General features: G+C 46.5%; 8 protein-coding genes, 1 long non-coding RNA gene, 1 other non-coding gene and 1 pseudogene across 34 annotated transcripts; 5 read left to right on the forward strand and 6 right to left on the reverse strand.

Moving 5' to 3' along the window:
* Positions 1 to 1,623: 1,623 nt before the first annotated feature.
* Positions 1,624 to 33,694, forward strand: TRPV3 (transient receptor potential cation channel subfamily V member 3). 8 transcript variants are annotated; one of them, XM_067716852.1, is made up of 18 exons: positions 1,624 to 1,738; positions 4,026 to 4,174; positions 8,761 to 8,865; positions 9,063 to 9,152; positions 10,077 to 10,231; positions 10,999 to 11,175; positions 13,712 to 13,852; positions 16,275 to 16,555; positions 18,660 to 18,836; positions 19,774 to 19,932; positions 20,648 to 20,743; positions 21,786 to 21,859; positions 24,027 to 24,192; positions 25,586 to 25,652; positions 27,383 to 27,657; positions 28,712 to 28,824; positions 30,011 to 30,090; positions 30,334 to 33,694. In XM_067716852.1, exons 2-18 carry the CDS (start codon positions 4,059 to 4,061, stop codon positions 30,429 to 30,431), a joined length of 2,370 nt encoding a protein of 789 aa, XP_067572953.1. In that variant the 5' UTR covers positions 1,624 to 1,738; positions 4,026 to 4,058; the 3' UTR covers positions 30,432 to 33,694. The 8 variants fall into 8 exon arrangements, with proteins under 8 accessions (XP_067572953.1, XP_067572956.1, XP_067572957.1 ...); XM_067716855.1 differs by having other exon boundaries at positions 30,337 to 33,694; XM_067716856.1 differs by having other exon boundaries at positions 9,066 to 9,152.
* On the reverse strand, positions 28,573 to 57,294 carry ASPA (aspartoacylase). Of its 3 annotated transcripts, XR_010937658.1 has the most exons (7): positions 56,849 to 57,294; positions 53,528 to 53,723; positions 51,969 to 52,062; positions 49,327 to 49,434; positions 42,363 to 42,472; positions 30,048 to 30,180; positions 28,573 to 28,859 (listed from the first exon to the last, which is right to left on the reverse strand). XR_010937658.1 is itself a non-coding variant. In XM_067716862.1 (6 exons), the coding sequence occupies exons 1-6, from the start codon at positions 57,082 to 57,084 to the stop codon at positions 30,103 to 30,105; spliced, it is 822 nt and encodes a 273-aa protein (XP_067572963.1). In that variant the 5' UTR covers positions 57,085 to 57,294; the 3' UTR covers positions 29,953 to 30,102. The 3 variants fall into 3 exon arrangements, 2 of the variants coding, with proteins under 2 accessions (XP_067572963.1, XP_067572962.1); XM_067716862.1 differs by lacking the exon at positions 28,573 to 28,859 and having other exon boundaries at positions 29,953 to 30,180; XM_067716861.1 differs by lacking the exons at positions 28,573 to 28,859; positions 30,048 to 30,180 and adding an exon at positions 37,792 to 38,569 and having other exon boundaries at positions 56,849 to 57,291.
* Positions 57,295 to 61,433: 4,139 nt separating this feature from the next.
* On the forward strand, positions 61,434 to 79,704 carry SPATA22 (spermatogenesis associated 22). 2 transcript variants are annotated; one of them, XM_067714726.1, is made up of 9 exons: positions 61,434 to 61,549; positions 62,913 to 63,028; positions 64,742 to 64,870; positions 66,749 to 66,809; positions 66,949 to 67,044; positions 71,382 to 71,718; positions 74,424 to 74,556; positions 76,463 to 76,560; positions 79,392 to 79,704. In XM_067714726.1, exons 2-9 carry the CDS (start codon positions 62,986 to 62,988, stop codon positions 79,581 to 79,583), a joined length of 1,089 nt encoding a protein of 362 aa, XP_067570827.1. In that variant the 5' UTR covers positions 61,434 to 61,549; positions 62,913 to 62,985; the 3' UTR covers positions 79,584 to 79,704. The 2 variants fall into 2 exon arrangements, with proteins under 2 accessions (XP_067570827.1, XP_067570828.1); XM_067714727.1 differs by lacking the exon at positions 79,392 to 79,704 and having other exon boundaries at positions 76,463 to 76,934.
* Positions 79,705 to 80,281: 577 nt separating this feature from the next.
* Positions 80,282 to 93,866, reverse strand: LOC137211944 (lethal(2) giant larvae protein homolog 1-like). 2 transcript variants are annotated; one of them, XR_010937286.1, is made up of 3 exons: positions 92,910 to 93,866; positions 91,437 to 91,997; positions 80,282 to 80,560 (listed from the first exon to the last, which is right to left on the reverse strand). XR_010937286.1 is itself a non-coding variant. In XM_067714728.1 (2 exons), the coding sequence occupies exon 2, from the start codon at positions 91,880 to 91,882 to the stop codon at positions 91,508 to 91,510; it is 375 nt and encodes a 124-aa protein (XP_067570829.1). In that variant the 5' UTR covers positions 91,883 to 91,997; positions 92,910 to 93,866; the 3' UTR covers positions 90,202 to 91,507. The 2 variants fall into 2 exon arrangements, 1 of the variants encoding a protein (XP_067570829.1); XM_067714728.1 differs by lacking the exon at positions 80,282 to 80,560 and having other exon boundaries at positions 90,202 to 91,997.
* Positions 93,867 to 96,921: 3,055 nt separating this feature from the next.
* On the reverse strand, positions 96,922 to 315,110 carry RAP1GAP2 (RAP1 GTPase activating protein 2). 6 transcript variants are annotated; one of them, XM_067714884.1, is made up of 26 exons: positions 314,961 to 315,110; positions 305,017 to 305,133; positions 280,010 to 280,045; positions 200,700 to 200,784; positions 158,643 to 158,678; positions 153,942 to 153,986; positions 153,206 to 153,238; positions 152,571 to 152,783; positions 151,258 to 151,361; positions 142,112 to 142,190; positions 141,285 to 141,338; positions 138,504 to 138,587; positions 133,050 to 133,150; positions 130,823 to 130,952; positions 128,220 to 128,375; positions 122,710 to 122,781; positions 122,107 to 122,193; positions 120,625 to 120,759; positions 111,627 to 111,764; positions 109,771 to 109,889; positions 107,151 to 107,264; positions 106,764 to 106,881; positions 106,357 to 106,483; positions 102,581 to 102,657; positions 102,149 to 102,187; positions 96,922 to 101,261 (listed from the first exon to the last, which is right to left on the reverse strand). In XM_067714884.1, the coding sequence occupies exons 1-25, from the start codon at positions 315,008 to 315,010 to the stop codon at positions 102,179 to 102,181; spliced, it is 2,319 nt and encodes a 772-aa protein (XP_067570985.1). In that variant the 5' UTR covers positions 315,011 to 315,110; the 3' UTR covers positions 96,922 to 101,261; positions 102,149 to 102,178. The 6 variants fall into 6 exon arrangements, with proteins under 6 accessions (XP_067570985.1, XP_067570986.1, XP_067570988.1 ...); XM_067714885.1 differs by lacking the exon at positions 153,942 to 153,986; XM_067714887.1 differs by lacking the exons at positions 305,017 to 305,133; positions 314,961 to 315,110 and adding an exon at positions 298,868 to 299,048.
* On the forward strand, positions 301,656 to 302,428 carry LOC137213074 (high mobility group protein B1 pseudogene; annotated as a pseudogene).
* A 6,991-nt stretch (positions 315,111 to 322,101) lies between the features above and the next one.
* Positions 322,102 to 340,998, reverse strand: LOC137213047 (uncharacterized). Of its 5 annotated transcripts, XR_010937757.1 has the most exons (4): positions 338,819 to 340,621; positions 338,578 to 338,701; positions 333,741 to 333,837; positions 322,102 to 323,255 (listed from the first exon to the last, which is right to left on the reverse strand). It is a non-coding gene; the product is annotated as an uncharacterized lncRNA (long non-coding RNA). The 5 variants fall into 5 exon arrangements; XR_010937755.1 differs by lacking the exons at positions 322,102 to 323,255; positions 338,819 to 340,621 and adding an exon at positions 340,876 to 340,998 and having other exon boundaries at positions 327,017 to 333,837; XR_010937756.1 differs by lacking the exon at positions 322,102 to 323,255 and having other exon boundaries at positions 327,017 to 333,837; positions 339,682 to 340,621.
* On the forward strand, positions 324,795 to 343,490 carry CCDC92B (coiled-coil domain containing 92B). Its single transcript, XM_067717370.1, has 4 exons — positions 324,795 to 325,322; positions 333,758 to 333,910; positions 338,251 to 338,298; positions 340,637 to 343,490. The coding sequence occupies exons 2-4, from the start codon at positions 333,781 to 333,783 to the stop codon at positions 341,230 to 341,232; spliced, it is 774 nt and encodes a 257-aa protein (XP_067573471.1). The 5' UTR covers positions 324,795 to 325,322; positions 333,758 to 333,780; the 3' UTR covers positions 341,233 to 343,490.
* On the reverse strand, positions 326,812 to 326,884 carry TRNAA-UGC (transfer RNA alanine (anticodon UGC)). The gene has a single exon. It is a non-coding gene; the product is annotated as a tRNA-Ala (tRNA).
* A 7,952-nt stretch (positions 343,491 to 351,442) lies between the features above and the next one.
* On the forward strand, positions 351,443 to 373,161 carry CLUH (clustered mitochondria homolog). Of its 4 annotated transcripts, none has more exons than XM_067714572.1 (26): positions 351,444 to 351,652; positions 358,921 to 359,123; positions 359,958 to 360,129; positions 361,125 to 361,268; positions 361,452 to 361,576; positions 361,655 to 361,809; positions 361,891 to 362,016; positions 362,290 to 362,437; positions 362,612 to 362,704; positions 363,868 to 364,562; positions 365,301 to 365,524; positions 365,630 to 365,734; positions 365,854 to 365,954; positions 367,386 to 367,538; positions 367,627 to 367,689; positions 367,772 to 368,016; positions 368,237 to 368,321; positions 368,441 to 368,594; positions 368,691 to 368,830; positions 369,696 to 369,776; positions 369,856 to 369,981; positions 370,063 to 370,184; positions 370,464 to 370,557; positions 370,639 to 370,773; positions 370,855 to 370,928; positions 371,721 to 373,161. In XM_067714572.1, the coding sequence occupies exons 1-26, from the start codon at positions 351,553 to 351,555 to the stop codon at positions 371,905 to 371,907; spliced, it is 4,050 nt and encodes a 1,349-aa protein (XP_067570673.1). In that variant the 5' UTR covers positions 351,444 to 351,552; the 3' UTR covers positions 371,908 to 373,161. The 4 variants fall into 4 exon arrangements, with proteins under 4 accessions (XP_067570676.1, XP_067570673.1, XP_067570674.1 ...); XM_067714573.1 differs by having other exon boundaries at positions 365,633 to 365,734; XM_067714574.1 differs by lacking the exon at positions 351,444 to 351,652 and adding an exon at positions 353,064 to 354,424.
* A 5,043-nt stretch (positions 373,162 to 378,204) lies between these two features.
* PAFAH1B1 (platelet activating factor acetylhydrolase 1b regulatory subunit 1) lies at positions 378,205 to 451,467 on the reverse strand. Of its 2 annotated transcripts, none has more exons than XM_067714576.1 (11): positions 451,187 to 451,467; positions 420,955 to 421,175; positions 396,989 to 397,073; positions 396,611 to 396,685; positions 395,538 to 395,744; positions 389,896 to 390,064; positions 388,041 to 388,143; positions 387,099 to 387,327; positions 385,576 to 385,677; positions 383,057 to 383,213; positions 378,205 to 382,144 (listed from the first exon to the last, which is right to left on the reverse strand). In XM_067714576.1, the coding sequence occupies exons 2-11, from the start codon at positions 420,984 to 420,986 to the stop codon at positions 382,071 to 382,073; spliced, it is 1,233 nt and encodes a 410-aa protein (XP_067570677.1). In that variant the 5' UTR covers positions 420,987 to 421,175; positions 451,187 to 451,467; the 3' UTR covers positions 378,205 to 382,070. The 2 variants fall into 2 exon arrangements, with proteins under 2 accessions (XP_067570677.1, XP_067570678.1); XM_067714577.1 differs by lacking the exon at positions 451,187 to 451,467 and adding an exon at positions 450,358 to 450,667.
* Positions 451,468 to 522,382: the final 70,915 nt, after the last annotated feature.

Here is a 522,382-nt window from a genome sequence, read left to right on the forward strand (position 1 = left end):
TCAGGCCTGAGGCTGCTGATGGAGCTCTGCCTGGCTCCTGGTCCCCCCTCCTTGCTCACTGCACCAAGTGGGGCATTTTCTAGAGCAGGTCAAGAGATCGGCCCCTCCCTGGCTGCACCCCCTCCCCCGAGACCCCTCCTCTCCCTTCTCCCTTCTCCTTCCTGGAGGAGGGGGTACCTGTGGGCCTGCATCTCGGGCCTGATGTCTGCAGGGCTTGGGAGGTGTGTGTGTTGGGGGGGGGTCTTCTCAACACTTGCCTGGTGTGTCCCCCCTAAGGGGTCAGGGCTGACTCAGTGGCCTGGGGCCACTCAGTTGGCTGCAGCCGGACTTGAGTTTAGATGTTGCCCAAGATCGTCACCACAGCTTGAACGTGCCTGTGTCTCTTGCCTCTGAGTGCCTGCTCCGTGGCTCTCCCCGTGTAGACTGTCCTCCCTCCTCCCAAGTCCAACCCAAATGCCCTTCTCTGAACCCCTCCCCCACCTCCCATTAGAAGCACTTCCTCCTCCTGGGCGGCTTGAGTCCTCTCTGTCCTTGTAACCTGTCCCGTGGGGTTACAGTTCCTGCCCGAGCCTGGCTGCCGCGTGGCTCACAGCTCCTTGAGGGTAGAGACCACTTTCCCCAGTTCGGAACCTCACGCTGGCCCCTGGCTTCCCTGCCTGGCCTCCCACTGTAGGCTCTCATGATGTGTTGGATTCAATAGGACTGAATGCAGACCAGCCCCTGCTCCACACACAGCAGAGGGGGCTCCCTTTTCTCCTTGCTGGGCACACTGTGTACCTTTGGGTGGGAAACAGAGGCCTTCTTAGCCAGCCTGGCTATTGAGAAAATGTGCTAACACAACGCAAAATACAGATGCCAAGATTGGGCAAGAGCCTCACCCTTAGGGCTCAGAGGCAGTCAGCCCAAAGCAAGCAGGGAGGGGTGAGGGGCTGAGTCAGGAGGGGCAATTAATGGAGCAATAGAGGGCGGACTGTGTTTGGTCCAACACCTGGCTTTAATGGAGTTTCAGGCAGTGATGGGATTGCGATGTGCGCTTAGGAACTTTGAGGCTCCTTTGACTTAAACTGCAAAAGCAGCCCCCTACTTCACCCACACCTGAAGCCTGTTGGCCCCGGAGCCTGGTTTTCTGCCCCTTACTGGCCACAGGTGGGAAGCCTTGAATGGGGACTTCTTCTGTCTCTGAGCGGACTTGATCCCAGACTTTGAAGGACGGAAAACAAGTCTTGGGGGTGGCCATTGTGAGGTCAACCAGGCCAGCCCTGGGCTGTGGCGTTGCCTCCCAGGGGTCGGGGCTGAGCACTCGACCGTTCATTTGTCCCGCCTACCAGCAGGATCTCTGACTTCTCACAGCATCCTTGGGAAGCAGTTATTATGAGGCCCATGATGGGAAGCATCAAATACGGGAAAGGGAAGCGTTGGGACCAAAACTTCAGGCTCAGCACCTGCTGCCTCCCCTGCCTTCTCCTGGGCCGGGGTGAGGCTGCCCTGGGGGTGTGGGGCTGACTCAGGCAGGGCAGGTGGGCGGTGGGCGGGCGTGGCAGCTGTGGCTGGTGGGCGTGGCCTGCCTGACATCAAGGGCAGGTGACCCAGCAAGTTCTGCCTCTGACGCCTCATTCCAGCCATCCCTCTGTCTCTGATGAGAGCCTCTCACCACCTCAGCTACAATCCTACTGGGGGGCCTTGGGCCCCTACACATGCGGTGATCTGAGAACAACCACTGCCACCTGGACCTCACCAGGTGAGTCTTGCCGAAGAGGTAGCCAGTGCCCTCCAAGGCCGCAGGGTGCCCAGAGCGAGGACCTCAGGTGTCCCTCTGCCAATTGGCCTCAGGGGAGGGCTGGGGGGGAGCTTGGGTCTCTAGCAGGGAAAACAAAGCTGAACGTGAGCTCTTGGCCACAGGGAGTGTGTGAGAGCACAGGATATGATGGATGTGGGAAGCTTTCCCCTCCCCGAGGTTTGGGGATATTGGGGTGCGAGGACAGTCGTAGCTGCCCAGGGCAGAGGTGAGGCTCCTGTCACCCCCACAGGCCCCAGGGACGTGACTCTCCAGGGCAGCAGTGTGATGGGAGCTCAGGATGGGATGAGATGGCCCCAGAGCTGGAGACGGACAGGGCCCAGGCGGCTCATAGGAGCTGAGTCAGCAAGCCCTGGACGGAGCGTGGGCCCTGTGGCCCCCCGGCCTGGTCAGTCTCCCAGGAAAGGCCACTCCAGTCAGTACCAGGTCTTGGGAGGCACTTCCCAGGTGAGGACGCCCAATCCCAGATAGAGTGAGGGCCAGGCCTGCAAGAGAGTCCAGCAGGTGGGAACGCATGTTTATGGGGTGACTCAGGGAGCTAATTAGAGCTGCTGCAGTCCCCGACCAGAGTTCTCTGACCCCCTCCTGCTCCAGCAGCCCAGGACTGTCCCGTACTCACCAGGCAGGGCAGAGAAAATGGAGCAGCCAGTGGTCATGGATGAGAGATGTAGGGGACAATTCAGCCCATTTTTCAGAAGGGAAAACAGAGGGCCAGGGAGCGGTAAGGGACAGGCCCTCCATCCCTCTCTTCCAGTGTTGGCCCAGCCCAGCCTCTAGCCCCACGGGTCATTTTGGGCTGAGGCAGGTGGTAAAGGCAGCCCACCCTTATCAGGCTGTGACTGTGGATACGGCCTGGGGCCTGTGTGCTGAGGATCCTCTCCCAATAGGATGCTTAAGGCCTCCTCAGAGCTCCCTAACTCTAGGTGCCTAACGCCGGGGCACCCCCGGGATGACTCTCCTCTCCCAAGATTGCTCACGTTTAGTGGGGTGGGGCGCGCGGGCAGAGGGAGGAGGCTCTCCCATTTCCAAGTCTCACTGCAGTCTGCAGACAGCCAGGTCCAGACACTGCCTCCGGGGGGCTCTCCTATTTGGGTCAGGATCACCAATGGCCCAAGCTCCACCCAGAAGAAGAGGTGGGCTCTTCTTATGGAAATCACCGCCCCGCACCCCTGCCCCGGCTCCCTGTGACTCTGAGGGAGTTCTCTGAGGGTGGCTTAAGCTGAGAATGGCCCCCGCTCACTGCAGAGTCACCTCCTGTCCCCACAGCCCTTTCCCCTGCCCACCTCTTCCTCTATGGCCAGCCCACCTCCCCGCTGGCCTCCACGGCAGCCTCGTCCTGGCCTCTGGTCTCCTCCATCCCCCTTGTGCCGTCTCCGGTAGGACCTGGGTCCCTCTCACGCCCCCGCTGTCCCCAGGTTCAGCCACAGCTCCTACTACAGGCCCAACCTCTTCCCAAGCCTCTTACCACCCACGGGTCCAGCCACACCAGCTCCTTGCCACTCGCCAAACTTTCTTGAGCCCTGGTCTTTGCTCAGGCTGTCGCCTCTGCCTGGACAGCCCTGCCTCCAACAGAAAGCTCGAAGTTCCCCTCAGTCTCCTTGGAAGACATATCAGTTCCTCTCCCCAGTACCTCCCTCCAAGCCCCGCATGGGGTCCAGCCCTTACCGAGCATCAGTAAAGCAGGTCTGGACAGAGGGGGCTGGGGCTCAGCTGCTCCCTCCAGGTGGACAGATAGCCACATAGCTTGTTACACTCAGCTTTGCGGGGGAGAAAGATGATCAGCGTGTTAGTGGCAGAGAGCACCAGGGGGTGAGAAATTAAAAAGCCGGAGCGGCCTGAGGCTGTGTTACTAGGAGCATAGTGTCTAGAGGAAAGGAGGTGACAGTCCTGCTCTGTCGAGGAGAATTCTAAGCACAAAACCTGAGAGGGATGTTGAAAAAGCAGAGCTGATTCTCAGGAATCCACCTGGAGATTGGTGGGGCTGGAGAGGATGTCTGGAGAGAGGTCAAGGGCATGGTGACCTCTACCTGGAAGGTCTGCTGGGCTCTCCTAGGACCCAGAGGAGCAGGGGTGCTGAAGCGGGGAGCAGGGGAAGCTGCGGGGACAGTCTCCCTGTCCCTGAGAAGGGGTGGTGGCCTGGGAAGGCAGAGTGAGCTCCCCGTCCCGGGGGGTAGGAGCAGGGGCCATATGGTGCTCCAGGGGGGTCTGAAGCTCCTTTCTGTCCCTTCAGCCTGAGCATCTGTGCTGTGGTTGTGTTCCAGCCATGGATGCCCACGCGAAGGAGATGGTGCCTCTCATGGGCAGAATAGCCACTATGCCCAGTGGGAACGCTGCCATCCTGCAGGAGAAGAGGCTGGCAGAGATCACCCCCACCAAGAGGTAGGACCAGCAGGTTCAGGGCTGGGTGCTCTGCTGTGAGGGGCACAGGAGGAGCCTGGCACCCACCTTCAGGGACTCCTCGCCTGGGGTGGACCTGAGAATCTCAGTCTCATCTGGGGTGGCCTGGTGCCCAGCCAGGTATAATGGGGGGGTGTAGGGGGGACAGCACTGCATTCTCTGGAGTTGAGCTCGGGAGGTTAGTATGACTGGAATAATCAAGGGAGGCCTCCCTGGGGGCCCAGGGGCACCAAGGCAGAAACATTCAGAAAGGCTCCTGGGGGAGGTGGGGAGTTGCTGGAGCCCGAGATAAGGAGCAGAAAGATGGGTGGAAATTCCAGGTAGCAGGGACCCGCTACAGCATACATTTTTCAAGTCCACTGGGGGCTTTCATATCCACTGGGTGCGTAGCCAGGTAATTCAGGCTCTCCAACCCCGCCTGTGTAAGAGGGACACCAGCCACGGCACCAGCCCACAGAGTAACAGTTAATTGCAATTGTGCCGACAACGTGCTCGGCACGGCGCATGTTGGCGCTGATAATGTTTTGTTACCTTGAACTTTGTCTTCATTGTTGTCGTTGTCACTGTCATGCCCCAGGGCCCCTGGAAACTGCACAGGGCTGGGACAGTTATGACCACTTCCCAGTTGAGGACACGGAGGTGGCGGGAGCAGAGAAAGTCCTTCTCCGGGGTCACAGCTGGCCCCTGAGCTGTCTCCACCGCAGTCCCCGCCTGAGCCGGTTCGGTGTCCCTCAAGCCTGAATGCCCCTCCTCCAACCCCGCGGCACTTCCCTTGGACCCGGGTGGGCCCCCGGGGTCTAGGTTGGCCCATTTGCCCTGCCTCTTCGGCCCCTGTCCCAGGCCCCTTCTTGGGCCGAGGTGAGCCGGGTGCTTTCCCTTCTCTTGATTTGAGTAGAAATTGCTGAGGCCTTCTGTGCATGAGGCGGGGGCTGGGCCCAGGCTGGGCAAGAACACCTGCCCCTGTTCACAGTCTGGATGGTGAGGGGCCCCCAGGGAGAAAGTGGGGCGTGGCCTGGAGAGAGGGTGAACTAGGCGGGGTCGGGCCTGAGGAGGGGCAGGTCGTTCTGATCCTGTGGGCATGTCGTTGAGGAGCTGCTGTTACAGTGGATGGTGGCAGGTGGACAGGAAGGGAGAAGGCAGAGGCTTGGGGCAGGAACCAGTGAGGAATCCCATGGGACTAAAGTGCCGGGTGGGTGAGGGTGTCTTTGGGGGGATAAGTCCCACCGGGGCTGGGTCTTGGCAGTCAGTTAAGGACATTGGACAATTGGGGGTAGTGGGGAGCCATGGAGGGATTTTGTATGAGAGGGAGGGCATGGCAAGATTGCATTTTAGAAAGGATACTCTGGGTGATCTGTGTGGGTGATGGATTAGAGGGGAGTCTGTTGTGACTATTGCCCAGGTGATAGGTGGTGAGCCTGGCGGTGAGAAGCAGGCACAGATCAGAGAAGTAGTAGGATAGTGGAGTCTGCCGGATCAACTCTGGGAGGGGAGGGAGGAGGACTGAGAGACATCCCCTCCTCCGGTGGGGGGACCTGGAGGGGTGATGGGGCCACCTCTGACATGAGTACTTCAGAGGAGCAGGAACAAGGGCAGGAGGAAGGAGCCAAGTTCAGGTGTGAAATGTTGGCTGAGAGGCTCCAGAGGCTCATTCAGGTGGAGGCTCCATCCTGGAGCGCAGGAGAGAAAACTGGGTGGATGTGGAGACCAGACAGGTGTCGGGGGCCCATGTGGGAAGCCCGGGTCTGGGAGGGCTTGTCTGGGCAGCAGCAGAGATATCTTGGATCTAAGCCACCAGCACTGCCCTCCTGCCTCCTTTCCCCCTTCCCTCCCCTCTCACTTTCCCAGGGGAGGTTTGGACCTCAGAGAAGGACTGAGGACAGAGTTTCAGGAAAATCCCAGATTCTTCCTGCAGTCGGGCTGCCCTTCTGAGCCCATCCTGGCTCATGAACTTAGTTCCAGGGTCAGCTCTGCCAACGGCCCCCGCCCAGCTAAGGGCCTGGTGTGAGGTGTGACCTTTGTCTCATGAATTGGTGGTCCCTTCTCCTTCCCAAGGCTCTTTGAGGGACCTCATGTGCCTACTTCTCCCCAGACCCCAAAGGTTTGGGCAACTCCCTCAGAACGGAGTATAGGACTCAGGTTTAGAAAGAAAAAGAAAAGAAAATATTATATGTCAGAAGGCAGTTCTGACCACTGAGGAAATATGTACTAATGGGGGAATTGAAGGCACCAAGAAATCTAGATTTCTGGACCTGGAGCTTTTTCTGAAGCATCATGCCCCTCCCTGTGAGTGGCTGCTATGGTTACCTCCCCCTGGGCGTCACCTTGCCCAGGGACACAGACACAGGCCATGAAGGCTGCAGAGGCACTGGCCTTGAAGCTCAGAGCACTCGGGCTTTTCTTTGGACAAAGTAGGAGAGATAAGCTCCTCCCCAGGCCTGAGTCCGCCTGGGGATTGTTCTCTGCCTTCAAAGGAACAGAAATGCAGGAGGAATTGTACAGAGCTGTCTGTCTGCGCATCTGAGTTAACAACACCTAGGTGGTGGTGCCTTTCTGGCTGGGTCAAAGTAGGAATAAACAAACAGCACCTGCTTCAAGTTAGGAGCTGGGATGTCACCCGGACAAGACCTTGCTGTCTGCTCATGCTGGTGGATGAGATGTGGCACATGCAGTGGCAAGTAGGGCAGGCAGGGGACAGGCCCTCGTGGTCTAGCAGCTCCCTGTCCCAGGAGTTAGGTCCTTACATACAGCTGGGTCCTTTCCAGCTCAGCTCTCACCATCCACCTTCCCAGCCACTGAAGTCCTCCTTCCTCAGTCACAGCCCTCAACTTCCTGTTGAGGGATGCAACCTCACAACTTTTACAGTTTAAGGGTGTGTTGGTCTGTCTGATTATTGGTCTCTCCATCTATCACCTATCTACCCACCCAAGTATTCATTCCTCAGACAGTCATCCATCCATCCATTCATCCTTCCAACCATCCATCATCTACCCATCTATTCATCCGTCCACTCATGTGTCCAACCAGCCATTCTTTTTTCCACTCATTTATCTTTCACCTATCCATCCTTACACTCAGCCATTGTTAGGTCTTCTGAGCGTCACGACAAATGTTGGGTTCTAGAGAATTAGGACGATGCAATTGTAGTTTCTGCTGTTGAAGAACTTACAGCCAAGGGACAGTGTGTTATTGCCTAGAGCAGCAATCCCCAACATTTTTGGCAGCAGGGGCTGTTTTTGTGGAAGACGGTTTTTCCAAGGACCGGGGGGAGGATGGTTTCGGGATGATTCAAGTGCATTACATTTATTGTGCACTTTATTTCTATTATTATTTCATCAGCTCCACCTCAGATCATCAGGCATTAGAGCCCAGGGGTTTGGGACCCCTGGTCTAGAGCAAGAAAAGCAATGGCCTTACTGTGCTATAATCTGGTCTGATCCTTGGGGCCAGTTCTTACCAACCCACTGAAACAAGAGCTTTGTGAGGGGAGGAATTTTTGTCTACTTGTTTACCACTGTATCCGCAGCTTCTAGAATAGTACTTGGCACATTGTACATGCTCAGTAAATATTTGTTGAGTAAATGCACTACTGAACCCAGATAAGTAGGGTGGGATGGAGGTCAGGGCAGGAGCTGGACCTATTGTCCTGGGGAAACACCTGCAGGTGTGGGAGTTGGGCTCTGCGTGGAGATAGTCAGCAAATCTCAACCAGGATGTTTTGCTAGTAGATGTGTTTGTTAGTCGCTGGGTCAGAGCTGCCATAGTGGTGTGGTGACGACTTTGGGGTGGCAGTTCTGGGGTACTGCCGGGGTGCAGGGAAAGGTGATCTCACAGGATGACCTCTGATGCCCATTTCAGCTGGACGGTCCCTAAGTAGACAGTCCTAGAGCAGCACTGGCTCCAGAGTCCAGGTCTTTTTTATTTGTTTTGTTTTTTGTTTTTTGTGGTACGCGGGCCTCTCACTGTTGTGACCTCTCCCGTTGCGGAGCACAGGCTCCGGACGCGCAGGCTCAGCGACCATGGCTCACAGGCCCAGCCGGCATATGGGATCTTCCCGGACCAGGGCACGAACCCGTGTACCCTGCATCAGCAGGCGGACTCTCAACCACTGCGCCACCAGGGAAGCCCCAGAGTCCAGGTCTTAAGGATCATGTAGCCCAACCATTTTCATATCCGGTGAGGACACTTGGTCCAGAGAAGGCCAGTGACCTCCTGGGGTCACACAAGAGGAGAGGCAGAGGCAGAGCCAGACTAGAACCCAGGCCTCGGGTTACCAGCTAGGGGTTTGTTCCTCCCTTTGTCTTCTCTTTTGGAAGAATGATTTGATTTTAGGTCAAATCAGAAGGTTCCTCTTGGTAGGCAGGAGACAGGCAGGTGGGGGGGGGCCAATGTATCAGGGAGCCCTGCCCTCACGCCATTTATGCCGCATTTCTGGACTAGCTCTGAGCCTTCCAGGCTTCCCTGGGAGTGAGCACTCCGTGAGATGGGCACCCTCGACAGTGGGGTTGCAGGACACACAGGTGGACAGGCCCTGTCCCAGCTCTAATGGCCTTGCTTGGGTGTCCCCCCAGTGCACACTTTTTCCTGGAGATAGAAGGGTTCGAGCCCAGCACCACTGTCACCAAGACCTCTCCCCTCATCTTCTCCAAGCCCATGGACTCCAACATCCGGCAATGGTGAGTACTGCGACCCCAGCATCCGGCAGTGGTGAGTACTGCGGCCCGCCAGCCCGCCACCCCTGCCCTGGCCCAGCCCTCAGCTCTCGCGGGCGGGCAGTGACTCGCCCTGGGCCACACAGCCAGGCCTGCTTGGGGCATACTACCATTGTCCATTTAAAAACTTGTCCCTCTCTCTGTCCTCCCCATTCCCCCAGCAGCCTCCCCGGCAGCTGTGATGACATGGACTCCCCACATTCTCCTCAGGATGACGTGACAGAGACCCCATTTAATCCCAACAGTCCCAGGTGAGCCTGGCCCTTCCCCTCCTCCCACCGTGCCCACCAGGCAGGCGCCAGAGGGACAGGAACCAGGACCCTGCAGGAAAGAGAAAGAGGCCAATCCTGGGGTGCAAATGTCTGGGCCCATAGCTATGGCATGTAGGTCATTTTTGGGGGGAAGGGAGTATTACATTTTATGAAAGTAATACCCGTTCATTATAAAACATCCGGACAACAGTATGCAGCAGAATGAGAACTTAACGCAATGCCATATACGTAAATTAAAAATATATGCATGTAGGGGACTTCCCTGGCGGTCCAGTGGTTAAGACTTCGCCTCCCAATGCAGGGGTGCCAGTTCCATCCCTGGTAGGGAGCTAAGATCCCACAGCCTCGCAGCCAAAAACCCAAAACATAAAGCAGAAGGAATGTTGTAACAAATTCAACCAAGACTTAAAGAAAAACATACATGGATGTAGCCATCAAACATCAATGTGCATTTTGCAAGAACACACACAAACAAAAGGAAACACATCACGCATTCCCGTGGCTGCCTATTTGGAGTGTAGGGGTGGGGAGAGAGATATGAAAAGTATTCAAACAACACAAAATATGAAAGCGAAATTCCCCTTCCTCTGACCTCATTCTTTCGAGGTAATCAGGATGAACAGTTCGGCACGTATCTTTCCTGATCATTACTATGTGGATCCAAAGATACAGTTTGATAAAATGTGCTTGCATTTGGGTTAGAAGCGGAGCAGCACAGGGCAACATGAATCCCAGCACCTCCGCCCACCCCCCAGCACTAAAGGAGGGGATTTCAAGCACTGTGACAGGCACGTGCAGATGGTGGGGGCTGGCGCCGAGCCCCCTGTAGGCACAGCGGCTTTGGAGGGGTAACGGGAGACAGTGGTGCACGTGTGGTGAGTTGGAAACATTTTCTGGCCTCAGTGCAAACCTGGCCAAGCAAGAGCAGAGGCACAAACAGAAGCGGCTGAAGAAGCACATCTTTGCGGCTGTGTCGGAGGGCTGCGTGCAGCAGCTGCTGGAGCTGCTGATGGAGCTACAAGAGCTTTGCGAGCAGCGCCACAGCCTGGAGGTGCCTGGTCAGTGGCTGGCCCTGGCAGAGGGTGCAGGGCTGGGGGTCCTGCTTGGCTCCTGCTGTCCACCTACCCACTGCCCTCCCACCCCGCCCTCCAGCCTTAACTGCTGGGCTGGCAACTTCGAACCTGATTCTGAGGGCAAGGGGGAGCCATGGAAGGGCTTAGACAGGTGACGGTGGAGGGTGGGGGTAAAACTGGAGAAGGCCGCCGTTCAGGCGGAGTTGGGACTCCAGTGGCAGGGCTGGGGAGGGGGGAACAGCCCTTCCGGGAGTGGCACTGGTAGGACTCCAGGACGTGAGGAGTGAGTCCATGGCGGTGCCATTTGGACTTGGGAGACTTGGTGGCTTGTGGGGCCCGAGCTGTCTTGGGGACCAGGAGAGTAGAAAGTTAAATGGAAGGGGGTGAAGTCTATTTGCAGGAAACCGGGGTGTGGGGTGGTGGCCTGGAGATTTCTGAGCTGGACAGTGGGAAGCCAGGCCATGGGTGGGATTGGAGACGGTGGGAAGGCAAAGAGCAAAAGGTCTCTGATAAGGCTCTGGGCAGCTCACCGAGGGGGAGGAGCCAGCAAGGAGGCGGGAGGAGGAAGAGATGGACAGGGCAGAGGGGAGCGCGGAGTTCAGGGCAGGGAGCTCCGTGGAGAGCCCGCGGCAGGTTCTTGAGGTCTGTGGCTGCAGCCGCCACAGCCCGGCCTCCCTTTCTCCGGGCCGGGAGGACCAAGGGCAGCCGGGGTCCCCCTGTGCAGTGGCTCCATCCTGCGACCCTGCCTGCAGACTTCCTCATGCGCAACCTGACGGCCTTGGACACGGGGAAGACCTGCCTGATGAAGGCCTTGTTGAACATCAACCCCAGCACCAAGGAGATCGTGCGGATCCTGCTCGCCTTCGCTGAGGAAAACGACATCCTAGACAGGTTCATCAACGCCAAGTACACGGAGGAGGCCTTCGAAGGTACCCGCCTGCGGGAGGGGCTGTGCAGACGGCGATTTCTGGCGGTGGTGGGGCACAGGCACTGCTGTTGCGGAAGCCCAAAGCACTTAGTGTGGTGCCCGGCACCTTCCTTCATTCTGCAAACAATCTTGACCTCTGGCCGCGTGCCAGGCAGTGTTTTTGGTCCCAGAACACAGGAGTGAACAAGACAGATGAAGGCTGATCTTCTAAATAAGGCAATTTAAAAATTGATGAAAAGAAAATTACAAAAAAACCAAAAGATAATGTCATCAGAAGTAATTGGGAATGGGCAACTTTAGTGTGGATGGTCAGAGAGGTGAGCTTTGACCCGAAGCCAGCACGATGAGAAGGATCCAGAACAAAGCAAGGGCGAAAGCCTGAGATGGGACTGAGCTTGACAGGGCTGAGTGATGGCAAGAAGGCTGGAGAGCTGGGCAGGGCCAACACATAAGTAACTATTAGTATCGCCATTATCCTCATCACTATTAACAGCCCCATTTGGGACTCAGTTTTGTGGCTTCTCTCTTAGGTGGTCTGGAGAGGGGGCAGGGAGACCAAACTCAGGAAGTCTGTTGTGAATAACCAGTAAGGTGTGTCTTTGAGTTTTTGGAGTCAGTAAACGTCCCACTAGGATCTTATGACACGCTTGTGTCAAAAATGATTGGCCCGAGAATAACTGGATGCCATCTTACTGACATGCCGAGGGTGCTAAACATCTCAGCTTTTCGCAGGTGGGAGTCTGGCTTGGGCCCTTAACTTTTCTTGTGGGAGAAAGTTATTTTATTTGTACTTATTTATTACCATTATTATTTGTTTTTGCCAGTCTGGTGGGTGAAAAGTATGAACTCATTAGGTTCAAATTTTCATCTTCCCGATTACCAGTAATTCCAAACATCGTTCATTTCCTGTATTGTCTGTGTGTATTTTCTTCTCTGTGAGGTGCTTGTTAATAATAGTTTCTCAGTTTTCTTTTAGGTTGTTTGTCTTTTTATTGATTTGTAGGAGCTCTTAATCCTTTATGGACTTTTTTTTTTTTTAATTTATTTATTTATTTTTGGCTGTGTTGGGTCTTCGTTTCTGTGTGAGGGCTTTCTCTAGTTGCGGAGAGCGGGGGCCATTCTTCATCGTCATGCACAGGCCTCTTACTGTCGTGGCCTCTCTTGTTGCAGACCACAGGCTCCAGACGCGCAGGCTCAGTAGTTGTGGCTCACGGGCCTAGTTGCTCCGCGGCATGTGGGATCTTCCCAGACCAGGGCTCGAACCCGTGTCCCCTGCATTAGCAGGCGGATTCTCAACCACTGCGCCACCAGGGAAGCCCGCATTATGGACTTTTAAATGCACATTGCCTCTTTTATACATCTCAAATATTTCCCCCAGCCTATCGCTCGTCTTTTAACTTTCTTTAAGATGTCTTTTGAAATACAGACATTTTCAATTTTTATGGAAGCAAATATGTGAGTGTTTTCTTTATGGCTTCAGAATTTTGGATTTTGCTTAAGAAGTCTTAAGAGGGTTTTCCCTCCAAAAAGGTTAGTTATTCACAATTTTCCAGTTTTTAAAATTGCTTAGTTCTTTGATCCAGCAGGACTTTGTTTTTATGTATGGCATGTTAGCAGCTCTTTGGAAAATGCTGTTTCTGGTGTAATGTTCTGAGACACCGGCCCCCGCACCCCCAGCCCTCTGGTCTCTTCTGTCTGGAGGTTCTGTAGGCTCCACCAACTGTGTCTATGTCCCTCCCCCACCCCCCTCCCTGCTGCTTCTCCCCTGTTCTGTTTCTCCGTCACCAGAGTATCACCCACCCAGCACCCAGGCCAGATGCCTGGACCTTACCTGAGACAGCCCTTGTCCCCCATCCCCAACAGACCATCCTGAGGACTCTTTCTTCCCAAGGATCTTTGGGTCCATTGGATGGACAGCTCCTCACAAGTCTGAGCTCCTTCTAACACATCCTCCAATTTTGCAGCCAGAGTGCTTTGAAAATACACATGTACAAAACCCCAAACTCTGATCATGTCACTGCCCTGCTTCAATGCCTTCTGTGCCTTCCCATATCCTTTGGGATAAAGTTCTAACCTCTTAACCTGGCTTACGAGGCCTTGAGTCAGCCCCATCCAGCCTGGCTAAACTTACCCCTTAGTTTCGAGGCCACTCTGGGAAGCCCCCCAACCCCTTAGGCTGTGTTAAGAGCTCCTCTGGATACCACAGACCCTGCACCTCCCCATATCATAACGCTCAATTCGCAGGGAGACTGTGAGCTTCCTGAGGACAAGAATCAAAACTGCATCCCGTGTCCTACTGTGTCCCCATTGCCTGGCTGTGGGGCACAGAGCAGACGCTCCACGAATAATCCTTGCTTCCACGCAAAAATGAATGAAGCGAAGAATGAAGCTGGGCGACGCAGACCAGGCAGGCAGCTAGCATTTCTCCACGGTTCGGTGGAGGATACAGAGGACAGAGAGGGGAATAGGCCAGAGAGGGTGTGTCACCCCCGGTCCCAGCCGCTGAGCGCAACCGCCCACCCCTGTCCTGTCCGCAGGGCAGACGGCGCTGAACATCGCCATCGAGCGGCGGCAGGGAGACATCGCCGCGGTGCTCATCGAGGCCGGCGCCGACGTCAATGCCCACGCCAAGGGCGTCTTCTTCAACCCCAAGTACCAGCACGAAGGCTTCTACTTCGGTGGGTGCCGCCGCCCCGGGTTGGGGTCTGGGGGCGAGAGGGGCGGAGGGCGAGGCGGGGCTTCTGCCCATAGAAGCGCTAGCAGGCAGGGGAGACCCCACTGCCAATCTCTGCTGGCTCAGTTGTGTCCGAGGCCCTGTAGGACGGAGCCGGGACCAGGGTGGCGGCAGGGGCAGATCCACCTGAACAGGACCGCCAGGCTGGAGACCGGCACTTGGGAGGATGGGGAGCCGCATTCGGGGAGTGTCACCTGGTGGTGTTAGAGGACACACAGACATTCACCTGAGCAGCCCCCGGTTGGGAACATAGACCTGGGAGGGAGAGCAAGGAGAGCGCCCTAGTTTACAAAGAGCAGACAGGTTCTGAGAAGGGAAATGACTTGCGCCAGTGTAGTGAGGAACGGATGTAGGCATCCTGCCTGCCAGCTCTGGCCTCTGTCCCCTGTGTACAGTGCCTCTCAGGGCTGCAAACAGGAGTCAAAAGTAAGGGGACAAAAACTCCCTGACTGACACTTTAGGGGGTCCAAAAGCAACTGGTGTTAGGCCATCCCGGGTGAAAAACAATTTTTTTATTGTATAATTTCGATACAGTGAAGTTCACCCTTTTTTTTTTTTAATTTTTATTTATTTATTTTTTTGCTGTACGCGGGCCTCTCAGTGTTGTGGCCTCTCCCGTTGTGGAGCACAGGCTCCGGACGCACAGGCTCCGGACGCACAGGCTCAGCGGCCATGGCTCACAGGCCCAGCCGCTCCGCGGCATGTGGGATCTTCCCGGACCGGGGCACGAACCCGTGTCCCCTGCATCGGCAGGCGGACTCTCAACCACTGTGCCACCAGGGAAGCCCCAAGTTCACCCATTTTAATGTACACTTCTGTTCATTTCCACAAATGCATACAGTTGTATAACCATCGCTGTGATCAGGACAGGGGACAAACAGCTCCATCACACCAAAAAATTGCCTGGTACAACTTTGTAGTTAACTCCTCCTCCTTGCCCAGGCCCTGACTGATGGCCACTGACCTGTTTTCTCTTCTGGATGGTTTTTTAGTCAGCAGGACTAAATGGGTCTGGGTGGCCTTGAGGACAGGGTCTTGTCCAGTCAGACCTGGCTGGGAAACATCTGTTGGGTGGGATGAAGAGAGGTAACAGGATGGAGATTGGGGGGGGAAGCAGCAGGAGACCTGATGTCCAGCCCTGGTTCTGTCCCCGGTTTGCTGTGTGACCCAGTGTGAGTCACTTGCCTTCTCTTTTCTCAACTAACATTGATTGTTTACTATATGTACCAGGCATTGTTCTAGGTATTTGAAATATATCTGTGAACAAAACCAAGATCTCTACCCTCATGGAACTTGCATTCTAGATGGGAGACAGACCATCAATAATGGATATAACAAATAAGAATGTTATGTAATATGTTAGAAAATAACAAGTGCTATTGAAAAAAATAAAAAGTAAAGCAGGGGGGACTTCCCTGGTGGTGCAGTGGTTAAGAATCCGCCTGCCAATGCAGGGACAAGGGTTCGATCCCTGGTCCGGGAAGATCCCATATGCCGCGGAGCAGCTAAGCCTGTGTGCCACGACTACTGAGCCTGCGCTCTAGAGCCCGCAAGCCACGACTGCTGAACCCGTGTGCCACAACTACCGAAGCCCACGTGCCTAGAGCCCATGCTCCACAACAAGAGAAGCCACGACAATGAGAAGCTCGCACACCACAATGAAGAGTAGACCTGGTTCACGGCAACTAGAGAAAGCCCGTGTGCAGCAACGAAGACCCAAAGCAGCCAAAAATAAAATAAGTAAAATAAAAAAATAAATAAGTTAAAAAAAAAAACAGCTCAAAAAAAAAAAAAAGTAGTAAAGCGGGGGAAGGAGATCAGGAATTCTGGGCCAGGAAGGAGCTGGGTTTCCATTTTAAAAGGGTAGTTAAGGTGAATGATTCATTGAGAAGGTGACATTAGAGCAAAGACTCACAGGTGGTAAGGTAGGGAGTGATGCAGGTATCTAAGGAACAGCACTACTGGAAGAGGGAACAGCCTGTGCAAAGCCCCTGAGGCAGAAAAGTGCCTGTGTGTGCTCGAGGAAAAGGAAGAAGGCCATTGTGGCTGGAGGGGAGTGAGTGAGGGGGAGAGGAGGAGGTGACGTCAGAAGATGTAGGGCCTTGTAGGCTGTCATTGGAATTTGAGCTTTTGTTCTGGGTGAGGTGAGCCTTATGTATTAATAGGATCAGTCTGGCTTCTGTGTTGAGGATAGTGTTGGAGGGCTAGGGTAATAGCAGGGAGACCGGTTAGGAGTTTGTTGCAATGATCCAGCTTCAGTCTCCCACTCCTGCTGAGATGGGCAGGATAAGCCCCATTCCTAGAACTTGGGGAATCACCACTCTGGTCCAGGAGAGAACCGAGCCCCTGTGCTCCCCCTCCCCCAGGCGAGACACCCCTGGCCCTGGCAGCCTGCACCAACCAACCCGAGATCGTGGAGCTGCTGATGGGCAACGAGCAGACGGACATCACCTCGCAGGACTCACGGGGAAACAACATCCTCCATGCTCTGGTGACGGTGGCTGAGGACTTCAAGACGCAGAATGACTTCGTCAAGCACATGTACGACATGATCCTGCTGAGGAGCGGCAACTGGGAGCTGGAGACCATGCGCAACAATAACGGCCTCACGCCGCTGCAGCTGGCCGCCAAGATGGGCAAGGCCGAGGTGGGTGAGGCCCGGGGCCGGCGGGAGGGCGTGAGGCCTGCTCCCCAGGGGCCCTTCTGAGTGGCCGACTGCACGGACCACGGACAGGCAGCACGTGGGCACACCCTCTGGACTTCAGGCCCTAACATTCTGGGTTTCTGTCTCCTGCCCTGGGACCCCCTTGCCGGGGCCAGAGTGGAGGAGTCTTAAGGCTGCGGTGACTCAGGCTTTGCAGCCGAGGATTCCTGCACAGTGAGGCACCCAAGCGGAGGCTGACTGTCTGACCCTGGGGGCCTTCAGCCTCTTATGAGGACGGGAGTCCCCGAATGTCTGCTCTGGATCCAGAGCCAGTTGGCTGCTGGTCCCTGACGCTGGACAGACCCCAGCCTGTCTGTCAGGTTGAAACATTGAGCCAAGTCCCCAGCAGAGTATGTGGCTGCTCGTGGCTCTCTGTGCCCTTGTGATGTGGCCGAGGAACTCACGTTAACTGGGAGCTTGGTGAAGACTCAGCTGGGGTGGGCTCCCATCTCTATCTGTGGTGGGAGCCACGGCTTGGTCTGGTTTCAAGGTCAGGACTCATCATGGCAAAGCTGCCCTGAGCGTCCACATCTTGAGCCCTGGGAGGGGACCGTGGCTCCTAGGAGGCTGCAGGAGGGCACTGGGTAGGGTGGGGACTGTGGAGCCATCACAGCTGTGCCAACCTCAGGGCAACTGATGAGGGAGGTGGTGCCCCGAGGGCCTTGGGTCCCGTCCCAGTGCTCAGGGCTGGTGCCCACAAGGGACCTTTTCATTCTCTTGTGGGAGGAGGAAGGGGTGCAGAACAGCTTTGACAGAGGAGGAATTGTGTGCCTGCCTCGCCCATCTCCTGCCCACCCCAAGGACACAGCTTCCTGGGGGCTTTGAGGAGAGTCAGACTGTGGTCACAAGTCAGAACTTTCTCCAAGGACCGCTGCGCCATGTGTTTGTCCCTGGGGAGGGCCCAGGGATGAAGCTTCCTGCATGGAGCATGGCCCCCTGACCCCTGGTTCCCCAGAGGATAATGTGTCCCTCCACCCACACCCACCACTTCTTGCCAGTCTTGGGAAGCCGCCTGCACCCTTCCTGGCCTCTCCTCTCCTTCATTCAGTGTTCTTTGGAAACTTTTCCAGATGCTGCCCAAGTTGGCCACTATGCTGGGAGCAGAGGGTGCGGTCATACTTGAGACACAGACCATGTCCTCGGGCTCTTGTAGCCTGGGGCACAGGAAGGGGAGACGTGCCTTATCCCTAGGAGCTCCCTGCCTGGACTGTAGAGACTAGGCTCCCGTGTGAGATGAGATGGGAACCCCACTGGGTCACATGAGATCAGGGCTCTGACACTGTCCTGCCCATTTGGACCCTCCTCCTGGGCCTTGGGTTGGTGCCCCAGGAAGTTCTGCCCCCATCTTATCGTACCCAGGGCTCGCTTTCGGGAACTAGTGAGCTCTCCATCTTGCCTGCACTTTGGAACCATCCAGGAAGCTTTACAAGATGCAGATTCCTGAGTCCCACCTCCAGAGATTTGGATTGAGTTAGTCAGTGGTGTGGGAATTCTAAATGTTCCCCAGTGACCCTAACATGTAGCAGAGAGCAAGCTCGCTGACCTAGAGAGTGGGTCCCACGGGCCTCTCTGAAAGGCTGGTGTCATGCATCACCCCCTGACTGGCCAGAGCAGTGAGCCTCAGCTGGCAGGGTCTGACAGAGGGTGGGATGGGGAAGCTGGAGAAACTTCCAGCTGCTTCTCAAGTCCAGGCCAAACAGAAATTATTTCTCAAAATTGTCAGTTCCTGGATTCTTCCCGGAACAGACTCCCCAGCTGGTGCAAGGATTTGTGAGCTGATCATGCAGCCCTCTTAAGCGTGCAAAAGGCCTTCACGCCTCTTGTCTCTGTTACTCACAATGCCTGGTGTGACGGGCAGGTCAGCGAGCTCTGTGCCCATCCCACAGATAAAGCGGGGGCCGGGGGTCACAGTGACAGGCACTCGGCCTGACTCAATCCATCCCTGGTGGGAGCCTCTCCCCAGGCCCTGTCTGCCTGGGGCAGGCCCAGCGGTCTTCGCCCCAAACCCTGTCCAGCGGCTGATGGTTGTGACTCTTCCTGTCCCCAGATCCTGAAGTACATCCTCAGCCGTGAGATCAAGGAGAAGCGGCTCCGGAGCCTGTCCAGGAAGTTCACCGACTGGGCCTACGGGCCAGTGTCGTCCTCGCTCTACGACCTCACCAACGTGGACACCATGACCGACAACTCGGTGCTGAAAATCATCGTCTACAACACCAACATCGATGTGGGTCTCCCGGGTGGGCTGGGGAAGGTCAGAGGGTAGCAGGCTGGGCCCCAGGCCAGGGAGGCCCTGGGAAGACCCCTTGCTACTAGCTAGACGTGTCTGCAGCCCCCATTCCTTAGCCTTAGTGGGCGGGGCCTGGGGTGGGTGCTGGGGCCACCTGTTCCCAGCTGACCTTGTGGTGGGGGTCTCCTGGCCCCATAATCCTGGGCAGGGTTGGGGGGGTGTAGACCTTCTCCATCTTGTTTCCCCCCAACTCCTTCTATTGGTTCCATATGGTCAGGCTTAGAATCCCCTCTTCCCCCAAACCTGGCCCTAAATAAGGGTCAGGGAGTACACAGCTTGAGCAATCAGGGAGGCCTTTCTGGAGGAGGCATAGCTGGGAAGTCAGTGAGGCTGAAGGAGGAAAGAGAAGATCAGCAGCGGGAAGTTTCTGGCTCTTGGAGGAAAGTGAGGCAACACATCTTTCACATTTTACCAAGAGTTGTGCTTCCCAGAGCCTGCCTTGCCCGGGATCTCCCTGGCCCTCACAGCAGCCTGACTGGTAGGTCAGGGATTGAGATCAGTTTTACTGATGAGGCGGCTGAGGCCCAGAGAGGGTCAGGGGTTTTCCTAGGGTCACACAGTGAAGGAGGGCCCAGGAGGGGCCAGACACCAGTCGTGGCCCTGGCCTCCCTTCTAGCCCTCCCTCCCCACCGTGCCTCAGATCCCCTTGGCAAAAGCACCAAGCTCTGTGTCTTTTGGTTGCTGTCTGGGTGCGCTGGAATGGAACCTCAGGAGCTAGAAATTACCTCTCCCAACATTTCCAGCCAAACCAGTTCATTGCCTCCTTCTGCCAGGGGCAGTGCTGACTCAGAGCTTCCTTTGAAATGAGGGCCTTCCGAAAATGGTCCCTTCCTCTGTCTCATCTCCATGGTGACTTGTGCCGTTCTACCCCCAGAACCGGCATGAGATGCTGACCCTGGAGCCCCTGCACACGCTGCTGCATATGAAGTGGAAGAAGTTTGCCAAGTACATGTTCTTCCTGTCCTTCTGCTCCTACTTCTTCTACAACATCACCCTGACCATCATCTCTTACTACCACACCCGGGGGGAGGAGGTAAGTGGGCCCCTTGAAGTGGGGGATGCGTTGGTCAGCACTGCTGGACCCTGGAGCCGCCCCATGTGCCTATGGAGAAACTGAGGCCCAGAGAGGTCAAGAGTTGTGCATGGGGTCCCCCAGTTTTCATGCTTCAACAGTGTCTTGGACACTGAATACGTCGCCAGCGCCTGGTTGAGCTCAACCCCAGGTGCTCAGCCCCAGGCTGACCCCTGCTGCAGAATTAGGAGCCCCAGGCCCTGCCCAGGCTCCATGTCTAAATCTGGAGCTGGTTGGGTGTTTCTGCTGTGAGGGCCATGGGAGAAAATGGGAGGAGGTGGAAGTCACTTGGAGAAGCATTCCCAGCACTCTGGGTCTCGGTTCCCCATCCATTACACGAGGCACGGAGCCTTGGCTTTAACTCTGTTATGAGGCCCTGTGAGTGTCTGGATACAGATGGAACAGATAAATGCCAAGAGGTGTGAGAGGGTTGTTAGTGTGGATTGGATCGTGCTTCTCACCGCACAATTCTGGGTTTCCACTCTGGGCGGGGGAGGCAGGGGCTGGGGGCTGCAGTTCCTTTTTGGCCCTGTACAGAGATGCGGCTTTGTGCTGGCCTCTGGCCCAGCTTGAGGGTTGGGCACGTGTATGTGCGTGGTCGCCCCGGAGGTGGCGCTACCCCTACCTTCCTCACTCCCCATCCTGCACCCATCCATTCCTCTCCCTTCCTCCCCAGGCCCTGAAACACCCCTTAGCAAACAAGACGGGGTGGCTGCAGCTCTTAGGAAGGATGTTTGTGCTCATCTGGGCCATGTGCATTTCTGTGAAAGAGGTGAGTAGGTCACCAAGCCCTCCTGGACTGCCCTGTGAGGCAGGCAGGGTGACAGCAAGCTCTGCTACTACTGCTGGGAGACTTTGGGGAGGCATTTCCTTTTTAACCTTTAGATTTACATAAACAAGCAAGCTTATCCTACCTACTTTATCTATCCATTCCTCCATCCATCTGCCCATCTATCTGCCAGTTATCTACACTCCCAGCCACTCAGTGTCCCATCTTCCCTGCCCCTCCATCCACCCATCCAATCACCTGCCCTCTCTCATCAACCCAGCCACTCATTCATCCATTTAAACACCCACTCATCCTTACCCACTGTCCTTCCATCCTTCATCCAACCATCTTTCCATCTGTTTGTCAGTCGATCTACCCATTCATCCATCCAACCAATGAATCAGCAGGTATATTGTGAACACCTTCAATGTGGGGCTCTGGAGGAGATGATAGGGATGGAGGGAATCTGTCCTCTTTGAGTTCATAGTCTGGTAGGGAATTCAGATGGACACAAATAGCTAGACTTTAACATAGACTGTGAAAAGACCTGATGTTGGGCTCAGACCCGTGCTCAGAAGAAGAGAGATGACTTTTATTGGCGGGGGGCAGGGGGGGGCAGGAAGGCTTGAAGGCAGAGATGGCACTTACTCTGGTAGGGGAGGGTTGGCATGAGGACACTGGGGAGAAGGTATTACAGGACAGGTGTGGGGAACAGCATGAACAAAGGCTCAGAGGCTGGAAAGCTAGGCCATATTTGGGGAATGGCAGGTAACTGTATGGTTCTGCTGCTTTGTAGGTTCTGGGGTGATTATGGGGGTGAGAGTAAGAGATGTGAGAAGATCAGGGGGAGCATGCCCTCTTACCCTGGGGTTGCCTCTGTCCCCCAGGCACAAGTCCCCTTCCATATCCCTCACCTGGGCTCTGGCTGGGCCTTCACGTACTTCCCTGTTCCTGAGTCTCAGTCCTGGGGAAACGCCCCCCTTCCCCAAATCCTCCAGCGAGGGGCATGAAGAGGGGGCAGCTTTTCTTTCCTTTCTGGCCTCAGGGCATCGCGATCTTCCTGCTGAGACCCTCAGATATGCAGTCCATCCTCTCGGATGCCTGGTTTCACTTTGTCTTGTAAGTAGGTCTGTCCCCTGGTCACCACCTCACAGGCAAGGCTGCAGTCCTGTATGATGGCTGCTGTGTCCCTCTGCAATAGCCACCCTACCGTGTCACCTGTCCCTGTCATTTCGCCAAGTCACATGGCCAGGGACCTCCTCTCTCCTTTCTGGTAAGAGAGGCCCATAGATGCCCATGGAGAGGACCAGAAAACACTAGGACAGTGCCCACCATCCGGTTGCAGGGATAGCTGCCTGCACCCTGCCAGAGCCCTGGGCGGCAGCCAGCACAGAGAAGGCATGTTTATTTTTTATGAAGGGACACTCCCGGCCAGTTCCTCCTGGCTGTCGTTTTGGACCCTGGCAGGTCAGGGCTGGAAGGTACTTGAGAAATCATTGAGTCTCATCTTTAGGCATGAAAACCGAGGCTCAGGGCTTCCCTGGTGGCGCAGTGGTTGGGAGTCCGCCTGCCGATGCAGGGGACACGGGTTCGTGCCCCGGTCCGGGAGGATCCCACGTGCCGCGGAGCGGCTGGGCCCGTGAGCCATGGCCGCTGAGCCTGCGCGTCCGGAGCCTGTGCTCCACAAGGAGAGAGGCCACAACAGTGAGAGGCCTGCGTACCGCGCAAAAAAAACAACACAAAACCGAGGCTCAGAGCAGGGAAGTGAGTCACGTCGAGTCAGGCGGAGCTTCAGTCGTGAAGCTCAAGCCAGCCCAGTTTCCCAGTCAGCCTCATCCCCAGCTTGTGCAGGGTTGACTACTGTAGGCTCTAGCCAGAAAGCCCAGCTCAGCAGCCTCTCTGAATGAGGTCTTGTGCCGAGGATTACGTAATCCCTGTCTCTAAATGAAAGGAGGATTATGTAACCCCTGTCATGTGCAGAGGATTACGTAACCCCTGTCTCTAAATAAATAATGGAAAAGGATCTGCAGCTTGAGATGAAGAATGTTAGGCTCCATGGCTCTGTAGACCCCACCAAAGGCCCTATTCTGAGCATTTGGGAGGCTGGGTCTATAAGACCTTGAATCTTGGTCTGATGTTTCCAAATACCTATTAAGTATGTACCTGCCTTCCAGAAGCATGAGCTAAGTTCTTCATCTCTTTGGGCACGTGGGGCCCCCTGATACTGCAGTGAATGAATAAGCCAGGTGTAGCACTGCCCAGGGTGCAAGTCACATATGAGTCTGTCACCTTGGAGAAATTGTGACGATTCCAGAGAAAAATCCATTTGTACAGCCACTGGCTTTGGCACAGACGGAAGGCACCAGTGCCATGTCCTGTTCTTCTGCTTCTTCGTTGTTTTCTTAGTGTAGAGGAACGTGTAAACATGCTTCCTCACTTCAGTCCCAAATGCCCTGCTCACCCAAACGTTTGCTTTTCACCGCACAAGGAAATCAAAGTTGCCTGTGTCCTAACTTTAACTAGTTAGATATTTTGTAATCGTGGAGACTACCTGATGTTATAAGCAAGAGAGGGTTTCTATCCAGATGTCTGCATAACTGACGGTGTTACACACTGTTTAGGAGTAGATTTTGATCTTGTATGTTTGGTACTTATTGTACTTTAAACATTTCAAATTGTGGTATAATACACGTAACACAAAAGTTAAAACATCTTAACCATTTTAAGTGTACAGTTCAGTACTCTTAAGTACATTCGCATTGCTGCACAATCTCCTTTTAGCAAACCTATTATATAGCATGTATTGTAGTTTTTTCAAGGATTTCTCAAAATAGGTTATGGGGGACTTTTGTTATGATTGACTTTTGAGTATAGATATCAGCTTTTGTCATTTTGGTTAAAAATGCAATCATTCACCACATCCTCAGTCTACCCCAGTGTACCCCAACCCATGTGGGGGTCAGAAATCACATGGGTGATTTAAAAAACATACAGCCTCCTGGGCAGCACCCTGGGCCTTCTGAACCAGAATCTCCTGGGCCCTGGGGATCTGTATCTTTAAAAAGTCCTTGTCAACTGCAACCGGCACTGACTTGCATCTAGCAATGCAGTCTGCAAGGCTGGATTTTAGACGTGGTCCAGCAGATCTGGGGCAGCCTTATCTGTCTCTTCAGCGCCAGCCACCAGGGTAACTATTCAGGATTTAAGGGAGGTTGGAGGATTTGGACATCTCTGCCCTGATGCCAAGAAGTAAGTAAGGCCCTTGTCTCCTGTGTCTCCTGAACAGTTTTGTCCAAGCTCTGCTTGTGATACTGTCTGTCCTCTTGTACTTGTTTGCCTGCAAAGAGTACCTCACCTGCCTCGTGCTGGCCATGGCCCTGGGCTGGGCGAACATGCTCTACTACACGCGGGGATTCCAGTCCATGGGCATGTACAGCGTCATGATCCAGAAGGTGTGTTGGGGCTGCCGAGCGTCAGAGATGGGCAGGGAGGGCCTTCCGAGAAGGCCCATTTTTCAGATGGGGAAATTGAGGTGTGGAGAGGAAAAGAGACTTGCCCAAGAGACAGGCCACTGCTCTTTCTCCCAAATACTGTGGTCTCCCTTTGCCTTTGGTCAGGCTCTCTAGGAGGGAAAATATGTATATATAATATGTTATATATATACACGTAGATATGTTTATTATATATGTTTACCATATAAAGGATGTGCAGCACACAAGTTACAAACAATAATAAAATATACAGTGCCTTTTGTTGTAAATTCCACATGGCTAGTTGAGTCTCACCGAATAGTTTGTTGATTTTGGTTGAACTCATATCTGTTTACCAACCTATGGTTGCAATTGACAAGTGAGTGTTTTGCCAGCATAAATGCTGGTATTTTCCTCTGCTTTAAGGAGTAAGATGAAAGGGAAACAATGAAGACTTGTGTTGAAACTGCATTTGTTTGTCAGTGATGCTGAGCCATTTATCTGCTGAATTGGATAATAGTTTTCAAATACTAGAAGAATATTTCATCAACGTTTTTGTGCTATTCCCACTATTAACAGCTACAGATAGGACACATTTTTAAAGTTTAATCTGCCTTAACATTTTGTCCATCGTTGTCTTAAGTCTAGATCTAGATGATCAACAATCTCTGATTTGTAGCTTTTACCAATTTCCATGGTGTAAATATTCCCACCATGGCTGACTTCCAGCTACCAATGCGATGTCACTGAATACAGAATTGGGAAGGGATGCACAGTAATGCACCATTATATAGTGTTTCCACCATATGGTTATGAGAAATAAATAGGCTTAAAAGCCTAGATAATTATAAAATGTAGTAAAGTCACTCGGAAGTGATGCGTTTTGAACATTTATTATCTTTGTTTCTAACGCAATTTATTTAGTTATAAGTTTACACAATTTAATTCTTAGTCATGGCTGTGTTTAACGAGCTCAGAAAATTCATGAAAGTGAGACCATCAGCTCTTGTGAGCTGGTGCGAGCTCGGCCCAGCACACTGCATCCCCCAGGAAGTGTGAGGATTCCAGATGTGAGTTTCTATGAGGAAAGGTGCTCATGTGCAGCCTGAATCAGCAGGGACAGAAACAGACTGTGTTCTAGGAGGGAGGAGGGTGGAGAGCAGGAACAGAAGAGAAGTCTTTCTGGAGGAGGTGGGCCCAGCGCTGAGCTGTGCAGACAGCATCAGGAGGACCTGGTGAGGGTCGCAGAAGAGTGGCCGGAGTGAGGGCATGGTTAGAGTGCGAACCCAGGAGAGGGTGGGAAGCAGTCAGGAAATCAATGTATAATGAATCTGTGCTCAAACCTTACCCTTGAATTGCGTTTCTTTCTTTGTAGGTCATTTTACATGATGTTCTGAAGTTCTTGTTTGTATATATCGTGTTCTTATTTGGATTTGGAGTAGGTAATTGATTTATAAATAATAGTAACTCCCTCATTTGTAAAACACTTTACACAGATGTCAGCATGACAAAGCACACAGGAGCCTTAGCAACTATTATATCGGCCACCGGTGGAACACTTTCCGTGGTTAGCATTTCCCAACGATTATCTCTTTACTTCTCGTGACATCTTGACCAAGGGGGAGTCATCATCATCCCCGGCCATAAGGGCACTGAGGCTTAGAGACTCCAGGGTTTGAACTGGTGGCTTTTATCCAACCACCCTGTGTGGTATGCCTCCCACCTTTACGTCCATCATCCCATGCGGCTCTCACAGCCTCAGATAGGCTTGGCAGGTTTTCGGCCCCATTTTACAGATGGAGAAGCTAAAGTCTGCAGAAATTTGATTGATGGTCTTTGAAAAATAGGAGTAGAGTAATGCATTGAGATAACCTCCTTTGGCCCTCCACATCACATTACTGTCACAGTTTGCTGCAGATATATCTGTGAGAGCCTCTGGTCTGCTGGGACCAGGGATGGGAAACCCCTCTTGAAAACCTCTCCATGTACACCTAGAGACTCTCATACAGAGTGGAGTAAGTCAGAAAGAGAAAAACAAATATCGTTTATTAACGCATATATGTGGAATCTGAAGAAATTGGTATAGATGATCTTATTTACAAAGCAGAAATAGAGACACAGATGTAGAGAACAAATGTATGGACACCAAGGGGGGAAGGGGGGGTGGGATGAACTGGGAGATTGGGATTGACACATACATGCATTATTGATACTATGTATAAAATAGATAACTAATGAGAACCTACTGTATAGCACAGCGAACTCTACTCAGTGCTCTGTGGTGACGTAAATGACAAGGAAATCCAGAAAAGAGGGGATGTGTGTATACACATAGCTGATTCACTTTGCTGTACAGTATAAACTAACACAATATTGTAAAGCAACTGTACTCCGATAAAAAAAAAAAAAACACCTCTCCATTTACAACAGAGGGAACAGCATAACCTGATTTTATTTCTAACCTCTGCATAAAGCGATATCATTTTATTTTCCCAAGCCAGTTTTTCTTCCCCTAGTTATCACTGGCATTTGAAGTTAGGCAGCTGTTCCCATCTGTCTGGTACCTTTTCTGGGTCAGTTTGCTTATTTATTTGCTCCTTCACTTGTTTGTTTATTCATCCATCCATTTCCTCCCTGATTAATTTGATCATTCATTCATTCATCCATCCGTCCATTCATTCAGTAAAGAGCCACTGCTGTAGTGCGTTGGGGAGAAGAGAAGAAAGAGTCCCAGGCCTTGACCAGAGGTCTTGCCACAGAGCATTAGGAAGAGACTCAGGACTTCCCAGTCTTGGGGGATACAACCCAAGCTTCAGGAAGTTGGGAGCTCAAAGCCTGGTTGAGGAGCCAGAGACAGACAGATTATAGATTGTAATCATCGACTGTGCAAGCCCGTGATAGATCAAGGGCTGAATGGTGGGGTAGAGAGAAGAGTTTGGGCCTTGTTAGGCAGAAAGGGCTTTCTGCCCTTTCTGTCAAGGCAGAGCACCAGCCTGATGAAGCTTCCGGAGGAGCTGAGGCTGGAGATGTAATTTAAATAGCTGGAGAGAAGGAGGCAGCAGGCCTGCAGTCTGTGTGTGTGGGCATCGGTGTACATGCAGGCATGCACGGGTTTATTGGGTAATTAACCAGACAGAGAGGCTGCAGAGAACACCCTGTTGTGTCTTCCCAGCCCTGGCCTCGCTGATCGAGAAGTGTTCCAAAGACAATGAGGACTGCACCTCCTATGGCAGCTTCAGCGACACGGTGCTGGAACTCTTCAAGCTCACCATAGGCCTGGGTGACCTGAAGATCCAGCAGAACTCCAAGTACCCCATCCTCTCCCTGATCCTGCTCATCACCTATGTCACCCTCACCTTCGTCCTCCTCCTCAACATGCTCATTGCCCTGATGGGGGAGACTGTGGAGAACATCTCCAAGGAGAGTGAGCGCATCTGGCGCCTACAGGTGACCTTGGCAGAGTCTTTCTATGGGAGCCCTCATGGGGACTCAGTTCAGCACATGGCACCAGTGGATCTGGGGTGGGGCCTAGAAATCTGCATAAGCTCCCTGTGCTTGGCCAGGTTTGAGGAAGCTAGGTTTCTGGGGTATAAGGTCTAGGGAGTGTGGCTGGACAACAGCACGTGTGAGAGGAGCTCAGGCTTATGGGTGTGCTGTGCTCAGAGTCAATGGTGTGATATGTGGATGTTGAAGCGTGGCCTTAGGTTGCATTAAGAGGAGTAGGTATAGGACAACGTCCTTAGGTATAAGACAATGGAGGTGACAGTTCTGCTCTCCTCCAGTACTCCTCACATGCTATGGGCCTTACACACGGAGGATACTAACCCACAGGATGATCCAGAGGTAGTGACCAGGCATGTTACACTTCCTACATAAATGGTGTAAGAAGAGCGTGACAGTTCCTTCAGATATGTGCAGAGCTACTTGTGAAAGGGAGAGCAGCTTCCTTCTGTGATCCAAGAGGCAGAAATGAGGTATATGGGGCAACAACAGGGAAAAAAGCTTTGATTTGACACAAGGAAGTTACTAATGATTAGGGCCTTCTTAATTGCATTGTTGCTAGTACAGCTAGTATTGCTAGTATTCAGGAGAGATGGGACAAATTATTGCCGGGAAAATTGCTGAGGGGACTCTAAGCCTGACATGGGGCTAGGACCACATGGTGTCCTCCTGGAAACTCCCTTCCTGGTGGGATCCCAGGATCCTAACATTTTCAGTTAGGCAGCTCTGGACTTCCAGAAACATTGTTTATGTGATGTTTAAAACAATTTGAACACCTTCCCCAAACTTACTGGGTGTTCGTTTTTGAATTCTGTAGGTTAGCCAGGTCCTCAGGATCTATGCATGAAGCCTTCCATGCAGGTGGAGTGGGCTGTTCGGTGTGTGTGCACGTGTGTATGTGTGTGTGTGTGCAGGCGTGTGGGCGCATCCAACGCTCACACGGAGCCGTGCTCCTGGGCTGGCTCCTGAGAGATGCACTTAGGCTCGTTTATGTCCCCAGAGAGCCAGGACGATCTTGGAGTTCGAGAAAATGTTACCAGAATGGCTGAAGAGCAGATTCCAGATGGGAGAGCTGTGTAAAGTGGCAGAGCAAGATTTCCGACTGTGTTTGCGGTAACAAACGGAGAAGGGCCCTTTGGTGATGCTTTCTGGGTGGGTGAAGAGAGATGAGTTGGGGAATGTTAGTGAAATGATGCTGCCATTTGCTTGCCAGACCACGGTCTGTTCTGCCTCCTCAGAAGATGGAATTTGCTCTCTCGGGGTCGCTGGCCCAGGGATAGACTTTCTAAGTCTCAGAAGGGAGAAGGAGACTCTGCCCTTTTGGAGGTGCCTCCCCCTGCCCAGTGTCTGCCTCAGAAGAGATTTGCCAGCCTGGCACTATTTGTCCTTCTGAGAGGCACATTCTGTCATAGGCAAACGGAAAGTGAGACAGCTACTTTTGACAGATGTCAAGCTTTTTGATTTTTAAAAAAGTACTTGCACGTGCCCTGACCCTCTTTTCTGATGGGTCTACCTCTTCCGACCCCCTGTCTGACTGCCTGACCCTGCAGACTACCTTCTTGGAGTATAATTGAACCTTGACCTAGTTCTATGACTGAAACCCCTCTCCGCCCCGCTCTGCCCCAGGAGCCATCATTTCAACTATAATAGTTACCCTAACAAATATGTCTAATTTTGACACCCTCACTCTAGAGATGTTCTGTGAATGTGAACTTCAGCCAAACTATCTTCTCCAGTTACAATCCAGTACCTTAGACACTGCCCACTCTTTTGGGTTCTGAACCCTGACCTTCTTCTCTTTTTATAACAAAATTTTGGGCCACACCCCGCAGCATGTGGGACCTTAGTTCTCCAACCAGGGATCAAACCCCTGCATTGGGAGGAGGAGTCTTCACCATTGGACTGCCGGGCAAGTCCCCTAACCATCTTCTCTTAGTGCAACCTTAACCCTAGCTGGACTTCACGCCCTCACATCTTCTCAGCCTGAGCCTGCCCACTCTCCTTCCTTCCCTCCTTCTCTGTGGGCTGCCTCCCCGAGTCAGGCACAGCCCCTGCTGGCTGAAGATGTCCCCTTTACACCTCTCTGAGCTTCTGGGTCCCACACGCTGGGAGGAGACTGATCCTGGAGGCCTGGGAAAATGGAGATTCGGGCAGGTTTCAAGCCTTAACAACACTGATGTGACCACATGGGGCAGGAACGCCCTTGATCCCTGTGGAGGACTCCCCAAACGCTGTGCTACTTGTTTGCATTTGATGAGGTGCACTTGGGGAGTAGTGAGAATGATTATCACACCCGCAGGATCAACGAGGTGAAGTGGACTGAATGGAAAACTCACGTCTCTTTCCTCAACGAAGATCCGGGGCCCGGGAGACGGTCAGGTACCGCTGCTGTCAGGAAGCGTGACACCCACTCCGTTCTGACCACGTGACCCCAGGCACACCAAGTCGGAGGGCCGTGATTTTCCCCATCTGTAAAATGGGAGGGTTGAATTAATTCCTTCCAGCTCTACCGTTTTCTAACCTGAGTTGGAATAACTTCTAAGGCAGGTGGTGGACTGAGACCTGGAGGTACAACTTGCAGAATGCTGTTTCTGTAAAATAGTGTTTTTTGGTTTTTTTAAGCAGATTTCAACAAAATCCAAGATTCTTCCAGGAACAACAGCAAAACTACCCTCAATGCATTTGACGACATAGATGAAGTTCCGGAAACCTCCGTGTAGAAGCAGAACCCAGAGCTCGTGTGTATGTGGGCCGTCTGAGGCTGGAGGCTGGGTCCTGGACTTGGTGCTGCGGGCTTTGCAGAGTAATGGAGCCTGGTTCCACCTGCAGAGACGAGGAAAGCACACTCATGCTGGACGGGTGTCTGAACCGAGGGGCAGTTGTCAGTTTGAGTGGGAAACACCCTGGACTTTGTTATTCGGCAGAGAGTTTGTATAAACCCACGGCCAGCAGTCCTGAGCCTGGGAGTCCCAGGAGTCCCTGAATCCCGGGTGAAGTCTCTGCGTTCACCAACGGCAGGTCGATTTGGCTGGGAGAGAGGGTGGCAGGGCAGGGGCGGGGCCCAAGGAGCAGGGAGAGGAGTCTTCTGCCAAGGTCCCCAGCCCCAGCCTGCGCATTCTACCATTTCCCTTATTGTAACTGGGTCTCCTGAACTTAAGGGACGCTTGATGCATCCCAGAATGTGCAGGGGACTGAGCTAAGCCGGGTGTCCTGGGACTGGAGGAGAATGAGCTTCTGGAGCCTTCAGGGAGAAGGAAAACACCCTTGGAATGAGTGGCCTTTGTACTCAAGGCTCAAACTGTCTCCAACTGAGACGTTTCTGGTAGCATAATTAACACAGGGTTTTTCTTTTCCATAGAGAAAGGCTTTTTCCGTTTTAAATGAAAATTACTTCACATGAAGCATGTGATTTTAAAGCTGAGAAATAGATTTTAGGATTTGGGGCTGGAGGTAAGTATTATATACTTGGCCTCGGGGTGGCCAGAGCAAGGACAAAAAGCTTTTCTTTATGCACATAAAATTCCACAAGAGACACGCCAGGCAGGGACTACCATCTGGGTGAAAGATCTTGGCTGTTTTCCTTGTCCCAGCCCTGCAACAGTGCATGCCTCTAAGTTGGGATCATGGCTTCGACTGAAACGGAAATAGCAGCTGCTCTATTTACATGGTCTTGAATCTCAGAGGTTACTCGTATACATCAGTATTTCTCACTGGAGGAATTTAACAAAATACCTGAAATGCTCTGGTATTAAATATTTTTGTTAACTGTGAAGTCTGAAGTGGAGGAGGAGGCCTTTGAGAAAGGAGTGCTTGCCAAGATGTGAGGCTTATTTTTAGATTCTCATCCTCTGATTTTTCTCCCCCCTGAAATCACACAGAGTCACTTTGGGGGCAGAAGTGAAGTGGAGATAGTAGAAATGTTCCAGGTTACTGGAGCCTATAGAACCATAAAATCCACTCTGCCTCAGTTATCTGGTAATAGATTCATGTGGGAATTTTTGAGGTGGAATTATGACGCTATTAACCATGAATTTTAATTTTAAGTGGCACAAAAACCATTCGGCTTTTAGATAACTTGGCTATTGGCTAGTTAATCTGACTTGAGGCAAACTAAGGAGTCCAGGCCAAGCAGTCCACTCTCGGCCTTCTTCTCTGCTCTGGGCTGCTCTGTGCCCCAGCTTACCTCGGCCTTCTTCTCCGCTCTGGGCTGCTCTGTGCCCCCTGATGGGCTGGGTCAGGGAGCGATGCCATGAGTGGTGGATGTAGCCTTAGAGCCGTAAGATCTGCAGCAGCCCCTGTGCTCTCGGATGACCCAGGGAGCCAACCCGTGCTCTAAGCTGTAGTGGTCAGGCCAAGCTCAAGTGTGGGCAGGGGAGGAAGGGGCTAGGCATGTTCCCCAGAGAAGGGAAGATGTGGGGAGATTGTCCTAGAGGCAGGGGGAGCAGATGTGTTCCAGATGGGCAGAGCTAATGCCAGAAGTTGGAAATTTCAGGGAAAAAAATTTTAGTTCAATTCAGTCCAGCAACTGCTCCAGATATTGGGGATATTTAAGCAGAAGCTGGTTGAGCATTTATTAAGGATATTGTTAAAGATCACAATCAAATGAACTTGAAGGTCCTTTTAGCCTGGAGATTAGCATCCTGTGTCTGGAATTACCTGCTTGTGTTCATCCTGAACAGATGTCCTGGTTTGAAGGGCAGCCGTTTGGATCGATGGCACCATGCTCTACACCATGCAGCTGGGAATTCAGATATGTTTTGATCTGGATATGAATGGATAAAGCCGTATGGTTCTCCATTTCCCACTTGAACGAAAGCTGGGACGTTAGACAGACAGAAATCAATAACTGGATCTTTGCCTTCTTACATGTATGGAGACCTGTCTGTGGATCTGGATGGAATTTGCTGGCAGGACCATTTTCTATACTGAATCTTCTTCCTGACAGTGGCATCCCCCAAAGGTTTTCAGCCTAGGTAGGTTTACCAAGGAAAGCAATGAGTCAAAGAGCATTGGCTTAAAAGGACCAGTTCTCTTATTTTACACCTGGAGACTAAAGCTCCAAAAGGAAAGTGGACTTGTTCAAAGTCATGCAGGAGGTCGTATCAGAGCTGTCGAAGCTGGAGTGTTCTGATTCTGGACCGCAGTATCCCCCTGCACGATTTTTTTTTTAGCACAGTTATTTGGTAAATTTGAGTCTGCCTTTGTGGTTGGCGTATGTGAGGGGACGAGAGCTTTTTGCTCAGAGGATTCATGCTGGCAGTCTGCACTGTCCCTGTGATCCCCACGATGGGTTTAAAATTGAAGTGTGTGCATACAGGTGTGTACAAAACCACACACCACGCCACACTGAATTCACAGGTGTATCAGGGCATCTTAAATGATTCACATTTCAGTAATTTAAGGGGAAGGCATTTTCCAGGGGTGGAATCTCCCACACTCAGATAACAGTTTTGGCTGGAAATTTTCCTTTAACTAAACTCTGCCTCAGGAAGAATCCATTATTTTAGAAATTATGTGATATATCTGTTTGGAAGAAAAATGGTGCTTACTTTCCTCCTTGCCAGGGTGGGAGAAGGAGTTCAAGGCTGTACTGTGAAGTCATTATGCTTGTAGAGGGCTCCTGCCTGCCCTGGAGCCCAGGGTTATTGACCTTCTTTTCCTTCCACAAGGCCTGGTGAGCTAAGTCCTTTTGCTCTGGGTAGGGCCCCAGGAGATGGGCCGTCATCTGGGCCTGTAAGTCATACTTGATCTCTGCATTGATTTATATGTTTTTACTGTGCTCTTGGTCCCAAACACAGAATTTTCACCTTGTTCTCATTGAATGTGCCTGATCCTTGCAAATTCCTTTTACATCTTGTTTTTAGTGTTGTGTGTGTGTGAAACTCTGTGTTCAAGAAAGAAGTCATAAATGCAGTGAGAACATCTTAGTGCCATTGAAGAAATACTTTTATGATTTCTAATAAATATTTATTTTGCCTTGTTATGATCATGTTTTATCCTTGTCTTAGGTGTGCCACTGTGAAGACTGACTAGAAATCGTAGGGTGTTGCTTAACATGAGTGGATAAAGGGAAGGCCACTTTTCGGACCTAAAATATTATTATTGGTCCCAGCTCAGCACACTAAGACATGCCACCTTTGTGCAGCGTTTTACATCTCAAAGCATATCACGTCCAGTACCCCATTTTAACCACTCAATAACTCTGGAAGTAATTTGAGTAAAAGGAGACCTAGAGATTTTGAGTGACATGCCCAAGGAATCACAGCCTGAAAACCTCATAGGTTCAGGTAATATGACCCCAAGCAGGGGGTCCATCCATAGAAATCCCTCCTGTCTACCTCACAGGACCTTTATTGATAAGGAGGCAATAAGGGAATGGACAGGAAAGAGCTGATATTATTACCATCATTATTGCCCAACATATATGCATGTGCGTTTTTTCATTCTTTTGAGGTATTTTGAAAGAATGGCCGTTCTCAACTTGAATGCCAAGATGCTGCTGTGTCTTGAGGGGTTGCAGAACTTGCAAACAATGTATTAATAAGTGATGTGCTGCATTTGGTCAATTACTTAATCCAAACGATTCCCAGAGTAACACCCTTCACTGGGATATGTCTTCTCGAGTGGCAAGGAAATGGGAATTGTACACAATCCAGATCCTAGCTCAAACAGGTTTCAGTCTATAATCTAGGATTGTGCCATCCACGGAAACATTCCGGGTAGACTGATAGAAAAAGGGTGGAAGCCCCTGTTGTAGTATATATTCTGGGAGTGGGATGCCTAGGTCAATGAGGATAAACAGTTTTATGACTTTTGATACTGTGAAAAATTATCTTCCAAAAGATATTTTGCAATTTTTTCAGCCTTTGAGATTGTATGATTCCCTATTTATAAAGTGCTTTCATTCATATTGGTTATCTTCATCCACTGTTTTTTAGATGGCTTGTTTAATTTTTATTTTTGTATTTATTATTTTTGGCTGCATTGGGTCTTCGTTGCTGCACGCAGGCTTTCACTAGTTGCGGCGAGCGGGGCTACTCTTCGTTGTGGTGTGTGGGCTTCTCACTGTGGTGGCTTCTCTTGTTGCAGGGCATGGGCTCTAGGCACACGGGCTTCAGTAGTTGTGGCACGCTGGCTCAGTAGTTGTGGCTCACGGGTTCTAGAGCGCAGGCTCAGTAGTTGTGGTGCACGGGCTTAGTTGCTCCGCGGCACGTGGGATCTTCCCAGACCAGGGCTTGAACCCGTGTCCCCTGCATTGGCAGGCGGATTCTTAACCACTGTGCCACCAGGGAAGTCCCTGTAGACGGTTTGATGAGTATTCTATCTCCATTCAATAAGTGGGGAAATTGAGACTTGGAGAAAGATGGAATGACAGGTAAAGGTCACAGTGCTTTTTCGTGGGCCAAGGATCCAGGTTCTCTGAGGTGTTCTGGTACGCACTAGTCCAGTAGTGTCAATGAGTTCACATAACAAAGTGGTTTACCCTAGCCTGAGTCACATTTAAGAATAAGTGGAATCCAGGTAAAGGGAGTGTGGTGGTGGGATAGGGTTTCAATAAGAGGGAACAACATGGGCAAAGACCATGTTGTAGTAGGGAGCTTGGTGCATTTGAGGATGGAGAAGTTTTTGCGGTCAAATTGCTGGGAAAAAGGGCTGCAGAGGTAGGCAGAGGCTAGAGCACATAGGACACGTCCAGCTGTGGGGAGGCTTTGAGATTTCCTATCAAGGGTGAGGGGAAACCACCCAAAGCTTTCACACAACGGGATTATTGAATTTCCTTTTTTTTTTCCCCCCGCGGTACACGGGCCTCTCCCTGCTGTGACCTCTCCTGTTGCGGAGCACAGGCACCGGACGCGCAAGCTCAGCGGCCATGGCTCACGGGCCCAGCTGCTCCGCGGCACGTAGGATCTTCCCGAACCGGGGCACGAACCCGTGTCCCCTGCATCGGCAGGCGGACTCTCAACCACTGCGCCACCAGGGAAGCCCAAATTTCCCTTTTTTCCCCAAAGGGCTGCTGGCTTAAAAGGGTGTAATTTTCCATCCGCCATCATTTGCATATAGTGACAGTCTGAAGAGTGTGGCATGGAGTAAATTCTACCTGGGAGTGATGGGGACACTCAGGAAGTGACTGGGAAAGAAGGCAAGAAGGCAAAGAGAAGGCAGAGACATTGATGGAATATGAAGACGTTTCAGTAGAGAAGGAATGGTTGAGCACACTCATTTACTCACCTGAACTTTATCAGGCAGTTAGTAGGTTACAGGTGCTGAAAAAGACACTGGTAATGTCCCCAAGTTTGGATGGAAGCAGAGAGGGTCAAAGGGGCAAGCCAAGAAAGGCTTTATAGATGAAATGAGAGTCGAGTTGCATTTGGAAGAAAAAAATAGGAATTTGCCAACACGAGGTCTTGTGGGGGAGGGGCAGGGATGGAGGAAGGGAAGGGAAGGGAAGGGAGAAAATTCTAGGTGGAAAGGCCAGTCTGTGTGAAGACATGCAGGAATAAAACAACACAAAGCCCACCGGAACAGAGAGGACCTGAAAGCAGATGAGTCTAGAGAGGTTGTGGGGAGGGAAGGGCAGATCAGAAAGGGCCTTTTATGTTAGGAATTTCACTAGGCACCCTGCTAAGTACTTATCTGCATTAGCCCACTTAATCCTCACAATAATCCCATGAGAGGGACACTATTATTATGATTATCCCCATTTTATAAATGGGAAAAATGAGTCTGCAGACTGTTAGAAATCATCAAAATAAAACTGAAAGTGGCTAAAGCCACACAGCAATATGTTATAGTTATAGATTAAAAAAAGTCACACCTGGGCTTCCCTGGTGGCGCAGTGGTTGAGAGTCCGCTGCCGATGCAGGGGACACGGGTTCGTGCCCCGGTCTAGGAAGATCCCACATGTTGCGGAGCGGCTGGGCCCGTGAGCCATGGCCGCTGAGCCTGCGCATCCGGAGCCTGTGCTCCGCAACGGGAGAGGCCACGACAGTGAGAGGCCCGCGTACCGCAAAAAATAAAAAAAAATCACACCTAACTAACTCTAATGATATAAATATTGAGTCAGAGAGAATAAGACTTGATAGAAATAATCAATACAAAACCGGAAATCGCAGTGGCCTCAGTTGCACATTGTAAATTTTGTAACTAACTAAAATTTGATGGGAGAGTAAAGTATTTTTGCCAAAATATACGTATGGAAAAAAACTGACCTAGAAAAATTGAACTTAGACATAGAGCACAAAGGAACATTCTATGTTCTATGGGAGAAGGAAGCTTGGTAAAACTTGTTATATACAAAAGGTGATTGATAAATTGAAACTTTAGTAAAGAATTCAGAAGGAAGAGAGTTTATTCCAATGAAAATAGTTTTGGTAAAGTGCAAAAATAAATGCTGAAAATTTAGAAACAGTTTAATTGTGTGCTATAGAGCAGTGCATATGGAATGAAATGGGCTTAATGGAATTTGCTTTGCAAGAATGGAACTGTCTATATCTAGACATATATACGTTACAGATAATGTTAGTGTGATTTTGTAAATATATTTGAAACCATAAACATGGGTTCCATGGGGTCCAAATCATGGGATAAAGTGTTCTTTACTTGGCTGCCATGAGGAGGGAGGGGAGGCTCCTGCAGGGATTGGAGCGGGAGAGAGGCAGAGTTTTAGCCCGAGGACCTTTGAGGAGAAGAATCCTGGGAGTGAGGGACTTGGGCATTTAGGCCAGGGGGGAATGTCTTAAAAGAATGCATTTGTGAACCAGAGATGGCTTTGGGTCACATTTCCGCTAGTGTCCGCTGCCCTCTGCTCTTTCTGCCTTTACTACCTATGCTACTGGAGCCCAAAGACTTCCTTACACGTTGGCTGGGAAGAGGGGCAAGCGTGTTCTTTCAAAGTAAGAAGGGAGGGCTGGGAGCAACATGCCTGCCAAGTTGGGAAGGAACGTGAGCTTCCAGCGGGGCGTGTGAGAGGTCTGAAGGAGGTTCTTCGCTCCCTGAGGTCAACCCAGAACAAGTGGGCATGCCAGAGAAGTGATATTTTGTGATGCTTTGTGTGGGTGGCTGTCAGTGGACAAAGGACCATTCAGAGTTTCTTGATTTATTCATAATGTCACCTTTACAATCAGCCCTCATTTCTTGTTCACATTTCATCTTCAAAAGAGCATTGAAAAACCTACAGATAACACAACTACTGCTGAAGTCGATAGACTGGATCCTTAATACTTTATCATTAATTCAAATGTGAAAAAATTTAAAATACCATTAGTTTCTAGCAGCATTTTTATATTACTTGAAAACATACAACATTTAATTATATGCTCAAGTTATTTTTTTGTGTATATAGTATCTATTTCAATGTTAAAATTTAAATTCAAAGGCTGTTTACTAAGAATGTTAAACTATCAAAGTAGAAGGTATAAAAAGCTATACAGAAATAAGAAATGTGCTTCTTTGAATAAGTTACATACACAAAGTACGATATCTATAAAAGGTATTCATTAATGTATTCACTCATTCAAGAAATTTACCTGAATGTCCATTGTGTGCAAGGCACTGGGCTAGGTGCTGTGGAAATGAATAAGGCACAATTCTGCTCTTCAGGAGCTTACGAACTAGTAGAACTTTTCAACGTACCCTATAACAAGTGAGCTAGAAGTGATTTCTAATGTAAAGAGGAACGAATACTTTTCGCATTGAGTGTTAGTTTAGCTGTCTTTGCGAAAGCTTCTTTCTTTTCATAATATGCAGCCTCGTTTACAAACGCTGGGTACACGGTATGGTCTCCGCCCAATGGAATAGTCTTTCCATCAAGAGTTAAAAACACAGGATCCCCAGGGTGCAATGGTTTCCAGTCTTGATCCTCTCAGGAAACAATTAGAATACATAAATTACATTAGATTTTTCGCCTACTTTACACATTGTATAATGGAAAAGAATATGAAAAAGAACACATATATGTATAACTGAATCACTTTGCTGTACACCAGAAAGTAACACAACATTGTAAGTCAACTATACTTGAAGAAAAAATAAATTAAAAAAATGTTTATGTCAGGCTCTAGACAACTAAAATGACAGCATTGTCTTATTTTAAAAGAGATAGTGTAGAGGCATGTGAGTTATCTGACTAAACAGATTGAGCAGTTAATTTGGGCAGTGGTTTTAATAGTTCCCCTTTTTATTCTTATAACTGACACATGTGATTATAGTTTGCTTCAATATCAGGTTTGCCTTGAATATTGCCAAAGAGATTTATAATATCAAAAGGCAAAACTAAATGAGTGTCTCCTCAGGTGCATATCCTAACTCTTGCTACCTGAAGTTAAATTCTGCTCAGCAAAATTTAGGAAATATCCATTAAGAGCCTTCTGTGTATAAGACATTCTACTGTTGGGGATAAAAAATGAGTGACGTTGTGCCTGCATGCTAGGAGGTTCTATACTGGTGGGAACTGGTGGGAGAAGGTGGGGTGTGGGCTGGGAAAACTCTAAGACGACGTGGATATTTCCCATACGTGTCCCCACATTAGGATAACAACTGAATCGTTTGAGAGGTCCCCACCAGGGTTTGGACCTGTGAGCCCTCAAACACCAATGCTGGCACCCCAAAGGAACCCTAGAGCAGTTCTCCTCAAACTCTGCTGTGTTTGCAAATCACATAGGGATCTTGTTGAAGTGCAGATTCTGATTCTATAGGTCTGGGGTGGGGGTCTGAGATTCTGTGTTTCTAACAGTTCCCAGCAGCAGAGCAGCATCACCTGAGAGTTTGTTAGAAAAGCAGAATTTGATTCCCCACCGCAGACCTACTAAGTCAAAATCTTCATGTTAACACATCCCCAGAGGTTCACAGGTGCAACATTTAAGTTTGAGAAGCGTTGCACCACAGCGATTTTCTGAACCCTGGCTGCACGTTACAATTACCTGGGATGTTTGAAAAATATAGATGAATAAAGGCTGGCCCCATCTCAGATACATCAAATGGGAATCTCAAGAGTGGGGCTCAGGCATCACTATTTTCTAAATTTACATACAGTAAAATCCAACCATTTTGGGGTGTGATTCTATGAGTTTTGACAAATGTATAGCACAGGGTCATATAAGCATGTAATCAAGAAGCATAATTCCATCACGCACCTCCTCCAATTCCCTCATGCTACTCGCTGTTATAATCCGCTGTTTGTATCTTTTTTAAAGCCCCAGGTGATGCTACAGGACAGGGTGGCTGAGCACTACTGCTCCAGACCAGTGGTTTTCAGTCAGAGATGTGCCCCAGAACGACGGACAGGGTTTCTTCAACACCTCCCCACTGTCTGCGAGCCCCACCTGCAGAGATTCCGATGGGCGGTGCTACCCAAGCCTGAGCCACATGAAAATCACCTGGTGAACCTAATTGACTTCTTGTCTCCACCCTGATAAATTAAATCAGAATCCCTGGGCCGGAGAATGAGGATTTTACAAAGTTCCTCAGGTGATTCTCATGTGGCTGGAGCTTGAGAAGCACTGTATTAGTGCTTTTGTGATAGGCTCCAAGCATTGGGGGGTGGGAAGAGGGAACCTGGAGAATTCTAGTGAGCACCCCTGATTAAGAACCATCATTTTTAGAATAAAATCTGGACTCATAACCAGGTGCCTGCCTGAGTCTCTGGCTCCAGGGTCTCTGTTCACTTCCTACTCTCCGTTGACACTGGTCTTCTTGCTGTTCCTCAAACACTCCAAGTTTGCTCCAGCCTCAGAGCCTTTGCACTTGTTTTCCACACGGCTGACTTCTCACCTTCCAGGTTCCAGCTTCCATGCCCTCATCTCAGAGATGGCTCTTTCTGACCACTCCATCTAGTAGGAACCCTTTGTTAACTGCGCCTATATTATTCTGTTTATTTCTTTTATAGCACTTATTACAATTTGAAATCATGTGGTTGATGTATTGTTTACTTATTCACGGTCTGTTCTCCCCTTATTAGTATGGAAGCTCTATGAGAGACCCTGTCTTGAATCTCAGGGCCCAGAACAAGCTGAGAAGTCCTTCAAATATATTTATTGAAATAGTCAATCAGTCAATCCCTCCTGTAGAATACTGAGCCATTCCTTACTGTCTACCAAATCAAAATGATCCTTCCTGACTTTCAAGACCTACAACTAGCCCTGTTGATTAGTGATCCCATCAATCTTACCTCTCTGCCTCCCCAGGATGATTTTTGTATTTTTCATGGATATCCTTGAGGAATGTAAAACTTACATTTGTAACTATTGATACTATGTATAAAATAGATGACTAATGAGATAACTATGTATAAAATAGATAACTAATGAGAACCTACTGTATAGCACAGGGAACTCTACTCAGTGCTCTGCGGTGACGTAAATGGGAAGGAAATCCAAAAAAGAGGGAACATGTGTATACGTATAGCTGATTCACTTTGCTATACAGTAGAAACTAACACAACATTGTAAAGCAACTATACTCCGATAAAATTTTTTTTTTAAATCCTGTGTTGTAGCCGGTTGTGACATCATCACTTTGGCCTCTGTTTCTTGTATGTGCAATTTTTGTTACCTGTAGTGCTTTCCTCTTTTCTCTCCCCCAATCTTTATCTTTCTGTCCTTTAAAACACTGCCCAAGGCTCCTCCTTCAAGTTTCCACCCGGATCGCACTAAGGCACAAAGCTGGGTTTGCTCCACGAGTCTATTTTTGGGCAGGCTACTTTATTAAGTTGTAAGTCTGAATAACTATCATTAGGGTCATTAAACGGGAGTCTGAACTGGATCAGTGGTTTTCCACCCTAATTACCCACGCCAATACGATCAGATTATCCCAGAGTGGGAGATCGTTATTTTTCAAAAGGCTCTCTAGGCAATGTGCATCCAGGGATGAATGTACCAGACTAGACAACCCACTGGATCACTTCCACATTTCTGAGGTCTGAGATTGTGCATGGAGATGGATGTTTTAGCTTTTTGGAATCTTTGCTCCTCTCTGCTTTTATCTCTGCCTTTTCCAGTTTTAAACCTCCTATACATTCCTAGGAGCCTTTTCTTCCCCTTCACTATGCCATTATTGATCAAACCACACAAGGAGCAGACATTGAGGTTTTGAGGAGTCAGGAAAAGGCGGCAGAAAACATTCCAGAGAAAAAGGTTCTGATTGTTTTGCTCTAACTTATACAGTAGTGATCACAGGGAGGTGGTAGCAATGTGGTCAACTGCAAAGAACATTCGTTCTGGATCTGTCATCAATAACTATAGGACTATGGGAAGGATATAATTTTTGAGCCTCTGTTTTCTTATATTAAAATAGATATAATAATTCTTACCCATTGCACCTGAACAGGAATTTCACATTCTCTGACCCCCATCCCCACCTCATTATTCTGTTATAGCATCTGGTTATCTTCATTTCAAGATCACAGTTTAGACTTTAGTATATCTAGACTATAAATTCCACAAGAATATAAACCATGTTCACTGATGTACCCCCAGAGCCAGCAAAGGATTTACTCAGTAAATATTCACTGAGTGACGGTCTGAATACCTTAGACTGCAGTGTTTTTGAGAACATCAAATGAGCTCATGCATGTAAAGTGCTTTATGGACTGTAAAGTTCTACTCAAAGGTAGGGCATCATTATTTTCAACATTTAAAAGAAATAGTGAATGTTACCTGCAGTTTAGGGTGGATAATAGCAGCAATTTCTCCACTTTCATTCCTGGGATAATCAACTTTCTCCATTATTTTATAGACTTCAATAGCACAGGGAGGAAATTCTTTACCTATGGCAAAAACAATATGTATAAATAGCAACTAACAAAATCTCCTGAAAAAAGGGAAGTTGATACTTTAAAGAAGGAAGAAGAATGAAAACTGAAGACAGACAGTTACAGGGAGAACACACTATTTTCTTGCTTTTGAACCATTTTATTGTGAAGTATAACACTCAGAAAGTACATGAAACATAAGTATATAGTTTAATGAACTGTAAAGTGATTAGCCATGGAACCACCACCCAGGACAAGAACATTGCCTGCATACCAGCATCCCTGCATGTCTCTTTCCCATCATGATCCCATCGCCTTCCCATCTGAGCAGTAACCACTAATTTTGGTAATGACTCATTTGCTTTACTTTATAGCTTCACCACCCGTGCATGAATCCCACACAATATAGTTCAGGTTTGCCTACTTCTGAATATTTTACAAATATAATCAATCAATATATGCATCTTGTGTCTGTCTTCTTAAGATCAACTTTTGGGGAAGATTCATCCCTATTGTGGTATGTAGCTATTGTTCATTTTATTTGCAGTATAGTATTCCACTGTGAGAAAATGCCATAATTTATTTATTCTTTCTATGGTTTATAGACATCTTGCACATTTCCAACTTGGGGCTATTAAGAAAAATTCCACAGGCTTGTACAGCTTCAGGCAGAGAGCTGCTCTGCCACCACTAACGCTGAGACACTGTACAGGACCTTCTTTCTCGTGCTTGAATGTCCTAACCTAAAGCTGAAAAAGCCACCCTTAGAGGCACATGTCATTGGCCATAACAGCTCTTGCTCTAGTGTTATCTTATTTCATCATTGCCAGCATTACCAAAATGCTGAGCGTTGGCTCTATGACTAAAGATCTCAGGTCCCAGAGGCCTTTAACTTCCTTGGCCTATGGAGTAAGTGGACAATATATTATAAAGGACTTGTACCCTTTCTATTAACAATAAGAAGTTTAGGTTTCATAATCCTGAACCAATCCAATACACCAAAGAGTCCAACACTCGATTTCTTATTTTCTTTGATTTCTTTGTTTCTTCTATTTATTGGATTTGTCTGTGTCTTACTGAGTTTTTCATGGTTACACTGTGCTTGAAAAATGAAACTTCCAGGCTGTCTAATAGGTTAGAGTGGCTTTAAAAAAATTCAATTTATTTAAATTAAAAAACCCCTCAGACAGTTCATCCATTTCTCCCATCCCTACCTGTTTCTGCTTTAAGGCAACCCCCAATTTGTTTTCTGTATCTACGAGCTTGGTTTTAAATTTTTATTTATTCATTTTTAGATTTGACATATAAGAGAGATCATATGGTAATTGTCTTTCTCTGCTTGACCTATTCATTCAGCATAATGTCCTCGAGGTCCATCCATGCTGTCACAAATAGCGAGACTTCATTCTTTTTTATGGCTAAATAATATTCCATTGTATATGGATACCACAATTTCTTCATCCATTCTCCCATTGATGGACACAGGTTGTTTCCATACCTTGGCTATTGTAAATGGTGCTACAATGAACACAGAGGTGCCTATAGCTTTTCGAATTAGTGTTTTCATTTTCTTTGGATAAATACCCCAAAGTGGAATTGCTAGATCATATGGTAGTCTTATTTTTAATTTTTTGCAGAACCTCTATGCTGTTTTCCATAGTGGCTGCACCAACTTAGACTCCCACCAACAGTGCATAAGTGTACCCTTTTCTCTACATCTTCAACCAAACTTGTTATTTCTTATTTTTTTGATAACAGCCATTCTAAAAGGTGTGAGGGGATACCTCATTATAGTTTTGACTTCAATTTCCCTGAAGATTAATGATGTAAAGCATTTTTTCACGTATCTGTCAGCCATCTGTATGTCTTCTTTGGAAAAATGTCTATTCAGATCTTCTGCCCATTTTTAAATCACACTTTTTTTTTTTTTTTTTTGCTGTGAGTTGTATGAGTTCTTCACATATTTTGGATAGTACTTCCTTATCAGATATATGATTTGCAAATATTTTCTCCCATTCAGTAGATTGTATTTTCATTTTGTTGATGGGTTCCTTTGCTGTGCAGAAGCTTTTTAATTTGACAGAGTCCCACTTGTTTATTTTTGCCTTTGTTGCTTCTGCTTTTGGTGTTAGATTCAAAAAATCACCAAGACCTATTTCAAGGAGCTCACTGCCTATGTTTTCTTCTATAAGTTTTATAGTTTCAATTCTTATGTTCAAGTCTTTAATCCATTTTAAGTTAATTTTTGTGTATGGTGGTTAAGATGGTGGTTGAGTTTCATTCTTTTGCATGTGGCTGTCCAATTTTCCCAACATCATTTATTGAAGAGACTGTCCTTTCCCCATTGTATATTCTTTGCCCCTTTCTTGTAAATTAAATGACCATATATACATGGGTTTATTTCTGGGCCCTCTATTCCGTTTCATTGATCTGTGTGTCTGCTTTTATGCCAGTATTATATGGTTTAATTACTACAGCTTTGTAATATGGTGTGAAGTTAGGGAATGTGATGCCTCCAGCTTTGTTCCTCTTTCTAAAGATTGCTTTGGCTATTCGGGGTCTTATATGGTTCCATAAAATTTTAGTTAAGGATGTTCACAAACAACACTAAACCAAAAGATGTTCTCAAATTATGCCTACCGACACACTGTCCACAAGTACACCGAGGTAGGACAGAGGTAGAAAACGGAACTTAAAAAGCCAGTGTGGGAGAGAAAGAGGCTAGGACTGGGAGTCATGATACCTAGGCTCTAGTCTCCTAGCTGTGTAAACTTGAGCAAGACACTGAACTTCTCGAAGCTCACTTTCTTTACCTCTCAAATGAAGGTTTCACATTAGTTTACCTTGAAGGACTCTTCCAGCTCTGACACTCTGTGATTGCATAACTTCAGGAGGACGTTCAACTGGTTAGATGACTTCCCCACTGTGCTCCTTCTCTTAACTAAGTATGTTAAACATTTGGGTAGCTCCTGAGCAGTGAGATATTGCGATGCAGGCAGTCTGCCAACAGTGGAGTCCAACTAACAAAGACGCAGCATTAAACAACCCAATGCCCAGAAACTTGGAAAAGCAGTAGTTTACATTTATACCAGGCAAACTCTTAATAAACAGGATGAACTTTCATCCAGCGTAGAGCCCCTAGTGTGCTATGGTTGCAATCCAAAGAAAAATCTTCCTTTCCCCTTGGCGTGGAAAGTGCAGCCAGGGTTGGAATGCAGATACCCCGTGATTACTTCTGTATCAGTTAGCTTTTGCTGCGTAACGCACTATGCCAGAGCTTAGTGGCATAAAACAACAACCACCTAATTTAGCTCATGACTCTGTGCGTTGGTTGGCCCGTTCCTCTGGTCTAGGCTGGACTGGCTGATTTCTAATTGGCTTGCTCATGCATTTGTGGTGAGATGGCAGGTCAGCAGGAGGCTGGATGATCTAAGACAGCTTTACTCTCATATCTGGCATTTGACAGGCTGTCAGCCGGAGCTGCAGGACTATTGGCTGGGGTGTCTCAGTTCTCAGCCTCACAGTCTCTCATTATCCAGCAGGCTAGGGTGGACTGATTCACATAATGACAGTGCAAGGTTCCCAAGGTCAGCAAGAGAGCAAGCCCTGATGTTCAAGTTCTTTTCAAACCTCTTCTGTGGCACAAAACACGTCACATGGCCAAGCCAGATTCAGGTGGTAGGAAAACAGACTCCATCTCTTGATAGGACATGGAAGCAGGGAAGGGAAGAATTTGTGGCCATTTTTAGAATTTACCACACCTTCCAAGATGAAGATGGAAACAGCAGATGTCATACCTTTAAACCAGAAGGTCCATTGGGAGGAAAGGAGAAAGTGGTAGAACACAAAGGAGCATGTTTTTGCTACTTAGAATCTCAGAGCTAGAAGGAGTCTCAAATGCCTAAGTTTCATCGATGCTTGAATATTCTCCGTATCTTTCTGATCAAGTGGTCATCTTGCTCCTGCTTTTAAACAACCTCACAAAATGTGGTCTGTTCCATTGTTGGTCAGCTTCGTTAATTAGAAATCTCTTTCTTTCTTTCTTTTTTATTTTTAATATTTATTTATTTGGCTGCACCAGGTCTTAGCTGCAGCATGCGGGATTTTTTTTTTTTTTAGTTGAGGCATGCAGGACCTAGTTCCCTGACCAGGGATTGAACCTGGGCCCCCTGCATTGGGAGCGTGAGTCTTAACCGCAGGACCTCCAGGTAAGTCCCAGAAATTTCTGTCTTTAGGTAACACTATCCCACCGATTCTATTCTGGCCTCTGAGTCACAGAAAACATGTCTAATTCCTTTCCAATATAACACTTCTGAAACTCTGAAATAAAATTGGCCTTAAGACTTCTTGTTGCCAGTCTAAGTATCTTTGATTCTATCAGGCTCCACTCATATTGTCACATACACGAGGATACATGTGAATGTACTTTGTAAACTGAAGTTCTATGTGTAAACTGAAGTTCTATCTTTGGGATCATTCCTATTATGGTTTTCAAACTCTTCAACGTGCTCAACTAACTCCTTGGCTAACCTTTACTTTGTAGATGTTTCTCCTGAAATATGGACTTGGAATTTATTCAGTGGTCTCCAAATGTTGTTTAGCCAAGCAGAAAAGAGACTATCACTTCCTTCATTCTGGGATTTTTTAACATGAAAGTAAAATTTTGTTCCTGATGTATTTAACCTTAAACATTTGGTCTAGATTATTGTTAAATATTGTCAGAACTTTTTGGATACACCTTTTGAACCCAGATACTTTCCTGATAGCTTCCTGTCACTTACCACTTATATAAGCATGTCACTTATGTCCTTATCCAAGTCACTAATAATAACTTTGAGTAGCACAGAGCCAAAAATGGAGCTCTTCTATACATTTCTAGAGACTTTTCTTCAGACGGTTATGATCCTTTTGCCAGCATTGTTTGGATAATGGTGCTCTTTCCATGTTAGTTAAAAATCCATCAAAGTGGAGAGTCTAAATTAATAATGGTTTTAAAATGTTGAATTGCAGAATCCTTTGGTTAAATGAAATGTTACAAGGATAAAACAGATAGAATTGCTCTGATTGAAGCAGAGGTGGGCTGGCTGTCCCGGAGCTACTAGGACAGCTACTAAATCCCTACCCAGTAGCAGGAATCTATGGATTGTGATTTGAAAACCATGTGTTTTTTCAGTCAGGTCTGTGGCCTTCTACCTGGGTGCATTGTTTCTTAACATCATAGTCTCACACTCACTATTTGAATGGTTTCTTGTGAATAACTGATGACCTTCCCAACACCAGGTCCACTAGACCGTATAGAACCTGTCCTCAGACAAAGGTGGTAGAATGCTGATTTTCAGTCTTTGTGACTTTGGAGTCAAAGGATTCCCAAGCACGGAAGAAATTCCTGTGATCACAGTAGGATGCACAAACAGGTTAAGGGATTATACTCCCCACAGGCACTGAACTATTCACCAGCCCTCTCACGGTAATGGCCCATTCCTCAACAAATAATTTCAGTTCTGCCTGTATGAATAATTATTTACATAAGATGCCTCTTTGATTTTACTTTTATTATAATTCTTAAAAATTTTAAGTTATTTTTAAAATAATTAATAGATTTCATTATTTTTTCTGCTGCAGTTTTAGGTTTACCAAATGAATGAGCAGATAGTACATAGAGATCCATGTACCCATCTCACCACCAGCCCCATCTGTTTTGTAATTGCACGAATAATACATGAATACATCATTCTTCCTGAACACAATTAAAACAAAATTAACCTGGTTTTCCCCTCCTCTCCCCAGTAATTGCTGTTATCGGTTTGATATGTTTTCTTCTAGAACTGTTCCTATGTACTAACATATATATTTATGTATATTCCAGCAAGTGTTTATTATTATTATTTTGAAGCAAATTGGTATATTGTATGTTTTGGTCTGCAACTTGCTTTCTTTCAATTAACAATGTAGTTTGAAGATCTTTCCACGCTATTTTATTTAACTAACCAACTGATAGATATTCAGGTCATTTCCATTGTTTTGCTTTACATACAATGCTGCAGTGGCCACCCTTGTATGTGGCATGTAGGTGTGCATGTGTTTGTGTTTCTTTGAGATGTGGAACTGCTGGGTCATAGGATCTGTGCATATTAGAAAGTGGTTACTGTAAAATTACCCTCTAAGTGTCTTTACCAATTTATACCAGCAGGGAAGGAGAATGTCTCCTTTTCCTACACCCTTACCAACACTTAATATTATCAGATTTTAATATTTTCCCAATCTAATGGGAGAAAATGGTTTTGCATTTTAATTTGCACTTTTTTTTTTTTTTTTGCGGTACGCGGGCCTCTCACTGTTGTGGCCTCCCCCATTGCGGAGCACAGGCTCCGGACGCGCAGGCTCAGCGGCCATGGGTCACGAGCCCAGCCGCTCCGCGGTATGTGGGATCTTCCCGGAACGGGGCACGAACCCGTTTCCCCTGCATCGGCAGGCGGACTCTCAACCACTGTGCCACCAGGGAAGCCCCTAATTTGCACTTTTTGATCACTAGTGATACTGGACATCTTTTCATCTGTTTATTGGACATTTGTATTTCTTTGCTTTTAAAAATGGAGATTAATAGGAAAATGAGGATTTCATTTGGGGAGCTTTATTTGGTAGCTGCTTTTCTTGAATGTGTCTACACTGGTCATTGACGAATGGCTGAAGTGATTAAATTTTTTAAAAAGCAACTGATGTCACAAACATGGCAAATGTAACCTAGGTTCCATTGCTATTTCAATGTTTAGTGGTTAAGTCATTATGTGTACTCCATTTCATCTTCCTTTTCTGATTTATTTACACACACAAGCTAACAATTAAAGAAACAATTTCTGCCTACTACTTACCTTCATTGAAATTATGTATAAAGTCAAGAGCATGTTTAATCATTTTTCTCATTTGATCCAGAATATCAGCTCTCAGAACCCCTTGAGGCTGGGGACCAACTTCTATACCTAGGTACAGAAGGGGAGACAGTCACACTCATCTAAGTATTAGAATATAAGATCGAGCATTCTCATATATCAAGATCTAGAATCCCATTATTAAAAATGATTAAAGAGGTAGACCATGCAGCACCATGGAAAATATTTGAGACCTAATGTTAGGCAAAAAATAAAGCAGAACATTTACATGTACAAGTTATATGCATAGTAAATAAAGACTGGGAGAGAACATGGGAAAAAAATCAAAGAGTTGTGTTATAGTAGCAAGGTTTTGGGGTCTTTTTTCTTTAAATTTCCTTCAATATTGTCAAAATATTAAAAAGTAATAATATAGTAAAAGGAGCAGACAAATTTATACTGACAAAATAATAAGTGGCCACAAAGAGAAACTGTCACGGACCTAACATTTAGCTTGTAGGAGAAAACACATCTATAATATTTAGTAATAGAAATCTAGACTAAATGAGCCATGGATTGAAGTCAAATGACAACCTATGTGACCCTAGAGCAACATTCTTGCCTTTAATATAACAACCCATCCCAACATGATAGTGCAATGGTTTTAATTTTCTGTAGAAACAATTTGTATTCATTTCTTCTCACCCCAGTAAAATTCTGCCTGTACTATCAGGTCTATTTCGTGTGGCTGTCAAGCATCCATCCATAAACCTACAAAATACTCTTTCTCTAAACCACTTATCTAGTCCCTTCCCTCCTGCCCAAGTCTCCCACACTGTTATCACTCCAATCATCATCTTAACCATTTACAAAACCATTTACCAAGTATAGCATCATCCACTCTCTTCCACCAATTCATATACAGTCTTTTCCACCTATTCTATTTTCATCCACTTCTGTTATTTCTCAGTTCACAAAATCTTACTGTATTCTCTTTTATCCTCATTTTCATTTTTGTGCTTAGCTTTCCTGGATATACTTAAGTATATGATATAAGTGCGGTTAAGGTATGTATCAGTACATAAATGATTTGTACAAATGTGTGAAAATGTGTTCATGGATATGTCTTGTATGCATACTGTAGAAGACATTATTGGTTGCCTACCCAAAATTCATTCTGTCTTACTCCTTGCTGACAGAGTCCTGATTTTGGTTGGGGTATCCAACTCAGGAGTAAATGTAGAATAGTTTTAGTCAATCATAGTAATCTCGTTAATCCTAGTGATTAATTTAAGAATGGATATGTGACCCAGTTCTGAACTGGCCATAATGGAAGGTCTGCAGGGGAGTTGCTGGGAGTCTCCCTTCTTCCACTAGATGTTGTCATGTTGGCATATGATGCTTGAAATTACAATGAACATCTTGTGGCACCTAAAGTCATAGGAGTATTATAAAACATTGAGTTGGAGAGAGTGTCTCTCTGATCTTAAGTGTTTTTCCCCCCAATGGCTGGATGATATAAAAAATATTCCAAATAAAATAGTAAAGTTGAAAGGAGAACATACAATATTTCTATTACTTATGATGATCTTAATACTCCCCCATATTGAAACCTTTGAAAGATTTGGCTCTCTTTTTACGAGCCAAACATATCAGTAGATATTTGTTCTACCTAAGAGCAGCATTGCCCCCTAAATGTAATAGGCCAAGATTGCTCTCTCAAGACTTGGAAATCCTATGCTTTATATGGTGTTACAGAGAAAAAGGAACTTTATCCGTTATTGTCAAGCATTTGGTTTGTTTCAAATAATTACCTATACTTGGCTATTTAGCTTGCCTCAACTGATCCCTTGATTATGCACCAAAATTATCAATAATTGAATAACCAAGATAACCTTAAATTTGCTTCTATTGTTTGACAACTTGTTTTTAAATTAAATTTCTCTTATTTAAACCACCTGAGATCTGACAAAAAAGATTTTAAGTCATGACAGCAACTTTAATGATTATAGTGTGGTCTGCAAACAATTACGCTAATAGGTCACTCAGGAAAGAGAATGGAATATAGAAAAAGAGACTGTCTGTCTGGGAGGGTGTATGAGAGTGCAAACCTGCATGTTGGAAGTTACCAGAAGGTAAAGATGAATTCACAGCCCCATGACTGACAGGGCAAACAAGTGAATGGATAACAAACACAGGTTACCAGAGACTCTACTGCAAAGCAGGTGCTAAGAGGGATGTTGGGAGAGAATTTTCCAGGGGTCTTTTGTACTTCTGCACATCTTGCCAGCAAGATAGTGACTGCCTTGGCTCAGATTATATTTTTAAAGAATGTTTGTATAGTAAATAGTCTTGGAAGATAGGGATGGTGTCTTCCTTAAGCAAAAGGCAGGCTGCTTACTGTCCATTATAAAAGATTCAAATTCCCTCAGCTCAGTGTTTTTTCCTGGAATATAGAAAGCTGCTCAATGAAATTGAGGAAATCTGCTATAGTTAGAGACTGCCTGCGATATTTTGCTTATTACTTGACAGTTATAAGCCATACTGATAAGCCAAGTAGCTATAAATAGTCTTTAAATTAATTTTCTCAGAGTTTCATCTCAGACATATTTTGTTTAGTTGTGACAGTGGGAAATATGACTTACCAACAGGATACTTGGCTATAGAACGAGTGGTTGCATATCTGAGGGAAGGATGCTCAATAAGGTAAACATAGCAGGGTAATGGAGCCAAAGAAGTCTGAAAAGAATTTAAAACATTTTTCTTATTATGTAAAGACCATATGCCTTGTTCTCTTTGCTATTAGAGAGTCAATAATGTCTTCAATATGTTTCACTTCATCAATTAAGATTAGTAAGACAGCTTTATGAAACACACTCTAAAATCCGATGGTATTATTAAAGCTTTGAAAGCACATAATTGAATTACATATAAAATTGGATAATACATAGCTTTCTGGATAAAATGTACATTAAACAATTCCCCAGAACCATAAACAAAGAATATGAATAAATTCTTTTTCTGAATGGATTTGGTTATTTTTGTTTTCACCACTGGTTACACTTACTATGTAGCTTAGTATTGGTCTCTTAAAGAATTCTTTTTCTACCCCTATGGGCCAGGTCCCTACAGATGTCGGCTAAATCCCCCTACCTCCACTTATCTGAATGAGAATTCAAGATGGCCCTCTCAGTTTTGATAACATGCTGCTTCTGTGCCTGGCAAGCAAAGTATTCAGCTCTCCCTTCAATCAGCAGCAAAGAATAGCTGCATTATGATCTCTTACCAGAACTACTATTTAGTCAACACCAAAAAATTCAAGGAAACAAAACTAATAATCTTTACTATCTGCCAGGCATTCAGCTAAGTGCAGTAAATATTTTATCTCATTTAAGGCTTATAACAGCCATATGGGGTAAGTATTGTTATGATGTCAATTTTATAAAATGAAGAAAGCAAGGTTTGGGGAGTTGAATATCTTGTTCAAAGTTAGTGAGAGAAAGCCAGGATTTGAACCCAGGCACTGGCTATATGGGTCACACTCTTTCCATTAAATCATACTAGATCTTACCAGCTCTCCGGAAGGAAGGCTATCCTTTATATAAAAATAATCATACAGTTTATTATGTGTGTTTTTGTTGGCTTGTTATTCTCTAGCAGTTTTTCTCTAGGTATAGCAATGGATTGCTGATATTTTTCATCTTGTATATTTTTGAGCCTTAAAATGATTAGCTATATGAAGTACTGAAAGATCAGATGTATGTTAGGGTATCTGAATCAAATGGAGACAAGCGCAGGACTAAAGAGAGCCAATCTTTTTACCATTGGTCTTTAGTCAACATTAAATGACTATATTTTGAGCTTCCTAAAATGGTAATTGAGCCACTTCAACCATACCATTTAAAATTTTGGTGTTAATTTTACCACATAGCCAATGATTTGGTGGCTGTCTTGATAAAAGATTTAAAATTTTATAGACACAATGGTCCATATGTTTTATCATTTTATTCATTGCATTTATTGTTTTACTCATTTCTTCTCCTTTTCTCCCGCCTGTCACTACTACCTCTATTCTGGCGCTCCTCGCAGCCCCCCATTTCCCTTGGACCCTCCCTCCTGACCCTTTTCTGCTTGTTTCACATCTATAAGTGACTTAAAATTATGGATCCTATGCTAACTTGTAAATTAATAACATTGACATTACCTTAATATAATGAAACATCTGAATTAAAAAGTCATTCCTGGAATCTTCAAGAATAAGAGTGCACCCCATATTAGAAGTAGTGTTGTGAAGGTCAAAAATAATGTCATACGAATCTTCACTATCTTTTGGACCAAATAAATGATTTATTTCTTGAGCCCTTCTCACTTCATACGGCAAATCCTCTGACATTTTTTTGCTGTTATTAGCAGAGAGAAAAAGATTAACAACATCTGCAGCTAAGGTAACATAAATATACAATAAGAACACAGTATATAAGAAACCAGTTGCTAAACCTTTAATATGAAAAATCTGTAAAGGAATTGGAAATTTATTTGAAAACTTTATAATCGAAAATTTACATTTTTTCCTTCTATTTGATTCCATGTAATGTTGCACTGACATGCTTGCATATAATAGTTCATTTATGTGGTTGGTCACAAGAAGGACATTTCCGTTTATCATTTGACTTCAACCCTGAACAAAATTCTTCCATTAATTTAATCAACAGTCTCTTAGTAGTTAAGTGCACTAGGCTATAACGGAACTAGACCATCAAATGCACCGATTTTTCTTTTTTTTTTTTGCACTACAGCTAGTTCTAGTGCACAAAAATAGTCAAAGTTAGGTGCTCACATCATCTAATTAGGGATTCTTAAGTGATGTCCAGGAACCACTAGTGGTTCAGGGTCAAGCTTTACACAGAAGAGTCTGTAGACCCTGCAAAAATACAAAAATTTGCAGGTATATGCATACATGCATTTTCTGGGATGACGGTTGATAGTTTTTATTGAATTCTCAAATGAGTCTCTACCTGCCCCACCCCCAGTGGTTAGGATACATTTTTTTCTTAACGTACATGATAATTTAAATTTATTTTTCCTCATTAAAGCATTCAACCACATTTCTCTCTAATTCCATTTATTTCCATTCTCTGACTGTTTTTGTTAGTATCTTCAAAGGACCTACAGTTTGCGCCTGGGTAATTCTTGCCTGGAAATCAGTCAAGAAAGTGGAGCAGCCATTTTTCAACTATGGGACAAAAGCTGCACATCAAGGCCGGTGCAGTGGGAAGATAGGAGGAGTCTGCGGCACTGATGATATCATTGAGCCACTGTACCAGCCCTGGACTGCCTACCTCTGGACTTATTACTTGTGAAAAAGAAACCCTTATTTGTTTAAGCTACTGTTTTCAGATTTCTATTACATGCAACCAGACATAGTTCCTAAAGGATACATATGCACTTTAAAAGTTAATTCATGCAACAACTTCATGAATTCTCCCCCTCCCTCAACTGATTTGCTTCTCATTCTCCCCCATGTGAGTAAATCACACCACAGCCACCCAGTTGCCCATGGTCAAGGCTTGAAGTCTTGAAAGATAATAGACACTTTGAGCTCTTGTGCCTGGAATCCAGGTCCCACGGGAAGAGTCCCAAAGGATAAAGCTGAAAGAATAGGCAGGAACGATATCCTAAAGGGAATGACATCTATATGCTAAATTACTTAACTCTATTCTGGATAGGAGATTTTTGAAGAATTTTTAGCAGGGGAAAGACATGACAAGATTTGCATGTTAGAATGATCCCTATGGCTAGTGCCATACAGACAATACATGGTAGGGAGGATTGGAGTAAGGCTGGATGCAGGAAGATTCTTTAGGACGCTATTCTAACTACCTATAGAACAAGTAAACTAAGACAGTAAAAATGGTGAGGAAGACTGGATTTGCAAAATACCTACAACTATTCAATATTTGAATAATTGGGAGACTCTGTAACCCACTAGACGTAGGGGATGAAGAATGGGGAAGGTTCTAAGATGATTTCCGTAGGTGATTTGGTGGGTAATCATGACATCACTGAGATGACGAATAGAGGAAAAGAAGCAAAATTTGGGAGAGGGAAGATGAGAGAATGTAATTAACTTATCTATTTCATAAGTTTCCATAACTACCCTGAGAGAGAACTGTCTAGCCTCTGATAAGTGTTAAATGCAAGAAGTAGAAAGTGAATTTAATTAAAGAGACTACTCTCATTGAAATGCATGTTATTGAGTGGTCATAATAAGAAAACTCACTCTAGTTCATCTCAGAGTTATTTGGGAAGTTAACATGCCAACTAAAAGTTATTCTTCAAGAAATCCTTACTTGTAATATGAGTTAGTTAACAGCTGTTTTAGGTGAATAGATAAACCTTAATTGTGTTGACATAACCTCAGTCATGAAGATAAAGCATTTTTGAAATTAAAATTTATGTTAGTGAGAACATGGCCTGATACGCAAGCTATGGCTAATGTATAATTGCCCCAGAAGAATTTATTCCATAAAGTGAGGCAAATTTGTATAAATGTAGTAACCATCTTTTGATCTGTGATGAGATTAAGTAACTCTTTAAACTCAAATTAGGATTTAATAGAAAATGAGTACATAAAGTGGTGCTCCATTAGTTGTTCCTGTGCATGACTTATATCTTAGCTTGTAGTCTGCCAACCCATTGAAAGTAGAAACCACTTTGTCCATAGCTTTGTACTCCCACAGTACCTGGCACAGTGCCCCATAAAGAGTAGGTCTTTAATAATAGTTTTATGTAAATGAAAGAAAGAAGTGGTAAAAAGCTTAGAAGCCTATATATCTACAGCGGTAGCTCTAATGATGTAAAAAAAAGGCAAATTTATGATTGCATACACTGTATGCAATGTATCATCAGCAGTAATTTAAATTCAGAAAATTCAGGTCTTAGTAATCCATTACTGAAGGTAGTACATCTACTCCTCAGATCACAGAGCAGTCTAATGTTTTCTGATGATAGACATTTATTCACTCTTTCATTAAACAAATATTCACTGAAACATTACACTTTTCTTAACTAGAACTTTCTGCACTACCATAAACATAGTTGCAAAACACATAGTAGTAAATCACCTAGAAGCTAACAAATATGTAACCAAGCATAGTGGCCAAATATTCATTTAATGCAAAAGACTATTAAATCTGCTTCTTTAAAGATACGACTTAAAAATAAAAACCTTTGTTATTTGTTGTCTCAGTCTGTGTAGAATACATTTAAAAACAACATCAGTTAAGAACAGTCTGATGGTTATAAAAGTTTATAAAAGAGCCCATGAATGCCCAGTTTAGAGAACTGAGTAATTCATAATGGCGTATAACAAAAGTGAAAGTGATCTTATTCACAAGAGCGACTATATGTACAAACATGAATATCAAACGTATATACATATGCTCTCACACACACTACTTTTCAGACACATCCACATCCACACACGTGTGCATGCATACACACACAACACAACATATAGTCTTACCCAAGATTTTCAGGTCCAAAAACTCGATTCAGGTCACAGTCAATATATCTGGTGCACTCCTTCACTGCTCTTGGGTTGGTAATAAATGGTTTTACTTCCAGCCCTGTTCTCTGAATCTCAGTACCGTTCTCCAGCCAGTGCTTGACTAGGAATACTCCTGTTAGTTCATTCCCATGAGTTCCTCCAAAGATAGCAACCTTTTTAATAGGATCTTCAGCAGCGTGACAGGAAATCATTTTATCAAGTAGTTTTATCTGATTTCTGCAATTCAGAAGAGAGGAGATCAAAGAAAACTTAATTTTGTAAGCAAAGTTTAGAAATTTAAATCTAAATGAAACTTTAACCAAAGTGCAAAGTTAACCACGCGAGAACTTGAGTGGAGTGTATTTTAATTTTCTGTTACAAGTTCTGAGCCCTGTTTATTATAAGAACACTCCCTTATTTAGCCCTGCCCTTTACCATATTTGGATTAAAATATGCAGAGATCAACTAGAGATACAGCTGTTTAACTTCTAACTCCCTCAAATGGTCGGCAGACCTAAATGTAATAATAAATTAACATCTCACACTAATGCAAAACTTCTGTTTTCTCTTCAGCTAGAATGTCATCTAATGGTGCTTTCATGACTATTTGTAGTAGTAAAAATAGATTACACTTTTCTTATCCTCAAAATTATAAAAAATAAAGAAAAGGTCTATAGTATGCCTGTTATTATTCAATATTTATGTTTCCACTTTAAACCATTTCTTCTCTGAAACGAGTTCAGGCCCTTTTTTATCATCTGAGGGCATTTGAATTTCATCTCTATAAACAGCCAATGGCAGATCTTCAGAGACCTCCTCTGGAACCACTATCCTTTCTTTCAGAATGCTTTTTCATGGTCAGAGATGCAAGAACCAAATCAATGGTCACTGGGTCTTAAAAAGCTACTTTGAAACATGCTTTCATTTCTTTCTCATGAAGTTATTAGTAATTCTAAGTCGACTTGCTTAGGGATCTTCCTCACTTTTTGCCCAAATACTAAAGGAAAAACAACTGTTAGTAATTTTCAAGACTTTGTAATGCCTGAAAATGTCTTGGGGCATGCTATATATACGAACCAGATTATATGAGTTTATATGGACAAAGCTTAATTTACTGGCAACAGAGACTCTCCACTGGAATGTGTTACTCAAGAGGGGGTCTTATTAGGGGAAACTATCCAGAATACTGTACTAAGATGATTACATCCCTTTGCAGAAATGACTCTGAGCCAAATCCGATTTGATTTCATGCTCAATCATCCAGAAAGTCAAACATGTTCAAGTACTGAAAACACTATGTGCTAGTAATGGGAGATTGTTTGAAAGGGGTACGACAAGAGTAATTCATTACAACTGCAGAGTAGTTCAATTTATAATGTTTTTCCGCATACGTTATCTCAGTTTATTCACATATCCACTTTATGAGATAGGATGGGTTAGGTATTGACATCCCCATTGCAGAGGTAGAGAAAAAAGAGGTTAAATAACTTGTTAAATTTCCCAAGCTTCCAGGAGAAAACTAGGCCTGAGATCTAGGTTTGCTGAATCTAAGTCCAGTGTTTTTCACAGAACAAAAGGGTGTTCCCTGTTATTTTTGGCTTTCCCCAAAGTTCTAATTTTGCTCTTTCCGAATTCACATGAACAGTCACTACAATGTGCTCAGGAAACAAACAAGCTTACAAACAAACACATGATGGAAATATAAAATGTGAATGCTTCAAAATATTTAATAAACCAATACCTGTGTTCTTCCTTTAAGAGATTATAATGCAGAGATAGAGAAAGCATAATAATAAAATCAAAACGTACACATTAAAATTACTGTTCTAATTTCAGATAAAGCCCTGCAGCCTTTGATTTTCTGCCCACATCCGTGTACACTGAACACTTCATTGTAGAGATGCAGAAAACAAGCATAAATGTAAACAGATGACAGTCGTATTGTTTAGTTACTTTGGTTTTAAGAGCAGTAACTATGGTGAATTATTAACACTCGATTATGTTTGTTTCTTTTCTGCCAATTTGTGGTTAGCTCTGTCCTTTGCCCTAGTCTCTCTGGAAATGCTGCTTCAGCTATGTACTTGGAGCTGGCACAAATGACTTGCATTTCGAGGCTTGTTTTATGGAATTTTAACAGAACAGCACTCTGAAGCACATCTAACATTCATAAATAAAGTCTCCCTTACATGTCAAAATGAATAACTTTTTTCAGAGTTAATGAATTGTAGTAATTCTGTCCTATACTTACCCTGTTTATTGTGTACAGAGTTTGTCTTCTGCGGAAAGCTTTATTAGAAAAAAAGGAGAGCATTTCCTTAGAACTAGAGCAACAGAGGCTTTTCATACTCTTATACCAAGTTAACTTCCGAAAGATTTTTAACTCCCTGTTTCCCAAAGCACACCCTACAAAAAATACAAATTCTTATTAGTCTAGTTCTTTCCGAGAATTCAGAGAACTCATAGTATACAAAGTGAGACCCTTTCTAGTTGTCACTATCTCACAATTAGGTTGAATATTTAATGTTTTGAAGGACTTAAAAAAAATAAGCCTGACTTCCAGTACTACAAATGTTTTGTAGGGATGTTGGTGCCTGATTTATTAGTAAAATAATATACTTTAAAACAAAGGGAGAATAAATTTTTCATAGTCATGGCTGTCCAATTGATCAATGTCAGAAAATTTGTAGGAAACAAATTCAAGGCAGAGTTGTTTCCAAAATAGTATGATTGGGGGATGAGAGGGTTTTCTCTCCAATACGACACATAAAGCATCTCATACACAGTGTGGTTGTCCAGCAGTCATGTAATCAAACTACTATTACTATTTTAATTTTTTCTTCCCCTGTGGTCCTATAGCTGTCATCCATCCAGAATAACTTTCTAGGTGGAAATAAATAAATGATAATCAGAACAAGATAGTGATAGAACAGCTAGGTTTATAAACTGCTAGCAAAGATTCCACTTCTGCAGTCCTTATAGATGTAGCTCAGGATGTTTCTCATAGTGGGTTTAAAGTCTTTTTCTTTCAATGAGAAATCTATTTTGGGGGGTAGATGGTGTTACATATGTGTGTGTGTACATATGTATATATCAGGTCAAAATCTGCTTCCTTGAAGTTTTTACTCATTTTTTAAAAAATCTCCTCTCTGGAACCATGAAGACAAGTTTTTTCAGACATTTTATTGTGTGAAGTCTTCTCTTTTCCAAATTAAACGAAGACCTTATTCCTTCAGACTTATCCCTTAGTTTGGCATTCAAGATCTTTTATTATCTGGTCTCAATTTACCTCTAATCCTATCTTCCAACATTCTCTTTTATTTGGCCTAATCTTCAAAGAAACTACTAATAAGTCTCATGATCTCATAGTCTTAGGACTTCACTAACAACATTCCCTTTATCTCTGGGTCCCTTCGTAACTCTTCCCTTCACCTACCCCAGTCTTCAAATGGCCAGAAGGTAGGGTAACAACAAAAAATGGGCTTTGAACCCAGACAGAAGTAGAATTATTATTCCTGGCCTCCAGTAAGTACTCAATAAATGGCAGCTACTGTTATTAAATAAGGGCTAACATTTATTGAGCATTTACTGTGTGTCAGAACTGTTCATTTTCTCTTTTAGCATCTTCAGGGCAATTAAGTATTATTATTGCTATTTTACTGAGGAAGGAAATGTAGGTTTAGCGGGGGTAACGTGTCGGAGATCAAAGGGCCAGAGAGGGGCAGTCCAATGGCCGAGGGCCAGAGCCCAGGTCACTGCACCTTCCCTTTCCTCTCCAGGGTCCTAGGTCTCTAAGGTATGTACTCCTTCTCTTCCCGAGCTTGTGCAGCACTGGCCCTGCCTTCCTGACCACGCTTGGCCTTGCGGGACTGTCATCTAAACCCAGGCTAGCTCTCCCAGCCTCCTGGCGACTCCAATGCCCCGTCTGCTTGACCTCACTCAGACTCTCAGCCAGACCAAGAAAGACCCCTCTGGCCTGGCTTTGAGGCCTGTGGCCTTTTTTTTTTTTTTGCGGTACGCGGGCCTCTCACTGTTGTGGTCTCTCCCGTTGCGGAGCACAAGCTCCGGACGCGCAGGGTCAGCAGCCAGGGCTCACGGGCCCAGCCGCTCCGCGGCATGTGGGATCTTCCCGGACCGGGGCACGAACCTGTGTCCCCTGCATTGGCAGGCAGACTCCCAACCACTGCACCACCAGGGAAGCCCGAGGCCTGTGGCCTTTGAGTTACCCTATTCTAGGCACACTCTGGGGTGCCACCAGCATCTCGCAAACTGACGTCTAAACCTAAGAAATGACTTTTGAGTGTGGGAACGGGGTTGGGCGACCAGCTCTGGCCTAACTTCCTGATGAAGCTGGGGCGAAGGTTGGCTGAGCAGGCTTGTCCCTCTCTGGGCAAAACTCCAAAGGGAGTGTACCCAACAGTATGAGAACGCAAGGTGAGGCGCGTTCATGTTTCCATGCCAGGGAAAAGGGGTGCGTGTCTTTCCCTCTTTGTCCACAGAAGTGACGACGACACGGCGCCGAGCCCCCAGCTGGTGGCCTCTGCGCCTGCGCCGACGGTCGTGCGCGGCGGCGCCGTGCATGCGCAGAGCACGACTTCCGCGTCTTTTCGGCGGCGGGAAGGCGGCTGGTGGTGGCTGACGCGGTGGCGGTTGACGGAGGCGAGGAACCTGAAGGTTAAAGTTGCGTGTCGTATGACAGGAGGGCCAAGGAGGGAAAGAGTCTGTGTGGGCCCTAGTTACCAAACTGCCGCGATCCCTGGGTCAGGAGAGCTCATTGGGAGAGAACGTGAGCCCTGACTGGAGCTTGATGTTTTTTCCCCAAGAGGCGCCCAAGTAGGCCCGACGGCCTCCTTCTGAGGCAACGGTCTTAGGGGCGGGGTGTGTGCGTGTGTGCGCATTGAGCAAACTTTCTGCACATCGATGTCACCACCCGCCTTAATGTAATTAGGGTCCAGTGGGAAGCCGGAGTGGGGGGCACCTCAGCGCCCCTGCCCCCAGGGTCAGTGGTCCAGGGGAGGATGTGGCGCTTTTGTTTGCCTGAGTCTCTTGTCGTCCCCCTCTAAGCTCAGGATGTGTGTTGCGTTGGTATTTCTGGGCTGAGAAAAGGTCACATAACCTGTTTTGGTTCCTAGAACGGCATTAAGAATATTTTCTAAAGGGCATACTATATCCAGGTTCAAGACCAATCTGTGGAAACAAAGCAGGGGCAGCCCCTGACCTCACGTTTCCCAAGTTTTATTTCTAGAAACGATATTTGGAAATTAATATGTACCTCAGTATGATTTGCATTGTTACTCAGTGGTGTTCGTGTCTGTTTGTCTCATGGGGCAGAGAACTTGGGAGCAGAAATGATCTTATTTAGATTTGAATCTTACTTTTCATGAAATAGGCAAGTATTCATTGAATTAAATTGGGATCAAAATATAAGAGGCTAAACATGGAAAAAACTACAACAGAAATTCTGTGGTAAAAGAAAAAACAAAAAAATCTTATTTCACTTGTTTAAGTTATAGAAACGGAGGGGAAACTTATCAGTACAATTATTCTGGATATTAAGTGAGGCCTTAGTCTTTGGCTTTATGTAATCCAGGGATCTCAAACTAATGGCCAAAGCAGATGATCTGCACAGTGTTTTAAAAGTGAGACACAGAATACGTTCTCACATGGCTAGTTCAATTGTGTATGTTTCCTCCCTGGCCTTGTAAGTGTGTTTGCCAGTGTTGTAGTCCCTCTCCCTCTTTGTAGATCTGGTTCAGAATTATTCTCACTGTGGATCCTTGATTCTGAAATAAATTATGTAGACTCTGTGAAAATCCACAGATGTTTAGGAAGCAAGATTATAGCCACACTAGTCTTATTTCAAACAGATTTGGAAAAATGGGCTATGCTGTAAATTCTTACTCAGAAAGCAAAAGAGTCTGGCAGAGAGTTTACATTATCGGGTTTGAAACCATAGGTTTAAACCATAATTTCAGTAATTACTAGGCTGAGAACTTGATTTTGATGTTGATACAATACAAGGTATAAATTTCTTTCTTTGAAGGTTTAGTCGAACAACTTCATGTTGTAAAGTTGGAGCGCTAAAGAAAAAATTATAGACTTTGATATCGAAGGAAATGAAGAGAAACATAAATGAAAATGCAACTCGAAATACAGCAGGTATTGACTGACTTTTATTTTTAAAATTTCTATAGTTTGTATATACTATGTAAACCTTGTATAGTATATAGATGCAACATTTTGGAAGGAACTTTTAAAAACAATGAACATATAGTCTAGCCTCTTTACTTTTTAGGTCGAAGGAAGTAAAATAACTTACGAAACACTTAGTGGCTTAGGTGGAAGTAAAATCAGATTTTCCTGGATTTACTCTTGTATTCTACAAATCCCATGTGCTTGAGTTGTTTTGTGCTTTGTAAGCTGAAAATAATGAAATTAATAATATTTTAATTTTTATTTGTGACTATTTAAAATATTTTCAGAAGTGCTTCTGTTTCCCTAATAGCTTCCCTTGACATTTCTGCTTTCCAATTTGTTAGTATAAGGACAGAGGACAAGAATGAAGAGAACCAAAGGAATGATGATAATGCACAATGAAGATAATAATAGCTATTATTTATGGGGGGTGTACTGTATTCTGGGCATTTAATTTTATGTTAATTTATTTACTCTGAGAGAGTTATTATTGTCATCCCTGTTTTCTAGATGAGAAACAAAGGCACAAAGAGGTTAAATAAGTAATTTATGAAGTGGAAGAGCCAGGATTTGAACCTAGACTCCATTCTTTTAATCACTATATTATTCTGCCTCTCACTATATGCCATATTGGCACAATGAGTTTAAGGAAACAGCCGTAGTTTGTACTTTAAATTTTAATTGAAACATGCTTTGAAGTTGTAATTCAAATTCAGACAGTCTGAGCCCACATCATTTTCCCAGCCGTTCATCAGACAGTTACCAGAATCTATATGCTCATGTAAGTGTAAGTGTTGATGGACCAACTAGAGCATGGTATAGTGGCAAGATATCTGAACTGAGAGTTAGGAAGTGTGGGCCCTATCTAGGTTCTTTCACTGTGGCAATGTGTAAGCTTTTTCTTTTTCCTCTGAGATCCCTTCTAGTTTTAGTGTTCTGACTTTTGACCTGACTTGAGATCCCAGGTCCCTCAACTGGAGGGTTTGGAGTAGTATTTATTCTCATTTGGATTTATTACTATCACTCTAAGGCATTCTCAAAATGATCCACAGAAAATATGCATTACAGACACCTGGAGTTCTTGTTGAAATTGCAGAGTTTTGGTTTCCAAAGCAAGTCGATTGAAATAAAATCTATGAGGGTGGGGTCTAAAAACTGGCATGTTAAGCATAACCACAGATAAATCTTAGTCAAAGTAGAGTTTGAGAACCATGGCCTTAAAGGGTATGCTACCATAGTCAGAGAGTGGTTAGGGTTTTGGAAAGCAAAATGGGTCAAATTTTGGTTCTCCCTTACCTCTATTGTACTTGAAGTGTCCCCTCCAGTTGATATGGTGATAAGCAAGCACAGGAGGGAAGTAAGGAAAACAAAAAGTGGATTTGGAAAGGGTAGGGGGATGAGGGAGGAGATGGGAATTACTGCCAAACAAGAGGAATTAAGGCAGTGTCAACATAGAACAAGAAAGGAGTTTTTAGAGAGACAAACAAGGCTATTCAGGATCTTAAAAAGAGTGTAAAAAAATTCCAAATCTATAGAAATATATCTGTAATAAATATAAAATTAATGTATAGAAGCAGACAAATTCAAATCGTGAATTATTATATACTAGTAATTAGTCTATAACTAGATCTGACTATTTGCCTATTATGTACTTATTTATCGGTACATTCAATTTAGGCTGTTTGCCTGTACCACTGTTCAATCAGAAAAAGAGGAATAGACAGCCATTAACATCCAATCCACTTAAAAATGATCCAGGTATCAGTACTGCTTCTGACAGTTATGATTTCCCTCCTCTACCAACAGGTAAGAAAATAAGGTGAAAATTTTCAGAAAATAAGAAATAGGATTATAGAAAATTACCATTTCTATTTTATTATAATGGAAATAGAAAGTTTATTTTTTTCTTCTTTCCAGTATCCAATTATAGGGATTACTTGGTTCTTTCTGAACATTCCAGTATAGTAGTTTGAGTTTCCTTGTCTACAAGAGTGTCTTAGCATTTAAATGGAGTATCTTAAATCTGGAGCCTTTGTTCTAATGAAGTAGTAACCTATATTGTAAAGGTTTTTTTTTCTCTTTCAAAACACGTATAGATATTGTGACTTAAACATTTGGTGATAAAGAATGGAGAAACTCAAGTTCCTTGAGTTATAAAAATTTGGTGATAGTTGGTGATAAAGAATGGAGAAACTCAAGGATAAGTGTGAATGGGAACACGGGAAAAATGGAAGAAAGTAGACCTTAGGAAGGGTAGAAGCCCAGGAATTTCTAGTGCTTGCCCCTAGTCTTTTTTCTCTTCTTACATAATTTTTGCCATTTTTCATTTATTGGCTTTTCACTCTTTCATCCCATTGGCTTCCTTATAGCTTTGACTGGCGTGTGAACTAAATTGCTTTTGCTTGGTGTTAACATAACCTTTTAGTTCTAGTTCTCAGGGTCCATCATTGGCTGCCCTCTGTTTCTCTTGATTCAAAATCTAGAGACAGAGAGCCTCTGCTTCAGCTCATATTAAATGCGGTCACTGAAATCCTAATTTATCTTTATGGTTAGCCTCTCATATCTGAAACAATTAGCTGTGGTGGTTTGTGCTGAAAGGTCTTAATGTTTGCTTACTTTTTACTTCTCTATGGAAGAAGGCATGGACAGTCAGACAGTCTGAAATATACTTGGTACATGCTGGTTATATACATTTACATTTTTGGGGGGGCACACTTAAAAATCTTTAATAGGATTTTATGCAACTAGAATTTAAAAATCCTTGTGCAACCATAGACCTTAATCTACTTTTACATCTATAGTTATTTTGTTTTCTTCCACATTTGAGGAATTGGAAGTATGAATTTCATATTATTCTCATTTTTATGGATAAAAAATTAAAAATTCACATGGATATGCTGCATAAGTGGTCATCTTCTGTCATTTAAAAAGTTCTCTACTATTTAAAATATTTTTATAAGTAGTATGAATGATAGATGATCTTGAAAAATCACAATTTGAGTTGTTCCATAGGGAAGTGTGCATTCTCCTAAGTACTGAACTTTTCAAACTCTGACCAGGATTACTATCTGTCAGAGATATAACAAGATTCTTATATTGGGCAAGAGATAGGACTAGATCAGTGTTTTTCAAATTTTTTTTATTGATCCATTAGTAGGTTAGGAAATAACCAACCTTTTAAAAAATAAATAGAAGAGAATAAAATAGAAAAGAATAGAATAGAAAGTGTCAGTATATCATATAGTAAGAATAAGAATTGATAGTAAAATTGTTATATTCTCCCTCAGACACACACGTGCGCGCACACACATGCACACCATGCCTGTATATATTCCGGGTTTCGATGTATTTCTTGCTGTGGGTTGGGATTAAGAAACATTGATTACACTGAATTTATGTTACAAAATACAAGGTGCTATACTAGGATTGACTGTGGAAGAGATACAGATTAAACTATTACCTTGCTTAGAATACAGTGGGAAAGAAAGACATCTAAAAAATTAATAAGGCAGCCTATGACAAATTCCACAACAAAGTACTATTGAAGAACATGTCCATATATTCAAGTCCTTTTCTCCTTCAAACTTTCAACTGCCTCCCCCCATATATTAAATAAATATGAAAGAATTATTTCAAAAAATGCTCCCTATCTTACTCTTACCTATATTACTTGTATCTTTTGAGATTGGGCCTGGGAAGCTATGAATCCAGAGCTGCCTCCTTTAACGAAAACAGTGAACACAGGGTATGTGGAAAAATATATACCAATGAATGTATGTGTCTGTTACAGACTGATGTTATTCTTCTATATATATTTTATATTTTTATATTTCTCAATTGGGGAACAAATTATTAATAGTTAATAAGACGTATTTCCTTGAAAGGCAAATACCACATTCAGTTTCTCATCCCCTGAGAAGTCAAGATTCTGTGTCTAAATCTATTCAATTAAATGCTGAAAGAAGCAAGAGTGGTTGGAGGTGAGTCTACTTATGATTTTTCTTACTCTATTCATACTTCTCCTTCCCATCTCCTCCTTTAGTCCCTTCCCTCCTCCTCTATCTATTCTTCCTTTTTTAAACAGAATTATATTTAGGAAATTTATATACTTAATAACTAACTATAGTGATATTAGCTGTGTTTTATAAAAGAAGAGAACATGCCATATATAACTTTAAAAATAGGTAAATTTGGCAGTGATTATATTTTCAAAGAATACTTCATGTTATAATGAAATTTTTGTAAATATCACCATGAATTTATGATTTTGCTGTGGATTATTAATGATCTAATTGACAATAGTTAAAGAGTCAAGAATAACTGTATCTAAGTGTACTACCAACTGTAAAATAGATAGCTAGTAGGAAGCAGGCGCATAGCACATGGATATCAGTTCGGTGCTTTGTGACCACCTAGAGGGGTGGGATAGGGAGGGTGGGAGGGAGATACAAGAGGGAGGAGATATGGGGATATATGTATATGTATAGCTGATTCACTTTGTTATAAAGCAGAAACTAACACACCATTGTAAAGCAATTATACGCCAATAAAGATGTTAAAAGAAAAATGAAAAAAAATGTCGGATATATTTAGGTATTGAGAACCAAATAGAATGCTGAGCCTTACCCCAGTAAGATAATCAGCTCCCAGGTAAATAGGATGGAATAAGAAAGAAAGACAGAGAATGAAATCATAAGCATATGTTAAGATGGTGAGGGTAGGGCTTCCCTGGTGGCGCAGTGATTAAGAGTCCGCCTGTCAATGCTAGGAGATGCGGGTTCAAGCCCTGGCCCGGGAGGATCCCACATGCCGCGGAGCAACTAAGCCCGTGCGCCACAACTACTGAGCCTGCGCTCAGGAGCCCGCGAGCCACAACTACTGAAGCCCTCACGCCCAGAGCCTGTGCTCCGCAAGAAGAGAAGCCACGACAATGAGAGGCCCGCACACCGCAACGAAGAGTAGCCCCCGCTCACCACAACTAGAGAAAGCCTGCGCACAGCAACGAAGACCCAATGCAGCCAAAAACAAATAAATTTATTAAAAAAAAAAAAAAAAAGATGGTGAGGGTACTTTTGGGTCATTGCCAGAAATATCTTAAGTTTAATGTCTAAATAATACAAAAAAAATGAATAGATAAAGGACATGGATTATTTTTTTTAGGTTGGACTTTAGTATTTTTGGGTAAGTGGCAAACTACTGAAAGAAATAATTTTGGAAACAAAGTATTGGAAAACAACCCCAACCCCAGATCATATATCACTCATTAGTTAGTGCTTTGTTATGTTATTTTAATGATCCTTAAAACAACCCTGTGAAGTTAACATAACCTTCACTTTTTTTTTTTTTTTTTTTGCGGTAAGCGGTCTTCTCACTGTTGTGGCCTCTCCCGTTGCGGAGCACAGGCTCCGGACGCGCAGGCTCAGCGGCCATGGCTCACGGACCCAGCCGCTCCGCGGCATGTGGGATCTTCCCAGAACGGGGCACGAACCCACATCCCCTGCATTGGCAGGCGGACTCGCAACCACTGCGCCACCAGGGAAGCCCTAACCTTCACTTTTAGTAGATGAAGATACCATATTTTTTAAAAAGGGGGAAACTTTTAATAAAGGGGTTCATACAACAAAACAGTATTTTTATTTTTAAAAATTTAGTATTGTTTTTATTACTCATGCTAGTTTCCTCAGGACCAGTCAGTTCTTTCTTCAGTACCACTGCTTCAAACTAGGCCTATTCAGTGGTTTGAGATGGTCCTCGGAGGCATAGTTCCAGCTGCAAGTGCTAGGAGAAAATGCATTCTGATAGACATTAGAGAATTAGGTAACGGATTGTAATATGGATAGGCAGCCAGTATTGGATATTCCAATTTAAAATAATAAATGATCTGTCAGACAGTTGGAATATAACAACAGAAAATCCAGGAGCAGAAGACATTTGAAAACCCAAGTAGGCAGTTAGTAATCTGCTGAAGATCTTTTAACTGGTTCTATGCTTAGGTTTAGAATCTAGGCTAACATTGCAAGATTTAGCAAATAAAAATATAGGATGCCCAGTAAAATTTGAATTTCAGATAACGGACAAATAATTTTTTAGTATATGTCACATGTAATATTTGGGACATAATTATACTAAAATCTTATTTGTTATTTATTTGAAATTCAAATTTAACTGGGCATCCTGTATTTTACCTGATAACCCTTGTCTAGAATCTCTTGAAACATGGAATTTGCAAGAGCAATGTAGACTCCTATTCTTATAGGTATTAAGCTATTAGACAAGTTGTCAAGATAGGTTTAATTTACCAGAATTAGTATACTAGACAATAAGCAAGGTGAACTGATTTAACATCTTCAAGCTTTCATACTAAAGCTCCTATAATTAAATAACTGGTCTTAGAGAAATTGGGATTGCACTTGATGGTTAAGAAATCTCAGTTGAGGAGAGGTGAAGACTTTAGAAACTGGAAATTGGGCACAACCTGGCAAATAGGTTTAGATAGATCAATAAATTGGTTTTTATAAATTTATTTATTTATTTTTGGCTGCATTGGGTCTTTGTTGCTGTGCGTGGGCTTTGTCTAGTTGCGGGGAGCAGGGGCTACTCTTGGTTGCGGTGCGTGGGCTTTTCATTGCAGTGGCTTCTCTTGTTGCGGAGCACGGGCTCTAGGCACGAGGACTTCAGTAGTTGTGATGCGTGGACTCAGTAGTTGTGGCTCACGGGCTCTAGAGCGCAGGCTCAGTAGTTGTGGCGTATGGGCTTAGTTGCTCCATGGTGTGTGGGATCTTCCCAGACCAGGGCTTGAATCTGTGTCCCCTGCATTGGCAGGTGGATTCTTAACCACTGCACCACCAGGAAAGCTCAATAAATTGCTTTTAAGGGAAGATAAAGTATTTTTTTTCTATAATAGCCTACTGTTCTTATTATAAAAATAATATAATCATTCTAGAAAAAAAAAGTAAATGGAAGAAAGTTATTCATAGTCACACTGATCCAGAGATAGCCATTAATCAATTAATTAATTTTTAAACAGAAATATCAAGGCATTTCCCCAGGCTAGGAGCACCTCCTGAACGAAAACATTGGAGAAAGTTGCAGATGCATTGTTACCGATAAGGAGTTGTAAAGCTAAAAGAAACTTTCCTAAACTATGAAAATAAAAGTAATTTCCACAGCCATGAGGAAGGAAAAAATTATGTTTCTATTCTCTCTGTTGAATATAAAATTGTTGCCATATGAAGAGGTGATTAATGTAGGAAAAAATTTTATAGAGGTGTATTAGGCAGTTACTTAATGATAATAAGTTTTTCCTGGATATTGGGATGTTTGTGGTATTTATCAACTTAAAATAATTTTAAATTATTTGTGGTGATTTCTTTTCTCATTATTTTCATACTGAATTTTGTACCTAATTTACTTACGAAAGCTCCCTAAATTATATAAGCCTCAGGTCCCATATAATCTGGTCTAGGGAACTTAAACGTTTTCTTGGATTATTTTCCCTAACAAGGTATGGGTTGCATTGTTTGCCCGCTTGTGGTACTTGTGGTATTTTTAGGAAAATTATTCAGGAATAAGCATTTGTGACTTAGACTAGTTTTTCCCTGTGGAACTCTTAACTAGCCTGCTCAGAAATTATACTTTTGATTTTGGCCTCATTAACATCATGTTCTGATGAACTGGTACAGCTCACTTAGGTTAATGTAGCTAGTAAAATGCTGAAACATATTCATAAGTAGAGTTTTTAAGCTACACAGTAAAAGTACAAAATTTCTAATCAAACAGCTGTCTACCCTGCCTATATCTATTTTCCTTGTGATTTAAAATCACTGACGAGCAATAGTTTAACTTTTGAAAATTTTACTTTGTAGAAAATTTAAAAATAAATGTATAAAAAAGGAAGCAGGGAGTTCCCTGGTGGTCTGGTGATTAGGACTTGGTGCTTTCACTGCCGTGGCCCCTGAGGGTTCATAACCACTGTCATATAAAGGCTTGTATAATTTAGAAATATACTCTCTGGCACTGGACTTTGAGTTGGGAGACTAGGATTCTCTGGGTTTTGGATTGTCAGTAACTTGCTATATGACTTTGGGCAAGTTACTTCCTCCTCAAGACTCAGTTTCCTCACCAAGAGAGGTATAATATAGGGTTGTTGTGATGATGTATTTGGAATTTCTAACTGTTTAGTAATTACAAAGTAGTTTATAAACCACAAATTACCACGTAAATGCAAATTTTCATTAATAATTTTCTTTCACTTAAGAAAAAGTATATAGAAACAAAATTAATACTAATTTAAAAAACAAAACTATTTCTGCTACAGAGACGGCAACAAAAATACCACTTTAAAAACTTGGGATAGAAATGATTTTAAGCCTCAGTGCAAAAGAACAAATCTAATGACAAATAATGGAATAAATTCATGTCCAGTGAATTTGGGAGCTCAACAATGGAAACATTTAAGAGTATCTGAATCTACTAACTTATCTCACCAAAGAGAAAGTGAAGTACTCACACAAACACATTCGTCAAAAATATCTGGCTCCACAATGAGAAGTCTAGACAAAAACAGTTCATTACAGGCATTTAAGCCCAGTTTTCAACAAAATCAATTTAAGAAAAAAATGTTGGATGGTTTTCCAGAAGAAAACACCCTCAAGGTAAACTTTTAAATATTATTTGCATTTTTGTATTTACATTAAAAAAATGAGATAAGTATTTAGAAAATTACAGAGATAAGAGCATTTGAAATCACTCCCCTGGTATGCATTACTTGATTAGCACAAATACCCAGTTCTGTTGGAGTAGGTATATGTTAGTGTCCAAAATATTTTCTTAGAGGTTGTGAATGGCTGCTGCTTTTCAGAGTTGCTTTAGAATTTCCTACCAGGTTCTGAATTTCACTGTTTGCTAATTATTGAGATGATGATAGTTTATCCATTGCTTGCAGCAATTCTTCAAGTTCTTCATATGTCACTCTTTTTTTTTTTTTAATAGGGGTCAGCAAACTTTTTCTGTAAAGGGTTAGATAGTAAATATTTTTGGCTTTATGGGCCATATTGTCTCTCTTGCAAGTATTCAACTATACCACTCAACTCTGCTGTTGTACCTTAAAAGCAGCCATAGATAATTCATAAATTAATTGGTGTGGCTGAGTTCCAATGAAAATTTACCCAAAAAACACAGCAGATTAGATTTGGCCTGCAGGCCGTAGTTTGCTGACTTCTGCTCTGTAATCTGGTCTTATTTACTTTTACAGCTTCGTATTCCATATTTCACTAATTCTTCAATGCTCCAGCCATTTCAGACTCTTCACAGTTCTCTAAACGCACTCTAATATGACTCTGCTTCGGTTTATATTCTTCCCCATACCTGTGCCTCAGCCTTATTTCCTCTCTCCACCTCTCATTCTAGTCATTCTTTGTAAATGTCTTTCATATATGTTCTGGCTGTTTGCTATCTTCCCTTGCTCGCCACCTGGTCTAATAGATTCTTTATCCTCTGCCCTTGTCTGTGTTCTGGAAGGCTGAATGGTCCTACATAGTGCATCATTCTGGGATCCATTAGCTGGCTTCTGTTAGGAGTCAGCCAGTGGGAGTGGAAGTCCCAGGCAGGACATCAAAGGGTAGAGAGAGAAGTTGGGTTGTCCCATTTCCCCCCCCCCCCCCCCGCCACTTAAGTGTTGTGTCTCAGGTGGTAGCTGTGTCCCTGCATGATGTAGCCCCTCCGTAAGTCCAGATTTCACAGGCTTGGTAATTTTATTTCCTCCTCTGTCCTTTCAGCCTAGGAGTGGTAGAAGTTTCTTATTGTTGTTAGTCTTTGAGTGCTTAAGTACCCTATGTTTATTCTGCCCATACACCTGTAAGCAGTTTTTTCAATAAGCCATCTGGGGTAAATTTTTTTTTCTGGAAATCTGACTAATATTGCATGTTCCACAGTGGTTCTTAACCTTGTTTCCTTGTACACAAGAATGATATGATAGTCACCTTAGTAACAGTGGCTCATTATGGCAGTAATCCTCAACAGGAAGCATTCATATCTTCGTTAGGTATGGGAAGAGGAGGGAAGGTAATTGTAGTTGGAAAAAAGTGTTCCATCAAGTGTTCCTGCATATGCCACTGCCCTCATGAAGGAAGGTGCCCCCTCCCCCCAAAATTAGTATCTTAGCACACTGTATTCTTAGTTGATCTTTTAAAATTTTAGTTAATTAGTTCAACTTTTATTTTTGTATGACCTTATGTCATCAGGCTTTCTTTTCCTCCCTCCCTCCCTGCCTTCCTTCCTCTTTCTTGTAGGCCTGCCTACTTTCTTGGCCTGAGGCATGCCAGTACTGGTCCAACAGGCTGGTGGGCAGGCCAGGTCCTGGTGCTCTGTGATTGCAATTAACCTCCCATTTGTGGGTTGCCCACCCTGGGGGTATGGGTCTTGACTATACCTTGTATCTTCCCTCCTACCAGTCTTGTTGTGGTTCTTTCTTTATATCTTCAGTTGTAGAATTTCTTATCTGCTAGTCTTCTGGTTTTTCTCATCAATAATTGCTCTGTAAATAGTTGTAATTTCGGTGTGCCCATGGGAGGAGGTGGGCTCAGGGTCTTCCTACTCTGCCATCTTGGCCATTCCACCCTTTTAGTTGATCTTTAAAAATGCCAAACACATTCCCATCTCAAGGTTTTTACACTTGCTGTTCACTCAGTCCTCACTCAACAACCTATTTAAAATAATAATCCCTGTCTCTTTTTATCCTTTTACCCTGTTTATTTTTTTTAATGCATAGGATATAGCAATTCCTGACATTCTGTATTTATTTTCTGAATCCCCTATTAGACTGTACAGTCTCTGAAGGTAGATAGATTGTCTGTTTTGTTCAGTACTGTTTCCTCATTAGCTATGTTTGGCACATAGTAGGTGCCAATAAATACTTTTGGAATGAATGAATGAATGAATGTGTCTGGGTTCCCTCTCAGTGTGAGCACGTTAGGGAAAGGAATTGTGTTTTACTCACCTGTGTTTATCACAGGATTGGCACATGATGCTTTAAAAATATTCAAAGAATCAACAAATGAATGAGTGAATAAATGCCCATATAAAACAGAGATAAAAAGAAAAAAAATAATCCTCTTCTTGATTAATTTTCTCCAAGTGCATTCTAGTTTCTCCTCCTTTATAAAGTACTAATGATGCCTTTAATTTAGGGGAGTAACTGTACTAAAATTGTCAATAGTTCCTTTTACATATTTTACATAGTCTTTTAACATATTTTACACATTTGCCTATTATAAGGACCTAGAATCTTTACATAGAAAAGTGAATGAGTATGACGAAAAAAATGACAGGTTTTTCTAATGCCATGTTTTCATTTTTTCAGAAGGAAGCATCATTGTATCAGTTAAAGCTTAAGGAGAAAGAGAATTCTTTAAGAATTATATCTGCAGTTATTGAAAGCATGAAGTACTGGTGTGCACATGCACAGAAAACTGTACTTCTTTTTGAAATATTAGGTAGGTATACTACTTCAAAAATACTTCAGTAATACCATTTGGACAATAATTTTGAATGTTAATAGGAATACCTAGGGGATCTTAAAGAAAAATAACATTTTATAAAAGGAGATTACGGTTTATTAGGATTTTCTTCAGTTCCTGTATCTGTCATAGATTTGTGTGACATTAGATGTATTTGATTATTCATGGTAGAAGAATTCTAATTCATAATGTCAAAAATGGAAAGATTCTTAAAAGTAATCTAACCCAACCCTTGAGGTAGGTGAGGAAGTGGGGCAAATAATTAAAATAGACTTGACTAAATATCATAATGCTAGTTAGCAGCAGAAATGGATCTAGACCCCAAGTCGTCTTATTCTCAACAGTGTTCTTTCTACTATATTACACTAAATCCAGTAGTAATTTTGTATATAAGTTAAATTATAAATCAAATATTCTGAAAGAACATTTGTGAAGAATCCTTTACTGATATGAGTAAACACCCTACAATTAGCCTGTTTTCTAAATTAATATTTAAAAGGGAGGAGAGTTTTGTAAAATGTTTCTGGAATTTAATTTTACTTAGACTGAAGAGAGAAACAAGAAGTAGAGACTCAAAACATATTTATTTCCATAGGCTAAATAAAATATTTAATTTAAATTATGAAATATTTTAAACATACAGAAAAATACAGAGAATAAATATCCACCTACCTATTGTTATAGATATCTTTGAAAACTGCTATCCATTTTTCTTCTTCTCTAGAGATAATCACTATGGTATCTTTCCTTTCCATGCTTTTATAATTTTACTCTATACATCTGATTTCATAAATTTATATATATTTATTTACTGTTTTATGTGTTTTAAAATACAGAGTTTACATTTTCATCCAGCATTATGTTTTTGAGATTTAGCCATCTTTCTATCCTGTTAGTGTTGGCTTCATCCTGAGGCTCCAATTATGGTCTCTCAAGCAGCTTCTGACTCTTCCCTTATGACATTAAGAAGATTATCAAAATTCTCTATACCACACATTCTTCCTTATACCACAGTCACATTCTTTGATAGTTTCTTCTGGTTGCTCTTTCCCGGAAACTAGCAAATGACCCCTTGCATATCATCATTTCTGTCTGGGCAACAGGCCCATCACTGCAACCCTGAGCTCTGTAGCTGAGGAAGGGGGTACATTGACTGGCTTACATCAGTCTCAGGTTACTCCTGGGTCTAGGGGTGGGGACAAATCCCATCCAAATCATATGGCTAAGAATGGCATAGGAGAGATTTCCTAAAGGAAAATCTGGGTATTATTAGGGGAAATGGAGGCTGACCTCAAAGTAACAAATGTTCACTATCAGTACCTAATAGATGGTTATTATGGAATGAATAATGGTCTCATTTGATAGTAATTTCTTGAGATAAACATGAATTATCATTTGAATTTTATAGATGAAACAGATTTGAAAGAGGTTAAACAGTTGTTCGATTTAGTAAGTTGAAGAACTGAGACTCAATTGCATGACTTCTGATTCTAATTCAATGCTTTTTTTTCATTAAACCATGATGTTTATTTGTTATACTTGTGTATTTTGTTTACTATAATGTAGTAGACTGGTCTGAGGATTTAACCACTCCATCAAACACATTCAAAGAAAAAAGCTTCAGATGGCCAGCTATTGTCAGTTGTATAAACTTTGTCATATAACCTGATCCTAGGTTGGAGAGGGCCAGAAATTTTGCTTTCCTTAGAATAAAAGTTTCAGAAATATCTTTCCCTCTTAAGATGTTTTCTTATCAATGTATAAACAAAACTATGAGAGGTTGGTGTGGGAATAGCTATTTAAATATCAACTTCTCTTTGTTAAACTTTATTTGCATTTTACCAACACTGATTTTTTCCCCATCTATTTCAATGTTGCTTAGCTGTTCTCGATTCAGCTGTTACACCTGGCCCATATTGTTCAAAGACTTTTCTTCTGAGAGATGGGAAAAATACTCTGCCTTGTGTATTTTATGAAATAGTGAGTATCTGTTTAAGTATTCTTTGCAAAGCCTATGCCAACAAAAACATACAAATGCAGGCTATAATTCAACTGTAGTAGAAATTCTGTTAATGATTTAGTGGTACTTTCAACATTTTGTTTGGTTTTAATTATGATTTTAAAATTATTTATTTGTTCAACTAAAATGGAGGGCTGCTATATGCCAGGCGCTGTGCTAGATGCAGGGGATACAAAGTGGAATAAAAGTGGTAAATGGCTCTTTCTCTCAAAGAGTTTATAATCTCAGGTAGAAAGACGGAAACATAAATGTTACACTGTGGTATGATAAATGGTATGACAAGTGGTGTGTGCAGGGTGCTATAGAAGTAGATAGGGAGGATGGGTCAGATCAGGGGAAGATTTTTGAAGAATGTAGTCTTGTCTTAGATATTTAAGGTCTAATGAATTAAGCCAAAGTGTTGGGAGGTGGGGGAAGAGGTTGGAGGAACACAGTCTAAGGTGAGGGAGCAGCACATGTAAAGACATGAAGCTCAGATAGAGCCTGGATTGTTCAGGAAACTGCAAGTAGTTTACAATTACCGGAGTGTAGAGTTAGTAAGTGATGGGGGTAAGGGTAGTGGTTATGAACTTGGGGGAATGCAGAGAGAGTGGGCTGGGACGTAGGGAAGAGCTTGGTAACAAAGGAGGCTGGAAACTTTATAAGACTTACATACTTTGTAAAATAGTTTGGCATTAATTCTGAAATTGGGCTTAATTCTGAAATCACACTTGGATTCCAATTTGTACTCCACCATTTATTAGCTGTATGACCTTGAGTGAGCTCCTTAAACTTCTTGAGCATCAGTTTTTTAATCTGTAAATTGGGGAGACTAATTCCTACTTTGAAAGGTTGTTTTGGAGATTAGATAATAAAATATATGAATGTATAGCATCTGACACATAGCAGATGATCAAGAAATAGTAGCTGTCATGTTATTAATTTTTCTAATATCTTGAAAGCTTATTATTTTTCTTTAGTCTGATAAGTTTTAAAAAAACTTTTATTAAAATATAACACATACAGAAAAATGCACAAATCATAACTGTACAATTCTATGAAGGTATCACAAAGTGAACATTACCAAGGTTAAGAAACAGAACATTGCTATCACCCTAGCATCCTTGTGCCTCTTCCCATTCACTCCCTCTTGTTTTCTGCCTACAAGTAACCACTACTGTGACTTTTAATATCATAAATTAATTCTGCCTGTTTTTGAATTTTATATAAATAGTATCACGTGGTACGTCTTGTTTTATGTCTGGTTTCTTTCATTCAACACAACGTAAGATTCATCTGTGTTGCTGCATGTAGCTAAAGTTCATTTATTTATATTTCTATGTACAATATTCTTTTGTATGAATATATCACAATTTAGTTTTCTGTTCTACTGTTGGTGGGCATCTTGGTTGTTTCTTGGTTTTTTTTTATTATGAATAATACTCTGTGAACATTCTTATATATGTCTCTTGTTGTGCACATGCATGCCTTTCTGTTGGGTATATACCTAGAAGTAAAATTCCTGAATTGTAGTGCATTTGTATGTTCTAATACAGTAGTTATTGCCAAAGAATTTTCCAAAGGGTTGTAACAGTTTACGTACTCACAATTAGCATAGGAGAGTTGTAGTTTCTCTGCATTCTTATCAACATTTAGTAGTCATTGTTTTTTATTTTAGCCATTCTAGTGGGTAAGTTTAGTGCTATCTCATTTCTCTCCAATTCCCTGGTGACTAATGAGGTTCAGCACTTTTGATGTTTACTGGCCAGTTAGATATCTTCTTTTGAAAAATCTGTTCAGGCTTCTTCTAATTTTTTTCTGTTGAATTATTTTTTTTCCTTATTGATTTATAGGAGTTTTTGAAAAAACTATTCTGAGTACAAGTTCTTTCTCTATTATGTACATTGCAAATATCTTCTCATACTCTGTGGTTTGCTTTTTCAGGCTTAGGAGTGGCTTCTGAGGAAAAGAAAATCTTCACTTTAATATGGTCCTTTAGCAATTATCAACATTTTCCTTTATAGTTAGTGCTTTTTATGACTGTTTAGCAAAAGAAATCTCAGAATAATTTTATTCATGACTGAGAGGATTTGGAGCTGGCTGGTCTTTTTCTGGCTCACTAGTCCCATTAGGGCACAACCCTTTTGAGTCTCCCAACCCTAAGCCTGGGGTGGGGGCGGGGTGGTTACCAGAATCTCTTTTCTTTGGGGGACCCTGGAGTCCATTTTTTCTCTAGCCCTATGAGCTGTCAGAAGCTCTGCTAAGTCTCTTAAGACTCTCAAATTGCCTTGACTGTAATTAGCAGATACCTCAGGGGGTAAAGCATCCCCAAATATCAGGCCCTATTCTGAACTCCTATCCTCTCTCAGATGGGGTCTCTGTAACTCCTCACTGCCTTTTATCTCTCTGGTGTCTATGAGGATATTTTTAAATAAATATTCTATCCAGGTGTTCTAGTTGTTTTCAGTGGGAAAGTTGGTCTGAACTACCTAGTCTGTCATCTACTGAAAGTAGAACTCTGGAAGTCTAATAGAAGTGAATATTCATGTGCCATTATATTGGGAATTATTCAGTCTTTTAAGAAGAAGCAGCTCACTAGCTTGTAAGAAGCCCTACCCAAGTGAAGGGCTTCTGTGTCAGGGCACCCATTTACGACTAGCTATTATGGTCTTGTCGCAGTGGGGCCCTAAATGAGGTAAGGGAATTACAGCATTTTGGAGTGATTCATATTTAGTTGATCATATTATTTAAAAAACTGAAATTCAAATGAAGTAATAAATAACTTTATTGATATTTATTTTTTTAAAAACAGGATCGTGAACTTCCAAGACTGATTAGAGGCCGAGTTCATAGGTGTGTTGGAAACTATGACCAGAAAAAGAATATTTTTAAATGTGTTTCTGTCAGACCAGCATCTGTTTCTGAACAAAAAACTTTCCAAGCATTTGTTAAAATTGTAGATGCTGAAATGAGATATTATACTAAAGTAATGAGTGAAATTTAAGTAGTGATGAAGTTTAAATAGTATAAATTAAGCATTTTTCTGTTCTTGTTTAAATTACCATCTCCATGGTTTTATGGCTACTGTTCTTCTGTATTTCACTTGTTGAATTAAAATATTTAAATCCTTTTAATGTGGAAAGAATTTTTGAAAAATAATTTTACTGTTATTATAAAAATGGTGCATTTGCTAAAACTAAAAAACCATTTCAGATAAAAATGCTCAATATAATAAGAATAGGCACATACTTATTTAACATGGGATAATAGTACATTTGAGTCAGCCTAAAAGCCAACATCAAGCTTAATGGGGAAATACAGAGACATTCACACTAAAGTCAGGAACAAGGTCAGGGTGCCCTATACTGGAGCTCCTAGTCCATGCAGTTCATTTAATTACTTCAGATATTTAGTGGGCATATGCTCTGTGCCAAGCACTATTTCATGTGCTTGTTTGTTAACAAAGCAGGTTACAAAGTAACAAAAATCTCTGAATTTATGGTATTTATATTCTGGGACCCATAGAATACATTAGACAAAAGAGAAATATTTGGGGTATAATGATTACTGCTATTGGTAGATGATATAATTGCATATATGGGAAACCTAAGAAAATCAACCAAGAAACTACTGTAAAATGAGATAATTTGGTAACGGCACTAAAATAGAAAACTATTTTAATATGCAGAAATCATCAGCCTTAAACATATATTATTGTTACATAACCAATTACCCACCAAATTAGTGGCTTTAAATGACAAACATTTATTATCTCTCACAGTTTCAGTGGGCCAGGATTTCATAAGTGGACTGGCTAGGCAGCTCTGGCTTGGGATCTACTAGGAGGACTCACCTCCAGGGTGGCTGATACACATGATTGCCAAGTGGGTGCTTTCTGCTGGAAGGAGGATTCAGTGTCTTCTATGTGGGCCTTTCCAAAGGGCTGCCTAAGTGTCCTCATGACATGGTAGCTAGCTTCCCCTAGAGCAAGTAATACAATAGTGAGTTAGCTAGGTAGAGCTATCCTTTATATGACCTAGCCTAGGAAGTCACATAGCATCACCTCCACTACATTCTGTTTGCTGGAAGTGAGTCATTAAGTATGGACCACATTTAGGAGGGAAATTAGGCTCCACCATTTGAAGGAAAGAGTGTCAAAGTAATGGCAGGCATTAAAAAATTAAATACATATTATGAAGGCATATTTATTCATATAAAATATGGTACTGGTTCATGAATAGACAGGACAATAAAACAGAATTTAAAGTACAAAAATAGGGACTTCCCTGGTGGTCCAGTGGTTAAGACTCCATGCTTCCAATGCAGGGGGCCCAGGTTCTATCCCTGGTCCAGGAACTAGATCTCACGTGCTGCAACTAAGACCCGGTGCAACCAAATAAATAAATAATTAATTAACTTTAAAAAGTACAGGGCTTCCCTGGTGGCGCAGTGGTTGAGAGTCTGCCTGCCGATGCAGGGGACACGGGTTCGTGTCCCGGTCCAGGAAGATCCCACATGCCACGGAGCAGCTGGGCCCGTGAGCCATGGCTGCTGAGCCTGCGTGTCTGGAGCCTGTGCCCCACAACGGGAGAGGCCACAACAGAGAGAGGCCCGCGTACCGCAAAAAAAAAAAAAAAAAAAAAAAAAATTTATAATAACTTTCTAATATCTATCATTTGCATTTGCCAACATTCACTTAACCACTGGGTATTTAGTTTCCAATTTATCACCATTGTAAATAATAGTGCAACCAAGTCTCTACATCTCTGATTTTTGTCTTATATCCTGAGTAGTTTCTAGCCCCAATTTGTGCAATGATCTTGTCTAATACATTGATATTCTATTACATTCTCAAGACTAGATTCCTTGTTACCTCATGACAAAATTAAAAATTACTTATATTTTTATATATTTTTACTTATATTTTTATATACCTGTCTCCGGACGCGCAGGCTCAGCGGCCATGGCTCACGGGCCTAGCCGCTCCGCGGCATGTGGGGTCTTCCCAGACCGGGGCACAAACCCGTGTCCCCTGCATCGGCAGGCGGACTCTCAACCACTGCGCCACCAGGGAAGCCCCCTTGTATTTGTTTTTAATTGATTGTAGAAGTTTGGGATATATTTTGGATACTCCAGGATAGCTCTGTACGATGCCAATCTCTTAATTTGTAACTGTCTTTTCACTTTAAAAAAGTTACAAATTACTCATCTATGATGAGTAGAGATTTTAAATTTTAATGCAGGCAAATTTAGCAGTCTTAAAAATGATTAATGCTTTTTTGGACTTTAAGAATGATTGAAGGAAACCATAAACAAGACGAAAAGACAACCCTCAGAATGGGAGAAAATATTTGCAAATGAAGCAACTGACAAAGGATTAATCTCCAAAATTTACAAGCAGCTCATGCAGCTCAATATCAAAAAAACACCCCAATCCAAAAATGGGCAGAAGACCTAAATAGACATTTCTCCAAATAAGATATACACATTGCCAGCAAACGCATGAAAGAATGCTCAACATCATTAATCATTAGAGAAATGCAAATCAAAACTACAATGAAATATCAACTCACACCAGTCAGAATGGCCATCATCAAAAAATCTACAAACAATAAATGCTGGAGAGGGTGTGGAGAAAAGGGAACCCTCTTGCACTGTTGGTGGGACTGTAAATTGATACAGCCACTATGGAGAACAGTATGGAGGTTCCTTAAAAAACTAAAAATAGAACTACCATATGACCCAGCAATCCCACTACTGGGCATATACTCTGAGAAAACCATACTTCAAAGAGTCTTGTACCTGCCACGGAGCGACTGGGCCCGTGAGCCACAACTACTGAGCCTGCGCTCCGCAACAGGAGAGGCCGCGATAGTGAGAGGCCCGCGCACCGCGATGAAGAGTGGCCCCCGCTTGCCACAACTAGAGAAAGCCCTCGCACGGAAACGAAGACCCCACACAGCAAAAATAAAAAAATTAAAAAAAAAAAAAAAAAAGAGTCATGTACCACAATGTTCATTGCAGCTCTATTTACAATAGCCAGGACATGGAAGCAACCTAAGTGTCCATCAACAGATGAATGGATAAAGAAGATGTGGCACCTGCACCCACCTGCAGGCAAATAACCCCCTCACTGCTACCTGACCCAAAGGAGTTACACTATTGCTGCTCCCACTGCAGAACCACAATCACCCTGTCAGGCAGTCCTGGGTCCCTTCTTGCTCTAGAGTCCAGCACGTCTGGGTGCAAGACACACCTCATACTGCACCCACCAGGTAAGTAGTATCCTGTAAACACAGGGAGGTGGGAGAGCATAGATAGGCAAACCAAACCAAGGGACAGAAGCCAAGGAGGAGATATCCCCTGAGCTGGGTCTGGAAGGACAGGAAGAAGGAGTTATGTTGATAAAAAAAAAAGAAAGTAAGAAGGAAAACTGAGGCAAAGGGAATGGTATGAATAAAAGCACAGGAACTTTAAACAGCACGGTATATGCAGAGTTTTAGGCAGTCTGAAATAATTAGAGTGGTGAGCGATGATGCCATCAAGGCAGTGTCACAGGTTGCGTTCTCCAGAAGCAGCTGCTGAGATGGAGTTTGGAGTGTAATGTGTTTATTAGGGATAGACACAAGTGAAGGAACACGCCTTCCCAGCTCTGGCAGGAAAGGGTAGGAGCAGCCCACAATGATCTCCTTCCCCATTCAGGACTCTACCCCATACTCCAGATCTCTAGCCCATAGGAAAGACATCGCTCCCCCGGCTCCAGCCGTTTTCTACTGAGGGAGGCACTGATGAGCCCCCTAACTCCGCCCCAGTTCCAGCTGTCTCCCGAAGCTCGTCCATCCCTGTGTGCCGGGGGTCTAAGGCAAACAGCACCAAAGAGTCATAAAATCCATCCGAAGTGCATCGGCTCCGCCAAGGAAGCCCGGCTAAACTGCTAAGGAGAACCTCAGCCACGCCAAAGCCAAAGCGACAGGCGCGGGGCAGAAGCCAATGGGAAGTCTTGCGGAGGAGGGCCTCCTGTTTGATTGACCAACGGGAGGCCCTGGTTGATAGGTCCTTGTAAATCCGGACCTCTCGGTCGGCCCTTCACCCCTTTCAAGACCCCGGGAGGGGCTAACCAAAGACGCACACCCCTCCTGGGCCGACAGCCAATGAGGAGACCGGAAAGGCGGGACTCCTGCAGAACTAGCTAATGAAAAGCTCGGAGGAGCGCTCTAATTATCCTTCCCCAAACGCCGCGGAGCGACGCCCGCTGGTTCCGCTGGTTGCGCGCGCCATCCAGTGGCGGTCTGGCAGAAATCTCAGCGTCATTATTAGAAACTTAAAATCTGCTTCCTACCTTCGTAGTGTTCCCCAAGCTCAGAAGAAAGGATGTCCCTGTTGACCTTCCCGGTCCACTGGAGAGCAAACAGTCCCGGACCCTCTTATTCTTCCTTAAAACTAAGTAATTCTTTCCCACGAGCACCAGGCGCCCGCTCCCACTGCCCGGGCTCTCTCCTTTGTGAAGGCGTTTGATGCAAAATTTCTAAATAAAATACGAGCAGATTAAGTCCAGGATTACATTTTTTTTTAAACAATGCGCAATGACAACAGTCAGATCGTTAAACGAACAAAGGCACTGATAAATTTAACATCGATTACTGAGTTTAAAAACAAAAAAATTCTCAGTAAACTAGGTATTCAAAGAAACCTTAATTCAATAAAGACTCGGAAGACCACAATGAATCTCAGACTGTGTGATACACCAGAAGAATTCCTGTTAAAGTCGAGACGGATATTAATACCCCTACTCTCATCAATTTCATTTAAAGTTTTGGAGAGCCTGACCAAGCTATAAGACTTTAGAGGGGGCAGGGCAGTTAACTGGAAAGAAAAAAGTAAGAAAGAAACTATCAGTATGTCAGGTAAAATGATTTATAGCTGAAAAACCTGAAAAATCCACTAAAAACTAAAGAATTCAGTAAGGTATTTGGAAGAAAGATATATTTGTGTGCAGAATGTGTTATGTACGGGTATACAGAAAGAAAGAGGGAAAGAAATGAAAGAAGGCTATGGCTTTCCTATATTCTAGCGTCAAAGACTTAAAAGATGTTGTGGAGGAAAAGAAGATCCCATTCACCAGAAAAGGGGAGACAAAATTTTTGTTATATGGAGATAAATGTATACTTGGAAACATAAAAAGAGTCAATTGAAACTATTAATAACAATAAGAGGATAGTGTAGGGGACTTCCCTGCTGGCGCAGTGGATAAGACTCCGTGATCCCAATGCAGGGGGCACAGGTTCGATCCCTAGTCGGGGAACTAAGTTCCCATGTGCCACATGGCGCAGCCAAAACAAAAAAAAGAAATTTCACATCAATTGTATATGAAGATCATAAACTCTTCAAGAAAAGAAATATAATCAACTGTAAAAGCTCAAGAATCAGAATGGTTATTCTGATTGCTAGAAGACAGTGGAGTAATGCCTTCAAATTTCTGTGGAAATGAATATTTACAATCCAGAATTTCCAGCCAAAATGGTAATCTAGTGTACAGGCAGAATAGAGACATTTTCAGATATGAAAGGACTCAAAAAGGTTGTCTCCATTCTTTCTTAAGAAGCTCCTGGAGGTACCAGCCCCAGCAAAATCAAGGGTTAAATCAAGAACAAGGAGTTCATGGGATCCAGAAAAGCACAGGTTTAGCCCAGGAGAGCAGCAAAACAGAAATCCCTGTATAATGGTTGTACAGGTAAACCTAGAAAGCAACCAGGACAAATTGGAGCAAAAAGACAAAGCTTTTTGCCAGGAAAAAAGTAAACTCAATAGGACTTCAAGAACGCAATGAGACTGTATATGAGAAAGTAGATAAGTTACAACTGAGGTAACTATTCTCTCTGGGGAAAAGCATAAAGCTGTATAAGAAAGAAAATGAAATTCTACTTGATAGTGAGCAAAATTTATATCATTATAATGACTAGTACACCTTGATTGCTCACGTAACTGAAAATACTGATGAAAGAGGGAAGGAGGGTTAAGAGAACTACTTCCACCTGTCCTTAGAGAAAGACACTAAATATACTAAAATTGATCAATAAATATCAATATAAGGATATCATCAAACAATATGGCAGGAACAACCAGGGGGGGTTAAATGCTTAAGGAGTTAAAAGTGATTGCCGGGACTTCCCTGGTGGCACAGTGGTTAAGAATCTGCCTGCCAATGCAGAGGACACAGGTTCGATCCCTGGTCGGGGAAGATCCCACATGCCGCAGAGCAACTAAGCCCGTGCGTCACAACTACTGAGCCTGTGAGCCACAACTATTGAAGCCCACGCACCTAGAGCCCGTGCTCCACAAGTGAAGCCATCACAATGAGAAGCCCGCGCACCACAACAAAGAGTAGCCCCTGCTCGCTGCAACTAGAGAAAGCCCGCGCCCAGCAACGAAGACCCAACGCAGCCAAAAATAAAATTAATTAATTTTTTAAAAAACGATAGTGAGGCAGAAAAAAATGGCGAAACCCTGGTTCCCTGATGGCATCACTGAGCCCCTAAACTGCCTACCTTCAGACTTCGTATTTGTTAAAAGATAATTTTCAAAATAAGGTAAAATCATGGCTCTCATATATTATAAAAACGAACTTGTGTTAAAGATTTTAACACTGCCAAGGTGTTACAGTCCAAAGAACAGATACATATTTAGATGAGGAATATTGAAATGTACAAACAAACTGGTTTTGCCATTGAGGGGGACAGTAGAGGAGAGTTATCCCTCTACTGGGCATAATTCATTTGTATGTCTATAGACTAGAATTATTTTGTTTTGCTATCAGTTATCTAAAACTTACAAAGTTGTAAAATAAATCCGATAGAATCAGAATAACCCATTGTGTTCTAGACAATGCAGTTTTCCACTGATGCCCTAATTTTTCCCTGCATGTCACATGTAACAAATACTCTCCCATCTTTTCAAGCCATTGTTAGTTGGCTTTTTATTTCCTGTAGCTGAATATATTCCTAGCTGATAGAACCGATAAATTTGACTAAACTTAAAAAACTTTAACTTTGCACAGCATAAAAGGAGCCAAAAGATGAGAACAAACTGACGGAACACTGCCAACATGAATGCCAAAGGACTAATTTCCTTAATATTAAAAAATCAAACCAGAATGAAAAAGACCAACAACCCAAGAGAAAATGACAAAGGGCATTAACAATTCACAGAAAAAGAAATGCAAATACCTTCTAAACATAGGGAAGATGCTCAATCACACCCATGAGTTTTGAAAAATGTAAATTAAAACTATAATGTAATATTATAGTTCACCTATCAGAAAGGCAAAAGTATAGAAGTTTATTGATAGTGAGGGAAATAAGGTACTTTCACACATTCTTGTAGAGTGGTAAATTAATGTAGGCTGTGTTAAGGGCAGCTTGGCAGAACCGATCAAAATGCAAAATGCACATTCCCCTTGTTACAATAATACTTCAGGCATTTATCCTGTGGATATACTTGCCTGTAAACACAAAGACTTATGTAGAAGAATATTCTTTGCAGCACTGCTTGCAGTTGCAAAAGACTGGTTAAGTAATCATTCAAACATACATAAAATGGAATCCTATGCAACCATTTAAATAATGGGGTAGAGTAGTATTATTAGAAGTCAGTGGGAGGGTTCCCCTTTCTCCACATTCCTGCCAACACTTGTAACCTTTGGCTTTATGATAAGAGCCATCCTAACAGGTGGGAGGTGCCAAGTCACTGTGGTTTTGATCTGCATTTCCCTGATGATTAGTCATGTTGAGCACTTTTTCTTGTACCTATCGGCCATTTGTAACTATTCATCTGAGAAATGTTTATTCAGGTCCCTTTGCCCATTTTGTAACTGGACTATTTGGGTTTCTGCTATTAAGTTGTATAAGTTCCTTATACATTTTGGACATTACATCATATCAGGTACGTGGCTTACAAAACCCATTCGATAGGTTCCCTGTTTGCTGTGTTGATTGTTTCCTTTGCTGTGCAGCTTTTTAGTTTGATGTAATCCCACTTGTTTGGTTCTGTTGCCTATGCTTTTACTGTCATATCCAAAATAATTGTTGCCTTTTCCCTGTGTTTTCTTAGATTAGTTTTTAAGGTTTCAGGTGTTACATTTAAGTCTAATCCATTTTGAATTTTTTTTTTTTTTTTTTTTTTTTTTTTTTTTTTTTTAGGTACGCGAGCCTCTCACTGTTGTGGCCTCTCCCGTTGTGGAGCACAGGCTCCAGACGCGCAGGCTCAGCGGCCATGGCTCACGGGCCCAGCCGCTCCGCGGCATGTGGGATCTTCCCGGACCGGGGCACGAACCCGCGTCCCCTGCATCGGTAGGCAGACACTCAACCACTGCGCCACCACGGAAGCCCTTGAATTGATTTTTAATGTGGTGTGAAATAAGGGTCCAATTTTATCCACAGTTGTTGGAAATATAAACTGATACAGCCATTATGGAAAATGGTATGAAGTCTCCTTAAAAATTAAAAATAGAACTGCTATATGATCCAGCAATCTCATTTCTGGGTATATCACCAGAGGAACTGAAATCGGAATATTGAAGAGATATCTGCGCTCCCATGTTTACTACAGCATTATTCACAATAAATGGCCATGAATAGATGAATGGATAAAGAGAATGTGGTATATATATAAAATGCAATATTATTAAGGCTTTTGAAAAAAGAAGGAAATCCTGCCATTTGCAACAACATGGATGAACCTGGAAGACATTATACTAACGGAAATAAGCCAGATGCAGAAAAACAAATACTGCATGATCTCACTTGCATGTGGAATCTAAAATAGTCAAATTCATGTAAAAGAATGAAATTAAAACATTTCCTCACAACTAATACAAAAATAAACTCAAAATGGATTAAAGACATAAATGAAAGACCGGAAACCATAAAACTCCTAGAAGAAAACACAGGCAGAACCCTCTTTGACATAAATCATAGCAATATTTTTTTTGGATCTGTCTCCTAAGGCAAAGGAAACAAAAGCAAAAATAAACAAATGGGACCTAATTAAACTTAAAAGCTTTTGCACAGCAAAGGAAACCAGTGACAAAATGAAAAGACAACCTACTGAATGGGAGAAAATATTTGCAAATCATATGACTGATAAGAGGTTAATATCCAAAATATATACACAGTTCATACAACTCAATTTAAAAAAAAAAACATTTAAAAAATGGGCAAAAGACCTGAATAGACATTTTTCCAAAGAAGATAGCCAACAGGCACATGAAAAGATGCTCAACATCACTAATTATCAGAGAGATGCAACTAAAAACCACAATGAGATATCACCTCACACCTCTCAGAATGGCTATCATCAAAAAGATTACAAGTAACAAATGCTGGTGAGGATGTGGAGAAAAGCAAACCCTAGCACACTGTTGGTCGGAATGTAAATTGGTGCAGCCATTATGGAAAAGACTATGGAGTTTCCTTAAAAAACTAAAAATAGAACTAACATATGATCCAACAATTCCATGCCTGGATGTATATCCAAGGAAAACAAAAACACTAATTCAAAACGATACATGTACCCCAACGTTCATAGCAGCATTATGTGCAATAGCCAAGATATGGAAGCAACTTAAGTGTTTATCAACAGATCAATAGATAAAGAAGATATGAGAAATACATATATATATTCACATATATATGATGGAATATTACCCAGCCAGAAAAAAGAATGAAATTTTGTCATTTGCAACAACATAGATGGACCTGCAAGGTATTACACTTAGTGGAATAAGTCAAAGAAAGTCAAATACTGTATGTTTTCACTTATATGTAGAATCTAAAAAAAATAAAACGAATGAATGAAACAAAAAGAAGCAGACTCACAGATATAGAGAACAAACCAGTGGGGAGAGGGAAGGGGTAGGGGATTAAATGGCGTAAACTACTACGTATAAAATAAATAAGCTACAAGGATATATTGCACAGCACAGGGAATATAGCCAATATTTTATAATAACTTTATATGGAGTATAATCTACAAAAATATCGAATCACTATGTTGTATACCTGAAACTAATAAAATATTATAAATCAACTATACTTCAATAAAATAAAATATTCAAACTCATAGAAGCAGGGATATAATGGTGGTTGCCAGATGGTAGGGAGAGGGTTAGTGAATGAGGTGATATTTGTCAAATAGTACGAAGCTTGAATAACTTCTGGAGATCTAAGGTACAGTATAGTAATATAGTTAACAGTGCTGTATTGTGTATTTGAAATTTGCTAAGAGTGGATCTTAAGTATTCTCACCAAGAAGAAGGAGAGAAAGAAGAAGGAAGAGAAGGAGGAGGTGGTGGAAGAGCAGGGGGAGAAGGAGGAAGAGGAGGGGGCGGAGGAGGAAATGGTAACTAATGTGAGGCCACAAAAATGTTAATTAGCTTGATCGTGGTGATCATTTCACAATATACACATATATTAAAACATTGAGTTGTATACCTTAAATATATACTACAATTTTTATTTGTCAATTATACCTTAATAAAGCTGTTTTTTAAAGTCAGTAGGAAAAAGGTCAGTAAGAACATGTACAGTATCAATATTTCTCCAGCATCATTATTAATTTTTCCACATTCATTAAATGGCCAGGTATTTTTAGGTTATCAGCATGTCCCAGGTTTCCATACACTCATTTACCTTTAATAAACAGGGTTCTGTAGTAGACACCTGCTGGGAACCTGCCCAGGTCCAACGACCCTTTAACCGCTCTTTGTGGTGGCCACACGCCCCAATCCCCTGGCTTTAGTTGATTGGACTAGGAGGTTATCACCTGACCTTCTTGGGCCAATCAGATTCTCCCTCATGGGACTCTGAATAGAACTAAATACTGGCCCTGGACTGACTCTTTAATGAGAGTGATGTGGGCCTGTGTGCTATGGAAAGGTTTTTAGCAGAGAAAATAAGAAACCTGGTCTATCCATCTGGGTCCAATCAGGAGAGAGAAACCACACAGTAGCCTGAATAAGGAAAGTTTAACAAAAAGAATTATTAACTATAACGGGGTTGGAGTAATGAGGGATTGACTGCTGGGAAGTGAAGAGAACGCTGAAGAACACAGGAATAGCAGAAGTAAGGAGCAGCCACCACCCCTGGGGCAGAGATCTAGTGCCTGAGGAAGGGGCTCCCCCTAGGCCTGAGCCCCAGAGCCTGTTGGCCTTGGGTCACTCGATGGAAAAAGAAAAGGAGTCACCATGGTCCCACACCAGCAGAACTTGCTGGAAACCCACCCTCTGTTCTCAGGGAAGTGTTTCACTGGAGGCACAAGGCTATAAACCACCTGGCACTGGGGGAGGCAGGAGAGGGAAGATGGAGGAGGCCACCGAGGGGACCTAACCACTGGCAGACCCAAGAGCTGGACCCAGGAAATCTGAGGTTCCTCACCCTCCGCTCCTGCTGCCTTCCCCGCTAGAAGCTGCCTCAGGTACACGGCCTTGAGATAGTAATGTGTCGCTGAGAGGTCTGGCTGTACATGACTGAACCGAGTTAGGACCTCTGTATACACTTTTTTTTTTTTTTTTTTTGCGGTACGCGGGTCTCTCCCGTTGCGGAGCACAGGCTCCGGACGCGCAGGCTCAGCGGCCATGGCTCACGGGCCCAGCCGCTCCGCGGCATGTGGGATCTTCCCGGACCGGGGCACAAACCCGTGTCCCCTGAATCGGCAGGCGGACTCTCAACCACTGCGCCACCAGGGAAGCCCCCTGTATACACTTTTAAGGTTCTGCCAGGCAGGTGCAGAGATCTACTTCTCTCGCGGCCACCCAAGATAAACCTCGGGAGTAAGTTCCCTTGCTTATTAAACCTGCACCTACCAATCTGGAGTGGTCTGCCTCTTTCTTCGGTCTCTCCTTGCCCTCCACGTAGAGGGTGCCAGTTTCAGACTTCACGGCAAACTCTGGAGGGGACGAACCAGCAAGTGCAAGAAGAGGCTGTCGCTGGGAGAAGCCACTGGCCACTGGGTGCTGCTGGCCGTCGTGCACCGCAGGCCCCGGGCACTGGAGAAGCTGTGCGCGCTGCAAGCATCCGGTGCCGGGAAAACTAGGACGTCGCCCAGGTTGGTGAAGCAGGCCAGGCAGGCCTCGGCGTAGTCGTCGCAGCAGCCCTCGTGGGCCGTCAGCTTGAACTTGGTCTTGGCGCTCATCTTCGGCAGCGTGAACACCTCGGACTGCTCCTCGGACTCGATGAGCACCGCCTGACCGCCCTGCGTGTTCCGCGCCTGCGCCAGATACCGCGGAAGCCGAACCTGGAGCCGACGCATGCGCCTACGCTCCAAGGGTTTGCCGAGTGAGGCCTGAGAGCTTGCCGAGCGCACGCAGAAGAACCAGAAAGACAGCCCTCCAGGAAGAGAAATGCCCCCATGGACAGCCCAGCACCTAGAAATAAACACAGCGCACTATGAGGAGAAATGCCAGGTGGCCGGCACTCCACTTGAAAGAGAGAGAGGGAGAGAGCTTCCTGAGGAGATTATGCCGGATGCCCAGGCCTTCTTGGCCTCCGCAGTGACAGAGCTCCATGAGGAGCAGTGCCGAAGGGTTGACCCACTTTAGTTTTATTTCTTTTTTAATTTTTATTGGAGTATTGTTGCTTTACAGAGCACAATGAGGAGAAATGACAAACGCCAGCCTTCTATTTCAGAAAGAGAAACCGTGCTCTGTGAGGTGATATGCCTGAGTGTCGGCCCTCCTTTTAAGACAGAGGCAGCGCTCTATGAAGAGAAATGCTGGCCGGCCGGCTCCCTCTTTCAGACAGAGAGAAAACCCCCTATGAGGAGAAATGCTGGGTGGCCAGCAGGCACTCTTTTCCAGAGAGACAGCTGGCTAGGAGGAGAAACGGCAAAGCGCTGGCCTCCTCCTCCGACACAGGGACGGTGTCCTATGCAAAGAAATCGCGGGAAGTCGACCCTCCTCTTTTAACAGAGACAGAGCTCTATGAGTAGACAGTCTGAGTGGTGAGAACTCCGCCTCCGACAGAGAGACAGCACTGGAGGGAAAGAAATGCAAGCCACCTGGGCTCTACCTCAGACCAAAAAAGAGTGCGCTGGAAAAAGAATGGCGCGGACTCTGACCTCATTTCAGTCAGACACAGGGCCCTGTGAGGAGACATTCGGGGCAAGCAGTTCACTTTTCCTGACAGAGAAGGAGCTCTGAGATGAGAAGTGCCTGACAGCAGGGTCTCCAACTCAGACAGAAACAACACACTCTGAGGAGAAATGCCCGAAGGCTAGCGCTCGGCTCATACAGAGAAAGAGAGCTCTCTGAGGAGAAAAACAGGAAACTCTGACCTACCATCCAGTCAGAGACGGTCTCCAGGAGGTGAAGTGCTGGAGAGCCAGGCTTCTTCTTCAAACAAACACAGCACACTGGGAGGCGAAATTCCTGATGGCCATCTGCCTTTTTCAGACAGAGAGACAAAACTCTGTGACAAAAAGTACCCGATGGCCGGTTCTCCACCTCAGAAAGAGAGACCACACTCTGAGGAGAAATGCCAGATTGCCAACACTCCACCTTAGAAAGGAGACACCTGTTTACGAGGAGAAATCCCAGATGGCCGGCCATGTTCTTCAGACAGAAGAAAGCTCTGTGAAGAAAAGACAAATGTCCAGCTCTCTTATTCAGACGGGGAGACAGCTCTCTCTGAGGTGAAATGCCGGAGGCTGAGTCCTCCTCCTTCCACAGATAGCGCTAGCACGACAGAACTGCTTTGTGATCAGTGTGTTCATCAAACAGAAAGACGGCCCTCCATGAGGACATGCCAATATCCAGCTCATACAGGGACACAGAGCTCTCTGAGGAGAAAGGCAGTGGCTGGGAACTACCATCCATCTAGTTAAGCTGAACTAGTTTAAGTTCAGCTTAAACTAGTTTGAACTGGCTTCACGCTCCACAGAGTCATCCTAGTCAACACGGGCTAGCATTCATTAGTCACTGAATTAAAATCTTAGATCATAACTTTATCATTGCTGAATCCTTGTAATAGATTCCAGTTCTTAGTATCTGCTGGAAATTTATCCTTTCTAGTTTTTGGAAACTCTCTTCCTTAGTAGAAAATTCTAGTGAATTCCCTAGCCGTCCAGTGGTTATGACTTGGTGCTGTCATCGCCATGGGCCTGGGTTAGATCCCTGGTCGGGGAACTAAGATCCCGCAAGCCACGCGGTGCAGCCAAAAAAAAGAAAATTCTATAATTAAACAAGTTAAAATCCTTTTCCGTTACATTCACTGTTATACTAAGTGGCATAGCTGGATTTCATCTGGGCTTTGTTGTCTATTTTCCCTGGATTTTTCCTCAGATTCCTTATTAGTGATAAGTTCTTGTAAAACCTACCGATATTTTAGAGCAAGGCTATGAAGACTTCCCTGTTACTCTTATATTTTTAAAAACTGTTAATATAATGTCTTTTAGGTGATTCGTAAAATTCATCTGATCTAATAATTCAAGCACGTTTTCCACAGTCTATCTCATAAAGTGTCTGCATTTTTCTGTAACACAGTCTCACTTATGTCTGTCTAATCATTCGTATGTCTTCGTGTGGAGCCATTTATGTGGCAGCTTGTTTCTGCTCGTTCTTTCATACGGGCTGTTTCGTGTTATTATCCCCCTTGATGGAGTCCATTCGTCAACCACATCCTTTTGTTTACCTACTGAAGTTACTAGATTACTTTGCCTCTAACATCCTTAGTGACCGGGAACACGTCACCCAGGGGTGCTGTCTTCAGCCCTTTCCAGCAGCTGTTTTGTTCCTAGATTGCTAGTGGGTTTCTGAAGTCTCACATCACATCTCTCATCTGATAATGTGTATTGGATTGGAGAAAGAGGCTCTAGCTGTATTTTAATTTTTAATTCTTAGGATCTGATTTTTTTTTTTTTCTTTTCAACAAATTCCTTCTCTCTGCTTCATGCGTGACCTCATCTTTTCTCCCAGTGTTTCTTATTACAAGGTGCCCTGGTCATTCATGCAGCCATGATGCATTTTCATCTTAAGCTATTCCTTACACGTTTCATGTTTTATTTATCTTTCTCTATTCTGTTCTCTCTAGTGATTCCCTTTCATTTTCCTGTAAGAGTTTGTGTCTTGCTGGGACAGACATTTCTCCCACATTTGTGATAATGATAATGACAATCCCCTTAGGTGGGGGACTGGCACCTCTCAAACCCCTCACACCTTCACTGTTCCCTATCCCTTTCTCACTGGGCCTGAGACTATTGTAATAGGAGAGGGACATATATAGAGACTACAGACTGGATCAGTGGTTCCCAAAGTGAAAGACTGCATCAGAATTCTTCATGTGCTCATTAAAAATGCAGATTCCTGGGACCCACCCAGCCCAATCGAATTCTAACCTCTGGAATGGTGCCTGAAATCTGCATCTTAACAATCTCTCCAGATGATTCTTATGAACCCTAAAGCAAAAATGCTTAAGAAGCCATCCCCAGATGAGAGCAATTTTCTGTTCTGAGAGTAGAGGGAGCTGGTCTGAAGTGGGGATGAGCTTCTACAAGGTTTTTCCACACCCTGATCCTCCCAACAGGTATTATCTCTGCCTGAAGAAATGGAGACTGGGGGTACCCTGTGGAGGAGCACTGCCCTTAGGTGTCATAACTACGTCTCAGAGTTTCTCTCTGGAACTTCACTCTGGTTCCCATAAACAGTGTCTGCCACGGCAGCACAAGGGTACCATTAAATGTTTGAGGCCAGATGCTTCAATCAGCCATAGCAGTGACCCACCAAGTCCACACTGCAAATTCAGAGAACCACTGGATTGCTGGAGCCAGCCATGGAGCCCCTCCAGGCTTGCAGAGAGGTACCATTTCATTAGAACCAGCCATAAAACCAACACCCCACTTCATTCCCCAGGCGATATAAGGCGGGGTGGGGGGGGACTGGCTCCATGAAAGAAGGAGAGCATTTGGCTTGTCCCTCTCTATTCCTACAAGATTGAGGGTCCTACAAACATATCCTCCAATGAGTCAAAGCACGGTGATTGTCTTAACATGGCCAAGACCACCTATCACAGCTAGGGTCTGGAGAAAGGAGAAGGTAAATGCTGAATGAAGAGAAAGAGTGCTAGGAGATGGCACAGAGCAGCAGACATTGGTACCTGCGTGGGTGGTGAGGCTAAGGGACCAAGCTGAGAGTTGAGTGGACACGAAGGAGGTAGCAGAGCTTGAAATTCTTACACCATTAAGCAAAGGCTGCATGTAGATTTCTCTCATCCTGCGCTTTATGACGAAACAGCAGCATTTGAATGCCTGCCAAGCACAAGGAACCAACGGAGGATTTATATCAGACACAGAGGCAGAGAGAACCAAGAGAAAGGAGGCTATAACCACCCCCTGTGCTAGGGCGGCCCTATCCACAAATAAGGGGAAATTGTAACCAGCCAAAACTGGGGCGAGTTTATATGGTGACCACAAGAACGTGCCTCTCCAGTCTCCAGCTGCAGGGGGCATCACTGACCAACGGTCCCAGCTGCTGCATTCTGAGAGCCATCGCTGTGTTCCATGGTTGGCACCAAAGCCAGACTTCCCACAGGCTTCCTCCCACCCAGTGCCTGGGTGTGGCAGAGGTAGTGATTTTAGACTCATTCTTGTGATACGCAGGACTCCTCTGGGGAGTGACTTTGGCTAGGGGCCTCCGCAATCATCTTGCTTAGAATTTTCTTAGAAATGAACTGACATCAAAAGATGCCTCCACCCCACCTTGCTTCCTCCCATCTCCCCTTCACTCGGGGTCAGAACTGCATCGCAGTCTGACAGCTCTTCAGCTTTCTTCAGCTCCCTCCCCATTTTTTTCCACAGGCCTTTTGCCTAATAAATGTCTTATTCCTGTCTTCTGCCTCCCTCTTCCCCCATCCAACACTGGTGTGGACGTATAGACAATAAAGAGGGGCTGGGGCAGGGGAGCAGGTTAGCTACCTGTCAAAGAAAAATTGCCCCAGAGTTCAAAAGGCAAGGAAGACTTTATTTGAGGTTACTGTGAGAGAGGAGAGAGATTGAACTCAACTCCAAATACAACAGGGACAAATGGGGATTTCTAGCCCATGGCAGGGTGAGGAATTGGATGGAAAATCATTGACAGGAACTTGGTTAGCTATCAAGGGTGAGGCAAGAGCAACTTCATTGGATATCGAGGATGAAGACTGCGGGGGCAGGGGGGTGGGTGGTCAGAGTGGGGAGGATTCTTGATAAACACATCTACAGGCCAGATGCAGCCCATGGGAAAATGGACTCAACCTCTGGTGACCTGAAAGGCGATGCTCAGGCCTGGGATCCCAAGCAAAGAAGTCTGAACTCTGATGGACACAAAATATCCTATTTATTGTCAATTTCTGCAAAGACACATTTAAGCAACAAAATATACATTTGTCAACCTTTTAGAATTTGTTTTATACATTAACAAATACAATGTGCTACCATAGCAATAAATTAAATGTACACTATTTACATTACATACGCAGTCGGGGGGGTCTATGAATCACCTCCTCTCGAAGAGGAAAGACAGAAAAGTCATCATCACACGGATCATCATTTCCAAGCTACACTTCGCGGGTTCTAGCACACAGAGGAATCTCTTCACACTTAAACGACAGCACTACCCAGGCTGGAGTGTGGAAAGACAATGCCCGGGGCAGGGGGGAGCTGGCACACATGCTAAGGAGCGGGAAGGGGCGATTGACACTTCCAAGCAGAAATGTCGCAAAAGCAGAAACGATGGCATTTAAATTCCAGTCTTCCAGCCAGACAGCCTCCCCCTGGGGCTGATAAGGCACAGGACAGTGCCCCTGCCCCCAAGAGTCTCTCACCAGGCAGGGCTCTTCTGTCCTTGGCCTTAGTGGGGGCTGTCTCCTTTCTCCCAAAGCTGAAAGGAGGGAGCTGTGGGATGGCAGTGGGTAAGGAGCTGGTGGCAAAACAGCCATCAGAGGCTAGCAAAATGTCCCAGCTGGGCCCCCAGGCTGCAGGGACAGCCCTGGCAAACTGCTGACTCACCCTGCCTCTGAGAGAGGGGTACCTGGTGTCTGGGGGAGGAACTGTGGAGTCCCTGCTGGCCACGGGTAGCCATAAGATCTACTTGAACCCTGATCATTCCCCCGCAACAGGCCTGTCTCTGTTGACTCAGAATTGAATGAAGGTAGTGTTTGAGTTGGCACCTTAAACAGTTAGGGTAGGAACATGAAACCGGCTCTCGGCCCTTGAGCCTAGGTTTTTACTGACCACCTTTGTTTAAGGATCAGGGAGAGTCAAAGAGTTTTTTCTTTTACCACTTTTCTCCTTAACTTAAAAAGGGGAAAGCGAGGTTTGGTTAACTGCATCTCTCCCCTGGTCTCCACTCCCATTACAGACAAGGGTTGAAGAACCGATGTCACCGAGGAACAGTCCCTGGGAATCTCTTTTCCTCTTTGTTTTCTTTGCCCAAGCCACAGCCAAAACCGCATGGCTCTCCCTAAAAAAATCCCAGGGAACATCCCTCCTGATGAAAAGAACAGAGACTGAGGCCCACCAGCACCGTTGGCTGCTGACACCTCGCAGCCAGTGCCAAGGCACCCGCTCACTGGCTTTCTCCAAATGCAGTCAATGCAGTCACTTGTCCCACCAACCCCATAGGTGGTGCCCAAGAAAGGGCCCTGCTTGTCGGTTCTCGTCCCAGCTTTGTCACCAGCTGGCTACGTGACCTCAAGCAAGTTGTTTTCCCTTCACTGGAGCTGAAGTTTCCCATCTGGAAGGTGACACGGTTGGATTAGAGGCTGAGAAGGGGCCCGGAAGGCTTGGACATGGAGATGAAGCTGACAAGGCTGGACCACAGAATATTTTGCCGCAAACACCATTTCCCTTCATTAGCACAGACAGAAACTCTAGCTGAGACCTCCTCCCTCTAGCTCTTTCTGCATCTGTTTTTAAGCATCGACTCAGCAGAGGCACACGGATGCCCGACAGAGCCTGAAAAGTATAGTTTCTTCCGTGAGTCAGGCAGGTCCCAGAGCCAGAGCTACGTCCGGGAAACACTTCTCCTATGAGGAGACACCTCAAATACCAGCAAGAGCGCCATCCAGATGAGTCTAGTCACAAGGTCTGATGAGGCCTGAGCAACCCTGGAGCCCCAAGACTGGATGGGGCAATAAAAGGAAAGACATTTTGGAGCAAAGCAGATGCAAGAGGGGGATGGAAAAGCAGCCTCCGGGAACCCAAGCTGCCTGTCCCATGGTCCAGAGGGGCAAAGGGAGACCGGCCTGTCCTTGTTCTCCCCCTGCCTCTCAGCCCTGGGACTTCACGGGGGCTGGTCTGGAAGCCAGAATGACCAGAATGAACTTTCTAGATGTGGTGAGGCAGGACCCAGAGGGAGGGACATTTCAGATCCTGCCCAGAGCATCCCCATTAGCAAACAGAGGGTCGAGGCCACTTCTCAGGTCTGTTTCTTAGGGGGCCCAACCTGCGCCTCTCAGTTTCTCTGGACACACCCAGCCATCCTGGCCACTGGCTCAGAGGCAGGGGGCAAAGCCCTCCCAAGAGGTGGGGCCTGCAGGGAGAGCAGCCAGGGCAGTGGGGGAAGGTGGCTGTAAGGTTCTCAAGTCGGACAGAATGGAGACAACCTAAAAACCCCAGAGGACCCCCAGACCACGACAAACACAGCAAAGCACAACCACCAGGCAGCTGTAAATACCAGCTACCCAGAGAAGCGAGCCAGAACCTGGAACAGTTTTTAAAGAAATGCAGTTTGACCTTTCAAGTTCCTTCAGAAACCCAGCCAACAGAACGCCTCCAGAATCTGCAGGCCTAGCAGTGGTGCTGCTACAGGGATTTTTAATAAAAGCTAAACAGACATTTGTTGACCTTCTAACTAGAATAAATCTTACCGGACTAGTACTTTAAGCAAACACATTTCTAGCATGAGGGAAGAGGTCCACCCAGCCTGTAAATAGGATCCCACAAAGTCCACGTGAGTCGGGGATGAGGATCAAGGTTTTGCTCTAAAAGCAAAAACAACAGGGAAATGGTCACATCAGTCAAAAACAAGCGTAACATTTCTATGTCTTGCCTTGGGAATAGGCCCAGATCCCAATGCAAATAAAGCATTTGGTTGGAAATCCTCGTCCTCTGCTCAGTAAAGCAGGTGCCCAGCCTGTGTCACCCTGGCAGCCCCGAGTCACTAAGGCCCCATACACGCTTGGAGCTGTAGCACCGCAAGGGTCTGCTCTTCAGACTCTGTTTAATTTGGAGGATACCTTGCCTTAAACCCCACCACGGCCAGTCAGCAGAAATGACCTGCCGCACTGCAGACTCAGATGGGTGAGAAGGGAGGAGGGGCCGCTTCTCAGAGAGCAAGCTGGCTCAGCCCAGCAAAGGTGGCTCTGGCTGGGGGTGCAGGTGACAGGCAGTGTCTGAACTGCACCCAGCCGGGACCCAAGTTGCAGGAATCCCACCGATGAGACAAACGCCTACGGACTCCCTGTGGCTGGAGAGGGGAAGAGGAGGACTTAGGGGTGGGGGGTGGAGGGATTGAGCCCTGCTAGGACCAAAAGGCTTGGTAGCTGGAGAGAAGCCCCCCCAGAGCACCAACCAACCTGACCAGTTGCCCCTCACATTTCAGATCCTGCCCAGAGCACCCCCATTAGCAAAGAGAGGGTAAAGGCCACTTCTCAGGTCTGTTTCTTAGGGGGCCCACCTACCCCTCTCTCGGGCTCCCACCTAAGTGGGTGGGCTAAAGTAACTCTCTACATCTCCCACGAACCTCCACCACCAGCAGAGACTTGGATCCCAGCCTAGGCCTGGGCCCTGAGGTTTTCCTCGGCCAAGTGCCCAGGACCTGCTGCTGGCTCTCCCTGAATGCCTTCCCACTCCCATTGCCCACCCCTTCAAGGGAAAAGCGTCTGCTCAGAGGGGAAAGACTGATGGCTTCTCCCACCGCCACCACATCAGGAGCCTGTGGGAAATGAGGACGTCCAGGAAGAACCCGGCGCCCGCTCCCGCTTACCCGCAGCCGGGTCTCAGCTTCAACCGGCCTCGTGGCTCAAGATACACAGGCAGCAGGGACAGAGGCAACCTGGGCCTGACGTCAGCAGATGGATAAGAAACTCCCAGCACAGAAGGAAACAGATGTTTGGGAGCTCCAGACGTGTGGGAGCGGCAGAACCGACTTCTAGCAGGACACCTTCAAGGATGGCTACAAATCTGGGCTCCTGGAAAAATGGTCCCTCCACCACTACTAAATGCATTTGCTGTGGCTACAGCCTCCTTCCTGCCATGTCCAGGACATGGTGCTGCCCCTGCTTGGGTGCAGCAACCTGCTGTCAGTCTCTGCTGCCCACCTCACCACTCTCTCTACTTCTCTGGACTCTGACTGGTACCCAGATCCCCCCTTGCCCAACTCGCTCCCCTGCAGACAAAACAAGATGACAAATGACCCAGACACACATCACATCAGGCGGTCAGGAGCAGGGGGGCCTGGAGGAAAGAGGCCTTGTCCAGACAGGGGGAGGCGCTGGCAGGGATGGGCAGGACTGTGGCCAGGTCAGGACACTGGGACAGACAGCTGGTCTGGTGGGCAGGTGGCCAGTGGAGATGCAGGCCTGTGACGCTCAGAGTAGTGGACGGCACCCCCAAACTGCTGGAATAGGAGCCTTCTCCAAGACAGAATCGGGCTTCCCTGGAAAAAACAAGGAGAAGGGAGACGATGACCAAATAGTAGGTGAAGGGAGAGAGGAGACATATGTGCCCACGGCTACATATTCTTAGGACGGGAGGCTGCCAATACAAGGGTGCAGACTTTCCACAGCCTGAGAAGTTGGGCAGAAACATCGCTTTGGTGAACCAGACATCTGAAGTACATGATGGGAGTCGGAGTGAGTGTCAACATTCCCATTTACATAGATCAGGGTTACATAATGTGGGCTCAGCTGTGCCCCTCCCCTTGGTTCCAAATGTGACTCACACCCCTGGGAGCCCCATGGCAGGGAGAGGGCTGGGAAGTCAGAAGGGTCTCTAGTAACTGCCCTAGCAGGAGGCCAGGCCTTGGTGGTGGAGTGCTGGACCCATGCCCTGCTCTGCTGTAAACCTCATGCACCCCTGGCTGGGGGCTGGGAGCAGGGTCCTCCCTGGGCTCATCCCGCACAATATTTAGGGGACCAGAGCACCTCTGGACGCACAAGGAGGACACATCTCAGCCCAGAGCCCTGGCCAAAGACACAAGGAGGGAAAGGCTGCCGTAACAGGGAGGCAAGGGGGCCAAGTGAGGAAGGAGGGCTCTGGGCTGCTGCCCTCTGCCTGCTGGAACAAGCTCCTGTGGGGAAGGGAGACCCACTCAGCGAGTCTGGCCCAATCCTATCAGGCAAACCTTCCCATCGGCACCCGAGACCATCTGCCCTCTTCCCCATCTAGAGCTGGGCCCCATCACAGAGGCTCCAGGGAAGAGGTGACTAGCCCACCCGGCGGTCAGGATCTCTCTGGCCATTCTCACATTATCAGGCCACAAGTGCCCCGATCTTAGTAACACACCCTCCCTTGTGGCCACAGCAGGACTAACACCTGACCCACCTTTGACAAGCGAAGGACTCCTCTTTCACATTAGTGACCCTGTTTCAAGAAAAATCCGTATGAGAGTTTTAAATAACTAGACAACATAATCCCCACCAACTACAGCTTCTGTATTTTCAGTGCTCAGCTCTCTGGAGAGCCCAGGAAGGGACAGGAGACCCCAGGAGCAACAGTTCCCAACTGGAACCTGCCTGTGTCCAAGGGTGTGGCTCTAACACAGGAAGCATGGCCAAGGTGGCTGGCGAGCCCCAGGCTGATGCCTGCACCGTGCGGGAACCAACGGCACCCCCAGATCTGACCAGGGCTTCTCCCCACCTCCCCCCATGTGAGGTGTGAGGCGCCCTCTTCCCCCACCCCCAGGAAGGATGGCCGAGGCTGGAACGTGGGAGGTGGGAGGCTCCCCCTGCTACCCTCACACCCCTAGATCCTCACCGCACTGGAGCTGGCATGGCTGAGCTTATCAAAGCGGAATTTCAGGTTTGACCTCGGGGAGTTTCTGCTTTTGACATCTAGGAAAAAGAAGGAAGCCCCTGAGAGGAGGTGGGGCTGCAGAGGTCACTGGGGCTCCAGGGCGGGCGCTGGATACGGAGGCCAGGAGAAGGGGGGGCCTCCTCTCCACTAGGCACTTTAGCTGACCTGCACCGATTCACAAGAGCCAACTCGCAAATTTTCAGAAATGTTGTGAGCTGGTTGTTACACAGAGTTATTTTTTTTAAATTATATAAGCTTACAATTAAACAAATTATATTCCCCAAAGGTAATAAATACTCAGAAGTTATCATTGCCTAGTTATTTCACTACATTTTACTATTATTTATTCTCCTAAGGTTATTTACGTCTATTATATCTGTCCGGTAGTACTTCCCAACTCCATGTCACATTGGGCGCTTGAGATCAGCCAGGAGTACTCAACACCAGAGAAATCAGCAAACGTTTTAAATCAGAGCTTGAATAATTGTTTTCTTGTCTAGACTTAAGAAACTCATGGAGAAAACATTATTAATATAGATCAGACTTGAAAATGTGTTTGTCTATAGCCATTACATTGTGAATGGCACAAAAAACTGAGAAAATACTCTTCCAGTATTTGAAAACTATCATCTGATTCAGCAAAGAAGTTGCTCACATCCCTGACAAAATAATATCAATCATCATTCGTGTCGGAACTATACTTGTTCGTCATTTGGAACCTTACGGTGTCTACGGATACAAAGGTTGGGCAAATATTAGTAAAGGTGCTTTGTGAGAACCAGTTGGCTCTGTCGACTTATAGTAAAGAATATTGTATATTTCGTTCCAGCTTACCCTTCCCCCTCCCTGTGTCCTCAAGTCCATTCTCTACATCTGTGTCATTATTCCTATCCTGCCCCTAGGTTCTTCAGAACCATTTTTTTTTTTTTTTTAGATTCCATATATGTGTGTTAGCATACGGTATTTGTTTTTCTCTTTCTGACTGACTTCACTCTGTACGACAGACTCTAGGTCCATCCACCTCACTACAAATAACTCAATTTCGTTTCTTTTTATGGCTGAGTAATAATATTCCATGGTATACATGTGCCACATCTTCTTTATCCATTCATCTGTCAATGGACATTTGTTATAAAGCAGAAACTAACACACCATTGTAAAGCGATTATACTCCAATAAAGATGTTAAAAAAAGAATGTTGTATATTTTATCATTATTTATAAATTGTGTGCTTCAGATCCTCTATATCAGTAAAATTTACAGTAAGCACTGTGTGTGCGTGCGTGTGTGTGCGTGTGTGCGTGCGTGCGTGTGTGCGTGTGTGTGTATGTGTATGGTGGGAGAGCCGGTTGTTAAACATTTACCAGCACACCACTGGCCGGGGGGCCCCTTGGCTTTCTGATTTTCCTCCGGCTGGGAGAATCTACAGCTCAGTACACTCGACCTGGAGGCTGCTGATTTAGTCTTGACGCTTCACATTCAAGGGTTCCACTCAGCACTAGGATTACCTCTCGGTGTGACCCACCAGCCCCCCTCAGGGCCCCAGGGAGCCCAGGTGTGAAATGACCAATGACCAGGGCATCGGAGATTATGGAGGATAAGATGTCAGGCCCTCCCAGCCATCTCCCTCTCCTCGGCCCTGTCTCTCCCCCTAAAACAGGTTTCCAGATCTCCGCAAACCCACCCTGGTCCTGCGGGTACAAAGCATAACTCCTGTGGGGCTGGGGGTAAGAGGCAGCTCCTCAGGGTTAAATACTCCATAGGAGGTGGGGTCGCAATAAGCACTGGGCAGGTGTTACAGACCCGTTGTAGGTCCCCTTCTGCCCTGGGTGACCTTCAGCAAGTCATACTCTAAACCTCCTTTTACTTGAAACCTTATTTATTTTGATATTTAATACTAAGTCAGAGCCAGGCTTGATTATAGATTCTTTCATTCTTTCAATATTTAATTAAGCCTTGTTAAAAAACAACAACCAGGGAATTTGTATTACTACCCCACTGTACAGATGAGGAAACTGAGGTTCAGAGAGGTGGGGCTGCCAGTGGTGCACCAGGATTAGAACCCAGCTCCACAGCGGTCCAGCCACGGCGGGGGTTGCCGTACTGCACAAGTGATTGTTTGCTTGTGAACCAGGCCTTCCCCTTATCCCCAATATCACATGTCGTCTTTTGCCAACATTCCTTCACCATGAGAACCCCAGAAGCACTGTGGCTTAAACCACCCTGTGGGCCCACTGGCCCTGTGTTTCTATCATTTCGATTGGAGCTCCTCAACCTCAGCCTGACCTTTCGGGCCAGGTAATCCTTTGTCGTGGGGACTGCCCTGTGCACTGTAGCATGCTTAGCAGCACCCCTGACTCTGCCCACTAGATGCCAGCAGCACCCTCCCTTCCCCCAATCATGCAAATCAAAAATCCTCCAGACACTGCCAAACGTGCCCTGGGGAGCAACGTCACCCCAGTTGAGAACCACTGATTGCACTACTGTTTTATTCTCGTTGTTTAACAAATACTTAGGTTAACAGTTCTAAGTCTCTTATAAGTCTCTCTTTTACTCTTCACACAACCAACCATACGAGGTAGAAACTAGTCCCCTCCCTCCATTTTGCACTTGGGGAAACTGAGGCACAGAAAGACTCAGTAACCTGCCCCCTGGCTCATCACTAGTAAGTGGAAGATCCAGGATTTGGACCCAGGCTCCGGAGTCCTGCCCCACACTATGCTGCCCTCCTCGAGGGCAGGACCAAGGCTCTGATTTCCAGGCACCCCCAACACCCAGTGGTGCCTACAGCACATGTCCGCTTGGACGCCCCTCAGGCTCCAGCCCCTCGCCCTCTCCCCAGAGCGGGCTCCGCCTTCTCTGCCCGACTGCAGGGATCACAGAACCCTGAAACGCCCGGACTCCTTGCCTTCCTTGAGCCGCCACTAGTGAGCCTGTACATCCCTTGAATCCACGTCCTTCTCCCATTGCCCCAGACAGCCCCCCAGATCCATGGCCCTGTCACCCCTCACCAGCCACTGTGGCCCCTCACTGCTCTCCCTCCCTGTGCCCACTCCCCAGCAATCCTTTCTGTTCAGCCAGCTGCAGCCGCCAAAACGGTCTCTCTCCTTCGGATGGCGCGTCTATACTTAAAGGACCTTCAAAGCCTGAAAGCCCTCCAACGGCTTCCACTGCCGGCAGGATAATGCAAAATGCTCCCCAGGGTCCCCGTGGCAGCCCCAGCCTGTGGTCCTAGCCACTGCCTCCTCTCTCGCGGGTCCCCTCCGTGCACTCCAGCCTCACTGAACCACGTGCGCGTCCAGAACACAGTCTCTGGATTCCCCCCAGGCCTTTCTACTGCTGTTCTGTCCACCTGCAACACTCTTCCCACCTCTTATCTCTGTATTATCAGGATGGTCGCTGTGACAGAGGGGCCCTGGGTCGGTGATGGGGTGAGGCGAGAGGTCAGGGAAAGAGCCTCAGCTTTCTAATCACATAAGCCCAGCCCCTCTGGCAAATCATTGAACTCTCTGAGCCTCAGTTTCCCCACGAGTAAGGAGGGGATGAGAACACAGGCCTCTGAAGGGTGATGAACCGATGCGGTGAGCTGGCAGCGCTGGAGGCCCTAATACTTTGGGGCTGAAATAGAAACAGGCCAGTTCTGCGTGCCTGGTGCATGTGCCCCACCAACAACGGTCAGGCCACAGCCCCGCCTCCGCTGGGCACACGGTACACACCGCCCACGGGATGCCACTGACCTGTCGGACTCCGGCTCATGATGATGGGGGTGGCGGCTGCCCCCAGGCTGGGGCTCTCGCTGCTTGGGGACGGGCTGTAGACAAACACCTCCTGCTTGAAGGGAGAGGTTGTGGACGGCTGGCTGCTCTGGGGAGAGAGGCTGGGCGAGTGACGCAGCTCCCCCCTCGGCAGCCTGAGACAGGCAGCCGTCCACTGCCCCGCCCCCTCCCACCCCGGGCGCTCCCAGAGGGTGGCGATGGCCGACTGGGCCCTCTCCTGTTTCCACGCTTCTCCTTTTATCTGCAGAGCCTGCAGGGGGCTCTGCCCACAGTAGCTATGTTAATGCACAGAGCAGTATAAGGCTGGGTCCAGGGTGCCCCCCCCCCCCGCCCCGCCGCTCCCCAGCGTTGGACGCGGCCACACCTACCCCACTGTCACACTCCTCCATGACCTCGCCCTCCCCTGCCGTGCTGCTGAAGCTGCTTGTGCTGGAGGAGGAGCGGGAGATGTTGGCTCGGCCATTCTCCTTCAACTTTATGAAGGGCCTGCGGGGGAACAGGAAGGCAGGCTCTGCTCACACGCCGAGACCCCCGCCACGGCCCTCCCGGGACTGAGGACGAGGAAGGCCCAGCAGGCCTGAGCTCGCCACCAGCAGCCCCCCGCGTGCACCTGCTGGTGGACTTTTGCGTTCCGGAGGGTTCCCAAGGCAAGAGACTCCGACTCTCAGCTTACCTGGAGCAAAGCACATATTCCCGGGCCCGGGTGGCTAAAGCCAGCCCCGCCCCCCCCAGCCCCGCCCACCACACTCTCTTACTTCTCCTTGCTGGGGCAGATTTCCGGAGAGCTGGGATTGGATGAGGTCTCAGACTTTATCTCCTGAGAAGAGTGTCCGCCCTCTGGGGTCTTCGGGTTGCTGGATGCACTGTCGCTGAGGAAGTGAGGATGAAGAGGAGTGAGGCCCTGGGCCCAGCCCCCCACGCACCCCCAGCACTCAGCACCATGGGGACCTGTGGGGCATAGTGCCCCTGCCAGAACACGGCCACCGGACCTCCATTCCCACCCGAGCCCCCCTCAGACACTGCAACAGACAACAGAATTCTCTGCTCCATCAGGGGCTACTCCAGCCTCCTCGGTGAGAGTCAAGACCTATCAAGCAAGAGTCCTGGCTTGATGTCCCTGAACCCAAGTCCACCCCCCACCCAAGCTGGCCATCCCACCCAGCAGAGCTCCAGGTCAAGGGCAGGCCACAGAGGGAATGGAAGGGGTCTCGGACATCCACCCAACAGGGAAACAACCCAGTACACATGGGTTCCTCAGGGTGCTGGCCAGGCCACCCACTGCTTAACTCCAGGGGACACACTTCACACAGACTGTAAAATGAGCACTCTGGATCCGGCCCTTGTGCTGGGATGTGGGCCACTCTCGGCCCGGGGCTCCAGGGTTTCCTCCTCCTCTAGTTTACCAAAGACCACGCACTGACACCCACTGTTTAGCCAGTGCCCGCTGCTGGGGACATGATGGGCCTGTCCTCAATGCACTTCTATTTTTATAACAGCTTTATTGAGATATAATCCACATACAATTTACCCATTTAAAGTGTGCAATTCAATGGTTTTTAGTATATCCACAGAGTTGTACAACCATCAGCATGATCTAATTTTAGAACATTTTAGTCCCCCCTGAAAGAAACTCTGGACCCACTCACAATCACTGCCCATTCTCCCCTCCCCCTGGCCCCTGGCAACCACTTGTCTACTTTCTGTCTCTGTGGATTTTCCAATTTGGGACATTCCATATAAATGGAATCATACAATGTGGTGTGGTCTTTTTGTGACTGCCTTCTTTCACTTAGCATAGTGTTTTCGAGGTTCATCTATGTTGTAGTAGGTATCAATACTTCACTCCTTTTTGTTGCAAAATAATATTCCATTCTATGGATAGACCACATTTTATTTACCCGTTCAATGAGTGATGAACCTTTGGACTATTTCCATTTTCGGCTATTGTGAATAATGCCGCTATGAACATCTGTGTGCTAGTTTTTATGTAGACACATGTATTCTTTCTCTCGGGTACGTACCTAGGAGTGGAATTGCTGGGACATTTGGTAACTCTCTGTTTAACCCTCTGGTGAACTGCCAGACTGTTTTCCCAAGCAGTTGCACTATTTTACATTCCCCCCAGCTATGCACGAGGGTTCCAAATCTTCCACATCCTTCCCAGCACGTGTTATTATTTATCTTTTTGTTTTATAGACATCCCAGAGCCGAGAGGTGCCTCAATGCACTTTTAATGAGGTTGCTGATGACCTCCTAATTGTCAACCCGAGCAGGGGTTTGGGTCGTTGAGCTGGACTTCTCTGCGTGCCTGACACAGCTGCCCCTCCCTCCTGGAACGCCTCCTCTCCCGGCCTCTAAGATCCACCCCCTCACCCCTACACCTCCAGGCTCTCTCCTCTCTCATCTTCTTCCCAGTCTTCTTCACCGGCTCTTCTCCCTCCACTTGCCCTTAAACGCAGGTCTTCCCCAGGCATTCTATACAACCCCCTGTGTGGTTGTATTCCTTGGTCCCTCTCTAAACACCACCTCCACCCCCAGGGACTCCCATCTCTTCTTCTCCAGTCAAGGTCTCTCTCCTAAGCTCAAGACCTGCAGTTCTGACCACCCCCAATTCTGCCCTTCTCTCCTGGGGGGCCCACAAAGACTCACTCACATGTACAGGTTCCAAACAGCTTTTCATCCCCCTCCATAAACCTGCCCCTGGTCCTGCATGCCCAAGCTCAGGGGATGGTGCCTTCCAGGGCTGCAGACAGACCACTTGGAGGCCTGGACATCAGCCTAAAAGCCTCCCTTTCCCTCTCAAGACTGTAAGCTTCTGGAAGGCAGGTTTGCATCTTCTGTAGCTCTGTCAGAGCACTGAGCCCAGCACGCGGCAGGCACTCAGCGATGCTGCTTGCCAAATTAAATGACAAGAGGGCTCAGTGATTAAAGGATCAGAAAGTCCATTAGCTGGAACTGGTTAAGTATGATGCAATATGAGAGTTGCTTTAAAAAAGAGAGAGAGAGAACATTCTAGAAGCCCCGAGGAAAGTTTGATGAACTCCCCCTGGTAGAATCAGGGAAGGTTTCCATAAGAGCGGACATTTGAGTAAGCACTGAAAAAGGAGGCAAAGAAAAAAAAAGAATCCAAGCAATTGTTTCTAGTTTTGGTCAAAAGGCAACAAGGACAACTTTGGAAAGTCCCGTGCAGAGACCAGGCAAATGTGCCTCGGTGGATAAGGAGCTGAGTGGGTGACGGGGGTGTGCAGGTCCCTGGAGGAGGGAACAGGGTCAAAAGGAAGGCATCTCCTGAACCTACGCAAAGCCCGCCCCAAGGATGACACCTGACAGCTGCAGCAGTGGTGAGAGCTGACAACCCCCACAGGGCACAGTTACCATCGTGTCCGGCTGTCCCCTTGGCCTTCAGAGCCCGTGTGCAGACGGGGGAAGAGCCCCGACCTCCGCTTGATGGGGCTCCGTGACTGGTTCTTCGCTGTTGCCACTGCCACCGGAGGCTGTCAAAGAAACCGCCAGAATGAGTGCTGACCACACCCCCAAACGCAGCTCTCCTTCCTCTCAGCCCCCTTTCTGGCCTACACTAGGTCCTGCAATCCCCAGCTGGCCTGGAGCAGATCCCAGAACACAGCGAGCCAGCCAGGAAGGTTGGGATCTAGTAATGGGATCTGGGACCCTAAGATTCAAGCCACCTGCAGCATGTTTTCCTGGGTTCTTAAGCCAAACCTCGTGGCCCCAGGTAACAGTCTACCAAAGACCAGAATTCTTGGAGGAACATGGGGTCGGGGCCACCCTCAGGAGAGCCCTGCATATTTATAAGGACAGGATGACTCGGGGTCACAGACTGAGAACCACAAAGCTGAGAGCCCAGGTCCAGCCTCACGCTTTACCAACGAAAAAGCCGCGGAGCTGAGGGGCGAGGGGCGAGGAGACTCGGCCAAGGTCATAATAGCAAATCACCAGCAGGTGAGCACAAGAGCCCAGGGCTCCCGACTCTCCGTCAGCTGCTCACAAAGAAATGGGTCCAAGCTGGTGTCACAATAATAAGACAGATCGGGAGCCGCAGAACCAGGTCCACACGCAGCCCCGGGCAAAGGGGGAGCCCCCCAAGAACATGGCCCTGCTTCAGCCACACACAGGGGGACCATGGAGAGGTGGGAGACTGAGGGGAGACAAGAGCCTACAGCCAATCTCTAGAGCCCACCAGGCTTCTAACCCAGGCCCCAACTTCTGCCATCCACATGCTGTGCAACCTTGGGTAAGTGACAAAACTCTCTGGGCCTCAGTCTCTTCACCCACAGAATGAAGATAACTGCTCTGCCCTGCTCACTTCACAGACGTTCTGGGAAGAACCAGATAATAGCTATGAAAATACTTGGTAAGTTAAATGAATTATGCAAGACCATTTAAAATACTAATCGCTGGTATCATGATGGATGTGTTCCACTATGAAAAGAAAAAAAAGAAAAGAGGGGAAAGGAAAGGAAGAGAAGAGACAAAAGAAAGAAAAGACTAGTCTATACAAATCCAAAGTCACTTTGCTTTTGTAAAGGACTGACTGGTTCCTTCCCTGGCCAGCCCCTGGTGTGAGCAGACCACACTCGAACCCACAGACCTGCCAGGCTCTTTCCTTGGGAACCGTCTACACAGTGACTAAGAGCTTCGACTGTGGATCAGGGAGACCTGCATTCAAATCTCAGCTCTTCAGCTTACCTGGGTGACCTGTAGCAAGTTACTTAAAACCTCTGGGCCTCCTTTTCCTCAAGGAGGAATGGAGAACAAACACATCAATACCTACCTCAGACAGCTGTCACAGGATCGGATGAGACAATGTCCGTGACTTAGCTCAGTGCCTGGTGCACAGCAAGTGGAGGGCAGCTACTGTTATCATCAATAATAACAAAGCAAGGACACCCTTCTCACAGTCACGGGTCCCAAGCTCCCAAGCAAAGAAACTCGCTTCAGGCCCATTTTGCAGGGTTGGCCTTCAGGAGGAGGCCCAGTTGTCGAGGAAACTCAGAGAACAGGACAACGGGAGGCCTCTAGGCAGGGCCAGCCCCAGGCGCTGCCTGGGGTGGGGGCTCCATTTCAGAGGGCAGGGCCTGGGCTCACCCCCAAAACAGGCTCAGTTTCCCTCTGTCATCACTGGTCTCATCACCTGGCCCAAGCCTCCCCCACTGAGGCCTGGGGGACCCTCCCCGGGACCCATGTGCTGCCCCAGGGCCCGCGGCTCTCACCGAGAAGGTAGTCTTGGTGACCTCCACGCTGTTATGGGAGATGCCCCCGCTGAGGCTGCCGGGGATGCCCCCGCCATGCTGCTTCTTCTGGCTGCTCACCATGGTCTCCATGGAGTGGCTGCGCACACGGATGGCCCTCTGTGGGGAGAGCAGGTGACAGGGGCCTAAGGGTTGGAGTCTGGTCCCTCTCGATGACCCTGTCCCACTTGACAGGGTCTGCAGACACAGCCTTCAGCCTGTGCACACATATTCACACACACACACTCTCTCTCTCTCTCTCTCTCTCTCTCTCTCTCTCAGTGGCCCACACTACAGTCACTACAGTTTGCAGAGAATTTTCACATATTCCATCCTATGCTCTGGGAATGGGTGGCTCTTTGCAGGCAGAAGTGAGGGAGGACACCGGCCAGGGGGAGTCTGAGGGGTCAGTGCCCCAGCTCCCAGCAAGGTGGGCAAAGGCTGTTATCCTCATCTTACAGGTGAGGAGAGTGAGGTTTGGACAGCTCACTAAACCCAGGTGACCCTGGTCTAGTTACCACCTCTCCAAGCTACAGCTTCCTCATCTAAAATGGTTGCGGTATGCGGGCCTCTCACTGTTGCGGCCTCTCCTGTTGCGTTACGGAGCACAGGCTCCGGACGCGCAGGCTCAGCGGCCATGGCTCACGGGCCCAGCCGCTCCACGGCATGTGGGATCCTCCCGGACCGGGGCACGAACCCGTGTCCCCTGCATCGGCAGGCGGACTCTCAACCACTGCACCACCAGGGAAGCCCAGATCCCCCAATTTGACTCTTTTTTTTTGCAGAAAGCTAAGTGTGCTTCTGTGTTTAAACACTGGATAGCCCTTCTGCCGTCATCCCGAAGTGCACTTTGTGCAACGTGGAATACGTTCACCTTGCTGAACCATACGGGGCTCTTACTATTCTGCGCATCAAACCTTCCCGCACACTTGCAGAGGCTTAAGAGGTTGTGAAGACAAGCCTGAAACCTGGCACAGCTGCTAGTGGAGGAGATGCACACTCAGACCGGGCGGAGGCGTGGGGTCTCGGAGCACAGAACTGCTCAGGCCCACTTAGGGCCACTGAAGAGCAAAGGGTACGTGGGCAAACACTGAGGTGTCCAGGAGGTCAGGGGCTTGTCACAGAGCATGCAAGAATGAGAAGAGCTAAAATCAAGATTGCTGAGCCAGCAGCAGGGAGGGACTTGCAGGCCTACGTTGGTCTGGAACTGGACCCAAGGGCAGTGGCAGTTCTCAGATCGACCCAAGGGAGGATTTCCTGACAAGGGAAGTCCCACAGGATCCTACCTACCATGTGGATGATGCTCCGTGGTTCTGGAGGCCTTCAAAGATGACCTGAGAGTCTAGGAAGGGAAGTTTCTCTCTAGTAACCCCCAAACCCTCCCATCACTTCCCTTTAATCCCTCATTCGGTCACTCAGTAATACAGCCAGGGGGCTTCCCTGGTGGCGCAGTGGTTGAGAGTCCGCCTGCCGATGCAGGGGACACGGGTTCGTGCCCCGGTCCGGGAGGATCCCACATGCCGCGGAGTGGCTGGGTCCGTGAGCCATGGCCGCTGAGCCTGCGCGTCCGGAGCCTGTGCTCCGCAACGGGAGAGGCCACAACAGTGAGAGGCCCGCGTACCGCAAAATAATAATAATAATAATAATAATAATGCAGCCAGGTGGCAACGCAGCTTAGCAGTCACAAGCATGGAGTGCCAGGGTCCAACTGCCAGAATTTATATCTGGGGTCTCTGCTCCATGACCCATTAGCTAGTGCCCCTGGTAGGTTCCTCATCTTTTCTGAGACTTGCTTGTGAAATGGGATGGAGGAAATCTACACTGTGGGGCTGTGGTGAGCACCCATATAGGGCTCTTAGCAGAGGGCCCGGCACATCGTAAGTACCCCATACATGTGGCTATTCTTATTGTTAATCATAAGCATTTGTTGCGTACTTCTCGTGTGCCCAGCACTGTGCCAGGAACTGGAAGAATAACGGGAAGGGAGTCAAAGAAGTGGAAGACACAGCCCCTACCTCCAAGGAATATACAAGTCAGCTGGGGGAACAAGACACGTTCCTGCAAGTAGGGCAATGCTGAAGACCCAGGGCCCGCGGGTGCGCCCTCTGCATTCATTAGTCATCCAAGGCCCCAGGGCCTCAGGTCCATGTGCAAAGACACAAGGATGCGGATATCACTAGTTGCTCACATACAGCTGCCCTCCCCCTCCCCCCACATCCCTTGCCGGCAGAGCCACTGTTGAGCCAATGGCCCTCTCTTCCTCCACGAGACAAAGGAGTAAATCAGGATCCATCTAAGGTAGTCACATCGCCCCTCCCCTTGCCAGTGGAACATGAAGGGACATCTGCTGGGGGCTGTTCCCAAAAGATTGTGACTTGTCTGCTCCTGAAACCGTAGCAGCCGCCTTGGGGCCATGAGGGGTCAGGCCTGAGAGGTAGAGCTGATGAGCAGGGGACGGCAGAGGGGAAAGGGAAAGGAACCTGGATGACCGTGAGCCACCTGGGGCCCTGCTTTAAGGGAACTAGCGGATTTTCCTTATTGTGTGAGCCAGCAGAACCTCAGCTCCGGAAAACTGACGTAGAAAGACGCTGCTCTCCTCCTCACTGGGTTCATTCCCGCACTCGCACACACGTGCCAGCTTATACACTCCACGTGCCAACCTCCAGATGGTCTCCTTCCCTCCCTTGAAGTATCGAGAGAAGAGCTTGGTCTATGGCAAGGTGGCCCCAAGAAATTAGCGTGAATGTTGCTCCCAACCCAAATAGCAGATACCCCTGAGGTCTCTCCCCAAGGTCAGGAATCCTCTAATCTCTGACCCAGCCAAGGACCACAACCCGCCTGCCTTTCTGTCCTGACGAGGGAAGCTGGTTCAGAAAGGAGGACCGTTTGCAAATAAGCATGGAGCCTCCCAGCCTTGTATTCCTGAGGTCACCTAGGCTCTCCCGTCTGAGCCAAAGACACCCCTTAAGGGACCTCATCTCTCTCCCTCTCTCTCCCTTTCTAGACCACAGAACAGTCCCCTAGCAACAGTTTCCTGCAACATGGTTAAAACAGCCAGCACATTCTATTCATTTCATCCTGCAAAGATCATTAAGTCACAAACCCTTTGGAGAACTGAGGGCAGGAGAGGTGGGGTACCACTCTGAGGGGTCCCTGGATAAACATCAAGGTTCCTTAACTGAGTCAAGTGCTCCATAAATCTCAGCATCATTTCATTCCATTGGTGTCCTCATGTGTTGCCACCACTATAGTCATCAACAATGACGTGTTAATTAATCATTTATATTGTAATCTGTTCCTCGATGTCTCTTTCCAGCGAAGATTTGACATGGGTCATAAGCCCTGTGTGATGGTATCTGGTCTACTGAGCTCCACATACATGATCTTATTAAATCCTGCCACTCTGAGATGCAGAGAGGATGGCACTGATAGAAAAGGTCCCAGGACTTCCCTGGTGGCGCAGTGGTTAAGAATCCGCCTGCCAGTACCTGGGACATGGGTTTGAGCCCTGGTCTGGGAAGATCCCACAGGCCACGGAGCAACTAAGCCCGTGCGCCACAACTACTGAGCCTGTGCTCTAGAGCCCGTGAGCCACAGCTACTGAGCCCATGTGCCTCAATTACTGAAGCCCACGTGCCTAGAGCCCGTGCTCCGCAACAAGAGAAGCCACTGCAATGAGAAGCCCGCGCACTGCAACGAAGAGTAGCCCCCGCTCGCCGCAACTAGAGAAAGCCCGCGCGCAGCAACGGAGACCCAATGCAGCCGAATATAAATAAATAAAAGAAAAGGTCCCTAAAGGTAAAAGATTACCCAGGTCACACCTCAGGTAAGAGATGGAGCCAGGACCCAAATCAGAACCTGGGCCCCAGATAGAAGGGTCCCAAGATCCCCAAAAGTGGTTCATATTGAACACAGAGTTCAACTGGTTGATGGACTAGGGGTGACCAGAGACCATGGAGCTTCAGCACCTCTCCCCGCAAACATCTCCAGCAGGCTGGGAAGAACCTTCTTGAATGCCCTTGGTGCTGCTGTCTGAGTCAACTAGATAAGCTGGAGGAGATAATGGGCTGACATGGAATTCCAGGGATGTGCAGGGGAGCCATCTGCTGCTCAGAGCAAACAGGAAGGGGTTTGAATGCTGGCTCTTCCAAGCACAGTATGTGAACCTTTTGGAGACAGTCCCCTCGTCTGTAAACACAAGGATGACACGAGACAGGATGTGTCCACGTGACCGGACACCTGGTGTGTTACCTGCTGGTTCAGGGTCAGCCCTCCTCCCCTACGCTTAGGGACCAAAGGAGAGAGAGACTATGGCTACTCCAAAATCCTAAAATAATGCTTGATTTGGACAAAATCACCCAGTGACAAGGTCTCAGGTGTTCCACGTTTCAGTGTGATATAGAGCTGGGAGTACCAGCCTTTTCAAGCTGGGCAGATCAGGTAAAGTGTGAAGACAAGCACGGAGGCAGGAGGGAAAAGGCATGTGAAGCCTTCGCAGGGGCATCAGCTCTGCAGGGACCGTCTGGACCCGCTCCCACTCAGCCCCTGTACATCCAGGCCATGGTGCACCACTCCTCTGCTCGCATCTTCCCAGGGGCAGGCTGCTCACTGCTTTCCAGGCTGCCTGTTCCAGCAGCGGACAGCCTGACCTCTGGAAAGGTCTTCCGTGCACTGACCTGAAATCTTACCATTTCTGGCCCCTGGAGTCTTAGACGTGTCTATTCCACATTTCACACAGCTGTCCCTACCTGTCCTTACAGTCTGCTCTCCTCCCAGCCAATCACCAACCCCAGTCACCAGGGTTTCCCTGCCCTCAGCTCACCTCCCGGCTTACGTTCGAAAGAGTTCTCCTTTGGGGGAGTCAGAAAAGAGAGAGGGAGTCACTTTCTCAGTACCTGCTGTGTCACATCATTTCACCCAGGGGGGATGAGGACCCGTTGGTATCATCGAGGGAGCACGTATCCTCTGGGTCAACCACAAACCTCGCTTGCTTAAATGGGTTTCGTGAGTGTTTCAATGTAACAAACTCAACTTAAGGGACACAGTGCACAGGGATGAGCACTGAAGGGGACATGCCTATCGGTACCAGGCAAGCAACAGAGGCAGGGGCCCTTGGAGAGAAAGATGCTAACTGCTATCCTGCTGAGATGCGTCCTAATCAGGAAGTACTAGGTCCAGAACAGGGTCTTCTGTCCCTCTAGCAGCCCAACGGGAGAAGGAACTATCCCTCTGCATCTCCACCCCGAAAGACCAGAGCTCCAATCCATGAGCTCCAGGGCTGGCCTGCCTGCAGGTACTTCTGCAGGGATTTCTGCAGCCTGGTGCTCCTTTCCCGCCACTAGGGGTCAGATCAGACCAGTGCATCAACTATCACAGTCCCTCAGATGCTAGGAGAAAGTCACCTGACAACTCCCTGCCTGCTGTGGTCCCAGTTCCAATGACACTGGGTGACCTTCCCCTCCCTGGGCCTCCATCCCCTTTCTGCATGATGAGGTCAGCAGGGGACAGGGCTAGCTCAGCGCTTCTTAAGACACGGCTCACATTTGTTTTAGGTACAAAGCACGTGGATACATCAAGTAGCATCGCTCATTTCATTAAGGACCAATAAAAACACCACGAACGGCTGGCAGTGCCTGAGAATGACATTTGAGAACAACTGTCTAGAGATCAGTATTTTTCAAAGGCGAGTAACGTACACTCCTTTATCTAGAAAACCCTTCTTGCAAGACTCCAAAAGTATGTCCACGGACCTCCAACAGCAGTGGTCCCATGGACTGCATTTGCAATAAACCTACTTATTCCATAGAAATGTCTTTTAATTGTGAGTTTAATGGCAAATATATATTTCATCTAAATATATATTTAGATTATCATCCAAAGTAAAAATGCTACATTTTAAACTGTTCGTAGCACTGGCAGATTCCTGAGAATACCTCCAAGCACCTCAGTTTGAGAAGCAGGTGTGGATGTCCATAAACCAGTGGTTCTGTTTCTCATGAGAGAAAAGCTTAAATTAGAGCCAGTGGGGTTGAAGTAAGATGTGAAGAGCTAATCTAAGTAGGTGCCAGGTAGCACAGCCCAGGGCAGTGATGGGTCTGCTCCTCGGGACAGAGACAGAGGGTCACTGCCCTGGAGAGTGGGGGCAGAACAGCCACAGAGGCAAGGGCAGAGATGGCTGAGATCACTTTTAGTCCTGGGAATTCTTAGTTATGTTTCCCTGAACCTGTGAGATGAAAATTTGACAGGAACGAGATGAAACGTGCAACTTTTCTTCCTGGAGTCACTTCATGCACCGTTCCTACAAGCGGGATCCCATGGAGGTCTGGGTGAGGAACTCCAAGGGAATGCCAGTGATTCTGACACACAGCGCCATCCTAGGGGCCCACGAAGAAATACCAAAACTAGAAACAGTTTCCTGAGCTGGGTCAGACCACAGGCCTGGCCACAGGCCACACCCAAACATCAGAATCCCTCAAGCCACTGGGCTCCATGCTGCTAAGCCTGGCCTGCCCCCAGCTTGGGAGACGTGAGGGCAATGACAGAAGGGACAGGGCAAAAGAGTAAGCCCAGCAGTGTTTGCAGAAAAGCTGATCATAACCGGCAGAGCTCTGAAGGCTTACTCTGTGTGACTGACCATGACCGTGACTGCGTGACTGTGACCATCCCCTCCCTCGCCCCGCAGTGCTACCTCGGAGATAAGCAGGGAAGCAGAATGCAGAAGCGGGTCTATCTTCAGCCTACAGATGGAAGGATTTAGGGTTGAAAAGATGAGTTCCCTGGATTATAGGACCAAAGACAAGCGATGATAAAGTCTTGAAGCATCTCTCTTGGAAAGCCCTTTAGTCAGACCCTGTGGAGTCAAGGACAGATCAACTGCTTCTGCTGGAGAGAAGGGCCTGGACAAATGGCCCTTAGACTCACAACCTGTCTGCAGCTGCTGGGCTATTTTATCCACTGTCCACAGCCTACAAGCTCTTCCAGGTTATAAAAATATTTGAAATCTGAAAAAAATCATTATTAACTCCCAAATACAGAAAGAAACCTGCAAAACTGAAAGCAATTTGCTTCATTACATGTCTGCAAAATATAACATGAGGTTAGCTAGTCAACTGTAGCTCAAGTCTTACATAAATTACATTGACTGTGGGATGCAGGAACGGTTTGATACGCTTGCTATGATGGGGGGCAGAGCCTACAGAGGTTTTCCTAATGACCAGGTGTCACGTTCACCCGTCTCTCGGCTGGGCTAGCCAACCCGGCTCCCTCTTTCCTCCCCTTTCATCTCGTCTCTTATCCCTCATCCCCCTTTCTTCTTGATTTCCCAATTTCTATTTCACCCTGGCTGCCACTGTCCATCTCAACTGAAACAGATGCCCCAGGAATCTCCCACCAGCCTAGGCGAGCAGCTCAGCCCCTACCCCCACTCCCATGAGGAATCTCAGCACTGATCCCAACTAGGCCATCAGAGCTCTGCCCTGCTCTCTGTGGTCCAGCCTGGCAGCGAGGGGCGGACCCCAGGCTTGCCCGGGCTGGGCTAGCATGGGTGGAATCTTAATGGAGTCAGGAACCAGGAGGCAGTGTCATGTAGCTGTTAAGAACACAGGCTTTGGAATCTGGCAAACCCGGATTCAACTCCCCTGTCTGCTGGAGGACTTGGGACAAATTGCTTTGTCTCTTTGAGTCTTGGTTTCCTCGCATATAAAATCACACCCATCATTATTAAAATTGGGTACGAATTATCATACCAAAATTATTATGCCCATAATAGTAGCCTTCCTCACAGGGCACAGAGGGCAGTCATGAGGCTTTCAGTGGAATAATGTATGTTAAGCTTTCACTTTCCATGAAAACAGTAATAACAGCTAACACTTCCACTGAGCATTTCTTGTATTCCAGGCCACATGTACTTTTCCAGGCATTATTTCAAGGAGTCTTCCCACTGATTCCATGACAGAGGCCCTGTGGATCACCCCTGTGCTGTGGATAAGAAATCTGTCGCCCAGGATCGCACAGAGCTGGGATTCTAATATAGGCAGGTCTAACCCTCACCCCACACATACCGCCACCAAAAGGGTAGCTTTACAAATCATCTTGCAATGGGCGATCCAGCAGAACACTGACCTAAAGACCAGAAAACCTGGGTTTGAAACAAGGTTCTACCTCTCCTGCAGGTGTAAGGTTTTGAGCAGCCCTTCAGCCTCTCTCAGCCTATCCCCCTGTGTGTGAGTGAAAAATAACAAGACCCAAGTTCTGCCAACGGCACAGGATTACAGCCAGCCTCAAATCGGATGCTGGATGTTAAGTGCTGGGTGGACCAACATGCACTTGGCAAGCATGTGATGATGAACCTTTTTTACCCCATGCCAGCTAAGTGTCTGTCCAAGCTCTATTTGAATACTTCCAGGGACAGAAAGCTCACTACTTATTTTAGTAGCTCACTCTGGTTAGAAAGCTCTTCCCTTTGCAAAGTCCCCGAGGACTTGCCTGTAACTCCATCCCACCAGCCCTGGCCAGGTCCTCCACTGCCCTGGCAACTGGGAACGATCCTTGCAGTCTCCCACACTGGCTGCTGAAGATTCCTAAGGCTGGTTTCCTTGCTCCTGCCATCCTGCCCTGGGCTCCCCAACCACAGAAAGAGGCAGATGAAAGCAAGAATGTTCTTGGCTTGCACTGGCTCCTCTCCTGCTACTAACTCTTCCCCTGTTCCTTCTTACCAGACTCCAGGAGTCTGATGAGGAGATGATCTAGATCAAAGACAGGATGTGGAAGATGCCAGAGACACTGTCGGCTGCTCTGACCGCTCACACTTCCTGAGACCCCTGCCCTCTGCAAACATCTGTGATGCCCCTGCCGGTCCTGCCACCGCTGGCTGGCACTCGGGCTCTGGTCTCAGGGTCACGTGGACTCTGCCCTGCTGTCGTCCCTTGTTTGGCCCCCGCCTCCCTTCCCTAGCAATCCCCGGCCGCTCTTGTGCCCGTACCTTAAAAGACTCCAAGAATCCCCCATGGCCCCCGTTCTCAAACTTGTCCTCTTCTGGGCCCAGTCCCAGCATGGCCTGAGTGTGGGCGTGGAGTTCATCGTGAAGGTTGTCCAGGAGGGCGGCCCTCGTCCGGTCCTGGAAGGGAAGAGGGTGGGGGCTGTGAAGCTGGCACTGAAGACAGAGCTGTGGCCTCTCCCTGGGGGGCTCCCGACACCTGGCCCAAGGGCTGTTCTTCTGGCCAACTGCATCCCGGCAATGGTATGGACCGATATCCAGGCTGAGATCCACTCTCACAAATGCTGCAGCTAACACTACAGCTCCGGGCCAGGCCCTCTGCGCTCTTCCCTCTGCCTCTTCTCCCTGGGCCATCCTGCCCTGCCATGGCTCTGCCCTGATGACTCCTAGCCCAGATCTCTGCCGCCTCCACGTACCCAGCTGCCCGCAGCTCTTCTCCATCCAGATGTGCGTCCAGGGCTATGTATACAGCCTCCAGGGGGCGCCATTCACACAGACCAGGACCAGCCCTTTCCACAACCCAGCCTTTGCAGGCACCTCCAATCAGCAGGTCCAAACAGAACTCATCTCCAGCGGTCCCCATGTCAGCAAAGAGCCCAAGACAAAGGCCCAAGAGCCACCCCACCAATCCCACTTACCCCTACCCTTATATACTGGAGTCCATCAGGTCTTCCTGATTCTGACCATTTCCTGTGCCTGGTGTAAGCGCACTGTCACTGTCTCTTTTGGACTCCTGTAATAGCTTCTAACTGGTCACGCTTCCTGCCCTCCTCGCCTTCAATCTACCCTCTCTCCCACCTCCTCCTGAACTTTATTAGGGACTCATCACCTCTAGTTCTAGTTGATCTGACCCAACTAGCATCTCTAGGTGGGCCTCCCACCATTCCAGGTCCCACATGAATCCTTCTTAGGCCACATCCAACCCTCTGCAGCTCCCTCACAAAGTCACGCTCTGAATCTGCCTGGCCTTTGCTCATGCTGTTTCTCATGCCTGGAATAACCCTCCCCACTCTTTCCTCCTGGCAAAAGGTTCATCAGATATCCAGACTCGGCAGCTCAAGGACCACCTCTTCCAAGAAGCCTTCCCTGAACACACCCTCCATTCCCCATCAGCAGAAGCAGCCTCTGTGCTGGTCTCCATCACAGTCCAGCTCACTGCATCATACCTGTCTCCCATCAGCCTATGAGCTCTATAAGGGCAGAAACTGTGCCTCACATATCCCAGTATCCCAGGGAACAGAACAGAGCCTAGTACACAGTAGGTGCTCAATAAATGATTGGTGAATGGTTGACTAGACCTAAAGTTTGGATGGAATTCCCGCAAGAAGAAAGAGCTCCATATCAACACAAGGCTGAAGGCTTAGAGGGGCAAAGATGGTGCTTCCCCACCTTAAACAGCCCCAAGAATAGACCTCCAGGAAAGGCTGTCCAGGAGGGCAGGAGGAAGATCAGAAACCGCGCTCTCACCTCCAGCTTCGCAAACTTGTCTGACTTGCAGCAAGCATTCTCTGCATTGGTGAGCTTGGTGAGGAGAAACTCCCTGAACTCCGGGCCCTGGAACAGACAAGACACCCCACCCTTAGCTGTTGCCCAAAGGGCTTCAGCCACAGGAAGAGGTAGGCAGAAGAGGGGGTCTTGGGAGAGTCCCTGAAAGGTCCCCTTCCGACATTTCATCAGTTCTAGCCCAGCCTAAGCCCACCTGCTAAGACGCTAACATGGAAACCAGCTTCCCTGGTGCTGGGAAAACCAACCCTCCACACCCACAGTGGCATTTCCATGACTGGAAGCCCACCTGTGCCCAAGCCTCCTGGGACTGGAGCATGGCATAAAAACCCTTCTTTTAGCAGAAAGGCAACCCCAGTATCAAACACCCTGACAAAAGGCCCTGTGCTGGGCCAGGCTGGCGGCACAAGGAGAGGTGGGGAGAGACCCCAAGTGAGGAGACTCCCCAACCCTGCTGAAGGTTCTCCTAAAGATCTAGTCCAATTCAGCGCCCCTGCAACCACGGACACTCAGGTGTGAAAACCTGGAGTCTCGGACATGAGAGGAGCAGAAAGGAGGATTTCTTACCTTCTGGAAAACAGGGGGGCTGGGCAGGGGTGGGCCGAAGGCCGGCACGTCTTCCCGTGCGGTGACTGCGACCTGAAACACAGAAGCTCGGTGTGGGCCAGGAGGGAGGAGACCCAAGCTGAGGATGACGAGAGTTCCGAGCCCTGGTCCTAGGGGACCTACTCCCCTTCTCCCTCCTCCCCTTCCCAGAATACAAATAAAGAACCATCACTGGCACACCCGAGTCACTGTTCCTAGAAGCGGGGCTGGATGGCATGGAGCTATCCCCATACCCTCATCTGCATTCCTGGAGGCCGGAAGCAAGTTTGGCAAGACGACTGGACAGGGCTGAAGAGCAGCCTGGAACCCTGATTCTAATGTAGCACAAGAGCCCAGGAGATGCTATCGCATTACCTCATTCGACTGGGACGCTAATCCTACAGAGAAGGCACCAGCAGAATTATTAGCCCTGGATTCCTGATGAGGAAACAGACGCCCAGAGCCGTGGAGCCTCAAAGGCTCACAGGAGATCAGCCCCGGAGATGAACTGAGAGTCCGGAGCACCCCGACCCTGCTCTGGGATTCCTTCCGACGACACTGACTCCCAAACCTGACCAGACGTCAGAATCACTTCAAGTGTTTAAAAATAAATACCGATTGCATGGGCTCCACCCCAAACCTACTGAATCAGCAGCTTTGGGGTGGAGCCAGGAATCTGCAACCCTTAAACGCACCCGAGAGCTTCTGTGCGGTCAGCGGACTGGTGTTTGGGAGCCCTGGTCTCAGACACAAAGGGTCGATCAGGCCGGGCAAGGCTGCAACTAACAGAGCGCCAGGGCCCGGCCTGGGAATTGGGGGTGGAAGGACACCAAGGCGCTCTGTGTGAGGGTCTCCCAGGCTCAGGACAGGCCCCACACCTCCCTTTTCCCTCTCTGCACGGAGGTGCCCTCGTGTCACCTGTTTTCAGCCCCCGAGGCTGCAGGCCTCTCTGGAGACTCTGCCCTCTCCCTTCCCCGGCGGCTGCTGACGCGAGCCCAGCCCTGGCATGCCGCCAGCCTGCCCAGCCTGTGAAGTAGGGCAGATGCAGAGTCTGCCAGACCGGGTGAGCAGGCAGCTCGGAGCCAGGCCAAGGAAAGGCCGGCCAGGGTCTGCAGGGGAAGGGAGCGGGAGAGGGCTGGTCTACATGACTTTCTCTCCCCAAGTGCAAGACTGTCCCCATGGCCCACACGGCAGTGCCCGGAGTCAGGAAATGGTACGTGCTTGGCTGACGTGATTTCTGGCTGGTTCCAGCTGCCAAACAGTTCCCCCTCCACCACCCACCCACCGTGCACCCGTGGCACAAGTCAAGAATTCCACCCACGGAGCCAAAACTGGGGGAGAGGGAGGGGGAAGGCCACTGACGGGCTGCTGGCGAGGATGAGGCCAGAGGCCAGGCCCAGTTCTCCCCTCTTCCCACCCCGATGCCCCTTCCTTCTCAGGCTCTCATTGGAGTAGTCTGTGCCGACCAGGTAAGGAGCTGCAGATAAGCTCTTAAATCCACCCGAGTCTCCCAGCCAGACGCGCCCACGAGCCCACGGCAGCAGCCGGGTCAGACAGGCGGGAGACAGGATCCTTCCTCTGATGGCGACTCTCTATCCCCACGCGCTCCCTCTCCTGACCCCTTTCCAGCGAAACACCTGGGCCTTTGTTGTTCCCTCCTCTTGGGGACGGTTGGGTTGCCGAGCTGAAAGCAGAAGCTGCTTGAACACAACCTCACCTTCCTGTTTTCTAAATCCAGCCAAGGCCTCCCAGCAGGGGTGGGGGCAGGGCTTAGAAAGACAGAGGTAGCAGGTGACTCTGGGGAAGAGACTCTTCAAGAACTGGAAAGCGGAAGGAGACAGCGGTGTGTAAGTAATAAGAATACACCAGGGAGGCGGGGAGCCTCTGAGGACTCCAGACCTCATAAGATCCCCACATCTGTCCAAGCATGGCCTGGAAGCCTTAGAGAACCACAAAGGTCGCTCAAGCAGCAGACCAGTAGTGAGGGAAAGAGGGCACCTGGACGGGAACCCGCCTCCGGGGTCTGCTTCACGTAAGATTCCTGACACCTTTGCAGAACTTGAGGAGTCGGGGTAGGATGAGCTCAGACAGGGTGGGGAGAGGGTCCTAGCGATGGCTCAGCTATAATTTCCTTCCAAGCTAGCAGGATGGGGATGAAATTCACATCTGAAACATAGTTCGATGCGATGTTTCACGCACACCCCAGATCGTGGGTCCAAGTTCCCACCTGCTCTGACAGCTCTGTGATGAAGACCACAGTCAGACCTGGACAGGACCCTGGTTCCACTGTTTCTGGGCTCCGTGGCCTCGGGCCTTAAGAAACTTAAGCTCTGGGCTTCCCTGGTGGCACAGTGGTTGGGAGTCCGCCTGCCGATGCAGGGGACGCGGGTTCGTGCCCCGGTCCGGGAGGATCCCACATGCCGTGGAGCGGCTGGGCCCGTGAGCCATGGCCGCTGAGCCTGCGCGTCCGGAGCCTGTGCTCCGCAACGGGAGAGGCCACAACAGTGAGAGGCCCGCATACCGCAAAAAAAAAAAAAAAAAAAAAAAAAAGAAACTTAAGCTCAGCCTCAATTTGCTCCCCTGTAAACAGGGCCACTGGAGGCCTGCCTGGCCAGAGGCTTGGGAGAATTCAAGAAGACTGCTCATAAGGGCCTAGCACAGTGTCCAACGCAGATCAAATAAGAGGTAACCACTGTCACTCAATGTTTTTTTTTTATTTTCCCTGCTGACCTGCACCTAATAAAGTACACCTGAAATACTAGAGTTCCCCCAAACCACTTTCTAATCCACACACACACACACCCCTCTTTCTCAACTCCCCTTCCTTCCCCTCCTCAGCATGTCAGAACTGGAAAGAGCTCAGAGATTGCCTACTCCAATTTCCTCATTTCACACAGAAGGCAACAGAAGCCCGGAGAGGGAAGGAACTGGCCCAAGGTCACACAGCAGTCAGAGGCAGGGTCAGGACAAGAACCCCAGATTCCGGAGCCTCTCGGTCTGGGACACTTTCCTGCACATTCCCACCGCTGTCCTTCACACCCTTCCTCTTCTTCCCTGTTGTTTGTCCTCCCCACTGGGGGCCCCCTGGGGCACTGCCCAGCCCCCAAGGAAATCTCACCCTCCTTTGCCATAGCCCCTAAGCGCGCAGGGGTCAGCTAAGGTCCCGTGTCACCTGGACCCCCCCTGAGGGATCTAACCATGTCCTCCTCAGCCTGCCCATCACTGGGGTGCTGCTGGGGCCGTGGATGGACAGAGCTCTGGGGAGCACCTTGAAAGGCTGATCTCCCTCCCTGCCCTCTGCCCCCCGACCCAGCCCCACTCACAGTCTTGCCCTCCAGCTTCGATGTTTGCCTGGCAGGCGGAGCCCAAGGTCCCACATCACAGGGACAGCCCCGCTCTCCCTGTGAGCTCTGCTTCTCACCACCCCTCTGAGGACAGTGCTTTCCCCTGGACCAGAAACGGTGGCTAGGGAGACTTGGTAAAGACTTCCGGCATCAACGGTGGAGGTGGGGGGGTGCTTTCTTGGATCTCTGATTTTTCTCTTTCGTATTTTCCTACTCTACAAAAGCTCTTGGAAAGTGGAGAGGCAGTTAGCTGAACTCCATTTCCTATCAGGAACTAAAAGCAAATACTAGACGTCCACGAGAGGCCTCATTCTGCCGGCAGAGGCCCAGCAGATAAGCCACACGTACATACATGACTGCCTGGAAGGCCTTGGGTGCCCTCCTATCACACAGCTTTACTCTGAGGATCCGTCTCTGCCACCGCTGGCTGTTAAAAGAACCAGGTGGGGCTTCCCTGGTGGCGCAGTGGTTGAGCGTCCGCCTGCCGATGCAGGGGACACGGGTTCGTGTCCCGGTCCGGGAGGATCCCACATGCCGCGGAGCGGCTGGGCCCGTGAGCCATGGCCGCTGAGCCTGCGCGTCCGGAGCCTGTGCTCCGCAACGGGAGGGGCCACAACAGTGAGAGGCCCACATACCGCAAAAAAAAAAAAAAAAAAAAAAGAACCAGGTGGCTGTCTGAGTGACCCAGTGGCTGAACTGCCTCACAGCCTCTTCTGTCCCTTCCCTGAAGCTGGTGCTTTATGTCACTTCCAAGTGCCCACACAGTAGGCACTGAATGAGGACGCTTGCTTCCACCAACAAATTAATCAACCAGTTGTTTGAAATGAATGTCCCCGTTGGTGAAAGCCTTGAAGGAAACACCCAAACCATGGCTTCTCCAACTTTTCAGCTAAGACTGCTCAGTGACAGAGGAGGAAGAACGTGGGCATATAAAGGAATCAGCTGTCCTCAACAAGAGAGAGTGGGGTTTTTTGGTTCTGTTTTGGAAGCCTCCCATTTGGCTTTAAAGCTGATGTGAATTTTGCACTTCATACACCTGGGTTTGTGCTGATATAACAATTATATAACATCATTTTTCTTTCCGAAAATATTCAAGCAAAATTGATATGCTGGAAAGATGGCTATGAAGTGGTATGGCCTCATGAACCCCAGGGACCAGCATTGGCCTAAGTTATTATATAGGAAACATTTCAGGCCTATGGTTTCCTCTTCCAGGCTCCTTTTCCCTCTCCCTTACAAATGTGGTTCCTAACACTGTGGGGAACAGGGAGTTCTCTGAGAATGTGAGCTATGGCTTCTCTCCCCAGAAAACACAAAGAAGCATGGGAACTCCACATTTTGCACTTATCTACAAGGAATACATAACAAAACCTATCTAACATCCACTTTAAAAACCCTGCCTCAGTCTATCTCCCTTGGGTCCCATGCCCCCCAACACCACTGTGATACAGAGAAACTGTTACCCAAGAGGTTGGAATTGTTCCTCATGGAGAAGCAAAGGAGAGGGTTAGAGACACAGCCATCAGGAGGGGACAGGGTGAGGGCAGCTGACGCTCATCTACATCCGTGAAGATTCTGAGCCAGTGTGAAAGCCCACTAAATGGGTCAGGAGGTCTAGACCCAGATGCTCACAACCCTACCTCCCTGGGAGTCTTCAGATTAAGATCATTTGCCCAGAATGGCTAAACCAGAGGGGCCCCCCCAGCGGCCAGGGTCTACCCTGCTCTCCACCCTTCTCACCATGAACATCTCTCCCTTTCCTTCCTTCCCTTTGTTTGTCACCGCCTTCTTCCTCTCCTCTTTCCTGACAGTCCTCTCCACTTTCTCTTCTCTGCTCTCCTCTGGCTCTGCCTCGCTCTAGCAAATGGCATTACCAGATTCCACGTAGGGACACGGGGTGCTTCTCAACCCTTGAGTTAGGGGCTGGGAACCTGAAGGCAGCAAGATGGATGAGGTGACCTCAGAAGGCGCTCTCCAAGAATCTAGCTCGCAAACCCCAGAAACCCGAGAACTCGTGGGAAATCTATCACGTTTCGGAGGATGGTCTGAGGAGCCACTGAGACGTGGTGTTGCTCGATGTCGCTGATTCCGTGAAGTGTGGTGAGGTGCCCGGGCCCACCACCTCCTCTGACGGGACTTTCTCCTTACCTTGTAGGATGGGGTCTCTGTGCCCTCGTTCTCAGCCTGCACAACAATATAGGCATGTAAGAAGTTGGAGGCAATCATATCCGGGACAAACGGTGTGTTTTCTTCTTGGAAGATGATGGCCACAATGTCATTCCCAATGTGTCTCTTTCTCTGGAGCTAATCAGAAAGTGTTCCATTGTTATAAGCCAGTTAGGAACATCCTGAAAACAGAATAGGTCTATATAGGAAATTCCTCATTATTCTATCGTTATACATAAACCCCGGAACGCTGAGACCTCTCTCTCCAAGGAGCTTTTTCTTTCACTCTCTAGAAGCCACTAAAAAGGAAAAAAAATGAGGGAAATATCTACGTTGTCAGGAAGAGGCTGGCAAGCTTCTTACTGAGCTCTATAGCACGTAGAGGTAGCCCTGACTCAGGACTCGCGGAGACTAGTTAAAAAGTGAGGCCGGGGGCTTCCCTGGTGGCGCAGTGGTTGAGAGTCCGCCTGCCAATGCAGGGGACGCGGGTTCGTGCCCCGGTCCGGGAAGATCCCACATGCCGCGGAGCGGCTGGGCCCATGAGCCATGGCCGCTGAGCCTGTGCGTCCGGAGCCTGTGCTCCGCGACAGGAGAGGCCACAAAAGTGAGAGGCCCGTGCACCGCAAAAAAAAAAAAAAAAAAAAAAAAGTGAGGCCGGGTTTTGCCCTGGGAGAGCTTGTAATTGATCTGGGGGAGACACAAACACAGGTGGAGCCACCTGAGAACACTAACAAAGCCACCAGCCAGCAAATGCTAAATCAGCCACTACCCACAAAGTGCCTATGGGGGCGGAGAAGAGGGCAAAATCAGAGGCCTGGTAGCAATCTGAGAGGGCTTCCTGGAAGAGGAGACTGGGAGAGAAGGGAGCACTTGATGGAAATGTGGATGATCAGGAAGGAGGGGGCAGATCATCCTATACCAGAAAGGAGAAGAACCATGCTCAGGGAAATACGGGCAACCTGGCTTGGTGGAGGTCATGGGGGAGAGAGAAATACAACCCCGATTCAGCATCCCAAGCTCGGCCAGGTGCTGTCACAGGTGATCTCAATCCCCAAGCACCTACTGTGTGCCAGGAACCATACTGGGCTGTTCCCATGCAAGATTTCAAATGTTAAGGCCCTCCTGTATACCAAACCCAGGCTAGGTGCTTACCTACACTTTGTTCCTTTATTAAACACCTACTGCACGTAAGCTCTGTTTCCCACTGAGTTTCTCACTTACTGAGCACCTGCTGTATACTAAGCCCTGTGCTGGGCACTTTTACAAATTGTCTCACTTACGGCACACACATCATCCCATTTCTTAGGAAGAGAAATTAACATGTATTCGGTCCTTGCTGAGAGCCAAGCTCTGTGCACATCCCACTTAACAGGTGACACTGAGAACAAGCCAGGCAGAGAACGGTCCTCAGTCTTAGGCTGGGGCAGCGGGTGAGGGAGGCCGTGAGGGAAAAGAGCTGAAGGTAAAACACTGCGAGAAAACCTACTTTGGGCACAAAAGGAATCCTGCTCCTATTTGTTTCTGGAACATTCAGTAGTTATTTTAGAGCCAAACTGCAGTCTCCTTTGCCAATTTCCTTTTTTCCTAAGAAGCCAGGCACTATGTTTACAATATTACATCTGTGCTCCCTCCTGGGCTCCCTGCTCAGAAACAAATGGGTCCGAGTTTGGTGAAAGGCCTAGCTTCCTTCCTTATCTTCCTGGAGACTGAAATGGTACAAAGAGTGGGACGGGGCAAATGGGACCACAGCCAGGGACCAGCTGCTGGTTTCAGGGCTCGATGAGAAAAAGAAGCCAGGTCCTCCCCGGGGACGTGCAGCTGTCAGAAGCAGCAAATGAGAGGGAAAGGAGGAATACACTGGAAGCAGAGGTCTCATTCAGGGTTCTCCAGTCAAGGAAAAGGCTGGATTCCTGCCCACGGCAGGTGTCCTAAGAGGTAAGGCTGTGTGACTAGACAAGCTGGAGAGGGGTGTGGGGGTGTCACATGCAATAACCAGCTTGACGTCTCTGGGCCAGGAAGAGTGGCCTGGACAGTGAACAGACATGAGGTAGGAAGCCTGCCACAAGCCGGGCATCGTAGTGAGCCCTACATCAGAACCTTATGTGATCCCCACCACAACCCTCTAATGTACGTGGTGTTATCCCCATTTTACAGATGAGGCAAATGAGGACACAAGATTACCAGCTTGCCCAGAGTCACATACCCCTCAGTGGCAGAGCTGGCTTCAAGCCACCACCTGCAGACCACGTCATGTACTCTTTATCACCAGCCTACACGATCAGGGCACCTGGGCTCTGCTCACAGCTCTGCCCCTGATCACCTGGGAAACAGTCTTTTAACCACTGTTTCTGCATCAGTCACAGTGGGATAACCAGGAGCCCTGTCCCGCCTCCCACACAGGCTGCTGACCTGCGGCCTTGGTGGAATAACACAGTAGTTCAGGTTTTGATAAAAGGAACAAAGTTGAACAGACGGGCTTCTTGATTATGAAAATGGGGAAGGCGGCCTCGGTTCTCCAGGGAGACCAGACGCAGGCTTTCACCTCACACGCCCCAGGCTCCTGAAGCCATCCTGAACCCGGTTACCTGCTGGGTGTCTCCCTCGGTAAACGGCAGCTTTGTGGAGACGTGAAACATGATCTCCCTGTCCCGGAATATCGTGTACACTGATTCCACCCCCGTCTGTCCATGGGTCACATCCAGGCCTCCTCGGAAACTGTCAGGGGAACGGGAGAGTGCCAGGGGAAGAGAGAGAAAGAGAGAGAAGGGAAGTGGGCAACTTGGTACAACCTTCCCTAAGGACATGGGGGCAGGAGAATGAGAGAAGATGTGGAAGAGTCGAGGGCAGAGAGACTATGATTCTGGGAAAGCAGATAAGGCTCATCTTCTGAGCAGATGAGCCCTGGCTTCTAACCGTAAATTACTATTTCAAAGACAAAGGCAGGACCTCCATTCCAAGCCTTGGCTGTGTCCCCTCCACTCCATGGGAAGAGAGGTCGTCCATCCATCCACAACCCCAGACAAATGCCGTCCCAGCTGCTAGTGGCCCCCAAGGCTGGGCATAAGCCTTTGATCTCTGCGAGGCTGTGTCCAGGTCCTCAGCCCAGAGCCAGGGCAGCCGTCCATCCTTTTGGATGGTGGTGAGCCCCACAGGAGTATCCGGAGTCAGCGAGAAGAGGGGACAGATGCTTGACTTCTACCCAGCCAGTCCCGGATACGGAGACCCCACCACAGCAGCTGGGAGGTATCCAAGGAGGTCCCTTCTCTGGCTACCTCCTTGCAGGCAGGAAAAAAAAAAAAATACTAAGGAACTGGGTGGGCTTCTCAGAGCTGCCCCTCCTTCCCTTATAGAAACATGGCTGCTAGCCATGGCTCATCTTCTCCAGCAAGGAGAGTGGGATACATGTTCCTTTCAGAAAATGCAATAAAACAGATCCTGAACATCAGGTCCCCCCAACCCCAAGCACTATAATACAAGCCAGAAATGTGCTCAGCCCCACATGGCGGAAAACACATGTGGCCAGGAGTTAGGTCCATTCAGGTTCTAGACCAGCTTCTGCCGCTAAGTCAGCACATGACCTTGGGCATATCACTTAATCTCTCCAGGCCTCCGTTTCCTTTCTCTTGAAAATAAAGGGATAGGATTACATGACCTCTGGGGTCCTTCCCGGTTTTAATATACTTTATTTCATCAGTTGCAAGATGGAACATTTTTTCCCATTTTAACCTCTCTGAAATCAGGATATATCTTATAAGGATGGCACCTCAGAGCCAGTGGAAGGTGGTATAATAAGAACAATAACAATGATGACCAGTGCTTACTCTGCGTGGCACTGGCCTAAGTACTTCACGTGCACTATCTATTTCAATTCTCCAGCAGGCTTGTGGGGTCAGTACTATCTTTATCTCCCTTTTTACAGACAAGGAAACTGAGGCTTGCAGAGGCTAAGTCACTTGTTCAAAGTCATAGAGCTAATTAGTGGCAGAGATGGGATTTTGACCCATGTGTGACTGGCTCCAGCCAGCAGTGATGACCTTGAAGGGGGAGGAAGAGGAGGAGAGAAGAGAGCAGAGGAAATAAGTGATTATCAAGCGCCTGCTCCATGCCAGACACAGAGCTAGTGCGTTCACACATGTTAGGACATCCTGGTAATGCGGCTGCTGAGGTGGGAAATTCTGAGGGCTCAGCCGTGTGCCAGCCACAAGGCAGAGAACAGGCTGGCCAGGTCCGAAGGCCCTCCCCAAGTGTTGCCTTTGTCAAGGAACATCAAAGGCCAGAGCTTTCCAAGAAACGGCCCCAATATTCTTTCTGTCCGCTTAGAGAACCACACACTGTTGCATAGGTTCCTGCCAGAGGGATTACGGTATTTGCACCAGAACTCTTAATCAACCATTCTTTTTGTGTCTTATCTAAAATGGGTCATTTCCCCCAAAACTACATAGGGTCCTCTTTCCGGAATGCCTAGCAGGTGAGTGACCTGCTCACCTGGAAGGGAAGGTGGATTCATTTCACTCTCAGTCTGAGCCAACTGTAATTAGGAAGGCAAATCTCAGGTGGAACGATTTCATCAGGCATCCTAAGGGCCAAAGTCAATGCCTTTCAGACCATCTGCCATTCAGGATTATCCCCTGTACCACCGAGTCCTTCGAGATGCAATCAATGAGTGTTGATCATTTGCTGAAAAATAATCCCATGTTCCTTGTGCGTGTTGTTAACTCTCACATGCCACCCCCTGAAACTCTGCAGTCAGTCCTCCCCCTTCCTCTAGGGCCTCATCAATAGGGGCAGAGCCATCACTTGGCTAAAACCCACCCTTTGAAGTCCTGCAGCGTGATGGTGTCTCCCAGCAGATCTAAGAACTCCTTGAAAGCTGGGCTCTCCTCACTGTTCCCAAACAGCTCCTCCTCCAGGGTCTGAAAGAGAAACAGAATAAGGGGCAGAAGTTCAGAAAAATAAGCCTTCTCGTTGCTGCCAAGAGAAGGAATGTGATTGTCCAGATACCTGGTCCCTTTCTTCCTTTCCCCATCGCCCTCATTCGCCATCCAGTGGCTCTGTCATCCACGGGAGGAAGGACTAATAGAGGCTCACTCAACAGAGCTGGATTTGGGGGGCTGGTTAATGAGGACTTTCTATTTGAACCAAAGCTGCTGCTCAGTTTTAAAAAAAAAAAAGGCAAAGCTGAAGCAAAGAATTCTTAGACTTGATACCAAAAACCAATCCAAAAATGAAAAATTAATAGTTGGACTTCTGACAAAGGACTAGTATCTAAAATACATAAAAAACTCTGAAAACACAATAGTAATCAAAACCACAGTGAGGGACTTCCCTGGCGGTCCAGTGGTTAGGACTCCACGCTTCCAATGCAGGGGGCACGGGTTTGATCCCTGGTTGGGGAATTAAGATACCGTGTGCCACGAGGTGCAGCCAAAAACAAACAAACAGACAAAAAAAAAACACAACGAGATACCACTCACACCATAATCAAAACGAAAGACAATAAGACGCGTCAGTGAGGATGTGGAAAAATCAAAACCCGCTTACGTTGCTGGTGGGAATGTAAAATGGTGCCACCTCTTTGGAAAATAACCCGGCAGTTCCTCCAAAAACTAAGCATAGGGCTTCCCTGGGGGCGCAGCGGTTGGGAGTCCGCCTGCCGACGCACGGGACACGGGTTTGTGCCCCGGTCCAGGAAGATCCCACACGCCGCGGAGCAGCTGGGCCCGCGAGCCACGGCCGCTGAGCCTGTGCGTCCGGAGCCTGTGCTCCGCGACGGGAGAGGCCACAACAGTGAGAGGCCCGCGTACCGCAAAAAACAAACAAACAAACAAAAAAAACTAAGCATAGAGTTACCATATGATCCAGCAATTCCACTCCAAAGAATATACTCAAGAGAAATGAAAACAAAAGTCCATACAAAAAAAACTTGTACACGAATATTAGTATCAGCATTATTCATAACAGCCCCAAAGCAGAAACAATCAGAATGTCCATTAACGAACAAATGGATAAACAAAATGTGATATATCCATACAATGGAATATAATTCATCCATAAAAAAGAATAAAGTTCTGATTCATTGCACAACATGAATGAACCTTGAAAACATTATGCTAAGTAAAAGAACTAGACATTGAAGGCCACGTATTATGATTCCATTTATATGAAATGTCCAGAACAGGCAAATCCACAGAGACAGAAATAGATTTGTGGCTGACAGGAGCTATAGAGTATGAGGATGATGGGAGTGACTGCTAATGGGAATGGAGTTTCTTTTAGGGGTGGTGAAAATTTTCTGAAGTTAGCGGTGATAGTTGCACAATTCTGTGAACATACTACAAACCACTAAATTGTACACTTTATTGAGATATAAATCACATGCAATTGTGAATTGTATGGTATGTCAGTTATACCTCAATAAAGCTGTTATTTAAAAATTTTAAACTCAACAGTAAAAGAAATCCAATTAGAAAATGGTCAAAAGACATGAACAGTCATTTCACTCAAGAGGATATGCAAATGGCAAGCAGGATGTTCAATTAGAAAAGATGTTCAATGTCATTAGCTGTTAGAGAAATGCAAATTAAAACATAATGAGATCTCACTACACATCTATCAGAATAGCTAAAATGAAAAATAGTAACCACACCAAATGGTGGCAAGGCTGTAGAGAAAATGGATCACTCACGCATTGCTGGTAGGAATGCAAAATGGAGCAACCATGCCAGAAAACAGCGTGGCAGCTTCTTACAAAACTAAACATATAATCACCACACAACCAGGCAACGGCACTCCTAAGTATTTATCCCAGAGAAATGAAAACTTCTGCTCACATAAAAACCTGTACATAAATGTTCACAGTGGCTTTATCCATAATAGCCCCAAACTGGAGACAATCCAGATGTCTATCCCTCAATAGGTGAATGGTTACACAGACTGTGGTACATCTAGGTATACCATGGAACACTACTCAGCAATGAAAAGGAACAAACCATTGATACACTCAGAAACGTGGATGAATCTCGCTGAGTGGAGAAAAGCCAATCCCCAAAGGTTATATATTGTATGATTCCTTTTACACAACATTTTTGAAATGACAAAGTTCTAGAAATTGGAGAACAGATCAGCGGTTGCCAGGGGTTAGGGACTGGAGCCGGGGAAGGGAGCGTTGAGGCAGGAGGGAGGTTAGCATGGTTATAAAAGCATGAGCCACACCAGGATCCTAGTGTCGGTGGAACTCTTCCGTATCTTGACTGTGGAACCTACATGTGTGATAAAATTATATACGATGACTAACAAATGGATAAACAAAATGTGATATATCCATACAATGGAATATAATTCACAGACATGCCACAAATGAGTATGTGTAAAATTGGGGAAATCTGAATAAGATCTGTGGATTGTATCACCATCAGTATCCCAGCTGTGATACTGTACTATCATTTTATAAGACACTACCTTTGGGGGAAACTGCATGAAGGGTACACAAGATCTCTCTGTATTATTTCTTATTAATACAACAGCATGTAAATTTACAAATATCAAAAAATTAAAAGTTTAATCATTTTTTTAAAAGTAGAAAGCAAAGCTGAAAACAGTAGCAAGTTCTGCAATCGTGACAGGCTTAAAACACTGAGTGGCCCTGCCTGATCAAAAGGTTCTACCCACAGTGGCAGGCTCTGCAAACAGCTGAAGGCTCTGCAAACACCCATAGATGGCAATGAACAGCTGAAGATGACACAAAGACACTCCAGTCTGTGCAATCCCTTTAAGGAGGAGGTCTCCAATAGGTGATTCTTTAACATCTCCTTAATGCCTGCTTTATAAGAAGAAAGAACGGACCTCAGGTTCTAAGCCTTCAATAGGAAACAGAGTCTAGCTAGATTTCAATAACTTAATTTTGTTTTTTTACAGTATTTCTTTTTAGAATTACCTTCGTTTCATGCAAGTGATACTAATTTCCCAGTAAGAGTAGTGACATAAAATATCCTCTAAAAATTGAATTTAAGGTGAAAGAAAACTTTAAAGAAAAGTAAGTAGTTAGTGGTATCGGTGCAATAAAAAAATGTAAGGGTAGAATGACATGATCTTGGATGGGGTTTGTGAACGTCTAAAATTTGGGAAACACTGCTTTCTAGCAGGGGGTCAGCAAACTATGGCCTGGGGGTCAAGTTGGGCCCGCTGCCTATTTTTATAAATAAAGTTTTATTGGAACATGGCCAGGCCAATTCACTTAGTATTGTCTACGGCTGCTTTTGAACTGCAAAGGCAGGGTTGAATAGTTGCAACACAAACAGTACGGCCCGTGAAGTCTAAAATATTTACTATCTGGCCCTTTACAGAAAAGGTTTCCCGATGCCTGATCTGTCACATGCCACGAAGGCATCCCAACTCTAGTCCAGCATGCTGTATGCCCCAGGTCATGAAGCTAGGGTTCGGGAGAATAGCTGCTTCTAAGCAACATACATCTTCTCCTGAGAAAACAATCCAGCTTATGCTCTGGGGTGTGCACCTCTCTCTAGGAATTACACCCAGCCTGGTATTACCGTCTTTATTTTTATACTGGCCTTGAACGTGACCATGACCATGAACTCAGGGGAGATGTTCTTAGTCCTTACTGTATCCTCCACAGGCTTAGCAAAGTGCCTGACAAACAGAGAGCTAGATGGGGCTTATTTATATCCTAAAACCAGCATAGGGCTTTCACGCAACCAATGTTCATATATAATCCCCCCAATGTAGGTTTGCAAAACAACAATCCAAAGATTTTAAGAAAAGACTCTTATCTGCCGGGGCGACCCCACCTCGCCTCAGCGGTGTCAGGTACATAAAGAACATACAGACTCCTTCAGACTCCTTCTCAGAGGTGGATGGTTAATGTTCAGTAATTATAACTCTGCTGGAATATTGGACTGTAATCACCTTATGAGATCTGCTTTGGTAAATTTCACAAGCAAAGAACTTTAATTAGTGGGACTGTATGATCAGAGCTGTACAAAATAAAAATGCAGTATGTGAAAATAATTAGAGTGGCTACTTGAATAATTCCCTTAAATTATAAGATTTATCTGTGCTGGTCTTTCAGCTCCACAAGCCTTCATTAATTAGAGTGTTTTTAAGTGAACACATGCCTCTTGTGGTCTAATATCTTCAGACAAGGAAGTCCGCTATCATCCAGCTGAGAAACACACTGTCACGCTAAGAAGATGACACAGATAATATTGAAAGATATTATCAACCTACCACTCACAGGGTCAAAACTTTTATTCATTCATTCATTCACATAACAAAAAATTGAGTGTATTTATATAAACACCCCATGCTAGGTTCTTGGATGATACAAAGGTGACATAGGTGTGGAACCTTCTTCCATACAACCCAGATGAGGAAATACCGGTGTGTTCAGCAGACCACTTCTCAGGATGCTAATAAAAGTTCATAGTAGGAGGATAGGAAGTTTGTGGTCAAATATGTATGGGAAACACTGAGTTCAACAAAGTTATAAAGAGTTCTCTACTCTGGGGGTTCTTAGAACCTTTAAAATGTTCCCACACAGCTGACCACACCCACCCCCGTGGAACTCATCTGTTCACAGAGTACCTCACTGGACTAGTGTCTCATGGAACGCACTTTGAGAAACACCATTCTGGTCGACTGATGCCAAAGCAGCACGTGAGTGCTACAAGAGACAGAGGAGTACTATGTACTGGTAAAATTTTTAACAACCTCCTCTCCAAAGACAGAAAACAGAAGCCCTGGTGTTTGCCCATTTCCATGGTGTGAATACTTCCATCGTGGCTGATTTCAAGCTACCAGGGTGACATCAATGAACACAGAGCTGGGCAGAGAGCATACAGCTGATGCCAGGACACTACTCAAGTGTGGGGAGCAAAAGCTAGTTCCCAGCCAGGAGAGTGGTGGGCAAGGAGAAAGCAGCCTGTGCTCATGCATTCCCTCCACCCAGTCCGACTTTTCTTGTGACGAACAGCTCATTGTTAAATATAAGCGGAGGGAGCCAGGAAGAATCAGGATTCACTGCATGAAAAGCTACATTACCATTGAAGGGATCTGCAGGCCTTTTTGAGAGCAGCAGCCCACCTTGAAGATTCTACCATCACCAGTCTAATTCATATATGAAATGTGGTCACTGTGTTCAGAGTATTTAAGAACCTAATGCGGGGCTCCTGTGCTTGGGGGATGGGAAAACAGAAGTCCCCAGGGAGAAACCACAGGATCTAGTGACCAGTATGGATTCGTGATGCTTACCTGCCTGGCTTTTTGATAAATGACCCCAAATTTGAAGGTGTTGTTGACGTCATGCTCATCGTAGGACACGATCATTTGGGAGGCCTGGAAAATGTGGGAAGAAGAAATCAGATTATTAACTTGGAGGCAAAATGAGGAGGCAAGTGGAAGGGGAAGCACCCCTTTTGGCGGAGAACATGCCCCCCTGATATGAAACATCCACACAGGGAGGAAGAGAAAGGGTGAAGTCCAAAGTACACGGTCGAGATGCAACTCCAAAGGTCTCAGCTGTTCCCAGCCCCTGGACTTCCACCAGTGGTGACCAAACCTCTGGATCACCCATTCCATTTCCCTCCAGATATGCCAGCCAAGGCCTGGACACACAGGCAGTCCAGCAGGACGCGGGGAACTGACTTTACCCCAGTGTTCTATCTGGGGAGTAAAAAGTGCAGCCGGGACCCCAAAACCAGTCAGCGAGGATGATGCCGGCTCCAATTCCACCTCTAAGCAGCAGTGTGATTTTGAGCAAAGCACTGCTCCTGCTCAGACGTCAATCCCCTTTATCCATAAAACAAGAGGTCTCTAAGGCGGAACATACGCTAGCTAATTCAATATGCAAAGAAAAAACAAACAAAAAAACCCTGACCACTGGTTCCATCGAATTTTCTATTGTGCTTCAAAGAGTTGGTCAGAAACACTAAGCTCTCATTTTGAATCCACTGCTTTCACCTGTGCAGCTTTGAGTGAGCCACTTAACTTCCCTGGGCCTCAGTCTCCTCATCTGTTTCTTTATTTTTATTATTATTTTATTTATTTATTTTGCCATGCTGCGCAGCATGCGGGATCTTAGCTCCCTGACCAGGGATCGAACCTGTGCCCCCTGCATTGGAAGCACGGAGTCTTAACCACTGGACCACCAGGGAAGTCCCTCCTCACCTGTTCAATGGATACGTGTGGCTGTGAAGATTCAGTGAGATCAAGCACATGAAGTGCTAAGCACACAGCAGCTATTACCATCATCATCTATGTAAACCCTCCAGAAATATCAGAGTTGGACCAGCTTGTTAGGAAACACAAGACTTGGGGACTATTGGGATGGTCTCTGCAATAAAAAGGAGGGATTCGACCACATGTTTTGCTACAGGAAGAACAAACCAGGCATGACTTTTTGGCCAGAGTATGTGGCCCATGTCAGGTTGTCACCCCTGACACATCTCTGTGTGGCTCTCAGCTGCCTGAGGAAATGGACACTTCTCAGCTCCCCCTGGAAGAACAGCGCTGCCCGACCCCAAAGGGTGCCCCCCACTCCCACCTGGGATGAGTCAAAGGCTTGGAGCAGTTGCCCTGCCCGGGAAGAGGCACCCGGTCATGGACACCTTCCAAGGAACATTCTAAACTCTGTGAATTGTAAAAACACACACACATCTCAGCCAGATTAACATCCCAGCCGGACGAAGCAGTCCTTCCAATCTAGAAAACATGAAAATACAGCTGCTCTCCCATTATTACCAGAGCCGGAGGCTTTCCAAGCTATAGAGAAAACTGCAAAAATGAGAGTCATCGGGTTCTCTCAGTGGTTGTGATTTGACAACAAAAATTGCCAAACTTGTAGTTAAGTTAGGGCTTTATGATGGGGTTTTGATGTTTGGTTAAACCTCACAAATTCAGCTTTAATTATAAAGGGGAGGGCAGTCTGAATGATAGAAAATATTCCATGGAGCACAGCATCTTACTGGGAAGCGCCTACAGATGCTCGGGGTGGGGGGTGGGGGGGGCGGGGAAAGAGGCGTCTGAGAGAAGGGCTCTGGCACATTCTCTGTGCAGGAGAGGACCCTGCCATTATCTCAGCCCCCGCATGGGGACAAATAGTGTGTCAAGCCCAATTGTGAAGATATGAGGCTTCATTCCAGGGGGTTCTGGGTATCCCAGCCAGGACAGGACCCCTCTCCCCTCATCAAACGTCTCACCTCCTGGCTCCTGGCTGTCAGAACCGGGGCTCGGAATGGACTGAATCAGCGCCAGCCAGCCTGCCCCAGCGAGCCCCAGCCGGCCCACCACCTGCTTCCACGGCCTCTCCCCAGGCCCCGCGGGCTCTCGAAGCAGCAGCCAGTGCCCTGGGTCTCTTCCTATGGCCTATTTAAAGCGATTCGCTGTCCATGGGTGATTAAGTCCTCTCACGGCATAATTGCTCTTGAGCGGGCTTGGGAGTTTGTTTTGTTATTATCGCTCTTCTCCCCACCCACACCCCGACATCAGAACCGGGGTCAAGTTGAGGCCAATCCTAAGGAAACTGTTAACAGAGAACCAGCCAAGTTTATTAACTAGGGGGCCGGTGGAGGCTTGTTAGGCCCCAGACCTGTAGTAATGTTGGCAACAGGGAGCCGAGGTCTGGCCTCTTATTTCTTAGTGGGGTTCTGCCTTCTGCCCGCCTCGCCCCCTTCCTGATGGCTGACCAGGTCTACAGCAGCACCCCAGCTAGAGGCAGAATCACTCCCCAGCCCAGCACTGGCCTCAGGCAGGTACGACCAGACTGAGAAGCTGCACCACAGCTACCCGTCTGCCACCTCCACACAGCTGGGGACCAATTCTAGCGGGCTGGGGACCCAGGCATGGCTGAGGACGGGTTCGCAGCAGATCAGTTTGTGAAGGGGTGGGCAGGGAGAGGGGGAGACATGGAGGTGTATCACAGAGACCCCACAAAACCCCCCCAAGATGCAGAGAACTTCCCACAGAGCCCCAGGCGTGCAAATCCGTGCCAAATGGCAGAGCCCTGAGCAAGGGGAGAGGGGGGAAGGTCCTCACCTTGGGGTACAGGACAGGGTTGAATTTCAGCCCCACTGCGTCGTCACAGAACGCCTAAGCAGGGAGAGAGAAACACACAGCTCAGGGGCCACGTCCATGGAGGGCACCTGCGCTCCTCTGCCCACCAAGAAAAAGAGCGTGAGGCCAAGACCTGCGGGGCTCAGGCGGCCTGGGGTCAGATCCTGGTGCTACTACCACTCACTCGCATGTGGTCGGGAAAGTCAAGGGACCTTCCTGGGGTTTCCTGCTGAAGTGAGGCCACCGAAGATATCCGACACAGTTCTGCCTGGCATTCCCACTCCCGGAGTGTGGGTCCAACCCCACCCAGCTGACCATCCTTCTCACCCCACTTTGATCACTCAGTTTCCAAGTTCCCAGGACCCCAGAGAAGTGACATGGGCTCCTCCACCAGCTGATGGCTCCTTACCTGGGGGGGGCCCTCCGTCTCAATCAACAGCCCGGTCATCCCTCAACCCAACCGTCCTCGGCTGTGAAGTCGCCCCAGTTGCCCCCTCTCCTCCCTCCTCCTCTATTCTCCAGCCCTGTCTCTCCATTGCTCTTGTCTCCTGAACTAGCTGTGAACTTGGGGGCTTAGCCTGTTCCCTGATCAGCCTCAGCAGCGAGGATGAGATGGGCAAGGTGTAGAGGAAAGGGGGGCATCCGCCAACCGCTCCCCCCAACCGCATCCATGCAGTCAAGGGCCCAAGAGGACCATGGCCTTCCCCTCCCCAAGGGCAGAGCCCACCCAGGACGAGCCTCCGCCCCCACCCCAGAGGCCAGACCTGGCCCAAAAGAGGAAGCCACGTCCTCTCAGTGTCAGCTTTTACCTTTGCAATCTGAGGGACGCTGGGCAACTTGCTCAGGCCGGCCAAGGGGATCCGCTCATGTACTGTCTTCACTTTGGACCTGCACACATGGAGGAGGATGAGAAAGCGGTGTCCACAGAAATGGAGTCAATGAGGAAGGTGGCTGACGTCACGCCAGGCCACAAGGCAGGTACTTGCTTCACGTCACCCTGGGTCAGACCTGCCTCATTCCGCCCAACCCGGGCATTGGGCGCTGCACTCAAACTGGAAAATGGAATGCTACTTAGGGACCCCATGGGAAATGGATACTCAAAGAACCTGCCTGGTACAGCTGACTGCAACTGAAATACGGAAAACGCAAATAGCTACCTTCAAGTTCGACATTACTTTTTTGTTTCTTTGTGTGTTTTTTGTGTTCTCCAGAAGAACTGGGCAGAGCTTCTGGACATATTTGGGTCTGACATGCAATGAAACCTTTATGAAAAGAAAAACTAATATTTGAAAATCTGTATTTACGTAAAATATAGATGAGATGAAAGTTGCTTTATAAAGGGATTCACCATAAGGCTAAGTTTAGCCTGTTCCCCTGATTCATTCAGCACATTACGAAAGTGTTGAATTCTACCGAATGCTTTTCTGCATCTGCTGAGATAATCATATGGTTTTTAATCTGTTAACCTGGTGGATTACATTTCTGTTGAGCTATATTTTCAATCCGTGGGTAAAACTCCTCTAGCTTATGATGTATTCTTTTTTTCATATCCTGCTGAATTTAATTTATTGATTTTTTTTTTTTTTTTTTTTTTTTTTTTTTTTTGCGGTACGCGGGCCTCTCACTATTGTGGCCTCTCCCGTTGCGGAGCACAGGCTCCGGACGCGCAGGCTCATTGGCCATGGCTCACGGGCCCAGCCGCTCCGCGGCATGTGGGATCTTCCCAGATCGGGGCACGAACCCGTGTCCCCTGCATTGACAGGCGGACTCTCAACCACTGTGCCACCAGGGAAGCCCAATTTATTGATATTTTATTTAGAGTTTCATATCTATGTTCAATAGCAACACTGGCCTATTTTATTTTCTTGTACTTCCCTTGCCAGGTTTTGATATCCAGGTGTTACTCCAGCCTCGTAAAATGGTGAGCATCTCATCTTTTGAAATAGTTTGTATACCATAGGAATTTTCTGTCCCTTAAAGGTTTGCTAAAATTTGTCTGAGATTTCACAGACAAATCTCTGGGCCTGCTATTCTTCGTTGGGAGGATATCTGTGGCTATCAATTCGGTTCTTTTTTTTTTTTTTTTTTTTTGGCTGCTTTCGATCTTCGTTGCTGCGCAGTCTTTCTTTAGTCGTGGCGAGCGGGCGGCGGGGAGGCACCCTTGTTGCAGTGCGCGGGCTTCTCACTGCGGTGGCTTCACTTGTTGCAGAGCACAGGCTCTAGGCACGTGGGCTCAGTAGTTGTGGCGCACAGGCTTAGTTGCTCCGCGGCATGTGGGATCTTCCTGGATCAGGGCTCGAACCCGTGTGCCCTGCATTGGCAGGTGGATTCTTAACCATTGCACCACCAGGGAAGTCCCCCAATTCGGTTCTTTAATGGTGAACGTTGAGGTTTTCTACTCCTTATTGAGTCACTTTTCAGAATTTATGGGTTTTTTTCTATAAAATTATCCATCAAATGCATTGATACAAAGTTGTTTTGGGTATTCTCTTAAGACTTCATTTCTATTTGCAGTCGTGTCCCTTCCTTCATTGTGGAAATAGTATCTGTTTGTATCTTTTCTCTGTTTTCCTTAGTCAGCCCTTGCTGGGGGTTTAGTTTATTAATCTTTTCAAAGAGATAGCTTTTGGTTTTGTCTATGACCTCTATTCTTTATTTATTTTTGCTTTCTACTTCACTAGCTTATTCTTGCCTTTTTTATTTCTTTCCTTCTATTTTCTTTGGGTTTTTTTTTTCTACCATTCTTTTCCTAACATCCTGACCTGCATGCTTACACACTGAATCTTTCTTCTTTTTTACAAATGCATATAAAACTATACATCTCTCCCTAAGTACCACTTTAATTGCATCCCACACATTGATAGGTAGTATTTTCATTGTCACTTAGTTTTAAATATTTTGTCAGTTTTCTGCGATTTCCCCTTCAGCACCTGAGTTACTTTCAAGGGTTTTCTTTATTTTTTTAACTTTCCAAATATATGAGTTTTATCTTTCAGTATTTTCATTGTTGATTTCTAGTTTAATTTTTGTATATTCAGGGAACATACCCTCTATATTAATTATTTGAAATTTGCTGACTTGATACGTGGACTTTTTTTTCATGTTCCATCTGAGCTTGAAAAAGAATGTATCTTTTTCTCTTTTGTTGAGTTCAAGAATGTATGTTACAAGATCAAATTTGTTAACTGTGCTGTTCAAATCTTCTATATCCTCACAATTTTTTGTCTGCTTGGTCCATTGGCATCTGAGAGATGTTACTGAAATCTCCCACTATGAGGATTTGTCTGCTTCTTATATTCCTGTCAGTTTTTGCCTTTTTAAATTCAAGACTATGTTACTAAATACAAGTTCATGACTGTGAGATCTTCCAGGTGGACTGTTCTTTTGATCATCATGTAGGCTGAGGCCTCTGAGGGGTCCAGTAAAGGGCATCCTTCTCTGCCCAAGTTATGAACAAATACAGAAAAGAGAAATTAAAAGTAATTTGGGAATTAAAATAACTCCTTTGGCTGATAAAGGTGAAAAGGAAGCACATGAGCTTACTGTGAAGGTGCAGTGGGCCTTCTGACTACACCCCAGAGTTAGCCACACCCACAGGCAGTGCTGGGCAGGGGCAAGCCTCCTCTCGTGGGGTCTGCTCAGGTGGGACTTACAGTACAGGGAGCAGGGGGAATGCCCTGAGGGCAGCTAGCTCCAAGAGGGAAAGGGAAAAGAACACAGCTATACACATCAAGTTCTTACTCCCAAATTTAGCCTTGTATCAAGGGGGTGAAGAGAGCCAGGGGTGCCACACAGAAGTGTTCCCTTCATAGAGCAAGAAAATCAGGAGTAGGGAAGGATTCCCAAGTTACAAAGGAGTGTTCCTTTTATCCCTACTAACACTTTTTCCCTAAAACTCTATTTTGTCTATTGCTCACCAGCTTTCTTGGTTAGTATTTCTCCAGCATATCTCTTCTTATTTCTTTATTTTAAATCTTTCCATGTCGTTTTTCTTTAGACATGTCTCTTATTAAGCAGAGTATAGCTGCATTTTTAGTTCAATCTGATAGCCTGATATTTTCATAGGCTAATTTATACTTGTGATTACTAATGTACTTAGAATTACTTTTTCTCATTTTGTGTTTTTAATAACCCTGTGTTTTCTTTTTATAGAAGTTTCTGTAACTTCTAATACACATATTTATATTTTTCCAACAAACTCTAAACTAACTTGCTATCTCTCTCCTGAGGAAGGAGGGGACACAATAGCTACTGAACTCTTCCCTCCCACTGTCCTTCCTACATTTGTTTATAAATTTAATTCAAGAATCCTTTTTTTTTTAAAAAAAACTTCCTTTCTCCAGTCAGTAATTAAACTCATCAACATAGTTTACCTATTTCTTCTCACTTTTTAGTTGCATCTTTCCTTTTGGTTTCTCTTTTCTTCTAGCTGAAGTACATCCTTTAGTAATTCTTTCAGAGAGAGTCTGTAACTGATATATTACCTTCATTTTTTTAAATATCTGAAACAGCTGTCTACCACCACTTTAAAGATATTGTCCCATTGTCCCATGGCTGATAAGAAGTCTGCTCTCAGCCTAGCTGTCATTCACAAATAATCTGTCTTTATCCTTAAGTATCTTTAAAATTTCCTATTTATCTTTGAAGTTCTAAGGAAATCTGTTCCTTACAAGTTTCAAATAACTACCTACAAACCATCTAGATCTAGAAACTTTTTTTTTTTTTTTTAGATCTAGAAACTTTTGGAGAGATCATTCTTTGAGAACTTTTTCAATTTATTCCATTATTATTATTGAGCCGGTCAGGTTTTTTCACCTCGTGTTAAATTTAGTAATGCGTACTTTCCCAGAAAGGCATCTGCTTCAAATAAAATTTTCAATTTAATAGCATTGGTTGAACATAATATCTATTTTTTTAACATAATATCTATTAATGTCTATTGTTAAATTGTTTGATCTTCTTTACATCTGTGGTTATATGCCTTCTTAATGCCTAATTTCGTGTATTTTTATTTTCTCTTTTTATCTGTATTTGACTAGCTGAATAGTTACCTATTTTGTTGTTATTTTGTTCCCTCAACAGAAGTTTATCTTTTTCTAGGCTACAAATAAATCTGTAGTTTAGATTTACTTATCAAATCTCATGAGGTTTTTTATTTCTAATTTATTTCTTTCAACTTTAATCTTTGTTAATTCCTTCCTCTTACTTTAGGTAATAATATTGATAATAATAGCAGCTACCATTCTTGAGTAGCTACAATGTATCAGGTTCTGACACAAAATATGCATTCAATAATTTTAAGGTGGATACTACCATCACCGTTTCACAGATAAACTGAGGCACAGACAGGTTACTAACAACTTACAAATATGATTCTTTCTTTTTGAATAAGGAACTTTTTAAGGCAATTAATTTTCTTCTAAGTATAGCTTTTGACACAACCCATAAGCTTTTAGATGTAATATTTTAAATGTCATTATTTTATAAATATTCTATAACTTCAGCTTTGATTTCCTCTTTGGCCCAACAGTTATTTAGGAAAGTGTTGAGATAACCTACTTCTAAGTGGTTAAGTGAGTTTTTTAAACATTACTGTTATTAATTTGTAGTTTTACTGTCAAATTGTAAGCAAATATATCCAGCAAAGTGTCTGATTTTTAAAATTTATTTAGATTTACTCTGTGGCTCAAAACTCTGGTTCCTAAATCTACTGCTATCAAGAATGATCTGTAAGATTTTTAAAAATAGAAATTTGGGCTAACAATCCTTTTTTTATAAAAAAAGGAGCAAAGCTTATGAACAGACAGTTCACAGAAAATAAATACATGTGATCCTTAAATATATGAAGAGATGCCCAACATAATTCAATTAAATTATTATGAATTTAAACCATACTAAAATACCATTTTCAACTATCAGATTGGCAAAAATCCAAGTTCAAATTTATACAGCTCCTACCGAAGGCAATCTGGCAAATCTATTAAAATACACGTGCATTTATGTTTTGACCCAGCTATTTTACTTCTAAGAAATTATTTTAGTCCATACAAATTAACATTTGTACAAGGTTATTCATTGCAGCATTATTTGTGATACTGAAAGACTGACAATGGCCATTAATAGGGGATCTATTAAATAAATTATTTCACGTTCAGGTGATAGAATACTATGCAGCAGTAAAAGGAATTAAGAAACTCTTTATGTACTAATATGGAAAGAACTCTAGATATATTGTTAACAGACGCAAGTTACAGAACACTAGGTTCTACAGAATGCTAGGGAAATGAGGAAATGGGAAGATATAGTTATTCATGTCTTTACCTTACATATTTATATTCAAATATATATATGTATGTATGTTATATATGTATATATAACACATATATATGTGTATATTATACATATGTTATATATAATTGTTATATATATATGTATATATGTTATACATATATAACAATTATATATATAATTGTTATATATGTATAACAATTTGTTATTTTTTTAAATGGTTGGAGCCTAGAAGTCTAGGTTTTGTTTTAAAGCCCTATCTACCTTATAATCAATTTGTGTAAATATTCCATAGACACTTGAAAAGAAGCAGAGCTCTCCATGAGAGGATCAAAGTTTGATAGCCAAGTATAGGTACAGATACATATAAAGATACATATATACAACTGACATAAATAATATTAATGAGATTATCCATACCCTCTCATTCCCTACCCTAGTTGATGTCAAGTGGTAAGAAGTATGTTAAAATCTACCACTACAATTGTATTCTGCCAATTTCTCCATATTTTAATCACTATATATATGTGTGTGTGTGTATATATATATATATACACACACATATATTGTTAAAATATATACTATTAACAACAAAAATGTTCATAAGATATCTTTGCTGTGGATTTTATCTTTCACAAATAGACAATGGCCCTCTTTGTCACACTGATTGTTTTGCCTTGAATTCTGTTTTTCCATATTAATATTGCCCACTCTGCTTTCTTTTCGGATTGGATTGTTATAACTTTTTCTCAACACTTTTCTTTTTAAATATACAGTTACTTTCTTTAATAAAATTAATTGATTGATTTTTTTTTCCCTTTGGAGAGATGACCCAAACTGAGAATCTTTTCTGTGTAACAGTGGAATTTAACTAATTTATATTTATTATACATCATCTATGTACTCAGACTTATTTCCGTTATTATATTTATTTATTTATGATTCCTCTATTTTCTCTCTTTTTCTATAATGGGTACGTTTTCTTTGTCATTGATTTTGCCTGATATTTGGTGAGTCTTTTTTTTTTTTTTTTTTTTTTGCGGTACGTGGGCCTCTCACTGCTGTGTCTCTCCCGTTGCAGAGCACAGGCTCCGGACGCGCAGGCTCAGCGGCCATGGCTCACAGGCCCAGCCGCTCCGCGGCATGTGGGATCTTCCCGGACCGGGGCACGAACCCGTGTCCCCTGCATCAGCAGGCGGACTCTCAAGCACTGCGCCATCAGGGAAGCCCTGGTGAGTCATTTTGATCTTCAGATTTAAGTCTTCAATCAGCTTAAGAACATCCATTATCCACATGTTTAATTCCTGTTCACTATCCTCCACATTCATTATAATTTTGCTTATCATTTTATAGTTGTTGTGTTTACCTTTGAATTATGTGAGAGCTTCTTAAGCTTATTCTCAATATTACTAACTGGGTTTTCCACAAAGTAGATTCTGCTCTTTACTGTTTGTAATATCATTTAGAATTCTTCTTGGCCATTTTTAGTTTTTTTATATTATTTCCTTAATTTAACCAGCACGTTCTTCATATCATTCTATTGCCTTATTTAATCTTTTGTCTTTAAAACAGTTTATTTTTTTCTAGAAGTCTGCCGAAAACACAAAGTTAACAGATATCTAAATTTTACTTGGCTTTCTATAACAAATCCTTTTCAAAGCTTGGTTATTTCCCTACCTTCTAAATGCTAGGTTATACTTTTTTAGATGCAGAATCTTTTCTTTCTCCAAACTATGAGGGTTTTTTTTTTCCCCTCTCCTTCTTCTTTTTATATCCAAACTTGAAAATGGAGACATCTACTCAGGCTTGTTATTTATCTCCAACCTGTTAGTAGATTCTCCTTGGCAACTCTCATGGCACACACAGATGCTGTTAGAATACTCTCCTCAGATTTTAGGCTAGAGAGCTGGTTGTTATAAGACATCAATTAAATAATCCAGAAGCCTACAGGGAATGAGGAAGAAGCTGGGACAGGAGTCACTGCCAGCAGAGGAATTTCATCTCTGCATAATTTCTTCTTTGTGCCTGGTAAAGTTACTAGGCTGTGGGACCAATTTTTTTATGTCTGGTTTTCAATTTGGCCATTACTCTGGGTACACGATGTGATTATCCAACTTCCTAGCTGGTGAATGGCTTCTCTCTGCCACCCCACTCACTGGATTTCTCTTTGGGAGAGCCACATTTGAGCTTGGGCTCCCCAGGGCACCGATTTCAAATGCTATTGACCCCAAACAACAAAAATGTTTCCACGTAGAAAGACCCCTGACTGTTCCAGGGCTCACCCTTACTTCTAAACAGCACAGAATTGTCCCCAAATCTCCAATTTCATATATTCCCACACTGCATTGCTTTCTAAGGAAGAAGCAATGGGGTGCAACTCTCAATATCACCTACATTACAGTCCTAACTACCCCACAGATGACAAAAAAAAAAAATCATCAAAGTACGTTGCGTGCTGGGCATCTTTCTCTTATTTTTAGTTCAGGTGCAGCATTTCAGATAGGCTATATACTAGAAAAAGAGGGTTAGATCCTTGTGTTCAGTTATCTTCTTACTCAGAAATTCTACCCAACCTGGGTCTGATTTTTATTAAGAAAGGAAGTAATTTTCTTTACAGAGGTTCACCTAGCTCGAAATCCTATTAGGAGATGGGGATCCAGGTATTACTCCCTCAGAAAACTGGCTCTAGCGATTTAATGGACTCTTCCTTGCCTTGCAAACATCATTTCTAGCCAGGTGAACCTCAGCAAAGAAAATTGCTTCCTTTCTTAATAAACAGCAAACCAAAATTGTACCAGCCGCCCCCCCTCACCTCTCCTATAGCAAGGCTATGTGTCCCTGTCCATCCCAAATTTATCTCAAAATCTGGGCAGAAAAAAAAAAATGTTATTGCTCTTTTCCAAATACCTTCAAGGACTTCCAATTAGATTCACAAATATGGACTGGGAGCGTGACAGGCTCATGGCTAAACACCAGCACTGGTCTTCCTGGCTTCTCCACCAGCCCACCAGGGACAGAGATAAATAAGACAGACTCTGTGCTCCCACAGCGCCCTGTGTAAATCACTAAAATAATACCTGCGCCACATATCCTCCATGTTCCTCTCCACTAGACCATAAGCCTACAGAGAACACAGACCATCCCTCTGTCATTATTGCAAAGGAGGTTCTACAAAACACGTTAGTCACACCAAACAGAAACCAGTTCCAGTTCCTGCCCTTGAGGAGGTCATATTCCAGAGAGAGGTCCCCAGCTTAGCTGTGAATCGGTTGTGACCGATTGTCCTCCCGTTGTGACCACGACTCCGTCTCGGGCGCACACAGATGCCTTGGGATCTATTTTCCCTGGCTGCACACCGTAGGTAGTATTCTGGCAAACCCTCTCCCGGGACAGGCTGGAGTTGCATCTCAGCAGGATAAGCCATCTTCCTCAGAGTCCCAGTCCCCACAAGAGAGGCAGGTTGGGGTGACCTTGAACCAGACACCACTCTGACTCCCGCGATCGGCCCCAGGCATAAACACCTGGTCTCCCTGCCTGGCAACTCAGACATAGCCCCAAGGTTCCAGCCAGGTCTGTTTCCCCAGCACACCCAGAGCAGACTGGTCAGACTGGTATTTCTGGGTCCTGGCCACCAGAGGCGTGGCCTCTAAGAGTGCAGAAGCCCCACCTGAGAATGATCCGAAGGTACTCAATACCATCCGTCTCCTCACACTTGATGGACAAGAGCAAGTTCCCCAGACTACTGCCGGTACAGTAGAAGTTTAGATGGTCCTAGAGACAGAAATCAGGTGTTAGCGGGGAGGAGGGGACCTTCCGGACATGTTCCCCCAAATCACCTCCTTCACCAGGAGTCAGAAGCCCCATAGCAATGAGGAAGAGAAGGATGCTACTGCTGTGGCTGTTACTGGTGATGATGGGGGGAGGGGGGAAGAGGGGAAGAAGGGGAAGGGTCACAGTGAGAGGCCCAACTGAGTCCCAGGATGTGCCAGGCACTGGGCTGAGGGCCTAAGAGCCCTTATCTCCTTTAATCCTGACTACAACTTTATGCAGGAGGAAACATCATCATCCCCATTTCACAGATGGGTAAACCAAGTTCAGAGTTGTTAACTGTCCAGGGTCACACAACTAATAGTGAAAGATCCAGGGTTCAAACCCACACCTGTCTTGACCAAAGCCCAAGTTCTTCACCACAAGATATCGAGTCCACTTCCTGGCTTCCAGGGGCAACGCTTGCCAATTCAGACTATTTGTGGGAATAAAGCCAGGAGGTTCACTGGCACCGCCACCCAAGGGGAGCCAGGAGGTCCTCTGGACAGTGGGTCTCCTCCTGGCCCAGGGAGCCCATACCAGACAGGCCATATCAGGATGCGGCCCTCAAATCTGCACTTTAACACGTTCCCCAGGGGGTTCTGACGCAGCTCCTAAGACTGCAAAGCTGCCTTAGGCCGGAGATTTCTGGAATCTACCTTCGGGACTTCCAGAACCTGCCAAGTCTAATGGGCAGAATATATTTAAAGAAATGTAACTTTGTCACTTTTAAGCCATCAGAGGCTCACAGCACATCATCCAGTACAAGTACTCAGGGAGACCTGCTTGAATAAGGACACGAGAGACTTGTACCATTTTGACAGAAACAGACTTCCAAGGTGTGAGAATGTATTTGTCTCTTCCACCCTCCTCCACCCCCAAACACTACCCATTCCATCACCTCCTAAGATATTTGTTGGGGGTGATTCCCCACCCAGACTCATCACACCAAGAGCCTTCCTAACTTCTGCACACCCTCTGTCCGCCCCATCCCTGCCCAGGAGCACAGCCAGTCAGACCTCTCCAATGAGGACACGGGCAGGCAGCAAGGACAGGGAGGGCGACTTCGAAGAGGAGAGACAGAGATAAAGGGGCAACTGGAGAGGAATGCTGGGTTCCTGGGGCCCTCCCCCTCCAGCAGCTATTTTTGCCCCCGGGCTCCCTGGGCCTCACCTTCCCCAGGAAGTGCCTGCGGTAGGCCCTGGCTTCACCCTTGCACTCGAGCTTGTAGCCAAACGTGCTGGGGCTGAGGTTGTCCTCTTCCTCCTCCTCACAGATGCTGCTGCCCAGGGAGGTCGGCGTGCTCACGTTCTCAGGGTCCTCAATCCAATAGCCCCCAAACTGGGGCAGGACGATCAGGGGGTATGGGCCTCCCTTCTCCACCACCTAGAGGCAGAGGGAGGGTCTTGCACTGCAGCCTGCCCTGGGTCTGCAGGAGGTGGGGAGAGGTGCCGGTAGGGGTGCCCTCCAACTTCTGGACGGCTCCAAGGAGGGCATCCCGTCTTTGAGGCCAAACGCAGCAACATGAACCCCTCCCCTAAGCCCTACAACGTCTCCAGCTTCACCAACCCTGTAGTTTCAGAGGTGCAAAGCTCGGATGGGTACCCCCAATTTAAACATGGAAAAGCTGAGGTCACAAAGGGAAAGGTGGCAAAAGGCCTCAAGCCCTCAAGTACCAGGGCCAGGGTTCTCTCCCACGTGGGGTGGGGCAGGGACCATCAACATCATCACCGTCAGCTCCCCCGCCGCCCCCGCCCCGCCGGCAAAGACAGGACCCAGAGCTGCCGTGCGGCCAGGGGGGTTCCTACCTCGTCGATGCTGGGGTACGGAATGTAGTCGTCCTGCAAGACAAACCAATGTCACCATTAGTCCCGGCAATGCCCAAAAAGTTTGATCACTGTTTCCATTCCCCTCTCCACTCCTTACTCCAGAGGGGGTGAGGAATAGGCTGGGGAGCATCAGTGGGAAGAACACCGGACAGAACAGCCTAGAGGCAGCTCTGGGATGTGGCTTGAGTTCTTCCCCAAACTGACAGAACCTGAGTGCAAACCCTGCCAGCTGAAGATGCAGTACGCAGAGCGCGGAGCCCCACACTCCTGTGACCCAGCTTCTCACCCTAGGATGCTGTAACAGGAAGATGACCTCTGGTCCCACCTAGCCCCCTCCAGGAAAGGGGGTTAACCTCTAAGTGATGAGCTGCTTGCCTGGGCCTTGGCAATGGAAGCTGAAGCTGAGAGCTGACGCCTCCGGAGTCTGGAGCATAGAGCCTGACACCCCTACGTGCTGCACGTGGTCCGTTTGCAGGAGCAGGTGCAGAGAAGCCAAGCTGAGCCACAAGCCTTGTCTCACCAAGGCCTCCGCCCCAGCAGACCCTGAAGCTGCCCCAAAGGTGTCAAGCCAGGGCCCCCCTTGCTGCCCACTGTGTACCGGTCAACACTGTGTGGCCACTGAAGTGGCTCTTGGTGAAAATAAGAGTTAGACAGTGTAAGAGAGCAGACCCCAGCATGCCAGCTCTGTCCCCTGCCTGTCACCCGCCCAGCCCACCTTGTTCTTCTGGGGTCCCGGCTTCTGCTCTTCAAGCTTGATCCCCTGCAGAAACAAGGAGAAGAGGATCCATGGAAAAGCAAAGGTCACAGAAGACAGGCCAAACAGAGGAGTCTATCAGGAGCAGCTGCCTTAGCTGGGGGTTAGTAACAACAGCAGCAGCAGCTGGCATGTGCTGGCCCCTTACACACTCAGGTCTCACAGCAGCCTCCGGCAAGGCAGCAGCGTAGGGGGTTAAGAGCGTGGACTCGAGCCAGATCACCAGGATTCAAATCCCAACACTGCCGCTTATGACCTGATGACCGTGGGCAAGTCACAAAACCTCTCTGTAGCTCGGTGTTCCCATCTGTAAAATGGGAACGAAAACGTCGCCTACGCTTGTGGTGAAGATTAAATGTTGAGAGTGTGTTAAGCCCTTGGAAGACTGATCGCTATATAGTAAAACTACAGGTAGGCGGCATTTTCATCTTGGTGCTTAAATATCTCCACCAGGCTCTCTCAAAGCCAGTAGGTGAGGGGTGAGGATGGGAACCTGCATCTTCGGGTGTCATCGATGCCCACATGTTGGACCTCATGCCACACCAGCTCCACCCCTCCCTGGTGGGAAGGTCCAAGGGTGACAGGCGGGCCACCTGGTCCTCGTTCTGCCGCTGTCGTACTATCCACGACCCTTGACAAAGTTGAGCCTCTTGCAGCCTCCGTGGCTTCATCTGCAAAATGAGGATTCTAACACCCATCCTCCCGCCTCATAGATGCGTCACTGCAAGGGACAGGCACCGTGACTGGGCCTGGATTAAAGGGGATCATCTGCAGTTATCTGGAAAATGCTCTTCCGGGGAGCAGGGCCCGGTCCTATAGTCACGTTGTGAATTAACTAGGTTTTGAGGGAGGGGGGCACATGGTGTGCCCAAGATTGTTTGAATAAATCCAATGAGGGTGTGAGACGCTGGGACACACGGGGACACACTAGGAGAAACAGGTCCCCTCTAGAGAGAAGAGTGTCCAGAAGCGGCCGCTGCCTGATCATCATAATACGCATCAGGACCTTGGCCTTCCATGGCGCTCCCTCTGTTGTCTCCTTTGAAGCCCTCAGCACCTATTTACCAACGAGGAAACTGAGGCCCACGAGTAGGTTGCTGGCCTAACGTCACACAGCTTGCGCGTGACAGCACCTGGATTTGAAGCTGGACTGTGTGTCTACACGTGTGTCTACAAGTGCACGGTCCTATCCCACAGCTCGCAGAGCCCAAGACTCCTGCTAACTGGGTGGATTTAGACTTGGGCTTCTCCAGACTTGGCTGGGCTGAGTCACCTGCGGCGTTGTTCAAGAGGGCTTGGGGGGGCCCCTCCCGCTGGACAGGTGCTCCTTTCCACACACAGGGATAAAAAACACCTGAGTGGCCAGCAGACCCTGTCCAGGGAGGCAAACTGGGCGGATGGGGATGGGGGTGATGTCAGGAGTCTGTTTTGTTTGTCCTGCACTAGTCATCCCTGCCTGGGAACAGCCCCTGGGCAGGACAGCAAACCTCCTCCTGTGCCTTCCCCCACGACAGAGCCACCACGCAGCACTGGGCCGTCTCTGGGTGTCATCCTTTGCAACAGGTATTATGATTATGCCCCCCTCCCCCATCCCCAGCCATGAAGACACTGAGGCTCAGAGAGGTACAGTGACTTGACCAAGGGCACTCAGCTAGAACGTGAACCTAGGACCAAAGGGATCCAAAGCTTGTGCACTCGGCCCCTGTTGCTTCACAGGGATTGTGCCCTTCTTCAAATCCCTAGACCCTCGGTCCGGGAGGTCAGGAGTCCTGGATCTTAGTTTCAGCTCTTCACAACTCTCAAGAGTGCCCTGCATGCTTCACTGCTCTGAGGCTCAGTCTTCACGCCCGCAGCGTGAGAGAGCGCGCCCACACTCAAGGACAGACTCCAGCCACACTTCATAGAAGCCGCTTCCCATGTGAGTTTCATACAGGCAGAGGAGTTGGAAACTGTGGCCCCTAGGAGGCTGGGACCCAGTGGGCACGTGGTAGAGGCCCAAGCACTGGGAAGTCCGGTTTCAGCCACCAGCAATCTCAACTGAGATGAAATTGACCCACCGCCCAAGGGTGTCAGCCGCCTGCCGTGGAGACACACAGGAAGCAACCAGACCCCTGGCACTTCCCTGGCGGTCCAGTGGTTAAGACTCCACGCTTTCACTGCAGAGGGCGCGGGTTCAATCCCTCGTCGGGGAACTAAGATCCCACAAGCTGCATAGCGCGGCTAAAAAAAAAAAAGACCCCTGTCCTTGCCAGGCTCCCAATCTAGTTGAGAGGACAACCCAGCAGCCTCAAAACACGAGGACCGTGAGGCCGGTTAAGTGGGGCTGGAGTCTGTGCTCAGAGAAGCCCTTTGTTGGGGAGGCTGGGGGCCCCGGCTAGCGGTGAGGGGTGAGTGGATCGTGGCAGCAACCAGAGAGAAGGCAGGGTGAGCCGCAAACTCCCCGCCAGCTTGCCAGAGTGCGGGGATTCCGTGGCTCGAGGTGAAGGTCCCAGCTTTACTGAGCACCTATTACACACTGCCTCCCATCACTCACTGTCAAGGCCGGTGCCCTCCCTGTTTCCTCAACTTGACTGTACGTTCCCTAAACGCACATAAATCAGTTTGTAGTCCACACACTGCTGGGCACAGAGCAGGATTTTAATAACTTGCTCGTGATAATGACACAACCACTAATAATAGTTTTCCCTCAAACAGTCCCTCCCCCTCCCCCCTTAGGGAGACCTGGCTTTCCCAGGAGGACCACGCTTGCTGGTAGCAGCTGCCTTCTCAGCATCTCCACCTGCATCTCAGGCCTGTTGTGGGCACGCTCTCTGCCTCTCCTCCTAGACCTTCCATCACTACCGGATCCTCCTTCCTGGAGCCTGCAGCAGCTACTTAGGGTAAAGAGCACCATCATATAGTGGCTAAGCCTTGAAGCTATGTACTAGCCCCGAGCCCTTAAATGTTTTATTTAATATCTCTGTGCCTCAGTTTTCTCACCTGTGAAATGGGGATAATAATAATATGCCTACTTCCTGTGGGCTTTGTCAGGAAGACATGAGATAACGCCTGTCAATCTCTGAGCCCGAGAAGTGCTTGAAATACGTGGGCTATTACCAGCATCTTCTTCCCATCTACATTTATGAAGCCTTCTGGACCTCCCCCCATATTCCCTAGGGCGGTGGTTCTCATTTGTGAGCTCTGACCCCTTGGTGAGGGGTGATTATAAAGGACCCCCAACACTGAACACTGATTTTTGTGCAATGCCTACAAAGTCTTTACATATTTCTCGTTTCATCCCAACAACCACGTGAGTGGGTATTTTACATGTAAGCGGGCGTTCTTATTTATAGAAGCTGTGATATTGTGATTTATAATAAGAAATATATATTTGGTCTTCATGCAATTTGAGGCACAGAGCTCCTAAAACGCTTGGAATTTCCTAGGTGATAAGAGCAATGGGGGCATCTTTTGTTATAGCATTTGGACTTTTGTCCTTGGTTCCTAAAACAGCTCCAGAGCCATAAAGGTGAAAGGAGTGTCTTGTTATAAGTTTATGTTAATGAGGTAACTTTTGGGAAGCCCCTAAGGATGGAAGCTTGTTGCCAGGGGAACCAACCCCAATTAGAGGGTTGGAACTTTCAGCCCCACCCCCAACCTCCAGAGAGGAGAGAGGGGCTGGAGATTCAATCAATCACCAATAGCCAATGATTTAATCAATCATGCCCATGTAAAGAAGCCTCCACAAAACCCCAAAAGGACAGGGTTTTGGGAACTTCCTGGTTGGTGAACACATGCTGTGCCCAAAGAAGGCAGAGAAGCTTGCACCCCTTCCCACATACCTTGCCCTAGGCCGTTCTTCCATCTGGCTGTTCCTGAGTTACAGCTTTTTATAATAAACTGATAATCTAGTAGTAAACCCTTTTTCTGAGTTCTGTGAGCCACTCTAGCAAATTAATCGAACCCGAGGAGGGGGTCGTGGGAACCTCCGATTTGTAGCCAGTGAGTCAGAAGCACAGGTGTCAACCTGGACTTGGGATTGGTGTTGAAGTCAGGGGAGGAGGGTGGTCTTGTGAGACTGAGCCCTTCACCTGTGGGATCTGACCCTACCTCCAGGTAGACAGTCTCAGAACTGAGTGAAACTGTAGGGCACCCAGCTGGTTTCGCAGAACTGTTTAGTGTGAGAAAACTGCCACACGTCTGGTGTCAGAGTGAGGTGAGAACAGTGCTGTGAGTAGACAGAAAACAGGAGCGAGAAGCTTAGAAAAGGGAAGGAACTAGTGCTAGCGAGTGTTAGATGCAGGATTTGAACTCAGGTCTGTCTCCCACTCCACTGCTCTGCCTCGCAGACGTGAGATGAGTCCCCTAAGAAGGGGCTTTCTTTCCAACCCATTGCCGGAACAACGGACCCCCTCAAACCCTCCCCACATCCGTCTGCCCTGCTGGCAGGTTCTGTTTGTCTTCTCTCCATCCTTCAGGCGGGAGCCGTCCCAGGATCCTCTGTGCCGTTCGACCTGGAAATGGCCTCAGGTGGTCCAGGCCATCAGGACTGTGAGTTCTCTCTTCTCTGCCCTCCCTCCGAGCACCCGAGTTTTGCCTGTGGGTTCTGCTGGTGTCGTGTCCGCTGAGGCCACTGCAGCATCCCCACCCGGTGCCTGGCTCCCCGACAATGAGGATGCTCACCTGCATTTTCTCCAGCATCTCAAAGAACTCCGCTGACTGAAAGACACAAAGAGGGCGGGGAGAGAAAGATGGGGCATCAGCCAGGAGGTCTGCTGAGAAAGCCTCTGCGTTGACCGTCTGGAAGCTCCACCCAGGGCTTCCCCAGGGACAAAATTCATTTGGATCAAGAGAGATCATTTGATCTTGCCTTTGCAGGGCTGGAGGGCCAGAATACCCCATACAACAAGAGGGGGAGAAAAGCATGCCCGGCCTGGCAAATGGCCCTGGGGAGAACAGTTACTCAGTCTCTGTCAAGAGGGAGGGGTCCCTGGGAAAAGCTAAGGTCTCCAAAAGCCCTGGGATTCAGCCTCCAGCAGGATTCGTGTTTGGGATGTTTTCAGCCCAACAGTGAGGCCAAGATGTCCCACACAAGTCGTTTTCCAACTTTTGTGGCAACACACAGCTCTTCTGTCTTCTCACAGAAGTCTCACTTAGAACTCCAACATACAAAACCAGTAAAAACACAGGGGCTCTGGCCAAGGCAGAGCCCCTGATGTGCCACCTCTGCCTGCCCCTGTCCCCTGTCCCCAAGGCACCTTTTGGGACCCAAGAACTGGTGAGCAAAACCTAAAAACCATTGAACTGCAGCCTCCAGTGGCCTGGATGGGTTATTTTTTAAATCGTAAACTACATAAGTCCAAACTTTTAACCTACATTGGTGCCACCCTTGTAAACTCCAGGTAAGACCAAAAGGAGAAAAAGTGGAATGAAAGGGTGAGGGACTGAAAGCTCTACCCTAATAAACACACGCAGAGGTTGCCCCAGAAGTGTCCCCACTTCCCGTTCTGTAAAAACAGCTACACTTTTTTGTCATAAGATCACTGCCCACATCAGGGCACTGGCAAGCCACGAGTTAATGAGCGCCCAGAAGAGACAGTCCCCGGATGAATAGGAAACAAAAGAAAGCAGTGAAAAGGAAACATGTCCTTGTCACTTCTTCATGCAGAGGCAGGGTATCCACTCTGCTTTGCTCTGCAGGCACCAATGGGCCAGAACTGCCTGCAGCCCCGTCACCCTCAGCATTCTCAGAAGAGAACCACCATGGAAAGGACCCTTGTGGAGTCACCTGCAGAGACCTGGCCCTGCTGCAGACTCCAAGTGACCTCTCCCAGGCTAAAGGTGGCCCAACCCAAAAAGTCCATCAACTTTTGAATAAACAAATTATAGCATATCCATTCAATGGAATAGTATTCAGCCATTAACAAAAAAAAAAGAATGAAGTACTGGCTCATGCTACAACATGTATAAACGTTGAAAACATTATGCTAAGTAAAAGAAGCCAGACACAAAAAGCCACGTGATTCCATTAATATAAGATATTAATGTATAATAATAATAATTATATATTATATAATATTATATAATATATAATTATATATTATATAATTATATCTATAATTTCACATTTATATGTAATTATATATAATTATATATATAATAATATATATTATATATATAATTTCACGTATATATAAAATATATAATTATATATCATATAATTATATATTATATAATATTATATAATATAATTATAATAATTATAATTAATAATATAATAATTCCATTAATATAAGATATCCAAAATAGGCAAATCAAAAAGACAAAAAGTAGATTTGTGGTTGCTTAGGGCTGAGGGAAATGGGGGATTTGGAAGGTGATAACTAAAGGATATATGGTTTCTTTCTGAGCTGATGAAAATGTTCTAAAATTGACTGTGGGTAATGGTTACAGAATTCTGTAAATATACTAAAAACCATTAAGCTGTGAACGTTAAATGGGTGCCTTTATGGTACTGAATTCTATCTCAATAAAGCTGTTCAAAAACAAAAACTACTCGGTTATTCAAAAAGAAAGCAGTAGATCTATATTGCTTATATAAGGTGCTCTCCAAGATATATTAAGGGGGAGGTGCAAATCAGAACATCACATAGAATATGATCCCCTTTTAATAAAAACAAAACCTAAAAAGACCTATATGTATGTATATAAATGCATAGAAAATAATACAGAAGATACCTCACACTATCAAAAAGTGATTAGATCGAGAAGGCGGAGAGAATAGTGAAGGGGTGTTTGCTTTATACATGGTCTGCTTCACAAGCAGGTAGACCTAACATTACTGGCATAATTCAATTTCAAAGAAATAAGTTTTGGAAAGGAAAACAGAAAAATGTGCAAAGGACAGGAACAAACAACTTGCTAAAGGAGAAATATAAAATGACCAATAAACAATTGGAACATGCCCAACCTCCCAAGTTATGAAAGAAATTAAGATAATAGTAAGATAACATCTTTCACCTATCAGATTGGCCACAATTAAAAAGAAAATCCAGTGTTGGCAAGGACTGTAGGTAAGTGTGCACCTGGTACTTTCTGAAGGGCAATTTGGTACTATGTGTCCAAAGCCTGAAAAATGTTCATGTATTTTGGCCCATAAACCCACTTAAAGGAATTTACCCGAAAGCAATATTTGGGCAACTACACAAAGATATGTATACAAGGATATCTGTCGAAACACTGTTTATAGGTAAAAAAAGTGGAAAGAGCCGAAGTACCCATCAATGAGGGAAAGAATAAATCATACAAGGAAGTATGCCCATACAATAAAATAAGAGGAGATCTGTGTTGATTATGCTACTAGGAAGATTCACATTGTACTGTTAAGTGAGAAAAGTAGGGTTTAGAACAACGTGACCCCTTTTTTCTCAACATATATGTCTTCATCTTGAATACACACATCACCCCTCCAGAGAAAAATATCTTGAAGCGTATATGTCAAAATGAGTTATAAGTTAAGGATAATTTTTTTGCTTTTCAGTATTTTTTAAATTTTCTATAACAATTATAAATTATTTTTGCAATTAATCAACTGCAAAGACTTCAACACATAAGCAGAGGCTCTGGCATGCCTTTCTTTGCTTCTCCCAACTCCTGCTACATGCCTTTCCTGTACCCTCCTAAGACGCTGTGCCCAAGGACCCAAGTTATACAGCCTTTTGTGCCCACAGAAAGCCCCTGAATTCAGGCCATTTCCAGGTCTAACCATGGCCCTGGGTGTTATAGACTAAGAGTCACCCCCATATCCAGCTTACCCCCTGGGATCCATGTAAACTGGCAACCAAAATACCTTAGGTGTGTTCCTACACAATGTTCCTTGTGTTGGTTAATCTATTAACCCCAAATGATTAAGTGCTGGCAAGGCATGGACTGGTCACTGGAAGTACTAGGCAAGGGCTCCATTTCTAGGGTACTTGACCTTAATTATGAGACAAAGTTACACAGGGTTATGTTACAGATGACCAGTGGTTCCGAGGAGGCATGAAGCACTTCTTGCTGGGAGGTAAGGATATTAGTTCTGTACTGCTGTAGAACAAATTACCCCCAAACTTGGTGACTCGCAACAATGTCCATGGGTCAGGAATTCAAAAGTGGCTTCGTTGGTCAGTTCTGGCTCAGGCGGTTGCATTCAGAATGTCAGCACAGGCTGCATCACCTGAAGGCTAGACTGGGATTGGAGGATCTGCTTCCAAGATGGCGCACTCACAAAGCTGTCAGCAGGAGGGCCCAGTTCCCCATCACACAGACCTCTCCATCGGTTGCTTGAGTATCCTCAAAACGTGGCGGCTGACTCCCCCGGAACAAGTGATCCAAGAGAGAAAGCATGAAGGAAGCTATACTACCTTTACACCATCCTTTCCCTTTTATCCTGTTCTTTAGAAGCTAGTGTCCACGACCAGCCCTCACTCAAGGGGAGGGCAATTAGGTTCTGAAGGAGAAAAGTATCAAAGAGCTTGTGGACATATTTTAAAACTACCACATCAAGGAAGTCTTCTTGTAAGAGGCTGGATTCCAACCAGACCTTAAAAGATAAACAGAAATCACTCGATAGAGAGGGTGGAGAGGGCATTACAGGCGGTGGTAACTGTGAGGGCAAAGGTGGAGAAGCACGGTGTGTACTCAGTGAATGGTGAGTGGATGAACCTGGCTGCCTGAGGCCTCTGGGTCAACATCCTTAAGTTCAGACTGGAAAGGAGGGCTGGGGTCTAGGCCTGAGAGATTCCGAACGCCAAGAATTCAGGCTTAATCTGGAAGGCGCTGGAGAGCTACTGAGGTTTGGGTACAGTAGAAAGATAAAGTCGTCCACAGTATCTGTGGGGGATTGGCTCCAGGACCCCTGTAAATACCGAAATCCGAGAATACTCAAGTCCCTTATTTCAAATGGCATAGCGCAGTTGCCCCCTTTATCCGCAGGTTCCACCAACTGGGGATCAAAATCGAAATCTTTAGTTGAATCTGTGGATGCAGAACCCGTGGATACAGAAGGCCAACTCAACAGGAGGGAGTAGAATCCAGTGGTCAAAGCCAGGTACGGGAAGTGACCGACCTGCTACTGGCCGGCTGCGTGGTACAAGGCACGTGATTCAATCTCTCTTACTTCCCTCACCTGAAAGCGGGATCAGCCCCTGCCTTTCAGGGCTCATGTGAGGCTGAAGTAAGAACGTGGACAGGAAGTGCCAGGGCCTGGTCCACGGCCAGCGCTCAGTAAACAGCAACTACTATAAGGAACTAGTAGAAAGTTCGCTCTGGAAACAAGCTTTGCCTGTTGGGAGATGGTCTAGTACCTTCAGGACAGTTAGCTTTTCCTGATGTAGCTTTTCTTGACCTCATTGGTCTTCCCAGAGGCAGCGTGTTTCGATTACTGTTAAAAAAGGGTCTATTTCCCGAATGAAGATGCTCCGTGGCCTCAGGGCTGGCACAGGTGGTGAGATGAAAGGGCTGTGATTCAGCCTCAGCCCTGGGTAACACACTGGGTGGACAATGGCTGCGTGGACAGTGTCCAGGAGCAGAAATCAGCCAGTGGCAACTCGGCCCCAGCTGGCCTAGCCCCACTTCATGGTGACTTGTTGAACTTTCCAATGGGACAGTTCCAACCTTGGCAAAGAGCAAGTCTCCTTTTCCACCCAGAAGCAGGGTGACTCAGGCCAGCCTGGAACAGCAGCTCCGGCCACTGAGTCCCACCCTTGTCCACACCCCATGAGGTTGCTTCACGCGGCCAAGGGCGCACAGCAGGCACTCAGTAAATGCTCACTGACTCACTGGCATCGTCCCACAGGCCCTTTAGGACAGAAAGCCTAAAGCATTCTTCGGAAGGGGATCCCCCTCCATTGGGAAGCCGGGCGCTGGATTTTCGCAGAGAAACGTAATTCAGCCTTCTCATCAATAGCGGCCCAGCTGTCTAATTTATTATTAGCAACAGCCGTCAACACCCAAATCAGAGCAGCGGCCAGCATTTCCCCTTGGGCTCTGCTTTAACAGTCAGTCAAGTAGGATGTGAAATCATCACCGAGAGCCAGCACCCAGCCGGGGAAACCACAGGCTGGGCCCCAAGGTTCGGTCCGGGTTCAAGCCGTGTCCTCCCACCTCTCAGTATAGAAACCGACCAGTCTCCCTTCAGAAGGACAAAATGCGTCCTTGCGGGGAGAAGGCCAGAGGAGGTCCCACGTGGCAGGAACAGAAGTGAACAGGAACTGCAAGGCCAGTCTTGAGGAATCTTCCCGATGCCCCTACCTGTTCACTCTGGTGCCAGCCCCCTGCCCAGGTGGTGAAGAAGTAGAAGCAATGGAAGGGATAGAGCATGTGCGAGTATAGCAGGGCCACCACCCCATCTCAGCACCCTGTGCCCTTCCCGCGGGCAGGAGCGGCCTGGCCTGCCTCTCTCTGGTCCACAGCAGCTCTGCACGTGGACGTGACCTTTCCTGGCAGATGGGTTGCCACCTGTCCTCTCCTTCTTGCTGCATCGCAGGAAGGGCCCCCACCAGCACACCCCCCTCTCTTTCTGACCCTAGTTGAAGTCGCGCCCACTGCCATCCATCTGCTGCCCACCAGATCCCTGCGGGGGGTCCTGCCCTAGCTCTGGCCTCCTCTGCTTCCCTCCTGCAGGCAGGCTGTATTTGTGTGTGAGCAGTCTGCCCAGAAGGCACCACACGCCCAATGCTCACACACAGGACGAGGCCATCTGAGCGCCTGCACCTTGGAACAAGGCTCAAAACGGCACCGACTCACAGGGCTGTGGTGGGATAACGTGAGCCAGTCTGCAGAGCCGGACACAGCACCCAATGCAGAACTCGCTCCGTGCACAGCAGCAAGTGTCTCCTTATCCCACCTCAAGCCAGGGCATGCATGAGGAGGCCAAGGCATGTCAACAGCAACCAGAAACGGTAAAACAAGACAAGGATGGAGGACAAGGTGTCTTCCCCCCCACAAAGTCCCAGGAGAATGGGATGGAGACGTGGGCTGGGTGGTGCTGAGGAGAGGAAGAAAACGGGTCTGAGCAGTTTTCCTCATTACACAGAGAACGAAGACACCACAAAAGAAAAGGATTTCTGGAGAGTTTTGTAGAGATTTTTGGAAAGCTGGGAGAGCTGGGAACCCAGAGCACACACCCCATCAGGAGCCAGACCGGATGTGTCCCAAGGCCACCCAAGCACAGTACATGCTGCGCTGCCCTGGCTCTGCTGCTGGCTCAGAGGCCCCCATCCAGAGGACATCAGGATGAGGGCCAGCTGGCCGCCACTCTGGTTGCTGGAACCTGCAGAAGAAGGCAAAGGGCGGTTCACTAGAATAGAAGGTCCTTGAGGGGAGGGCTCTGATTATTTTGTTCACTGCTATATCCCTGGATGTACAGCTGCCTGGCACAGAGGAGATGCTCCAGAAACATTTCCTGAATGAATGAGAATGAAGTGGGCAGGGGAGACTGACTCCTAGGCCTGTGGGTGGCCGAGGCTATCTCCTCAGGATGGCTACAGTCAGGGGCAGGACAGGCCAATGCATGTGCTAGGAAGGGCTGTCTCTTCTCTGGCCACAGACTGTACCCCTCACCCTGGACGGCCAACGGGTGTCCCCAGTAAGTTGCATCCAGGTCCTATTCCAACCAAGCCTCCTTCCCCGCTCTCCCCTGTGCAACCTTCATGCTTCTCTTTCCCTTCTTTGGTCTGCCTTCATACCAGCTCACACTGAACACAGCTCCTCAGCTGCTTGAGGCCTGCAGAGGCACAGCTTCAATTACATCAGCTTGGGCCAGGAGCATACAAGGCTCTCTATTACCTATGGCAATGGTGATACAACGGAATTACCCGGAGAGCGTGTTAAAACACAGGTTCCTGGCCCCAGCCCTAGGGAATCTGCATTTCTAACACATTCCCAGGTGATACGGATACACCTGATCCAGGGACTACACTGTGAGAACCACTGACCTATGGAATTATAATGTTTAATGCAGGGGGTGTGTGAAAGGGACCAACCTGGCCGGAGCAGAGATTGGGCAGGGAGGAAGGGTGGGAGGATGGCTGGTTTTTATAGGACATCTTAAAAATGACGCAGATTTATATTTAAATCTGTAAGAGAGGATTTGAAAATGCAAATGACTACAAGTACCAGGCAAGTAACATAAAAGAATGAAGAGATAATAAGAGATTGAATCGGTAATCCAAAACCTCCCAGCAAAGAAAAGTCCAGGATCAGATGGCTTTCATGGTAAATTTCACCAAACATTTAAAGAAGAATTAGCACTAATCCTACATAAACTCTTCCAAAACACTGAAGAGGAAGGAACACTCCTTAATTCATTCTGTGAGACCAGAAATACCAAAACCATACTAAGAAACTACAAGGAAACAAAACTACAGACCAATATCCTTGATGGATATAGATGTAAAAGTTCTCAACAAGATACTAGCAAACTAAATCCAACAGCACATTATACATTGTGACCAGGTGGGATTTATCCCAGGAGTGCAAGCTTGATTCAACATAAGAAAATCAATCAATGTAATATATCACATTCATAGAATGAAGGGAAAAACCACATAATCATCTCGGTTGATGCAGAAAGAGCACTTGACACAATCTAACACCCTTTCTTGATAAAAACACCCGGAACACTAGGAATAGAAAGGAACTTCCTCAACATGATAAAGGGCTTTTTTTTTTAATCCACAGCTAACATCATGCTCAATGATACTGAAAGCTTTTCCCCCAAGACCAGGAACAAAACAAGGATGCCCACTTTCACCACTACTATTCAGTGTACTGAAAGTTCTAGCCAGAGCAATTAGAGAAAGAAATGAAAGGCATTCATACTGAAAAGGAAAAATAAAACTATCTCTATTTGCAGATGACATAATCCAATATAGAAACCTGAAGAATACACAAGACCACTACTAGAGCTAATAAAGGAAGTCAGCGAGATTGCAGAGTACAAGATCAACATACAAAAGTCATTTGTATTTCTATACACCAGCTATGAACAATCTGAAAATAAAATTAAGAAAACAATTCCATTTGCAAGAACATCAAAAAGAATAAAATACCTAGAACAATTTAAACACGGAGGTAAGAGATTCACACACTGAAAACTAAAAAACTTTGATGAAAGAAATTAAAGAAGACTTAAATAAATGGTATGACATTCCTTGTTCATGGGTTGGAAGACTCAATACTGCTAAGATGGCAGTAATCACCCAAAGTGATCTACAGATTCAATCCAATCCCTATCAAAATCCCAGCTGGATTTCTTTGCAGAAATTGAAAAGCTTATCCTAAAATTGATGTGGGAACTCAAGGAACTCAGAAAGCCAAAACATTCTTGAAAAAGAACTCACAATTCCCAATTCCAAAACTTACTACAAAGCTACAGTGATCAAAACAGTGTGGTACTAGCATAAGGATAGGCATATAGACCAATGGAATAGAATTTAAAGTCCAGAGATAAATCCATGCATTTACAGTCAACTGACTTTTGACAAGGGGGTCAAGACTAATCGATGGGGAAAGAACAGTCTTTTCAACAAATGGTGCTAGAAAACTGGATACCCACATGCAAAAGAAATGAAGTTGGACACCTATACCTCAAACCATATACAAAAATACAAAAAGCAACAACCTAAACCTAAGAGCTAAAACTGTAAAACTCTTAGAAGAAAACATAAGTTAAATCTTCATGATCTTACATTTGGTAATGGATTCTTAAATATGACACCAATAAAAAAGGAAATATAAATTACTGAACTTCATCAAAATTTAAAACTTTTGTGCCTTAATGGACACTATCAAGAAAGTAAAAAGACAACCAACATAATGGGAGAAAATATTTGTAAATCATATATCTGATAAGCACCTAGCATCCAGAATATATAAAGAACTCTTACAACTTAACAAAAAGACAAACAACCCAATTTAAAAATGGGCAAAGAACTTGAATAGACGTTTCTCCAAAGAAGATATACAAATTGACAATAGGCACATAAAAAAAATGCTCCACGTCATTAGTCACGGGGAAATGCAAATCAAAACCACAATGAGATACCACTTTCATACCCACTAGGATGGCTATAATCAAAAAATAGAAAATAACAGGTGTTGGCAAGCATGTGGAAAAACTGGAACCCTCATACATTGCTGGTGGGAATGTAAAATGGTACAGCTGCTGTGGAAAACAATTTGGCGGTTCCTCGATAAGTTAAACATAGAGCTGCCATATGACCCAGCAATTCCATTCCTAGGTAGATACCCAAAGAACTGAAAACAGGTACCCAAACAAATACTTGCACAAGAATGTTCTTCACTTGTACACTAAAGAGCCGTGCTATTCACACTTGCCAAAAGGTGGAAACGACCCAAATGTCCATCAATTGTTGGATGGATAAACAAACTGTGGACACACAATGGAATATCATTCAGGCATAAAAAGGAGTGAAGTGCTAATAAGTGTTTCAATGGGAATGAACCTCAAAAACATCCCATGTGAAAGATGCCAGAGACAAAAGGTCACATACTGTATGATTCCATTTCTGTAAGATATCTGGAATAGGTAAATCAATCCATAGAGACAGAAAGCAGATGGGTGGTTGCCAGGGGCTGGAGTTGAGGGAGAATGGAGAGCAACAGCTTAATGCGATTTTATTTGGAGGTGATGGAAATAGTTTAAAACTAGGTAGAGGCGATGGTTGCAAAATATTGTGAATGTACTAAATGCCACTGAATTATTCACTTTATTTATTTATTTTTTGATGTGGACCATTTTTAAAGTCTTTATTGAATTTGTTACACTATTGCTTCTGTTTTACGTTTTGTGTTTTTTGGCCCCGAAGCACGTGGGAACTTAGCTCCCCGACCAGGGATCGAACCCGAACCCCCTGCAGTGGAAGGCGAAGTCTCAACCACTGGACCTCCAGCGAAGTCCCGAATTATTCACTTTAAATGATTAATTTTACATTGTGAAAATTTCCCCTCAACAACAACAAGAGTTGGGGGACTGAAACAATGGTAAACTGAAGAGGACATGCTCCTTCCAAAAGAGGCAACTGCTGCTCATCTCTGCCAGGCTGCAAGAGGAAATGCAAGCTCGATGTTACCAGAGTTTTCAACTTTTCAGGATAAGCCAGAAATCCAAATTTGTAGGTAAACTCTCCCAACTTCTATGCATTGATAACCAATTAAAAGTTTTTAGGGCTTCCCTGGTGGCGCAGTGGTTGAGAGTCCGCCTGCCAATGCAGGGGACGCGGGTTTGTGCCCCGGTCCGGGAGGATCCCACATGCCGCGGAGCGGCTGGGCCCGTGAGCCATGGCCACTGAGCCTGCGCGTCTGGAGCCTGTGCTCCGCAACGGGAGAGGCCACAACAGTGAGAGGCCCGCGTACCGCAAAAAAAAAAAAAAAAAGTTTTTAAAATCTCTACGTAGACCAAACAAAATTCATCTATGAGCCAAGTCAGTCCACAAGACACAATTTCCAAGCTCTGCTCTGTACAATAGGGAGCCATTGAATGTTCCTGAGCTGGAAAATGAGAAGATGTAAGGAAAGTGTAGGGAGCCACAAGGAATCCTCTTTTGGGCACACGTGACATGCCAGGCACTGGGGCACTGAATCAGTGCCACCCCATTAGTACAAATGCCACCCCATTAGTCCCAGGGAGGGAGGGTTAGAGGGGTGGAAGGGGTTGAGTGATTAAGCAACTTGCCCAAAGTGAACACACTTAGTAGAAGGCAGAAGCCAGATTCAGGTCCAGATCTATCTGAGTTTGCCAACTCCACATCTCAACATGCGTGTCTGACAGACATCTCAGACTTAACTAGGTCCAATACTCCTTAACTCTTTTTTTTTTATCATTAACTCTTTCCCTCAAAAACTTTCCTCCACCTTAGCCAGTCTCCCCATGGTCCACCCATCCTGACGCTCAGGAGAAAACCCCCAGGATTATCACTGATTTCTTCCTCATTCCCCACACGCAACAGACCTGCAAGTCCACTGTCAAAACATATCCCAAGTCTAAGCACGTCTCAGCAGCTCCCCCACCTCCATCAGCTCTCACTGCCCCTCATCAGGACCATGTAGCAGCCTCCCGGCCTCCACACCAATGCCTTCCTAATCAGCCCCCCAGACAACAGCCACATGGTCTTTCTGAAAGATAAATCAGATGACATCCGTATCCACCTTAAAATCCTCCAATGCACCACTCCATATCCTGCCAAGGTCCAGGGGCGTCAGGCCATTTCGGTTTGTAACAGTGTCACCAGGCTCACACCCTGCCCCCCATTCCGGAGCCAGTGGTAGCACAGCCTGAGACTGGGAGACTCGTTGGTCCAACCCGCTAACAAGTGTCCTATCACTCCCCACACTCATCCCTAAACTGTCACAGCCCGCGAAGGGAAAGAAAGGGAAGAACACAGCCCACTCCCGCCTGCAGCAGGTAGGTCGTGAATGAGAAGAGGCCAGCAGTTCCAACCTGGCCGAGTCAGCCTGGGCCCCCATGCGCACAGGGGCCTGGCACAGATGAAACAGGGGGGCCCACAGAGCCTCCAGGGACTATCTGACTTGGCAGGAAAGAACCTTAGCTCCCAGGCCAGCAGGAATGTCACACACAGCACTCCCAAGTGTCACACTAACAGCACAGCTTGGAGGCTCTGTGACAGGACAGAGTCCCCTGCCAGGGCCATCCCAGGCACACAGCACAAAGGAGAGAGGGCTGGACCCACAGGGCTGGCCCGCCAGCTCCAAGTGCCTGGAGCCGGGCGGAAGCCCAGCTACAGAGTCCCTCTCTCTCTCATCCTGGCACCCCACCTGGCACAGCCTGCAGTTGGCTGAGGGTCCCCTCAGGCCCTCACCTAGCATCAGGAAGCCTTGACAGAGGAGCACAGAGGTGAGCTTTGCCCAACCTCATGTCAGGACCGCCACACCAGGGAGGAAAGTCTCTGGTCCCCCATTCTGTCCCACGCCCTCCCATGTCCCCTCCACACACACAATCCCCTCTGTCCCTAATCTCTGTTCCTCCTTCCCCTGAGTGACAGGTGGCTTCCATACCCCACGATAGGCCAGCAGGCACCAGGGGCTCCCTGCCAGGTGACAGCAGGAGGGGTCCTGGCTCCTCCCTGACCCAGCCACTCCAGGCCACCTGTGTGGACAGGCACTGCCCCATAGCCCGGGTGCACTCACCAAAACGTTCTTTAAGAAATCCATCATCTTCCACTAGTGCCTTCCCTGGCGAGTCAGGGGGCCCTGACTGTCTGAGCAACACCGTAGCTGTGGCTGCTACCACCCCAGCTGCTGCTGCTGCTTCTGCTGCTGCTGACGTTGAACAACTTCCTTAAGATTAAACAAGGAACTGCAGGATTTGGGTGTCCGCCCGGAGCTATTATTCCACACTGACTAGACCTGACCTTTGACCCCTCCTTTGCCAGTGCTGTTTCTCTAGGGAGCCCAGGGCTGGTGGAGCCACTACACATCATATGTAGTAAGGGCAAGGGGTCCATCCCAGGGGAGAGGCACCATGCCAGCAGGTTGTAAGGGGAGACCCATTTAGGGGTGTGGGAAAGTCAGGGTGCGGGAAGCATTCCTGTCTTTCCATCCCTAATTTTTTTTTTTTTTTTTTTGGTCCCGCCATGCGGCATGTGGGATCTTAGTTCCCTGATCAGGGATCAAACCCATGCCCCTTGCAGTGGAAGCACAGAGTCTTAACCACTGGACCACCAGGGAAGTCCCTCCATTCTTATCTCGAGTGAGTTCTCAATGCTGCTGGCCTGTGATGCGTGACGAGAGGAAAGGCTGGGGCACAGGATGCTGTGGGACTCAAGGCTGGGACCTCAATTTTCCATCTGCGAATTGAGATGCTCCATGTGTAAGGAGAATAAAAACGAAGTAGAAGAAAGAAAACAGGTGCCTGCACCTTTAAAGGCATTCACATGGCCCTCACAGAGCCCAAAACTTCCTACTCAAAGGTTTGAAGAAACAGCTAAAAAAGTAAGACATGGTTCCTTTGCAGGTGGGGCTTGTAGGAGGGGGCAGAGGCAAGGTGAACTGCTTTCTTTCACAAAACAGCCTGGGTTTTGTTTTCTAATCACTGCATGTATTACTTTGGTTTAAAAAAATTTTTAATGTGCCTTAAAAAAGAGAGCGATCCTCACGTCCTGTGGCTCTCCCACAAGGAAAATTAAAAATAAATAAAGCAAATGGCTTGGGAAAACTCATACTCCATCTACGGCCCAGGGCCCAGAGCACCGAGTGATGTGCTATTAACAAGAGTGAGAAACCAGGCCCCAGAGCTCAGCCCAGGGCTCACCTGGGTCTTGGAGTCTCTTCCAACACTAATAAACACATCACATTTAATATCTATCCACTACCCTCGGTCCTGTTCCAGCTTTGGGAGAAAAGCAATGTCCCAGCTCAAAAGGAAAGGAATGAATTTTTAAATCCCTCAAAAAAAGGCAGCATGGTGTGGAAGAAATAGCCCTGGACTTACCGTTCAGCAGACAAGGTTTTAACCCACGGCTCTGCACCTTACAAGCTGTGCAAGGCTGGTTACTCAGCCTCTGAGCCTTAGTTTCCACATCTGTAAAATGGAAAAATCTGACCCCCTCTGCACAGCGGTTGTAGGATAAGGTATGGTGTATATAATATGTCCAGGGAGGGTGGGGCACAAATACCCTCAGTAAATGGCAACTATGATGATCTTCATTCCGTCATCCCAGTGCAGGCTCCGTACTCACTCTTCATGCCCCGGCCCCCAAGACAGTGTGAAAAGTACCCCACGACCTGCTTAGCCAAACCCAGGAAGCCGATCTTGTCTCTGCTTTCCCTCCTCCAGCCCAGCCTGCCGCCAGACACACAGCCCACCCCCTCTGTCCAGCGCAGCCCCATCCTGCGCTTGTTTGAGCCCCAGAAACCACAACAGCATCAGGGGGAGATCAGAGAGGCCAGGAAATGTCCCCAGGGACTGGGGGAGGGCACAGCTCAATCGAGGTCAAAGAAGGTCTTGGCATGAGTCCATCCCTGGGGGCTTCAAGTGACAGTGAAGGTCAGGGAAGGGGGGATGTGAACTGAGCCATCTCACACATTTGGAGGAGTCACGTGCTAGAGGAAACCCTGGCTACAGAGAAGGCTGGCAATGTCCATTCCAGCTCTTACAATTCTGATATAAAAGATCATGTTAGTAGAAGGGATGTGATCAAGCTCACCAGCCTCCCTGCCCCCAAAGGGGTCCCACTGGGCTGTCCCTAACGAGCCCTTCTCTCCTTCCCCGGGAGAAAGGAACCCTGGATAAGGCTCCTGCATCCTCAGTATCCTCCCCGTTCCCTCCTGCACCTGCTTCTGGCTCATCTGCATTCCTGCTCTGGGCCAATGAGTCAATACCAGGGCCCCACCCCCCCCACCCCACCCTTGCAGCCAAGCTCTCCAGGGCATGCCACATCCAGAACACTTCTGCAAGGCCCTTGGCCACAGCACACCAGGGTCCATGAAGCCTTGTGGTCCAAGCCCCTGCCTCTGCACAGAACACATCCAGAGGCGGCGAGGAAGAAGAGAGATAGGCAACTAACATACTGATTCCCTCTGGGCCAGGCACTGACTTGGGGCTGGGGACCCTGGGAAGATCAGCCTCAGTCCCTCTCCTCCTACCTACTCCCCTTTACTTGGTTGACTCCTACTTGTCCTTTAGGCCTTAGCTTGAAGGTCACCTCCTCCAGGAAGCCTTCCTGGCATCCACCCCTCTCCCAGGTAGTACTCCCATAGTATCCTGCATATACCCTATTGAGTCTCTTATCTCTCTGCATTATAATTTCTCATTTAATCGTTTGTTCCCCCCACTTCATCTGTTAACCTCAGCACCTGGCACACAGGTGTTCAATAAATACTTGCTGAATGAAGGACTGAATAAAGGAACTGACTTCCATCTAAAGACTAAGACAATCACAGAAGTAAATAATTAGAACTCAATAAAATAGGAACAGTAATGGGAGTGCCAACGCCTGTATGGACCCAAAGAGGAGTGGACAATGGCTGTGCTGCAAGGGAGGGACCTTCCGAAAGGGGCTACTCTCCCTATTTTGCAGATAAGGCCGTGGAGGTACAAGAAAATCAAGTCCTGCATCTCAGGACACACAGTGGTAGAGCAGGAGTCAATATCCAGGCCCAGGATTCATTCCCACTACCTCCCACCTGACCCTTACGATAATCCAGGTGGGGAGGAGGTGAGAAATGAAGCTCAGAGATGGCAACGGACCTGCTTCAGGTCACACAGCCTGTTAGTAGCAGAGCCAAGTGTTCTAGGTGAAAGATGGGATGCGGTGGAGAAAAATGGAGAGGAAGAGGGGGGACAGGGAGGGAGAGAAGGTACGTGTGTTTGTGCTAAACTCAGGGGGCAGGAAGGAGACTGCAGGCGAGGAGGCCCACAGCCCTTGGCAGCATCATGAGCAGCGGTGGTAGCGTGACCCCACACTGGCGGCCTCTCCAGGGTGGGCGAGGGGTAGGGGAGTGCACATGCCAGGAAAGTGAGCCTGAGGACAGGCAAGCACAGAAGGAACGAGGGCCAGAGAGACCAACAGCTGTTCTGGTGGGGCAAAAGTGCCCACTGACCACTGGGAGACGGGAAGGAGAGATTATGGTCCGAACACATTTCCCCTCTGTTAAATTAGCCTCCAAGCCTCTGAATGAGACCTCTCTTCCTTCAACACCAGGAAACCCACAGTTAAGAATGCCCAGCAGTAATTTGATTATAAAAAACCCTGCCTGCAGCAAGGCCACTGGGATCAGCAGGGTTTCCTTCCCTGCCTGTAATTTTTCACCAGCAGCTGTGGTCCGGTAAAAAGAGCACCGGACTGGGAATCAGACAGACCAGCACCCACATCCCAGCTCAGCCTCTGGCCAGCTGTGACCTCGGGCCCCATTCTCGTCATCTGTAAAGTTGGAATAATGACCCCCACCTTCCTGTTGACAATGAAGTGAGATGACAAATGTGAATGCACCTAACACAGGGACAACAACTGATCAACAAATGTCAGCTGGCTCTAAATCTGTTGGATTTACGGGATTAATTTTGTGACGGGAGCAGCTGACGTTTACTGAACTCTCACTACGGGTGCCAGGCCCTTGACAAAGTACTTTACGTGCATCCTCTTATCTAATCCCCATGAGCGCCCACGAGGCGGTCACTATTACCATCCCCACTCTCAGGCGTGAAAACTGAGGCTGAGAGTTAAAAACCTAGTCAATAGGTGGCATCAGCGACGCAAACACAGCATCCAAGCGTCGAACCACCACACTCACAGGGCTTGGATATGTTGTTCAGAGCAGCTGATTGGTCCACAGGAAGCAGGATGCTCAAATCCCACCCATCCTCCCTCAAGTCTTTCTGAAACCCCTCAGTCAGAAGTCCCAGAGCACATGACTCGACTTGGGTATCATATTCTGTTTGGGGTTTTTTGTCTGTTTAGTTTTTCCAGCCGTGCCACACGTTTTGCAGGATCTTAGTTCCCCGACCAGGGATTGAACCCGGGCCCACAGCAGTGGAAGCACCAAGTCCTAACCACTGGACCGCCAGGGAATTCTCTTTATATTCTGTTTTATCTGAACGGCTACCAGGACTGTCTGATCTTTCCCCTTAACTGAAAACTCCTGGCAGGCAGAAGCCATGTCTGCACACCCCAGAGTTGTACACATCCCACATTTCGTCACATTTTGAATGACACCCATCATAAGATACATATTACTTTATGTACCACAAACAAAGCAAAAACACCACCAATTACAAACTATGGCACTATTGCTAGTGAAATGCAGCCTGATTTCAGAGATGTTGAATGAGACGGGGCAGGGGGGGCGGAAAGTATGTCTTCACAGCGATGAAATACAGTAGTAGATACTCAGTAATTATTTGTACTCAGTAATTATTTCTCAGGGTAGGAGAAAGAATGCTAACTTGAAATCACAAGCTTCAAGTTTGTGTCTTACCAGCTGGCTAAGGGGAGAGGGCTGCATTTCTCTAGTTCTCTTCCATCGTGGCTGTGAGAACCACAGTGAGTTCAAGAAAGTGCTTTATAAGCTGTAAAGCACTGTACCAACCTACAGTGTAAACAGCAGGAAGAGGAGACGAGAGGCACCCTCCGCGGTTTTGAGAGACACCAGCAGACCCTGTGTGTGTTTGCAGGAGGCTCTGTAAGCATGTGGCTGCCCTGGCATTGCTGCTTCCAAGCTGTCCCTACCTTGGAACCACTAGACCCCAGCCCAGCACTGGTCAAGAAGTCACGGTGTGCACACCATGGAGGTTCCCCAAGCCAGGCTCTGGGGTGCCAGTTGGCAGAGATTCTGCTTCTGATCCAGTCTGTGGCCTGAAATGTCCAGTCTTCCAACAAAGTTGGGCTCAGCTTCAGGCCTGAGCCTCACCGTGGGAGGACTGGAAAAAGAGCCTATGAACCTCATCAGGTTATTTGAAATAAACCTTGCTGGGTCTGCAACAGGGTGAACTGGAGGGTTAGGCACCCTGGGGGCAGCAACAGCCTCCACAAAGGCTTGGTGACAGAAAAGTGAGGAGGAGGTGAGTCTGGCTTTGGTCTCACCAGTGGCCATACCTGTGGCCCAGGCAAGAGGCCCAGGTCCCCCTGCTTGCAACTGTCCAGAGGAATAGGAAATAAAGCAACACTGAGGCTGAGAAGGTAGGACCAAAGAGCAGTGTTGGCCTCCCAGAAAATTCTCTGCTTCACTCCCAGCCCCCTTGTCCCTGAAATGCAATGGCTGGTGCTCCACAGCTGTGTCTCTCCTAACTGGCATGGGTGGGTGGGTGTCTGGCTGAGTGTCAGAGGCACGGTTCCCTCCCTCCATCACACCTTGGTGGCCCTTGTTCCCCAGGCAAGGTTCCTGCCTAGCCAGCGTCCTTCCGACTTATCCTCGCACATTACTGCACTTCCTTCCCCTCTCCCTCTCCCTTTCCCTCCCAATTCTGCCCACTTTCCTGCTGGCTCTTTGAGGGTAGAAACTGCAGGCATGCTACCAGCGCACCTGGACCCTGGGTTTGCAGCAAGAGCAGCAGAAGCCCAGCCACCACCTCTCCACCTCTCCCTCCACAAAAACAAGTTTTAAGAACCAAAGAATATGAATATGTGTGTATATGTGTGTGTGTGTGTATCTGAATTACTTTGCTGTACACGTGAAACTAACACAATATTGTAAATCAACTATACTTCAATGAAAAAAAATAAAATAACCAAGCACTAAGGACCCTGGGACCGATTAGCCTCCTCCCCTAATCCTGGCCCTGATGTGCGCCTGGGAGAGAAAAGAAGCTGCAGAAGCTCCCGGGTTTGCCACTCACAGAGAACCCATCACAGAACGAACGTGGAACCTGGCGCCCCCCAGCAGACCCTGATCCTCTTCCTTGATCCCAGAAGCTGCCCAAGCCTCCCCCTCCAGGTGCCCCCACCCATAGGAGTGTCCCTGTCCTCCTGGCAGAGTCTAGTGTCATCTCAGGGACCCATGAACATACCCGGCTACCGCTGGGGAGGTGTCCTCATGCTGCCAGTCACGTGGCTGTGATCGGGGCTCAGCTGACTCATCTCCAGAACAAACATTCATCCTATTCTCACTACCCAGCTCACCCCTAGGGCAGTTTGGGCAAGACTGAGTGAGTGTAAGGACGCAACCTCACACACTTCTATAGTAGGAGGTGCCACGTACCAAGACATATAACACGTGCCAACATACCTTCTCCACGGGCCTCTACCTTCTCTGTGCCTCAGTTTCCACACTCATCACGGCGTATGCAAGGTAGCCGCTCTCCCTTCCCCTACATCAGGGCTGAGCTGTCGCCCCAGAGAGATCACTAGGTGCCCCATCGCCAGCAGCAAGCTGTCGGCTGCTCCCAACACCCTCCTGCCTACGAAATGTCCCAAATGCACCACTTCTATTACAAGATGAAGAAAAACAAAGCTCCCCACCCCCCATGCCCGCATCAGCACTGTTAGTAAGTGGCAAAAACAAGGTTTAGAGATGATCCGAGTCAGAATTTCAATGATCTGTGCTCGCCTGCACCCAGGACAATAGGTTACTGGGATCTCACTGGGGCCAGTCCCTTGCCTAGCACATAGCCGATTCTCATCAGATGTACCAGGCTGAGAACTGAATAAATCAATACAGGCTTTGTGCTTGGCTGAGCAAAGGGCAGTATCAGAAAAAAAGTCATGGGGAGCTGGTAACTTCGGGGGCTCACGCTCCCGGATGTGCCTGGGAGATGCCATCTGAGGCATCCCACCTCAGCCCTGGGCAGCCCCTAAAGGACCCCAACCTACCCCTCCCCAGATGGCAGGAGATGGCAGGAGGAAGGACGCAGCGGTTTTCACTTGAGACTAACCTTCAGGAAGGGGATGTTTGCAAATCGCACGTTCTTTTCCTTCCCCATCTTCTAGTCAATGATCACCTAAATAAATGCTTCGGTCCCAAGTGATTCTAACAGTGGGTCCCCGAGCTCCAACAGCCTAATTATACATACACAGCATGGGGGACTGTGACGCTGAACAGCCCTCTTCCCCATAAACCATATGTCAACTAACATGACTGCCCTGCCCCCTTTCGCCAGCTGGGGCTGATGAACGGGGGTGCTGGGGCTAATGAACGGGGGTGCTGGGGCAAATGCAGGCCCTCACAAGGTCTGGGGTAGGGCCGTTGGGCTGCCTGTCCCAAGCCAAGCTATCCTGGCTGGGGAAGCATTCGGGGGCAAACACTCCCACCAACGCAGAGTCCCACAGCGCCCACCTCCGAACAGTCCCCCCGAAGGCACAATGGTACAACAAAGAGCTACCCAGACATTCACATTCACCCCACGTAAACACTCACGCAAACACACACACCTAGTCCTCGGGGGGCTTATGGGCCACCAAGGCAAGGACCGTTAGCCAGCTGCACACGCCCTCCTGCTATAAACAGCTATCATCTCTTGCTGTTTGCAATCTGCCTGCCCAGTGGTCCCCTCCTCAAAAGCAGGCAGACAACAAAGGAGGCGCGCAGAGGGAAGGAGGCACGAAGTTAGAGACCTCAGCCTGCTTCTCACAATCCGTCCCTTTTCCACCAAAAGAGATCCGTGCGTCCAGTAGACACTTTTTAAAAATTTATTTATTTTATTTAGTTAGCGTTGGCTGCGTTGGGTCTTTGTTGCTGCGCGCAGGCTTCCTCTAGTTGCGGCAGGCGTGGGCTACTCTTCGTTGCGGTGCGCGGGCTTCTCATTGCGGTGGCTTCTCTTGTTGCGGAGCACAGGCTCTAGAGCGCAGGCTCAGTAGTTGTGGCGCACGGGCTTAGCTGTTCCGTGGCATGTGGGATCTTCCCGGAGCAGGGCTTGAACCCATGTTCCCTGCATTGGCAGGTGGATTCTTAACCACTGTGCCACCAGGGAAGTCCCCAGTAGACATTTTGGAAGTGGTGCTGGTGCCTGGCTCAGAGAGCTCGTGTCACCTTTCAGACCGTCCCTGAAGCTGTAGGCTGGGCAGGACTGAAACAGCAGAGGAGCCTGTGAGGCTGGGAACACGGGACACATTCTGACCCAGGCCTGGTCTCCCCTAAGGAGGTCTCCAGGGACACCCGAGTGGGGAGGATGGAAGTGGGCACAGTGGTGGGGCTCCAGCTCCTGGCAGCCTCACCCCCTGGGTCTGCCCAGATGGCTTAGCAGGCAGCTGGTGGGCTTGTCACTGCTCCCCAGTTCCCCCCAGCCTACCGTCTGGTGTTGATGGTATAAGCCACAAGGGGGCCAGGTGAGCCATATGGAAGTTCCAGACCCACAGGTGGAGATCCAGGTAGTTCCCTGCTATGTGGATGGATGCGGCTAAGACAGATGATTGCAAAGCAGATCTATCTCAAGAGAGCTCTGGCCTCTTCCAGTCCCAGACTAATTTCCAGGCTCCTTTCAGCTCCCCAAAGGGCAGGTGGCATGCTCTGGTCCCAAGACACAGCCCCGTTTACACTGAATCGGGAGTTCCTTTGGCCACATGGCTATGCAGAGGGAAGGGTGAGTTGGAGCCCAGGGAGTGACCAGTCTGAAAGGGCCACCAGGAGGTGAAATCATGACCCTGCTCTCCCAGGCCTAAAGGGTAAGCCATGCAGAAGGAAGATGCATTCGTGATTTTAGCTGAACCTACATGGCTCAGGCTGGGCACTCATCCTCATGACCATCCCCTCCTAGAACCACCAACCAGTCTGGATCTGTTCTGCCCAAGGAAACTGTGTGCCGAGTTGTGAAGGAAGCCTGGCGCCTTCGAGGAGCAGGGTGGTCATGGGGTCCTAGCTACCAGGAGGGTAGCCTGACTGTACACATGGGAGACCCCACCTCCAGCTGGAGCAGACAGAGTCACGGTCTTCCTACGCTTGGCCACTCTGGTCAGCTGCGGAATTCTGCACACCTTAAGCAACAGAGTCTTCCTGCCTCCATCAGTCGATAAACCTGGCCCCGCAGCTCGCCTAAAATTGCTCTTGTCAAGGTCGCCAGTGACCTCCATGTTACCAAATCCCAGAAGAACTTCTCCCCTCATCTTCACCCCTTAGCACCACTTCCTCCTCCCTGCAGCGTTCTGGGGTGTCCTTCAGCTCTCCTCGCAGGTTCCTTGCTCTGTAGAGACCCTCAAGGCTCAGCCTGGGACCTTCCCTCATCTCTGTCTCTGCTGCCTTCCCAGGGTACCCATCCATTCCCCTGAATTTAATTCCATCTCCATGCTGCTTCCCCTCCATGAATATCTCCAACCTTGACCTCTCCTTGGACCTCCAAATTAGCATCTCCAAATGCATACTTGATTTTTACACTTTGCTGTCTCACGGGGATCTCAAACTTGGCATGTCCAAAAGAGAGTCCCTGATCTTCCATCCTGAACCTGTCTCTCCGCAGGCTCCTCCTCAGAAAAATGGGACCCAAACCCACCCATTGCTCAAGTCTCATCTAGGATGATGAGACATCTAGATTCCTCCCTTTCCGTCACCTCCTAGGTCCAATCCACCACAACCTCCTGTCGTCTCGACTTCCTCACCATAACCCTAATCCATCCATTTCTCTCCATCTCCACTGCCAACACCCTCCCGGGTTCAAGCCCCCTTCGCTTTTTGCCCGGACTAGAGCCACAGCCTCCCATCTGGGCTCCCACCTTCCCCTTCTGCTGATCTATAGCCCATTCTCCACGTGGCAGCCAGAGATGAATCACATCACTCTGCTGATCAGGACCCTTCCCAAGACCCACAGGCCTGGATGCTTTGCCTCTCGGCAACCTCCCGCCTCGCTCACGCTACTCCAGCTGCACAGGCCTCCTTTCTGTTCTTCCAAAGCACAGACACACAAATAACAAGGACCTACTGTACAGCACGGGGAGCTATATTCAGTATCTTGTAATAACCTACAATGGAAAAGAATCTGAAAAAGAACATATCCAGGACTTCCCTGGTGGTGCAACGGTTAAGAATCCGCCTGCCAATTCAGGGGACACGGGTTCGAGCCCGGTCCGGGAAGATCTCACATGCCGCGGAGCAACTAAGCCCGTGCGCCACAGCTACTGAGCCTGCGCTCTAGAGCCCGCGAGCCACAACTACGGAGCCCACGTGCCACAACCACTGAAGCCCACGCGCCTAGAGCCTGTGCTCCGCAACAAGAGAAGCCACCGCAATGAGAAGCCCAGGCGCCGCAAGGAAGAGTAGCCCCCACTCGCCACAACTAGAGAAAGGCCGCGAGCAGCATCGAAGACCCAACACAGCCAAAAATAAAATTAAAAAAATAAAAAGAATATATGTGTGTGTGTATATATGTATATATATACACACACACATATATACATACAGCGTTGGCCAAAAAGCTCGTTCGGGTTTTTCTGTAACATCTTACGGAAAAACCCAAACGAACTTTTTGGCCAACCCCATATTTATGTATAACTGAATCACTGTGCTGTACACCTGAAACTAACACAACAGTGTAAATCAACTATACTTCAATAAAAAGAAGAAAAGAAGAAAAAAAAAAGAACAGATTGTTCCCTGCCTCGGTGCCTTTGCACTTGTTATATCTGGCACCCAGACACACCCCCAGCTCTTCACACGGCCATTCCTTCTCACCTTTCAGGGCTCAGCTAAAATGTTACCTCCTCCAGGCCTTCCTTGAGCCCCCTGGCAAAGCCATTTCTCCCTGCCACAGACACAATATTCTCAAATAGCACCCTCGAAATGATGCCCCTCCCCAAACACCATGTTTGTGTCTCTCTTCGGGGCACTGATCAGAAGCTACTGTTGTCTGATGGCTTTCTTAACTACCGTCCATCTCCCTCACTGGACAGTAAGCTCCGTATCCACAGGAATCGTGTCTGCCGGCTTCCCTGCTGTGTCCCCAGGCCCTAAAGCGGTCCTTAATCCATGGCAGGTGACCAATAAATACTAGCCAAGTAAAGGAAGGGATTTCACTGGAACTTCCACGTGTAAGGTGTTCTTGTGCAGGAGACCAAGCAATAGAAACTCCTGCTGGAGGAGTTCAGGGAAGGCTTCATGGCGGAGGTGGCATCCAAGCTGCACCTTTGAGTGAGGAGATTTAGAAAGAAGGAGGGAGGCTGCGGGGTGGGGGCTGAGGAAGAAGCCCAAGCAACGGAAGAGGAGCAAGCACAAAGCACATACCAGGAAAATGATCAGCCTCACTGGCTGTAGACCACCCACTGCTGTCAAATGATCCCTGCCGGGAATGACCTGACTAGGACACCACCCCAGGGTCTCCCCAACCAAGTGCCAGGAGACGCCCCAAGCAGCCATTTGTGCACCTCTAGCTAAGAGGATGCTGGCCTACTTTCCCACCCCACACAGAGAGGGTGAGTCTGCCCACCTCCCCCATATCCCACAGCTGCTGGGACCCCTGCGCCTCCTCAGGAGAGAAGGGAGCTGCCTGGGAACAAGCCCTGTGATGCTTGGCACCCTGCAAGTGGTCTCTGGGCCTCAACCAGCATAATGACTTTCCTTTTAGCAGGACCAAGGCTTGCCTGCGAAGTGCCTTTGTGGGAATGAGAACAGGGCACCCCTCTGGGTGAACCAACTGGAAAAAGGCATCCTTCCCTCTCGTCAGACAGCCCCTCACAAGATACCCAGTTGGCCAGCAGATTGCCGATGTCAGCCCCCACTCATCCCTGATGTTGGGTGCCCCGTGTGGTCCATGCCTTCCGCGGGGGCCTGGCCCACCATAGCGATCTCTTTGCAGTCCAAGGCAGAATCTGGACAGCCGCCCCCAGATCCCCGTGCCCTCAACGCTCCATCCCAGCAGAGGAGTCCAGGCTACGCCAGGCTGTCCCAGGAGTCTTGCCCAGGTGACCAGGGTGACAGTCGTCATGGGGCTGAAGCTGTAACGCCCACCCCTGCACGTCCCTCACAACAGCTGATGGCCGATTCCCAGAAGAGACCATCTGGGTCTTGGTGATGCCTCACCCCCAACACACACACACACTCACGGAGCAAGGAGAATTAGAGATTATCGGTGCGCTGTAAGGCCCTGCTCGAGTGTTTACCCTCCCGGGGATATTAAATTTTAAACGTGTGTGCCTGTTTACTCTCCCTGCCAGAGCCTTGCTGGCTACCCCGTAGCCAGGCAACACTATCTGACCTGGGGGACCAGGAGGGGGACTTTCCATGCCAGGCAGGTCGCCTGGGGAGGGTTATCTAAGCACAGCTAGTCTCCGCACAATGAAGTACCTCTCTCCCCTCCCACTCCTTCCCCCCCTCAGCCTCCAGGTGACCTCACACCCACAACACACAGTCCGCTCTTACAGCAAGAAGCAGAGGGTGGTCCTGCGACGGAAGTGGTGACACTTTGGAATGGGATCTGTTAGAAGCAGATCACTGGGATTTGGTGTCATTATCAACCTCGTGGCCAGCTTTGCTGTTTCCCTGCCAGCCAAGCTGAGAGCCAGCAGGCTGAACCTGCAAGAAGAAAGGTTCAGGCTAGATGGGAGGAAGATGAACACGTATGAACGGAGACAGGCCACGGCACCTCCTTCCAAGGGAAGACTGGACAACGCCAAATCAGGGCTGGAAGCTCACGTGTGTCATTTTTTTCCTCCATGAGGGGTTATCTTTCCACCTGGATGGGAGATCGGCAAGTTGCTGACTGAAGGTAACAAAATCAAGGTCACATCTCAGCTCTGGATTGACGACGTGAGCACTGTGTGACCTTCTTTTCTCCGTGGAAAAGTTTAGGGACATGTGACATGCCTACCCTCCGAACCCCATGGTCAGGGGAGGACATTTGAAATCATATAATCAGTCATGGGCTCACAAAGCAATGAAATCAGGCAAGCAAATTATCTGTCATAGAATCATAGGGTCCCACAGATGGAAGACCTACTGTGTGCTGGGCCTCTAGGGTTTCCACTAGGGGTAAAAAAAATCTCCCCCATTTTACAGATAAGGAACCCAGTTCTGACAAGACCCAGCCTCTCCTACTGAACCATGAAGGTGGCCTGAGCTAGTCACAGCTGAATAACACCCACCTACAAAAGATGTTCTTGTCCTTAATCCTCAGAACCTGTGAACATGTGAGGTTAATGGTGACAGAGGGAATTAAGGTTGCTGATCAGCTGGCCCTGAGGTGAGCGGAGGATCCTGGATTACCCAGGTAGGCCCAATATAAACAAAAGAGTCCTTATAATAGAAGGAGGCAGAAGAGAGAGAATGAGAGCGATGGCAGTGTGGGAAGGACCCGGCCCAATCAATGTTGCTGCCTTTGAAGATGGTGGGATGGGGCTGGGAGTCGAGGAATGCAGGTGGCCTTCTAGAAGCTGGAAAAGGCAACGAAATAAATTCTCTCCTAGAGCCTCCAGAAGGAATGCGTCCCCATGGACACCTCGATTTTAGCCCAGTGAGACCCACTGCAGACTTCTGACCTCCAGAACTCTAAGATGATAAATCTGTGTTGTCTTAAGCTACTACGCTTGTCATCATCTGTTTCGGCAGCCATGAGACACTAATACAGACCTCTCGACAGATATAAGTCCAATGTAACCATGGGCAGGAAGGAACTCTGACACTCTAGCCCACGCCCCTGCTCTGCAGAACTGAAATGTTCTGAGACACATAGTCACAGTCCGGGATGAACGTTATTTTGACGTCTTGATAACTGCCTTGAAGCTCTTTGCTGATCTTCAGGAAACCAGGTGTGGATTCCTGAACTTCACTGGGCCTGGGACCCACAAGCAAGGAGAAAGGCTGCCCAGGAGATGACAGAGGACCATGCCATGCCAGCAGGACCTGGGACCCCGCCTGTCCATGACAACTCAGGCTGGACCGATGACCTGGGAGGCCTGGGTTTCAAGGTTCCCACCTCCGCTGCCAGCACTAACCTCAGGTACCCCCAGGCTCTGGATCTGTGGCTCAGCTTTGCTCTTGGGGTAACAAGGCCCATCCCTGACACTTACTGAATCCTCCCAGGCTTTGAAGACCCACCTTCCCGCTCTTCAGATCTCACCATCGTTCCTGACCTGCTTTCTCCTTCACTATTCTAATGTTTGAGGGACCCACTCTCCCCCCACCCCAGACCCCAGGACGCATCCCCTCATGAGGAAGTGACAGGGAGAGGATCTTCCAAGGATTTTCTGCTTTTCTGAGCATACCCAGGCCACCCTTGCTTCCACACCCAAGCAGGGACCACCAGACCACTCAGTGGAGGTCATGTCCCTTCTTGGGTCACTCTCTGAGATGGTTTCTGGGGCTTGGCCTCCTCGCAGCCATCATACCCTCAAAGGGTGGACATCACGTCTTCCCAGTTCAACAAAGGGCCGTCAAGCATGAGGAGACGGAGCTACGCAAGGCATAGCTCCTGTCTCCTACATCTCACAGCCTGGCTCTCCCGACCACGGAATAACCACCCCAAAGGGACCCTCAAATGCTGTCCTGAAACCCAACTGGACATCCACAAGGCAGCGATGCTGGGAGCCATCGGGGGTCCAGTGGATTTTCAGAATCATCATCTCTGGGGCGAGATGCAATGCTGGTCTCCTCTGAGCCCAGGCCACCCACCAGGGTGAGTCCCTGGGAAGGGAAAACTCTAGAAACAGTAGCAGAGCATCTGCAAAAGGTCCTAAACCTGGATGCCCTTAGACACAGGGAGGATATAAGGCAAAATAGTTGGAGAGAGCACATCCCTCCCAATAGTACGGAAATTCATTTTTTAATACCATGTTGGTCAAACAAAGCGTATCTGACGGCAAACTGGGCCCAGGCCTACCAGCTAGCGATCCTCAAAGGAGCAAACCCAGCCCACCCACCTGACCTCCTTCATCCCCTTCCTGCCTGTTCCCACCTGCTTTCCCTCCTTCCCTCGCCTCTTCCCTCCCCTCCCCCCTCCTATTTCCCCTCTCCCCAGTCCCTCCTCTTTTGCCCTTCCACAGCAGATGACGCCACCAGGCCACCCACCCCTCACTCCTGGCTTCCCACTTAGAGCCAACCAGCCATCATATTAACATCTGACATTTCAGAAGCTTCTCGGTCCTGCTGCCAAATCTAATCAGCTCAGCTGTGTCATTTGCCAGCAAACCCAATTCACTTCCGCAACAGGTTCTGCTTAATTTCCACGTGGACCTGGGCTGGAGCTCTTGAAAGGCTCCCCTCCACCTCTCCACATACCTGGAGATGCAGACCCTGGCAGCCCAGGCTGCTGGTAAGGGCATGGCAGTTTCCCTCAAAAGGAGCGAGCCACGCTGTTCATAGACTGCACTACCGCTCCTCCGAAATCACCTGGTTCTCATATCCCAAAGAAGGGAGCCAAACACTATGTATAAAGTGGAAATAATTTATTTAAAAAAAATTAATGTCACCACCCTCAAAGATTTGTTTGGGGACTTCCCTGGTGGCACAATGGTTGAGAATCTGCCTGCCAAGGCAGGGGACACAGGTTCAAGCCCTGGTCCGGGAAGATCCCACATGGCCGTGGAGCAACTAAGCCCGTGCACCACCAGTACTGAGCCTGCGCTCTAGAGCCTGTAAGCCACAACTACTGAGCCTGCATGCCACAACTACTGAAGCCCACGCGCCTAGAGCCTGTGCTCCAAAACAAGAGAAGCCACCGCAATGAGAAGCCCGTGCACCGCAACGAAGAGTAGCCCCCGCTCACCACAACTACAGAAAGCCCGCAAGCAGCAACGAAGACTCAACACAGCCAAAAAAAAAAAACCAAAAATCTGTCCATATTTTTTTAATAAAATAATTTAATAGAATAATTTACCTCATCTTTAGAGGACTCTTACAGGGGTTACTATCTCTTCTGGAGCAGAAAAATTTATCTAAACTTCAGTGACTCCTTCTGAGCCACCTGGTTTTCTCTTCACTAATTAAATGCAAGTAAAATCGAATTTAACTCTTTTTATTACAAATGAGCACAAATGGTACAATCCCATTTATTTATTTATTTATTGCAATTTCTTTTTTTTTTTTTACATCTTTATTGGAGTATAATTGCTTTACAATGCTGTGTTAGTTTCCGCTTTATAACAAAGTGAATCAGTTATACATACACATATGTTCCCATATCTCTTCCCTCTTGCGTCTCCCTCCCACCCTCCCTATCCCACCCCTCTAGGTGGTCCCAAAGCACCAAGCTGATCTCCCTTTGCTATGCGGCTGCTTCCCACTAGCTATCGATTTTACATTTGGTAGTGTATATATGTCCATGCCACTCTCTCACTTTGAGAGGGTGTGGAGAAATGGGAACCCTCTTGCACGGTTGGTGGGAATGTAAATTGATACAGACACTATGGAGAACAGTATGGAGGTTCCTTAAAAAACTAAAAATAGAACTACCATACGACCCAGCAATCCCACTACTGGGCATATACCCTAAGAAAAACAGAATTCAAAAAGAGTCATGTGCCACAATGTTCATTGCAGCTCTATTTACAATAGCCAGGACATGGAAGCAACCTAAGTGTCCATCGACGGATGAATGGATAAAGAAGATGCGGCACATATATACAATGGAATATTACTCAGCCATAAAAAGAAACGAAATGAGTTATTTGTAGTGAGGTAGATGGACCTAGAGTCTGTCATACAGAGTGAAGTAAGTCAGATCCCATTTATTTATGCCTCTGTCTGTGTGCATGACACCGAGATGTCTCGAGGCTTAGCAAATGGTAATGATGAATATGGCTGGATGGTGGGATTATTACTAGAGTTTTGTTTTGGATTTTTTTACTTTATACTTTACAATTTCTTACATTTTTTTATAAGAAGCATGTAACACCTTATTTAAAATAGGGTGTGGGGTGAGGGGTTGCTGTTCACTTGCAAAAAAAAAAATATCTTACAAAATTTCTCCAAGATGGGGCTTCCCTGGTAGCACAGTGGTTAAGAATCCGCCTGCCAATGCAGGGGACATGGGTTCGAGCCCTGGTCCAGGAAGATCCCACATGCCCCGGAGCAACTAAGGCCATGCACCACAACTACTGAGCCTGTGCTCTAGAGCCCGCAAGCCACAACTACTGAGCCCACGTGCCACAACTACTGAAGCCCACGTGCCTAGAGCCTGTGCTCCACAACAAGAGAAGCCACCACAGTGAGAAGCCCACGCACTGCAACGAAGAGTAGCCCCGGCTCGCCACAACTAGAGAAAGCCCGGGTGCAGCAACGAAGACCCAACGCAGCCAAAAATAAATAAATAAATAAATTTATTAAAAAAGGAAAAATTCTCCAAGAAAATACTGGGCTTTTTTAGTTCAATGCCACATTCTCAAGGCTGGATCAATTGATGAGAATTCATAAATCACCTGTTATGAGTATGTCTTAAGCACCGACCACTAAGTGTTTATGAAGCACCTGCTCTGGGCCCCTTATGTCCCAGGCCCTGTGACAACAAGGATAGGAGAACATGTCCTGTCCCCTCGGGCGATGGAGCTGGGGCTGCATTGGGCCAGTTCCTCCCAGCCCTGCTCCAGCAACACTCTGCCCCATCACACACATACACACACCTGCAGTCACACCTGAATGACCTCCAACTACACAAAAGTAAGCAGGTGCTGGCATAGCTTCTGGGCCTCACCAGCCTCCCATCGGGGGCTCCTGAAAGAGGGCCGCTCACATCCTATAGTGGGTTAAATGGTGCCCCCCAAAAAAGATATGTCCACCCAAGAATCTGTGAATGTGACCCGATTTGGAAAAAACGGTCTTTGCAGGCACAATTAAGCATCTTGAGATGAGAGCCAGGTGGATCCAGGTGGGCCCTAAATCCTTATAAGAGACCCACAGGCCCAGGGAGACGAGAAGGCCATGTGAAGACGGAGGCAGAGTGGAATCATGCAGCCCCAAACCACAGGAAGGCCTATAGCCACCTACACGCCTACCGGAAGAAGCAAGCAAGGATCTGCCTCCTCTAGTGCCTTTGGAGGGAGCGCAGCCCTGCCGACACCTTGATTTCAGACTTCTAGCCTCCAGAACTGCGAGAGAATACATTTCTGTTGTCTTAAGCCACGAAGTTTGTGGTAATTTGTTACAGTGGCCCCAGGAAATGAACAGACACCCTAAGGCCTGAAACACCATCTCCTCACTCATCCAAGAACCGGGAATCTACTAGGGGTCCAGGGGAAAAAAGCCAACAGGAGGGGGACACACAGGAGGTACCTACGGGACTCATAGTGCAGGGGTGACTCCCTCCAGGAACAAACACAAAACCCACTGTCCACTGTCCCACAAAGCACCAGACACACCGGGCTTGAGTGTCAGGTCAATGACATGACCCCCAAGCATGCATGGGGTGGGGATGCGAGGCGGGGCATGGAATCTGGCAGGACCCCACTCCAGAGCCGGTCTCGGCGCAGAAGTGTCTATGGCAGCCAGAAGAGGAGTGGGACAATCAATGAAACCACCACACAAGTATTTAGCTCACTGCCCACGATAAAAACCACGAGTACCCATCACATACCAATATAACACCCATGTGGCGTTATATCGGTATGAAGCCCTTGCCCACCCGCTTCCTCCTGTAATCCTCACAGCAACCCTACAGGGTGGGCTTAGTCCCACAAATGAAGGAATTGAGGTTCCTAGGAGATGAGCGAACTGCACAATGTCACACAGTTGTTACTAAGGCCCGGGCTCTGTGTGCCAGACCCAGTGTTGTCCATCGGGGACGGCAGGACCAAAACAAGCAGGGATGTTGTAAACTAGAGGCTAAGTTATGGGGTAGGACAGCTGCCAGGCCTTCAAAGGCAGGTGGCATGACTAGGGCTACAGCAGCACGTGAAGCATCCCCAAGGAGACGCCCTGAATGCCAAGTGCTCTATCAGGGCACAAGGTCAGTATCTGTCTAGAAATATAGACTCGTTTCAATACTAGCCGCAGGCAAAAGGAATTAGGAAGGAACCTTCTGATGGGGACAAACAGATTATAAAATGCATTCCAAGGCCAACCCCGGGACACTCCATGGCCTTGAATTATCCGGATCTCCGCTCAGTCCAATCCCAAAATCCTTCATGAGGACAATGACCTTACAGTTTCTCCCTATCACCATGGGGACCCACCTGGTCTGTGAACACTGACTAGCTCAGGGCAGCCTGACTTCAAGTGATGGGAACATGATCCAGAGGGATGCTTCCTCCCTAAAGACCCCTCCCCGAGGTCCATCTGAGTTTGTTGGGCAGGATCTTTGGTTTGGGCCTTTTTCCAATACCCTTACTGTCATCCATACTTATCAGGCAGGGTTTGGGGTCTGGTACACAGGGCTCAGGTGGGGCCAATCACACAAAATGCAATTTCAATTTTTGTTCATTGGTTATGGAGAGGCACCTCAGTCCTGGGTATCAGGCAGGGCATCAGGGAGTCCTGAGGAGAAACTATATTAGCAATAGAAAAATCAGTGCACCTCCTTCCAGACCTTCCCTCTGAGCATTGCTGTTCTCTGGAGGAATAATAAGTACGAACATTTCTGCAGCACACGCCACGTGCCTCTAAGTGATAAACGTACATCATCTCTATTAATCCCCATTACAACCACACGTGGCAGGTACTCTCATATCCCTACTCTACAAATGAGGGAACTGAGGCCCAGAGACGGTCCACAGCTAGGAAACGGCAAAGCCTTACACCAGGCAAGCTGGCTCCAGAAACTGTGTTCTTAGCTCCTACTCCATATGTGTCACCTTTCTGAGAAAGAGCCTCAGAGGGAGCTGGGTCCAGGTCAAAGGAACTGGATTAACCTCCCTGATGGGGGAGACCATGTGACCTGTCAGAAGGAAAGGGAGATGGGCTGGAGAATCAAAGGAGAGAGGCAGGGTTCCCAGAGAGACCATTCTGGAAGCCCAGCTGGCCTGTTCCCCTGAAACAAAGGAGAGAAGGAATCAGGCCCTAGTGAGCTGGATGCCTAGGCCTAAGCCTGGGGTTTGGGCTGCATTAGCAATTGCTAGGAGGCAGGGCGCCCCCCGGGGCCTCCAGTTCAGAAGGCTCCATGGGAACAGGCAAAGGACTCTCACGTGCTGGTGGCTCCCAGTTCCCTAAAGAGAAGGCCTCTGTATGTTTCTCAAGGGCAAGAACTACATCGTCATCAACATCATCACCATCAACACCACCACCATCATCATCACCATCACCGTCATCACCATCATAATTATCATCCTTATTATGACAACCACTTACTGAGCCCCCACTATGTGTTAAGCACCCCGCTAGCTGCGTCACGGTTTACCTCATTACTCCTCACACCAGCTCCTCCAGGTGGCCATTGTCCTCATTCTACAGGGGAAGAAACTGGAGGTCAGGGAGATTAAGTAACACGCTCACATGACTCCTGGAAAGCAGTCCGGAGCGTGGTTAAGACAGCACAGGCTTCCGAGCCACACAGACAGACCTGAGTCCAAATCCTGGCCCTGCCCTCACCAGCTGTGGGACATGGAGCAAACAACTTAACCTCTTCCGCCAAGTTCAATCAGAGATGCCAGAAGCAATTCATCTCAAGTGTCGGCTCAAATGACTGGCGGTGGCTACCTGCAGGGCTTTGCTGGAGAGGACTCTGAAGCCACATCTAAACTCACGGGCAAGGGTGCCATGATCATTACTAACATCCGCCATAGGGGCAGAAGGCTGGTGGGCTGGCACGAGTGTCACACATTTGCCTGCCCTGATCTGGAGAAACATCACGGCTTACAGAGACAACCATACACGTGCATGGGTGCATGTATAGAGCCAGCGGATTTTTGACTAAGGTACCAAAGCAACCCTAAGTCTTTTCAATGACTGGATATCCATATGGGAATAAATGGACCTAGATACCGGTACCATCAGGCCACTCAAGATGGCTACTCTCTTGCTCACTATACATCCCCCTGCTCAACTGCTCCCTGCCTCACCTACACCCTACTCACCTGACAGACTTTCCCTCTTAGTCATAGAGCCTAATCAGTAAATGCCTACATACTTGTCCCCCACTCCTACCCAGCTAGTTCTAGTCCTTAGATCAGAACACCTCCACCATGATAGCGTATCAAAGGGGCAAAGGGGCGGTGAAGGACGTGCTCCTCTGCTGGTTTCCCTGGTAACCAATGAGCCAACCTGATGTCAATTCCCACTATAACGGGTATCCTCCCTCTCCCCTCCAGTTGTGAAGACTGCTGCCCTGTCCTGCCCTCGTCTGCCTCACACAGTGCGGTGTCACTCCAGGACCTTGCTTCAGACATGTAAGATCCCTTGTCCATTAAACCATCGATGTCTCTGTCACTGACCCTGGGCTCTTCCTTCTCGAGGCTTTCTGTCTCGAGGCTGGGCAAGTATAAGGCTTGCTGCCCAACAATGCCTATATCATGCCACACAATTAAATTAAATTGAGATGGATCTTAGATCTGTAGCTCAAACTAGACAGCTTCTAGAAGAAAATATGGAAGAAAATCTTTGTGATATGGAATAAGCAAAGAAAGCTACAGATACAAAATGAAAAAAAAGTCCATAAATTGGACATCATCAAAATTAAAACTTCTGTTCATCAAAGACGCTGTTAAGACAAGGAATGAGCTTGTATCTAGAATATGTAAAGAATGCCTACAGGAAGACGAACAACTCAATTTTAAAGGGGGAGGAGGGACAAAGGAACTGTAAGAATGGTCCACAAGCATATGAGAAAGTGTTCAATGTCACTAGTCATCAGACAAATGCAAATTAAAGCCACAATGAAATATCCCTCCCTACACACCCACTCAAGTGGCTAAAATTAAATAGACTGACAATGGCAAACGTTGACAAGGATGTGAAGCAGTCAGAGCTCTCATAACACTGCTGGTAGGGACGTAAAATGGTACAACCACCTGGCTAAAAGTTTGGCGGTTTGATATAAAGTTAAACATTCACCTCCCCTTTGACCCAGCCATTTCCCTCTAGGTATTTACCTAAGAGAAATGAAAACACATGTCCAAAACAAAACAAAACTTATACCAGAATATTCGGAGCATTTGGTTATTCATTATAGCTCAAAACTGGAAACAAGCCAAATGTCGCTCAACAGGAGGAAAATAAACAAACTGTGTTGTATTCATACAGTGGGCATAAAAAGGAACAGACTACTCATACACTCTACATCATGGGTGAATCTCACAGATATTATGCTGAGCTGGACACAAACAAGTACAGATTATGTGATTCCTTTTATCTTTTTTTTTTTTACCTAGTTCCCTGACCAGGGATCAAACTCGTGCCTCCCTCACTGGAAACAGAGTCTTAACCACTGGACCACCAGGGAAGTCCCCGTGACTCCTTTTAAATTCAGTTCTAGAACAGGCAAAACTAATTTACAGTGGAAAAAAAAATCAGAATACTGGTTGCTTCCCGAGGGGAGGGGGTTGGGATTGACTAGGAAGGGACATAGTGGAACATTCTGGGGGAAGAGAAAGGTCCTCTATCTGAATCAGAGTATGGGTCCCATGGGTGTATCCATTAATAAAAGTACACAGTCAAGATTTATGCATTTCAATGTATGTAAATTTTTAAAATCCGGTTACACCTAAAGTAATTTGCAAGAAGTGTAGGCTAGTTGGCCTTAAAACAATGAACAGATGCAGGGGACACGGGTTCGTGCCCCGGTCTGGGAAGATCCCACATGCTGCGGAGCGGCTGGGCCCGTGAGCCATGGCCGCTGAGCCTGCATGTCCGGAGCCTGTGCTCCGCAACCGGAGAGGCCACAACAGTGAGAGGCCTGCATACCGCAAAAAAAAAAAAAAAAAAAAGAACAAAATCAGGTACAATAGAGGGGTGGGTTCATGCAGGTGGAGCACACACAGACATCTCCCAGCTCTCTAAGCCTCCAAGGTGCCCCCCAACAGATGCAGAGCCAGATTAAGCTCCCCTCGCATCTGCACTGCCCTTGGGCTCCCCTGTCCACTGGGCTGTATGAAATCAGAGGCCTCCTGGGAAGTGGTTCCTGAGGAGATAGCATCTGGGCCAGCGACATAAATAGGGTCTGCGTGGGGACCAGAGACAGCTCTCCTAGGAGCGCCAACAAGAAAGCCAGCTAAACCTCCTGCAGCGGTGGTCATGGGCCGCAACAAACGCTTGTCCCAACTGTCATGCCCCCAACTGCAGAGCTTTCTTGAAGAGGAGAAACCAAACCCCCTTGCTGGTGTCCTTGAGCCCTTCTTGCCTCTGCCCAAGAGGGGTCCCAACATCCTTCCCACAAACGCCTCCTCATCTCGTCCATACAAACTTGGTAGATGTGGCAGGGGCTGACACCCCCTCACTCAACCCTGACAGAGGCAGGTGGGTGATCTCTTTTCCCAGTGAGAACAGAAGACAGGGGGCAGGAACCACAGGCAAAGTAAGAGATGGCATCGGGCCTGGGGCAGTGCTACAAGCTGGAAAGGAAACCCCAGCGCCTCCCCACCCAGGCCAGAAAGTGGCTGGTGGGCAGTTCGGGAGCCTGGGAGGGTAGGAGGCCGAGACCCAGCACAGCTCTGTCCAAAGGGAATGAAGGGAGTGCAGAGAAGGCACCTCTGACCTCCACTTTCTTCCCCAACATGTGGGGACTTTGCACCTGCCTGACCCATCACTGAGGGTTTCGAGGGCATCGGTGAGTGATGGAGAGCAAAGGACCAAGGGGGCAAAGCAGGCATGAGACTCTCTGCTCCCCCCACAGCGGGCACCCCAGCCCTCCCTGTTCTCTTCGGGAAAGGAGAAGGTCTGGGGTGGAGGAGGCTGTCCTCAGACTGGCACAAAGAGGGATGGAGAAGGCTGAGAAAGGGTCACCTCCCAGCTGACCGGGCCAGCCCAGGCCTGGTGGGGCTCCAGAGACGAGTGTGACAATTCAGATCAAGGACACACCAAGTCCCAGCATCACCACCTTCGATAGAACGCCCCGTGCACTTACTGTGAGCTGGAAAAGAATCAGGAGGGTCAATCCCAACCCCTTCACGCCCAAAAGGCTGTTGTATGGTCGGTCCCAGGGGGTCACTCAACCCCCGTGCTTGCCACTAGGGTCCCTTCCAACTCCCCCCCCACCTCCCCATGAAGCCATCCTCACTCCTCTCCCCCCACTAAGATGACACACTGCAGCTTGTCACATGCTCAGCCATATGGTTTCTTCTGCTCGGTTAAGGCCCCCCGAAGACAGCAGGTTCTTTGAGGGACGAGGCCGGCAGCCTCAGTTTGACCACACGGGGCCTAGCACAATGCTGGGCACACGCCCACTCTCCTTGGTGCCTGGTGATCCATTTGGGCATGAAAACCAGATCATAAAAGATGTGGGGAAACAATTCACAGCATTCCCAAGGAGACAGCCCCAAACCCCTCTCCCAGCCCACCCTGCACCATCCACAGCTTGAATTCTGGTTGGGAACCGGGCTCTCATTCTGCCCATCTGCTCGGCGTCTCTGTGGTGGCTCTTCCTCAGGTTCATATTAGCGAGAAAAAAAAAATTCCCTTGAAAACCACAAACACAATGAGGTGGAGAAGGGGGCGCAAAGGACCAGTTGCAGCAGGCATGCCCGTGGGGGGCAGGGGCCTGGGGAGTGGGGGGCGCTTCTCGGGCTGGAGGCCAGCTTCTGCTCCAGCAGTCCCTTCCCAATGGGGGGAGCAACTAGAGGAGGTTGTCCCTGGTGTGTGGGGTGGGATGAGAGCATCTTATCCAAAATGGTTTGGGTCTCAGAACTGAACTTACTCTATGACTACAGGAGGAACACACCTATCTTCAGTGGGACCTTGGCCAAGTCATTTCCCACCTCCTGGCCTCCAGCTTCCCTAAAAAGGAAATGGATCACCCATCCCTGACATTTTGTCACTCCCGAGCTACTGAATACCAAAGGGGCTTCACTGCCACCCCTAACCCGAGCCTGCACTGCCAAGGGAACCAAGTGAGACCCTCCTCCACTGCCCAGATGCTGGGAGGGAGGGGGGGCTGATGGAACTCCAGGGCCAGTGACCCTGGAGAGATTCCAACCTCCACCCTCAGTGTCTCAGACCTCGATGTGCAGTAATAACCTGGGGAAGTTGGGAAGTATCAGCAAAGCAGAGGCCTAATCCCACCCTGGAGAGGACATCGCAGGCGGGAGCCCAGACCTGCACAGATGACTCCACAGGTGAAAGTGATAGGGAAGGAGGGGGCTTCAGTCCACATCTTGAAGAACACATGTATTCAGGCTTTTTTTTTTGGCCGCACCATGCAGCATGCGAACTTCCCCGACCAGGGATCGGAACTGTGGCCTCTGCAGTGGAAGCGCGGAGATTAACCGCTGGACGACCAGGGAAGTCCCTGTATTCTGGCTTAATTTAGAAGAGTATTCCTGGAGAAAGAGGGTCTGCTGGGATAGGAGATTCAGACAAAACCAGAGGAGTGGAAGGGAAGCACCTGCTCCTCCAACCTGGATTCCAGAATGGTCAACACACCATAAACATCGACCAGAACTAGGAACCCACAGAATAGGACGCAGTCGCTGCCCTGAACTCAATGCAGGGACGCGTTGGCCTAACAACATGACTTGGTAAATGCAGTCCCGACACGGCTGCTCCCTCTGTGCTGAGCAGGCTGGGGAGAGGTAAGTGAGCATCGTAGCTTTAAGTAGTCACCAGGACGCTAAACCCAGAGGCCACCGCGAGCTCCACATGTGGCCTCTCCACCGTAGTTGACACATCTGCCCATCCCTCTCACCATGTCCCCAGCCTCGTCCACACCAGCCTTTCCCTGGGGAGGCCACCCCCGGAATCTCCCATCTTCCCACTCCATCCTCTCCCTGGAGAGTTCACCAACCCACCCATCCCTCCACCCCGAGCTTCAATTCCCATCTCTACAAAAATGACTCCAGATTTTTATCTCCAGTCACACCCTTCTTCTGAGCCTGGCCCCCAAGTACCCGGCTGCTCAATGACACCCCCATTGGTGCCTCAAGCATGTCCAACTCAGCACTTAGAACTTAAAGCCTCATCCTCCCTCCTGGGTCACCCCCTCTCAGAGAATGGCTGTATCGTTTATCCGGTTGATCCAAACCTGGGACCATTCTTGCTTCCTACCTCTCCCCAAATCCTCATATCTCACCAATCCACCTCCTGGGAAATCTCTGAGATCTGACCACTTCCAGGAGGTCACAGGCCCTTCAGAGTCAGTCCTCTCCCACTGGACTCCTGCAGTGGCCTCCCCACTCATCCCACTTCCACTCCGTTCCGTCCCACACATCCTCCATACGAGCCAGGGTGACTTTGCAGAAGTCCTGTCACCTTACTCCTCTGACTAAAATCTTCAATGACTTCGATGCCCCTAGTTAGGATAAAGCCCAAAATCTTAGGCAAAACTTCCAAGGGTCTGCCTCTTGGTCCCTAACTGTGAGTGCTCTAGCCATTCTTTTTTTTTTTTTTTTACATCTTTATTGGAGTATAATTGCTTTACAATGGTGTGTTAGTTTCTGCTTCCTAACAAAGTGAATCAGTTATACATATACATATGTCCCATATCTCTTCCCTCTTGCATCTCCCTCCTCTAGCCATTCTCGTCCCTCGAGAATAAACTTCTCTCCTGCCTCAGGGAGGACGGAGCCTACAGCAGTGCTTCTGGAGCTGTAATGTACATGTGAATCACTAGGGAATGTTGGTAAAATGCAGATCCTGATTCAGCGGTCTGCAGCGAGGCCTGAGAGTCTGCATTTCTAAGGAGCTCCCCGATGAGGCAGGTGCAGCTGGTCTCTTGGCCTCACTCTGCATGATAAGCATCTAGAACACTCTCCTCCACCTTGACTGCACTTCTGCGTCACTAAGTCCTACTCCACTCTCAGGGTTCAGCTTAAGCACCACTTCCTCAAAGCCCTCCCTGACCTTCTCCAAGGCTCGATTAGATCTCCCCTCCACAGACGTTATATTGTCTGAGCTATGCTGTGCTTCTCCTTTGGAACATTCATCACACCTAACTGTCCATCCCTCATTCTTGAAGTTATTTTTTCAACTTTTGTCTCCATAGCTGGATGACAAACTCCAATAGGACAGGGATCATACTGCCTTGTTGCTACTAGGTGCCCAGTGCTCAGCACTAGACCTGGCACCTGGTCAGCACGTGTAGTAGAAAGCTGTGGGTCTTGCCTGCCCTGCATCCGTTTCCTCTTCCTCTCATTGTAGTATCTTCAATTTTCCTTTAAACCGCCACCCCTCCCCCATTATCCGTTCTTACAGTTTAGACCAGGGATCCCCAGCCCCCGGGCCGTGGACCGGTACCGGTCCGCAGCCTGTTTGGAATCGGACCTCACAACAGGAGGTGAGTGGCGGGCGAAGCTTCATCTGTATTTACAGCTGCTTCCCATCGCTCGCATGACCACCTGAGCTCCACCTCCTGTCAGCATTATGGTGAGCTGTATAATTATTCCATTATATATTACAATGTAATAATAATAGAAATAAAGTGCACGATAAATGAAATGCGCTTGAATCATCCCGAAACCATTCCACCACCACCACCACCCCACCGCCAGTCTGTGGGAAAATTGTCTTCTACGAAACCGGTGCCTGGTGCCAAAAAAGTTGGGGACCGCTGGTTTACACGGTGGGCAAGAGACCCAGGTCTGGCCAGTCAGAGCCTTCCATCTCTGAGATAGACACGTGACCTAAGCCCAGCCAATGAGCTTCCTCCCTGGGACTTTTGTTAGAACTACTGGGGGAAAAATGATACTCTTCTTTCCACTGGAGTTACTTAGCAAGTAGGAGCTACTGTCCCCGTCTGCCACCACAGAGCCAGAGCTTGACAAAGGATGAAACACAGAAGAGAAATGGTAAGAGACGGATTTCGTGGATGCAGCCGTGCCTGGAGTCTACACTTGCCATTACGAAGGCAATAAATTTTCCTTTATGCTTAAGCCAGAGCGAGTTATGTTTCTGTCACTTGCCACCAAGAGTCCTGACTAACACAACATTCAAATAAATATTGGGTGTTGGGTAAATTAAATGAGCACATAAGTAAAGCCTGCCAAGAGAACTCAGTGACTCCTCCTAGGAGACTTTCAGAATTCCTCCCTGCAAACTCCCGCCATCCATGAGCAAAGAGACAAGCATCCCACACCCAACTCTGCAGACCAAGGGACTAAAACTCAGAATGGCGACACGTCTCAGTAATACCCTGTGCAAACAAGCCACCCCAGCACCTGACTCGGAGGCCAGCACTGTGACTAGGCTGATGAAGGTGGTCTGGCTTTCAGTGCCCCTGGGTACCCCACCAGGAGGAGAGCAGAGCTGTCTTCTAGGTCAGCCCTGTACCCTACCCACTCCTGCATTCCTAATTCAACCAGGACAGGCTCTGACTGCCATTCTGTGATATTCCCCCTCAGTTCTGTGTGTGAGGGGCATTCAATGTGGGATGATAATGGGAAGATGGCTTTTATCTACCTCCTTTGAGGGTATCACTTTGCAACAGATTAGGTCAGGGAAGAAGGGGCACAACAGGGACTCCCAGGAAAGAAATACCTAATTATTTCCCTGTGAGTCACCTTGTAGCAGAACCCCAAGACCTCAGATGACTCAGGTGACGTCTTCAGACCTAGTCCTCACCTGGCAAAGTGTGAGGGAGGTGCATTGCTGCCTAGGCAGGATTACTGGCTGAACCAAAGTCCTCCCTGAGGGCCGGCTCAGGCCCATGTGGCCACCCTGCCAGGAAGACTGAACAGTAAAGGGGGAGAGCTCGGTGTAGGGAGGATGCAGCCCCCTCAGGGTCCTGGGATGTAGTCTCCCAGGAGAGAGACGTGTGAATGAAGTGCTAATAGGGAAAGAAATACTGGCTCCCAGAACCTCCAAGGCAACTCTCCCACAGAGATTAGGGGGACAGGGCCAGCCCAGGAGGCCAGTCAGAGGCAGGTAGAGCAGCACACAAGTGCCATTCAAGTCCCAGGAGGGTCCCAGCCCACAGGACCCCTCCTTCCCCACCCCCAGCCCCAGGCAGCCCTTCTGGGCAGTAGCCCCGTAAGGCCCCCAGCTGCATTCTGAGTGTCCCCACTTACTCCCGCCTGGGCCCCTTGTGCCGGAACCTACAGCTCCACAAGGCCTCTCGCTAATGACCAAGCATCCCGCCCACCCCATTCAGCCCCAGTCTGTTTCCTCACTGCCCCTTGACACCCCCGAATCTCACAATCACACTTTCCTCCTACACGGGTAATCTCAAGTGGACGCTGCCTTCAGAGGTGTGGAGACATTCCAAGGCCCCCATGGGGACAGAAGCAGCCAGGCCAGGGGCCAAAGCAACAGCACTTTCCCCGCGCACTTCCCCTCCCCACTTACCAGCCGGAAGCCTCTTACCTTCATGGTGGGAGGCGCAGTGAGAGGAGGGGACAGCGGCCGGTCTGGGAGGGTCACATCCGAGCTGTTGGCCAGCTCCTGCTTCCTGTTAGGCCACAGAACACAGAAGAGGTGAGTGGGGGCCTGTCTGCCCTCCCCTCTCTCCTCTAACAGCAGCTGGGCTTAAGGACACAGTCTAACACATGCAGAAAATAGAGCCAGTGCATTTCTTTGCCAGGATGTGCTCAAATCTTAGGCAGGGCTACTCCCAGTGTGGTTCCTGCACCACCGCATCACCCAGACACTTGTTAGAAATGCACATTCTCAGGTGCACACCAGACTCCCGGGTGATGGGGCCCAGGAATCTGTGTTTTAACAATCTCTCCAGGTGATTGTGATGCTGAGGTCTGAGAACCACAGGTCTAAAGAGATACAGGACTGGGAAGGAAAAGAAGGGGAGAGGGGTAAACGTTTTCAGTTCCTCCTCCCTGGGGGGACCGCTTTGTCCCTAAACACACACACACACACACACACACGCGCGCGCGCGCGCACCCTGGTCAGACTTTGGGAAGACAGGGCTGCCTGCTGTGTGTGCTGCAGGTAAAACTTATTTTAGTCCATGTGGGCTAGGACCGTGGAGAGGCAGCTAAACAGAGTTGCGTCACCATGACAACACGACTGCGACAAGTCCGCGGCTCTCACACACTCCCCACTTTCCATCTGGCCCTTGCTGGTGACCAGGGAGTGCTAGTGTACGGTCCAATCAGTAGGGAGAATGTGTGCCACGGAAAAGCCTTCAGAGCGATGGTCACGCACAGGGCCAGCTGGGCAGAACCTGGGGGAGTCTCCGCACGAGGGACTCTGGTGTCCAGGACGTGCCCTGGCTCTATCCTGGGACAGGAGGGAGAGGCAAGGATAACAGAATTAAGAGCCTAAGAAGACCAGGCTGAGCCACAAAGCCCCCAGTTTTGCAACTGTTTGCTTCTCCAGAGCCCCACCCAGAAGCAGCCAAGAGTCAGCCCCCAACCTGGTCCCACTGAAATGACCGAAGGACCCCCACTGCCACCTGGAGAGAATGCTTCTGTACTTTGTTCCAGCCCACGTCCTGCCAATGGGGGTGACAGCTCCAACCCCAAGCCCCCCTTCATGAGAGAAGCCATGTTCCCTACAGAGGGAACCGTCTTTCCGGAGGAAACCCTGGCCCTGGGGCTCAGACACCACCCCAGGCTGGCTCCCCTCAGCCCAGGCAGGCCCAGCTACCCTGGCACAGCCCCTGCCTGTCCCTGTCACCTGTCCTCCAGGGAGCCAGGTAAGGAGGCTGCATGACCGTCTGGCTTGGTGGAAGGATTCACGTGACCCCACTAACCTCAACCCTGCCAATCCCCCTTTCTGCACCTCCATCTGCCTCCCTCCTCCTTTATTCCTGGACCTTGGACTCACTCCGATGACTGGAGAGTGGGGTCCCCTCCCTCCTGATCCAGACTAACTAACACAAGAACCAAAGGGTCAAGACTCAACACTCAAGACGTGCGCACACACGTGGTCACACACAAAGGAACGGACGCAGCTCCTTCTACTTCTCAGTCAGAGTCACCAGCCTCCCCTTGCACTTATGGCCTTGGAGGTTACCATTGTGGGTAACGTCCGGCTGCTCTGGCCCTCACCTGCCTGTGGATCCAACAGAGCTGGGTGGAAACAAGCTTGCTTCCCCTAGCCACTCTACCCTTTCCAAGCAGGCACTGTTCCTCCTCAATGGGCCTGCAGCCCGGGACTCATGATGATGGAAAAGGAAGGGAGGAAAGGTGCTCAGAGAAGGGAGCATCACTCTCAGGTCCCCTGAGGTGAGGACGGGCAGGGCAGTTCCTGGGTGGGTCTGGGAGCCTGGAAGGGAAAACCATGCAGGGAAGGGAGGGGAGGCAAGCCCCCACCCAGAGTCTACAGGACTGTGTGGGGTTAGCTGAGGACCTCTGGCTTACTCCCCTGGAGATGGCTTGTGGGCAAACTTGACCAGTAGCCGCCTTGGCTCTCTGGGAACACAAACCCTGGAGGAGGGCAATGGCAGCAGATTTTTCATATCAGTGGTCGGGGGACCCTCATATACACAGTCACACTGTCCGGTTCTCTCCATAAGGTGGAAGATGTCCACGCCCGCAGGACCAGAGCAGCTGAGATTATGACCAAGGTCCCTGAGTCCCAGGCACAGGGCCCTCGTACCCAGCCCTTCGTGGACTAAGCCTCTCTCCCCTGAGCCAGTCTGTTCTCCCTGGACCAGTCTCCAGGAGCTGGTGGGGGCTATCACATGGGAGCACGGGGCATCTGCCAGAATGATTTCCCAAAGGATGCTTGGAGCCCGGAAGGTGCTGGAGCAGGAAGGAGCACGAGTGGCTACCGGCCTCCTGCTAGCTCCAGGGCCCTGTCCAAGACTCCAGAGGGGACACCAGGCTGGGCAGAAGGCATGACCACTGCCCTCAAAAAGATCAGAACCCAGAGCACATGCACACCGATGGCCGCAAATCAGAAACTACCCTGCCTTGGTACCTAGATAGCTTGGAATGGCTTTACGGGAGGGGATGGGCCACACGGCACCAAACCCTACTCTGGACTTCAGTCCTCCCTCCTAGGAGCCAAAGGTACTTATTTAAGAGCTGACTGCCTGTTATGGATTGAATCATGAACTGCCTTAAAGATATTTTGAAGTCTTTTTTTTTTTTAGCTGCGCTGTGCGGCATTTGGGATCTTAGCTCCCTGACCAGGGATCGAACCCGCACCCCCTGTGTTGGAAGCACAGAGTCTTAACAACTGGACCGCCAGGGAAGTCCCAAGATATTTTGAAGTCTTCACCTACCTGTGAATGTGACCTCGTTTGGAAATAGGGTCTTCGTAGATGTACCCAAGTTAAGATATGGTCATTAAGGTGACCCCTTAATTCAATCTGACTAGTGTCCTTATAAGAGGAGAAGGTGGCCACCTGAAGACACAGACACACAGGGAGAATGCCATGTGACAACAGGGGCAGAGGTTGGAATGATGCACCTGGAGCACCAAGGAAGGCCAAGGATTGCAGGCCACCATCGGAAGCTACAAGAGGCAAGGAAGACTCTTCCCTGGAGCCTTCAAGAGGAGCATGGCCATACTGACAGCTTGATTTTGGACTTCTCACCTCCAGAACTGAGACAATAAATGTCTGTTGTTTTAAGCTGCCTGGTTTCTAGTACTTGGTTAGAGCAGCCCTAGGAAACAAATACACTGCCCAAATCCCACGTTCTAGCCTTGGCTTTGTAATTGGAAGACCGAAACCCAAAAGGATGAAATCCCTGCTTCCGCCTCACCACCCCTGCTATGGTCAGCTGGGCTCAACCTCGCCCTGCCCCAGAGCTCACAACCAATGACATCTGCGTGTGAGCCGCCCTCCCAGGGACAGCCAGGCCCAGCCTAGCCACCAGCTGGTGCTAAGACAGAGTAAGAACATGGTGCTCAATGCAATTCTAGCCCTTTCTCAGCCAAACACATCACACTTACCGAGTGGTGAAAGTGACATGATTATCTCCAGAGATAACCTTGAATCTGCTCTAATTTATTAGAAGCAAAAGGTAAATTATTAGCAGAAATGGTAACCTCCCTCTTATTGGTAATGACTTTCTTGTAACCCACAGTGATCTTGACATGGGTCATGGCACTAAGGTTGAAGACTGCCTCTCGAGCCAAGCCAGCCCACAGGCAGCTCTAAGGCCACAGGGTCCCAGACCTACCCAGGAACCCAGAAGAAGAGGGGCTGGTGACAGAGGCAGAGGAGGGAAGCTGGGAGATTACACACTCAGCTAAAAGAGAAGGGTGGTTAAGAGCAGGTGTGAATGAGCAGGTCAGAAGAGCCTCCCGCCTCTGGGGTCCTGGAGGCGCAGCCCACTCAGCTTCCCTCTGCCCCAGAGCTGCCTGGCACTGAGGTTCTCTACTCTGGGATTCCTTCCCCAGCTGGGAGGGCTCAGGGAGGCCGGGAGAGGTCCTATCTGGCTTTAGCCAAACGTAAATCTCAGGAGGAAATGATCTAAGAGCCGGGAGAGGAAGCTGAGAAAGCCGGGGGATGATTCACCCAGATGGGGCTGTTCACAGGGAACTGGGCAGACCTCCAGGCAAAGACCCCACGTACAGCACCCAGGCCTCCAGGGTCCTTGCCTCCAGCCTCCAGTGTCTCTGCCCCAGACCATTTGAAGTCATCGCAGCTATCATCTCTCCCACATGTCTATGAAAAGGACCTATATTAAGAATCAAGAGATGCCTGCGTTCAAGTTTGTCTCTACTTGCTACCCCACTGTGTGACCTTGGTTAAGTTACCTCACCTCTCTGTGTCCCAGTTCCTTCCTCTGCAAAGATGGGGGTGATAATGTTCTGAGGATTTAAACATAATGGCTGTGAAATAAAATATAAAGTCCTATACAAATGTAGACCATTATTATTATAACTCATAAAATGGTGATCAGGTTTCCAAGTGGAAAGAGAGAAGCAAGGGTCCAGGGCTGTTTACGTGTCTTTGAAAACATTCCTGGCATCTCAAATAAGCACCAGTTCTAGCCCCGGGGATCTACCGTCAGGATCGTAACCATCGGTTAATAATCAACAACAGGAAAAAATCCCCTGTAACAGCAGATGGCTCTGGGGCCAGGTTTAAGCCCTCCCTCTGGCACAGAGTTTCTCCCAAACCTACACACTCCCCTTGTCTGCATCTCCCACTACACCAGTTCCCCAGCCACCCTGCCACGTTCGGCCCTGCTTTCTCTTGCTTTCCAAGTAGCCAAGCTAGAGAAACGCATACAGCTGGCCGCTATGAAGAGCTTCCCAGGAAAACCAAACCAAAAGGAACGAGACACATTATCACAACAGCCATCAACCGATGGATGGATAATCAACACGGTCCCTCCACACAGTGGAATATTATTCAGCCATAAAAAGGGATGAAGTACTGATACATGCTACAACATGGATGGACCTCAAAAACATGCTAAATGACAACAGCCAGAAACAAAAGGCCACCTATTACATGATTCCATTTATACGAAATGTCCAGAATAGGCAAATCCAAGACAGAAAGCAGATGAGTGGTTACCTGGGGGTGGGGGCAGAAGGAGAAGGGGCAGGGAGGGTCTGCTCGTGGGCCCGGGGCTCCTTTTGGAGGTGATAAGAATGTTCTGGAACTATGCAGTGGCGATGGCACAGCTCTGTGAATGTACTAAACCCCACTGAATCGTACACTTTAAAAGGGTGAAATTCATGGTATGTAAATCATACCTCAAATTTTTTTTTTTTTTTTTTTGCGGTACCCGGGCCTCTCACTGTTGCGGCCTCTCCCGCCACGGAGCACAGGCTCCGGACGCGCAGGCTCAGCGGCCATGGCTCACGGGCCCAGCCGCTCCGCGGCATGTGGGATCCTCCCGGACCGGGGCACGAACCCACGTCCCCTGCATCGGCAGGCAGACTCTCAACCACTGCACCACCAGGGAAGCCCTATACCTCAACTTTTTAGAAAGAAATAAGGATGAAGGGGCTGAATGGGCTCCATTTCTGCCATTCCTGCTGCTTAATTTTCTTCTCTGGCTGCCTTTTGGTGGCCCCGGGCTGTGTGCAGGGTCTCGCATTCTGGAGATGCTGAAGATGCTGAGTACGGTTCCCTGACTGATCCCACCTGCTGAAAGCAGTGCCTTTCTTCCCCACCCCCAGCATTCTTAAGTACTTGCAGCACAGTACTTAAGAACTTAGGAGAGGGTTTTGGAGTTCCAACTTTTCACATTTCCAAACCCTGCATAACCAACTAGACCATAAACGATAGGAAATAAAATAAAACAAAATGAAATTAAAAAGCTTCCAGAGAAATCATCATAAGAAGGAGATACGATGGGAAGAAAAGGGAATTAGAAGCCAGGACTGGCTCCCACCAGCTCTAGCCGTGACAAGCTGGACCCTCAGAGTCTTATTATCTCTGCTTTCCCCTCTGCAGGATGGGCAGGCTAACCCCCAACTCCTGCTCCCTGCACTGGACTCGGAAAATTGCGCTCAACTCTTCAATATGACTAGAGTCTTAGACAGTTTTCGTGGTGGCAGAGAATTGTGTGGTCATTGGGCAAGCCGGGCCAGGGGGAAGGACGAGCAGGGACCGGGCTGGGCATGGGCTGGGGGGTCCCAGCCCAGAGGAATCCACTTTGCTGTCTACAGAGACCCAAGGCCACAGGCACAATCACGTAGCCCTCATTCCAGCAGCCAGCAGTGCTGGGGCATCCCCGTGGTTGGAAACATGTCCGAGAAGTTCTGTCCATCATGGCAGGACAGCCTGGCAGATGCTGGAGTAGAGGGCCAGCCTCCAGCCTCGAGGGAGGCGGGCAGGCAGTGTGTACAGTGGATCAAAAGCCCTGGAGTTCTGGTCCAACAGACCTGGATTTGAATTCCGGTGCCAACCCGGATTAGCTGTGTGACCGTGACCAAGTTACTTCGCCTCTCCCCACCTCAGCTTCCTCATCTGTAAAACGGTATAATAATACTCACCTCCTTGGGTGGTCTGAATAAGGCCTGTAAAGCACTTGGCACGGTGCCCGGTCCACAGCCAAAACATAATACCTGGCCGCCATGGTCATGGCCAAGGCTGCCGTCAGCTAAGCTGGAGGGAATGGGCATGGTGGCGGGGACACAAAGGCAGAAAGCCAATCAGAGAGCAGAGAGGAGGCAGGAACGGCTTCAAATCCCAGGGAACCTGGATGCCCACATACTTAAGACAGGAGAGTCCAGCCACTGTGTGTGGGCCACCAGGTCCTGCGTTTGTGCACGTGGCTTGATCCCAACCCCAAGGGCCCAGACGTGGAGGTGAAGACATTACTGTCCACACTCTGCTGAGGCCAGTGTAGAAGGGGAGAAGGATGCCAGCCCAGCAGAACGGGCGGAGGAACGGAAGCAGGGAAGGGGGCACGGGATTCAGGAATAAGAGGCTCCAACACGTGGAGGGATTGAGCCCCGATGCCCCCCTTGGAGAGCCCGTTGGGAAGGAGCAGGTGCTGCTCACCTGTCCGCACCTGGCAGGGCTGGCTCTGGTGACACATCTCGTTCCCATGCACACCCTAAGAGGATCCAGGAGACTCAGAGCACAGCTCTGGACCTTCGAGGATGCAAAACTCCCCAGGGAATGCAACCCCAATCCCACCCCACCGTGCCCACCCAATCCCACCCCACCGTGCCCACCCAATCTCAGGGTTCACAGACGCAAAGACCAGCAGAGCCGGGAGAAACCAATAGAAGCCACCCGACAGCCTGATCCTGGTGACGAGGACATTGAGGCCCAAAGAGGCCGAGGCAGATGCCCAAACCCCACAGTGAGCCTCTCTCTTCTCCTCCTGAGAAGAGCTGTGGCTCTCCCGTCACCTCAGCATGAACGTGGGAGGTGAGCAGGTCACGACATCTCGGGAAGAACCCGAGGAAGCACGGCTGGTTTATGGACAAACGTTTATACAGCACGAGTGCCGGGGCCCTGTGTGAGGGGAGAGGTGGGGCAGGGGCCCCAGGGATCTACGGGTCTACGGCTGTGCAGGTGTGCCAGGTGCAACTCAGCCGCAGAAAAGCACGTGGGACCAAGGGGAGGCCGGGGCGATGCTCCGTGCCTGCAGCTACAAAGAACATGCCGGCGTCTCTCTGGGTGTGTAGGGGGAGGATGGCACTGCCCTTCCCTGGAGGACCCTGAATCCCTAAACTGGGCCAGGGGTGGGAGAAAGGGCAGGTTTCAAGGAGGCGCAGCACACGACAGGGCAAACCAGCCATGAGAACCAGCTCTGGCCCCTGCCTGGGCGGCGGGGACACAGCCTCCCTCCGTCATTACAACTCAGAGGTGATGGACCAACCTGTCCAAAAGGGCAAACCTCCACACTCCCAGGAAAATACGCCGTTACTGAACACATAAGCTTTAGAACTGACTCAGGCCGTAGGGTTCACACATGAGGAAGCAGAGACTCAGAGGGGTTCCATGTGGGCCTGAGGGTCACAGAGTCAGAAAACTGGAGAGTTGGGCCTCAACCCCAAGATCTCCGACTCCGCTTGCATGGTTCCTTCCAGTCACAATGAGAAAGCCAGCTCTGCCGGGCCCAAGGGCCACAGCGGCATCTGAAAGGAGAACACTGGCCACCAGCTCCCTTTAAGCTTGAGCCCTCGGGGACCAAGGATGGGCTGTGTGTCTTAGCATGCGCGGTGACGTCAGGATTATTTACACGCCCCTGAGGAGACAATCCGGGAGGGAGAAGTGAAATTGCAGAAGCCATACTGGAGGCCCAGCACACCCACGTGAAAGACCCACCTGCCAAGTGTGCACTGTGGGTTATCGGTTAAAACAGATAAAGAATAAAGCGGGGGCCGGGTCTCCTTGGGAGATCAGCTAAGGTTACCGAGGAGGTGAGAGCTAAGCCAGACCTGGAGGGAAAGGCCAGCATCTGTCTGGGAGAGAAAGAGGAAGGGGAAAGGCGCTGAACAGAGGCACAGAGGAGTGAAAGCAAGGAGCACTAGGGGGCCGCAGAGGAAACACAGGCGTGGCACTTAACAGGCTCTCAAAAAGGAAAAGAGAAAACTAGCAAGGAAGCCTCAGGGCTTCTCATGTACTAGGTACTGTTGGAAGTGACCCACATAACCTATCTCGTTTCATACTCACAACAACCCTTTGCAGCCAATATCATTAACCCCACTTCACAGATGGGGAAACGGACACTCAGAGAGGTTAAGTTATTCGCCCAAGTTCCCACAGCAGGAAAGTAGCAGAGCAAAGCTTGGACCCATACAGTCTGGCTCCACAGTCCACGATGTTAACCACGGTGCCACCCTGCCTGCCGGGAAGAGCTAGAGCCCGCTCAGGAAAAGCAGCCACATCGCACTTTCCCAGAGTGGGGGGCACGCTTTCCTGCGGGCACCTGAGGTGATCTGGGGTGCCCTTTATTGCAATAATCACTTATTGATCTTCTACGTGTGGCAGGCCACCCTGATCTTCCCTTTATGCTAGTGACACACCGTCACCTTCTAAAACGAGTTCATTCAAGTTTTTAAAACTGAGCCAGTTAAAGAAAACTATTAAGTAACGGATACAGGTGTCACACAGACACGACGGAAGCGCTGAAGGTGGTTTGGGAAACAGGCACTGAGCAAGCTGAACTCTGTCTCATGGGCAAAGGGGGGCGTGGACGTGGAAGGCAGGTGGCTGACCTGCAGGGTTTTGCTGGAGGACCCCAGGCAGCAGAGCGGAGGACGCGGTGACTGGAAGGGGAGGGGCGAAGGGAGGAACAGCATGGGAGGGGCCCCATTCTGCTTATGGTCACGAAAATGAGAGAAAAGGGTCCGATCCATCAGGCATTTCATAGCCAAAATGAAGGGCACTTGGTGACTAAGAGAAAAGGAGGAAGAGACAGCCAAAAACGTGAAAAGATGAGGGTTTCAGAAAACTGTGCGATGCTTCAACCATGACACAGACAAAGCAGGAGAACTGGGTTTGCAGAGGCAGACGATAAAGCGTTCATTCTGGATGTGTTGCAGCTCAGGAGGCCCTGGGGTCCCCAGGTGGGATCAGGAAAGAACTGCAGCCTAAACAGAGACACAGGCGTAAGGAAAACAGAGGCAGGAGCTGAGGCCATGAGAGGAAAGGAGGCCCCCAGGGAGAACAGGTAGGGCTGAAAAAGCAAAAAGGAACAGAAGCCTTCAGCAGGGCAGGTAAGAAGAGGTGAGAGAGGGAGGACCACGCCCGGATGGAGTCTGGAAGCCACGCGAAGGGCAAGTGCCAAGGAAGCGATGGTGGGCAAGTCACCCCGTTGTCCAAGGGGCTCCATGTCCACAGGACTGCGAAAATAGCCTACCTGCCTGTCATCCAGCCCCCAATGTACTGCATCGCTTGAAAACTGCTGAGTGAGCAGCTTCCCTCACGTGGTCAGCGGTTCTGCTTAGCACCGCCTGGCCTCAATTGAGGGAGCTCCATCACGGTCAGAGCAAAGGCAGCCAGCTCACAAGGTCACAGCCCCAGACAGCTTCAGAATCAAAACCATAACGCCACGGGGTCACAAAGACACAGAATATCAGCATTTTCCCAGCCTGCGCAGATTTCCTGACCGGGATAGCAAGTAGATGGGTGCTCATTTCACGCTTCAGTTTGGACATAGGACGTGTATCACAATAAAAAATAATTGTTGGGCTTCCCTGGTGGCGCAGTGGTTGAGAGTCTGCCTGCTAATGCAGAGGACACAGGTTCAAGCCCTGGTCTGGGAGGATCCCACATGCCGCGGAGCAACTAGGCCTGTGAGCCACAACTACTGAGCCTGCGCGTCTGGAGCTTGTGCTCCGCAACAAGAGAGGCCGCGATAGTGAGAGGTCCGCGCACCGTGATGAAGAGTGGCCCCCGCTTGCCACAACTAGAGAAAGCCCTCGCATAGAAACGAAGACCCAACACAGCAAAAATAAATTAATTAATTAATAAACTCCTACCCCCAACATCTAAAAAAAAATAAAAAAATAATTGTTGGGCTTCCCTGGTGGTGCAGTGGTTGAGAGTCCGCCTGCCGATGCAGGGGACACGGGTTCGTGCCCTGGTCTGGGAAGATCCCACATGCCGCAGAGCGGCTGGGCCCGTGAGCCATGGCCGCTGAGCCTGCGCGTCCGGAGCCTGTGCTCCGCAACGGGAGAGGCCGCAGCAGTGAGGGGCCCGCGTACCGCAAAAAAAAAAAAAAAAAAAAAAAAAAAATTGTTAAGCAGTTCTTTCTCACTTTCTTTAGGAGAGATGAATATAAATGTGGATATGGATATAGAGATAGAGATAGAGACAGATATACTCTTAAGCCTGCTGAGCCTTTATGATGAACATATGAGACTGATCACATGCATTTATTTTGCTTCTTCTGAAACCCCTTAAAAAAGTGTGAAATGGGCTTCCCTGGTGGCGCAGTGGTTGAGAGTCCGCCTGCCGATGCAGGGGACACGGGATCGTGCCCCGGTCCGGAAGGATCCCGCATGCCGCGGAGTGGCTGGGCCCGTGAGCCATGGCCGCTGGGCCTGCGCGTCCGGAACCTATGCTCCGCAATGGGAGAAGCCGCGGCGGTGGGAGGCCCGCATACCGCAAAAAAAAAAAAAAAAAAAAAAAAAAAGGTGTGAAATGACACAAGCAAATGCAATGGAAGAAGAAAATTCAGCCTAGAAGAGATTACAAGTGCCTGGAAGAAGGATGGGGGATGGATGACCTGGGGGAGTGTTTGATACTTGAGACACTCAGTCTTTGGACCCTATCCCCCAACCTTTCACTTCCTCACCAACCACATGACCTCATCAACCGCCACCACCACCACGAGAAACTGGACCATCCCTAAGAAAAGACAACGTCTAGGTTCCTCCAATGAAAAGGGCAGCTCACTACCCAATCATCACCCTGCATGGAAACCCCCAGGTGCACGCCAGTCCAAGCACACAGGGCTCCCAACCCACTTCCAGTACCTCACTCTTAAGGACCGAGGGACAGCAAAGGGTGGCCAGACATTTGAGGAAAGCCTCCAACATAAGCAAGAGACATCAAAATAAACAAGAGGAACCTGAAAGAAACAGACACTGCAAGGAACCAATGGAAAATTCAAAATATACTATGAAGTAATATGGCCTCAGATATAAGACAAGATTTTACATGCACAACACAAGGAGAGAACACTGTAAAAATGGAATGATCAGGAAAGAAAGAGATCTCAGAAAAGAGAAATATGATTGGAAGGCTAAGCTGAGGAAGTCTCCCAAAAAGTAGGACAAAAAGATAAAAATATGGAAAATGAAAGAGAAAAGGTAAAAACATCAGGGGATCCAATATCTGACCAATAAAGTTTCCAGAAAGAGGTAATAGAGAAGAGAGAGGGGAGCTGTGGTAGCTAGTCTCCAAAGGTGGCCTCCCAGTGAGTATATCTCTTGGTATTGATGCACTTGTACCGTCCCTGCTGCCGCCTTGAATCTGGGCTGGCCCTGTGACTCAGTTTTGACGGACAGAATGGGAAAGAAATAATATTACTTAACTTCCAAGGCTGAGTCATAGGAACCCTTGAAGGTTCCACCTCTATCTCTAGGAACATTTGCTCTAGGGAAAGCAAGCCAGCATGTAAGAAGTTTGACTATACTGAGATGGCCGTGCTATGGCTAACGCATGGAGAGGTTGCATGGAGAGACACCCAGCCAGCTCTCAGATGTCCCAGACATCTCAGTCCATACAAGTGAAGAAACCATCTTGGACATTTCACCCCCAGCACATGCGAAGAACCGAGGAACCAAGCCAGAACCAAGGCCCCAGACATATGGCCCCAGCTGAGCATCCCAACCGTCTCCAGCCATCTGAGCCACCCAAGATGAGGTCTCAAACATAGTGGAGCAGAGATAAGCCATCCATCACCAATGTGCACTACCGAAAATCCTAACACACAGAGTCTGAGCATAATAAAATGGTTGTTGTTTCACCTTCACAGGAGAAATTTATCAGAGAATCAGTACAAGAACACTTCTGAGAACTGAAGGAAGGACCTGAGTCTCTGGGTCCACTGAGCACCCAGCACAGTAAATGACAAAGGATCCACCCCAAACATTGTCAGGGAATTTCAGAATGCCTAGGTAAATGAAAAATCATCAACAATTCCAGAAAGGAAATACAGAAACACACCATAGACAAAGGGATGTAAATCAGCATATCATCAGACTTTTCAACAGCAATTATAGAATCGAGTATAAACAATGATATAATACCTTCAAAACTCTGAAGGAAAATTATTTTCAACCTAACATTTTATACCCAGGCAAACTATCAAGCAACTGTGAGAGTAGAACAAAGACATTCTGAAACATGCAAAAGCCCCCCAAAATTTACCACCTTGCACCCTTTCTTGGAAGGCTACTGTTAAAAAGCAGCAATCAATCCAGCAGAAGCTAGAAAGCTCTGGAAGTGAGGTCTCCTGTTAGAAAGAGTAGAACTGACAGGATATGCAGCGGCCATAAGCTTTGGGGTGGGGGAAGAAAAGCTATTAAAGGAATTATGGTAGAATAAATTAAAATAGTAAGAGAAAAATAAAGATAGGTATATAGAAAACTGCACTAATGGGGGAAACATGAGTTGCTCATTAACTCTAGGAAAAATAAAAGGTTATACAAGAAGGGAAACACAATTATAGCACCCTCTTTGGCTCAAATATAAATACTATTTACACAGTTATAATAAGTAAACATGGACTATTGAACAACAACAACAAAAATGGTGCTAGTGGAAGGATACACTGCACATTAAGTGGCCCCAGGTCTTGGATGAATTCCTGGTAAAGCCTGGGAAGGAAGGAGCACCCCCCAATCCCACCTCCAGAGTGCCCAACACGGGGGTGTTTTAAACCATCCATGCTAAGAAGCCACCCAACAGTCTGTTGGCATTAGGAGTCACCCTATCACAGAGCAAACCAGCCTCCCAGTTAAACTATCACTCCAAGACTCTGCCTCTTAATTCTTAACTCTTCCGAATAAGTTATTACTTGGTGATATACCAGATTGAGGATTTTCATCATTGGTTCAAACTAAATGATAGTCTCAGTGGGGAGAGATCATAGCATTTCAGGGTAAGTATGTCTGATCTTTTCAATTAATAATGTCATTCCCTATCTGAAAATTTCACTCATTAGAAAGACAAATGCTTGGAGCTGTTTTCCAGGACCGAGACAGGGCACATGGCCCACCCTCATTCTTGCACCACTGGGAGATGAATGTCCAGGACAAGGGGGATCCCCCTGCGGCCAAGAAATCAACCATAGCTGACTCAGCCCACAGGAGCGAGGGCTACAATCTCATCTTACCAACAACATGCTCTGACCCTGCCTACAGAACCCAAGCAGATGAACCAAACCCAGCAAAATCAAACCTCTTGCCTCCTCCCAGCACTGGCTTCTCTCTAGTGGACACTAGGAAAGGAAGGATAATTGTGAGAGACTCCAGCAGCATCCCGGAATCTGGGTGTGATCCTTGCAGTATTCTATGACTGGAAGGTTCAGAAGAAGGGCTTGGCAGCCTGGAGCACCCCTGGATAACCAAGAGCCCCAAGTGATGAGCAAAAACCTACTTCCCAGGCCAGGCCCACCTCCTGAATCAGTGAGAACAGAAGCCACCTCTGTCTGGCCCCTTCACAGGTCTCTAACATGTACCCTGCCCACCGGCCCATTCCCAGCATAGCAGCTGGCACTGAATGAACTCAGTAAGAGTTCAGAATAAGAAAATGAGAAACTCATAGACCTTCAGACCTAGAGGGCTAAGTTAGAGCAGCATGGGGCAGGAGGCTGCTATCTCCACTACAATCTGGTCTATTCACTGTTCTGGCTTCAACTGACCTCAGTGCCCTGTTCAAGAGTCTGGGACACAGTTAACCCATTCCCCACCAGTTTGATCTGTTACTAAGCTCATGTCATTCCCTGGTAACTGATTCTGCTTCCGAGCTTGGATTACTCCTCTGGACATGGAGAGTGGACGTAAAAGAAGCATCTTTCATCATCACTGTCATCCTCATCATACCAGCTAAGATGTATTTAGTACTACGTGAAGCTCTTTACATGCATTATTTCATTTCATCTTTTCAACAACCCTATGGGGTAGATACAGAATTATTCTGTCATTTTACAGATGAAGAAACTGAGACTCAGAGAGGTTAAGTGACTTGTGGAAGGTCCAACAGCAAGTAAGTAGCAAAGCTGGGATTCTAAGGGGCCCTGGCGGGCAAGTTCTAGATGGCTCCCCTCTGTTATACTCCTGCTTTGGTGGCCTCAGCGTCAATCCTGGTACTCAGCTCTGCAGCCCTGCAGCCCTGGCCTCTGAGAGCTGGCAGCTAGGGCACTGGGATCATTCATTAAACATTCTGCTGGGAAAAGAGTAGTTCAAGAGCCTTGAAGTTCCCTCCTACAACAACCTGGGGTCCAAAAGCAATGCTGCTGGGAAAGGGGCCTGGGATGAGTATTTTTTTAAGAGAAAGTTACTTTTCATTTGCTAAGTACCTAAAAACTATCCCTTTAAATACAAATAATCTATTCTGGATTGTTTCAAAGGACACCACGAGTGAGAGCCTATCATTCTAATTCTGATTTTCACATTTTATCGTAAATATTAATAGAAACTCATTGGGAGCAAATTCAGAGGATCCAGAGGCATCTCATGAAGTGGACTGGGGGCAGGGAGGGGCCCTGCCACATCTGCTTTCTGCTCTTCTGATGCAACCCATCAAACCAGAGCAGGCGAAGCCCCAGGGAGCAGACCCAGCACCTGCCACAGGGAATCAGGGCTGAGAAAAGGCTGCTGTTTCAGCTTTCCTGCTGAATCATTTCCAGCTGCCCTGGGCACTTAAGTGACAAGATGATACATCAACATCAATAATGCTAGAAGGGTCTGTCCATGGACATGGCCTTATTCTCCCCAGGAGGCATGAAGTCAGCCTCGACAGACAGCTGGGGCCACTGAGAAGTAAGGGCCCCTGCCCAGGACCTCTGCTGTCCTTTCCCAGATCTCCCTGTCCCAAGGAGTAGACCAAAGAGAGACAGGAAGAGGCCACTCCTGGGCCAGCCAGAAAATCATCTGATAAATAGGCACTGCTGGAACGCAGTGTGTATGATGGGGTGGGAGAAGCAAGTAGGGGGAGAGGACACGGCTCTTTCTGCTAGAGGAGCCGGGCACAGCTGCAAGACTCAGTGGGGCGGGACTTCCCTGGTGGCGCAGTGGTTAAGAATCCGCCTGCCAATGCAGGGGACATGGGTTGGAGCCCTGGTCTGGGAAGATCCCATCCGCCGAGGAGCAACTAAGCCCATGAGCCACAACTACTGAGCCCGCGCGCTTAAAGCCCATGCTCGGCAGCAGGAGAAGCCACCGCGGGTGAGAAGCCCACGCACCGCCACAAAGAGTAGCCCCCGCTCGCCGCAACTAGAGAAAGCCCACGGGCGGCAACAAGGACCCAATGCAGCCAAAAATAAATTAAAAAAAGAAAAGACTCAGTGGGGCACCAGGGCCCTTTGCTGGCCTCCAACCTGCCCCCCACGCATCAGCCGACTCCTCTGGGCGCTCGGTAACTATCTGTTGAATGAATTGAAGAGCTTGAGGGCTACGACGGGTCAGTACCCCAGGAGGAAGCACGATGAGAACTTTCCAAGAAATGAAAGATCCTCCAAGAAGTGAATCCACTCGCAGACTAAGCTGTAAGTGATCTGAGGACGGGAACTGTCTTGGCCACTTCCATAGAGCACACAGGGCCCAGGGCAGCACTGCAGACCCTCAGAACTGTCTGTTAACACTAAGACCTTACGTTCATATAACAATTTGCACTGACGACGTTTATCATCACCTTCTCTGCCAAGCACGGTTTGGGGAAGATCACGGTTTGGCGTGATGTTTCCGTCTTATATATAGATGAGTCAGCTGAGGCCTGGAGAAGGAGGGATGATTTCCTAAAGAACTCACAGCGAGTTAATGGAGAGACCAGAACTCAAACTCAAGAATGACTCAAGGTTTGTGGGCTGAGCTCTCCTGTTTATGTGTGGAGTGAATGAGCGAAGGAAAGAATGAAGGAAAGGGCGGCTGCGTCCCCTCTGATCTCTCCCACCTCTGCCTTTCCTCAGCAAAGCACGGAAATCACTACACCTGGTTTTCCCTGCTCAGCCAGGGTCCCGCCAGGTAAGGATGGTCCTCACTCGCAGTGCAAACTCCAGGCAGGCTTCCAGGAACCACAGCCTGAGCTACCGCTCACCCTCCGCACCTCCAACAGCGCTGAACAATGAATTCCTGTCTGGCCGTGTCCTTTTTGAGGCAGCACGCGTGCTGTCCGCCTCGGCCAGGAGCGCAAGCCATCAGGTGGAGGTGGCCCCCTGCAAATCATTCCTGTAGCCCCAGCTCTCCCTTGGGAGAGGACAGCAGGCAGAGGCCAGGTCTGACAAGGAGCCCAGGGTCCACACAGACCAGGGGTGACTGCAGTAGCCTGTCCTAGCTTTGCTATCGCTCAAAAGGCTGGCTGACGCCTCCCAGTCCCCTGCCTGTCCTTTCTGGGTCCCTCTCCAGATCAGAAGGTGCGCACAGAGCAGAGTGAAAGGGCCATCCACCCGCCTATCTGGGTCAGAGCCTCTGAGGCCTGGCTGACGAGGCCCCAGGCCACATGGCAGGGCCCTGGGATTCTCCGCCAATCGCCCCAGGAACAGAGCTGACTAACGCCCGAAGCTCAAAAGCCAACTCCCAAGGGAGGCGGCAGCTTTATCCTGCTCTGAGCTGCAGATGGAATAGGTAAATGAGTTTGGTTTTTTTTTATGTGTTTGTTTTACAAATTTACAGAACGGGGATTGGGGGTGGGGCAAGGGGACAGGGCAGAGGATGAAAAAAGAGGAAGAAAAGAAAGACAGGGTGGAGAGAGGGGGAAGAGAGAAAATGGAAGCTTTTAGAAGCTTCTAGATGGAAGACACTTCCCTCCCCATAACGGCCAAAATCCATCAGTTAAAAGGCCACAGAGCTGAAGAAGCCCCAGCAGGCGAGGGCGGGGGCACCCAGAGCTGAGGCTTGTGGTGGGAACATCAGTGGAACCACACAAAGGGCTGGGCCAGGTCTTTCTGGGAAGAAGTGGCAAGAATGGAGGAAACCGGGCTTCCCTGGTGGCGCAGTGGTTGAGAGACTGCCTGCCGATGCAGGGGACACGGGTTCGTGCCCCGGGCCGGGAAGATCCCACATGCCGCGGAGCGGCTGGGCCCGTGAGCCATGGCCGCTGAGCCTGCGCGGCCGGAGCCTGTGCTCCGCAACGGGAGAGGCCACAACAGTGAGAGGCCCGCGTACCGCAAAAAAAAAAAAAAAAAAAAAAAAGAATGGAGGAAACCTTTAAGCAAAGCATCCCCTTGCGGAGCGGCAGCGGTTGCCCTAACATCCCAGTGGCCTGCGGACAGGAAGTGCTCTCCCCACAAGCCGGGGAGCTCAGGATAGGCTTCACTGCCCTCAGAGCTGCCAGTTCAGCCCTTGACGGCTCCCATCAAGTCAGCCCCTCACCCATTCTCCCCAGCTCCCCAGCTCCACCCGCCAGACTATGAACTGCAAAAGGGCAGTGATCAGGCCTGCCTCATCCCTGCTGGATCCTCAGCCCCTACCCAGGCTCCAGGACTGATATGTAATGGGGGACATGGATGGACAGACAGACAATTATGCTGCCCCCAGGGAGGGCAGCTCAGAAGGGAAAAGTGAATGGACAAGAGACCAGCTTGAATGCATGGGCACCAACAGGAGTGGGATTCAAAGCAAGAGAGATCACGGGGACTGATCTGACTGGGTTCAAGCCGAGGGGAGGGACCAAGGAGGAAGCAGGGCCCCTTCCATGTGAGAAGTGCTTGGAGGTGAAGCCATGCCCAGCGCATGCAGAGGGCAGGCAGGGAGGGAGTGGGCAAGGCCAGTGCCCATCCTGACTCTGCCACACCCTCTGGAGATAATTATAATTTTGCTGAGCACTGGCCAGCGCCAGCCTCTGGGTTCCGCGTGCTAGACACACCATCTCACTGACCCTCACAACCACCACTGTTACCACCCCAATCATACAGATGAGAAAACCAAAGTCCAAAGAGGTGGAGTGCCTCGCCCAAGGTTACCCAGCTACCAAGGGGTGAAGTGGGATCTGCGCCCAGGTTTGCCCGAGTCCACAATGGGGCTCCAGGCAGCAGGGACACCCAAATGCTCCAGGACAGGCCCCCTGGGACAGCAGCACCAAAACTGGAGAATGTCCCGCCTCCATGAGAACCAGAGTTGTCTGGCTTCCCTCCTGTGCCCTCAGGCTGGCCGCCTTGCCATTTTCTTTGTGGGGCTGTTGAACCAGCGAGGTCAGGGTGGCACTGAATGAGCCCAGTGACGAAAACACCTGTCCCACGCTCAGTGTCCGGTCGGGTGTCTTAACCAAGGCCCTTCCCTGGATCTCCCAGGGAGGGAGAGGGCTCCCTGCAGCCCTGCCCCCCACCTCAGTGCACCCTCTCCCCACTCAGCCTCACCCACGCCGGGGCTGCCTTTGCCGTCCCTGTGATGACCCCCTTTTCTGCCTCCAGCTCGGGCCTCTCCTCTGAGAGTCAGATCCCACTGCCAGCTGGAACCTCCTCTCGGATCTCAGCACCTCAAAGTGTCCAAAAGTGACCTCAACACTTCCCCCGACCTATTCTTCCTGCTGGGTTCTGTCTCCCTATGAAAGGCCCCGAGCACTCCTGACTCTTCCTCCTGCCTTATGCCTGACAGCCAACCCCAAGGTGAATCCATGGACCTGCAGCAGGGGCATCACCTGGAAGCTCATTGAAAATGCAGGTTCTAGGGCCCACCCCAGACCCACCAATGGGAAACTGCATTTCTTTTTTTTTTTTTTTTTTATGGAAAGGCGTTTAATTTTAAATATAGCAGTGTGTACATGTCAATCCCAAACTCCCAGTCTATCCCTTCTCCCCACCCTTCCCCCCATCCCCGGCAACCACAAGTTCATTCTCTAAGTCTGTGAGTCCGTTTCTGTTTTGTAAATAAGTTCATTTGTATCATTGTTTTTTTTAGATTCCACACACAAGCCACAACATAGGAGATTCGTCTTTCTCCGTCTGACTTACTTCATTTAGTATGATAATCTCCAGGTCCATCCATGTTGCTGCAAATGGCATTATTTCATTCTTTTTAATGGCTGAGTAATATTCCATTGTATATATGTATCACATCTTCTTTATCCAGTCATCTGTCGATGGACATTTAGGTGGCTTCCATGTCTTGGCTATTGTAAACAATGCCGCAATGAACACTGGGGTGCCTGTATCCTTTCGAACCATGTTTTTCTCCTGATATATGCCCAGGAGTGGGACTGCTGGATCATAGGGCAGAGGAAGCTACATTTCAACAAGACGCCCAGGTGACTTGTGTGCACATTAAAATCTAGGAAGCGCAGCTCTAATGGTCAACAATCCTTTCATTCTGCCTCCTCCGATTCTCTCAAGTCCATCCACATCCTTCCATCCCCCTCCACCATCACCTTCAAGCCACTGACATCTTCCTAACCAATCTCTGTAGCCCCACTCTTGCCCCACTCTGATACCTTCTCCCCCAGGAGACAGAGTGACCCTTTGAAACGTAAATCTGATCAAAGGAGTCCCCTACATAAGGCCGTGAAATGGCACCGGGTTCCCCTCATTATGAAGACCGAAGGTCATGCATCCATTCACTGCATTTTTATTGAGTATCTCCTATGCGCCAGGCACTGTTCTAGGCATCGGAAAGAGAACAGTGAACAAAACAGATGAAAAGCCCTGCCCTCGTGGAGCTTATATCCTAGTGGAGAAAAAGAGATAATAAATATCGAATGATGTAAAAGCTCTAAATATGAGGTTCATCAAGGGGTGACAGATGTTCCAAAGAAAAAGAAAGCAGGAAAACGTTTGCAAATTTAAATAGGGTCACCAAGAGGAGACTTCAGTGAGAAGCTGTCATCTGAGGGAAGACCTGAAGGAAGCGAGGGAGCATTCCATGAGAATATCTGGGGGAAAAGCATTCCAGGCAGAAGGAACAGCAAGTACAAAGGCCCTGAGGTAGGAGCATAGCTTAGTGGGTCAAGGAATAGCAAGGAGGCTGGCGTGGTTGATGCAGAGTGAGCAATGAGAAAAGAATAGGAGCTGAGGGGAGAGAAACCACAGTGGGCAGATCATGTAAGGCCTGTGGCATGGTAAGAACTTTGGCTTTTACTGCAGAGAAATGGGAAGCCATGGGAGGGAGGGTTGTAAGCAGAACAGAGATGTGATCTGACTTATGGATTCAGAGGATCATTCTGGCTGCAGGGTTGAGCACAGACTGCAAGAGGGCAAAGACTGAGAGCAGGGAGGCCAGTTAAAATGTTACCTCAATAACCCAGGTGAGAGCTGATGATGGATTTGGACTAGACTGACGTTGTGGAGGTGGTGGGAAGTGGTCCAACTCTGGATGGAGAATGAAGGCAGAGCCAACAGGATTTGCTGATGGATTGGATGGGGGCGGAGGGTGGGATAAGGACAATGTAGAGAAATGAAGGAATTTGGCCTAAGTAACTGAGACAGGGAAGGCTACAGGAGGGATGAGTTTGGGGGAGGGGGGAGAGACAGAGACCAGGGATTCCACTTTGGATGTGTTCAGTTTGGAATGTCTTTCAGACATATAAGTGGAGATCACTGAGGGATCAGCCCAGACACATGTCCACATAGGAGAAGGAGGGTAAGACTGAGATAGACAAGCCAGGAGATGGAGGGAAAGCAGGAGGGTGTTTTCATGTGCAAAACGAAGAAAGCATTTTAAGAAGGAGGGAGTATTAAGCAGTGTCAAATGACTAAGGTGAGAGCCCAAAGGTAACCCCTGGATTTGGTAACCAGAGCAGCCACTGTGGTGGGGAGCAGAGCCAGGGGCAGTAGCTGGAGGTGGACATGCGATTGGGGTGGGGGGGTGGCGGGGTGACACGATTTCTTGGTTGAGTGACGGGCTGTCTCATTTTCTCCAGATTCAAACCTTAGGCTTGGCTCAAGCTCTGTCAGTCTTGGGTCTGATCCTCAGCTCTCCTCTCTCCTTTCTCCTAGCCCACCTCTGCTACTTTCAACACATCCATCTGGGGCCACAGGTGAGGACAAGGGAAAAGTTTAACTCTGCCCAGGAAATGAAAAGACCTCGCTTTCCCCAGTTGGGAACTATAAATTTTTCTGAAATTCCAACCATTCCTCCCTTGGAGTCTTGATTGTTTTCAGTCTTTAAGAGTCTCCATTAAAATGCAAATGTCCCAGCTAGCCAGAAGGAGGGAGACAACTCAGGCCGCCCTGACAATCCTCATCTTTCTGGACAGCTAACCCACAGGGAGGCCTATGATTCCCCAGCTAAATCCTTCACCTCTCATCCAGTTCTCAGGATACAGTCTTTTATTATCCACCCTTTATAAATGACTAAACTAATTCTCCAAAAAATTAAGTAATTTATCTATCCAATCATAAAACTAGGAAGTAGCAAAGTCAGGATTTAAACCCAGGCAACCGACCCCAGGACCCTCATACCATGTTTTTTCGGTTTCTTCCACTTTTTTTTTTTTTTTTTTGGTCTGTTGACTTTTTGCACATTTTTTAGTTGTGATAAAACATACATAACATAAAATTTACCATACTGACCATTTTAAAGTATACAATTCAGTAGCTTTAGGTATATTCACAATGTTGTCCAACCATGACCACCAGGAAGGTTTTAGTTCCAGAACTTTTTCATCACCCCCAAAGGAAACTGACCTGTTGATTTTTGAATGAGTGATACATTCGTGTAGTCCAAAAGCCAACAATTATTAGAAGGTATACAGTGAAAGGCCTCGTCTTACCCTTGTCCCAGTCTGTGCAGTTCCCACCTGGCCCATGAAATAGTTTTTACACATCCTTCTGCAGCATCTTTATGCAAATATAAACCAATACAAAGATGGAGTCCTATTTTCCCCTTTTTTTTTTTTACACAAAAGTTAATATATTATACATTCCACTCTGCACCTTGCTTTCTTTACTCAAAATATCTTGGAAGAACTTTCTGTCACTACATAGAAAGCTTCACCATTCTTTTTTAAGTAATACAGTAGCCCGTGGCATGAATTTGAAATAATTTAGGTAACCAGTTCTCTACCGCTAGGCATTTGGTTGTTTCCAATGTTTTGCTATTTCAAATAACATTGTGGTGAATTGACCTTGTACTACACCATTCCACAAGTGTGGAAATATACATGCTGGATAAATCCCCCAAAGTGGTTCCCTGGGTCAAAGGGCATATGCATGCATAATGATGACAAGTTGCCAGACTGTGCTGCTTATAGGATGGTACCCATTGATCTCCCATTAAACTGGTACAAGAAAGAGGGCCGGGGACTTCCCTGGTGGCGCAGTAGTTAAGAATCCGTCTGCCAATGCAGGGGACACGGGTTGGATCCCTGGTCTGGGAAGATCCCACATGCTGCGGAGCAACTGAGCCTATGCTCTAGAGCCCACGCGCGCCACAGCTACTGAAGCCCGCACACCTACAGCCCGTGCTCCGCAACAAGACAAGCCACCGCAATGAAAAGCCCGCGCACCCCAACGTAGAGTAGCCCCCACTCGCTGCAACTCTAGAGAAAGCCCGCGCGCAGCAACAAAGACCCAACGCAGCCAAAAAGAAAAAGAAAAAGAGGGCCAGGACTCCCCTGGCAGTCCAGTGGTTAAGACTCTGCCCTTCCACTGCAGGGAACGCAGGTTCGATCGCTGGTCGGGGAACTAAGATCCCACGTGCCAGGCGGCACGGCCCCCCAAAAAAAGAAAGAAAAGAAAGAGGGCCCACATGCTCACCCCACACACTGTGCTAGCCCTTGTGTCTGGAACCAATGCCAAAGCAGCTTTTGTCTATCACTTTACCTGCCCAACTCACTCTTATCCCTTGCTCTAGTACTAAAACTCCCCACCCCTACTTCAGGGATCTGATCCTCTCCCACCGAAAAGGACTCTTGTAGGTACAATACCCACAATGGCCACAGGAATGATCCCTAGACTCAGGCGGGGCCATCATCATTCCCCACCCTCACCCCCATACAGGGACGGATGCAGAGATGGGCACATAGTCCAAGCCAATCAGAACTCCTCCTTGGGATCTGTCTAACTGGAATTGGTGGAAAGGAGCTATTTTTCCCTCTCTGGAGGAAAAGGGATTAAAATGCAAAGCCGCAGTGGTCTGCAACCGTGGTTTCAATATCATGGGGAGAGGTGGCCCAAGAGAATGAAGCCAACACAGAGACAGACACAAGCGACAGAGAAGAAGATTGTTCATGGTCCTGGATTCAGCTGTTCCTGAGGCCGTTTCCACAAATAGGTTATGCCGGCCAATTAAATCCTCCGATCTTGTTTAGTTAATTCAACCTGGGCTTCTGTCACTTGCCCTCAGGAGTCCTGACTAATACACTGTGTATAAAGTATAATCCCAATTGTGTTATAATAGAGAGAAACAGAGTAGATGCAGATGTAAATATACCATGTGGAAGGGTATGTGTTTGGATATGAAAAAAGACCAAAGAAAATACATTAAATGTTAATAGTGGTTATCTCTGCAATTCCCCCATCTGGGATTGCAGATGAGTTTTATTTTAGTCTTTGTACTTTTCTGTGTTTTCCAATTTTTCTGCAAGGAACATGGATTTTAAAAATATAATAAACGTTTCTTTAAAAAATCAGATCGGCAAGAAGCAGCCCAGAGAGCACTCCTAGCAGGTTCCGAGCACGTGCCACGGTCAGGAACAGCAGAGACGTCTGTTCTGCATGGTCAGCGCCCCCTGGGGTGGCTGCTGCCCATCTCAGGCTGCTTTGTGCGCACAAACCCCAGCCCTCCACAGTGTGGCCATGGGCTCTGGGCTGTGGCCCAAGGTCAGCACAGAGCCAAGGCTCCTTTCTTCCTACTCAGCTCATGCTGAGCACCCCCCACCTAGTCTCCACCCACCCCTGGTCCCCTCAGCCTCCAAGGAGAGCCCCATAACGCAGAGGCAAACGCCCATCCCTGAGCTGTCGACCTCAGGACTACAAGGAGAGCTCGCGTGAGGTGGCCCAGTCCCTCCGGCGCCTGCGCCCTGGGCTGAACTTCCCCAGCACCACAAGACAATCAGTGGGGAGTGAGGCTTGGGCAGGACAGTGGCCTTGTTCTGACCTCCAACTTTAGAACATGGACTGTTAGGGGAGGAAGTGCTGTCCCTTCCCTGGAGTCCCCCAGGCACTCTGGCTCCACACACATCTCGGTTTTCACAGAAATGGGACTAGAGACACCTCCACCTGCCTACCCCATCTCCACCCAGGGAAATATTCTCTTTTATCTGTGCTACATTTTAGGGTCCTGCATAAGATTTTTTTTTGCTTTTACCATGGTAGCCAATTTTCAGTGTGCGATTCAGTCCCGTGCAGCCATCACCGCTCTCCGTTTCCAGAACTTTTTCCAGAATCCTTAACAGAAGCTCTGTATCCATCGAGCAATAACTCTCCCCATCCCAGCCCCCAACCCCTGGTAACCTCTATCCTACTTTCTGTCTCTATGAACTCACCTATTCCAAGTACCTCGTATAAGTGGAATCATACAATCTCTGTCCTTTTGTGTCTCGCTTAGTTAACTCAGCATAATGTTTTCAAGGTTCCTCCATGTCGTATCAGAATTCCGGTCCATTTTATAGCTGAATAATATTCCATTGTACGGATATACCACCTTTTGTTTATATATTCATCAGCAGAAGGACACTTAGGTGGTTTCCGCTTTTGGCTACTGTGACTAACGCTGCTATAAACGTGGGTTCGCCATATCTGTTTGAGTGCCTGCTTTCAATTCTTTGGGGCATATACCTAGGAATGGAACTGCCGAACAAGATGTTTGTTCACACAGATAATTCCATTAAAGAACACGTGACAATCATTCATTAGTTCTAGTCCCATTTCACAGATAGGGAAACTGAGGGTCACAGTTGGAACACCCTTATGCATCGAGGATCACATAGGGTGTTGCTTCCCTGGGTTTTTCCGTGAGGCTTCTGGCTGCCCCTCTCTGCCCTCCTGCAGTTACATCCTTGTTACCTAGAAGTCCCTACGTCTCCTACACCTGAGACCTCTGCTGGGCCTGGGCCTCCAACAGGGGGATGGATCACTCTTAGCCGGGGGCCTTGTGACCAAGAGCACCTACTGGCTACACGGCTGGAGGGAGTGGCAATCTGTATGCAAGGAATCCAGACTTTCCGGGTTGAGAAGCAACCGGGCTCCACTGAACATCAGCAAAAGAGGACTGAAAGCACGATCCGACCCCAGAGCTGAGGGCCAACCCTGAGGGAGGCCTGGCTGTCCTCCGGGACAGTCCTCCGGGACTGTCTAGCACAGTCACACGTCTGACTGCCTCAAAGTTCAGGATGGACTCGGGGAAAAGGTGGCCCAGGGAGCATGTTTACTAAGGCCGCATCCAATATGCTGGATCAGGGGAGAAGAGCGAACACCTCACGTGCAGAGCTGGAAGGAGGCATCAAGAGATGCCTGCAGCCTCCAGCGAAGACTGAACCAAGGCCACCACCAGCTAAAATACCAGGGCCAGGAGAGTGGACAGCTGTCGGGTTGTTCCTGCCCTGCTTCCATCCCCTCACCTTCTGATAGCAACACACCAACTTTCCTTAGGTGACCCACCCCTCCTATTGTCTCGGCCCAAGCAACTCCATCTCTGGAACCAAGAGTGAGCACAAGACCCAGACCTGGCTAATCCGTGTATCCTATCCCTCTGGCCAAAGTCAGGGGTGGGCACACGACCCACTGTATCCAGCAGGTCATCCTTGGGACTCCGGCTGAAATTATTGGGAAAGAGGTTTGCTCTTCCTACTGGTGTTGCTAAACTGGGAGAATGTAAGCTTGAAGCGGCCATCATCCAACTGTGTGGATAACCTGAGGACGAAGCCAACTCAAAGAAAAACATAGCCTAGAGACAGAGAAAGAAAACTGGTGCCCAAGGACACCACTGGAGCCATGGGTCCAGCCATTCCTGAATCTGTGCTCCCTTGAACTTTCCAGTTGACCTAAACCAATACATTTCTTTTTTTCCTTTAGGTTAATTGGAATGGGGGTCTGTCACTTGAAACCAAAAGATCCCTGACTAATTCAGCTCAATGGCCCAGCAAAAGAGTCATTTTGGAGGCACCACCCACCTCTCCTCCAATACAAAGACTCTCTAGCTCCAAACCCCTGACTAAACAGATTGCCATAAAACAAATATTACAGAACTCTATTTCAACCGTAATGCTGATTCTGCTTTTCTATGCTAACTGGGGTACCAAACTGCCACGTGGGTTTGGGGGAGGCCCAGAGCATAGAAGCCTCCCATTGCCTAACCTGCCCTTCTCTCCCCAACACTCGGCACCAACCACAAAATGGACTCAGGTGACCCTGACAGCCTCATTTCCCACTATTCCCCAACATGAAATCCACACCACAGTCCAACTGGGTTCTGAGCATGTCCCCTGCTCATCCTACCTCCACTCCTTTGCTTACATATCCTATTTAACTAGAATGTACTTCCCCACTTCACCACCCCCTTCAGAAATCTTGTCCAGGCTCCATGGCCCACCTCAAACACCAACTCCATGAAGCCTTCCTCAGGTGGCCTCCAGGGCACCAGGCACCTCTTCTCCAGCACCCACCATCTCCGGTCTTGGGTTCACACTACATGTCTGGTCTCTCCTTTGAGAACACAGACTGCGAGAGGCAGGGAGTGTGTCTCATTCTCCTCCTGGACCCTGTCTTCCAGGGCCTGGTACTCATCCGGTGCTCCACGTATAGTGACGGACGTGAACTGGAACAGCACGAATGAATGTCTGGAACCCAACTCATTCAGAAACAGGACTGCCGCCTGCATTTGCATTTACGGAGGAGAAAGAGAAGGCGATGTTGCAGAGGGGGTGGCAGCACCTTCCAGAAGCGGGGAGAGGTCAGAGGACCTGAGACGGGGAAGCCAGGTGGCCTTGTTCCCATCGCTTGCACTACAGCCTGTGACCTGCTCCGCGCAGCTGTGCCCCTGGGGGACCTTCTCAGCTATCAGTAACTGGTCTTTGCTGAGGTCACACTCAAAAGTCCTTTCTGGCACATTTGCAGATAGAGTTTTCAAACAGCCTGTTTCAGTTACCTCTTGATTTACATACTGTTTCTGCCTTTGCATCTCAGATTAAATATCTTATTAAAATAAATGCTCTATTAAAATACAGATGGCACGGGTAACCCAGGCTCCAGCCCAGACCTTCCCGTTCTCATAAAGGAGCAGGAATTTCTGTTCTAATTAGTGAGGAGAGCAGCCAAGAGACCTTTCAGCTTATCTGAAGCCTGAGAGGACAGACCCCTCCCCCAACTAAGGCTCCACAGTCCCCCACGGGCACCCCACCCCCGGCTAAGGCCTGGTGTTCGAAAGAAGCCCAGCTGCCCGAGAGACCTATCCAGTCCCTACCTTACAAAATAACGACAATGCGCTCAAGTGTCATAGTTCAATATAACCTGAAGCCTTTTCATATACCTGGTATGCATTTCATACACCTGAGATGCATTACAGTCCACTTCATAGAAGGTGAAAGTCAAGGACAAAGCGGTCAAGTAACTTGGCCAGGGCCACCATGTAATAGGGATAGGAGAAAAGCCTAGAATTTGGCAGGAAACAGACTTGGGTTTGAATCACAGCTCTGCTATACAAGCTGAGTGACAATGAATATGCCACCCCTTTTGTTTTTTGTGTTTTTTGGTTTTATTTATTTATTAATTTATATTTGGTTGCACCGGGTCTTAGTTGTGGCAGGTGGGCTCCTTAGTTGCGGCTCATGGGCTCCTCAGTTGCAAATTGAGGGCTCCTTAGTTGCAGCACTCAGGCTCCTTAGTTGTGGAATGAGAACCCTTAGTTGCAGCATACGTGTGGGATCTAGCTCCCTGACCAGCGATCGAACCCCAGCCCCCTGCATTGGGAGAACAGACTCTTAACCACTGCACCACCAGGGAAGTCCCCTGCCACCCCTTTCGAACATCAGTTTTCTCCTCCATGAAAAATGGAGATGACAAGGATCAGTCGTGCAGAGAAAGAAATTAGTGAGGTTTAAGTGCCAGCCCAGTGCCATGCCCAGAGTGGAGCTGAATACTAGTGCCCTTCCCTGTCCCTTCTCTTGGGATTCCTGAGTTTTTGTTCTGTAAAACCCAGCCTCGCATAATTTCTGTTTTTTTTTTTTTTAATAAATTTATTTATTTATTTTTGGCTATGTTGGGTCTTCGTTTCTGTGCGAGGGCTTTCTCTAGTTGTGGCAAGCAGGGCCACTCCACATCGCGGTGCGCGGGCCTCTCACTGTCGCGGCCTCTCTTGTTGCGGAGCACAGGCTCCCGACGCGCAGGCTCAGTAGTTGTGGCTCACGGGCTTAGTTGCTCCACGGTATGTGGGATCTTCCCAGAGCAGGGCTCGAACCCATGTCCCTTGCATTGGCAGGCAGATTCTCAACCACTGCGCCACCAGGGAAGCCCCTGTGTTATTTTATTTGTGGGTAATTAGGGAGGACAAGGGAGGAGGAACATCTACAGACAAATTAACAGTGGCCATTCTGCAGCCCAGCTCCTGCACGGCACCCAGCCAGGCTGCCAGGACCCCTCATTTCCAATCACAATGGACCTGCCCCAAACCAAGGAGACCCAAAGGGCGTGCAGGGCTGAGACCCAACCCCCAGCCTCCACGTTCAGTTAATTACACATAGAGCTCCCCAACCCTGAGCCTCTTGCTTCCCACACTGTACATCCAATCCCTCAGGGCTGGGGTAGGGGACACAGGTGCAGCCAGGTATGCGTGCTGGGGTGAGCAGGAGGGCACCAGCCCTGTATGGAGCCGGCAGCTGGCACGGTAGGTGCCATGCGGAAGGCGGGCCCAGCCAACGTTGCCAGAGCTTCTGATTTCTCAAGAGAAGATGGAAACGCACATTTGTAACATGGAACCTTCCAATTTAAAAATATCAGCTTAAAAGTAGAAAACATATGTGGATCTAACAAGCCCGCTCGAGAACGGGCAGGGCTTTGTGCTGTTCCCTGCGGCCTCCCCAGCGCCTGCAACAGGGTCTGGTACACAGTGGAGGCTTCATGAGGATCTGAGGAGTGTGCAGGGGCCAGTTTCCCACCTCTGCCTCAGATTACAAACTCCCAGGTACCAGCGGTTCTGCTGTCCCCACTCTCTGCAGACAGGACACTGTGGTATTGTAGCACATGACAGTGAAAAATGAGGGGGGTCCCGCCTCCACCCTTACAGGGGCCTGTCCTCTAAACCCGGTGAGGGCTGCACCTTGCTCGGGGGCTGTTACGAGTTGTTCTAGCCCCGAGAGTAAGCATTTAAGACAACAGGTATCAGCACAGCACCCTGATTCTACCACACACGTTCAGGGTGGTTGGTAAAGATCTTAACAGTAAAGAAACAGAAAAGCGGGGACGAGGAGAAGGACAGGGGAGGGGATGGCTCTAACCAACAGCCGGCTCCCTCCTGCCTCTGGAGAAGTGGCCCCGCAGGGTCAGCCCACCCCCGAAGGGCTCCGGGAAGGACTTGGCCAGAGCTCCAGCCTTCATGAAACAGTGTTCATAACTGATAAGCTTAAAAGCAAGTGACAATTTTTCAACCTAGCCTTGCTCCAAGGGCAGCAAATAAACACAGCATCGGCTCCAGGCCCCCACTGAGCACGTCTGGAAGGAGAAGGGAAGGTGAAACCAGGCTCCCTCACCCCTAGAAACCAGTGTGGAGTCTGACCCCATCCACCACGGTTGAACTGGGACTCCCCACTCAGAAATACCACCTCATGACATGAGCTCCCTTTATCACAGGTGTCAAGGCTACCCCAGGTACCACCCATATGCGAGGCACTGGGCCTGACTCCACAGTCATTATAACTGGACTGTGGAGAGGCCTGAGGGAGCCTGCTGGGGTTCTGGAAAGTGCTACATCTGATCCGGGTGGTGTCTACACAGGCAGATACCTATGTGGCAACTCGTTGAGCTGTATCTTTAAGACTTGTGCACTTACTATGTGGATGTTACCCTTCATTACATTCATAATAACAGCAACATCATGGAGGAAGCACTTCTCAGAAGTCAGGCACTGCGTAAGTGCTTATCCTGGGTTCCAGATAATATAATAGTTAAGAGCACAGTCTCTGGACCGCAATAGAACCGAGTTAAAATCCCTGCTCCTCCACCTCTGATTCTGCCCCCAGCAGGCTCCTCGACCTCTGAGCCTCTGTCCCTCAGCTGGAAAACAAAGATAATAACTGGTAGAATTAAGATAGATGTGCACGTGAGCCCTTAGCCCAGAGCCTCAAAAACAGTAAGCCTCAAAAGGTGTTGGCTAGGGCTTCCCTGGTGGTGCAGTGGTTAAGAATCCGCCTGCCAATTCACGGGACATGGGTTCAACCCCTGAACCGGGAAGATCCCACATGCTGCGGAGCAACTAAGCCCGTGTGCCACAACTACTGAGCCTGCGCTCTAGAGCTCATGAGCCACAACTACTGAGCCCGCGTACCACAACTACTGAAGCCCGCGCGCCTAGAGTCCATGCTCCTCAACAAGAGAAGCCACCGCAATGAGAAGCCCACGCACCACAACGAAGAGTAGCCCCTGCTCGCTGCAACTAGAGAAAGGCCTCGTGCAGCAACGAAGACCCTATGCAGCCAAAAATAAATAGATACGACATTAAAGGAATAATTAAAAAAAGGTGTGGGCTAGGACTTCCCTGGTGGCGCAGTGGCTGGAACTCTGCGCTCCCAATGCAGGGGGCCGTTGTTCAGATCCTTGGTCAGGGAACTAGATCCCACATGTATGCCTCAACTAAGAGTTTGCACGCCACAGCTAAGGAGCCTGTGAGCCGCAACTAAGGAGCCCACCTGCTGCAACAAAGGAGCCCAAGTGCTGCAACTAAGGAGCCCGCCTGCTGCAACTAAGACCCGGTGTAACCAAATAAATAAATAAATAAATATTTAAAAAAAAAAAAAAAAAAAAGGTGTTGGCTAGTTACAATCATTCAGCCCTCAACAACCCGGGACTTTGGTGCCGTAGGGTCCACTGTAACATATGAGAAAAGTGCCCCCTTCCTGCCAACAGTGCTCCCTAAACTGTAGGCATTTCCTCACCATCTTCCCAATTTTCCCCAAATCCATGTACCACCTATTACTTTTCTTAACACTTTTCTTTAAATGACTCGCCATTTTTTTTTTTTTTTTTTTTGCGGTACGCCGGCCTCTCACTGTTGTGGCCTTTCCCATTGGGGAGCACAGGCTCCGGATGCGCAGGCTCAGCGGCCATGGCTCACGGACCCAGCTGCTCCGCGGCATGTGGGATCTTCCCGGACCGGGGCACGAACCTGTGTCCCCTGCATCGGCAGGCGGACTCTCAACCACTGCAACCCCAGGGAAGCCCGACTCACCATTTTTTACTTAAACAAATTTACTTTTAAAAAATGTTATGTAACTGTCATACAAGGAAAAACGTCACTTGCCAGAATTCATCTTTTTAAAATAGCTGTTAAAATAAAAAGCACTTGTCCACCTGGAATCATCTTGCCTACCTCCTTTACTTTTTGTGCCTCTGGGAGGCAAATAAACTCTGTTTGTTGAGCCGGTCGTGGGGTAGGGGCAGGGGGCGGGCCTCATCTGCTTAAAATGACTGAGAAACTTCCTGCGCCCTTCAGCAGCCCCGTTTGCACAGAAGTGATTTTCGTTGGTTTAACCGAGCAGGCCTGGCAAGCCCTCTATTTGGCAACATCCTGGTAACCAGCCATCTGTGCACCACACAGGCTCCCAAGAGATAAAGCTCCATTTAGAAAAAAATGTATATTTGCTAATGGCGACTGTTCGCTAATTCAGACGCCCACTGGCCCCTCTTGGGCATAAATGAAGGGAACCTGACTCTGCCTATCAGACAGCAGCCCCAGGACCCCAAATCTAGGAACCCAGAGTCAGGACAGTCCTGGCGCCCAGACCCAGCTTCAGTGTGGGCTGGACTCAGCCTGGACCCTCACATCTATGGGTCCCCAAACCAGGCAGAGGCAGGAAGGAGTTAGGGGACTAATCATGGAAATACACATGTGCAAGCAATCAGGTTCATTTCTCTCCAGAATCTCTTCCGGAAGGGAAGGGAAGAGAGCAAAGGGGGAAAATCTCAGACAAGAAAAGGGGCATCTTGAAACCTGTGTCAGAGGGCACTGCGGTATTAAGAGGACCTCGAGGTAAGAAGCAATGGGCACATTTAGCCGGGAGAGTCAGTGAGTTCATTCATTCATTCAGCAAATATTTACTGAGCGCTCCTATTGTAGGCAATGATGTGAAAAACGCAAAGTCCCTGCTCTCAGACATCTCACCTTCTAGGGGAGGGAATGGCCAATAAATTATTTATTATCGAAGCTAGATGATATCAGTTAATGATAAGTGCCGTGGAGGAAATGAGTCAGAGTAAAGTAAAAACGGCTGGAGTGAGTTGTTTAGGTTGGATGGTCAGAGTCCTTTTGGAGGAGATGACATTTGAGTTGACAGCCCGATGTTGAGGAAGCACAGTCAATAAAGTCACTGTAAAGAGCATGTATAAAGGGCCTGGGGTAGAAGCAAGCTTGGCATGTTCTAGAAACCGAGAGAAGGCCTTTGCAAAAGAAGTACAGTGATCACAGTGAGTGAGGGGAGAAGTGTTAAGAGACAGGCTCACAGAACCAGGCAGGGGAAGTAGACCCAGCTTCAGAGTTGAGATTTAATTTAAAGTGTCTTGGAGGGACTTCCCTGGTGGCCCAGTGGTTAAGACTCCACGCTTCCAATGCAGAGGGCGCTGTTCAATCCCTGGTCAGGGAACAAAGATCCCACATGCCATGCGGCCAAATAAAATAAAATAAAATAAAGCCATTAAAAAAAAAAAAAATTTAGGGTTTCCCTGGTGGCGCAGTGGTTGAGAGTCCGCCTGCCAATGCAGGGGACGCGGGTTCGTGCCCCGGTCCGGGAGGATCCCACATGCCGCGGAGCGGCTGGGCCCGTGAGCCATGGCCACTGAGCCTGCGCGTCCAGAGCCTGTGCTCCGCAACGGGAGAGGCCACCACAGTGGGAGGCCCACGTACAACAACAACAAAAAAAATTTAAAGTAAAGTGTAACGGAGGGCTTCCCTGGCGGCGCAGTGGTTAAGAATCCACCTGCCAATGCAGGGAACACGGGTTCGAGCCCTGGTCCGGGAAGATCCCACATGTCACGAAGCAACTAAGGCCATGCACCACAACTACTGAGCCTGTGCTCTAGAGCCCGCGAGCCACAACTACTGAGCCCGCGTGCCACAACTACTGAAGCCCGCGTGCCTAGAGCCCGTGCTCCGCAACAAGAGAAGCCACCGCAATGAGAAGCCCGCATGCTGCAATGAAGAGTAGCCCCCGCTCACCGCAACTAGAGAAAGCCCGCGTGCAGCAGCAAAGACCCAACGCAGCCAAAAATAAATAAATTAAATAAATAAATTTTTAAAAAGTAATCAGGGTCTTTTCTTAAAAAAAAAACAAAACCAAAAAAAAAAGTGTAATGGGAAGCCTACGGAGTAGACAGACTTAATTTTATTTGAATTTTAAAAACTACGCTGTGGCCGTCATCAGGAGAATGGGTAAAGGGGGACAAGAAGCGAGGAGACCAAATAGGAGATTAAAATAATGGCTCAAAAGGAATCTAATAAACTCATTTATGCCTCAAATTCTGTTCCTTAGCTCCTCAGACTCACAGTGAAGTTAGAAATGGGAAGCTGGTTAAAGGGAGATGTTTGTTCTTTAAAGCAACGACAGCCAACCGGGTCAAACATGAGACAAGAGAGGGCGAGTACCAGGCCCTTCCACAGAGGGCAGGACCCAGCCACCTCCTAAGAAGAGAACAAGCAGCCATCTGTTCTGGGGCCTGGGAGCAGACTAGCTCCTGCCTTGTGCCCCTTCCAGCCCTGGGACTCTGGGACTCCAAGACCAGGACTCCTGGACACTCCTGAGGCTCGGACGCCCTCATCCAGGCAGCTTGCAGGGCTGTCACTGGCTCTCCCATGTGAGAACCTCAGGATCATCCCTGACACCAGCCTTCAAGCCCTAAGGACAAAGCAATCAATGGCTGCTAACATCACAAAGGCAGACAACTGGACAACCTCCACGGGCATGGTCTTACCAAAAAAAAAAAAAAATCCAACCCAAATCTGATGGAGCTTCTAAAACTAAATACCGACTTACAGTTACATAGGGGACAGCAGAACATGTGAAATGACACTCAGAGACTCCATCCACAAAATTCTGACTCCGGGACTCTCCCCAAGACAAGCAACACAGTTTCTTCAATAAAGAAATCGTAAGGGGGGAAAAAAGAGTTGGAGGAGAAAACTTATAATGAGACATATCACCAATCACACTGGATTTTGTGAATCCTGGCCCAAAAAAACTTTTGAAAAACGTTTAGGAGGCGATTAGGGAAATCTGAACACCAATTGCATGTGATATTAAGAAATTATTGTTAACTAAGGGGGTCTGATCATTGCTAATTTCTTAGAAGAATTCTTATCTTTAAGATGCATGAAATATTTAAGAATGAAACGATATAATGTCTGGGATTTCTTCAAAATAATCTTGTGGGGGAGTGGATTGGTAAATAAATGAAACAAGATCGGCCATGAGTGGATAAGGGTTGAAACTGGGTATCGTATTACACTATTCTCTCCGCTTTGCAGCACACTTGAGAATTTCCACAATAAAGGGTTTTTTTTAAGCTAGGGATGAGCTTTTTCTAATACCGTACACAGGAATAACCCACTAGACATCCTACCGACAATGGAGAGTCCAGGCTCATTAGAGTCACTGTTCTGCCTCCCCACAGCCTGCCATTCGTGATTTGCTGAACGATGAGTGAATTTATATTTTCCTCCTCATAAATCCCATGGTGGGAGTTGTCCCAAAATAACTACCCCCTGTAAAATGTGGATTTCTCTTTCATTTATGCTAATTGACCTCTCTCCAGTTCAGAATGTCATACCCGCAGCCAACGGACTTTACCCGTACATTTCAGAAGGTACAAAATTTGACTCTGTTCCTCTACCTCAGTCTTTCCAGCTAAAGATCCCCGTTTCCACCTCAGAGGGCACCACTCCCCTCACCATCTACTTCTATTATTATTGAAGGGATGTTCTGGATTTACCCTGCTCTGCCACATCTATATGCTCTGAAAATCAGAGCGATTTTTTTTTAACATTTATTTATTTATGGCTGCGTTGGGTCTTCGTTGCGGTGCGCGGGCTTCTCATTGCTGTGGCTTCTCGTTGCGGAGCACGGGCTCTAGGCACACAGGCTTCAGGAGTTGCGGCACGCGGGCTCAGTAGTTGTGGCTTGTGGGCTCTAGAGTGCAGGCTCAGTAGTTGTGGCACACGGGCTCAGTTGCTCTGCGGCATGTGGGTTCTTCCCGGACCAGGGATCAAACCGTGTCCCCCGCATTGGCAGGAGGATTCCTAACCACTGCGCCACCAGGGAAGCCCCCAGAGCGCCTTAAAGGAGCTCTCCGTTACAGGGCTTTCCAAACTACCGTCTCCAAGCAAGGCTTCATTCAGGTGCCTCCTTGGAACCACGCTCAAATTCAGTCCCCTCTCAAACACAACATTGTTTCTGTAGGATCGCAGGTGAGGGAATCCCTGGAAGATGGTGGGAAAGAAGCAGAGGCTCCAGGTGGTCCCACAACTCCCAGAGAGTCGTCAGGTCAAGGCTGATGAGCCCTACCCACATTTCTCCAGGAGGCAAACTGAGGCTGGAGCTTTGGGTACAGTTCTCAGGACCTACCAAGAGTGCCTGGGAGTCTCCTTCTTCTGAGCCCCTATGGGCTACCTGTGTCGTTACCATTCTCCCTGGCACACCTACCTGTCCCCCATATACACTATCTCCAAGTGGCCTGCGGAGGACAGGAAGGTGACAAGGACCACTGGACCATTACTGCAAGACACACGGTACTTTACATCCCTTATGGTCAACAGCCACAAGCGTTATCTGCACAAGCCTGTCAGTTGAGGTGCTGGGAAGATCGATGGGTGAATCAAGCCTTCTGGGAAGGATGAGGAGGGCACCTGAATCTGACCTGACCCTGTGATGAGAGGGGGAAGGAAGGAGGAACTCGGCAAATGTAACACTCATCATGGAGTTTAGGAAGTGCTTAAGAGGGGCTGGCAGCTGCAGCCTGCTCCAGGCGCCCCCATGGCCGGTGCCTGCAGAGCAAGGGTCAATCACGTACAGGGCACGAATTTCAGATGCTTAAAGACAAATGAACTCCAGAAAACAAACAGCAAGGGAAGCAAAGGTCATTTAGCACAAACGTGAAAGCAAGCCCTCTCTCTCCTTGGTAGGGTAAATCCATGGCCAAAGCCATCAGGATGGCAGGAGCAACAGAAGAATAGGACAAAGGCGGAGGTGAGGAGGGTCACCGCTGCGTGCCTGCGTTGCAGGGAAGAGCACAGTGCATCCAGGAGGAAAGACAAGTACCCTGAGCCTGGGACATCCTCACCCCTGCCAATCCCTTCCTGCCCGCTGTCCACGTCCTTCCCCGGTGCCTCACTGCAGCCCCCCACCCCCGGACTATCTCTGCCCAGGCCCACACCTGCCTGGCTGCCTCCTCGGCCCATGTATGGCTGGTCTGGACTACTGGTGGGGCTGTCATCACCAAACATCTTACCTTCGTTTCTGGGACATGGGCCCAGAGAGAGGAGAATGGGAGCAGTTCCAATCAAACCTCTTCCTCCCCATGCAGCACTTCCTACCTTTCAGATGCATGTTTACCCACGTTATCTCCCTTGAGCCCTGCACGCCCTTTGTGTAGATGCAGGAACTGAGTCTCAAAGAGGTGAAATCTATCACATCACAGTCAACGGGAGGAGCCAGGACTAGAGCTTCTAGCCCTCTGTGCAGGGCTTTTGCCACGCTCCCGCATTCTACACTCAGAGACAGGAGTGTTCTGATGCATCTGCCTTTCTAGGGAGCACATCTCCCTTCTCGTCCCGCAAAACAGGTCCAGGTTGTCTCAGAACAGCCATCCCATAGCCTTCTGACTTCAGAGGGCTGGATTGTTCATCCGCCCTGTACAGATAAAATGCCAAAGGGCATGGAATAGATGAGAATCAAAGTCTACGGGAGAATGGGGCCCAGACCTGGAGCCCTGAGCTCCGGAGTCCTGCTGGCAGCTTCTCCTGCTAGACAAGTGTGCCCTGAGCATCAGTCATTCCTAGATCACCTGCAGAATTTCTGCCATATTCTATACCATTCGTACTATTACCACTGTTTCTACTAAACAGGTTCATTCTTGTGACTTGATACTTCTAATTTAAAGTGATACTTTGTATCACCACTGCAAGAGGGAAAATTAGTACCACTGGCCAAAACCAGGAGAGAATCCTAAAAATAAACAGTACAAAAACAACTTAAGTTATAGGCAGGCACTGTTCCCCAATTTAAAGACCCTGAGCCAGAGGTCTGTTCTCTTTGCTATAAAAGGGAGATTAGCAAGTGTTAAAGAGGTGTTAAAGCCAGACTAGCACCAATCTAAAACTTTCCCCTTGAAGCAATTACAAGGATTAGCAGAGAACGGAAAAGGGAAGAACTTTCTCACTAGGTGACTCAATATTACTTCATGCTTAACCACCTTCAGTTACTTCACTGAAGATTCATCCTGCACTGTGGGAAACATCAAATTAGACTAGGTTATAGGAAGTGGGACAGGAGGGATGAGAGACAACCAAACCATAAGCGGCAACCCATGCCAGCTTCTCCAAGTGCTCCAGTGAGTTCATTGCCCGTCACCTCCCCCAGGCACATCCAGCTTCTGGGCAAGCCCAGGGGCCACCAGTCACCACCCAGGCATCTATGGCTCCACTGCCCTTGTCTTAGCCCTTGTCCAACGCAGGACGCAGCACTAACTCCGAACTCCTCTGGAAATTAGGATGCAGCAGGGCCACCAGCAGTTACCCCAAATCCCCACAGCATCTCTGTGGACATTCAACTCTAATGACCCCTGGTTGCTGGGAAGCTTTGGGCTCATATACCCTAGCAGAGGAGGGAGGCTATGCCAGCCTGGGTGGGCAGCTCCCTGGGGTCTCGTGGACATCACGTCTGTAGCTAGGGGCTGCAGCCCCGGAAGCAACCCCCAAAGCTCCTTTGCCCATCCCAAACCCCACATCTCTCACCCCATAGGTCCTCCAGCCTATCTCTGAAATCGCCTGAGAGAACGATTTTCAACACCCAGGATCAAACAATTAAGAGAGTAAACCCAAGAAAGGTGAAGAGTCAAAGACAGAAAAACCCAAAGACAGAGGGACACGGAGGCAGGGGTGGAGGTGGTAAGCAACCGCCAAACTTGCTCCTCGCCTGCCGGCACCTTGCGCAAAGCTAGCAGATCCCGACCTGGCCGGCACCTCGCGGGCTCAGCCAAGTTGCAGAGAAGCAAATGGCATCCCCAGCGTACTGGGCCATTCGGGCCTGAGCCAGGGACGGTCGCCCGGGTCGGATCAATACTACTCGCGCTGCAGGCTTTGGGAAGGGCGCCGCGATAGGCAAATTCGGGGAGTGGGAGTGAAGGACTTGGTGACCCTCTGTTGGGGATGAAGTCCGAAGGGTTCTCCCAGCCGCCCTCCGACCCAGCCAATGCCCTGCCTGGGCTTTCCCATAACAGCCAGTGTTGGCGGCTAAGCTCCGAACTCGCTCCCCAGACAGCGACCGGAGTAGAGGCTTTTCCCCATCCAGCTCGAAGCCAAACGCCCTCTTGGAAAAGTCCACCCCAAAGAAAACGGGAATTTAGCCCGAAAGCAGCGGGAAGGGGGAGGTGGCGCTGCCAGGCTTTACCTTTTCTCTTTACTCTGTTTTCGGGATTTGTGCAGGAGTCCGATGAGCACCACGGCGGCGCGGATCCCCGCCTTTCGGCAATGCATCCTCCCCGCGGGCTGGGACATGGCGAGGCCGCCGGCGGTGCCCGGCCGCGCCCTCGCCCGCCCGCCGCGCGCCCCCGCCAGCCCCGCTCCGCGCGCTCCGCGCCGCCCGCTCCCGGCCCCTGCGCCCGCGCCCGGGTCCCCGGCTGCTCGCCTCGCATGGGCCCCGCCCCGCCTAGGTGCGCCCAGGGGGTCAGGTGACTGGGTGCTCACTTCCCGGCGACCTTCAGTGTCTCCTCGGGGCCCGCCGGGCGGCCGGTGCCCGCTCCCCCAGCGCGGGCATTTCCAAGGCTCGCTAGGGGCGCGGCCCGGACGGGTGGCTCCGGGGCTGTAGCTCCGACGCGCCGCCCGCGCCCCGGACCCCGCCCCGGGGCGCCCCGGCTGAGGGCGGTTCAAGCGGGCCGGCCGCCACCGAAGGAAGACGGCCGGCTCGCGCTCAGCGCTCCCGGGGCTCGGCGCCCGCGTTCGCCCTTTGCCCCGCGCCCCGGCTCCTTCCCGTCCCGCCGGGCGGCCAGGCCCCAGGGCTCCCTCGCCTCTCCTTGGTCCCCTCCTCAGCGCTCCGTGTCTCCCGCCCCCGCTGGCCGGGCCCCGGGCTCCCTCCCCAGGCGAAGGCGGCTGACGCGCTTTCCCAGCCCGGCCCGCCGAGATACTTCTCCGATGCTGTCACTGTCTTTAAAACAGAGGGAGAAAAAACATGCACCGAGAGGAAACGCGCGTCCTCAGTCCAAGCGAAACTGCCTTCGCGCGCGGGCACCGCCTCAGGCCTCCTCTGCCCGGGGCCAGGCTGCCGGGCGGTTAGAAGGGCATCCCGCGTCCAGCGCGCGGCGCCCGCCCTCCCGGGCCAGGGATCCCTGGCGTTTTGACTCGGCCGGATGCTACCTCTCACCTTTCCCCAAATCCCGGAAAGGACTGTCATGCGGGGGTAGAGGGATCTACTACAGAGTCCGCATCCATGTGGGCTGGGGTCAGTCCCCCGGTTAACATTTGTTTTCCCGGCCCTGGGAGTTTGACAAAACATAGGGTCAATGATAGATTTCCTGGCTGCTACACCTGCACCTCGCGTCCCAGGTTGCCAGGGAGACGCAGGTGGGGGGGAGGGGGACCCTACTCCACGGCAGCCGGGGCCCCAGCGCGGGCAGCCTCACACACCCAAACGTGCATTCTTCCCCTCCTCCTGCACACCGCGTGCACGCTTCTCCTTCACTTCAGAAGCCAGTTGGTGGGGAAAGGGCCCTGGCCCGGTCTCTACTACGGGCGTGGGATGCTCCTAAGCCCCACTCAGTCCCTTCCATTTGCTGCCAAGAAGCCTAGCACCCTCTCACCACCCTCACCTCCCCCCACCCGCTGCTTAACTACTGGCTTTGCTTCTCCTTCCATCCCCCTAGGGAAGGGAATCGGCAGAGGACTGGAGGGAATTAAAACTAGCCAATTAGTCCATCTTTGGTAACAGCCCTGTTGGGGCCAAAGAGGTCCCTGAGGCAATTTGCCTTGTTTTTTATACAGTCTGCAGTTCAAGCAAGCAGAGAAAATCCAGACAGGGAAGGGGACCTTGCTGGAGAGGGGACGGGGGCTGCGAATGAATTCAAGGGCCTGAGACCTCAACCCCGCCTCTCCAGTGGGCACAGCTTCTTGCGGGCACTGGCATTGGGGGGAGGGCAGGGAGCGCCAGAGTGGTGCCAAAATGTGCCTGGTTTATTTATGAAGCATCTAGTAGCAATGGCCTCAGCCCCCCTGAGCCCGCCTGGGTGGTGGGAGATCACAGATATAGCCATGGACGGCTATCTACAGCCGGAGAGGAGTGTCCCAGGCCCCACCCCTGGGACTGCAGCTACCCTGGCTTCAAGGACTACACCAGTAAGTGACCTGAGAATCAGTCTGGAAAAAGAATGGGGAAATGAGTATGTCCTCAGTGGGTAAGAGGGCAGCGCGGCAGCACATACAGCCCAGGGCTCCTCCAGCCTTTGCCATACACAGAACCTCTCCATGGCCAGGAGGGTGCTGGAGGCACTGGCTGTAGGTCTAGGCCAGCATGGGGTGTATTTTATCCACACACAGGTAGAGTACACCTCGGTGCAAGACCTGAATCCCTCCCAGGTGGGTGGACGTGGATGGCTCCCACCTATGCCCCACTGCCTGGGAGGTATTTTAGATCAAGTTCATCAGTGAGAAACAGGGCATTGGGATGAAAGTGAAAAATCTTTCCACCAAGCGGGTAACTTTATTCATTGTTATTCTGGGCTTCCAGGCCCTCTCAACTCACCTACAACCACAATGTTTCCAGCCCCAGTGTGGCTGAAAATATAAGGTTGGCCCCCCAAGACCGTAACCTGATCTGATTCCTAGCGCCCTAAAAGGTAGACGTTTTCTGGGGGTGGGAGAGCCATTCCTTCTGCCCACACCCCACACAGGAAACACCAAAGCATAAGGACACCCATCAGTGGCAGAGAATGTAATGGCCATCTGCTAGATGTGGCCATTCCACCAACATTCATGAAACAATTAGGATGCATCCAGCTTTGTGCAAGAAACTAGGGTAAGAGAAATGTAAGAGACCATCCTTGCTCAAAACAAGCAGGGCTGACACACATGAAACCACAAAACCATCCCATTCCTGGCTTATCCAGTTTATCCAATGTGACCCAGCCACTGTTCCCCCAAGTTAGGCCATTTGCATACCACCTTCACAATGTCTTAATACCATACTACTCAGTTATTTACTTATTAACTTTGCTTTAATTAAATCCACTCACTTCTTAACTAATTTTAAAAGAAAACATTATTACCACCCTAAAATCTATTATTGCTTATCATTCATCCCATACAAACATACACAAACTTATTAAATTCTAGCTCAATTCTGTTGCCTGGCGAAGGCTCGGCACCTGAAGCACCTTCGTTAAAAGAGAAAAATAGACAAGCATTAGTTTTTAGCTACACACTTGCACCAAATGAAGACGCTGTCCTTGAAAAAATTACCAAGTTTGAAAGAGAACCCAAAAGGGAACAATTTTTCAGGTAAGTGACTCAAAGGTCTTCTAGGGCCACATCCGTGGGGTACTTTGGGGTGGACGGAGAAGACTGGACACTTCCAGACCGCAGGGAGTGAGGTCAGTGAGGACCACAGTGGTCAGAGAAGGGGTCTTCTCCCGGATCCCAGGCCACTGAGCAGCAGTTTATCCTCGGCGGTGTCCCAGCTCACAGGACCTCCAAGGTCTGTCCCAGCCCTCCCCCCTCCCCAGCACACAGTCCCTGAGAACAAAGTGCTGGGCAGCTGCCAGCCTGGGTCTCTGTCCCAATCCGGGGAAACCCGAAGGCTGAGGGGGCCTGGGTGGGAGCCGGGTGGGGAAGGGGACAGGGCAGTTAATCATGAACAGAGGGCAGACAGCTGCACAGCCCATTCCTAAGGGGCCAGTGGGGTGAAGCAGACAGACACGCATGCTTGGTCCTGAAGAAAAGGGCCTTCTGTGCCTGGGAAGCCGCTCCAGGAGACACATCCGCGTGAAAGCGGGAATCAGCCCCACTGCCAGCGCCCAGGTCTGAGAGCAAGCGCTCCTCCCCACCCCCCACCCCACCTCCACTACCAGTGCCTCCACTGCTCCCCAAAAGGATTGCAACCCTCCTTGGCTAGGATCACGGGTAGATGTGAGGCAAGAGGGACTGTGGAGCTATGGGGTAGGGCCTCTTACGAAAACCAGCTATTTTCAGATATCTTGCTTCTCCCCTTCTACAGGGGACAGTGTGCCCAGCCTTCCCATGGATCACACAATCTTTGGAGCAATTCAAGAGTTATACACCTTTAGACCTGCTTAGGACAGGCCAGCATCCCCACTCTCTTATGCCTTTGGGGGCACACACCAGCTCCAGCTCCGAGAGAAATCACTCAGAAGCCCCCCTCATGTCTCTCTGCGGAGCACTCGCACCTGTGCTTGCAAGGAGCCAGACTGACATTCATTCTTGGCAGGTACGTCAGCACCCCCTGCTGGACCACGTTACAGTTGCATCTCTGGGATACCACCATATGAGGAAAAGGAGAAAGAGGAAGGGAGAGAGGGAAAGGGGGGGGAAGGGAAAGATTGGGAAGGTCATTTGAAGTGGAGAAGCAGTTTCTATTTTGAAAAGAGAGAGAGACGCAGGAGGGATCTTTGCCACACGTTGACTCTCCACCCAGCTCCTAACCTCCCCTCTCAGAGCCCACGACCAGCCCCCAAAGGGGTCCCTCCCACCACAACAGGCTCCTTTGGGGATAGCAGCAGACCACGCCCAGGCTGGGCATGGAAGCCAAGCTTGGGAACCACAGCTCAGCCTACTTCCCCGGAGCCACACATGTCATACTGAACAGAGGATCTGCCGAGAAACTGGCTCAGATTTGGGAAAGGGATCTCGGTGACTTGTGTGGCATTTCCGAGCTCCAGGGAGAGGAAACCATGCCTGAGGAAACCCACAGATTCCACTCAGTGGCAGGCATCCAGCCTTTGGGCTAAACATCATCTAGTACCCAGAGCCTGCAATGCATGATGATAACCAGAACTTTGCTGCTTTCCTGTTCAGGAATTACACGAAAAGGGGGTAGGAGGAGGAAGAAAGGAGTTCCTCACCTATTTCTGGGGCTACTGAAGGTATTTAAAATATTTCTTTTTGGTTTATTTATGGAATTTCGAATCCATGAATCTAAACGGCATGGCTACAATTTTTCCCACAGTAGAAACATTCAAAAGGATTCTTCCATGTGTGAAATTTCTGATGAGCAGGAAGCAGATTTTGCATGGAGGCTGCCAGGGGTCACTCCAGGGAATCGGGAGCAGATGGGGCCAAGGGTGGGTGTCCTGCAGCACAGGCATCTCATGCTCAGGGTCCCCAGTCGTTCCCCACCTCACTGATTAGCTGTTGCTACCCGTGGAGCCACTTCCAACTCTAGGCTTTCTGGGGCTGAGTGGAAAAGTGGGGAGGAAAGCTGTCTTTCCATAATATTAGCAACATTGCTTAGCAACATCTTTCAAAGCAAGAACCAGCAGACTCTCCAAAAACCTATTCTGTTTGGCTCTACGAAGAACAGAGTGGTTTCTTACATGTGCATTATTTATATACTAGTCTATATACCCAGTAACACCTTCTGTGCTGGCTTCCTCAGGAAGAGGACGTATTACAGCGAAGTGAGATTTCCAGACAACAGAGTTTGGAGCAGCAAAACTTTTCTTTGCTTGCTTGCTTTTATTGTGATGACCTTGGCTAGAAATTTCTCTCAAATGTCTTACAGATTTTTTGTCCACTTCAAATATAGGTTTCATGGAAACTTTTCTTGGTGACTCAGAGCCATTATTATCAATACCACCTACTGTACTCAAGCTAAAACGCAGTTATGAAGAACCGGTCACTGAGGTGAGGACCCATCTGTCTCTATATTTAATGACCTCGATCAGCTGTGATGCGAAGATACTACAGCGAGGGAATAAAAACTTAAAGACCCCGCAGTCAGACGAACTTGGGCTAGAATCCCATCCTCAGACTTTACTATCTGTGTGGCCGTGGGCTAGAAATTTCATCTCTCTGAGCCCTGGTTTGGTCATCTGTAAACTGGGCACAACAACAGTGCCATCCTCCTAGCGTTCTTGCAAGGCTTCGATGAGCATGCACGGTCCGCACAAAGACTTGTATGAAAATGGTCGTAGTAGCTTTATTCAACATAGACGGTCCATCCGCAAACTGTGGTCTATCCACCCCACGGAAGACCACTCAGCAATAAAAAGGAACAAAATACTGACACATGCAACAACATGGCTGAATTTCAAAGCACTATGGAGTGAGAAAAAGCCAGATACAAAAAATACTTACTGTATGATCCCATTTATACAACATTCTAAAACGGACAATCTAAGGTACAAAAAATTAAAACAGTGGTTGCCTCTGGAGGTGGGGGATTTTCTGGAGAGACGGAAATGTTCTCTATTAGGACAGGATGGTGGGATCCATTTGTCCAAAATGTATAATTAAGATTTGTGCATTTCAACGTATGTAAATTCCCCCTCAAAGCACAAATTAATAATAATAGAGGGAGGATGTGGAGTGGGTAGAGGTATAGATGAAACAAGAGTGGCAGAGGGGGCTTCCCTGGTGGCGCAGTGGTTGAGAGTCCGTCTGCCGATTCAGGGGACATGGGTTTGTGCCCGGGCCAGGAGGATCCCACATGCCGCAGAGCGGCTGGGCCCGTGAGCCATGGTCGCTGGGCCTGCACGTCCGGAGCCTGTGCTCCGCAACGGAAAAGGCCACAACCGTGAGAGGCCCGCATACCGCAAAAAAAAAAAAAAAAAAAAAAAAAGGCAGAATGTTGATAACTGGGGGGGGGGGGGGGGTGTTCATTATACTATTCCATTTACTTTGTATATGCTTGATATTTTCCACAATATAAAATAAAAAGAGGAAATTTCCTGGCGGTCTAGTGGTTAGGACTCAGCGCTTTCACTGCCATGGGCCAGGGGTTCAACCCCTCGTTGGGGAACTAAGATCCGACAAGCAGCACAGCGTGACCAAAACAAGTAAAAAGAACATGTTCATAGTGGGGGGAAGAAAGGTTAACAGTGTTTATCTATGGAATTATGATGATTTTTATTGTTGTCTTTGTGCTTTTCTTCTATCTACAAATTTATAAGGACTACATGTTAGTTTTGTAAATAAGTAACAAGATGGATGTTATCATTAATTAAAGGAGGATGCACGCAAAAACACCTCGCAGGTACTCTTTAGGTGGCCTTTCTCACTGTGCTGTTTTAAGTCCTTGCTCACAGTGACTGGTCCCTGGGAAACCAAATACAGGTGTACCTGGGAGATATTGCAGGTTCGGTTCCAGACCACCACAATAAACCAAAAATCACAAGAAAGCGATTCACGTGAACTTTTTGGTTTTCCAGTGCATATATAAGTTATGTTTACACTATACTGTAGTCTCCTAAGTGTGCAATAGCATTATGTCTAAAAACACAATGCACATACTTTAATTTTAAAACACTTTATTGCTAAAAAATGCTAGCCATCGTCTGATAACACAGGGTTGCCACAAACTTTCAATTTGTAAAACAAAACAAAACAAAACAAAAACAACACGCAATATCTGAGAAACGCAAGAAAGCAAAGTGCAGTAAAATGAGGTATGCCTGGAACTGAGCTTGACAACAATTAGGCCAAGCATCCTGGGTACCAGCAAGTGGGCGAGTGTTTACCTGCACAGACACACAGATCTTACACGTCCTGAAGACAGTATGATCAGGCCGCCCAAGACGGCTGTTCTCTTGCTCTCTGTCCATCCCCTGCTCGACCAGCCCCTGCTTCATCTACTCCCTACTCATATGACTGACCTTCCTAATCAGTAAATGCCTACAGACTTCCCCTTGGCCCCAACTACTAATTTACAATAGCTTATCAAAGGGGGTGACGGGCGTGCTTCTCTGCTTGTTTCCTTGGTAACTGATGAGGCAACCTGACATCAATTCCCCCTATAACTGGTAACCTCCCTCTCCCCTCCAGTAGTGAAGACCGCTGCCCTGTCCTGCCCTCGTCTGCCTCACACAGTGGGCTGTCACTCCAGGACCTTGCTTCAGACATGTAAGATCCCCTGTCCATTAAACCATCGATGTCTCTCTCGCTGACTCCAGGCTCTTTCTTCCGTCTCAAGGCTGGGCAAGTACACAGCTTGCAGGCCTGCAGGGTGCAGCCCAACTGTGTGTGTGTGTGTGTGTGTGTGTGTGTGTGTGTGTGTGTGTGTGAGCCCTAATTTTTTTTTCCTGTTATCTGAACTAATCTCCTGCTTCTTCGGGTCCCGGAAGAACTCTGGGTCGGATACTCCTTTCTAGAGGGAAGTTGCCCCTATAGGTGGCCATAATCAAACGCTTTCTACCTAACCCTAACTAGAGTTCGCTTCACAACGGACTCTGGACTCTAACTCGTTGATGTGTTCATTGCTCTTTCCCGTGATGACTTTAAGTCCTATTAGCCTTAAAGACAAACACAAAGTTTATCTTCCTTGTAGACACAGATTCCCTGAGCTTCGCCCAGCCAGGAGCCAAGCTTTGAGCCTCCCAGGGAGCAGCTATGAGTCTGCAATTTGCAAGCTTTTCGCCAGGACTGCTTTCTGAGGCCTTTCTGCCCTTTCCTCCAGGAAAAGTTCTTCCGGCTGTCTAGCCTGCAGCACTCCTGTTGTAATCTAAGCTCTTCTGGTGAATAATTCCCTCCATTGTTGGGAAAACCCCATTTAGTTCCCACTATCTTACCCCTCCTCCAAGTCCCAAAGCAGCTTCAGAAACTGCACCAGCTGTTTCCCTTTCTCCCCAAGGCTCCAAACTCTTTGCTTCCATCCATTTTCTCCCCTGCCCAGCCCCCCTCACTCATAGTCATGAGGCTGCATGTGTCACAGCTAATAACTAAAGGACCAAAGTTTCCCAATTATTTCCTTCTTCTTAATGCATTAGAGCAGTTTCAAGGTTATTGGGAGCTGGGCTCAGCAGCCAGCTGTGTGTGAACACCATCCATCAAACCTGTCATGCAGAGGACACGTAAGAAGATGCTGTCAGACTGTCTCCAGGCAAGACCAGCAGTGACCTTTGTGAGGGTCCCTTCTTGGAGAATCTGGAGCAGAAACAGTCTCAACCCATCCAGCCCTCGAGGCCGTGGGATGTGTGCGAATTAGTGTAGGAGGGGCAACTAGCAGTGTAATCCCCCAAAATCCAATGGGGAAATTAATCTTGCAAGCTGCTGACCTGTCCAAATGTAGAGTACATCCCTGAGTTACGCTGCACCTAGCCCCTGGTTTGTTTCCTTTGTGGCAATTATTCTAGCTTAGGGAGGGGATTGCGAGGGGGCGGGTGGTACTGATTTGTCTGTTTGCTGGTTTTTTTGGTCTGTTTGCCCCAGTGGACTGTAAACCCCATGAGCTCAGACACAGTACATATCTTAGAGGTCACCATCACCTGCTCCCTCGTCACCCCGTGCCCAGAATGGCACCTGATGCACTCTAACCCTCAATAAATATTGTTGGAAGTGAGGAAGGAGAGGAGGAGAGAAAGAAAGGGAGGGAGGGAATTCCCACTAGGAGGACCATGTGTCCTGGAGTTGAACTGGATTGGCTGGACGGGAGGGCAGAACATCACCGTTCCAGGGATGGAGATCCACCCTCCACCCTCTCACAGGTGCAAAAGCTCAGACAGGGTGGCTAAAAGGAGGCTTACATTGAAAGCCCCATTCCAGGCCGGCACAGCCTCGTGAGCCTGGCACGGAGAAACCTCAGATCAGTGGGTCCAACTCCAAGGTCTCTTTCAGGACACCCGAAAGTCCCCCTGACTGTTAGACAACCCTACGGAGGAGGGTACTAGTCTCCTTCTCATGTTTATAGATGAAGGGAGGGACCTCTCTAGGGCCAACCCTGGACAAGCTTGGTCTGACTCTGGGGCCCACACTGGGTGACAGGTAGGGGTTTGGCCACTCACCCTTGGGTATGAAACAAATTACATTCCTTTATTTTTCCAAAAATACCTTTTAAAAAGTCTTCTGGACTTCCCTGGTGGCACAGTGGTTAAGAATCCGTCTGCCAATGCAGGGGACACGGGTTCGAGCCCGGGTCCTGGAAGATCCCACATGCCGCGGAGCAACTAAGCCCATGCGCCACAACTACTGAGCGTGCACTCTAGAGCCTGCGAGCCACAACTACGGAGCCCGCACGCCGCAACTACTGAAGCCTGCGTGCCTAGAGCCTGTGCTCCGCAACAAGAGAAGCCCACACACCACAACGAAGAGTAGCCCCTGCGCACCACAACTAGAGAAAAGCCCACGAGCAGCAACAAAGACCCAACGCAGCCAAAAATAAATAAATAAATAAAGTCTTCTAGGGTTGGCAGGAAATGCAGTATTTTTGGAGCCCTCTCCTCCAGCCCATTTACTTCCACCATCTTCCCTTCCTCATCAAAGAATGACCAAAGGGCTCAGATAGTCCCCTGGGGGGACAGTGCTGTGCCCCATTCTATGGTCACCTGTGGAGGAATCACCCCACCCATTCCGAGGGTCCATGGCCCTGTGTAGGTCACCATCCCAAGTATCCAAGGAGCAGCTCCGAGGGCAGGTCCTGCTCACCCTGAAGCAGGAGAATCACCTCAGAGGGGAATAAACACCACGCCCCTGATGCAGCATTTGACAGCTACAAGCACATTCACATCTTTTATTCCATTGGATACTCACAACTCTGTAAAGAAGGAATATTAATATCATCCCCATTTGCCAGATGAGTAAACTGAGACCCAGAGAGGTTTAACTCTTCTGTCCAGGATCACACAGCTCTTAAGAAGCAGAGCTGGGACCCAGACACAGGTCTCCATAGTTCCTGACTCCCACAAAATTCATAATGAAAAGGATGGAGATCCCAAGGGATTAGGAGACGACACAACCAATCAGAGGCTCACCATGCCTGTCACCAGACAAACTGGAGTTGGCTTTTCCACCTGCCTAACACTCAGGCCCCTTCTTCCGGTCGACAGGCCTTGATTTTCCCTTGGGGAATACCCCAACACCACTCTTGGTTTTTGTGGTTCAGATGGGACTGTCCCTTTCTCAACCTCTCCACCCTGAGCTGTAGGGTGGGTACATGGTCCAGGCCTGGCCAATCCATGTATTCTATTCATCCGGCCACAGTGACTGCTTCTGGGATGGGCATATAAACCCAGTAGGTCCAAACAAGTGAAGACCTGAATTGTTGCTGGCACCATAGAAAGAAGCAGCTTTTTACCCCCTGGGATTTCCAAAGTTGCTGGCTGTCTCATGTTTAAACTGTCTTATGAGAGGAGAATTGCCTGTGAGTGAAGTGAATGCAGAGGAGAGCAGAGCCAAGAGACAGGGACAAACAGACTGATGATATTTTTTGACCCACCTGGATCCAGCCATTCCTGAAGTCAGTGCTCAGATCTGTTTTTCCTTTTGGTGTCTTTTTTTTTTCGCCTTGAACTAGTTTGAGTGAGATTTCTGTCACTAGTAAATGAGTTAATTAACATATGAGATCTCTACCCAATGGGCATGCAAAATAATAGCTTTAGACAAGTAAGAAAAGCACATCGCTCCTTTACCCGAGGGGAGCAGCCCTCAAAGTGATGCATAGGAAAGTCCTTCCAGGAGGAGCCCCTAGGAACACCAAACAGACCTGGAGGCACCAACCCAGCCCATGAGTGACAGGCTTGGGGACAATCCTCTTGCCCCTACTCTCAGGGAAGGCAGAATGGCCTAAATCCCACCCTGAAGATAAAATGGGAATTTCTCCCTTCCTCCTCCCTGTCAGCATGTGGGTCACTCGTTTTATCTTTCTTCAGTAAAATCAAGGGCTATTCAAGGAAAACATTGAAAAAAAGGAACATTTGGACAATTCTAAAAATGTGGGACATTCTACAAAAACAACTTTGCCAGGTCTGCTGTTCCACATTTAAAGAAACTAAAGAGATGTGATAACCAAGTACAAAGAGTGACCATTAATAATAAGCCAATAACATAATCTAATATACAATCCACATTTAAATTTGGGAAAACTATATTTGGAAATGGACTGTATATTAAGTTACGTGGTTAAATTAATATTCACGTTCTTACATGTGATCATGGTATTGTGGTTCTATCAGAAAGTGATACTGTTTGGGGGAGACACCTGCTGAAATATTAGCGTATGACGTATCTTGATGTCTGCCACTTATTTTCTCTACTTTACTCTCATTATACAGAGAAAATGAGAACACCTGTGCAAATGTTAATAAGTGGTGAATCTGGGTGAACACAGCTACTCATTTCACTATCCTTCTCATTGTTGCATAGGTTGATAATTTTCAAAACAAAAAGTTGAAAAGAAACTACATCACCCTTGCCGATACGTGCCCTCAAATCTGCACACATATGTGCACGCATGCAGGGAGCATGCATGTACACACGTACATGCATTCTGTGACCCAACAGATGGGTGTGCAAAGAGCACTGGGCCTGAGTCAGCAGAACCAGCCTCTGGAGCAGATCTGTCCTCTCAGTATCCATACATCCTTTTATCCTAGTCTATTTTCTCAGCTGTAAAATGAGGGCTGAAAATGCTATATACACCCATGAGATGCAGTATGAGCATTTAGGTGGATGGAGTAGTACTGTGAAGGGGTTAAGAACTGAAGCCAGAGGCCTAGATGAGATGGTCTTTTCTATCTTAAGGTTCCTTTCTAAGGAAGTGGGTGTAGGTGACAGAAACTGTCTCCAAGGTCACCCCCTACCCACCCAATTGCCCAGTTCTAGGCCTCTCAAGGAACCTTAGAATTTGAACTTGGGTTTGAGATCAGCAGGCAATATCCAGGACCAGCCCAATGAGAACTGGCCTCTCGGTTCCATCAGCAAAGGAAATGCATTTGGGCTCCAAGCTGTGCCCAAGGGACCCTCAGGGCAGAAGTGCCTTAACAAGTGTGAACCAATGAAAAGCCAAGGCCAACCCCTCTGAACTTGGCTGGGGAAGTCAGTGCATTCAGTCTCACAGACAAATCCATGGCCACCCCTCCGGTTAATAAAGCTCTCTGGGTTCCTGGGCTTCTGAAAAAGGAGAGGTTGAGGATACTCTCAGCAAAAAACCATCCTGCAAAGATCCCAGGCAGGTGCAGGAACTTCAGAGGGCAACAATCCACTGACTTAGGGAGGATGGTGCCGGAAGGGGTAGAGGGTGTGGCAGGCAACGCACAGCTGGAGAAACTCAGGGGTGAGCAATCAGAAAAATGCAGCCACAACAAAGAGGGCGTTTCACCCAACAGACTGGCAAAATGCACACGCCTGCTAGCGGTGGGCGTAGAAACCAGAGGGCAATTTTGCAGTATTATTAAGATAAAAAGTCACCCACCCTATCATCCAGCAATGTCACCTCTAAGATTTACACAAATCTAGAGAAACACTCGCATGTGTGTAGAGAGATGAGTCTGAGGCTGTTCACTGCGGCACTTTCGGAAAAGAGTCAAAAATACCAGAAGCAACCATTTAGAGTGAAGACTGCTAAGCAGATGTGATATATTCATAAGCTAGATAGTATACAATGTTTAGAAGGAATGAACGAAATCTATATGTATGGACATTGACAGTTACTCAAGATACATGTAAAAATATTTTTTAATATTTAGAAAAATATGTACCAAACTGAACAGTGGCTACACTGGGGAGAAGAAGCGACTGGCATTGTGGCCACAGGAGACCATTTCTTTTTTTTTTGTAACATATGTATTTTTTTATTGAAGTATAGTTAATTTACAATGCTGTGTTAGTTTCAAGTGTACAGCAAGGTGATTCAGTTATACACATATATATATTCTTTTTCAGATTCTTTTCCATTAGAGGTTATTATAAGATAGTGAGTATAGGACTTCCCTGGTGGCACAGTGGTTAAGAATCCGCCTGCCAAAGCAGGGGACACGGGCTCAATCCCTGGTCTGGGAAGATCCCACATGCCGCGGAGCAACTAAGCCTGTAAGCCACAACTACTGAGCCTGCGCTCTAGAGCCCGAGAGCCACAACTACTGAGCCCGTGTGCCACAACTACTGAAGCCATGCGCCTAGAGCCCGTGCTCCACAACAAGAGAAGTCACCGCAATGAGAAGCCCACGCACCACAACGAAGAGTAGCCCTCGCTCGCCACAACTAGAGAAAGCCCACGCGCAGCAACAAAGACCCAATGCAGCCAAAAATAAATAAATAAAACAAATTTATTTTTTAAAAAATGATAGTATGTTCCCTGTGCTATACAGTAGGGCCTTCTTATTTACCTATTTTATATATAGCAGTGTGTATATGTTAATCCCAAACTCCTAATTTATCTCTCCCCGAGACCTGGAGACTGTATTTTTTTTTTTCTTTTTTTTTTTTTTTTTGCGGTACGCGGGCCTCTCACTGTTGTGGCCTCTCCCGTTACGGAGCACAGGCTCCGGACGCGCAGGCTCAGCGGCCATGGCTCACGGGCCCAGCCGCTCCGCGGCATGTGGGATCTTCCCGGACCGGGGCACGAACCCGCGTCCCCTGCATCGGCAGGCGGCCTCTCAACCACTGCACCACAAGGGAAGCCCGAGACTGTATTTTTTTTTTTTTCCGAGACTATATTTTTAATGTTCTGATTTTTTTTAAAGAAAATGTATTCTTACATTACTTGTGTAATGTAGAATTAAATTTCTTAAAGGAATCATCAATTTTTAAAAGTAAATCCACATAGTGAAATGATACACAGTTAAAAGAAAAAGGGGGAGGAGGAAGAGGCTTTAAATGGACGGCTATAGAAAGATTTGCAAGATATATTCTCCAGGGAGAAAAGTAAGATGTAACACCATGCTGTGTAGGATATTACTTCTTATGTAAGAAATGGAGATAAGAAGAATAAATGTTCGTATTATATAGGAATACAGAAGCACTGGAAATACCTGATAAGAGGATTTAAGAAGGAGGTGACCAGGTGGATTGGAGGAAGAGCAAGTCTTCTCACCATATATATTTTTTAATCGCTTTGGTTTCTGAACCAAATACATGTAAATAAATCGACTATTCAAAATAAATTATAAATAAATAGACCAGTCGGGATACCCACAATACATTAGATCGCATCGTGGAGACAATCAGAAACAGTCATAAAAACAGAAGGCCAGACCCTTGGGGTCGGTTATTCCATTCTCGGGAATATATCCTAAGGAAATAAACCCTGCACGTGCAGAAACTACATGCACCAAGATGGTCGTTCCAGCGGTGTTTCTGATAGCGGAGAAGTGGAAGCAACCTAAATGCCCACTAGTGGGGGATCAGCTTATTATTTACGCTCTGGCGACAAGGCCACTGGACAGTCCAGGGCTCGCTCCCTAGGGATTCTCCTCCACACCAGCCTCCACACACACACGGGCCAAACATGGGTGTCAGCACAGTGACAATTTAGTGCAGGTGAATGGAATAACTGACGGCACAGGTGAAATCCGCCAGCACTCAGGGTTTCCAGCCTGAGCCTCACACTCCGTGTGCCTGAGCAGAACCACGGGTCATCGTGACAGTTGCAGATTCCTCGGCTCCGCCCTCTGAATTCCAGTTCCGTGGGTCTGGGGTAAAGCCCCAAATCTGAATTTTATCAAGTACGCCAGGTGGTTCACTTTGAAAACTACTGTCCTCTGTGTCAATGCAAACTTGTAAATACTTTCTGTGTTAGAGCGGGAGGATTAACCACAGGAGCTTTCTGGCTCACTTGTCTCATGTTTTCTTTAACAGTGGGTTACGTTATCGTCCCAGTAAAGACACTGACATGCATGGATATCCACATGCATGGACAATGATTTTTATATGTAAGTACAAGCATGGGAGAGTGAGTTCTGCTGGAAGCAAATGTCTCAGTCTTAACTGGGGGGTAGACCAGAAAGCTCTATATACTATACTAATAATATGTTACCATTCCATTGTTGTTATTAAAATTAACATCAATTAATTAATAATATATTGTAAGTAAAAATGCAGTCTTAATTATTAATAAAAATGATGTAGGGACTTCCCTGGTGGCACCGTGGTTAAGAATCTGCCTGCCAATGCAGGGGACACGGATTCAAGCCCTGTTCCGGGAAGATCCCACATGCCGTGGAGCAACTAAGCCCATGCGCCACAACTACTGAGCCTGCACTCCAGAGCCCGCGAGCCACAACTACTGAAGCCCGCGCACCTAGAGCCCGTGCTCCGCAACAAGCCACCTCAGTGAGAAGCCTGCGTGCTGCAACGAAGAGTAGCCCCCGCTCCCCGCAACTAGAAAAAGCCTGTGCACAGCAGCGAAGATCCAATGCAGCCAAAAATAAATAAATTTCTTTTTTTAAAAAAAGATGAAGTTATGAGAGCAAGCAATTTCATTGCACTTACCATGTCTGCAGTGGGAAGCACTTTACACATGCTGACTCAATCCTCATGACAAACTACATGGGTGTTACTACTATTGATCCCATTTTACAGATGAAGCAGCCAAGGGGCAGAAAGGTTAAACATTTGGCTGGGGGTCCCATGGTAAGGTGCAGAGCTGGACTTCCCACCCAGCATGAACCTTTTTTTTTTTTTTTGGTATGCGGGCCTCTCACTGTTGTGACCTCTCCCGTTGCGGAGCACAGGCTCAGCAGCCATGGCTCACGGGCCCAGCCGCTCCGTGGCATGTGGGATCTTCCCGGACCGGGGCACGAACCTGTGTCCCCTACATCGGCAGGCGGACTCTCAACCACTGCGCCACCAGGGAAGCCCCCAGCAGGAAGCTTTAAAACACTAAGCTCTTAACCACTGTGCTCACCCAACAGCCTTGACCCTGATAATGGCAGCCAGGAGGTCAACTCCAGGCTGCGGCCAGTTCAGTCTCCACTGAGAAATAATTCAGAAAGCACGTCCTAACGGGGGTAAGGGAGACGCTTTCTCTTTGCCGACTAAAATGACCCATTATAACAGTCCCTGAAGGTGACCGCTCTTCTGCTGTCTGATGCCATCTGCTTTACTATCCAGATCTCCGGTCTCAGCTCAAGCCCTGGTTCCCACTGTCAGGGATGATGTGAGGCCAGGGCTGCTTGCTGGAGGTACCAGAGGTAAGACAGGCGTGGCACTGGGAGGCAGGCCCAAGGGGTCCTGGAGTGAGGAGTCCTAGGAACATTCTCTTCTGATGAAGGTCACTGCCTGAGCCCTGGCCTTCCCTGGAGAACTGAAGCCCCAGGAAGGAGAGGCAGGCACAGAGATTAGGAACGGTCTATTCCCAACTCTAACTCCCAAGCCCTCCATCAGAGCTACCATCAGGAAAGTGATTAACCTTTGAGATGGGAACCAGCTGCACCAGGGAGCAGTGGGAGAGGGGAGGAGCAGAGACTGGGAGAGCAAGACAGAGAAGCAGAGAGGGAAAAGAGGCAGATACCCAGAAGCCAGAGGAGAGATGAGCGAAGAAACACTGAAAACGATACAGCCGAGGGAGCAGGACAGTCAGGAAATGATCACCTGGTCTGCTGGCCCTGGCCAGGGCATCCACGTGTGCCCACCTCAATCTCCCCAGAGGGCAGGGGTACACATTCCAAGTTACAAACCTCAAGTCAAAGCACCTGCTCGCCCACCTGCCTGACTGGCCACACCCAAGAGCGGGCAGTCCTGGGCTGACAGCGCCACCTGCTGGTGCTGAGGAGAACTGTCTATGTTCCCATCTTACCCGCCACCTGGGGATGCAAACTTCCCATCCCCTCTCCTGCCCCTTCCTCATTTCACACCTCCCAAGCCTGTTCCCGCCTCAAGGCCTCTTTATGTGCTCTTCCCACCACTTGGAATCCTTTTCCCCCAAAATATCTTCATGACTGGCTCTTCCTCTTTCTTCAGGTCTCCGCTCAAAGGTCACTTTTTTTTTTTTTGCGGTACGCGGGCCTCTCACTGTTGTGGCCTCTCCCATTGCGGAGCACAGGCTCCGGACGCGCAGGCCCAGCGGCCATGGCTCACGGGCCCAGCCGCTCCGCGGCATGTGGGATCTTCCCGGACCGGGGCACGAACCCGTGTCCCCTGCATCGGCAGGCGGACTCTCAACCACTGCGCCACCAGGGAAGCCCTCAAACGTCACTTCTATGGAGAGGCTGCTCCTGACCACCCACCTCAAGGAGCCCCTGTGCCCCTCCCCCGTCACCTCACTATTTTGTTTCCTTCACAAGCGAGTCTGGGCATTATCTGAGACCACCTGAATTCTTTATCCTGTTCCTGTCTGCCTCCCCCATTAGAAAGTACCACGAGGCCCCACCAGGTCTGAATGGGTCCACTTTTGTATGACTTGCACTCAGAACTGGCCCTGGCAATGAGCATTGCTGTTTGAACCTCTCCATAGTCATTCAGCGGAGCCTCCTGAGCACACAGACCCAACTTCAAACTCCACAGGGATGACCCTCAAGCTCCTCAAAACTCACCCTGTTCAAGGCCAAAGTCATTACCTTCCCCTGCAAACGGGGCTTCTCTCCTGCGCTCCCAGCTCCGTGCCTGCAAGTGACAACTTTGCAAATCCTCTGGGCGTGAAACCCCGGTTTCTAGGGGACTCCTCCTCTCACTCTCCTCACGTGGATCAGACACCTCACCTGGAGATTCCACCTTCACTCGGCCCTGGCCGGGCCGCCCCCCGCTGTGGAGGGACCCCCCCCCACACACACACACACACACACACACACTCCCTCCCCAGCCCAGTCCCCACCTCCCAGTTCCTCAAGAGTGACAATTTCCTCACCTCCTTAATCCATCTCCAGGACTCCCAAAGATGCCTTCCCCAACCACCAAAGAGACAGACAGTTCTGCACCCCAGTCTTCAGGGCACCTGTCACCTCCTCAGTATCACACTTGAGACCCTCTCTGAGCACACCCTCCACTTGCCTCAGTACCTGACTCACTGTTACACAAACAGCTTCATACACTCCCCCACCCAACGCCTTTGCTCTCACTGTTTTCTCAGGCTGGGACACCCCCTGCAACCCTCCCCTCCTAGAAGGTTCCTTTTCAAACTTCAAATGCCACCTCCTTCAAGAAGCCTTCCCTGTTTCCACCAGGAAATATTCACTGTTCCTCCCATGTCTCTACTGGCGATGGCCTGCGCTTTGTGGTTGGCTGTTAAATGTCTGTCTCCTCCATAGATTGTGAGCTCTTGGGGTGCAGGGGCCAGGCCCTGAATCACCTACCCACTCTCAGTGTCTTCGGTATTGGCAATACTCGTGAGCACTAAGGACCATCCTAAGTGCCTTTCATGTGTTGGCTTATTTAATCCTCAAGCACCCCTATGAGGAAGGAACTCTCATCATCCACTTTCCAGACGGGGACATGGAAGCTCAGAGAGGTTCGAGGTTTGTCCAACGTAACCCCGTTACTGCGCGGTAGAGCCAGGAGCCCCAGCACCTAAAACAGCACCTGACACAAGATAGGTGCCCAGTGAATATTCTTTAGAGAAACGAATGCGGGGTTCCCTGGTGGCGCAGTGGTTAAGAATCCTACTGCCAATGCAGGTGACACGGGTTAGAGCCCTGGTCCGGGAAGATCCCACATGCCGCGGAGCAGCTAACCCGTGCACCACAACTACTGAGCCTACGCTCTAGAGCCCACAAAGCCACAGCTACTGAGCCCGCGTGCGGCAGCTACTGAAGCCCGCACCTAGAGCCTGTGCTCCGCAACAGAGAAGCCACCGCAATAAGAAGCCCACGCACCGCAACGAAGAGTAGCCCCCGCTCGCCGCAACTAGAGAAAGCCTGAATGCAGCAACGAAGACCCAACGCAGCCAAAAATAAAAATGAAATAAAATAAATTTATTTTTTTTAAAAAATGTATAACCAACAAAGACCTACTGTATAGCACAGGGAACTCTGCTCAATATTCTGTAACAACCGAACTGGGAAAAGAATTTGAAAAAGAATAGATATATGTATAACTGAATCACTTTGTTGTACACCTGAAACTAACACAACATTGTTAATCAACTATACTCCAATATAAAATAAAAAGTTTAAAAAAAAAAAGGTGCAGGCAGCAATTGTTTTTTAACGGACTTAGAATCCTAACAGTTTTCCTGTCTCAGACACTTACAAGTTCCTGAACCCACGCCATTTGGGGGACAGGCGTGCAGACACTGCTGGGGCTCCCCTGATAAAGCCTGGGTCCCATTCACTGCGAGGAACTTAGGCCCCCGCACGGGACACCACACCACGTAAAACATAGCTGTCTTGCGTGTCTTCTGTAACACAGCCGTCCCAGACCCACACGACCAAAAACTAACATGGTCCCAGGAGAAAGAGGGAGCGGCTCCAGCTTCCTGGCTGATAGGGATTCCACAGCTGCACCTGGAGGTCGTGGATTCGAGTGTAAACAGAGAAAGTGTCAGAGGTCACCCCCAGCCTCCATCCCCATAACACCCGAATACTTCGGACCCAGGCACAATCACCACTGTTTACAACATTTGACACTTCACCAGGAGACCTTCCACACACCATGCCTCGCACCCCTTGGAAGCAGCAGCCGTCACTCCCGTTCTACTCCCTCCATTACGCCATGTGCCCCTCGAGTCTCGGTGGGACCAACGGCATCGATGTGTGTCTGTGCGAGTGTAGAGCACAGTTCTACCCTTCCACGCCTGAACCTGTGTCGAGCGTGATCACTGGGTCTGCCTTTGGGCCTGTGCTCAGAATTAAGTATGATCAAGAGAAGAGAATGACAGAGCCTTCTGAGTCAGACAACCCTGGTTGGAACCCGCTGCATCTCGTACCAGCTATGTGACCCAGCAGGTCACTTAACCATCCTGAGCGGCTTGTGGGATCTTAGTTCCCCGACCAGGGATTGAACCCAGGTCATGGCAGTGAAAGCGCTGAGTCCTAACCACTGGACCGCCAGGGAATTCCTGGTTTCTTCCATTTTAAAATGGGGAGAACAGCAGGAGCCACTTCACGGGACAGTGGTGAGGGTGGAATGAGGTAACAAAGCCGGTGCTGGTTTTGTTGCTGTTATAACATAAGGTGGCATCGACCAAGCTCGTGCCTTTTAGGGGTTGTGTTGCTCAGAGTGTAGCCCTGAGCGATGTGTGTGTGTGTGTGTGTGTGTGTGTGTGTGTGTGTGCGCGTGTGGCTGGCGGGGGGGCTGGGGTGTCTGAATGAGAATGCAAAAGCCAGGACCCACGACTTAATACACTTGAACTGGGTGCGGACCAGTTCTGTTCTCAGGCCCAGGGAGGCAAGAGCTGGGTGTGAGCTCCCAGCTTCCAAAGATCAAATTTGTGGCCGCCTCCTTGGCGCCACCTAGTGGCTCCGGATTTATGGAGCGCAGACATCTTCTGGAACTGGAGATCTGGGAATATCTCTCAACATCAGCATTTGACCTGTCACAGACTGGGTAGAATCTCTGGGCTCGTCTGGAGATCTCCAGGGGAGTCTGTCCAGCGCTGTCCAACAGAACTTTCTGTAACTATGGAGATGTTCTGTATCTGCGCTGTCCAATACCGGAGGCACCAGTCACAGTGACTACTGAGCGCTGGAAATGTGGCTAGTGTGACTGGGGAACTGAATTTTTAAGTAATTTAATTTTTAAGTAATTTAAATTGCCACACGTGACCGTATTGGACAGCACTGGTCTGGAGGATTGTTTGAGACCTGGAATCTAGCTATGCCTCGGGGAAGATAGACTGGCTCCCTGGTCCTTCCAGTTACGAAAACCAAGACATCCCCTTTTCACGTAGGCTGGTGAGACCTGGGTTCTGGCCAATTCCACCGAGAGTCCTGACCAATCAGATGATGAACAACTGATCCAACTAGGTCCTCTTCTAGGGCCTATGAATACAAAACACATTCAGGGAAGGCAGGAGGAAGGAAGCCTATTACTGAAAGACAAGAGGGCCCACGCCCCTGGAGCTGCTAGCGGGTACAAGGCAGGGCTCCACGCTTCCAGAATGCTGCACACCCCAATCCTGGAGGAGCTGGGCCCCCACATGACTGGAGAGCTACCCAGGGCCTTTCTCTGTCTTTAGACTGCAGACACAAGCATGGCTTTGGAGACAGATAAATCTGGTTCAGTTCCCAGATTGCCAGTTGTGTGACCTGAAGCAAGTGACAACCTCTTTGAGGCTAATTTTCCTAATCTGTGCAATAGGAATCAGGGCACATATCTTACAGGGATCGGGTGAGGGTTAAGATAATGCATATAAGAGCATTTCACACAGTGCAGATGCACAGAACAAGCACTCAACGTTTGCTAAAATAATTATTAGTCCTACATAGCTCTACACCAAACCATCATTACCTAAGTTTTTACAGCCTGGAAAAAAAAACAAAAACTGATTAATAGAACAATTATCTGGATTGCCACACCAGGGCACAGTCCTTGGCTCCCCAACCCAAGTCCGGCCAGTCTCCACATTTTGCAGGTTCTACCGTGGAGCATCTTGTTTCCACATCACACCTGAAGCCACCTTCATCTCTCGCTTGAGCGGTTACTGGTCCATGTCCATCTGCTTCTAGTGGGGTCCCATTGGCTCTACTTTAGCAGCCACAGTGACCCTCCAGACCGCTACTCAAAACCTCCAACTATCTATCTCCCCATAGCTCAATAAACTGAACACACGCTCTGAAGTCTGACGTTCAGGGCCCACCAACACAACCAGGCCCCCACCTTTTGGACCTGAATCCTCATTATTCTGAGACCCCAGCCACACCGACTCCCTGAGCAAACTTGCTCTATTTCACCTCTGGGCCGTACAAGATTCAAGAGACAGGTCAATGGAATAAGACAGAAGCCCAAAAAGGTACCTTTGGATATGTAAGAATTTAGTGGTGGAAATGGAAAACTAAAGTCTAGTGCTAGAACAACTGACTGATTATTTGGAAAAAATGAAAGTGTAAGTTTATCTCTCATCTTACCCCAAACTAAATTTCAAATGGATCAAAAAGTTAAATGTAAAAAGGAAATAAAACTATTTTTTTTAAAAAAGAACATACAGGCAACCACCAACTTTCTGAATGGAGAAGGACTTTTCTAAGCATAAAAATAAAAAAAGAAGTCACAAATAAAAAGACTGACAGATTTTGCTACCTTAAAATTGAAAACTTTTGCAACAAAAAACAACAGAGTCAAATTTATGGGCAAAGGGTAAACTGAGAAAAATTATTTGTAAATAAAAATATGAATGACAACGAGTTAACAGCTTTAATTAAAAGAGAGAAATCAACAAGAAGAATATGAATATACCAATAGAAAAATAGGCAAGAGTCATTAAGAAATATTTTCTTAAATAAATTAAAAAATAAATGTGTGAAAACATTTTACCTTTATTGGTAGCCAAAGGAAATCATCAAAGATACACACAAAGATTTATATTCAAAGACGTTTTTGAGCATTAAAAATAGTTAAAAACTAATAACGGGGGGGCTTCCCTGGTGGCGCAGTGGTTGAGAGTCCGCCTGCCGATGCAGGGGACACGGGCTCGTGCCCTGGTCCGGGAAGATCCCACATGCCGCAGAGCAGCTGGGCCCGTGAGCCATGGCTGCTGAGCCTGCGCGTCCGGAGCCTGTGCTCTGCAACGGGAGAGGCCACAACAGTGAGAGGCCCGCGTACCGCAAAAAAAATAATAATAATAACGGGGGAAGGGTAAGCTGGGACAAAGTGAGAGAGTGGCATAGACTTAATATATACTACCAAATGTAAAATAGATAGCTAATGGGAAGCAGCCACATAGCACAGAGATCAGCTTGGTGCTTTGTGACCACCTAGAGGGGTGGGATAGGGAGGGTGGGAGGGAGACGCAAGAGGGAGGAGATATGGGGATATATGTATACATATAGCTGATTCACTTTGTTATAAAGCAGAAACTAACACACCATTGTAAGCAATTATACTCCAATAAAGATGTTAAAAAATAATAATAATAACAGGGACTTCCCTGGCGGTCCAGTGGTTAAGACTCGGCGCCACTGCCGTGGGCCTGGGTTCAATCTCCGGTCGGGGAACTAAGATCGCAAGCCACACGGTGCAGCCAAAAAAAAAATTTTTTTAGTGTTTTTTTTAAAAATTAAAAACAACCTTAACATTTAAAAATAAGGGACTTCCCTGGTGGCTCAGTGGTTAAGAATCCGCCTGCCAATGCAGGGGACACGGGTTCAGTCCCTGGTCCGGGAAGATCCCACACGCCACAGAGCAACTAAGCCCATGTGCCACAACTACTGAGCCTGCGCTCTAGAGCCCGAGAGCCACAACTACTGAAGCCCGCGTGCCTAGAGCCCGTGCTCCTCAACAAGAGAAGCCACCGCAATGAGAAGCCCGCGCACCACAACGAAGAGTAGCCCCGGCTCACTGCAGCTAGAGAAAGCCCGCGTGCAGCAATGAGACCCAAAGCAGTCAAAAATAAATAAATAAAAATAAAAATAAAACAGTGATTAACTATGGAAAATTATAATGATAGTATGGTATGCAATACTTTTAATTATGTTTTTAAAGCATATTTAATGGTGTTCAAAATGTCATTATATAGTACGTTTTAAAAGGAAGCTAAAAAGCACAAAAAGATTATAAAGGAACACATCAAAGTGAAAACATTTTAGGTGGTGGGTGATGGCTTTTTATTTTTTCATCTCAATATTTGTATGCATTTTCTAAATCTACAGCGAGCCCTTACTTATTTTTATCATCAGGAAAAATGCTAGTTTTAAAAGGAAAAAAAAAAAAGATTGTACCAATATGGGAAAATGCTTGTGCTACAACAAAGAAAAAAGGGCAGAAGCACCTCCATCCAGGTCTGTGGAGAGAGACTCAAAGAGGTCATGTGAGTTTTCATTCACTTATTCAGAGTTAATTAATTAATGTCTGTATAATAAATAATAAAATAAAATGTGCTGTGGTCCATCACATCAATGTAAAAATTAAATATCAGTGAGGACGTGGGGAAGAGGACTCTAGGAGAATTCTCACACATCCCTGGTAGGAGTGTCAATGGTAAAACCTCTCTTGAGGACAATCTGGCTGCATCCGGTAGAGCTGCAACCCACCAGCCCCACCCCCCCCACGTCCCTCTCCAGGTGACCTCTCACACAAATGCAGAGAGGGTCAGGTGAGGGGACAGGGCTGCAGCATTGTTTGCAACATCAGAAAATGCAAACAACCTTAAGTTTCCATCAGTAGGAGATACAACGGGGGAAACAAAAAATGTGATATGTTTATGTGAAAAGAAAAACAAAAAATACTACATGGCAATTAAAAAGGAGGAGCTACACCTATCTCTGATACCATGGATGGATTCCAAAATCCATGTGGAGTGGCACAAATGCAGAACTATAATGGTAACAACTAACGCATCTAGTGTGCTCTACGTGCCCACCCTGTTCTAAGCACTTGACATATGTAAATTTGCACAATCCCCAAAATAACCCTACAAGAAGGTTTTAGGTTCTACCCTTATTCCCAGTTACAGATGAACAAACTGAGGCACAGAGAAGTTAAGTAACCTGCCTGAGGTCTCACAGCTCTCAAGTGGCAGAGTCAGGACCTGAACCCCGGCAGGCTGATGCCTGAACACCACCATGACGTATAAATTCAAAAGGACATCATGCAGGTGAATTTTTAATACACACAAAAAACTATACTGTGTTTCTAGATACCTATCTTATGAACGTGAAAGTATTAAAAATGTGGACTGAGAAAAGCATACCAAATTGCTGACAGAGCTCACCTCTACTGACGGAAGAGGCAATGTAACAGGGCCAAGAAGGAGTGATTCCAGGAACTTAACTTTATGATGTTTTACTTCTTTTCTTAAAAAACAAAGCTCAGGGCTTCCCTGGTGGCGCAGTGGTTGAGAGTCCGCCTGCCGATGCAAGGGACGCGGGTTCGTGCCCCGGTCCGGGAAGATCCCACATGCCGCGGAGCGGCTGGGCCCGTGAGCCATGGCCGCTGAGCCTGCGCGTCTGGAGCCTGTGCTCCGCAACGGGAGAGGCCACAGCAGTGAGAGGCCCGCGTACCACAAAAAAAAAAAAAAAGTTAAATATAGAATTACCACATGATCCAGCGATTCAGCTTCTGGGTATAACCCAAAAGAACTGAAAGCAGGGACTCAGATATTTGTACACCCATGTTCATAGCTGCATTATTCACAACAGCCAAAAGGTGGAAGCAACCCAAGCGTCTATTGACTGATGAGCAGATGAACAAAATGCGGCATTTACGTACAATAAAATAATATACAACCTTCAAAAGGGAGGAAATTCTGACACATGCTACACCGTGAATAAACCTTGAATACGTTATGCTAAGAAAAATAAGTCAGTCACAAAAGGGCAAATACTGCATGATTTCACTTATGTAAGGTCCCTGGGGTAGTCAAATTCATAGAGACAGAAAGCAGAATGGTGGGTGCCAGGGGCTGGTGGGAGGCGGGGAATGGAGAGGTACTGTTTCATGGGTACAGAGTTTCAATCTGAGATCATGAAGAAGTTCGAGAAATGGATAGTGGTGATAGTTGGACAACATTATAAATGTACTTAATGCCACTGTATGTATTTCACCACAATTTTTTTTAAAAACGATTTGATGAAAATGAAACAAAATGTTAACAACGGTCAATTCTGGGTCATGAGTCCTAGCGGTTTGCCATGTCGTTGTTCTAAAAAACTAACAAAACAGGAGGTTCCGTGTGGTCGAGGACGTGGAGGCCCCAGCCTCGCAGCTGGCTCAGGCCTCTTCCATCTCTTCCCTGGTCCTCCTATTTTTACTGCATTGTGGTTGCTATGGAAACAAGGGGCACCTTGAGCTCCCCGAGCTCAGCCCAGGTGCTGCTAACTCCTGGAATAATGTCAGAGTGCGAATGAAATAAAAACCCCGATCATCTGGGCCTCGTGTACACATACCTCTGCCCTCCTCATATATTTATCAAGGGACCATGTGTTCATGCGTGAGCCTGCGGTGACTGTCACCTGCACGCGTCTGTCCTCAGCAGCAGGCTTGGGTGTGGGTGCACATCGCTCCGGTTTGCCCATGGGGGTATGCTTGCATGCATGCGGGCATGTCACGTGGTTACGTGTATCTCCCCAGCCCAGGACTATTATTACCAATATCAGAAATATTAAAGCAGGGAACACTTACCTGGCACTAACAATGTAGCAGGCACTGTGCTCCATGCTTCACCCGGACTATCTCCTTTAAACCTCACAACAATAGTACCTACATATAGGTATTATTATTATCCCCAGAAAAAGAAATCAAGGCACAGAGAGGTTACATAACTTGACCAAGACCTCCCAGAGCACATGAACCTAACCACTGAATCTGTACTGTGGGGAAAAGAGATCTTTAAATGTCATTAGTTCCCAAACAGCTGCAAAACGTGCTGCATCAGAAGCACCACCTCTGGCCCTGATAAGGCACAGGTTTCCTGGGCCCCACCCAGGCCTCAGGAAGCAGAGTCCCCAGGGTGGGTCTGCACGGCAGCCAGGGCAGACAACTAGTGGTCCCCTGGGTTGAGCTGACTGACAGGGTTGTATAAGGCGTGGCAGGGTGGGGTCAGGGGCTGTTCCTCGGCCCAGAAATGGTCCTGGGAAAGTCTGTGATTCAATGCTCCTCGATTCCAGATGGCATCAGCTGGTGGCAAGGCAACCGAGAAGAGGTAAGAGCTGCTGCCACACACACACACACACACACACACACACACACCCAGGGCAGGGCTCCAAAATTCAGTTATGTGGCTTTGTGGCCTGCCGGGCACGGATTTCCGCTCACTCCACCCTCTCAGAATGAGCTGGGCCGTGGGTGGAGGATGACAGTGCCGTAACCCGACCCGTTCACAGCTCAGCCCGAGGCAGGGAGGGGTCAGCCGCCTCACCTGGACAACAAACAGTGACGGAGCCCAGGTTGGGCACCCCAGAGGCTCCCACGGCCTCAGCCCTCAAGGGGAGAGGGACACAGACAGAAACCACTGGACCAGCACAGGGCAGGAGGAGATAAATGTGGAACCCTTGAGGTTCCAGCTGCTCCAGGAGCACAAGGAACAGAGTGCTTCGTCCTCAATGGGAAGGAGGTGTTCACGGAGGAAGCAGCATCTAAGCTGGTCCTGGAAGGACAGGAGGGTTGATGCTGCTGGGAGAGGAGGAAGTAAAGGCATTTCTGCAGAAGCAGCCATCCAGGCTGAAAAGCGCCAGGAAACAGCAAATCCCATCACCCGGCTAGAGCTAAAGGTCAAGAGGAGACACAGTTGTAAGGGGGTCGGGGGGGAACAGCTAGATATGTACTGGGGCACAGAGAGGCTAAATAACTTGCCCAAGGTCACCCAGCTGGTAGAATCAGGATTTAAACATAAGCTGCCTGACTCCAAAGCCCAATGAATTAACCACTAAGATGGGGCTCACCGGCTGGTAGCCTTTTCTTCTGCACGTGCTTTAGAATGCTGTAGAGGTGGGCCTGTCTGGACTGGGAACAATGTTTCTCAGTGGGTCGGGGGAGCTCTTATACCCCTGCCCCGGAAACTCAGCAAAGCCTGGAGACGTTTTTGATTGTCACTACTAGGGGGTAGGTGGCTGGCATCTCATGAGCAGAGGTTAGAGATGCTGCTGAACATCTACAGTGCACCGGCGAGTCCCCACAGCAAAGAATTCTCCAGCCCCAACTGTCAACAGAAACCCTGGGCTAGAGAGACTCACCCACTTACGGCCCATTTTAACATCCAGCCCCACCTGAGCCGTTGACATTCGTCACACTCGTTTATCCCTTGGGACAGGGGTTCCCAAATTTTGCTGCAGGTTGGAATCACCCGGGAATCTTTTAAAAGTGCTGATGCTGGGTCCCACCCTAGATGCTCTGATTTCCAAGCCTGGAATTGGGTGCAACCTGGGCATGAGAACTTTTTTAAGCCTCCCAGGTGATACCAAAGTGCAGAAAAGCTTGAGAACCAGTGCTGTGGTTGAGGGCACAGAGGATCCAACTATCTTCTGTGGACCATGGACAGTTAGTTTTTCTAATGCCAGAAAGAGAAGTCACTGGGGAGTAAACACAAACAAAGACTGCCCAGGGGGACTTCCCTGGTGGTCCAGTGGTTAAGACTCCGTGCTCCCAATGTAAGGGGCCTGGGTTCAATCAGGGAACTATGATCCCACATACCACGCCCTGCAGCTACTGAGCCCACGCGCTCTAGAGCCCACGCGCTGCAACTAGAGAGAGCCACGCGACACAACTAGCGAAGCCCGCGTGCCACAACAAAGACCCAGCTCAGCCAAAATAAAATTAATTCATTAATTAGTTAATTCAAAAAAAAAAAAAAAAAGACGGCCCAGTCCCCAACCAGGGTCTCAGGGACAAGCCCATGCAGAATCAGGACTAACAAGGTCTACCATCGGTGCTGTGGATACGGGCCTCCTTGGAGAAGTTAGAGATGGCTGTGGGGATGATGAATTAGAGTTGGCGGAGGCCCGAGGAGGAGGTTAATTAGAGAGGCTCTGTCACCATCTGGGCAGGAGATAATGGGCCTGAACCGGGAGGAGGGCAGGAGAGGACCAATCCCCGTGACTCGGGGGCTTCACAACCCAGTGACAGAGAAAGAACTGGATTAGGAAGAGAGAAAAGATTAATTGAGAGTGAGTCCAGTCTGGAGCCAGAGCAGGAAATGACCAGTCAGTGGCTGAAGGCAGTGGCGAGAGCACCAGGGAAGGGGTGAACTGGGGAGAAGGGACCAGGGAGTAGGCCACAGGGAGATAGGAGCTGAGACCCGCAGGGCTGACACACCTGGAGCAGAAGTGGCACACAGGTGGGGTGAATCTGGCCTGCAGGATGGGTTACATATGGCTTTGTTTTTTTGTTTTTTTTTTTAATTCTTGAGCTAGTTGTCAAGATGTTGCCCAAACTCCAGATTTCCAGCTTCTCCTGTAACGTGGAAGATCTGGGGAGGCAGGCGGCATTCCTGCAGAGCACAGATGTGTGCTTGCCGGTGCCCCCAGGCCCCGCCTGGCAGTTGTACTAGGCCCTGCCAGATCCCTGCAGGCATCAGGTCTGTCTTCAGGAAGAAGAGACCAGGTCCTAAGTCAGAAAGTGGTGAAGATGGAGGAGCTGACAGGAAAGCAGGAAAGGGGCCAGGCACTGCACAGAGGCCGACCGCCGACCTCCGCGGTCCTGGTCCTGCACCCACTGCCTTCGAGCTGGGCCGTCTCAAGTTAGGCACATCCCCACTTGGGGTCTCAGTGTACTGATCTGTAAACAAGGAGGTTGAAGCCCTTGATCTCTCGTTGTCCATCCTCATGTCCATCGGGCTCCTGCAGGCTGCCCAGGGCCAATCCCTTTGGCCAGGCTTTGAAAGGAAGCCTAGAAAACCTGAACACTTCCAACAAAGATCAGGCCAGGCAGCGAGAAATCCCAAACAGAGCCAAAGAGGCCAGGGATGACCCGCCAGGGGCACAGACAACTCAGGGAACAGGAGCCACCTTCCATATTCTGAGGGGCTCTCGGGAGAAAGCAGGGTTATTAGCCCTGTTTAGGGTGGGAGATGAGTGACCAAGCGGCAGCAGTTACAGAAATTCCAGATGAAAATAATGGTCAGCTTTGAACAATCAGAGCTGTATTGCAATATAATAGCCTTACAAGATAATGAGCTCTCCGTCACTGGAGGTAACCAAGCTCAGGCTGGGTGACTAGTTTTAGGGGCACAAGGGATTCACATAGTGGCTAATTTGACCTTTTTATTTCAGGCCCTAAGATTCAAGGACTCCAGAGATCTGGGGATCTCTCCTGAAGGCTCCCCTCTCCCTTTTCCAGCACCCCCAAGGACAGGTGCTGGGCATTAGGCTCTAGACTCTTCCAGAGGGAAGGCCGAGGTGGTCTGGAAAAAGCATAGAACGTCTACTTCCTTGCTCCCCTTGCCCTTCACCAGGACCACAGGCCCCAGCAACCCCTGCCACACAGCCCCCATCCCAGCACAGCCTCACCCAGCACCCCCTCAGAGGCAGGGGGAGCAGCTAGCTCCTGAGCGGGGCTCCCAGCACAAGCCAGAGAGGCCATCTACATCCCCTCCTGACACCTCCATCCCCACTCCCTGCTCCCAGCCCCAGAGGAACCAGCAGGAGGAAGGCGATAGAAGCAAGCGCTCCCCCAACTCCAGACCCCTCTGAGTATTTCCCGGGCACCTGTCCATCAGGAGCCGCTCCAAGAGGATGCAGGGGTCCTGACACACCCACAGGGTCCACAGTGTGTGGACCGGAAGCACAAGGCATGCACAGTGTGGGGAGTCAAAGCCTCTCGCCAAAGCCCAGCGGGAGCAATTCTCCCCTAGCCTTGGCGAAATCCAGCTCCCGGTGAGCCAGGCAGAGCCCTCTGGCCTCCTCCTCACAGGACCCTGAGACTTCCCAACCAGGACAGGCCAGCAGGCCTCTGAAGAAGTTCAAGGGCACGGCCAGAGCCCTGAGCGTCCACGAGGACTTTCAGGGAGCTGGAGTGAGGGGGGGGGGCCCAGGATAGTTGGACCTGGGCTGGCAGGCCACAGGCCGCCCCATCTGCATCCTGCTCCCCCGCATCCCTGCCCTTGTCGCCATTAGCCCTGTCCCACGGGATCAACAAGCACCATTCGGCTCACCAGCCACGAGGAAAAACCCCCCTGGGGCCCCAGGAATAAGCAGAGCCCCTCCTGCCCACCATCCCGCACCCATCTCAGAAGAGCCCCAATGCCCAGTACCTACTGGCCAGAGCTGCCAGCCAGCTCCCTGCTGCCCATCATCAGATACCCACCAGACCTGGTCGAGACCCAGGGAGCTGCTTGTCCATCAAGAAATCAGAACAGGGACTCACCAGGGCTTCCTGGGCATGACGGGGACCGGCCAGTATGAGGCCAGGAGCACACAAATCCCTGGGGTTTGCTGCCTGGCAAATGGCACCTTTAGGTGCTTCTCCCAGTGCCTGGCAATGAAATCAGGCCACAGCCCAAACGCCGGCTAAGCACCCGCCTGCCTTGCTTCTCCCCGTAGCCACTCACGCCCCACGACTCCAGATCCCAAAACAGGCATGTTCGTGGTTACCATAGGAACTCGCTAAAGCCAAAAAAGACACCACACAGTCACCCACATGGGCCCTCAAAGCTCATGTCCACCTGCACGGGCAAGCTTGCACACACGCCGACACACACCTACACGCGCCAGCACTGTTCTCAGGCTCAGGGACCATCCTAAAGAATCAATGAACCAGGGCTGATACTTTAGCCAGAAACAGGGATGTGCCCCTCAGCCCCAGCTGGAACGTGTCTGCAAGTGGGTTCCCTGCACATCTCACGTGGCCAGCTGTCGGTTACAAGAGCAGTGGCACCAGCTAGGGCTCACCTGGTGCTCACCTGCCAAGGCACACCTGGAGCTGGGGGGAGGGGGGGTGCAGAGCCCCCGGGACCACCACCAGCTCTGCCCGCAAGGCCAGGGAGAGGGCACTGCCCAGCCTGCTTCCCTGGCGGCCGACCACCCCCTTCACCCCTCAGGATGCTGCTTCTCTCCTCTGTACCCTTCTATGGGAGGGTGGGGGGCAGGTATAAAGGTCAGGACCTAAGCCAGCCACTTGGGAGGGGAGAGGGGAAATCAGGAGCAGAGACTGTAATTCAGAGCCTTACTCCCTCCCTCTACCCCCAAGCTGCCCAAACTCCCCGTCTCCGTACACGGGACCAACATCCACTCAAAGGCTCACCCAGAGGGATTCCCTGGTGGCACAGTGGTTGAGAGTCTGCCTGCCAATGCAGGGGACACGGGTTCGAGCCCTGGTCTGGGAAGATCCCACATGCTGCGGAGCAACTAGGCCCCGTGAGCCACAACTACTGAGCCTGAACGTCTGGACCCTGTGCTCCGCAACAAGAGAGGCCACAATAGTGAGAGGCCTGCGCACCGCGATGAAGAGTGGCCCCCGCTTGCCGCAACTGGAGAAAGCCCTCGCACAGAAACGAAGACCCAACACAGCCAAAATTTTAAAAAATAATTAAAAAAAAAAAAAAAAGGCTCACCCAGAAACTTGAGTCTTCACCCTTCCCCTTCCCCTTGCTCCCACCTCCTACATCCAAACCAGCTCCAGGCTGGGGAGTCCGCCTCCTCAAGAGCTCTCCAGTCTGTCCACTCTCCCCAACCCCACTGGCCCTGCTCTAGCCTCAAGCCTCTCCAACGAGTCAGCAGATGGCAGCCAGCGGGGCGTTCAGACTCAAATCTGGCCACGTTACTCCCCTGCTTTAAAGCCTTTCCATGGCTCCCGGCCACACAGAGGGGCAAGCCCAGCCCTCCACACAGCCCTCCCACGCTCCTGGACGAGGCCCAGCCTGACGCCGCAGTCGCACCCCATGATCTGTCTGGTGTCATGACCGCACCCAGGTCCCTCCCAGCCCGCGCCATTCACACCTCACTGCCTGTGCGCTGTTGCTGCTGCCCCGAGTGTCTCTCCTCTCCGGGCTGGGCTTGCTCACCTTTGGAGATGGCTGAGGCATCACCAAGTCTCCAGGAAGCCCTCCTCCGTCCTCTCTGAGGACATCTCTGTTAGCACTTGTCACATTCCATTGCAACTGTCTGTCTGTCTGTCTCCCTATGGGACTATAAGCTTTCATGAGCAGAGACTGTGTCTTTTTTTTTTTTACTTTGTTGCCGCCGCGCGGGCTCCCTAGTTGCGGGCTCTCTAGTTGCGGCGAGCGGGGGCTACTCTTCACTGCAGTACGCAGGCTTCTCATTGCGGTGGCTTCTCTTGCTGCGGAGCACGGGCTCTAGGCGTGCGGGCTTCAGTAGTTGTGGCTCGCGGGCTCTAGAGCGCAGGCTCAGTAGTTGTGGCGCACGGGCTTAGCTGCTCCGCAGCATGTTGGATCTTCCCAGACCAGGGATTGAACCCGCGTCCCCTGCCTTGGCAGGTGGATTCTTAACCACTGCGCCACCAGGGAAGTCCCGAGACTGTGTCTTTTTCACCTTTGCTTCCCCACCAGCCCCAGCGCCTAGCACTGGGCTTCAAATGCAGGTGCCCAGTAAACGTGAGCTTACCTGATTCCGCCTTCTAACCCCACAGAACATCAAGTTCCCCCTGCCTCTGGCAACCCCGGCAAACTCAGCAGACACCCTAGATATGCAGGAGATGAGCTGACTCAGATGGGGCAGCCTCAGAAGGTTCTAAAACACCTTTGTGCCTCAAAGAGTCTTGTATCTGCAGTAAGCAAAGACCTGGTGGTCAAAGATGGGAGAAGTAAATTGGCGATCGTGACCTTCAACTGATGCATGAAAAAAAGCCATTACAGGGACTTCCCTGGTGGTCCAGTGGTTAAGACTCTGTGCTTCCAATGCCGGGGTTGCGGGTTTGATCCCTGGTCTAAGATCCCACGTGCTGCAATGCAGCCAAAAAAAAAAAAAAAAGGCCGTTACATCAGAATCAAGGGGTGGACCGTGGAGGGACGGGCTTTCCAGTAGGGCTGGAAAGCTGAGGCACAGACTTGATGCACAGCTGCCTGGGCCCTGACTCTGCTCTCCCCGCACCCCCCGAGAATGTAGCCTTGCTAACAACACCAAGAGAACCTGGAGAGGCAGATGTCTGTACAGGGAATCGCCCAGATTTTGTACGTAATCCTCATAGGATGGGGACTGAAGCCCTGAGTTTACAAGGGCTGTGACACAGCCAGAAGCTGAGCTTTCTAGATGTGGCAAGACCCCATCCTGCATGGACAATGGCTCCAGCAGCTGCCATCAGGGACCCCAGGGCCAAAGGGAAGTTACGCTGAGACACAGCGTCTGCTGCTGCCCTGTGTGCTCTCCTCCCTTCTAAGATTTTAAATCTTAGCTGGTGAAATCTGAAACCTAGAGTACAGATGGCTGTGTGGTGTCTTCTGACCAAACCACAGGACAGCTGAAATGCTGCCCCAGCCAGGCTGCTGGGAAGACAGCTCCTCCAGGCCCTCTCCCTCCTTCTCCTGAGGAAGAAATAAGACGGCACAGTGACCTCTGGGCGCTCTTATGCACTTTCTCTCTATTTAGAGATGCCCACTTCTAGTGACCAAGAGCAGGGACCATCAATTAAAAAGTTGGATTCTTTTCCCTGCAGGGCAATGGGTTCTAACTTCCCGGTCATCAGGAATGTGCCTGATGCCCTACCCCAGCAGCAGAGACAAGCTGCACCGAATCACCTCCACGCTCACGCCGTCCCACGATGGCCAGTGCCTGTGTATCACAGTCATCTCAGATGGCTGGAACATGGCTTACCAGCCCATGCAGCAGACACACACACACACACACACACACACACACACACACACACACACACACACACACCTCTTTCTTTAGCAAAGAAGCAGGAGTCTCTGAGAGGGAGGGCAAGGAGCAGCAAAAAGAAGAGTGGAGGAAAGTACCAGAGGCTCCCAGTTCAGGTCGTCCTCTCTGGATGCTGCTTCAAGGACCTCCATGAGCAAACACATGGCCCTGCCAACCTAGGTTCCCCCTGTGGGAATCCAGTCAGACTATGGTTCAACCACCGCAATACAGACCGTATCCCAAGCTGGCCTGGGAGCAGGCTGGTGAAGCGGCGCTCCCCACCTGGTGTCCCTGCCTCTTTCTCTCCAGCCCTCCATCTCATGTGATGGGCTAACCATGATGACCCAGAATTAATTCGTCCAGCAAATATAGACTGAGAACCTGCTATATGCCAAGCATGGTGTAAGGCTCTGGGGAGCCAGAGATGAAGTATGCAGAACCTCTGCTCTCAAAGACACTCATTCATTCGTGCATGCATTTGCTTAGTCAACAGCGAGCACCTACCATCATCAAGGTCCTGAGAGAAATGCAAAAGGACAAAAGGCATGAACGTCCCAGAACGTCAAAGCTAGAAGAGAGCAGATTGGGCACCAGTCCAACCTTCCCACTTTACAGATGGGCAAACTGAGGTTTGGAGAGGTTAACAATTTGTTAGTCTCCGCCTCCCAATTTTTTCTCCTCTATGTGCTGCCACCACCCCCCCATCCAGTGTTCTTGTGTGGTTCCAGGCCCCCAGCACCCCTTGCCTCTGAGAGTCTTCATCATCAGCTACCCCAGACCCCTCTCAACCTGGGCCTCCAGCAGGGAGCTGGGCCCTCCCATCCACAGTGTTGTGGAGGCAGGGGTGCATTCTGGGGCCAAAGCACCAGACTCTCTATCTAAATCGGGAAAAGAGTGGGAAAGTAGGGCGGAGAGAGGTGCTGAGAACTATTTAGCTCCAGCCTGGACTGAACCAGCCATGAAGTACAGACCTGGATTCAAATCCCAGCTGCATGACCTACTCCCTGATGACCTTGACTAAGCTTCCTAACCTCCCAAGCCTCCCTTTCTCTTCTGTAAAATGCAGACAGTAGTGGTAGCTGCTTCCCAAGATGGTTGTGAAACCGCAGGGAAACTGTGATGAAAAGTGAGCACATAGTAAGTGCTCAATAATGGTGCAGAACCCCGATCTTCAGAGCTGCATAGCTCAGGGACACTTCCAGGAGTTGTATGGCTGCCTGTCTTCGTGTCAAGGACACCAGGTAACTGCGGAAGAAGCTGAGGCAATCGGGAGCATGGGCTGCAGTCCAGGGGTATCTGGTGCTCAGTGGAGAAGCCAATGGGCTGCATTAGTACAGAAATATGTCTCACCCAGCAGAAGCCGAAGGAAGGCAGCATCTGGGTACCTGGAAGAGCCCTAGCACATGCAGTTGGCTGCCTAAGGACCTGTCAGTAAGCAGAGCCGTATCCTGGGTACCCAGGCAGAATTTCTTCTTAGGTATTAGCGGGGAGGAGAATGAGGGAGCAGCTACTGATCTTCCTTTTAGTCCTAAGAGTCATGGGGGTGATGGGATAAAACCTCCTATGGTATCTGCCCAGCCCACAACTCATCCTTCTTCTCTGAGAACTAACCCCTCCCACAGAGAGAGCTGGCTGCAGCAGACATATTTTACCCATAAACCCCATCTCTCCAGCTAAACTGATTGGACCATGCTGGGCCAATCAGATTCCCTCTTTTTTTTTTTTACAGTTTTATTGAGATGTAGTTTATTTACTGTAGAATTCACCATTTCTAAGCCTATCATTCAATGGTTTTCAGTATATTCACAAGGTTGTACAACCATTACCACGAACTAGTCCCAGAACATTTTCATCACCCCAAAAAGAAGACTGTATCTTTGCATTTGGATTATTTCCATTTGGGGCTATTATTAATAATGTTGCTATGAACATTCACATACAAGTTTCTCTATGGACATATGTTTTCATTGCTCTTGGATGTATACTTAAGAATGGAATTGCTGGTCATACAGTCACTCTGCGTTTAACCCTTTCACATTCCCACCAGCAGCGTGTAAGGCTTCCAATTTCTCTGCATCCTCACCTACACTTGTTATTATCTGTCTTTTTGGTTGTAGTCATTCTAGTGGGTGTGAAGTAGTATCTCACGGTGGCTTTGATGTGCAAGTCCCTGATGGCTAATGACGTTGAACATCTTTTCATGTGCTCATTGGCCATTTATATAACTTCTTTGGAAAAATGTTTATTCAGAGTCTTTGCCCATTTTTAAATTCTTTTTGTCTTTGTATTATTGAGTTGTTAGAGTTCTTTATATAGTTTAGATATGAGTCCCTTATCAGATATGTGATTTAAAAATATTTTCTCCCATTCTGGGCATCGTCTTTTTACTTTCCTAATGGTGTCCTTTGTAACACAAAAGTTTTTAATTGTGAAGAGGTTCAATTAATCAGTTTGTTGTTCTTGTTGTTTTTGTTGCTTGTGCTTTGGGTGTCATACCTAAGAAACCATTGCCTTATCCAAGGCCACAGAGATTTTCATCAGGTTTTCTTCTAAGAGTTTGATACTTTGGGCTCTTACATTTAGGTCTTTGATCCATTTGGAGTTAATTTTTGTATACGGTGTGAGACAGGGATTCAATTTCATCCTTTGCATGTGGATATCAGTTGTCCCAGCACCATTTGTTGAAAGACTATTTTTCTCCATGGAATTGTCATGACATGTTGTACTTGTTGAAAATCAATTGACCACAAATGTGAGGGTTTATTTCTGGACTCTGAATTCTATTCCATTGATCTGTGTGTCTATCTCTATGCCATTACCAAACTCTCTTGATTACTGTCACTTGGTAGTAAATTTGAACTCACGAAGTACAGTCCTCCAACTTTGTTCTTCTTTTTCAAGATTATCCTTGAATTTCCATAAGAATTTTAGGATCAGTTTATCAATCTTCGCAAGGAAGGCAGCTGGGGTTTTGAGGGGGATGCATTTCCATTTCCTGTTCAATGCCCCCTGAGCTCTAGCTCCACCTCCTCCCCTTGGGTTCCCTGAGGCACCTGGGATTTTTTTCCATAAACTCCATCTTTTGCTTAACCAGATTACACTGGGTTTTTGTTTCTTGCAATCAAAAGAATCTTAACCAAGTGCAAGTAGGAGCACAGTCCTACACACTGTCCCAAACATCCTCTCAACACCACCTCCCCAAGGCCTAAGACCTCAGACTGTCCCCCACATACCCAGAGAGCCCACTGGGGTCCCAATCTCAACACTGGCCCATGCCCCCAGCCCTTCACTCCACCTTGTAACTAGTTCCTTTGCAGGTTACATGTATCATCTTTACTAGTTAAAATAAAAACAAACAGGCTCTCAATAAACGCTTGTGAAATTGAACTAGATGTCCCAAGACGGTACCAAAAAAACCCACTCCTACCACTCTACACCCCTTAGTAACTCAGCTTCTTACCTAGCAACTCATGCAATACGCAGATAGGAAGCTCTAGGAAGGCCAGACATCGCTGTGCCCACTGGACAAAGGATATGGAAACTGAAGTCCAGAGAAGTTAAGTGTCTTGCCCAAGAGTGACTTGCCCTAAACGCTGGACTGCCCTGATGCACACCCCCCGCCAATCAGCACAGGCACAGACAGGCCCATCGTCCCGCCCCATCTTTAAGAGCTACTTTCGAATCTACCTCCTCCTGGCAGTCTTCCAAGATTGCTCCCACTACATCCCTGGCATCAACTCTACAGAGAGACTGAAAGCTCTCAGAGGGCAGGGACAGTTTTCCATCCATCCCTGCCCTGCGAACTGCCCACCCTCACCCTTCTGAGCAAAACAAACCTGAGTGGGAAGCTTCCTTGTTTTGAGCCCCCCCCCGCCCCCTGCTTAGATGCCAACTCGCAAGACTGGCTGTGCTCTGCCCAGGGAAGTGTACCCAGGGGATGCACAGTCAGTGCTGGCAACTAAATGGCATGGCAGAGAGAGGCCAGCCTGGAAAACCTTTCAGCTGAGATGGGGGAGTTACAAGCAGCTGGGGCTGCCTCCAGAGGAGGACACTTAGTAGAGGAATTTTTCATGCTTGAGCCAATTCACGTGTTGCAGGATAATATTTTGAGCTAGGGACCAATGCTGTTTTTCCCTCCTAAAATTTCTCTCCTTTTTAACTCACTTCATTGGAGAAGGTGGTTGGTCAGTACTCATTGCCCGAGGGAGGGATGCAGTCGGGAACCGACTTTTGTTAAGTCTCAAGGGGGAAAGAGGATCCAGGTGCAGGCAAAATGGTTTGGCCAGAAACACAGAGGGAAAAGAACGAAGGTGATGAGAGAGGCGCAGTCAGAGGTTCTAGGACAAAGGGGTGTCTGCTCAGGGCTCCCCAGACAGACGAGCAGACATGTGGTAAACTGAGGCAGACAATCACTCCCCAGACCCTGAATCTGGTGCTGGAATTCTCAGAGAGCCTCAGGGCCGGGCTGATCAGGACGACAGATATCTGGTAATAGATGACTCGATGACCAACTGACTACCCACAAACACACACACGCTGGGGTGTTTTGCCAGGTCCTAGAACTGTGTGGCACAATTTTCCAGGTAGGTGGGAATGTCAGAAAGACAGCCTGGGACTTCCCTGGCGGTCCAGTGCTTAAGACTCCACACTTCCACTGCAGGGGGGCATGGGTTCAATCCCTGGTCGGGGAAGTCTGCATGCTGTGCAGTGCGGCAAAAAAAATAGCCTCTTGGGACTGGGGCTACACATATTATATATAAAAATAAAATGATTACAAGTGATGGAAAATTAAAATATAAAAATTAAAGTGATGGAAAATACAATTATCTTTCTTATACCCTTGAGTTGTGGCCTGAAAGTTTCACTGCTATACACATGTCCACCACACGGGTCCCCCTGCTTGCTTCCCAGCATCTGCCTTTTCCCGGATACTTCGGGAATCAAGAGCCCAGTCCAGCCTCCTCCAAGTCCACAAGCCCCTGGACTGAGACAGAGAATCTGACAAATGCAACAGTCCCGCTCACGTTTTCCACAACCAGGAGGGAAATGAGGGCCCCAGAAGAGCTCCATCTGCCATCACCTCTGACCTTTACGTAACAGGAAGTGGCTACTTACTTGACCTTCAGGCTCGCCAGCATGGTCTTGTCGATCCTGCCAAGAGAAAAGCAAGGGCTTCCGTCAGTGCCAGGGCTGAAGGCTCCCACCTAGCACCTGCAGGGGACAGGTCCCGGGGCCAGCCCAGACCACCAGCCCCGCAGGGCCATGGACAATGTGGCTTCAGGAGGAAGGAAGTTCTCCTCCAGCCCAGAAAGGGAGGACTTGGGAGCTCTGGGAGGGCCGGAGCCACTCATAACCCAGTGAGATGGGTCCTGTTATTCTCCCTATTTTAGAGATGAGGAAACAGGCTCGGGAGGATACAGTCACTGGCCCGGTCTGGATCCCAGTATCTGACTCCAGACCCAGGGATCTAAAGCACTTTATATGCCATCTCTGCTTTCGTTACCCAAGCTCCGGAAGAGGACTCTGCAACCCAGCCTCATGGGTCACAGCGGCTGGACAATCAATGCATGGATATTTCCTGGGATTCTGCTTTACAAAGATGCCGCAACCTCCAGCACCAGGGACCCTCCTGCTCTGGGAGCTGCCAGTTCCTCTAAGGAGGCATAAGCCACTCCTGAGACAGAACCTGACAGCAGGCGCCAGGGTGCACAGGAGGTGGGGTCTGTCGGGCACAGGAGCTCAGAGCCCGGAAGATCACGTTTGCGGCAGACTGTCCCGGCAGCCAGCAACTCCACCCCAGCCTGCGCCTACCCTTGCTGGAAGACAAGGCAGGGCTGCTAGGCTTCTATTTTTACCCTCTGCATATGCCAGCCCTTATGGCTGGTAAAAGAGGCCCCTTCCTCTCTCCAGAGACAGAAAGGTAGGCGAGATTCCCACTCTCTGTCTCCTCTGGTTTAGGGGTCACAAATACCAGGGTCACATCACCATCAGTGTCACCACTGCGCCATGTCATCATTGTCATTAATGCCACCAAAATCACCACCACCTCCAGGAGGCTTGAAACCCTAGAAAGTTCTCATAGCCACCTCTGCCCAGCAGCTCAGCTCTGCCATGAGCTCCCCATACACGCAACGACTGGGGCCCCAGGGAGGAGGGGAGCTGTGTCAGGGGCCACACGGTGAGGACGCAGAGCTGCCCCAGCAACCACGAGTCAGCACCAAGCCCCTGAGCTGGGGGGTGGGATCCTTCCACCCTGAGTCAACTCCCAGCGCCTTCCGATCTCAGTTCCCAACAGCAAAATAAGCCACACCCGCGGTTCCTGGCCCAGGTCCCCCCTCCCAGCATCTTCCCCACGGGCCCCCTGGGCCCCCTCCTTGGTGCTTCCACGAGGCCCCCAGGGGTCTCACTGGGTTCCTAACCCCCTCTGGTATGGAGAGCCTCGTCCTCCCCCATTCAACTCACTGAATGGGAGTAAGGTGGACCCAGGAGCAGATCCCTGCACTCTGCTACAACATCTGTTACCCAGAGCAACCCAACTGGAACCTCTATCAATAAGCCCTTACATTTTATATTTTCCCAAGGAAACTTTTTTAATTCTTACAACATCCCTTTGTTGTGGGTAAGGCAGAAATTCCCCATTTACACATGGAGAAACTGAGACGTGGAGAGAGGAAGTGTCCCATCTGGGCTCCTCAAAGAGCAGAAGAGGAGCGGCGCCTTAACCCAGGTCTCCCAGCATGCCCTCTCACCCTACCACCCGCCACCCGCCACCCACCAACTCTCTGGGTCACACCCTGGGCCACAGCAGCCCCGGTCCCGGGACCCACGTCCACACCTACTCAGTCAACCGGGCTCCCACGGGGGTGTGGCCTCAATGGGCAGGGTCTATGGCTTGGCAGGGCTGAGATGGGGAGATAGGGCAGCCCTGTGACACTGAGCTTTCCCCTTTCAGGAAACCAAGGTCCCCAGGTGCTTCCGGGTGCCATCTCTCTCCTCCCTCCCCTGCCGCATCCCATTCACTCTCATCACCTTGTCCACCAGTGCTACTGGACATCCACCCTGGCATCCAACGGAGCTCTGAAGATACCACCCCCAAGACTCTTTTCACCGTCTGGAGTGGACCAGGGCTCCAGGAATCTGTAATGTAGCCCTCAAACAACTGCAAGACCCCTTCCCTGCTGAAAGCCATCCCCGCACGATAGCCACCCTAACCCTCCAGCCCCACCAGGAAGCTCTGCCATCCCATGTCTTGCAGCCCCTGTGCTCCCTCCCACTCTCCTTCGCCTCTTACGCCCCCCGCTACTGGCCACCCAGCTTCCACACCAGGACAGCCCTGGCCACCCTCCCCCCCCTCAGCAGTGGGAACCTCTTCTTTGACGACGCTCCAAAGCTAGAAGCTGAAAGGAAACTGATAATGAAAACCACTAGACCCCGTTCCCCAGCTGAGGAGAAGCTGCCGGCAGCTGGTAACCAGAGACAAGTCTTTGACCTCAGTTTTCCTCACTTTATGGCCCCATAGGGAGGAAAGAGCCTCTCCTTTGTCCCAGACAGAAACTTAGCAGCAAAGGTGGCCCAGAGGGTCAGGCGAGAGGCTGGAGCACAGCCCCAGCTGCTCAGACTGGCTGTAGGGGGAGGGCGGGGAGGGGCCCCTGGCGACAGGCCTGCCCGGTCCTCTCACTGCTCACCCCTGAAGAGAGCAGACAGCCCAAAGGCCAAGCAGGCCACACACTCTCCCGGCCACGAAGTCACAGAGATGACCCAGACAGAAGCATAACACACACGCACAGACAAGAGCACACACAGGTACAGAAGCTCCAAGGCGCACACCAGCATCCGCTCAGAAGCGCAGAGTGCACACGTGGCCACACGTCGGCACACCCACCCAGCCAGGCACACACCTCACACCCGGCCGCACAGACGTGCACACCTAAACACACAGTCCCAGATACACACGTGTTCACAGTCATCACAGATGCACATACACGTTTATGGAAACACATGACACAGAGGCCCACGTTCACCAGAGTCACACTCCCACTGGCTCCAGCTCCGACCTCTGAATTCCCTAGAAGACTGTACCCAAGGGACAGTGAGGAAAAGCCTGGTGCCCCCCGCACAGGATCTTCCATCTCCATCCGCCCAAGCATCTGAAAGTCCTCCGCACTGCTCCCTACAGACCAGGTCACAGCCACAGGCTCAACCGGGCTTCACGGCCAGATTCGCTCCCACCCCTTCACCCTCCCTCCCATCTGTTACCCACCATCCGAAGCCCCCAAAGGAGACGCTGCGCTTCCTGACAAACATGGCTCTGACGGAGGGGCCCCTGGTCCAGCGATGACCCCGAGGCTGTTGGCAAGACTGCTGCGGCCTCGGAGCAGCGGGGTCGACAGCCACCGGCAAAGGGCGGGGTGCCCCGCGTGGCACCTCCCCCATTGCCTGCCCCCCAGCCCGGCTTCCTGTGGGTGAGGCCGCGGGGTGGGAGGGGTGTCCTGCCCCCCAGGACGCACCAAGACAGGCAGGGGAGGTCGCAGAGGGCAGCTTCCCCACACCCGGAGGAACCCGCAGCTCCGGAAGGGGCTCGGCCGGCAGATTGCACCACAGCCCGGGTTGGCAGCTCTGCCCCACACAGCCCAGGCTGCCCGGAACCCAAGGAGGCCCGAGGATTACCATGATTGTGCCTGGGAGGGGGAGAGAGACCTGGCTGGAAGGCTCAGGGAGCCCTGCCGACGCGGGCCCACACCGACTCCCTGGGGCTGCCGGAGGCGGGACCTTGGCCTTTCTCCCTCCGCCGTACCAGATAAACCTGCCCCACATGCACACGCGTGTGGACACAAGTATACGTGCACCCACGTGGGCCCAGGGGCGCACACACGTGCACACATATATGCACAGGACCCACGGGTCCACCTAGGCGCATGCGTGCTCACGTTCGTCAGCAGACGCCGGCACACACGTGCACGTAGGTACTGCACACTCACCTGCAGGTGCGTGCAGACGTTTACAAAGACACCTGCACATCCATCTCGTGCACATACAGCTCCCCAAACAAACACACGCTCACACACACATCAACATACGTGCACACACCTAGGCGCACGCTCAGATCGCACACACGCCTACAAGGCGCCCTCACAGGCACAGGCACAGGCACAGATCTGTACTGCTCAGATGCCCTTGAGCGTCTAGACAGAGGTCAGCAGTGCTGAGCTCCTGCCGGCAGTGGCAGAGGTGGCAGGTGGCACCGACGTGCACGTCTTTGCCTTTCCCACTGGACCCACAGGCTAGTCCTAATCTCTGTCTGCACCAGTGCTGCCATGCCTGGTACACGGTAGGTGCTCACTAATGAGAGCCCCGTCGAAGAGTGCGGCACATACATACAGCAGCCTAGGGTAGAGGGTCACCGGCGGGGTGCCAGGTCCCCGCCCCTACCAAGCAGTGGAGAAGCTTCCACCACTGGCCTTTCCCACTGGCCCACCTTCCCCGGAGCTGGGAGTCAGATCCGCGCTGTGATGCCAGAGGGCCACCCCCAGGCTGTGGACAAAGGGCACAGGCATTTTTATCTTCTTGACTCCTCCGCTGCAGGGGACACAAGGGGCCTCAGGCCCTATGGGGGCAGCACAGGGTCCTGACCGAGGTCAGGGCTAGGGGTGGCAGGTGTGGGGTCCTGTGCCCCCCTGGCTGCCCAGCAGGAGCCTGGTGGTCCTTGGTTCAGGTTGCACCCTCCACCCTCACCTTCATCAGAAAAGGAAGGATCGAGTGGTTCACTCCCTAGGGTTGCATAGACCACCGGCTTCCCGCTGGACGTCCACTCCACACCCAGATCTGTCACCCCTACTGCACCCACCCCACACTCAGGAGATGCTCAGCAGGTACCACGGACCCCCTGGGTCCTGCCTGTCCTGCATCCTTTTGGCCTCCGTCTGAGCAAGACAGCTCTGCGCTCCATCTGCCCCCGGGGGGGGACACCTGGCCAGGCCTGGCCAGCCAGGGCTTCACCCTCCTGGCTGCAGTGACTGGGTTGGGAGTGGGCAGGAGACCTAATCGGACCCAGTAGGACTCACTCCCACAATGCTTCCCCCCTCTCCTCCCCAGGGTTGCTGAACCACAGGATGGACCACCAGGGTAAGCCAGAAACGGCCCACAGCCTCAGCCCAGGCGTCACGTGGGTTACTAATAACCAATAACCCACATTCCTTTTGCAAAGTGCTTACTTTTTTTATCAATTAGAGGGAGTTCCTAGTGAGCCCATCATTGGAGCACATCATCTGACATGCTTCCATGTGGGAGAGAGAGGAGGGGTTGCCGTCACAGTAAGCTTGGGCACTTCCGGCCTTCCGTCTTATCTATGCTTATCTGTACACACATGTGACCATGTGTGCTTGCTGTCCACCAACATATTCCAGGGGAAGACACAGCTGAGAGATGCTCTGATTCAGGCCCTCATAGTCTGCAAAGACACCCAGATAAAACCCAGGTAGGAGGCCACCTGGGCCAAATGTTCGCAGACCCAGAGGAGACACAGGCCCAGGGCCGAGCATCTGAAGGTCCGAAGGGCAGCCCAAGGACCAGGCAGGGAGGAGCATTTCAAGACCTGGCTGGATTCTCCCACCTTGCACGGCAGCCACAAAAGACACCAAGTCCTGGGATTCAGACACCTGACCAAGGAGCGGCAAGGGCCTGGCTGCATCAGCAGGAAGGGCACAGAGCTCACAGCCTGGACTTGAACTTGAGAGTCCAGAAGGGCCGGTGCCGTCTTCGCCCCCCAGAGTAAGGGCCCGGAGCAAGAGAAGGGAAGTTCCCGGGTAGCTTCCAATTTTACCGCATAAGCTCGGGAGGGAGGCGAGAATCATTCTAGAGCCTCCTCAGTGCTGAGGCTCCCAAGCTTTGGAGCTGTGTGACCTCCAGCAACTTACCTAACCTCTCTAGGCCTCAGTTTCCTCCTCCATAATAGGGAGTGGCTGCCACCAACCTCACAAGATTATAAATGAACGTAAACACAGCACAGGGCTTCCAAACCATTCCCGGAGCTGTTATATGTACTATCTATTATGATTCCACCCCCTCCCTCGGTCCCACGCAGCTTCCAGCTGCCCCTGCTCTGACCCCTCCGTTCTTCTTCTGGGTGGTGGTGGGCAGCGAGGAGTCCATGGCTCTCTGGGAAGGACTGCAAGTCAAGAGAAAAGAGAAGCATGCTGTGTGCCAGGCCCAGCCCTCCTGCCCCACCAAGCACGGCCCAGCTTCCTCCCAAACCTCAGCTGACTCAGCATGTGGGCAGTCAGGGTGGAGATAAGGACAAGCTTGGGGCCAGGGGGGCCAGGGGGGCCAGGGGCAGCGCTGTGACTGTGAGTTGACTATGGGTCAGCACTGACCTTTCAACCTCACAGCCACCTCTGAGATAGCACCACTTTATCCCCATTTTACAGATGGTGACACTGAGGCACAGAGAGGTTAAGGAACCTGCGTGATGGTGGCAGAGCCAGGTCTGACTCCAGAGCCCAAGTTCTCAGCCACTGCTCTATACAATGATCTGCATCATCAGACCAAACCTGCCCCACTGACTCTGGAACCTACAGAAATGCCCAGTTCACGCAACGCCCATTTTACAGATGGGGAAACGAAGGCAAAGCTCAGCTCAACAGCCAGGAAAGCACAACAACGAAGCTGGAAGGAGCATGTGCCTGAGTCCTTCTCACCTGAGGTTGCTCCTTGCCCTTCCACGGAGGAACGGCCCACTTTGGGTCACCAAGTCACAATGCCCTGGCTTCCCCGGTGGAGGCCTGTGGGTATTTCTGGTCCAGCTGAGGGAGCAAGTACCAACCAGAGCTCCAACTCCGGGACAGAGCTCCAGGGAACCCAGCCAGTTCTCTGGATTTTAGAGAAACACGGAGCGGAGAAAGCTGGCTGGGATCAGAGGAGGAGAGGCAGCCCAGGTCCCTGCCAGGAGCCCCTCCATCATATCTGCAGTCCCTTGGGGGCAGGAGGGAAGGGAGAGACAGTGTGGTTTCCTCCACTTCGGCAGCTCCGTCCTCGCAGCCACCAGCAGGAGGTAAAAGATGAAACAAGCTCCCTTCCCAGGCGTGGGGATGAGGCAGTTACAGGAAGCTGAGGAAACAGATGTCCTGAGAGAAGCAGGCACTAGATCATTCAGCCTGGATCCTCCCCCACTCCAGACAACATAAGCTGGCATCAGTACCGACCCCGTAAGGCTCAGCTCTCCTCCTATCTCGACCGCTGAATCACCTTGAGCAGGTCACGTTATCTTTGGAGGCTTCAGTTGACCTTGCCTCAAAGGGGAGGCTAGATTAGCCTCTGCTTCCTTTATAAACCAGGTGAGGGCAAAGCATAGTGGCAGAGAAGGACCAGGAAAACAGGGTGCCATGGGATTCAGAGCCAGCAGACCCACACTGGTTGGGAATCTACACCTCGGGATGGAGAAAAAATGACATCTCACATCTGCAATGTGATTTACAGCGCCCTGATCACTTCCCCCCTCACGCTGCCTCAAGGGCTAGACTGAATTTCCCATTGCACAAGTTCTGAAAAGCAAGATGATGACCAAAAAGATTACAAGAGAAGCGCTTGTGAAAACTCGGTTCCAAGAGCAGGACCCCAACATACGACAGTCGTGCAATTTATTCTGATTTGTTCAGTAACGCTATCTACCAAAAGAACTCCCAGCAACACGTGGTTGTGAACTAAAGAAGCTGCAACGTGTACCATTATTTTAAATTATTTTTAAATAATAATAAAGTATTTTTACCCATCAGATAAGTTAAAAAAAAAAAAACCTTGATAATGGTGTGAGGATGTAAGGAAACAGGCACCCCACCATTAGTGTGTAGATATTTGACAAGATCTATTAAAATATGAAGTGCACATACTGTTTGTGCCAACACTTCTGTTTTTAGAGATTTATCTGGGGAATTCCCTGGCGGTCCAGTGGTTAGGACTCTGCGCTTTCACTGCCAAGGGCCCGGGTTCAACACCTGGTTGGGGAACTAAGATCCCACAATTTTCATGGCACAGCCAAAAAAAAAAGAAGAAGAAAAAGAGATTTATCCTGGGCTTCCCTGGTGGTGCAGTGGTTGAGAGTCCGCCTGCCGATGCAGGGGACACGGGTTCGTGCCCCGGTCCGGGAAGATCCCACGTGCCGCGGAGCGGCTGGGTCCGTGAGCCATGGCCGCTGAGCCTGCGCATCCGGAGCCTGCGCGTCCGGAGCCTGTGCTCCACAACGGGAGAGGCCACAAGAGTGAGAGGCCCGCATACCGTAAAAAAAAAAAAAAGAGATTTGTCCTACTGGTAAACTCATACAAGCTGACAAGATCTATGCACACAGATGTTAACTATATCATTGTTTATAATAGCAAATACAATTAGTAACATAAATAACCATCATTTCACGATATTGTGGAACAAGCATACAATGGAATACTGTGTAGCCATTGAAAAGAAGGAGGTAGGATTTATATGTGTTACTACATAAAGATATCCTAAAAACTAAAAAAACAACAAATAGGGGCTTCCCTGGTGGCACAGTGGTTGAGAATCCGCCTGCCAATGCAGGGGACACGGGTTCAATCCCTGGTCCAGGAAGATCCCACATGCCGCGGAGCAACTAAGCCCGTGCACCACAACTACTGAGCCTGTGCTCTAGAGCCCATAAGCCACAACTACTGAAGCCCTCGCACCTAGAGCCTAAGCTCGGCAACAAGAGAAGCCACCGCAATGAGAAGCCCGCGCACTGCAATGAAAAGTAGCCCCCGCTCGCCGCAACTAGAGAAAGCCCGCGTGCAGCAACGAAGACCCAACACAGCCAAAAACAAATAAATAAAATAAATAAATTTATTTTAAAAATTAAAAAACAACAAACAAAAAGACACAGAACAGGGACTTCCCTGGTGGTCCAGTGGTTAAGAATCCGTCTTCCAATGCAGGGGACTGGGGTTCGATCCCTGGTTGGGGAACTAAGATCCCACATGCCACGGTGCAACTAAGCCTGCACGCTGCAACTACTGAGCCCAAGCACCTCAACTAGAGAGCCCACGTGCTGCAACTTAGACCTGACGCAGCCAAAAATAAATAAATTAAATTAAAAAAATAAAAAGACAGAACAGTTCATATAATAGGATCTCATTCGTTTAAATAAATATGTAAATTCTTATATATGCCTAGACAATTTCTGGAAGGAAACATAAGCAATGGCCCAAGACTGGTTACCTCTGAAGAATGGGACTGGAACTGGAAATCCAGGGGGAAGAAACTTTTCACTTTATGTCCTCCTGTGCTGCTTGATTTTTTTTTTTTTTTACCAAGAACATGTCATAATTTAAAGAAAAAGTGTTAAACAGATGGTTTGCTAAGAAGAAGAAGAAAGAAGATGAAGGAGAAGAGGAGGAGGAGAGGGGTGGAAGCTACAAACGCTTGTTTCTTTAAAACCTTCTTAAACTATTTAGAGTTCAAACTGACTGCTGATTCCAGTCCTGAGATCACCTCTTCTACCCTGAAGGTAAGTCTGTCTTGCCCCAGAGAGGTAGAACCCAGGTCTCTCTCTCTCTCAGTATCTGACTCCAGATGGTTCTTCCATACACTCTGGTTGGTTTTTTGTGTGTGTTTCGTTTTGTTTTTTGGCTGCACCACTCGTCTTGTGGGATCTTAGTTCCCTGACTAGGGATTGAACACGGGCCCTCGGCATTGAGAGCACAGAGTCCTAACTGCTGGACCACCAGGGAATTCCCCATCCACTCTGCTTTTAAGCATAGTTTGTCTCTCAATCTTAAGTAAGAAAACCCCAAGGAGACCAATATACCACTTTGTTGGGGGAAATTTGACAGTTCACGTCGGAATCCTTACCTTCATGCCAAGAAGCTTCTAGAGTGCACATCATGGCCAGTTTGGGGATCTGGGTGTTGGTTGTTTTTTTTTTTTTTTTGCGGTACGCGGGCCTCTCACTGTTGTGGCCTCTCCTGTTGCGGAGCACAGGCTCCGGACGCGCAGGCTCAGCAGCCATGGCTCACGGGTCCAGCCGCTCCGCGGCTTGTGGGATCTTCCCGGACCGGGGCACGAACCCGTGTCCCCTGCATCGGCAAGTGGACTCTCAACCACTGCACCACCAGGGAAGCCCTGGGTGTTGGTTTTACATGGGTATGTCAAGCCTGTGAAAATCCATCAACCTGCACACTTACAACCTGTGCACTTCTCTGTATGCATATTATGCTTCAGTAGGAAGTTTTTTTTAATATGCATACCTTTTGACCTAGAAATCCCAAGGGGAAAAAATCAGAGCTGTGTGCCAGGTTGTACTTTTGAGGCTCTCCAGCTCATTGTTGTCATAACTATGAAATGCTGGGAACAATCTAAATTTCCAACAGTAGGAGTAGGTTAGAGAAAGACAACATCTCTCAACAATACAGTTCATCTCAGCCAACCAACCACAGGTAGAAAATATTCGGGGAAAAACATTTTCATAAAATTCCAAAAAGCAAAACTGGAATTTACCATCCTGGCAACTATTTACGTAGCATTTACATTGTATTAGGTATTATAAGTAATCTAGACATGATTTAAAGTATATGGGAGACCTAAGTGACCATCAACATATGAATGGATAAAGACGATGTGGTATATGTATACAATCGAATACTACTCAGCTATAAAAAACAATGAAATTTTGCCATTTGCAACGACTTGGTGGACCTGGGAAGGTATTACACTTAGTGAAACAAGTCAGACAGAGAAAGACTGTTACCATTTATATTTCAAATCTAAAAATAAAACAAAGGAATGAATATAAGAAAAGAGACACAGACTCACAGATATAGAGAAGAAACCAGGGGATACCAGTAGGGAGAGGGAAGGTGGTGGGGGACAAGATAGGGGTAGGGAATTAAGAGGTACAAACTATATTTTATAATAAATTTAAATGGAGTATAATCTTACATTAGTTTTTAATTTAAAAAATAAAGTATAAGGGAGAATGGCGTAGGTTATATGCAAATTCTACACCATTTTATATAAGGGACTTGAGCATCACAGGATTTTGGTATACTGGAGGGGAGCGGGGTTGGGGGTAGTCCCAGAAGCAATCTCCCAAGGATACTGAGGGACAACTGCATATGTGATGCCAGGGCAAACAAGGTACAGTAAGTCTCTGAATAGAATGCAACAGGCGAACTAATATGCTCAGGACCATATTGTTCAGGAGGTGAGATTCAAGATCATGATTTTTTCTTCTTTGTGCTTTCCTGAACTTTCTAAGGTTTCTGAAATAAGCAGGTTTTGCTTTTATAATTAGAAAAACACAATAAATGCTATTTAAAATAACGACAAGTAAAAGGAAGTAAAAGGAGGCAAGAAAGGGGACAGGCTCAGTGTTATAAAATAGTGGTTCTCACATGCTCCAGGTGTGAGACCCACCTGGGGCTTGAACAGCATGGGTTCAAACCCCAGCCCTGCTGCTTGCAAGCAGTGTGAACTTGGGCAAGTTCCTCAACCTCTCTGTGCCTCAGACCAGACTCCCCATCTAGAAAATGGGGATACTAATGGTACCTACCTCATAGGGTTGTTGGGAGGGGTATAGGAGTTAATACGTGTTAAGCCTTCAGAGCAGTGTCTGCCACAGATCTATACACCTGTTAGCCAGTGCAATGGCTAAACTTCAGATCCCATCGTTCTGGGGTGGGGTCATGGAATCTGCATCTTTAACAAACTCCCCAGATGATTCTAATCCAGTGAGAAACACTGGAATGAAATCCACTAGGATACTCCCATTATCTTTGGTGGCCCTGGAGTTATCTGTAGGAAAGCTTCGGCACTAGGAGCTGTCCAAAGGAGATCACAAAGCCAGCTCTTCGCTCTCCCCCATTCAGCTGTGTCACTCCCCACCCTCCCCTACTACTGCAGAGCCTCACCTGGATACTTCCCTCCCCAGGTGGGAGAGAAGGTAGGTGTCGGCGCCCTCTATAGGCAAGTCTGGGTAGTGCAAGGAGGAAAAGGGGGCATCTTCTTGCTTGTATTTCTAGGATGGCAGCCATACTGCCCCCTGGCAAAAGGAATTGAGGGATGGAGGAATTCTCTGTATGGCAAGAGATAAGTAACAACCACCTGGTGTCAGAGCACATGGGTTCCAGCCCTGATTCTGACGTTAAATGTGGCTGTGGGGACATCGCTTAAACTCCCTCCGCCTCACTTTGTTCATCTATAAAGAAAAACTGCCAACATTTCTTGAGTATTTCCCATGAACCAGTTACGCCATGATTTTATTTCATTTAATCCTTACCATAACCAATTCCTCCATCCTGGTGAGGAAATTGAGCCTCAGAAAGGTTAAGAGATGTGCCCAAGGTCACAGGGCTGGCAGGTGGCAGCAGCAGAATTCAAACCCAGAGCCTCTGCTTTTAACAATTCTGCCATTTCTATAGAGAATGAGGGCAGTGCTAGATGTGAGATACAGCCAGGCTGGGCTCCAGCAAACCCCTAGATTTCCCCTGGCTCCCTGCCAATGCCCAGCTGAGGAGTACCCCAACCTGGGCCAGGACAAGGAAACCCTGAGATTCCTCCCTGGGCCTGGCAAGCCAGGCTGGGGACCCATTCTTCTGGCAGATGAACAATGACTCAGACGGAGGCAGGCAGGGGGCACAGAGAAAAGGAGGGAGCTACACACAAAAAAAGGCCTGCACCTCAAACACAGCATATTCACTTATCCTGACTTCCCTGGATAAAGATGGGGGTCCTCGTGGGATCTGTGCCTCCAGACCCAGAGGAATCCTGCTGGAGCCCCAGCTTCGTGGCATCTCCACCAACCCTGCCCCTTGCCCCTTTGAAGAGAGCAGGGCTGACTTAGAATCACATAATAAAAGGAGACAGAAAAGGCCTTTTCCACTCAGGGTCCCCTCTTCTTTCCCCATCACCAGCCCCACCCTCAGAAGGACTCTGCACAGGTAGGTGCCTCCTGTATTACATGAGAGTTGGGGGTGGAACTGGGGCTGGAACCTGCAGCTCCGTGAAAACCTGGACCAACGCCTTACCTGAGGCCAAGGGGACCCGTGGGTAGAAGTGTAGTCACCGCTAAATAACCCAATGAGTACGAAATAACCCAATACATACTGACGGTGTTCCCACTTTATAGATGGAGAAATTGGGGCACAGAGGGACTAAGTAATTAGCTCAAGGTCACACTCCAAAGAAGTGGCTGTGGCAGACTGTATTTCCCAAAGATGGCCCCACCATCCCATAATATATCCCCATTCCACCTGTTCTTCTTACCCTGTGACATTAACACCCCTCCATTAAGCGGTGGGGTACACGTTCCTCCCTCTTGGATCCTGGTGGATCTGTGACTCTGGCAGAAGGGAAGCTGCATCATTTCCCAGGCCAGGTAAGAAAAGGTGAAATAGCTTCTGTCTGGCTCTTTCTTGCCCCTAATCCAGCCAGCACACTGTGAGGAAGCCCAAGCTAGCACACAGAGGGGGCACACAGAGAGGCCTGTGTGGCGAGGAACTAAGACCTCATGCCAACAGCCAGCACCACATGCCAGACATGTGAGCAGCTGAGCCTTCAGACAATCCCCGCCCCTGGACTTTGAGCCACCCCAGAAGACAATGGCAGAGCAGATACAAGTATCCCCACAAGCCCTGCCCAAGCTGCAGATTCCTGAGCAAAATAAACAACACTGTTGTTTCAGGCCATAAGCTTCTGCACGGTTTATTATGCAGCATCAGATAACCAGAACAGTGAACCCAGCGAACTGACTCCAGAGCTGTGTTCCCTGCCACCCTGCAGTGGTCCCTGCTGGGAAAGACAATGTAGAGAAGGGGTACAGAGCTTAGGTCTGGAGTCAGACATACCTTCATGTGTTCAATCATTCATCCATTCATCGAATGGTTATCACATCCCTACTTTGTTCCAGGCTCTCTGATAGTGCTGAGGGTATTTCAGTGAACAAGACAGACAAATCCCTGGGGGGACTAGGAGTGGAGAGGTGGAGGACAAGAGAGGGATAACTTTACAACAGGTATTTACAATAGGGTGATGTGATCCAAACGGGAGTGGGGGTGGGTGGGGAGCTCTGTTTAGAGGGGGTGATCTGAGTTGGCCTCTCTGAAGGAGAGACCGTAAGGATGAGACGGATGCAGCTCTGTGAAGAGTGGAGGGCACGGCAACAAGTGTCAAGAATAGACCCAGATTCATGTCCTGGCTCCACTACTTACTAGCTGTGTGACCTTGTGGAAGTGACTCAGCCTCTCTGAGCCTCCACTTCCTCATAAGATGGGGATGCTTTCATAACCCACCTCATAGGATTGTTCTGAGGAGCCAAGGAGCTAATACATGTATCTTGTGAGTTCAGGGCCTGGCACAGGAAGAGCTCCATAAATTTAAATGATTATGCTGAGGCCAAGGCTGCCAGTGGGATGCCTGGAGCCTCAGAGACCATTCTGCTCCCCATCAGAAACTGCCAGGCATGGCTACGAGGGAAGAGAATATGGACAGTGGAGGATGGGTGAAGTGGATGGGGGTGCACGCACCTCCCTGAAGATGCTTCTGCCACCCGCTGCAGCCATCCTGACTCATCTCCTCCACCCAGGGCTCACCCACCCATCACCCTCAGCTCAGAGCTCGAAGGATGGGGCTGGAGATCGGACTGGTTGTCTCTCCCCAGGCCCCACCTGAACAGCAGTGGGCACCCGCACAGCCAGTGGGAGAGAAGCAATTTCCTCAAGTCAGAGGGAGGGACAGGGACAGGAATCCCAGAAAGAGGGCAGAGCTGGGCAGGGCAGAAGACTTAGGGGCCGCAGGGGGCCAGGAAATCCTGCTGGGTAAAATGTCACCAGCCATCAGACCTGCACACCCTCAAGGACCCTGGAGAGCGCCAGGTCACGGCCAACTCACACACCCAGAGAAAAGAAAACGAATAAGCCAGGGCACACCACAGTGCACACAGAGACATGCTCAGAGGACCACAGGTAACCACACAGACATGTGCAGACACAGTGATCCAGCAACACGCCCTCCAGGGACCCACGTGTACAGATGCGCACACGCGCACAGGTGTGCCTCACTGTGCCTGTCTGCCTGTCACTCCCCCCCAGCTCTTGCTCTCTACCAGTCATCTAATTGGCAGGGTCCCCCAGGTGCCCATACCTGATGCCACCCAGCCTTGGTAGGGCCCAGCTAGCGCACCCAGCATGACCCAGGAAGGAGGCTGACAGCCCTGGATCTGAACTAGGGAAGGGGGTGGAACACCAGCCAGCCTGGAGATCAGGAGCAAGTTCAGAACCCAAACCAGATCTCAGGCCAGGCTCCCCAGAGCACAATCCTTGCCTTGGTGTCCCACCTGCCTTGGGAGCCCCAATGGCCACTTGGCATTTTGAGAAGATAGAGTGGCATCTCTTTCTAACTTATCTATAAGGCCTAAAGCGTGGTGGCAAACACAGTAAAAAAAAAACAAACAAACAAACAATAACAACAACAAAAAGAAAGTGTAGCACGGCAGACTGAGATCAGACATGATCCAGAACTTCTCACTAGAGAAGCACCAAAGCATTGAAAAAGGTGCGGGCAAGAAGAGAGTGTCATCTGGCTCTTAAAAAAAAAGGGGAGGAGGGACTTCCCTCGTGGTCCAGTGGTTAGGGCTCTGCGCTTCCACTGCAGGGGGCACGGGTTCAATCCCTGGTCAGGGAACTAAGATCCTGCATGCCGCAGCACGGCCAAATAAAATAAAATAAAATAAAAAGGGAGGAGATGGGTAGGCTGGCATTACTGATTGCCCCTCCTTTTTCTTTTACTAAACTTATTAAAAACAAAAGGAGTCCCAAATTACAGAGGTCAGAGGAGTCTTTAAATGACTGTAAATGAAGACAGTAGCTGTTGCAACCGCCCAGCCTAGGCTAGGTGTGACCTTGCCTGAAGGCAGAAGGATGGACACCATGACCTTTGTATTGCCAGCCTGAGCTGCCCCTGCATAAGCAAGAGGCAGCTGGACACCTTCCCCCATGTACGACCTCCCTCTGGGGAGGGCCACGTTGCCCAGAGATGGGAGAGGATAGGAAGACAAGGGTCACCGTGGTACCATGGCAACGGGTCTTGGCAGAGGTACATCCTCGCCTTCTCCAATCACCGCTCACAACGGGACCCAAGTATTTGCCGACAGCACCTCACCTGCCAACGTGGGTGGTGGCCCAGGAGGAGCAGGTAGATGCACTGGAAAAAGGAAAAGGAGGGAGCTTACAGGTACTGTACCCTGAAGTAGGATACCTGCCCCGGCTTATGCCCTAGGGCCCCCCCAACTAATCCTCAACCAGTGCTGTCCCTTCCCTCACACCACCTCGTCGCTCTCCCACCGGCCCAGCCTGTCCCTGCCACTCCAGACACCCCCCAATCCTCGACTCACTCCACAGCCCCGGTTCTGCCATCATTCTGGGCCACTCTCTGCCAACCTGCTCTCCCCTCCCTTCCTGTTCATTTTCTCTCGCCCTTCCCCACCCCTGTGCCCCGTCCTCCCCACTGACTGTGGCCCAGACCAGTGCCCATGACCATCTGGCAGCTCCAAACGCCAGCATCTGCCCTCTCGCCACCCGTCCTTTAAACACCTGCTTCCGAGCTGCCTGTTCCCCTCGCCCCTCTGCCCACCCTCCAGGCTCCCATGTCCTCCAGGGGACACAGCCCAAGGAAAGGCACATATGAGCAGCTGGCATTGTTGTCTCCAATCCACAGAATGCGAAGCAGAGCCGTTCAGGGGTTCTGGGAGACTGGGCCGCAGCTCCAGGAGGAAATGACCAGGTCAGGCATCCGGCCCCTGAGCCCAAGAGTCTCTGACTAGGAGGAGGTCACCTAATCCAGCCCCCTCCTCCACTTAAGTGAATGAATATCTGGGCCACCCAGAAGGTGCTGTCTTCCCAAATATACGGAAATATTCCATTCACAGAGCTCTCGCTATGGACCCATCACCATGTTCAAAAACTTGATAGTATTTTATTTAATTCCCATAACCCCCAGATAAGGAAACTGAGGCTCAGAGAACATAGGAAATTTGCCCAGGGTCACGCAGTGTCGGTCACCCCAGGGCGTACTTCAGACACTCTCAGTCCCACTTCCTACTCCAGCGACTTCTGCAGTGACCGGTTCCCTGCAGGCTTTGAGAGCAGCCACATGGCAATGCTTCTTCGAGGACCCAGCGGGACCGTCTTTGAAGCCGCAGTGCGGGGTGCCCACACGAACCCACTGGGGCCTCACACGTAAGGCCTGGAAGCATGTGGGAGTTAATGTCCACGGACGGAACAGAGCTGACGGATGAACACGTCCCTGTTTCTCTCCCCAGCCGGGCAGTTCTGAAACGCATCCCTTAAGGCTTCTCAGGAGACCTCCCAGGACAGAGCGGTAGTAAGATTAAAAAGAATGCATCCTCGGGTTCTGCTCTGGGGAAACACAGGTGGAAACACAGACAGTGGTGGAGCTGGGATTCAACCCAGGTCTGCTCCGCTGCTGCCACCACCATCCATGCTGGGGTCCCCTTCCCTCGAGGTTCAAGTCATTCTGAACCACAGTGGCTCAGCCACACTTGATCCAGACAGGATCCTGGTCGGCGTGGGGACGGGATGCCTGCAGCAGCAAGGTCATCTTCTCTGGAACTGAGGCCACCTCCCGATAAATCGCCTCACAGCCTGGGCTGAGCGGGGTTCCCAGCTAGCTGTGCCCTGGCCCTACTCAACTTTAGCGTCCGCGTCTGCCCAGAAATTTGGTGACTCTAAGTCCCCCATCCCATCCAATCCTCCCCACACCCTGCCCCCCGCCCTCCATTCCTCAACATCCTAGAAAGGAGGAGGAACCTGAGGTCGTTTCTGGAAGCCTGAGCATCCAGGTCTAGAAGATACCCACCCTGCCCCACACTTAGAAAATCCAACACACTCGCTTGGAGGTGAGGGCAGAGCTTCCCCCAACTCCTGCCCAGGTCTCAAAGACATGCTGGGACTTTCCAGGGGGAAAACACTGCTGGGGACCTCACATGCCCTGAGTCACTCCCAGCCTCCCAGCCCCAGGCAGCTGTGAGCTCTCTGTTTACTCCTCACTCTGCAGCAGGAAGAACGGAGTGGGGCGGTGCCTTCTCCCCTCTCCATGGGAAACTGAGGCGCGTGGGGCTTAAGGGACAGCCCCAGGGTCACAAAGCATGAAAAGAACCAGAGGGCCCTGGCGCCCAGCCCAGGACAACCCTATTATTCCCTACGGAGGCTGCTCCAATGGGGGCCACTCAGCAGAGGCAGATCCCCGCCTTCAGAGCCCAAACCCCACTTGCATATAAATGCCTTTTGGTTTCTTAAGAAGGCTGCAGAGGAGCTATAGAAAACAGATGAGGAGAAAGAAGGACGTGCCCCTGAGCCAGCCCCAGGTCAGGACACCCGGCATGCCCTGGACCCCCACCCAAGGCAGGCACCCCACGCTCATCCACCCAGGGCCTCCAGAAACGAGCATCAGGCTGATCCTGGCCCGGCCCCAAAGGTCCACAAAGGCTTCTCACACAGCACCCCACCATCCTCTCCCCTCCCTGCAACAGGCACAGGTTGGAGTGGGCATGGGGTGGGGTTTATGTCCTTTCGGAAAAAAACAAACCAACCCAGCCTAGCTACAGGGTCCTCCTGGGGGTCCTGGCTTTTTCCTCTCGCCACCACCTGTAAACACCCCACCTCTGAGCTCCACCTCGGTCAGCTACACACTCCATACAGGATGTGTGTGCGCCATGACCCACCCGTAGGGGTGTCTGAGGACAGTCACCCCACCTCCCAAACAACCCACTCCGCTGAACTGTTCCGTGGAATCGCAGCGCAGGGCTCACACGCGTCCACACGAGCTGATTTCTCTTTGCAAACACCTGCATTTGCACTCACAACATACACCCCAATTCCACCCTGGGTTCAGTCGCACCCCGGACTCGCGTCCTGATCCCTGCTGACTACGGGATCACCACCCAGCCCCGAATCCGCTGACCTTCTGTGAAGCCGGCGCCCGGGGCTCACTCCTCGACGTGGACGGAATGGCAACAGTCTGTCGCGGCAGCTCTCTCGGCCCGTGTGCCCGCGGCGGCGGCGTCCCCCTTCTCCATCCGGCGGCGAGCCCCCTCCTCCTCGGCGACGGGCTGCCCTGGCCGCCCGCCCCGCCGCGCGTACCGTCACCGCGGCGCGCACGCGCGCACCCCGGCCGCGGCTCGCCGGGCACAAAGCGGCTCCCCCTGCCCGCCGCCGCCGTCGCCGCCACGCGCACACCTGGCAGTCGCGCCCCAGCCGCCGGAGCCGCGCTCGCCGCGGGAAAGCCCGCGCCTGGCCGAGGCGGGGCCCTCCTGCCGCCCTCCACGACGCCGCCGCCGGGGTCTGCGCCCCGGTTCCGGCAGTGCCCACCCGATTCGCCCCGCGCCGCAGCCGCGTAGCTGCCGGAAAGTGGGGGGGAGACGGAGGGGCGGGTACGAGCGGCAGGAGAGGGCGCGGGGGCGGTGGGGGGCCGATACGGCGAGTCCGAGGTGCGGCGCCCGCGGGATGCTCCAGTCGCCGCCGCCAGGGGACTGCCCGAGGCGGCTCCTCGGGAACAAAGGCGCGGGGAGGGGCAGGCGCGCCCAAGGGACCCAGGGGAGCGGAGGAGGGGACAGCCCACCGGCCCACAGAAGTTCCTGGAGAATGGGGCCCGGGCCGGTGGGGAACGGAGGTGAGGAAAGATCTGCGGGTCCCTGGTGGATTGAGGAAGACACCGGGGCTCTCGCCAGCTCGGCGTGCGGTGGGGATGGAGAGGGGGTTCAGTGCTATCTGGACTTGGAAGTGGGAGGTTTCAGGGACTGCCAGAGTCCTTGAAACTGTCGTCGTCGTCCCCCCCCACCCCCCGCCTTCGACTTGGCAGCCGGGAGCTTTCATTCATTCGCTGCACAGCCATTCTCCCAGCTTTGGCCAAACCAAGGGTGTTCCTGAACTTGAAGGGGTTGAAGGCAGGAAGGGTGCCCTAGGGAGCCTTTGAGACGCTTGAGTCTTCCTCCCTAACCTCCACGGAGGGCGGCCTCTGAATATGGCTTGCACATCTCAGTGATGGGAAGCCCAGTCCCTCAGGGGGCAGCCCACGCTGTATTCGGGCAGCTCTAAATGTTAAAAAGCCCTCCATTTAATTGCATGGAAATCTGCATCCTTTCCATCTGCTGGCCATGGCCTCACTCCGCTCTGGCCACAACAGCTTCCTGCTTCTGGAACATAGATAGGGCCTTGTTACCTGCTGTTTCACTTCCCATCTCCTGTGCCCCTCCCCAGCCTTTATGCGACACCCCTCACCAGCAGCTTCTCCATAGGTCTGCCCCCTGAGTCCTTCAGAACTCAGCTCAAATGTCACCTTCTCAGAGAGGCCATCCACCTCTTCCAAACTCCCCACACACCCACTGGTCACTCTTTATCTGATGCTCTGTTTCAGTTTGTTCAGTACTCTGGTCATCCCACAAGATATTCTCTTGTCTATGCGTCTATAGTCTGTCTCTCCCACTAGAATGTGTGTCCCTTGGAGGCAGGACCCTTGTCTTCCTTAAGACCAGGCATCGTAACCCCAGGGCCTGACCTGGAGCAGGGTGGCAAGCAAAAAGGAAGGCGGGTGGCCAACCCACCCTCTGAGTCCCTTCAGCAGCTTAGCCCATCACCCCAAAATGTAACCTGCTCAGCCATTCAAGGGTAACGTCAGCATGGTATTAGCAGAAGAACGTGCTCAATCTCTGTCCACAAAATAAATGAGGAAATGACAGAGCATTCCTCTTAGTCTGAGACAAAATAGCACTTTCCTCCTCAGCTCTGGACTCTGCCCTGAGCTCTTGCAGCCCCAAGACACGAGCATTTTCTTAAAACATGGGGCCATACCCAAGCTTCTGGTCAACTGGAACCTCTCAGACAGCTGATCCCCTCAGCCTGCTGCTCAGGTGCAGACAAGATTGGAGGCCAAAATAGACTTCTCCTTTATTTCTGTTAAACTGTACCTTCTAGACTTGGACCTGGACTCCAAGCCTCCAGGGCACTTCGGGTCCAACTGTGCCATCTTGTCCGTTGGGACGGTGCCCAGGTTCCTGCCATCGGCAATGTCCCCGGCATGCTGCCTACATCCTTCCTCACCAAGTCCCTCATGAACACACTGAGCAGACTCAGCAAGGGCAGCCCACTCATCAGCCTCCCTAGCTGTGCCCTCCCCCAGCCCACATTCCTCTGTGTCACCCGCAGGCTTTGATGGGAAGAAAAGAACAATTTCTTGCTGAAACTCAGAACCACTGTCTCCTGCTTTACCACCCCCAGCCTACCTTCTAGTCTAGAAGACTAATCAGAAAAGCAAATAAGCTTCCCCCAGCAGGATGGGTTCCCAGGGAATTCACTCACTGCTGCTGGCCCTCTATCTCTTTCTTTTCTAAGTACCCCCAAGCCATCTCTTTAATAACAGACTCTGAAACCTGACCAGGAATGATGCTAAGCTCACTTATTTATGGTTCGTGAACTTATTTCCTCTGCGCTGATAAAAATTACCCTCGCCATCTCCCACTTTGGGGCCCACGCCACATCCTCTGAGAGGCAGTGCGCGTAGTGGTTGCAGGCACTGCCACTTACCCTGCGCCTCAGCTTTGTCATCTGATAAATGGGGAGTACAGTACCTAGATCATAGCATTGTCATGAAGATTAAATCAATTTATGCCTGCAAAGCATGTACAACATGACGCATAATAAACACACAGAAGTTAGTACAACTTTTGTGATATAAGAATAATAGTTGAGAGAGACAGCGCCGGGGCAAGTGAGAGCCGGACGGGCACTGGGCGACTCTGTGCCTCGCAGAGGAAAAATAATTAAGCGTGGGCAAAGGAGATCCTAAGAAGCCGAGAGGCAAAATGTCATCATATGCATTCTTTGTGCAAACTTGCCGGGAGGAGCACAAGAGGAAGCACCCAGATGCTTCCGTCAACTTCTCAGAGTTTTCTAAGAAGTGCTCAGAGAGATGGAAGACCACGTCTGCTAAAGAGAAAGGAAAGTCTGAAGACATGGCAAAAGCGGACAGGCCCGTTATGAAAGAGAAATGAAAACTTCTATCCTTCCTAAAGGGGAAACAAAAAAGAAGTTCAAGGATCCCAATGCACCCAAGAGGCCTCCTTCGGCCTTGTTCTTGTTTTGTTCTGAGTGTCGTCCAAAACTCAAAGGAGAGCATCCTGGCCTATCCGTTGGTGATGTCGCAAAGAAACTGGGAGAGATGTGGAAAAACACTGCTGCAGATGACAAGCAGCCTTAGGAGACGGCTGCTAAGGTGAAGGAAAAGTACGGAAAGGATATTGCTGCAAACCGAGCTAAAGGGAAGCCTGATGCAGCAAAAAAGCGAGTCGTCAAGGCTGAAAAAAGCAAGAAAAAGCAAGAGGAGGAAGATGAGGAAGATGCAGAGGATGATGATGAATACGTTGGTTCCAGCGCAGTTTTTTTTTTTCTTGTCTATAAAGCATTTAACCCCCCTGTACACAACTCACTCCTTTTAAAGAAAAAAATTGAAATGTAAGGCTGCGTAAGATTTGTTTTTAAACTGTACGGTGTCTTTTTTTGTATAGTTAACACACTACCGAATGTGTCTTTTTTTTTTTTTTTTTGCGGTACTCGGGCCTCTCACTGTTGTGGCCTCTCCCATTGCGGAGCACAGGCTCCGGATGCGCAGGCTCAGCGGCCATGGCTCACGGGCCCAGCCGCTCCGCGGCATGTGGGATCCTCCCGGACCGGGGCACCCATGTGCCCTGCATCAGCAGGCGGACTCTCAACCACTGCGCCACCAGGGAAGCCCTCGAATGTGTCTTTAGATAGCCCTGTCCTGGTGGTATTTTCAATAGCCACTAACCTTGCCTGGTACGGTATGGGGGTTGTAAATTGGCATGGAAATTTAAGGCAGGTACTTGTTGGTGCACAGCACAAATTAGTTATATACGGGGATGGTAGTTTTTCCATCTTCAGTTGTCTGTGATGCAGCTTATATGAAATAATTGTTCTGTTAACTGAATACCACTGTCATTGCAAAAAAAAGAAAAAAAGTTGCAGCTGTTTTGTTGACATTCTGAATGCTTCTAAGTAAATACAATTTTTTTATTAAAAAAAAAAAAGAATAATAGTTAATTTTGTGAGTGCTGAGTCACAGAGCTATAGCAGCTTCCTCTTCAAGCCTCCTGGGAGGCAGCCTTCCCAGGTATGAGATGAATAACTCCATCCTTCCTATCTTATGATTGCTTCCCTCCGCCATGGACTCAACTGGGCTCCTGTGACTCTGAAGAGCATTCTTGTTCTTTGGCTCAAAAAAGGTTAGCCTCAAGCCACCTGCATGGGCAGGAGGTCCCACCGTCCTCTTCTTCCCTGGCTGTTATCTTGGGCAGGTATAGCTGGCCCACATCAGTCTTGGAGCTAGCTTCCCTTCCAGCCTTCCTACCGGTGAGCCTGCATTATGTTCATGTGTCCTTCACTTGGTGCCTGATTAATGAGCTCCTTCTCTGGGCTAGGACCTCAGGATACAGAAGAGGGAAAAGGCCCTGCCCTCATGGACCTCACATTCCGGGGGAGCCACAGACAATGAACAAATAGGCAAATAAGATAACGTCAGGTCGTGGAGAGCTTTTGACGAAAGGAAAGGAGGTGAGGAAGAAGCTGCTTTACGTCAGACGGTGCTTGGCTCACAACAGGGCTTTGCACGTTGCCTGAAGCTGATTCCGACCATGTGCCCTTCCTGTCTGTGCTTCGCCAGCGTGTTCCCAGGACAGCCTCCTTCTCTGTCCCTGCAAGCATTCACAACTGCACGTTCAGGATCGCATCGCCGCGCCCTTCCTGATACTCTTGCCTCAAGCTCTAGCGCCGTTTCGGTCTTTTCTCTGCATGATCTGAAATCTGCCCTCTAGAGTTTAGGGCATTTGTCTAATCTCCCATTTCCTGAATATCAGGAGTTCCCAGGTGGCCTGAGTCACCTTTCCCAGGGTTCCTGTCATGTCACATCATCATCCAATTAATTCTTCCTCTTTGGGCAGAACTGGATCCAGAATACCTCTCCCCTCACTGCTTCCTGTACCTTCAGAAATCGTCATTGAGACAAGAGAGAGCACATGCATTGCTCTTAGCTAAACAGGACTCCTGGCAGATGTCTGGGTAGGTGAAGTCTCCCATCATCTCTGAACCTTATTCCTGGGGCCGGTTTGGGGAGATGCGGTAAGAGCATGGTCCCTGTTCTCTTGCTGGCCAGCACATGGTGTACCCCCAAATGACATCACTTCCATTCTTCTTTTCCACCCCTGGGAGGAAAGACCTGTTCATTCTTGCCTTCAAGGGGCCTGCTAATTTAGAAGCTGGTGCAAAGAAGTTTTGATGGGGAAAGTGGGAAGAAAGGTCCTGGGTCAGGTCTAGCAGAAGCCTTGGGAAGGGGTGTGGCAGCAGCAGGGCTCCCAGGGATATCTCCATCGAGACTGCTAACACGGCTCATGTCTGTCCGCAGTGTGGAGGAAGAGTGGGCGGGAAGGAGCCTGGGAGCAGGAAGCTGGGTGCCCCTCACCGGACTCAGGATCCTAGCTGGGTTCTCTGGCATGGCGGAGGAGAGCGACAAGAAAGGAAGGGCTGGCTCTACCCAGGTCAAAGCAGGGACTGCCCAGCAAATATGCCAGCCACTCTCCCTCTTAAAGAGGAACCAGCGGGACTTCCCTGGCAGTCCAGGGGTTAAGACTCTGCGCTTCCACTGCAGGGGGCACAGGTTCTATCCCTGGTCCGGGAATTAAGATTCCCACATGCCACACGGTACGGCCAAAAGTATAAAATAAAAGGAACCAGTTGATGATCTCCAGGCATCGTTTCACTTGAGATTCATGATCTTCCTGATAGAAGGCAGGGAAAATATGATCATACCCATTTTACGGAGGAGAAAGCAAAGAAAATGATTTGCCTCAAATCACTCAGTGCATTCTAGGCTTGACAAGCACCCCGGCTGACAGACTCTTTCAAAGACCCTGCAAGGCCTCTTTGCCACTGAGGACTGTGGTTCTCCACTGGGAGTTTATGGACCAGTGTGGGACTGCTATATAATAAGTACCAACTGGAGGGGCCTGGACTAAGGATGAGAGTAAGGGCAGTGGGTCCCCTTACCTGGAGGGAGACTCAAGGTCGGCACGGCTGAGGATGCGATGCTGCTGGGGGCTGTAGAGCCACTGGAAGGCTGTCAGTGTCCTCTCCTCAATTCGGAACCGCCCTTCCTGCACATACCTGCAGGCGAGACAGGAGAGAGTGAGGAGGTGGGCAGGCGGGGCTCTGCAGGGATCCTTTGGGAGTTGGCCCTACTTGCTAGAAAATGATAGATGAGAGGTACCTGTCCCCAAATATACCCCCTGCTCGTCTGCCAGAAAGCCCTGTTTCCAGAGAGCCGCCGTTAAAATTCCCTGAAGAAGAGGCAGCTACAGGGAGCAGGTTTCAACTCAATAGATGGAAAAACTTTTTACAAGTTAATTGTCTGGGACTTCCCTGGTGGCGCAGTGGTTAAGAATCTGACTGCCAAGGCAGGGGACACGGTTTCGATCCCTGATCCAGGAAGATCCCACAGCCAGGGAGCAACTAAGCCCGTGCGCCACAACTACTGAAGCCCACGCGCCTAGAGTCCGTGCTCCGCAACAAAGAGTAGCCCCCACTCGCCGCAACTAGAGAAAGCCCACACACAGCAATGAAGACCCAATGCAGCCAAAAATAAATAAACTAAATAAATAAATTTATTTTTAAAAAGTTAGTTGTCTGGGGCTTCCCTGGTGGCACAGTGGTTGAGAGTCCGCCTGCCAATGCAGGGGACGCAGGTTCGTGCCCAAGTCCGGGAAGATCCCACATGCCGCAGAGCAGCTGGGCCCGTGAGCCATGGCCGCTGAGCCTGCGTGTCCGGAGCCTGTGCTCCACAACGGGAGAGGCCACAACAGTGAGAGGCCTGCGTACCGCAAAAAAAAAAAAAAGTTAGTTGTCTGAAGTTGAAAGGAGTCACTTGGAAGGAGTGAGTTCCCTGTCACCAGAGGTATGTAAGCAGAGGCTGGGCAGGGGATTCAAGCATCAGACAAGTGTCCATTCTCCAAGCCCTTTATAACACTGAGACATTGGATTTCTTAAGTTCACAGCAGGAGAAAGTCTGCTCTGGAGTGGGGGTCATGAGTCAGATGTCAGGATTAGATCTTCCGGAACCTCAAGGGTCACTCACAGGGTCCCAGCCACCCTCTGGATCGACAATCAGCCCAGAGCAAGGATCGGGGAAGCTGAACTGGGCAAGGTGAACACGAAAGGATCTTACCCACCCTGGCCACCCATTCCTGGTAGAATCATAAATCTGTCCATTAATTCAGTATTTATTGAGGGCCCACGACAATGAGCAAAAGATACATAATCCTGCCATCCTGGAGTTTACAGTTTTGTGGGGAGAAAAGCCATCAAATAATCACATGAACAATATATCATTTTAAACAGGCCCTCTCATACATTGCCAGTGGGATTGTCAATTGGTACAAGCCCTCTGCTGGATAGCCTGACAACATCTGTCTAAATTATACATGTAATTCCTCTGTAATCCAGCGATCCCCCTTCAGAGAATTTATCTACAGATTCTAGCATGTTGGACAAGGTAATCTGTGGCACTGTTTAATAAATAAATAAAATAAAATAAATTTATATTAAAAAACAATGTATCCTGGAGCTCTTTGCATGATAGCACACAGAGAGTGCCCTCAATTAAAACACTTTTTTAAAAAATATTTATTTATTTTTATTTTTGGCTCCGTTGGGTCTTCGTTGCTGCACACGGACTTTCTCCAGTTGCAGCAAGCAAGGGCTACTCTTCATTGAGGTGCGCGGCTTCTCATTGCGGTGGCTTCTCTTGATGCGGAGCATGGGCTCTAGATGCGTGGGTTTCAGTAGTTGTGGCACATGAGCTCACTAGTTGTGGCTCGCGGCTCTAGAGCACAGGCTCAGTAGTTGTGGCGCACGGGCTTAGTTGCTCCCCGGCATGTGGGATCTTCCCAGACCAGGGCTCGAACCCATGTCCCCTGCATTGGCAGGCGGATTCTTAACCACTGTGCCACCAGGGAAGCCCCAGGATATGTTGTTAAGAGAATAAAAATCAAGTGCAGAAAGGGCAGTATGTGTACTTTATGTTTAAAAAGGGGGAGAGAATAAGGTAGGAATTCCTGTTTGCTTATCTTCATATGTAGAAATTCTGGAGACACAAAAGCTAATAAAAGTAGTTACCTGGGTGGGGGTAAGGGAGAGCTGGGGGAATGGTGGGGATGGGGGAGTGACTTTTTAACAGTGTGTCTTTTTATACAGGAGAGGTATTACCCATTATTCCAAATGTTTAATTGTGTGTGTGTGTCCGTGTTATGAAATTACAAACTGCATAAAGTGCTATAAAAAGAAAAAGTTGTGCAGGTGCTCTGATATTGCCCGATGGGGCACAGGCTATCTGCTGGGGGAGGAGATTTCCCAGAATGCAGGTTGCTGGAGGGCAGAGGGCTTTCATTGCTCCTATGATCTCCCAAACCAAAACGTCTGGTCCCCGCCTGTCTCCCTTCACTCTCTTCGATATGATCTGATGGGCATTTCAGTAAGATCATCCTGGTGGAAAAAGAGCAAGGTAGCCAGGTTAGATGTTCCTGGAGGGGTCCAGGTGGGACAGTGTTGGTTTGTACAGGGGATAGTGCTGGAGATGGAGAGAAATGGGAGGACTCAAGTGAGCGAAGGAGGTAGTGTCCACTGGTCCAGGGGATGGGTTGGACATGGGTGAAGGGGAGACAGACAACAAAGTTGTTCCTGAGTTCCTGGTTTGTGTGGGCATCTGGCTGCAGTGCCATTCAAGCTGGACAAGGACAAGTTTGGGAGGGAAGATCCTGACTTTATGACTTCAGTTTGGGACATGACCTATCTCCATGACCTACTTCCTGCCCCAAGATGACTCCTGTCCTATAAAACCTGGCTCAAAACTTGTCTCCTCCAGGAAGCCTGCCCTGATTAATCCCATCCTATTCTGAGGATGAGTTTCTATGCCTTTCCCCATCCTTGGGCTCCTCGATATGCGCTCCCCCCCCCTGCCATAGCCACCCCTCCTCTCCCCGACTCCCATTTCCCCAAGGCAGGTGTAAGGGACTGTCCTCCACTCTTTGCAGACACCCTGACCTGGATTCTACTTCCCAGCTTCAGGTGACTAATTTTTCCACTGTGAGTCCCTGAATCCTCATCTGTAAAATGGAAGTACTAATAACACCCACTCTGAAGGGTTGTTAAGATGATTAAATGAGATAATGCCAGGGAAGCTTCTGTCACATGGTCATCATTATCTCCTTTCCTCCCCACCATCCCCATCAGTCCTCACCAGTCACTGGCTTTACCTGCTTCACCGACGACAGACAAACCCACTCCCTGCACTCTCTCCTCCAAGCTGCACATCAAACCCCTCAGAACTGGTGGATCCCATTTTAGAGATGAGGAAAAGAGGCTCAGGGGACAGAAGTGAACTTGTCCAAGGTCACACATCCAGGAAGCAACAGAGGCAGGCCTTCTCTGCACCTTCAGCCCCTGGCATCCAGTTCCCTCCGTGCACACACACATCCTCTCCTCCTCCATGCCAGCCCCCACTTCCCAACACAGATCTTGTCAGCTCCTCCCCTGCCCAAAAAGGTTAGTGGTTTCCCACTACATATCAACTGTCCTCCAAACAGCTCACCTGAGAGGTTTAATTCTTCCCCACTTTGCTCCCCGCCAGCCTTTCCCACCGTTACATGCCCCCCCACCCCCGCCCACATTCACGCATACAGACCCCTGCATTCCCCATCTGTTTGTCCTTCTCCAGAGACGCCCTGCCTTTTCTTACCTCCGAGCCTTTGCTCAGGCTGTGCTCAGATCTCAGTCGCCCTCCCTCCATCTGAGTCTTGCCCTACCCCATCCCAACTGCTCAAACCACACTGCTTCTAAAAATCTGTCCCCACGCCCCCAGCCAGAATCCGAAGTTGCTCCAAGGTTCCAGGGATGCTTTGCTTAACCTTGATCACAACGTTGCTCTCTGCCCGCGTGAGTTATTTATGTGCCTGTCTGTCTCCCTGCTAGAGTGCAAAGACTGTGTCTGATCTTCTCTGAAATCCCTGCCACACCCTCACCCAGCACCCTGTTCGACTGAGCCAGTTTCCATAAAAATCACAACAGCCACAGTGATCAACTCACTACGTTCTTGGGCAGTTTCTTCCACAGAATGCTCTGACACAGATGATCTCCATTAATGAATCCAATGTGTTAACTTCGTAAGTGTATTTGCTGCACTGCACTTCATTAAATATAGGAAAAACAGAACACCATCCATCCCCAAATATCTTCCCTATTAATCTGTTTTGTACCTGAAATTCTATTGAAGAGTACACAGAAGGAGATTAAATACTGCAAAGGGTCAACCTTGTAAGGCACGAGCAGCCATTAAAACTTTAGCAAGGGGCTTCCCTGGTGGCACAGTGGTTAAGAATCCACCCGGCAATGCAGGGGACACGGGTTCGAGCCCTGGTCCAGGAAGATCCCACATGCCGCGGAGCAACTAAGCCCGTGCGCCACAACTACTGAGCCTGTGCTCTAGAGCCCGTGAGCCACAACTACTGAAGCCCTTGTGCCTAGACCCCGTGCTCTGCAACAGGAGAAGCCACCTCAATGAGAAGCCCACGCACCGCAATGAAGAGTAGCCCCTGCTCGCCGCAACTAGAGAAAGCCCACGCACAGCAACCAAGACCCAATGCAGTCAAAAATTTTAAAAATTAAAAAAAAACACTTTAGCAAGGACCAGCTTCTCAGATTATCCCTGGAAAAGTAGGCATCAAGACATGGGCATAGTCAGGGACATTTCAAAAGGAATGAGAAAAGGGGGGGGAGGGGTAGAAGTTGCCCATAGTAAGAGTCCCCCCGTTGTGGAGGTGGGTGACACCTCCAGGAGGATGCAACCCATCACCAAAAGAGAGAAGGGTCAGGCACTTTACAGGTTACACTTATTTTTTCAGTTGAACACTGGGGAAGGTCAGGCAGGCATCGAAACCTGAACCTTGAAAACATTTTGCTAAGTGAAAGAAGCCAGTCACAAAGGACCACATACTGTAGGATTCCATTTATATGAAATGATGTCCAGAATAGACAAATCCAGAGAGCGAGAAAGGAGACGAGCGGTTGCTTAAAGCTGGGGGAGGGTGGGGTGGGAGGAAATGGAGGAGAGGGACTGCTGAAGGTTATGGGATTTCTCTGGGGGATGATGAAAATGTTCTAAAATTGACTGTGGTGATATTTGCACAACCCTGTGAATATATTCTCACTGAATTTTACACTTTGGGTAAGTTGTGAGGCACGTGAATTCCCATAAAGCTGTTGTTAAAATAAACAAATATCTAACAGTGCATACTGATATAAATAAGTGATTGAATAAATAAATGGGGAGGAAAGAGGCAAATCTCGGGTGCGGAAGAGTTCCAAACAATATACGGAAGCACTCTGTCCTCAAAGAGGTGAACCATAACTCCACTCTACTTAGACATGGGCTTCACAGAGTAACTTCCTTCCAAAGAGTATACACTATAGAAAGGGGGAGGGGAGCAACTTTACAGTGGAGAAGACTGACAAATACTACCTCAGCCAGGTGATCAAAGTCAACGTCAACATTGATAAGCTATGTTGATAGTACGTATCCTTGATATGATGCATGACAATGGCACTCTATCCTCGTGGTCTTTTTCCCCAGAACTCATGACCCCAATCTAATAATGAGAAAAACATCAGACAAATCCCAATTGAGGCACATTCTACAAAATATGACCAGGACTCCTTAACACTTTCAAAGTCATCAAAAACAAGGAAAGTCCAAGAAACTGTCACAGCCGAGAAGAAGAATTACATTAATTACTAAATGCAATGTGGTATCTGGATGGGACCCAAGAACAGAAAAAGGACATAAGAAAGCTAAATAACCTATGGAACTTAGTCAAAATAATGTATCAACATTGGTTCATTATTGTAACAAATGTACCATACTAATGTAAGAAGCTAATAATATGGGAAACTGGGTGTGGGGTATATGGGAACTCTTTGTACTATCTTCTCAATTTTTCTGTAAATCTAAAACTGTTCTAGGGACTTCCCTGGCAGTCCAGTGGTTAAGACTTCTCCTTCCAAAGCAGGCAAAGGATCGGGTTCGATCCCTGGTCGGGGAGCTAAGATCCCATATGCCTCATGGCCAAAAAACCAAAACATAAAAAAAAATAAAATAAAATAAAAACAGAAGCAATACTGTAACAAATTCAATAAAGACTTTTAAAATGGTCCACATAAAAAAAATCTTAAAAAAATAAAACTGTTCTAAAATATAAAATTTACTAAGAAATTAAAAAAGGCATCTCCATGATAAAGAGCTTTTGTAGATTAATATGAAAATATATATATATATATAATGAGCAAATCAACATGGAAAAAAAGGGCAAAGGAAACAAATGAGGAGTTTACAAAAATAGAAACACAAATGACCAATAAACATAAAAAAATCAACTTATATAAGAAATAAAAATTAAAACAACAGGGTTTCCCTGGTGGCGCAGTAGTTGAGAGTCCACCTGCCCATGCAGGGGACACGGGTTTGTGCCCCGGTCCGGGAAGATCCCACATGCCGCGGAGCGGCTGGGCCCGTGAGCCATGGCCGCTGAGCCTGCGCGTCCAGAGCCTGTGCTCTGCAACGGGAGCGGCCACAACGGCAAAAAAAAAAAAAAAAAAAAAATTCCCTAAAAGGTCATCAGTAGAGGCTAGACAAAGAAATTATGGTTCAACTTAGAATGGAATACTTTACAGTCAGTAAAAAGAATGTTGCCAGAGCACTTTGAAATGTTTTTCAAGTACTCACACAGCCTTAGCCTCTAGCTTCTGTCAGTTCCTTCTCCCAGATCTGAAGCCCCACCATCATAAACTGGGCAACAGGCCCTCAGAAATAATCAGAAGCTAAAAAGTCATACATATCTAATAACGAGCTGAAGAACCCAACCAAATTCTAATTTAGTTTTTGGTACTTTATGGAGAGTTTGGAGGAGGAGCCTCCAAAGCAAGAGCTGCTCTAAAAGAGTAGGTAGACATCAGACATATTTGTTGCCCAATGAGTATTCACCACCCTCTCCCCCACTCAAAATTTTGTTGTTTGGGTGGAGTTAACCCCAGCCCCCAGTTCCCAGGATGAGCATATGACCCAGCCTGGCCAATATGAGCAGTCCATCCCCCTTGCCATGGTGATTGGCTGAAGGATGGCCTTGTGACCCAAAACAGGCCAATGGGATGACATTCTGAAACTTCTGCTAGAACCACTGAGAAAGGGAAGCTGTCTTTCCCAGAGGGTTGTTGTCTGGAGGGCTGCCTGCGGCTCCTGAGAGCCACCTCACTTCCACAAGGGAATAAAAAGGGAACAGAGGAAAGAGAAAGGAGAGAGTAGGGCGTTATTAGGTGACATTATTTGAGCACGTGAATCCAGTTTTGCCTGAAACATGGAAAGTTCTTGGTGTTTTCAGTTACATAAACCAGTAAATTCCCTTTTTCTCTTAAGCCAATTTGAATTGAGAAAACTGACTCAATCTGAAATCCTGGAAGCAGAGGCCAAGGCTGATCATGTTGGGAGTGTGCCATGGAGTTCAGAAGGTGTCTTGCCTTCAAGAGTGCTCCCTGCCAGGGCTTCCCTGGCGGTGCAGTGGTTAAGAATCCACCTGCCAATGCAGGGGACACGGGTTCGAACCCTGGTCTGGGAAGATCCCACATGCCACGGAGCAACTAAGCCTGTGTGCCACAACTACTGAGCCTGCGTGCCATGACTACTGAAGCCCGTGCGCCATGACTACTGAAGCCCGCTCACCTAGAACCCGTGTTCCACAACAAGAGAAGCCACTGCAATGAGAAGCCCGCACACCACAAGGAAGAGTAGCCCCTGCCCACCGCAATTAAAGAAGGCCTACGCACAGCAACGGAGGACCCAATGCAGCCAAAAATAAATAAATAAATTTATTTTTAAAAAAGAAAAGAGTGCTGTCTGATCACTCAAGTCACGTCTTCAGGACCTTCTCAGAGCAATGGGCTTTTTTAACCAGGAGTGAAAGGTGACCTAAAACCTATATTAGGATAGGGACTTCCCTGGTGGTCCAATGGGTAAGACTCCGTACTCCCAATGCAGGGGGCCCAGGTTCGATCCCTGGTCAGGAAACTAGATCCTGCATGCATGCCACAGCTAAGAAGTCCACCTGCCATGACTAGAAAAAAAAGAAAGATCCCACATGCCATGAAGATCCCACATGCCGCAACTAAGACCCGGTGCAGCCAAAATAAATAAATAAAATAAATAATAAAAAACAAATAAATAAAAAAAATTTAAACCTAATTAGGGTACTAATAATGATTTATGCTTCATCAGGTTCAGCCCAAGATCCAGCCCAGACAGGCATCAGGGCAGAGAGAGTCAGAGCAGGAATCCAAGCTCTGCCCCTTTAAAACTCTTCCTGTTTCCTCCTCCATGAAGTGAGGGAACGAATCAAACTGCACAAAGTGATCTGGGAAGTTCTGGGGTCCTAGGGTGGTGCCTCCTTTCCAGGGAGAGGGCACTAAGTAACTGCCCACTCCCCACCAGATCTTCAAACAGATTAACTCTACTGTTATCTGATTTATGTACTGAGGTTTCATCTGAAGAGTAGCTCCACTGCTAAATAATAATTTTGATTATTTGGACTTTGATTCTTGGAACCCTTGAACAAAGGCGGGATGGGCTGAGCAGGGTGACCCACTGACCCCTCTCCTGCTCTGACATGCTGAGGTTTTTTTGACAAGGTGAACTTGGATGGGCAGCCAGGCCCTGTGTTCAGGAAATATGAAGCGAAACAGAGGAGGAGTTAAGCCCCTGGGGAAGCCCTGAGTTCAAACCCTGACTCTGTCACTTGCTTGCTGGGTGACATTGATTAACCACTTTCCTTCTCTGAGCCTCAGTTTCCTCATCTGAAAGAGGGGGGGTGCTAATGCCTTCCCCTGAGTATCACTGTGAAGAGTAACTGAATCAATGCCTGATTATGGTAGAGCCAGTAGGAAGTGCTCTGGAAGCCAGGTTGCTATTATTAACGATTTTATTGTTGTTCTTTGTATTCAGGCTACAGAATGTACCTGGTGAGAGGTGTTCCGGAACGCTACTTCAAAGATGCTCCTGGCCCTGGTTTGGGTGGGATGATTTGCGATGGGGAGGGGTCCCAGCCAGACATTCTTGGAGTCCTTCCAGGGCAGGAGTGGGCTGAGCAGGCTGCCCTGCATTCTAAGTTCCGCCAAGCAGAGGTCAGGCCCCTGGTTGAAACGGCCCTGAACATTCGGACAACAGGGACATGCGCCCAACCCCTCTGCGATGCGTCTGAAACTCTCTTGGCCTGCAGTCTCGCCACCTGACACCAGCAGGCTCTGATTTCCCAGCCTGGGTAGGACTCGGTGGGGTAGGGGCAACCACCCACCTACACGGGGACCTCTTCCCTCCCTTCCTAGGCCCCCCTTCTCAAACACCCTATCCCCCAAGTGCCCACAACCACCGGTCCGCGTGTAGGTGAACTGAAGCACCTCCTTGAACAGGAGAGGTGAGAATTGTATGTTGTGCCCTCTTGGGCGGGGCCCAGTCCTTGGCCGACCCCGAGCAGCAGAGGAATGAGGGTAGGAAGGGGTACCCCACTGCACAAAGAGAGCTAAGGCGCGGGGAGGAAAGTGAGGAAACCCCGCGACGAGTCTGTAAGGAGGACCGGGGTCCCTCCAAAGCCTGACGTCAGGAACAGGGTCCAGGTTACCGGCGACGATCGCTCTGGAGAACCGCAAAGACCAAGCTCGGAGACGCCGGATGGCGATGACCAGGTAGCGCAGCGCCTCTCGTTAAACCCGGCCCCTCTGCCTCCGCACGAGAAGAAACTTCGGGCCAGCGCCCCCGCTCCTTCCCGCGCCCGGCCCAGCCCCAGCACGCGGGGCGCGAGGGTTCGCGCCCGCACCAGGCCCCGCGCCCCCCGGTGCTCACTCACCAGCGCACCAGCTGCCAGCGCTTCTCCCCCGGCGCCCGGCGACCCGTCATGCCTCCCGGCCGGCGCCAACTCCCTATCCGCCGCGGGCCTCACGGTGGAGGCGGCTCCGGCTGCCGCAGGCCAGTGCCGAGGGCGCGCTCCGCGGCGCGGGTCCGGCGGGCGGGGCGGGCGCGAGGCGACTCGGCCGGAGCCCAGGCGGTGCGGCCTGCAGCGCGCATCCCCCACGGGCAGCCGCCGGCCCCGCCCCTGGAGCCGGCCGGGGCTGGGTCACCGCGCTCCTTGCCGCGGCGGCGAGACCGCAGCCTGTCCGCCTCGCTCCCTTCACCCACGCCCCGCCCGCCCAGCGGCGCAGCAGAGCGGGCTTTCTGTGGAGCACGGGGAGAGGAGTCAGGTTCTCCGAATTCCACTGTGACGGAAACCTGACTTGCTGAGTGACTCGAGAGGATTCACTTAATTCCTGTGCCTTACTTCCTTATGACACCTGTTCCATCTACCCAGACAGTTATGCATAAAAATAATTAAACTACTATGAATGCTTTACAGATGCGTCTTACAGATTATTGAGCTATTTTAAGGTAACAGTAGTTAAAACAGTATGGCTTCGGTCCGGCACGCTGCCTGACCCTAGGATCAGCTCCACCCAGGCCTTCAAACTACTTTCACCCAGAACTTTAGTTTGAGTTGAGCAGAGACCAACATGGCCCACAGCGTCCTGGGAGCCTGGTTTGAAGGAGCTGAGTTTTAGAAATGTTTATAAACACAGAGATTGTCTGTACATTGCACAGTGCAATTCACCTGCCTCTCATATCAGGACAATCCACATGCTTTGCAGGAGGGAAACTTCTGCAGAGAGGAGAAAATCTAGCTCCCGGTGTAGAGCCCCTGGGAGCTTATCTTCCCCTTAGGGATGGTGGACCCGTGCTCAGGAGCGTTGGAAAAGTTTCCAGCAGAGTCCAAATGCTACTGACATCTGTCACTATATCCATAGGCACCTTCCCCAGGGTGCAACAAAAATCAGGATTACATAAATCCTGAGAATTCTCATCTGAGCTTTCCACTAGGTCTCAACTAAAGAACTGACAGGAAGCAACAGGGAATGAAGAACTTAACCAATACAGAGGCATCATGTAAAAGAAAACAGAGAAAGAGATACAGACAAGATAGTTTGGCAGCTCGCCTTTGACCTTTAAATATAGTGTCTCGCATGAGGCTAGCAATTGCCTTTGAGTGTCCTTTCCTTAAGCTTCCCCAACATAATTAACAAGGAAACCAAGGAAACAGAATAGAAGGTCTGAAAACATCCCCACCTGTGTGTATGTGTAATATATGTATTTCAAATTAGTGATGGATATGGTGATGGGACAATTAGCCATTTACAGAGGGGAAAAAAAAGCAAGGCCTCTATTTCACATAACAAGATATATTTCAGATGAACTATAAATGTAAGTGTATAAATATATATATAAGGGAGTAGAAAAAATACATAGGTAAGTATTGTGATATTAAAATGGGGATGGGGCTTTCCTGGTGGCGCAGTGGTTGAGAGTCTGCCTGCCGATGCAGGGGACACGGGTTCGTGCCCCGGTCCGGGAAGATCTGGGCCCGTGAGCCATGGCCGCTGAGCCTGCGCATCCGGAGCCTGTGCTCCGCAACGGGAGAGGCCACAACAGTGAGAGGCCCGCGTACCACAAAAAAAATCTAAAAATAAAAAATAATAAAATAGGGCTTCCCTGGTGGCGCAGTGGTTGAGAGTCCGCTTGCCGATGCAGGGGACACGGGTTCGTGCCCCGGTCCGGGAAGATCCCACGTGTCGCGGAGCGGCTGGGCTCGTGAGCCATGGCCGCTGAGCCTGTGCGTCCGGAGCCTGTGCTCCGCAACGGGAGAGGCCACAACAGCGAGAGGCCCGTGTACAGCAAAAAAAAAAATAATAATAATAATAATAAAATAAAATGGGGATGGATTGTTTTAAGCTTGGCATCAATGGCAGAAGCCATACAGGGAGAGATTAATGGATTTGACTAAAATAAAAATATTTAACCTTAGCACATAACAAAAGTATAATAAGCAAAATTAAAAGGCAAATGTCAAACTGGTTTAAAAAATATATGCCTGTATTTGAACATCCATATTCATAGCACTGTTATTCACGATAGCAAAGGAGTGGAAGCAGCCCAGATATCCATGGATGGATTAATGGATAAGCAAAATGTTGTCTACACATACGATGGAATACTATTCAGTCTTAAAAGGGAAGGAAATTCTGACACGTGCTACAACATGGATGAACCTTGAAGATACTATGCTAAGTGAAATAAGCAAGTCACAAAAGAACAATACTGTATGATTTCACTTATATGAGGTTCCTAGAGTAGTTATATTTATAGAGACAGAAAGTAGAATCATGGTTGCCGAGGTCTGGGGGTGGGGAGGGAAGAGGAGACAGTTACTGTTTAATGGACACAGCATTTCAGCTTTGCAAGATTAAAAGAATTCTAGAAAGGGATAGTGGTGATGGCTGCACAACAGTGTGAATGTATTTAATACCATTAAATTGTACACTTAAAAATAGTTACGATAGCAAATTCTACGTTATGTACACTTTACTACAATAAAAAATTTAAATGTTGAAAGTTTTTAGAATAAAGAAATAAGAAATGATAAATTCTCCAATAGAGAAATGGGCAAAGAATGTGAACAAACAATTCACAGAAGAAATATAAATAAATAGACACACTTTTTAAAAATATATTTATTTATTTATTTTTGGCTGTGTTGGGTCTTTGTTGCTGTACACAGGCTTTCTCCACGTGCGGTGAGTGGGGGCCGCTCTTCATTGCGGGCGTGGGCTTCTCATGCCGTGGCTTCTCTTGTTGCCGAGCACAGGCTTTAGGCCAGCAGGCTCAGTAGTTGTGGCTTGCAGGCTCTAGAGCGCAAGTTCAGTAGTTGTGGTGCAAGGGCTTAGTTGCTCCATGGCATGTGGGATCTTCCCGGACCAGGGCTCGAACCCATGTCCCTTGCATTGGAAGGTGGATTTCTAACCACTGCGCCACCAGGGATGTCCCTAGACACATTTTTAAATGTCAATATTACTGGAAATTAAGTATTTGAAAAATGTGAATGTGATGTTATTTTTTTACTTGTCAAATTTGGAACAGTTGGTTGTTTTTGTGTTGTTGTTAATTATCTCATGCAGGGTTTGTATGGAGAAGGGAAGTAGGCTCTCCCAATCATGACTGAGGTCAGTGTACAAATTGGTTCAATTATTGTGCATGGCAATTTGACAGTATGATCAAAAGCCATCAGATGTGCATTTCTCTTGACTTAGTAATTTCTCTTTTTGGAATTCATCCTAAGGAGATAATTAGAAATGCGGGGGCGGGGGGAGTCTTTGTAAAAGAATGTTCCTTGCAACATTGTTTGCAATAGAGTAAAACTGAAGACAACACAAAAGTCCAACAGGAGATTAGTTAAGTGAAGAAGCAAGTCCATATGATGGGATATTATACAACTACTAAGAGAGACTTTTATTGACATGAAAAAAACAAGATATATTTTGAAATGAAAAAAAATGTTACCAAGTAGAACTAATATATTAAAATATTTGTACAAAAATCTGGAAGAACTACAGGAACATATGTAAAAAGTGATTTATCTCTGGGTGGGTGAAGTTATAGTGACTTTTATTTTATAGTTTTTCTTATCCATATATTCTAATTTTTCTAAATAAACATTATGTGCAATAAGAAAAAAGACAATAAAAGTCACTTTTCAAATGATTAAGCTACCAAGATATTTGCCACATGGCTGTTTTTTGGTTGTTTTTTTTTTTTGCGGTACGCGGGCCTCAGCGTTGTGGCCTCTCCCGGTGCGGAGCAGAGGCTCCAGACGCGCAGGCTCAGTGGCCATGGCTCACGGGCCCAGCCGCTCTGCGGCATGTGGGATCTTCCCGGACCGGGGCACGAACCCGTGTCCCCTGCATCGGCAGGCGGACTCTCAACCACCGCGCCACCAGGGAAGCCCCACATGGCTGTTTTTAACATTAAAAAATAGAAACAATCTAATTATCAAACAATATGAAAATGGATAGAGTACATTGTAGTTTATCAATACAGTGGAACTACACTCTGTAGCAGGAGAAAAATGTTCATGCTACGTTGCTAAGCCAAAAAGCAGACTACAAAATAAGATGTTTAAATTATACATAATTAAGATTTTATATAATAAAATTTTTTAATGCCAAATGTTAGGATTTGTTATGACCAAAAGGTATAAGTGGACAATTTTGTTTTTATATCTTTACTTATCAAAAATTCCTAAGTTTTCTACAATGAATAATGTGGGGGGAAAATTTTAATTTTGATACATAGGCATCGATTGGTGAATGAAAACATTTAATGACTTTTAGGATATTTCCAACATACAAGTGGAAAGAAAAAACACAATACAGAACAGGGTGTGGTGCTATATGATGTCAGTACCTTAAAAATGGGGAAAAAAGGGCTTCCCTGGTGGCGCAGTGGTTGAGAGTCCGCCTGCCGATGCAGGGGACGCAGGTTCGTGCCCCGGTCCGGGAAGATTCCATATGCCACGGAGCGGCTAGGCCCGTGAGCCATGGCCACTGAGCCTGTGCGTCCGGAGCCTGTGCTCCACAATGGGAGAGGCCACAACAGTGAGAGGCCCGCATACCGCAAAAAAAAAAAAGAAAGAAAAAAAAAAGCGTGTGTGTGTACGTATACACAGAATTTGTTAATGGTGGAAAACTGGGCAGAGAAGTTGAAGATGGAGGATGAGGAGGTTTTTACTTTTATAAGTATCAGCATGTCTTTTTTTTTTAAAGTATTTTTAAGAATTGTCTGCGTAGTCTGTATATAATTCTGTACTATCTGGGTGGTGAGATTACGAGCTCTTTAACTTCTTTAAAAATTTTTTAGATTATTCAAAAATGATAGTGTATTTCAAACAAATAAAAGACTACAGCCAGCCACAAATAGCCAATTATCTTCAAGAGGCTGCAAGCATTGTGAAGACTCCACAGAAACATGGGGGGAAAAGTTGTGATATAATATGGGTAAAAAAATCAGATATGCCAGGGAGTTCCCTGGTTGCCCAGTGGTTAGGACTCTGGGCTTTCACTGCTGTGGCCCGGGGTCAATCCCTGGTCAGAGAACTGAGATCCCACAAATTGTGTGGCATGGCAAAAAAAAAAAAAAATCAGATATGCCATGAAGATGACTATATAAATCATCATTCATACGAACAAACTAGAAGATAATACACAAAAATAATACTAGTTGCACTAGGGCAGTAAGATTACAGGTATTTTTGTTACTGCATTTCCCAACCTTTCTGAAGTATAATTCTAATGCTTCTTTAACAAAACACAATATTTAAAAGAATTGGCTGAAGGAAGTGGTACGTTTAAGGCAAAATGTGGAGCATTACATGTGGCAAAGCTAATACAAAGTTAGGGAAAAATTAAGGAAAAAAGTGGCCACAGTTACACCAGATCATGAAAGAACTGGGGAGCTAGCTGCCCAAGATCATGGAAAGTGGTCTGAAATGGAAGAACTTCAGGCACAGGTGGTGGAACCTCTCAGGATTCCTTCAATGAAGTCTCCCGGGTGAGCATCTGAGCTCTCTGCCCTAGAAGGAGGAGGATGTGGGCAGGAATGAGGCAGAGGGGATGTGTCTGAGGCTGAATTGTGGCCTAGTACACACACACACACACACACACACACACACACACACACACACACACACACACAGAGCTCATTCCTGTTGCCATGCTAGTGGTTGAGGAATGATCTCAAACTCCAAAAGTCAGAGCTGAGATTTTAGGGACCATTTTATCCAAATCAGCCATTTCACCCCTGAGCAGAGTGCAGACTTGCCCTAGTTTGATCTTTCATTCTTAAGGTAAGCTGACTAAAAGGCTTATCCACAGTAACTTCTGGTTGGGTCTCCAGTCCCAGAGCTCCCAGTCCCTCTAGCCACAGCATCCCAAGGGACCCAGATTGGGTGGTCTTTTGGGGTCAGGACAGATGGCCAAAGTCTTTGAAGAAAAGAGGGTATCCCTGTAACACTGTCACCTGCCCCCCTGTTTAGAGCATCTTGGTGTCCACCATTGCTGGAGCACTCAGTGGGCAGCAGCCTGGCAGAGAACAGCAAATGGGGCCCAAGTTGAGGAAGGTTGTGCCAGATATCTCCTTCCTCCAGAACCTTTCCACACCTTTCTCTACTCTGCTTGTGTCCCAGGAGGTCAACCTATGCAAGCAGTGCCAATGGACCCCCTTAACTTCTGGCTTCTGATTGGGACTGGCTTGAGGAGGCGCCAGCAGAGATGGGGAGGAAAGAGGAGAGTGAGGCTGGGATATTTATTCCTCAGCTCCCTCCCAGGTCCCTGTGGGTCAGATGCTTCATTTTAAGGAAAGCCACAGCTCCTGCCAGGTAGCCCTCTCCCCATACCCATCCTTTCTGAATTCTCATAACTGCCTTCCTGTCCCTCCAGGCCTAGGGATGGTAACATCTCTGCCTATCCTTTGTTCTTAAACTCTGCCCCACAACCTTGTAGATAGTGCCTTAACTCTCTTCAAATGATTCACATTTTAAATGTGCTGTCTGTTCCCTGCCAGGACACCGACCAATGCAGAGCTGTTACCACTGTGGGTGCCTTCTGCCACTGCTGGAGTCAACTCCTCTCTGAGGGGCCTGATGAAGCCCACCTCTGGCTTTTTTTTTTTAAGCCACTGATTTTATTTTATTTATTTATTTGGTTGCACCGGGTCTTAGTTGTTACACACGGGCTCCTTAGTTGTGGCATGCAAACTCTTAGTTGCGGCATGCATGTGGGATCTAGTTCCCTGACCAGGGATCGAGCCCCGGCCCACTGCATTGGGAGCACGGAGTCTTAACCACTGTGCCACTAGGGAAGTCCCCCACCTCTGGCCTCGATCGGGCTGGAGTTTGAATCCTGGCTCTGCTGCTTACAATCTGGGTGGTATCAAACTTAACCTCTCTTGAGCCTCCTTTTCCCCACCTACAAATGGGAATAAACCTTTCCAGTAGGATTTCTCTGAAGTTTCAATGAGATTATGTGGGTAAAGTGCTCAGCTCAAAATAATGTTACTTCTGAGGCCTGATGTACACTTTTTCTACAATTTAGTCTTCTTTGACTTGGTTACAAGTTTAATTTTGAAAATAGAAATATGATTTTTTTAAGTATTTAGTGGATGGCTTGGCATATAGAACATGCTTAATAAGTGTTATCATCAACATCATCATCCGCAATATCATAATCTCCGTGTGTCATAATATGTCTCTGGGTCTCCCCATAATGTCAGGTATAGGACCCTGCAGTCAGCTTTGCTCAGTGTTACTGTCCTCTGTGTGCTGACTGATTGTTAACCCCCTCCAAGGAGGCACCTCAAAGTCTCCTTGCCCAAAACTTAAGCCCTAGCTCTGCTGGTTCATCATTTTCAGTTATTCCTTGGATGCTTTTGGGCACATCTTTTGTTGTCTCACATGTGGATCTTCTTCCTGCAAGTGTCCCACCGACAGCCCTAGGGGCCCAGCTGGGAGCTTGGCCCAGTGCAGGACTCTGTCAGAAGCACTTCTTGTGGCAAGGCTAGAGCCCCCCATGACCAGGCAGGGCCACCCATCAGCTGGAGCTGTTTGCTTCAGCTGGTGAAAAGCCAGAGTCCCAGGATCCATCTTTTTTTTTTTTTTGGCTGTGTCGGGTCTTAGTTGCGGCATATGGGATTTTTCATGTGGTGCGCAGGCTCAGTAGTTGCGATGCGTGGGCTTAGTTGCCCCGCGACATGTGGCATCTTAGTTCCCCGACCAGGGATCGAACCCGCGTTCCCTGCACTGGAAGGCAGATTCTTTTTTTTTTTTTTTTTTTAATTTATTTTTGGCTGCATTGGGTCTTCATTGTTGCTGTGCACGGGCTTTCTCTAGTTGTGGCGAGCGGGGGCCACTCTTTGTTGCGGTGTGCGGGCTGCTCATTGTCGTGGCTTCTCTTGTTGTGGAGCACAGGCTCTAGGCACGCGGGCTTCGGTAGTTCTGTCACACAGGCTCAGTAGCTGTGGCTCGCGGGCTCTAGAGCACAGGGTCAGTAGTTGTGGTGCACAGGCTTAGTTGCTCCGCGGCCTGTGGGATCTTCCCGGACCAGGGCTCGAACCCATGTCCCCTGCATTGGCAGGCGGATTCTTAACTACTGTGCCACCAGGGAAGTCCAGAAGGCAGATTCTTAACCACTGTGCCACCAGGGAAGTCCCTCCAGGATCCATCCTGATACTGATCAAGGAGAAAAACATTTGGGTCCTGGTTATAACAATTCCATCTGCATGCACTTTACAAAACCCTTTCACTCTCACCTCATGACAACACCACAATGATCCTGTTGGCAGAGTAGATGTTGCTTTTCCTTTTTTACTATTTTAAGGAGGAACTGGAGCTCAGAGAGGTTAAGGCTTCCCCAGAATTACCTAACTAGTAAGTAATAGAGCTCAGACCAGAGCCCAGGTTTTCAGGTGCTTCATACCACAAGTCTTCTGGGGATACAAAACATACCTTTCATCCTTCTTACCAATATCTCATGAAATTGAGGGATTGGTTCCTCAGAACTGGTAAATCAATGGTTTATCAGACCCATAGCCCTGCTGGAGACACACACACAATACATGGCCCAGGAATGCTGCCCCAGGAGGGACAGCAAGGGACGAAGAAGCAGGACTGGGCTGGCCTTTCTGCTCCTCTCCCAGGGGTTTCCTCAGGGGAGATGGGGTGAAGAGGAGCTACCTTCAGCACAGCTAGAAGCTAAAGTTACCGCAGGGTGGGATTTGAGTTGCCTTTGAACCCCACTGCCTGTCAAGCCAACTAAGAGAGTAATTGCAATTTTTTGAGAATCTGCCAAGAGCAGCTAAAGCTTTTATCCATTGACGCTCAAGTCCAGTTAAGGTTTGAAAGTTGCCTAGGAAGGACCGGGAGCAAAGGGATCCATAGAGAAAAGGCAGGAGGACCTTTGATGAGTCGTTGGAACCTTCCCTGAGGCCCTCATGCCAAGGTCTCCCAGTTCTGGAGACAAAGGTAGACGATTTCTCTGGCTATTTGGCCCAGGAGGGTAGGGAAGGAAGTATTCGGCTGGCAACAGAGTGGGAAAAGCCAGACCAGCCCTTTAGTCTGAAGCCCCTCAGCCTCTTCCTCCAGTCCCTGAAGGCAGGGATGGAAATGACTCACCCAGAGGGAACTCTGGACCATCTGCCACTCACTCAGTGCCACCTGGTCCCTTGCCATCATAAGCAAGAATGCCTACCGAGCACGCAGCACTGTTGTATGTACTTTACATGCATTATTTCATTTAAACCTCACAACAACCCGAAGATCTTATGAGCGGTGTAGACCATCATTACCCCATTTTACAGATGAGGAGACTGGGGTCCTAGAAGGAGGAAGGTATTGGTAGACCCAGAATTAGAAGCCAAGCAGTCTGGTCCAGAAGCCTCCCATGTACAGTGAAAACGGATCAACACCAATGTTCTGGACTTTAGTTAGGGTTTTAAAAGGATCTTCTCTTGGCTTTTGGGCCCCTCAAATAGAGGGCAAGGGGATGTCTTATTAACTGCTGCCCAGAGAGGTGACGTGACTCACCCAAGGTCACACAGCTAGTGACAGAGCTGAGGCACAGGGTAGATTTTCTGACCCCTGGGCAGCTCACCCCCCAACCCCAACCCTTCCCTGGGCCAGTGGGGGGCACTGTCTCTGGTTTCTACGCCAGGGGGTGGGCAGAGGGGAGGAGCGGATCGCGGCCTGCGGGCCTGGGCGCTGTCCGCGGTGCTGATACGCCCGCCGCGCCCTTGCTCTCCAAGTGGTCGGCGGGTTCCCCGGGTTTCCCTTCCAGCTTCCAGGCAAAGCCGGCTCCGCGAGTTCGGCAGCCCGCCGGGGTCCTTAGGCCTGGCTCCCGGGGCTCCCGGGACTCCCGGGATTCCCCCTCCCCCGACCGCGCTCAGCCAGCCTCCCCTCCCCCCGCCCCGCCCACGGCCCCTCCTCGCCAGTCCCAGGTCCCTCCCCTCCCCCCTTATCTCTCCCGCCCCCCCTTCCCCCCTACTGCTCGTTCGCCAGTTCCGGTCACGTTGCTGGGTGTTTACGCCTGGAGCCCGCCCCGGACCCCCCTCGGCGCCCGGGAGCCCCCCGGAGCCCCGGCCCGACCGCCCCGCAGCCTCGCAGTAGCTGATGGCGCCACAGCCCGGGCGGGTGCTGCGGAACCCCGGGCGCAGCTAGCGCGGGGAAGAACAGCGCCTCCCCCCACCCAGCCCGGCCAGGACTCAGGGCTCCGCTGGCCCGTCGCTCCCTCAGGTCCCGAAGGTGAGGAGGCCGGTGGGCGTGGGGGTGGGCGTCCGGGTGGCCCCGGGTGGGGAACCGCACGACCCGGGCTCCAGCTCCCCCGGGAGGGCTGGCGCGGGGCTGCGCACCACAGCGCGGGAGACGGACAGGACCCGCGGGCTGCTGGCAGAAGTTGTCCTCCGCCGCCCAGACTCGGGTCCTTCCTGGCCCTGGCGAATAGTCCAGAGCGGCCCGAGGTCGAGCCACCGCCACCTCCTGCCACCTCCCACCACGCGTATCTTTCCTTCTGCCTGCCTTCCCCTGCCCTCCCTAGGTACCTCTCTTCGCCGTCCTCCTTCGTCTCCACATCCCCCCCTGCCTTCTCTGGGAGTCATATTCGAGGCATAATCAGGGCAGAACATTAAGACTGAAGGGGGCGGGGGCTCCAGTTTCCCCATACATCCCACTCCCCGTGTCCCTGGATCTTCAGCTCCACTGAGGTCGGGGCTCCTGGGATCTTCAGTAGAGAGGGGGGGCCATAGCCTAGAGGTATTGGGGGATGAGGGGCCCCAGAGTGGAGAAGACCACAAGACCACCAGAGAACTGTGGCTCCACAACTGGCCAAGTGACCCCACCTGGCAGAGAGTCCCAGACATTTGTCAAGGACTGACTTTTTGTTCCCAACGCAAGTCCCCAGGAAAGCCAAGGACTTGGGGAGGTTGTGGGGGGGAGTAATTATTTTTTAATACGTGTACTGACTTGGTCTGGTGAGGCCCTGCCCTCAGGAAGCTTATGGCTTAGAGCCAGGTTTGCACACGCACACACGGGGGGGCATGAACACACACACACAGCATAATATGATACAAGGCAGAATGCCTGGGGAACACAAAGGCAGGAGAGAGTCTTCCCAGCATGGTGGGCCAGGGAAGCCTTCATGGGAAAGGTAGCATCTGAGCAGGGCCTTGAAGGATGGGTCAGGTTTCGGGAGGCAGAGATAGGGTGGGGGATAGTGAGGGGATGTCCACGGCTAGCAGCAAGAGGTAGAATCTGAAAGAGGAGTTCAGACTGCAGATGTGCACTGTGTTTTGATTGTGAAGGGCCTTGAATGCCACGGTGAGCACCCAGTGGAGAGATCCTAGTTGCCAGGCACTGTAGTTGTATATGTTGGGCAAACTACTTAACCTCTCTGAGCCTCTGCTTCCTCATCTATGGGGTGGATATACTAATAGGACCTTCAGTGCAGGGTTGTTGTAAAGATAAATGAGTTAGGAGGTTCCCTGGTGGTTCAGTGGTTAGGACTGGGTGCTCTCACTGCAGAGGGCCCGATTCAATCCCTGGTCAGGGAACTAAGATCCCGCAAACCGCGCAGCCAAAAAAAATAATAAGTAAATAAATAAATGAGTTAATATACATAAAATGCTAAGAGCAGTGCCAGCCATTTATTGTTATTTTATAGGTATTATTACCTGTGCACAGATGGGTTTTTTTCTTTGTTTTTTTTAACTTGGCTGCATGGCTTTCGGGATCTCAGTTCCCCGACCAGGGATCGAACCTGGGCCCCCCGCAGTGCAAGTGCAGAGTTCTAACCACTGGACCGCCAGGGAATTCTGCGGATGATTACTATAAATATTATTACCTGTGCATCCATGTCTGAGAAAGACTTCTTGAGTTCCTGCTCTCCCTCCTACCCCAGGCCTCAGAGTCAGGTAGTGAAGAGGAATAATGACTAAGAAAAGTAAAGAATATATTCATTCATTTATTTATCCATTTATTACCATGCCTGTCTTATCTAATATACCTGCCCTGGCTATAAGAATGATAAACATAAGTTTAACTTTCTCCTTGAAACAAGAATTCATACTTAAAGAATTTTAACAAAATGTGGGTATTTTAATGTTCAGAACAGTGCAAGGATATTTGTTGACTCAATAAATATTTTCAGTCCCAAAGAGACAAGAAACACCAAGAATGAAATTGAAACTGGGACAAGAGAAGCAGTCAGGGGCTGCGCGGTGGCAGACAGTGCAAACTCCACATAAGCGAAAGCAAGAGGCTTCAGTTGTGCTTCATCTCCCAGCCACGGTGTCTGCCTGAGGGAGAGACGGGGGCAGCAGAGACCAAGGGACATGGAACAGACTAAGGAAGGGAGGATGGTTAGCCACTCAAGGAAAATTTGGACTACTTAAGTGGTTTTCAAACTTTTGGTTAGTGGAAGCCCTTTCTCCAATGAATTTGTATGCACAAGCCCACCATATAAAAGAGGAAGAAACACAGCAAAGCTTCCATCCTGTCTTTTGCCCTCAAACCTTTTGGCCACATCTGAGACCCCTTTGCAGAGCTCTGGGGCTCTATGCAGCAAAGTTTGAAAAACACTGATTGCGATGATTCTGAGGGCCCCTCTGAGCCCTGAGTACTATGATTCTGTACTTTCTGTGGTTCTTTCAACCCAAGGAGCTCTAAGAACTGGAGAGGAGAGAGAACTACAGTTTCCTCCTTGCCCAGTCTGTGGTAGATAGATAGCTGGGGAAGGAAGTGGGTACCCATAAGCTCGAGACAAGCAGGAGATGAGGTCATTTTCAGAGATCAGGAGCCCAGGCCTTAGAAAGTCAGAATTGTACCAGGATCACAGAGTTCCTGGGCCTGACACTTTGTCAATGGTTGGGGACCTGAGCACAGAAGGTTTCTCCCACCAGCTTCCCCAAGAAGGAAAAATATCTATAACTTTCAAATAGATGAGAGGCATATCAAAAGTACTTGGAATTAACTCTATAAATTGTGAAGCCTGTGTTACAGGTCCTTTTTATTCTTAATGACACTTTTTTTAAATGAACTTTTTTTTATCAAACTAGAAAATTCAAAGAGAGAACTAGGGACACAAGGAGAAGGTGGGCAGCATAAACAACGCAGGCCCTGAAGTGGTCGGGACAGTGGACAGAGGTGAGGGACCCTTCTCAGCAAGCACTATAATCTGTGAGTTTGGGCATCTCAGGCTGGGTGCAGGGAGAAGACGGCACTGATAGCTCTAACCCTTCATCTGCTGCCACTGGCCTGGACCAAGTCCTCAGGCAGGAGCATTTTCTGAAGTCTGGAGCTTCCGGCACTGCATTTCTATGCAAAAACCTGACGTTTTCCTGGCTCAGGCCTTCTGAAGTGCCTATGATTCCCCAGCTACACAGAGAGATCTGTGTTGTCCCTGGTTCCCCCTTCCCCACTCCATTCCCCGCCCTCCCCCAAACAAACTAAACAATACCGTCTAAGAAAGAATATTTGCCAAGATCGTTTGTGACCCAAATTTCTGCCCCGAGAAGAACAGCCTGCCTAGTTGGAAGCAAATACTCAAGTCCTTCTGGGAAGGCACAGAAACAGCTGGTTGGTTCAGCCTCTCACTGTGGCCAGGGTCCAGTCTCCAGGGCTGTGTGGAAAGGGCTTTTACTCTTCAGAAACATTTGCTTTTCAGCAGCTAGGGACAGACATTTTCTCTCTTCATCCTAAGCATAGGCCCACATGCCTTCATCCTTCGGGTGCGCGCACAGCAGACACATAGATACAAGAGAAGCAGGAACCCTCCCCCAACACACATACACACATGCACACACATCCATGCACTCCTTGAGGCATGCACACAGGCTCAAGTATACGCACAGGTGCAGAGGCACACACATCCCGACACAGATACACAAGAGCACAGACGTAGCTCACCTGTTCCTCCCGAGTTAGGCACCAGTGTACTGACTGCCTGCTTGAAATCTGTTTCTCCTTGTTTGAGGTCTCCTGAGCATGTCAAATCTAACACGTCTCGGGCTGGGACTTCTCTGTAAATCCGCTTCTCCGTCAGTCCGCCCCAGCTTGACAGATTCACTCACTCAGGCATTCTACCCATGTTTACTGAGTGGTTCCTATTTGCCAGATGCTGTGCTAGCTACTAGGGAACAGGGGGAAACAAAACAGAGCCCTTCACCTTGGGTTGCCAACGATCTGGCAGGAGAAACAGATAAGCAGAAATGTAATGTATTCTTGTGGTGATAAGTTCATGGGAAACAAGACAATGCAGATTAAGGGAATGGAGGGTGACAGAGTGTTCCATTTTCTGGTTTCTTGTGTGTTTGTTTTGGCTGTGCCATGCGGCTTGAGGGATCGTAGTTCCCCCATCAGGGAACAAACCTGGGCCCCCAGCAGTAGAAGCACAGTGTCCTGACCACTGGACTGCCAAGGAATTCCCAAGAGTTCTATTTTAAATCAGGCAATCAGAGAAGGGCCCTGGGTCAGAGTCCTGAATGCAGGGAGGGAATGGACCTTGAGGGTATCCTGAAGAAGGACATTCCTGGCAGAGGGAAAGTCTCTGAGGCTACAGTATGCTTGGCAAGTTGAATAAAAAGCCACGAGGCCAGAGCTTCCCTGGTGGCTCAGTGGTTAAGAATCTGCCTGCCAATGCAGGGGACATGGGTTTGATCCCTGGTCCAAAAAGATCCCACATGCTGTGGAGCAACTAAGCCCGTGTGCCACAACTACCGCTCTCCACGACTAGAGAAAGCCCACGAGCAGCAACAAAGACCCAACACAGCCAAACATAAATTTTAAAATAAAGAAAGAAAACAGAAAGGAATCAAAGATGACTCCTAGGTTTTTGGCCTGAGCAACCAAGTGCCCTTTATCAAGATAGCGAACACTGGGCCAGAGCAGGCTTGTAGGAGGGATCATAAGAGTTCAGTATTGAACCTTGTAAGTTTGAGGGACCTATTAGACACCCAAGTGGAGGTATTAGGAGATTTAGTTTAGGGGTCAGCATATAAATAGCATTTACAGCCATTGGATTGGATGAGATCATGGAAGGAATGATTATAGAAGAGATCCAATGTGAAAGAGGTCCAGCATGAAAGATGAAGAAATGGGGAAAGACCCAGCAAAAAGTGCCTTCATACTTGAGTTTCCCAAACTGGAAAACTGGGAGACATCCTGGACATCCCCTTCCCCATCATCATGATCTAATCCAAGCCATCCCCTCATCCTGCCAGTTCTACCCATAAAATACACCTGGAACTTGTCTCCAACTCTACCTCCATCATCCGGTCCAGGCCTTTGTCATCTCTCACCTTAATAACTGCTACATTTTCCCAGCTGACTTCTCCACATCCACTCTGCCCCCTCTCATCTGCCCTCCCCACAACAGCCAGTGATCTTTTAAAAATGCAAATCATATCACGTCCATCTCTTGCTTAAAATCCTTTAATAACTTTCCAATTCATTTAGCATTAGTCCAAAATTCTTAACACAGTTTTAAGTCCCTGTGTGATCTTTCACTTGCTAACCTCACTTCCTGCAACTCTCCGCTAATACCTTACACTTCAACTTCACCAGCAGTGGCAATGTCTCCGTTCCTCAAAAAGACCACATGAAGCACTTAGCGCGAAGCCTGGCACATAGTAGGCACTCAGTAAATGTAAGCTATCATTATTCTACCTCTGGGCCTTCACAGATGCTGTTCCCTGTGTGGAATGCTCTTCCCTTTAGTCTTCTAACTCCTACCCCTCTTCAAGTCTGTATTAGTTTTCTATTGCTGCATAAATTTATCATCTCACAGTTTCCAAGGATCAGAAGTCTGGCACCTTTTACTTGGGTCCTCCACTCAGGGTCTCCTAAGGCTGAAATCAAGGTAGGGCTGCATCCTTCTCTGAAGGTTCAACTAGGGAAAGATCCGTTTCCAAGATACCTTAGGTTGTTGGCAGTATTTACTTCCCTGCAGCTGTAGGACTGGAGTCCCCATTTTCTTGCTAGCTGTCAGTCAGGGACCATTCTCAGCTACTAGAGCCCTCGCTCAGGTTCTTGCCCATGGCTTCCTGCACAGGCTGTCTCACAGCATGGCAGTTTACCCCTTCTAGGCCAGAAGCCAAATTTCTCTCACGCTTCAGATCTCTTCCTATAGCAAGGGCCCTTAGAACCTGGCCCACCCAGAATAATCTTCCTTCTGTTTTTAACTCAAAGTCAACTGATTGGAGACCTTAATTACATCTGTAAAATCCTTCACCTTCGTCATATAACCTAATCAGAGGAATGAAATCTATCATATTCACAGTCCCACCCACACCCAAGGGGAGGGGATAATGTTAGAGGGTGTATATATCAGGGGCTGGGAATCTTGCGGACCACCTTGGAATTCTGCCTGCCACAAGGTCTCAGCCTAAAATCATTTCTTTTTTTTTTTTTTTAATATTTATTTGTTTGCACCAGGTCTTCGTTGCAGCACGTGGGCTCCTTAGTTGCGGCTCATGGGCTCCTTATTTGCGGCACACGGGCTCCTTAGCTGTGGCACGTGAACTCTTAGTTGCGGCATGAATGTGGGATCTAGTTTCCTAACCAGGGATCGAACCCGGGCCCCCTGCATTGGGAGCACGGATTCTTATCCACTAGGCCAACAGGGAAGTCCCTCAGCCTAAAATCATTTCCACAAAGATACCTTCCCTGACCCCAGATCTAAACTAGGTCCCACTTTATATTCTTTCAACGTTACCCTGCAGGTTTCTTTCACAGCACTTATAGATTGTAACTGTAAACTTATTTGTATTATTTGTTTGTTTGATGTACCTGTTTATTTGTTTGATTCTCTTCTCTTGGCCTTGTGAGCTCCATGAGAGCAGAAAGCAGGAATACTGTTTTGTTCATCACTATGTCCCTGTACCCAGCACAGTGGTTGGTAATAGTTGATCATTGAATGAATGAATGATGAACAAATGGACAAATCAGGGCACGGATTAACCTACTCAGACATTAAACAGGGAGGAGAAGGGATGAGGCATTGATTGAGCCAGGTTCTGCGCTAAATGTTCTACAATTTCTAATTTCATTTAACCCTCACAACTATCCTAGGACTGCTCCTGTTAGTAGCCTCATTTTACAGAGAGGGGAAGCAAGGTTTAGAGAGGTTAACTTTCTTGCCCAACGTCACACAGCAGGGAACCGAAAAACCTAGGATTCAAACCCAGGACTGTTTTCAGTGTAAATACTGGGAAACTTCTTTGGATTCAAAAGACTTGGTTGGAGAATTGGATCTGCTGCCACTTACTGACCACGTGAACTGGCACAAGTCACTTCAGCTCTGAGTCTGTTTCTTTGTTTGTGAAATGGAGGTGGTGATACCTACTGAAGAGTGGTTGGCAGAAGTAAGATAATGTGCATAAAGTTCCCTAAATATAGCAGATGGTCAGTAAATGTAACCAGTGATTCCCACAGGCCAAAGGGCCACCCACCCCGCTGCTGAAGTGAAAGTCCATTTGGTTGGATTAGGGAGGCCATACAGGTACAAGGGAAGGGGGGCCCCAAGAGAGGAACCTATGAACGTGAGGTTCTCAGGTGCACCTGCTGGATGTGACCCTACAAATGGAAATCTTGCTTTGCAGAGGCTTACCAGAAAGCCTGTTTCAAGGGGACCATTGCTGAACAGAACAAGCCAGCAACTGGTTTTCCTCTCCTCTGGCCAGGGAATTCCTAGGGCAGGTGGAGGAAGGGCCGTCACAAGCTTTGGGAGTCCCTGGCGGAGAAGGCATGAGCTCTGAGTCCTGGACTCCAGAGGGCTCAGCTTCCGCTGCCCTCTGCCTCCTGTTTTTGCCCTCTGCCTATGCTTTTCCAAGATGCTGATCATCACAGAAGAGACTCACTGGGCAAGGGTCAGGGTCAGAAGAGAGAGCGCTGAAAAGCCAGGCCATCACTAGGATTCAGGGATGCAAGCCTCCCTCTCCCATCACAGTGTCATAAGCTTCTACCATGGACCTACTGCTTAGGTCTCCATATGACCCTCCCCCATTCCTCTTGGAAAAAGGGACTCCACCACCTGCCCTCAGCCCACAGGATCAGTCTTAATAAAACATTCATCAGATCTTCCTCTTCTGTAACATGGAAGAGTCCAGAGCCCTGGGCTGAGGTTAAATCAGAGAAATGGAATTGAACTGGCGGAGGGTTGTGCGCTAACCATCACACTGCCCTGCCAGTTGACGGTCACCCTTGAGCTGGGATGCTTGAGGGGTGGCAGAGCTGCAGAGGCTTCAGCATTCATCCTCTCCACAATTCCCTAATTTTACCCAGGAGAAAACTGAGAGCCTAGAGAGGGAGAGGGCTGGCCCAAAGTCACACAGCTTGTGAAGAAGCAGACGAGAACCCAAATGTCTGTCTCTCTTTACTGACTTTGCTGCCCCATTTGTTTTCCTCTCAGAGATACAGAAGAGGCTAAAGTTACATGGGGGCAAGGGAGTAAAGCCATTTCCCTCTGAGCCTCTGGTTCTTCATCTGTTAAATGGGAATAATTATACTTCCTGCCAACACACCGCTTGTTTATGAAGCTTCAGTGAGTAAATACAAATGACTTCAGTGGCAGAATCATCTGCCTGGTACAACAGGACCCCAGACTGAAGGAGACAATTGAAAGGACCTGAAGGTTGGCAGGGTGGATGGGCCCAGAAGATGTGGGTTCACCTTGTCATCCTCCCCAGGTGGGGCCCAGGCCTGGGTTGCCATGGATACTGTGTCCCTGGAGCATCAGATCCAGAGCGTGCAACGCCACATCAGCTTCCTGAAAAAAGAACAGATGGCCCTGCTGCGAGACCTGCACCTGGAAATCCTGAGGCTGCAGAAACGCTGCTCAGGTGAGGCCTGGAGGGATGGCGGGGGGCGACTGTCATCATCATAAGCACTGTCCCTGATGGGGTGTCCACCGTGAGCCTCTCTGAGCCTCTTAACAATCCTGCCAGGCAGGTGTTCGATCACCCCTTTTTCTTGGTGAGGAAACTGAATCTTAGGGAAGTGAGATACAAAATGTTCATCAAGCACCTCGCAGCCCTAAGAAGCCCTCAGTCTAGCTGGGGAGACACACACACACCAACAGGTAATCTAAAGATACACAAAAGAATGAAGAGGGCTGACAGGAGTTCACGGGCAGGATCATGTCCAGCTTGAGGCGTGGGTGATGGAGGAGGAGACCAGGCATCCCACGCTCCCCAGAGGAGGGAGCACTTCCTCTCCCTGAGAGCTGAGTAAGATTTAGACATGCTGAGATATTACGGGGCAACGAGGGTGGAGAAAGCTTTCCAAATGAAAGGAACAGCATGGCAACATTCAGAAGGTAGGAAACCAAAAGCTCACGAAAAGCTCTATTCGACTGGATAATGCTGTGCTTAAAGCTGCTGGGAAATAACGGTTGCAGACAGATCATGGAAGACTGTGACCAATATCAGGACAGCTAAGAAGTCCTCCTGGGGAGTAGGGAGCCACTGAAGATCTTTGAGCAGAATCATGCTACATTAAGAAACTCAATCCGGGGGACTTCCCTGGTGGTGCAGTGGTTAAGAATCTGCCTGCCAAGGACTTCCCTGGTGGCGCAGTGGTTAAAAATCCACCTGCCAATGCAGGGGACATGGGTTCGAGCCCTGGTCCAAGAAGATCCCACGTGCCACGGAGCAACTAAGCCCGTGCGCCACAACTACTGAGTCTGCGCTCTAGAGCCCGCGAGCCACAGCTAGTGAGCCCACGTGCCACAACTACTAAAGCCCACGCACCTAGAGCCCATGCTCTGCAACAAGAGAAGCCACCGCAATGAGAAGCCCGTGCACCACAACGAAGAGTAGTCCCCACTCTCTGCAACTAGAGAAAGCCAGAACACAGCAACGAAGACCCAACACAGCCAAAAATAAATATAACTTCAAAAAAAAAAAAAAAGAAAGAAACTCAATCCAGCAGTTGTATGGCAGATGAATTGGTGGGAGAAGGAGGCAGGGAGACTAGTGACAGGTCCGGGGGAGAGATGAAGGGGGATGGAAAGGGGAGGACCAGTGGGAGGCAGATTGAAAGAAGGGATCTGGCAACCAATTGGATTTGTAAGCAGGACAGAGGGAGGTGCCAAGGATGATGTAAATCGCATGCCTGACCTCCGCTCTTGCACCTCAAGCCTCAGCTGTGTAGCCTTCTCAGAGGCTGGGCTCTGGCCCAAATGCTCACCCAGGCAGAGTCTTCAAGTGCAGGCTTTAGAGCCAATGATTCGTTCAATGTCTCAGCTGGAACAGCCCAACCTCTTCATTGTACAAATAGGTAAACTGAGGCCCAGAGAGAGAGTCACAATGTTAGTGTCAGAGCCAGGATTAGAACCCAGAGCTCCACACTTCCAGTTGTGATGCCTCTGTTGCTTTCTGCCCATTCTCTCAACATGCTCAGATTTCTACCTCCTTTCCATTCCCTGCTCATGGAAGACTCCCCATTCCCCAGAGGGAAACTGAGGCCCAGAAGGTTCAAGTGACCTGCCTGGCTTCTCACTCTATAGCACGAGAAGCCGGCAGTCCTAACTTTCAGCTCCATATACAGGTTCAGCTGCCATTTGCCAAGACCAGGCTCCCTGCCATCTCCCCCAAAGCCTGGCAGGCAGCAGAGGCCAGCCCAGGGGGCAGGGATGACCCACACCATCTCACCCCTGCCTGATGCTACCTTTTCATTGCAGTAATAACATTAAAGGAAAATTGACATGAGTGAACCCTAAGACCCTGTAGCTCTTCCTCTAATTTCTTTTTGCTTAGCCCTAATTCTAGACACAGGCCAGGATCCCAAGAAAGTGGAAGAGGCAGGAATGGAGATCCCTCAGCCCCCACCACTCTTCTCAGACAAGTGTGGGCCTGCAGCCTCTTGGGTATTGATTCAGGGGATAAAAATAACTCCAGGCTGGCCTGGAGCAGCCACTCTTGGGGCTGAAATGACTGAATAAGGCCCTCCCTCCAAAGGGTGGGGGAGTGAGGAGGAAAAGAGAGCAGGACAAAGGCAATTTTTAAAAAAGAGATTGGGGTTTCCCTGGTGGCACAGTGGTTAAGAATCCACCTGCCAATGCAGGGGTCACGGGTTCGAGCCCTGGTCCAGGAAGATCCCATGTGCCGCGGAGCAACTAAGCCCGTGTGGCACAACTACCGAGCGTGTGTTCTAGGGCCTGCGAGCCACAACTGCTGAAGCCCACGTGCCTAGAGCCCGCGCTCTGCAACAAGAGAAGCCACCGCGATGAGAAGCCCGCGTACCGCAACTAGAGAAAGCCCGCACACAGCAACGAGGACCCAATGCAGCCAAAAATAAATAGATAAATATTTTTTTAAAAAAAAAAGATTAAAGAGGGACCCAGAGGGTGGGAAAAGGATAAGAGTGGGGAGGGGCTGGTGTAGGAAGCAGGAGGGCAGGCCTTTGGGAAGAACCTGCGTGACAACTCAAAATGAAGGGGCTTGAGAGGTGGGTAGATGTGCTCTGGTTGCGGAGGTAGCTTGGATGATAACAAGAGCCGACTCAGCCCAAGACTGAGCCCTTTCTTTCTTTTGTCTCATTTAATCTTAGCAACAGCCCCTTGTGAGGTGGGTGCAACTTCGTTCCCATTTCACAGATGGGGAGACTGAGGCTCAGAGAGGTGCTGTCACTGGCCTGAGGTCACACAGTGTGTCTGACCTCACAGCGCACTCATCTAAACCATGGGGACCCTGGCTGGAAGATGGGCAGGGAGAGTTGATGGATGGGGGAGTGGAGCCCAGCTGGGGTTCTGTCCCCCCACCCCCAACTCTAGTGGTTAAGGGCTAAGGAGAAACAAGCCCACAGGCAGTCAGTGACAGAGCCAGAGTCCCGTGGGCTACATCCCCAAACCTAGTCCTGGGCCCCTTGGGTTACATCACAGGACCTTGGAGGAGGGGCCAAGCTGGCCCCAGGAAGCCCTGGCGGGGTGAAGGCATCAGAGTTCTCCCAGGGACCCCAGGGAGGAGGTTCAGGCTCCGGTCACAGCAAAAGGCCCAGGCACTCCAGGCTGTCTGTCTCCTGGCAACGGTTGGCCTCCCCAGAGAAGGCACCTCCAGAAAAGCCCCTAGTCCCTAGAAGAGCCTGGTGAAGGCAGCAAGGAGGGACAGACAGAGGGCCCACAGGGTGAGTCTCTCTCTGTTGGTGCTACTGGGCAGTGGACCCAGAGATCGGCTACCTTCCCCACCCCCACATTCACACCTTCTCCCTTTGGGCACCAGGTGCAGGTACACCCAGGTGCTCCTGAGCAGATGCCCTCCATCATAGGCAGCTGCGGCTCCTGGGCTCCCTCCTGCCCACCTCCAGCCCCTGAGCTCTGATGGAGTTGGGGGGAGTGGGGAGTGGGCTGGAAAAATGATCAAACCCAGCTGGCTGAGGGATGGGGCATTCTGGGATCTAAGGGTTGGGGACTGGGAAGACAGGCAGGCAGAGGAGGAAACTGCTCCTGCACCAGTGCCCTTGGCGGGGCCCCTTGGCTGCCCCGCCCCACCTGCTCAGCGCCAAGCCGAGCGCCATGCAGGCTTTGCTTCACCAGGTGGCGCTGTCCTCCTTGAAGCTCTTCTCCCCGCCCTGCGGAAAGTGGCGGAACCAGAGCTTAGAAAGGGCAGGGCTAATGTTCAGAAAAGAGCACAGGCACAGCAGTACCGGCTGTGACAACAGTGAAACGCACGTGTCCTATTGGTAAATAGCCACTGCCCTGAATCCCCCTTTAGTGTCCCCAAGCAGCCCAGGACACTCCAGCCTTCCCAGACCCACCAATTAAACGGTAAAGAGAATGTGCCCTGGGCAGCAGGGGTCCTCCAGGCTGGCTCTGATTGGTTGGCATGTTAAATATTTGTACATCACCTCTGGGAAGGGGCAAATATTACCCCCCCAGCCCCAAAAGCAAGCCTCAGTCCCACAAGCGTTGAACTAACCCCCAAATCGAGGCCACAAAGCTTACACTGGAAAGATCTCTGGGCTTAGAATCAGCTAGATTGGCTCAGGCTATGCCTCTGACACCTCTCTTTCATCTCTTTCCCTCTCTGGGCTGCAGTAAAATAGCATGGGGGGGGTAGTTTAGATGGTTTCTGAGAATCCTTATCGACACTTTTACTGGGCTGTGATTCCTGATCTCACACACATACTCTTTCTCTCTATCTCTAACATACACACGACTGCCTTTTCTTATCTCTGCCCCCAGAACTGACCCATGACCTGGAAATGAAAGAGGCCCAATCTCACCAACAAGGTAAGAGGACAAGTGGTCACCTTTTCCCCACCACTTAGGACCCAAGCCTTGTCCACCCCTGGTCCAGACTTGGGGACAGCCACTCCTCAGCTTACTGAGTGAGTGCAGGACGTCAGCCTCATTTGCCCACTCAGCTGGGTGACCTTGTGCAATGAACAACCTGCACCACCATACATAGTGCCCTGTATCCCTGTCTCTGTCCAAAGTGGGAAAATGAAAGCAGGAAGGAGATGGTGTCCAGGAAGTCCACATGGCTGACTTCATTCCTTTGTGACCCACCTCCCTAATCCTTCTCATCCTTGCACGAGTGATTCTCACAGTCCGTGTCCACACCCTCCAAGATGCTGAGTGTCAAGATTCAACACGATGACAATATGGGGTCTTTGACTTCAAGGAACATAGTCTAGAGGAGGAGCAAAGAGACACAGGCACATTAGCAAATTCTTCATTTTACAAAAGCATGACTTCTTGCCGTTGTAGAAATTCCACTAAAGTATTTGTTTATAGATTATTACTTCACCTGTAAAATGGGGAGTGGTGTGGGGAGATGGTGTTCAATGAGTATAGAGTTTCAGTTTTGCAAGATGAAAAAATTCTAGAGATCTGTTGCACAACAATGCGAGTATATTAACACTACCGTACACTTAAAAAATGGTTAAGATGGCAAAATTCGTTCCTTGTTTTTTTGCCACAATTAATTTTTTCAAATGGGAGGGGTTGCATTGTTGAGATCTTAATCTCCAGATGATATGATCTCTGAGAACTAGGACTGGGTGTTACCCATCGTCTCTCAGTGCAAAGCACATTACCTGACATGGAGAGGGACTCAGTAAATGCTTGATTTGAAATGAATCACAAAAGTAGTATTTCTTGGCCAGGAGGGTTTTAAGAATGGGCTCCCTGCCATATTGATGTGCTGCTTATAGATCAACAGCTACAGGACCAAGAGTTAGGCGCAGGGAAGGCTGGAAGTTTAAGGTTAAGGTAGAATGCTAGGAGCTCTACTAACTGCTTTGCATATCATGCATAAACATCTAAACACTTATGGCCCTGAACTAATTCTGCCGACTGCTTTAAGTGGCAGTCATGGGCGGCCTCTTTGTGCCTACGTGCTTGGAGGAAGGGGTCACATATCCCAGACACCAGGCAAGAACAGTTCTGTGACAACAGTAGCTTTTACTCCACTTACTGTCCTTCCTCTGAAAGGGCTTTTGGGGTCACTGGGCTCAAGGCACTGCCCCAGTGTCCTGGTTTTTACTTTCTCTCTCAGTGGGCTTGAGAGCTCTCTTTCCTTGTCCTCCTTTTATATGAAAATCACTTGGTGGTTTTCCTGTCCCCTCCAGAGTCACCTTTTACCTACCCTTTGTCACCATTCTCACTCACATGTGCCAGTCCTGGGATACAGACCCTGCTGAAATGGAGTTTATGATCCAGGAGGTAGGGGTCCTCAACCCCGTGGGTACATGAGAATCACCAGGGAAGATTCAAGAAGTACCCTTTCCCAGTACTTGATACTTTGATAGGACCCAGGAAAACTATTTTTTAAAGCTCTCTGGATGGTTCCAGTGTATATCCAGGTTTGAAACCCAATGCAGTGGGCAAAGGCAAACAATAAACAAGTTTAAAAAAAACCCACAAAATGTAATAAATGCTCTTTATGAAGGAAACAAGGTTCGCAGCACACTGACTCCCCTTTTCTGCTCACACTCCCAGTTCTTTCAGTCCCTTGTTCTTGTATGTCTCTCCTGCTACGGGGCTTTTGCACAAGTCCTACCCTCTGTCCGAAGCACCCTTCTCTCCCCTGTTCACTACTTAACTCCTATTCACCTGTCAGATCCTAGCCCAAGTTGCTCTTCGGCTGAGAAGCCTTCCCTGATTAGGTCACAGTCTCCTGTTACAGTCGTGGTATTGGCACGTGTCACAGATGCAACCTCACATTCTTTTGTGGTTATGTACCATACCTCTCCCACTATGCTTGCTGTGAGCTTCGTGAGGAATGTTTTACTATCCACCATACCCACAATGCCTAATACAACGCACAGAGTCAGGGCTCAACAAACAGTCATGGAGTGAATAAATGGTCAGGGAAGGGTTTGCACTTAAACTTAAGGGGCGCACTGAAGAATCAGAGTGCCCAAACAGAAGGCAAGATAGGTGCAAGGGCCTCGAGGAGGAAAGAGGCAGGCCAGCGTCGCAGGCGCGTGGGGAGTGAGGGCGAGCGCCGCAGGACGTGCAGTCGGGGGCGGGGGGGTGCCGGGCTTCGCTCTGAGGATCGGTGAGCTGTGCAGGTAACAGCCAGGCGGGGACCCTCACTCTCCCCTCCCTCTCCCCTACCCAGAGTTGGCGTCCCGGGAGCTGGAGAGCAAGTGCCGCGAGCTGGAGTCACAGCTGGCGGCGCGGGTGGCGGCCAACGCGGAGCTGCGGCGGGAAGTGGCGCAGCGCGAGGCGCTGGTGTCGGCGCTGCGCTGCAGCCTGCGCGCCGAGGAGCGCCGCTTCCTGGAGGAGCTGCGTCGCCGCAGCCACCGAGCCACCGTGCTGGGCACTGAGCTGCAGAAGCACACCGAGGCGGCCGCCTACCTCTCCTACCAGCTGCACGCGGCGCGCCAGAAACTGCAGACTCCGCGCCCAGGCCCCGGCGCCGCCGCCGCCGCCCCCGAGCCCCGGATCCGCCGGCGCGCACAGCGGGCCCGCCGCCCGCCCGCAGCCGAGGCCGCCGCCAAGGGCCCCGGCCGGGACTGGGCCGCCCGGGAGCGCTCGGCCGGCGCCCCGGACGACGCCGATGCCATGCCAGACCCCGCGCTCTTCCTCTACGCCCGGAGGCCCCCGCGGCCCAGTGGCCGCAGCCCGCGCCAGCCGCCTCCCCAGGAGCCCCCTGACCAAGCCACCCCGCCGGCCGCGCCCAGCCCGCCCAGTGCGCCGGCGGACCCGGAGTAAGCGCGGGGCCGGCTGGGAGGGGCGGGGCGGGGAGCGGGGGAAGGCGGGCCCGGGGCCCGACCAGGGACGCAGCTCTGGCCGCGCGGGCGGGTCCCAGGGGCTGAGGCAGCCGGTCCCTCCCCCAGAGAGCGGGCGGAGGCGGCCCCTGCTCCCCCGCCCCTTCGCCCCTCCCAGCCGCCCCCGCCTTTTGTATTTGCCAACAACGCCGAAGCTTTGAGCTCTCCCCTCCCGCCGGGGACCTCCTCCGCGGGGCCCAGCGAATGCATCCTTTTTCTAGGAGAGGACTCACAGTACCGATCTTTATCTGGTCCCCACCCTGCCACTGGGAGGGGAAGGGGAAGGGGCGGGGGTCACGCCCTGCCCCGGGAAAGCTGACAATCATTTGGCGGGAGGGGGAAGCCTGGGCGGCCTACGGAAAGGAACCAGAGTGGCCCTTAGCATCCTTAGGCCTTCCAGCTCCCCGCTGCGGCCTCCCCCAGCCCCCCACGGCTGCCCTTCCCGCCGAGCCTTCCTCCAAGGGGAAGTTCGGGGTGAGGTCTAGAGGCTGGACCTTTACCTTGGAAGCCGCTTCTCCTACCCCCTACCCTGTTGATAGGTCCTTACAGGTGAGCACGGAACACTTTAGAAGTCGCCTTCTCCAGAGCCTCCGATGGGGAAAGTGTGGACTTATTGAAGTTTGAGCTTCTGGAAATTAGCACCCATAGACCCTTAGAGAAGATTACAGAATGGGTTTGTGGCAGATCCTGGGCTAGAGCCGTCTCCAGCTCAGTTCTGCCCCAGGATGCCGACCTAGGTATTGACTCGGGACACGCCAGAGTCGGGCTGCCCCATCAGGCTTATGGAAGGGTTAGAAAGTGCTTTCAGGAGGTAGCTGGGAACCTGAAGGCTGCCCTGGGAGTTTTCCTAGTCCTGTTTATTGGTGCTAATTTTGCCCAGCTTCCTCATTAGCTGGCTGCACCCAGAGGCAGGAAGAAGGGCCCGGCTTCTCGGAAGTGGCAGCTGTTGAGAGAGGTTTGGGTTTGCTGGGGGGAGGGGGGGAGGGAGTGGACAGGTTAGGCCCCAGCCTGGCCCTCTCCAGGAATGCCCCCAATCCTATCAGACCTGACAGTGGTGGGGTGCTTCGTGCCCTCTCTCTAGGTTGGGGAGTGGCAAAAGGAAAGAATACGGCCCACCTCCTAACGCGTTTCTCCCCATCTCCCCGTCACGACCAAAGGCAGGAAGTGAAGCTCCAGTCCAGTTCATTGCCCCCACCCAGTCCGGCCTAGAAAGAAAGACAAATCCCTGGAACCCTGTCCTCTCATGCCATCCCTCCTCTGTTGGTCCTGCATCAAGTCCTAAGTGCCTGTGATGTCTTCCAGGGGCTGCCGTGGGAGGACGTGGGGCAGGGAGAGTCCTTTATCTCACTCACAAGCACCCATCTTGGCAGGTCCTGACCTGGTTGGGGCTGAGCCTTCTGTTTGTCACCCAGGGGTCTGGGAGGTCCCTAGGGTGATGAACCCTTTTTCCGTCACGGCCCCATGAAGAAGAGGGGGAAAGAACCCCAATTATACCCTCTTTCACGGTATATGTTAGAGGGAGCAGGACACCCGTGAGCTCACACATACGCAGCCCCCTCCCAGCTCAGGACTGCTGAGACCACTGAGCAATAACCAGGCCTGGTCTAGGTGTCCGCCACCGAGGCACCCTTGGAACGGACCGTGCTGTCCAGTCTCAGGGGCCACAGTAGTGGCCTAGGGTCCTTGCTTTGCCTGCTCCCACCTCTCCCCTCCCCAGTCTCTGTGGCTGTGCCTCTACCCTCTGTGTCCCCTCAAGTGTGGGCGACCCACCGTACCCCCTCGACCCGTTGCCTTTCCTTTCAGAGCAGGTCTGAGTGAGGAGGCCTCTCTCTGCTCTCGGCTGCTCTCACCTGATGGGGCCTAGAGGATCCTGGGCAGGAGGGAAAGGGGGTCTTTCTGGAGGCAGCCTCATCTTCCACAATCAAACTTTTGGGGTGAACTGGGTGACTTTGTTACACCAATTCTTCTACAGAGATGGTGAAGTACTTTATCCACCCGCCCACCCACTAAAAGCCATAGCTACGCCCACCTGGCCTCCCCCGGCTGTATAGCAATAGCCCTCTTCCTCCTTCCCTCCTGTGTACCCGAGCTGTCTGGCTGGGGGCCCCCAAACCCCCTACCGCACGGATCCTCCCGTGGCCTGCCTGCCTCTCCCCAAGTGACCCCATCAGCACCTCCCACCTCCTGTCCCTCTTCCAGCAATCAGAGATGATGACTCTTAATTGTGAGGTACTTGGAGGTACCCCACATGAAGGTCCAGCGTGCTGGGGCGGCTGACTCGCTGACTCCCAGCTGAGGTGTCGGCGAGCTGGGGCAGGGGCCAAGGCAAATACAGGGTTCAGATTTTATGAGAAATTCCCGTTCCCTCTCCCTCTCCTGGAAATAATGGACAGAGGCTTCCTGCCTCTCTCCTGCACCTGGGTTTGGAACAGAACCCTCAGGGCAGCAGAATAAGACTGGGAGTCAGTGGCCTGCCCTTGGCCTCAGCAGTCAGAAACTCCTCAGCCTTGCCCTCAGCTTCTGGCCCTCCCCTTCTCCTAGCCTGGGGGACCCGCCCTGCCAAGGGAAAGACGCCCTCCCTTGAGCCCCTAAAAAGTTTGGGTGGCTAGAAGGGAAACGATTGTTTCCTTCCCTCTCCCTGTTCTCCACCTCTCCCCTCTTCTCTGCTGCATGAATCCCCATTGGGGGAGGACTGTGTTGACAGGGACACTCAGGGGCCCTAGTTGGAACCAGGAGCTGCAGGTGGGGACCCCTCCCCGTTCTGGAAGCCAATCAGGGACCTGTGGGCAATACAGCATGAGGCTTTGTACCCCTGCCCCCCAATATCCCACCCACAGTAGCCTGCAGTTTGGGGGGCCAGGCCAGGGCTGAAATGGGGTAGCCCTTCCCCAAACAAGCGGCAGAATAGAGGTCTCCCTGATGGAGAGGAAGGAGGCCGAGAGGGTGTGGAGGAGCATCTCCTCATCACGGAGAGCCAGGGATCTCTAAGCACCCTCTCGCTGAGGTGCCAGCCTTGAATGGGGGACGCGCGAGGCTTCAGAGCCACCTGGCAGGAGCCCCATGGGCGCGGCAGAGGGATCCTGCTCCAAGTTCTCTGTTGGCTGCGCTTTTAATCCAATGCTTTTCAGAGTGTATTCACTCACCCACAGAAATAGAACCCTGTGCTTTAGGGGTGACTGTCATATGCCTTATTCTTAATAAAATATCTGAAAAACACACAAGTCAGACTTTTTTCCTGTGGGCACTCTGTGCCCCCATCCCCTCAGCCCACCACAGGTCTGTGGAAAGGCCGTGGAGGACATAGCGAATGGTTTGGGAGTTAGCCAGGGGGTTGGGTGAGACTGGCAGCTGAGACCCTGAAGTCCCCTCAGTAGGCATTCCTCACATAGAGCATAAGGCGTTCATCTGAGATGTCTGTCCTGATGCTCAGGTTAGCCCTGTCCCTCTCTCCATGCCACACCAACCCAAATGAACAAACAAGACCTTAGATTAGAGGCTCCTGGCAAGGGTTGGCAGGGGTAGATTGGAAGGGTTCCGTGCCTGGAATTGCCCATTGTTGTGGCCTAGAAGGAATCCTGGGGTTCTGGACGTCTTTGGCTATGCCAGTTCTTCTGCCCTGACAACCATCTCCATCTGATCCAGATGCAAGAAGCCCAGCATCCCGAAGAAGAGCCCTAATCTTATCCTCCACTAACAAGGGCTATCCAAGGACTGTGGTCTGGGAGCTCAGCACACTCAGCATCTTCAGGCCTGTACATTTTCAATGTAGGTCTATGTTGTGGATGGCTCTAGGAGAAAAAGCAGCAGCCCTGCCTTCTAAGAACGCAGGGGACATATTGGTTTTGCCTGCAACCTTTCTTCTGATAACAGTACCTATTACTTCCTTTCAGGCAACAGCCTTCTCCCAGCTTAGTCAATGTGTTGTGGGGCTCTGACCCCACCCGTGTGACCCAGGTAAGGTAGGTCACACTGATTGGGCTGGAGATGGGCATGCAACTCTAAGCCAATAAGAGTCCATCTCAGAACTTGTACTGTAACCATTCATTTAACACACCAAGTTAGGTGCTAGGGATACAGCAGGGAACCAAACAGAACTACTGAAGGACAAATTCTTGGGTGGCTGACATGGCAGAACATCAGCTTGGAAATCTGGTGGGCCGTTTGCTGTCACCGGGGACGGGGCTACCTGATTATGAAGCTCCACAAAAGAAGTAAAACCTAGAAAGGGGGAGGCAATTCCTTTTTTTTTTTTTTTCTGTCATGAGTGTTTTTTTTTTTAATTTTTGTAACATATAGTTGATTGACAATGTTGTGTTAATTTCTGCTGTACAGCAAAGTGATTGAGTTATACATATATATTCTCTTTCATATTCTTTTCCATTATGGTTTATCATAGGATATTGAATATAGTTCCCTGGGCTGTTGGACCTTGTTGTTTGACAGTGCCTGATAATTAAGCTGCCTGGATCCTGCTGTGCCTGCAGCCCATATACCCGTGCCTTTTTCAGTTACATAGACCAATAAGCAGCCCCCCCGCCACTTTTGTATTTAAATGATTAGCATTAATTTGTGGGGCTTTTCTGCTTTTTATTTTAACCTAAATTTAGACTTAGAGAAAAGTTGCAATAATGATGCAGAGTTCCTGCATGTCTCTCACCCAGCTTCTCCTAATGTTAACATCTTATTTTATCATAGTACAATTATCCAAACCAAGAAATTAACATTGGTACATGGCTATTAACTAAACCACAGACTTTATTTGAGTTTCACCAGGTTTTCCCCTAGGGTCCTTTTTCTGTTCCAGGAACCTATCCAGGGTCCCATTCCATTTAGTTATTTTTTCCTTAGTCTCCTCCAATCTGTGACACACTTTTAAAAGCCATTTTGAGTTGGATTTTAGTGCCTTGCTAACCCCATGAGACCTGATGATGTCAAAGAGCAAATAATCAGTGGGGGAGAGACAAGTGGACCCCAACTAATAAAGTACATTGAATAAAATATTTGCTGAACTCTAAGGAGGGGGTGACTGCTTCCAGCTGCCAGGACTGAGAAACAGTTTCACAGACACAATGGTATCTGAGCTTGATTTCATAGACCTTGATTTCATGCCTCTTTTCCCATGATGCTTCTCCCACAGAAGTTGGCATTGAGAAAAGGTAAATGACTTGCTCAAGGTCACATAGTGAAGGAGTCAGGGATGGAGATAGATGACGTCACATACAGTCATGCACAGGGGATTGGTTCCAGGACACTCCCCCCAAACTCCCTCCCCCTCCCCCCTCCTCCACAGAAACCAAATCTGAGGCTGCTTAAGACCCTGATAGAAAATGGAAATTCCCTGGCAGTCCAGTGCTTAGGACTCTGTGCTTCCGCTGCCAGGGGCCCAGACTTGATCCCTGGTTGAGGAACTAATCCCTCAAGCCATGTGGTGAGGCCTTAAAATTTAAAAAAAGGCATAGTATTTGCATACATCTTCCCTTATTCTGTATTTATTTATTTATTCTTTGGCCATGTTGCTCTGCTTGTGGGATCATAGTTCCCCAACCAGGGATCCAACCCAGGCCCCTGGCAGTGAGAGCATAGAGTCCTAACTGTTGGACTGTCAGGAACACCCAATTCTCCCTTATACTTTTTTTTTTTTTTTAACATTTTGGTATATATATATATTTTTTTTTCTTTTTCTTTTTAAATATTTATTTATTTAGCTGCACTGGGTCTTAGTTGCGGCATACATGTGGGATGTAGTTCCCTGAGTAGGGATCAAACCCAGGGCCCCTGCATTGGGAGCATGGAGTCTTAACCACTGTGCCACCAGGGAAGTCCTCTCCCTTATACTTTAAATCATCTCTAGATTACTAATAATTCCTAGTACAATGTGAATGCTATGTAAATAGTCATAAATGCGGTGTAAATTGTAAATACAATGTAAATGCTATGTAAGTAGTTGCCACTGCAGCAGATTCAAATTTTGCTTTTTGGAACTTTCTGGAATTTTTTTTTTTAATATTCTTGGGAGTTCCCTGGGTCTAGTGGTTAGTGTTCAGCGCTTTCACAGCTGTGGCCCAAGTTCAATCCCTGGTCGGGGAATTCCCACAAGCCCCATGGTGCCAACAACAAAAATTTTTTTTTTAATTTAGTTTTTTGATCCGCTGTTGGTTGAACCATTCATGCGGATGCAGAACCCACAGATATGGAGGGCCAACCTGCATATTGATTCCTACCCAGTGTGCCCAGGTGGAGGAGACAGGGCAGCCCTGGCTGCCCCATCTTCGTTCCTCGCTCCAGCCTCTGGGGATCAGGTTTGAGCCCAGGGTGAACTAAGGCTAGACCTGTAACAGGCCCAGGAAGTATGGCCCAGGCCTCCCTCTGCTCGCCCCTAGCCTTTTATCTCCCCAGGTAGCTGAGGAAGGGAAGGACCAGCCCTGGGTAAACATCTACCCAGGACTCTGGGGTCCCATTTCAAGTAGAGAAAAAGGAGAGAAGAAGAGGAAGGGGGAGAGGGATTGGCCTTTGGGTCCTCCCAGAGACCCCTGTGGGTTCTGGGCTGAGCCCAGCCCAGAGTCACAGTACAGAGCAGAGATGTGCAATGTCAGCACCACCTAACTCAGAGATCATATTTTTCAATCCTTTCATTTTATAGATCATGAGACTGAGGCCCAGGGAGTCTTACTAACTGTCACCCCTCCTGGCAATTCTGACCACACAGGTTTGGGTTGAGGGAGGTGGACCCTCTCTCATGGGTTCCTGGAGTCAGGCCATTGGGGTAGGGGACTCCTTCCTGCAATCCGGGAGGTTTGGGTCCCAGCTCACCTCTCCAACCCCTTGGGAACTCTGAAAATGAGGGGGGAAAATAGGAATGCCCAGCTGAATGGGCGCATCCGTCATAACAATAATTAGGGAGATGGGAGGCTTTAAGCAGACTCATTACGTAGGGTAGGTCTCAGCCTCGGTAAACTTCCCTTTGTATTTACCTAGCACCTGTACCCAGAAGCCATAAAGATGGGGAGTACCACCCAGGCAGGCAGCCCTGAGGATGGGGACTGTGTAACAGGAGCCTGCTAAGGAAATGGGAAGAGGATCCACAGAAGCTATGATGCAGGTTCGAAGGCTGCTGGGACTGCTTAGCCTCTAGGCCCCTGGACAGACTGGTCATTAGCGCCCTTCCTTACTTACCAGTAGGCACTCGCAGACCTTGATCATAAGGAGGACATAGGAGTAAGGCCAGGGCAAGGTATAGGCTGGTGCCTCTCCAGGGCTCAGCATGGTGGGTCTCAGCTAGGCATCACGGAAATGATCTGAAGCTCTGTATACAGAGGTCAAAGCATACAGTACATAAAAGGAATATTTGCTCAGAAAGCCCAGATATTATAAATATCTGGTGAAACCCCGTGGAGGCATCTAAAGGACTGCTTGGCTCTGCCTATACCCGGGACCTCCATTCAACCAACCACTGTGCATTAAGCACTACAATGCATCAGGCTCTGGGGAGATGCTGGGGATACCAGATAAATAAGGTATGGTCGTTGCCTTCAAGAAGTCCCCTGGTCTAGCAGCTGGACTCCTCACCTGAGAACCAGACATCCTAGTTTGGCCAAGACAGTGTTGGTTTATGCCTGTTGTCCCAAGGTCCTTATTAATAGTGTCCACTTTCACTCCCAGAGTGTCCTGGTTTGCATGATACATCACATGGTCACCCTAACCATAGCGCAATGTATAGGCAATGGTGGAAATAGTTGGGGAAAGTGATGGGAGTCGTTGTTGTTAAGACTATGGTGAGAAGACATTGGTGGAAGCAGCTTGAAAGTAAGAAATAGTCTGCTTAATATGTGATTGGACCACCAGACGATAGAGAAAGTGGTCAGAGGATGATGCTTTTTGTGTGTATCTGTTTCCCTATCCCCAGGCTTGCTGCTCAGTGTTCAAACAGGGCTACGCTTTTGGTTATGAGCGGTGTTACCAACATGGAGGGGGCTTCCAACTTCAGCTACACTGGACTAGGTACAATTCTCCAAATTCCTTGAGTTTCAGTTGGGAGACTGGTTAAAAGACTTATGGTACATCTACACACTGGGATATTATCCAGCCATAAAATGTAATGAGAAAGCTCTTTGTGTACTGATATCTCCAGAATATAGTAAGTAAAAAAATCAGGGTAAAGTATGTTACCATTTGTGTAACTAAAGGGAAATACACACACACACACACACACACACACACACACACACACACACACACTTATATGCAAAGAATATCTCTAGAAGAATATAAAAGAACTGGTAATCCTGGTGGTCTGGGAAGGAAAACCAGATGGCTGGGGGCAGGTGACAGATTTCACTGTATGCCCTTTTATGCTTTTTGAAATTTGAACCATTTGAATGTATTCAAAGTTCTAAATAAAATTAAAAGGTTTTAAAAAAAATAAACGAGTGAATAAATTCCCAGGGTCCCTCTTTCTGTGTCTTCCCATATGATTCCTCTGTCTTGCTCATTAAAATCCTTCTTATCCTTCAAAGCTTCAGAGGAGCTTCTTCCCAGAAGCCCTCCCTGACTGCCTCCCCTGCACACTCAGAACAGCCTTCTTTAAAGGCTTTTATTCTGCAGCCTTAGACATGAGATTGCTGTGTGCATCTCTCTTCACCCACCAGATTGAAACTTCTCCTGGCAGGGACTGGGTCTGGTTCATCTCTGATCTTCCTGCAGTACTGAGCTCCTGCAAGCTTCGCTTGAAAGAGAGAGTGAAGTATTTTACACTATCTAAAGTGCTTTGATGATCACTATCTCCTCCCAACAGTTAGGTAAGAGGCCAGACAATGGATGTTTTTATTTGACAGAGGAAGTTCCTGAGATTCAGAGGCTGCGTGATAGTCAAGTGACTTGCTCAAGGTTTCGAGAAGAGACAAGGTTGCAGGATGCAGATTTCCAATCCAACTCCGTGTTAGGTTCATGTACCACCTGACTGCCCACCTTCCATGTGGTGGGCTGTAGTCAGGTCTTGTTTTTATTTCCAGCCTTCTTGTGCAATAGTCCAAACTCGTCTCCCCCGGTCTAGCTCAGTCCCCTTATCCTCCACACAGCAACCAAAGCATTTCTCACCTCCCTTCCTCCTGCTTAAGTGCTTAAAGCCTTTCACTGGCTCCCCTTCCCATCACTCGTACTCCAGGACAAAGTCCATTTTCCTCTGCAATTTTTATGAGGCACTAGGCCCACCCCAGCCAACCTCTGCAGCTTCAGCTTCCCAATTTCTATTAGTTCCTGGAATATGCCTTAAGTGCTTCCCAATGGCTTCCTGGGCCTGTGCAAGGAAGACCGTCTCACCCTCTCGGCTTGGAGAACTTCAGGTCACTGGCAAGACCTGGTAAAATGTCATCTGGGCAGCATTCTCTGACTTCACTTCTCAGTCCCCACCAGGCCCCAAACATCTGAAAACACGAACTACTGTAAAGTCTCCAGGCTGTGGATTTAGCCTGTTCTAGCTAAAGGCTTGCTCTCTGTGTGACCTTGATCTTAGCTTCCTCCACTCAAAAATGGGGCTAATGTGCCAGCGCGGATGTGAGGACGCATCTGGTGGGGGGTGTCGAGGCCGCTGGCAGAGGGGAGCCCGTTGTGGCTCAGGACAAAGTTTGGTGGGCTCATCTCTGGTACTTCATCCCTATTAGCCACCCGCCACCCCTGCCTCTTGTGACCATGCCCTAGGCTACCCTCCACCCCCTCCTCAAGAAGCCAGACGCACACCCGCTCCACCCCTTCGGGGACGGCAAGCTCGGTGAGCACGGCGCTGAGTGAGGGTCATATTAACACCTCAGATTAGACACCGCGTGGTCATTTGGCAGATCTGCAATAGGAAGCCACTGGGGGAGGGGACTGTAAGCAATAGTAGTCCAGACGAGTCTCCCCGCAAGGTCAAGGTGCCCGCCCGACGGGCAACGAACCGCAAGGACTCCTCTCCGTAGCCCCGCCCCTCGAGGGGGCCCGAAACCTTTCTCTAGCCAGAGCCAGGGTACGTTCCCTTTAAGGCGTTCAAGAAAGTCACCACGTTGGTACACAGCGAACGAGGCGTGGCGTATTTTGTCCCTCGCCGGCCTTCGTGGGCCGGGCCGGGCGCGAGGGCGGGGCAAGGGAGCGGCGGTGGGGTCAAAGGCCATAGCGCGCACCACGTGGGCCGGTGACTCCGTCCTTCCCGCAGCTGCAGCGGCGCGCAGGGCACTTGGGTTAGTGGCGCGGCGGGCGGCGCGGACAGCCGAGGCGGACGCCCGCTCCCGCCGCCATGGTCATCAAAACAGACGAGTTGCCGGCGGCCGCCCCGGCGGACAGCGCCCGGGAGCCCAGCTCGCAGGCCGGTGGCAAGGGGCGGCCGGGCGCGACGGGTGAGCGGGGCCGGGGTCGGGGGGCAGCAGGGCGGGAGGCTGAATCGGGCCGAGTGGGCGGGGGGGTTCGGGGTTGCGCGGGGACCGCCGCCTTCCCTCCGCGCCTGGCTGGGTTGCATCTCGCCGAGCCCTCCACGGGGCGCCCCCGCCCTGAAGGTCACCTTCACTGTCGCCCCCGCCTGCGGCCCGGGCTTCACACGTGGGGTCCCGGGGCGGGCAGCGGCGGCTAACACACGCGTGCCAGATCGCGGAGAGACGTGCACGCGCATGCAGTTTCGGGGTGTGCCGGCTCCGCAGACGGACGGACGCGGCGGCCCCACCCCCTACGCCCCCGGGCATGGGGAACTCTCCGGACTGGGGTCACTCGACACTTGCTCCGTCAAGCACCCCCTTCGCGTCAGGATCCCAAGCATTCCCTGTGCACAGGGCTGCAGGCTTGCGAGTTAGACTCAGCTTGGGACTTCTCAGGCTTGGTCTGTGGGAAGAGTGCAAGTTGGGGTGTGTGTTTCGTGAGGGGGTTTCTGTGGTTCGTTCCCGGAGGCAAGGCTTTAACCCCAGGTCTGCAGGGTCTGATCTCCGTCCTGTAAGATGTCGGCCTGGAGGGCAGACCTGGGGGTCTGCCTGTGTATGGGGGCAAAGCCAAACTCCTTGGCAGGAGGTGGTGTTTGTGCCAGAACTTGATCATTAACCCGCCTTATTGCGAAAAGTGGGTCAGCCCAGAGTTGCTGTTTTTAAGGCAAAGGTCATCAGCATGGAGTCAAGCTCCCAGCTCTCCCCCGTGGGGCTGTGTGGCATTGGCTTTGGGAGTGGCTGCAGTTTTTCTCAGGTGGGGCCTGCCTCTCTCCTGGGCCTCCTCTGTTTCCTCTGTTTCTTCCATCACATCTTTGACTACAACCCTGAGGTTGGAAGCCCCTTCCCAGCCCTTGGGTTGTCATCTCCAAACCTTCCTCAGAGTCCCAGGGCTGGGCTGTGTCCCTCTGTGCCCTGGGTGACAGTGGGAGTGCAGAACTCCCCGTGCCTCCCACTCCCCATAACTCTCCTCAAAAGGGACTTGTCATCTTCATCTCCCTTCCCAGCTTGGGTGAGTCAGGACGGGAACAGTGTTAGGTGGGTTCTCTGACCCTGTAACTGATCACAGCCAGGTTAGCTGATGGTGGGGGATAGGTACTGTGGCAGCTTTGCTGATTGCCTAGAGAAGGCCAAGGTTTGGGCAGAATGACAAATGCTGATGACTCCAGCCTGCCAGGCTTCACCCTGATGAGGTTCTGAATCAGTGGAGCAGGCTAGATAAGAGGAGGTCGATTTCCCCTCCAGCAAAGAGACCTGAAGAGATGAAGCGACTTGGCCAAGGTCACACAGCAATTCAGCATTTGGATTTCCAGCTCACAGCCAGATTGCCAAGGCTGCCCTGGCCTGTCCCAGAGGAAGCTGGGAGAGGCATGTTGGCTGGGATCATATGCTGAGAACATAGGGACTGAGGAGAGGGGAGAGTGTTGGAGAATTTCTTTGAGGGGGTCTGTCTGGGGCAACCTGGGTCAGGGGAGGGTACAGCTGTTCATTTTGGGGAAACTGGAAGCATACTAGCAGGTGGAACATTGGCTCCCTAAGCCTCTGGGAGGCTTGTATAGAGCTAGGACTTGAATTATAGCCAGTCTGAATCTATTCAAAGGAGGAGGAGGCCTTAATGGAGACCCCCAACAGGCCCTCACCCAGGCTTCTGACCTCAGAACCCAGCTCTGGAAGTCCCCTTGAGGGGGACTAGTCCCCTTGAGGAGGTGATCAAGGCCTTTTATGGGGGGACCAAGGATCAGTTGCCTTCTTGGGAAAAAAGCTAGTTTTAGGGGTTAAGAGAATAGCAGGTTTTTCAAGTTTATGGTGGTGTGTCGAGTTCCTTCTGCCTAGGCGAGGGCTCCTTGGAGCTGAGGCCCAAAGCGGAGGGGAAGGGGGCTGGCAGACAGGAGAGGAACTTGGGGGCTTAGGGGAGCTCCTGGACAGGACCCCAGAGCTCTTCTTTTGGGTAGGTCTGAGCAGAGCAGCTCAGGGAACACTGGACTCTCCCCAGACCCTGCAGACCGCTTCTGGCCTGGGTGGAGATGGGAAGGAGGCAAACAGATGCCTACCTCCTTGGGATCTTCCTTAGGCTACCTGCCCCCACCCCTTTCCCTTGAAGCCCCAGATTCCTGGGATGGGGTGATATGCCTTCTGAGGCTTAACTTCCTGCAGGAGCCTCACCCTGTGAGGTTTTGGCTAGGGCGGGGCCTGGCCCTGGTACAGTCTACTGAGTGAGGCCATGCCAGGCTGGGAAACGCACACAGGGGCCACCTGGGATGGCTTACGTTTCTTTTCTAACTCCTTTCAGCTGCCCATTGGGTCCACGTTCTCCCGGGCCAGGCCGGGGCTGTGCTTTATCTCTTCATTCTGGGGGGCGGGAGGTGTATGCCATGCAGTTTGGGCAGCCCCTTCCCATTCTGCAGAGGATCGCCTTTCTCCTTCCCTAAAGCCCAGATGCTCAGGGGTACCCCCTGGGGTAAGGAAGCAGGGGTGTAGAGGAAGGGGGTACTGTTTACCTGGTGGGCGCTGCAGCCTGGGGGCTGGCGCTCAGGCCTGGGCTTGGGCGTCTGACAAACCTGGTTGTTTTCTTGACCTGGCTTGGCTGCCTGTTGCCTCTGCGACCTTGGGCAGCTTGGTTACTAAGCTTCTGGAGCCGCAGTTTCCTCAAGTGAGATGGGCTGGTCAAGCTGCTGGAGGGACCTGCCACGGGCTGGGCCTAGAGTGAGCGTTGGCTCTGTGGTAACCAGGGTGGGAGTGGTTGCAGCAGTTACGCAGGGGTCACTGCCAGGCTGCTCTGCCCCCCCCTTCTCCACAGGGCTGGGGTGTGTCTGGGGAGGGCGGCGGAAGAAGAGGGGCTCTGCCGGGGCCTGGCCCTCCGCGGAGTGTGCGCGAGCCAGAACCCTCGGCAGGGGGTGCGGGGAGCCGTGGGCCTGCTGGGTGCCGGCCCTTCAGGGCTGCCTGGAGGGGGCCTGAGGGAGCCTGGCTGCCGCCCCCACCCTGGTTAGTACGGCTGCCGGAGCAGGCCCGCCTGGGCCCTGGCAACAAGTCAGAGGCCCTGGGAAGGCGCCCTGGCAAGGCTGGGCATGTTCCTTCTCCACAGCCGCGCGGCCTTTGGTCTCTCGCTGCCAGCTCTGTTTTCCCCAGGGGAGAGACTTGGTTTTCTCCTGGCAGCGCAGGGGCTGCTGGGGAGGGAAGTCGGAGCCTGCCAGCTTCTTGGTGGAGCTGGAGGCCTGGGGCACGGGTGCAGTTGTCCTCTGGGCGCCTGGGGTTAGGGTTCCCACCAGAGCTAGTGACTCTCAGGAAGGGGAGAGCTGTCAGGTCACCTGCAGGGGGCAGCACGAACCAGAGGCCCCAGCCAGCCTCTTGACCCAGGAGGTGGGCAGGGTGCTCAGTGCAGCCGGTGGACAGGGGGGCAGCCACCTCGTGGCCTGGGCCCGAGTCTGTGCCAGCTGTTGCCGGCAGCCAGCTGAAGCGGTCCTGCCCACCCCCACTGGGGTTGGGGCCGAGGAGAGGACTCCCTTGCTGGGCTCTACCCCTGCCCGCCAGTCCCCAGGGCCCTCGATCCTGAGGGGCCCAGGTACCCCAGACGCTGGGTTCTCCTGCCCCGCTGCTTCACCAGCAGGGACCCTCTTTTTGGGGGTACAGGGAGATGGGCCTGAGCACTGGTGGCAGCTCCACCTGGGGTCCTGGAGCCACCAGGGCCTCCGGGCCCACGGCCGTCCTTCTGGCCGACCTTGAGCAGGATGCGAGGCCGGGGGACTGTGCCCTTCCCAGGGCCGCCCAGCAGGCCTGGCCCTGCTGAAACCCGAAGCCAGCCGGCGGCCAGCTGCATGGTGGCAAGGGTAGAGGCAGAGGCCGGGACGAGGCACCCAGGCATTGCCGGGCCTGAGCTGGAGAGCTGGCTGACTCGCGGCCATGGAGGTCCTGTGACTCCAGAACGCGGGCTGGGGCAGCCGCCGACCACACCAGGGGGGCTGTGGGGACAGGGAGCCAAGTGGCTGGCCTCTGGTGGGGAGGCCACTGGGCCTTGATCCGCTGTAGGGAGACCTTGAGGGTGCTTTGCAGGAGGGAGGAGGGGCAGGGCGGGCTGGCCTTAGGGGAGTGGAGGCCCCTGGGAACCAGCCACATTCCTTTGAAATCTGATAGGAGATTGGGTGCCCCCTGGGGCGGGAGCCTGCAACAGAGGTGCCTTCTGGGCAGGCTCCCTGAGCCAGGGGGGGAGTGGGAGCTGTGGCTACCCTTGCCCTCCTCTCTGTCCTCCTGGCCCAGACTCAGGGAGCACAGGCCACCTGTCTGGGTCCAGGCCTCTGGTTTCCCACTTTTGGGGTCTCAGAGACCTCAAAGCTGCTGTTCTGTATTGGGCAGGGGCCCCCTCATCCTGAGGGCTGGTCAGCCAGTAAAGCCTTTCTCAAGGCCTCAGCTGGGGGAAGGCCGCCTCATAGCTGTCACCCCTCTTGCTGCATTTTGAAAACTGACCAACCACCACCCTTCTCCCACCCTCCTGTCCCTGTCTGCCGTGTCACAGAGTCAGCCAGGTTCTCCCTTTGGGGCCGGCTGCTCAGTGTCCAGGGGCTTGGGGTTGCCCCGCCTAGGACTGTGGGCTCACTTGAAGGAGAGGTCCTTGTGCGTCCTTGTAGTTGTTGGGAGTTTACCTTCAGGTTAGGCGCGGTGTGCTGGGGACGGAGGTGGCGACAGCTACTGAAGGCCCGCCGTGGGCCAGGACTGAGGGCAGGGCAGCCATGTGGTAGAGGGGCTCTCCAGGGGGGAATCTAGGGTCCACTCTTGACCCTGGGCAAGGCACTGAACTTCTGGGCCTCAGACATCCTTATTTGGGGGAAGGAGGAGGGGACCGTATCTGAGCTCCTGGCCGTTCTGTTTATCACTCAGTTGAGGGGACGCGGGAAGAGGGAGTGGCTTCTCTCCACGTCCCGTTCCCGGTACCCCCGTGTGCCCTTGTGTGTCAGGCTTATCTGGACTTTTATACATTTCCAGAGGCCCCTGCTCCATGTTTCTGGTAGGTCTGGGTAGAGCCCACACAGCTCTGGGGAGGTGCACCCCGTCCCCACTCCTCACAGCTGGGTAGGGAAGAGGAGGTGGAGTCTGGATGGGTTGGGGTCCAGAGCAGAGCTGGCTGAGCTGACCTGTCTGGAGCTCCCAGATAAGCAAGGGGCCAGTCTGGCTGCCAGGAAGGCCCTGGGCCGGAAAGCCCCTTGGGCCAGTGGGGCTCCAGGCAGGCCTGTGTTTCGCTGGAGGGTTTCTGCGAGGACATCCTCCTCTCCCCCAGCGGGGCAGGGCGGGAAGGGCTCTCCGCTGTTCCCCTTAGTGCCTGCGGAGAAAGGGGAGCTTTGGTCACCTGCTCCTTCTCCCCACGACATGTGTGTCGGTTGCTGGTCACAAGTGCGGGACTTTTACAGTAATTAATTCATTAATTCAGTGCCTTTCTGTTGAGCGCGGGCAAGACCGGAGGAGGAAGATAGAGCTGCTGGTGTGAACAGCCCCCCAAGTGCAGCACGACACTGCTGCCAGGGGTCATTGGTCAGGCTTCAGAGAAGAGAGTTTATTTCACCTAGGCCTTGATGGATGAGTAGGAGTCTGCCTGATGGAATGGTATATGGGGGGCAGCATAAACAAAAGCGCAGGTAGGAGGGAAAATGTGTGGCTTGTTCTTAGGCTTCCGGGTAGTTTGGTGTAGCTGCACCTTGATGGGGAGAACTGGCAGGGGCTGAGGTGGACTTCAGGCCTAAGATGTTCGGTTCCCGTGAGCGGTAGAGCAGTGGAGAGTATTAGAAGGTTCTGAGTGGTACCTTTTTTTTTTTTTTTGGAAGAGGAAAAAGCTATATTTATTTGATTCTATGGATTTTCACTTATTCCTAGTAACCATTAATTATGCAGATTTACCATTAATGGAAATATTTTATCTTTTTTACTATGATCACCTTTAATAACAACTTAAAAAGCACTTTATTTAAAAAAGGAGTTATCTATATTTACCAGAATTTCGTTTGTAGAAGCACAAGTGTTGTCTCTGGATCACCCTTAGCTACTCATCTAAGGATATGGTCACACCATGGAAATGAAGATCACTTGTAGACTTTGGATATAAAACATGAACCGTTCACAAAAGTTGGTATAAGAATTTGCTCGCTACAGTTTCAATGCCCTCGTTTTCTCAAAAAGCTCCTGATACGTTTTTTTCTAAATCGTACCCTGAAATAAACACTGGTTTAACAGTTGTGTCATACAATAATACAAGCTTCTTGTAAACACCTGGAAAGTACAGACTTTATAAGGAAAGGATTATATGACTGTTAATCTTGTTATTTAAGGAAAGCCACTGAATTCTGAGTCTTTCAGTCTTTCTACTGGAATAGATATAAATGTACATATACACACATAATTAGGACTAGTGCATGTTCTAATTTCTTTTTAATTGCAGTACAGTTGATTTACAACGTTATGTTAATTTCAGGTATACAGCAAGTGGAATTCTTGAAATAGGGGAAATGGCCTGCAGCAGTCCTGTGACCAGTTTGGAGATTAGGTTGGGTGACTAGATAGGGATGAGGGGGGCGAGCATTCGCAGAGCAGGGGCTGGTTTGTGGAGGAAGATAAATTCCGTGCTGACAAGATGAGTCTGGTGAGGCCTAAGGGATGGCCACATGTTGAAAAACTGGAGCGAGGCCTGGATTGGTCACGTGAGCTGGGAGACGGGAGGGCATTTGCAGTCACGGGCAAGGGTGAGGTGGGAATGAGGAGAGGCTGGGGCCCAGGACACCCACAGCTGGACTGCCAGGAGGAGGGCAAGCTGGAGAGAGAAGAAAAAGAGCAGCAGAGTCCATCAGGGAAGAGGAGGAAGTGAGCGGTGGGGGAGGGGAGCCAAGCAGCTAGTTGCCTAAGGCCAGAGCAGACCCTCAGGTTTGGCCCTTAGGGTGGCATTGGTGGCTCTGGGGAGAGTGGTCTGGGTGGCCTATTCACACGGCTGCCAGACTCGGGGCCCGAGGAGCAGATAGGAAGCGAGGGCCCAGGGTGTGGAGGCGAGCGAGCGGGCAGTAGCCTGCAGGCGTGCCCTGGGGTGCGGTGGGACCGGAGTCTGGCGCAGGGCCGAGTCTTGGGAGGACAGGCAGACGCCATTCTGTAGGGCTGTGTCCACCCTGGTAGGTGAGGCAGACCTCGCCAGCGAGGCCCGTCTGACTCAGCTCCTTTCTTTTCCCCCGCAGAGCTGCCATCAGTCATGCTGTTGAATGGGGACTGCCCGGAGAGCCTGAAAAAGGAAGAGGGGGCTGCCGAACCGCCCCGGGAAAATGGGCTGGATGAGGCTGAGCCGGGAGAGGAGACCACTGGACAGGAAGTCATTGTCATTCAGGACACGGGCTTTTCTGTGAAGATCCTGGCTCCTGGGATCGAGCCCTTCTCCCTCCAGGTGAAATGATAGAGGGGTACTGGGGGCCAGGGCCTGCGCCTGTTGGGGAGCATGAGGGTGCGAAGCCAAGCTTTGCCCTTGCCCGGTCTGGCCCCGTGTTGAGGCAGGAAACCGAGGGTCCTGTGCCTTCCAAGGTCACTCAGCTAACGTGGTGGACGTGGGAGTCCAGGTTCAGGCCGTTGCCTCAGTGCAAGGGGACAGATCCCAGCTGGGACTGCCAGCCCTGTTTGGGGATCGGTATGGTAGTGGCTGGGTAGTGTTGGGGTCCCAGGGCTCCCCACCCTCAGGTAGGTCAATTCTCTGGCTGGAGTTTTACCATCTGTCTGAGAGGAGAGTGGTAGTGGGTGGTCTTCAAGAGCCGAGCCGACCCAGAGGTCTTGTAAACTGTTACTCACTGGGGAACCAGGTGAGGCCCTCTTGTGTCTTCTGGGGCCACAGGCTTCAGCCCCACAGCACACCTTCCTGAAGGGGGAAGCCATTTGCCCTGGGGACCTTGGCACTGGGCAAAGGAGGAGGCAAGATGACTCTTCTTTTCCTTGTTTTTACACCTCCTGCTGCTCTACTCAGGGCCTGCTCTTGGTCTGCAGGAATAGTTTAAGCTTGCGGGTAACAGGGCAAGGCTCTGTCCTGCACATGTGTATATGTACCCTGCACACACACATACACACACACAGGTGCAAGTGGGCATGGTATGTATGGGCAGGGCCTGGAATTTAAAATAAAAGCCAAAAAGGGGGAAACAGTATTTGGAGCATTGACTTTAGGCATCCAGGTGCTTTGGGCTGGGGAAGCGGTATGTTTTCACCAGGTTGGTCAGGGCCTTCTCCCTGGCAGGTGTCCCCCCAGGAGATGGTACAGGAGATCCACCAGGTGCTCATGGACCGTGAAGACACATGTCACCGCACCTGCTTCTCACTGCACCTGGACGGCAACATGCTGGACCACTTCTCAGAGCTGCGCAGTGTGGAGGGGCTGCAGGAGGGCTCGGTGCTACGCGTGGTGGAAGGTTTGTCCGGAAGTTGTGCGGCCCGCCAAGGGGGGGCATGAGGAGGCGGGGCCAGGCGGCGCTCACCCCCACCCCACCCCTCCCGCTGGTACCTTGGTGTCACTGTGTCACAGATGAGCACATGGAGGCTCAGGGCAGCCTTGAACTTGGGGAGGCAGGAGAAGACGGGACAGGAGCACAGGTCTGCTTCGCAGGCCGTCACAAGCACACCCTCCAACTTCATGGCTGAATATCAGAGTCGTGATTTTAAACAAAACAAACAGTGCCAGGCAGGTGCTTGAAATCAGCCCGTTCAAATTTTATAGATAAAAGTTCAGTCTCTTAAGGAAACTAAGGTTTCACGGCTCTTGAGCAGGGAAGTCAGGCCCAGTGTGGGACGGTCAGCTGGCACAGTGAGTCTGGTTTGTTTGTTTAAAAAAAAAAAAAAATCACGTGAACTTAGGTTACCTGGGGAAAGGTGGCACTGCTGTTCTAGGCATGTCAGCCAAGGAGCAAATGTGGGAGAAATGTAACCCAGCTGTGCCCAGACTTACCTAATGACGAAACCTCTGTCCTTCCCCAGAAGAGCCCTCATTGAAATTTCATGAAACATGAGTTGGAGAGCAGTGTTGCAGTTTGAGGTCCTGTAAGTCCTCAGGCCACCCCCGGCCAGGGCTGCCCTGGGAGAACTGGACTGAGCCCATGGGGACCTAGCAGCTGTGCTGGGCTGCCCACCCGAGACACTCGTGGGCAGAGAGCAGGGGCCTTCTGTGTGCACTTCCAGAGGCATTTCTTGTGCCCTTTGGCATAAGGTTCTTTGCAAACAAGGATCCCTGCCCACCAGCAGGCAGGTGTATGTGTTGAAAGCAGAATTCCAGCTTATGTGTTCATAAGGGAATTTGTAAGTGAAAGCCTAAAACTAAAATCAAGACTACCCCTGGTAGTGCCATGGCCGACTTCTCTCTGCTGGGTGGGTTTTTGCCCTGGTGACGCCCTGCCCATCCCCCTCCCGACAGAGCCATACACGGTGCGAGAGGCCCGCATCCACGTGCGCCACGTTCGAGACCTGCTCAAGAGCCTGGACCCATCCGATGCCTTCAACGGGGTTGACTGCAATTCCTTGTCCTTCCTGAGTGTCTTTACTGACGGCGACCTGGGAGGTGCGCGAGGCATTGGGGCTGGCGGTTGGGCAGACGGGCCGGGAGCAAGTTGGCCAGGGGCTGGTGAAGGGGCCAAGGGCTCGGCCTTCCCACCTGGAGGGACACAGACCGGGGCCACCTGAGCTGGGGAGGGAGTTGGCCCCTGGGTGGTCCTGGGCTGACCACCAGCCTCGGGTCCCTCAGACAGCAGGAAGCGGAAGAAGGGCTTGGAGATGGACCCCATCGACTGTACCCCGCCTGAGTACATCCTTCCAGGGAGCCGGGAGCGGCCGCTGTGTCCTCTGCAGCCCCAGAACCGTGATTGGAAGGTGGGAGCAGGTCTCTTTTGGGGTGGGGGATCGCCACACCAGGAAGCCTGGCCCACTCGTGCTTGGCCGTTCCTGCAGCCCCTGCAGTGCCTGAAAGTGCTCACCATGAGCGGCTGGAACCCACCCCCTGGGAATCGCAAGATGCACGGGGACCTCATGTACCTGTTCGTGATCACAGCCGAGGACCGACAAGTCAGCATCACGGCGTCCACTCGGGGGTTCTACCTGAACCAGTAAGTCCTCGTGCAAGCCCGTTCCGAGTCCGTGGGCAGCTGCTTGGGGTGCCCTGCACAGTGGCCACCGTCTCCCTGCAGGTCCACAGCGTACCACTTCAACCCCAAGCCTGCCAGCCCCCGCTTCCTCAGCCATTCCCTGGTGGAGCTGCTCAACCAGATCAGCCCAACCTTCAAAAAAAACTTTGCCGCCCTGCAGAAGAAAAGGTAGCACCTTGGCCCACCTGTCCCTCATCCCACGTCCCATGGGGTGGGTGAACCATACAGCCTGAACTCTAGCCCCCCTGCCCTAAGCTGTGCCCCCAGCACCCCAGAGCTCCCTTCTAGGCAGCAGTCAGCCTAGCAGCCCTACGACAGGCGGCCGTGTGCTTCCGTCGGACTCTCCAGGGACAGGGCAGAGCCAGTGGGACCTTGGAGAAGGGGCCCAGGGCAGGGCTCTGGGCTCAGTGGGCTGCCCCATCTCCCCTCTGCCCACCACAGGGTCCAGCGCCACCCGTTCGAGAGGATCGCCACCCCATTCCAGGTATACAGCTGGACAGCGCCCCAGGCGGAGCACGCCATGGACTGTGTGCGCGCAGAGGATGCCTACACCTCCCGGCTGGGCTACGAGGAGCATATTCCAGGACAGGTGCCTGCAGCCTCGCGGCCCACCCTTAGCTCTTCCCTCCCTTCCCCTGGTGGGCGCCAGGCTGGGTTCTGGGTGCTTGGGGGGCTGTCTGCGGGGAGGCGGGGGACGGGACTGCCCTGAGCAGGTGCTGGGGGCTCAGGTTGAGCCGGTGTCTCCCTCCCTGTCCTGCTGTAGACCCGGGACTGGAATGAAGAGCTGCAGACAACGCGGGAGCTGCCTCGGAAGAACCTGCCTGAGCGGCTGCTGCGAGAAAGAGCCATATTCAAGGTGCCCGTGGCCCCTCAGGCCTGACCGGTGGCCGCAGGCCCTCCTGCCACCTACCTGCTCGTTTTCTGTGAACAAGACGGAAGCTGGGGTGGGCTGTCAGGGATCTTCCAGGGCGTTCTGCCAGCCTTCCGCCTCCTGGTAGATGACCCCAACTCCTTCTTCTGGCCTCTCTGAGATTTAGTGTCTGTGGGCCGGAACCGGTGGGGACACGCCTCCAGGATGGGCTGAGTGGCAAGGTCCATGACAGCTTCCCTCCCAGCACACCCACGTGGAACCCTCAGCTGGACACACGTGCCCTACTGAGATATCCTTAGTGTTTTTCCTGAGACAGATGAGGAAAAAGCAGTGCTTTTGAAAAAAGTTTCTTTGAAATCTCCCATAATCTTACTAGAGATGATAATGGTGACAATAAGATCTAAAGCCCGGGGTGCTCACTTTGCCAGGGGCTGTGCCAGGTGCTGTGTAGGCATTGCCTCCTGTAATCTTCCAGACACCTTGTAAAGGCTGATACATTTATGTCACAGTTTTATAGATGAGAAAACAGGTCTGAGAGGTGATCCAGCCAAGATCACCTGGCACGTATTTGGTGATTCCCAGACCCACCCCAGTCCTCACTCTCCCTTTTAATCACTAAGCTCTGCTCTCTCTTGCAGTATAAGTGTTACATTTTTTCAAAACTGGGGTTTCTTTTTTTTTTTAATAAATTTATTTATTTTATTTTATTTTATTTGTGGCTGCGTTGGGTCTTCGTTGCTGCGCACGGGCTTTTCTCTGGTTGTGGTGAGCGGGGGCTACTCTTCGTCGCGGTGCACAGGCTTCTCATTGCGGTGGCTTCTCTTGTTGCGGAGCATGGGCTCTAGACACGTGGGCTTCGGTAGTTGTGGCGCACGGGCTCTAGAGTGCAGGCTCAGTAGTTGTGGCTCGCGGGCTTAGTTGCTCCCCGGCATGTGGGATCTTCTCAGACCAGGGCTCGAACCCGTGTCCCCTGCATTGGCAGGCGGATTCTTAACCACTGCGCCACCAGGGAAGTCCAAAACTGGGGTTTCTTGCCCTTTTCCAAATGTGAGGAAACTTTGTCCTGCTTACCTCCACCAGCCCTGGGCGAGCTTGGCCAGGCGGGATGAACCCCGCGGCTCTCTCACCCTCCAACCTCGGGCCCCCAGGTACACAGCGACTTCACAGCGGCAGCCACGCGGGGCGCCATGGCAGTCATCGATGGCAACGTGATGGCCATCAACCCCAGCGAGGAGACCAAGATGCAGATGTTCATCTGGAACAACATCTTCTTCAGCTTGGGCTTTGACGTCCGCGACCACTACAAGGACTTCGGGGGGGACGTGGCGGCCTATGTGGCGCCCACCAATGACCTGAATGGCGTGCGCACATACAATGCCGTGGATGTGGAGGGGCTGTACACGCTGGGCACGGTGGTAGTGGATTACCGCGGCTACCGTGTCACGGCCCAGTCCATCATCCCCGGCATCCTGGAGCGGGACCAGGAGCAGAGCGTCATCTACGGCTCCATTGACTTTGGCAAGACGGTGGTGTCGCACCCACGTTACCTGGAGCTGCTGGAACGCACGAGCCGGCCCCTCAAGATCCTGAGGCACCGGGTGCTCAACGACCGGGATGAAGAGGTGGAGCTCTGCTCCTCCGTGGAGTGCAAGGGCATCATCGGCAACGACGGTCGCCACTACATCCTTGACCTGCTGCGCACCTTCCCCCCCGACCTCAACTTCCTGCCCGTGCCCGGCGAGGTGCTGCCCGAGGAGTGCACCCGCGCCGGTTTCCCCCGCGCCCACCGCCACAAGCTCTGCTGCCTGCGCCAGGAGCTGGTGGACGCCTTCGTGGAGCACAGGTGGGAAGCCAGGGCAAGCGGCTGCGTCCTCTGGTGGGTGGTCCTGGGGCCTGATCCTTGATGGGGGGCGGCTTTGGAAAGTGAAGAGGAGCTAGCTCTGGCCCTGGCCATCCCAGCCCCAGCGCCACCCACCGCGGCATCAGGCTCCCCAGCACGGACATCCAAGAGCCTTATGTGGGTCAGAAACTAGCAAGTGGCTAGACCAGCGGCTTTCAGCTGCCGGAAGCGGGTCTGTTCCCTCAGGGAGCACATGGAAACCTGGTTAGGTGTCTTTGAACCTCCCAGTGCCAGGGCCCTGGAGGAGGGGTGGGGGCGGGGTCCCTGCTGCTGCCGTTTCGTGCTTAGGGGTCAGCCCGTCAAATGCCCCAGAATAATCTCCCTGTCAGAATGCCAGGGGGGTTCCTGGCGCTCTCAAGAGCCCTGGGCTGCGTGTGAGCCCCCCACGCACCAGCTGTCCTCTTCCTGTCTGGGAAGATACCCATTATTGCTGTGACCTGCTGCCGCCACCTGGTAGTAGTGCTGGACTGGCACATGCACACGTGTGTGGACGCTTGCACACTGGAAGGGATGTGTCCCCCAGGCCGGCAGGGTGTCCAGCCCCAACATCCCTCAGCCCCAGCGGGGCAGGAGCCAGGGCCTGGCTCAGGTCCCCCGAAGCCAGCAGGAAGCCGCCAGAGCAGTTACGCTTCTACATACCCCTCCTCTATTCCCTGCTCTGCCCCATCCACTGTGCTCTAGGTACCTCCTCTTCATGAAGCTGGCAGCCCTACAGCTGATGCAGCAGAAGGCCAGCAAGATGGAGACCCCCCTGTCACTGGAAAACGGCGACCCCCCATCCTCGGAGTCCAAGCCTGAAGACCCTCCAGCACCCGAGGTGGGAAGCGAGGAGGAGGGCAGCAGTGCTAGTGGCCTGGCCAAGGTGAAGGAGCTGGCAGAGACCATCGCCTCGGATGACGGGACAGGTGGGGCTGCCGTGGCTGCCGGGGGAGCCCAGGACAAGGGAGGCTCGGCTGCTGCCCCACCGGAGCGGGAGTGGGGCTACCTCCTAATGGGCAGTGTCTCTACAGCAGATCCTCGCAGTCGGGAGGTGATCCGCAACGCATGCAAGGCTGTGGGCTCCATCAGCAGCACGGCCTTTGACGTCCGCTTCAACCCCGACATCTTCTCGCCAGGTGAATGGTCCTCTAGGGCCCCAGCGCTGGTGGGCCTGTTCACCCACCTGAGGGCTGCCGTCTATCTGGCCACCTGCCTCTCTTCTGCCTGGCTCATGCCTCTGCCCTCCCTCCCCCAGGGGTTCGCTTCCCGGAGTCTTGCCAGGAGGAAGTTCGGGACCAGAAGCAGCTGCTAAAAGATGCTGCTGCCTTCCTGCTCTCCTGCCAGATCCCCGGCTTGGTGAGGGCACGGGTGGGACGAGGGACTGCCCAGAGGGTGCTGTTACAGGCCCCAGGGCCTCATCCATCTCCGACTCTGGAAGCTTGTGGAACCTTTGCGGGAGTGACTTAGGCCTGCTGACCTGCAAGGCAGGCAGGGTGGAGTTCTCCCCAGAATGGGGCTGCTGACACACAGGGGTCAAGGGAGGCATCAGGTTCTGCTCTGCGTGCCCTCCCTTGTAGGCTGGCAGCTGGGGTCTGGCCCTCTGAGCCCCTGTGTGATGGGATGGCTGATAGAGGGGCTGGGGGCATCTTCACCCCCACAAGCTTTGTACATAGGCCCTGTGTATGTACACGGTGCTTGCTCCCCCCAAGGCAGCCCTGAGCTTAGGTGCCATGCTGTCCCCCGATCTTTTTTTTTTTAACATCTTTATTGGAGTATAATTGCTTTACAATGGTGTGTTAGTTTTTGCTTTATAACAAAGTGAATCAGCTATATGTATACATATATCCCCATATCTCCTCCCTCCCACCCTCCCTATCCCACCCCTCTAGGTGGTCACAAAGCACCGAGCTGATCTCCCTGTGCTATGCGGCTGCTTCCCACTAGCTATCTGTTTTACATTTGGTAGTATATATATGTCCATGCCACTCTCTCACTTTGTCCCAGCTTACCCTTCCCCCTCCCCGTGTCCTCAAGTCCATTCTCTACATCTGCGTCTTTATTCCTGTCCTGCCCCTAGGTTCTTCAGAACCATTTTTTTTTCAATTCCATATATATGTGTTAGCATACAGTATTTGTTTTTCTCTTTCTGACTTACTTCACTCTGTATGACAGACTCTAGGTCCATCCACCTCACTACAAATAACTCAATTTTGTTTCTTTTTATGGCTGAGTAATATTCCATTGTATATATGTGCCACATCTTCTTTATTCATTCATCGGTTGATGGACACTTAGGTTGCTTCCATGTCCTGGCGATTGTAAATTGAGCTGCAGTGAACATTGTGGTACATGACTTTTTTTGAATTACGGTTTTCTCATGGTATATGCCCAGTGGTGGGATTGCTGTGTCCCCCGATCTTTGAGCTGAGCCTGCCGTGCTGGCTGCCCCAGGCCCCTGCGAGGCGCAGCACAACCGCGGGATGAAGCTGTGGCCCTGCTTCTTCCTGTGCAATCACAGGAGAGCCTGTGCGGCTCCCTCATCCCTGATTCCCCGCCGTGTGGGCCCAGCAGTCGCAGGGGTGATGGTGGCCTGTGCAGAAGGCTGGGGACAAGATCTCACATTCTTGCTGCCGCTTTGTCTCCTTCCCTCTTCCCGATTGGGAGCTGGGGTCTCAGTCCCCTCCTTCCCTCAGGGCCTCAGGATAGCGTGAGCTCCCTTGGGAAGACCCAGGGCGGGAGGAAGCGGAGGCCCTGGGCTGGGGGGGCCTGACGTGCTGCAGCCCGCAGGTGAAGGACTTCGCAGACCACGCGGTGCTGCCCATGGACGGAGCCACGCTGGCCGAGGTGATGCGTCAGCGCGGCATCAACATGCGCTACCTGGGCAAGGTGCTGGACCTGGTAGTCCGGAGCCCGGCCCGGGACCAGCTGGACCACATCTACGTGAGTGGTGCCCAGGGCGGCTGTGGGATGGCGGGGCTGGGATGGAGGCCGGGGCCTGACCAAGACTCCCCTCTCTGCACCCTTGCAGAAGATCGGCATCGGAGAGCTCATCACCCGCTCTGCCAAGCACATCTTCAAGACGTACTTACAGGTACTGCGCTCCCTCCCCGTCCTGGGCCATGGGGATGTCGGGGGGAGCCCGGGTGGTGACACTGCTCCAACCTCCCTTGCAGGGGGTCGAGCTCTCGGGGCTCTCGGCTGCCATCAGCCACTTCCTGAACTGCTTCCTGAGCTCCTACCCCAACCCTGTGGCCCACCTGCCCGCCGACGAGCTCGTCTCCAAGAAGAGGAACAGGAGGAGGAGAAACCGGCCGCCAGGGGCAGCAGACAACACAGCCTGGGCTGTCATGACCCCCCAGGAGCTTTGGAAGAACATCTGCCAGGAGGCCAAGAACTACTTTGACTTCAGCCTCGAGTGGTACGTGATGGGTGCAGGGGCGCTGGGCTCCCGGGCAGCGTCCGGGTCCTCCTTGGTCGTTGGCAGTGGAACGGGGAGGAGAAAGCAGGGAGCTGTGGAGGGCTGCTTGCTTGGGGAAGTGGGGAGGGGAGCTGGGAGGGGGCTCGGGTGGAGGGGCAGCTGTGGAGAAGGGGGCAGAGGGGTGCTGGGTTGCCTGGGCCCACCCGCCGCTCCTCCCCAGTGAGACCGTGGACCAGGCCGTGGAGACCTACGGGCTGCAGAAGATCACGCTGCTGCGGGAGATCTCCCTGAAAACCGGAATCCAGGTGGGCTGGCTCAGAGCGTCCTGCAGGGCTCCCGGGGCCACGGAGGGAACTGGGCGGGGCGGTGCCGGCCATTTGAGCCCGGGCTGAGGCTGCCTGCGGGTGCCGGGCTGGGTCCCCAGATCCTGCTGAAGGAGTACAGCTTCGACAGCCGCCACAAGCCCGCGTTCACGGAGGAGGACGTGCTCAACATCTTCCCTGTGGTCAAACACGTCAACCCGAAGGCTTCAGACGCCTTTCACTTCTTCCAGAGCGGGCAGGCCAAAGTACAGCAGGGTGCGTGCCAGGTGCAGCCGCGGGGCAGGGTTGCGGGGGGGGGCACCCACTTCCCTCCGGCCGGCCCTGACCTTCCGCCCCCGGGGTGCCCTGCAGGCTTCCTGAAGGAGGGCTGCGAGCTCATCAACGAGGCCCTGAACCTGTTCAACAACGTGTACGGAGCCATGCACGTGGAGATATGTGCCTGCCTGCGCCTCCTCGCCCGCCTCCACTACATCATGGGCGACTACGCTGAGGTGGGCCATGTGTACCCTCTGGGCCTTCAGCAGGGGCCCAGGGCCTGGTCTGGCACCAGCGGGGCGGAGGGGGGCATGGGGGAGCTGGGGCTGTGTTCTCACCCCCCGCGGCAGCAGGAAGCAGGAGTCCCGGCAGGTGGGACTGGAGCCCCTGTCATCCCAGGGGCCCGGGATGCTGCTGACCTCTGGGCCCCCCCAGGAGGAGCAGGTGGAGACCCGGGGAGGTGCTTGTTCTGCCTGTACGGCGGCCTGCCTCCCCTGTCCCCCCCAGCTCCCTCCACTTAAGAGCTGTATCCTGGGGGGAGCTGCCGTGCCCGTGGACAAAGTGAGTGTGATGGCAGGGCCTCCCTTCACAGGGATGAGGGAAGGGTAAATTCTGACTCAGTACCTAGAGCCCTGTAAGCGCCAGGGAAGCTGCTTGGGGTCTGTGCTGTTGCCTGTACCATCCTGGGGCCTGTGGCGTTCACCTGCCTTGCTGGCCCCGGGGCTTGAGAGGCTGTTTCCTAAGCTAGGTGCACTGTAGGTGCCCTACTCCCGCCTCCAGCCATAGGACTCTTGTTTTCTTTCGCCTGTCTGCCTTTTCTCATTACGAATACTTTATTTTTAGCACAATTTTAGGTTTGTATGCATGTGTTGGCATAGATTAAGACAAGTGTTTTAAAATGTGAAGCGGCCTCAGAGCGGGCTGTCGACTTCCATGGTCACGGCAGCTGGATTTTGACCACTCTTCTGCTGCCTTTGTGCAAAGTAAAAATAGAAATTGCAGCCGAAGGTGAAGAGGCCGAGCTGCTGTGGAGGCTCGTGAGCCAGGCAGACTGGGTGTGGGGCGGTACCACCCGGGAGTGACAGCCCCCCACCTCCCCAGGCCCTCAGCAACCAACAGAAGGCTGTGCTGATGAGCGAGCGAGTGATGGGCATCGAGCACCCCAACACCATCCAGGAATATGTGAGTAGCCGCCGGCGGCACGGCCTGCAGGGTGGGTGGGACCCGTGGCTGCCCCGGCCTGACGCCGCTGCCCCCGCAGATGCACCTGGCCCTGTACTGCTTCGCCAGCAGCCAGCTGTCCACGGCCCTGAGCCTGCTGTACCGCGCCCGCTACCTCACACTGCTCGTGTTCGGGGAGGACCACCCTGAGATGGCCCTGCTGGACGTGAGTACCGGGGAGGGGCAGCGGGACTAGCCTCGAGCCCGGGGAGTGGGAGCTGACCGGGGCCCTCCCGACTGCCCCCAGAACAACATCGGGCTGGTGCTGCACGGAGTGATGGAGTGTGACCTATCGCTGCGCTTCCTGGAGAATGCGCTGGCCGTCAGCACCAAGTACCATGGGCCCAAGTCCCTCAAGGTGGCCCTCAGGTGAGGCTGTGCTGGGTTAGGGGACAGGAAGGCCCCAGGCCACAGGGTGCCCGGGAGGCGCTTGCATTGAGGGCGGGCACGGGATCCAGCACTCTGTCCTCCATCTGACTCCTGAGGAAATATCTCTCAACTTGCATCTCTTCTCTGAGTTCTGGACTTGCCTTCCCCCTTGGAAAGTTCCCAGAGTGGGTTCTGGGGTAGCCTGCACACCACCCATCCGTCCCCACCGGCCCATTCACGTCCCTCCCTCGCCTCCCCCTGCGCCGTGCCTGCCTGCAGCCACCACCTGGTCGCCCGGGTCTATGAGAGCAAAGCCGAGTTCCGGTCAGCCCTGCAGCACGAGAAGGAAGGCTACACCATCTACAAGACGCAGGTGGGCCACGGCGGGGCGGGGCGGGGAGGGGCAGGGAGGGGCGGGGCTACGGGCAGCACTGATATTTCCCGCCCCCTGCAGCTGGGCGAGGACCACGAGAAGACCAAGGAGAGCTCCGAGTACCTCAAGTGCCTGACCCAGCAGGCCGTGGCCCTGCAGCGCACCATGAACGAGATCTACCGCAACGGCTCCAGCGCCAACATCCCGCCCCTCAAGGTGGGTCCCCGAGCGGGGCTGGGTGGGCCGCACCCCGGCCTCCCGGCGCTCAGGCAGTGGCTCATCCTCCCTGCCCCTCAGTTCACAGCCCCCAGCATGGCCAGCGTCTTGGAACAGCTGAACGTCATCAACGGCATCCTCTTCATTCCTCTCAGGTGAGGCGCCCCACCCCCGCTTAGAAGTTGGCCTTTATTTTTTTTCTTGGTTTTTTAAATAAATGATGCATTGACATGGCTCAAAATTGAAAAGTATAGCCAGTGGCAAGGAGTTCCTTGTGAATCCTTCCAGAAATACTCTGCATAATTGGGCAGACACAGATTTGTAACCGTTTTTCCCCTTTTTTCCCCCAAGGTGCCAAATTGTAGTGAGCCATGCACATAGGTATTTTTCTCCTGCACTTAATCTGTCTTGGTGATCGTTTCGTGTCAGTATGTAAAGAGCAGTGTCATTCCTTCTCTGGACTCCTGCTCTGTCAGTGTAGTGATGTGCCTTAGAGCCAGGCCCTGAGGGTCCCTGTGCAGCTCTTACAAACAGTGCCGTCTTCGAAAGCCCCTCGCGCTGTCTCCCTCCCACCTGTGTGCGGCATGGGTTTGGTCAGCTCAGTGTTACGGCGTTTACAGCGTATCTGCTCTGTGTTGCACTCTACACCTGTTTTTTTGGGTGTAATCGGCTATAGGAGCGGCCGGGGTGCAGTGGGTTTGAACTGGGCGTGAAGGCTGGGTAGGAGCCAGGCCTTAACTGGAGGCTGTCAAGTGTGTGCAGTTCGTACTTTTTCAGCACTCGGGGGCCTTTCTGTTTGCGGGAGGGAAGCACTTGTTCCACACGTGTGTCTCGCTGCGGAGCGCACAGAGCCTGATCTTGTTCTAAGTTTAAGCAGAGCCAGTAAGGGGACGGAGGGCCCAGGCCCACTCTGATAAACCCACCCTTCGCCCCGTCCTTCTACTCAGCCAAAAAGACTTGGAGAATCTGAAAGCCGAGGTGGCGCGGCGGCACCAGCTCCAGGAGGCCAGCGGGAACAGGGATAAGGCTGAGGAGCCCATGGCTACTGAGCCAGAGCCAGCAGGGGCCTCAGAGGATGCGGCCTCCCAGCCCCCAGCTGCCAAGGACCCTCCTTCCCTGAGCTTGCAGGGGTAGGAAGGGAGACACAGACAGACAGTCGGCCAGCTGCCCCGTTACCCAGCGATCCAGACTCCAGGAGAAGGGGGCGTGCCCTGCACATCAGGAGAGGCAGCAAGTCCTCCTCCTCCACGCTTCCAATCCCACCCTGCCCCCAGCATCCTCCTGGGACCCTGGCCTGGCCTGCCTGACCCTCTGAAAGATGTTCTTGCACTGGTTCGAAGAGTATACGACGCAGAGGCCTAATCGGAGACACGTGAATGGAGCGCGTGGGCATCAGTTCCCAGCTGGCGGACAGGTGCCCCCTCGGGCCCCCCCTCCTCAAGCAGGTGTGCGAGAGTGTGTCTGTGCCCGTGAGTGTCCTGCTGCGCCCTTCCTGACTTGCGCATAGCCCCGGGCCGGCTCCGAGTGGGTGGGTGACGTCAGGGGAGATTTCTCAGGTCATTCGTATGTTTGACATGGCTGCTGCTTTTGCTGCCACTACCCCCGGGCCCGACCTGGCTGAAAGTCCAGGTTTGAAGCCGAAAAGAGGGGAGCTTTCCTGTGTCCTGGGTTGGGGAGCCAGAGCTCTGTGGCAGGGCTGGACGGCTGGGGAGCACTTTATGGCGGGGTGAGGGCCGCAGCAGCTTTACTAACCACCGGTGGGCCGGGAAAGGGTTGGGCATCGGTGGTTCCCCAGACACCCCTGTGCCCAGCCCCGGCTTGTCGGCCCTTGGGCCCCAGCAGGAGGTGCTGCCTTCCCACTCCCCGCACCCCAGCTGGGGCTAACCTTGGGGTATAGTCTGAATGTATCCTTCTCCCTGTTGAACAACCTCAGCTGCCTAACGCACAGGGGGGTGGGGGGGGACCCGGACTGAATCATGGATCCCGGGGGAGACGTCACAGATACAGGAGTGACTGTCCCTTGTTTGTGGAGCTTAGCTCCCTACCTGGTCCTAGGACACACAGGCACCTCCTACAGAGAGGAGCTCTGGGAGTGGAAGGGAGGGGGCTGCCCGTGCCGCTTCTCTGGGCCTGCTGTCAGAGCCCTAGCAGGTGGGCGGAGACGGCCACCCTTGGGAGCTGGAGGGCGCGGTCCTGCGGCTGGGGCCTCCGCCTGGTGGCTCTGCATGGAGCCGCAGCCGGGTATGGCCTGTCCCAACGCCTGGTTTCAAAGGGAGTGGGTGCGAGCTAGCAAGCGAGGCATCCCCACAGCTGATCAAGAACTTTTTCTTGTTTTTAAACCATCAGTCTTCATTTCACATTGGAATAAAGTGAGTTTTTGAAACCTGCTGTCCCGGCCTCTCCTGTGTGTTCTGTACCAGTCTTGTTTGGTTGTGAGAGCTGTTTCCGGAAGTGGTACTAGTAAAAGAGTTTAAGGCACATGAATGTGTAAAATTAGGTCACACTCAAAGCTATCCTTAGAATGTCATTTAAGTGGGAGGAAAGGGGGCAGAGCCGCAGGCACCCACCTAGGGCTTACCAGTCTGCCCATCAGGAGACCCATGGGAGTGGCACACAGATGAACATCACCTGTTGTTGGCCACAGAAGAAAAGGCTGAGAATCGCTCCTATACAGGGCCCTGTGGTTCCGACTAGGGTGAAGGGTGCTGCAAGGTGAGGGCCCAGGCCTGGGCGTGCTGGCCCTGGTAGGCCGTTGAAGACCTAACTGGGCATCCGCCCTTGTCCCTTTGCTTGTCAGGAGGACTGGGCGGCGCCCCTCAGAAAACTAGGAGTGCTGGAATGGGGGGTGTCTGAAGTTTGCCATCCTAGGTGGGCCCTCGTGGGGGGGAAGTGGAGCCCACCTAGGTGGGCTTGAGAGGCCGGGCCTGTGAGATGGGAGGGTTGTGGGCAGGAGGCCTGTCTCAAGAGGAGAAGTGTCTGCAGCAGGCGGGCCCTCAGCCTCATGCGTAGTTAAATGCCTTTTTGAATACTTGGAGAGTCCTTTGTGTCTGACGTTGTGGGAAAAAAAAATTCCAACCCTGACGTCTGTTTTCTGGAGCCAACTGAAAAAAAGATGTCCCTGACATCGTCGAGGTTTTCTTCTAAGTGATGCCCAAGGATGCTCGCTCCCACCCCGCTTTACAGTCTCCTGGTTGCGTTCTGAACGTGCATCCCTTCCTAGAGCATTTATCCCGTGAACGCCAGTCACGTGTTTCTCAGCACTTCTAGAATTGTGGGCGTGATCTTGTAAAGCTGAGAAGGGATCAAGTGTAATTACCGTTGTACCTACTAGTCACCTGAGGCCCATTTTTCATGGTTGATCCCTTAAGCGTATTGGTGCTGTCAGGTGCCTTTTGACAACCGAAATGACGAGGGACTGTTGTTTTATGAAGGACACAGAGGTGTGAAATCCACCTTTTCTCCTCTTAGTTGACAGATGGCAAATTTTTGAAAAGGGTGAACAGTGGTATCCAGGAAGGGTTAGTGTGAGAACTGGCATGCAGGTCGTGGGGCAGCTGCGCGAGGTGGAATACAGGTCTAGCTTGTGTGAGCCTCTTTGTGTCCCCCACGCTGGTCTTTCACTTTCTGCTCTACTTTCTTCCCTGTTTGCATTTCTCTTAACATGCATATTACTTTTACAACTTAAAAAATATTTTTAAAAGAACTGTTACTACTTTTAAGTTGTATCATCTGTCTCCACTTGCTTCTGCCCTCCAGACTCATTGGGTTTTTTTGTTTTAATTGAAGTATCGTTGATTTACAACGTTGTGTTTCTGGTGTACAGCAAAGTGATTCAGTTGTACATTATCTATACCTATGTATGTGTATGTATGTATTCTTTTCCATTATGATTCAGTACAGGATATTGAATATAGTTCCCTGTGCTACACAGTAGGACCTCGTTGTTTATCTAGTTTATGTATAGTAGTTTGTATCTGCTAATCCCGAACTCCTAATTTATCCCTGCCCCACCCCCTTCCCCTTTGGTAACCATAAGTTTGTTTTCTATGTCTGTGAGTCTGTTTCTGTTTTGTAAATAAATTCATTTCTGTCATATTTTACATTCCACATATAAGCAGTATCATATGGTACTTGTCTTTGACTTAGCATAATAATCTCTAGGTCCATCCATGTTGCTGCAAATGGCATTATTTCATTGTTTTTATGGCTGAGTGGTATTCCACTGTATATATGTACCACATCTTTATCCATTCATCTCTTGATGGACATTTAGATTGCTTCCACGTCTTGGCCACTGTATTGTGCTGCTATGAACACTGAGGTGCATGTGTCTTTCTGGATTAGGGTTTTCTCCGGATATATGCCCGGGAGTGGGATTGCTGGATCACTATTTTTAGTTTTTTAAGGAACCTCCATACTGTTTTCCATAGCGGCTGTATCAATTTACATTCCCACCAACAGTGTAGGAGGGTTCTCTCTTCTCCACACCCTGTCCAGCATTTATTATTTGTAGTCTTTTTAATGATGGCCATTCTGACCAGTGTGAGGTGATACTGCATTGTAGTTTTGATTTGCATTTCTCTAATAATTAGCAATGTTGAGCATCTTTTCATGTGCCTATTGGCCATCTGCATGTGTAGAAATGTCTGTGTAGGTCTTCTGCCCATTCTTTGATTGGGTTGTTTTTTTTTTTTGTAATTGAGTTGAATGAGCTGTTTGCATATTTTGGAAATTAAGCCCTTGTCGGTGGCATCATTTGCATTGTTAAATATGAATATTGAGAGAACTGTTAGACTTAGTTGAGGAATTCCTACATATCCTAAAGGTGAGAATAAGGTATCCTGATGTGGCCCGAGTATTTCCTGCCCCGCCGCCCCTGACTCCCAGTATCTACACTAGCGATCAAACAAGGCATGCTTGATCAGGACACCTTACAGAGGACAGGAGGGCCTCCTCAAATGCAAAGAAATACCCCCATTAAACAGGGAAATCCACTGATTAAAAAAAAGAACTCAAGACACTGGGATGCAGGCCATTCAGGACACAGTTGCCCTGAGAATAGTCATTTCATATAGAATGAGTGAGGAGCCTTCCTATGTTGCAAGTGTGGGCAACGTTAATTCTTATCCATTCCCAGCCTCTACCCCATTCCTCATGGTCGCCCCACAGTGGAGCTGGCAGTGTGGTGACAGAGAGGGGCTTGGGGATGGGATGAGGGTCTTTCCTGTATGGCTAAAAGTAGGTTAAATGATTGTTTCAGAGATGTCAGAAGGCCCTCCTTATACATAAATAGCTAATTAGATGCTTAATACAGGCAGAACCAGATAAGGGAAAGAGCTAGTGCATTTGGGTTCAGGTCCCAGCTCACTCTTTAATTAGCTTAATACCCTTGGCATATGACCTCACCTTAAGTGAGCCAGTTTTCTTGTCTGTAAAAATGTGCTAATATCCACCAGCAGGGGATGTATGTGAGGAAGACAGTATGTTGAGAATAAGGGTGTTGGCCTGACAGGCATTCAGATGTTGGGTATTTTCCTTCCTTTAGTCCCTGCACCAGCCACTTTCATTTAAGAGGGCTGGTGACCAAGTGGGGCTGATGACAAAATGGTGTTTTGTGAAAGTGATGGTTATTATTATTTATTCTTGTTCAGAAGCAAACAGTGATCTCAAAACACTCTTAGGAGAGTGTTTGCATGATGTGTCTAAACAACTGCAGGAAAATGAAATCTTTTTTTAAATGCAGGTGTGGCAAAGTGCTGAATTTATTCATTTATAACATTCACTTTTAGAAGTTTGTGTTTCTGATACGATGGGGAAAAAAATGCAGTGTTTCGGTTCAGCCTTTTCATTTACTGGATTTATGTATAAAAGATCTTGGAAAGGCAGTTACTTTGGTGTAAGAGAAAAATCCTTGCCCTTCGTCCCTGGATGTAACTATCCTGTATGTTTACATAAGAAATAATAAACTGGAGATGTGCGTGGAAGAAAAATATTCACAAAGGAACAAAACTCCATGTATGAAACTGTTGGCGAGAGAGGTTTGAGTTCAAACCCCAGCTGGAGGGCCCCGGGACCAGTGACTTGTCTAAATTTTTGTCTTCAGGGAGAAGTTAGTTCATTTAGATCAGTGGTTCTCAAACTTGAGCCTGAATCAATCATCTGGATGGTTTGTTAAAACGGATTTGCTGGGTCCCACCCTGTGACAGATACAGCAGGTCTGAGCTAGAGCCCAAGGACTTGCATTTCTAATGAGCTCCCAGGTGATGCTGATGCTGGCACGGGGAGCACACTGAGAATGACTTTCCTAGAGGGTTCTGGTACGTCAGCAGTGGAGCATCGTCAAGTCTGCAGGCAAGACAAGTTCCACCAAAGACTAACAGGGATAGAGCTGCCTCACCCAGGATGCAGCACCATTTCTCCAAGTCTTCCATGTTCCTCCAGTCCTTGTCCTACATCAGGGAAAGACGCAACCATGAGTCTTAGAAGGAAGCTTGACGTGTGTGACAAACCAACAGGTTTTGAAGAGCTAAGTGCACTTCCGGATAGTGATACTAAAGCTGGAAATCTCCACTCTCAGTGGTTAGGCTCATCATCTGGATCTCAGCCTAGGGGAAAAGAGGAGCCCTGCAAAGAAATGGAAAAGCTGCAAAACGCAGGACGCTAACTTCAAGCAAATTACCTTGTGCTCTTGGCCCAGCTTCCCATTTGGAGGAGGGGGTGGGTAGAGAAGCTACCTTCTAAATGGCAGGATGACAGTTGGGCTGTGAGAAAAGAGCACATCATTCAACTTGTCCTTTGCGGGAGACCTCACGGGTGCCCTGAAACACTTACGCATGCTAGCTGGGCAGTAGTCCAGGGATGAAGGCAGGACGTGGCCGACATATGTAAAGCACATAGAAAGCCGTGGGGCTTCTGGGAAAAGGGTGAAGATTCTTGGTACATTTCAACCGAAATTTTTAAAACAGTATTAATAATCTCCAAGAATCCAGGACCACTGGGCAGAATTAAAAGGCTCATTAACAGAACAAAGGCAGTTAGGGTCACTTCTCCCCGGGGCCCTGAGGCTGTAACAGGTCCTTCCTGGCCTCAGCTGTAGTCACTGTCAGAAAGGGCTGCTGGAGGGCAGGGTGGAGCCTTGGAAAACAGTCTGGAGCTGCCTGACCCAGTGGTTGTGCGAGCCCCTCAGGCAAGAACCCCTGCAGCTGTGCTCCTTAGTTCCCTCCTGCAAATAGGGTGAAGGAAGCAAGACAGCAAAGGCAGTGCTGGCACTGCCCTGAAGAAAGGCCTTCCATCCAGGCCCTGCTAGCAACTTGCATATCTTATTCTCCATATGACTGGTGCTGAACACAACCCTGCTTCCTATTAGGACTCAATTTGAAAGGTTTTAAATCTGCGCACAAAAAGACTAAAAAAAAAAAAAAAAACCACATCTAGTTTTATAGGCATTTAATAGTTTACCAATTGGTACAATAAGATTTTTTTAATATGCAGAAAACATGAATAAATCTTGTTTTACACAGTCTGAGAGCAACAAATCTTACTGTAAAACACGAGAGCAATATTATATACATTCCTTTACTGATTTTTTTAAAATTGTGTCAATATCTTCAGTTAACTCTTACAATCTGGGGAACTGTTTTCTCCAATCACCACCTCTGTAACTGTTCGTTCGTATGAAATCAACGTTCGCCTTCATGTCAGTGTCAGGATCAACTTCTAACTCGAAGATTGTGTGTTTTGTTTCTACCATCTTCAGAGTGAGCTTTAGGGATGCTTGAAGGATAGGCAGGACAAGAAAGCAGCCACTTACATGATATAGTGGAAAGATAAAAAGGCCAGTTCGGTCCAGTCGTGACTTGTAAATCCAGCTTGCCCTCCCCCTCCCCCACTGAAAAAAACCAAAACCTTTTTCACCGATTTCGTACATGTTGCTTCTCTACCAGGCGATTCTTCTTTGCATCATCTAGGTTAGTTAACACACTGGACTTATATACAGCTGGACAGAGAGGAACCATTTTAAGTGCCTTTTCCTTCAACAGTTTTATCTTCAGTTGCTTAAGGATTATCAAGCCACCACTGTCAACAAAACAAAATATCCTTTACTTCTAAATAGTTTTTCTTTAAATAAATATTAAAAAAAAACTATTTAATGAGTGATATTATCTGGAAGTTCACATAGAAACAGAAAGAGGCAAACAGGAGAGCAGGGCACTGACAGTAAGGAGACTGGGCTTGGTGATCTAGAGCCAAAGCTTCCGAAGGCTACAGCGAGCGCCCACAGCCCTGACGACGTGCTAACACTAGTGAGTTTTAGAGCAGTGCTCTGGGCACACCATTGGTCACACCACAATGGACAAAACAGGACAGTCTCAGTCTCCTAAAGTGCAAGAGGCCATGTCAAAAAGCAACTATTCTCCAAGCCATGTCTAAACCAGTTTCCGTGGCTTGCACTTTGAAGAGTGCAGCTAGGACTTCTTGGGCACGTTATATTAGGGTGGCAATGGAATGTGTTTTCACACACACAAAAGGTCAATCATCATCTGAGGATGCAATTCTACCAGCTTTTTATTTCTTAAATAAGTGGCCAATTTGATTGAGACAGTGACAAAGCAGCAGTGAACCTCTAAACCAATCAATAAATTCCTCTACTTACAATCCAAACCGGTAACCTCATCATTGTACTCATCCCAGGCAAGGCACAGGGTTAGACAGCAGACAGAGAAAACGCAGGAAACAGGAAGAAAGGGCATCAACAGGGCAGTGTCAAACAACAGTGCAGGAAAACTCTGCAAATCTGCTTCCGGATTGTGGATGGATCACTCTCCCCACCCCCTTCATTATTCAAACAGGGCTCGTTACACTTGGATCCAGTTGAGGACCATCCCTGAGATTCAACGTTCGCTGCTTCGTAAATGGAGGATGTCTGGTAACTCAACTTAAGCAGCAGGCTGTGGCAATCTCCCAGTAAGGATGACTTTGTTTACAGAGTGATAGTTTCTCCTTGTCAGTGGAAGTCACTGCAGGCTGCAGGGAAAACCCAGCGACAGTGGCTTTGTTTCCTCCTAAATCGGTACCATTTTTTTTCCTTTATTGTTCGTATCTAGGAGTGATTTCTAGATGTTGTGGCTTACCCTTAAACAATTCGTGTTGCTACATGCTAAAAATGAATTAAAATACAAGACATTTATACATGTACAAACAAATGTTAAAGATGCACCATTTCTATGTATTTATATTTCTTAAAATAGGACAGGAAATAGCAGCAAACAAGAACAAAGATATCTTCCGTAGCTTCTGTAGAAAAATCCAGTCAGAACAGCTAAGGGGAAACAAAAAAAGACTTCTCAATGTGAGCAGGGTTGTGAGGCAATATTGTCCTGAAAGTTATTCTACTGTATTTAAGAAATTAGCTTAAGTTGTAATTTTTGTCCTCAAAAATAGCCATTAGTTTTCAAAACACTTCCTTCCAGAGACATCTCTCGGGAATTATTAAAAACAAACAAGCAAACAAACAAAAAGACAAAAGCTAGACATAAAGCTGCTTCTAGTAAATATATGGCCTGTTCTCTGTGTGTGTATCTACAGGACATTAACTCTAACCCTTTGTCTTTTTCAGGAACCAAATTTCCACTGAATACTAAAAGGGATATTTTTTTTTAAAAAATCACATATTACACAAATGAATAAATGCAATCCAGGATAAATTTCTTTGTTAAACTATCTTTGTTATTTCATTGTTCTGTTAACTTTTCAAATGACCTTCTTTAAAAAAATGTTGGTTAGCTAAGCAATGGGATTATTTATTAATAATCTGCAATGGAATATTGTTTTCAAAGTCATAGATAAAAATTTTCTTAAACCTACTTGTAGTAACTTTGGACCACAATATACAATATATCAGGGATGTGTAAAATGCTCAACAGCCAAACTGGGGGTGGAGGTGGCGGATAACGGAATTGACTTTCCTTTAGCTGGGAAAAATTCCCCCAGAGTCAGACCTGGTTTTCAGAAGCGTTAGGATCAAAAAGGAGTTGTTCTAAAGCATGGTATTCCACAGCAAGATTTATTCTATTTATATGTTTTAGCACTTCTTCAAAAACCCAGGACCCAAGGACATGGAGGTTGTATGTGTGTGATATACATACATATACAGACTTATCCACTTATAGATAGGCCCATATACTCATAAACATTTATACATAAACAAAAGGTGAAAACACAGTACATTTTTATGCACGCTCCATTAAACCCTGTCTTTTTATAAACTTGTAAGTTAAACACAGTTCAAATCGATATCAGATTCATGTTGAAAAACAAACTGCTGTATTTCTCCCACTCCCTTAAAATGGACAACATAACCTTTTCAATATTTCTTTGTCATTATGTTATGCACATTGCACATCCCTAAAAAACATCAAAAACAAATAGTGATTTGTACCATGACACACTCAATGGGAAGATTAAACTCTACTTGGAAGTCACATCACTATACAGTCTAACAGTATGGAGAATACAACTAGAAGTGTGTCTAGTGTGGAAAATAGAAGCTTAGAGTATTACAGTGTTTTTTAAACCTGTTTACAAAGCATTAAGACCCAAATGAAATAAATGATTTGTTATTAGCTGCTGAGATTTTTCTTATTTCAGATTTACAGTCATTTTCTTACATAAATATACCACTAGCCTTTGCTTGATAGGCTGCCAAAACAAATGTATCCTACTGATTTGGCAAATGTGTCATGACAAAAATTCCAATGTGTAATCCCCATTAATTACATAGATGGTTCAGAAGATTCTGAATTGTAGCCTTATTATCTAACATCCTTAAAGAAGATTTATTAAGCACACTTAAGTGATGTTACATAGATACACATTTCAGAAAAAGCCCTAATAACCACCACTTTCCCCCAAATGAGGCCATCAAGTCAGGCACCAACAGACAGCAGAAAGGAAAACAGGAATTAATAATCCAACATAAAACGACACTGTCAACTATTCAGTTTAGTGCCCTAGTTCAATTTATTCAACTTCTGCCTTCTTAGGCCTGGTGTGACCAATGCCAGCCCAGGTTTTTAAACCCTATGGTACTTCTAGACAACGTATGTAAATTTACAGTATACAATTTGGATTCACCATGCATGAATACTTTGTGTGTAACATTTAATAAGCTCAATCTACATCCAGAATAATTTACATGAAAGGACAATATTTATTTAAACAGAGCTCAATGGGGTAACCATGGTATCATCAGAGTGCATCCAGAGGAAACAAGGGAGGAGGGGCCAAATGAAACTCAATCAACGGCACTCCCACACCTTTACTGTTTGATCTACACTGCCAGTAACCACATATGGTGCCGTCTTATGGAAATCTGAAAGAAAAAGAGAAGGCTTATTTTAAAATCAGACTGAGCCAGATACAATTTTTAATAAGCCACAAAATAAGCACATCCAAGTGCCAGGAATACTCATTCTTTTTCTCTATACAGCCACACATCTACCCCTAGCAGGTACATCAAGCTTATCAACTAGGTGAAGGAAGCTGAGCCTTAATGATTAAATCCTGTACTACTAACACCCTAAAAAAATACTTCCCCCACTATCCTCATCCCAACTGAGGCTGAATGAACACTGAATTCTAACAACAAGGACAGCCTCAATGTATCCATTTATTGAACACTTACTATGTTCTAGGCTTAGTACTAATGCTTTATATTCACATTTGATCCTTCTAATGACCCTGTAAGGTTAAGCATTAGCCCTATTCTACTGAGGCTTTACCTTCATTATTAGATCCATCATACACTAGTGTATTGTATTTTACTTTATTCACTATCTTAAATTCTAGATTCAGGTCCAGATGATACTGAGGATGTTTATTAAGTGTAAATACAGTTCCCTGAGTTTACAATAGTATATATCTGCCAGAGTAAAAAGGTTGAGTAAGATTTCCTCTGAGAAACTTACAAACTAGTAGGGAAGAAAAATTACCCATCATAGTGCTCAGTAAGCATCCTCTTCATAATTCTAGCTTCCAAACCAATGTTGTGCAATGGAGAAAATAATTTTTTTTTATTATAAGGCTGATGATGGAAAGAGAGAGTTAAGAAAGGAGAATTTAAAACAAATGGCAGGAATCCATAAAGTTTTTAACCTGTCTTCTCTATTCTGCCCTGAAAGAACATGTTCATTTCTTACCTGGAAACATCCACATGGTTACATAAAACTGTTAGGTCTGGCACCCCAAAACCTAACTGCTCAGAAACCTCGTAACTTGTACATACCCAAGGAGGTAACAAAGTGTTCATGCGCATTGAGGGTCTTCATGCATCGCTTGTTCTTGTAATCCCACACACGCAGGGTCTTGTCATCAGCGCAACTCAAGATAAACTTCCCCCCAGAATGGAACAGAACTCCACGTACCCAGTTATCATGACCCACCTTAAAAACAAAGAGGTATTTGACTTAATAAAGGGATAAATAATTTAAAAAGCATCTATGAAAATAGTAAGTCATTACTCAAAGTGGATTGGAACTACATACACTAAAAACGTCAATGCCAAAAAAGACAAAAGGGGGAAAAAGTCTAAGGAATTCTAGGTTAAAGGAAAGTGGAAACTAACAATATATGACCAGTAAATGCAACATATAATACTTGACTGGCTCCTGGAAAGAGGCTAAAATAAAGTTATAAAGGACACTACTGGGGTAAATGGAGAAAATTTAAATACGTAGTGTATTAATGTTAAATTTCTTCAGTGTGATAATTTTATTATGGTTATACAGAATAGCCCTTGTTTTTAGGAGATACATGTTAAAATATCTGGGGTCAAGTGTCATGATGTCTACAAGTAACTTTCAAACTGTTCAGCAAAATCTACATATACACACACAGAGAAAAGAAAATGTTGACAACTGGCGACTCTAGGTGAAGGATATATAGGTATTTACTGCATATCTTTATTCATCCATTCATCTATCTATATCCCCTGTCCAGCAGTTTCATTTCTTGCAATCTATCCTAAGAAATAATCAAGAATGTGTCTAGATGACTTGGTTAACGAAGACGTTCAGCAAAGCACTGTATGTAATAAGTGTATCTAATGATATGAGCAACTGCCACATACCTTCTAAATTAAAAGTCTGCTGCAAAGCAGTATGTACGGTATACCATTTTTACATAGAAAACCCCCCACCATATTCATCTACATAGTAATTTAAGAAAAAGGTTTAGAACTGCACAGTCCAACAGGATAGCCATTAGTCACGTGTGGCTATTTAAATATAAACTAAAATTAAATACAATCAACAATTCAGTCCTTCAGTCTCACTAGCCACATTTCAAGAGCTCAACAGCTGCCCGTGGCTAGTCGCTACCATGCTGGATAGTGTAGACACAATATCATCACAGAAAGCTCTACTGGACAGCTCTAGTCTACGAAAATACACTTGCTAGGTATTATTAGGTATGGTAAAGTGATCTGAGGGTGATTTTTATTTTAACTTTTCTGTTTATTTCTCAAATTTTCTAAAATGTAAATAGCTATATTGCTTTTGTAAAAGAACCTCCCTCCCTCCCAAAGAGCTAAAAAAAGAAAAAGAAAAGAGACAACCAAGGTGACATATCTTTTGCCTTGGTTTACTTTTTTTGCCTTTGCCCTTACTCAAAAAAATACTTTGTTGGGCTTCCCTGGTAGCACAGTGGTTGAGAGTCCGCCTGCCGACACAGGGGACACGGGAAGATCCCACGTGCCGTGGAGCGGCTGGGCCCGTGAGCCATGCCGCTGAGCCTGCGCTCCGCAACGGGAGAGGCCCCAACAGTGAGAGGCCCGCGTACCGCAACAAAACAAAACAAAAACTTTGTTATCTGTAAAAGCCACCAATCACTGGAGTTGTAGAAGCTTCAACAAAAATCAAATCACATTTCTTGTGGCCACACCAAAATAAAGCAGAGAAAAGAATCCTCCTTCAGTTGAAAAACAGGAGCCAGAAACCTCCAGGGAAATTAATGGTGACCTGTGTTGTTACAGAAGAGAGCACGTGCTTTCTGATTTTTAAATGTAGATCATGTTTTCTAACAGCAACATAGTATACCTGAACTCAGCTCAGAATACTAAGAGGAGAGTTTAATTTTCTAATCAGTTCTTGATGATACTTCCATATGTGTCTATCATATGCTACAGAGAGACAATCACTTCAAGGTATGATTAGCACTTAAAGAATCTCTAAACCAACATGGATACCAAATTAGAAAAACTGCTACTGGATTAATGTCCACAGATCCCCTACTATCATTTATATATCCTCATACTAAAATCTAGATGAAATAGGCTCCTAAATGAAATAAACATTTCCAAGTCATAAAGCTAACACCATTAATTTCAGAATGATAAACCAAATGAACTCCAACATGCAAATATATAGGTAATAATTAAAAGGATTCATATTAAAATTAAATATAATGAAATCGAAAAGCAAACAGCTTCAAAAAATGAATGAGTCTGTAATATTACTGTTTCCCCTCCTCAGGAGATGTCACATAATTTTTAGAGGTAGAGTGGCTAGACTCTCCCTCCTAGCACTGACTGGCTTTGCAGACCCTTTGTATAACATAATATTCTACAGGAATGACCTCCATATCACTGCAACCATGGACTTAACGACAAGAAGTCTATTTATAAAGAAGTTATTTTAAAACCTCAAATAATTCAGATTATTTAATAAGATATCACAAGGCATCTGACCCAAAAAGATATGCACACAGTAAAAATGCGAAAGCAGCAGTAAGATTATGCAAACTTACAAGGGTCATAAGGCACATGCCAGTACTGACGTCCCACATCTTGATAGTCTTGTCTCTGGATCCAGACAGTAAGAATGGTCCAGGCTTGCCACTTTTTTTAGTCTATAGAAAACATATAAAAATTAAGTTTCCCAGGCAAGAAGTTAGGTAAGGACTTTAAATGACAACTACCTAGCAATGATCTATACTTCTAATTTTGTAAAAACCATTTTCTGACAATAATAAAAATTGTATCTATTCAAGGTATACAACTTCATGTTCTGAGACATGTATACGCTGTAGAATGGTTACTATAATCAAGCTAATTAATGTAAACATCACCTCACAAAACTACGTTTTTTTGTGTGTGATGAGAACACTGAAGATCTACCCTCTTAGCAAATTTCAAGTATACAATACAGTACTGTTAACTATAGTCACCATGCTGTATGTACATCAGATATCCAGGACTTATTCATCTTGTTTTTCTCTACTGAAATACAGAAGTCTTTTGACATACCTAGGTTACACAGGAAGGACCTAGATAATATAAAAGTAGAAAATTTCCACTTAGATTAGGATTCAGTTTCTACAACACCAATGGATGGTAAATTTATTGCTCAAGACTTCTGTAATCACGAAAAATTTAAAAACTATTTAATTTATCATTTATATAAAGTCCAACCACAACGAATTTATGACATATGGTACATAAACACCACCAGGTGGCAGTAAAAAAAAAAAAAGTCTGAAAATGCAACCAAGCCAGCCAACTAGAAAGAGATTACAATAGAAGATTCATTTTGAAAAATAATTGGGGGGTGGAGGGATGGGGAATCCTCCTTCATTTATTAAAATGTAATTTTAAAAAACCCATGATAGGAACGTCTCTATAAAAAAGAAATGTGAAAGAAAATAAAAAAGAAATGTGGTCAATTTTGGCTCATACAACTTATTCACAGAATTAATTATTCTGTAATTTTAAGGTAATAATTACAAAGAATGAAATCATGAAGAGCACAAATTAAGAATCATGAAAAAATAATATAACTCCAGATTCAGCTAGTGTTTCTAATGATCAAGAGTATCGGAGGCCTCCATATAAAATATTCTTCATTTAAAACAAATATTTAAATGCTGAACTGCATCTTACCATAAATTTATAAATAAAATAATTATGTTCATTAAGGAACACTATTCTTCTAAAAGGTAACTTTAACCTCTCCCATAAGTTTTATTTTTTGCATTGGTATACTCTTATAACAATGACATTTCTGACTAATTTAAATGACCATTTTTACTCTTCAGGAGAACCCCCATCCCAGAACACACCAAGGGTCAGCTGACAGCAACAGTAACCACTAGTTAAAAAATATAAACACATCTATCTGCAAGTTGGAACAGTAAAGAGTTTCAAGATTCAGAATTCTGGGATGCAGATTTTTAAATGCATTAATGGCATGAAATAGAGAATCAGGAAGGTTATTTAAAGTTCTGAGATACTAGCAACAAAACCATGAAATAACATATAAATCATACAGTACCTCAGATCCTGTCGCTTCAGAGATGCAAGAATAGGAGCTTTCTGGAGCCCAGGAAATGCATTCTACCACATGCTCATGTTCTCGAAGCTCAGCCTTGCATTCCTTTGTTGCTACGACCCACACGCGCACAGTCTGGTCGTTGGAACAACTGGCTATCAGAGTGCCGTCTTGATTTGGCCGCACCATACGTACCCATTCTCTGTGTCCTGTGAATGTCTTCACACAGTAGCTATCAAAATAAGTAATAGTTTGCATCGTGAATGGCAATCATTGGGACCCTTCCCAGAAGTGATACAAAACTAGCTATGCACTGGAATGAAGAGAATGGCATCATATGCAAGTCAACAGAATACACGTACATTCCTGGTTAATAAAAGATGGGGACAGGCTGGAAAGTCAAACATCAGTTAAAATAAGCTGATGGAAGTATCATTAAGGAGCTAACCAAATCAAAATCTACAAGGTAAAAAATAGAGAGAAATAAAATCTTTTAACTAAGCACACACAGTAAACCTAACAAAAATATTTCTAGCCATGTTGGGGAAAAGGCATGCTCTTACTAATCTGGACAAAACCAGTAGGTTAAGGTTTTATTATAACAATCATGTAATTCTAAGCACAACCAAATTAAGCCTAATAGGGGCATACCTGCACAAATGTTATTTACATTTTAATTCAACCCAGAGAGATAACCTAAAAGAAGACCACAGAGAAAGTAAGCCATTACACAGAAAATGGCTCTCAAGGATATAGTTTCTTTCATAATTTCTGTTCCTTTTGGATAGACATTTAGAGATTGAAACTTAAGTTTTAAAATATAACTGTCATGGTGATCATTCTGGGTTACAGCCAAATTTACTGGAACAATCAGAATATAATTGTGGGTTTTTTTGTTGAATATTATCTCTTTAAGCTGACGCCTTTTCAACTAAATCTACTTACCCAGTTTGCACTTCCCACATTTTTATAGTTTTATCCCTTGAGGCAGATACTATATGATCTCCATTGGGCATGATGGCTACTGAAGAAACATTGTGGTCATGGCCTAAAACACAAAACACAGTAACATACTAAGTAATATATCATCAAGAGCAATTAAACCTCAGTTCACCATGAGATTTCATCATGGGATTTCAAATATCACAGCAACTTTAAATACAATGGAGTTTTATATAAATTTGATAAGAAACCTGGATTTACACAAAAAAAGTTAAGGGATTAATAACAATAAAATAATCCACAATGAAACAAGCAGCCAGCTCAACTTATAATTACATTTCAACCTGTACAACTGTTTTAAAATCACAGGGAATCAGTATCATCAGCATTTGAATATATTAACACACTGAATGTTTATGAACACTAAAAAAAAAAATTTTCTATGGTTGTTATTCTAAGATATAAGATAGAAATAAGATTTACAGAGATGAACAGAATGGATAAGAAAAATGGGGATTTGGTTCCATATTTAAAATAGTTAAAAATTATTTTGTTGTTGTTGATATTCATAGGGGTAAAAAAAATAAAATGCATTATTCACAATGCTAGTTAGCTATCCTTTGCAAAAGAAGCCTCAGAGAATCCTTATAAGTATCACATTATTTTAAGGAACATAAAAGAACTCTTTAAGTTAGAGCAATAAGATACAGGCTACTTAAAGAAACAAATACAGATTTTACAAAAGGATTCAATAGAACTCCCTTGATCTGTAAGCTTCCCTAATGCACTTAATTTGGGGGAGTGGGGCGGGGGAGCATACCATTCAAATTACACCATCTGTGTAGTCACACAGCTTACTCAAGTGCTAACGTCACTGGATAATAATTAAAAAAATTTTTTTATTAACACAATATGCGTTCCTTAAATAAAACCCAAACATTCATATTTCAACATGTTTAAAAAAACAACAAAAATCCTTATTTAGTGAGCACCTCCTATGTACCAGGTGCTAAATCAGATGATTTGAGTATACAATCTCATTTTATCCTCACAACAACCCTATGACTTCAATTCTTAATTCAATACTTAAGTATTATTCATCTTACAGATTAGAGCTTACAATTTCCTAATGCCATTAAGTAAACAAGTAGGAATCGGAACCCAGATATCTGATTCCAAAGCCCATGCTCTTTCCATAAAGCCAAACTGCTTCAGAAAACAGTCTCCATGACAAGGGCTGGGAAAACAACTTAACAATGAGACTATAGTGTATGTGGAATATTAAAAAGTAAGCAAAGGAATATGGGTTCCAGCTTTTACTACATCTACTCTCTCTGACTTCAGTTTCCCAACTGCAAAAAATGAGAAACAACAATAAAACAACCCCAATAAATTCATTTTCTCTTCTTCTCAAGAACACATAGATGTCCTAGCAGTTTTTCTCATTCAAAAATATTTGTGAAAACAAGTATTTTATAACCACTAAGAGATACTTAAAACCTCGTAACAGAAAACAACTCTCAATTACCATAATTATCCATGGACTATCTACATCATATCCTCCTCCACTATAGACAGTAAGAATTGAATGTAGGGACCCAGTTGATTGCATGACTGATTTGACCAATAACAGAGTGATGTGAGTAACAAAACAAACAAACAAACAAAAAACACAGTCTGTTCTAGAACCATTAAGATTTCTGTGTTTGACTACTGTTACACTGTAAAATTAAAACCTAGTAAAGGGTAAAAAAAAGAATGGAATGTAGGAAACTTGCACACTGTTAGGAAACATTATCCATCTCTCTGGAATACCATGTTAGAACCCAATATCAAAATGCTATCCTCCACCCCTTACCATGCATGGTTCTGATGCATTCGAAGCCCTGAAAATCCCATAGTTTAATGGTCATATCCGCAGAACATGAAGCCAGAAGCTTGCCACTATGGTCGAATGAAATATCCTGTACAGAGTCTGTATGCCCCTTAAGAGTTCGTTCAAAATCTCCAGTCTCATAATCCCACACCTGTCAAGTGAACAGAAAATTGGTTAGCATCATATCACTCCTTTCTCAGTTCACATCTGCACTCGGCAGGCCAGTCTGGCACTATACTGACTAACTAAACAAGTAACAAAGGGTAACTCTCTTAGAAACAGCACATCTTCAAGTATAAATTGGACTTTTCTCTATAGAGAAAATCGATTATTAAATAGACCTCTAAAACCACATTTACTAAGCATCTACCATATATCTAACCATGCTAGTGATTAGGTATATAATGCAACAGGACAGAGTCCCATCCCAGTCTGACAGCAGGCAACAGACATGTTAAAAAGTAAATATAAGTACCGAAAAAAAAAAAAAAGGGTTTCAGAGGCCTATGACATGAATTTATATGTAGAATATTAGAGGAATGATAAAGGAGTATTCAATTCTACTAGACAAGCAAAGCTCAGACATCTAAGAGGCCAAGGAAAGACTTCACAAGATGTAACTATCCTTAAATAGCAGATTTACAGAAGCATATGTCATTATGATATAAAAACACTGAGCCACAGTCACATTCTTAAAGATAATTTTTCTAAAAAAAAAATAATAAGCTATCAAGAATAATTACTATTAGAAACAGATCTCAAGAACATACTAAACTTCTATCCTGGTGGCCAAATACTAGTCTGAAGTTAGTCTTTAACCAACACTAATTACATGCTCTAAAATCAAGTGACTGATTTCATTCTTTCCATAGTAAGTTCAAAGGTATCTGTGGTAGAGTGTATTTCACCCAATTTAGAGAAACTTAGAAAATGTATTTTGAAAATATAGAAACAATCTAAACATCCAATATTAGGGAAATGGCTACGCAGATATAAAATTTGCTACTGTAAGGAATTTATGGCACGTATACAATAATGTTATATAAAAAAGACACAAAATTACACACGATTACAACTATGTTAAAAAATGCACATAAGAAAAATAAACTATCCTCTAAAAACATTTTTTACAGTAAACTTACATAGCCTTCCCAAAATAAACATATTAAAATTTTACCATTTAAATGTTCAAGTATTTCTACATGGAAGTGATTACTGTATGTTTAGTTTTGTTCATATTTTGTTAGATATATCTTGAAGTATTCTGGAGTTTTTTGATGCTACTGTGGCATTTTTAAATTTCGATTTTCAATTATTCTAGTTTATAGAAATACAATTACTTTTTTTTTTTTTTTTTACAATTACTTTTTATATATTGACCTTGTATCCTGTCATTCTGTTACACTGTCATAATTCCAGCAAGTTTTTGTAGATTCTTTGGGATTTTCTATATAAAAGATCATGTTGTCTGCAAATAAAGGCAAGTTCCATTCTTTCCTTTCCAATCTATATGCCTTTTATTTCTTCTTCTTTACTGCACTGGCTAGGCACTCTAATACAAAGGTGAATTTAAGTGGTTGAGACTGGTCATCCTGGCCCTGATTCCTGAACTCAGCGGGGAAGCATTGCTTTCCACCATTAAGTATTATGTCCACTCTAGGTTTTCCAGATAGCTTTACCTTTTATCAGGCTGAGGAAGCTCCCTTCCCAGCTTGTTGAGAGTTTTTATCATGAATGGATGTTGGAATTTTGTCAAATGCTTCTCCTGAACCTACTATGTTTTTTTTGTTGATATGGTATATCACACTGATTGATTTTCAAATGTGGAACCAATCTTGCATTCTGGAATAAACCCTATTTGCTTATGACATAGTAATTGTCCTTTTTATGAACTGCTGGATTCAATTTGCTTATAATTTGTTAAGGATTTTGCATTTATGTTCATAAATGGTATTATATCGGTCTATAGTTTTCTTTTTTTTTGTAGTATCTTTACTCATTTTGATATCTAGTCGTTTCATTTCAACACCAAGAGTTCAGATGAATACTTTACATACTGAAAATAAACAAGGTGTGACCTTGAAGTTCACTTCCATTTAAGTTAATTTTCCTTCCATGCATTCATTAAAGAACACTGAAGCATTTTCCTCTAAAATAAATATACCCAGAATATGAACTGTGTCTCTTCATAAATGGTAAGCAAACAGAGCATTTTAGTGTTTATAAATGTCAGGAATTAATGAGAATTTTTTCTTTACTTGATATTTACCTTTTGTATGATTATAAAATAAATGCTCATGATAAAAAATATAACGTACTGATACAAAGGCAATAAAAAATATCCATTATCCTACCAATGGCATAGTTTTTCCATTTTTTCTATGCTCCTTTTAAAAAAGTACGGTGACCGTGTATACTTCATTATCCTGTTTTTCCCTTTGCATCTTATCATAAGGATTTCTCCATGCCATTAAAAACTTATTAGCAAACATTCTTTTAAAAGTAATTCCTAATATTTTCTAAACAAAAGGAAAAACTTTTTCATTATTATAGAAAGCATTATAGTGAAAACCTTTGAATAGTGAAAAATATCTGTCCTCATTCTGCAATAGTTAGGTCAGACAGTGATGGTGAAGAATTGAGTCAGAAAGTGTAAGCTTTCTAGCCCTTCATATATTCTATTAAATTGTTCTCCTGTAAGATTGTATCAAATGTAATGAGAATGCTTGCTTCATCAAATTCTTATCACCTCTGGGAATTCTCATTTAAAAAGTAAAATATCTTGGCAGATTTGATATATATTTTAACCTGCATTTCTTCTTCTATTAGTAGTGACGCCAAAGCTCTACTGTTGTTGGTTAGCCACTTTTTCTTCCTCTGAATTGTCTGTTCATGTCCTATAGTCCATTTTTCTGTTGAGATGTTACTGTTTTCCATATTTGTTTGAACTCTATATATTAAAGTTGGCAATCCTTGATCTGCTTTATTAGTTGAACGTATTTTTCAGTTTTGTTTGCTGTTCATTTTTCTTAACATTTAAGAACTAATTCTAAATGACAACCAGAAATAATGTTTCAAAAATTTAAATGATGCAATTAAAAAGTCATGAGCTATTCCTCTATCATTTTTCTTAAATTGTTGTAGTTCAAATGTTGATAATGTAAATGAATGACTCTAAAAGGAACATGTTATATTTATCAGATGCACAAGAGAAATTATATAATAAAATTTTAATTTTGTTATAACTATAACATTATCTACAATTTATTGGTGACTTACCATCCATCCACCAAACACTGTACTGTTATATACATTATGTATACATTACTTCATTTTAAGCAAAAGAATCTTATAGATATTTTTAATCCCCCTTCCAACAAATGAGAAATTTGAGCCTTAAACATATCAAGCACTTTGCCCAAGATAGTCACAAAATTACAGAAAATTCTGTCTCTGTGTGCTCCTTTTGAGTTTTTTGGAAGGTAGTTCTGTCACAATCATCATTTAGGAATCCCCTAGCTTTACCGTAATTGAAGAATGAAAACCACTGGTAGAAACAGGTTTCTTTTCATTCCACAAAATATCCAACAAAATGAGAAAGACTTATGTATAAAATAGAACAGTATTATTTAAGATAGTAGATGACTGGAAATAAAAATCCAGTGGAAGATTTGTTAATGGTGTTGAGACACTGCTGACACTGAGTACTCCTTCAGTATTTTAAGCAGTTTCCATGTATTATTTAATCTTCCCCAAAGTCCTGTGACACAAGTACTAATTATCTTCATTTTACAGATGAGAAAAGAGAAGTACAAAAAGTTAATTTGCTCATATCACATAAATCATTAAGTGGGGGGGGGGGTCAGAACTTGAACCCAGAGCTTGTGCTCTTGACCATTAACTACTCTATAAAGTCTCCACATATAAGTAAAAAGATCAGTTTAAAATCATTAAAAATGATGATTCATTAGAAACAAAGAAAAGTATTTCTAAAATAAGTTTAATCAAAGAAGGAAGCAAAACTAAATACAAATGCTTTTCGTATGTGTGCACATTAAAGACTAAATGGAAGGGAGAACTTTTACTAGTTGTTGACATACATGGTATGGTTATAGATAAAACTTTTAAAACTTCCATTTGTAATATTTTAAAGCTGAACCAATAGCTAATTTTAAGATGGCATATTAGCAGTTTTATTTTCGCTTTTAGACCACTGCTGCAAAATCAATAGTTAAGACTGAGTTTTCCATCTATTTGATAAATCTATCTTTACCCCCATGCTTCATGACAGCAGTGCAGTTTTTAGTAGACTATCGTGAAATTAATAAACTAAATACATGTCTACATAATTTGAAAGACAGCAATATATTAGTGTATTAGGCAATCACCTCAGCCTACAGAAATATGTAATGCAAACAGAATTTAAGACTCTCTTCCAATTACTTTGCAGCCCGACCCATGGATCACCAACCCACAGGATGAAAGTAAGCCACTGATTTAGAAACTAAAGAATCCACAGAAGGAAAACATACAATCACGTTTAAAGAACAGGTTAAGGATATATATTTAAGTCATGCCTGCGTTTTATGCTGACTGCTGCTATATGATAAATACAATCTTAGCAATCTACTCACATTTTCTTATTTATACCTCTACAAATGAAACTTAAAATCTAGAACTTGGGGGCTTCCCTGGTGTCGCAGTGGTTGAGAGTCTGCCTGCCGATGCAGGGGACACGGGTTCGTGCCCCGGTCCGGGAAGATCCCACATGCCGCGGAGCGGCTAGGTCCGTGAGCCATGGCCACTGAGCCTGCATGTCCGGAGCCTGTGCTCCGCAACGGGAGAGGCCACAACAGTGAGAGGCCCGCGTACCGGAAAATAAAAAAAAAAGAAAAATCTAGAACTTAATCTGAAATAAGCTTTAGATAGAGAAACCTACTTAAATTTTTAAAACTACATTTTACTTATCTTTCTGTACGTGGTTTATACAACTATCACTGTATTGTGTGTCTGAATCAAAGGAAATTATAAAAACAACTTTTTTCCTGATTAAAAATATTAAAATGTATATGCTTATCATGAAAATTTTAAAAAATGACAGAAATAAATAACTTATAAAATGGAAAGCTGCTACATTTCCATACCCCTAGAGAGAATTACTGTTTAGTTTGGAATCAAAACCATCAAGGAGAGTGCAATTTAAATAAATCCTCTATTGATTTTTTTTGTGGAAGATAGTCACCCCCGCCAATTACTAGTTCTGTAATCCTGTATTTTCATCTATCACCTCTGCTAATAAGTAAGGCACATACTTATACTTTAATTCAAGAACAAAAGTTATTCGAGCACTGGGTGACCTATATTTGTCCAATGTTACATTAGTGACACCCAATTTTCTCAAAGTCATCAGTGAACTTATTTGGCAGCTTGTCTCTCAGGAGCTACAATGAAATTTTATTCTGTCTTTTAAGGTTTAGAATCAATCACACAGTTTCAAAGAGGCCCTCCTGTTCCTCTGCATAGGTCCTCATTTCAGGATCTTTTCATTTCTTTCACTCAATTTAACATTAAAGTTGCTTCTAACAATTATCCTATTGTATGTCTTCCAATTTTGAAATCACTACCTTAATTGTAGCATCCTCTGAAGCAGAGACCATAACACTGAACACAGGATGGAAAATGACTCGAGTGACTGGACTCCTATGACCACTCAATGCATATTTTTCTGGTGGACGGGGAATCCATTCTTTTGGGTCTCTTTTTTGACCAAGAGGTCCACCCGACGTAAATTCTTCTTTTGCTTCATTTAGCTTTGATTCTAATTCCATAACCTTAAGAGGAACACATAGTTATGTACAGAAAAATTCTGATAAAAATAGTATATTTTTAAAAACCTGCCTTTATTTTGCATTCATATACGCAGAATAAAATTTCAGTAATTTACAAAGCATTTGTCAGATTTAATTGAAAATGATCTATATTAAATATATCACTAAAATCTTAGTGTGACAAAACTAAAAATTGAGAAAAATGCAATACAATTGTGTCTTACCTCCTTAACTCAAAAAAAATTTGGAAGGTGCCAGGATACAAATTAGAGGAAGAGTAGGGAACCTATCTTGATCCTTTCTAGTTTACATTGTACATGCTAATCAGAATATTCATATTAAAAGCTAACATTACTGAGCATCTGTGTGGCTAGGCACTTTTCTAAGGGTTTTTTATGGATTAACTCATAACAGTATTATTCTAATTTTGCCTACTAAAAGTATAAATTTTAGGACCAGAATATTACCTATTGCCTTCACTTTATAGATAAAAATAAAAGGTCAGAGATGAAAATGACTTGTCTAAGAGCACACTTTAGTGCTCTTTCCCCAGCATCATATTGGCTCCATGTGTTCTTCCCATCTAAGTGCATAAATGGGTTCTTCAGTACCAATTCCTTGAAGTCAGGGTTGTGTTAGATTCAACTCAGCCAGTAGCCCTGGTTGCATAAATTACCATTTACCAGCAATGATCTGTATAGGTCATAATGCATAGAAATAATAATGCATAGAAATGTATTTTTATTTGCCTTTTCAAGGTTAAATATAATTATTAATTAATGTAAAAGAATAATTTATGTTATGTTGATATTTTCAGTTTATATAATACTTTGAATACAACTAACTTAAAAGAAAAAAGACTTAGTTACCTTCTTTTGTAATCTAATAACAGATGTCCATTTTTTTTCCAAAAGACCAGCATATTTCTTATCTAATTCTTCATTCTAGAGAAAAAAAATGAGAACATTAAAAAAAAAAGGCAAAAGTACAATAGTTCAAGCCATACAAACCATTCAAGCTCTAGGTTCAAACGTTACGAAAAATATCCTGATTATAAAAATAAATAAATAAAAACATCTGATTATACCAAAAAGGGGGGGGGGGAGGGTGAATACTAGGTTTAGTGTCAAGTAAACCACAATAACAAATGACAAGCTCTGTGAATAACTCAGGTGACTGTTAACTAGGGATACCTAAGTAAAGTCCACTCATATATACTATGAGTAACTGTAAAAAGTCAAACATACCATATCTAATTCAGCTTCCTTTTTAAAAACTGAATATGCTTCTTCATAGCCATTTGAACGAAGATAATCTGCTATAGCTCGATTTCTGAAAGAAAACAAATTCAAATGACTCCTAATAAACTCTCATTTCTATTTTGAAGAAAGAATATTTTATTTAAAAACTCATAAATCTTAAGACACTCTTTTAAGAGTATTACCTTCCAAATCATACAAGTATTTCACAAGAAAAGGAACCCCCCCCCCAAAGCCTCTAAAACAGCTAATCCTGTCATAGTACATCCTTAAGATTATAACACTGTTCTTGAGCTTTTAGTTATGTTTCTAATGTGTTGCTTGCCTCACAAGCTGTAAGATCAAGATGTGGCTTATATAATTAGTTATCACTTTGTGACAGTAATGAAATTTAGTTTTGTAGGGAGAATTGTTCTGATAAAATTACAATTAGTATTTTAATTTTAGAGACAACTTTAAACCATGAGAGTGGGTAAAAAAAAGGTATAAGCTACAAACTTAGTATATTATTATAGAATGAGAAATTAATTTAGAATTAGAAAGAACTCAAAGGTTAGAGAAGCTGAATTAGCAAATGAATTTCATGCTCTCCTTATATTCTTTGAAGGCAAAAATCAGCTACCTGTCTCCTGAGGCAACCTATTCCAGTGTCTCTCAATTTTTTTCAGCCTAAGTCCCACTGTGATAGAAATAGTTGTTTCCTTAGTATTGCCTTTAAAACATTTCAAATTAATTTAAATAATTTAAAAGTTTATACATACACAAGGTTAAACAAACTTTAAATATATAAGTATACAATAAAGTGTGGTTTCCACCACTGACCTCCAATATTCCATCCCAGAGGCAACCACTTTACCAGTGTTTTGTGTATTCTTTCAGTGATAATCTACCTATAACTACATATCTTTGCATAGTCTTCTAGAGATAATTAATATGTGTTTTTAAAACAAACTGCAGTACACTACAGATAATGTCTTACACACAATGTCACATAAACTCATTTAATCTCCGCAATCATTCTTTATCAGATGTAAATCTGCCTCTTCAAAAAAAATATTGTATTCCATTACAGAGAGACATAGGCTTTTACTACTACAAACAATGCTGCTAGGACTATCCTTGTATAAATGTCAATGCTACTGCCCACCTAATGCTTTAGGAAATAAAACACTCTAGCAGTACTGTAGAATTGGTGGGACTAAGTTTTAATTCAACGGCATGTTAAGAACAAACAATGGAGAAAGATAATATGGAATTCGAGCAAACACTTCATATTCCAGGTAATTATTAGCATACCAAAGATTAAAGTACAATAACTAGGGACTTCCCTAGTGGCGCAGTGGTTAAGAATCCACTTGCCAATGCAGGGGAGACGGGTTCAAGCACTGGTCCAGGAAGATCTCATGTGCCACGGAGCAACTAAGCCTGTGTGCCACAACTCCTGAGTCTGTGCTCTAGAGCCCGTGAGCCACAACTACTGAAGCCATGTGCCACAACTACTGAAGCACGCGCACCTACAGCCCATGCTCCACAACAAGAGAAGCCACTTCAATGAGAAGCCCGTGCACCGCAATGAAGAATAGCCCCCGCTCATCGCAATTAGAGAAAGCCCGCGCACAGTAACCAAGACCTAATGGAGCCAAAACCAAATAAATAGATAGATAAATAAATTTATTTGTTTTTAAAGTACAATAACTAGTGGAGGGGCCTAATCCCCCAAGTGATGGTATTTGGAAGTGGGGCCTATGTGAGGAGGTCACAAATGGCGTTAATGTCCTTATGGAGAGACTAGGAACCAGGAAGTGAGCCCTCACCAGACACCGAATCTGCCAGTTCCTTGGTCTTGGACTTCCTAGCCTCTAAACTGTGAGAAATAATCTTTGTTGTTTATAAGCCACCCAGTTTATGATATTTTGTTAGAGCAGTCTAAGAACAGACTAAGACAAAAAAGATATACATTTTTTAGGACATTTTGATAGCTGTTGTCAAACTGCTTCCGAGAGTTGTAACCAGTTTATACTCCTACCAGCAGTTGCCAATGTCATCCCTTTACCACCTTTACTTTTCAAACATTTGGGTTAGCATTTACTGACTTAAAACAAACAGTTGATGCCCTTTGATTCTGCTTATATAGCTTTTATGAAAGTGTAGACGTTAAATTTTTAAGATTCTGCAATATTTCCAAATTCTATGTGGCCTAACCCAACATCTATATTTTTAAAAAGATGCTGTGTGGTAAATGTGATTAATTAGAAAGATATAGGTAATTCCAAATGTGCATAAAACAGCACCTCAAAAGAGTTGTATGTTACATTTATACTTTTTATAAAATGTTAAATCTAATTTAAAAAACAATATTCACTGTCTCTTTTGATCCTAAAACCATCCTGTAGAAAAGTATATTACCCCTATACTATATAACTGACAGACTGATTTATCCAAAGTCACAAAACTAAGATGAAGTGAAATAATTTAGGATAATAATTCCAATCAACATTCATTAGGTAGGTGGGGAAGAAACCGGCTAAGTAGGTGGAATGCAAAACCTTCCTCCTTTAACTAGAATTGTTCCATTTTCATATACTTCCATATATTGTATTTCTTCATAAGTGTTTTAAAAGTGGATCTATACTGCAATTAAAAAAGCCTGACACTCAAAATTTTTTTATTGAAGTAGAGCTGGTTTACAATGCTGTGCCAATGTCTGCCGTACAAAGTGACTCAGTTATACACATACACACACACACACACATATATATACATACACACACACACACATATATATATATATATATATTCTTTTTTTAAATATCCTTTTCCATTATGGTTTATCCCAGGAGACTGGATATAGTTCCAGTCCTTGTTGTTTATCCATTCTATTTTTTTTTTTTTGCGGTACGCGGGCCTCTCACTGTTGTGGCCTCTCCCGTTGCAGAGCACAGGCTCCGGCCGCGCAGGCTCAGCGGCCATGGCTCACGGGCCCAGCCGCTCCACATGTGGGATTTTCCCGGACCGGGGCACGAACCCACGTCCCCTGCATCGGCAGGCAGACTCTCAACCACTGCGCCACCAGGGAAGCCCTCCATTCTATTTTTTTTAAATTTCTTTATTTATTTTCTGGCTGTGTTGGGTTTTCGCTGCTGCAGCAAGTGGGGGCTACTCTTCACTGCGGCGCACGTGCTTCTCACTGCGGTGGCTTCTCTTGTTGCGGAGCACAGCCTCTAGGCGTGCGGGCTTCAGTAGTTGTGGCACACAGGCTCAGTAGTTGTGGCTCGCAGGCTCTAGAGCGCAGGCTTAGTAGCTGTGGCACACGGGCTTAGTTGCTCCGCAGCATGTGGGATCTTCCCAGACCAGGGCTCGAATCCATGTCCCCTGCACTGGCAGGCTGATTCTTAACCACTGAGCCACCAGGGAAGTCCTGTTTATCCGTTCTAAACATAATAGTTTGCATCTACCAACCCCAGACTCCCAATCCATCCTTCTCCCTCACACCCCCCGCCCCCCGCCGTGGCAACTACAAGCTTGATCTCTATGTCTGTGAGTGTGTTTCTGTTTTGTAGATAGGTTCATTTGTGCCATATTTTAGATTCCACATATAAGTGATGTCATATGGTATTTGTCTTTCTCTTTCTGACTTATTTCACTTAGTTTGATAATCTCTAGTTGCATCCATGTTGCTGCAAATGGCATTATTTCGTTCTTTTTTATGGCTGAGTAGTATTCCATTGTATATATGTACATCTTCTTTATCCATTCATCTGTTGATGGACATTTAGGTTGTTTCCATGTTTTGGCTTTTGTGAATAGTGCCGCTATGAACACAGGGGTGCATGTATCTTTTTGAATTATAGTTTTGTCCAGGTATATGCCCAAGAGTAGGATTGCTGGATCATATGGTAATTCTATTTTTAGTTTTTTAAGGAACCTCCATACTGTTTTCCATAGTGGCTGCACCATCTTACATTCCCACCAACAGTGTAGGAGGGTTCCCTTTTCACCACACTCTCTCCAGCATTTGTTATTTGCAGAGCTTTTAATGATGGGAATTCTGACCAGCCTACACACAAATTCTTGAAACCAAGAATGACTCATACTTTTAACCACTAAGCTTTTGTTTTGGTAACTGACTAGATCTGGGAGATGGGAGAAAATAGTTGATTTACAAGTTTCTGGTAGATGGTAATAACACTTACTTGGACAGGAAACAGGAGAAGAGGAGGAAGGAAAAAAGGGTGGGGCAAGAATATAATTAGTTCAGTTTTAAACCTTTTGACTTGAAGTAGCTATAAGATATTTAAGTAAAGATATATGATACAGGAGGTAAATGAATATACAGGTCAGAAGCTTAAAAGATTGATCTGACGTAAGGAAAGGATTTAGGAAAATTACTAAACAGGTAGTAGTGATTCAAACCATGTAAATGGTGAAAGACACTTTGGACGAAGTATAATGGGAAGAAAAAAGGAGACTAGAAAGTAAATGATGGAACCTTGACAGATACCAATAATTAAGAAGCCATTAGGGAGTGAAGAAGCCTAGTATGAGAATTAAGAGATGTCAGCAAGTCAATGTAGAAGGGAGTTTCAAAACAATGGAAATGGCTAACAATGACAAAGATTTGAGAGAGGTCAAGTAGAGTCTAAAAAGTGTCCAAACAATCTGGCTACCAAGAGGTCCCTGCTGACTTTAGCAAGTGCAGTTCCAGAACTTAAAGTAGCCTCAGTATTCCACTCCACAGTAAGGGTTCAAATGAGCACTCTAAAATACTGGAGTTGGGGAGGAGCAGTGAGATTTGAGAATATCAGGGATGCATTCTCCTTCTATCTAATGAAGGTTAAATGTTAACAGTATTACTTGTTAAGAGTTTAGAAAAAGAGCTATTACATAGCATTAAAATATCATAATACTGAACTACCAAAGGGCAAGGGATATATACAAAAATATGGCAAATAAATTAAAACTGAAGTTTAAGCGAGTATGATACCATTAGGGGTAGTACAACATACTGATGATGTACAAAGTCTACAACCCAGTCCCAGAAGAGTCTAGTCAATTTTATTTCCACATCAAATATAATTTAGACCTCTTAGTCACACTTCTAACCACAATGTCAGGTGAGTGGTGTTGACAGAGTCAAAAAACTTAAGTCAGGTTCCCATGGCCAGATAACCTTGGCACTACTGCCCCTGTTACCTCATCACTCAATATCTAAGCTAACTATCTGATCCAGAGAATGTGGAACCTCTAACTCAGGCAAGGTGTACCACCATCACTTAAAGTAAGAATAAATAAGACTGAAGAATCTCTTGGTTCTAACAGCCTAAAAGGTGCTTCTAGAGTTTGCTACTAATTTCAATTGTTGACCTAGAGTTGATTTTCATCAGTTTTATTAGGATGGAAGATTTATCCCCTTGGAAACAAGTGGACATCAAAGCACAAGTTTATAATAATCTCTCAAAGAAACTTCGTACACGAGTTAAATAAATCTACTAAGCCTTAGGAGATGAAGAAAAACAACTATCACTAGAATCAAAGAAAAATTCATGCAGAAGTGCAACATTCTGAGTAGAACCAAAACCAGTAACCCCATGCAGAATCAGAGAAAATGGTTAAAATCAAAAGAATGAACTGAGATGAAGGACTTTTATGTATGAACAAACAGAATTGGTTAGACAGAGTTTAGGCTTACATATGGAATAGTACCACATTGGATATATTCTACTGCTGTCCTTTGAAATTATTATAGTAACAAATGAGATTGTGTTTGTTTTTCTAAACTATTTCAAGTTTATTAAAATGCAAGGATTATATTCTAAGCATTTTAGCTGACTTCTTTTTTTTTTTTTTTTTTGCGGTACGCAGGCCTCTCACTGTTGTGGCCTCTCCCGCTGCGGAGCACAGGCTCCGGACGCGCAGGCTCAGCAGCCATGGCTCACGGGCCCAGCCGCTCCGCGGCATGTGGGATCTTCCCAAACCGGGACACGAACCCGTGTCCCCTGCATTGGCAGGCGTACTCTCAACCACTGCGCCACCAGGGAAGCCCTTAGCTGACTTCTTACACTCTCTTCATTGTTCTTATATCCCTAGGATAATTTTTGTAGCTGTGGTATCAGTCATAACATAATATGCCTCAGTACCAATCCATACACACCCTCACACTCTTATAAAGGGAGATAAGAGTTTCAAAAGTTTTTCTAAATGCTATGAACTGCTAGTTAAACAAAAACAACTCTAAAAAGATTGGATAGCACCAACAATAGCACCAACAATAAAGGCGGAATACTTCAGGGTCCCCTGCATCTCTTACGAATATAAATTGAAGCAAAGGGTATTACAGAGCATGCGTTACAGGAGACTGAGATGGAAGCTGTTTTTCACAGGCAAAGAAACTGAGGCTCACAGAGCTTAACTGATATTTTTGGCTAATAAATGGTGAAGCTGAGAAAAAAAAATTTGGCCTTTTGAAACCAAAATGACAATAACAGTATTTCTTCAAACTGTGTACTCTATTTTGTTTATTTATTTTTTGTGGTGCGCGGGCCTCTCACTGTTGTGGCCTCTCCCGTTGCGGAGCACAGGCTCCGGACGCGCAGGCTCAGCGGCCATGGCTCACGGGCCCAGCCACACTGCGGCATGTGGGATCTTCCCGGACCGGGGCACGAACCCGTGTCCTCTGCATCGGCAGGCGGACTCTCAACCACTGCGCCACCAGGGAAGCCCTAAACTGTGTACTCTAGCATTCTAAGGTTGAATAAAAATGTTCTAGGAATTCTATAAATAGTTAAATTTTATTGTTTATATGAGGAGAAACAAGGTTAAGTCAGTAGCTGACAAACAGATGTTTTCTTACCAGGCCCATCAGAAAAGATACACTGATCTCACATATTCAAGAATGAGGAAAGCAATGGAGTTAATGTGCACTGTTCTAAAAGTCTGCAGTGGCCCAATGACTGTGGGATGTCTGCAGGGTTAGGAGGGCACACCACTAAGATAATGAGAAGACCCAGCAGGATCAAGCATACACGTTCACACCCCCAGAAGTACATCATCATCTTTAGTGCCCTGTTCCAGAAGACAACCCTCACAACACCCCAGGCTATGCCATTTTAGACAAACACCAAGATGAACTAAATAGTACTGGGGAAGATGTGAATAAAGTTCATTTCAAGTGCAGAGACACTACTGCAGGTCATTCCATAAGCTGCTGCCATAGGATATTAACCAAGTCTTAGACAGGTAGGTAACATGACTTCTTAAATATGCTACAGCCACCCACTGAATCTCTGGGGAAAGGGGAGCACTGATATGATGAGTTCCTGGCCACAGGTCTTATACCTCTCCAACCTTATGGGCCCTGACAAAGGGTTACAATGATCATCCTTCATCATCACACTTGAAGATACTTACCCCAAAAGGGTAGTCCAGGATTCAACTACTACCAGTCTTGGGACAAGTATAAGCACAGCAAGAGGTTACAATGAGACCTTATTCTGGCAGTGATGAAGTAAAGGAAAATAAAATTTGGGTGAGCCAGGGTGAGTGGACCTTTATCTTCATCATTAAGCAAAAGAATATGCTCCTGGTATACTAGCCTGTCAGTTACCATTTCTCTTCAGCAGAGATCTGGGTCTGAGGTAACATCCATCCCTCACTCTCCATACCACAGCAGCAATAAAATGGTATGTAAGTATACCATGTTGGATTTCTTTTAAAAAGGCAAAACCAAAAACATGAACACACAAAAAAAGCATTACTACTTTTCATTCTCATATTTAGATGAAATTTTTTGAGTAATGGAACGACAACAAAGCAGAAGGCCCCACTGAACAGTTCAGTTTTGATCCTCCCCCTTGTTTATGTCTTCTTCTTTACTCTTTTAATCTGTTAAGAAAAGTAACCTTACTGGGCTTCCCTGGTGGCGCAGTGGTTGAGAGTCAGCCTGCCGATGCAAGGGACACGGGTTCGTGCCCTGGTCCGGGAAGATCCCACATGCCGTGGAGCGGCTGGGCCCATGAGCCATGGCCGCTGAGCCTGCGCGTCCGGAGCCTGTGCTCCGCAACGGGAGAGGCTGCAACAGTGAGAGGCCCGCGTACCGCAAAAAAAAAAAAAAAAGTAATCTTACAATAACGTAAATGAAGGTGTGATTGTGACATCATTTCACACTAACTGGGTCAGCCTCCCAATTATGTTGTTTCAAATTAGTGATACACATGTGTATTACTGACTGACATTAAAAAGAAGTTGCGGGCTTCCCTGGTGGCACAGTGGTTGAGAGTCCGCCTGCCAATGCAGGGGACACAGGTTTGTGCCCCGGTCCAAGAAGATCCCACATGCCGCGGACTGGCTGGGCCCGTGAGCCATGGCCGCTGAGCCTGCGCGTCCAGAGCCTGTGCTCCGCAGCGGGAGAGGCCACAGCAGTGAAAGGCCCGAGTACAGCAAAAAAAAAAAAAAAAGGAAAGGTCTTCATTAACATTAAAAAAGATATTTCTTATTCTTTCGACAAAATTCAACACCCATTTATGATAAAAACCCTCCAGAAAGTAGGCATAGAGAGAACTTACCTCAACATAATAAAGGCCATATATGACAAACCCACAGCAAACATCATTCTCAATGGTGAAAAACTGAAACCATTTCCACTAAGATCAGGAAGAAGACAAGGTTGCTCACTCTTACCACTATTACTCAACATAGTTTTGGAAGTTTTAGCCACAGCAATCAGAGAAGAAAAAGAAATAAAAGGAATCCAAATTGGAAAAGAAGAAGTAAAGCTGTCACTGTTTACAGATGACATGATTACTATACACAGAGAATCCTAAAGATGCTACCAGAAAACTACTAGAGCTAATCTATTAGCTCTAAACTAGAGCTAATGAATTTGGTAAAGTAACAGGATACAAAATTAATGCACAGAAATCTCTTGCATTCCTATACACTAATGATGACAAATCTGAAAGAGAAATTAAGGAAACACTCCCATTTACCACTTCAACAAAAAGAATAAAATACCTAGGAATAAACCTACCTAAGGAGACAAAAGACCTGTATGTAGAAAACTATAAGACAGTGATGAAAGAAATTAAAGATGATACAAACAGATGGAGAGATATACCATGTTCTTGGATTGGAAGAATCAACATTGTAAAAATGACTATACTACCCAAAGCAATCTACAGATTCAATGCAATCCCTATCAAACTACCAATGGCATCACAGAACTAGAAAAAAAAATTTCACAATTTGTATGAAAACACAAAAGACCCCGAATAGCCAAAGCAATCTTGAGAAAGAAAAACAGAGCTGGAGGAATCAGGCTCCTGCACTTCAGACACTACTACAAAGCTACAGTAATCAAAACAGTATGGTACTGGCACAAAAACAGAAATATAGATCAATGGAACAGGATAGAAAGCCCAGAGATAAACCCACGCACATATGGTCACCTTATCTTTGATAAAGGAGGCAAGAATATACAATGGAGAAAATACTGCCTCTTCTACAAATGGTGCTGGGAAAACTGGGCAGCTACATGTGAAAAAATGAAATTAGAACACTGCCTAACACCATACACAAAAATAAACTCAAAATGGATTAAAGACCTAAATGTAAGGCCAGACACTATCAAACTCTTAGAGGAAAACATAGGCAGAACACTCTATGACATAAATCACAGCAAGATCCTTTTTGACCCACCTCCTAGAGAAATGGAAATAAGAACAAAAATAAACAAATGGGACCTAATGAAACTTAAAAGCTTTTGCTCAGCAAAGGAAACCATAAACAAGATGAAAAGACAACCCTCAGAATGGGAGAAAATATTTGCAAATGATGCAACTGACAAAGGATTAATTAATCTCCAAAATTTACAAGCAGCTCATGCATCTCCATATCAAAAAAAACAAACAACCCAATCCAAAAATGGGCAGAAGACCTAAACAGACATTTCTCCAAAGAAGATATACAGACTGCCAACAAACACATGAAAGAATGCTCAACATCACTAATCATTAGAGAAATGCAAATCAAAACTACAATGAGTTTTGCATTAGAGAAATGCAAAACTACAAAAACCTCACACCAGTCAGAAGGGCCATCACCAAAAAATCTACAAACAATAAATGCCGGAGTGGGTGGAGAAAAGGGAACCCTCTTGCACTGCTGGTGGGAATGTAAACTGACAAAGCCACTGTGGAGAACAGTATGGAGGTTCCTTAAAAAACTAAAAATAGAAGTACCATATGACCCAGCAATCCCCCTACTGGGCATATACCCTGAGAAAACCATAATTCAAAAAGAGTCATGTACCACAATGTTCACTGCAGCTCTATTTACAATAGCCAGGACATGGAAGCAACCTAAGTGTCCATCGACAGATGAATGGATAAAGAAGATGTGGCACATATATACAATGGAATATTAGCCATAAAAAGAAACAAAATTGAGTTATTTGTAGTGAGGTGAATGGACCTAGAGTTTGTCATACAGAGTGAAGTAAGTCAGAAAGAGAAAAACAAATACCGTATGCTAACACATATGTATGGAATCTTAAAAAAAAAAAAGGTTCTGAAGAACCTAGGGGCAGGACAGGAATAATGACACAGACGTAGAGAATGCACTTGAGGACACGGGGAGGGGGAAGGGTAAGCTGGGACGAAGTGAGAGAGTGGCATGGACTTATATATACTATCAAATGTAAAATAGATAGCTACTGGGAAGTAGCTGCATAGCACAGGGAGATCAGCTCGGTGCTTTGTGACCACCTAGAGGGGTGGGATAGGGAGGGTGGAAGGGAGACGCAAGAGGGAGGAGATATGGGGATATATGTATATGTATAGCTGATTCACTTTGTTATAAAGTAGAAACTAACACAACATTGTAAAGCAACTATACTCCAATAAAGATGTTAAAAAAAAAAAAAAGCTCAAACTCAAAAAAAAAAAAGACATCTCTTATTAATATTTTAGAGATTTCCCTGGTGGTCAAGCAGTTAAGACTCCACGCTCCCAATGCAGGGGGCCCGGGTTTGATCCCTGGTCAGGGAACTAGATCCCGCTTGCCTGCTGCAACTAAGAGTCCACATGCTGCAACTAAAGATCCTGCATGCCTCAACTAAAGACCTGGCCCAGACAAATAAATAAATATTTTAAAAAATGTATTTTAAAAAGAAACCCCTTAAACCTTCAACCAACAAATGTTATAGTTAATGGTAAAGCACTAGAAATATTTGCATTAAAGTTGAGAACAAGAAAAGCATGCTAATAATCACTTTTACTTAAAATTGCTCAAAAGTGATCTATCTAAATAATAGATATAAAAATGGAAATGAGATTAAGATATGAGAAAAATGGCTGAAAGACAGGACAAAACAGATTATGAAGGACATGCAAGGCAAGAAAAGGTAGTTTAGTTTAAGTGATATTTTTAAGACTTACTTATCAGAAGCATATAGGAAGATTAGATGGGATATTAACTAAATAAAGGAAGAGCATCATAAGTGAGCCAAGCCCTAAAGCATAAAAGTAAAAAGTAAAGATCCCTTAAAATCAAGTCATAGTCACAACAGGCATCCTCAGAATTACCTGGCTAAATACAAGTTCCATTTGCTGACGGAGCATAATTTTAATTCTGCACTGAACAGCAAGATAGTCAATGATCTACAATACAGCTAATAATGGATTTGTATTTTTAGAACTGGTATGGGTCAAGTGGTTGTCATTCCAGGGCTGCCTGATGAATCATTCACTTGTCCCTGGTCTCCTTTTCGCACACTCAAATACCTAATTGCATCCCACCTTTCAGGTGACCTTCAATCTCACATAGACAATAGGAGCCACTCAGCATATAATTTTCTCAACTTCCTTAATAGTATTTGTGGCACTGCCTTCCTCTCTTTTACAGTATGACTTCTCTTCTAATACAATCCTCTAGAATACAATAAAAAATTTCAGTGAAATGAAATGTCATATGACACAATAAAAGCTTTGTATGAGTTCTATAGAAAAATCAACAACTTTGAAATTGATGACCACATCTTTACTATCTTTAGAGATGCCTACATTTCACTCTTCCCTACAAATGTCAAAATATAGTTTTTGAAACATTCAGCAATTTTATAATTTTGGTTTAATTTCACAAATGAAGTATGTGTTTTTGTTTACCAGGTTATTGTTTTGACAAGTCTAACATTAACAACAGGAGAAAATACCAGTACTCCTAAATTATAGTTAAGTCATTATTTGTTATCTGGAATGATGAGAATATGATGCATTCTACTGAATGAAATATTTCAATTAAAAACTTACAAAGAATAAAAAGATTAAATATAACACAAACTGAGAATATTTTAATCTTCCTTTGAAGACTCAGAAGGCATCATACTCTTTCACCCCAAGGAAATATGGTTACAGGTTTCATTATGATCAACCTTTTAAAGTTTAAAAAGCAGCAGAACCTCAAAACATAAGCCAGATGAAAGCAATATATTAAGAAGTTTATGTTTAAATATGTACTTATTTTTATAGTCAAAGAAAATACATAGCTTTTAAAAATAAAAATTTGAAACTGAGAGGATATGAATTAGTTACAGTCTCATTTCAGTCCCAGCACCCAATTCATGTATTTTACTTTTCCTACCCAGTATTAGGAAGATTCTAATTCACAGAGGTAGTAGTGTACTCCCATGTACAATTTTAAGTGTGTAGGGAAGTACAGATCTTTACTTTTTTTTAAAGGCCAGGACAGAACCACTCTTTAATAGATATTAAATATATACAATGTTCAAATGTATGCAGAAGAGAAACCTGAACACCTCAACTAACTGAAGAGGTTAGTTTTTTAAAGCAAAACACAGCTTAAAAATATATTACAGTAACAAAAAGACATGAAGGAACCTTAAATGCACATTGCTAAGTGAAAGAAGTCATTCTGAAAAGCCTCATACCACGTGATTTCAACTTTTGGAAATGGCAAAACTACAGAGACAGTAAAAAGATCAGTGGTTGCCAGGGGTTTTGGAGAGAGGAAGGGGGAACGATGCAAGCACAGGGGATTTTTAGGGCAGTGAAGCTGTCTACAGGTAAAGCAGAATTTAAGAGAAGGGTAAAGAGAATTAGCTTTACACGAGCCAGCCAGAATTAGCTAACAGAGACAAACAATAAATTATCCAAAAAAGCCTCGAGATCACTTGAGGAAGATTAGCTCACCTGGGAAGGTTATGGAAAGCTGAGGTAAAACGCCCCAAGGGCAAAGGACTGTAGTAATATGGTAGAAAGGTGTACTAAGACAGCACACTCAATTTCAAGCTATGCCAGCTTTGTCTCACTTTTTCCCACGAACAGAACTGCCCTAAAAAATGCCACAAAGGACCCGCGCAAACTTTTTTAAGAGGAGAAGAGGAAAAGTAGCAAAGCAAGTAAAATAGAGAGAAAAGCATGCTTTAGAGAGGAAGAATAACCCCTGGAAGCAGCAGAAAATTATAGATGAACACTCTATTCCTTCAAAAAAAATCTAAGGTAACATAAAACTAAAAATAAATCAAAACAAAAGGAATCCAAAAAGACATAATACGATATAACCAAATACTGATATAATAAGAGCAAATGTTCTTAAAATACAGAATATCCAAAACCTACCTTGGTGAACATGAAGATAAGTGAACAAATACTATGGATACCCTAGGCAGAAAAGCAAGGAGAAACAGGCTGACCTAAAGCTTCTCCATTGCAACCTATAATGCCAGAGAATATTAATTATCTATAGTTTTTTTGTTTAAAAGAAAATCCATTAAATTTTTATTTTATTTACACAAAAAGTAAATATATTTGCTTTCTAAAATACTGAAACAATACTGTCAGAAATCTTCGTTCTACCTTTATCCAATTTCATTCTTCTCTTCAGAGGTAACCACTGTTCACAGTTTAGTGTATATCCTTTCAGGCCTTTATCTGTGCATCTACACAGATATAGGCACAAAAGAAATGCATAGTTGTGTGTGTGGGTGTTTAACAGAAACGTATCATACCATCTTATTTAACAACCAGATTATTTGACTGAACAATAGATTTTACACCTCTTTATGTGTAGATACACATAAATATACCACATTTTTAAGCCGATATACAGTATCCCATAGAATGGATGTACTATATTTAACATACCCCTAATGATAGACCGTTTTAGGTTGTTACCAGTTTCTTACCACTGAAAACAATGCAATAAACATACATAATTTTACACAGCTATCCATACAGAAATATTTGCATATGTGCTAAAAAGAGCTCTTTATAAAGAAAACTGTTAAATCAAAGAACATATTTTAAAAGATACTGTCAAACTGACCTTTAAAGAAATTATAACAATGTATACATCCATCCGGTACCTGAGAGAAGCCATTTCCCTTCACCCTTGCTAGCCAAGGTTATCATCATTTTCATTTTGGACAATTGTTTAAAGAACAAACTGTATCTTGTTTTGTTTACAGATGTTAAATACTATGTCACATGTTTACTGGCCAATTTTAAAATTTGTTTTGTTTGTGAATGGCCTTAGTAATATTTTTTCTTTTTTCTACTGGTAGTTTGTGATAATTTTTTAATCAATTTTTAGGACTTCTTTATATACTCTAGATGCCATTCCGTTGTTATATGTATTGCAGATATTTTCCACAGCAGGTCGCTTGTATTTTAATTTTGTTTTAGGTCTTTCTTCTTATAAAAATTTTCTAATTCGATATAGTCAGATTTACCACTTCTTTTGTTTTCCACATTTGGTATCGTTAGGAAGTCTTTTCCTACCAAAAGGCTGTATTTTCTTCTACCATTTCTATACCACAATTATTTATTTATTTATTTATTTATGGCTGCGTTGTGTCTTCGTTGCTGTGCGCAGACTTTCTCTAGTTGCAGCAAGCTGGGACTACTCTTCGTTGCGGTGCACGGACTTCTCATTGCAGTGGCTTCTCTTGTTGCAGAGCATGGGCTCTAGGCACACGGACTTCAGTAGTTGCAGCACACGGGCTCGGTAGCTGTGGCTCACAGGCTCTAGGGCACAGGCTTAGCAGCTGTGGCACACGGGCCCAGTTGTTCCACGGCATGTGGGATCTTCCCAGACCAGGGTTTGAACCCCTGTCCCCTGCACTGGCAGGCGGATTCTTGACCACTGTGCCACCAGGTAAGTCCTCTACACTGTAATTTTTATGTGTTTAACAACATTTGGGCTTTTACTTCATCTGAATTCAAGTTTATCTTAACAATGTGCTGTACTAACACTATTTGCTGAACAGTACATCTTTTCTCTATTGATGTGAAAAGGCACTTTTACCATACGCTTAATTTCTATGGATAAATGGGCCTGTCTCTGAACTTCATCTGTCCCCTTAACCTATTTGCCTAGTCCACAAATATTTTACTTACCACCTTTGTATTAATGTTTGGATATCTGGTACAATTAGTTGCTTTCTCATTAATCCTTTATAATTTTTTCATAACCATTTTTCTCTTCCAGATGACGTTTCAAATCAAGCTGGTCAAGTTCATGAAAAATTCTGTTTGGATTTTGATTGGGATTCTATTTAATTTTATTAATAATATGAAAGTTCTGACGCCTTCCCATTATTCACATTTTTCACTAGAAACAGGGCAAAGTAATCTTTTCTACTATATTACCTGATAACAAAAACAATTTATTTTTGAATGCCATCTTGTTTATGGCCACCATACTAAACCCAATCATTCTATAGTTGATTCTGTTGGATTTCCTACGTAGATGCTATCACCTACAAATATATTTGGTCTCTTCCTTTCCTGTAGTTTTATCTAATTCTTTTTGTTGCCTCACTGCATTGCCTAGAATCTCAAATAAAGTTTAAATGGTAGCAGGAACGCAGGAATTCTGAACTTCTTCTAGACTTTAATGGAAATGCACTTGATATTTCTAATGTTTGCTGTAAATTTCTGGCAACAAGCCTTAATCATGTTAAGAAAATATCCTATTCCTTATTTTCTCAGAAACTTCTAACAATCAGGATTATTAAAAATACTATTTCTGTATTTCCTGGATTGATCACTTTTCTCCTATTTATTAATATAGTAATTACACTAACAGGTTTCTAAATATTGAAAAATCTTTGCATTCCTGGGATAAATCATACTTGGCCATGATTAACTTTTCTCATATGCTACTGGATTCAGTTGTTATATTATTTAGTATCTTTATATCTGAGTTCACGTAAAAAATTAGTGTGTAATGTTTGCTGTTATTTTCCTTTTGCCTGGTGTCGCTATCAGGGTTATTCTATCTACCCTTACAAAATGAGCTCCTAAGTTTTCCACCTTTTTCTATGTTCTGGAATAGACAACATAATCTGGGAAGTTACTGGTCCTTAAAGACTTGACAGAAAGTCTAGGCTTGAAAATCGTCTGGACTTGATATCTGTAACTATTTTTACCATTTCCTCTACAGTCAATTATTCAAGTTTTCCACCTCTTCCTGAACAAATTTTATCATATATATTTTCCTAGAAAATCACTCAGGTCATTTAGATTTTCAAATCTAATAGGATAGAACATTCTCATAATTTTGAAAATCCCGAGTTCATTTTATGCTGCCTTTTTCATTACTATATTGTTCATTTGTGTCTTTTTTCTTTCAGTTTTGTCTATTTTTTAAAAAACCTTTTCATATTTACATACTCTGTAACATCCTTTTTTTAGACTTTATTTTTTAGAACAGTTTTAGATTTACAGAAACAAATTGAGTAGGTAGTGCAGCATTCCCATATTCTCCCAGCCCCACTGCAATTTCCCCTACTATCAATTATTTTTATTAATTTTTGGCTGCGTTGGGTCTTTGTTGCCGCGCGCAGGCATTCTTTAGTTGTGGTGAGTGGGAGCTACTCTTCGTTGCGGCGCGCAGGCTTCTCATTGCGGTGGCTTCTCTTGTTGCAGAGCACGGGCTCTAGGCATGTGGGCTTCAGTAGTTGTGGCTCGCAGGCTCTAGAGTGCAGGTTCAGTAGTTGTGGCGCACGGGCTTAGTTGCTCCGCAGCATGTGGGATACTTTCTGGACCAGGGCTCGAACCCGTGTCCCCTGCATTGGCAGGTGGATTCTTAACCACTGTGCCACCAGGGAAGCCCCAGTTTTGTCTATTTTTAAAGCTAGTTTTTAATTTTACCAAACAAGTTACCAAGTTATATTTTCTATTTCATTAATTTCTGCTCTTATTAATTCCTTCCCTCTGCTTCCTTTAACCTTATTTTCCTTTTTTCTTGAATTGAATGTTCATTTCTCATCTTTGTTTTCTTTTTTCTTAAGAGTAAAGACCATCTAGTTTTCTGTATGCTATGTAGGCTATATCCCTGAGGTGAGTACCCTCACTATTACTGATTTCTTCACTTCCTAAGTTTTAGTTTTCTCTCTTTATTCCACAGTTATTTAGAAGTATATTTTTAAATGTTCACATGAATAGATTTCTCTTTTCTCTCCTTTTGCTATTAGTTTATATTTTTATTGCATTATGGTCAGCAAATGAGCCCTACGTGATTTCTGCTTTTTTGGAATTTGAGATTTTCTTTGCAGTCTAATGCATGGCAATTTTTTTTCCTTAATATTTACAACTCTGATTGGGAAAAATGTGTAATCTAAAAATTGTTCACTTTTCATTTGTCATTCATTTTGGGAGCAAGAAAAAATTAGTCTCTAGCATGCAAAGACCCACAGAGGTCTACTTATGAGTCCATCTTCAAAAAGGTACATAATGACAAAATCTACCCAACAATAGAGGAATCAAAATAAGAATACAGGGGCTTCCCTGGTGGCACAGTGGTTGAGAGTCTGCCTGCCGATGCAGGGAACATGGGTTCATGCCCTAGTCCGGGAAGATCCCACATGCCGCGGAGCAGCTAGGCCCATGAGCCATGGCCGCCGCTGAGCCTGCGCGTCCGGAGCCTGTGCTCCGCAATGGGAGAGGCCACAACAGTGAGAGGCCCGCGTACCACGCAAAAAAAAAAAAAAAGAATACACGAATGGTCCAAACTCATCAAATTGTACACATTAAATAGGTACAGTTACTTGTATATCAATTATACTTCATTACAGCTGTTAAAAAATACAAGAATGGTAAAGTTGTGGCACAAAGGAACTAGGGGTGAACATCAAATCAAACAGTACAAATATTATCAACCAGGACAACATAAAAGTAACAGACTTCCTTCATCTTTCATAGGGGGAAATCAATGTGTAAAATTTGATTAAAAAAAACAATAGAGGGCTTCCCTGGTGGCGCAGTGGTTGAGAGTCCGCCTGCTGATGCAGGGGACGCGGGTTCGTGCCCCGGTCCGGGAAGATCCCACGTGCCGTGGAGGGGCTGGGCCCGTGAGCCATGGCCGCTGAGCCTGCGCATCCGGAGCCTGTGCCCCGCGGAGGGAGAGGCCACAACAGTGGGAGGCCCACATACCGCAGAAAAAAAAAAAAAAAAATAGAGGTATAAGTTTATTTTGCTATAAGTAGCTATTAGATGAACTAACAACAGATAGTACCATTTCCAAACTCAAAGAAAGGGTGACAAAAAGTATTAAAAACAGGTTGTAAAGTATAATTCTATCTTATAACTCTTAAGGAAAAACAGATGTTCATGTAATTTTTGTAAAAACATGAAAATATGTGAAAAAATTATAATATACAGAGGTGATGGTGGACACTTCTGGAAAGTGGGACTGAGAAAGTAGGGGGTTATGTTTACTTTTGACATATATTAATTTTGGTAATGGAATTTTGTTTAATGAATAGTGAACTTAAAGTCAGAAAACTGCCTCTATTAGTGTCACAAAATTGGATAATTTTAATTTCTCCCATCCTCGATTTATCTATAAAATAAAGATGTTTGTCATAACCACAAAAATGTTTTCATGTTATTATTCATGTTTATATGCCCTAGAGTAGTAAGAACACAGAAGGCAGGCAATACACATTTGCTGAGCTGAATCACAAATTACCTGTTTCAAGTTTGTTAAAATTAATTTCATTTCTTTTCCAAAAACACCTCAAAGAATTTTATAGCCTGCTATCCAACCTTCAGAAATGCTAAAATGTTACAAAGGCTAACAGAGGTGCCAAAAAATATCTTACTTGTAAGAGGTACATAAACATTTGTTTCTTGCTATCATAGTAAATATATGTGCACATCATTTTCAAAAACAGGAGAAAAAGCAAATCCCTTCATTTTATTTCCTTACTAAAAATTGGAAGACACTAAATCTACTTCCCAAAATTACATTTAGATCTGTAAGACAATTTTTTTTTGCTTGATGAGCCCTTTTAAGTCAATTCTTATCTCAAATTCTATAAAAACTTGGCCACCTGAAATTAGGTTCTCCCCTTCTCAACTGATTTTTAGCCAAATTACAAGCTCTATTCTTGGGCCTTCCCCGGTGGCGCAGTGGTTAAGAATTCACCTGCCAATGCAGGGGACATGGGTTCGAGCCCTGGTCCGGGAAGATCCCACATGCCGCGGAGCAACTAAGCCCATGCGCCACAACTACTGAGCCTGCGCTCTAGAGCCTGTGAGCCACAACTACTGAAGCCCGCGGGCCTACCACAACAAGAGAAGCCATCACAATGAGAAGCCCGCGCACTGAAACAAAGAGTAGCCCCCGCTCGCGGCAACTAGAGAAAGCCCGTGTGCAGCAACAAAGACCCAACGCAGCCAAAAATAAATAAATTTATATATATATATATACACACACACACACACACATATATATAAGCTCTATTCTTGGCCATGTTTAAATATTCATCCTGATTATGAGGGTAATAAGCATGACTTGCAGTCAGCTCACACAGGTATCTAGAAGAAAAGGATCTGAAGTGACTTAGAAACAAGAATGATTAAAAACCAGACATGCCTTCATTAATATAAAAGTACATTTGTAGGCTTATAAAAGTACATTTGCAGGCTTCCCTGGTGGTGCAGTGGTTAAGAATCCACCTGCCAACACAGGGCACACGGGTCCAAGCCCTGGTCTAGGAAGATCCCACATGCCGCGGAGCAACTAAGCCTGTGTGCCACAACTACTGAGCCTGTGCTCTAGAGCCCGCGAGCCACAACTACTGAAGCCCGCATGCCACAACTACTAAGCCTGCACACCTAGAGCCCGTGCTCTGCAACGAGAAGCCATCGCAATTAAGTCCGTGTACCGCAGCTCGCCGCAACTAGAGAAGATGGGAAGGGGATGTGATGCAAAACACAGAAACTGAAACACTAGAACACATGAACCCAACTGTATTTCAAATGAATGATATAACTACATGAAGAGTGAAGAAAAAACAGTACAAAACAAATCCACGTAACTTACAAACACAGTATTTGATTATATACTCTCAGTCTTGGGCAGGATGGATGGGGGGATAACTGCATACAAACTCTGGACCCTTTCCAGGAGATTTGTTTTTTGTAGTAGTATGTAAAATAGTAAAACTATTTTGGAAGTATGACAGCCCTCCTAGAGGACAGTGGCAACATCTGGAGATATTTTTGGTTGTGGCACCTAGTGGGTAGAAGCTAGGGGTGTTGCTAAACAACCAAGAGCGTACAGGACAGCCCCCACAGCAAAGAATTATTCGGCGCAAAACGTCAACTGTGCAAAGACTGAGAAACTTTAGTACACATATGAGCTAGGGGGTCTGTATATGTGTTAATACATACATGTATGTCCTAGTTCTGTCTACTTAAAGGGCCCAGAAGCAAAGACATCCCAGTAGTAATGAGTACACTTAGTGCCCATACCTTGGTCTCAAATACCATTCCCCACTAAGAGGAACCAGGGCTTTCTAGAGCAACAGCTGATTCTAAGGTTAAGACAGGATAGGTAAACAATAAGCTTGGAATATCCTGTTATCCTAGAAAGTAAGGAGGTGCTCACAAAAAATGACAGGGGCATAGATAAGAGCCAACTGAAGAGGCTCCTATGGGACAATCTGGGACAATTCAAGCACCAAAACAGTACAATAGTAAAGAATGATAACTGAAAATATAAGAACCCATGAGTTAATACCAATAATGAAAAGAGAAGTATATAAAAAGGAGAAAAAGAAGGTCCACTGATTACAGTAAAATGCTGAGTGCTAACAAATACAGAATGAGTAGTGGGGTTAGAAAATCATCACTTTGCCACCACTGTAGTATAGAATCATTCAAGCAGGAATCATCAATGGATGTTAAATCTAGGAGAGAAATTATCGACAGGAAAGAAAAATGTTTGCATGATCTTAAAATATCTCCCCACTTATCTGCTGAAAAGGAAATAAAAGCAACTATATAGTGGAGACATCAGACATTTAGACTGAGTGATCAAAATTAACATCATCATTGAGGGACAAATGGACATTCTGTGTCCCTAGATATGATATCCTGAAAAGAATACAAAATTATTTATGTAGTATTCTGTCCAAGAATGCATAAACTGGATCTAATCATGAGGAAACAGACAAACATAAAATGAGAAATACTTTATTAAAAAAAAAAAAAGACTCACAAATAACAAACGCTGGCAAGAAAAGGGAACCCTCATACACTGTTGGTGGGAATATAAATTGGTGCAGCCACTGTGGAAAAAGGTAAGGAGGTTTCTCAAAAAACTAAAAATAGAGCTACCTTATGACCCAGCAATTCTACTCCTGTGTACATACTGAAAGAAGCAAAAACACTAATTTGAAAAGATACATGCACCCCAATGTTCATAGCAGCATAACTTACAATTGCCAAAGTATGGAAGCAACCTAAGTGTCTGCCAACAGATGAATGGGTAAAGAAGATGTGATATATATACAATGGAATACTACTCAGCCAAAAAAAAAGAAAGAAAATCTTGCCATTTGCAGCAACGTGGATGGACTTGGAGGGCATTATGCTAAGTGACCTAATCCAGATAGAGAAAGACAAATACTGTATGATATCACTGATATGTGGAATCTAAAAAAAATACAACAAACTAGTGAATAAAACAAAAAAGCAGACTCACAGATATAGAGAACAAGCCAGTGGTTAGTTACCAGTGGGGTGACGGAAGTGGGGAAGGGGCAACTTAGGAGTAGGGAGGAAAAAAGGGTTACTATGGGATTATATAAAATCATGTGTGAAGCTTCTGAAAATTGTAAAGCACTATAGAATTTAAAGAATCTTTCTTTCAATAAAAAGAATTTTTTTAAAGACTATTCAAAAATATTAATGTCATAAAAGACAAAGAAATGTTGAGGAAATGTTCCAGGTTAAATGAGACTAAAGTGACATGACAAATAAATATACCTAATCCTAGACTGGATGGTGTACCAGAGAGGGGGAAAAAATGCTATAAAGGACATTATTGGCCCAATTAACAAAATTGATGTAGATTAAATAAAAAGTATTGTGACGATGTTAAATTTTACTGGAACTGCTAACTGTACTGTGGTTTTATAAAAAAATAAAGTTATTCTTAGGAACCGCACAGTGAAGTACCTGGGGGAAAGGTCGTTCATGCATGCAACTTACTCTCAAATGGTTTTAAAAAAAATACTGTGGAGTGAAGTAAGTCAAAAGAGAAAAACAAATATCGTATATTAACTCATATATGTGGAAGCCAGAAAAATGGTACAGATGAACCTATATCCAGGGAAGGAATAGAGACGCAGATGTAGAGAACGGACATGTGGACATGGGAGGGGGGAAGGGGAGGGTGGGACGAATTGGGAGATTAGGATTGACATATATATACTACCATGTATAAAATAGATAGCTAGTGGGAACCTGCTGTATATAGCACAGGGAGTTCAGCTCGGTGCTCTGTGATGACCCAGATGGGTGGAATGGGCAGGGCGTGGGAGGAAGGTCCAAGAGGGAGGAGATGGAGGTATACATATAGCTTATTCACTTCATTGTACAGCAGAAACTAACACAATATTTTAAAGCATTATACTCCAATTAAAAAAAAAATACTGTACACACAACTAGAGTGCAAATGATAGAGAAAATGGTAAAAAATAACAATAGGTGAATTTGGATAAAATGTATGAGTATTCTTTGTACTAATCTTACAACTTCTCTATAGATTTGAAATTATTTCCAAATGAAATTTTTTAAAACCCACAGAAAATCTTTTATTATATCTTTATTTTTATTTATTTATTTTTTTTTTGTGGTACGCGGGCCTCTCCCGTTGCGGAGCACAGGCTCTGGATGCACAGGCTCAGCGGCCATGGCTCACGGGCCCAGCTGCTCCATGGCACGTGGTATCTTCCCGGACCGGGGCACGAACCCGTGTCCCCTGCATCAGCAGGCGGACTCTCAACCACTGCGCCACCAGGGAAGCCCAGAAAATCTTTTAAATATCTAGAACATGAAGTTAAATGTTCCCCCTATTTCCTCACCTACAAAAATAGAATATTATAAAATATGGGATGCTGTAAGATACTATAAAATAGCAGTAGTCAAATCATTTCATGCTTCTTTCATTAATGCACTTGCATTAACTATACTAGCCACCTCATAAAGTTCAAATACAATAGCCATTGGATGATAAAAGATAACACAGTAAGACAAAAAGGAAAGGCATTAGCAGTAAAAACAACAAAAAAGCTTTCATTTTTCTAATACACGGATTCCAGACAAAAAAATTTTGAAGAGCTTTGAAGCACCTACCTTCCTATTAAACAAAAGATAGTTAATACACGCTTAGGATAGAACTTATCCCAACTAACTTACTTGTTTGCTCTGCTTTAAACATATACACGTTTATGTCAAATGGGTAAATAATACTATGTCAAAATAAGATCCAGTTTTAAAATCAGACCAAATAGTCCAAACCAATATTTGAACTCTCATAACAATAGTTTTAATTTAGAATATGTCTCCCAAAGCTGTATTTTAATTTACTACTTTGTCCTTTATGAGAGGATTTTTTAAAAATCACAAAACAGAAAAACTTACAGTTCATCTCGTTGTCTCTGGGACAGCACCATTTTGGCTGTAATGTCAAGCTTATTTGATATAGTGGTATGTCCCTCCTTTGGGAAATCAAAAAACTTTGCAATCCCTGGATTTATAATTAAATATGCCACTAAGTGGCTTCCACGCAGGGGAAAATGATTCTTCCACAAGTGAATCCAACGAGTAACCAGGAGATATTCAACAAGTAAGGTTCATTCCACCTAAGAAGAAAGAGAGAAAGATTATTTCTTTCACTTAGAATTTAAATTATTTCTAAATTATTATTTGCAGTATACACTTTCAAAGGTGAGGTATTACTATGATGGTAATATGAGTATCAGATGATGTTTTTTAACCTACTGTGAAAATCAATGCTAAAATAGTCATTTTACGAATTTTAAATTATCTTTAATAGTTTACTGAGCCAAGAGAACACTATTTTAAAATTTACCCACTCACAACCATGTCACCTACTAGATATATTGATACCAATTTTATTAAATTTTGAATATTAACATACAACTTCTAGAGAAGACAATAATTTTCCATTAATGATAAAAAAAACAAATTTTCTAATTTACAAAAAGAAGCATTACCTGAAAAAAGTAACAAAGATAAGTACTTCAGAAACTGTCCACAAGCCAAAGGTTCCAACCATAACTGAAGTAACCTTCAAGATTGAATATTAGTTACTAGTGATCTTAGAATAGCTGATATTACTTATAATGTAAACAAGCCATTTAGCAATCTCATGCCTTCTTAACCAATGCATTTAATCAAGAAATAATTTTGGGACTTCCCTAGCGGCACAGTGGTTAAGAATCCGCCTGCCAATGCAGGGGACACGGGTTTGAGACATGGTCCGGGAAGATCCCACATGCAGCAGAGCAACTAAGCCTGTGCGCCACAACTACTGAGCCTGCGCTCTACAGCCTGGGAGCCACAGCTACTGAGCCTGCGTGCCACAACTATTGAAGCCCGCGCGCCTAGAGCCCGTGCTCCGCAACAAGAGAAGCCACCGCAACGAGAAGCCCACGCACCACAACGAAGAGTAGCCCCCACTCGCAGCAGCTACAGAAAGCCCACGCACAGCAACGAAGACCCAACACAGACTAAATAAATGAATGAATGAATGAATAAATAAATTTTTAAAAAGATAAAGCTGAAGAGGTAAGCACAGGCTAGGCCACAAAACAAGCTCTGGTCTTTACAATTTATCCTAGGGACAATGGTAAACCATTAGATAAGTTTTTTAGAAAAATCATTCTCATTTATATAGTGAAGAATGGACCATAAGGACGGGAAAGGAAGAAACCAGATAGAAGGCTTGCAGTAATGAAGGTGATAGATGATGGAGATCTACACTAGAATAGCAGCAGTAAATAAAGAGAACTAGAAAGGTGAGAGTAAAAGGTCAGTCAAGAAGTCAACTCAAAAAACTTCTAGATTTCTAGATTAGAAATAAGTTGAACTAAGTAGAACTATGTGTGAGGGGATGAAGAAGTAAGTGTGACTCATTCCATCTTTAGATACACTGAATCCAAGGTGCCTGTGAGATTTCTAGTCAGAAGCTGTACAACCAAGTCAGTTCTGAAAATAACCAACCTATGGGGGGAAAAAAAAAGGTCTGGTACTTACCAGCTAAGAGACGGTATAACTGAAGCCATGACAAAGGATGAGATGACCTATGGAGAATGTGTAGAGTACAATGAGCAGAAGCCCTAGCCTAGAGCCAGGCAGAGCAACACCAACACGTAAGAGTCTACAACAGAGGCTAAGAGGAAGCAATTAAAGAGGTAAAAGTAAAAAGAAGAGAGAATATGTCACAAGCCAAGGAAGTATTTCAAGGAGAGGCAACCAACAATACCCAAAGTTACCCAACTGTCAAGTAAAATAAGGTCTGTTCCATTCAGTATAGAGCTCCCACTGATAACCTTGATAAGAATGGTTTCAGTAAAATGGTAAGGGCATGGTTCAACACCGCAAAATCCACATCCAAATGGGCTGATGAGTGCAAGAAGATGAAGTAAAGATGGTACCATGAATAAAAATCTTAGAAACAGATGGAAATGTTAAAAAGCAGTTTTTCTGGGTTGTTGTTTTTCTCAACCAAGCGAGATGCTTAAATGCTAATGGTGGAGGAAAAAAAAGACTCAAGAGAAATAAAGGAATGAATAATTTTAATATGACCATTTTCACCCCCTAATTAACCAAAGGCAAACAATAAAACAACCAGACATGATGTATCCACTGACAGAATAACAACACGCCACCTATAAAGTATTCTTGCCACAAAATCAAATCTGAATCTGTTCAAGTCTCTGGCTCCAACTATCAATTTGCAAGACGTATAGAGGGCAGAAGAATATGTTAAAGACACCACGGGGATATAACCAGCAAAATCCAGATTGTGAAAAGCCCTATAAAATGACCCAGTTTCTTCAAATAAATTCCAAGGAAATTTAAAAAAGAGTTGGAAAGGGAAACCTATATATTAAAAGAGATAAGTGATATAACCATTGGACTTCACTGACCTTACTTAGATCTGAACTTTTAGAAAGTGTAAAATAAATAATTTTTGTAAAACAAACCAATTAACAAACATTTGGGGAAATGTGAACATTGACTGGATGTCTGATGATATTAAAGAATAACTGAGTTTTTCAAGGGACAACGGTATCGTGATTATTTTTTAAAGTCGTTTAGAAATATACAATGAAAATTTTATCAGTGGAATAACATGTCTGGGATTTGCTTCAAAAAATTTGGAAGTGTGGATGGAGGGACATATATGAAACAATATTAGCTTTGAGTTGATAACTGTTGAAGATGGATAATGAATGGTTATTATTCTCTACTTTTGTTTATGAGTCTGATAACTGATAACAAAGGAGTCTGGACTCCTTTGAGAATGTGATGAAAGCCAAGACCTCTTCCCTCATAAAAGGACATATGAAGATAAACAAAATATTACATACATGCATTTTAAGGGGGTTCACAAATCCTTCCGAAGTCAACATAATGAATGAAAAGACTTATCATTTTTGAAATGTATTTTGGCAGTACTTCAATAATCCCCTCTAAGCTACTTGTATATATCACAAACATATTTCAAAGAGTTTGGTTTGTTCATTTGCAAAGAAGAGTTTGGTTTGTCAATATCCAGACGTTCTTAAGAGATCAGATCTGTGTTGCCTGAGCACTAGAAACAGAGGCTTCTTCAGTATGCTTTCTGGAATGCAGAATTCTTAAGTATTCTGTATTCTAATACTATATCCACTTTTCTGCTACACCAGTGCAGCTCTCCTAGACAACAATGTTTATGACTTGGATAAGTACCTCACCACAGAAAGAGAAAGAAGAAAAGTAAAAAAGAAAAGAGAAGTAAGAGAATATTAAAAAATAATCTTACAAATCAGGATGGTGAGTAAATTATTAAAGTTCCTCTCATTTTGTTTCTATGTGTTAAAAACATTGGCTAAGGTTTCACACTTAGCCAAGTTTGCAAGTTCTTTTATCTCCCATGGACTTCCCAAGGACACCAAGGCTCACCGCTAACGGATTCACACTTGAGACAGATATTTCAACAACAATGATACCGTCCTATAATCTCTGAGCAAACGATTTGAAATTTTTCTCCTGTCAAATTCTTTTGTATTAGGCTGTGTATCAATAGTTAGTTACGTTAAAAATTACCTGGAAAACTACAATACAAAGTGGTAACACACTGAAAGAGACTACACGGACAGGACAGAGCTACAAGATCTGCAGAAGTCTAGTTTTACCAAGGTGGGAAATAAAGTCCACCACACAGCTCTCAATTTCACCCCATTGCAATGAGAGCTTTTGGTCCGAAAGTTAGGGACTGAAAGCTTCAAGGCTAATGGGAATTTTCTGCTCAAACAATATTGTTTTAAATGCTAAAGCCTTCAATATTAACATATTGATTGGTAAGGTCTTACCCAGGGATTTTCCAGTTGAATATTTATTAAAAAGAAGAAAATCACAATACTTAGACCATTCTTAAAATGGGACAATCAGCCTCATGTAAAATTGGTGTAAATCAAAAGAATATCCTAGAATTTGAGGCACTGTGATGTTAAGGCTTCAAATTTTGAGATCAGTTTCCAGCTTCAAGGAAACTAAAGCAGAAGGTTGTTACATTTTTTTATGAAAGGCTTTTAGTAGAGTTTTTTACAGTTTTATTTTAGCAGAGTTTTATTTCTATGCAATGCAGAATTCTTCTGTATTATTCTCTCTCTTCCTGGTAACACAGTATTACATACAGTTTTGAAGTAATGATGCTTACACAACAGCATTTTGGGGGAATGTTACATTGATCTCAAATTATAAGCACTACAAAATGTCAAAATTATGAGGACTGACACAACTTTGCCTTAAAGAGTACTAGACTGGAACTTGTCATATTATGTTTAAGGAAGACTTAGAGTGTTCACTGATGTTTATGATTTTAATATTTCTGAAGGCCATTACAGTGACTTGGATATGTGCTGAAAGCCAAACTTTAAAAATTTTTGGCTTTTTAAACAAAGAACTTTTTTTTTTTGATTTATTTATTTTTGGCTGTGTTGGGTGTTCGTTGCTGCGCGCGGGCTTTCTTTAGTTGCGGCGAGCGGGGGTTACTCTTCATTGTGGTGCACGGGGTTCTCACTGCAGTGGCTTCTCTTGTTGCGGAGCACAGGCTCTAGGTGCGCAGGCTTCCGCAGTTGTGGCATGTGGGCTCAGGAGCTGTGGCTCACGGGCTCTAGAGCGCAGACTCAGCAGTTGTGGCTTGCGGGCTTAGTTGCTCTGCGACATGTGGGATCTTCCCGGACCAGGGCTCAAACCCGTGTCCCCTGCACTGGCAGGCGGATTCTTAACCACTGTGCCACCAGGGAAGCCCAAACGAACAACTATTTAAAATAAATCCTATGTCAACACAGACACAGACACACACACACACACAAAACACCTTTATAAAATATTATTTCACTAAAAATCTACATTGTTCTTTGCTAACCAGGAGTTTATGAAATAGGGGAAAACAATACAGAAAATAAAGGATGTGTCTGAGGGAAAACATAAACAGCCAATTATATGGTAACAGTAGAGGTGTACTGACATAAAAAATGGAAACTGTCAGATTTACTTATTATTAGATGTACATTAAGTGATTACCAATGGTTCCTGCTCTCATGAAATTGTCACTCAACAATGCCTTATTTAAAGAGGGTCAGCATGGCTTCCCTTGTGGTGCAGTGGTTAAGAATCTGCCTGCCAACGCAGGGGACACGGGTTCGAGCCCTGATCCAGAAAGATCCCACATGCCGTGGAGCAGCTAAGCCCACGTGCCACTAATGAAGCCCGCACATCTAGAGCCCATGCTCTGCAACAAGAAAAGCCACCGCAATGAGAAGCCCACGCACCACAACCAAGAGTAGCCCCCGCTCGCTGCAACTAGAGAATGCCCTTGCACAGCAACGAAGATTCAACGCAGCCATAAATGAATGAATGAATGAATGATGACAGCTAAGAGAAAGGGGTATATTTTTTAAAAAAATAAAATAAAGAGGGTCAGCAAATTATCTACCTTCCTTGAATAGCACATATTATATTATAGCTCATAACCCTAATCCAAATAATATATTCCAGATACAGCAATGAGGCAAGGCAGAAGAATTATTGAGTACCTTTTCATACTAGTTTTCTAGAGTTAAATAGAATCTCCTGTTTCTTCATAAACTGTGTGCTTCATGAGAAATGAAAACTGAAGCAGTCATCTCCCCAAAAATGGTCCTGGCCCCTGGATGAGAAATGTTTTTTCACTTGTGCTGTCTTCTCTTCCTCTCACCATCCCCAAATTGTCTGCACCATCCAAATCATTCTGATTTCCGTACAACTAACCCAACAGAACATACACATATGTGTTTTGATTTGCACAGTCCTCACTGTACCGACTCATCCGTGTAAATAGTGGTGGGTATTTTGGGTGTGCCAGCAAATTCTTCATCACTTCAGAAGATGCTCCTTATCACAGCATCAGACATGAGGTTACAGGTTTCTCTAAGTTCTCAATATTTGACTTTGACTATTACTCTAGGTAAAAACAATGTTTAAAACTACATCATTAGTGCCATACTGCAATGCAGTCAAATAATGAAAAAAAAAAATAGGTACACTTACCTATGAAATCAATGCATTGCATATTCTGAAAAATACCCCAGTCAAACTTAAATTTTTAAATTTACAGTTTAATTCTGTAAGATTACATCAGACAACAAAGTATCCCCGAGAGTAACTTCATTTCCTTAAATCAATTTTTGTCATTTCCTCACTCTCCCACCTACAGAGATAAGCTTCTAGAGTTCTGAAACTGTTTTCTAATAACAAATAAGATGACAAAAGTAACTAAAACATTAATCGTCCTTGCAGTATCTTGTGGTCTGCGTGAACAATTAACATGAAGAAGTTAGATTTCCCCTATCCTCACAATTTGAAAATGTTAGATCACTGAAAGTTTTTAATCAAATACCTAGGTTTTTTGTTTGTTTGTTTGTTTGTTTAATTTATTTAGTTACTTGGCCGCACTGGGTCTTAGCTGCAGCATGCGGGATCTAGTTTGCTGACCAGGGATCGAACCCAGGCCGCCTGCACTGGGAGCACGGAGTCTTAACCACTGGATCACCAGGGAAGTCCCTCAAATACCTAGGCTTTAATGTCTACTTGTTCTTATTCTCCTTCAGCTTGGAGGTCCATGATTCACTAGGACCTGCTATTGGCAGGCAGTAACAAAAACTAAAGCAAAAAAAGACCAGGTTGGTTCATAATTGAGGGACAGACTAAGCTCAGGCATAGTTCACTTTTTGAAAAAGTAAAATTCTTCCAACAGCTGCACCATTTCCTCACTTTCCTATTAGTTACAACTGACTACCATATTTCATTTTGCAAGATTTAAGTCACTCATCCAAAATACTCTGCATTTTTCAATTAGCCTTGGACCAATGATTAAGATATCACCTTTTCTACTGAGAATTACTCCTACCAATCTCAAGTCTAGTAACTCTTAATATTAAAGGCAAGTGTTGCAAATAGATGCTCTACAGCTTTAGATTATAAATCTGAAGAAAGGAGATAAAGTATTTTTAAGACGAGATGAACATTTCAATCAGTAGACTCTGAGTAAAGCAGATGACCCTCCATAATGTGGGTGGGCCTCATCCAATCTGTTGAAGGCCTTAAGAGAAAGACTTACACATCCCCCGAGATGCCTTTGGACGTGGAGCTGCAACATCAACTCTTCCCTGGCTCACCAGCCAGCCAGCCTACCCTGCAAATTTTGGACTTACCAACCTTCACAACCACATGAGCCAATTTCTTAAAATCTCTCCCTCCCCTTTCTCTCCCTCTCCCGGCGATTGACTGTGGTCACTTTTTCCTTTTAAATTTATACGTAAATCCTATTGGTTCTGTTTTGCTGGAGAACCCTAATAAAGTGCCCTCAAACCCTCAGTTCTGTTATAATAATATAGCAGCCTTTATTATTATAGCCTTAGCCTATCACTAAACTCTACTGGAATGAATACTCTTCACCCCTCATACTGCTTAAACACTACTCCCTGGATACTCTCCAGGTAAATCAATGCCTTCAACGGTTATCAAATGTAAAATACTGAGTCCCACTTAAAACTGACAAGAGAGATGTCCTGAACAAAGGGCTACTACTGAGGCACAAAACAGATAACTGAGAACTCTCCTGTCCTCTGTTTCTTCATCACTCTCTCCACTAAGTTTTTGATATTCACTGCCATTGCAACTTACAAGTGCCATCTCATTACTGTTGACCTTTCAGCTCTTCTCTTCCTCTCCTTGTTTCTTTTTCTTGGCCGGTCTACCTCATCATTCTTGGCTTTCCCTTTACGGACATTAATCAGGATGCCTCCTCATTCTCACAGCACACCCATTAAACTCATGCTAGATATAATCTTCAACCCAGCAGTGTTCACCTGTTGATGGGTGCTCAAAGATCGCTTGTTTTTTTCTTATTTATTTTTTGACTACACTGGGTCTTCGTTGCTGCATGTGGGCTTTCTCTAGTTGCGGCAAGCAGGGGCTACTCTTCGTTGTGGTGCGTGGGCTTCTCATTGAGGTAGCTTCTCCTGCTGTGGAGCATGGGCTCCAGGCGCACAGACTTCAGTAGTTGTGGCACGTGGGCTCAGTAGTTGTGGCTCGCGGGCTCTAGAGCACAGGCTCAGTAGTTGTGGCACACAGACTCAGCTGCTCCATGGCATGTGGGATCCACCCGGACCAGGGATCGAACCCGGTCTCCTGCACTGGCAGGTGGACTCTTAACCACTGCACCACCAGGGAAGTTCCAAAGATCGTTTCTCTGTTGATTAAAATCCCTCTCTGACTTAAGGCATGAAGCCATTTGGAACATCTGATGGTTCCTAAGAAATGGAATTCTGACTGACCTGCTTAGATTTTATTGTATATCGCTTTCTAGTGCTTTTTATCTCAAATCAGTTTTCTGTGTGATACAACTGTGTATGCCTGTAAACAGTGAAATAGAATGTGAAAAAAGACAAACACTTGTTGTTTTAGTATGCTTTTAGAGGTTGCAGGTCACTTTTTTCTTTTAACTTCACTCTGGTGTCAAAATACACTTAAATGAAAACAAGAGGAAAAGATCTACTATTTAAACAGTTGTTTTACAGGCATACAGCCTGATAGAACTACCGACAAAACAAAATGAACTATTCCTTCTAAAAATATTGAGTCTCATATAAATTGTGTTCTACCTCATTAAATCCATTATTTCCAGACTCACTGGGATTCTATGATGCCAAATAAATATCTCATAAAAATAAAGAATACTAAATTATACTACTTGCTCTCTAATGTGAATTCCAACTTGTATTCTACTATTCTATTGAGTGACATCAAAAGAGAAAATGAATTTACCAAACTGATGCTGATGACCTCTGTGAGTATACATAAATTTAGGCAATGAAAAAAAAAAATTTAGGCAATGATTCTTTAGGTTGAAAAACACCTCTGGGACACAGAACAATAAATGCCACATATGTATTTTTTTTCAAATAGGATTACTAAAATAGTTGAAGGAAGTAACTATGGATTTTAACCAGGAGTGTACGTTAGAACCCCCTGAGAAACATCCTGAAAATAATCTTGGCTAGACCTTCTCCTCAGAGATTCTGAGACGCCATCTAAATTTTAAAATTTTCTCCAGATGATTTTGATACACATCCTTAGCAGAGAACCATATATTCAACATTACAGACTACAGCCAGTCCTAAAGGGCCAAAAGCAAAATTATAAAGAAGGGGAAATTGAGAAATCAAGTGTCAGAACTCATCTGTGTTCCAAGGGCAAAAATCAAATCAGGAGGCCAAGGTACTCAGATTTCAATGGTAACTGCAACAACTGTCACCCAAATTCAAAGAAATATTTACAAAGCCCTTCAGATATATCTGGAGGAGAAATTTTATATCAACAGGAAAAAGAGGTCAATACAACACTTTGAAATAACTAAGTATTTTTCATTATAGTTAAGCTGTTATTAAAGATTTTTTTTAATTCTTCAAGAAAATACTGCTGGCTTGTTCATCATACAACTCTGTGTCGTCCTCATATTCCTGGTATGTGTCTAATAAAGACACATTCTTTTGTAACTATATTATTTTGTCGCTTTTTGTCTGGATTCTATCTCCTTTCCTTTGAATCTACACCAGGGGTCAGCAAACTTTCTATAAAGGGCCAGACAGTAAATATTTTAAGTTTTTGGACCTTATGGTTTCTGTAGCAAGAAATTAACAACAATAAATAATGTATGTGGAATATGTGGGTCTCTGTTTCAATAAAACTTTATGGACAATGAAATTTCAATTTCATGTAACTTTTAAATAAATTATTATTGATTTATAAAATTAAAATTTGGAATTATTTTAGAAAATAAATTGTATAAAAATTTTTACAAAATATTATTTTGCTTCTTTCCAACCACTAAAAACTGTAAAAATCACTCTTAGCACGAAGGCACAGTGGTTAAGAATCCACTTGCCAATGCAGGGGACATGGATTCAAGCCCTGCCTGGTCCAGGAAGATCCCACATGCCGCAGAGCAACTAAGCCCGTGTGCCACAACTACTGAGCCTGCGCTCTAGAGCCTGCATGCTACTACTGAGACCTCGTGCCACAACTACTGTAGCCTGTGTGCCTAGAGCCCATGCTCCGCAACAAGAGAAGCCACTGCAATGAGAAGCCCGTGCGCCACAACGAAGAGTAGCTCCCACTCGCCGCAACTAGGTAAAGCCCACGCGCAGAAACGAAGACCCAATGCAGCCAAAAATAATAAATAAATAGATGTAATCTCTCATCATTAAAAAAAAAAAAGTAGAAGGCAGAATTTGGCTTGCCAGCCATAGTATGGCAAGCCCCCTTATCTAGACAAATGAAGTTATCTGATAGTCTATTTTTAATTAACAGTAATATCTCTTTCATAGGGTTGTCAGGCAGATTAAATGAGTTGATACATTTAGAACAGTAAGTGCTGTATGATTTTACACACACACACACACACACACACACACACACCCCCCACACACACACAAAGGAGATACAGAAAGACACTAAGATAGATATTTCCATATCTTCTCTATTTTGTTTAATACACCTCCATTTGTTAGCCTATCACACTGAAATGTTTTGCCTAAAATCTGATTGTTATAAAAAAGAAAAATCAGGGGACTTCCCTGGTGGTCCAGTGGTTAAGAATCCACCTTCCAATGAAGGGGACCAATCCCTGGTCAGGAAACTAAGATCCCATGTGCCGCGGGGCAACTAAGCCCGTGCGCCACAACTACTGAGCCCGTGTGCCTCAACTAGAGAGCCTGTGCACCACAACTAGAGAGAAGCCCGCATGCCACAACTGAGACCAAAAAATATGTAGCCAAAAAATAAAGAAATAAAATAAACATTTTAAAAAATAATAAAATTTTAAAATTAAAAAAGAAAAATCATTGTTGAGGTAGAAAACGCATCCAGTGATGTTTCATCAGCTTTTTCTAGAAACTAATTTGCTAGTTCTCTTTCTCAAAATCCAAAGTAAATACATCCACCTGCAATTTATCCACAGCAGTAGTCTCATATATCTGAATCTCAGGCAAAAAAAAAACCCTTACCTACCTACTGAAGTAAACATTTACAAAGATCTATATTAAGACCTCAAAGGAGGACACAGGGATCCTAATTTTCAGTACACTAATGCAACTGCAGTTAGGAAGGACTTTGTCTATAAATGCATCATTACATTATAACCAAGACACGGCTTACAAATTCAGGTTTAGAGTACTTTTTCCTTTAGTTAAGTAGCCAATTTAATTAACCAAGGAAAGTCAGCGACTCTCACCCTGGCTTAACCCAGCCTAATACTAAAGTGTGAGTCAAAGACTGTAAGGAAAAGCTATGTAGAACTCAGGTGAGGCCATTTATCTCCAGAAAGGGATAATGAGGCAGCATTCCACATACCGAAGTCTTCATTATGGATATATTTCACTTTGGGTGCATGCCTCTCACCCATATGTTTTGCAATTTTTCATTTCCCTTCAAGATTCAGCCTGAAGGGGACTTCCCTGGTGGTCCAGTGCGTGAGACTCCACGCTCCCAACGCAGGGGGCCCAGGTTCAATCGCTGGTAGGGGAACTAGATCCCGCATAGCCATACCACAACTAAGAAATCCACATGCCTCAACTAAGGCCCGGCGCAGCCAAAATAAATAAATAAATAAATACTTTAAAAAAGATTCAGCCTGAAGGCAGCGCATCACCACCTCTGTGAAGCCCTCCTTAGCCAGCCTACTCCCTACTCTTCTTTAATCTCACTGTGTCATGTACATATAATCCTAATAGCTACCATTTACGGAATGACTTTATATGCTGGGCCCTTTTCCTGCAATGTTTAATTCTTACAACACCCAGCAAAAAAACTAATATACTTATTTAACAGTTGAGGAAACAAGTTCACTAAGGTTAAAGCATGTATTCAAGGTCAAACAGCTAAACAGTGGCAGGGCCAGGATGCAAACCCGATTTGTCTCTGACTTCCACACCAATGGTTTCAAACAGTAGGAATGAGGACAGAGAGGAGGCCAAATAGGCAGGATTCTGTTTTTTATCTGTTTATATATTGGATTTCTGCATAAAAGCTCTTTCGAAAAGTTTCCACTGTTAAAATAAATCTGAAAAATCACTGATTCTACCCTGTGCTGCCTCCCACAATCTTTGTAACTATATACATGCTGTCTCTAGTACCAGACTGATCTCCTTGGGGCAAACACTGAACTGAATTTCTTTGCCTCTCTAGTGCCGGGTACAGTATCTAGCACCCAACAGATGTTTGTATGGAGTCAAGCTATGAAAGCAAAACTTTCCAAATCAAATAACTATATTTCCATGGTTACAAGCAATTATAAAATAACTACACAGCAATTTATAGTTACTAAAATTCTTTCATATATTATCTTTTAAAAAAGAGAAACCAAATGAGCTTTAAAAAATGTTTTCCAGGGCTTCCCTGGTGGTGCAGTGGTTGAGAGTCCATCTGCCGATGCAGGGGACACGGGTTCGTGCCCCGGTCCGGGAAGATCCCACATGCTGTGGAGCGGCTGGGCCCATGAGCCATGTGCGTCCGGAGCCTGTGCTCCGCAACGGGAGAGGCCACAACAGTGAGAGGTCCGCGTACCGCGAAAAAATAAATAAATGAATGATTGTAAAAAAAAAAATGTTTTCCAGGGCTTCCCTGGTGGCACAGTGGTTGAGAGTCCGCCTGCCAATGCAGGGGACGCGGGTTCGTGCCCCAGTCCGGGAAGATCCCACATGCCGCGGAGCGGCTGGGCCCGTGAGCCGTGGCCGCTGAGCCTGCACGTCCGGAGCCTGTGCCCCGCAACGGGAGAGGCCACAACAGTGAGAGGCCCGCGTACTGCAAAAAAACAAAAAAGAAACAAACAAAAAAAATGTTTTCCAAAAATGGCACATTTATTCAATATTCAAAGCTTTATTTTAATAAAATATTAATTATCTAACAACTGTCAAACAGTATTGGCAAAAGACATTAAGCATGTTTCATTTTCCTGTTTTAATTGCCATACTGAAATACTATTAGAGTTAAACCATATAAAATTGCCAATAATGGCAATTACACAGGTTCAACCTAATGCTTATCAATGGTGTTTAAACACCATTAGCAAGCTCTCAGCAGCTAGCAAAAAGAGAACTTGCGGGATTTATTTACATAGTTTTGAGAAAAAAATTAAGCAGAGTAACTCGCTCCTCTGTGATTTTATAGTTCTTTGTACATACACATATTTAACACTTCTCACGGCACACAGTAATTATCTGCCTTGATGTCTCCTCAACAACACTCCTCCAAAGCTGCAACCCTGACATATTCCTCATTATATCTCTACCAAATAGCATGGTAATTAACACACAGTAGGTACAGAGTAAGTGTTTCTAAATGTCTGCTACAGGAATCACAGTAAAACTGAGATAAAGATTTACCATGTTCGCAGAACTAAAGATACACTATATCACTTTATTCTCAGCTTTCTTTTTTAAAATTCCCAAAAATCAAATTCTGAAACATGGACAATAAAATACATTCAAAGTCCAGCTGCTTGGAGCTGGTTTCGATGTAATTTTTTTCTTTTAAAAGATTTAACACTAATTAATATATGTCAGAGAAAGTATACCAATTTAAAAATCCTGTAGAAAATCAACTGACTGTCTCAAACTTAATACTAAAACTTTAAAACTTAAAGGCCTTTTAACCTTCTACCATGCATATTACTCTTTTCGCTTTTGCTTACAAAGGCTACATTTTCAAGTGACAATTAGACAAACATAGCTACAGCCTGTATATCTTTTTTTTTTTTAATCAAAACTAAGTCACACACACAAATCCACTGCCTTAAAATTCAGAGAAAAAAAGCTTACTAATACTTCTAAGCATACGAACAATAACAGAAAACATACTGTTCTGTGTACCTTTTTTTTTTTAAGTACAAGTTATGGTGAATATTAATGCAGATAGCCCAAAGGAATTATGACAATGCAGAAATCACTGCAATTCTTAAGCAAGGGAGCAATGTTCTAAAATTGATGTTTCGTGGTGATTTTTTTGGAGATGTATAGGAGATATTAGAACAAGGGAAGGCTACAATTAGAAGATAAAAGAGGCCTGGACTAGGATGGAAGCAGTGAGAATGATTTGGGAAAAAAAGAGCTTTAGAGTCAAACGGCAATTATGCAAGAGTGCAATTTTTTTTTTGACCTGGTCTACTACTACTTGCTCTTGGTCTTAAAGATGGCGTTCTCAAGGATATGATTTGGTCCTAACGGTGGATCCCCTGTTTACAACCAAAGCCACTGTCCAGGTGTTGTGCCAATCCAACTGGAAAACTTCCATTGTCTCTCGAACTGATTTCTAGTTTACTACTATCCACACCAATGCTTGCCTCCAATGAAACAAATAATGAGAAATAACTACATTCTCAGTGTCAGTTATTCAATTTATTTACTGAGGATCTACCAAGTGCCAAGTATTCAAATCAAACAACACATATCTGTGTTCCATGTAACTTAAGTGTCTCATCTATGGAAAACTACATGTGACCTAAAAGCACTGCTGAGAGATAGTCCCTGTCCATAAGAAACTTACAATATGGTTGAAGATGTGAGCTATATATACATATCCTTTAATTCATTCATTGACTATTCTGCTAGGCTCTGTGATATAAGGTTTTACTATAAATAAAGGTGAATAAAATGCAATCCACCCCCCTAAGAGAATGTACAATCTAGTTAGAGTAAAATGGGAGAGTGGAGAAAGGAAAGGAGGTGATAAAGTATATAACATGAGCCCAGGACTGACTGAGTCAGCTTTATAAACTGAAAGGCTAAAGATGGAAATGACTGGCAGTTTTTTGAGGCAGGTTTTAGAGGAAGGGAAAATAATATGTTGAATATAACATGAATACAAAATAACCAAATGCAAAATTATTTTAAGCAGCTGAAAAATACAGTATTGCTAAAAAGTTGAGGCTACATATGGCAAACTGAGAAATACAAAGGGCAGTCATCAGTAAGAAAACAGAGTGGTATAAACACTGAATTCAAGAGATTCAGTAGTGAAGGTAACAACATAAAAAACTGAGTTCCAGTAGGGTTGAACAAAAAAATCTTACTTGGGGAATCGAGCACATGGAAAGAAAGAAGGGGCAGAGCCACATATTAATATGTTTCTTGAGCGAAGAGACCATATCTATTATAAACATAAATAAAAACAATACCTCCTTACATTTAATCTATGCTAAAAACCACCAAGAGTCCATTTTCACAGGAATGGTCTGCTGAAGCAATTAATTTCCAGCAGCATGAAACAGAGTTGTGTACTGACCCCCTTTTTCTTTAAATCTATTTCTTAATGACTTTACCAGTTTTGTATACTCTAGAAGAATACTGCTCTGTCCACCTTCAAACAAGACAGGAATGTAGCAGATTCTAAGAAGAATCTTAACCTTCAAGCAATCCCAGTTTTATTTGGGTAAAAGTAAGTTTTCACAAAAATATTTAAATCCTACATATGAATGGTCTGTGTTTGATATATGGAACACCTGCACTTTAGGTACTTGTCAAGGAGCTTAATCTCAATAAATATCAACAACTGGATTGAGGGAAACTATATCCAATGGTCAGACACCAAAGGACAACCTACCCACTCATTCAGACTGACTCTCATGTGATGTGGTTGGTCTTCCCATATTGAGTGCTGTTAAATACTAGACATCCATCTACCTTAGAGATGTTGATGAGGGAAATGATAATTACACATAATCCTCTTTATGAGGACCCCTATGAGAAGTTATAGTCTGATAGTATCAAGTTAGTTACCTTTCTGAACTGTTTATTTTTATCTTAAGGACTTTATGAAAAACGTCACCTCATAGAAAAGCTCAGAGTCAAATCTGTGCTCTGTGCCTGCAACAAAACCATTGTGATAGACCTTTGTGGCCTAGATTCTCATTCCATTTTGTCCCTACCCTTTGTTTTCGTTTCTTCTTTCTCTTTGTTTTTAATTTGTGGTATTTTCTAGTTTATACATCTTTATAAATTGCCTTAAATAGGTTACAAATCAAATACTTACAGAGACTAGGCAGGTAAAAGTGTGAATCAGCTAGAAATAAGGCAACAGTGGTAGAACTGGGTTTTTTAAGTAAGTCGAATTAAAAACAAAAACACTGAGCAGACAAAACACATTTTTGATCCAAATCCTCGACCATCCATTTGTAGCCTCTGAAAAAGGTACTTAATAAATACAGTGCTGAAAGGTAGGATGGTTTAGAAGATTAAATCAGTTTCAACCCCTCTGCTTAAAATCTTTCTGGAACAAGGGTGTATGTAACAGCTAAAAGAACAGGTAAATATCCTGCATTCGCACAAAACTTCACAATTTACAAGCCATCTTCATATCCTTTTGATCTTCAACTTCACTATGTGGCAGCCCTCACAGCTATGTGCACAAAATGCAGAGATCACAAACTCAAAACAATGAAGGTAATATAAACCAGTGAAGCAGGAAAGGCTGTGATCTTTCCATACAAGACTCATTTTGTTTCCATATTAATCATGTTACAATATTCTTCACTTCCAGAGAAATATGCTATTCTACTTTTCTTGAATATTGCAGTTGTCTAGCTACACTTTCCCCCCATTTTTTATAAAAACATCAATAGAAAAGTATTTCTTCACTATAAACAACAGTGCAAGGGCAATAATAAACAGTAACAGAAAGTGGTAGGAACTTGTTTTCCTGGAGAGCTTATGCCCATCTAAAGGAGGGCAGCTGTGGGAGTTCCCTGGTGGAGCAGTAGTTAAGACTCCACACTCCCAATGCAGTGTTCACATGCCACAACTAAGGAGCCCTCCTACTGCAACTAAGACCCATCACAACCAAATAAATAATTTTTTTAATAAATAAAAAACATAAGGGAGGGCAGCTGTGACTCAGCTTAGGCCAACTGTTGCCATGGGAAAATGTGGGCCCCACTGTTGCCAACGCTTCTAATTTTTCAGGATAATCCAAAAATAGAGACTTTACACAAAATACCTAACTCCAAAATATTGACTCAAAAAAATTTTAACGATACAAGGCCAAGCATTTACACTTAGTTTGTCCTACAGGCCACCAGTGTGCAACTCCTGGCTCAATACTGAGTTAAACACAGGTTTTTGAACAGCTGAACAGACTGAGGAAAGTGGTACAAAATTCAGGAATTTATGGTCTAAAATCAATGTCAATATTATTCATTCTATTTATTCAATTCAAAGCATAAAAATTACTAAAGAACAAATATTTAATTAACCTTAAGATAAACTCTGCAATGAAAAAACAAAAAACAAATTTTATCATCTTATCTGCAGATACCTTTCCCATGTTCACTGCAGCACTGTCTGTAATAGTGAAAATCTGAAAACAATCTAAAGACCTATTTCTGTACTGTAGGTATAAACTATAGTATGATTATATATAAGAAATTCTTTAACATAATAAACTAGATCTACATATACCAATACATCTAGAAAACATTTTTTAGGTGAAAAAAACAAGTTGTAGAATAGTATACAGTATAACATTCAAGTAAACTCTAAGCATTATTGTACATTGTTTATGCATCATACATATATGTATAGTAAAAGTATAAAAACAGAACAAAAGAATATATGCAAACTTTAGGAGGAACTTTACCACTGGGAACAGGGAGGGAGGGGAGTAGGATTAGAAAGAGGATATCAACTCTAACTGTAATGCCATATTTCTTTAAAAAACAAACAAAAACTCCACAAAAACTCTAAAGCAAATATGATAAAATGTTAACATCTGTTAATTCAGGTAGTAGTTACGTGGATATTTTGTTATATCACTGCAGGTACTTCTCCTGCATGGTTGACATATTCCATAACAAAAATAAACAAACTATAAATATGTAAAAAAAAATTTAGAAGAAAAAACAAAAAGTACTTTCCTATGTATACGTCCCATGGTAGGCCCTCTTAAAACAAGCTGAATATGTAGATGATATGAAAGCAATGAAGGAATAAATCCTACACTTTTGAGGTCCTACTGTGTAGAATTTTGGAGTCAAATAGTGGAAGTTCAAATAACAACTCGGCCACCTACAAACTGACCTTGGGCAATCTTCAAACTTCCTAAGCCTGTTTGCCCACATATAACTGGAGCTAACACCACCACCTACTCAAACAACTGCGGTGAAGCTTAACGAGATAATCAGTGTTAAGGGCTTGTCTACCATTTTACTTCCCTCAGTAGAGTTCTAGAATAGTGAACATGTACAAAGAGAATAACTTCACTTTGAAGATGATACGGCACAGTACCTTTTGCACTTCTATATACATTATCAATGTAAAAAAGACACTGCTTTCCTAGTGTCCAAGGACAGAGAACGAATCAGTTTTGCCATCACAAGAAGGCAGAAGGTAAAGGCAGACTGCCCTATTACTATTACATCAATTTGTTTTAATCATCTTAACATCACCATAATAACAGCCACCATTTACTGAGTACTATGTGCAAGGTACTGTTCTAGGCTCTTTAAATACATTAACTCACTTGATATATCAGATAGAGTTTTATATAAGCTATAATAAGAGACAAAAATAGTAGATACCTTAAGATTATGAATTCAAAGAAAATTTCTTTCAGGTAAAAAAAAAAAAAAATTAGGGAAGGTTGCCTGGAAAAGGAGAACCTGGTATGCAGATTTGAAGGATACATAGGTCAGAAGATACACAGAGAAAAAGAGAAGGGAGGGAGTGGTAAAGAGTGAAAATGCCATAAGGAACAGAAAGTATCTTCATAAGGCTGAATCATAGGATACATGACAGGCAAGAAGAAAAAGAATAAGCAAGTGCGCTACGACACCAAAGAAAAGACCTTGAGTGTCCATTTAGGATTAAACAAACATCTATTAAATACCATGTTTCTAGTAAGGTACCCTTTGCATTTATTCATATACAAAGCTGATTAAATAATAGTAAAAACCTGGCAATGGGTTTTTGGCAAGAAAGTGACTTGAGAACCGTGGTTCAGGAAAATTAATCTGGCACTTTATGTAATATCCCACACATAATTCCTCCTCTTAATCTCTACTATGGATGGCTAATGACGCCCAGTTTCTCAATTCCACCCAGACACCCAAGCCACAAATCTGAGATGTCTTCTAATACTTCCCTCTCCTCATCACAGACTACTCATTCACAATTCTACCTCCTAAGCCTTTCTCCAATCAACAACCTTCATTGTCACTGTCTTATTTCAAGCACTAATCATTCTTTCCTGAAAAAGCCTCCTAAGTGACCTTCAAACTCCCATCTGTATTCCTCACTGCCACCTACATAAACTACCTAAATACACCTGATCATAATGCTCACCTTTGCTTAAAATTGTGTCTTCCAAATTGCCTACAAACCACACAGAATTTGTAAATTCTATCAATCTGGCTCATATGTACCTTTCCAGCCTCATATTCACATGTACCCTACAATGCCCTCTGCAAACTACTTTCCAGCATACACATAATAGTTTTTCATGCTTTTGTACCTGTATATGTTGCTCTTCCCTCTACCTCAAATGACCTTCTCCCATGTCCACTCCAATTATTCATTCAAGATTCAGTTTAAATATCATCCCTCTCAACTGTCTTTAGTGGGGAGATTTGATGAGCCCTGCAATAGCGTAATTGACAGACATCATACACTACGTACACCACTACAACCCAGGACCCAGATTTAAAATACTATATAAGGACACTGAATTTCCTATCCATTTAATAATTTCATTAAGAATCTAGAGAAAATTCAAATTCAAGAAAGTTCTAACTTCAACCAAGTTTTCCCCTTTTTATAAAACTGAATGGCAAGAAAAAATATTCTTAAAATTTGACAAATCTAGATTTGGGGAGTTAAGATTTATCAAAGGAATGAACAGGTGATGAATGTTCTGCCTATCAAAGTTATTTACCATATATGAATAAACAATGAAAAATTAGATATAATAGAATTAACAAATTTTAACCTCTTTAATGATTCAGCAGTCACTTCAAATTTTTACAGCATTACTATGGTGCTATATTTTTATAATCACAAATCTTAATATAAAGTTATAATATAAAAACATAAAAAATCAATATTTAAGCTTTCTAGCTCTTTGGACATGGGCTAAATGAGAATTTTCCACATAATAGTGGATCTTTAAAGAGACACTTCTCTCCACATACTGAGAAAAACAGCAAAGGCCTATACATTAAGAGAAATTAAAAACTATCTCAGGCCATTATTTCTCATTTTTATGGAAGCATCATAACATACACCAAAGCCTCAAATATAACTAGCATAGAGGACATCTAAGATCCATAGTGCTTGAAATGAATACTGCTTTAAAAATGTTAGAAATAATATCTTATGTGGGAATCAACCTTGACTCTTTTCTTTCTTCTTCTATATTCAATCAATTACCTGGATCTGCCAAGTTTACCGCCTCAATATTTGTTGAATTATTCTCTGTCTACCCTTAACAGTACTACCACAGTTCACACCATCATCTCTCACCTGGACTGGACCAATTTCAACAGGTCTTCTTAAACCTAGCCTTGGCCTATTAACATCTATCTTCTACTCAGCCCCAGACTCATCTATTTAAAATACAATCCGACCATATCTCTTCCTTACTTAAAAACAACCCTTCATTGGCTCCCTATTTTTTATTTAACAAATATTTAAATAGCACTTACTATATGCTAGTCACTGCTTTAAATGTTTTAGAAGTGTTCATTTACTCCTCACAACTACCTATGAGAATTTAAATAACGAGCTTTTATATTGTTTGTGTTTGTGTGTGTGTGTGTGTGTGTGTGTGTGTGTGTAATGTAACACAGCTATGTAAGCAGCAGAGTTGAACACAGGCATCTGGGCTCCACAATTGGGGCCTTTATTCACTGCACTATGCTGCCTCCCTATTTCCTGAAGTCCACATGCTTTAACACAGTTTATAAGGTCTTTGATTAGTATCTGGTCCCTTCCCACATTTCAAGTCTTATTTCTAACCAAGCCCCACTTTGCTCAAACTCCAGTAACACTGAGCACCTTGTAATGCATGCCTTCCCTCTCCTCATTTTGTGACCTTTATGATTTTACTGCTGCTGTCCCGTCTGGAGTACTTTCTAGCACCTCAGCACAGTTCTTATAACAAAGTGCACTGAACACACTCCGATGAAAGAATGAATTTTTAATGCGTCATGAGAAATAATAAACAAAAATGTTCTACTATTAATTACACTGGTAGACATATAAAACATGAAAACACCAAATATCTTAGAATTCAAGTCTCCAATACACCTAATGGTTATCCTGTTAAAACACACACAAACAACAACCAAAAAAACCTCCCCCGACCTTGGTTCTCCTCAACTCTTTCTTGCTCCTTCCGAACACCCATATCTGCTCAACAGCCCAAAACAAAAAACACCTCAATTCTTCACCTTCCTCATTCCTTGTTTCTCTTACTTCCCATATCAAACTGGTTACTAATTTATACATACTCAATCCCTTTCAAATCCATTCTTTCAACCTGCACTGCCTCTTGAGTAGTCTCCACAAGTCTATCTACCTCCATCCACTCCACAGCTGCATCTTCCACAATGCTGACAGTAGGCTTTTTAAAAGGGAAATCTAATGATGTCACTTATCATAACTTAAAATCATCCTCTGGCACCTCAAGGGTAAAAACTGGTTTCAGTAAGCTTCTCAACTAGGAAGCTTACTGACAATGCAGATATCCCAGGTGCTCCCCACCACAGAATTTTTATTGCTTTTTATTGTATGAGTCTAAGATGAAGTCTGCAAACGAAGATGGTCCATGTGCCAACCCACTTCACAGGCCAGATCAGGGTAATGTTCTCACTCCTCTATACTCACCAATCACTCCAGCCATACTGAACTACAGCTACATGTAACTTCCCTCACTAACCAAGGTGTACTTATGAGACTAGGTACAAATTACTCCCCAAACAACATGACAAGATTTCTTCAAAAATGTTTAACCAACATCTTCGTGAAGACCTCCTTGAAAACTTTGGGCCCTCAGGACTTCCCTGGTGATCCAATGGGTAAGACTCCTCACTCCCAATGCAGAGGGCCGGGGCTCGATCCCTGGTTGGGGAACTAGATCTCACAGGCATGCTGCAACTAAGAAGTCCGCACAACGCGACTAAAGATCCTGCGTGCTGCAACTAAGACCTGGTGCAACCAAAATTAATAAATAAATACTTTAAAGAAAGAGAAAACTTTGGGCCCTCATCTCACCAAGTACATATTTTGATTATAGCACTATTATGCTACCTTTGCATGTTAAATATGTGTTCATAAATTTTAAGATCTTTGAGGGCAAGGGCTGACAATCATGTTTGTATCCCCAATGCTTAGAATATAATATATCTAAATAAATGTTTGCTGGACAGAAAAATTGATGAAAATTTAAAAGAGAAACAAAAATATGTAATGGTACTGCATAAGTTTCTTTTTAAAGTAGAAGCCCAATGATATTTTCTGTACAAGTGATACAATGGAAGGGCAAGATATAAAAACAACTGAAAGAACTGTAATAACTGCAATTCTCAAGAATTACCTTGCACTCAAGTTATAAATTCTCCTTAGGGTAAAATAAATATCTTTCAGGACACAGATCTACCAGTTCTGTTTTTAAAATAAGAGTCCAATTGGTCAAAAATACCGTCTTTTCTGCTGCAGTATTTACAAGCTTTTTGAGGGAAAGGGAAGAACAAGGAGGATTCAAATACTAGCACAGCACCAATGAATAAGATACCCTATTTGCTTTGCTTCTCAGATTACAGCAGTCTCCCTCCAAACAAGCCCCCAAATGTGGAGCTCTTCTCTAAAATCCCAACACTGAACTTTACTCTCAGAGTAATTTCTAGACGGATATATAATTCACTTAAACATAGCTCCTTCAAAGGCTTTCTCGGATCTTTATTCTCCAAACCACTGTTAAAATATTTTATATTTTTAAAAAGCTAGAAAAAATTGGGGGTTATTTAAAATAATAATATTTAAAATTCTAAACAAAATTTTCCTGATAGTTAAAATAAAGATGTAAATTGTTTTAATAAATGGGGAAGAGGAGGTGAATCCACCTTACAGAAGAATTCCAAATAACATATGTAAACAGACACTCCCCCACACACACCCCCACCGCCGACATGGAACTGGAGTCACTTCCAAAGGATAAAGTAAGAGAAAGGTAAAATAATAACTTTATGAGAAAACTGGCAAACACTACGTTAACCAAGTGATGAAATATCATGTAGCCTCTGACATGATGTGATGACAAGTGCACTCCACCTCTGTGGTATTTTTTCCAAAAACCCATAACCCATCTAATCATGAAAAAACACCAGACAAATCCAGTGTGGAGGACATTTTACAGAATACCTGACCAGGACTCCTCAAGACTGTAAAAGTCACGAAAAACAAGGAAAGACTGAGAAACTATCACAGACCAGAGGAGAGTGAGGATAAAAGACAACCAAATGCAACGTGGTACCCTGGATTAAATCTGCAACAGAAAGAGGCCATTAATGGAAAAACAGTGAAATCCAAATAAAGTCTGGAGTTTAGCTAATAGTAAATACCAAGATTCACAAATGTAGCACAGAAATGTAAGATGTTAACAATGGAGGAAATTGGATGCAGGGTATACACAAGAACTCTCTGCACTATCTTTACAACTTGACTACAAATCGAAAACTATTCCAAAATAAAAAGGTTTCTTTAGAAAGAAAAACAGAAAAAACTGTTTGGGATTATTTAAATAATATTTAAAAGTACAAACAAAATTTTTCTTAAAATAAAGATATAGGGCTTCCCTGGTGGCACAGTGGTTGAGAGTCCGCCTGCCGATTCAGGGGACGCGGGTTCGTGCCCCGGTCTGGGAGGATCCCGCGTGCCACGGAGCGGCTGGGGCCGTGAGCCATGGCCGCTGAGCCTGCGCGTCCGGAGCCTGTGCTCCGCGGCGGGAGAGGCCACTACAGTGAGAGGCCCGCGTACCACAAAAAAATAAAAATAAAGATATAAATGTACTCTGCAGTTTAAATAACATGCTTATGAGCAATATAATTTTATATTAAAAAAAGGAATTAGTCCATTTGGCATTGATTTACATAGCACTTCTTGCCCTACTAAGAAACTCTGAAGTCATCTCTGGTTTCAGATACACATAATGGATAAAGGGGAAAGAATCCCTAATACTAATTCTTAAGAAATACATTTAAAACTATAAGAGCTATATTAATGTATTAATAACTGCTTATTTATGATTAAATTGTATGTTAATTCTCTTCCTTAAAAAAAGTCTCTAACAATAAAAAATATCTACTGAAGGGTTTACAGGCCTTTTATCCAATAATAGCAACCACTCTATGAGTTACATTCTGTCAATGTTATCCATTTATAGATTAGGAAACTGAGGCTTATTGCTCAAGGCTCATAGCTGATAAATTGTTGAGTTAGGATTATAATCTAAAATATTCATTTTTGGTTTTAGTCAACAGCTTTATTTAATTTTCTCTGATAATGTTAAATGTATAGCTTTTTCCCACCCTTAAGAAATAAGTTAACCAAAAATAATAATAATAATCAATACAACTGACTCTCTTTTTATTGGCCACATCACATGGCTTGTTGGATCTTAGTTCCCCCACCAGGGATCGAACCCAGGTCGGTCCCCGGTAGTGAAAGCGCAGAGTCCTAACCACTGGACCGCCAAGGAATTCCCAATACAATTGACTCTTTTATCTTCACTTTCCCTTCTTCTGCAGTCAGCACATTTTTGATAAAATAAAAACAACTATGGAAGGGAAGATGAAAAGATAAAATATATGCCTTATGCATACAAAATACTAAAATCATATCCTTTTATTCTTTGCCGCAGATTAAAAGTGAATTTAATCCACAACATGCAAATCCTTAATAACATAAGCTTTCAATTAAATTCCTTAAAAATTTCCCAGATTCTTAATTTCACTGTTATCAAAAGACAGTCTCTCAGAAAATTTCTTAACAGCCTCAGTTAACCGTCAGTAATTCTTGTCAGCACATAAGCGCTCAAGGACCAGCTAATCAAAATGCAAAGAACAGAAACGCAAATGTAATTTATCCAGTTGGGTTAATTCATTTCTTATAGGTGAGAGTTTTGTGGCCCTGAAACAACTATGTCATAAGTATGACCCTGTTCCTGGGACAACATAAAATCTCTGTAAAGGAAGTATGAACACTTTTCCCTCCTTCACCTTAATTCCAGAGAGATCACTGGAAGTTAGCCACTACAAAGAACTATAGGATATCTCATTTCCTTTCACATAACCCCATATTCAATCAAATGCAAAAAGTATTTATTTACTTATTAATACCACTTGTATGTATTTAAATAGATTTAATATTGATTTACTGATATTATTACTACTACTTGTATGTATGCAGCAAGTACTTATTTACTTATTAATATTACTATAAAGCAGTATTAGGCATTTTCTGCAAGTCCCTATTCAAATGCCTTATGCAAGCAAAATAGTTACAATATAAGACCATGTTAATAAATGCCAATTTAAATGATGCAGGCAATAAATGCCACCAGTTTTCACCATTTTAGAAAAGAAATTAACAAACATAAAAACAGTTTTGAAAAGAGTCCATTCTGTCAAAAGAAAAAGGAATGTTTGTTTGATCATGCAAGGCAATACCCAAGTGATTCACTGACTACAATATTTACCTCATTCTAGCTACTAACCCAACATGTGACCTTGGGAAAAGAAATTCTCTGAATTTTAGTTCTCTCATCCATAAAAAATACTATTCTATCTCAAAAAGCAGCTGACAGAACAAATGCCATGTTCAATATATTTACAAAGTTCTAGGAAAAGGTTTACAACAATGTTAGATGACAATAACTTTAGAGGATACTTTTCCAGAAGTATCCCTGACAAATCCACAAATCAATCCTAAATAGGTAAGTTTCAACTAAAAGCCACCAACTTTTAAAGAGAAAACAATAAATCAAAATAATAAGCCCTTATGATACCTGCATCCAATGACTATAAAGCATTTCACCAATATCAATTAAAATTTGTAACTGCCGTGGCAAGGTTAAAAATTATACACACAGCAGAAGTTAAACTAAGGTTCCACTTAAATGACTAGCCAACATGCCATATCAAACCAGCAACAAAGCTAAAAGAATTCAAAAAGCCTTCACTGCAGTTACCTGTTACGCTTATGTAATATAGCATCTTTCTTCATGAAATACAGATTTCTCAAAACACTTGGACTTCAGCAACTAAGATTCACTCTACAGCTAAGCATCTTCAGGAGAATAGGTTTACTTTTTCTTTTCAGAAGTCCCTATATCATCAGTTTTTTTGTTTGTTTTTGTTTAGTTTTATTTTAAATAGAGCAACTTTTAAAGTAAAAAAAAGTTGTATAGTAAAAGTGGCAAAGAATTCCCACTTTAACTATTTCTCTCTCTCTAAAGTGCATAAAAACAGATTACCCAGCAGAATGAAATATTTTCACAACAGAAACTTACAACCAAGTAAAAAAATCTCTTTTAGGACCACAGCGGACATGACAGGCGTGGTTTAAAACCAACTGAGCCTCAAGTCCCTTTGGCAAAAGAGTGCATGACTCACTGCTTTAGAACTCAATGGGAAGAACTGGAAAATTCACTCTGATTGCCCTAAGATTTTGTTTTGGATTTGTTTTTTAAGATATCTTCATCCTAATGCTGACAACTGCCACAGTTTCTATGGCTTACCTATTGAGATTAAGATGACAAATTCTGAATAATATGAACCACAGGTAAACAAAAAGTAAGGTCCTATATTTTCTTGGACACTGAAAATATGAGCCATAAGGTAAAGTCATATATACAGTATTATTTATTGCATAAGAGGGAGCAACACTTACACTGAAAAAATATAGACAATGAAACACGGATATTCTAGCTGGAAAAGCAAAAATTATCAGATATTTATTTTTCCCTTCCAGAAAACATCTCTAAATCTTTTATATACCAGAGTAATTGTATCTGGAAAAAAAGATACCAAGTAAGTCTACTAAAAAATTAACCCATCCCAATCTCATTATAAGTTTTATAAGTATAGAATTATGAAGAATTTTAAAAACTGCTCTCCAAATTAAGCAAAAGATTCTGCCACATGTACCAGAAGCACACATAGATACACATTTGTAAGTAAAAGCTCTCTTACTTAAGTAAAATTATTTTAAACTCCTAATCAACTAATAATCTACTGAAAAATCTCAGCTCTTAGTATGCTTTTAGAGCTAGAAATACTAGGGGTGGGGATATGTTAGACACATAACAGTGAATTATCATACTAACCTCATTCCTCACCACATGAACCCTTCTACTTTCTAATCACATTAAAAATAACAAAAATGTAAAAATATATCATACACTGACAAAGTCATAAGGCCCATCAAAATCACATTTACAACATGAATTTGACATTCTTCTGAGAACATCTATTCACATGAATGCTTGATACAAGACATTAAAATGACCTACCCTCTCTTACGGTAGTACCTTACTGAAAGGTCTCTTCCAAAGGACAACACAAGAGAAAGGGTCTATATAAAGAGCATTTAACACAAATTATCTTATCCTTTCTTACTCACTTTGATGTTCATTATTTAGAAATCACAGATTTACTGTTTTAATGCAAACTAAAGTTAAAGAAAACATCTGCAATGTTCTCATTAGATTTTTGCAATATTCCTACTACCATTTTTTGCCAAATATTTCTGGCATTCGTTGATCTACACTTACTTAACTAAAACAATAAAAAACATTAAGAAGTGTGTATAAATATGTGTGTGTATGTATACGTACAGATACATAGAGACAATAAGTATTTGCTTTAGAGCAGGGACATTGCTTTTTACCCCAATCATTCAATACCCACCTTGCAAAAAAGGTGGAAACTAAAAACACGAGATTTTAAGATTTACTACAGAGAAACGCCTTTGTTGTAGTACCAATTAGCATCAAATAACCTTACAAAACATAAGCAAGAGAAAAATGCTATGAAAGGGCAATCTAGCATTTCACAGCTTCTGCTCTCTTACTCCACCCAGTCTCCTCAGCTCAATGGCTGTTCACAGCAACCACAAATATTAGCCCATTTTTAAAAAAGGTGTGGGAGAGGCACCGAAATAGGGCTAACTCCATCAAAATCAAGATATACAGAAATATTCTGTGAAAAATTAAGTTCCATTCTGATTTATAAAAATAACAGCTTTGTTTCATTTAGGAGATCCTCCCCTTGTGAACAATCCAAACAATGATCATTTATAATAGAACATGAAAGAATAAATCACCCTAAACACAGATTACTCTTCTGCTTTAATAAACACTGCAATTTGCAACTGCCAATTATTTTGCAAAACTGTGTCCTGAAAGATACCCATGAGAGATTAAAAGCTAGCTTAATGCCTTAGACCCAAATCAGAATTTTTTAAGTAACAGCTTTTAATATATTCAACATTATATCACTACCGACATACCCAACCAGGAAATTTTCCCGATTAAAAGACTGGACCCTGCAGCAATCAAGCTTGCTGCAGAAAAAAAGAAAAAAAAAATTTCAAGCAAATACTACTGTGGCAAAAGGGGAGGGATGACATTACTGGTATGAAAGGCCCAAGCACTGTCTCCTCCGCCCTAGCCTCAAAATGAAATTCACACAAAACGATCCCACCTCCCAACAAAAACAGAATTACCAAAAATGGCACAAATTTTTTGTTTAGCCTTTAAAACGTTATAAATCTCAAGGATTGTGTGTTAAAGTAAAGGTCGGAACATCGGTAATATCTTTATTCTCTCCCGACTGCCTCTTAAGGAAAGGGGGAGGGGGGGACCTTGGCATGACATCGCCCATTGAGAACGAAACCACAAATCTGGTTCTTCGCTTCCAAAGCACAATTTCTTAACCAAAGGATTGATATAAATTGGACCCAAACCCCAACCCCAAAAGAAAATCTCCTGCCCTGCTCCCAAGGAGTTTCTTGCTAAGTCACCGAAGAAAGGCAGAATCACAAATAAAGCCAAGGCACCTTTCTGTCTTGTCTCACGATATTGAAAACCTCCTCCTCCTCTCCACTCTTCTGTCTAGAGAGAGAGAGTGAAAATTTGCCCACCACCTCAAAGGCATTTTCTCACCTGGGAGGCTACGGAAGGCACTGCGTTTCCTAAATGAGTGGGGAGATTAGATTAGAAGGAGAATGGCTGAGGGCCTCGAAGCTCAGTGCTATAACGTCAAAAGGCAACTCCCATTGAAGGAGCCGGCGGCAGAAAAGAAAATCCTGCCTCATTTGGTGGGTGGGTGCTGCGGATGGTTCGGTGGGTCGGGCCGCTCCTCCTCAGTGGGTGCAGAGGCTGGACCACTGCACAGGGGGACCAGGGAAGGGCTGGACCATCATTCTCAGGTCAACCCCATCCTAAGGACAGGTGGGGGACAGAACGCCTGAAGGCCTGTGGGTGCCGAGGCGGCTTGGGGCTGAGCCCAGTCCCTGAGCGCCAGCCGCGGGTGGGGTGGGGACTGCGGAGCTCGCCTTCCGCGGCGGGGGAGAGGAGGGCCGAACCCTTTCCCCAAGATCAGAGAGAGACCTGCTCTCCACGCCCTTCCTACCCAAGAATACTTTTCTTGCTAAGTCACCAAGGGAGGAGGGCGATCCCTTCCCAGGGAGGGCCGCGGGTGGAGCCGCGGCGGCCCTGGCAGCCCCCGAACCCGAGCCAGGGAGGAGGGGAGCGAGGGCAGCGCCCTCCCCGGCCTGTCCCCCCTCCTCCCGTGTCTCTCACTCAACGGCCGTCGCGGCCGCCATTTTGAGAGCGAGAAGAGAAGAAGAAGGAGGAGGCGGCGGCAGGGGGAGGGGAGTATGGGAGGGAGGGGACCGGCGCAGCCACATCGTCAGGCCGCCGGGCCCGGCCCGCAGCCGCCGGAGCGCGGTGGAGAAGACAGAGGGAAGGACGCAGACCCTTGCCGCCTTACCGGAGCGCTGCACCGCCGCCTCCGCAGGGCCTCTTCCGTCCTTCACTCCCATCCACCGGCGGGGGAGGGGGAGAGGGAGAGGGAAGGGAGGAAGGAGGGAGGGAGGGAAGGAGGGAGGGGGAGGATGGCGCGCTGGGTCCTGTCCCGGGGAGGGGGAGGGGAGGGGAGCGGGCGGGCTCCTCAGCCGTTCCGGGGCTCGAGCCCACGCCTGGCGCTCGCGGTTTCTCCCGCTCGCACCCGAGCGCTCCCCTCCTTCTCCTTCTCGCTCCCTGGACCCCGGCGTCGCTGCTCGTTCGCTCGCTCACTCGCTATCTCGGCCGCCGGACTCCGCCGCCGCCCCGCCGCTCCAGCTCCGTCTGTCACAGGAGCTGCCCCAACGCCCTGACGTCACCGCGCCGCCGCCGCCGCCGCCCCAGACCCGCGGGGAAGAGGGAGGGGAGGGGAAGGGAGGGGTCCCGGAGCGGAGGAGGGGCTGCGGCGCATGCGCCGGCCTGGGCCGGGCCCTCAGCCGCGCTGCCTTCCGCTTAGGCGGCGGGTTGCCGGTGCGGCTTGGCGGTACCTAGGCGTAGACGGACGAGTTTGCGCGCGAGGCGCTTTTTCTCGACCTCAGCACGCCTCTGTAACCTGGCAAAAGGCTCTCGGCTCCCTTTTCCTAGACCCTCGTCTGACTGCTGCGGCCCCTCACGAACTCCGGCTCTCTTCACGTCCCCGACCTGGTCTTGGCCACGAACGGCGCTCTCCCCTCTTCCCCCCGGCCAACAGAAGAGACAAGCTGGCCCCGGTGGATTCCGGGCCCCGATAGGCTTCAGAAAGCGGAGCCCGGACCAGGATGTCGCCCCTTCTACCTCCGGCCTTTGGGTTTTATTTCCCAGGGGCCGGGGGCGGGGGGGAGGAGAAGGGAGAAGGTTGGCTTGGCTTGGGGAGAAGAGCTGTTGAGGTTGAAAGGCTGATGGAATGCCTAATTATCTTCATTTTTATTATAGATTTCTAATTGGGAGAATTCGCTTTTAGATGTGATTCAGCTATTCTTTTCCTTAGTCACACACACGCACGCACACACACATCTGCGACTCTGGAAGTCTCGAAACTGATGCCCAAAGAAAGACCTGGAACTTTATCCCTACAAGGCTTGAGCGCGCGCGCGCGCGGCCGCGCGCGTGTGTGTGTTTGCTAATTTATGGGTTGAAATACTGAGGACAGGTCTTGGGGATTTGTAGTCAGTGTTTTGCACACAGACATTTGATTTAAAAGCGGCCAGGTTTGAGATTCTGAATTATCCAATGTGGAATATCCTTTTAGTAAGAGTTGTTTAGTGTGATTATCTCATCACTAATTTGTATTGTCCAAGGAAACTCTTTTCCTAAAACATAGGTTTAGGCTTGTGTTTATTGATTTTATTGCTTTCCTTTATTTAGGTAAATACATACACTGCTTTTGAGAAGCAGCTGGGCTAATGAGAGAGAGAACTTGGGTATGTGTAACTGTGACCTTGGGTAAATTACTTTCTCTGGCCCCAGTTTCTCTATAAAATAGACCTAATAAGTAACTTGTAAGGCTTTTGTGAGAATTAGGAGATGCTGCATGTGTACAGTATATGGTAATTAATGGTTACCATATACTGGTAACTCACAGGTAACTCATGTAGCAATTACTGTTACTTAATACCCAAAGAAGTTTCCTTTTATCAAGAAAGATTGTATCTCTAACCCTGCAGGTGTTCAAGAAGAATATGAGTGAATTGCCTGGAGGGTTTGGGTTCTCTCCTTTATGAAGGCAGGGAAGGAAATCAGAAGGTCTCTGGAATGTTTTTTCCAGGTTTACAGTTCTGGGATTCTCTCGCTGGGTAAGGACAGCAAGAGAGGAACAGAAGTTTGGTCTGTGCCACGTCCATAACAGTCAATAAACATGGAATAAATTAACATCCCCTGTTCTAAGAGCTGGTTCATTTTTACCTTTTAAAATATTTATTATTGCCTGACATCACGCTATTAAGATTTAATCAGCTGAGTATATCAGTTCTTATTTCTTAAATCAATGTTCTAAAAGCCAACAAAATTGCCCAGAAATCAGAATCACATTGATAAACACTGATTTAATACAAACAGCACTAACCCCCCTAAACCTTGAGCTCATAGACTCAGGTATTCAGAATACTTTAAAATGTGTATTAGGTAATTATGAATTAAACTGAGATCAGGTTTTATTTGTATAGCAATTCTTCAAAAAACAACGGACTCCCTTGGGAGGAATGCATAAAAGCTTTCTCCCTGGATTATAATTTTTCTGAAAAGAAATAAAACTGTGTTATGTGCTTAACTTGATATGGAGCGATGTGTTCTGGTTCTGTGCACTTTCTTTTCAATTGCTAAAATGATAGATGCATCTTAATAAACACTTGTCTATTGAGAATGGAGAATTAGGACATCTATGCTATTAACCATAATTCATAAGGACTTATACAGAACCTACTACATCCATCCAGGAAACATTTAATAATGAATATTTTGGGTGATGTTTCTTGAAAAAATAAGTATAAACATCGATTTTACTTAACACAATCTTACAATCTCCCCATTCATTTGAATTGCAAATCTTTATTTTTCCAGCAGACATTTTCAAAATGGAAACATTTGTTTCAGTTGCTGCAGTAAAATTAGTGTTAGTTTAAACAATTCTGCAAATAAGCTGACTGGAAGAAGCACTCTAAAAATATTGCTATTGGGGAGTGGACAAAATATCTTCTAAAAGTAGCTCCAAAGCAAAAATCTGTTAACAATGAGCACAAATGTTAACACATTATTTTGAGAATGAAACTGTCCTCTGTTTATAGGCAAACATACATCACTGTATGTGTGTACCTGATAGAAAGCAATTAGCAAATGGTGAGAAGGTAGCTTTCAGGCATACAAGTTATGTGTGTCAATGTCCCATTTGAAAGAAAACCATGAACCAACTGGCAAGACTCACTCTAGGAGATTTTGGCTAAATAATTTGTGTACCTGCATTTCCCCAAAGCATGGACATGTCAGTGAGGGCAAGTGCAACTAAACCAGTCATTCTTCATCTCAGCATGATGACACCCTCATGTGTCATGAACATCGGGAGGCCATAGAAATAAATGACAGACTATTAAAGGAGGTGAAACGCACAGCCTGGACATAGGAGAAATATTTAGAAGCAGCACCTGGTAATCTGAAACCTTAAAAAAAAATACATACATATATATATATATACACACGCATAGAAAATAATTTTTTAAAGTGCTAACATAAACAATACAAAAGGATGTATCAGATTCATTCTAGATGTCACCTCAGTAGACCAGGCAAAGGGTAAAACAAGCTTTCTTCCCCTTCATGCCTGTTTGTACGCCCAGTAAAGTAAAAGATTAATTCTCACCTAGAGGACTCAAAGCTTTATGAAGGAGGTGATTTAAAGCAGACTTTTTAAAAATGACTAGAGGGCTTCCCTGGTGGCGCAGTGGTTGAGAGTCTGCTTACCAATGCAGGGGACACAGGTTCGTGCCCCGGTCCGGGAAGATCCCACATGCCGCGGAGCAGTTAGGCCCGTGACCCATGGCCGCTGAGCCTGCGCGTCCGGAGCCTGTGCTCCGCAACGGGAGAGACCACAACAGTGAGAGGCCCGCGTACCGAAAAAAAAAAAACGAAAAAAGTGGCTAGAGTTTTCATTCATTCATTCAACAAATATTTAATTGAGTATCTTCTATGTACCAGACCCTGTGCTGAGTGCTCAGTATACACAATGAATAAAACAAACAGAATCCCTGAGCTCATAGAGTTTATATTCTGGTGAAAGACAGAAAAAAGGTGACAAAGCTATGAAGGCAATAAACAGTTTTGATGGAGAAAAATAGGAAGGACCACATGAGTGAGTGTGGTAGAAGAAGACATTTCTGAGGAATGAGTGACATTTAAGCTGAGACTTGAGTAGCCAAGAGATTCTAGATTAAGGAACAAGTGCAAAGACCCTGAAGCAGGAAAATGATTGCTGTGTCCCAGGAAATTAAAGAAAGTCCAGGCAGGTGTAATGAAATGATGGTGAGAAAGGAGGCCTTTTGACTGCACTGGTCCAGGGGACACCCTTCACATTTTATTCCCTGAATAGCTCAGAGAAGAAAGAAGAAGAGAACATCAGAGAGACAGTTTGGAATCAGATAGTACAGGACCTTGAGACCATAGTAGGGAGTTTGGATTTCATTTTAGTAGCTGTGGATAAAGGTAAGGACCAAAAAAAGAGCACATTTTGACTATGTCTTGATCTTAAGGACTTTAAACAGATAATTATGCTATTATCTTACCTTTTTAATGTGTAAAATTTCAAATATATAAAAGACAGAGTGATATAATGAACGCTTATATACTCATCACCAGGTTTGACAATTATAAACTTATGGCTAATCTTGTTTCGTTTATATTCTCACTCATTTCCCCCTTCTTATTTTGAAGTACTTCTAAATATCACACTATTTCATTCATTAACAGTTTAGTATCTCTAAAAGAAAAAAAAGCCTTTTCTAAAAAACATAATCACAATACCATTACTACACCTAAAAGAATAACAATAATTCCTTAGGATATTTTGACCCTGCCCTTTGATTTTTGCCTCACCAAAGACATGGAGTGATCAGAAGTTCTGGAGAAATTGGATAAGCAATGCAGTTAAGCAAGCTTGGACAACAGAACTATCCTGGGTTATTTGAGATCTCCCCACTATTTTCTCATGAATAAGTCTAAAAATTAATATAAACAATTGGTTTTTTATCCAATTAAAATGAACATTACTGGTAGAAATGATTTGCATAGCATATAAGCAGCAATGGCTAAAACTGCACACAGTGAAATTTGACCGAGGAAAATTGCATGTGGTGAAAATCATGGCCATGAAAGGGTTCTCACAGCAATAGAAAAAATAAAAGAGAGACTGAAAGAAAAACCCTGATAAGTAAATCAAACTTCCTTTGTAAAAGTATTAGAGGAAAGAACGTTTCCCCAGTGAAAATAATTTCATTAAAATAAAAATGAAAATAGAAAAATTGGAAATGGTTTTACTCTGCAAAATAGAGAATTGATCAAATAATTGATTTGACTAGAGTCTGTTCTAATAAACACATTTGCCTTAAAAATTCACTGAAGTTGGTATAATTATGATTACAACACTAGGATTCACAAATGCTGAGGTAACATGTCCTTATACATTTACATATATCAATATATATATTTTAAAAATTTTGTGGTGACCACATTTTAAAAAGTTAAAAGAGATGAAATTAATTTCTATCTTTTCTTTGTACTCTTTGAAATCCAGTGTGTATCTTACATTTACAGCGTATCTCAGTCCACACTAACCCTATTACTAGTAGCCCATGTGGCTAGTGGCTATCCTACTGGACAGTACAGGTCTAGAAGAAAGGTGATCCAAGTGGAAAGAGTGGTTTAAGCAAAGGCGTAACATTGTAAGTGTGGAAGGCAAGTTCTGGAAACAAGAAGTGATTCCAGGGTAGATGAAAAGGAGTGTATATGTATGTGAGAGAGGGATGTGGGGAGAGTGAAGGGTTGGAGAGGGAAGAAGGGAGAAATGTATGGGCTCTAAGACTGGAAAGATAATCTGGACTGGAAGGTTTTGAGTATCTTGATCACTAGTCTGTCCTGTTTGCTAAAGGGCTGCTTATATTTGTCTTTGTGCAAGACCATAAACCATTTTCCAAAGAGAGCTTTTCTGACTCTCTTCAGTAGTGTCCTCTTTCCCCCTCCCAGTTGCTGTTTCTACTGTCCCTTCTTCCCCTATTGACTGTTCAGAGAAAGGAAGGACTGAATTCCAGGTCTCCAAATGAAGGTCCAGGAAAAACCACTAATGCTAGGTTACATCAAGACATAACCTAAATCATGGCTTTTCTACTTTCTTTTTCTCCAAAGCCTTTTTTTTTCAGACAATATACTGTACAGAATGCCCATGTGCATATAAACAAACAAACACAGAACGTCCCTGTTTGAAACAGAGTTTGGGGCACAAACTGACACCCCCTCTGCCATACTATCCCAGCATCTCACTGTGCATCTTTGACAGCATTCAGAACTCACAACAGATTCATTTCTTCATTTTAAAAAAATTTAGTACACTAACTCTTTCCTTCTTTAAAGGTGAATAGATTATGGCTGCATATCTAAAATTTTCTATTTCTTCCTGGACTACAGTGCACAGTACTTAGATAAACAAAATAATATTCTTTTCTCTACAATCACTTTTGATACATGTATATATAAAAGTATGTAAAATTTTGTTCCAAACTTCTTCCTTATAAAATTGGGGTTCGTTTTAAACACCTACGCATCTTCTAGGACTGCAGACATTTTAGTGGGAGCACTCTGACAGGTGAGATAGGAAATTAATACAGGACAGAAGGCCCGTTTGGCCCACAAATTACCACCTGCTTATTTTAGAGAATGCCTTTTCCGTCTCACTAGATATATGTTTGTTTCCTTATTTCATTTATTTATGACTCATGCTATAGCAAAAATTTTGGAAAATTCAGAAACCATGAAAAGAAAATGAAGTCTCAAGTAATCCCATAATTCAGATATAACCACAGTGAAAAAAATCACATGTACCTTTCATTTTTTTTGCAGATATTGTCAATACTTTTCACAAAATCAAGATCTTAGTTTAAATGAAGTTTTGAATCTTAATAGTTTTTAGTTGAAGGTTAAAAATCAACAATTTCCCATGTCATTAAGTAGTCTTCAGAAACACAATTTTCAACGGTTGCTAAATAGTCTATTGTTTTAGTGTTTCTCCCAAGGCCATGCTCCGCATTTTGGTTGGAACAATACTTTTTTTTTAAAGTTTTATTATATTTTTTATCTTGAGATAACTGTAGATTGACATATAGTTGTAAGAAATAATAGAGAGATCCCTTACACCATTACCCCCTACCCCAATGGTAACATCTTGCAAAACTATAGTACAATATCACAACTAGGATATTGACATTGATATATTTCCATCAATGGGAGGATCCTCCACGTTGCTCTTTTTTACCCACAGCTACTTCCCTTAACTGTCAATTTAAGAATGTTATATAAATGGAATCAAGTAGTATATAATCCAGTCCTTTTGAGATTGGGGTTTTTTCTAACTTAGAATAATTCTCTGGAGATTGATCTAAATTGTTGTATGTATTCAATAATTCATTCCTTTTTATTTCTGAGTACTACTCCATGGTATGGAGGTAACATAGTTGAACTATTCACCTGTCAAAGGGCATCTGGTTGTTTCCAGTTTGGTGTGATTACTAATTAAGCTGCTATGAACATTTGTGTCTATGTATTCCTGTGAACATGTTTTCATTTCTCTCAATTTTCATTGTTTTCATTTCGCTAGGATAACTGCCCAGGAGTGCAATTGCTGTATCACATGGTAGTTGCATGTTTAGTTTCCCAAAAAACTGCCAGATTGTTTTCCAGAGTGGCTCTACTATTTTATATTCCTACTAGCAATGTATGAGCAATCCATTTTTCCAAATCCTTGCCAGCATTTGGTGTTGTCACCAGTTTTTATTTTAGCCATTTTTATAAGTTTTTTTCTTTAATTATTTATTTTTGGCTGTGTTGGGTCTTCATTTCTGTGCGAGGGCTTTCTCTAGTTGCGGTGAGCAGGGGCCACTCCTCATCGCGGTGCGCGGGCCTCTCACTGCTGTGGCCTCTCCCGTTGCGGAGCACAGGCTCCGGACGCGCAGGCTCAGCGGCCAGGGCTCACGGGCCCAGCCGCTCCGCGGCATGTGGGATCTTCCCAGACTGGGGTTCGAACCCGTGTCCCCTGCATTGGCAGGCGGATTCTCAACCACTGCGCCACCAGGGAAGCCCATTTTTATAAGTTTTTGTGATATCTCATTGTGGTTATAATTTGCAATTACCTAATGGCTAATGATGTTGAACATCTTTTTCATGTGCTTATTTGCCATCTGTATATCCTTTTTAGTAAAATGGTTCCTTGTGTCTTTTGCCTACTTTCTAATTGGTTTGTTTTTTATTGTTGAGTGTTAAGATTTCTTCCTGTATTCTAGATACTAGTCCTTTGTTGGACATGTGGTTTGCAAATATTTTCTCACAGTCCATAGCTTATATTATCATGCTCTTAACAGGATCTTTCACAGAAAAAAAAGTTTTCAATTCTGATGAAGTTCAATTTATCAATGTTCCCTTTTATAAACTGAGCATTTGGTGTCAAATCCAAGACCTCTGCTTACCCCTAGATCTCAAAGATTTTCCCCTGGTTTTTTCTTTTCTGAAATTTTTCTTTTTACATTTTACATTTTTACATTTTTCTTTTCTGAAGTTTTACATTTAAATCTGCGATCCATTTCAAGTTAATTTTTGTGTGAGACTTAGGTTGAGAATCTTTTTTTTTTTTTGACTATGGATGTCCAATTTCTCCAGTACCATTTATTGAAAAGGTTATTTTTCCTCCACTGAATTGTTTTTTACACCTTTGTCAGTAATCAGTTGGGCATATTTGTGTGAGTCTATTTCTGGGTTCTTTATTCTATCCCATTGATCTATGTGTCTATCTCTTCACCAATCCATCAACAGTATAGTCTTGATTACTGCAGTTATATGATAAAACATAGCATTGAGAAGAGTGATTCCTCCTACTTGATTCTACTTTTTCAAGATTGTTTTAGCTCTTCTAGTTCCTCTGCCTTTCCATATAACTTGTAGAAAAATTTTGTGTATAACTACACAAAAACTTGTTGGAATTTAATAGTATCAATAGTTGCATCAAGCCTGTATATCAGTTGAAGAGAATAGACACCTTTACTACATTGAATCTTCCATTTAATGAATACCATATGTCTCTCCTCTTTAGGTCTTCCTTCTATCAACAGTTTGTAGTTTTCAGTACATAAGTTCTGTACACGTTTTGTTAGATTTACATCTAAGTATTTCATGTTTTTTGAGTGATTATACATGTACTGTACTTTTTATTTTCGTTACCACATGTTCATTTTTAGTATATGGAAATACAACTGATTTTTGTATGTTTATCGTTTATCCTGAAATTTTGCTAAAGTCACTGATCAGTTCCAGGAGGTTTTCTTTGGAGAATCCTTGGTATTTTCTGTGCAGACAATCATGTCATCTGAAATCAGGACATTTTTATTTCTTCTTTTACAATCTATGTGCCTTTTATTTCTTTTTCTTGCCTGTTGCCCTTCCAACCCTATGTTGAATAAGAGTGATAAGAGCAGACATTCTTAATTTGTTCCCAGTATTTGGAGGAAAACGTTCAGACTTGCTGCCTGCTTGCTTTCTGTCTGTCTTGGCTGCACCATGTGGCTTCCAGGATCTTAGTTCCCTGACCAGAGATTGAACCTGGGACCTGGCAGTGAAAGCACTATGTCCTAACCACTGGACCACCAGTCAATTCCCCATTTAGACTTTCAATGTTAGCTGTAGAGTTTTCGCAGATACTTTTTCAGGTTGAAGAAGTTCTCCTCTATTCCTATTTTTGTGAGTTTTTATCATGACAGAGTACAGTATTTCTTCATTGATTTTCTGTAGCAATTTTTATGATCATGTGATTTTTCTTCTTTAACCTGTTAATATGGTGGATTACATTGATTGATTTTCACATATTGAATCAGCCTTGCATGCCTGGAATAAATTCCACTGGGTCATGGTGTATAATTATTTTTATATATTGATGAATTCTATTTGCTAATATTTTGTTAAGGACTTTTGTGTATGTATTCATGAGGGATATTGGTCTATAGTTTTCTTTTTTATACTGTCTTTTCTGGTTTTGGTATAGGGTAATACTAGCTTCATAAAAGTAATTGGGAAGTGTTTTCTCCTCTTGTATTTGCTGGAAGAGATTATCTAGAATTGGTGTTAATTTTTCTTTAAATGTTTGATTTCCATCTGGGCCTGGAAATATTTTTTTGGAAGTTTTTAAATTATAAAAAAGAGAGAAGACACAGTTTACCAATATTAGGCATGAAAAAGGGGATATAACTACAGACCATGCAGGCATAAAAAAGATAATAAAGGAGCATTATGAAATATACTATGCACATAAATTCGACAGTTTATAGATGAAATCAACCCGTTCCTCAAAAACCACAAACTACTCCAGTTCACCCAATGTGAAATAATTCTAATAGCCCTATAACTATTAAGGATATTGAGTTCAAATTTTAAAACACCCAATCCAAAACGGTCTTTGATCTATTTTGAGTTGTTTTTTTTGGTACGTGGGCCTCTCACCGTTGTGCCCTCTCCTGTTGCGGAGCGCAGACTCCGGACGCACAGCCTCAGCGGCCATGGCTCACGGGCCCAGCCACTCCGTGGGATCCTCCCGGACCGGGGCATGAACCCGTGTCCCCTGCATCGGCAGGCGGACTCCCAACCACTGCGCCACCAGGGAAGCCCTTGAGTTGATTTTTGTATATGGTGTAAAGTAAGGGTCCAACTTAATTCTTCTGCAGGTGGATATCCGTTTTTCCCAGCACCATTTGTTGAAGACTGTCCTTTCCCCATTGAATGATCTTGGCACCCACAACGAAAATCGGTTAACCATGTATGCAAGGGTTTATTTCTGGACTCTTTCTTCTATTCCACTGGTCTATATGTCTGTCCTTATACTAGTGCCACAGAGTTTTGATTACAGTGGCTTTGTACTAAGTGTTGAAATTAGGAAGAGCAAGTCCTCCAACTTTGTTCTTTTTTGGCTACTTGGGTTTCTTTAAGATTCCACATGAATTTTAGGGTAGGTTTTTCTATATCTGCAGAAAATGCCGTTGAAATCTTGATAAGGATTGTATTGAATCTATAGATTACTTTGGGTAATATTGTCATCTTAACAATGTTAAATCTTCCAATCCATGAATATGGGATGTCTCTCCATTTACTTAGGTCTTGTTTAATTTCTTTCAGCCATGTTTTGTAATTTTCCTTATAATCTTTCATCACCTTGGTTAAATTTATTCCTAAGTATTTTATTCTTTTTGATGTTATTGTAAATGGAATTGTTTTCTTTTTTTAAATTTATTTAATTAATTTATTTTTGGCTGCGTCGTGTCTTCGTTGCTGTGCACGGGCTTTCTCTAGTTGAGGCAAGCGGGGGCTACTCTTCGTTGAGGTGCACGGGCTCCTCATTGCGGTGGCTTCTCTTGTTGCAGAGCACCTGCTCTAGGCACGCGGGCTTCAGTAGTTGCGGCTCATGGGCTCAGTAGTTGTGGCTCACAGGCTCTAGAGCACAGGCTCAGTAGTTGTGGTGCATGGGCTTAGTTGCTCCAAGGCATGTGGGATCTTCACGGACCAGGGCTCGAACCCGTGTCCCCTGCATTGGCAGGCAGATTCTTAACCACTGCACCACCAGGGAAGCCCTGGAATTGTTTTCTTAATTTCCTTTTCTGATTGTTAACTTTTAGTGTATAGAATGCAACTGATTTTAATGCACTGATTTTTTCTTCTGCAACTTTGCTGAGCTTATTAACTCTAACAGGTTTGTGTGTGTGTGTGTGTGTGTGTGTGTGTGTGCATGCGCATGCGTGCATGTATATTCTTTAGAGTTTTCTACATTTAAGACTATATCATCCGCAAATAGAGATATTTTTACTTTTTCCTGTCCAATTTCAATGCTTTCTATTTCTTTTTCTTATCTAATTGTTCTGGCTAAGACTTCGGGTCCTAAGTTGAAATAGAAGTAGTGAAAGCAGGCATCCTTGTCTTTTTCCTTATCTTAAGGGAAAAGCTTTTAGTCTTTCACCACTGAATATGATGTCAGCTGTGGGTTTTACATTTATGGTCATTACCACGTTGAGGAAGTTTCTTTTCATTCATAATTTGTTGAGTGTTTTCTCATGAAAGCATATTGAATTTTGTCAAGTGCTCTTTTCTGCAACAATTGAGGTGATCAGGTAGGGTTTTTTTTTTCCCTTCATTAAAAAAAAATGGTGTATTACATTAACTGATTTTTATATGTTGAACCATCCTTGCCTTCCAGGAATAAATCTCAGTTGGTTATGGTGTATAATCTTTTAAATATGCTGCTGAATTTTATTTGCTAGTATCTTATCAAGGATTTTTACATCAATATTCATAAGGAATATCAGTAGTTTTATATCTATTGTAATGTCTTTGGCTTTGTTATCAGAGTAATGCTGACTACATACAATGAGTTTGAAAGTGTTTCTTATGTTTGTTCACAGTGTTCAGGGTTTCCAGTTGTACTTAGAAAGAACAACAGGGAAAAGTACACCTACTCCATTTTTCCAGAAATGAAAGTTGGGACAATCCTTTTTTATGAAGGATGTGTCATGTCCCTGGTCTCTGGGCATTAACGCCCAGTACTCCTCAGTCATTGTAGCCCAAGACGCTCTGATTGGAATTACAATTATTCTTTCATTGTGCATCAAGGTTATTTCTAATATTTCATTAAAACATAGAATATGATGAAAATTCTTGAACATAAATCTTTGCTGCATTGCACTAGTCATTTCCTTATGACAGGAAATATCTTATTCTAATCCAAAGATTAGGATTACTAGGCCAAAAAGTGCATACTTTTTTTTTAAGACTCTTAATGCACATGTAAAGTTACTTTTTAGAAAGGCAGTGCCAGTGGCTTCACTCCCCCTTAAAACACTGAGCATTATCAATTATTTTCTGAAAAAAAGATTCTCTTTCATTCATTACAGAATAATCAGGAAACAAACATGTAAACAAATAAAAAGACAAGCAACATGAAAATAAATCCTCTCACACAGGGACAACCCCTTTTTCTGTCTTGGTATCTATCTTTCCATAAACTTTTTTGTTTGTTTGTTTTTGTTTTTGGCTGCGTTGGGTCTTCGTTGCTGCTCACGGGCTTTCTCTAGTTGCGGCGAGTGGGGGCTACTCTTTGTTGTGGTGCGTGGGCTTCTTATTGCGGTGGCTTCTCTTGTTGCAGAGCACAGGCTCTAGGCATGCAGGCTTCAGGAGCTGCAGCACGTGGGCTCAGTAGTTGTGGCGCACGGGCTTAGTTGCTCTGCGGCATGTGGGATCTTCCTGGACCAGGGATCGTACCCGTGACCCCTGCATTGGCAGGTGTATTCTTAACCACTGCACCACCCATGAGCTTTTCATTATAGTTATATAGTTACATTTGCATATATATTTTATTTTTAAAAAATTTAATCATGTCACATATGCTGTTTTGTAGCCTGCTTTTTCAATTCAGCAATATATCATAACTATCTTTCTATGTCAATAGACAAATTTCTACAACATATATATATATATATTTTTTGGCCGTGCTGCATAGCTTGCGGGATCTCAGTTCCAGGACCAGGGATTGAACCTGGGCCGTGGCAGTAAAAGCCTGGAATCCTAACCACTAGGCCACCAGGAAACTCCAAACATTATCTTTCTTTCTTTCTTTCTTTTTTCCCAACATTATCTTTCTAAAACAAACATTACTATCTTATAGTTCCTGTGAATCAGGAATTTGAAAGCAGGTTGACTGGGCAGTTCTGGCTTGGGGTCTCTCAAAAGGCTGCAATCAAAATGTCAGCTGGGGCCATACAGCACCATTTCAAATAACTGTTGTACTAGTACTCTTCTGGTTGCAAGGGACAAATACAAATTGAAATAACTGAAGCAAAAAGAGGGATGTATTGGCTCGCATAACCAACCATAGAAAAGGTAGGAATGAAGAACTAGAACGATAGATGTGAGTTTTTCCAGAATTCACTCTTCAGCCTCTTGTCAGTGCCTCTTTCTGTGTGTCCAGTCCATTCTCTCAGATTGGCTTCTTCAAAACATTTGGAGAAATGGCAACCCATAGTGCCTATGCTCACACCCATTGCAAACGTTCCACTACATGATTGTACTTTTTTTTTTTAATTCATTTAATTTATTTTATTTTTGGCTGCGTAGGGTCTTTGTTGCTACACACAGGCTTTCTCTAGTCGCGGCGAGCCGGGGCTACTCTTCGTTGTGGTGCGTGGGCTTCTCATTGCAGTGGCTTCTCTTGTTGCGGAGCATGGACTCTAGGCGCACAGGCTTCAGCAGTTGTGGCCTGCAGGCTTCAGTAGCTGTGGCTCACGGGCTCTTGAGTGCAGGCTCAGTAGTGGCACACGGGCTTAGTTGCTCCACCGCATGTGCGATCTTCCTGGACCAGGGCTCGAACCCGTGTCCTGAATTGGCAGGCAGATTCTTAACTACTGCACCACCAGGGAAGCCCATGATTGTGCTTTAATACATGGATATCCAGTAATATATTAAGAACTTCTACAAACCAACAATAAAGAGACAACCCAACTCATACTTTTTTTCTTTTTTTTTTTGCGGTACGCGGGCCTCTCACTGTTGTGGCCTCTCCCGTTGCGGAGCACAGGCTCCGGATGCACAGACTCAGCAGCCATGGCCCACGGGCCCAGCCACTCGGCGGCATGTGGGATCCTCCCGGACCGGGGCACGAACCTGCGTCCCCTGCATCGGCAGGCAGACTCTCAACCACTGCGCCACCAGGGAAGCCCACTCATACATTTTTATACTTGAAAAAATTTAAACATAGCACAGGAATGATTGATTCCTTGAAAGTTAGAAAGAATTTTTTCATGAAGTTATCTGTACATAGCACTTTTTTGAGTAGTTCTTTGACAAGGTCCTCAATTTCTCCTGTGATCATTGGTGTTTTAGATTTTTTTGATTTTGTTTTGTTTTGTTTTGTTTTTTGGTTGTGCTGCACGGCTTGTGGGATCTTAGTTCGCTGACCAGGGATTGAACCTGTACCCTTGGCAATGAAAATATGGAGTCCTAACCACTGGACCATCAGGGAATTCCCAGTATTTTAGGTTTTCATCTTTTCCTAGAGTCTTTTTTTCTTTTGGTAAATAATACTTTTCTCTCTTCATCAGGTTTTCAAAATTTTGACATAGAATTATATAGAGTAGACTCATATTTAAAATAAATCTTAGGGACTTCCCTGGTGGCACAGTGGTTGGGAATCTGCCTGCCAATGCGGGGGACACGGGTTCGAGCCCTCGTCCAGAAGGATCCCACATGCCGTGGAACAACTGGGCCCGTGTGCCACAGCTGCTAAGCCTGTGCCCTAGAGCCTGTGAGCCACAGCTACCGAGCCCGTGTGCTGCAACTACTGAAGTCCGTGTGCCTAGAGCCCATGCTCCGCAACAAGAGAAGCCACCGCAATGAGAAGCCGGCGCACCGCAACGAAGGGTGGCCCCCGCTCGCTGCAACTAGAGAAAGCCCACGCACAGCAACGAAAACCCAACGCAGCCAAAAATAAAATAAATTAATTAAAAAAAAATAAAATAAATCTTAGCTGGGATTTTGACTGGGATTTCATCAAATGTATACCTAAAATTTGGAAGAATTGATATCTTAATTTTAGCCTTCCAATCTATTAAAAATGGTACATATCTCTCTATATATTTGTATCTTCTTTAACTTCTCTCAGTAGTTTTCAGTTAGAAGAAATTACATATCTTTCATTAGATTTCTTCCTCCATATGGTGTTTTTGATGCTGTTATAAAGGATGTTTTTGTTTTGCAATTGCTTAATGTGAGTATACAGAAATAGAATTGATTTGTGTATATTGACCTTGTATTTTATGATCTTCATTTATTAGTTCATTCATTTAGCTAATTCATGTATTAGCTCTAACAGGGCTTTTTTGGGTAGATTCCATAGTGTTTTCTACATGCACAATCATGTCATCTGCAAATAATAATAGTTTTACTTCTTCTGTCTAATCATTATGCCTTGTTTCCACTATTAGGAGAAAATAGTTCACCATTAAGTACAATGTCAGCTGAAGTTTTCTTTAGATTTATTTATTTATTTATTTTTGGCTGCGTTGGGTGTTCATTGCTGCACACGGGCTTTCTCTAGTTGCGGTGCATGGGCTTCTCTTGTTGTAGAGCACAGGCTTCTAGGTGCACAGGCTTCAGTAGCTGTGGCTCACGGGCTCTAGAGCCCAGGCTCAGCAGTTGTGGCGCACGGGCTTAGTTGCTTCGCGGCATGTGGGATCTTCACGGACCAGGGCTCGAACCCGTGTCCCCCGCATTGGCAGGCGGATTCTTAACCACTGTGGCACCAGGGAAGTCCCAACTGAGGTTTGCTTTAGATGTTCTGTAGCAGATTGAAAAAGTTCCCTTCCATTTCTGATTTGCTGAGGTTTTTCAAAATTATAAATATATAGTTTCGAATTTTGTCAATGCTTTTTTTTTAATCCATTGAGATGATCATATTTTCTCCTTTATTTTGCTAAAGAGGTGAATTACATTGATTACTTTTTTAAATGTTAAACCAGTGTTGCATTCCTAGTATGAACTCCACTTCATACTCTAAATATTTTGTTTTCTTTGAACTTTTTACCATGTGCATATATATTTATTAAAAATTAATCACTTAAAAAATTTTAATGTATACAACCGTAAATGAGTAGGGCTAGTTCTGGGCATTTACCCTAAGGAAAAACAGGACAGATGCACAAGCATGTGTCTATTCAAGGATGTTCATTGTTGCTTTTTTTTTTTAATACTATCAAAAAAAATTACAAACAACCCAAATAGCCACCATTAAGGAAGTGGTAAATAGATTAATTTATACTCAGGTAATGGCATAGTAGTCGGCCATTAAAACTCATAACTTATGTCCATATATGAGCGTAGAAATATGATTAAGATAGCTTACCAAGTTAAAAAGAAGGTAACAAACCATATGCGTAGAGTGACCCCAGTTTTTAAACATATACACACACACACCAAGAAAGAGATCTAGAAGATTGAGGTAGATAAATAGAAATATTGACATGGAGAAATCTACAAGACATATAATTAAGTGAAAAAAAAAATCAAGTTGCAGGACAGTACATATAGTATAATCCCATTTATGGCAAAACAAAAACAAAAAAATATACTGTATATAAATATACAGTTTTGTGTGTCAGGATTCTTTGCTGCCAAGCAACACAAACTGATTGGCTAATTTAAGAAAACAATAATGGGAAGAGTTTATTGAGTAATTAGGGATCCCCCAGAGACTTAAGGAAAATGTGAAGAATCAGGTCTCAGAAAAAACAGAAACAGCCCTAGAGAGCCGGCAAGAAGCAAACCTGTGGTAGGCTCCTCATGTTACCACTCTTAGAAGAACACACTCATATAACGTTTTCATTTTCCAAACCAATATTCAAATTACAGGGAAAGACAGTTTTGATCGGCCTAGCTTGGGGTCATGCACATGCCCACCCTTTGGCGGACAACCCAAGAGACTATATCTAATATGGATGGTAAAATTTGAGGGCTATCTGTACAGGCAAAAATGAGATGATCTCTTTGGTGTACAAATACACACTTTTCTCTGGGGAGTGCATAGCCTTTCACATAAACTATGATGAAATGGCACCCCCTGGATTTGTGCAATTCAGCGGCTGTGGAAAGCAGATTTACAATAGTTACTTTTGAGTTTCTATGTTATCTGAATTTTGTTACAAGGAGAATGTATTCTTGTGCTCTCTGTGCTGACTGGGGCCAAAGCTGCCTGTGGCTCCAGTCCATGACAAATGCCAATATTAGACAATGAGCCTCACACAGGAAAAATGGCAGAGCCAAGAAATAAAGAGAAGAAAGAACCTGATGGGCTCTACACCCTGGGTCCAGTCATGCTTGAGGGCACTTCCATTCCTTCCCTTTTTAAGATTTAGAAGTGTGAGCCACTAAATCCTCCCCACCCCATTTTTTCTTAAATTAGTTTGAATTTGACTTGCAATTGAAAGAATTGCAAGTGGGAGTAAGGAAAGGTATCAGTGCTATTTGTATAACCACAGTAGCAAATAAGCTTGTCAAAAATAACATTAAAAAAAAAACAGGCCAATACCATATAGTTAAAAATTGTAAATATACAGTGAAAAGTTAACCTATGAAATGGGAGAAAATATCTACAAATCATATATTTGATAAGGGTTTGACATCCAAAATATATAAAGAACTCCTACAACTCAGCAATACAAAATCAGATAACTTGATTTAAAAATGGACAAAGCACTTGCATAGACATTCTCCAAAGATGATATACAAATGGCCAAGAAGCATACGAAAAAATGGGCAACATCACTAATCATCAGAGAAATGCAAATCAAAACCCCAATGAGATATCATCTCACACCTATTAGAATAGCTGCTATCAAAAACAAAAAAAAAAAATAGGAAATAATAAGTGTTGTCAAGGCTGTGGAAAATTGGAACCTGGAAATTGTGCACTGTTGGTGGGATTGTATGGTGCAACCACTATAGAAAACAGTACAGTGGTTCCTCGAAAAATTAAAAACAGAAGTTCCATTTGATCCAGAAATCCCACTTCTGGGTATCCAAAAAAATTGCAAACAGGGTCTCGAAGAGATATTTGCACACCCATGTTCACAGCAGCACTATTCACAATAGCCAAGAGGTGGAAGCAACCAAGATGTCCATGGCAGGATGAATGAATAAAGAATATGTGATATATACATACAATGATGTATTATTCAGGCTTAATAAAGGAAGGAAATACTGTCACATGCTACAATATGGATGAAGCATGAGGACATTGTGCTAAGTGAAATAAGCCAATCACAAGAACACAAGTACTGTCAAACATCCTAAAACAGTCAAATTCATAAAAACAGAAAGTAGAACGGTGTTTACCAGGGTCTAGGGGGAAGGAGAAAAGGGGAATAGTACCTTAATGGGTATATAGAGTTTAAGTTTTGCAGAATAAAAAAGTTCTGAAGGTCTGTTTCACAACAATGTAAATATACTTAACACTTTTGAACTATATACTTAAAAATGGTTAACATGGAAATTTTGTTATATGTTTTTTACCACAATAAAAACATTAGCATATCAAATCTAGAAAGCTCATTAAAATAATAACACTATGACCAAGAATGATTTATTCTAGGGATGTTAGACTTTTTGACATTTGAAAATGTATTAATATAATTCATCACACTAATTGAACTAAAACGAAAAACTATATGATCATCCCAGTGGGTGCCTTTAATAAAATTCAACAAACACAATAAAAATATTCAATTGAATAAGAATGTCAGAAAACAACAGCCAATATTAATTGAAAAATATTAAAGAAATTACGATTTAAGTCAGGAACAAGACAAGGATGTCATTTGTTACTACTTTAGTTACAATTGTTCTTAAAATTCTAAGCTAATGCAGGGACTTCCCTGGCAGCCCAGTGGTTAAGACTCTGTATTTCCATTGCAGGGGGCGTGGGTTCGATCCCTGGTCGGGGAACTAAGATCCCATATGCCATGCAGTGCAGCCAAAAAATAAATAAATAAAAATTAAAGTTCCAAAATAAATAAATTAATTAATTAATTAAAAATAAGCTAATTTAATAAGGTAAGATGTACACAAACAGAGAAAGAGGAGACAAATTAATTTCCCCCTTTTCTAATTCTTCCCCCCTTTTTTAGAAGAACAAATGCTCATTAAAATATTTAAACAACGTGTAAGGTAAAAAAGTAAACATTACTCATTATTCTGTCAATTTTGTTATTTAGAGGTAATCACCTTCAACAGACCCTTTTCTGTGTATATTTCTGAGGTATATACTTGGATTTTGAAAAATAAAATTGGGATCATGATCTATTAATATCTTAGGACGCGCAGTGGTTAAGAATCTGCCTGCCAATGCAGGGGTCACGGGTTCGAGCCCTGGTCCGGGAAGATCCCACATGCCACAGAGCAACTAAGCCTGTGCACCACAACTACCGTGCCTGTGCTCCAGGCCCGCAAGCCACAACTACCAAGTCCACGTGCCACAACTACTGAAGCCCATGTGCCTAGAGATCATGCTCTGCAACAAGAGAAGCCACCGCAGTGAGGAGCCGGCACACCGCAACGAAGAGTGGCCCCCTGCTCATGGTAACTAGAGAAAGCCCACACACAGCAACAAAGACCCAACGCAGCCAAAAAATAAATTTATTAAAAAAATAATAATATATTAATACCTTGCTAAATATTTTTTAAACATAACAAAATAGCATGGACTGATTTCCAGGTTGGTACTAGAGGTTTATCTTATTCTCTTTAATGGCTTCACAGTATTTCATAGCATAAATGTACTATAATTTATTTAACCATACCCTACTGATGAACTGTAAGTTGTTTGAAAATTTTTTGCTATTAAAACAATGCTTTGATGAATAGCTGTATGCATATATCTTTGTTCACTTGTGCAGGATAGTCTTTTAGAATTGAAATTGCTAGGTCAGAGGATACACAATTTAAAATTTTTCACAGAAACTCTCAAATTATCCTTCAAAAATACTAAACAAGTTACAGGCAGAGCGTTTGAGAACATCCGCTTATCCATATTTCCACCAACAATGAAATATTATAATCCTTGCCACTTTGCCTATCTGGTAAATGAAATCCCCCCTAAAGTCATTATTTGTAGATTATATGGTCATTTTCCTGGAAAAACCAAGAAAATAAACTAAATAAAGTTTAGACTAGAGAGCCGGGTATGTGTGAAGGAAAGCACTTCATACCTGGAGGAAGTATGAATTGTACTCTGGATGGCAATTTCTCAGCATGAGTAAAAAATATTAAAAATATGCATCTCTTCTGATCCGATAATCAAAATCCAGGATGTTTTTCCCTAGGGAAATAAGGAAATGTGCAAAGACTTAGCTACAATAATTTTTACTGACGCATGGTTTATAGCTATGAAAAACTGAAAACAACCTAAATGTCCAACAAAGAGACAAGTTAAATAAATGAGGGTTTGTTCATACAGTCACACACGACACACCCATTAGAAGGGATATTGTAGATTAAAATATGTTGACAAATTAATATTTTCATGTTACAGTGCTCAATGAAAAAATCACAAAACAACACGTACGATACGATGCCAATAAACGTGTATGTATATATATAGTACTGTATCATCCATCAAATTAATTTTGGTCAAATGTAATCTGCTCTAAAGGTAAATTCATTTCGAAGCCCAGGCCAAAACACCAGTCCAAATGTAAGCTGAGCTTCCTGACATCCCAGTTAAGGTACCAGGAATGGATGTAAATATAAAACTCAGAGATAATCCTGACATAAAAAGAAATGTCTGTTCTGGGACCTGAAAATGAGGCCTCTTAATGAAATTAACAGCTGTTTGAATGACCTCTCTCTGTTTGTTTACAAAGAACACAAGGTCTGCCAGCATATCTCAGGATTGTTTTAAGTACCCCTGGGGACCCCACATTGCGCCTGTCATTTAGAAGCTTATCCCTTGGTTGGAAGAATCCAAACAAGATGCTTTCAGCTCAACATTGCAATGGCCCCAGCAAAAAGGAGGGCCACTGTTTGCTCTGTGACAATTCCCTGTTTTCCCAAACCATGAATCAGCCCCATTGTCCCACCCGCCTCTGTGTATCATTCATTCTGTTCATCACAGCTAATGGCAAAAGCAGGAACACGGCAAAGAAAGAGAACACGAGACCCCAGTATTTAATTCTGCTTGTAAAGAGAGAGTCAGGATTTCACTCTGCTTCAGAGAAATAGCTGGAAATGTGTCAAAAGGCTAATTTCACGGAGAGTATCTAATTTACAAAATAATACTTGGCATTTGACCAGCATTTTTCATCCAAAGGTGGAGGCGTTTCCAAATGTGAATGTATAAAGGTGTTCTGGGCACCACACCACGTCAGACTTTTCCTTTCCTCCTCCACTGGCTTCCCTTCTACCCCAGTTTCTCTCCTCACTCCTCCTCCCTGTTCCATCCCAGTTGTAAACAAATGATAGTTCAAGCTGGGTAATACTCTCTCTTGTTCTCATTGTACAAGCTGATGTTCACTCAGCTGGCCTGACCCTTTCATGCAATTTATTTTATAAAGAATAAAAGGGGAGAAATTTTTGTCTCCTGGTTATAGCACCCATTGCCCAAAAAATCAACTCTCTTTTAAAATTACCATAAGCCAGTTCAAGGCCGTGTCTTTCTACTCCATGATAATTCAATTTACCTCCACTGTATTAGTTAGGACTTTTTGGTTGTAAGTAACAGAAACCCTTTTGAGCTAGTTTAAGGAAAAAAAAGGGGGCGGGGACAACTTTTAAAGGATAGAGAGGTGCTTTCATAGCACCAAAGGACAGGTAGCAGAGAGGCCACTGAAGGGTCTGGAACCAGGAACAGTTAAGCAGTCTTGAGCCCCTACCTTTTCCCTCCCTGCTTTATTCCTTTTCTCTCTGCATATCTGCTTTTCTTTCTCCTCTGATCCACTTGACATGCAGAATGTGGCTGCTGTATAGCTCCCAGTTCACATGTTAAAATTCCAGCCAACTGCAGAATGATTATCTGTTTCAGTTCAATCCTGAATTCCCCAAAGAAGAAATCTAATCATCAAAAAGGGTGGCTTGTCCCCCTCTGGCACAAACAGCCAGGGCCAAGGAGGCAGAGTCAGGTGGTAGCAAAACGGTTCCTAAGGGCCCACTCCAATGATGTGATATGTGGGTGTGCTTCCCAGGGAAAAGGGGGTGGCTAGTGGGCTGAGGAAATGACTGAAAACCTAAGTCAAATCCATTTATTGCTTTGATACTGAATTATTTATTAACAGATTATTTTTTCTTGTTGAAGCTCAGGAATATCCTTCTAAAAATATTTCTAATTACATTTTTTAAAATAAATTTATTTATTTTTGTCTGCGTTGGGGCTTCATTGTGGCGCGTGGGCTTTCTCTAGTTGCGGCGAGTGGGGGCTGCTCTTCGTTGCGGTGCGTGGGCTTCTCACGGAGGTGGCTTCTCTTGTTGCAGAGCACGGGCTCTAGGCACGCAGGCTCAGTAGTTGTGGCTCAAGGGCTTAGTTGCTCTGCGGCATGTGGGATCTTCCTGGACCAGGGCTCGAACCCGTGTCCCCTGCATTGGCGGGTGGATTCTTAACCACTGCGCCACCAGGGAAGCCCCCTCTAATTACATTTCTATACAATGAGGTTTTCATGACCATGGCCAGTTCACATAGCAGGGTTGAGACACATGACCACTTCTCATGGGTAGTGCAAATGGCAGTCCTCCTGGATCCCAGTTGCACCAAATCTCTTAGCTTTTCCAGTTGTCAAAGACCAGTAGCTCCAAATTAAGTAGTGAGTACTGACTTTTGCTTCCAGTGTTCCTGAGTACTGGGCAGATTTATGGGAATAACCTGGATCTTGGAAAAGGCAGCTCAGTGTTTACTGAAGGTCGATAATGTATTGAAAATACCACCGAAAGCTTTGTCATCTTGGCTGAATGTTTAGCTTCTCCGGGTCCCTTCTTCTGTAAAATAGGAGTAATAATTTTTTTATTCCTACCTCTCAGGGTCGATTGTGGGTCAGAGAGAGTATATAATCAAAAGTACTTTGTGGGGACTTCCCTGGTGGTGCAGTGGTTAAGACCCAATGCAGCCATAAATAAATACATAAATAAATAAATAAATAAATAAATAAAACTATAATGAGATACCACACCACATACCTACCAGAATAGCTAAAATAAAAACACATTGACAGGGGCTTCCCTGGTGGCACAGTGGTTGAGAGTTCGCCTGCCGATGCAGGGGACACAGGTTCTGAGACCCGGTCCGGGAAGATCCCACATGCTGCGGAGCGGCTAGGCCCGTGAGCCATGGCCACTGAGCCTGTGCATCCGGAGCCTGTGCTCCGCAAAGGCAGAGGCCACAACAGTGAGAGGCCCGCGTACCGCAACAGCAACAACAACAAAAATACATTGACAGGATGGGACAGGGATGGTGGGAGGGAGATGCAAGAGGGAGGGGATATGGGGATATATGTATGCATATAGCTGATTCAATTTTGTATACAGCAGAAACTAACACAACATTGTAAAGCAATTATACTCCAATAAAGATGTTAAAAAAATAAAAATAAAAATACATTGACAATACCAAATGTTATAGAGTATACAGAACAACTTGAACTCTCATGCATGCTGGTGGAAATGCAAAAATGGTATAGTTTCTTTGAAAAACAGATAAACAATTTAAAGTAGTTAAACATACATTTACTGTTTAACCCAGAAACTGCACTCCTAGGTATTTACCCAGAGAAATAAAAACACGGGTCTGTACAAAGACTTGTATGCAAATGCCTACTGCAGCATTATTCATAAATGCCAAAAACTGAAAACAAACCAAGTGGCTGTCAACTGTGAATGGATAAATACATGTGGTATAGCCAATCGATGGAATACTATTCAGCAACAAAAAGGAGCAAATTCTTTATACACTGTCACGGATGGATGAATTTTGAATAAATTGTGCTGACTGAAAGAAACCAGGTTCCATGATTCCATTTGTATGACATTCTGGAAAAGTCAGAACTATAAGAACAGAAATTGGATCATCAGTTGCCATGGGATAGGGGTAAGGGTCTGGGCTAGACTGCAAAGGAGCACAAGGGGACTTTTGGGGTCATGGAACTGCTCTATCTTGCTTGTGGTGATAGTTACATGACTGCGTGTGTTGGAGAAAGCTCATAGAACTGTACACCTAAAAAGTGAAGTTTACTGTATGTAAATTATTCCTTAATAAACCTGACTTTAAAAAAAAGAACACAGTTTGTCAGTTCCTCAAAAAGTAGAATTAGCATATGATCCAGCAATTTCACCCCTAAGTATATACCGAAAAGAAATGAAAGTAGGGACTAAAACAAACATAGCAGCATGATTCACAATAGCTAAAAAGTGGAAACAGCCCAAATGTCCATCAAGAGATGAACAGATAAACAAAATGTGGTGTATACAGACAATGGAAATTGTTTGTATTATAAGGGAAAACCACTAAAAAGGAATGAAATTCTTTTCCATGCTACAACATGGATGAACCTTGAAAACATTATGCTAAGTGAAAAAAGCCACATACCAAAGGACAAATATTGTATGATTCCACTTATATGAGGTACCTAGAATAGGCAAATTCATAGAGACAGAAAGTAGAATAATGGTCACCAGGGGCCAAAGGAGAAAGGAATGGGGAATTACTATTTACTGGGTAGAGTTTCTCTTTGGAATGATAAAAAAGTTCTGGAAATGGAAAATGGTTGATGATTGCACAATATTGTACTTAATGCCATTTAAAATTATACACCTAAAAACACTTTAAATGGTAAATTTTATGTTATGTATATTTTACCACAATTTTTAAAAAAGAACACAGGTGGACATGGGTTTGAATCCTGACTCTGCTGCGTACTAGCTGTGTCCCCTTGGGTAAGTTACCCAGACCCTCTTGGATATGATACAGTGGCCAGGTTGTGTTGCAGTTAAAACCAAACCAAAACAACCCTGAAATCTTGTTACCACAACAAACAAAGATTTATTTCTCATTTATAGTGTATATCTGACATGCAGTATGGGTCAGTGGGGGAAGTGGGAGAGTCTGCTCCAAAAGACACTCAAAGTACCTGGTTGGGGCTTCCCTGGTGGTGCAGTGGTTGAGAGTCCGCCTGCTGATGCAGGGGACACGGGTTCGTGCCCCGGTCTGGGAAGATCCCACATGCCGCGGAGCGGCTGGGCCCGTGAGCCATGGCCGCTGAGCCTGTGCATCCGGAGCCTGTGCTCCTCAACGGGAGAGGCCACAGCAGTGAGAGGCCCGCGTACCGCAAAAAAAAAAAAAAAAGTACCTGGTTGATGCTGGCTCCACCACCCCATCTGGACACTGTCCTTCTGGGCATCATGCAGGGGGAGAGTAGAGCTGGAGAGTCATGCACAGGCTTTATTCTGCCTGCATATCCGGCCCCACCCAACTGCAAGGGGCTGGGAAATGTGGGGAGCAGGCGGAACGTTGGGGGAGCAACATTGTCTCTGCCATACTTCTCCATGATTCAATTTCTTCATCTATAAAACAAGCATAGGAAATTTTTAATCTCAGGTTGTTGTGTGGATAAAATGGTATGATGTAAGTAAAGCACTTAGTACACATAGTGAATGCTCAATAAAGTGTTATGTTTCCAAAAATTAAAAATAGAACTACCATATGATCCAGCAATCCCATTTCTGGGTATACATCCAAAGGAAATGAAAACAAGTTATTGAAGAGACATCTGCACTCCCATGTTTCTTGCTGCATTTATTCACAGTAACCAAGATAAGGAAACAACCTAAGTTTCCATCAAGAGATGGATGGATAAAGAAGATGTGATACATATATGTGTGTATATATATATATAACAGAATAATATGCAGTCATGAGAAAAAAGGAATTCCTGCTATTTGTGAAACAAGGATGGACCTTGAGAATGTTATGTTAAGTGAGATAAGTCAGACAGTGAAAGGCAAATACTGTATACTATCCCTTATATGTGGAATCTTAAAAAACAAAAACAAACTTGAAAACACAGAGAGTGGAATGATAGTTACCAAAGGCTGGGAGATGGGGGAATGGGAGAGATGTTGTTTAAAGGTACATACCTGTAACTAGTAGATAAATAAGTCCTGGAGAACTAATACACAGTATAGGGACTATAGGCAACAAAACTGTACTGTAAACTTAAACTTGCTGAGAGACTAGATCTTAATTGTTCCCGTCACTAGAAGAAATGATAATTATGTGAGGCAGTAGAGTTGTTAGCTAACGATGGCAATTGTATTGCAATACAAATGTATGAAATCAATATGTTGTACACCTTAAACTTACACAATATTATATGTTGATTATATCTTCACTTCTTAAAGAAAGTGTTACAGTTCATCCATGATTTTATCCTGAGGATCAAGAGCAAGATGTGGAATTACTGGATCTGTTTTTTAAGGTGTCTGATATTGGACTCCACATCTATGAAAGCAACCACTTTGTCTCTGTCTCAGCAGTGTTGTGTTCTAGTCAGAGGTCCTCTGGTTGTAAGAAAAAGAAATAGCTCAAGGTTGTGAGTTCCCTGGCAGTCCAGTGGTTAGGATTCCACGCTTTCACTGCCAAGGGCCTGGGTTTGATCCCTGGTCAGGGAACTAGGATCCCACAAGCCACGCAGAGCAGCCAAAAAACAAACAAACAAAACCTCACACTGAAATAGCTCAAGGTAAATGAAAGTTTAGTGTAAATATAGCTTGGAGAAAAGCAAAAATGAGCCAGCAGCCTCAAAGAAGGGCAGGAGCCAGCCATTTTGGGACCAGTGATCCTCTCAATCCCTCTGTGATGGTTTATCTGCTGCAATAGGGACATCTGCTCAGGCTTCTCCTAGCTCCCTCGGAACTGTCTTCCCCGATCTTATTTCTTCCCAACTCTGGCTCACACGTGCCTGCAAACATGCTGCACCATCCTTGATTACACATGGTGCTTCCATCCCATTGGCTACCTTTGATGAACAACTTCCCTCTGTGTTATTTCCTGAGAGAGGACTATGTTAGGTCAAGCTCATCTTTTCTAACTTGGCCACATAAACCACAAATAGCTCACCTGTTGGTGGATTGGCTCCCTTCAGATAAGGTGTTTGTTCTTTGACCAATCAGCTTCAGTCCTTCACACTTCTTGATTAGTAGAAGAGAATATTATCATAGAAATCTATCACATTAATTTGATATATGAAAAATGATTCCACTTTAATTTGCATTTTTTATTAGGAAGATTGAACATTTCCCCCTCTATTTATGTATTTGTAATCTCTTTTTGCTTGTTTAATTTTAATGTTCTTAGTGTATTTTTCTATTGCTGTTCCCATCTTTCACTTGTTGATTAGTAAGACTATTAACCATTTGTCTACTGTACATATTGCAAATATTTCCCCCAGTTTGCCATTTGTGTTTTAACTTTGTGGTGGGATTTGGCATAAAGAAGTTTTTGTTGTTTTTTTGGTAGTCAGAATTGCTATCTTTTCCTTCATGTTTTCCACCCTTAGGGTAATATTTAGAAAGTCCTTCTGCTCCCCAAATTTATAATAATGCTCATTTATTTTCTTCCTGGAATGTTTATGGTCTCATTTTGTACATTACTTTGCATGTGGTATAGGGTAGAAATAATAATAGCTAACGTTTATGAAGCACGTTTTGTGTGATAGGCACCATGTTTTTATTTTTCAACACCCATTATCTCTTTTAATCCTCATAATCACATGAGGTTGTCACTTTTATTACCCCATTTTTAAATATGGGAGAAATGAGGCTTGAGGAGGTTAAGCATCTCGCCTGCAATTACACAGCTAATCAGTGGCAAAAGTGGCATTCAAACCCTGTATATCTACTTAATTATTGCTGTGTATATTTTCTCATTTCCTCCAAAAGTCATTAGTCATTTGTTGTAAAATCCAGCATTTCTCTCACTGATTGAAATGCCACTCTAACCACCTAGTAGGTTTTGCTAAGTTCTTCAGTCTATTTCTGCCCTTTCTTTTCTGTTCTATTGATTCTTCTGTCTATTCCTGTGCCAGTAACATACTGTTCTAGTGACTGCTGCATTATTTATACATTCTATTATCTGGTAGGCCAAGTCATCCCTAAATGTTCTTCTTTTTCAAAGTTTTCTTAACTTTTCTTCATTATTTCTCCTTCCAGAAAAACTTTAGAATTATGTTGTGAAATCCTCAAGACTTTCCACTGAGACTTTTGCTGAAAATGTTGGGGGCTAGGGATGCCTTGCATGCTGAGTTGAGTTCATCAGCTTCCTCAGTTCAGAGAGAACATGGCTCCGTAAGTAAGGCCCTTTGCTTATTTTAACCCCTCCCTTATCCTTGGTATACATTCTCCATCCCCTTCCACAGAAACACCCACCATTACGTGTTTGAAATGCACCCTTGGATATGTATGTATTCTTATAAAGCACATACTGCTGCTCTGTGCATGTGTCTTAAATTTACATAATTGTATTGGTCTAAGGATCTTTTTTGGTTTCCTTTGTTTCTGTACTCAACACATGCTGCTGCACGTACATCTAGCTCATAGATCCTCCTACTGAAGAATTTTACACAGGATGCACCCAAATATTCCACGAGTGATGGCACCACGGATGTTCCCAACTCATTTCCACAACAGAGGTGCAGTGAACATCCTTGTACATGGTTCGTTTTTTGTTTTTTTGTTTTTTTTTTTTTTTTTTGCGGTACGCGGGCCTTTCACTGGCCTCTCCCGTTGCGGAGCACAGGCTCCGGACATGCAGACTCAGCGGCCATGGCTCACGGGCCCAGCCGCTCCGCGGCATGTGGGATCCTCCCAGACCGGGGCACGAACCCGTGTCCCCTGCATCGGCAGGCGGACCCTCAACCACTGCGCCACCAGGGAAGCCCTCTTGTACATGGTTCTTTATGGACCTGAAAGCTCTCTGGAGTACATACCCCAGGTTGGGATTGCTGGCTGTTGAGTCTTTGCATCCTTGAGGTCCCCAATTCTGCCAGATTTCTTTCCAGAACATCTGTACCAGTTTGCACTTCCAGAATGACGAAAGGATTTTCATTTCTCTGATTCTCCTAATCACCTGAGATTTTCTAACTCTCATTTTGTCCCTCTGTAGATACCAAATGATATCTCATTGCTTTAATTTGCATTTCATTGATACCAGTGAGTTTGAACATCTCTTCTTACGCTTCTGAGTCACCTGCATTTCCGCTTCTGTGAATTACCTATTGACAGCATTTGCCCATTTTTCTAGTTCATTTCCTTCCCTCTTTTTTTTTTTCCTGTGGTTTTTCATCTTTCACGTATTAGGTATTTAATTCCCCTGGAGTGCAGATTAGTGTAGGAATGATAGGAATCATACTTTATTTTTCTCCAAACAGTGAGAGAGTTTCCCTGACATCATCTATGGAATAATTTGGCTTTTGCATATTGACTTGTGGCGTCATTTTCACCTTATATCAAATTCCCATAGGTTTGTGGGTCTATTTCTGAGCTCTATTCTGTTCCTCTGGTTCATATATCTATTCCCACAGCATCACCATTCTGGTTTTATGCCTATGGCTTTATATTATAGCGTAAAATCTGATTGAGCTAGTCCCCTCTGTTGCTCTGTTTCCAAAATAAATTTAGTTATTCTAAAAAGAGTAAGTTTGTGCAGTTTCTCAAAAAATCCTGATGGCATTTTGGCTGGAATTGCATTTAATTTATGGATAGATTTTAGGGAGAATTGACTTTTTAAAGTAATATAAGTGCATAAATTTTAAAATAAAATAAAACTATAAGGTTTATAATAAGGTTCAGCAATCCCTAGCTCTATCCTTCTCTGACCTCAAGCCCCATTCCCCACAAGCCACCACTTGCACCCTCTTAGCTCTTTCTTCTGGATATTAAGATATTTACTCTGTCATTTTAAAATGTTCCTATTTTATATATTATCTACTGACTTTTTACCATAGAAATAGGATTTTGCTCTATTTTACAGCAGATGTAGACACATAAATACATCCTTCCTCAACCTCCCAATATAGTTTTACAATTTAAAAAAATTGATGCTCAAGTCCTTAACTTGTTATAACCGTGTAACATCGTTTACAGCTGAGTCATATAGTAAGATGCCATGTTTAAATATCCTTTCTTTAACAACAACTTTCTGTTTTCCCTGACATTAAAATGACCTTGCTTTGTTCTGCTGGTTGGTTTTCTACGTACCTATCACATGCTCAAAGTCTGCAGCAGCTCTAAAACTGCTCTCAGAGAGCAGTTTAGAGAGAGTCTAAAACTGCTCTCAGCACAGTCAAACACAGCTGTCTTGGTGATATTGCCTCTGAAGCTTTCCATCCTCCTGCTCCAAAATATATTTGTGACTCCTAGCATCCACTGAAAAACTGGACTTCCTTACATGTACATCCTTGGTCTCTACTTTATGTTGGAGCCCCTGTTACATGGGCCCATGGTATCCTCATTGTGGTGGAGATATCCTCCTGGAGCTTCCTGAGAAATTTACTTGCATGGGAGATACATTTTTGGAGACCACGCATGTTCAAACATGTATTTATTAACCTTTCACATTTGAATTATGGTTTGACTAGACTTTTAGGTTGGAAATAAACTTTTCCTCAGAATTTTGAAGACATTTCTCCATTGTTTTCTAGCTGCCAATATTTATAATGATATATTCAGTATCATTCTGATTCCTGACACTTTGTATGAGACCTGTTTTATTTCTCTTAACAGTTCCATTGTCTCCAGTGCTCTGAAATTTCATGAAGATTGGCTTGGGTGTGGGTCTTTCCTCAATAATCATGCCGGGTAATTGGTCAGTCCTTTCCATTTGATAACTCATCCTTTAATTCTAGGAAATTACCTTGTGCTTTAATATTTCCTCCCGATTAGATTTCTCTGTTTTCTTACTTCCTGAATCTTCTATTATTTAGTTGTTGGACTCTCTAAATAAGTAATCTTGTCTCTCTCCTCTCCACTCTCCCCACCCTCTCTCTCCATTTTAGATTTCTTTAGCCTTACCTTCCAATGCATTTTGTTTACATATTTTTGCTTTAAAGAAAAACTTTTAAAGAAAAACTTCTTACTTGCTAAATGTTCCTTTAAAAAATCATCCTGGGGCTTCCCTGGTGGCGCAGTGGTTGAGAGTCCGCCTGCCAATGCAGGGGACACGGGTTCGTGCCCCGGTCCGGGAGGATCCCACATGCTGCAGAGCGGCTGGGCCTGTGGGCCATGGCCGCTGAGCCTGCGCGTCCTGAGCCTGTGCTCCGCGACGGGAGAGGCCACAGCGGTGAGAGGCCTGCGTACCGGAAAAAAAAAAAAAAATCATCCTGTTCTTATTTCATAAATGCGATGTCTCTCCAAGCACTCTGGGAATATTAATCATAGTTGGGTTTTTTGTAAAGTATCTTCTCTGCATTGTCTCTATTTCACCTGAGCTCCATCAAATGTCTGATCCTTATCTATCCGTTTATTTCTAAGAGTGAGGCAGACAAAAGGTCATTAGAAACTCTGTAAGGAAACAGACTCACAGACATAGAGAACAAATTTGTGGTTGCCAAGCGGGTGGGTGGGGAGGGACGGATTGGGAGTTTGGGATTAGCAGATACCAACTATTACATATAGAATGGATAAACAACAAGGTCCTACTGTATAGCACAGGGAACTATATTCAATATTCTGTGATAAACCATAATGGAAAAGAATATGAAAAAGAATATAAGTATGTATAAATGAGTCACTTTGCTGTACAGCAGAGATTAACACAACATTGTAAATCAACTATACTTCAATAAAATTTAAAAAAAAAGAATTTCACTCCTCTTAAAGGCTAATTAATATTCCACTGGATGTAAGCACCACATTTTGTTTATCCAGTCATCTGTTTATTATTATTGAGTCTTTTTAAAAAAATGTATTGGCTGCACCATGAGGCATGCGGGATCTTAGTTCCCCAACCGGGGATCAAATCCGTGCCCCTGCATTGGGAGCGCAGAGTCTTAACCACTGGACCGCCAGAGAAGTCCTTATTATTGCTTCGTATGTTGATCTTCTATCTGGCCTTATTGCTAAATTCTGTTTATCTCTAAGGACTTGATTCTGCTGGGTTTATATACAGATGATTATACCATCTATAAATAATAATTTTGTCTCTTCTGTTGTGTATTAGTTTCCTATTGCTGCTACAACAAATTACCACAAATTTCGTGGCTTGAAGCAACCAAATTTATTATCTTATTACAAAACTACACATTTTCCTCTAATTATTTATTTAACTCTGTTCTATATATATTGATATATAAATTCTCTATTGTTGATTTAAAAGATACATCTATTTTTATTCTCCTTTGGGTTATCCCTAAATAGCTCAGTGCTGATAAATGTTTAACAACTCGTTCTCTGTGGAGAAAAAAAGGCCCTTATTTGTAGTGTTTTACAATTTCCATGGTGTAAATACTTCCATCATGGCCAATTCGAAGCTTCCAACATGACATCACTGGACGTAGAGTAGGCAAGAGAGGGGCAACAGCACACCATTATATAATATTTTTACCATGCATATAAAATAGATGTAGGGACTTCCCTGGTGGCGCAGTGGTTAAGAATCCGCCTGCCAATGCAGGGGACACGGGTTCGAGCCCTGGGCCGGGAAGATCCCACATGCCACGGAGCAGCTAAGCCCTTGCGCCACAACTACTGAGCCTGTGCGCCTAGAGCCCATGCTCCACAACAAGAGAAGCCACTGCAATGAGAAGACCATGCACCGCAACAAAGAGTAGCCCCCGCTCTCCACAACTAGAGAAAGCCCGCATGTGGCAACGAAGACCCAACACAGCCCCCAAAATAAATTAATTAATTAATTAAAAAATAAATAAATAAAATGCAATAAAATAGATGTAAATAACCTTACAAACATAGATAATAGTAAAATGAGTTTTAGCAGTTTTTACTTTTTTTAAAATATAATAATAAGTATATATAAATTAATTGTTAATGATGTCTGCGTTTAACAACTGGCTCACTGAAAATATAACCATCAGCTCTCACAAGCTGCGTGAGCCAGTTCCAGCACACCACTGTCCCTAAATTAGTAAAATCCAAGTTTATATTTACTTTCTCTATCAAATTTTTGACAGTTTTATTGAGGTATAATTGACATATGATAAGACGCACATATTTAAAGTATAAAAATTTATAAGCTTTGACATATGTATATATCTGTGAAAACATTACTATCATCAAACCTAAGTTTTAAGTCACCTTACTTCCCATGTATCTCAAAGCTGCTAGAGGTATTTGCTGTTGTTGCTGGAATGCTTCATCCAGGGATGTTTTCACGGAGACTCTATGTGATGAACATTCTGATGCTTGGTTCTTCTGCTGACCTTGCCTGGACTCATTCATCTATTTGTAGTCATCTGGGGTCTTAACTGGGACTGAATGGTCTAAGATGGCCTCACTCACATGTCTGGCAGTTGGCCAGTGGGACATAGGCAGGCTGCTGGCTGGGCGTCTTCAGTTCTCCTACATATGGCCTCTCCATTGAGACAGCTCAGGCTTGTTGACATTTTGGCCTCAGGGTTACAGCCACAGCCAAAAGGGGGTAAGCCCTTTTGCACAAGCACTTTGCAGGTTTCTGCTTACATTGGTATTTTCTAATGTCTCATTGACCAAGCCCAGATTCAAGGAGTGAAGGAATAATTCCCATTCCTTGATGGGAGGTACAAAGTCACTTTGCAAAGGGACTTGCATATAGGGATGGGGAAAATTATTGCAGCCATCTTTGTAAACAAATGACCACTCCTACCATCTATTCAATATATTTTCATTTAGTAAATATTATGTGCCATATGCTAGGACCCATGTATAAAAAGAAAACAGGAATATTTTCTGTCCTCAAGAAGATGTGATTTAGTGAAGAACACAGACAAACCAGCATCATAATCCAGTGCAACTGGAGTCACAACAAAGTTTAGAGGATACCATGCAAGTAGGTGGGAGGCCACATGATCCACCCTGGGTGGAAGGCATAGGAAGGCTGCCTGGAGAAAGTGACTGGTGAGGAGAGTCTGGAGACCCTGTCTACTTTGCCTTCTCAGTAAGTAGAGAGAGAGGATGGAACAGGGGAAATGAAGTTAAAGAACTAGCAGCCTTACACTGTAGCACAAGGAACTATATTCAATATCCTGGGATAAACCATAATGGAAAAGAATATAAAAAAGAATGTATGTATGTGTATAACTGAGTCACTTTGCTGTACAGCAGAAATTAAGACAACATTGTAAATCAACTATACTTCAATAAAAAATAAATTAAAAAATGAACTAGCAGCTTCAGTCAGCCTTCAACCTTCAATCGTCCTACTTTTGCACATAAGTATGAAATCATGAAGTGAAGACGGAAGCCTGAAGTCAAGCAGAACCAAAGAAGTACACCGAGACCATTTTTTCCTGGAGCACCCCAGTCTCTCAAAGTTTCATCAGATTACGTTCTCCATAAAAGATCCTTTGTCAAGGTGACTTTCCTAGACCACGTTGTAGGCAGAGTGGCCGCTGCTTACAGCTTTGGGTCTGGAGACAGTCTTTGCCACTCATTCTCAGCGATGCCACTTGTCACAAGTTTCTGGGAGAAGGCACCATCAGGGACTTCCCTGGTGGTCTAGTGGTAAAGAATCTGCCTTCCAACGCAGGGGACTTGGGTTTGATCCCTGGTTGGGGTACTAAGATCCCGCATGCCTCAGAGCAACTAAGCCTGCATGCCACAACTAGAGAGAAGCCCCTGAGCTGCAACAAAGTCCCGACGCAGCCAAAAAGAAACAACTAATAATAAAGAAAATAAATATTTTTTTTTTAAAAAGGCACCATCAGCAACACAGCCAAGATGCCCTAAAGCACAACAGAAGAATGAGGCTGAAAATGTAACGGTACAAAGTACATGGCTGGTGCTCAATAAATGATTGTATAATTTTTAAAAAATGTTCAGAGGAGGAATATATACCTAATAGTTATCTGTGTTTACCTCTGGTCTAGTCACTGGAATTTAGGGGGAACAGGAAATTTCATGATTTCCTATATCTGCTTCTATATTTGAATATTTTACAATCAGCAGAGAGTACTGCTAGTACTCTAAGTTTAAAAAAAATTTTTTTTTTGGCTGCACCTCATGGCTTGAGGGATCTTAGTTCCCCAGCCAGGGATCAAACCTGGGCCCCTAGCAGTGGAAGCACAGAGTCCTAACCACTGGATCACCAGGGAATTCCCATCTAATTTTAAAAACTTTGAAAAAAGCCAAAGGTCTGAAACATTTCCGACTGATACCGCTATTTTTAATTTATTTATTTTTGTGGTACGTGGGCCTCTCACTGTTGTGGCCTCTCCCGTTGCGGAGCACAGGCTCTGGACGCGCAGGCTCAGCGGCCATGGCTCACGGGCCCAGCCGCTCCGCGGCATGTGGGATCTTCCCAGACTGGGGCACAAACCCGTGTCCCCTGCATCGGCAGGCGGACTCTCAACCACTGCGCCACCAGGGAAGCCCTCTGATACTACTATTAATACCAATAATAATGTTTTAAATGAATCATTGGTATGTGCTAAGCATTTTACAAGTATTAAACATATAAATAACTCTGTGAATTAGGTACAATCATTCTTCTTGTTTTATGGATTAGGAAACAGAGACTCATAATTTCCCCAAGATGACATACCTAAGAAGTATCAGAGAAAAGTCTGACTCTGGGCCGTTTGGCTTGAGAGTCTATTCATAAGTACTGTGCTATACCAAAATACCAGTATCAGCAGGGAAAGGGACAAACATTCCTGGAAATTGGAGAGTAAGGCCCAAAGCAGCAAGTATGACTTCTTCAAAGCTTCCCATTTTACCCTTAAACTTCATCATAAGTTACTTTCTGTCTCATAATACATGAAATTTATTTAAAAATAAAAGCATACAGGGACTTCCCTGGTAGTCCAGTGGGTGAGACTCCGTGCTCCCAATGCAGGGAGCCAGGGTTCTATCCCTGGTTGGGGAACTAGATCCCGCATGCATGCTGCAACTATGAGCCCGCATGCCGCAACTAAAGATCCCCGTGTACTGCAACAAAATCCCATGTGCCGCAACTAAGACCCGGTGGAGCCAAAATAAATAAATAAATAATAAAAGCATACAAATTATTTCCCATCAAGTCAAGTAGATGCTCCAGGCAGATGCCCCTTGTCTGTCCCAGAGCTTCATGTGTCCTGGACACCCTACTGTGTACATTGAGAGAACTGTTTGCCCCAGGTTGATAAACACGGACAAAACCGGTTCTCTGTATCTCTGGCACTCTCTGGTAGATCAATGAGAGCAGAATGTTTTCCTAAAATCCTGGAAGTGATCAAACAACAGTTAACTCTGGACTCTCCCTAGTTCAGGGCATAAATTCTTCCTCGTAAGTAAAGACACACCAGATGACCTGTCTGGTGACAGCTGACAGATTGGCAAACCTGCTGGCCTAGATGTGAGATTCCTCAGGCTGGCCCCAGCTGTCTCAGACTTGGTCAACCCCTCCTCACAGACCACAGCCCACTTTCTAGGAATTCACCCACAATGACTGCTGCAATGATGCAGTGCAATCCAACACTTGGTTGTTAAATGATTAATAAGCACAAAAGTTATCCTCAGAAAAAAAAAAAAAAGGAATTATATAGTGGTAATGGTTGCACAACTTTGTGAATGTAATTAAAGTTACTGAATTGCATACCTAAAAATAGCTAAAATGGCAAATTTTATGTTATATATTTTCCCACAACAATAAAATAGTAAAACAAAACAAAATAAAACAAAAAACCCTAAACTTATCCACAAGTAAACAATATTCGGTTCCGGCCTCAAGGATATTCTGGGGTTGTGGGGATGGTAACTATGTTCCAAGTGGATGGAACTACCAGCCATGGGGAGAGCAAATCTAATCTGATAACCTCTCACTGAAACCCCTTCAATGGCTCCTTATTACTCTTGGGATAAAGACCAAAAGCCTTAACAGGCTTATGAAGCACTTGGTGGTCATCTTTCTGACCTCATTTTGTGCCACTTCCCTCCTTGCTTTTTCTGTTCCAGCCACCCTGACCTTCCTTCTCTTCTTTTCAACATACCAAGTTCCTTTCCACTTTAGGGTCTTTGCATGGGATTTTACCTTTGCTTGAAAATCTTTTCCATCCCACTATATTCTTGGCTAACTCAATCCAAGCATCTCTTCCTCAAGGAAGCCCCCCAGTATGGGTCAGATTCCATGTTATATATGTTTCCAGAACTACATATCTTCCTGTTATAGCTGCAGATCACAGGAAAACTCCAAATAACAGTGACTTAAACAAAATCAAAGCTCATTTCTCTCTTGTGTTCTGAAGTCCTGGGTCTATGGTGCCAGGGACACAGGCTTATCTTATTGTTCCACTTCCATTCCCAAAGTTACCACATGGTCCAAAAGAGCAGCTGGAGCTCCAGCCATCTTGTCCACATTCCCTCAAGTGGAAAGAAGAAAGAGGGGGAACAGGCAATTCTCCTCCCTTTAAAGACATTTCCTGGAAGTTGTGCATACCACTTCTGCTTACATCCCATTGGGCAGAATTTAGCCACATGACAACTTCTAGTTGCAAGAATGGTAAATAAAATGTTTATTCTAGGTAAGCGTACATTCACTTGGAAGTGGAGGATTCTGTTACTCATAAAGGAGGAGAGAATGGGCATTGGGGGACCACTAGACTCTGCCACAACAGCACTTATCTTATTCTGTAACCATACATTCACTTATTTATTTATAATAAATTTATTTATAAATAAGGTGATTATTTAACAAAAGTCTTTCTCCTTCACTAGATTATAAACTCCATGACAGCTGGGCCTTGTCTGCTCTTGTTTATCATCGTATTCTCTGTGCCTAGCATGGTGCTTGGTGCACAGCAGGCATTCCATAAATATTTGTAAACCAAATGTGGAAAGGAGGCTGTCTTAGCTTGGGCTGCTATAACAAAATACCATAAACTGGGCGGCTTATAAACAACAGAAATTTATTTCTCACAGTTCTGGAGGCTGAGAAATCCAAGATTAAGTCACCAGCAGATCCAGTGTCTGGTGAGAACATGCTTCCTGGTTCAGCGATAGCCATCTTCTCACTTTAATCACATGGTGAGGTATCTCTCTGGATTCTATTCTTATCAGGGCACTAGTTTCATTCATGAGGGCTCCACCCTCATGACCCAGTCACCTCCCAAAGGCCCAAAGGCCCCACCTCCTAATACCATCACATTGGGGGTTAGGATTCAACATATGAATTTGGGGTGGGGGGACACCATCCCTAAGTCCATAGCAGAGGCCCTGGTGCCATTAGGGTGGGCCTAAAAGCTATAAAATTTCCTGGCAAGAGTAAATAAAAATAGATAACATTTATTGAGTACCTACTGTATTCTGGACATTGTCACCTAATCCTCAGAACTGCCCTAGAAGGGAGGTTTCAGTGTTATTCCATTTGTTTGGAGGAAGAAGCTGTGATTTAGAGAGGCTAATGTTTTGCTCAAGGTCACATGGCTGGGAAGAATCAGGGTGAGGACTTTGAACCAGGCTCTGGCTCTGATGTCAGTGCCATTAACCATCCCTCAAGTCTGTTTCAGGACGAGGCTGCAAGGTGGTAAACCCCATCTCCCTTAGTCCTGCCTACCAGTCACAGGCTAGCTCAGTATCTCCCAGTGCAGCCTTGGCATCTCCGGCCAGCTCAGCCTAATTCAACACATAGTCTTCCATTATAACTAAACCACTGCCATACGGAGAAAGACTAGGAGAGAAGAGGGGAAAAAGTCAGTGCTCACACACACCAGAATGGCTATTAGTAAAAAAAAAAAAAAAAAAAAGAGAGAGAGAGAGAGAAATAAGAAATAACATGCATTGGATGGGTGTGGAGAAATTGGGACTCTTGTTATTGCTGGTAGGAATGGAAAATGATGTACCTGCTATGGAAAATGGTGTGGCAATTCCTCAAAAAATTAAACATAGAATTACCATATCATCTAGCAATTCCATTTCTGGTGTATACTCAAAAAAAGTGAAAGTGGAACTGGAACAGATATTTGCACATCAATGTTCATAGCAGCACTATTCACAGTAGCTAAAAGGTGGAAGCAACCCAAGGGTCTGTTGACAGATGAATGGATAAACTGAATGTGGTATATATGTACAATGGAATATCATTCAGTATTGAAAAGGAAGGAAATTCTGCAATATGCTACAACATGGATGAACATTTGAGGACATTATGCTAAATGAAAGAAGCCAGTTACAAAAGGACACATATTGTATGAGTCCACTTATATGAGGTTCCTAGAATAGTCAAATTCATAGAGACAAAGTAGAATGATGGTTACCAGAGAATGGGAGTTAGTGTTTAATGGACACAGAACTTCAGTTGGGGAAGATGAAGAAGCTCTGGATATAGATTGTGTGATAGTTGTACAACACTATCAATGTACTTAATGCCATTGAACTGCACACTTAAAAATGGTTAAAATGGTAAACTTTATGTTATGTATATTTTAACACACACACGCAAAATCAGTGTTTCCCAGTAGAACTCCTGGGCTGGGCTTCTAGAGGGAAGAAACTGGAGAAGCAGAAGGGGAGCTTTGCCCAAGCACCTGGTCCTGTCTTCCTTAGGTGGTCTGCTTCCAGTGGGCGTGGGGCAGGGGGCGGGGGAGAAGGGCTGGATGGATGTCGTTAATTTGTCCTGGTCCCTGTGTTCTTTAGCAGAAAGCCCAGCAACACTAAGTCCTATCTGTCCACCTGAAGCTCTCCCACCTCCAGCTGCAGCTCGCTCACCACTGGGCCCCAGTGGGACGTGCAGGGTCAAAGTAATTAATTGACAGAACCACACCCTGGGCTCTTTCCCTCCTCTCCTCTCCTGGCACTGTCCTCTGGCCTTAGGGTTCCTCCCAAGAGTGACTGTCTTGCTGCTGTGTCAGCCTCAGTCCTTTGATTTTTTTGTGGAAGAGGCCTTTGCCATGTGGCTGTCAGAGCCACAGGGATGTGCGGGGGAGTCCTTTCTCGCCCTCTTAGTCATTCAGCCTGCGTGGGTGAGATGTGCCATCTTGGTCACTGTGCCCAACAAAAATGTGGCCCAACCAGGATGAGAGGAGGAAGCAGGGATCCACTTGACATCACTGGGAGGAGAGAGAGCCAAGGCAGTGCCACAGCTGTTTTCTGATCATTGATGGGAATTTTTTTTTTAATTCCATTAAAATTTTTATCTTTGAGGGACTTCCCTGGCAGTCCAGTGGTTAAGACTCCGTGCTTCCACTGCAGAGGGTGCAGGTTTGATCCCTGGTTGGGGAAACTAAGATCCCATATGCCGCAGGGTGTGGCCAAAAAATAATTTTGAAAAAGATTTTAGGGCTTCCCTGGTGGCGCAGTGGTTGAGAGTCTGCCTGCCAATGCAGGGGACGTGGGGTCGTGCCCCGGTCCGGGAAGATCCCACATGCCACGGTGCGGCTAGGCCCGTGAGCCGTGGTTGCTAAGCCTGCGCATCCGGAGCCTGTGCTCTGCAACGGGAGAGGCCACAACAGTGAGAGGCCCGCGTACCGCAAAAAAAAAAAAAGATTTTGAAAATAAAATAAAATAACATTTTTATCTTTGATAAAATAAGTACAGAGCTAAAAAGTCAAATAAAGAAAAAGGCCTAAAGGTTAAACAGCAGCCCTCTGCCCCCACACTCCCACCCCAAGTCTAGCTCCTCAGATTCAATCACTTTTAACTCATTTTTAGCTGTTTCTTCTAGTATTTACCCCCATATATCTAATAACAAGCTTATACTGGTGTTTCTTGAAATTTCATTTGCAGGTATTACCCACGGGCTTCCTGTTATGGACTTGGAGGATTTAACTTTTACTTCTCCTATTCCTCTCCCTTCTCAACGTCTTTTAACCCAATTTTGGTTAAAGCCATACCTCATGTCTTGATTATTAAATTCCAATCCCCTCTCCCCACCCCCACATCTTGCAGCCCCTCCCCCACCTGGACTGGTTGCTCTCTGGGCCTCTGTGAGGCTCCCTTCCTGAGGCTTTCCTTTGCTGACCACCTGGGAATTCCAAAGAGAATTGTTTTATAACTATTTTTAAATTATTTCAAAAGGCCTACTTGTTTGTTGTAGAAACTTTTTAAAGGCACAAGAAAGAAAATATAGATAATGTATTCTTCTACCTAAACATAACAATTAACATTTTTGTGTATGTCTTTATAATCTTTTTTATATTTATCAGTATACATCAAAGAGGGGAAAATGCTGTCTAGAAAATAAAACCCACGCCTGTTGCATTTATACCCCTGGGAGAGTAGCACGATTCCTATCTGAGCAGTAATTCTTCCACGGAGGAAAATAGCTCATTGGACCCCATGAATCTATGAATATTAAAAATGCCACCTTGGGACTTCCCTGGTGGTCCAGTGGCTAAGGGTCTGTGCTCCCAGTGCAGGGGGCCCGGGTTTGACCCCTGGTCAGGGAACTAGATCCCACATGCCGCAAATAAGATCCCACACTCTGCAACCAAGACCCGGCGCAGCCAAATAGATAGATAAATATTTTTTTACAAGTGTCACCTCCCCCAGCCCCACCAGAGCATGGTTAAAAAAAGGAAGGGGACAAAATCTTTTTGAAAAAACAAAGAGGCCACTCTCACCTTCGGAGATGGCCCACACTCTCTCTGTGGAGTGTGTTTCTCTCTAAATAAATCCACCTCTTACTTATCACTTTGTCTCTCGCTGAATTCTTTCTGCGATGAGACATCACGAACTTGAGCTTCATTAAGTCCTGAAACCAGATACTGAAACTCCCACCAGGTGGGAGAAGTTAACTGTCTGCTGCCCAAGCATGTAGACCACGGACTGGTTGGAACCAGACGGTTGATGATGCTGATTCCTACTTGCCTCACCACCAACCAATCAGAAGGTCCATGAACTGATCACGCCCTCCCCTTTGAACCATTGCTATAAAACTCCTCACTATCCCCTCCAGGTCGGGACACTCAGTTTTGAGAGCATTAGCCCTCTGTGGCCCCCTTTGCGTGGTAAAGCAATAGAACTATTTTTTTCAACTTCACCCCAAAAAAAAGAAAAAAAACAAAGAGAACGAATTGGGAGATTGGGATTGACATATATACACTACTATGTATAAAATAGATAACTAATGAGAACCTACTTCTTAGCCCAGGGAACCCTATTCAACGATTTGTGATGACCTAAATGGACAGGAAATCTAAAAGAGTGGATATATGTATGTATAACTGATTCACTTTGCTGTACAGCAGAAACTAACACAATGTTGTAAATCAACTATACTCCAATAAAAGTTAATTGAAAAAAAAGCGAGAGCAATAAAATGCTCTGCCAGGAGGAAATGGTAGGAATTAAGACACTGAAAAATTAAATTGAAAAAATTAATGTATTGAAAAAACTGACAGCTTGAGAGAGGAAAAGGGTTTAGAGCCACATTGTCCAATACAGTAGGCACCAGTCACACAAGGCTATTTAAATTTAATAAAATTAAAAATTCAATTCCTCAGTTGCACCGGCCACATTTCAGGTACTCAACAGACACGTGGCTAGTGGCTACCATATTGGACAGCACAGAGTAGAACATTTCCATCATTGCAGAAAACTATTGGGGGGACTTTCCTGGTGGCACAGTGGTTAAGAATCCGCCTGCCAATGCAGGGGACACAGGTTCAGTCCCTGGTCCGGGAAGATCCCACATGCCACAGAGCAACTAGGCCCATGTGCCACAACTACTGAGCCTGCACTCTAGAGCCCCCGAACCACGTGTGCTACAACTACTAGAGCCCGTGCTCCTCAACAAGAGAAGCCACTGCAATGAGAAGACCACGCACCGCAACGAACAGTAGCCCCTGTTCACTGCAACTAGAGAAAGCCCACGCGCAGCAACGAAGACCCAACGCAGCCAAAAATTAATAAATAAATTCATTAAAAAAAAAAAAAGAGCCCTCAATCCTTCCCTCCATCTCTTAAAAAAAAAAAGAAAGAAAACTCTGTTGGATTGCCCTGGTCTCTAACAAAGATCAAAAACTTGCAGTGCATGGACCAAATTTAGTTCATAGAAGTAAAGCATGATAGTTAAGAAGTCAGTTTCTAGAGTCAGATGCCTGAGTTCAAATCCTGCTCTGCAATTTATTATCCATATGACTTCGGACAACTTAATCTCTGTGCCTCAGTTTACTCATCTGTAAAGTGGAGATAATAGTAACTACCTAATAGGTTGTTATAAAGACCAAACACTTAATATCTATAATGTGCTTAGGAATGTACCTGACATATAGTACGTACTTAATAAATACTTTGATTTGCCTGTTAGTTACTAACAAATGAAGTTGAGGATTTCTAAGTAAAAATCTAGGTTTCTGGTTTTTTGGGGTTTTTTCCTTTTGTAATGCCTAGTAACCCTGGCTGGAATTCTTGCAATGCTGCAGTTGGCTGGAATGGGGTAGCAGTTGCCCAGTTAAGGTGGAGCACAAATCTCCAGGTGCCCACGTGTTCTTCTGGGGTGTAGTTTACATCAGCTTCACTCAGAGCAGGCATTTTCCTCTTATTTGCACAAAGAGACGGGGTAGGCTAGTGGGCCGCCCTGGGGGAGGTAGCAAACACATGGGCATCAAGAAATGTCTTTAGGAGGGAGAATGCTAGTGGTTATCTGGGACACTGATATGTCATGTTCAATTTGGAGCTATAGCCCAGACTGTAGAGTGTGGTGATTCTGAGCCTCACATCTTTAGTAAAATCTGCTTGCACACAGAGTTTGAGGTTAACGGTGCAGTATTTTTTGAGAAATGAAGGAATAAGGAACAAAAATAGTGGTGAGGGGGCTTCCCTGGTGGCACAGTGGTTGAGAGTCCGCCTGCTGATGCAGGGGACACGGGTTCGTGCCCCGGTCCGGGAGGATCCCACATGCCGCGGAGAGGCTGGGCCCGTGAGCCATGGCCGCTGAGCCTGTGCGTCCGGAGCCTGTGCTCCGCAACGGGAGGGGCCACAACAGTGAGAGGCCGTGTACAGCAAAAAAAAAAAAAAAAAAAAAATTAGTGGTGAAAACAGAGTGAAGACAGAAATTTTTTTAAGTGTCCAGAGGACCAATGAGCCTCTTGAAAAATCTTAGGAGCTTTTTTGAGGGTGGTCACCAGAGAACGTGGAATAGAGGCTAGAGTCATTCTATCTGAATAATCAGGAAAGCATGACTCTCTAAGGCTGGAAATAGTGGCAATCTCTGCAGACTTTTGGGTTATAGACTCATGCACATTAAGGAAGGAGAGCAGAAAATCAGACTACAGTATTGGCAACTTTGTAATTTCCTGTTATCTCAGTGTATCCTGAACCATGTCATTATTCTTTTACCTCAACGAGGGAGAAGTCATATCAGAATCAAACCATAGAAAAAAAAAAGAATCAAACCACACAGGTGCTTCTTCAAGCCACACAGGTGTATCAGTCAGGGATTGGGTGAGGAAACACAACAACTTCCAGTGTTTAGATCAGAATGGATTCAGTACAAAAATTAGTGAGCGATAACCAAATCCCTGGGTGGGTGGGAGGAGAAGGCTCAAGGGGGGCCATTCCCTCTGTCACCCTTAAGAAGCTTGAGTTCTAGGACATACTTGTCTTGCTACAATCCAGGTAGCAAGGGACCAGAAAGCTGGGACCACAGGGCTGCTGCCACCACACTAACCTGGACACTGGAATGTGGAATTCTGCCATTGTTGCCTCTACAATTTCCTCTCAACATCCTTGAACCTGGAGAATGGATGTTGGCATCTCATGGCTTTGTTTGCCAGAAGCAAACAGCCCAAAGCAACAAGAATATGGCATGACCTCCACCTCACTTCCACTTTTCAAATCTCGTAGAAATGCATCTAAGTGGCAGGACCTAATTTGTACCCAGAATCCTAGCTGTGTGCAATCTGGGAAGTAAGTGATCTCTATTTTCTCAGCGTCTGTAGCAGAGGAAGGACCGCTGGTATAAATGCTGTGGGCCCATCAACCACATCCAGCATAGAGATTCCGGTACGTCACCTCAAGAAATCGTCTCTGTTATGGGCAGAGCTATTTTTGCCCTCCCTGGGGTCCACGTCCCATTCTAATAATAGTACTTCAGATTTCCTTGGGAGAATCACCTCTCCCACTTGCAATCCCTGTGGCTGGGTGAGGCTGATCCCAGACCCCAGTCCCAGGAGAGGTACACGTACTAACCCTGGGCAGCTAGTGTACTCCATCTCCTGCTCTTGTTCAGGGCGTAATCACTCAGAGAATATTGGAAGGGATGTGATCTCATATCCCTGGAGACATCAGAAAGAGAAAGGACAGTCATTTATGTTGGACTGTTGAGACATTCACCAGCCTAGAAGCTGGGAGCAGAATACTGACTCATTGTCACTTTCTGCTGTACGATTTGGCAATTGTCTGGTCTGGGTGATACAGATGAGCAAATGCTTCACAGATATCTTTCAGAGTTTCAAACTATCTACAAAGAAAACAATCCTGATTTTAAATATTCTGCCCTTTAATTAAATGAAGCATTAGATCACAACCTCAATAATATTTGAAAAATGTTGCCCCCATAACACCTTCAGACTCGGCCTAATTTTCCCCCCAACACACACACACACACACACACACACACACACACACACACTTATTCTAGCTCTACCTCTCACTTTCTCATACTTCATTCTTCCTAGGTTGGGATCTGCATTCCTCAGCACCAACGTCCACACAAGCTGGGTCACTTATCTTTCCAGGAATTAAACACAAGGACACAAAACTAAAAGCAGGAAGGAGAGGCACAGAAGAGTGATCTGTTTAAGAAGTTCCTGGTCACTATGTGTACCTGGAGACACAAACCCGCTTTCCATAGGGTCCAGTCCTGTTTGGCTGAGGGCCTGGGCAGTCTGTAGTGGAAACAGCTGTGAATGACACCAGACGTCTGGCTCCAAACCTGCACAGCCAAGGGACCCTGGGTAATCTCTGTGGGTCTCTGTTTCTCACTTACAAAATGAATAGGTTGGACTCATTTATTTTCTCATTTTGATGGTTTACAGTCACATATTGAGTCAGTGTTTGATTTGAGGGTAAGATCACACAAGGCATGACAGTTTGCTTTAGAAATACCCCATTTGTAAAGAAGACAAATAGTATTAGAGAAAAGCAAGAGATCTGAGTTAGGAGTCAGGAAACCTGGGCTGCATCATAAACTGAATATCACTGGACAAGTCACCGGGCTCCTCTGTGCTGTAAAGGGAGAGGCTTGGAGCAGGTGGTATCTAATGGCCTTTATAGCTCTGAGGTCCTATATGAGCCCATGATCGAAAAGTCATCAAGAAGGTATCAGCTTTAATGTTTCACTGAGAAGTAAATCAGAAGGGAAAGTGAATGCCCTCAGCTGGGGGAAGAGGCTTGATGGCCTCCTGCATATGTGGAGGCTTCCCTGCTGCTTGTCCCTGCCTCACTCCCAAGGTCCAGATTTAAGGGCGGATCTGGCACATCTGAATCCCGAAGCCAGCTAAATGAGCAGGACCTTGAGTTCTGCTGAGTTCTCCCATGGCTAGAGTCCAAGGGTTGAAGACCTGACTTTCTCAGCCACTTATCAGGGCCCATTAGTGGCCCAGCCCAAGTGGCTACTTGGCAGTGAACTTTGGTTGGTCTATTAAGTGCCCCAGAAGTGCCACTTTGGCTGGCACCTGCATCTAGGCCAGGCCCCACACCACAGGGAATTTGTGACCTCCAAGTCTGGCTGCAGTGAAGGTCAGTAAAGGGCAACCATCCTTGGAAATTTTCCAGGCTGAGCCACTTCAGGGAGGTATCACAGGGGCAAGGACCACTTCTGAAAAGAACATGGAGTAAGGAAGCCTGGTGGGAACAGAAAAGGGGCCTGGGGGAGGAAGCAGAGGCTACAAGGGAGGAGGAACAAGGGTGGGGAATTCTGGATTTAACGCCAGAGGAAAAGCAGGGCTTGGGCTAAGTGAAGTGAAAAGAAGTCCCAGAAATCGATTCCAGAGCAGGTAAATCTTTATGTGAAAAACAGATTAAAATGTGTAAAATAGCATTCCAAGTAGCCTAATTACATACGCTACCTTTCACTGTTTGTTTCCCCTGATTTTAAAAGTAATGTAATTTAAGGTAAAAAATACAGAAAAGAGTAACCAAGAAAGGAAAATAATCTCACCACCTAGAGATAACCACGATTAATATGTTGGTGTGTTTCCTTCTGGTCTTTTATGTGTATGTACACAATATAAATTTTAAAGGGATGATACTATATAAGATTTTTTCTAACCTGCTTTTTTTACTGGGCACCATATCATGAATTTTTTTTCTTCTCAGTCAATACTGATTCTTGCCATCATTTTTAATGACTGCATGATGTTTGATCATACAGATGTACTATTTTTTATTTAACAATCCTTTATCATTAGATATTTAAATCATGTCTATTTTTAACTATTAAACACATACTTCTTTGAACCTCCTGGCACATACATCCTTGCATATCTGTCCAATTATTTCCTTCAGGTAAATTCCCAAAAGTGGAGGTGCTAGGTCAAAGTGTGCTATACATATTGACATGTTGACAAATTCCTTTACCACCAGTGTCCGATGCTTGATCACCTTTTTTAGGGAGGGCCAGGATTTATTTATTTATTTGGCTGCACAACCTGCTGTGGCACTCGGAATCTTCGTTGCCTCATGCGGGATCTTTAGTTGCGGCACGCGGGCTCTTTTAGTTGCGGCATGTGGGCTCTTTTAGTTGCGGCATGTGGAATCTAGTTCCTTGACCAGGGATCGAACCTGGGCCCCCTGCTTTGGGAGCACAGAGTCTTAACCACTGGACCACCAGGGAAGTCCCCACGCTTGATCACCTTTGAGTTAACAGCTTTGCACTTTTTGTATTAAGACCATGAATTCTTTAACATCAGAATTACACAAGTTTTATCCTTTGACCCCATAATTTCACTTCTCAGAAAATTTCACTTCTGAGCAGGGGCTGTCTGAATAAAGTAGTTGTTTTGGGCAATCATCATTGTCCCTGTGGACTGGAAAGGGCAATCTTAAGTGTGTCAAAGCCTTCTCCCCATCTTTGCTCACTGAGGGAGGAGGGGCCGGCAATTACTCCTAGTTCCTTGGATGGTGCCACCATTGTGCCAAGGGTGGACCACCTGCTTATACCGCTCTCTCTACCCTCAGCCTCCAGAACCTCCCCTCACCTTCCTTAATGACATCAGGCCTTGGTTCATACACACCTGCCCCACCCCATCTGTCAAAGGTCACCAGTGATATGCACTCAAGTATTTTTTCAGCATTATCATGAGGCAGAATGATAATTTAAGATGATAACTGGTATGTTCTTTCCCTTCCTCAAAATCCCATTTAGTCTAAGACCACCATCCTTCCTTTGGGGTTGTGAGACTTGAAGGCACCTAGAGAAAAAGAGTCAACAAAACGTCGGCTTTTGGGAATTCCCTGGCGGTCCAGTGGTTAGGACTCAGCACTTTCACTGCCGTGGGCCCAGGTTCAATCTCTGGTCCGGGAACTAAGATCCTTCATGCCGTGTGATGCAGCAAAAAAAAAAAAAAAAAAAAGAAAATTAGGCTTTTAGGAACTTCTCTGGTGGCACAGTGATTAAGAATCCGCCTGCCCATGCAGGGGACACAGGTTCGAGCCCTGGTCCCACATGCCGCAGAGCAACTAAGCCTGTGCGCCACAACTACAGAGCCTGTGTGCCACAACTACAGAGCCCGTGTGCCACAACTACTGAAGGCTGCATGCCTAGAGCCTGTGCTCCACAACAAGAGAAGCCACCACAATAAGAAGCGCACACACCACAAGGAAGAGTAGCCCCCGCTGGCCACAAATAGAGAAAGCCCGCACACAGCAATGAAGACCCAATGCAGCCAAAAATAAATAGATAAATAAATAAATTTATTATTTTAAAATAAGACCTTATTAGAGAGGGAGGACAGGTGGAGAGTTTGAAGAGGAAACAAAACAGCAGGAACTCTGTATCTGACCCCATCTGAAGTTCAGTAAACACCCTTTATTGATTCCTAGGCAAGGCTTAGGCAGGCAACAAATAAGCTTTATAGGCAAATCTCCCACCATTATGTGAAGACACTATGGAGTAGAAATGACAGCTTTGCATGTCTAGGCTTGGGACCAGAAACAGTTTCTCCCAGCTTCTACACCCTACTCCTGGTAGGGGTAGTGGGTGGGGACTCCTGTCTGGGTTTGGAGAGGCCACATGGAAAGATAGGATGTGGCTACACATCAACAGGTTGTCAGGATAGAGGGGGAACCCTTCCCAACTCCCACTGACACACCACCAGCCCTGCCCCCTTTCTATAGGACAGACAGGTATGGCTCACCTGTTACACTGGAATAGGAGGCAACCATGGGACAAAGCAGATGAAGGTCAAGGAGAGGTTGTCCCTTCCCCATTTACTCCTTGTTGACATTTGTATAACTCCCTCAGAAACAGAGAGGTGAAGAGCTAGAAAGAGCAGAAAGATTCTGATTATGACTGAGTTTACCTAGAAGTGATTATTGATTATGCTTTTTGTTCTAGAAACCTGGGGCTTAAGAAAGAGATTTAGTTCAATTATAGGAAAATAAAAAGTTATATTTTTCTGCACTTGAGGTCATGCAACTGTGAAATTTGAACCTCCTTTTTTTACAATAGTGAAAAATTGCAAAACCTGGAGTATCCAATAAAGGGGGAACAATTGCAGTGTTATGCAATCATTTAATGTTGACAAATACTGTACAATAATATAAAGATGTTTATAAAAAAAAAGATGTTTATGATATGATGTTAAGTGAAAAAGTAGGATATAAAAATGTATGTCCTGGGACTTCCCTGGTGGAGCAGTGATTAAGAATCCACCTGCCAATGCAGGGGACACGGGTTCGAGCCCTGGTCCAGGAAGATCCCACATGTCGTGGAGCAACTAAGCCCGTGCACCACAGCTACTGAGTCTGTGCTGTAGAGCCCTCAAGCCACAACTACTGAAGCCTGAATGCCTAGAACCTGTGCTCTGCAACAAGAGAAGCCACTGCAGTGAGAAGCCCGCGCACTGCAAGGAAGAGTAGCCCCCGCTCGCCTCAGCTAGAGAAAGCCCACGCAACAACAAAGACCCAACGCAGCCAAAAATAAATTTTAAAAATTAAAGAAAAATACTGTGCAAGCTGAAACCCATGCATAGCAATCTTAATAATCAATGAGAAAAAAAAATCAATGAGAAAAAGTATGATTGTTCTGTGACTTTTAAATAGTTCGGTCAAAACATTAAAAGCTCTACTGTCAGTTATAAGTGTTTAGGAAAATGAAAAAAAGAAAAGAAAGTTAACATTTACTTAGTACACTGTTATTTAAAACACTAGAAACATTGAAAATTAAAATGTTTTATTTCTCTGTAAAAGTTATCAGTGCTTACCTTCTCATATGATTTATGATACAGAGCAAGCACCTTTTCTATGACTTGGCCAATTGTTATACCCCTTTCTAAGTTCAGATCAGCTTCCCACATTTTATCCTTTGAACTTTCAATGTCATGAAATATCCCTGAGACTTCCTTTAATGAGGCCACCCAGCTAAGCTCCTCCCAAATTCCTAACCTATAGAAGCTGTGTGAGACAATAAATGTTTGTTGTCGTTTAAGCTGTTAAGTTTTGGGGTAATTTGTTGTGCAGCAATAGGTAACAATCAGTAGTTACAATAAGACTAAATACTTCAACTAAAAGAGAGATTCTCAAACTGGATTAAAAAGGAAGCATATGCTTCCTATAATAGGCACATTTTAATATAAAGACGCAGAAAGGATGGTTGTAAAATAATCCAAAAAGGTATACCATGCCCTAAAAAACAACAATAAAACCCCCAAACAACCCAATTAAAAATGGGCAAATGACTTGAATACACATTTTTCCGAATAAAATATACAAATGACCAACAAGCTCATTGAAAATAGGCTCAACATCATAACCACTAGTGAAATGCAAATCACAACCACAGGGAGATACCATCTCACTCTCATTAGGATGTTACTACTTAAAAAAAAAAAACAAGCAACGACAACAAACAGAAAATAAGTATTGGTGTATTGTGAGAGTTGACTGATTTTCCAATAAAAAGGAGGGCTTCACCATGCATATGCTAACAATAACAACAAAAAACCTGGTGTAGCTATCTTAATATCATACAAGGTAGACGTTAAAGCAAAAAGCATCACTAGAAATAAATAAGGACATTTCATAATAATAAAGTATTCAACAATCTGAACAATGTAAAAATTCTAAATTTCTATGCTCTTAATAACACAGTCTCAAAATTGAGCAAGCAAAAATTAATGCAACTGGAAGTGAAAACAGCCAAATCTACACTCACAATGGGAGGTCTTAATACCCTCCTGCTGTGGTAAAGATATAAAAGATTTCAACAAAAAATGAAAAAATTATTAAAGCAAACAAAAAAAATTAGTAAAGATATAAAAGATTTTAACAAAAAAATCAGTAATGATATAAAAGATTTCAGCAACCAACCTGATCTATTTAACATGTATCGAACACTCAACAATTGCAGAATACAAACTAGCATTTATTAGGCAGATGAAACATTTACCAAAATTGAGTACAGTGACAATATTTGTGAGTCTTCATGAAACTTAGAGTATTTAAATCATAGAGTATTTTCACTGACCACGATGGAATTAAACTCAAAATGAATAACAGAAAGGTTAGCTAGAAAATCTCTGTATGTTTGCAACATTTTTGATATACTTCTGAATGAGCTACAGGTCAAAGAAGAACTCCCAATGGACATGAGAAAGTACTTGGAATTAAATGATAATAACAATATGACATATCAAAGCTTATGGAATGTACCTGGGCTAAAGGAAAGTTTACAGCCTTAAATGCATATATTAGAAAGGAAGACTGAGAATTAATGTTCAAAGGAGCCATGTCAAGAAATATTTTTAAATGACAGATTAAACCCAAAGATAATGAAAGAAGAAATAATTAAGATAAGAACATACTTCAATGAAGTAGAATGCAAACATAAAGTGGAGACTATTAATAAAGACAAATGTTGATATTTTGAAAAGACTAATTGTTAAACCCTTGGCAAAACTGATAAAAAAAAAAGAGGAGAAAAGGTTTAAATAACTATTATCAGGAATGAAAAAAATATATCACTAGAGAGTCTACCAATATTTTAAAAATGATATTACAGACAGTTTTATTCCAATAATTTCTACACTTTGGTGAAATGGGCAAATTAAGAGAAAAATTAAACAACAACAAGAACACAAGAAGAAATGGAAAAATCTGAACAGTTCTATACTTATGAATAAAATTAAATCAATACTTAAAAACATTCCACAAAATCATTCCAGGCCCAGGTGGCTTTGTCATTGAATCCTGCCAAAATATTAAAGGAAGAAATCATGATAATTTTACATTAACTTCATTTCTGAGCCTCAGTTTCCTCACTGGTAAAAAGCAGGTTGGACTAGCGAAGCTCAAAAGTGTTTTCCAAAAAAAAAAAAAAGTGTCTTCCAGTGTCTGCCCTTGATATCTCTCTTGGTGCCCCCTCTGGGAGACCCCTGTCCAAAGATGAAGTTGAGGACATTTGTCTTTGGTGGGAAAAGATTTCAGAATTCTGCTTTATAGTACACGCTGACCAGCATTGGGTGAATGGAAGTCACCTGGGCCCTGTTCTCCATGCTCTATAATGTGGTATGGATGTTGCCATCTGAACTGAGATAGGTTCCCCTCCAGTGGTCCCATAATCCCCACCACTGTCTTTTACTCCCAGGGAAGCATAGGAAGCTGAATAGTGTCCTGTAAGAAGAACCACAGGATGAAGCGGGCAGAGGGTCGTGGGTGTAATATTAATTTCAAATCCTCAGTTAGCCAGAATCTTCATATATACCCTTTAAGCATTAAAACTCTATTTTAACCATCTTGATTGGACATTATGCTAAATATATTTTATCCATCCTTTCTTTCCTAAGTATAGATGAACAAGTTTACTTTCTTTAGCTTTTTCTTCAGAATACAGGGTCATAGTGATGAATATTAGACATTGTAATCTCAGAGAAGCAATCAGGGAAATTAAAATACATATAGTTATTTGATTCTATACCAACTAAATCTTTCCAATCTTCTGTGATTTTTGAATTCTTGTCTGCCTTAAAAAAAAATCTTCTTCCTACATTTCAGGCTGTTTGCAGTCACCCTGGGTATTATAAATGTGTTTTCTTAGCAGGAACATTTCCCTTTTTCAAATGTGCTCCTATTTTTCCGTGAGTTAAGAAAAGAGACTATCAGGTATGTTAGGATTGTGTGTAAACTAGGAGTCAATAAACCCTGATGAAACTAAGATGGAAACGTTTTACTGCGATATTAACCTATGCACGTACTTTCTCCCCCTTCATTCAAGCAGATAATAGACCTTGTGCTACTAGTCTCAGGGAGAGTTTGTGGCTCCTACTGAAGAAATAGGGATGGAGAAGAGATGAATTTCTTCTGATCAGGGTTTCTTATGACCTGGGTCCCTTGAACTTGGACGGGAAAAAATTACATTTTTTTTTTCTTTTCTCTAACCTGCATCTGAAAAATAGCATTTCCTTCAATTTTGAGTGTAGGCAACAAACTCCTGTTGTATGAACAGTATCTGTGCCTTTGTCATCAGCAGAAATTAGCTATTTTCATATCCTTTTATGGTTGTTGCAATATGTTGAAATATTGTTTACATATATCACTACCTAAAAAGTATGAAGTTATTAGACCATCACTAGATCTCGGTATTTAATGTGCTTTTTTAGAAAACCCATGTGTTACTTTATCATAAGTCTGTTTTTTAAAATATTTTAATAATCGTGCATCAGTATTTCCCCTCAGGCTGGTGGAAGGAAAGAAAGAAAGAGCAGAGAGGGCTGTGATACTGAGAGCAGGAAGGCTGGGTCCTTGGGGAGGGTACAGCCGCTCACTGCATCTAGGGACAGAGTTCCAGGTCACCAGATTGGAATGCAAACAGTTGACAGAGCCACTGCAACCTGCGGGGACCAATGCCTGAGGGCCTGATGGACCCCCAAAAAAAAACCCTCCCCAAACTGTACATAACCTGTGAGAATGGGGGACCCCTAAAAAACCAAACTCTAGTTCTTATAAAACTGAGTTTGGGAGCTGAAGTATGTGACAGCTACAAAGGTTTTTCTAGTGACTGAAAGGCATGGCTTCAATTACAAGACTTCTATGCACTGTAAACACAAACAGCCCGGAAAAGGTTAAATACCTGCATTCAGACTGTAAGATCTAGCCCAGGTTTGCTGTGTATATTGTTATATTAAATGAAAAAAGAACTCCCTTTTGTGTTATAGTCATTTGGTCTCATATATGACAGTTGAATAATTAAAAAAAAAAAAAAGAAAGAAAGAAAGAAAGAAAAAACAACCTCTAATTGGATTGCTGAGGGCCTTTGATGGAATTCCTGAATAGGGGCTCTGTTTCAGATAGGAGCTGAAGTATGGCAGCCTGCATGAGTCCAGAGCTGGGAGAGGCCGTGTATAGCCCTGGCCTCTCTGTTTGCTGCCTCACAGGTCAGGGGATCAAACTGGGACCCCGGACATCTTTGCACTGAGCCCAGTCTCCACTGCCTCCATCAGAGTCTACACTGGCAGCCTCACGGACGAACTCAGCTCTCTCTCTCACCTCTTCCCATTTCTCCATTTCAAAAATAAATTATCAACTCATAGACTGAAAGCAGGACCAGGCCAAAAGCTTCTTCCTGTTTCTTTCTACCTTGGCCACAAATTCCCTCCCCCAAATAGAAGACTCCTTTAGGGGTGAGGAGTACCAGCCCTGCCCCTTCAGCTCGTGCAGAAAGCTTGCTTTCCCACCCCTGTTTCCTCTCCTCAGGCCTCTCTTACCCTCAATGCACCCCAACCCCTGCGGGGAGGGGGAGTAGGGTCTGAGGGAAAGGTAGAGCTACTGTCCAACTTTTTTGTTATTCCCTACATCCTGACCTTTCCCTTCTATAGCCGAGCCTGGTATGGGAAGAAGATTCTCAGGCCTCAGCTCGCCAGATTGTGCAATGGACAAGCTGAAAGGTGAGGCGGGCTCTTCCCGCCCCCAGGTAATGTCAGCAGTTTGAAAAACACCTTCTAAGGTTGAATGCCTTGGCCTTGGATGGAGCTGGGCAGGGCTGAGTGGCTGCAGGTTCCTCCTCCCACACCTCTATGCCTCAGCAAGCATCAGGGAGGCAAGATGATGGAGAAACAGGAGACCTGAGTTCTAGCCCATTATCTGCTAATAAAGCATCCCTGGTCCATCCAAGTCTCCACCTCATCCTCGTCTTAGTTTTTCCATCTTTAAGACAAGTGGGTGAAACTAGATGAACTTTAACATCCTTTCCATCTTTTAATGTCCTTACACATTATTAACATCCCCAAAGACAATACTCTCTATCTTACAGGCAAGCCAATAGGGTCCGTGAAGATAAGGGGCCTACCCCAAGCCACACAGTCAGGTGGGAGAAAGAGGGGGCATTGAAACCCACCTAACCCATTCAACTGCATTGGCCAAGGCAAAACCTCACCTCAGGAACTCTGCCCTCTTCCAAACGTTGGGTGGTCTTTGAATTAGGAAATATGGCAGAGGGAGAACATTCAAGGCCCAGGAGAACTCCAGACCTGCTGAGTCCATGGGCAGTGAGGAAGGGAACAGGAAAAGCTCATCATCAGGGATTCGAAAGGAAGCCTGGAGACCCAGCCAGATGTGAGACCAGCAGACAGAATAGAGTGGGTGCCAGGGGTGCTACCGGATAAGAAAAAGTAGGTGGTAGGATGGCTTGCTTGTTCAGAAAACAATGTCCCAAGTATAGTCTTGCTGTCGGCAGAGAAAAATGCCATATTAGCTAAACATGCAATCAGCTTGGCTGGATCTAAAAGAGACCATTACTTAGTGACAGATACAGTCTATGAGAAACAGATTGGGAAGAACCCAGTCTCTGAATGGTGAGATGGAGGTGGATTTTAACAAGCTTCCATTGGTCTCTTTAGGCCTGATGTCTTGCTTCCTGGTCCATAGTGCCTGTTGGAGGAGAGATGGGGACCCAAGGATTAAATAACCTTGAGAGAACACAGTAGTGGCTAGAGGATTTCATCTTTCTCTCTTATTTTTTAAGTTTTGAGATGTTTGATATAGCCAAAAGAATATATGTTATGTATATATGGTCATATGCATAATAATAAAACAAACACCTATGAACTCATGGCCCAACTTAAGAACTAGAAAACACTACCATTGCTCAAAGCTCTCATCCTCTGCCTTACCCAGAGGGGACCACTATTCTGAATTTGTCCCACAATCTTCTGTTTTTCTTTATATTTTCCTACATATAAATGTGCAAATAATAAATTGTTTAGTTTTGCTTATTTTTTAATTTAACAAGAATGTATTTTTTCTAGGATTACTATTTTCACTCATTATGTTTCTAAGATTCATCCATGCTGATGTGTGTATAGTTCAGTCATTTGTAATATGCATAGTGTTCAATTGTGTGAATATACCACAATTAATTTATCCATTCTTTTGTCCAAGGGCATTTGGATTCTTTCTATTTTTTGCTGTTTTGAAAATGCTGCTAAGAACATCCTGGATGTTTATGTTTCCTGGAGCCCAGTATACAACAGTTGTATACAAGTATACAACTTTCTCTGGAGTATACACCCTGGAGTGGAATTATTGGGTCAAATTTTTTTCTGAGTGGTTAGAACAATTTACATTTCACTCACTAGAGCTCCTGTTGCACTACAACCTCACCAAGTCTCGGTGTTGTTCTCCCACATTCCAGCACCATCCCTAACCTCGGTTATCTCTGCTGGTAATCCTGGGGCGGCTCCCATCTTTCCCAGCCCAAGCCCATGGTCTTTTAATGCCTTAGTGAATGTGGTGAGATGTTTCTATGTATCCCTATATTCCTAACTGAGTAACATCGAGTCCAAGAGAGGAAATAACAGTTTACGGATAGACTAGGGATCTTAGGGGGGTCTGTGTGAACATCAGAATCACTGGATCCTTTTGGAGAATGAAGGTCAGCAGGTAGATTTGTTAGTTCTATCCGAACCCAAAGCACACTGGAGTCTGGTCCCCTGGGGTGACAAAAGATGCCTAATTAATTTCCTTCCCTATCTGCCCCCCACAGCCTCTCCTGTTTCTCAAGTGAACACTATTTACCTCCTTCCACTTTCTCCTCCACTCTCTAAGTCAGTATTTCTTCAAGGCGGTATTTCTCCTAGTGGTCCACCAGCCACCTACATCAGAATCAGCTGGGGTGCTTGTTAAAAATGCAGATTCTCAGAATCTAAAAAAAGTGGATATATGTATATGTATAACTGATTCACATTGTTGTATACCTGAAACTAATACAACATTGTAAATCAACTATGATTTACAACCTTGGGGTATTTTATACCCCAATAAAAATTTAAAAATTAAAATAAAATTTTAAAAAAATGAAAAAAAAAGCAGATCCTCAGACCCTTCCTCATACTGAAGCAGACTTTCTGGGGTTCAGCTCAGGAACCTACAGTCTAACAAGTTCACCTGGTGCTCCATGTGCACATTGAGGTTTGAGAGCTGTTGCTCTAAGCACCACCATCAGGGAGTTTAAGCCAAGGTCATCTCCCAGCAAGTTCAGAAGCTCTCCCAACAGCTCCTCCATAAAGAATGAGTTGAATCCCATCTTCTCATGACCCTTCCCCTACTTCCACTGTACCCTAGGGCAGCAGGGATAAGTCCACTTAAATGATAGCATCTGTGTGTACCAGATGTGCATCCCACCACTGTTTACAGTAAAGAGAAACTGAAAATGGCTGCCTGCTGGTAGAGACCTGGTCAGATTCATTATGGTACATCTTTCCAATGGAATGCTATACAACTATTAAAAATGACTTTATGTCTTCATTATTGCATCTCCACTTTCATGGAATCTTTAAAAAGCATGTTTACATGTTTCCAGTTTTGTTTGAGTTTTCTACATAAGTGAGCATTATCTTTATGATCAGAAAAACAAAATAAAAGACAGAAACATCCAGAAGTGTTTGCTGACTATTTTTAAAGGAGCTGGTTTAGATTATTCTACCAGCCCTGAAAACAAAAATCTCTTTAAATGATCAAAGGAAATACTACAGGAAAATTTCCCAGATCTGAAGGGCCTGAGTGTTCCAGAATGAAAGAGATCACCAAAAGGCTAGCACAACAAGCAAACAAAAAATGCAGATATTTCTCATCACATTTCAGAAGTCCAGGAATAAAGAGAAGATCCTAAAGAGCTTCCAAAGAGAAAAAAGGAAAAACAGGTCAAAGACACAGCCTTAAGAATCAGAGTGACATTTGGGCTCCTACCAGAGTCATTGGATATTAGAAGACCATCAAGCTTTGCTTTCAAAATAGTGAGGAAAAATGATTTGTATATCTAAAATTATTTTATGTGTGATGGTAGAATGGAAACGGACTGAGACATACAAACGCTCCAAATATTTAATTTCCCAAGCACTCAATCTTAGAATACTCCTGAAGGATGTATTTTAGCAAGTTGAGATGTGCAACATTAAAGAGGAGCTCATAGATACTGGAAACAGGAGATCAATCCAGGGCACTTGTGAGGGCAGGCCCAGCAGGACCCATGTGTGCACAGGCCCCAGGTGGGTGCAGCTAGTTCAGACTGGGGCAGGAGGAGGGGGATGCCTCCGGATTCAAAAATGCAAATGGGACCAACAAAGGGTTCAAACTCTGTTTGAGTGTATGGAAAAACTATTGAAAGTCATGTGACACATCTTTTGGAGCATATGGGGAAAGGTAGTGAAATAGAGACAGGCCATGGACTACTAAGTCAATGAAAATATGACAACTGATAATTTCAGGAAAACCAAAAATTTGTACAAGAAAGAAAACATAATTAGAGTACTGGAAGTCAGAAGAATGCCTAAAATTGATAAACTATGAAACTGTAGCAAATGCATATTATTTAGAAGTATGGAGAAAAGCAAGTGAAAAAACAGTTAAAAGAGTTGAAAGTAGTTGCCTCTTGGGAATGGCACAGCGGTATGCGTAAAGGACAGTGTTATTTCGCCATAAGCCTTGTAGCACTATTTTTTAAAAACTATGTACATTACTTTGACTGGAACACTCATACACTGCTGACTGAACATAAAATGATGAGCCATTAACTTTAAAAAGTTAAACAGAGAGTTACCATATGACCCAGCAATTCCACTCCAATTCCAGAGAATTGAAAAGAGGTGTTCAAACAAAAACTTGTACAGGAATAGTTCAGTACTACTCACAATAGCCAAAACATGGAAACAACCCAAATGTCCATCAGCTGATGAATGGATAAGTAAAATGTGGTATATCCATATAGTGGAATATTATTCAGCCATAAAAAGGAAAGAAGTATTGACACCTGCTACAACATGGATAAACCTTGTAAACATAACCCTAAGTGAAAGGTGTCCGACACAAAAGGTCACATATTGTATGATTCCATTTATATGAAATGTCCAGAATAGGCAAATCATAGAGACAGAAAGTAGATTAGTGGTTGCCTGGGGGAAGGGAGAGAGGGAGATGAGGAGTGTCTGCTTAAGGGTCATGGGGTTTCTTTTGGGGGTGATGAAAATGTTCTGGTAATGGCTACAAAACATTGTGAATATACTAAAAACTGAACTGCATACTTTAAAAAGGTCAAATAGTTTTTGTTATGTAAATTCTACTTCAATAAGGATACATTCACTTAGAACACACAACTCGAACTGCCTTAAACAATTAAAAGAGATGTGTTTTGAGTTGAAAGTATTTAAAAACAAATACAACCCAATGTGCATGTTTTCCTTCCACTCGTCCAGGGTCTAAAATCCACTTTGCTCCAAGACCCTTGATCACAAGCCCTGCAGAGGTGCTGGGGAGGACAGCACATGGTAGAGGTAAATAGATGCCTGAGAGCCAAACAGTTGGGGTTTGAGCTCTGGTTCCACCACTAACTTACTGCAGGACCTTCTGAAGAATTCTTAATCTAAGTCTTAGTTTCTTCATCACTACAGTGGGGTAATAACAGTCTCCATCTTATCCGGTGGTTGTGAAGATTAGAGGAGAGAACGTCTTTGAAGCCCCAGGCACAGTGCCTGGCCCATAATAAACACTTAGATCAGCCGTTTAATATTAGTATTGGACAACCCCCTGAACACGATGTTTGGGAACGCCCCTCCAGCTCCCAGAGTGAGCGCTATTATTAAGCCTAATGAAGCAGAGCGGGTAGGAGATGATTTCAGGGAAAAGCATTATTAGCACATCTTTTTTGAGCGCTCACTCGGTTGCAGGTTCTAAGGCCCTTCCGCGCGTGAGCTCGGCTCCCTACCCACCTCGCCTGTGCCCCGGCCCCGTCCCAGGAAGAGATGAGCCGGGGACCAGGGATGCAGGCGGCCGCGGCCCCGTCCCAGCTGCAGGAAGGAGGCTGGCGCGGGGCTGAGAGTTGGGGCAGTGGTCTGCGGCTTCAGCCGGATCCCGGCCCGGGGAGAAGTAGCAGCCCGCGGCCGGAGCAGCTCGGAGCTGCCGGCGAGGAAGGCCGCCCTGAAGGGCCCGAGGGAGGCGGGGACCGAAAGGACCAGGGGCTGAGGGGGCGGGAATCAGGGGATGGGAAGGTGCGGGGGCGAAGGGTGCAGGGACCCAGGGGCGCGGGAGGCGGGGGGCGTAAGGAACCTGGGACCTGAAGGAAGGCGGGGGTGGGCTAGGGGGTCGCGGGAACCAAAGGGGCATCGGTATCCGCCCGGCGCCGCCCCCACGAAAGGCCCTTGACCGTGCTCTGCGCCCTTCCCCTTCCAGCCCACATTCTGGGCTCCGCGCTAACCCTCCCTGTTCACAGGGCTGTGGTTACTCACTTTGTATCCTCCACTACTCTGAGCTTGTTCTCGAAGTTGCTTTTATTTTGTTTTAAACAGTGGACACAGGATCCAAACTGTGTCCCTCTCCTGGGCTCCAGCAGAGACCTCTGGGCTCCTTGAGAGCAGGGCTGGTCTTTTATCTCTACATCCCCAGTTCCTGGCACATGGTAGCCTCTCGGTAGATGGTGGGTGAATACATAATGAATGGCTGTGTCATTGAACTGCCTTTCTTGGGACCCAGATCGCACCCCTGGGACTCTAGAAGCAGAAGTGGAGGGATGGGGCGGGGGTGGGGTGGAGGCTGGCTCAGGAATGCTAATATTTACTACAGTCCCTTCTGTGAATGTATTGGTGGACAATGTCAGAACACGCTCATTGTTCTTCCCTCTTCTGAGCCTCACACTATCCTTGGGAAGTAGATGTGGCTAATGCTGTTCTCATTTTACAGGTGAGAAAATAGGTTCAGAGCTAGATGTTATGTAGAACCCAGCCTTGCCTGATTTCTGAGGCCAGCCTTCCTGGAACTCCTGCACCAGGCCTGTAGCTACTGATGGCAGGAGGGCTGGCATTTCTCCTGCTTCTCCTTTTGCCCGCTGCAGTATTCACGGCTACAGGGTGCAAAGGGAGCGCCCTGGACTGGTGATTATAGTCAATAGTAGGTGAAATGTTGGTAAAGGTATTGAAATAGAGAGAGCAATGCTGTTTAATACCAGTCCAAGTTTGATTCAATGCCAACCCTTTACGGGACTATGTACTTGGGGAGGAGTGCAGGCCGATTAATGAGACACAGGACTTGCACTCGGGGAGCCAAAACTTGGTAGGACATTAGCTTTATATATATAGGATATTCAGGAGTTCATGAGGTTTATCTAAAAACAGCGATTCTCAACCAGATGTACACAGTATACCTGTGGAGATTTTTAAGAATACCTATGCAAAATACTGATATCAGAACCCCACCTCAGACCTACTGGGTTAGAATTTCCTGGAGTGGGATCAAAGCATGTAGATTTTTAAAAAAGCTTTCCCTGGATTCTGATGTGTACTCCTCGTTTAGACCTGTTGCTCTAATTCAAAATTGTTGTTAAAAAAAAAAGATACAGGGAATTCCCTGGCGGTCCAGTGGTTAGGACTCTGTATTTCCACTGCAGGGGGCCTGGGTTCAATCCCTGGTGGGGGAACCAAGATCCTGCAAGTCTTACATTGCGGCCAAAAATAATAATAATAATAAAAGATACAAATGAACTTATGTACAAAACAAATAGACCCACAGACACGGAAAACAAACTTATGGTTACCAAGGGGGAAAGAAGAGGGAGCGATAAATTAGTAGTTTGGGATTAACATATACACACTACTATATGTAAAATTTATAATCCACAAGGACCTACTGTATAGCACAGAGAACTGTACTCAATGTTTTGTAATAACCTGTAAGGGAGAAGAATCTGAAAAAGAATATATATATAGATGTATGTATAACTGAATCACTTTGCTGTACATTTGAAACTAGCACAACATTGTAAATCAACTGTACTTCAATAAAAAATAAAAAAGAGAGAAAAGAACTCTCTTAACCAGAGAAAAAAACATAAACAAAATTGTTGTTAAGTGTGGATCAGTAAGAGAAGCACACAAATAGCTGTAACAGGAAAAATTGAGGTGAGCACTTCATAAAGTGACAAACCAAGTACTATGGAGTTTAAAAGGAGGGAGAAGTCACATCTGCATGGAGGAAGCAGGGTAAAGGGGCAATCTGCGATGGGATATAAAGTATGTGTAGGATATGGACCAGCAGAAATTGTGGGAAGGAGAAGAGGAGGACATTTCAGGAAGAGGGAGGATATTTCAGCTTGAGCAAAAGAAAGGAAGAAAAGAACATGAAGTGGGTTCAGGGTCCAGGTCATAGTGAATTCAGCTGGAGGGTGGGTAAACATGGGAGGAAAAGGAAGAGTGGGACTCTGTTGTGAATTCTTGTATGCTGAGGTGAAGTCTTATTAAATATAAATGGAAGAGTCAATATTGTAGAGATGCCAATCCTCTCAAAATTGATTTAATGCAATACCAATAAAAAAATCCTAAAATGATTTTTGTAGAAAACTTAATAAAATGGTTCTGGAGTTTAGTTGGAAGCATTAACATGTAAGAAGAGTCAGGCAACAGAAAGCTACAATAATTAAAACAAATGTGTACATGTGTAGAAATAGGCAGACAGATCAACGTGACAAGTCTAGAAGTAAGCCCAAGCATATGTGGGAACTACATAATTGTCCAAGAGGACAATTCAAATCAGTGAGTTAAAAATTGTATTCAGATGAAATATTGTGAATGAATTTAAGTCACAAAAAGATATACTGTATGAGTCCACTTATATAAGCTATCTGAAATAGTCAAATTCATAGAAACAGAGAGTAGAATGGTGGCTACCAGGGCCTGGGGGAGGGGAAAAGGAGATGCTGTTTAATGGATATAGTTTTTCATTTTGTAAGTTGAAAAAGTTCCAAAGATCTGTTTCACAACAATGCTCAATGTTAACACTGCTGAACTGTACACTTAAAATAGTTAAGATGGAAAAAAAAATAGTTAAGATGGTAAATTTTATGTTATGTGTATTTAACCACACACACACAAATTTTTATGTGTGTGGTTAGATACATAACATCCAGCTAGCCATTTGGAAAAGATCCATACCACACTAGATTCTAGATAGATTAATGACAGCAATTGTGTGGACTTCCCCAGTGGCCCAGTGGTGAAGACTGCGCTTCCACTGCAGGGGGAACGGGTCCGGTACCTAACTGGGGAACTAAGATCCCACATGTGGCACAGCATGGCCAAAAGAAAAAAGCAATTGTGAATATTTAAAGAAAAATTAACACCAATCCTCTTCCAACTCTTCCAAAAAATTGAAGGGGAGGGAATACTTCCAAACTCATTCTATGAGGCCAGCATTACCCTAATACCACAACAAGACAAAGATACCGTAATAAAAGAAAAGTACAGATCCCTTACGAACACTGATGTAAAAATCTTCAACAAAATACTAGCAAACTGAATTCAATAGTATATTAAAAAGATTATACACCATGACCAAGTGGGTCTATTCTTGGAATGCAAGGATGGTTTAACATAAAAAGTCAATCAAATAATACTCCACATTAACAGAATGAAGGGAAAAAATGCATGATCTTCTCAATTGATGAGGAAAAAGCATTTGACAAGGTTTAGCACAATTTCTTGATGAAAACATTCAACATACTAGGAACAGAAGCAAATTACCTCAACATAATAAGGGCTATATATGAAAAACCCACAGCTAATGTCATTTTCAGTGGTGAAAGACCAAAAGCTTTTTCTTTAAGATTAGCAACAAGACAAGGATGCTTGCTTTTGCCACTTCTATGCAACATCATATTGGAAGTTCTAGCTAGAACCATTAGGCAAGAAAAATAAATAAAAAGCATCCACATTGGAAAGAAAATGTAAAATGATCTCTGTTTACAGATGACATGATCTTATATGTAGAAAACCCTAAAGAATCCATAAAACACACATACACACACACAAACCCACAAAAAAACTGTAAAAAACTAAAAAATTCAGCAGTTACAGGATGCAAAATCAATCCACGAAAATCAGTTGCATTTCCAGAGACTAACAATGAACAATCCAAAAAGGAAATTTAGAAAAAACTCCAGGGACTTCCCTGGTGGTCCAGTGGTTATGAATCCGTCTTCCAATGCAGGGGACTTGGATTCGATCCCTGGTCGGGGAACTAAGATCCCACATGCCATGGGGCAACTAAGCTCAAGCGCTGCAACTTCTGAGCCCGCGCACTCTGAAGCCCACCCGCCACAACTAGAGAGAAGCCCACTTGGGGCAATGAAGAGTCTGCTCGCCACAACGAAAGATCCCGCATGCCGCAACTAAGACCTAAGGTAGCCAAATAAATTAATTAATTAAAAAAAACAATTTTAGGGCTTCCCTGGCGGCGCAGTGGTTGAGAATCTGCCTGCTAATGCAGGGGACACGGGTTCGAGCCCTGGTCTGGGAAGATCCCACATGCCGCAGAGTGGCTGGGCCCGTGAGCCACAACTACTGAGCCTGCGCGTCTGGAGCCTGTGCTCCGCAACAAGAGAGGCCGCGAGAGTGAGAGGCCCGCGCACCGCGATGAAGAGTGGGCCCCCCCACGCTTGCCACAACTAGAGAAAGCCCTCGCACAGAAATGAAGACCCAACACAGCCAAAAAAAAAAAAAAACAATTTAAAAAAACCCCTCCATTTACAATAGTATCAAAGAGAATAAAATACTTATGAATAAGGAGGCTCTATTCGTTTGCTAAGGCTGCCATTGAGGGCTTCCCTGGTGGCGCAATGGTTGAAAGTCTGCCTGCCGATGCGGGGCATGCGGGTTCGTGTCCCGGTCCGGGAGGATCCCGCATGCCGCGGAGCGGCTGGGCCCATGAGCCATGGCCGCTGAGCCTGCGCGTCCGGAGCCTGTGCTCCGCAGCAGGAGAGGCCACAACGGTGAGAGGCCCGCGTACCGCAAAAAAAACACAAAAAAAACCATTGACTAGGTGGCTTAAACAACAGAGATTTATTTTTTCACACTTCTGGAGGCTAGAAGTCCAAGATCAAGCTGTCAGCCGTTTTGGTTTCTTCTGAGGCCTCTTTCTTTTGCTCACAGATGGCGTTCTTGCTGTGTCCTTTCATGGTCCCTCTGTCGGCATTATCTGTGACCTAATCTCCTCTCCTTATAAGGACACCAGTCACATTGGATTAGGGTCTACCCTAACAACTTGACTTGGTGTGGCTTTTTTTTAATTTTTATTTTGGCTGCACTGCGTGGCTTGCGGGATCTTAGTTCCCCGACCAGGGATTGAACCCAGGGTCACGGCAGTGAAAGCACTGAGTCCTAACCACTGGACTGCCAGGGAATTCCCTGGTGTGGCCTTTTAAAATTCATTCAGTTTGGTACACAGTAAACTCTTTCAATATGAAGGCTTGTATCTTTCTCAGATTTAGGACATTTTCTTCCATTATTCTTTTATTCTGTTATCACCTTCTGGAACTCCTACCAAACAGAGTTGGAGCTTCTGGATATAGCTTCTAAATCTCTTTTATCTCATATTATCCAACTTTTTTTAAAAAAAAAAATTTATTTATTTATTTATTTTGGCTATTGGGTCTTTGTTGCTGTGCTCGGGCCCTCTCTAGCTGGGGCGAGCAGGGGCTACTCTTTTTTGCGATGTGCAGGCCTCTCATTGTCATGGCCTCTCCTGCTGCAGAGCACAGGCTCCAGGTGAGCAGGCTTCAGTAGTTGTGGCATGCGGGCTCAGCAGTTGTGGCTCGTGTGCTCCAGTGCTCAGGCTCAGTAGCTGTGGCGCACGGGCCCAGCTGCTCCGTGGCATGTGGGATCCTCCCAGGCCAGGGCTCGAACCCGTGTCCTCTGCACCGGCAGGCAGATTCCCAACCACAGCGCCACCACGGAAGCCCCATATTATCCAACTTTGCTTCCCCTCCAAACTGTCTTTTCCTGCATGAGCTTTCAGGATGCGTTTTTTTTTTTTTTTTAGGATGTGGTTGTTTTGACAAGCCTGATTTTGTCTTCTTTTCAGGTTATTTTTATTATTTAGAATCTATTTTTAAATTATACAAATGTATATCGATTCATTATCATTGTAAAACACTTAATGCAGAAAAAAATTTAAACTCTCACATCCTACCTCTATCATTCCAACTCAGTTTCCCCAGAGTAACCACTGTTTTCAGTTTAGGGTTTTTCCCTTCAGATCTTGTCCTATGGCTACATTTACATGTTTACATTTTCATATTGAAATATGTGTTTTGTTTTTGCTTTATATAAATGGTTTCAAACTGAAACTACTGTCTCACAATTTCCTTTTACCTTATTCTGTATCTTGGAGATTTTCCATGTCAGCAGATATTTATTTATTTTTAACACCTACATAGCATTTCATAATACAGATGTACCATAACTTATTTGCTCATTCCTGTACTGAGGAGTATTTACATTGTTCCTCTTTTTTTCTATTTTATAATGTACAATGAACATCTTTTTTTTTTTTTTTTTTTAACAGTGAACATCTTTATACCTACCTCAACCTCACTGTAAATATGTATTTCTCTGGGACATAACTTAAAAATGGAATTGCTGGTTAGAAGAATATGTACACATTTATTTATTTTTCAGTATACCCTTAGTACAAGATTCAAAAGGTACAAAATCAATCATATTGAAAAGTAAGTCTCCTTCCAGCTCCTGTCTCCCAATCATCAGTTCTTCATTCCAGAAGAAATCACTGTTATCAGTTTCTTCCTTTCACGGATATTCTAAGATTGTACATTTTACTTTATTTATTTATTTTTTTAAACAAGTCTATTTATTTATTTATTTATCATTATTTATTTATTTATTCATTTTTTGGCTGTGTTGGGTTTTTGTTTCTGTGCGAGGGCTTTCTCTAGTTGCCGCGAGCGGGGGCCACTCTTCATCGTGGTGCGCGGGCCTCTCACTGTCACGGCCTCTCGTTGCGGAGCACAAGCTCCAAGCGCGCAGGCTCAGTAGTGTGGCTCACGGGCCTAGTTGCTCCGTGGCATGTGGGACCTTCTCAGACCAGGGCTCAAACCCGTGTCCTCTGCATTGGCAGGCAGATTCTCAACCACTGCACCACCAGGGAAGCCCGATTGTACATTTTAGATTTTAATGTATATTGCCACATGATCCTTCAAAAAAGGCAATTTATTTTTTCTGTTCCCCTCATCCAAAGGTGAAGTCTATTTCCCCACTCCTTGCATTGGGTTGCCCTAGGCCTTAAGAGCTATTGTATCAATAGCTTACTTTCTCACTCTCTTGGAATGTTGCTGCCAAGTGAATAAACCCAGTCTATCTTACTGGAGGGTGAGAAACAATGTGAAGTAGAGATAAATACTCCAGATTAGGTTCCCTAGACCAGGGTTGGCAAACATTTTCTGTAAAGGACCATATAGTACGTAGTTTTAGATTTGCATGCTATATGGTCTCTGTTGCAACTATTCAACTCTGCTGTTGTATTGTGAAAGCAGCCATAAAACAATATATGAATACTAAGGTGGGAAAAGACTTGGCCCACCTGCAGCTCTTTGCTGATCCTTACCCTAAACCAACCAGCCTGCCAACTGCCAGGCACGTGAGTAAGGTCATCCTAGACCATCCAAACCCCAGCACAACCTCCAGCAAATTGCAGAGATCAGCTGAACCAGCCCAGACCAGAATACCTGTCCAGCACAGAACTGTAATAATGTCTGATGTTTAAAACCATTAAGTAGCCCCTGGCTAGCTCAGTTGGTAGAGCATGAGACTCTTAAAACCATTTTTAGGGTGGTTTGTTACACAGCAAAAGCTAACCAACATACTAACCAACACACTTTGCCATTATTGGATACTATTAATATTTTTATTAATCTGATATATTAAAAATGATATATTATAGTTATTTTACTATGCTTTTCTATGGTTATGAATGCATTTGAGCATTTTTTCATATATGTTCATTGATCAACTATATATGCTCTTTTATGAATTTCCTTCATATCCAGTGCTCATTTTAACACTGAATTATTTTCTTGTTGATTTGTCATTTTCTGAGAATATATCTTGGATTTTAACACTTTGTCTGCTATATTTATTGAAAATATTTTCTCCCTGTTTGTTGTCTATTATTGTAGCATCTTTTTTTTTTTTTTTTTTTGAGGTACGGGGGCTTCTCACTGTTGTGGCCTCTCCCGTTGAGGAGCACAGGCTCCGGACGTGCAGGCTCAGCAGCCATGGCTCACGGGCCTAGCCGCTCTGCAGCATGCGGGATCTTCCCGGACTGGGGCACAAACCCGTGTCCCCTGCATCGGCAGGCGGACTCTCAACCACTGCGCCACCAGGGAAGCCCTGTAGCATCTTTTATTATATTGAAGTTTGAAATTTTTATATAATCAAATTTAGCAAATATTTCCTTTATGGTTTTGGAGTTTTGTGTCTTCAGAAGGCCCTCCCTATTCTAAGCTTATAAAAGCATTCTCCTATATTCTTCTAACACTTCTATAGCTGATTTCATTGGTTTTAAATAATTGTTGTTTATTATCCATATAAGATTTATTTTATACGTGATGTCATCTTAATTTTTTTTCCAAGGGGAAAACATAATTACTAGCTATCCTTGCACACTTTGTTTTCCAGATAAATTTCAAAATCATATGCATTTCCATATAAAAATCTCTTGGCATTTTAGTTGTTATTTCTATTTGTTTCCTATTTTCTCAGAATGTCTTCAAATTTTCTGGTCTGTCAATGGCACTATTTCTGGATTTTCAGTCCTATTTGGAGTTTATATTTTTATTTTTTTAATTAATGTCTTCTGTTTTGTGGGACCTGGAAAAGGAGGGAAAGTAGTCAGAGGTACATTCAGATCCAGCTCTTCCACCAGCTATTCAATTTTGAAATTTACTTTTCAGATTCTTGCAAGAATTCAGCATTATTTCTAATAATGAAAAATATGGTGTCCTAAGTGTAAACATCACTTGAGTAGCTCTCAGTCATATAAATGTAGGCTGAGAAATAGTCATTTTTCTGAGATTAAGGTGTAGCTTTTGTGACTTAATTAAGGGAGCCATTAGAACTCTGATATATTAACTTGGTCCTTAAGCAGGAGCTGGATGAATTTACATAAGGAGGCCAGCATCTTCTGGGCTAGAAGGAACTGGTACTCCATCATTGCTCCCTGAGACATGAAGCTAGAGAGACCTGTGGATGTTGACTGCCTGGCCCTGGCCAGAACAGTAGCAGGGAAGAGCAACATGGTCTTTGAAATAATTAACTTCAGTAAAGTGGGAATCCAGGCCCTCAAGAGTTGAGTTCAGCACAATAGGTGGCTGATGCTAAAAGCAGCTCTGGTAGGAGCTATGCAACATATCAGAATTAGCAGCATTACCTGCTGAATGTGCAGTATCAATTTCCTACTACGAAGAGGCAGCAAGAAGCAAAGTTTGTAACGGACTAATTGGACACCTATACTGTCCTTGCTGAGTGTGGAAGTTGGACAGACTTCTACCAGATTAAATCCTTAGGGATTTGACAGTATGTCAGAGATATAAGCCCTAAAAGGCAGATGTTGAATATCTTATTAATCTATTTTGTGGAGTCTCTAGACAATTTCATTTTATGTAAAAAAAAATTTTTTTTTAAGGAGATGTATTTATAATTATACCACAGTTTTGAGAGCAGGCCAACCTATGTCCACCCAGAGGGAAATGAGTTTAAAAAAATCTGTGGCACATCCATGCAATGGAATACTATGCACTTATTACAAAGAATGGTATAGAACTATATTAACTGAAGTAGGAGAACCTCCAAGACTTGCATTTTGTGTATATATATATATATAAATATATATAAAATGCTATTACTACAAAAATTATTTAGTTATATATCCTTATGAATATATACAGGTCTAGAAGTAAGGTTATCAAACTTTGATGGTGATTTACTCTAGGGGGTGAGAGTTTAGATAATTTTTGCTTTCTTTTTCGTATTTTCCTATATTATTTAAATTTCTTACAAATTTTCTATAATGAACATGTTTTATCTTTATGAAATAATTTTCTAAAAATGGAAACTGACCACAGAAGTCATCAGGAATAATAATAATAGCTTACGATGAGCCAGAAATTACAAGTGTTTTACACGCATTATCTGATTTACTTCTCACAGCAACCCTATGAGAGAGATTTGCATATTGAACA

This window comes from Pseudorca crassidens, chromosome 19, assembly GCF_039906515.1.
Source record: "Pseudorca crassidens isolate mPseCra1 chromosome 19, mPseCra1.hap1, whole genome shotgun sequence".
NCBI lineage: Eukaryota > Metazoa > Chordata > Mammalia > Artiodactyla > Delphinidae > Pseudorca > Pseudorca crassidens.

Excerpts from the sequence above, each read along its gene's own strand:
- RAP1GAP2 (XM_067714884.1), bottom strand. The coding sequence starts at position 315,010 with ATGACGGGTCGCCGGGCGCCGGGGGAGAAGCGCTGGCAGCTGGTGCGC. Across the intron at positions 200,785-280,009 it reads CTGGCGAGCCTGAAGGTCAA|GAAGCAGGAGCTGGCCAACA; the intron begins GTAAGTAGCCAC and ends GTGGCCTAACAG. Across the intron at positions 130,953-133,049 it reads ACGCTGCAGGACTTCAAAGG|TTTCCGAGGAGGCCTGGATG; the intron begins GTGGGTTTTAGC and ends TTCCCCTGACAG.
- TRPV3 (XM_067716852.1), top strand. The coding sequence starts at position 4,059 with ATGGATGCCCACGCGAAGGAGATGGTGCCTCTCATGGGCAGAATAGCC. Across the intron at positions 24,193-25,585 it reads ACAGCGTCATGATCCAGAAG|GTCATTTTACATGATGTTCT; the intron begins GTGTGTTGGGGC and ends CTTTCTTTGTAG. Across the intron at positions 27,658-28,711 it reads AGCGCATCTGGCGCCTACAG|AGAGCCAGGACGATCTTGGA; the intron begins GTGACCTTGGCA and ends TTATGTCCCCAG.
- SPATA22 (XM_067714726.1), top strand. The coding sequence starts at position 62,986 with ATGAAGAGAAACATAAATGAAAATGCAACTCGAAATACAGCAG. Across the intron at positions 66,810-66,948 it reads ACGAAAACAGTGAACACAGG|GCAAATACCACATTCAGTTT; the intron begins GTATGTGGAAAA and ends TTTCCTTGAAAG. Across the intron at positions 71,719-74,423 it reads CAGAAGAAAACACCCTCAAG|AAGGAAGCATCATTGTATCA; the intron begins GTAAACTTTTAA and ends TCATTTTTTCAG.
- CCDC92B (XM_067717370.1), top strand. The coding sequence starts at position 333,781 with ATGGATACTGTGTCCCTGGAGCATCAGATCCAGAGCGTGCAACGCCAC. Across the intron at positions 333,911-338,250 it reads GCTGCAGAAACGCTGCTCAG|AACTGACCCATGACCTGGAA; the intron begins GTGAGGCCTGGA and ends CTCTGCCCCCAG. Across the intron at positions 338,299-340,636 it reads GGCCCAATCTCACCAACAAG|AGTTGGCGTCCCGGGAGCTG; the intron begins GTAAGAGGACAA and ends TCCCCTACCCAG.
- ASPA (XM_067716861.1), bottom strand. The coding sequence starts at position 57,084 with ATGATTTCCTGTCACGCTGCTGAAGATCCTATTAAAAAGGTTGCTATC. Across the intron at positions 53,724-56,848 it reads TTTGGACCTGAAAATCTTGG|CAAAAAAATGTCAGAGGATT; the intron begins GTAAGACTATAT and ends TGCTAATAACAG. Across the intron at positions 49,435-51,968 it reads TATAGCCAAGTATCCTGTTG|GTATAGAAGTTGGTCCCCAG; the intron begins GTAAGTCATATT and ends TTCTGTACCTAG.
- CLUH (XM_067714572.1), top strand. The coding sequence starts at position 351,553 with ATGGTCATCAAAACAGACGAGTTGCCGGCGGCCGCCCCGGCGGACAGC. Across the intron at positions 368,322-368,440 it reads CCCTGAAAACCGGAATCCAG|ATCCTGCTGAAGGAGTACAG; the intron begins GTGGGCTGGCTC and ends CTGGGTCCCCAG. Across the intron at positions 368,831-369,695 it reads TCATGGGCGACTACGCTGAG|GCCCTCAGCAACCAACAGAA; the intron begins GTGGGCCATGTG and ends CCACCTCCCCAG.
- PAFAH1B1 (XM_067714576.1), bottom strand. The coding sequence starts at position 420,986 with ATGGTGCTGTCCCAGAGACAACGAGATGAACT. Across the intron at positions 397,074-420,954 it reads CAGAGACAACGAGATGAACT|AAATCGAGCTATAGCAGATT; the intron begins GTAAGTTTTTCT and ends GTTTTCTTTCAG. Across the intron at positions 396,686-396,988 it reads AGGAAGCTGAATTAGATATG|AATGAAGAATTAGATAAGAA; the intron begins GTATGTTTGACT and ends TTTTTTCTCTAG.
- LOC137211944 (XM_067714728.1), bottom strand. The coding sequence starts at position 91,882 with ATGCGTCGGCTCCAGGTTCGGCTTCCGCGGTATCTGGCGCAGGCGCGG.